Source organism: Pristiophorus japonicus, chromosome 6, assembly GCF_044704955.1.
Source record: "Pristiophorus japonicus isolate sPriJap1 chromosome 6, sPriJap1.hap1, whole genome shotgun sequence".
Classification (NCBI taxonomy): Eukaryota; Metazoa; Chordata; class Chondrichthyes; family Pristiophoridae; genus Pristiophorus; species Pristiophorus japonicus.
Window position 1 is genome coordinate 254,260,186 of NC_091982.1, and position 576,716 is coordinate 254,836,901.

At 45.3% G+C, this 576,716-nt stretch overlaps 2 protein-coding genes across 13 annotated transcripts in view; both read right to left on the bottom strand.

Annotated features, from left to right (window-relative positions):
* Window positions 1-80,996: 80,996 nt before the first annotated feature.
* dner (delta/notch-like EGF repeat containing) lies at window positions 80,997-449,697 on the bottom strand. Its single transcript, XM_070882480.1, has 13 exons — window positions 449,345-449,697; window positions 315,871-316,173; window positions 247,499-247,599; window positions 246,436-246,602; window positions 215,356-215,501; window positions 184,968-185,121; window positions 160,450-160,563; window positions 101,834-102,058; window positions 95,119-95,241; window positions 85,721-85,834; window positions 83,451-83,582; window positions 81,788-82,034; window positions 80,997-81,305 (listed from the first exon to the last, which is right to left on the bottom strand). The coding sequence occupies exons 1-13, from the start codon at window positions 449,522-449,524 to the stop codon at window positions 81,194-81,196; spliced, it is 2,118 nt and encodes a 705-aa protein (XP_070738581.1). The 5' UTR covers window positions 449,525-449,697; the 3' UTR covers window positions 80,997-81,193.
* A 58,118-nt stretch (window positions 449,698-507,815) lies between these two features.
* The window catches only part of trip12 (thyroid hormone receptor interactor 12), a 152,471-nt gene continuing 83,570 nt past the window's right edge, over window positions 507,816-576,716 (bottom strand). For 5 of the 12 annotated variants that reach the window (XM_070883850.1, XM_070883849.1, XM_070883855.1 and 2 more), the window contains exons 16-43: window positions 574,054-574,219; window positions 571,091-571,208; window positions 570,378-570,534; window positions 567,911-568,064; window positions 565,709-565,937; window positions 564,560-564,678; window positions 564,138-564,336; window positions 558,947-559,047; window positions 555,690-555,864; window positions 554,632-554,773; window positions 550,320-550,511; window positions 546,561-546,712; window positions 545,328-545,515; window positions 543,586-543,659; window positions 539,951-540,150; window positions 537,674-537,801; window positions 535,834-535,985; window positions 533,245-533,387; window positions 529,921-530,077; window positions 526,916-527,014; window positions 526,653-526,767; window positions 524,391-524,545; window positions 520,874-521,038; window positions 518,046-518,210; window positions 515,567-515,680; window positions 512,446-512,540; window positions 510,648-510,751; window positions 507,816-509,259 (exon numbers count right to left, since the gene is read on the bottom strand). In XM_070883850.1, the coding sequence (XP_070739951.1) occupies window positions 509,063-509,259; window positions 510,648-510,751; window positions 512,446-512,540; window positions 515,567-515,680; window positions 518,046-518,210; window positions 520,874-521,038; window positions 524,391-524,545; window positions 526,653-526,767; window positions 526,916-527,014; window positions 529,921-530,077; window positions 533,245-533,387; window positions 535,834-535,985; window positions 537,674-537,801; window positions 539,951-540,150; window positions 543,586-543,659; window positions 545,328-545,515; window positions 546,561-546,712; window positions 550,320-550,511; window positions 554,632-554,773; window positions 555,690-555,864; window positions 558,947-559,047; window positions 564,138-564,336; window positions 564,560-564,678; window positions 565,709-565,937; window positions 567,911-568,064; window positions 570,378-570,534; window positions 571,091-571,208; window positions 574,054-574,219 (4,155 nt within the window). In that variant the 3' untranslated portion in view covers window positions 507,816-509,062. The remainder of the gene's footprint in view (window positions 509,260-510,647; window positions 510,752-512,445; window positions 512,541-515,566; window positions 515,681-518,045; window positions 518,211-520,873; window positions 521,039-524,390; window positions 524,546-526,652; window positions 526,768-526,915; window positions 527,015-529,920; window positions 530,078-533,244; window positions 533,388-535,833; window positions 535,986-537,673; window positions 537,802-539,950; window positions 540,151-543,585; window positions 543,660-545,327; window positions 545,516-546,560; window positions 546,713-550,319; window positions 550,512-554,631; window positions 554,774-555,689; window positions 555,865-558,946; window positions 559,048-564,137; window positions 564,337-564,559; window positions 564,679-565,708; window positions 565,938-567,910; window positions 568,065-570,377; window positions 570,535-571,090; window positions 571,209-574,053; window positions 574,220-576,716) is intronic. The other 7 variants (XM_070883859.1, XM_070883857.1, XM_070883856.1 and 4 more) reach the window with 5 other exon arrangements.

Here is a 576,716-nt window from a genome sequence, read left to right on the forward strand (position 1 = left end):
TGTTGTTCTGTGCATCCCTTAGGGAGGACACGTCAAAGGAACTGTTCCGATCTTTTCAGTTACACAATAAACAGTTCTACCTTGATTAAAATGGAACAGAAAAAGTTTTATTTGTTCTTAAAAGTTATTTCTGAAATATGAAACAATTCCAAGACAGAATACCAAGGTTCATTGATACAGCAATGGAGTCCAAGCCCATGGATACGTTGGGGCAAAATTGCCGCTTTTTATAGCCCTGTTAGCGCCTCCAAAAGGTGCTAAAGGGGCTCAATGAAGTTTTCGCCCGGGGAGGGCCAGGGAAATTGCCCCGGAGGTTTGGGGGTGTTGTCCGGGGCAGCACACAACTGGCGATGATGTCATCGCCGTGCGCACCGATCCCTCTCCGCCCAGCACTGACCCCTTTGCGCCCCACGGGGGAAATTGCCCCCGCGGGATGCGAGATTCCCTGACGACTACGTGTGCGGGAAGTGTGTCCGCCTCCAGCTCCTGAAGGTCCGCGTTGCGGAATTGGAGCTGAGGGTAGATTCACTCTGGAGCATCCACGATGCTGAGAATGACGTGAGTAGCACATGTAGCGAGTTGGTCTTACCGCAGGTGAAGGGTCCACAGCCAGATAGGGAATGGAAGACCAGCAGGAAGAGCAGTGCAAGGAAGGTAGTGCAGGGGTCCCCTGCGGTCATCCCCCTGCAAAACAGATACACCGTTTTGAGTACTGTTGAGGGGGATGACTCATCAGGGGAGGGCAGCAGCAGCCAAGTTCATGGCACCGTGGCTGGCTCTGCTGCAAAGGAGGGCAGGAAAAAGAGTGGGAGAGCGATAGTGATAGGGGATTCAATTGTAAGGGGAATAGATAGGCATTTCTGCGGCCGCAACCGAGACTCCAGGATGGTATGTTGCCTCCCTGGTGCAAGGGTCAAGGATGTCTCGGAGCGGGTGCAGGACATTCTGAAAAGGGAGGGAGAACAGCCAGTTGTCGTGGTGCACATTGGTACTAACGATATAGGTAAAAAATGGGATGAGGTCCTACGAGAAGAATTTAAGGAGCAAGGAGCTAAATTAAAAAGTAGGACCTCAAAAGTAGTAATTTCGGGATTGCTACCAGTGCCACGTGCTAGTCAGAGTAGGAATCGCAGGATAGCTCAGATGAATACGTGGCTCGAGCAGTGGTGCAGCAGGGAGGGATTCAAATTCCTGGGGCATTGGAACCGGTTGTTGGGGAGGTAGGACCAGTACAAACCGGACGGTCTGCACCTGGGCAGGACCGGAACCAATGTCCTAGGGGGAGTGTTTGCTAGTGCTGTTGGGGAGGAGTTAAACTAATATGACAGGGGGATGGGAACCAATGCAGGGAGACAGAGGGAAACAAAAAGGAGACAAAAGCAAAAGACAGAAAGGAGATGAGTAAAAGTGGAGGGCAGAGAAACCCAAGGCAAAAAACAAAAAGGGCCATTGAATATAAAGGGGCTGCAGGAGGGGTCAAAACTAAAAATCATGGTTTAAAAACTAGTATTAAAACACTCTACCTAAACGCATGCAGCATTCGCAATAAATTAAATGAGTTGATGGCACAAATCATTACAAATGGGTATGATTTGGTGGTCATTACAGAAACGTGGTTGCAGGGTGGCCAAGACTGGGAATTAAACATACAGGGGTATCTGACGATTCGGAAAGATAGACAAGAAGGGAAAGGAGGTGGGGTAGCTCTGTTAATAAAGGATGATATCAGGGCAGTTGTGAGAGACGATATTGGCTCTAATGAACAAAATGTTGAATCATTGTGGGTGGAGATTAGAGATAGTAAGGGGAAAAAGTCACTGTGGGTGTAGTTTATAGGCCCCCAAATAATAACTTCACGGTGGGGCGGGCAATAATCAAGGAAATAATAGAGGCATGTGAAAAAGGAACGGCAGTAATCATGGGGGATTTTAACCGACATATCGATTGGTCAAATCAAATCGCACGGGGTAGCCTGGAGGAGGAATTCAAAGAATGCATACGGGATTGTTTCTTAGAACAGTATGTTACAGAACCTACAAGGGAGCAAGCTATCTTAGATCTGGTCCTGTGTAATGAGACAGGAAAAATAAACGATCTCCTAGTAAAAGATCCTCTCGGAATGAGTGATCACAGTATGGTTGAATTTGTAATACAGATTGAGGGTGAGGAAGTAGTGTCTCAAACGAGCGTACTATGCTTAAACAAAGGGGACTACCGTGGGATGAGGGCAGAGTTGGCTAAAGTAGATTGGAAACACAGACTAAACGGTGGCATAATTGAGGAACAGTGGAGGACTTTTAAGGAGCTCTTTCATAGTGCTCAACAAAAATATATTCCAGTGAAAAAGAAGGGCGGTAAGAGAAGGGATAACCAGCCGTGGATAACCAAGGAAATAAAGGAGAGTATCAAATTAAAGACCAATGCGTATAAGGTGGCCAAGGTTAGTGGGAAACTAGAAGATTGGGAAAATTTTAAACAACAGCAAAGAATGACTAAAAAAGCAATAAAGAAAGGAAAGATAGATTACAAAGGTAAACTTGCGCAAAACATAAAAACAGACAGTAAAAGCTTTTACAGATATATAAAATGGAAAAGAGTGACTAAAGTAAATGTTGGTCCCTTAGAAGATGAGAAGGGGGATTTAATAATGGGAAATGTGGAAATGGCTGAGACCTGAAACAATTATTTTGCTTCGGTCTTCACAGTGGAAAACACAAAAACCATGCCAAAAATTGCTGGTCACGGGAATATGGGAAGGAAGGACCTTGAGATAATCACTATCACTAGGGGGGCAGTGCTTGATAGGCTAATGGGACTCAAGGTAGACACGTCCCCTGGTCCTGATGAAATGCATCCCAGGGTATTAAAAGAGATGGCGGAAGTTATAGCAGATGCATTCGTTATAATCTACCAAAATTCTCTGGACTCTGGTGAGGTGCCAGCGGATTGGAAAGCAGCTAATGTAAAAAAGGGGGCAGACAAAAGGCAGGTAACTATAGGCCGGTTAGTTTAACATCTGTAGTGGGGAAAATGCTTGAAGCTATCATTAAGGAAGAAATAGCGGGACATCTAGATAGGAATAGTGCAATCAAGCAGACGCAGCATGGATTCATGAAGGGGAAATCATGTTTAACTAATTTACTGGAATTCTTTGAGGATATAACGAGCATGGTGAATAGAGGTGTACCGATGGATGTGGTGTATTTAGAATTCTAAAAGGCATTCGATAATGTGCCACACAAAAGGTTATTGCAGAAGATAAAGGCACGCGGAGTCAGAGAAAATGTATTAGCATGGATAGAGATTTGGCTGACGAACAGAAAGCAGAGAGTCGGGATAAATGGGTCCTTTTCGGGTTGGAAATCGGTGGTTAGTGGTGTGCCACAGGGATCGGTGCTGGGACCACAACTGTTCACAATATACATAGATGACCTGAAGAGGGGACAGAGTGTAGTGTAACAAAATTTGCAGATGACACAAAGATTAGTGGGAAAGCGGGTTGTGTAGAGGACACAGAGAGGCTGCAAAGACATTTAGATAGGTTAAGCGAATGGGCTAAGGTTTGGCAGATGGAATACAATGTCGGAAAGTGTGAGGTCATCCACCTTGGGAGAAAAAACAGTAAAAGGGAATATTATTTGAATGGGGAGAAATTACAACATGCTGCGGTGCAGAGGGACCTGGGGGTCCTTGTGCATGAATCCCAAAAAGTTAGTTTGCAGATGCAGCAGGTAATCAGGAAGGCAAATGGGAATGTTGGCCTTCATTGCGAGAGGGATGGAGTACAAAAGCAGGGAGTATAGGGTATTGGTGAGGCCGCACTTGGAGTACTGCGTGCAGTTTTGGTCACCTTACTTAAGGAAGGATATACTAGCTTTGGAGGGGGTACAGAGACGATTCACTAGGCTGATTGCAGAGATGAGGGGGTTACCTTATGATGATAGATTGAGTAGACTGGGTCTTTACTCGTTGGAGTTCAGAAGGATGAGGGGTGATCTTATAGAAACATTTAAAATAATGAAAGGGATAGACAAGATAGAGGCAGAGAGGTTGTTTCCACTGGTCGGGTGACTAGAACTAGGGGGCACAGCCTCAAAATACGGGGGAGCCAATTTAAAACTGAGTTGAGAAGGAATTTCTTCTCCCAGAGGGTTGTGAATCTGTGGAATTCTCTGCCCAAGGAAGCAGTTGAGGCTAGCTCATTGAATGTATTTTCCAACATTCCATTGACTCTGGATCAGTTCCTATGGAGTGGAGGGTAGCCAATGTAACCCCACTTTTTAAAAAAGGAGAGAGAGAGAAAACAGGGAATTATAGACCGTTCAGCCTGACCTAAGTAGTGGGTAAAATGATGGAGTCAATTATTAAGGATGTCATAGCAGCGCATTTGGAAAATGGTGACATGATAGGTCCAAGTCAGCATGGATTTGTGAAAGGGAAATCATGCTTGACAAATCTTCTGGAATTTTTTGACGATGTTTCCAGTAAAGTGGACAAAGGAGAACCAGTTGATGTGGTATATTTGGACTTTCAGAAGGCTTTCGACAAGGTCCCACACAAGAGATTAATGTGCAAAGTTAAAGCACATGGGATTGGGGGTAGTGTGCTGACGTGGATTGAGAACTGGTTGTCAGACAGGAAGCAAAGAGTAGGAGTAAATGGGTACTTTTCAGAATGGCAGGCAGTGACTAGTGGGGTATCGCAAGGTTCTGTGCTGGGGCCCCAGCTGTTTACATTGTACATTAATGATTTAGACGAGGGGATTAAATGTAGTATCTCCAAATTTGCGGATGACACTAAGTTGGGTGGCAATGTGAGCTGCGAGGAGGATGCTATGAGGCTGCAGAGTGACTTGGATAGGTTAGGTGAGTGGGGAAATGAATGGCAGATGAAGTATAATGTGGATAAATGTGAGGTTATCCACTTTGGTGGTAAAAACAGAGAGACAGACTATTATCTGAATGGTGACAGATTAGGAATAGGGAAGGTGCAACGAGACCTGGGTGTCATGGTACATCAGTCATTGAAGGTTGGCATGCAGGTACAGCAGGCGGTTAAGAAAGCAAATGGCATGTTGGCCTTCATAGCGAGGGGATTTGAGTACAGGGGCAGGGAGATGTTGCTACAGTTGTACAGGGCCTTGGTGAGGCCACACCTGGAGTATTGTGTACAGTTTTGGTCTCCTAACTTGAGGAAGGACATTCTTGCTATTGAGGGAGTGCAGCGAAGATTCACCAGACTGATTCCCGGGATGGTGGGACTGACCTATCAAGAAAGACTGGATCAACTGGGCTTATATTCACTGGAGTTCAGAAGAGTGAGAGGGGACCTCATAGAAATGTTTAAAATTCTGACGGGTTTGGACAGGTTGGATGCAGGAAGAATGTTCCCAATGTTGGCGAAGTCGAGAACCAGGGGTCACAGTCTAAGGATAAGGGGTAAGCCATTTAGGACCGAGATGAGGAGAAACTTCTTTACCCAGAGAGTGGTGAACCTGTGGAATTCTCTACCACAGAAAGTAGTTGAGGCCAATTCACTAAATATATTCAAAAGGGAGTTAGATGAAGTCCTTACTACTCGGGGGATCAAGGGGTATGGCGAGAAAGCAGGAAGGGGGTACTGAAGTTTCATGTTCAGCCATGAACTCATTGAATGGCGGTGCAGGCTAGAAGGGCTGAATGGCCTGCTCCCGCACCTATTTTCTATGTTTCTATGTTTCTATTCAAGTCACAGATAGATAAATTTTTAACCAATAAGGGAATTAAGGGTTATGGGGAGCGGGCGGGTAAGTGGAGCTGAGTCCACGGCCAAATCAGCCATGATCTTGTTGAATGGCGGAGCAGGATCGAGGGGCAAGATGGCCTACTCCTGTTCCAAATTCTTATGTGCTTATGTTCTTATGGCTCCAGAGTTAGCAGCGGCCCTCCCCTTTAAAAGAAGGCGAGTGACGTTGTGATGCGTCAGCGTGACACTGAGCATCACACCGCACTGCGTTTCCGCCCCTCTATTGGCCCGCTACCGCCCCGCGGAGGCGAATTATGCCTCTGATACCGCCCGCAGATTTTTTTGATTCAAGGGCCCCAATTCCGGAACATTTAGCTGCCCTTTTCGTCGGGTGCTAAATTTTAATGTAATTTGAATTGTGCGCTCCAAATGGGGCCGTGGCAATTTTGCCCCCATTATTAGGCTCCTGTAATATAGTGGTAAGATTACTTAGAATACTGCATCTAATCATCGTCAATTTATCCTCAAAAGATACACTTGAGAGTTTCAAAGCACAATAATGATCCCATCAGAACTGTCACTTTCAAGTATCAAAATATGCCAAAATTGCTATAATAAAGCCCAATAACTCCAGGAAATATATCCAGGAAGTCCAGCAAATTAGACAAAGGGAAATGTTTTGGATTATTGGGATGATTAATGGGAAGCAGATTAATCCATTGCTGTGGGAGTGAATTGAAGGCCTTTTGGTTCTTTGGGAATTTAATGCTTTCTCTCTCTTCAATAGTTTTAAATCAGAAACACTGAAAAAAAGAGGTGCTCGTGAGACACTAAAACTGAACAGATCTCTTTATAAAATAAAATGTTACGTGATAATTCAGGCAAACTGAGACTATAATTAATGTTCTAATGACCCAATGCTCACTATTTCAGAGAACAGGCATATCTTTCCAGAGATTCCCATTTTGTGACTTGCAGAGTTCATTTGCTAAAAGTGGTACAATGAAAAGAGAATATCAATGTTGTATCTCTATTACTGTGACTGTTCAGAAACTACAGGGACTATTTAAATCACAAGGCTGTTATGCTGGGATTGATACTCAATCACTGCCCTAATGCACAGGTTGGCATGATGAACTTTGGTAATTCCATCTAAAGTTATTTTACATCTTCTGACCTTAAAGATGTTTAGAATAATGGAATTTGATAAAAGGTATGCTCCAACATCTGGGTATACGTTACAAAAATAAATTCAAAAATCCTGCACACGTAACTTTGAAGTAACTTCAGCTTAACCCACATTCCCACTCCAAAAATACTTCATTGGCAGTAAAGCGCTATGAGACGTCTGGTGATCGTGAAAGGCTATATAAATGCAAGTCTTTCTTTTATCCGCTGCTGAAACTTTCATCCGTGCCTTTGTTACCTCTAAACTTGACTATTGCAACGCACTGCTAGTTCTACCCTCCATAAACTTGAGGTCATTCAAAACTTGCTGCCCGTGTCCTATCTCGCAACAAGTCCCGTTCACCCATCACCCTGTGCTCACCGACCTACACTGGCTCCCAGTTAAGCAGCACCTCGATTTTAAAATTCTCATTCTTGTTTTCAAATCCCTGCATGGCCTTACCTCTCACTATCTCCATCTCCTCCAGCCCCACAATCAATGTTCCCGACGAGGCTGAATGTGCCATGCAGCCCCTTAAAGGGGCCACGCACCCCACAAAAGTTAGGGGGAACATTGCCTACAATCCCCCGAGATTTCTGTGCTCCTCCACTTCTGGCCTTATGAACATCCCCAATTTTAATCGCTCCACCGCTAGCAGCTATGGGTCCTAAGCTCTAGAATTGCCTCCCTAAACCCCTCCGCCTCTCTACTGCTCTTTCCTCCTTTAAGATGCTCCTTAAAACCTACCTTTTCATCTGCCTTAACATCTCCTTAAAATTTGAGGTCAAAGTTTGCTTTGATAACGATCCTGTGAAGCGCCCAGGAACATTTTATTACATGAAATGTGCTATATAAATGTAAGTTGTTGTTAATAAGAACGTCTTGTTTTCAAGGCTATCAAAGTAGATACAAATTTGTGAGCATGGCGTGATAAATTGGAAAAGAATGAAGCTGAAACAGTATCCTTTAGGTCTCTTTATCTCAATAGAAGCCAATTACTGAAATTGCATGAATGATGAGCTAAGTGGTGCATTATTTGAAGAGTTTACTGAATCCCATTAGGACACATTCAATGATTAACCTATCTTTTTGCATTGAGATTATTGTGTTCCTAACACAGATGAGACTGCACACAGGGAGGTTAAAGTTACAGTGACCTCAGTCTTTATTAAGACACTCCAGAGTGAGGAACAGGCCTTAGGGGCCGGCTTATATACAGTGCTCCCAAAGGATGCTGGGATCCATTGGGACTTCAGGGGATGTGCTCCCTGGTGGTGGAACATGGGAGTGCATGCTTTACAGATACACAACATCACTCCCCCCGCCAAAGTCAAAGTGAAAACTATTTACAAGGTGAGGCGGTCGGGAGCCTTTCTTTCCCTGGTGGACCGCCTCGGTACAAATGTCTGTTCTGGTGTGTTGGCTGTGCCCTCGCTGGGCTGGCGTGTTGTTGGCCCTGCAGGGCTGCTGGGTGAGCCTGGCCTTGCTGGGCTGTTGGGCGTGATGGATTATATTTCCTGGTCCGGGGTGGTGTCGTTGATCCTTTGGGTGTGTGTTGTGAGCTCGAAAAAGGTGGTGTCTGCTGTGGGTTGTTCAGGGCAGTCTGTGAACCGCAGTCTCGTTTGGTCCAGGTGCTTTCTGCAAATTTGTCCATTGTCTAGTTTGACTACAAACACCCTATTCCCTTCTTTAGCTATCACCGTGCCCGCGATCCACTTGGGTCCATGTCCATAGTTTAGCACATACACAGGGTCATTCAGATCAATTTCCCGTGACACAGTGGCACGACCATCGTTTACATTTTGTTGCTGCCGCCTGCTCTCTACCTGATCATGCAGGTTGGGGTGAACCAGCGAGAGTCTGGTTTTGAGTGTCCTTTTCATGAGTAGTTCAGCCGGGGGCACCCCTGTGAGCGAGTGGGGTCTCGTGCAGTAGCTGAGCAGTACTCAGGACAGGCGGGTTTGGAGTGAGCCTTCTGTGACTCGTTTAAGGCTCTGTTTGATGGTTTGTACTGCCCGCTATGCCTGCCCATCGGAGGCTGGTTTAACTGGGGCCGAGGTGACATGTTTGGTCCCATTGCGGGTCATGAATTCTTTAAATTCGGCACTGGTGAAATGTGGCCCGTTGTCACTGACCAGTATGTCAGGCAGGCCGTGGGTGGCAAACATGGCCCTCAGGCTTTCAATGGTGGCGGTGGCGGTGCTTCCCGACATTATTTTACATTCAATCCATTTTGAAAAAGCATCCACCACCAGGAACATTTTACCGAGAAATGAGCCCGCACAGTCGAAATGGATCCTAGACCATGGTCTGCGGGGCCGGGACCACAAACTTAGTGGTGCCTCTCTGGGCGCGTTGCTCAACTGAGCACATACATGGCATTGCCGTACACAGGACTCTAAGTCAGAGTCGATACCGGGCCACCACACGTGGGATCTGGCTATCGCTTTCATCATTACTATACCCGGGTGTGTGCTGTGGAGATCCGAGATGAACGTCTCCCTGCCCTTTTTGGGTAGCACTACGCGGTTATCCCACAACAGGCAGTCTGCCTGAATGGACAGCTCGTCCTTTCGCCGCTGGAATGGCTTGATTGGCTCTTGCATTTCAACGGGGATGCTGGCCCAGCTCCCATGCAGTGCACAGTTTTTAACTCGGGACAGCAGAGGATCTTGGCTGGTACAAGTCCTAATCTGGCGGGCCGTGACAGGTGATTTATCATTTTCAAACGCTTCCATGACCATCAACAAGTCTGCGGGCTGCGCCACCATCAACAAGTTTGCAGGCTGCGCCATTTCCACCCCCGTGGTGGGCAATGGTAGCCGACTGAGAGCATCCACACAGTTCTCGGTGCCTGGCCTGTGGCGGATGATATAGTTATACGCTGATTGCGCGAGTGCCCACCTTTGTATGCGGGCTGAGGCATTAGTATTTATCCCCTTGTTTTCAGCGAACAGGGATATGAGGGGCTTGTGATCGGCTTCCAGCTCAAATTTGAGGCCAAACAGGTACTGATGCATTTTCTTTACCCCGAACACACACGCTAATGCCTCTTTCTCAATCATGCTGTAGGCCCTCTCAGCCTTAGACAAGCTCCTGGAGGCATAGGCGACAGGTTGCAACTTCCCCGCAACGTTAGCTTGTTGTAATACACACACGACTCTGTACGACGACACATCACATGCTAGCGCAAGTCTTTTACACGGGTTATACAATACAAGCAGCTTGTTGGAGCATAAAATGTTTCTGACTTTCTCAAAAGTAATTATTTGGTTTTTTCCACATACCCAGTTCTCACCTTTACGCAATAACACATGTAGGGGCTCGAACAGAGTGCTTAACCCTGGTAGGAAGTTACCAAAATAGTTGAGGAGTCCTAGGAACGACAGCAGCTCCGTGACGTTCTGTGGTCTGGGGGCGTTCCTGATAGCTTCTGTCTTGGCGTCTGTGGGCCGAATGCCATCCGCCGCGATCTTTCTCCCCAAAAACTCCACTTCTGTTGCCATGAAGACGCATTTTGACCTCTTCAGCCGCAGCCCTACGCGATCCAGTCGCTGGAGGACCTCCTCCAGGTTTTGTAGGTGCTCGACGGTGTCCCGACCTGTCACCAATATGTCGTCCTAACAGACCACCGTGTGTGGTACTGACTTGAGTCGGCTCTCCATGTTTCTCTGGAAGATCGCTGCAGCCGACCGAATTCCAAACGGGCATCTATTGTAGATGAACAGTCCTTTGTGCGTGTTGATGCAGGTGAGGCCCTTCGAAGACTCCTCCAGCTCTTGCGTCATGTAGGCCGAAGTCAGATCGAGCTTGGTGAACGTCTTTCCTCCTGCCAGTGTCGCAAATAGGCCGTCTGCCTTAGGTAGCGGGTATTGGTCCTGTAGCAAGAAACGATTAATAGTTACTTTATAATTGCTGCAAATCCTGACCGTGACATCACTTTTGAGTATTGGAACAATCGGCTGGCCCACTCACTGAATTCCACTGGGGAGATGATGCCCTCGCGTTGCAGCCCGTCCAGCTCAATTTCCACTCTCTCCCTCATCATGTGAGGTACTGCTCGCGCCTTGTGGTGAATGGGTCATGCCTGTAGGACCAAGTGGATCCACATCTTCGCCCCGGAAAAGTTTCCAATGCCTGGCTTAAAAAGGGAAGGAAATTTGTTGACAACCTGGGTACATGAGGCCTCATTGACATGTGATAGCGCTCGGATGTCATCCCAGTTCCAGCGGATTTTGCCCAGCCAGCTCCTTCCAAGCAGTGTGGGGCCATCGCCCGGGACAATCCAGAGTGGCAGTTCGTGCACTCTGCCCTCATAGGTGACCTTGACCATGGCGCTGCCCAGGACAGTGATAAGCTCTTTGGTGTACATTCTCAGTTTCAAGGTCTGGTCTAAGTGTCTTGTTGCACCACTGTCTCTCAAACATCTTTTTACTCATGATGGATTGGCTAGTGCCAGTGTCCAGCTCCATGGCTACGGGTAAGCCATTCAGTTTTACATTTAGCATTATAGGTGGACATTTCGTTGAAAATGTGTGCACCCCGTGTACTTCAGCATCTGCCTCCTCTCTCTGAGGCTCGAAATTGCTTTGATCCACCATGGACCGATCTTCCTCTGCCACGTGGTGGTTTGCAGGTTTTGCAGAGCTTGCAGCTCATCTGCAAGCTCATTGGAGGTGCCCCATTGTTCCACAGCTCTTGCAAACATACCCTATGAAGCAGCATGAATAGGCTGAATGGAAGCCTCTACAATGCCAATAAGGTGTGAATTGCCTTGCATTCATCATTTGTTGCGGACTCTGAGTCATCTGGGTCACCTGAGGCCTGCTGGCAGTTGCAGACTTGTGGGTTCTGCCCTGTACATTTCTGCTCGCAAACACACTTCCAGTTAATTTATGAACATTGCTAGTACTTGTGTGCTGAGAGATTTGTTTGGTGTTATCACTGGTGGACATAAACTCCTGTGCTATCGCAATGGCCTGACTGAGGGTCGGTGTCTCTACAGTCAAAGGTTTTCGTAGGATGGTCTCGTGGCCAGTGCCCAGTACAAAAAAGTCTCTGAGAATTTGCTCCAGGTAGCCATCAAACTCACATTGTCCTTCAAGTCCCCTTAGCTCGGCGACGTAGCTCGCCACTTCCTGACCTTCAGATTGCTGGCATGTGTAGAACCAATACCTCGCCATCAGCACGCTCTCCCTCGGGTTAAGATGCTCCCGAACCAATGTACACAGCTCCTCATATGGCTTATCTGTGAGTTTCACCGGAGCCAGAAGATTCTTCATGAGACTGTAGGTCGGTGCCTCGCAGACTGTGAGGAGGACCACTCTCCTTTTTGCAGCGCTTCCTTCTCTGTCCAGCTCGTTGGCTACAAAGTACTGGCCTAACCGTCCGACATAGGCTTCCCAGTCCTCACCCTCCGAGAACTTCTCCAGGATGCCCACAATTTGCTGCATCTTTGCGTTGGATTCGTATTCTCGTCGCCGGTTATTGTGTTCCTAACACAGATGAGACTGCACACAGGGAGATTAAAGTAACAGTGATCTCAGTCTTTGTTAAGACACTCCAGAGTGAGGAACAGGCCTTAGGGGCCGGCTTATATACAGTGCTCCCAAGGGATGCTGGGATCCCTTGGGACTTCAGGGGATGCGCTCCCTGGTGGCGGAACATGGGAGTGCATGCTTTACAAATGCACAACAGAGATAAGTTAGACTTTCAGAGTAAAACTAATGTCCTAACCTCTATATTTATACTCTGATAATGATAAAGCTATTGCTTATATCAGGACATGGCAGTGTCTCACTGCAACCAGACACATGTCGCTCATTTATAATTCCCTACCTGGTGAAACTAGGGGCTGGATTTTACCAACCTCGGCGGGTCTGGTGTGGCCGGTGTCGGTGATGGGTCCCGACCTCCCTCCTGGCTCCAGCCAACTGTGTAGAAATGATTTTACGCTGATTGGGCTTGTTAAGCTCGCCCAGCACATTTCCAAGCCAATTGGAAGAAGCGAGTTTGATGATGTAATTTGATGATGCATTATCAGCTGGGTTTCCTTAAATGGTCCGTGTCCAAATTCAGTTTGTGCTGTCACTGTCGGCCGCCTGAGGAAAAGAGTGTTTGAAGACCAGGCCCTCAAAACTGCCACCAAGCTCATGGCCTACCAGGGCTGTAGAAATACCCTCCCTCCTGTATAGCTCAGAAACACGGACCATGGAGAGTAGACACCTCAAGTCGCTGGAGAAATACCATCAACGATGTCTCCGCAAGATCCTACAAATCCCCTGGGAGGACAAACACACCAATGTTAACGTCCTCATCCAGGCCAACATCCCCAGCATTGAAGCACTGACCACACTTGATCAGCTCCGCTGGGCAGGCCACATTGTTCACATGCCAGACGCGAGCAAACGCTCTACTCGGAACTCGTCCACGGCAAATGAGCCAAAGGTGGGCAGTGGAAACTTTACAAGGACACCCTCAAAGCCTTCTTGATAAAGTGCAACATCCCCACTAACACCTGAGAGTCCCTGGCCAAAGTCCGCCCTAAGTGAAGGAAGCGCATCCGGGAGGGTGCTTAGCACCTCGAGTCTCGTCACCGAGAGCATGCAGAAATCAAGCGCAGGCAATGGAAAGAGCGTGTGGCAAACCAGGCTCCCTGCCCATCCCTTTCCTCAACGACTATCTGCCCCACCTGTGACAGAGACTGTGGTTCTCGTATTGGACTGTACAGCCACCTAAGAACTCATGCTAAGAGTGGAAGCAAGTCTTCCTCGATCCCGAGGGACTGCCTATGATGATGATGATGCTGATGTTCTACAGCATTGAGCAGCTGCAAACACTGCACAAAGGTGCATGGTTGTACCCAGGCTCTCCCATGACTCTCTGCATATGCTTATGGAGGGAGTCACAACATGCAGGGAGGTTCTCTTCCCTTCCAATGAGCAGAAGAGACCTCCCCAGGAGATTAACGCAGCCTGATTGCACATTGCACAGGAGGACACAAGCAGGGATGTCGTCAGGGGGACCTGGCTGCAGTGGTGCAAATCTTTCAATGATCTTAGTGGATCACGAAATGTTACTGCAAAGCCACACTCAACCTCATCCTACTGTGCCATTCATCACATCCCCATCACTCTGCCTTCCCTACCCTCCTCCCGCACTCCAGTTCTGTCGAAGAGTCATCGACCCAAAACGTTAACTCTGCTTCCTCTCCACAGATGCTGCCTGACCTGCTGAGAGTTCCAGCATTTTCTGTTTTTATTCTTGCACATTCTTACTGACACCAACTTACCTTGCACCTACACCCATCTCTCTCTCTACATTATCACTTCCTCATCTCACTAGCCACCCCTCACACTTACTCTTATCATCGTCCAATCATACCAATTAACAACACTCAAGGGTAGGCACTTAGGTGTTTTAGTCAATGTTCATGTAAAGTTTCTGTTAATCTGCTGTCAATCATTGAAATCTTTCTTTTCAACACTTTGCCTTCTTCAACAGATTTGTGTGCACCTTTGGAAGTGGCTTAGTGAGTTGCAATGAATGATGAGACATAACAGTACCACCATAATGCTGATGAGTGTGAAGTGAATGGTTTGGGCATTGTAGGGATGCTTTATGGTGTTGGTGTGGTGCATCATGTGGCAGCCAAGGTGTACAGAGCCAAGTGAAGTACAGCGCCATCCCTGGCCTCCTGGGCAGCAATGTGGTCGGGTGTTGAGGCCGTGTATTGTATGCAGCATCAGTTGATTGTGGAGAAGGTTGGTGCTGTTGTTGATGCTGTTGGTGTGCCTGGTGATGCTGGTGTTGGGGATGATTGTTGTGGGATTCTGAGGACCTAAGGTGAGATAGTTTCAAGGGCACCGATGTTGATGTAATAGATGGCAGGTGAACTTGAGATGACAGAAGCGATCTGTCAATGGTGAGAGAGGTTGTTCCAATGAGGTGACACTGGATATAGAGATTGCTCCAAACTCTTGCAACCTGCATAAAGCTCAATCTGCCTTCCAAATGCAGTAAGCAACAACTTTTGATCTTGGAAAGTGAACAACTGTGAGATGGGGGCTTTTATAGCACAATTGGAGTTGGCAAGTAAAGAAATGAATTCATGGTCACACAACCCCCCACGTCCTTACCTGACGTGATCCCCAAGCAGCATAAAACTCATGGACAACCTGACGAAGGGTCATCGACCCGAAACGTTAACTCTGTTTCTCTCCACAGATGCTGCCTGACCCGTTGAGATTGCCAGCATTTTCTCTTTTTACATAGGTAAAATGGTAAGTTCAGCTCAAAATTATTTCTAATAGGCTCTTAACAAGGGCATAATGACTTGAATTACCTCCCCCGCCACTGTGTGTCGGGTCTGTTCAGCGTTGACAGACCCGATATCGGGAATAGTTCCCGACCCGCTGTCAATTATTTAAAATTTAACAGCTGACCCGCTACTCATCCTGTCTTCTGAACGCCGGCAAAATTCCGGCCTAGATGTGGCGGCAGTTAAAATGGAGCAGGGGACTTACTCACTCCTTTCGTACCCTGATTTGGCCAACTTCAATTTTATATTGCAGGCGGCAAGGACACCTGCCCCAAGCTGGTTGGCTGCTCTTTAGATGTGCCGCTAGGGTTCTGATGATGTCCTCAGGGCCTGATCTGCCATTGTAACCTGAGACCTGATTGGAGGAAGCAATGGTTGCTTCCTCGCCATGCAAAACCTGCCAGGAACAGCAGCCAGGAGCAAAGTAAGATTTAACAGTTTTTGTCTTTGACTTCCTTGTGGGCCAAGAGCAGCAGGCGTTCTCCAGGACCCACAATGAAACCTTGGGCCGTTGCCGCACTGGGCGACCTCCCTCCTACCCCAACTGGGATTCCCCTCCTGGGCCACTTGCCTTGTTTCCGGAGACCATCCCCCCCCTGGGCTCCTGGCGCTGGCCTGCAGCCACCCAATTCTAATGCTGAGCAACTGCTTTCCACTGACTTTCTAGTCGGTTTTTTTTTACCATAATAGTGACCATAATATAATATGCTTTAAGATAATTGAGAGGGACATAAATATGATGAAAACCAGGGTAATAGATTGGAGAAAAGCTGATTTTGAGCTGCTGAGAATAGAACTTGGGAAAATAAAATGGGCAACAATATTGGCAAAAAAACGATGTGGAACAGCAATGGGAAATATTTAAAATAGTGTTCAACAGAGTGCAGGAACAATATATTCCTCTAAAAGGAAAAATCAAACTAAACACTAATGAGACTCCATGGATGAATAAAGCCATAAGCGAACAATTGAGGATAAGGAAAGGGGCATACGTTAAGCATGTAGACATCAAGGGAGTGCATGATAAGGGAGAATACGAAAAGATTAGGAGAGAAGTCAAAAAAACAATTCGGAAGGCAAAGAGGAACTATGAAAGTAAATTATCAAGGAACATAAAATGAAATGTTTAAATATTTTGCAGGCACATCAATAAAAAAGGAAGGTTGGAATGGGACTAGATTCATTAAGGGATAGACAGGAGAATTCCACAGGTAACGATAAAGAGATGGCAGAAATTTTAAATAATTATTTTGCTTCAGTATTTACCAGGGAGATAGAACAAGTGGACATGACATTGGATGATGAGTTTAGTAATGAGATAAGTGCATTTAAAATAAAAAGAGGGAATAAATTGAATAAACCCCTGGTCTGGATGGATTGTATCCATGCATTTTAAAAGAATCTAGGGAAGAGATAGCAGAGGCATTACTATACATATTTAATAATGCATTAGTAAAAGATGTAGTGCCAGAGGACTGATGGATAGCTAACGTAATATCTATATTTAAGAAGGGGGATTGAACATGTCCAGGGAACTATAAACCAGTCATCTGTATATTGGTGGTAAGAAAAATAATGGAATCCCTACTAAAGGAGAAAATAGAACATTTAGAAACCAAAAATTGAATAATGAATAGTCAGCATGGATTTCACATGGGGAAAGTCTTGTGTGATCAAACATTGCATTTTCTGAAGAGGTAACAGAGAGAGTAGACAAGGGTATTGCAGTAGTTGTAATTGATCTAGATCTTCAAAAGGCCTTTGATAAGGTACCCCATAATATACTGATGAACAAGGTCAGCGAATGCGGAATAAAAACAGAAAATGCTGGAAATACTGAGCAGGTCAGGCAGTATCTGTGGAAAGAGAAACAGAGTTAACATTTCAGGTCAATAACCCTTCATCAGAAGGTGGGTCGTGGTGTTCTACAAGGATCAGTGCTGGGATCACTGTTGTTCACAATTTATATTAACGATTTAGACTTTGGAATCAAAAGCACAATTTCTAAATTTGCGAATGACATCAAATTGGGGGGGGATAGTCAATACTGAGGGGGATTGCAACAAATTACACGAGGACATTAACTTGCAAAATGAGCATATACTTGGCAAATGAAGTTCAACACAGATAAGTGTGAGGTATGACATTTTGGTAGGAAGGATAGAGAGGTCACTTATTACTTGGAGGGTACAAGTCTAAGTGGGGTAGAGGAATAAAGGGATTTCGGAGTACAAAGACACAAATCACTAAAAGTTGTGACACAGGTTAGGAAGGCCGTAAAAAAGCAAACCAAGCACGAAGGTTTATTTCTAGAGAATTGAAAAGTAGAGAAGTTATGCTAATGCTGTATCAAACCTTGGTTAGACCACACTTAGGGGGTGAAATGTGACTGCTTAGCGCCTCCTGGGAACTTTAGTCGTGGTTCACCAGCGGCGTTAACCATTAGCGCTGAGCACTCTAGCGCCACCCCTTGGTGATACACGTGCAATGCCCCGTTAGCGCCATGGTCGCGAACTTCATTGGGTTCACCTGCCTTAGGGAAATCAGGCGTTTCCCAACCTCCCGCGGTGATACGGAGACAGCTGAGCAGTTGAGAGTGCATAAGTTGTGATTTTTGAATTTTGATTCAGTTATTGTGTACTTATTTCACCTTGACTGGTGTGCAAAAATCCTCAAAGGAGCTCTGGCCAATTTTTTTCCAGTCTTCAGGTAGTCCATCGGACCCCGCCTTTAGGCACTAGGATGACGGTTTCCTAACACCAAAACTTCAGTTGCAATTCCACACTACCACCCCGGGACTCAGGGTTAGCACCCTAAATGAAGTGTGGAACGCTTCACTTAGCGCTCCACTCCCCGCTTGAGATGCTAAAATGGAATATCCCAGTTGGAGGCGGTAAACGTATAAGATTATGAGGGGGCTTGACAAGGTGGATGCAGAGAGGATGTTTCCACTGATGGGGGAGACAAGAACTAGAGGGCACGATCTTAGAATAAGGGGCTGCCTATTTAAAACAGAAATGAGGAGAAATTTCTTCTCTCAGAGGGTTGTAAATCTGTGGAATTCGCTGCCTCAGAGAGCTGTGGAAGCTGGGACATTGAATAAATTTAAGATAGAAATAGACAGTTTCTTAAATTATAAGGGGTTGTGGGGAATGGGCAGGGAGGTGGAGCTGAGTCCATGATCGGATCAGCCATGATCGTATTAAATGGCGGAGCAGGCTCGAGGGGCCGTATGGCCTACTCCTGCTCCTATTTCTTATGTTCTTATGTTCTTATAAACATCGGCCAATGCTAAACTTAGCGACCAGGCAGTGTCACCGCCTCAAACCGGGCTAGATTAAATTTCCATCCGTTAGAGCACTGTGTCGCCATATTATAAAATGGATATAGAGGCACTGGAGAGGGTGCAGAGAAGATTTACAAGGATGATACCAGAAATGTGAGGGTATATATATTAGGAAAGGATGAACAGACTGCGTCTCTTTTCCCTTGCAAAAAGAAGGCTGAGGGGTGATCTAATAGAGGTCTTTAAATTATGAAAGGTTTTGATAGAGTGGCTACAGAGAGAATGCTTTCACTTGTGGAGAAGAGCATAACCAGATGCCATCAATATAAGATAGTCACTGATAGAGAATTCAAACAGGCTTCATTTAGACAGCTGTGAAAATTCACAGACAACAAGTCAAGGCTGCTACATGCAGTTCGGCATGTTGCATTAACTCATCAATCAACTTGACATTTTCGGACCTTGGGTAGCGAGCTAATAAAACGTTAAAAGACTTTCAATTGAGCCAATAAGGTCAAAGAAGGCGAGTTCTTTTCTGTAAATTGATCCAGGCATAAATACAGCCATTTTGACCATGTGTCTCAGTAAGACAAAGAAACTGGCAATCAGCCAGCAGTTTGTTGCTCTCTGCCGAGATTAAAAAGTTAAAACTACCATCGGAGTTCGTATTTCATTGGAAATTGAGAGATCTAACAGTCACCAAGAAATCCAATAGGGAATTCAGAAGAAACTTCTTTACCCAAAGAGTGGTGAGAATGTGGAACTCGCTGCCACAGGGAGTGGTTGAAGCAACTAGTGTAGATGCTTTTAAGGGAAGGCTAGACAAGAATATGAGGGAGAAGTGAATAGAGGGTTATGCTGATAGATTTAGATGAGGAAAGATGGGAGGAGACTCAAGTGGAGCATAAACGCAGGCATCGACTGGTTGGGCCGAATGGCCTATTTCTGTGCCATATATCCTGTGTAATCCTATATTTTGGTTGAGAAGACCGCATGCATGCTAACAAGCCCCAGCTGTTAAAATTGCTTTGCTGCATTCTCATCAGGAGTTAAAATGGAGTCCTGATCTTTCAATGGTTATTCTGCTTTGTATTTTGTCAGTTCTGTTGTGCCTGTAAGCACTCTAGTAATGACTCCACAAGGTAAGGTATTGAACTGTTGTGACCTTAGTCCAGCTCCTGAATGAGGTTACAGTAAGGTGAGCTCCCTTTTATACCTGGTTACCTGCGGTGTGCAGGTGACCTCTAGGTCTCCACCAGTTGCACCCTCTAGTGGTACAGGCATAGTGTATACCGTGTGAAGCTACATTCAATGGTCTTGTGTAACTGTACATTGAGTGTGCAGGGTATATACATACACAACAAGCTCTTTGCTATTTTTATATAGAAAACATAGAAAACATAGAAAATAGGTGCAGGAGTAGGCCATTCGGCCCTTCAAGCCTGCACCGCCATTCAATGAGTTCATGGCTGAACATGCAACTTCAGTACCCCATTCCTGCTTTCTCGCCATACCCCTTGATCCCCCTAGTAGTAAGGACTACATCTAACTCCTTTTTGAATATATTTAGTGAATTGGCCTCAACAACTTGCTGTGGTAGAGAATTCCACAGGTTCACCACTCTCTGGGTGAATAAGTTTCTCCTCATCTCGGTCCTAAATGGCTTACCCCTTATCCTTAGACTGTGACCCCTGGTTCTGGACTTCCCCAACATTGGGAACATTCTTCCTGCATCTAACCTGTCTGAACCCATCAGAATTTTAAACGTTTCTATGAGATCCCCTCTCATTCTTCTGAACTCCAGTGAATACAAGCCCAGTTGACCCAGTCTTTCTTGATATGTCAGTCCCGCCATCCCGGGAATCAGTCTGGTGAACCTTCGCTGCACTCGCTCAATAGCAATATATACGGGAAACAAATGTATCTCTCTCATAGGCCGGTATGGTTAAAACAATTGCTTTTATTCAGATAGCTAGGTGCTTTCAGCAAAGCCTGGCAACATTGCTACCTAGAAAATCAGATGTTACTTTGTCATATTCAGAAAGCAGAGTTGAAAAAATCTGTGAGGAAAATCTACCGGCAGTGACACTGGGATCAGATACATCACGGAACTCCGTTGCTCACCTCACTGCCAGTTGTCAGCATGCCTGTCAAGAATATATAATTACTAGTTAGAAAGAGCATATTTCCCAGGAAATAAACCACAGATGGATATCTGTGCCTAATCAGCTTGAATTGTGAGATAATTTATTCCAGTGTACTATACCATTCCCTAATATATTTTGCATATACAGAATTTATATTTATTTTCAATTAAAAAAAACTAGAACGCTTTGCCTATTAAACCTAATTGCTTTCCCAGTCTTTAGGCACTCCCAGATCAAGCATCGTTTCCTGGACATAATTTCCAGGCCTTTGCTGCCGCTAGTCTTCAGCCTGTCACTAAGAGATATGTGACTTGCCTGCTGATTTTTACTCCCTCCCTGGCTTCTTTTTGCTAGTTCCCCTCAGACCAGAAATTCGCACACATGGGTAATTGCAGATACAAGTCCATTATGCAATGGTACTGGATCATTAATGTTTTCTAAACAAAACAAACTTAATGTTGACACTGATGGATGCTGTATGTGAAAATTCCTTTTTGAGTTTCAGGTGACTGCAGTCACATGATAAATTTTGATGCAGCAGGCCATTTGGCTCATCCTAGGTCAGTCAACTATAAAGGCGCTACAATCTCTTATCACAGCATCCAATTGTTTGCTAAATGATTCAATGGTTTCCATTTACTGGTTTCACTTGAGTCCCTTTGCACGACTGCCATTGCTTAGCTTGAAGTCGAGTCCTGGATTTACTTAGCTATATTGTTTAATATCTTATATATCCCGACAAGATCATCTCTCAGCCACCTTCTTTCCAGGTTGAGAAGTCAAAGTTTCACCAGTATCTTCTCATCGCTTCATTATCCCAGGATGCAGCCTTGTGGTTCTTCATTTCAACCATCTCCAGGATTTGAATCTTTGCAATTGTTTCATTTTTCTTTAAAGGTGACACTGATGGCAAGGTGTCACCTTTTGTAAAAAAATTAGATTCTTTTTCTGAAAAGTGTTCCTAAACTGAAGAAACTTCCAGCTTAAAGGGCTGAATTTTGGTCACCATTCTACGCTGTTCTTTTGTTGTACGCAGCTTTTTTTGGGAACAGCCAACAATCTGCAAGTTTGGCCAAAGAGTCTGCGCCGTTCTAAAGTAGGTACGTCCGATTTTTTTAGTTCTCGATTTTTTTTACGCCACTGGGGGCGGAATCTGCCATGTGCACCACTTCTGGCCATTTCAGCAAGTTTGGCCAAGTACGTTTTTTTTCTAAAACGGCGCACTGCACCCTTGTGAAAAATCTTCCCGACACTTAAGGAATTTGGCGTAGAGAAGAGAAAATTGGCGGAGAGAAGGTGCCATTGTTCAGCAGAGCTGAAGACAGGGCAGGGAGGTGAGGGTGTCGGTCATTTCGGCCCGGGATTGCAGCAGGCCAGTGCGGGGTCCTTCCGGCCCAGGGTAGGTGCGGGCCGGCCCGCTGTCATCCCGGGCCAAAAGGACCGCTCACCGGCTTGCACCTATCCTGGGCCGAAAGGACCCCGCACTGCCCGCATTACCTCTTTGGCTGAGATTAACTATCTCACCTAGTCAAGGCACTGGAGAATGGATGGTGTCCGTGCATTCACACTGTCTTGTATGTACATTCTGTTTGTAGCCACCAGATGGTGTCATTGTTGGAGGCCACTGAGCAGCACGCACATGGTGCTGCTCTGGTATAAAAGGCCAGCCATTTTGAGAGTCAGACACTTTGGGCCTAAATAAAGCAGAACCAAGGTTGTACCTTGCTTAGTTAAACAGTACTCAGTTTGAACCTTTATTGCAGACATAACATTTGGCGACGAGAATACAAGAACCTTTGTTTGCAAAATGAGCACGATTGGATTTTTAGAGCGATTTGTGGAGGGAGAAGATTGGGCAGACTCTGTGAGCCGTTTGAACCAGTACTTCGTGGCCAACAAAATGAAGGGGTTGATGATGCAGATTGGCGCCAGGCCGTGTTCCTCACTGTGTGCGGTTCGAAGATCTACGATCTGATAAAGAATCGACTCACGCCTAGTGATCCAACAGAGAAAACGTACGAGGAGTTGTGTACATTGGTACGGGAGCACCTCAAGCCAGACGACGGCATCATCATCTCGAGATACAGGTTTTATACACACGTTCGATCGGAGGGCCAGAGTGCAGCGGAATTCGTTGCCGACCTGAGACGTCTAGCGGGACCGTGTAAGTTCGGGACAGTGTTGTCAGACATGCTGCGGGACTACTTTGTTATCGGTATCAACCACGAGGTGATCCAGCGCCAACTTCTGGCGGTGGAGGAGTTGGATTTAAAAAGGGCCATCCAGATCGCTCAATCATGTGTGACGACGGACAAGAGTTTAAAGCAAATAGCGGTGAAGAACCGAACCTCGGCAAATACTGTAAATGCGATTGATTCGCCGTCTGGCAGAGCGGCACATGGCAGGGCCTATCCGGCTGCGTTCGCGAAACCTGTCGCTGCCCAAAGTCCTCCAGCGGGAATGTATCCGATTTCTCCGTGTTGGCGTTGTGGGGGAAATCATCTGCACCAGCAGTGCCGATTTAAGCAATATAGTTGTAAAGGCTGTCTGAGAGTGGGGCATCTCCAGCGCAAGTGTCTGCAGATGAGCAAGCGAGCTGCGATACACCACGTGGAGGATGAGAGTCAGACTAGCGCAGATCCGGATACGCAATCCGAGATGCCAGAGGAGGAAGCGTATGGACTGTGGTCCTTCATAACCAAGAGTAAACCAATTTTGATTAATGTGAAGTTTAACGGGATACCGATATCGATGGAACTGGACACAGGAGCGAGTCAATCGATCATGAACAAGAGGGCATTTAATAAGCTGTGAGATACCAAGACTGTGAGGCCCAGGCTGAGCCCTGTTAATGCCAAGCTGCGCACATACACCAAAGAACTGATAAAGGTGATTGAGAGTGCACAAATTAATATGTCGTATAACGGTGCGGTTCACGAGTTACCGCTGTGGATTGTTCCAGGCAATGGCCCAACGCTACTCGGCAGGAGCTGGTTGGAGAAAATCAGATGCGACTGGAATGACATAAAGACGTTGTGATCAGAGGAAGATACATGTGCCCAAGTATTGAGCAAGTTCCCCTCGCTGTTCGAACCAGGCATCGGCAACTTCACGGGAGCCAAGGTGCAGATCCACATGGACTTGGATGCAAGACCCATCCATCATAAAGCTCGGGCATTCCGTATATGATGAGGGAGAAGGTCAAAATTGAACTGGACAGACTCTAGCATGAAGGGATCATATCATCGGTCGAATTTAATGAATGGGCCAGCCCCATTGTTCCTGTACTGAAAAGTGATGGCAGTCAGAATCTGTGGAGACTACAAGGCTATGATCAACAGGATTTCGAAACAAGATCAGTACACGTTACCGAAGGCTGATGACCTGTTTGTGACGCTAGCCGGAGGGAAGTTGTTGTAGGGCACTTTCAAAGGCAAAGGCACCTACTGAATATATGTATGCATGTATATATGTTTAAAATGGCAGCCAGATATAAAATGGCTGCCAGGGGCTCCGCAAAGCATGATGGCAATTCAGCTAGTCAAGTCAGCTGAATTGCTGGATAACTGCTGACACTGCAGTGCCTGGGACCAGGAATGTCTCTAATTAACAACTTCAGACAAGATACCCTAGCAGAACACTGCGGTGCCTGGTACCAGGAATGTCTCTAAGATAGGGGGGCCTGGAAAACATCACAAAGACCCCGAGCTGAGCACGAAGTGATCACGCAGACACATGCTCACTAGGGGGGGGGGGCAATTTGATTGTCCTAGGTAAACCTATATGTAATCTATAATCAATGTGATTGGATATGTCCAGCCGAAATGGGCTGAAGTAACTGTAATGAACTTTTGTAAAACATATAAATGTCGATGGATTTCTTTGTCCGGTGGAGTGAAGTGCCTGGAGTTGGACCAGAGACTTCCTCCCTGCCGGCATAATAAAGGCCGTTTTGATGTATGGAACCAACCCAGAGCGTCGAGTGATCCTTCCGGGAAAACAATCGCAGAAACAGTGGCGTCACGAACAGGATCCGAAGTCGCTGGACACCCTTGGAAAACCGGGTGCGTATAGATTAAAAAAGAAAAAGGGTATTATAAAGGGTGTTGAAGGTGGATGCCGGTTGATCGACATGAGGAGACGGTCTAATATCTCAAACGCCTAGCCTGAGCCTGAATTAAGAGGACTTTGTCCCACGTGACGGTCAGAAATTAAGTAGGCGTAGGGAAAACACTTAGACCGTGGGATCGTGATACCGAGCGACATCTCTCGGACCCAGTAGTGTGATTTGAAATATACCCCGGGGACCAGGCGGTGCACAGCGACCAACGGAAACCAAACCTGTGAGAAGGGTCAGACCAATAGGCAAAACAGTGGTAGGTAGTCGTTAAGGAGGCGTAGGGCATTGCGGGAATTACTTAAATGCACTTTAAGAATTGTATAAGTTTGTGTAATAGCAGACTTGTGACCTGACAGTAACTAGAAACGGTCTACTACAAGTCGTGTTGGGTAAAAGCGGATCCCTGAGAGTTAGATTCCTAACGAGCTAACCATACCCAATATGGCTAATGTAGCAACAAAACTCGAGTGGGGGCCAGAAAGGTCCCTTACCTGCCACCTGTCGGAGAAACAAAAGAAAGTAATAGAAAAGGCCTGGGTTCTGATTCTTCGAGCCTACGTAAAATTAACAGAGAAAGTAAATCAATCATGTATTAATCTATCATCATGTATTAATTTATTTAAAAAACCCTGATAATGACTATCTTAAGTGGTGTATGGATCCAAAAATAGAGCCGGCCAAACAATAAGCTTTTAGAATGAAGAGAGACTTTTGTGAATGTCTGTCTTTGAGTGAGAGCGCGTGTGTAAAATTTTTGACTGCGGAATGAATTTTTCATGTGTCTGAAAGCCTGTTTGAAAAAGTGGTGGAGCTGTCTGTTTGTTTTAATTCCACCCACTTTTTCAAACAGAGTGAACGTTTTTTTTATTAACCCTTTGCAGTATTGCCCTGTATGTACGAAGTTTTTAACCCTTTGCAGTGGTGTCCTGTATGTAGGAAGTTTTTAACCCTTTGCAGTGTTGTCCTGTATGTAGGAAGTTTTAAGAAAGAGTGAACCTAGAATTGAATTGCATTTTAAGTTAGAAACGCAGGTGCGTATTTATTTGGATGATAAGTTATGGAGCTAGGAAATGCACAAAGGATAGGTTTGTTGAGCAACAAAAATTAAATACCTGGTCCCGGTGGGTTTAAAAAAATTTTAAAAATGATTTAACACGCTCACTTACTTGTCGAAAGAAAACACGCAATCATTGATTACATTGGGTTGAAAGACATAAATTTAGTCTAGGAATGAGATAAAGAATGGAGAAGGAAAGTTGTAATGCCTTTAAAAAAAAGCCTGCGAGGGTCTCTCGAGGCTGCGGGCTGGGGAAGTACGCTCCCATTTTCCTTTGTGTAAAACCTTGATGCGAAAGCTTCTAGCTCAGTAAAAAAGAGTTTTAAATAAAAGATTGGCAGTACAAAATTTGAATTGGGATTTTGAGATACTAAGAGAAGGCACAGCAAAATACGGAGCTAGATTCAAATTAAAAAAAAATTAAATCTGATCACTTAAAAAAAAAGAGAAATAAAACTAAAAGGTTTGGAAACAATCTACAAATACCTTCAGGGATCAGGTCAAACTCCTGGGTGAGTGGGAGCTATCTGTGAAGGTGTAAAAGGGACTTTTGAAAAAAAAATTTTTAAACGTCAAGCTTTAGCAATTTAGAACAAAGGACATTGGAACGGCCTTGAAACTGGAACATTTGAGATAACGAAAAGCAGCTTTCAAAGCCTACGTGCTAGACTCTGTTCTAGTTATGGAAAAGACGAAAAAAGGACAAAGACGCAACCTTGAAAGAAAACAAATTGAACGAATTTGAAAGAAAAAGTGTTTTCGATTGTTTGATGATTTTAAATTAACAAATTTACGGAGACACGAGCCCTCTGTGTAAAATACAAAACCTAATTTGAAAAAAGGAGATCTGAATGAAAAAAAGACATAATGTACTAAATAGGTGCTGGAAAAAAAAGTGTTTGCGATGGAAAAAGACATAACTTATTAAATACTAGCTGATATTGGCTGTGAAAAAGATATTGGTTTAATTGGGAAAAGGAAAAAAAAGATTGGAAGAGGTGAAAGACACTCCATTGATAATGATTTTAACTTACGAGAAAGTTTCACTGCAGTTTGAAAAGATTTCCAAAATGGACATTGTTTATCAAGAAAAGTTCCGAACACTCTAAACAAGCTGGAGGGTTTTGAAAATAACGAGGAGAAAAGATCTAAGCTATGCGAACTCAGCACAGAAAGAAAAAAACCCCTGAGAATTAGAAAATCTTACTGAATTTTAAAATTCTTATAGAAAATGGAGCTGGCACGGAAGTTTAGATTTTGTGCCGCGAGAGAAATAAAACACAAGATTTGACCAGTGAACGGGACCGTAAAAAAAAAAGCACCAAAATGTTGGCATGTATACAGCTTGTGTGAAAATTGGATTTCAGTAAACAAAATAGCTACTAAAAATGTGTGGTCTCATTTTAAATCAAAACAAAAATCTTTGGCAAGTACTTGAATTAGAAGTTTAGAAAATTTGGAGTTTAATCTAAAATGCTGTCTTTCCCATGAGAAGATTTTTATTATGACCTCTTTACTAATGATTTCTGCTATTTTAACGGATTCCTAATTTCTAAGTAAGTTTTGAAGGCACAAAGATTTGGATGATTACGCAAAGTCACGTAATGACATCAGGCCTTCTTGCAAACCTGTAAAGGAGTTAACCCTTTCCATTGACAGCTGTTTGACACTGGACCTTACTAATTTGAATTTCTTAATAAAATAAAGAAGACTCACTTGACAGACAGAGGAAATAGTGGGATATTCAGAATAAAACTAAAAGAAAACTAGCTGGTTAAAAAGTTAAAAGCTAAGATAAATAAGCTGGAAGAGATTTTTTTTTAAAAACGGGACCAGACGGATAATGCAGTGCGCAGCCATAGCACCATCACCTATGGCAATAGAGCCGATGTACCCCACAGTGGGTAAGTGGAGTCCACAAACCCAACCTAACAGTAAACCAAACTGGGATGTTTGGAGGAATAGTGGTGGCATTGGTGTTGATTGGAGTTTGGATAATATTTAGATGGATCATCGTGCAGGCTCGAGCACAGCAGGCTCAAACGCAAAACCGACGGCAGCTCAGACAGGGACATGAAGTGATAGAGATGGTACGACTATAAAGAATATGGATAACCTAACCCTTTTCTCTGATCCCACAGAGTGACCGCGACACAAGTAGACCAGAACCTAACACCTGGTGACGACCACGCTGTCTGTTTAAAATTGCAGATAAAACTCACTGAGATGAAAACTCATAATGTTGGGAACCTCAAGACCCACGCAAACACTGGATGATACCAACGGATTGCAGCGCACTCAGGAAATGAACAACTACATGAACTACGGAGTCTTGTTTAATTTAACGGATGGAATGTGCATCCCAGCAGCCAAGGACTGGAGCAAGGACAGGACTTAGTTTAATGCATGGCTGCAAGTGAACCCGAATGAGGACAAAGTGTGCGTGCAATGCTCCACGGGTACAAGGAGCAGTTGCATTGGGCGAAGGGAGGCCAGGGGGTTCGATAAATGTACCTTTGGGATAATTTGTGTGCCCGCTGCCCAACCCGAACCGACGGTCACCTTCAGGAAGGGGGTGAGGCTGTGCGGATATTATGAGGAGGTAGAGACAGCCGCCGTATCTTTGTATGTATGCTTTTCACCTTCCCCAACACCGCGCCCCCCCAAAGAACCACCAGACAGCCTGAGGAATTGCCATGCCCCATAACTACTAAGGGACCAGAAAATGGGATTGTACTGTTCAACGAGGGTGAACTATTGTATGATGATGTTAAACATGAAATTGTGCCTGTCCTGATCAATGTCTCAGGCATACGAATGCCAGAATATTGTACAGAGCAGGCAAGAAATATGTATAACGTTTTGAGTAAAGTAGTAATGCAGCAGGCTGCCGATGCCATGGGTGCCAATAGATTCCGAGGACAGGAGCCAGTCAATAGGACGCAGAGGGGAATAGTCAATGATGCTACTACCGGTTTTAACACCGGAACCTCCATAGTGAACTCACTAGATATACAAGGGTTGAATGAAAAGGTGGAACAGCTTAAAGGGGTGATGAAGGGACTATTAATCGCCTTATCGACAGAGAGAAGGAAGATACCGGAAAACTTAGATAGCGGCAACTCTGCCACACTTATGGCTTATGGATGGTGGGACAGATACGACACAACCTCGATCAGATCCAAAGGGGGCAGGTACCCGACTGGATAGACAGCCCACATCTGGCTCAATTGGCCAGTCGAAAAGGGACACTGGACAACTGTAATCTGAAGGTACTGACCACAGTATACCCAGCGATCCCAGATTGCCAAATGGGTAAAAATACTGGGATAGGGATAGTCCTGATGATCCCTATAGTCACGCCAGACTCGGGACTGTTTCCCCTGTACCAGTTAGAAAATATCGGGGTAATACGTTACCATCTGACCACAACCTCTGCCGTCCACCGAAACGATACACTCACCGGGATCTCCTTATTGGGATGCAAGCAAAGGGGTGAGATTACAGTGTGTCCTCACCCGGTGGGACGAGAGGAACTGGACGAGTGCGTATTAGAAATAGAACCCGCACATACGCACTTTGCTAGGGCAGGCTACGGAGGAAAGGGGAAGTACTGTGTCTTTACCACGGAACACTCTTATCAGTATAATGGCCTACAGTGCCCGATCCCACAGCCAAACTTTTGTTTTACACCTCTACGACCTGTCACTATTGGGCAAGCCCGCATCACCCAGGTTAGACTCCGAGGTACTGAAATCATTAACGTTACGGACCAATTCCACGACCACTTGCAGGATTATGACAAGCCAGACCAGGCCCCCCCACCCCACATCTAGCTGAGGTGTTAAGGGAACTGAGACTCAGAGTGGGCCAGTCTGTCAAGCCATACCACCAATTACAGACCTAGATCAAAGTACTGGAAAAGGATACCGACATAGAGTTACAAGATCAGAATTGGTGGAGGAAAATTTGGGACTGGGGGATGAATGTGAACATCCACTCCTGGATTTGCATTATATCGCACATACTGTTCGGGGTACAACCGGTTCTAGCAATAACATGGGGTGTCATGGCCTGTCGATCATGCAAGCACTACACACGACGAAAGAGAACCTGAGCCAGGGTTCGGGAAAATAAAGAGGCCTGTCTGACTGAGGGGCAGGAAGATTTGAACTTTATTAATTTGATCTAAGCAACCGGAACTCCCGAAACCATGTGACTGGCCAGCACGTTGAGGCAGTGAGTACCGGACAGCGCATGAAACCTATAAAAGGGGTAGCTAATTTTAACGAATGCTGTCAGATAAAGGGGACTAGGACTAGTCCCTTACCGAAAGGGGGGGGATTGTTGTAAGGCAAAGGCACCTGCTGAATATATTTATGCATGTATGTATGTTTAAAATGGTAGCCAGATATAAAATGGCTGCCAGGTGCTCTGCGAAGCATGATGGGAATTCAGCTAGTCAAGTTAGCTGAATTGCTGGATAACTGCTGACACTGCAGTGCCTGGTTCCAGGAATGTCTCTAATTAACAACTTCAGACAAGATACCCTAGCAGAACACTGCGGTGCCTGGTACCAGGAATGTCTCTAAGATAGGAGGGCCTGGAAAACATCACAAAGACTCTGAGCAACCCAGAGCTGAGCACGAAGTGATCACGCAGACACATGCTCACTAGGGGGGCAATTTGATTGGCCTAGGTAAACCTATATGTAATCTATAATCAATGTGATTGGATATGTCCAGCCGAAATGGGCTGAAGTAACTGTAATGAACTTTTGTAAAACATATAAATGTCGATGGATTTCTTTGTTCGGTGGAGTGGAGTGCCTGGAGTTGGACCAGAGACTTCCTCCCCGCCGGCGTAATAAAGGCCGTTTTGATGTGTGGAACCGACCCAGAGTGTCGAGTGATTCTTCTGGGAAAACATTCGCACTAAACATTCACAAAACTGGACTTGACATCGGCCTATATGGCACAGGAGTTGGTCGAGACGTCAAAGAGAATTACGTGCATTAACACGCACAAAGGACTGTTTATTTACCACAGGTGCCCTTTCGGAATTCGCTCGGCTGCAGCAATATTCCAGAGGAATATGGAAAGTCTACTGAAGTCCGTTGCCAGAACTGTCATGTTCCAAGATGACATCCTGATCACTGGTCATGACTCCAAGGAACATCTGAACAATTGCGTTTGGATGGAGTGGGACTCAGACTGAAATGCTCGAAGTGCGTCTTCATGGCACCGGAGGTCGAATTCCTCGGGAGGAAAATCGTCGCTGATGGCATCAGACCTACTGACGTGAAAACCAAGGCCACCTAAGCTGCAGAATGTGATGGAGCTGTGTTCGTTTTTGGGTTTACTCAACTACTTTGGTAACTTCCTACCTAAATTGAACACCTTACTAGAACCATTGCACATGCTATTGAGAAAAGGCGACAACTGGGTGTGGGGCGCATCGCAAGACAGAGCTTTCGAGAAAGCCACCAATCTGCTTTGCTCGAACAAGCTGCTGGTACATTATGACCCATGTAAACATTTAGTTTTGGCCTGTGACGCATCGTCATATGGAATTGTTTGCGTACTCCAAAAAGCCAATGAGTCGGGGAAACTTCAATCTGTTGCGTATGCATCCAAAAGTTTGTCTAAAGCGGAAAGAGCCTACTGCACAGTAGAAAAAGAAGCTTTAGTGTGTGTGTACGGTGTTAAAAAGATGCATCAATACCTGTTCGGTCTGAGGTTCGAATTAGAGACCGATCACAAGCCGCTCATTTCATTGTTTTCCGAGACCAAAGGTATCAATACCAACGTTTCATCCCGCATCCAAAGTTGGGCGCTGACATTATCTGCCTATGATTATGTCATTCGCCATAGACCTGGCACAGAGAATTGTGCCAATGCATTGAGCCGGTTGCCGTTGCCCACACTGGAGGTGGAATCGCCATAACCGGCGGATCTAATGTTAATCATGGATGCTTTTGAGAGTGAAGGTATCCCTGTCACGGCTCAACAAGTTAAGACCTGGACCAGCCAGGATCCGATATTATCGGTGGTAAAGGGTTGCATCCTCAAAGGGGATTGGTCTGCCATACTAAGCAAATGTGCAAGGAGGCCAAACCGTACATTCGTTGCAAGGACGAACTGTCTATTCAAGCTGATTGCATATTGTGGGGCAATTGTGTTGTAATGCCCAAGAAAGGGAGAGAGAAGTTCGGTGCGTGAGTTACACAGCACACATCCGGGTATAGTGAAGACGAAGGCCATCGCCAGGTACCACGTATGGTGGCCAGGAATTGATTCTGAGCTGGAAGCATGCGTGCATCAGTGCAACACCTGCATGCAGCTCAGCAAAGCACCAGTGGAATCGCCGCTGAGTCTGTGGTCATGGCCATCCAAACCTTGGTCCAAGATCCATGTAGACTTTGCAAGTCCCTTCCTGGGCAAGATGTTTTTAGTGGTGTTGGATGCTTATTTGAAGTAGATAGAATGTATAATCATGTCATTCAGCACATCCACGGCAACCATTGAGAATCTCAATGTCATGTTCGCGACACATGGTCTGCCTGACATAGTGGTGAGCGACAATGGGTTGCGCTTCACCAGTCAGGAGTTTCAGGAGTTTGTAAAACTTAACGGCATAAAACATATAAGGTCAGCACCATTCAAGCCTGCGTCCAACGGGCAAGCAAAATGTGCAGTACAAATGATCAAAGCATGAGGAGATTAACCCAAGGGTCACTGCAGACCCACTTGTCTTGCATACTGCTAAGTTACAGGACAAGACCCCACACACTCACAGGGGTCTCCCCTGCTGAAATCATGATGAAAAGAGGTCTTAAGACCAAGCTATCTCTGGTACACCCAGATTTAAATAATCATGTTGAATACAGAAGACAAAGTCATCAAGGATACCACGATCGCGCAACTGTGTCGCGAGATTTCTGTTAATGATCCTGTATATGTGTTGAATTATGGTCAGGGTCCCAAATGGATCGCTGGTACGGTCATGACCAAGGAGGGCAACAGAGTATTCATTATTAAGCTCAAGAATGGGCGAACTTGCAGGAAACACATGGATCAGACAAAGCTGAGGCACACAGACGAGCCAGAACAGTTGGATGAAGAAATCATCGACGACCAACCAACCTACCAGCAGCCTTCAGTGGACTCAAGAGTCATCAGTGAACTTCCATCACGGGCCTGTTCAATAAAAATGGACTTGCAATTCCTGACATGGCCACTGCCACCCCCAACAAGTCAGTCATCCAGCCACCAGCCACAACAGACCCCGCACACTTACCCAAGGGTGGAATCGAACTGAGACGGTCAACCCGCGAGCGTAAAGCACCGGACCATCTCAACCTGTGAAAGACTGTGATAAGATCTCAGAGGAGGGTATTGTCCTGTATGTACATTCTGTTTGTAGCCACCAGATGGCGTCATTGTTGGAGGCCACTGAGCAGCACGCACATGGTGCTGCTCAGATATAAAAGGCCAGCCATTTTGAGAGTCAGGCACGTTGGGCCTAAATAAAGCAGAGCCAAGGTTGTACCTTGCTTCGTTAAACAGTACTCAATTTGAACCTTTATTTCATACGTAACACATACTAAGTGAGCTAGAGCCTCCAGAAGAGGAGGGGTGGGGGAGGGGAAAGAAAGAGAAATTTATGCGTTATGGGATGCTCATGATAAGTTAGATAATACACGGGTGGGCCGGTGAGGGTCCTTTCGGCCTGGGATAGGTGCGGGGTCCTTTCGGCCCGGGATGGCAGTGGCTTCAGTTTCCAGCCCAGCCTCAGCCCTTCATCCGTTTCAGTTTCCAGCCTCAGCCCTTCCTAGCAACATCAGTTTTTGGTGTAGGGCTTAAGCTCCGCCCACAAAGCTTAAGGCCAATCTGCGCCGCTCCAAATTCAAAGTTAATTCCGGCGAAACTTGGATTTTTTTGGGGGCGCATTTGAGCCATTAAAAATCGGACGTATCTCCAAGTGCGCCTAAAATCACCCACGTGTAAAATTGAGCCCAAAGACTTCAACGTAATGAATAATTAGCTCAGAAGATGGTGAAAAGAGCAAAAATAGGAATGGCTGTGTTTTTTTCAAGTGTTGCAGAGGTTAGAATTTTAGGCCCCAAGTTTCCCCAAACCCTTTTTCCAGTGCCCTTACTCGTGGTGCGCCGACATTCTACTCCAAAAACAGCGCTGAAAATGTAGCTGCTGATTCTCCCCACTCTGTGAACCGTCCTAGAGTCTGGCGCAGTGTGGCAAAAATAGTGGGGGGGGGCGGAGCTACAGCCCTGCGCCGAAAACAGTGCCGGCAGCTGTGTGCATGCGCAGTGGAGTCTGCACGCATGCGCAGTAGCTCCTTGTCCTCCCAGCGCATCCCGATGCTCACCGCCCCTATCCCTGGCCGAAGGGATGACCTGATGCTCGCTGCCCCTATCCCGGGCCGAGTGGCCTAGAACATAAGAATTAGGAGCAGGAGTAGGCCATCTAGCCCCTCGAGCCTGCTCCGCCATTCAATAAGATCATGGCTGATCTGGCCGTGGACTCAGCTCCACTTACCCGCCCGCTCCCCATAACCCTTAATTCCCTTATTGGTTAAAAATCTATCTATCTGTGACTTGAATACATTCAATGAGCTAGCCTCAACTGCTTCCTTGGGCAGAGAATTCCACAGATTCACAACCCTCTGGGAGAAGAAATTCCTTCTCAACTCGGTTTTAAATTGGCTCCCCCGTATTTTGAGGCTGTGCCCCCTAGTGCTAGTCTCCCCGACCAGTGGAAACAACCTCTCTGCCTCTATCTTGTCTATCCCTTTCATTATTTTAAATGTTTCTATAAGATCACCCCTCATCCTTCTGAACTCCAACGAGTAAAGACCCAGTCTACTCAATCTATCATCATAAGGTAACCCCCTCATCTCCGCAATCAGCCTAGTGAATCGTCTCTGTACCCCTTCCAAAGCTAGTACATCCTTCCTTAAGTAAGGTGACCAAAACTGCACGCAGTACTCCAGGTGCGGCCTCACCAATACCCTGTACAGTTGCAGCAGGACCTCCCTGCTTTTGTACTCCATCCCTCTCGCAATGAAGGCCAACATTCCATTCGCCTTCCTGATTACCTGCTGCACCTGCAAACTAACTTTTTGGGATTCATGCACCAGGACCCCCAGGTCCCTCTGCACCGAAGCATGTTGTAACTTCTCCCCATTCAAATAATATTCCCTTTTACTGTTTTTTTTCCCCAAGGCGGATGACCTCACACTTTCCGACATCGTATTCCATCTGCCAAACCTTAGCCCATTCGCTTAACCTATCTAAATCTCTTTGCAGCCTCTCTGTGTCCTCTACACAACCCGCTTTCCCACAGCCTGGCCGCTGCCCTCCTGCGCTCACTTAGACTCCAGTTCATTGTTGTAGCCTCTCGCACCGCCATTGCCTGCATCCTCTGCTGCCAGATTGCCTGCATCCTCTGCTGCCAGTGCTGCCCCTCCCGTTCAGTTGGCGGAGTGTGTGCGCGGTGTGTGCCGAGGGAAGCTTGCCGGGGAGCCCGGGGAAGCAGGAGCTGGAGCTGGAGAAGCCCCGGGGGGTGGGGCGTGGCTCGAGTCTGGACCACCAGATCAGCACCAGGAGTCATACAGCACGTTTGCGGCGGAATTCTTCGAGACACGATACTGGGGTGGTTGGGGGGGTGGGGGGGGGGAGTTGAAGCTACTGGTTTGTGTCACTGATCACATCTATGTCAAGAAATTTCAACGCATTAATGCCTAAAGACAATATCCCTTTTGGACTTTATAAATCGAGTTCAAGACTCAAACCAAACTGAGGGCAACAAGAAACAGGTTGGTGCGGGGAGACTTTTGATCAGGGTGGGGGGGGGTGGGGGGAGGGGAAGTTTTGATGGGGGAGGGGGCGGGAAGGAGGAGAGTTTCTTTAAATGATTTAGAAAAAGAACAAGCTGCTCGAATTAGAAAAGTTGACCCTGGACTGTCTACTGATAAGAGCAATAAGAAAGGCAGTCAGCACCATCAAAATTCAACTTCTGTTATAAGTGATATTAAAAAGTACATATTTTATGAAGTTTTATATAGTGGAATGTGTAAATTATGCAAAAGTTACAGTACAAGATCTGTATTAGTTGTTAAGGTGTTTAGTGCTTTGCAAGGTCGTCTGTGCTTCCCTTCCCCCCCGCCATCTGCTGATTTCTTTACTCTCCGTAAGGTTTTTCTGTGCAGACACAAGTGGCCACATACACTGGCCTAAGTTAGTTTGGAGCAACTATTAGCTGGACAAACTGGCTTAAATGGCCAAAACAGGCATAGATGGCTGGTAACGCCCCCTTTTGAACAAAACTAAACTAAACTAAAAAAATCCTGACTAACTCACTTACACTGGAGCAATTGAATGGGCAGAATTGCGACTTTTAAGATACTCAAAAAAAATCTAGTTGCTCCAAAAAAAACAGAGCAACTCCTGGGGAAACTTGGGCCCTTAGTCACTAACAGACACTTCTTTCTTTACATAGGATTACACAGCATATACGACACAGAAACAGGCCATTTGGCCCAACCAGTCCATGCCGGCGTTTATGCTCCACTTGAGCGCCCTCCCGTCTTTCCTCATCTAAATCTATCAGCATAACCCTCTATTCCCTTCTCCCTCATAAGCTGTCCCGCCTCCCCTTACATGCATCTATACTATTCACTTCAACCACTCCCTGTGGTAGCGAGTTCAAAATTCTCACCACTCTTTGGGTAAAGAAATTTCTACTGAATTCCCTATTGGATTTGTTGGTGACTATCTTATATTGATGGCCTCTAGTTATTCTCTTCCCCACAAGTGGAAACATTCTCTCTGTATCAAAAATGTTCATAATGGAAGACCTCTATTAGGTTACCCCTCAAACCTTCTTTTTTCAAGAGAAAAGAGACCCAGCCTGTTCATCCTTTCCTGATAAGTATATCCTTGCATTTCTGGTATCATCCTTGTAAAGCTTCTCTGCACCCTCTCCAGTGCCTCTATATCCTTTTTATAATATGGCTTAGAACAGAACTGTACGCAATACTCTAAGGTTCGATACAGGTTTAGCATAACTTCCCTATTTTTCAATTCTATACCTCTAGAAATAAACCCTAGTGCTTGGTTTGCTGTTTTTATGGTCTTGCTAACCTGTGTCGCAAATAGCTGATATATGTTTTGCAGAACTCCATCTTCTCCAACCATGCACTCTTAGCTCACACCCTCCCTGAGCCTTTCTTAACTCAATCTTTTAGAAGCATGAATGCCATATTGGAATCTGCCAACTAATACTCAGCTGCTCCGCTATGTGACAACTTAGACAAAGTCCCATCCTCAAACTGTATAGTGCTCTGATCAGAGCGTAAGTTGAGCAATGTACCCAGTTCTGATCACTGAGACAAAAGGGAAGACAGCCAAGCCCTATAGGAATTTCAGAGAAGACCCACAAGGCTCATCCCTAATGGTAGAGGACAGAAACTGAGTTTCATATTCAAGTTCTATTGAAGGCAAAGGAGTTGAATATTTGGGTGTGGGCTATAGCGGGCGGTCATTACAATATCACCCATATAGCGCTGCAGCTCAAGATGAATTTCAATCCCTAAGTGCCTAATGCATCTCATCTAAACTCAAAAGGGGGTGAAATGTGTCTTGGGCAATATAGAGAATCATTAGAAATGTATATCAGCCGGAGTGTAAAACAGATTGCTGATTCGCTATCACCTACGCTGCGCGAGACGAATTTCAAAATGAATATCAGATTTCACTGCGAAAGAACTACATCTATTGGTCCAACATACTTATAAAGAGAACTTCTAACAAAATATCTCTGAGCAACCAAATGACTGGGTGTCAACAATCCAAAAAAATAAGTGTTTGATGCTGAGAAATGTAAAATGACCTTAAAAGATTGGCATGTACTAATGATAACCCACAGATCCCTAAAAAAGGTATAACAGGAAAGCCTCGGGTGGAGATGTGTTGTTCAGAGAATGGCAATAAGTTAACAATGCGAGGGAGGTGGTTTGAACATCTGCTGGCACCTTGTGTCCTGCTGAAATATTTTATATGATATCTGTGTACATAAATATCAGCCACAAATAATTTAGAGAAAATTGAAATCTATGTAATTGTAGCTTTCTGCAACAAAGTACAGCACATTTCTATGAACCTACTGTCCTCTGCTAGCTATATTTCTGAGTTATATGGACATTTATTATCTTAATATAATTTTTTTAAATTGCTGCTTCTATGAAGGTTAGTTCCATTCCCTCCCCCACACCCAATTCTGTAAAGATCTTTCAGTTTCTGGATAAATGTTACACTCGTTCATCTGATGGGTTCTTTTCAAATTTATGTATACAGGAGGTAACTTAGCTGCTGTCAATTGATTTACGAACAATTGCAGCATTATTATTCGTGCCCTTTAATACATGTGCGCTCACTTGCTTCTTGTTCGCTCATTCGTACTTTGACATTGAAGAAGACAGCAGAGAGGATGTGTCCAGTGATGGGAGAGTCTAGAACTAGAGGGCATGATCTTAGAATAATGGTCCGCCCATTTAAAACAGAGATGAGGAGAAATTTCTTCACTCAGAGGGTTGTAAAACGGTGGAATTTGCTGACTCAGAGAGCTGTGGAAGCTGGAACATTGAATAAATTTAAGACAGAAATAGACATAGAACCATAGAAACATAGAAAATAGGTGCAGGAGTAGGCCATTCAGCCCTTCTAGCCTGCACCGCCATTCAATGAGTTCATGGCTGACATGCACTTCAGTACCCCCTTCCTGCTTTCTCGCCATACCCCTTGATCCCCCGAGTAGTAAGGACTTCATCTAACTCCCTTTTGAATATATTTAGTGAATTGGCCTCAACTACTTTCTGTGGTAGAGAATTCCACAGGTTCACCACTCTCTGGGTGAAGAAGTTTCTCCTCATCTCGGTCCTAAATGGCTTACCCCTTATCCTTAGACTGTGACCCCTGGTTCTGCACTTCCCCAACATTGGGAACATTCTTCCTGCATTTAACCTGTCTAAACCCGTCAGAATTTTAAACGTTTCTATGAGGTCGCCTCTCATTCTTCTGAACTCCAGTGAATACAAGCCCAGTTGATCCAGTCTTTCTTGATAGGTCAGTCCCACCATCCCGAGAATCAGTCTGGTGAATCTTCACTGCACTCCCTCAATAGCAAGAATGTCCTTCCTCAAGTTAGGAGACCAAAACTGTACACAATACTCCACGTGTGGCCTCACCAAGGCCCTGTACAACTGTAGCAACACCTCCCTGCCCCTGTACTCAAATCCCCTCGCTATGAAGGCCAACATGCCATTTGCTTTCTTAACCGCCTGCTGTACCTGCATGCCAACCTTCAATGACTGATGTACCATGACACCCAGGTCTCGTTGCACCTCCCCTTTTCCTAATCTGTCACCATTCAGATAATAGTCTGTCTCTCTGTTTTTACCACCAAAGTGGATAACCTCACATTTATCCACATTATACTTCATCTGCCATGCATTTGCCCACTCACCTAACCTATCCAAGTCGCTCTGCAGCCTCATAGCATCCTCCTCGCAGCTCACACTGCCACCCAACTTAGTGTCATCCGCAAATTTGGAGATACTACATTTAATCCCCTCGTCTAAATCATTAATGTACAATGTAAACAGCTGGGGCCCCAGCACAGAACCTTGCGGTACCCCACTAGTCACTGCCTGCCATTCTGAAAAGTACCCATTTACTCCTACTCTTTGCTTCCTGTCTGACAGCCAGTTCTCAATCCACGTCAGCACACTACCCCCAATCCCATGTGCTTTAACTTTGCACATTAATCTCTTGTGTGGGACCTTGTCGAAAGCCTTCTGAAAGTCCAAATATACCACATCAACTGGTTCTCCCTTGTCCACTTTACTGGAAACATCCTCAAAAAATTCCAGAAGGTTTATCAAGCATGATTTCCCTTTCACAAATCCATGCTGACTTGGACCTATCATGTCACCATTTTCCAAATGCACTGCTATGACATCCTTAATAATTAATTCCATCATTTTACCCACTACCGATGTCAGGCTGACCGGTCTATAATTCCCTGTTTTCTCTCTCCCTCCTTTTTTAAAAAGTGGGGTTACATTGGCTACCCTCCACTCGATAGGAACTGATCCAGAGTCAATGGAATGTTGGAAAATGACTGTCAATGCATCCACTATTTCCAAGGCCACCTCCTTAAGTACTCTGGGATGCAGTCAATCAGGCCCTGGGGATTTATCGGCCTTCAATCCCATCAATTTCCCCAAGACAGTTTCTTAAATGATAAGGGACTAAGGGGTTATGGGGAGTGTGCAGGGAAGTGGAGCTGAGCCCATGATCAGATCAGCCATAATCTTATTGAATGGCGGATAAGGCTCGAGGGGCTGTATGGCCTACTCTTGTTCCTATTTCTTATGTTCTTATTAAATATCATCGCCATTTCTGCAGTCAGTTTTCAGATGACTGATGAAAACAATTTTTGCTAGGAATGAGTGTGCACAGAGTGAACAATGGATCGTGGATACACCAGATTGGGGGCAGATTTTGCTGTCACCAGTGGACGAAAGTGCACTTGCCCACAGACCATCTATGGGGTTTTGAACTGGAACTTACTGTAAATTAAGGAGCCAAAAGGTTCAGCGCCCTCTACAGGCATCAGGGACCTGTGTGAACAGGGCAAGCAACTTAACCAATCACTTTTACCAATCGGATTGAAGAATCGTTAATGAGCAGCGCAGAGCCTGAACCAGGAAGTCTCATTTACAATTATAATGTCAAATCAGGTCGAGAAAGAAAGGGAAAGAAAAATTGGATTAAGAGAGAGATAAAAGAGACAGAAAGAAAAAGTTTTTAAAAATTTCTTTAAAAAAAAATCTACAATATTTAAAATCTGAAGGAATGAGACTCCATACTTGTAAATTGTTAATTTTCAGTGCCAGAGAGATTGATTGGCTGTAATTACGACTTACCATGCCGTTAAAAAGGGTACTTAATGTGAAATGGACAAGCCCTAACTTTTTCTGGAGAGTAGAGATCAGGGCTGCAATTTCACCTATCGAGACGAGGTCCATAGTAAGGTCCCAGCCCACTGCTGGCTCCTTCCTGCTCTGTTCCTCTGCACTTCTCAGTGTCCTGTCATTTATTGTGCATTCCCTTGCCTTATTAGACCTCCCCAAGTGCATTACTTCACACTTATCCGGATTGAATTCTATTTGCCACTGTTCTGCCCAAATGACCCTTACATTGATGTCTTCCTGCAATCCGCAACTTTCTTCTTCATTATCAACCACACAGCCTATTTCAGGTGAAAGTGATTCACTTTCTTAATGTGGCGTGAATATGCTGTCAGAACGACAGCCCTGTATACTTTGAGCTTGGTCAGCAGGTTGTTGTCTCTCTTGTCCCGGGGGTGCTTATTAAGTTTGCAAAAAATTTCTTAGGGATGCCTCTGTATCGACATGAACTTCTTTAGGCAGGGTGCTACCCAAGTAGGTGAAGCTGTCCATAGTCTGAAGTGTGCGATCGCCGCTAGTGATAGTCGGTGGAGTGGAACCCTTGCTTGGGGCAGCTTGGAATAGTACCACCATCTTTTTAAGGTTCCTAGTCATTGTAGGTAAGCTGTAGCAAAGTGGTTCATGATTGTTTGCATATCATCCTGGAAGTGGGCCACAAGAGCATAGTCATCAGCAAATAGGAGTTCACAAACACAAACTCTTTTGTTGAAGAGCTGCTCCTCTGTCCTGGAGCTGATCTTGACTAGAATTTCAAGATTATTGACAGCTACGAGGAGCATGGCAGCAAACAAAATGCTGAAAAGGAGGTTTAATGTGAACGTTGAGTTTTGCACAAATGAAGCAATGGTCTATCCAACATTTACCAACTCTCATTGCTTTGGTAATCTTGATATTATTGATGTCCTTTTTCCTGAGTAAGATGTAATCAATCAGATGCCATTTTTGGAGCGAGTGTGCGTCCACGGAGCTGGATTTTTGGTTGCCTAACACCTCAGTTAGCGGCCTGGCTGCTGACAATCCTGACGTCAGTGCCCACGCTTGCGTCCTGGTCGGTAAATTAAGTGCGGCCGCCTCATTTAGCGACGGCCAAGAACAACGTCTGGAAAAACAGTTGGTACAGGCTTGCAGAGTCGTTAACTGGTGGCTACTTAAAGGGATGAAGAAGCGCTTCCCTCGGAGGTCACAGTCAGTGCAACGTTTACACATCGCATGGAGAGTGAGTCTCCGAGTTTGCAGGGGCAGACAGACATAGCAGTTCAGCTTGAGAGAAACTTATTTCTACAACTTTAATGGGGGCAATACTAGTTCACCAGCATCACATTCAACATGTTCTAGCAAGGCGTTGTGAAGAAAGAAGTTCTTTTGGCCATGTCGGCAGCCGAAGGAGGAGAGCCCCTACACATCGAGGCAGGAGGCCTTACCCCGCACGGCTTTACTGGTGGGAATGCTCACACCAGGACCTGTCGGAGGAGTAGTGTGTCAGAAGGCTATGCTTCCGAAAGGAATTGCAGCCTCACATCGGCGCCAGGACTGCGCTGCCCGTGGCAGTGAAGGGCACGGTGGCACTCACCTTCTATGTCTCCGGCTCCTTCCAGGCTGCATCAGGGGATATATACAGCAACTCACAAATCACAGCGCATCGCAGCATCCATGACGTTACACAGTCTCTCGACACCCGTCCAATTGACTTCATTACCTTCCCGATGACCAAGGAGAAACAGGATTAGCGGACATGTGGGTTTGGCAGGATAGCGGGCTTCCCGAAGGTGCAAGGAGCAATTGATTTCATGCAGGTGGCCTTGCGAGCACCATTCCAGAATGCAGAAGTCTTCAGAAACAGAAAGGGATCCCATTCCCTAAACGTGCAGCTGGTGTGCGACCACACGCAGTGCATCCTCGCAGTCAATGCTCGCTATCCTGGAAGCGCACATGATGCGATAAGGGATTAGGGGTTATGGGGAGTGGGCAGGGAAGTGGACCTGAGTCCATGATCGGATCAGCCATGATCGTATTAAATGGCGGAGCAGGCTCGAGGGGCCGTATGGCCTACTCCTGCTCCTATTTCTTATGTTCTTATGTCTTTATCCAGCGTGACAGCACTGTGCCTCGACTGTTTCAGGCACCGTGGCCAGGCTGAGGCTGGCTGCTCAGGGACAATGAATACGGCCTGGCCACCTGGCTAATGACCCCGCTCCGCAACCCCACCACAGAACCGGAGTAACGCTATAATGAGATCCATGCCGCCACCCGCAACATCATAGAGCAGACAATAGGGGTGCTGAAGCAGCGATTCCGATGCCTGGACCGCTCTGGAGGCAACTTTCAATACTCCCCTCAACATGTCTCACTATTCATTGTAGTGTGCTACATGCTGCACAACTTGACCATCATGCAGGCCCAGGCCTTGCCAGTGGGAATCACAGGCCGGTGGTGTATGAAATGACACAATGAACTCCGTACTGTGAGCCAGTGACTAGGTGTAACCTGGTCAGTCTTTAATGGCTTCCAGGAGTGAAGATACAAAGGTGAAGTTCAGGTTATATACCGGGCCCAGCACGAGTGTACCTATGACCCTAGGACCTCCGACGTTAGTTCCCCCTGTTGGTGGGCAGACCTTATGCACATACATTACAGGGCCCACCTCAGGAGGACCAGGAGGAGGGGGAGGAGGAGGACCAGGAGCATGCCAATGCCCTGAATGAACAGCAACACGACGAGGACCAGCAGCATCCAGGGAGGAGGCAATGTGCCAATGTTGGTGGCGACAGGGCTATTCGACGGCGGCTCATAAGGGAACGCTTCGCTTAAATGGAGTGAGCTGAGGGATGCAGCTAATAATGAGCTCGTATTATGGCACCATAATGCCACCTCTCTGTTACGAGTCAACATTCATACATCAGAGGCTGAAGGAAACGTTCAACATTACGTTTTATTGGAAACACATCCCTCAAACATTCCCAAAAACCCACCCCCCTCAAAGAAACCACAATGGGGCACCCACCCCTTCAAATAATACAACAGATGAGTAATATTTAAACCTTTTCTACATAGGACCCATGGCCAGACCTTTTATTAGTGGGTCTTGCGTAGACGTCTCCCACCCCTCTGCCTCACCCTCTCCCTCACCTACTGCTCCTCCTCAATAGGTCCTCAGTGCCTGCAGCAAGGCCACTCGAGGGCTGCTGTGTGTCTGAGGGAGACAGGACACATGCCCCAGCATGACACCCTGGACCAGCTCTGGGCCTGGAAGGCCTGGCTGCTGACATCTCATTCACTATCTAGCGGGAGATCTGCCTCTCCAACCTCCATCGCCACGACTGCAGCGCCCATGAGGGCGGACACTCGCTCCTCCTCGGGAGTGAAGTCCTGGAGGTAGGGCTGGTCCGCTTCCCGACGATGCAGCTTGTGCCTATTGCGTGCGAGTTTGACCTGCAATGACAAAAGCAAAAAGTTGTGAGTGGCTGTGTAGTAGGGTACTCGCGAGTAAAATGCCAAAGTGTGCATATCTGCATTCCATCCTGCGTAGCATTGCACAGTGGAAGTGTGAATGGTGGGTCTGGGGCACAAGCAATTACCAGTAAGTATCAGGCTCAGGACTGGGACTGCAGATGAAGAGTTGAAAGGTGCTGGTAGGTAGACTATGAAAGTAAACTAGCACGAAATCTAAAAACAGATAGCAAGAGTTTCTATATAAAAAGGAAAAGAGTGGCTAAAGTAAATGTTGATCCCGTAGAGGACGAGAACAGGAAATTAGTAATGGAGAACATGAAGATGGCAGAAACTCTGAACAAATATTTTGTATCAGTCGTTACGGTAGCGGACACTAACAATATTCAACACTGGACAGTCAAGGGACTATAGGGGAGGAGGAACTTAACACAATCACAATCACTAAGGAGGTGGTACTCAGTAAGATAATGGGACTAAAGGCGAATAAATTCCCTGGGCCTCATTGCTTGCATCCTGGGGGCTTAAGAAAAGTAGCGGCAGAGATAGTGGATGCATTGGTTGTAATTTACCAAAATTCCCTGGATTCTGGGGAGATCCCAGCAGATTGGAAAACTGCAAATGTAACGCCTCTATTTAAAAAAGGAGGCAGACAAAAAGCAGGAAACTATAGACCACTTAGCCTAACATCTGTGGTTGGGAAGATGATGGAGTCCATTATTAAAGAAGTAGTAGCAGGACATTTGGAGAAGCAAAATTCGGTCAGGCAGAGTCAGCATGGATTTATGAAGGGGAAGTCATGTTTGACAAATTTGCTAGAATTCTTTGAGGATGTAACGAACTGGAAGGATAAGGGGGAACCAGTGGATGTGGTGTATTTGGACTTCCAGAAGGCATTTGACAAGGTGCCACATAAAAGGTTATTGCACAAGATAAAAGTTCACTGGGTTGGGGTCAATATATTAGCATGGATAGAGGATCGGCTAACGAACAGAAAACAGAGAGTAGGGATAAATGGTTCAATCTCGGGTTAGCAATCAGTAACCAGTGTAGTGCTGCAGAGATCAGTGCTGGGACCCCAGCTATTTATAATCTATAGTAACGACTTGGAGGAAGGGACTGAGTGTAATGTAGCCAAGTTTGCTGATGATACAAAGATGGGAGGAAAAGCAATGTGTGAGGAGGACACAAAAAATCTGCAAAAGGACATAGACAGGCTAAGTGAGTGGGTGAAAATTTGGCAGATGGAGTATAATGTTGGAAAGTGTGAGGTCATGCACTTTAGCAGAAAAAAAATCAAAGAGCAAGTTATTATTTAAATGGAGAAAGATTGCAAAGTGCTGCAGTACAGCGGGACCTGGGGGTACTTGTGCTTGAAACAAAAAAGGTTAGTATGCAGGTACAGCAAGTGATCAGGAAGGCCAATGGAATCTTGGCCTTTATTACAAAGGGTTTTGAGTATAAAAGCAGGGAAGTCTTGCTACAGTTGTACAGGGTATTGGTGAGGCCACACCTGGAATACTGCGTGCAGTTTTGGCTTCCATATTTATGAAAGGATATACTTGCTTTGGAGGCAGTTCAGAGAAGGTTCACAAGGTTGATTCCGGAGATGAGGGGCTTGACTTATGAGGAAAGGTTGAGGAGGTTGGGCCTCTACTCATTGAAATTCAGAAGAATGAGAGGTGATCTTATCGAAATGTATAAGATTATGAGGAGGGTTAACAAGGTGGATGCAGAGAGGATGTTTCCACTGATAGGGGAGACTAGAACTAGAGGGCATAATCTTAGAATAAGGGGCCGCCCATTTAAAACTGAGATCAGGAGAAATTTTTTCTCTCAGAGGGTTGTGGATCTGTGGAAGCTGGGATATTGAATAAATTTAAGACAGAAATAGACAGTGTAGTGTATAAAATGAAATGATACAATGAATTCCGTACTGTGAGCCAGTGACCAGGTGTAACCTGGTCAGTCTTTAATAGCTTCGGGAAGTGAAGATACAAAGGTGAAGTTCAGGTTATCTACCGGGCCCAGCACAAGTGTACCTATGACCCTAGGACCTCCGATGGTAGTGCCCCCTGGTGGTGGGCAGACCTTATGCACATTAACAGTGTCCGACCATTATACATGACACCTTGGCTTTGATCACACATAGTTGAGCCTGCATTATACATTCTAGCATTTGCATCACTTTTTGGTGTCCTGGCCTCACCAGACATGGTTACATTAGGCATTTCAAACTCTCATAATTGTCAAGCATAACAAACTTGTTCTTAACCTTACTGACACATGCATTCATCTAATTTGTCACATTAATTACACCAGCATCACAATTCATGGTTACATTATCATACTTGCAACCTTTTACTGCATCTTTAACTTTAAAGTCCTTGTCATCATTGAGTTGAAACTGTCCCTTTAAATTTTTTTGGTTACCGGTCTCCTTTAAGGGGACCTTCCAATCCGATTGGCCGCTCGGTGCCACGTGTCGCTCCTCCAACGCTGCCCCTCGTGGTCTGGCCGCGGCCATTTTGTTCGCAGGTTCTTCTCCTCGTGGTGCGGCCGCCGTCTTCTGGCTCTCCTCCAGGTAGGTTGTGGTGGTCTTTTCTTCCTCAGGTTCGGCCCTGGGCGTCGGGAATCCACTTCTTTCAATGATGTTCACCTCTTGGAGTCCTGCCCCGGCCCGGAAAGTGGAGTTTGGGCTTTCGGTCCTGGAGATTGCGCCGGGGTGTTGTGGAGTCATCGCCGCGCAGTTGAGCTGGACGGTGGGATCTCTGGATGCAGCAATGGATCCATGTTCGATGTCGATTGCTGGAACCTAGAGGCCATCGCCATTTCGACTGATTTGGACCGGGTTCATCCAATTCCTGCCCAGCAGCATGGGACCATCGCCGGCAATGATCCACAGGGGGAGTTTGTTCAATACGCCGCCCTGGGAGACCTGGACGTCCGCGCTGCCAACGATTTGGATTTTACGCTTGTTGTAGGTGAGCAGCGGCGCTTGGACAGGAGATAGTTTTGGTCGATTGGCGGGATTTATCCAAAGTTTTTCAAAGGTCATTTGGTTCATCACAGACTGGCTCACCCCTGTTTCGTTCTCCATGGAAACTGGGACCCTGTTGATGTCTACTTCCATCGTCCACGGAGAACTTTCGGTGGAGCAGGTATAAACTCCATACTCTTCTTCCAGGGGTTGAGCAGCTTCACCTTCATCTGTGTCGGAGCCCCGGTGATCAGCCACCTCAGCAGAGACGCAGTGAGTACAGCTTTTGAAGGTGCCCTTTCTCTTTGCAGCCTTTGCATGCATGGTCTTTGTAGCGGCACTGGTGGGCCCTGTGGTTTCCTCCACAGCGCCAGTACGGTGCCATCCGGTTTGCCCCATGCGGCGGACACAGGCTTGCTGGACTCGGGGCAGCCTTCCTGCCTTTCGAAGTATCCATGCAGTGCACTGCGCTCGCCGGTTTAGAGTCCTGGGTCAGTATTTGCCTGGAGTCGCTGGCCGAAACCATGTAGCCCTGGCTCACCTGAACTGCTTTCTGCAGGGTGACCGTGATGTCAGCAGAGAGCAACTTGTGCAGGAGGCCCCCGTGGCCGATTCCAATGACGAATATGTCCCTTTGTGCTTCACTAAGGTGGTCTCCAAAGTGACATGGTGCAGCTAGTCTTCTTAGGCATGCAGCCTACTTAGCAATTTCTTGGCCCTCAGGTCGCCGGTAAGTGTAGAACCGGTGCCTGGCTGTGAGGATGCTTTCTTTCGGTTTTAGTTGTTCCTGTATGAGTGTTACAAGTTCCTCATAGCTTTTGGTGATTGTCTTCGCTGGGGCTAGCAAGTCCCTGACGAGACAATGGATGGTGGGCCCACAACTGCTCAGCAGGATGGCCCTGTGCTTGTTCGGTCGTGTAGTCGGTGTGTCCACATCCAGGTCGTTGGCTATAAAGAAATGTTCCAATCTTTGTACAAAGGTGCCCCAATCTTCCCGCTCGGTAAATTGCTGAAAGTTGCTAAGATTAGACATGCTGAGCATGTAGTTCGTGACATCATATCCTCGTCGCCAGTTGTAGTGTATTTAGACACCTTTAGTAATGACTCCATAAGGTAGGGTATGATACTAAAACTGTGTAGACCTGTAGTCCTTTATTTGCAGCTCCTCGAGTGAGGACACCAAGCTGTGAGCTCATTTTTATACTCGGTTATCTGCAGTGTGCAGGTAACCCTTAGGTCTCCAGCAGCAGCATCCTCTGGTGTACAGGTAAGGTGTGTACAGTGTAAGGGTACATTCAGTGTTGCATAACAGTGTTACAGACGTCACACAATAAACAAGCATGCATATACAACAAGCTCGACCTTTTCTCTCATCATGTACGGCTTTGTGATGGATAGGCCTTGCGTCTGGGCCGAGGTGAATCTGCTCTAATACTGTGCTCACTTTGGGTAAGAAGTTACCGAAATAGTTGAGAAGACCCAGGAACGAACGCTGCTCCGTCACATTCTGGGGCCTGGGCGCATTTTTGATGGCCTCTGTTTTCGTGTCTGTAGACCTGATTCCATCTGCAGAAATCTTTCGTCCAAGGAATTCGATCTCTGGTGCCATGAAAATGCACTTCGAACGTTTCAGCCTGAGTCCCACTTTGTCCAGACAACGCAGAAGTTCCCTTGAAGCTGCCAATTCCTGGTTCAAACATTGAGGGAAATTTGCTCAGCATTTGAGCACACAAATCATCATCCGCTGATGACAAAGCTTTGATATCGTACCATTTCCATTTTATTTTCTCGAGCCAATTCCTGCCGAATAACGATGGGCCGTTGCCCGGGATAATCCATAACGATAGATCATGAACCGCTCCCTCGTACGACACTCTTACTGCTGCACTACCGATCACTGGTATGAGTTCTTTGGTGTAGGTACGCAACTTCGCATTTATCGGACTCAGTTTGGTCTCCCACAGCTTTTCAAAAGTCCTCTGGCTCATTATCGATTGATTTGCACCGTGTCTAATTCCATGGATACCGGCACGCCGTTTAATTTTACCTCCATCATTATCGGTTGGCTCTTTGTTAGGAACGCACGTACGCTGTACACTTCCTCCTCAAATGCCTCGGGCTGCATCGCCAGATCCACGCTGAATTGATCATCATCCACGTGGCGTGTCGCAGCTCGCTTGCTCCGCTGCGGACATGTCTGCTGAAGACGCCCCGTCTTCGCACACCCTCTGTGTACATACTGCCTGAAGCGGCACTGATGGGGTCAGTGATTGCCCCTGCAACGCCAACACGTTGAGCTCGGATTTGCGCCCGATGGCGGGCTTTGAGCGGCTCCCGTTCTCGCACACGCAGTCGAGTAGGCCCTCGATGGCGAACTTTGAGCAGCTCCCGGTCTTGCAGACGCAGTCCAGTAGGCCCTGCCATGTGCAGCTCTGCCGGCCGTTGATATAATTTTGTACACAGTACTTGCCGTGGAGTTCCTGTTTTGTCACGATATCTGCTTTGTGCTTTTCTGCGTGGACATGCAAGCCTGGGCGATGGTGATGACCTTACTGAGGTCCGGCGTCTCTGCAGCCACCAGCTTACTTAAGATCGCCTCATGGTTGACCCCGATCATGAAAATGTCACGCAGCATGTCTTCCAATGCAGGCCCAAATTTGCAAGGCCCTGCACGATGTCTCAGGTCGACAACAAATGACGCTACGTCCTGGCCTTCTGAGTGGACATGTGTATAGAAGCGATATCTGAATATGTGGATTTAATTAGTGTTAAAACCAAGGAAGAGGCATATAAATTGGCTAAAAAAAGCAACAAACCTGAGGACTGGGAGAAATTTAGAATTCAACAGAGGAGGACTAAGGGTTTAATTAAGAGGGAAAAATAGAGTACGAGCGGAAGCTTGCAGGGAACATAAAAACTGACTGCAAAAGCTTCTATAAATATGTGAAGAGAAAAAGATTAGTGAAGACAAATGTAGAGCCCCTTGCAGTCAGATTCAGGTGAATTTATAATGGGTTTCTCTACCTTGTGCAGTGTTGGGGTCTCACTGAGGTGGTGGCAGGTCGCATGCTGTGGAATGGAGTCAAGAACACTCGCGTCAAAGGCAGAGTCTTGATTGAGGAGATCTTCAAAATGCTCCTTCCAGCGGGCCCTGACTGCCTTGGTGTCCTTGATGAGTGTAATACCCGCCCTCCTGTATGGCTCAGAGACGTGACCATGTACAGTAGACACCTCAAGTCGCTAGAGAAATACCACCAACGATGTCTCCGCAAGAGCCTATAAATCCCCGAGGAGGACAGACGCACCAACATTAGTGTCCTCATCCAGGCCAACATCCTCAGCATCGAAGCACTGACCACACTTGATCAGCTCCGCTGGGCAGGCCACATAGTTTGCATGCTAGACACGAGACTCCCAAAGCAAGCGCTTTACTCGGAACTCGTCCATGGCAAACGAGCCAAAGGCGGGCAGAGGAAACGTTACAAGGACACCCTCAAAGCCTCCCTGATAAAGTGCGACATCCCCACTGACACCTAGGAGTCCTTGCCCATAGACTGCCCTAAGTGGAGGAACTGCATTTGGGAGGGTGCTGAGCTCCTCAAATATCGTCGCCGAGAGCATGCAGAAATCAAGCGCAGACAGCAGAAGGAGCGTGCGGCAAACCAGACTCCCTGCCCACCCTTTCCCTCAACGACTATCTGTCCCACCTGTGACAGAGACTGTGCTTCACGTATTGGACCTAAGAACTCATGCTAAGAGTGGAAGTAAGTCTTCCTCGATCCCAAAGGACTGCCTATGATGATGGTAACCTGGTCAATCTTTAATGGTTTCCAGAAGTGAAGATACAAAGGTGAAGTTCAGGTTATATACCGGGCCCAGCACGAGTGTACCTATGACCCTAGGACCTTCGATGGTAGTGCCCCCTGGTGGTGGGCAGACCTTATGTACATACATTACAGACAGTTTCTTAAACGATAAGGGAATAAAGGGTTATGGAGAGCGGGCAGGGAAGTGGACCTGAGTTCATGATCGGATCAGTCTTGATTGTATTAAATGGCGGAGCAGGCTCGAGGGGCCGTATGGCTTACTCCTGCTCCTATTTCTTATGTTCTTATGTGGGCTCAGGTTGAGGAAGGAGCTAGAAGGTGACAGAGGCTTGGATGGGCAGGGCAAGTCTGGTGAGGCGATGGAGAGGTCTCAGGCTGACTTCAGCAATGAGGAGCATGGCCTGGTAGACATAATGAAAGGGTACTCACTCTGACAATCCTAGTTAGGCCTTGAATGTATTGCGCCTTTGGGTCGTTGTTGTTGGCACTGCACTCTGGGCTGTAACATGCTCAGCCACCTCCCTCCAGAGCCTACTCAAATCCCAGGGCGCTGGCATTCGTCCCCCTCCAGGCTGGAGGGCACTCCAGCAAATCTCCACTGCCTCCAGCAAGGCATCAAGGGCACTGGGCGAAAAGCAGGTAGATAACTGGCATCCTCTTTGCTCCTCCATTTTTGCATTCTGAAGACACTGTTGAGCTGGAACTGAGCATGCGTGAACTTGAGTTGCCGCGCTTTTAAGACTCGGCTGTTCCCGGGGTCTGACTCGGAGTTCCGCGCACGCGCAGTAGGTCCGCCAAACTTTCATTATCGCCCCCCCAGCTATAGTGTGTAATGGCCGATTTAGTTCCCCTGTCAGCTCTTCGACTGAGTCTGATGAATTTCTCGGCAGAAGATGCAAACATTATCAAGGCACTAACATTCCCGCTTCGCCAGGGTTCTTGTTTTGCAGCTGTATGATAGTGTTGGTGATGATAAAACTGTATTCAGTGCATTTCCTTAGAAGGGGAAGGCTGTTGCTGTTATAATTTCCAATGCCATGTTTGCCAATGATGTCCCACTCGGTTTGACCCGACACAGCATTGAAGTCGCCCAGGTTGATGAGTTCATTATTCGTAGGTACTTGTGGGATAGCTTGATCTCGATTTTCGTAGACCTTGTTTTTGATCTTGTCTGGTTTGTTCATTGTTAATAATTTAAACTTGTATTTACTCTATACAGCCACCAGAGGGCTCATCCCCTGAAGTCCCAAGGGATCCCATAATCCCTTGGGAGCACAGGTATTTAAGGAGGCTTCACAGGTGGAGAGGCACTCTGGAGACCTGCAATAAAAGACTAAGGTCACACTTTACTTTGAGCTCACAATGTTCAGTCTGACTCTTTCTCCATACACTACAACTGGCGACGAGATACAGATAGCGAACCCAAAGAGGCAGAGAACACTGGAGAAATTCTCGGAGGGAGATGATTGGGAAACTTTTGTGGAGCGACTCGACCAATACTTCGTGGCCAACGAGCTAGATGGGGAAGAGAGTGCTGCCAAACGAAGGGCGATCCTCCTCACCGACTGTGGGGCACCAACGTATGGCCTCATGATGAATCTGCTCACTCCAGCCAAACCCACGGAGAAATCATATGATGATGTGTGTACACTGGTCTGAGAGCATTTGAACCTGAAGGAAAGCATTCTGATGGCGAGGTACCGGTTCTACACCTACAAAAAGTCTGAAGGCCAAGAAGTGGCGAGTTATGTCGCCGAGCTAAGAAGCCTTGCGGACATTGCGAATGTGAAGGACATTTGGAGCACATGCTCAGAGACTATTTTGTACTTGGCATTGGCCACGAAACCATACTTCGCAAACCTTTGACTGTAGAGACCCCAACCTTGAGTAAGGCCATAGCGATAGCCCAGGCATTTATTGCCACCAGTGACAATACGAAGCAAATCTCTCAGCACACAAGTGCTGCTACAAGTACTGTGAACAAAGTGATGTTGTTTTCAAATCGTAACGTACAGGGCAGGTCACACATACCTGCAGCTACACGTCTGCAGATGTCTCAGAGTCCACCATCAAGGGTGATGAATGCAAGGCCACTAACACCTTGTTGGCGCTGCGGGGGTGATCATCGTTTCCATTCATGCTGATTCAAAGAGTACATTTGCAAGGGCTGTAGAACAATGGGACACCTCCAATGAGTGTGCAGGTGAGCTGCAAAGCCTGTTAAACCTGAAAACCACCATGTTGCAGAGGAGGACACATCCACGGAGGATCACGACAAACCAGAGCCTCATTTCAAGGAGGCAGAGGAACATGGGGTGCACACATTCACTACAAATTGTCCCCCGATAATGCTGAATGTTGAACTAAATGGATTCCTGGTGTCAATGGAGCTGGACACGGGTGCGAGCCAGTCCATCATGGGCAAAAAGACTTTCGAAAAGTTGTGGTGCAACAAGGCCTCAAGGCCAGGCTTAACTCCAGTTCGAAACTAAGAACTTACACGAAAGAACTGATTCCTGTAATCGGCAGTGCTACGGTAAAGGTCTCCTACGATGGAGCGGTGCACAAGCTACCACTCTGGGTGGTACCGGGCGATGGTCCCACGCTGCTCAGCAGGAGCTGACTGGGAAAGATACGCTGGAACTGGGACGACGTCCGAGCGCTATCGCCTGCTGATGACACTTCGTGTGCCCGGGTCTTAAACAAGTTTCCTTCGCTGTTCAAACCAGGCATTGGGAAATTCCAAGGAGCAAAAGTGCAGATCCACCTATTTCCGGCGGCACGACCCATCCATCACAAGGCGAGAGCAGTACCGTACACGATGAGAGATAGGGTAAAGATCGAGCTAGACCAGCTGCAAAGAGAGGGCATCATTTCCCCGATCGAGTGGGCCAGTCCTACCGTCTCAGTCCTCAAGGGAGACGGCACCGTCAGTTACTTAGAATCTGTGGCGATTACAATCAATCGTTTCTCCCTGCAGGACCAATACCCACTACTAAAGTCCGACGACCTCTTTGCTACGCTGGCGGGAGGAAAGGCGATCACGAAGCTGGATCTGACTTCAGCCTACATGGCGCAGGAACTGAGGAATCATCGAAGGCCCTCACCTGCATCAACACGCACAACGGTCTTTTGTTTATAACAGATGCCCGTTTGGTATCTGATCGGCTGCGCCGATATTCCAGAGAAACATGGAAAGCTTACTGAAGTCATTCCTGCACACTGTGGTGTTCCAGGATGACATCTTGCTCACAGGTCGGAACACAGTTGAGCATCTGCAGAACCTGGAGGAGGTTCTTAGTCAACTCAACCACGTGGGGCTCAGGTTAAAACACTTGAAGTGAGTTTTCCTGGCACCTGAAGTGGAGTTCCTGGGAAGGAGGATTGCGGCAGATGGCATCAGGCCCACCAACGCGAAGACGGAGGCGATCGAGAACGCACCGAGGCCACAGAACGTGACGGAGCTGCGGTCGTTTCTGGGACTCCTGAACTACTTTGGTAACTTCTTACTGGGTCTCAGCACACTGTTAGAACCACTGCATGTCTGACTACGAAAAGGGGATGAATGGGTTTGGGGCAAATGCCAAGAAAATGCCTTTGTAAAAGCGAGAAAATTGTTATGCTCAAACAAATTGCTTGTGTTGTATGATCCATGTAAACGTTTGGTACTAGCATGTGATGTGTCGTCATATGGCTTCGGGTGTCTATTGCAACAAGCTAATGATTTCGGGAAACTGCAACTGATTACTTATGCATCCAGGAGTCTGTCTAAGGCTGAGAGAGCCTACAGCATGATTGAGAAAGAAGCGTTAGCGTGTGTCTATGGGATAAAGAAAATGTGTCAATATCTGTTTGGAGTAAAATTCGAATTGGAAACTGACCCCATAAGCCACTTATATTCCTGTTCTTTGAGAGTAAAGAGATAAATAACAACGCATCGGCCCACATCCAGAGATGGGCGCTCACGTTGTCCGCATACAACTACGCCATCCGCCACAGGCCAGGCACAGAAAACTGCGCCGATGCTCTCAGAAGGCTGCCATTGCCCACCACGAGGGTGGAAATGGCGCAGCCCGCAGATCTAGCCATGGTTATGGAAGCATTTGACAGTGAACAATCACCTGTCACTGCCCAGCAGATCAAAACCTGGACAAGCTAGGACCCCTTATTATCTCTAGTCCAAAGCTGTGTGCTTCACGGGAGCTGGTCCAGTGTCCCAGTGGAAATGCAGGAAGAGATAAAGCCGTTCCAGCGGCGCAAAGATGAAATGTCTATACAGGCAGACTGCGTTCTGTGGGGCAATTGAGTAGTGGTCCCCAAGAAGGGTAGAGACACCTTCATCAATAACTTCCACAGTACCCACCCAGGCATCGTAATGATGAAAGCGATAGCCAGATCCCACGTGTGATGGCCCGGTATCAATGCGGACTTAGAGTCCTGCGTTCACAGATGTAATACATGCTCGCAGTTAAGCAATGTACCCAAGGAGGCACCGCTAAGTTTATGGTCTTGGCCCTCCAAACCGTGGTCTAGGGTATACGTCGACTACGCAGGCCGTTCTTGGGTAAAATGATCCTTGTGGTTGTAGACGCATACTCCAAGTGGATTGAATGTGAGATAATGTCAGCTAGCATGTCCACTGCCACCACTGAAAGCCTGCGGACCATGTTTACCACACACAGCCTACCCGATGTCCTGGTGAATGACAATGGGCCATATTTTACCAGTGCTGAGTTCAAAGACTTCATGACCCGTAACGGGATCAAACATGTCACATCTGCCCGTTTAAACAAGAGTCCAATGGTTAGGCAGAGAGAGCAGTGCAAACCATCAAGCAAGGCTTGAAGAGGGTAACCGAAGGCTCACTGCAGACTTGCATATCCCAAGTCCTGCTTAGCTACCGCACAAGACCCCACTAACTTACTGGGATCCCACCTGCTGAACTGCTCATGAAAAGAGCACTTAAGACAAAGCTCTCGTTAGTTCACCCTGATCTACATGAACAGGTAGAGAACAGGCGGCTTCAACAAAGTGCATACCATGATAGCGCAAATGTGTCACGCGAGATTGAAATCGATGATCCTGTATTTGTATTAAATTATGGACAAGGTCCCAAGTGGCTTCCCAGTACCGTCGTGGCCAAAGAGGGGAGCAGGGTGTTTTGGGTCAAACTTTCAAATGGACTCATTCACCGGAAACACTTGGACCAAATCAAACTCAGATTCACGGACTATCCTGAGCAACCCACCTTGGATCCTGCCTTTTTTGATCCCCCAACATACACACCAGTGGCAACCGGCACCACGGTTGACCACGAAGCAGAACCCATCATCCACAGCAGCCCTGCAGGGCCCAACACACCAGGCAGCCCAGCAAGGCCAGCTGCACAGCAGCCCAGCGAAGGCCCAACAAATGATTTCACACTAAGATGATCAACCAGGGCAAGAAGGGCCCCAGATCGACTCACATTGTAAATAGTTACACTATTGACTTGGGGGGGGGTGGGGGGGAGTGTTGTTATATATGTAAACTTGTATTTACTCTGTATAGCCACCAGAGGGCTCATCCCCGGGATTATGAGATCCCTTGGGAGCACAGGTATTTAAGGAGGCTTCACAGGTTGGAGAGACACTCTGAAGACCTGCAATAAAAGACTAAGGTCACACTTTACTTTGAACTCACAGTGTTCAGTCTGACTCTTTCTCCAAACACTACAGTCATGGTTGGTGTACAGGCACTGATGATATTGATATAGCATTTCCCAATGAGTGTCAAGCTTAGTGTCATCAGGCCATTAATGATAACTTTGGAAAGTTCTCAGGTTTTGGTTGTGATACTGGACTAGATAGCAAAACCAACATTGGCCTTGCGACATCCTCTTTGGGCTAGTCACCCTGGAAAAGGTAAATCCAGTACTAGTTTCCTTAAGGTTGCCAACTTTGGCAAGACGAGTTTTGTTTAGTGCTGTAATGTCTATTTCATATTTGTTCAGTTCTCTGGCAGTCAGCGCACTTCTACCTTCCGTCCTTTCACCATCCGTGAGCGTTCGAACATTCCAGGCAGTAATGAGTTGTCCATAAGCTGCTGATCAGCAAACAGAGAAGTGGCCAATTTTTAGGGTACCTTTTATACCCCTTCCTCATGCCGTGGAGGTTCATAGTGCTGTCCTACAAAGAGCTGCTCAATGGCCAGTGGGGCTACCCAACTTCATTGTTGCTTCATTCAGTGACCCTATGCTCTGAGCCATGGGAGTGCAAGTCTGCAATTACAACTTCCAGTGTGACCTCACCTACTGCTTCATTGCTCACCCATCGCCACAGGGCTCGAGGAAAGAAGACATGGAAGGCTACGATGAGAAGGAAAGAGAAGCTCGTGCATGTGGTTGATTTAAGTGAGGGAAATTGGCGCAGAAATTGTCTCACTCTCTCTAACCACCAAGTCTGACTGCAGTGGCAAGATGAGGTTGGGATGTCTGGAGATGAGGAAGGTTGCAGGATAGCCCGCAGTATCTGCTGCCCTCATACTGAACACCTGAGCTTTCCACAAACCCTAGCTACTATGCCTTCTTAGCCGGAGAGGTTAGTATATCTGTTCAATCCATCTAATTCACCATTGTATTCCTCATGCTCTGCGGAGATGAGTGTCTCTCTATCACCCAGGATACAAATCGATGGGTACTCTCACCTCGTTTAGCTGACTAGCCGGTGCAATTTTCCGAGGTGAGGCTGCCACCATGCACATACTACTTGGAGCCATAGGTGAGAGTTGTGTAAGCAGAGAGCGGGGACCATCCGAGGGATTGCAACACGCCCCCAGTCAGAGGGGTTACCCCTTCTGCTTAACACTACAACACAACTGTATCATACAATGCAATCAAGAGTATTTGCCAAAGGAAAACAGTGCTTAAAATAGTTAAATTGCATTCAGTTTCGTATTAAGTTGAAATGAGCGCACGCTATTTAGTCATGTGTCAAGCAGCAAGTTAACAATTATGGGAAAAAAACCTGGAGCTAGATATTCAGGTTGTTTGCACCTCCCGTTAGCCCCCCGTGTTTGCGCCCGGGTGTGGCGCTGCGAGCCACTCCCGCTAAATTCGGTGGGAGTTTAGTGCCGGCGGTAACCCGTAGTACCCCGGCTCCACTGCGCCCTGAACCCTACATCGGGTATCGCCCCCTGATGCTGCATCAACAGTGACAGCTTCAGGGGGCCATAATCCGGGTGGCCCTTCAGGCGTAGCGCTTTAAAACAAAAAATATGCTGCGCCTTCTACCTGCGCCCGCTGGCGCGTTGAATGCGGGATCCGTGCCACGATCAGTCAGCCCGGCACGCTGCCTGAGTGCTGGGCTGGTGGCACGGTACTCCTGCTCCTCGGTGGTCCAGGCAGGACCATTTTTATAATGGCGAGTTTACAGCTTGGGCCCTTCCTTTTAATTAAGGGAAGATCCCCTCCTACACGGCCCAGTGCGGAGCGTTGCATCCCGCTCCCGATACGTCCGCCCACTAGCGTCCCAGAAAGGATGTGGAGCACTTTATTTTTCACTCCACTTCCTTTCGGCGGCAGAGACCCCAATTTCTCGCGTGAGGCGAGACTTCTGTGCCTGGTGCAAAATCTCGCGCCTCGCGAATGTTACCAAACCGGGCGCTACTCAACTTTCCCCCTGAACTGCTGATATCAGTTAAATCATTTCATAGTATTATAGCCGAACTTCAGATTTTACTTCAATAGACCATATTTACTGCCAAAAAACACATCTTGCTCATTAAAATGTGGTTTATCCTTAATACAAATATACATACACGCATACAAAAAGAATGGGAAAAGACCATTTAAAGAATCTGTGACCAATTCAGGAAAATCTCTGGGAAATTCTTCTCCTATCCCCTAAGGAAATTGTTATGTCTGTAATGCACTTATGAATGACTCCACGAGGCAATGTGTCAAACTGGAGTGACCTTGGTCCTTTATTTGTAACTCCAGAGTGAGGCACAAGCGTGGTGGGCAGCCTTTTCTACTGGGCCCTGCACACCTAGGCAGGTGACCCTCAGGTCTCCCACCGCAGTGCCCTCTGGTGGACAGCCTCTGCCACCGGGGCAGGAAACCCTGGTCTCCAACAGTTGCACCCTCTAGTGGTGCCAGCATAGTATATACACAGTGTAAACCTTATTGACAGTACATCAAGTAACGTCTCCATCTTATGCAACTATACAGTGACTACACAGAGAGTATATCTATAGTCTGCATATATAACAGAAATCATGCAAGTTTCAGGAGACAGAGCAAACTCATGAATCTTATTGTCAGCTACCCCATAACTTCCCTTTTTGTAACTTGAAATATCTGCCCCTCTCAGGGACCTGTCTCGCACCCTTTTGAAGGAATACAGGAAATCCATGCACGCTGCATGCTACAACAACAGGCTTTGATTGGTGCTTTAGTCAACTTGACTTATTCTGTTGAGCTTAGTGGCAAGAGAATGATGCACAGTAGCAGTGACTATGGGAAATGGTACTTTATCATGAGCGGTAAAACACGGTGTTCCTGACAGGCTTGCACTGACACTAATTCAGCTCTGTCACAGTGTTGATCTCAGTAACTCCTTTAAACTAGTCGCTGCGACTGTCAGCAACACTCACTGTTCAATAATCAGCAACAACATGCACCTTTATGGAACAATAAGGCAAAATATAACGAATGTTAACTTGCAATCTTTTACAGCTGTTGGATTTAAAGAAAAGGAGTACTGCTGGTAAAACCCTTTCAGGAGAAAGTTTATGGCTGCTTAAAAAGAATCAAAACAGTGAGGGGTTAAAATTGGGTCGTGCCCCGTTTGGGGGCAGTAACCAAGTTGGGCCGGGACTTCCGTGGTCCACGGGGCGCGGAAGTTCCGCCCCCGGCCGCAAAATTTGGTTTACCGCCCCTTATAGGAAGTGAAGCGCAATGTCCCACGCTCCACTTCCTGTTGGGGGTGTTGTCCAGGGCGCTACGCGGGCGGGATCAGCAGTGCCGCGTGGCTTCTCCATGTAGCGCGAATGCATTTCAACGCCCCTCCCCTTCCGTGAAAGGGGGAAGGGCCGCTGTGAACTCTGCAGGCCCTCTGATGACCTCCACTGGGCCACCAGGGCTGCGTGGTGCCGTGGCCATAGCCCGGACCCAGCCACATCATTGGAGCACGGGCCGACCGGTGAGCCGGCCAAAGGAACAAAAATGGTGGCGCACAGTGCAGTCCACCTCTCCTTTAACTTCCACCCCGGGAGCGGAGGTCCGCCTGGTTCATGACCCGCGGCATAAAGGGGCAGTCACGTACGGCGATGATGTCATTGCTGGATGCGCTGCGGCCAAGGCGTTATCAGTGGAGCGTGATGCTACCGTGCTCATGTCTTTGCTAACTCCCGCGCAATTACGTTGGAGCCGGTCGCGCCCTCCCCCCCCCCACCCCGCTTCCCCCCGGGCGAAAACAGCTTCACGCCCCCTGGAGGCGCCAACAGGAGGCGCAGAACAGGACAATTTCCGCCCTTGAAAAAGATTTGCAATTCGTCTTAGCATCTTTTGGTTTTCATCTTTCCATTGCAATCAATTTTTTGATTTTAATTAAAAAGTGAGTACCAACAACAGAAATACTGCGATAATGGTGACTGGGCCTGACAAGGTGCAGCAACTAAATGATCACACAGGACAGACCTTAGGTTAATTGGTCTAGCAATGACAATCAGAGATTTATCATATAACACAGTCCAATTAAATATCTCTCCATGCTATTTTAATGGAGGTGCTAGTCCATTTAAAATACATTGAAATAAGTGGGTTAAAGCCTCCACTAAAAGTGTCTTCATGATAATATTGCAGACAGCCATTTCCTGGCTTGTACCTCTAATGATAACGCAGTTTCCGAGCTGTAGCCCTTAGTAACTCCTTCAGTTCAACATTTGCCAATGATGTTATCGGGACTCATTGTTTAAACAATTGAGATAATGGCAGGGTAAAAACTGACAATGTTTAATGTAAATCATAATTCTCATAATTCTTTTTGTTTATATTTTGTAAAAAAAACCTGTTCTGATAGTGAGAGGTAGTGAGGGATCATCAAATGAGGCCATATGGGTCGAATTGAAAAATAAAAAAAGGGGCATGTATTATAGACCCCCAAACAGTGGGAGGGAGATAGAGGAGCAAATATGTCGGCAAATTGCTGTGAAGTCCAAAAACCATAGGGTAGTAATAGTAGGGGATTTTAACTATCCAAATATTGATTGGGACAAATTTAGTGCGAAGGGTAAAGAGGGTGAGGAATTCTTGAAATGCATTCAAGAGAACTTTTTAAGTCGGTATGTAGCAAGCTCAACATGAGAGGGGACAGTCTTGGATTTAGTTTTGGGGATTGAAGCTGGGCAGGTTGAAGGGGTATTAGGAGGAGAGCACTTGGGTTACAGCGACCATAATTCAGTCAGATTCAAGTTGGTTATGGATAATAAAAGTCCTGAATTGGGGAAAAGCTAATTTTGCTAAGTTAAGGAGTGGTTTGGCCATCGTGGACTGGAAACAGCTACTTGTGGGTAAATCAGTGTCGGAACAGTGGGAGGCATTTAAGGAGGAGATCAGGAAGGCTCAGGCCAAACATGTACCCTTAAAGAAAAAGGCTGGGAAACATAATTCTAGAGCCCCCTGGATATCTAGGGACTTACAGGGGAGGATTTAGAAAAAAATGGACGCTTATCTCATATATCAACGGCTAAATAGAGGAATATAGAAAGTTAAGAGGCAAAATTAAAAAGGAAGTTAGGAATGCTAAGAGAGAGCACGAGAAATCCTTGGCCAGTAAAATTAAGGAAAACACTAAGATGTTCTCTAAATATATTAAGAGTAAGAGGTTAACTAAAAAAAAGGTAGGACCTATTAGAGACCATGAGGGTAATCTTTATGTGGAGGTGGAACATGTTGGGAGGGTTCTTAAGGAATACTTTGCATCTGTCAAGGATGTCTCGGAGCGGGTGCAGGACATTCTAAAAAGGGAGGGAGATCAGCCAGTTGTCGTGGTGCACCTTGGTACCAACGACATAGGTAAAAAAAGGGATGAGGTCCTACGAGACGAATTTAAGGAGCTAGGAGCTAAATTAAAATGTAGGACCTCAAAAGTAGTAATCTCGGGATTGCTACCAGTGCCACGTGCTAGTCAGAGTAGGAATCGCAGGATAGCGCAGATGAATACGTGGCTTGAGCAGTGGTGCAGCAGGGAGGGATTCAAATTCCTGGGGCATTGGAACAGGTTCTAGGGGAGGTGGGACCAGAACAAACCGGACGGTCTGCACCTGGGCAGGACCGGAACCAATGTCCTAGGGGGAGTGTTTGCTAGTGCTGTTGGGGAGGAGTTAAACTAATATGGCAGGGGGATGGGAACCAATGCAGGGAGACAGAGGGAAACAAAAAGGAGACAAAAGCAAAAGACAGAAAGGAGATGAGTAAAAGTGGAGGGCAGAGAAACCCAACGCAAAAAACAAAAAGGGCCACTGAATATAAAGGGGCTGCAGGAGGGGTCAAAACTAAAAATCACGGTTTAAAAACTAGGATTAAAACACTCTACCTAAATGCATGCAGCATTCGAAATAAAGTAAATGAGTTGACGGCACAAATCATTACAAATGGATATGATTTGGTGGCCATTACAGAAACGTGGTTGCAGGGTGGCCAAGACTGGGAATTAAACATACAGGGGTATCTGACGATTCGGAAAGATAGACAAGAAGGGAAAGGAGGTGGGGTAGCTCTGTTAATAAAGGATGATATCAGGGCAATTGTGAGAGATGATATTGGCTCTAATGAACAAAATGTTGAATCATTGTGGGTGGAGATTAGAGATAGTAAGGGGAAAAAGTCACTGGTGGGCGTAGTTTATAGGCCCCCAAATAATAACTTCACGGTGGGGCGGGCAATAATCAAGGGAATGATGGAGGCATGTGAAAAAGGAACGGCAGTAGTCATGGGGGAATTTTAACCTACATATCGATTGGTCAACACAAATCGCACGGGGTAGCCTGGAGGAGGAATTCATAGAATGCATACGGGATTGTTTCTTAGAACAGTATGTAACAGAACTTACAAGGGAGCAAGTTATCTTAGATCTGGTCCTGTGTAATGAGACAGGAAAAATAAACGATTTCCAAGTAAAAGATCCTCTCGGAATGAGTGATCACATATTGGTTGAATTTGTAATGCAGATTGAGGGTGAGGAAGTTGTGTCAGAAATGAGCGTACTATGCTTAAACAAAGGAGACTACAGTGGGATGAGGGCAGAGTTAGCTAAAGTAGACTGGAAACACAGACTAAACGGTGGCACAATTGAGGAACAGTGGAGGACTTTTAATGAGCTCTTTCATAGTGCGCAACAAAAATATATTCCAGTGAAAAAGAAGGGCGGCAAGAGAAGGGATAACCAGTCGTGGATAACCAAGGAAATAAAGGAGAGTATCAAATCAAAGACCAATGCGTATAAGGTGGCCAAGGTTAGTGGGAAACTAGAAGATTGGGAAAATTTTAAACAACAGCAAAGAATGACTAAAAAAGCAATAAAGAAAGGAATGATAGATTACGAAGATAAACTTGCGCAAAACATAAAAACGGTAAGTAAAAGCTTTTACAGATATATAAAACGGAAAAGAGTGACTTAAGTAAATGTTGCTCCCTTAGAAGATGAGAAGGGGGATTTAATAATGGGAAATGTGGAAATGGCTGAGACCTTAAACAATTATTTTGCTTCAGTCTTCACAGTGGAAGACACAAAAACCATGCCAAAAATTGCTGGTCACAGGAATGTGGGAAGGGAGGACCTTGAGACAATCACTATCACTAGGGGGGTAGTGCTGGACAGGCTAATGGGACTCAAGGTAGACAAGTCCCCTGGTCCTGATGAAATGCATCCCAGGGTATTAAAAGAGATGGCGGAAGTTATAGCAGATGCATTCGTTATAATCTACCAAAATTCTCTGGACTCTGGGGAGGTACCAGCGGATTGGAAAGCAGCTAATGTAACGCCTCTGTTTAAAAAAGGGGGCAGACAAAAGGCAGGTAACTATAGGCCGCTTAGTTTAACATCTGTAGTGGGGAAAATGCTTGAAACTATCATTAAGGAAGAAATAGCGGGCCATCTAGATAGGAATAGTGCAATCAAGCAGACGCAGCATGGATTCATGAAGGGGAAATCATGTTTAACTAATTTACTGGAATTCTTTGAGGATATAACGAGCATGTTGGATAGAGGTGTACCGATGGATGTGGAGCATTTAGATTTTTAAAAGGCATTCAATAAGGTGCCACACAAAAGGTTACTGCAGAAGATAAAGGTACGTGGAGTCAGAGGAAATGTATTAGCATGGATCGAGAATTGGCTGGCGAACAGAAAGCAGAGAGTCGGGATAAATGGGTCCTTTTCGGGTTGGAAATCGGTGGTTAGTGGTGTGCCACAGGGATCGGTGCTGGGACCACAACTGTTTACAATATACATAGATGACCTGGAAGTGGGGACAGAGTGTAGTGTAACAAAATTTGCAGCTGACACAAAGATTAGTGGGAAAGCGGGTTGTGCAGAGGACACAAAGAGGCTGCAAAGAGATTTAGATAGGTTAAGCGAATGGGCTAAGGTTTGGCAGATGGAATACAATGTCGGAAAGTGTGAGGTCATTCACCTTGGGAAAAAAAACAGTAAAAGGGAATATTATTTGAATGGGGAGAAGTTACAACATGCTTCGGTGCAGAGGGACCTGGGGGTCCTTGTGCATGAATCCCAAAAAGTTAGTTTGCAGGTGCAGCAGGTAATCAGGAAGGCGAATGGAATGTTGGCCTTCATTGCGAGAGGGATGGAGTACAAAAGCAGGGTGGTCCTGCTGCAACTGTATAGGGTATTGGTGAGGCCGCACCTGGAGTACTGCGTGCAGTTTTGGTCACCTTACTTAAGGAAGGATATACTGGCTTTCGAGGGGGTACAGAGACGATTCACTGGGCTGATTCCGGAGATGAGGGGGCTACCTTATGATGATAGATTGAGTAGACTGGGTCTTTACTCGTTGGAGTTCAGAAGGATGAGGGGTGATCTTATAGAAACATTTAAAATCATGAAAGGGATAGACCAGATAGAGGCAGAGAGGTTGTTTCCACTGGTCGGGGAGACTAGAACTAGGGGGCACAGCCTCAAAATACGGGGGAGCCAATTTAAAATCGAGTTGAGAAGGAATTTCTTCTCCCAGAGGGTTGTGAATCTGTGGAATTCTCTGCCCAAGGAAGCAGTTGAGGCTAGCTCATTGAATGTATTCAAGTCACAGATAGATAGATTTTTAACCAATAAGGGAATTAAGGGTTACGGGGAGCGGGCGGGTAAGTGGAGCTGAGTCCACGGCCAGATCAGCCATGATCTTATTGAATGGCAGAGCAGGCTCGAGGGATTAGATGGCCTACTCCTGTTCCTAATTCTTATGTTCTTATATGTTATGTTTTCACAAAGGAAAGGGGCAATGCAGATACTGCTATCGAGGAGGAGTGTGATATTCTGGATGAAATAAATATAGTGAGAGAGGAAGAATTAAGGGGTTTAGCAGCTTTGAAAGTAGCTAAGTCCCCAGGCCCGGATGAAATGCATCCCAGGCTATTGAGCGAAGTAAAAGAGGAAATAGCAGAGGCCTTGATCATCATTTTCCAGTCCTCTTTGGATCTCGGCATGGTGCCGGAGGATTGGAGGACTGCTAATGTAGTACCCTTGTTTAAGAAGGGAGAAAGGGATAGGCCGAGTAATTACAGGCCAGTCAGCCTAGCCTCAGTGGTGGGAAAATTATTGGAAAAAATCCTGAATGACAGGATAAATCTGCATTTGGAAAGGCAAGGATTAATTAGGGACAGTCAGCACAGATTTGTTAAGGGAAGATCGTGTCTGACTAACCTGATTGAATTTTTTGAGGCAGTAACCAAGAGGGTCGATGAGGGTAGTGCGTACGATGTAGTCTATATGGACTTTAGCAAAGCTTTTGATAAGGTCCCACATGGTAGACTGGTCATGAAGGTTAATGCCCATGGAATACAGGGCAAAGTGTCAAGTTGGCTTGGAGGTAGGAAGCAAAGGGTAATGATTGATGGATGTTTTTGTGACTGGAAGGATGTTTCCAGTGGGGTTCCGCAGGGCTCACTTCTGGGACCCTTGCTTTTTGTGGTATATATCAATGATTTAGATTTGATTTTAGGGAGTATGATTAAAAAGTTTGCAGACGAAACTAAAATTGGCTGTGTGGTTGATAATGAAGAGGAAAGTTATGGGCTGCAGGAGGATATTAATCTACTGGTCAGGTGGGCAGAGCAGTGGCAAATGGAATTTAATTTAGAGAAGTGTGAGGTGATGCACTTTGGGAAGGCTAATAAGGAAAGGGTATACATATTAATTGGTAGGCCACTTAATAGTGTAGATGAACAAAGGGACCTTGGAGTGCTTGTCCACAGATCCCTGAAAGTAGCAGGCCAGGTGGATAAGGTGGTTAAGAAGGCATACGGAATGCTTGCCTTTATTGACCGAGGCATAGATTATAAGAGCAGGGAGGTTATGCTTAAATTGTATAATACTCTGGTTAGGCCACAGCTGGAGTATTGCGTGCAGTTCTGGTCACCATATTATAGGAAGGACGTGATTGCACTAGAGAGGGTGCAGAGGAGATTTACTAGGATGCTGCCTGGAATGGAGAATCTTAGGACAGATTGGATAGGCTGGGTTTGTTCTCATTGGAACAGAGGAGGTTGAGAGGAGACCTCATTGAGGTGTACAAAATATTGAGGGGCCTGGACATAGTGGATAGTGAGGGTCTATTTCCATTGGTGGAGGGATCTATTACGAGGCGGCATAGTTTTAAGGTGGTTGGTGGAAGGTTTAGAGGGGATTTGATGGGGGGCTTCTTTACTCAGAGGGTTGTGGGGATCTGGAACTCGCTGCCTGGAAGAGTGGTGGATGCAGAAACCCTCACCACTTTTAAGAGATGGTTGGAAGGACACTTAAAGTGCAGTAACCTGCAGGGTTACGGACCTCGAGCCGGTAATTGGGATTAGACTGGATAACCTCTTGTTGGACAAAGCAGATATAATGGTAAGTACTGCAGGGAATAGAATACGACCAGGGTGATCTCCTGGATTAGTTTCAATCGCCTGGATGGGTCGGAGAGGAATTTTCCCAGGTTTTTTCTCCCTACATTGGCCTGGGTTTTTATCTGGTTTTTGCCTCTCCCAGGAGATCACATGGCTCCGGTTGGGGTGGAGTGTAGAATGTTTCAGTATAAGGGGTGTCGCAGTTGTGGTGAGACGGACTGGTTGGGCTGGGTGCTCTTTGCCTTTCCGTCATTGTTCATAGGTTTATATGTAACCTTTAGGGCTGCTGACCAAGGGTTGTGTGGCTATTTGTCAGCCAGCGTGGACACGATGGGCCGAAATGGCCTCCTTCTGCGTTGTAAACTTCTATGTTTCTATGTTTCTAATAAAGGGAGAAGTGGATAAAAGCATAAAACTGAACTTTCTCTTATTCCCAAAGTAAGGATGCATACAAGCGTACTGGAGCAATCCAGTACTTTATCAAATAAATAACTGGAAGGTGATAAGCCTCTTAAAGACGTTGAAGAATTAATTGAAGAAGCGATTATAGATACCTGCCTGGGTTCCTGCTCCAGATAACTTGTTCAGTGACGGGAAAGTGCAAATGCTGAGATGAGATCAGTTGAAAAATACAATGAGGAAATCACTTTTCAACTTAAAAAAAAAACTGAAGGACCAATTCTTTAATAAAAAAAATTCAAACAAAGTAAGGTAGATTTTCAACTTGCCACTCAGATGTAAAACTGGTGTGGGCAAATCAGCCTCCTGCAATAAAAACAGTTACAGTTTCATTGAAATCATTAGTAACGAAGATCAGGCGGCATCTGTAACAGATGGCGAACCTGCAATGCCAGAATACACACGACCAACAAGATGAAATCTACCCCCAGTAACTCTCTCTCCACAGATGCTGCCTGACCTGCTAAGTATTTCCAGCATTTTCTGTTTTTACCGCAGGAAAAACAGATTAGCCCAAAGCCTCTGCAATCCTGCCACATCCAGTCGTGAATGGTGGTGAACAATTAAACAACTAACGGGAGGAGGAGGCTCCATGAATATCCCCATCCTCAATGATGTCGGAGCCCAGCACGCAAATGCAAAAGACACGGCTGAAGCGTGTCAGCCAGAAGTGCCGAGTGGATGATCCATATCGGCCTCCTCCAGAGATCTCCACCATCACAGAAGCCAGTCTTCAGCCAATTCGATTCACTCCACGTGATATCAAGAAACGCTGAGCGCACTGGATACAGCAAAGGCTATGGGCCCCGACAACATCCCGGCTGTCCCGCTGAAGCCTTGTGCTCCAGAACTAGCAGCATCTCTAGCCAAGCTGTTCCAGTACAGCTACAACACTGGCATCTACCCGACAATGGGGAAAACTGCCCAGGTATGTCCTGTCCACAAAAAGCAGGACAAGTCCAATCCGGCCAATTACCTCCTCCATCAGTCTACTCAATCATCAGCAAAGTGATGGACGATGTCGTCAACGGTGCTAGCAAATGGCACTTACTCACCAATAACCTGCTCATCGATGCTCAGTTTGGATTAGGCCAGGACCACTAGGCTCCAAACCTCATTACAGCCTTGGTCCAATCATGGACAAAAGAGCTGAATTCCAGAGGTGAGGTGAGAGTGACTGCTCCTGACATCAAGGCAGCATTTGACCGAGTGTGGCGTCAAGGAGCTCTAGGAAAACTGAAATCAATGGGAATCAGGGGGAAAACACTCCACTGGCTGGAGTCATACCTAGCACGAAGGAAGATGGCTGTGGTGGTTGGAGGTCAATCATCACAGCCCCAGGACATCGCTGCAGGAGTTCCTCAGGGCAGTGTCCTAGGCCCAACCATCTTCAACTGCTTCATTAATGACCTTCCCTTCATCATAAGGTCAAAAGTGGGGATGTTCGCCGATGATTGCATATTGTTCAGTGCCATTCGCAACTCCTGAGATAATGGAGCAGTCCATGCCCGTGTGTAGCAAGACCTGGATGACATTCAGGCTTGGGTTGATAAGTGGCAAGTAACATTCGCACCACACAAGTGCCAGGCAATGACTATCTCCAACAAGCAAGAGTCTAACCACCTCCCCTTGATATTCAACGACATTACCATCGCCGAATCCCCAACATCAACATCCTGGGGGTCACCATTGACCAGAAACTTAACTGGACCAGCCACATAAATACTGTGACAACAAGAGCAGGTCAGAGGCTGGGTATTCTGTGGCGAGTGTCTCACCTCTTGATTCTCCAAAGCCTTTCCACCATCTACAAGGCACAAGTCAAGAATGTGATGGAATACTCTCCACTTGCCTGGATGAGTGCAGCTCCAACAACACTCAAGAAGTTTGATACCATCCAGGACAAAGCAGCCCACTTGATCGGCACCCCATCCACCACCTTCAACATTCACTCCCTCCACCACCGGCGTACCGTGGCTGCAGTGTGTACCGTCTACAAGATACACTGCCGCAACTCACCGCCACTTCTTCGGCAGCACCTCCCAAACTCACGACCTCGACCACCTAGAAGGACAAGGACAGCAGGCACATGGGAGCACCATCACCTGCAAGGTTTCCTTTAAGTTACACACCATCCAGACTTGGAAACATATCGCCGTACCTTCATCGTCGCTGGGTTAAAGTGCTGGAACTCCCTTCCTAACTGCACTGTGGGAGTACTTTCACCACACGGACTGCAGCGATTGAAGAAGGTGGCTCACCACCACCTTCTCGAGGGCAATTAGGGATGGGCAATAAATGCTGCCCTTGCCAGCGATGCTCAATTCTCAAAACTAATTTTTTTTAAAGTAACAGTTGCTCCAAACTGATTTTGATTTATTCCATCTTAATTCAGTTTAGGCCGGTTTGGATTTCAGATGCCACCTGCTGTTTAATTCAGGTAGTAACGCTTCCTTGAATCACAAACTCATAGAAATTTACAGCACAGAAGGAGGCCCTTTGGCCCATCGTGTCCGCGCTGGCCAACAAAGAGCTATCCAGCCTCATCCCACTTTCCAGCTCTTGGTCCGTAGCTTTGTAGGTTACGGCACAACAAAGGCATATCCAAGTATCTTTTAAAATGCAATGAGGGTTTCTGCCTCTACCACCCTTTCAGACAGTGAGTTCCAGACCCCCACCACCCTCTGGGTGAAAGGAATTCTCCTCAAATCCCCTCTAAACCTCCCGCCAATTACTTTACATCTATGCCCCCTGGTTATTGACCCCTCTGCTAAGGGAAATAGGTTCTTCCTGTCCATTCGATCCAGGCCCCTCATAATTTTATACACCTCCGTCAGGTCTCCCCTCAGCCTCCTCTGTTCCAAAGAAAACAAATAGTTTTTTTAGTGGTATCGCCCAAATCTGAAAACGCCCGGCAGGACCAAATCGGCAACGTGCAACGCCGAGAAAACCGCCGGGGCGTAAGTTTGGCCTGAACGGAAGCCCGTCCAGATCGCCGAGGGAACCGCCCAGTAAAAGCTGCTTAAACAGGGCGGTCAGTGAGTACTCTGCAAAGAAAGGCAAGTTAAAGGTTCTTTATTTTTTTTTAATTTTAAAACGGCGATTAGGTGTAAAAGTGCCTTGGGAATGGTTTTTACGTTTTTATTTTTTTTCCTGAAAATTAAAAAAAAAAGATTTCCCCCCCTCCCTAGGCCCAACCACAGCCTCAGACTAAATTTTAAATACTTACTGTCCATTCCAGTAATAACCGCCGGTTTTACTTAGTTTCCCCTTAAGCAACGAGAAAATCAGCAAGACTAAAGATGCAACGCCCATTTTCTCGCCGGGCGATTAGTTTTAATTAGTTTTAACATAAAAGTGGAAATTCTCGCCAGTGTTACTTACCAAACGTTAGTGGTTTTTCTGAATGGGCAATCGGGCATTGAGGGGCTCATAGAAAGTCTAGTCCTTAGTCCCACCCTTTTTCTTTAAGGGAACATACTTGCACTGAACCCTCAGGATCTCCTCCTTGAATGCTCCTTCCCACTGCTCTGACACTGATTTACCTTCAGGTAACTGTTTCCAGTCCACTTTGGCTAAATCACATCTCAGCTTGGTAAAATGAGCTTTTCCCCAATTGAGAACTTTTATTCCTGGTCCGTCATTATCCCTTTCGATAACTACCCTAAATCTAACTGAATTATGATCACTAGCACCAAAATACTCTCCCACTGAAACCCCTTCCACCTGCCCAGCTTCATTCCCTCACACTAAGTCCAGAACTTTGTTGGACTTGCTACGTACTGGCTAAAAAAAGCTCTGAATGCATTTTAAGAATTCTGCTCTCTCTCTACCACTCACACTAATTCTATCCCAGTCAATATTAGTGTCGTTGAAATCCACTACTATTACTGCCCTACTGTTTTTGCACTTCTCAGAAATTTGCCTACATATTTGCTCTTCTATCTCCCTCTGACTGTTTGGGGGTTTATAGTACATCCCCAGCAGTGTGATCGCCTGTTTTTTGTTCTCCAGTTCAATCCATATGGCCTCATTTGATGATCCCTCTAACATATCATCCCTCCTCACAGCTGTAATTATTTATTTAATCAATATTGCGACCCCCCCCTCCTTTTTTATCCCCCTCTCTATCTCGTTTATAAACCCTGTAACCAGGAATGTTGAGCTGCCATTCCTGCCCTTCTTTCAGCCATGTCTCAGTAATAGCTATAGTATCATACTCCCAGCTGTGCCCTTAGCTCATCTGCGTTATTCCCGAGACTCCTTGCATTGAAGTATATACCCTTTAGCACTGCCAAACTCCCTTGTTGTCTATTTTCTAGCCTTTGTTTCCTCTGCTTTCTAAACTCGCTTGCTAATTAGTTCTGCTTTCCATTTCCTGTTTTTCTTCACTCCCTTCTGAATCTATTCTCAGGTGCCCACCCCCCCTGACAAGCTAGTTTAAACCCTCCATAATAGCACCAGCAAACCCCCCCTCCCCCCCCCCCCTGCGAGGATACTGGTCCCGGCCCTGTTGAGGTGCAACCCGTCCGGCTTGTACAGGTCCCACCTCCCCCAGAAACAGTCCCAATGCCTCATGAATCTAAAGCCCTCTCTCTTGCACCATCTCTCCAGCCACGCATTCATCTGCTCTATCCTCCTATTTCTGTACTCGCTAGCACGTGGCACCGGGAGTAATCCGGAGGTTACTATCATTGAGGTCCTGCTATTTAATCTCTTTCCTAGCTCCCTAAAATCTGCCTGCAGGACCTCATCCCTCTTTCTAACAATGGACCACAACCTCTGGCTGTTCACCCTCCCCCCTCAGAATGTCCTACAGCTGCTCAGTGACATCCAGTGGCACCAGGGAGACAACGTACCATCCTGGAGTCACGTCTGCTGCCGCAGAAGCGCCTGTCTGCTCCCCTAACTATCAAATCCCCTACCACAATTGCTCTTCCACTCTTCTTCCTCCTCCCCCCCCCCCCCCCCCCACTGTGCAGCTAAGCCACCCACCATGGTACCGTAGACTTGGCTCTGGCTGCACTCCCCAGAGGAACCATCGCCCTCACCTGAAAAACGGTTAGCAGGCGAGATGCGCTCGGGGGACTCCTGCCCTATCTGCTTGGTCCTCCTTGTCTGTCTGGTGGTCACCCATTCCTTCACTGCCCGCACACTCTTAAGCTGCGGGGCGACCACCTCCTGAAACTTGCCATCCACGAAGTTCTCAGCCTCGCAGAGGCACTGCAGTGACATCCAGCCGCCACTCAAGCTCCGAAACCCGGAGCTCGAGCTGTTCCAGCTGGCGACACGTCCCGCACACGTGGTCGTGCAGGCCACAAGAAGTGTCCAGGACTTCCCACACGGACCAGGATGTGCATTCCACGGGACTAAGCTGCCCTGCCATGCCTCTATTTATTAGATTATTAACTATAGTATACCCCTCTGCCCTAACTTAGAGAGAAGAAAAGACAACAGTAATACCCACTAACCAATCACCTACCTGCTGTCCTGTGACGTCCCTCCTTGTTTATTTTTGGAAATACGCCGTGGCAGTTAGACCGCTGCCGCTGCCTCCGATTAGGGCGGCTGGACCAGAACAGACTACAAATATAAATATTGGATTCATAAATTTGATAAATAAAGATCACCTGAATGTTTTAATCTGTAATCAAATATTAGGTTCAAATGAGTTATTTTTTTCCAACCATCTTTGCCACTTGTTTTCTTTCACAGAACCTGAATATGGTCACTACCCAAGGTCAGATGTTTCAAATTAAAAGCTTGATATTCCTATACAAGAGCAGTGCATGAAAAACGTCACAATCAATTTTTCTTAATGGAGTATTGATTTGCTCTTTTCATCATTGAAAGTAACAGACCACTTGTTTTCTAGCGGTTTAGTCTTGCCTGCAGTGATTTGATTGCTCTTTGTCTTTCCGATTAAGAATGAACCATTCTCTAACAGGTAGCGTCATCAGTTTTTAAAGAACAGGACTTTGTTGGCATCGAGTGTATCACTCGTTAACAGAGAGGGTCAAGCCATCGTCCCTGGGAGCTTCTTGCACAGATATGTAATTATAAAGAAAATGAGTACCCATTTATCATGGACTCGTGATTAGATCTTCTAAGGAAGTTACATATGAAAACCAATAGCTTACCAGGTATGTCACATGAAACCAGCTTTGCAATAAGGTTAGGACACCATCCTCTGTGGAATACTGCTATGACTTTGTTCTGGAGATTGAAAACAGCTTGTTAGATCTTCTGAACATGTTTTTGTTTTTGCAACATTTAAGACAGTTTAATTTTCTGAACCATTACTTTGAGAATATTTCAAGTTTGCTGCAAAACCAAATTAGTGATCAGATATATTGTGAAATGTTTGCTGTGGATTTCACTGTCTTCCGCAGGTCTTTCACATCCCTCTGGGACATGTAGTCTGTGGCTGATCTTCCCTCTGTTGAGCTGATGAAAGTCTTCTCATGTTGGGACAGTGCCAGGATACATGTCGCTGTCTTCTTGGTTCTCTGATCATTAGTATCTTTCAGAACATTTGCTCAGTACTTCAGCACACCTTTCTAAATTCAGGTCAGTGACCCAGTGCCAATTCTGAGCTATTCAAATAGGATTTAGTCAGCAGCACTGGATACAATTGGTACAGCCCAGATGAAATGAGGAGGGTCCATTTTTCTGACCCTTGTCCCCAGGAAGCACTGGCTCCTTGGGTGCAAAGGTCAAGAAAAAGAAACAGCAGTTCAGGTTTTCATTCCTTTTAGATTGTCGCAAGGCTTTTCTTGGGAGGAAAAATTTGACTGGGAGCCTGTAAATTAGATGAGCCTCCCTCCTCATTTCCTGGATTGCTGGCTGGCTGAACACACTAGGGCAAGGATACCTATTGCTTTCAGGCCTACCATAGTCGGATGCTAATCAGAGGATCCACGGGGGTTCCAGAGCAAGTTGATGGCTGCAAAGTAGGATAATCTTTCAAAATTAGATCACGTTCCAGAACCTTTAGGTAGAATCGGGACCTTCTGACGATCCCAATGACTGAGGCCTGACATGCAGCACAGGGTGGGAAGCTTGCAGCAAGCCTGATTTTCCTGCCCCTTTTGCCAGTGCTAAGCCTGCCATGGTGGGAAGGACCAGGGGTGCCACCAGGGATGGACAGAGCAGCACACCAGGTTTCTAGTTTCGGGGCAGGAGCAGGAAAACCTGTCTTTGGATCTTTTCATGGTATTCAAACTTAAAGCCTACTCAAGACTCTTTGTAACTTGCGTGTCATACATGTAAGCCTTACACCTGCTATTAATTTCATGAGATCAAACAAAGGGAACTTGGCACGGAAGTGCTGCCAGGAATTGAAGAGGATAGCCCCAGTCTTGCCGATACTCAACTGGAGAATGTTAATCCATGGAGTCTGCAGACAATCTGTGCTGCCAATCATCAGTACAATTCTAACTGTTTTGTAGAACTGCAAAGACAGCCCCACTAGATAGAGAATTCTTTTTGACATATATTGTGCAAAAGAAATTCAGAGAGGCATCAATTGTTTGGTTCGACAGTTCCAAAACTGATTTTGAAATCTTTGACTGTTAGTAGATGCTTGGCACGGCTTATTGTTGATTGTGAAGAAGACAATAAAATGTGCTCCAACTTCAAGGTCTTATCAGCAGAGTCTTTCAAATTTTTGCTACCATGCTTCCAGTTAGAATATGCAGCAAATACTTTTAGAGAGCACAAAAAAATTATTACTGACAATGTTCCTTGGTGGAAACAAGTGCCTCTAAAATATGTACTTGGTGCCCCGGATTCAGCAGAACCTTACCTGAGAAGGAATACTTGCCTATGCGTTTATTGATGTCTATCTTTGATTGGCCTGAATGTCTAGCATTGATAAATCAAAGACCTATTGTATGTCTTAAATTCATATAGGAATAAGAAAATAGAGTAACAAAGTAGGTGGCGAGTGATGAGTGGCAGGGTACAATTCCATGGAGCTGGCAGCCTCTGGTATATCACCCATGTAGACAGTCTACTGATCCTGGAGAGCAAGTCACATAAGAACATAATAATTAGGAACAGGAGTAGGCCATCTAGCCCCTCGAGCCTGCTCTGCCATTCAACAAGATCATGGCTGATCTGGCCGTGGATTCAGCTCCACTTACCCGCCCGCTCCCCGTAACCCTTAATTCCCTTATTGGTTAAAAATCTATCTGTGATTTGAATACATTCAATGCGCTAGCCTCAACTGCTTCCTTGGGCAGAGAATTCCACAGATTCACAACCATCTGGGAGAAGAAATTCCTTCTCAACTCAGTTTTAAATTGGCTCCCCCGTATTTTGAGGCTGTGCCCCCTAGTTCTAGTCTCCCCGACCAGTGGAAACAACTTCTCTGCCTCTATTTTGTCTATCCCTTTCATTATTTTAAATGTTTCTGTAAGATCACCCCTCATCCTTCTGAACTCCAACGAGTAAAGACCCAGTCTACTCAATCTATCATCATAAGGTAACCCCCTCATCTCCGGAATCAGCAGGTGACTCAACAGGGTTGGTAGCACGGTCAAGTCCAATCCTGCCTTCATCTGTCCCTGCATACTTCTCAGCAGATGTCAATGGATAACACTCAAGAGGTAGCCCATTTCCAGAGATGTAACCATGTATAAAGAACTGAAGGGACTTTGGGGATGTAGAGGCGAAGAGTACGCACATCATGCCAAAATAATTTGGGATGTTATCATGCCCCCTTATCCGCCCAGTAGTTGCAACTTCGCCCCTTCCTGATGTGTAAGGACCAGAGAGAGCCCTGATATTATAATTTTTTTTGCATTTTTTGGTCACATTGTTGAATAACATGAAGAATTTAGGATAAACACATGCAAAAAACCATGTTCCTCATCTGTGCTGCAGCATTGATTAATGTAAGAGCACATTATAAGAATTCAAGACCGCTTTAGGTTCAGGTTTAATGAAAAATAAACCTTTTTATAAGATATGAAGTCAGATTTTCTTCATTAAGACAGATAGCCTGCAATGTTTTCAGACAATTCAAAATGCTCCAGAACTGATGCCTCTATTCAAGCAACTAAATGAGCAGAATGTTATTTTTAGAAAGTGCACACTGTCTGAACATGACCAAAATATATCAAAAGGTGACCAACTAAAATAGTGAGAGGTATCATGACAAGGTTTCTAGGTGCTGCATTTGCATATATTGCTCAAATCAAACGGGATAATAACAGTGCGATTAAGAAAAACTGCACTGTTACAGATTGCATTTTGAATGAACACGTTCAGATCTGCACCTGGATTCTGCAATAATTTTTGTAAACGGAACAAAGTATTGGAATGAATTCTGAGCTGAGTATTAATCTTAAATGTCCACAGACACCAGTGCAGATGTAAAACACAATTGCTAGTTGTTGCACACATTTTAGTTCAGTGTAATCTTGAATGCTGCCAGTGGATAGTGAAAGGGTTGTTCCACTCAAGTCATAAATTTGACAACACAGCGGGATGTTTCTCTGACAAAGCCCGCTGTGAGCTGGGCACACTAGCCTGATTTCGCCATCTGCAATCATCCCGAACAAGCCTCAGTGTCACCAGCAGTTTCGCAATGTAGGTCTATGGAGCCGCATTCATTTAAAAAGTTTATTTTTAAAAGTAACATATATTAAATAGTTCACTTTTTAGATCCAACTGTTGGCTGCCACTGGGTCTGTTCATCATGTGCTGTCAAATCATCATTCATATCCTTGTTAAAATACAACGGCAGCACTCAAATACTAAAAGTAGCTCGGGGAGGACGAAATAGCCTCCGATAGCACAGGCAGGTGGGTCACTTTCTTGTTAACCTTGTAGTGGAGGAATGGAAAAATACGAAATACCATGGCCCACTTGGGTAAATCAGCTGACATTTAAAAATAAATCAATGACTTTTACATTTGAATTAGTATTTTGGTGTAACTTGGTTGTCCCGTTCCAAAATGGTGGATTGGGTCTTGTTTTGCTCAAAGGCACTGCACTCCTTGAGGTCAAGTTAATTACTTGTGGCTGTTTACCATCACCAACAGGGAGTGGGGAGGTGGGAATCTGTGTTGCTTGCATGACCTCACACCATACACACTGCAGACCCCGTGGAACAGGCAGATCTGCACAGTTGATTAAAATCACCCTGGAAGGCACGCTGCACATTGGAGCTCTGGATAGTATCATTACTGGAGCCATTCGCTTCAAATTGTGAACATGCTGAAGTTGCTGCAGAAGGCTTTTGTAGGAATTTCAAAAGATGCCAGGTTCTTAGTACAATTAGGAAAATGATAGTTAAGTATAACCACACATCCTGTTACTGCTTGTAACGGTAACACTACTCTATGTGAGTAACATGGTTCCATGTGAGGTGGGGTTGTTTCCATCTGTGTTTATGATGGGCTCTATGTGAGATATTCAGCAACTCATGATATTTTCATTGTCTACGTGACAGAAGGTTGCGTTGTATTATTATTGGGATTGCTGATTTGATACTTCTGCTAAACACCAATTGGCTCCTTCCACCCGGCAGAACAGGGTCTGTAGCAGGGTTAAATAGAAATGGTAGACATACCGTCCCATTCCCGCTCTGTCACCATATTTCCTAGGGTCTTCCATTGCGTGGCCAAGGCGTCCGCCCGAATCAGGCGGGAGCCCCATTAATCTATATCTCTTCACCATTTTAACTGCCTATTGGGCAGAGTGTACACTTCCCTCCCAGTAAAACCTGGAAGAACGTTGGAAGAAGCCCGAAAAGATAAGTGATAGTTATTTTTGTGGGGCTAGGGGGAGCAGGAGTGCTCCTCCAGGTTCCACAGGAAAAGCTTGGGCTGCTGCTGTCCCAAGCTCCATTCTCTGTGATTGTAACGTCCCTGCACCTATTTTCCTGGTCGGGTACGCCTCCGTACAATATTGTGCCAGTCCAGAGCTGGCGAATCGCGTCAGGATGCGCGTTTAACACCCACAACATTAACACATATATTAATGAGGCACAGCCCTGAAAATGGACCAGGTGTCCTGCCAGCATTATTTGCTGGCCACCCAATTATAAATCTACCCCCCTGTGATTGACAGGATGGAGTCTGATCCACTTCGATATTGGACAATCATGTCCACACGGCCCAGAGGTCCCCGCCTATTAAAATTGGTGGATGAAAGAAGAGGGGCTGCGTGTGTGTGTGTGTGTGTGTGTGAGATTTCTCAATATGTGCTCTCAGCAGATGAGATTTCCTGCCAGAAATGTGCAAGATTTATCATCTAATCTAAGTAATTAAGAACACAATGAACTGAGACCACAGAGATCTTTGCATTGCTAATAGGGTCTTTTTTTTTGTGTAAGAGCTTTATTGTTTCATTAAACATACAGCGTTGATGCATGACTGTAATGGAGCAAATCAAACAGTTTACTTCTGTCACAAACAAGCTCTGTTGACCAATGAGCACTTTTGAAATTCAAGACACACATTACAGTTCAATACACTAATGGACAACCCTCCCCTGCCCCCACAAAAAAATACTAGCTACAGAAGAGCGAAAAACGACAAAAAACACAGTTAGCACAATAACATATCCCTAGCAGGAAAAACTGAAGCATATGCCAAAATGTTCAACTTGCACAGGGCAAAATACTTTTGCTTGAGGAGTATAAAGTCACTATCGAAACTTCATTGCAGCTTCGATTGGGATCTGCAGCAGTATCACATTTCATAGACGTCTTCATGTTTCATTACAATATGCACTACTAAAATCTAGGTATCTAAAGAGTAAGTCTCTCGACAATCTTGCCTCTTTTTAAAACAGTTATAAGGGCTTCTATTAATATTAAAGGGCAAATTACTCTGCAGGCAATTAGTAATGAGAGAGCAGAATGTGGGAATTAGACATTAGGTTGTAGCTGCACCTGGTCCTTCTGCTTTTTGAATGCTAATTTATAGAATTAGTTCTAGTTGATTAAAATAGTAATGTGTAAACCATATCGCAAAGGTGTACTTTGGAAACAGGGAACATCTTCCTTCCCTGCCTGGCAGTATGAGAGTGAAGGTTTTGGAGCAGGCCAGTCATGTCCATCCTGACTAAAAGCTCCCCAAGAACCCAGTATTGTCCAGTTCTATTCCTTTGGTTATTTCTGGTCTGCATATGTTGATCTTGGGGGAATATTTTTGTTTAACCACCGTATGTTGTTTTTATTGATGGGGGAAGTGGCTGGGAAGAGACACTGAACTCGATAGTATGATAGGAACTGAATTAATAGCAGCAGTACTATAGCCATTAACCGAGGTTGCTTCGGTTTCACTTGCATGCAATGTTAATCAGCTCCTCCATATCATCAAGGTCACTAACTTGTCGAAGCCAATTCCGCCTTTAATGACCCATTGTTTAAGAGAGATTTTTAAAAAAAATCTCTACAGAAATAAATATTTAACAATACTGAATATTTGTAACTGATTTTTTGAAAAAGTTTCTGGTGACGAGACTCCCTCTTTAAGGTAAATTCACTAAAACGAGTACCATAGCATATAGAAATTAAGTTTCATCTAAGCATTGAGCAGGACACATCCTAGTTGATTTTGATAACTATAATTTAAAGGGGTATTTCAGCATCAGGACACGCTTTAACAATCAAACATTTTCCAAAGAATTAGCATTAATTTGAATTGTTCTTTGTTTTACTGTTGTTTTTTTTCAAAAATAACTTTAGAGTGGGTGCTGATTATATCTGTCGGGAATTGTTAAGGAAGAGGTACTGAGCCCAACACAACATTTCCCCACTTGGTTTACATTCAATGTGAATCAATTCTCGGGTCTGGTGTACTGTAAAGCAGGGGAGCACTGCAACACTGTGACACCCACGTTTCCCCATTAGCCATTCTTCTGGCCTTTCTGAATGACACTGCCAACCTTGTGACAAATTGCCGGCAGTCTTTGTATTTTGGACACTGGGGGGTTCACTTTGGACCATTTGAGTGTTTACGCAGAGGACAAATTAATCGCAGTATTTTGGGCAGATCTCATACTCAAGTACCAGAGGTGAAAGAATAGTGTTGCAACCCCCTTTGCCACCCACTCTCCCAATAAAATGAGTTAAAGAAATGAGCTATCAAAAACAAATCCAAATTCCTACAAACTATGGTGCATTATTGTTTCACAGACAGGAAAACACAAATATACCAACAACCGGGTTCTATAGCTTAGAGCTCTTATAGTTTCTGTAAATAGTTCACAATCTAATAAGGTAAATATTTTAAAGGTCAATAGCAACATTGAAAATATATTTCATTAACATAGCATGTAATTTAGAAACACAAATGTTTTTAATTGAAATATACTGCATAAAATTGGTTTGTATGATCAACTACCAGAAAATGACCATCTAGCTCATAAAGCAAATCTCTTACATGTTTTAGCAGTACATTGTCTTAAAAATATTTAGCGTGTGTGTGTGTGTGTGTGTACTTTTTCTTTCTTTTTTATACCCATAAAAGATGAGCTGTGCTTTACAAATCTTTTGTTTTAATTAAAGTGACCAGCGGTTTATCATCTGGGCTGTAATCTTCGTAGGCCACAGGGGTAGCATCGTACATTGCTGGCCTGGCCTTCTTGCCAAACCTAAAACAATTAAAGAAAGACAGAGAGTGAGGACACATGTTGTAACAAGCACAAGGAAGGAAGGGGAAACTTTGTGAGTTCAAGGGCGGGTGGGGGGGAAATGATAGGGCCTTCATAACGGCCCACACTAAGAGTAAAAAATATTCATGTTTACTATAAATTTACTTAGATTATATTGAGATTGGTAGGACTGGGACTGACTAGAACAGTATTGCGATTTCTCCCATCTGCTGTGCAATCATTGGTAACATTGCACTGGAACATACGACTGTGCTGTTTATGCTTCTCTGTTTAAAATTAAAAGAAAGGTGGACTTAAATACCAGTAAAGAAGGAGATGGTTTGTGTAGATAGTTATTTTTAAACCAGGCCCATGATTGTTTCAGTACTCAACCAAAACCTTTCTTCATGGGGTGGGGGGCGGGGAGGGGGGGGAATATTTTTTAAGTTACCATGGTAATGAATAATTTTGTGCACCCATACCTGGCATGTCGGATCGAAGCTATTGCACTGCTGAATTCACTATCAATGCTCCTGCAGTTGTAGAATTCTTCGTAAGATGGTCTGGAAGAGCCCTGGTACTCAATGCGGCTAATACGACAGATCCCCACGATCAAAATGATCAGCATCAGAACAAAGGCCACGCAGAGGGCTCCAATGATAATGTAGAGGGAGTGGCGGGGCATGTTATTCAGACTCTCCGCCATCCGATCAGACTTCCATTCCAGGTCTACACAAAAAGGATGTAGAGATTCATGGAAAAGCTGTGGTCCACCCAGTCTATCCCTGATAATTGCTTTCGACACTAATTATTCAATAATTTGAATTTCAGAATATAAATAGCACAGCAAAACAGTATTTTAGCGCCAAAAGAAATAGAACTATCCGTATTCAATAATTTTGAATTAAGGGATTATTCTGAGATTCCCCAACACATTTTGGGGGGAAAATCCGGTGTCGTTTGTGCCTCCCACTAGCACCCCCGGGCGGTGCTAACAGGCGCAAACATCTTTTTGCCCGGGTGCAGCGTCGCCACCGACACCCGCGAAATTCCACAGGAGTTTAGTGGCGGCGCTATCCAGCAGTGCTCTGCTCCCGCCAGTAACTCCCTGGGCCACTGCGTTAGCCATGATGACATCATCACCGTGCGCAGCGACCTGTTTTCGCCCTGGAACAAAGATTTGATTAGCGCCCTGCGGAGCTGCTGTGGGCAAAGGCCGCTCGCAGGGCGAAAATTAAAGGGGAGGTACGGCGGTGAAAGATTTTTTTTTAAAAATCTGACAGACCGGTTGCGGTCTTCTTCACTGCCGATCGTGCGGTCTGTGCCACAATCTTGCGGCCCTGCATTCCACTTGCGTGCCGGGCTGCTACCATGTCACCCTGTTCCTTGGTGGTCTCGCGATGGCCCCGTCTCCCTCCTGCAGAGTCGGCAGTGTGGCTCTCCCCTTTAATGGAAGGGGCGGGCCCTGTCTTCCCACCAGTGTGACTCACCCCACCGCGTAGCGCTGGAAAATTCGCATCTCTTTGCGCTCTGGTCCTGCCCCCCCCCCCCCCCCCCGAGAGGAAGTGGAGTGCGAGATTTTGCGGTAAGCCCAATATAAGCCCTGGCACAAACACTCCTGCCTCGCGGCTGCTACCACCGAGCTTTCAGCCGTTTGTCATCCGTGCCTTTTTTTTTGATGACTTATTATTCATTCTGGCCAAATCTCTCGTTTCATCGACCTTAAAGTCAATGCAGTCTGCAGTTTGGGATTCGTATGGTGGATCGCGAGATTGTCCCACTGAAATATCCCAAAACGGGGCAGAATTGTAGATTCAAACAAAAAAAAAATCATTATTACTATCCAACACTTTCTGGAGCTTGTGATCCTTTCCAGTGGAATGAATAATAACGACATCTCCAACTGCGCTGGCTACTCCCAGATTCGTATTGTAAGAAAAAAGCAGGTGCTCAAACATAGGCAGCATACAATCACCGCTGCTGTGTTAGTCGAGCTAAGACTTAAGATCAGTGTATTCCGACATAAAATAATTGGTATCAAACACTTTTAAAGCCCTTTGGAGTGAACGTGTCCTCAGGCAAAGGAGAGGACGACCGGCGCAACTCCCGATGAGCATCACAAGTGACGAAGCCCAAAGTACTTACGGACATTGCAGTTAACTCCAACCCAGCCATGTGGGCAGTGGCAGGTGTAGCCATTTGCTTGGTTCATGCAAGTCCCTCCATGGTGGCAAGGATTACTGTCACACTCATTGATATCAGCCTCACATATCTCACCTGCACAAACAGAAAAACGGCAGGAGGCCATGGTTAAATTTGGAAGAACAATTTGGCAAGTACAACTTTCCCCCTTCTCTGCCCAGTGACAGATATTGCGGGTAATCACACCGACTTATAGGCGCAATGATACTTTGGGCAGAGTTTTGATTGGTTCCAAGGGAAACAACCGGCCCAGCATTCTCTGCTGAATTATTCACCATGGTGACAGACACAGGAAGGGGTCATTTCCGAGCTCACCTCCGGGGCAGTTATCGGGTGGAGCGGAGTACCCGCCCATTGGAGAAGCTGCAATATTTTAATTCCATTGATTTCAAACTTTTCTATGTACCAATATTTTTCTACTGGCACAAAAGTAAGATATTCAATCAGAAATAAAACTACTGCAAATTACTGTCACAACAACTGGAACTGAAATGCTTGACCCGCGCAAATGGCTAGAAAATCCATGAAATAAAAAATAGGACATGCTGGAAATTGATCAGTATGTCAGTCGGCCTCTGAAAGAGAAAGATAAAATAAGATTTCAGGTGTAGCCCCATGTCCAAACTTTGACCTAAAATCCTTTACAATCTAATTTCTACCCTTGTCAGCTGTGGCTCAGTGGGTAGCACTCTCGCCTTGAAGTCAGAAGGTTGTGTGTTCACTCTCACCCCCCCCCCCCCCCCCCAGAGGCTTGAGCACAAAATAAATATCTAGGCTGACACTCCAGGGGAGTGCTGCACTGTCAGAGGTGCTGTCTTTCTGATGAGAAGTTAATCTGAGGCCCTGTCTGCTCTCTCAATTGGATGTAAAAGATCCCATGGCACTATTTCAAAGAGGAGCAGGGGAGTTATCCCCAGTGTCCTGGCTAATATTTATCCCTCAATCAACATAACAAAAACAGATCATCTGGTAATGATCACATTGCTGTTTGTGGGAGCTTGCTGTGTGCAAATTGGCTGCCATGTTTCCTACATTACAACAGTGACTACACTTCAAAAAGTGCTTCATTGGCTGTAAAGTGCTTTGGGACGTCCGGTGGTTGTGAAAGGCGCTATAGAAATGCAAGTCTTTCCTTTTAGTCTGGGTAGTACCCAGCATGCAATGGTCCAGATGGGGCTTCCTGCTGAGCATTTCTTAATGACAGATTATTCGCTTACTCTAAGGGCTGAACACATGAGGGCCAGGCACAGCTATTAATGCTGTATAACAACTCACTGAAGACTTTACAGGATGCTGCAAATGAGCCACATCTTGTTCCAGGAAGAAATTGTTTTCCAAATCCCCTTTCACCAAACATGTCATTTAAACACTTCTAAGACACATTGAATATCTGAAAAGGGCACAGGAAGAGTTTAACTACACAAAATGTGATAATGACAGTGTTGCCATGTCATGAGCACAATAAAACAAAACAAGAATTCCTGCCGCCAGTAATTAAACACTGCAACCACACACATAATCTTCTCAAGAAACTACCAATTAATTGGCTGGCTCTAATGTTTTATCCACCCCTCTGCGCGCACACCACCTGACACCTGAATCACATTCTCGGAGCAACTCCGGTCATCTGAGAGCTACTTTGTACGTGTATTAAAACCTTAACAAGGCATTTATTGTGTTTGCATGGTGGAAGTCAAAGGATGCAGGCTATGTTGATGCCTTGTTATGGAGCCTGCTGATAGATTTAAATGATATGAACATCGTGGACAAGAGTTTCCTCTCTTGGCACAATCGATGATTCGGGTGCAAATTGCGTTCAAAATTACGCTAGGTTTCAGAAGTGCTTTTTTACACTCACGTTGCCGCTCAAACTCATTTGCATATCACCAAACGTAAAAGGATATGTTGATGGGGATAGATGAAGAGGGCTAAAACCCACACAACCTAGATGGAAACTGATTTAATTATTGTTTTAGTAATAGCCAATTCATCACTTCCATTACATCTGTTTAGAAAATCATTTTGTAAAATAAATATGAATTTTGGCCAGTACCACAGCTATCTTTTATTCAGCGTGTGACGTACCATTGAGAATAGCTACTTCGCAAAGTTTAAAGCAGACTTTTGCTGAGAAGGCTGTTCTTCACAAAGCAATTAGAAGGCTTAGTTAAATGGCCTTAGCACTAGTTATTTTACTGTTCTGTGCTACTTGCCTGCAAATCCAGGTACACAAATACAGGTAGCATTTAGCCCCTTGCTGGTACAGGTGCCTCCATTCTGACAGCTGACGTTGGCACAGGGATCCTTGTACAGGTCACAGTGTTTACCTGGAAGTAAACAAATCAGCATTATACAACCACAACTTACATTTAAATACCATCTTTAATATATTAAAACATCCTAAGGTGCTTCACAGGTGCGTTATCAAACACAATTTGAAACTGAGCCACATAAGGAGATATTAGGACAGATGACAAAAGCTTGGTCAAGAGGTAGGTTTTAAGGAGTGTCTTAAAGGAGGAGAGAGAGGTAGAGAGACGGAGAGTTTCGGGAGGGAGTTTCAGAGCCTAGGGCCTAGGCAGCTGAAGGCACGGCCTCCAATGGTGGAGCAATTAAAATCGGGGATGCTCAAGAGGCCAGAATTTGAAGGAGCGCAGAGACCTTGGAGGGTTGTAGGGCTGGAGGATGTTACAGAGATAGGGGAGGATAAGGCTAGGGATGGATTTGAAAACAAGGATGAGAATTTTAAAATTGAGGCATTGCCAGACCGGGAGGCAATATTGGTCAGTGAGCACAGGTGTGATGGGTGAACGGGAGTTGGTGTGAGTTAGGATTCAGGTGGTAGAGTTTTCGATGATTTCCAAACAGCAGCTGCATTGCTTGAGATTTTAGAAAATATAAAAAGAAAAAAAAGACTTGCATTTATATAGCGCCTTTTATGGCCACTGGACGTTCCAAAGGGCTTTACAGCCAATGTAGTAGAAGCCAAAATCCACGGGCAGCGATCCTGGCATAATTGTAGGTGTCCTCCAGCACTGCGCAGTGCAAAGGGTCCTTGCTCTGCTCCATCTCCTTGGTTTCACAGGCCTTGTTAGGGGTGGACAGAGATTCCACCCCTTGTAAGACTGATGGGAACATTCTGGAATCAGTCGGGACCCAGTGTAACCAGGTTCCTGCCTTTATTTGGTGGGTTCTTACGGTCTAACGCCATAACTCTGGTGGAAATCCAGCAGAACCCACAAAGAAATTCAAGGCTAATGAATTTGATTGTGTCTTTTTCAGTTTTGAAATTGTTTTGAAACACAGCTTCGGAAGAATTTCTGTTCTTGGGGAAGAGATGAATTATTAGAAAAATCTGCCAGCAGAGGTAAGTAGAGGGGAAAACTTTAGAAATCTTGAAATTGAGTTTGGGTGCTATAATGAGAGAATTCAGGTACCAGAGATATGTACTTAGATGAGTTAATTCCCTTTCCTCTTTCTTAACTTTTCTCGAGAAACATAGAAACATAAAAACATAGAAACATAGAAAATAGGTGCAGGAGAAGGCCATTCAGCCCTGCACCACCATTCAATAAGATCATGGCTGATCATTCACCTCAGTACCCCTTTCCTGCTTTCTCTCCATACCCCTTGATCCCTTTAGCCGTAAGGGCCACATCTAACTCCCTCTTGAATATATCCAATGAACTGGCATCAACAACTCTCTGCGGCAGGGAATTCCACAGGTTAACAACTCTCTGAGTGAAGAAGTTTCTCCTCATCTCAGTCCTAAATGGCTTACCCCTTATCCTTAGACTGTGTCCCCTGGTTCTGGACTTCCCCAACATCGGGAACATTCTTTTTGCATCTAACCTGTCCAGTCCCGTCAGAATTTTATATGTTTCTATGAGATCCTCTCTTATCCTTCTAAACTCCAGTGAATACAGGCCCAGTCAATCCAATCTCTCCTCATATGTCAGTCCAGCCATCCCGGGAATCAGTCTGGTGAACCTTCACTCCCTCAATAGCAAGAACATCCTTCCTCAGATTAGGAGACCAAAACTGAACACAATATTCCAGGTGAGGCCTCACCAATGCCCTGTACAACTGCAGTAAGACCTCCCTGCTCCTATACTCAAATCCCCTCGCTATGAAGGCCAGCATATCATTTGCCTTCTTCACCACCTGCTGTACCTGCATGCCAACTTTCAATGACTGATGTACCATGACACCCAGGTCTCGTTGCACCTCCCCTTTTCCTAATCTGCCCCCATTCAGATAATATTCTGCCTTTGTGTTTTTGCCACCAAAGTGGATAACCTCACATTTATCCACATTATACTGCATCTGCCATGCATTTGCCCACTCAGCTAACCTGTCCAATCACCCTGTAGCCTCTTAGCATCCTCCTCACAGCTCACACCACCACCCAGCTTAGTGTCATCTGCAAACTTGGAGATATTACACTGAATTCCTTCATCCAAATCATTGATGTATATTGTAAATAGCTGGAGTACCCACACTGAGCCCTGCGGCACCCCACAAGTCACTGTTTGCGATTCTGAAAAGGACCCGTTTATCCTGACTCTCTGCTTCCTGACTGCCAACCAGTTCTCTATCAACTTCAGTACATTACCCCCAATACCATGTGCTTTAATTTTGCACACCAATCTCTTGTGTGGGACCTTGTCAAAAGCCTTTTAAAAGTCCAAATACACCACATCCACTGGTTCTCCCTTGTCCACTCTACTAGTTACATCCTCAAAAAATTCCAGAAGATTTGTCAAGCATGATTTCCCTTTCATAAATCCACGCTGACTTGGACCGATCCTGTCACTGCTTTCCAAATGCACTGCTATTTCATCTTTAATAATTGATTTCCCCACTACTGATGTCAGGCTAACCGATCTATAATTACCCGTTTTCTCTCTCCCTCCTTTTTTAAAAAGTGGTGTTACATTAGCTACCCTCCAGTCCATAGGAACTGATCTAGAGTCGATAGACTGTTGGAAAATGATCACCAGTGCATCCGCTATTTCTAGGGCCACTTCCTTAAGTACTCTGGATTGCAGACTATCGGGCCCCGGGAATTTATCAGCCTACAATCCCATCAATTTCCCTAACACAATTTCCCGCCTAATAAGGGTTTCCTTCAGTTCCTCCTTCTCAGTAGACCCTCGGTCCCCTAGTATATCCGGAAGGTTATTTGTGTCTTCCTTCGTGAAGACAGAACCAAAGTATTTGTTCAACTGGTCTGCCATTTCTTTGTTCCCCTTTATAAATTCACCTGAATCTGACTGCAAGGGACCTACGTTAGTCTTCACTAATCTTTTTCTCTTCACATATCTCTATAGAAGCTTTTGCAGTCAGTTTTTATGTTCCTAGCAAACTTCCTCTCATACTCCTAATTAAACTTTTTGTCCTCCTCTGCTGAATTCTAAATTTCTCCCAGTCCTCAGGTTTGCTGCTTTTTCTGGCCAATTTATATGCCTCTTCCTTGGATTTAACACTATCCTTAATTTCCCTTGTTAGCCATGGGTTGAGCCACCTTCCCCATTTTATTTTTACGCCAGACAGGGATGTACAATTGTTGAAGTTCATCCATGTGATCTTTAAATGTTTGCCATTGCCTATCCACCATCTACCCTTTAAGTATCATTCACAAGTCTATTCTAGCTAATTCACGTCTCATACCATCAAAGTTATCTTTCCTTAAGTTCAGGACCCTAGTCTTTGAATTAACTGTGTCACTCTCCATCTTAATAAAGAATTCTACCATATTATGGTCACTCTTCCCCAAGGGGTCTCGCACAACAAGATTGCTAATTAGTCCTTTCTCATTACACAACACCCTGACTAGGATGGCCAACCCTCAAGTTGGTTCCTCGACATATTGATCTAGAATACCACTCCTAATACAGTCCAGGAAATCCTCCTCCGCCGTATTGCTACCAGTTTGGTTAGCCCAATCTATATGTAGATTAAAGTCGCCCATGGTAACTGCTGTACCTTTATTGCACGCATCCCTAATTTCTTGTTTGATGCTGTCCCCAACCTCTCTACGACTGAATGGTGGTCTGTACACAACTCCCACTAGCGTTTTCTGCCCTTTGGTATTCTGCAGCTCCACCCATACAGATTCCACATCATCCAAGCTAATGTCCTTCCTTATTATTGCATTAATTTCCTCTTTAACCAGCAACGCTACCCCACCTCCTTTTCCTTTTTTCTATCCTTCCTGAATGTTGAATACCCCTGGATGTTGAGTTCCCAGCCTTGCTCACCCTGGAGCCATGTGGCCGTGATGCCAATTATATCACATTCGTTAATTGCTGCCTGCGCAGTTAATTTGTCCACCTTATTATGAAAACTCCACACATTGAGGCACAGAGCCTTCAGGTTTATCTTTTTAACACACTTTTCCCCTTTAGAATTTTGTTGTAATGTAGCCCTTTTTGATTTGTGCCTTGGGTTTCTCTGCCCTCCACTTTTACTTTTCTTCTTTCTATCTTTTGCTTCTGCCCCCATTCTATTTCCCTCTGTCTCCCTGCATAGGTTCCCATCCCCCTGCAATATTACTTTAACCCCTCCCCAACAGCACAATTAACAGCATACTAAAAAAAACCTGTGTCTTAATATGTTGGTTATTTCTCCATACCCACTCTCAGCTTGTCTACTATCAGGAGACTGGGTAGGAGATCGATCCCGAGCCCCTGCCCATGTTAAACTTCACCTCAGCAATTTGTGCACCATCAGATAGTAAACAGATAGTGAAAGCTTTTACCGATATATAAAACGGAAGAGAGTGACTAAAGTAAATGTTGGTCCCTTAGAAGATGAGAAGGGGGATTTAATAATGGGAAATGTGGAAATGGCTGAGACCTTAAACAATTATTTTGCTTCGGTTTTCACAGTGGAAGACACAAAAACCATGCCAAAAATTGTTGGTCACGGGAATGTGGGAAGGGAGGACCTTGAGATAATCACTATCACTAGGGGAGTAGTGCTGGACAGGCTAATGGGACTCAAGGTAGACAAGTCCCCTGGTCCTGATGAAATGCATCCCAGGGTATTAAAAGAGATGGCGGAAGTTATAGCAGATGCATTCGTTATAATCTACCAAAATTCTCTGGACTCTAGAGAGGTACCAGCGGATTGGAAAGCAGCTAATGTAACGCCTCTGTTTAAAAAAGGGGGCAGACAAAAGGCAGGTAACTATAGGCCGATTAGTTTAACATCTGTAGTGGGGAAAATGCTTGAAGCTATCATTAAGGAAGAAATAGTGGGACATCTAGATAGGAATAGTGCAATCAAGCAGACGCAACATAGATTCATGAAGGGGAAATCATGTTTAACTAATTTACTGGAATTCTTTGAGGATATAACGAGCATGGTGGATAGAGGTGTACCGATGGATGTGGTGTATTTAGATTTCCAAAAGGCATTCGATAAGGTGCCACACAAAAGGTTACTGCAGAAGATAAAGGTATGTGGAGTCAGAGGAAATGTATTAGCATGGATAGAGAATTGGCTGGCTAACAGAAAGCAGAGAGTCGGGATAAATGGATCCTTTTCAGGTGGGAAATTGGTGGTTAGTGGTGTGCCACAGGGATCGGTGCTGGGACCACAACTGTTTACAATATACATAGATGACCTGGAAGAGGGGACAGAGTGCAGTGTAACAAAATTTGCAGATGACACAAAGATTAGTGGGAAAGCGGGTTGTGTGGAGGACACAGAGAGGCTGCAAAGAGATTTAGATAGGTTAAGCGTATGGGCTAAGATTTGGCAGATGGAATACAATGTCGGAAAATGTGAGGTCATCCACCTTGGAAAAAAAAAGTCAAAGGGAATATTATTTGAATGGGGAGAAATTACAACATGCTGTGGTGCAGAGGGACCTGGGGGTCCTTGTGCATGAATCCCAAAAAGTTAGTTTGCAGGTGCAGCAGGTAATCAGGAAGGCAAATGGAATGTTGGCCTTCATTGCGAGAGGGATGGAGTACAAAAGCAGGGAGGTCCTGCTGCAACTGTACAGGGTATTGGTGAGGCCGCACCTGGAGTACTGCGTGCAGTTTTGGTCAGCTTACTTAAGGAAGGATATACTAGCTTTGGAGGGGGTACAGAGACGATTCACTAGGCTGATTCCGGAGATGAGGGGGTTACCTTATGATGATAGTTTGAGTAGACTGGGTCTTTACTCGTTGGAGTTCAGAAGGATGAGGGGTGATCTTATAGAAACATTTAAAATAATGAAAGGGATAGACAAGATAGAGGCAGAGAGGTTGTTTCCACTGGTCGGGGAGACTAGCACTAGGGGGCACAGCCTCAAAATACAGGGGAGCCAATTTAAAACCGAGTTGAGAAGGAATTTCTTCTCCCAGAGGGTTGTGAATCTGTGGAATTCTCTGCCCAAGGAAGCAGTTGAGGCTAGCTCATTGAATGTATTCAAATTACAGATTTTTAACCAATAAGGGAATTAAGGGTTACGGGGAGCGGGCGGGTAAGTGGAGCTGAGTCCACGGCCAGATCAGCCATGATCTTATTGAATGGCGGAGCAGGCTCGAGGGGCTAGATGGCCTACTCCTGCTCCTAATTCTTATGTTCTTATGTTCTTATCCCTCATTGCCTGACTGAGACTGGCTGCGTGCGGGTTCGCAGACAGAATTATTCCCACCTACTGCTCTGTGGTGCTGCAGAATGCCGTGCCAGTCCAATCTTGATTAGCCTTTAATTGGTGGCGTGCAGCCATTTTGATGCATACAAAAACAAGGAAGGTTTAGCTTTTGACAGGGGAGTGAATGTCTGGTGTATTTCATAGATTAAGCGATAATCAGCAGGGTGATAAAAAGCCATTATGATGAATTATTGTGTGCGGGGATGACTCAAGAAGAATTACTGATAGTTTTCTGACTGCTTCATATTGATGAGTGGCAGAGGATAGGGTTGACATGGGAAGGGTAGCAGATGTGACAAGGCAGTGGCCTGAGGGAACAGAGCAGCTGCAGTGGCTTTTTTTTTGAGAGAATGTGGGATCTAATCCTCACCTACTGAGCTTGTCTTGGGTCTATGCACAAGCTTCAGAAGATAGGAAGGTGTGACAAACATTGCGTTAATGCAAGTACAGCAAGAGTCCCCTGATATCAGAAAAAAAACTGTTTGTTACAATGAAAGGTTTATCGCAACAAAGTGTGGCATAATGGGTTCAAACTGCAAATTAATTTCAGTTGTTTATAAACTCTAAATATTCAAGCTCGCCCCCAATGAGCTTATCCACTGAAGAGCTGAGCCTTGCAGTCTGGCAAGATTCCCCTGGTCTGTGCTGAGTTAGCTGATCCCTGCTGGGATAGGAACACTGCAATTGGCCTCAGAAAGGGAAGAAAACATTGGCCAAGAGTCCAGGGTCTTGATCGTTATCCAGTGTGCATGTCAGGATAGAATATGATATCAGTTCAGAAATGTTATTTAGATCTATGCTTTTTTCTAGTGGGTCTAGTGAGAAGGAGGAACTGAAGAATATCCTTATTAGGCAGGAAATTGTGTTGGGGAAATTGATTGAAGGCTGATAAATCCCCGGGGCCTGATAGTCTGCATCCCAGAGTACTTAAGGAAATGGCCCTAGAAATAGTGGATGCATTGGTGATCATTTTCCAACAGTCTATCGACTCTGGATCAGTTCCTATGGACTGGAGGGTAGCTAATGTAACACCACTTTTTAAAAAGGGAGGGAGCGAGAAAACGGGTAATTATAGACTGGTTAGCCTGACATCAGTAGTGGGGAAAATGTTGGAATCAATCATTAAGGATGAAATAGCAGTGCATTTGGAAAGCAGTGACAGGATTGGTCCAAGTCAGCATGGATTTATGAAAGGGAAATCATGCTTGGCAAATCTTCTGTAATTTTTTGAGGATGTAACTAGCAGAGTGGACAAGGGAGAACCAGTGGATGTGGTGTATTTGGACTTTCAAAAGGCTTTTGACAAGGTCCCGCACAAGAGATTAGTGTGAAAAGTCAAAGCGCATGGTATTGGGGGTAGTGTACTGACGTGGATAGAGAACTGGTTGGCAGACAGGAAGCAGAGAGTCGGGATAAACAGGTCCTTTTCGGAATGGCAGGCAGTGACTAGTGAAGTGCCGCAGGGCTCAGTGCTGGGACCCCAGCTATTTACAATATACATTAACGATTTGGATGAAGGAATTGAGTGTAATATCTCCAAGTTTGCAGATGACACTAAGCTGGGTGGCGGTGTGAGCTGTGAGGGGGACGCTAAGAGGCTGCAGGGTGACTTGGACAGGTTAGGTGAGTGGACAAATGCGTGGCAGATGCAGTATAATGTGGATAAATGTGAGGTTATCCATTTTGGGGGCAAAAACACAAAGGCAGAATATTATCTGAATGGCGGCAGATTAGGAAAAGGGGAGGTGCAACGAGACCTGGGTGTCATGGTTTATCAGTCATTGAAGGTTGGCATGCAGGTACAGCAGGCGGTGAAGAAGGCAAATGGTATGTTGGCCTTCATAGCTAGGGGATTTGGGTATAGGAGCAGGGAGGTCTTACTGCAGTTGTACAGGGCTTTAGTGAGGCCTCACCTGGAATATTGTGTTCAGTTTTGGTCTCCTAATCTGAGGAAGGATGTTCTTGCTATTGAGGGAGTGCAGCGAAGGTTCACCAGACTGATTCCATCGATGGCTGGACTGTCATATGAGGAGAGACTGGATCAACTGAGCCTTTATTCACTGGAGTTTAGAAGGATAAAAGGGGATCTCATAGAAACGTATAAGATTCTGACGGGATGGGACAGATTAGATGTGGGAAGAACCAGGGGACATAGTCTTAGGATAAGGGGTAGGCCATTTAGGACCGAGATGAAGAGAAATTTCTTCACCCAGAGAGTTGTTAACCTGTGGAATTCCCTGCCGCAGAGAGTTGTTGATGCCAGTTCATTGGATCTTTTCAAGAGGGAGTTAGATATGACCCTTACGTCTAAGGGGATCAAGGGGTATGGAGAGAAAGCAGGAAAGGAGTACTGAGGGAATGATCAGCCATGATCCTATTGAATGGTGGTGCAGGCTCGAAGGGCCGAATGGCCTACTCCTGCACCTATTTTCTATGTTTCCATATTTCTATGTTTCTATATCTATTTTATTTATGCGTTTTATTTTATTTTCCTTTTTTTGATCTAGTTTGTAATGTATTTTCTGCCTTCTTTAGGTTCTCCACCTCCCACGATATTCTGGCTGGGCAAGGTGAGTTTCTCTGAGACTTCCATCAACGCTGATGTGCCAGAGTGGCCCACAGGTTAACAACTCTCCCACTAATTCTCCATCCCTGTGGGGAACTGCTTGGTCTCTTTCTGATAGAACAATGTGCCCAGGAAAGTTGCTACATGGGGACAAGTCGGAGTGAACTTTGACTATCTATATGGAACAGCAACATATCTGATCCTACTTTATAACATTCACCATCAGAAAACAAATTCAAATCTATGCTGCAGATCTGATCTGAATGAAAACATAAATGCTTACACTTTCACTAGGCAAAGAGTTAAAGGTATATTCTTCTGCAGGAATAAGGGAATTTATTCAATGACCCAACATGTGTGCCTCAAAGATACAGAGTCCCATGACCTACCTTCATACTCAGCCGGGCACAGGCATTCATACCCATTTACCAAGTCATTGCAGGTGCCCGAGTTCTGACAAGGTAAAGAAAGGCATTCGTTGTATTCCTCCTCACAATACAGACCATGGTAACCTGCGGAAAACAAAATCTTCATATTTAAACCGTAACAGAATAACATGCACTCATGGCAACGATCGCTTTAAACTGCAACTGAAGGTGAGCCTGAGGGCAAAAGACAGTAACTGATCTACATTAATAATGTATGAATCAATGATACATAAATATGACCTGAAGTATAGCTTTGGGCAACTTTGTGCTGCGGACTTGCACCATGTAGGAGCTGGATTGGGGTTGCGCAAACTAACTTCATTTATTGTGAGAAAACAAGACAATTCCATCCAAGATAATGATTGTCTGTATTTTATTCACTGAATTATTTTAGAGCAAATGCCAGTGTTAGTATGTTTTTTAAAGTGCCAAATAATTACGAAGAATTTATATTTTTGATAAATTTACTCAAAGGATGGCAAACAGAATGATCTACCAGGTAATGTACTGGAATAAAAGGCATTTGGGGATTTCAAAAGTGCAGTGGAATACTAGAGACAAGAGGAGCTGAATGGCTTCTTGTCCATGAATTCTTTATGCTCTTCTGTGCATTCTTCAGAAAGGAAGAGACTTGTTTCAGATCGGGAGATCAAAATATTGCTCCAGTCTGACCCTGTGATCACATGAGGCATTTTATCTATAACTTTACATACTGAGGAAAATATGCCTCTTGTGCTGTGAACTTTGGCGGTGAACTTTTGTCTGAGTGTTCACTCAAACTCGAGAAGAAAAAAAGATTAGTCGTGATAGATCCAAATGATATGAGCACTTGCATTATCCGATCACTAGTGCTTTAATCTAGTCATTTTTCTAGATGGAAATATAATGTTTTCCTGGAAACTTTAGCATGGAGGTGATGCGCCTCAATTGCTGTATTTACATCTTTGAATGTTCTCCATTCCAAGCCCCGCCACCAAATCACATCTGAAGTCCTAACAGATTAAAAATGGGAGAAACTACGGCAAACCCAATCGTTGGACGGAGCAGTTATCAGGTTCAGGAATAGTTGTTGCATAATCCACAATGCACCGATGCAATCTCCTGAGCTCTTTTTGGAATTGAAAAAGAGGACTTTTTTTTCTCTCTGCTATTTTAATACTTTCTAACCAGTTATTACTACAATATACTTTCAACCGCCTGTTACATAAATAATAAACAACATTTATTTTGGAAATATAACAAGATTTTTTGGGGGTAAAAATGCAACGGTGGCAGCTCTGTGCGCATCGCACAGCTTGGTCAATAGATGGCAGTATTAAACTACAATACATTTATTTTGGTGCGTAATGAGAAAAAATGCAGTAACACTCAGCCGGTCAGGCAACGTCTATGGAGAGAACAGAGAAGTTAATGTTTCAGGTGTCATCATGAAGGGTCTGCCCCCCCCCCCCCCCCAAAGGTTAACTCATCTGTTGAGCTAGTGTCCAACACAACCCACAGATAAAAGCAGAACCTATTGCCAACAAGTGTCCACACAACATGTCTGTGATGACCTTTGTCATGATTTTCATGATTTCTGACATTTTAAATTACATCTAATGCATTATTTTCCCCCAGGACAAATTACCACCCTAACCATGACAAGTTACTGTTGCTGATATGAATAGATGAGTTCTTAACACATTCGTATGACATTACTCTCAGTTAATGCCTCTGCTAAAATAATGGATAAAGGACTGTCATATAAATGTGATAAGCATCTGCTCGCCAATATTGCCAACAGATGATCGTCTCTACATCACTTAGTATAGCTGTACCTAAATGTATATTTGGTAAGCTGTTGACAGTGCTCCTGCTGAGTAGTTCTGTTCCCAAATAATCATGTGTATAAAATTTGTGAGAAATATTATGCAGCATAATGTAGTGTCTGGACGAATGACATATTATGCACATTTGAGGAGGATGTTACATAGCTTCTTTAAAAAAAATCATTTTCTATGCAGCATGTATGACAAACATATTTCAATTAGATTTTTTACATTCTAATTTTTCTCCTTATTTATGGCCATTAAAACAATTTCTCGCCCCCTTTTTTAGATTTCCCTAGTGCCATGTTTCAATCATTCTCTGCCTGCAAGAGCAGGCAACTAACCTACTCCTAAATCTCTTGCAATGGTGCTCTTGAGCCAGCCACATGTCTGGGTGGCTCGTCTACTGATTTTGCCTCATAGTGCCTCATTCAGCAGCATGTTCGAGATTGTTAGCTTGTCACTGGAGAAACAAGGGGGCCCATGTATAACCAATCCTTGCTGCAGTGCTTGGACCACTAATGGGCTTCACTGTCAAGTATAATTTGGTAGTAAATTGTTAGAATCAATGGGGGTAATTTTGACTGTGCACGGTAGTATAAAATGGGGAATAGTGAGCCAACATTGATGGAAATTAAAAGTGGGCAGAGGTATAAAACGGGCTGCTGATTCACTATCACCCGTTTTACACTAACACACAGTCAAAATTACCCCCAGACACCATAGAGTGTAGGAAATAAAAATGTCCCATTGATGAAGTAGGGTCCAGTCTTTTTGAATTAAAGTTAAGGCACATTATTGGAGTAGTACAAAGAGTTCTGTATATATCAATTGAGTCACTGCCTTGCATCTTGCTTTGGATTGGCTACGACCTGTTATGCTAATAAAAGAAATACAATGGCTCTTGATAAGCCAAAGTTAACTTTTCCTATTCCTGTCAATGGAAGTGGGTGGAATGAAATGGCAGTTGATTCACTAATAGGGACAACGTCTTATTTTATTCAGGTTAGAGTCCCAGTTCTATTCCTATGACCCATTTCAATCAGAATTCATGCTCAAGTTAGATTCAGAGTAAATCCATGGTGAAATTTTAAACCCTTCCTGCATTCTGCAGTGTCTTGAAGCAATGAGCCTGTGGAGGCCAAGGGTGGAATAGTGGCACATTGCAACTTGGGCATAAAAATGGCATTGTGGATCGGCTGCCCATTATAATCTGCTCAATTCTCACAGATAAATGTAGTAATATGTACGTTCATAGGGCTAAAACTAAGGACGCCATGCAGGATTATGAACTTAAGCCTATTGAGCAGGAGAAAGACCTAGGTCGTATTACTGTCATGAAGTGCGTGAGGCTACAGCAAAAGAAAATAGAGTTTTAGGATGCATTGCCAGAATGATCAAGATCAAAACAAAAATAGTAAAACTGTCCTTTTATAAGACCTTGGGTTTGGTCTCATTTAGAATACTGCATCCAGTTTTGCTGCTGTTACATGTGAGTGATTGGATAGACTTGAGAAAGGTTTCAGAGGAGAACAATGCGATTGACACCTAAAGGCCTTAAGTTACCATAAAAGACTTAGACAATTGAGGCTTTTAACTCTAGAAAAGTGTAGACTTTGAGCAGATTTTATTGACATCTTTAAACAACAACAACAAAGCGCCTTTAATGTAGTAAAATATCCCAAGGCGCTTCACAGGAGTATTATTAGATACCGAGCCACATAAGGAGAAATTAGGGCAGATGACCAAAAGCTTGGTCAAAGAAGTAGATTTTAAGGAGCGTCTTGAAGGAGGAAAGAAAGATAGCGAGGCAGAGAGGTTTAGGCAGGGAGTTCCAGAGCTTAGGGCATAGGCTACAGAAGGCACGGCCACCAATGGTTGAGCAATTATAATCAGAGATGCATGCTCAAGAGGGCAGAATTAGAGGAGCGCAGACATCGCGGGGGATTGTGGGGCTGGAGGAGATTACAGGGATAGGGAGCAGCGAGACCATGAAGGGATTTGAAAACAAGGATGAGAATTTTGAAATCGAGGCGTTGTTTAACCGGAAGCCAATGTAGGTCAGCGAGCACAGGGATGAGTGGGACTTGGTGTGAGTTAGGACACAGGCAGCCAAGTTTTGGATGACCTCAAGTTTACGTAGTGTAGAATGTGGGAGGCCGGCCAGGAGTCAAGTCTAGAGGTAACAAAGGCATGAATGAAGGCATCAGCAGCAGATGAACTGAGGCAAAGGCGGAGACAGGCGATGTTACGGCGGTGGAAATAGGCGGTCTTAGTTATGCCGTGGATATGTGGTCAAAAGATCATTTCAGGGTCAAATATGACACCAAGGTTGTGAACAGTGTGGTTCAGCCTCAGACAGAAGTTGGGGAGAGGGATGGAGTCAGTGGCTAGGGAACGGGTAAAGTGGTGGGCACCAAAAACAATGGCTTCGGTCTTCCCAATATTCAATTGGAGAAAATTTCTGTTCATCCAGAATTGGATGTCGGACAAGCAGCCTGAGAATTTAGAGACCGTGGAAGGGTCGAGAGAAGTGGTAGTGAGGTAGAGCTGGGTGGCATCAGCGCACGTGTGGAAACTGATGCTGTGTTTTCGGATGATGTCGCAAAGGGGCAACCTGTAGATGAGAAATAGGAGGGGGCCAAGGATAGATCCTTGGGGGACACCAGGGGTAACGATGATGGGGTGGGAAGAGAAGTCGTTGCAGGTGATTCTCTAATGAAACTAATGAAAGGATTAGCCTCAATCCACGTGGATAGACTATTTGGGTTAGAGAGACCAGGGGACATGAGTATAAGTTACATAAGCACAGAACTAGGCTAGACGTCAGGACTTGTTTCCTTTCACAGAGATTTCTCAACCTAAGGAACAAGCTGCCGGCTCAGGCAGTGAGTGTGGATGGGATTCAAATGTTCAAACAGGAGCTGGCTGACATCACGGCATTTAAAAGGGGGGTGGGGGGGTGGATTTGTCTCCCACTCACTGTGATCTCCTGGAACTTGTTTGATCATCTTTGTGGTTGGAGTGTTTTTCCCTGACATCAGTAGTGGGGAAAATGTTGGAATCAATTATTAAAGATGAAATAGCTGTGCATTTAGAAGGCAGTGACAGGATCGGTCCAAGTCAGCATGGATTTATGAAAGGCAAATCATGCTTGACAAATCTTCTAGAATTTTTTGAGGATGTAACTAGCAGAGTGGACAAGGAAGAACTAGTGGATGTGTATTTGGACTTTCAAAAGGCTTTTGACAAGTTCCCACACAAGAGATTAGTGGGCAAAATTAAAGCACACGGTATTGGAGGTAATGTATTGACATGGATAGAGAACTGGTTGGCAGACAGGAAGCAGAAAGTCAGGATAAATGGGTCCTTTTCAGAATGGCAGGCAGTGACTAGTGGGGTGCCGCAGGGCTCAGTGCTGGGACCCCAGCTATTTACAATATACATTAATGATTTAGATGAAGGAATTGAGTGTAATATCTCCAAGTTTGCAGATGACACTAAGTGGGTGGCGGTGTGAGCTGTGAGGAGGAATCTAAGAGGCTGCAGGGTGATTGGACAGGTTAGGTGAGTGGGCAAATGCATGGCAGATGCAGTATAATGTGGATAAATGTGAGGTTATCCACTTTGGGGGCAAAAACAGGAAGGCAGAATATTATCTGAATGGCGACAGATTAGGAAAAGGGGAGGTGCAACGAGACCTGGGTGTCATGGTACATCAGTCATTGAAAGTTGGCTTGCAGGTACAGCAGGCGGTGAAGAAGGCAAATGGCATGTTGGCCTTCATAGCTAGGGGATTTGAGTATAGGAGCAGGGAGGTCTTACTGCAGTTGTACAGGGTCTTGGTGAGGCCTCACCTGGAATATTGTGTTCAGTTTTGGTCTCCTAATCTGAGGAAGGACGTTCTTGCTATTGAGGGAGTGCAGCGAAGGTTAACCAGACTGATTCCCGGGATGGCAGATCTGACATATGAGGAGATACTGGATCGACTGGGCCTGTATACACTGGAGTTTAGAAGAATGAGAGGGGATCTCATAGAAACATATAAAATTCTGACGGGATTGGACAGGTTAGATGCAGGAAGAATGTTCCCAATGTTGGGGAAGTCCAGAACCAGGGGTCAGAGTCTCAGGATAAGGGGTAAGCCATTTAGGACCAAGATGAGGAGAAACTTCTTCACTCAGAGAGTTGTTAACCTGTGGAATTCTGTACCGCAGAAAGTTGTTGAGGTCAGTTCGTTAGATATATTCAAGAGGAAGTTAGATATGGCCCTTACGTCTAAAGGGATCAAGGGGTATGGAGAGAAAGCAGGAAAGGGACACTGAGGTGAATGATCAGCCATGATCTTATTGAATGGCGGTGCAGGCTCGAAGAGCCGAATGGCCTACTCCTGCACCTATTTTCTATGTTTCTATGTTTCCTCCCAAATTGATCTAGGGTTTTTTTCTCTGGCTTATGTCTCTAGCTGGAGATTGTGTGGCTGGTTAGATGATGCTCATGGTGTACATAAATTGCACTATGACCATATAGGTCAGGCTTAATGGACGAGCTGTCTTTTGCTGTCCGCCTTGCTCGTTATGTTTGCATGACTAGCTGTGATCTGATTTTTCCTTGATGGCACCCACTTCCATGCCAGTGCGTACAGTTTTTATTATTGTATTTGTCACGTTGTATTGCACCATAATTTTAAAAGTTGCCAGGTTATTTCAGCCAGCTTTGGATCAGTGTGCTAGAATTCCATACGACTTTCTGAGAGGAAATTTCCTTCAAACACATGAGTCACTTCTTTCCTGGAATGAAAATAGTCACTCTGCTACCGTGACTTCCTTAGGGAGAAAACAAGGAAGCTCATTGAGAATGTATCGTACCTGGGACACAAAGGCATTTGTAACTGGTTCCAACACTGCGGCAAATGCCATGGGAGCAGGGATTAAGGGCACAGAAGTCAATTAGCTGAGCACAGATTGGTCCAGTATAGGCTGGACTGCAGTTACAGCTATACGATGTGCCATCTGCAAAGCAGGTCCCATTGTTCTGGCAAGGTGACAAGGCACAAGGGTCAATCTTCTGTTCGCATGCCGGGCCTGTAAAACCTGCAATTTAAATCACAGACAATCATGTTTAATGGCACAATGAGAAAAAAATCAACATGGTGGCAGAATACATAAGATGCTGAGACTTGTGAACTTAGAGGCGCGACAGGGGTGGGGGGTGAATTTCCTCAGGCTTTCTCCTGCTCTGCCACCATAGCTTCAGCAGAAATCCCATTTACGCAAATAAACAGGGTTTCTACCGAACTTCCTCCGAAGATATGGCGACGGAGAGGATGAAGTCCCAAGAAACTTCAGCCCCAATGACAATCTGCAGCAGTCATTGACAACCAACGAGGTAACTTGCCTGAATCTATTGTACAAGAATGCTTGCTGTAATATCGTCAAATATAAAGCCTTTCAGGATCTGGAAGCTTAATTCAGCAGATAAATTCTAAACTGAAACTATTCACCTGATCAAGGAAATTGTGATCCGAAAAACTTGTGTAGTTTAAAGAATATATTGTTTCAGCAAATCAAATCATATTCTTGTGTTGTCTTTTTTATGTTTTATTTTTTTAGAGTGGGCTAATGTACAAATCAGCACCATGGCTACAAGAGTAGCGCAGAGACTGGATACTCCATATTAAGTAGCTCACCTCCTGACCCCTCAAAACCTCTTTGGCATCTACAAGGCGCAAGTCAGGAGTGTTATAGAATACTCACCACTCGCCTGGATGGACACAGCCTCAACAACACTCAAGAAACTCAACACCATTCAAAACAAAGCAGTCTGTTTGTTTGAGGCCTCTGCCACACGATTGAATATCTACCACGGACTTACTGTGGTTGCAGGATGCACTGCACCAACTCACGGTCAAGATTACTTTGGCAGCATCTCTCTCCCCCACGGCCTCAGCAACCAAGGATAAGAGCAGCAATATCACATCCAAGATCCACTCCAAGTTATACACCATCCTGATCTGGACACATATTGGCCCGTAATTTGCGGCCTCCACGCGCCCATAAGGACAGTGCAAGTTTCGGGGTTAGGCAAGCGAAACACATGTGCGAAAATCTGGAACTTGGGCGATTTGTAAAGGATCTTTTTGACAGATCCAATGCATCCCTGGGAAAAGGACATCCGCGGGAGGAGAGTTGGGCTATTTGCCCAACTTCTGCCCAGCGAATGCCTGTGAAATTCTTGCACCTGGTAAAAGCAGGTGTAAGACCTACTTGTACCAGCATGAGAGTTTAAAACACATAACACTTTTTTTCAATCATTTAAACATTAAAAAAAACAATAAGGTAAGGTTATTTTTAGCCCCTTTAGTACATTTAAATTTATTTTTCAAAAAATTACATTTTTGTTTTAAATATTTGATTAAATGGCATTTTAATTAATTTTAAATATGTAATGTTTTTTTTAAAATTTATTTGGTGTGTACATGCGTTTTTGGGGTATTCCCATTCATGCTTATGGGGATTACGTAAATACGTACATACGGAATCCCCATAAACATCAATGGGGATCCCTTTCTGTCATTTGTTGGGCCAGCCCACGTGATCCCAAGGGCACTTACGAACCGCCTGCTCCCCTGGGATAGGTGGTCCTCTACCCGCGGGTACCCAGAGAGGGCCAGGACCGCCAATCTCCGTACCACCAGGTACACGGGCATTTTATTTTCAGATCAGAGACATTTCCCTGCAGGAAGCCTCCGAACGCAAATTCAGGGCCATTGCCATTCCTTTGATGTTGCTGGGTCAGTATCTTGGAATTTCCGAACCCACATCATCAGGGGAGCACCATCACCACTAGGACTGCAATGATTCAAGAAGAAGGCATACATAGAAACATAGAAAATAGGTACAGGAGCAGTCCATTCAGCCCTTCAACCCTGCACCACCATTCAATGTGATCATGGCTGATCATGCAACTTCAGTACCCCATTCCTGCTTTCTCTCCATACCCCTTGATCCCTTTAGCCGTAAGGACCACATCTAACTCCCTTTTGAATATATCTAACGAACTGGTCTCAACAACTTTCTGTGGTAGATAATTCCACAGGTTCACAATTCCCTGAGTGAAGAAGTTTCTCCTCATCTCGGTCTTAAATGGCTTACCTCTTATCCTTAGACTGTGACCCCTGGTTCTGGACTTCCCCAACATCGGGAACATTCTTCCTGCATCTAACCTGTCCAATTCCGTCAGAATTTTATATGTTTCTATGCGATCCACTCTCATCCTTCTAAATTCCAGTGAATATAAGCCTAGTCAATCCAGTCTTTCTTCATATGTCAGTCCTGCCATCCCTGGAATCAGTCTGGTGAACCTTCGCTGCACTCCCTCAATAGCAAGAACGTCCTTCCTCAGATTAGGAGACCAAAATTGTATACAATATTCCAGGTGTGGCCTCACCAAGGCCCTGTACAACTGCAGTAAGACCTCCCTGCTCCTATACTCAATTCCTCTCGCTATGAAGGCCAACATGCCATTTGCCTTGTTCACCGCCTGCTGTACCTGCATGCCTACTTTCAATGACTGATGTACCTTGATACTCAGGTCTCGTTGCACCTCCTCTTTTCCGAATCTGTCACCATTCAGGTAATATTCTGCCCCCCTGTTTTTGCCACCAAAGTGGATAACCTCACATTTATCTACATTATACTGCATCTGCCATGCATTTGCCCACTCACCTAACCTGTCCAAGTCACCCTGTAGTCTCTTAGCATCCTCCTCACAGCTCAAACTGCCACCCAGCTTAGTGTCATCTGCAAACTTGGAGATATTACATTCAATTCCTTCGTCTAAATCATTAATGTACATTGTAAATAGCTGGGATCCCAGCACTGAACTTGCGGTACCCCACTAGGCACTGCCTGCCATTCTGAAAAGGACCCATTTATCCCAACTCTCTGCTTCCTGTCTGCCAACCAGTTCTCTATCCATGTCAATACATTACCCCCAATACCATGTGCTTTAATTTTTCACACACATCTCCACCTTCTCAGAGAAATTAGGATGGGCAATAAATGTAGCATAGTCCACATCTCAAAAACAAAACAAAATGTGATTTTTTTCTATTTATTGAGTTCCCCATCTACAGTTCATGGTATTGACCTGGTGCAGAGAGAAGGTATTCTTCATTAAGGGATTGAAGGAATAAAGGATTGAGGTCTAGGTTTGTGTGATGCCTAATTTGGTAGTCGAGTCAAGCTACATAAAGCAAATTAATGAAAATTACTCCAAATCATGGCTCACCCCTAAGATATCAAGGACTGTAATTCCATGGACTTTGATTCTGCAACGTGCTGGTACTGTGGCTACCAGTGCCCTCCAACACTAACCTCCGCTGGAATTTGCTTCCTCATTGGCCTAACTCTAATTTTAAGATTATTCCCTCTTGTTCTGGATTCCTCCACCAAAGGAAATAGTTTCTATGTATCTATCCTATCAAATCCCCTTATCATTTTAAATGCTTCAAGTAGATCACCCCTCAAACTTCTAAACTAAAGGGATACACGGTAAGTTTAAGCAACCTGTCCTTTAAGCCCTGGTATAATTCTGGTGAATCTTCCACATCCAATATATTGTCGTACCTGTGCACTAGCTCTTAGTGATTTGTGCACATGGACATTTAAATCCTTTTGCTTCCATTAAAAAAATATTCTGATTTGTCTTTCTCGGATCTAAAGTGGATAACCTCACTCTTCGGAAAGCAGGAGTTGGTAAGGGTTCCACTCCATTGTTGCCACTTACCTCGAGACTCATCTTTTGTTTCTTTACTTGTCACATTACCACCCACTTTTTGCCTCGCACCATCATCCCTTTTGTCATTTAATCATTCCTGCTTTCCACCCATCACAGACCTTCCCTTTTGTTCTTCCCTCACCCCCTCTTCCCCATTCTTTCCCTAATTGCTTAAAAACTGTTAAATTGTGAAGTGATTATTTGCACAGCATTTCTTGACTCCCTCTGCGCATACGCACTTGTTTTGCACTGCGCATGTGCGCTCGGTCCGGTTGCACATGCGCAGTACAATATATGAGGAAGCCGGAAGTGTGGCCTGTCGCGCCTGGAGCTACTGCCCGCCTTGTCTGCTGCTCGAGCCTGATCCTATTAATAGGGCTTTTGGGTTATCTTTTGAAAATCAATGACAATACTAAAAGAGCCTCCAGGAATTTTGCCTAGAATACTGCTGTGATTATGGAGTGGGGAAAGAGAGGACATTGGGGGGAGAGAGAGGAGGGGGAGAGAGAGAGAGAGAGAGAGAGAGAGAGAGAGAAGAGGGGGGACAGAGAGAAGAGGGGTGAGAGAGAAAGGGTCAGGAACATGGGTGGGGAGGGCGGGTAAAGAGCGCGGAGGGCACAGTGGGGATGGGGGAGAAACATGATCCAGGCATAAAGTGGGTGTGGGGGGTGGGTGATGAGAACAAGAACGTGATCCACTTGGTAAGATGGACCACGTTGTTCCAACCCCACCCCCTTTACACCCGTATCATGCTCTCCCTCTACTCCCCTTAGGCCTGCTTGATTTCTGCGAAAGCTGTCACCATTTACTTCATACCCAATAAACCTGTTAACAATCCGTGACCCACGTACAATGCTCCATCTATTGGGGGTTTGTTGGGGGGGTGGGGGGGGTGGTGGCGGTCAGGAACTCGGAGGGGAAGAACCTGGGCAAGGGGAGGTCAGGAATCTGGGGGGAGGAACCTGGGCAGGGGGCAAAGGTCAGGAACTCGTGGGTGGCGGGGGGGGGGAATGATGGTCAGGAACTTGGGCAGAGGGAGACGGTCAGGAACCCGGGGGTGGGGAAGGTCAGGAACCTGGGCGGGTGGAGAAGGTCAGGTGAGGAGGAGGCGAGGGAGGTCAGACATTTGGGGTGGGGAGAGGTCAGGAACTCAGTGGCGGGGAGATGGGGAGAGAGAAGGTCAGAAATTTGGGGGAGGTCAGGAACTTGGGCGGTGGGAGCAGGAACTTGTTTGGGTCTTAACCTGTGAGAGGGAGCCCTGTCTGTTCCAAGTGAGCTCTCTTCTGTCTGGAATAGGCAATTAGAATGGCTCAAATTATATTTTGCAAAGTGATTGATTACGAGGTCGGGAGGATCTAATTACACATTTCAGAGAAACTACTAGTTGTGCCTTGTTCTCCAACGCGACCAATCAGCTCTTGTCATCCAAGGGGACCAATCAGAACTTTGTTGTTGCGAATAGACATGTCCTTTATTTCAGTCACTAGACCCATCTTTTGTAACTTGTCACATTACTATCTCCTTTTGCCTTGCGCCATCATCCCTTCTTCCAGTTCTGATGAAAAGCCATTAACCTGAAACATTAACTGTTTCTCTCTCCACAGATGATGTCTGAACCGTGAATATTTTCAGTATTTTCTGTTTTTATTTGAGATTTCCAGCATCCGCAGTATTTTGCCTTTGGATAACCTTACACTTCCCCACATTGAGCTCTATATGCCAACGTTTTTCTACTCACTTGAGTCTGTCTATGTTGCTTTGCAACTTCTTGCTCCCATCTACACAACATACTGTGCCTCTAAACATAGTGTCATCTGAAAACTTGGACCGACAACTCACTATTCCTTCATCTGTCGTTACTATATATGTATGGTGAACAGCTGAGGCCTCAGTACAGATCCATGGGGAACATGACTTGTCACATCTTGCTAATCAGCGAACACCATTATCCTCGGTTTCAGACGTCCCAACCAATTACTGACCCATGTCACAAGGGTAGCTCCAATTTAACAAGATTAAAACTTTACATCAGGTAGTCTGACCCAGATAATCAGTCTTCTTCATGGTTGGTGATTTACTAAAGCTGTACGAATACACTTAACAAAATACTATAATTTAGCATTGACAATGAGCACTTAGTATGTTTATTGTCCACAATTTGCCTTTAATGAGAGGCGCTGTCTTATCTAAACGATCCCTTGTTCATCAGGCTTCATCAATAGTTCCCAACCAAGGCTCTTCAATCTCTTGTTGTGAGATCGTTGTATTTTTGTAGCTACATTAATCCTCTAGTGTCAGGTTGATAACTGCTTTCCTACAACAGGGAGCGAAAATTGATGGAGCCCTCCCCCGTCCCAGCAAACAGTTTCTGGGTAATGGCAGATGGATGAACCAGGCCATTCTCCCAACAACTGTGCAAACATCATCATCATAGGCAGTCCCTCGAAACGAGGATGACTTCCCTCCACACCAAAAAAGGATGAGTTCACAGGTGTTTCAATGAAGGTCCTAATATTCAGGTCCTGAACTGCATCCTGAGGGGTGGAAGATGCATGTGCGTGGATTTTTTTAATGTATGGTGGTCATTGCACACCAGCCACCACACGGGCTTGACAGAGCTAGGCCCAAGACAACTGGAGACCTGCTCTGCTGCACAGACCTAGTGCACACACATATCGCAGTGTGGGTTGACCCGTGCTGCCCCTGGGCCCCGGGCCCCTTGCCCTGAACTCACGCCTCTCCTGGGCCCCGAACACATCCCTCCACAGTCTGTCGCCGCTCCTGCTGTATCTGCCCACGCTCCAATCACCGACCAACAACAATGCAGGAAGGCCCATAAAGAGAGGGTGAAAATGAATTCAAAATTGATAAACTCTCCTCCCCCTCCAAAAAAAAAAGGGTATAAGGGCTGACAGTGTGATATCAGCGTTCAGTATTGGCACTACTGCTCCAGGTGAACACACCTGGCTACAAATGAGCTGGCCAGCTCTCAGTGTGTCAGCCAACATAGGTCACATTGTCTTGTCCCATAAACTATAAAAAAAATGTTAAAGTTTACATTAGAGTGTAGAAGGTTATGTCAGATAATTAGACCATTCGGCCCATCACGATGTGGCAGTACTTTTTTCCTCATTCTTTTTCCAGTCAATTTTCACTCTCTTCTCTCAACATTGCCTCCTCATTGGGATATGGAATCAGTGTCGAGGGTATGGAGTTTGTAGCGGGAGCCAAAGACGATTCATCATGTCTTCCCAATGTTTAGCTAGAGGAAATTGCAGCTCATCCCAGACTGGTTGTCGGACAAGCAGGGCTAGAAATTCAGTCCCGCCGGAAACCTGGCACACCTACCGTTTTCTAAATGTTTTTACCGTCGCGTCCGATGAGGCCGACTATCGATCCATTTTCAGCTCTTCGGTAATTATTTTGGAGCGGACCGGAAGTCGGTCCTAATGGCGGGGGGGGGCGGGGGGCATTTAAAGGGGAGAGAAGCAGGCTCAGGCTCGGCCACTGGGCCACCAGAGAGGGTTTCGGCCAGGCCAGCGGCCTGGCACCTAAGAGGGGCTGAACCCGGGGCTATAATTGTCCGGCCTTTTGGGAAGTTGGTGGACCCAAAAAAAAAGTACAGCGGCCACGGCAGTGTGCCCTCCCCTTGAAGCCTTGGCTCACACAGTGAAACGAAGGTGCACTGACAGCTTTGATGACGCGCTTCAGACGGTCGGTCGCATCGGGGTGGAAGTGGGGACCACCAGAAAAATCCCCAAGCTGAATTTTCAATCGCGGCGGCCATTAGACCGGAAGTGGGCAGCTGCTCGACTCCGTCCGCCTGGCCACTGCTTTCTGGTGGTAAGTGGCCGTTTTGGGAGGCTGAATTTCGGCCCTGCAGTCTGATAACACAGCGGCAGAGGAGGTGGTTGAGAAAAGTGACGGAGCTAGGAGTCATCAATATCTGCTGAAAGCTGACCTAACAGCTGAAGATGATGTTGGCAGGGGACCATATGTCGATGTGATTCAAGGATAAATTTGCTACCTGTATTGAACTCCACAATGAACCAAAGCATTTCCAAATCACTTCAGTGGAATTTCTAAATCAAGTATTTCACTAAATACAAAACTCTAAAGTAAATGTTGGTCCCCTAGGCAATTAATAATGGAGAACAGGGAAATGGCAGTGACATTGAACAAATATTTTGTATCTGTCTTCATGGTAGAATACACTAAAAACATCCCAATGATGAATAATCATGGGGCTATAGGGATGGAGGAACAATCACTATCACTAATGAAGTAGTACTCGGTAAAATAATGGCCCCAAGTTTCCACATGATTTGCTCCTGATTTTTAGGAGCAACTGGTGTAGAACGGAGTATCTTAGAAATCGGAATTCTCCACATTTAGTTTGCTCCAGTTCTAGTCAGTTAGAACAGTTTCACTTTGGAACAGAATTTTTTTTTCAAAAGGAGGCATGTCCGGCCACTTACGCCCGATTTCAAAGTTTCGTGAGTGAAAACTTACTCCAAACTAACTTAGAATGGAGTAAGTGAAGATTTTTGTACGCTCGAAAAAACCTTGTCTACACCTTAGAAAATCAGGCGTAGGTTACAAATTAGGCGTAGGGAATGGTGGGGGGGGGGGGGGAAGGGAAGTCATTAAATTCTACAATCAATCCTTAGTTATACTTATACAAATATTATACAAATAAATCCAACCTGAATAAAAATTTATAAGCAAAGAAAAGATTAAATAAACCATGTTCCTACCTGTGTGAAATAGCATCAGCCTTCGAGCTGCTGTGCTTCAGGCAGGCCTTTCATGTTGGAGACAGGCAGCGGTGTGGCGTCAGTGTCTCGACGGCAGCGGCAGCAAGCTTCGAGCTGAGCTTGAGGCAGGCCTTCATTCTCTTCGTGGCTGGCCGCGAAGAAGCAGCACCGGACGGACCCGAGGCCATTCGGCCATGAGATATCAGCGGCGTCAGTGGCTGGCCGGCAGCCGAAGAATCAACGCAAGACACACGCAGCTCATTAAGGTTCTTGAGGCCATTCGGCCACGCTTTAGGGGCGGCGTCAGTGGCTGGCCGGCAGCCAAAGAATCAGCAGCGGACGGACGTGAGGCCATTTGGCCATAGGATATCAGCGGCATCAGTGGCTGGCCGGCAGCCGAAGATACAGCAGCAGCCTTCGAGCTGTGAGGGGGACTAAGGCCATTTGGACAGGGAGAGGCAGCCACATCGACAGTTTTATATTGAAATTTGCAGAATGGGTGCTGCATTGTCAACACCACGTATTATTGCAAAGTTGAATTGGCACTCTTATTTCTCCAAACACACAGTCCTTAATTTGCATGCACCAATGCAGCACCGGTTCTGCAAGTTTAGCAGTGAAAAGCTGAACTCACTGATTTCAGCAGGTGATTTATTCAGCCGTGCTGCTAAAAGCACTCCCTCACACACAGAAATATCAAAAAAAATTAAATTACAAGCCTTTGCAGGGGTCCAAGAAACAAATCTTCACTTTTTCTGCAGTATTTTTAAAAATGGCCGAATGCCAATGTTTGTGTGAGACTGCGCATGTGCACACGCTCCAACGAGCACGCGCAGGGTTGCCGGCACCACGAAGGCTAATTTAAATTGTACCCGCCCCCTGCTGCTTATAAAATCGGCGCGAGTGTTAGGCTCCGCCCCCTGCTGCGAAGAGCGGCCGCGCCAAGCAGACATAAATATCGGACTTTTTTTTAGGCGCAGTTTTCGGCGCGAAAAACAGGCGCCCAGCTCGGAGGTGCGCCGTTTTCGCCGCGGGACGAAACTTGGGGCCCATGGGACTAAAGGTGGACAAGTCTCCTGGATCTGATGGCTTACATCCCAGGGTCTTAAAAGCAGTGGCTGCAGAGATAGTGGATGCATTGGTTGTAATCTAACAAAATTCCCTGGATTCTGGGGCGGTCCCAGCGGATTGGAAACCTGCAAATGTAACACCCCTATTTAAAAACGGAGGCAGACAAAAAGCAGGAAACTATAGACCCCAGTTAGCCTAACATCCATTGTTGGGAAAAAGCTGGAGTCCCATTATTAAGGAAGCAGTAGCGGGACATTTGGAAAAGTATAATTCAATCAAGCAGAGTCAGCATGGTTTATTGAAAGGGAAATCATGTTTGACAAATTTTCTGGAGTTCTTTGAGCATGTAACGAGCAGGGTGATAAGGGGGAACCAGTGGATGTGGTGTATTTGGATTTCCAGAAGGCATTCGATAAGGTGCCACATAAAAGGTTACTGCACAAGATAAAAGTTCACAGGGTTGGGGGTAATATGGATAGCATGGATAGAGGATTGGCTAACTAACAGAAAACAGAGAGCCGGGATTAATGGGTAATTTTCCGGTTGGCAATCAGTGACTAGTGGGGTGCCGCAGAGATCAGTGCTGGGGCCTCAACTATTTACAATCTATATTTATGATTTGGATGAAGGGACCGAGGGTAATGTAGTCATGTTTGCTGATACAAAGATGGATGGGCAAGCAAATTGTGAGGAGGACACAAAAAACCTGCAAAGGGATATAGACAGGCTAAGTGAGTCGGCAAAAATTTGGCAGCTGGAACATAATGTGGGAAAATGTGAGGTTATCCACTTTGGCAGAAAAAATAGAAAAGCAAATTATAATTTAAATGGAGAAAAATTGCAAAGTGCTGCAGTACAGAGAGACCTGGGGGTCCTTGTGCATGAAACACACAACGTTAGTATGCAGGTACAGCAAGTAATCAGGAAGGCAAATGGAATGTTGGCCTTTATTGCAAGGGGGATAGAGTATAAAAGCAGAGAAGTCCTGCTACAACTGTACAGAGTATTGGTGAGGCCACACCTGGAGTACTGCGTACTGTTTTGATCTCCGTATTTAAGGTAGGGTATACTTGCATTGGAGGCTGTTCAGAGAAGGTTCACTAGGTTGATTCCGCAGATGAGGGGGTTGACTTATGAAGATAGGTTGAGTAGTTTGGGTCTATACACATTGGAGTTCAGAAGAATGAGAGGTGATCTTATCGAAACATATAAGATAATGAGGGGGCTCGACAAGGTGGATGCAGAGAGGATATTTCCACTCAAAGGGGAAACTAAAACTAGGGGACATAGTCTCAGACTAAGGAGCCGCCCATTTAAAACTGAGATGAGGAGAAATTTCTTCTCTCAGGGGATTGTAAATCTGTGGAATTCTCTGCCCCAGAGAGCTGTGGAGGCTGGGTCATTGAATATATTTAAGGCAGAGATAGACAGATTTTTGAGTGATAAGGGAGTAAAGGGTTATGGGGGGCGGGCAGGGAAGTGGAGCTGAGTCCATGATCAGATCAGCCATGATCTTATTAAATGGCGGAGCAGGCTCGAGGGGCCAACTGGCTTACTCCTGCTCCTATTTCTTATGTTCTTATGTTCTTATCCAGGCATAAAACTTTGCCCAATTTTCTGTTTTTCAATAGTCAGAATCAGTAGATATAGGCAATCTACTTGTAAACTTTACATTTGAAATAACAGCATATTCTATAGTCAATCATGTGAAATATTTGTTGTTCATTATCTTGTGCTGTTTTGATTAGATTGCTGAATGAGTAACTAAATGGGCTGTAAAATATTCAAATTGCATATTTCTATTCGTGTAATTTATACAAATTTTGATGCAAAGACATCTTGAATCATGGGTTATCTTTCCTTACAAATATTTGTTTGTTCATAGGCAGTCCCTCGGAATCAAGGAAGACTTGCTTCCACTCTTAACATGAGTTCTTAGGTGGCTGTACAGTCCAATACGAGAACCACAGTCTCTGTCAGAGGTGGGACAGATAGTCGTCGAGGGAAGGGGAGGGTGGGACTGGATTGGCGCACTCTCTTTCCACTGCCTGTGCTTGATTGCTGCATGCTCTCGGTGACGAGACTCGAGGAGTTCAGCGCCCTCCCGGATGTACTTCCTCCACTTAGGGCGGTCTTTGGCCAGAGACTCCCAGGTGTCAGTGGGGATGTCGCACTTTATCAGGGAGGCTTTGAGGGTGTCCTTGTAACGTTTCCGCTGCCCACCTTTGTCTCGTTTGCCATGAAGGAGTTCCGAGTAGAGCACTTGCTTTGGGAGTCTCGTGTCTGGCATGCGAACTATGTGGCCTGCCCAGCGGAGCTGATCAAGTGTGGTCAGTGCTTCAATGCTGGGGATGTTTGTCTGGTCGAGGACGCTAACGTTGGTGCGTCTGTCCTCCCAGGGGATTTGTAGGATCTTGAGGAGACATCATTGGTGGTATTTCTCCAGCGACTTGAGGTGTCTACTGTACTTGGTCCATGTTTCTGAGCCATACAGGAGAGCGGGTATTACTACAGCCCTGTAGACCATGAGCTTGGTGGCAGTTTTGAGGGCCTGGTCTTCAAACACTCTTTTCCTCAGGCGGCCAAAGACTGCACTGGTGCACTGGAGGCAGTGTTGGATCTCGTCGTCAATGCATGCTCTTGTTGACAAGAGGCACCCGAGATAAGGGAAGTGGTCCACGTTGTCCAGGGCCACGCCGTGGATCTTGATTACTGGGGGGCAGTGCTGTGCGGCAAGGACAGGCTGGTGGAGGACCTTTGTCTTACTGATGTTTAGCGTAAGGCCTATGCTTTCGTACACCTCAGTAAATACGTCGACTGTGTCCTGGAATTCAGCCTCTGAATGTGCGCAGACAGAGGCGTCGTCCGCGTACTGTAGCTCGACGACAGAGGTTGGGGTGATCTTGGACCTAGCCTGGAGGCGGCGAAGGTTGAACAGGCTCCCACTGGTTCTGTAGTTTAGTTCCACTCCAGCGGGGAGCTTGTCGACTGTGAGGTGGAGCATGGCAGCGAGGAAGATTGAGGAGAGGGTTGGGCGATGACGCAGCCCTGTTTGACCCCGGTCCGGACGTGGATTGGGTCTGTGATGGATCCGTTGGTAAGGATTACGGCCTGCATGTCGTCGTGGAGCAGGCGGAGAATGGTGACGTACCTTTGGGTGCAGCCGAAACGGAGGAGGATGCTCCATAGACCCTCGCGGTTGACAGTGTCAAAGGCCTTTGTAAGGTCGAAGAAGGCCATGTAAAGGGCTGGCGCTGCTCCCGGCATTTTTCCTGCAGCTGTCGCGCTGCAAAAATCATGTCCGTTGTGCCCCATTGGGGACGAAATCCGCACTGCGACTCCGGGAGGAGCTCCTCGGCCACAGGGAGAAGACGGTTGAGGAGGATTCTCGCGACGACTTTCCCAGTGGCTGATAGCAGGGAGATTCCCCTGTAGTTGCCGCATTCGGACTTGTCCCCTTTATAAAGATGGTCACGATCACTGCATCTCTGAGATCTCCCAGCATGCTTTACTCCCTCCAGATGAGACAGATGAGGTCATGTATTCGGCCATCTCACCATAGGCAACTAGGCCCATACAGCAGAACCTGGTCTCCAGTCGTCTTGGACCCCCTTGCCACTGGACCAAGACCTCGCTCAGCTAAGCCCGTGTGGTAGCCCGGCGTGCAATGATCACCCCACGTTAAAAGAACTTACGCACAGGCATCTTCCACTCCTCTAACATGAAGTTCAGGACCTGGAACGTCAGGACCCTCATGGGTAACCCCGACAGCGACAGACCGGAACGCCGCACCGCCATAGTTGCTCGGGAACTTAAGACGCTTTGATATCGACAACGCCGCCCTAAGCGAGACCCGGCGGGCAGGGGAAGGGCAGCTCAAGGAACAAGGTGGAGGTTACACCTTCTTTTGGAAAGGGAAACCAGAGGAAGGCTGCCTCCACGGAGTCGGCTTCGCCATCAAAAACGAGCTGGTCGACCACCTCAAAGACTCCCGCTGCGGGGTTAACGAACGCCTCATGACTCTTCGACTCACCCTAACCCGGAACCAGTGCGCCACAGTCATCCGTGCGTACGGCCCAACCCTCGATGCAACAGATGAGGTCAAAGAGGGTTCTTACTTCAACCTCGAAAAATCCCTGTCCTGCGTCAAATTGATCCTCCTCGGTGACTTCAACGCCAGGGTTGGCAAGGACACAGACCTCTGGGGAGGCGTGATTGGCAGAGAGGGGGTTGGGAAAGCCAACTCCAGCGGTACCCTACTCCTGACAAAACGTCTAGAGCATGAACATGTCATCACCAACACTTTGTTCCGCCAGAGGGACAAATACAAGGCATCGTGGCAACACCCTCGCTCCAAGCACTGGCACCTGCTCGACTATGTCATCGTCCGAGCCAGGGATCGCAAGGATGTGCGCATCACCCGCGTCATGACAGGAGCTGACAATTGCTGGATGGACCACCGCCTAATCCGATCCATCATCGACATCAACATTGCCCCAAAGCGGAGGGGGCAGCAGAAGCAGTGCCGCAAAAAAGTCAATGCCGGGGCACTTAAGGACCCAGCTAAGAGAGCCCTATACAGTCAGCGCCTCACAGCTAACCTGGCGTGCCTTGATGACCCCAAGACGCAGAATGCCCACAGCACTTGGTCTGCCCTCCAGGCCTCCATAACCAGTGCCTGCAAAGAGACGCTCGGTCACTCAACCAGGAAACACCGGGACTGGTTTGATGAGAATGATCAGGAGATCCAAGAGCTAACAGATCACAAGCGCAGGGTATTTCTGAGCCTTAAACAGCAACTCAACTCGGGAACAGCAAAGCAGCATTACAGACGGCTCAAGGCTGAGGTCCAACAAAAAACCCGGGACCTAAAGAACAGGTGGTGGATGGAGAAAGCACAGGAGATACAACAACTGGCCAACAGCCATGATGTGCGAGGATTCTTCATCGCAGTCAAGGCCACCTTCGGTCCAAACATCCAAGGCCCCAACCCACTCCTGGCCAAGAACGGGGAAATGCTCATCGAGGACACTGAGGCAATCAGGGCCTGCTGGAAGGAGCACTTCAAAGATCTCCTCAATCGAGACTCTGCCTTTGACTCGAGTGTTCTCGACTCCATCCCGCAGCATGCGACCCGCCACCACCTCAGTGAGACCCCAACACTGCACGAGGTAGGAAAAGCCATAAGACAGCTAAAAAAACAACAAGGCTACGGGAGCGGATGGAATCCCTGCTGAGGCGCTGAGGTATGGCGGAGAGGGACTGTTGTCTGCGGCCAACATCTCGCCATTTGTTTATTAACCTGCATGCAATCACTTCCCAAAGGCTCCATCTTCTTCTCTATTCGACCCACCATTAATGACTGTACCTTCAGCCGCCTAGGAACCAAGCTCTGTAATATCCTCCCGAAACTCCTCCACTGCTCCACCTTTCTCTCCTCCTTTAAGACCCTCTTGTAAAACCCTCCTCTGACTAGTTTTTTTGGCTACTTCTCCACATCTCTCCCTTGGCTCAGTGTCCAATTTTTCTTTAAGCCTCTGAGTTGCCGCGGGATGTTTTTTTCTAAATTAAAGGCGCAATGTAATTGCAAAGTCTTATTGTTGTTTTTATCTCCCACCCTTCTTTGTGCTCAAGTCTATACAGCTGCCAGGTTCATCCATAATTCAGGCTCTGTGGTTCTGCATCTTCAAAAAGACAACGGAAAGCGTCCAATTACCAAGCCATCTTGATAAGTGAAAGAAACATTTTTGTGAAATAAAAAAAAAATGTTTAATTCATTTGAACATTGCGCATGCCTATTAAAGGATTGGTCCATTAGCCGAGGGACTGTAGAAACAGTGCAGGAAGTGGATTTGTATTCCTGCAGCTAATCCCGTTATGTTATCAGAAACAACACAGATGAAAGCCCAGGCATGGAGTCAGAACTGCATCTCGGAGCAATTTGTTTCCATAGTGATTGCAATACATATTTGACCATTTGTTTGACACTCACATTTCTAAATTATAGTAGCACCTCGGTGACAGCTGTAATTACCTTATTGAAGCATGAACTGCTAAGATGAGCAGTTGCATCACGTACAATTAATGGCTGCTTAGTCAGACAAGGGCATTTTTTCAGTCTCATTACACGACACCTCCGGGAGTGAGTTTATGCCACTACATCCTCTATGCCAACCTAAACTTCATTATCTTGATTTAAGTGAAGCCCACCTCCAACTCATTGTTTCATAGCAGTTTTGCTGAATCCTAACAGCTAGCCAGCTCCAGAATCTATTGACTGACCAATGCAAAGTCGTTTGAGCAGAAAATTGGGCTATTCCATGGGGGTCTTAATCCAGGCACAGGTTTGCCGCACGCTCTTTCCGGCAAACCAGTCCCACCCACCCCTTCGCTCAACGACTGTCTGTCCCACCTGTGACGGAGTCTGTGGCTCTCGTATTGGACTGTTCAGCCACCAAAGAACCCACTTCAGGAATGGAAGCAAGTCTTCCTCGATTCCGAGGGACTGCCTATGATGATGATGATGATGATGAGAGATATTAGCAATTGGCACGAGGAAAAGCCACAAGCCAAATCAAAGACAGCATCTTGGATTTTAGTCCTTTGCTTGGACATTGTCTCCTAAAGTATGGTGTCCAGAATTGGCCATAATACTGTGTGGGCAAGAATATGGCAAATGGAATGCAATGTGGGGAAGTGTGAAGTAGGAAAAACAGAAAAGCAGAATATTTTTTGAATGGCGGGAGACTGGGAAATGTTTGTCTCCTTGTGCATGAATCACAGAAAGTTAACACGCAGGTACAGCAAGCAATTAGGAAATCAAATAGTATGTTAGCTTTTGTAACCAAGGGATGAGAGTATGAGTAAAGGGGGCCAAAATTCACCATCCCTGAAGAGACGGCTACCGCGGAAAAGTCGATCGACCAGCGCGGTCGGGTGATTTTCTCTCCCCGAACCATATTCAGCTCGGCGGGTGTGGGGGTGCGTGGGCGGGATTTGAGCGGTGCGCACTTCCGCCAGAAATGGTGGGGTGAAGCTGCTGTGAAGGTAGGTTTCCAGCGTTGAGCTCAGCAGCGTGCGGGCCGCTTTAGGACAGAGATTTTCACAAACAAAAAGGTAGGACTTCTTCAGGCAGTGCCCCCACGAGGTATTCGAGTCGGTGCCCAAGCACAGCACTGCAGGAGTTTTGCCACAATTGGAGCCCTTTGGTAGAGAAATCGTTTTTGTTAATTTTGGTGTTTTTATTTCAGACTCCATCATCCGCAGTATTTAGCTGCCTTGTAGTTTTATTAATTTTTATTGTTTTTAATGTCAGATTCCCATCATCCACAATATTTAGCTTGCCATAAAGTTTTATTAATTGTTTTGGCTCCATTATAAACCTGCTGAGTGCTGCCCAGAGGATTGCACAGACCTTTGTACAACCTTCAGGTCTGGCTCTTTAGTGGAGGCCTGTGGGCTGCAGAGACCTGCTTGGCCGGGTTCACCCTGAGGATGGGAGGAGTGTTGGGAGGGCGACACCTGGTCAGAAGCAGGGTGCCAAGCAGGAGCAGGCATCGCCGTCAGCACCGTGCAGAGAGGCAGCGGGCAAGGGAGGCAGCAGCCATGATTCGTTCATTCTGCGCCAGACCACTGTGCCCGCCGTCTTAACCGGCCTGAATCAGGATTGCGGTCGGCTGCTCGGGGAACAAGGGATATCCCCTGTCCACTTTGCTGCTCACTCCACTGGGGAACCCCAGGGCAGCGCCAGAGCGTGCGTACAATGACGCTCATTGTGTCACCAGGCGCATCATCGAGCAGTGCATAGGCATCCTTCAGCAGAGGTTCCGGGGCCTGGACCACTCTGGTGGCATACATAAGAACATAAGAATTAGGAACAGGAGTAGGCCATCTAGCCCCTCGAACCTGCTCCGCCATTCAATAAGATCATGGCTGATCTGGCCGTGGACTCAGCTCCACTTACCCGCCCGCTCCCCGTAACCCTTAATTCCCTTATTGGTTAAAAATCTATCTATCTGTGACTTGAATACATTCAATGAGCTAGCCTCAACTGCTTCCCTGGGCAGAGAATTCCACAGATTCACAACCCTCTGGGAGAAGAAATTCCTTCTCAACTCGGTTTTAAATTGGCTCCCCCGTATTTTGAGGCTATGCCCCCTAGTTCTAGTCTCCCCGACCAGTGGAAACAACCTCTCTGCCTCTATCTTGTCTATCCCTTTCATTATTTTAAATGTTTCTATAAGATCACCCCTCATCCTTCTGAACTCCAACGAGTAAAGACCCAGTCTACTCAATCTATCACCATAAGGTAACCCCCTCATCTCCGGAATCAGCCTAGTGAATCGTCTCTGTACCCCCTCCAAAGCCAGTATATCCTTCCTTAAGTAAGGTGACCAAAACTCCAGGTGCGGCCTCACCAATACCCTGTACAGTTGCAGCAGGACCTCCCTGCTTTTGTACTCCATCCCTCTCGCAATGAAGGCCAACATTCCACTCGCCTTCCTGATCACCTTTCAGTACTCTCCTCAATGGGTTTCCATCATTGTCATGGTCTGCTGCATGCTGCACAACCTGGCCATCATGAGGGGACAGCTGCTGGAGGAGGAGGAGAAGGATCCCCGTTACCCCAGAGCTGGGAGGCCTCGACCCAATGCCACCCTGGAAGGGCCGGGTGCAGACTGGCCAGCACCCTCCCGGGAGGGTGCGTCCTCACATATATGGAGGTGCCTGACACCTCCCCTGCAATCTCCCTCCATGCATTATGTGCTGCCTGTCTGCCAGGTCTCCCCACGTCAGGAAACAATATTCTTCTTCTGTCCTCCACACCGTCCATCAGTGTCTCCAGCTCCATATCAGTGATCATGTTAAATGGCAGAGCAGGCTCGAAGAGTCAAATGGCCTACTCCAGCTCCTATTTCTTATACTCCTATGTTCTTATGTACTCCAGCTGGGGCCTACCCAGTGTTATATAAAGGTTTAGCATCGCTTCCTTGCTTTTGTAATCTATGCATCTATTTATAAAGCCAAGGATCCCAAATGCCTTTTTAAACAGCCTTCTCAACATGTCCTGCCGCCTTCAAAGATTTGTGCACGTACACCCCCAGGTCTCTCTGTTCCTGCACCCCTTTTAAAATTGTACCACTTTGTTTATATTGCCTCTCCTCATTCTTCCTACCAAAATGAATCACTTCACACTTCTCTGCATTCAATTTAATCTGCCATATGTTGGCCCATTTCACCAATCTATGTCCTCCTGAAGTCTGTTACTATCTTCCTCACTGTTTACAACATTTCTGAGTTTCATGTCATCTGCAAACTTTGAAATTATGCCCTGTATATCCAAGTCCAGGTCATTACTAGATATCAAAAAGAGCATTAGTCCAAACACTGACCCCTGGAGGACACCACTGCATACTTCTGTCCAGTCTGACAAGCAACTGTTCACCACTACTCCCTGCTTTCTGTCCCTTAGCCAGTTTTGTATCCACGCAGCAATTACCCCATTAATCCTTCAAATTTGTTAACAAGCCTATTAAGTGGTATTTTATTAAACGTCTCTTGAAAATCCATATACACAACATCAACAGCTCTACCCTCATCAACCCTCTCCGTTACTTCATCATCGGTAACTTTCATTATTTTATTATTGTCTGCAGTAATGGTTTCAGGATACAGTTTTATTTACAGTATCATTATACTGTATAACATCACAAGGTTTATGACTCATAGATTCACCGTCCTCCATTGCCACGTCTTCAATAACCGCCGTCAGGTGTACTCAAAATTCCCAGTGCCGTATTCAAAGGGCAAAATTTATCACTCAACCAACATCACATAAAAGATTATCTGGTCATTTTTCTAATTGCTATTTGTGGGATCTTGCTGTGCACAAATTGGATGCATTTCTTTACATTACAATGGTGACTAAACTTCAAAAGTAATTCATTGTTGAAACGTTATTTGGGACTGCCTGAGGTCATGGAAGGCACTATATAAATGTGCAATTTAACCCCAGTACTCAGCTGGAATTGTCAAACTTCTCAAGCTTTGCACTCACTGTTTCTTGCGTTATTCAAACCAGAATAATTAGTGCCCGGTAACTCACCTTATCCAATTTATTATTCTTTATATTGCACATTTTCTGGTTTTGAAATTGGACTAAATGTTCTTTTGTCAAGAATGGGTGAGGATTGGACTTTATCAAAGGCATTAAAAATTGGGCCCAGTTGTTATATTGTCTGGAGGGATCCATTACTGACAAATTGAAAATATCTGTACTTATTGATGCATGAAATTTAGTTGGATAATCTATCAGCTATATTACTGGCAGCTGCAGATAGGAGACTGTGCACTTGCGTTAGGAATGAGTAGTAAAAATATTAGCCTCTCAGTGAAAAACGCAAACGTAATGAAATTATTTAGCGACAGTCACTGTTGTTGCTGATGCTGGTAACAATTTTGGTGTCTTACATCATTCAAATCTTTATTCTGTTTCGAAGTATAAAATGGTAATAATGCTGTGTGGTATGACAATATTATATGAATAAATGAGAATTTAATGCTCCTCCACCCCTCACTAAATGAAAATGTATGTCTCCTCCACTTCTGACAAGAACTATCACTAAATTCTTCAACATAAGTGTCAGGCTCAATTAAACCATGACTGCATGGAGTCTTTAAATGATCAGACAGCAAGAAAGAAAAGTTTGCTTAGTAAATAATTATTTAAATAATACTTGCATTTATACAGGTATAGCTTTAAATAATATCTCATAGCACTTCACACACTGAATTATATTTGAAGTGCAATGTGCAAGAAAATGCGACAACCATTTCACCCCAGCAACACTCCACAAACAGCAGAGGATCTTTTCGAGTAGCATTGGTTGAGGACGAAATGTTTGTCAATGGCACCGGGAGGATTTCTTTCTATTCTTCAGATCATGTTATATGACAGAAAGGACCTTAATTTTAACATCTCATCGACTGCGAACAATTCAGCAATTCTCCAGTATTGCACTGTTACAGTGCTCAAACTCTCAATCTTCTGACTCAGACTTCAAAACTGGGCCTAATCTGACACATCACTACTGTACACATAGTCCACTTCTATACTTGAGTACAGGGGCAGGGAGGTGTTGCTACAGTTGTACAGGGCCTTGGTGAGGCCACACCTGGAGTATTGTGTACAGTTTTGGTCTCCTAACTTGAGGAAGGACATTCTTGCTATTGAGGGAGTGCAGCGAAGGTTCACCAGACTGATTCCCGGGATGGCAGGACTGACCTATCAAGAAAGACTGGATCAACTGGGCTTGTATTCACTGGAGTTCAGAAGAATGAGAGGGGACCTCATAGAAATGTTTAAAATTCTGACGGGCTTAGACAGGTTAGATGCAGGAAGAATGTTCCCAATGTTGGGGAAGTCCAGAACCAGGGGTCACAGTCTAGGGATAAGGGGTAAGCTATTTAGGACCGAGATGGGGAGAAACTTCTTCACCCAGAGAGTGGTGAACCTGTGGAATTCTCTACCACAGAAAGTTGTTGAGGCCAATTCACTAAATATATTCAAAAAGGAGTTAGATGTAGTCCTTACTACTAGGGGGATCAAGGGGTATGGCGAGAAAGCAGGAATGGGGTACTGAGGTTGCATGTTCAGCCATGAACTCATTGAATGGCGGTGCAGTCGCGAAGGGCCGAATGGCCTACTCCTGCACCTATTTTCTATGTTTCTATGTTTTCTTTGGACATACTAGTCAACAGCTAAATTCAATCGGACAGAATTCTCAATAGTGGAGCTAAAACTTTCCCCTCTCTTTGTTTAAATTCTCCTGTACCACACAACATCCCGTGGTCATGAGAGTAGGCAATCATGCCTGAAAGAGGTCCATCCGATATTGGTTTGGGCCATTTTTCAGGTGTCCCTGGCAGCCATCAAAACCAGGCATTAGACCCCTTACATATGTAAATGAATGGACCTAAAGCCTGTTTTAGGCCCCCTTGCAGAAATTGGATTGCGATGAGCTGCGGCATCGAAATAATATTAATGAGATCCGAGGCTCAGTTGTGGGCAGCCCTCCTGATTGGGGCACACGCAGCTCCCAATTTAGGCCCGAAACAGCACATCGGCGATCAGGAGCTTACTGTGCGGAGAACGGAAGGGAACAAAACATTTTTTGACACTGCACATTGACACAGCAACAGTGTTTTACTGTACTACCAACATATGCTCATTTTAGAGAATGGTCGCTACCAGATTGGCTTGCCCAGCTTTGCATTATAGGCCCTGAAATTGCAGTCGGAGGCTACCGACCACAAAAATATTTACGAATGTACCTGGTGGTCCCAGAGGAATGAACACTTGTGCTACGAGGCCTCCATGCAAACCCCAGCGCAGAGGTCCACGTATTCCAGGAGGGTGTGTGCAGCCAGGGATCACGTGGACCGGATCAACCAATGAAAATGGCGTATCCCCATTCATAGTCATAGTTAGTTCTGTTTGTACCGAGATCACCATTTCTATGAATGGGGATACCCCCCAAAATTTTAAATAAAGAAGAAAAACACTTCACATATTTAAAAAATAATTGAAATTGAATTTAATTAAATGTTTTGGCCAAAAACATTTTTTGAATTTTTTTTAATATGTTTTAGTAGTGGTAAAAATAAACTTACCTTAATGGACAAGGATTTTAATAAAAAAATTATTGATAACATTTTATTTTTCTATCTTTTAAAACTCTTACGCTGGTAAATGCAGGCCTTACACCTGCTTTTACCAGGCGTAAGAGTTTGAAGGACAGTTGCTGGGCAAGAGTTGGGCAAATAGCCCAAATCACCGCCCACGAAGGCCCCCTTCTCCCGGGAATGTGCAAGTGCCGGATTTCGGCGCATGCACATTGCACGCTGAGAACCAGCACTTGCCGGCCTCTAAGGGTCCGTGCGTACATTATATGTGCCTGTAGAGACCACGATTTTTGGCCCAATCTGTGTTGGTATAATGGTGATTTCTGCCTTTTGAAAGGAGGTGTTTTTTACCCACTCTCAAATTACTCAACCAAGTGCAAGCAATTATCATGTATTTAATTGCTTAGTCCCAATGACAGACCAATGCTGCTTCAGCTGGTTCTTGTCAATAGGTCCAGATGTTGAATTGTCGTAAATTGAAGGCGAAAAATTATAGCTCCGTATTGGATGCATAAGGTCAAGATGCAGATTTGACGCATCTACTTGATTATAAATTAAAATCCTTAGATTTGCTGAAGTGGTATGTGCGAGAAGCTCAAAAGACGAGAAGAAATTGTAATGAAGCAGATTTAATTGTTCCTTGTGCGGATTGCATAATGACCCCCAATAATAGAAGGCCTGATGCTAATAACTGGTCAGGTGGGAAATGCGGTTTCTGATGTACTCTTGGTGAATGGATTAAAGAACTCTGTGGAATATTAGTTTACTTCTCGGACTGCAATAAATGCAGGCCAATGTGTGCATATGTTGATCTCTCATACCATTGCACACATTGGTCTCTCTTGTCGCTGCTATCTTTGCGTTGCTGTTTCTCTCCATGGCTTTCCTCTTCTGTTTTGCTTTTGTTTCTATCTCAGTCTTCTTTCCTTTTGGGTGGGAGGTGTCATGGAGTGATGGAAAGGAGTCAGCAATGACTGCAAACTGCATTTGGGATGGGAGTTGCAGAGAAAAGGCAACTTCCTTCCCATTCCCTATCCAAATCACTCCTGCATCCCCACTCACATGTTCCCATCAAGTTCCCTAACTCTTCTCTCTCCCACAACCATCACCCCTTTCTACCCCCTTTACTCCCACCACTACCCCTATCTCTTCCCTGTTTGAACTACCCACTCAATCACTGTATCCTGCCCTTTCACTTACTTTATCACTCACCTCATCCTCAACCTGTTTCCTTGCCTACTCCCTCTCCTAACACATCCTTCGTATCTGTTGTCCCTCAAAGAGGCTTTGTTTGCTTTCAAAATTCAACTCGCTTGTGTTTTTAAAAATATGAAATCAAAACGAGCCCTGGCCGACATTTATTCTTCAACCGGCCCCACTAAAGCAAATTATCTGATAATTTATCCCACTGCTGTTTGTGGAACCCTGCTATGCATTTACCCATACAACAGTGACTACACTTTGAAAGTACTTGTCAAAACAAACTAAAAACAATTGAACAGCTCAAACTTAAAAACCAAGTGCCCATACTCTCTTACCACCTTTTGCCATTCTGACTTTGAATGCTCATGCTTCCCCATTCCTCCTACGGTCTCCTGCCTCAAGCACCTGTTGTCTTCTACCAACAACAATTTGCATTTATATAGCGCCTTTAACGTACCAAGGTGCTTAAATGCCTGTGCCTTTCCTCCATATGCCACTCGTTCCTGCATCAAATGCTGATACTATCACCTATTACTGCTTTCTCCAACCACTTATTCTTCTCCTGTCCAAAATACTTATCCACATCTCGCTCTTCCATCACATTATTGTAGGCTCCAGCACCACTCACCCATTCTACCATACCCAACACCATTCTATAGTACTACTAAACATAGCAGAACTAGCCCAATTCCACCAAGCAACCCAGCTCTCGCTCATGTAATATCAAAATCTGGGACCTCCAGTTGCTGCCTAATCCCATTACCTCCCCCCCCCCCACCACTATTACTGTACACCTTCTACCTACGCCCTCCCACCCACCCCCCACTCACTGTAATGTCTGTAAGCTTGTAATGTTTGTAGCTCCACACTATGGATGTGGAAGTATTGTGTACTGCAATTGCACAGTTAATAATTAAACAGAACCAGGCAGATTTCCGGAGGCTTCCGAGAGAGCTGCCTGCCATGTTAGGAAGCTGTGTGTGCTTCTGCTCTGTGAATATATCACATTTCGCGACGAAATGGGATATTTTTCGGATGATTTAAAGCTTAAATTTTGTTGGTGAAGGATTCAGCCAGCCGAAAGAGCGACTTTGGAAGTTTCTGTCTTTCGAACAAAGCTACAAAATCCAAGATAAAATCCAGCACACGGTGTGAACAGCTAGAGATTAAAATGTCAGGTGTAATCGGACATTTGGTGGAATATAGACACGACCGGGAACGTTTTAAAGCATATGTGGATCGACTAGAAATATATTTCACTGCAAATAACATAATCGAAGTTCCAGACAATGCAGTCCAGAACCGGGCTGTGTTGGAACATAAGAAAGCGATCTTCTTATCGGAGGTGGGTCTGGCATTGTACGAAACCCTTGTAAATCTGCTTGTGCCTGACGAGCCAAAGGACACAATGCTTAAAGAGATTTTAATGAAGCTGGAGCAGCACTATAACCCCAAACCGTTAGAAATTGCTAAAAGCTATCATTTCTGGATTCGGAATCAAAAGGCTGATGAAAGTATTAGTGATTACATCGTAGCATTAAAGAAGCTATCGATGCACTATAATTTTGGAAACTTTCAAAACCGCGCATTACGGGATCGTTTTGTTTGTGGGGTGAAAAATGATGTGATCAGAAGGAAGTTATTGACGACGGATGACTTGACTTTTGAGATTGCTTGTCAGACAGCGAGGTCGATGGGCATGGCCGAACAATATTTCCAAGAATTAAATAATAATTACGGTCGTCAGTCAACCGAGATAAATCACCTGCAGGTTCAAGGTAAAAGATGGTAGAGGCCCAAAGTCTCAGAAACTGGAAATTCTAACAGAGCGTTGAAGTTGTGCTATAGGTGCCTGGGACAACACATTGCTCAAAGTTGTCCATACGTGAAGGCAGAGTGTTTCTTCTTCAGAAGGACTGGGCGTCTTGCGAAGGCATGCCGACTGAAGGGTAAACCACTTTTTAAAGCTATGAGTCCAGCGTTCAAAGCTATGAGTAGAAATCCCAAGAGACAACATAGCATGGAAGAACAACAACAGGATGAGGAGATGTTAGAGTTACACGTCATCAGAAGCACGAGGTTAACGGACAGTGATTCAGAAAGCATCAAAATCCACATAGATGTTGCGGGATTCAAGATACCAATGGAAATTGACACGGGTGCATCCGTGAGTGTAATACTGGAATCACTATACCGCGACAAATTGTGTGATTTCCAAATGGAGAAATCCAAGATAGAGCTGCGAGGCTACTCGGGAGAGAAAATTCCTGTGGTAGGTCGTATCACCGTACCGGTGAAATATAAAGATCAATTTCAGAACTTGCCTCTAATAGTAGTGAAAGGAAACAAGTCTGCCTTACTAGGAAGAAATTGGTTGAGCTCACTGAAGCTGGATTGGAGTAAGATTTTCTGTGTGGAAGCGAGATTTTCATCAACGGATGAGGTTATCAAGAAGTATCCGAAGGTGTTCTGCGAAACGGGCAAACCGATCCAAGGCTTCAAGGCGAGTGTCAGGGTACAGAAGGACGCTAGATCAGTTTACTACAAGCCACGTTCCGTACCATATGCACTCAAGGAGAAAGTTGAGCAAGAACTCAAAAGACTAGAGACTGAGAACATTATTTGTAAGATAGATCGATGTAATTGGGCTACACCAATTGTTGTTGTACCTAAGTCCGATGGTAAGGTAAGATTGTGCAGTGATTATAAAGTAACCGTAAACCAGGTTCTAGAGGGTAATGTCCCCAATACACTGCCGAATATAGAAGATTTGCTCACAATACTGACAGGTGGTCAGATCTTCTCAAAACTGGATCTTACAAATGCCTACTTACAGCTTGAACTAGATGAGGAGTCCAAGTTATGTTTGACTATAAATACTCATCTAGGCCTATATCAATTTAATAGGCTACTGTTTGGAGTGTCTTCCGCCCCTGCCATATTCCAAGAGGTGATGAACCAGATTTTGCAAGGTATTGAAGGGGTAGCATGTTATTTGGATGACACACTAATTTCAGCACCAAATAGGCAAATTCATCATAACATATTGAATGAAGTCCTCAAACGGCTAGAGAAGCCCAGAGTACGAGTGTCTGCTCGTAAGTGTGAGTTATTTAAAAACTCAGTGGAGTACTTAGGGTACAGAGTAGACAAAGATGGTTTACATTCAACCATGGAAAAAGTGGATGCGATCAGAAATGCACCCACTCCCAGGGTGTGGCAAAGGCTACATATTGATTTTGCTGAGTTAGAAGGACAATAATTGTTCATTGTGATTGATAGCCATTCGAAGTGGGTTGAAGTGTTTCCAATGTGGAAAATAACAAGAAGTAAAACATTAGACATTTTACGAAAATTATTTTCTTCATTTGGCCTCCCTGAAGAAATTGTTTTGGATAATGGACCACAATTTCGTTCAGAAGAATTTGCACAATTCACGAGCAAAAATGGTGTGAAACATACCAAGGTTCCACCATACCATCCTGCTTCGAATGGTGCAGCAGAGCGCACTGTACAAATTGTAAAACGTGCCCTCATAAAACAAATGTTAGATCCAAATCCAAGGAAACGACAGTTGTCATTGGATCACAAATTGGCTAATTTTTTGATTACATATCGAAATACTCCTCATGCAACTATTGGTAGAACACCAGCAGAATTGTTTCTCAAACGACAGCCACGAACCAGATTCTCGTTGTTAAAACCAAATTTGGCACAGTCCGTAGAAGAGACACAATTAAGACAGAAAGAGAATCATGATAGAGGTAGAGTAAAAGAGAGAAGTGTGAAATTAAACCAGAAGGTGAGAGTGAAGAACCATCACCATAAATGGTTAAAGTGGTTACCAGGAAGAGTGGTGAAGATATGTGGTCCTCGCACATATTTGGTAAAGATGTTTGATAATGGACAGGTTAGGTTTGTTCATATTGATCATATTTTACCTACAGACATGGAAGGAGTTGAAGGTGGGAATGATTAAATTATTTCTGACTCATCAGATAGTTTTGAAATACCAGTAACAAATCCTAAATCCAATATACTGGAAACTAATCCAGGAGAGAATCAGAATGAAAGTCTGAGTCTGAGTCAGGAAAACAAAGAGACTGAAGTTAGAGTGAGTTCAAATGAAAATCAAGGAAATTCCACAGAGGAAAACGTTCCTCAGGATGAGCCTCGAATGAGTTTAGATTCGACACCATGTTTGGAAGGTTCTGTTCAAGAGCAAAGGTATCCTCTTCAAAACAGAAAGCAAGTGGTAAAGTTAAATTTGTAAATATGGAAAAAAAAATAAGTTTATATCCTGTGTTATGTATAAACATGAAGTTTATGTATGATGTTTGTTATAATAACTTCTTCATTAAGGAGGGAGAAGTGTAATGTCTGTAAGCTTGTAATGTTTGTAGCGCCACACTATGGATGTGGAAGTATTGTGTACTGCAATTGCACAGTTAATAATTAAACAGAACCAGGCAGATTTCCGGAGGCTTCTGAGAGAGCTGCCTGCCATGTTAGGAAGCTGTGTTTGCTGTGCTCTGTGAATATATCACACCCACTATTACTGTACACCTCCTAGACCCCAGCCCCCGCCTCACTATTGCTGTACACCTCCTACCTACCTGGAACTGCATCTTTGCACCATTTTCCATTTTAAGTCATTTGTCTAGAGTTTTGCTGATCTTCAACTGAAGTTAAGGCAGACATTCAGAAGACCCTCATGGAAATTCCAGACATATACATTCATTAACCTAACACTAATAAAGATCACCCATTTACATCTTTGACAGAAAAATGGTCAGAATTTCTGAATTTAACCTTGTAAATTATGCTACAAATCCCAGAATACCGAGCAATGAAGATGGGATTTCACATGTTTTGTCACCGTAAATGATAATACATTGTCCGTGACAGGGCATTGTTATTAAACAACATATCCTGAGACTCACTGAAAGCAAAATTATAGGAGGGAGATATGCTGTTAAAAGTATTGCATGTAGCATTAACAATCACATACTTTCTGTAATACTTCCTATTGTGTTCCTAACACAGATGAGACTGCACACAGGGAGGTTACAGTAACAGTGACCTCAGTCTTTATTAAGACACTCCAGAGTGAGGAACAGGCCTTAGGGGCCGGCTTCTTTACAGTGCTCCCAAGGGATGCTGGGATCCCTTGGGACTTCAGGGGATGAGCTCCCTGGTGGTGGAACATGGGAGTGCATGCTTTACAGATACACAACATCACCCCCCGACAAAGTCAAACTGAAAACTATTTACAAGGTGAGGCGGTTGGGAGCCTTTCTTTCCCTGGTGGACCACCTCGGTACAAATGTCTGTTCTGGTGTGTTGGCTGTGCCCTCGCTGGACTGGCGTGTTGTTGGGTCTGCAGGGCTGCTGGGTGAGCCTGACCTTGCTGGGATGTTGGGCGTGATGTGTTCGATTTCCTGGTCCGGCGTGGTGTCGTTGATCCTTTGGGTGTGTGCTGTGGGCTCGAAAGAGGTGGTGTCTGCTGTGGGTTGTTCAGGGCAGTCTGTGAACCGCAGCCTCGTTTGGTCCAGGTGCTTTCTGCAAATTTGTCCATTGTCTAGTTTGACTACAAACACACTACTCCCTTCTTTAGCTATCACCGTGCCCACGATCCACTTGGGATCACCTCCATAGTTTAGCACATACACAGGGTCATTCAGATCAATTTCCCATGACACAGTGGCGTGACCATCATTTACATTTTGTTGCTGCCACCTTCTCTCTACCTGATCATGCAGGTTGGGGTGAACCAGCGAGAGTCTGGTTTTAAGTGTCTTTTTCATGAGTAGCTCAGCCGGGGGCACCCCTGTGAGCGAGTGGGGTCTCGTGCAGTAGCTGAGCAGTACTCGGGACAGGCGGGTTTGGAGTGAGCCTTCTGTGACTCGTTTAAGGCCCTGTTTGATTGTTTGTACTGCCCGCTCTGCCTACCCATTGGAGGCTGGTTTAAACGGGGCCGAGGTGACATGTTTGATCCCATTGCGGGTCATGAATTCTTTAAATTCGGCACTGGTGAAACATGGCCCGTTGTCACTGACCAGGAGGTCAGGCAGGCCGTGGGTGGCAAACATGGCTCTTGGGCTTTCAATGGTGGCGATGGCGGTGCTTCCCGATATTATTTCACATTCAATCCATTTTGAAAAAGCATCCACCATCACCAGGAACATTTTACCGAGAAACGGGCCTGCATAGTCGACATGGATCCTTGACCATGGTCTGGAGGGCCAGGACCACAAACTTAGTGGTGCCTCTCTGGGTGCGTTGCTCAACTGAGCACACATGCTGCATTGCCGTACACAGGACTCTAAGTCAGAGTCGATACCGGGCCACCACACATGGGATCTGGCTATCGCTTTCATCATTACTATACCCGGATATGTGCTATGGAGATCCGAGATGAACGTCTCCCTGCCCTTTTTGGGTAGCACTATGCGGTTACCCCAGAACAGGCAGTCTGCCTGAATGGACAGCTCGTCCTTTCACTGCTGGAATGGCTTGATTAGCTCTTGCATTTCAACAGGGATGCTGGCCCAGCTCCCATGCAGTACACAGTTTTTTTACTAAGGACAGCAGAGGATCTTGGCTGGTCCAAGTCCTAATCTGGCGGGCTGTGACAAGTGATTTATCATTTTCAAACGCTTCTATGACCATCAACAAGTCTGCGGGCTGCGCCACCATCAACAAGTTTGCAGGCTGCGCCATTTCCACCCCCGTGGTGGGCAATGGTAGCCGACTGAGAGCATCCGCACAGTTCTCGGTGCCTGGCCTGTGACGGATGGTATAGTTATACGCTGATAGTGCGAGTGCCCACCTTTGTATGCGGGCTGAGGCATTAGTATTTATCCCCTTGTTTTCAGGGATATGAGGGGCTTGTGATTGGTTTCCAGCTCAAATTTGGCGCCAAACAGGTACTGATGCATTTTCTTTACCCCGAACACACACGCTAATGCCTCTTTCTCAATCATGCTGTCGGCCCTCTCGGCCTTAGACAAGCTCCTGGAGGCATAGGCGACAGGTTGCAACTTCCCCACAACGTTAGCTTGTTGTAATACATACCCGACTCTGTACGACGATGCATCACATGCTAACACAAGTCTTTTACACGGGTTATACACTACAAGCAGTTTGTTGGAGCATAAAATGTTTCTGGCTTTCTCAAAAGCAATTACTTGGTTTTATTCCCCATACCCAGTTCTCACCTTTACACAATAACACATATAGGGGCTCTAAGAGGGTGCTTAACCCCGGTAGGAAGTTACCAAAATAGTTGAGGAGTCCCAGGAACGACAGCAGCTCCGTGACGTTCTGTGACCTGGGCGCATTCCTGATAGCCTCTGTCTTGGCGTCTGTTGGCCGAATGCCATCCGCCGTGATCTTTCTCCCCAAAAACTCCACTTCTGTTGCCATGAAGCGCATTTCGACCTCTTCAGCCACAGCCCTACGCGATCCAGTCGCTGGAGAACCTCCTCCAGATTTTGTAGGTGCTCGACGGTGTCCCAATCCGTGATCAATATGTCGTCCTGAAAAACCATCGTGTGCGGTACCGACTTGAGTAGGCTCTCCATGTTTCTCTGGAAGATCGCTGCAGCCGACCGAATTCCAAACGGGCATCTGTTGTAGATGAACAGTCCCTTGTGCGTGTTGATGCAGGTGAGGCCCTTCGAAGACTCCTCCAGCTCCTGCGTCATGTAGGCCGAAGTCAGGTTGAGCTTGGTGAACGTCTTTCCTCCTGCCAGCGTCGCAAATAGGTCGTCTGCCTTAGGTAGCGGATATTGGTCCTGTAGCGAGAAACGATTAATAGTTACTTTATAATCGCCGCAAATCCTGACTGTGCCATCACTTTTGAGTACTGGAACAATCGGGCTGGCCCACTCGCTGAATTCCACTGGGGAGATGATGCCCTCGTGTTGCAGCCTGTCCAGCTCGATTTCCACTCTCTCCCTCATCATGTGAGGTACCGCTCGCGCCTTGTGGTGAATGGGTCGTGCCTCTGGGACCACGTGTATCCGCACCTTTGCCCCGGAAAAGTTTCCAATCTCTGGCTCAAAAAGGGAAGGAAATTTGTTAAGAACCTGGTTACATGAGGCCTCATCGACATGTGATAGCGCTCGGATGTCATCCCAGTTCCAGCGGATTTTGCCCAGCCAGCTCCTTCCAAGCAGTGTGGGGCCATCGCCCGGGACAATCCAGATGTGTATCACTTTCAGCAACGTTACCGGGTGTTTACAGTCACAGGTTGGCAATCGATCTTGCACTTGACGATTCCATTTAAAGGGCTCAATTTTCCCCAAGCCCTGCTTTCTGGCGTATTGCCAGAGTTGTGCCGCTTATTTAGGCTAATAAATGCGCGAGAAAAACTTGTCCGGAGTTTCCCCGAAGTTTGTGCTGTGATCTAGAGCTGCGCAGAATGACCAGTCGCCTTGGAGCGGGGTGGAGCCTGCAGTCTGCGCTGGAAAAAGGAGCTGAGCCTTCTGTGCATGCGCGGGGAAAAAAAAATGACGTTCTTGACGTCGCTGAAATACCCGCCCATGCGCAGTAGTGACCTCTCTCTCCCTCCCCCATCCCCCCCCCCCCCCCGGGCACCAAGCTGTCTGCGACCCTCTCGGGTCCCCGAGTGAGGCGCCTTCCTGGTCTGCTGTGGTGAGTACTTTCCTGGTCCGTTGTGGCCCCCCCAAGTGCGTGCCGGTTAGTTTGCTCGCTCCCTCCCTCCCTCCCCCGCCGAGCCTCTCCGGTCCCGAGTGAGTGCCCATCCAGATCCGCTCCGCTTCCCGACTCTAGCCCAGGCCGAATGGCCTCCGATTTGCTTACCTGCGCCGATTTATTTAACTCTCCGCGAGGGTTTTCTCGAGAGGCCACATACACTGGCCTAAACGTAGAAATGGAGTAACTATTAGCTGGCCAAAGTTCCCTAAATGGCCAGAATTGGCATAGGTGGCTGGTTACGCCCCCTTTTGAGGAAAAAAAAACTTACCTAAAAAAAGTAACTAAATGAGTTACGCTGGTGCAAATTGATTGGGGAAACTGGGACAGAAGTTAGGCCAGAAAAAGCGGCCTGCTCCAAAAAAAAAACTGTGCAAATACTGGGGAAAATTGAGCCCAAAGTCTTGAAGCTCCCTAGCCATTGACTTCTGTTTGAAAATTCTGTACATGCAGTTTCCCTCCCAGATCTTTGGCCTGTGACCGCAATACATCACGGACGATAAAATGATGGGCATTTACATTACTAAACCACGCCGAGTGAACTTTCTCTAACTCTTCCTCTCGTGGTCAACAATCTCATGTTCCTTTGGCATTGGTGGTGATCAGGCACTTTGGAATCCCTTGGATAATACCGTATATGAAACCAGTGGCCTGCCGATCTTTGATCCAGATGTCTCTACTACGAAAGCAGACAGGTTATTGAAAGGGTTTTCTGTTTCTCCTGACAGACTTCCATCTCCAATTGCAGTGTAATCTACACTCAATGTTGTTCCACTGCGGGGCCAAATATCTTGAATTACAAGAAGCTTTGTTGATTTATCATTTTGGAGTGTTGGAATGGATTTTGATGTGTCTGGGCAATTGCATTCTAACTTCCCGAATCAGTAGTCTGATAAACAATGATTGGAGATACAAAAAAAAGTTCTGGATTAGACAAACATCTTCTGTTTTTGACTGGTCATTAAAATTATATCACTAACGATCTTTCTAAAAGAAATCATGGCACTCTTTACTCCCTTGTGGCATGACCGTAGTAATTCCAATAACAACTTGCATTTCTCTAGTGCTGCTCACATGCGGGAAGATGTCTAAAAGTAATTTGTATTAAGGAGTCACTGAGCAGGAGGGGTAAAAAGAAAGCGGAGAGAGTTAGGATAGCAGCCTAAAGGCGCAGTGGAAGAGATGGGTTTTGAGAAGGTTTTTTTTAAGCAGGAAGGGAGATGGCACGGTGAAGGGAGTGATGCGGGATAGTAATGTAGGGGCTGAATATCCGAGGCTGTTTTCCCAATCGTCTGCCATTACTTTGTAGGAGGAGTAGCGAAAACCACAGGAAATCATAAACAGGATTTTGTGGCACTGAAGGCAGGAACTCCATAAGACAGTGGTGCAGGCTAATGGAGGGAGACGGTACAGGCCATCAGTCATACCTGCACCACCCAAAGAACTGCTTCCCAGTACCAGAAGAGGTTCAGTTAATTTATCAGAAGTCTATGCAATCTTTCCGATACACATCCTCTAGCACTCAGGCAACCTTCACTCACCAACTTAACTTTCATATGCATTCTGTCTCAGCATCTGGGTGTCAGGGGAACTTTTTTCTGCAAAGGGCATCTTCTGCAAATACTCAAACACCTTTAGTCAAAACTGCTTTGGGTAAATCACATTGCCTTCCACAAACTAGTCTTCAAGGACACTTGACTTAAAGGGACAACGCACCTCCATATCTCGTCATCATGGCATGCATGCACTCAAATGGTTGAAAATGTCTAGACCACTCATTTGCCCTTAACGTTTGCCCTTTTCACCTTTTCAAAGACTGAAATAAATACATCCAGGAAAGAAAAGCAGTATTGAAAACCCTGAGTGCATGCAAAGAGTAGATGCTGCACATCATTGGCAGACAGACGGGATAACTTGTGGGAGAGGACGTGGCAAGGTGGCAAGAGAGGTTGGTAAAAGCTAGGAAATCCTCATCATGGGTAGTCTCAGCCTTATGTGCCTTCTTAAAGTATTACAATGCTCTTACACTCAGCAGCTATTCCTCAAGCGGCAACGTGGGAATGTCACTGTGTGTGCAGCTAAACAGGGCACTTCCACTGGAGAATTAGCTGCCAGAACTACAGGCTCAACTGTTGCCACTTTCTCACCAACACATCTTACTTGCACAAGCACCGACACAGAGACACAGACACCCATTTGGGGGGAAAGTAACTCATGAGTCACAATGGCTGACATAGGGTGCAGCTGCTACCACCAATTATATAGCGGTGATAATTACTTGGGGCAGGTTTGGGGTGGAAGTTGGAGGAAATGGCTCAAAGAGGTTAGACACAGACACGCGCACCCACCATCCACCCCCTGGACTCCATTTTCACAAGGCGGATCGACTTCTGCTAGGCCTTCAAAGGGAATGGGGTTTTATTGGGGAAATAATTTTGTTGCAGGTTTTTTGCAGCAGTCTTGAGGAGGTAGGCTATAAAAAAAAAACGCATTTGACTTCATTGACTGCTCCAATCCCCCCCCCCAAATGGGTGGTAAATTGGAGTAAAATCCCTAACCCTAGTTCTGTCATCAGATAGCTACTAAATGGAGGCCAGATGCTTCCCCAGAGCAGAGAGAAGTGTCAGCAGCTTTCCGTATTTGATTGAAGAATAGAATTCACAGACCTATGACAGCAGGATGCCTCTCTCAGGCTAACAGCCAATGGAATCCTAAAGAGAGCACACATAAACTCAAAGTAGTAATAAAAAACAAAGAGGGAAGGATGCTACGGAAGGAGTTCATCATATCAACCAGGGCTGGAATAGTAGTTTGTTCCCAGAAGGAAAAGGAGAGACCCAGGGGCCGATTTTCAGCCAAGCCTCCCCTGGTTGAAGTGCTACCCAAAGTGCTGCAGAGGTACCGGGCGGTACTTTGGGCGGGACATTCATGAAAAAGGTCCCTCGAAGGTTGGCAGGCGGCAAAATGGAAGGCGTACACCACCAATCTGGGCGGCAGCGGGGCGGGTGGTCGCATTCTCGGCGGCAGAGGGGCTTGCCACCCAAGTGCAGCCGAGGATGGAGTCGAGCCCACACAGGGTCGAAGACCTGAAAATAAAAATCACAAATAAAAAAAATACAAAAACTAGCCGAGGACCTTCAGGGTACCCCGTCGCTGCTGAAAATGTATTATTTTTTTTTTAAAATGGTCACTTACCTTTTTTTTCCGGGATCTTCAGATGTACCATCGGGGACAAACCCGCCTCCAGCCAGCGGCCCACCCCCCCCCCCCCCCTCCCCTGTTCGGCCGCCGACTCCCGCCCGCAGGAATCTGGGAGCTCGGCGGGCGGGAGCTCAGTTGCGCCACTCGGCCGTCCGCTGATGTCAGCGGGCGGTTCCCGGCGCCCGCTCCCGCCTGCCTCCAAAGTGGCACTGGGCGGGTCTGTCGGTGGGAGTGGGTGGCCGTCGGCGGCAGCGGGTGGTGGGCTGCTGAAAATCGGCCCCCCAATCTACCATCAATCATAGAATCACAGACATTTACAGCACGGAAGGAGGCCATTTCGGCCCATCGTGTCCGCGACGGCCAACCAAGAGCTATCCAGCCTAATCCTACTTTCCAGCTCTTTGTCCATAGTCCTGTCGGTTATGGCACTTTAAGTGCACATCCAAGTATCTTTTAAATTTAGTAAGAGTTTCTACCTCTACCACCCTTTCAGGCAGTGAGTTCCAGACCTTCACCACCGTCTGGGTGAAGAAATTTCCCCATATGTCTCCTCTAAACCTCCCCCCAATTATGCCCCCTGGAAGGACCCAATTAAATCTATGCCCCCTGGTTGTTGACCTCTCTGCCAAGGGAAACAGGTCCTTCCTATCCACTCTATCCAGGCCCCTCATAATTTCATACCCCTCAATCAGGTCTCCCCTCAAGCCTCCTCTGTTCCAAAGAAAACAGACCCAGCATCTCCAATCTTTCCTCATAGCCAAAATTCTCCAATCCAGGCAACATTCTTGTAAATCTCCTCTGCACCTTTTCCAGTGCAATCACATCTTTGGTGACCAAAACTACACACAGTACTCCAGCTGCGGTCTAACCAGTGTTTTACATAGTTCAAGCATAACCTCCTTAGTCTTGTATTCCATGCCTTGACTTATAAAGGCAAGTATTCCATGTGCCTTCTTAACCACCTTATCTACCTGGCCTGCTATCTTCAGAGATCTGCAGAACTGCACTCCAAGATCCCTTTGTTCCTCTACACTTTTCAGTGTTGTACCATTTAATGTGTATTCCCTTGCCTTGTTAGCCCTCCCAAATGCATTACCTCACACTTATCCGGATTGAATTCCATTTGCCACTGTTCGGCCCACCTGACCAGTACCAGTTAATATCTTCCTGCAGTACACAGCTTTCTTCTTCATTATCAACCACACAGCCTATTTTAGTGTCATCTGCAAACTTCTTAATCATGCCCCCAACATTAAGTCCAAGTTATTGACCACAAAAAGCAAGGGACCTAGTACCGAGCCCTGCGGAACCCTACTGGAAATAGCCTTCCAGTCACAAAAACACCCAGCAACCATTACCCTTTGCTTCCTGCCTCCGAGCCAATTTTGGATCCAACTTGCCACTTTGCCCTGGATCCCATGGGCTATTACTTTCGTGACCAGTCTGCCATGTGGGACCTTTGCTTTGCTAAAATCCATATACACCACATCATACGCACTGCCCTCATTGACCCTCCTGGTTAGCTTCTCGAAAAATTCAATCAAGTTAGTCAGACTCGACCTTCCCTTGACAAATCCATGCTGACTGTCCTTGATTAAACCATGTCTTTCCAAATGAAGGTGTATCCTATCCCTCAGTATTTCTTTCCAATAATTCTCCTTTTTTAAACAAAGGTACAACATTAGCAGTATCCAGTCCTCTGGCACAGCACCTGTAGCCAGAGAGGATTGGAAAATGATGGTAAGAGCCTCTGCTATTTCCTCTTTTGCTTCTTTTAACAGCCTGGGATACATTTCATCCAGGCCGGGGGATTGATCCACTTTCAAAGCTGCTAAGCCCCTTAATATTTCCTCTCTCACTAGGTTTATCTCATCGAATATTTCACACTCCTCCTCCCTCATTGCAAAGTCTGCATCGCCCCTCTCTTTTGTGGATCCTACCCACGTCTTCCACCGCCACACACAGATTTCCTTTATGGTTTCCAATCGGCCCCACTCTTTCTCTAGTTATCCTCTTGCTCTTAATTTATTTATAAAACATCTTTAGGTATTCCCTGATCTTACTTGCCAACATTCTTTCATATTCTCTCTTTGTTTTCCTGATATCTGTTTTAATTGCACTCCTGCACTTCTTATACTCCCCTAGACTTTCTGCAGTGTTGAGTTCCCGGTATCCGTCATAAGCTTCCCTTTTTTTCTTTATCTTACCCTTACATTCGTTATAATCTACCAAAATTCTCTGGACTCTAGAGAGGTACCAGCCGATTGGAAAGCAGCTAATGTAACGCCTCTGTTTAAAAAAAGAGGGCAGACAAAAGGCAGGTAACTATAGGCCGGTTAGTTTAACATCTGTAGTGGGGAAAATGCTTGAAGAATCATTAAGGAAGAAATAGCGGGACAGCTAGATAGGAATAGTGCAATCAAGCAGACACAACATGGATTCATGAAGGGAAAATCATGTTTAACTAATTTACTGGAATTGTTTGAGGATATAAAGAGCATGGTGGATAGAGGTGTACCGATGGATGTGGTGTATTTAGATTTCCAAAAGGCATTCGATAAGGTGCCACACAAAAGGTTACTGCAGAAGATAAAGGTACGCGGAGTCAGAGGAAATGTATTAGCATGGATAGAGAATTGGCTGGCTAACGGAAAGCACAGAGTCAGGATAAATGGGTCCTTTTCGGGTTGGAAATCGGTGGTTAGTGGTGTGCCACAGGGATCAGTGCTGGGACCACAACTGTTTACAATATACATAGATGACCTGGAAGAGGGGACAGAGTGTAGTGTAACAAAATTTGCAGATGACACAAAGATTAGTGGGAAAGCGGGTTGTGTAGAGGACACAGAGAGGCTGCAAAGAGATTTAGATAGGTTAAGCGGATGGACTAAGGTTTGGCAGATGGAATACAATGTCGGAAAATGTGAGGTCATCCACCTTGGAAAAAAACAATAAAAGGGAATATTATTTGAATGGGGAGAAATTACAACATGCTGTGGTGCAGAGGGACCTGGGGGTCCTTGTACAAGAATCCCAAAAAGTTAGTTTGCAGGTGCAGCAGGTAATCAAGAAGGCGAATGGAATGTTGGCCTTCATTGCGAGAGGAATGGAGCACAAAAGCAGGGAGGTCCTGCTGCAACTGTACAGAGTATTGGTGAGGCCGCACCTGGAGTACTGCGTGCAGTTTTGGTCACCTTACTTAAGGAAGGATATACTAGCCTTGGAGGTGGTACAGAGACAATTCACTAGGCTGATTCCGGAGAGGAGGGGGTTACCTTATGATGATAGATTGAGTAGACTGGGTCTTTACTCGTTGGAGTTCAGAAGGATGAGGGGTGATCTTATAGAAACATTTAAAATAATGCAAGGGATAGACAAGATAAAGGCAGAGAGGTTGTTTCCACTGGTCGGGGAGACTAGAACTAGGGGGCACAGCCTCAAAATATGGGGGAGACAATTTAAAACCGAGTTGAGAAGAAATTTCCTCTCCCAGAGGGTTGTGAATCTGTGGAATTCTCTACCCAAGGAAGCAGTTGAGGCTAGCTCATTGAATGTATTCAAATCACAGATAGATAGATTTTTAACCAATAAGGGAATTAAGGGTTACGGGGAGCGGGCGGGTAAGTTGAGCTGAGTCCACGGCCAGATCAGCCATGATCTTATTGAATGGTGGAGCAGGCTCGAGGGGCTAGATGGCCTACTCCTGTTCCTAATTCTTAAGTTCTTATGTTCTTATTAACACCTATTCAAGAAAAACACTTACAGCTGACTGACAGTTAACTGCCACTGGCAGACAACTTCTGTTAACTACAGTTTAAAGTTCTCGGTTTAAATCAAAATGTTAAACTAGATTTCACTATGTACAGCTTCTTCTTGCCCAATACTTAACAGAAATTCCCACTCTTTCCAAATTCCCAAATAAATCACTCGATATAAGACCGCTCTGTGCAGACCACTCTGTACAACCCAGTCCCCAATCAGAACACCTTTCAATGTGTAGGTTGGACATTCTTTTAAAACCTTGTACTTGTTGTCATTCTTAGGCAGCATTGAACGTTTACCCAGAAATATTTTTATGAGAACATGACAATATTATAACAAATAAAAAGAGAGATTCTGCTGATTGTTCTGACAAAATTGACATTTAAGATCACCTTTCAGCAGTATTTAATATAGAATGTAGTGTGAAGTATAAGAGTAGAAGAGAAAATGATGGTCTAGCAAAGGGAAAACTCTGCTAATTAGAACATATTGGCAGATGAGTTTTTAAAAGTTAAATCTCTCAATGTATTTTAATCACAACTTGAAATGACAACAAAAATGTAAGGAGTCACATTAATTATGCCTGCCCCGATTAAGTGGGGAAATATGACAGGATAGTAACAACTCTTGTATTACTCCTGTTTTTGAGGAGCAACTGAGGCAGATATTAGAAGTACCCAGTAAGGCTTTTGGCACAGGAGGTAGACAGACTTTTAACATTGGCATAATGGCTTAACACTATTACATATTACCACTGAATATCTTTTCAGATCAAATAAGGCCCATCTCTCAAAGTACACAAATACCATTAATTGTCTTCCTCTATGGATACCATCTGTTTGCATGAGTGATCACAGTATGGTTGAATTTATAATACAGATTGAGGGTGAGGAAGTAGTGTCTCAAACGAGCGTACTATGCTTAAACAAAGGGGACTACAGTGGGATGAGGGCAGAGTTGGCTAAAGTAGACTGGGAACACAGACTAAACGGTGGCACAATTGAGGAACAGTGGAGGACTTTTAAGGAGCTCTTTCATAGTGCTCAACAAAAATATATTCCAGTGAAAAAGAAGAGCGGTAAGAGAAGGGATAACCAGCCGTGGATAACCAAGGAAATAAAGGAGAGTATCAAATTAAAAACCAATGCGTATAAGGTGGCCAAGGTTAGTGGAAAACTAGAAGATTGGGAAAATTTTAAACGACAGCAAAGAATGACTAAGAAAGCAATAAAGAAAGGAAAGATAGATTACGAAAGTAAACTTGCGCAAAACATAAAAACAGATAGTAAAAGCTTTTACCGATATATAAAACGGAAAAGAGTGACTAAAGTAAATGTTGGTCCCTTAGAAGATGAGAAGGGGGATTTAATAATGGGAAATGTGGAAATGGCTGAAACCTTAAACAATTATTTTGCTTCGGTCTTCACAGTGGAAGACACAAAAACCATGCCAAAAATTGCTGGTCACGGGAATGTGGGAAGGGAGGACCTTGAGATAATCACTATCACTAGGGGGTTGTGCTGAACAGGCTAATGGGACTCAAGGTAGACAAGTCCCCTAGTCCTGATGAAATGCATCCCAGGGTATTAAAAGAGATGGCGGAAGTTATAGCAGATGCATTCGTTATAATCTACCAAAATTCTCTGGACTCTGGGGAGGTACCAGCGGATTGGAAAGCAGCTAATGTAACGCCTCTGTTTAAATAAAGGGTGCAGACAAAAGGCAGGTAACTACAGGCCGGTTAGTTTAACATCTGTAGTGGGGAAAATGCTTGAAGCTATCATTAAGGAAGAAATAGCGGGACATCTCGATAGCAATAGTGCAATCAAGCAGACACAACATGGATTCGTGAAGGGGAAATCATGTTTAACTAACTTACTGGATTTCTTTGAGGATATAAAGAGCATGGTGGATAGAGGTGTACCGATGGATGTGGTGTATTTAGATTTCCAAAAGGCATTCGATAAGGCGCCACACAAAAGGTTACTGCAGAAGATAAAGGTACGCGGAGTCAGAGGAAATGTATTAGCATGGATAGAGAATTGGCTGGCTAACGGAAAGCAGAGAGTCGGGATAAATGGGTCCTTTTCGGGTTGGAAATCGGTGGTTAGTGGTGTGCCACAGGGATCGGTGCTGGGACCACAACTGTTTACAATATACATAGATGACCTGGAAGAGGGGACAGAGTGTAGTGTAACAAAATTTGCAGATGACACAAAGATTAGTGGGAAAGCGGGTTGTGTAGAGGATACAGAGAGGCTGCAAAGAGATTTAGATAGGTTAAGCGGATGGACTAAGGTTTGGCAGATGGAATACAATGTCGGAAAATGTGAGGTCATCCACCTTGGAAAAAAAACAGTAAAAGGGAATATTATTTGAATGGGGAGAAATTACAACATGCTGCGGTGCAGAGGGACCTGGGGGTCCTTGTGCATGAAACTCTTTTAGAGTCTACCTGCGAAAACATAAACATTAAACTGTGCCACCCGACCTGGGTGACACTCCAGACATTTACAAGGCCCATTTTTTTTTCCCCCCTTTTTTGTGTTTTTTTTTGTTTTTTCTTTTTTTTTTTTGTTTTTTTTTTTGGGCACTAAAATCACAATTTTTCCCCAGTGCCCCCTATAAAAGGGAAGGGGACACTAAAAGCACCGGCAATTAAAACAAATTAACTTTAAAACGTAAAATCAAATTAAAATTTGGTTGCCGGGCGTGATGATGCACTCCAGTCCCTCCGGTGCCCACCTCTCGCGGAAGGCCGCGAGCGTACCGGTGGACACCGCGTGCTCCATCTCCAAGGACACCCTGGACCGGATGTAAGAGCGGAAGAGAGGCAGGCAGTCAGGTTGAACGACCCCCTCGACCGCCCGCTGCCTGGACCGGCTGATGGCACCCTTGGCCGTGCCCAGGAGCAGTCCTACGAGGAGGCCCTCGGACCTACCCGCTCCCCTCCGCACAGGGTGCCCAAAGATCAGGAGAGTGGGACTGAAGTGCAGCCAGAATTTCAGGAGCAGCCCCTTCAAATAATGGAACAGGGGCTGCAACCTCGTGCACTCTATAAAAACATGGAACACGGACTCCTCCAGACCGCAGAAATTGCAGGCGGCCTGGGAGTCCGTGAACCGGCTTAAAAATTTGTTGCACGGCACTGCTCCGTGCACCACCCTCCAGGCCAAGTCCCCGATGAATAGTGGGAGGACCCCTGCGTAGAGTGCCCTCCATCGGGGACCCCCGCCTCCTCCGGACGGCAAGATGGTGCGCCATGGCGTGTCCGGACGGCCGGCGAGGATGGCAAAGTTGAGGGTGTGCAGGAGCAGCCCGTACAGGAAACCCCTCCGCGCGGAACTGAAAGGCACGGAGGGGATTTCCCCGAGGCGGCTCAAGTTGTGAGGCGCCGGCCCCCGAGGGAGGTTCCGGGGCTTGGCGCCGATGAGGAATTCCGTCCGGACGGGGGTCAGTTCGGACGGGATCTCCCCACGTGCTTGAGCCTCCTCGATACACCTAACGGAGTCAGGGCCCAGAGCTGTTTTTAGCGACTCGATGGCATCGGCCGCGCGGCGGACGTTGGCAGAATTTAGGCGCCGCGCCAGCGTGACTGGCGCCATCCAGCCCGCTCCTCCGCCATCGAGCAGGTCCCTGACCCTGGTCACCTCACCAGCCACAGCCCTCTCTTCCGACCGCCACATGAAGCCTCGGCCGTGGAGGTACGGATTCCCGAGCAGCGGCTCCTGCAGGACGGCCGCCACTCCAGCCGGCGGAGAGCTGCGCTTGGTGGAGACTTTGTTCCAGACCCTGATGAGTTCCCTGTAAAAGACAGGCAGCTCCCGGAGGGCGGTCCTGGCACCCCCCAAGTTCACAAACAGGAGCTGCGTGTCATAATTGAGGTCGAGCTGCTGGCGGAAGAAATACCTCGCCAGAGCACACCACCTGGGAGGGGGCTCGACGTAAAGGTATCTCTGCAGGGTCTGAAGACGGAAAGTCGCGAGCTGGGCGCTGACGCACACCAACGACTGACCGCCCTCCTCAAGCGGGAGACTCAAGACCGCGACAGAGACCCAGTGCTTCCTGTTGTTCCAGAAGAAGTCCACCAGCTTCTTCTGTATCTTGGCGACAAACGCAGGGGGAGGGGTCAAAGTGACCAGCCGGTACCACAGCATTGCGGCCACCAGCTGGTTTATGACTAGCGCTCGACCCCTGTAGGACAGCACTCGGAGCAGTCCTGTCCAGCGCCCTAGGCGAGCGGCGACCTTGGCCTCCAGCTCCTGCCAGTTCGCCGGCCAGGCTTCCTCGTCGGGGCTAAGGTAGACTCCCAGATAGAGGAGATGGGTCGTGCTCCAGGCAAAAGGCCTGAGCTCCTCCGGCAGGGAGTCCACCCGCCACTGACCCACCAGGAGTCCGGAACATTTCTCCCAGTTGATCCTGGCGGAGGACGCGGCCGAGTAAATCTCCTGGCACTCACGCATCCTCCGCAGGTCAGCGGGATCCTCTACCGCGAGGAGCACGTCATCGGCGTAAGCCGAGAGGACGACCTCCACGCCCGGCCCTTGCAGAGCCAGTCCCGTCAACCTCGTCCGCAAGAGGCGCAGGAAAGGCTCCACGCAAACGGCGTATAACTGGCCGGACATGGGGCATCCCTGGCGCACCCCTCTCCTAAAGCGAAGGGGCGCCGTCAAGGACCCGTTAACCTTAATCAGACACTCCGCGGCGGCGTACAAAAGTCGGATCCGGGCGACGAAATGCGTCCCGAACCCGAAAGCGCGCAGAGTTCCGAGCAGATAGTCGTGATCCACCCTGTCGAACGCCTTCTCTTGGTCGAGGGATAGGAAGGCGACCGACAGACCAGCCTCCTGGGAACAATGGATGAGGTCCCGGACCAGATGGATGTTATCGTGGATTGTCCGGCCCGGGACCGTGTATGACTGGTCGGGGTGGATCATGTGGTCCAGCACGGCACCAAGGCGAGCAGACATCGCCCTGGCGAAGATTTTGTAGTCCGTGCTGAGGAGGGAGACCGGGCGCCAGTTCTTAAGGAGGCGGAGATCGCCCTTCTTAGGCAGCAGGACGATGACTGCCCTGCGCCAAGAGAGGGGCATCTCCCCGGTCGCCAGACTTTCCCCCAGGACCCGCGCGTAGTCGCTCCCCAGGACGTCCCAGAACGCCCTGTGGAACTCCACGGTCAGCCCGTCCAGCCCCGGGGATTTTCCCCTCGAGAGCCGGGCGAGGGCACCGGTCAGCTCCGCCAGGCTTAGCGGAGCTTCCAGATTTTCGGCGCCCTCCGGGCTGACCTTCGGCAGGTCCTCCCACAAAACTCTACGCGCTTCCTCGCTGGACGGATCCGGAGAGAACAGAGCCCCGTAATATTCACGGACCCTGTTGTTGACGCCCTCCGGATCCGAGACGAGAGAGCCGTCGTCGGCCAGCAGCGTCAAGAGCTGCTTACGGACACTCTGCCTTTTTTCCAGCGAGTAGAAGAAGGGGGAGCCGCGGTCCAGATCCCGCAGGAACCGGATCCGCGACCTCACGAACGCGCCTCGGGACCCGACGAGCTGCAGGTCCTTCAGCGCGGCCTTCTTCGCTTCGTACACCGTCCGCAGGGCCGGGTCCTGGACGACTTGACCGAGACGGGCTTCCAGGTCGAGCACCTCTTTTTCTAGGCGCCCGACTCTGGCCGCCCGCCTCTTGGTCGACCCCCTCGCGTACTCTTGACAGAAGACGCGGACGTGAGCCTTGCCCACGTCCAACCATAGCCTCAAGGAGGGGAAGCCCCCCTGCTTCCTTCTCCAGTCGGACCAGAATCGACGGAACGAGTCCTGGAACCGCACGTCCTCCAGCAGCCGGTTGTTAAAGTGCCAGTACGCGGACCCCGTCCTCGCGCGGAGCGAAGCGAGCTCCGCCCACACCAGGTGGTGGTCCGAACACGGCACCGGCCGCATGGAGGCCGCCGGGACGCAGGAAACGTACGCCCGAGACACGTAAAGGCGGTCGACTCTAGACCATCCAACTCCAGGCCTCACCCAAGTAAAGGCGCTGGAGTCGGGGTGGAGATTTCGCCAGACGTCCACCAAGTCGAAGGACCCGACCAGGTCCCTCAACTTCTCCATCGCCGTCATGCACTGCGGGGCACCGGAGCGGTCCCTCGCCTCGAGGGTGCAGTTAAAATCCCCCCCGAGGACAATGCAGTCGCCGACGTCGACGGAGCCAAGAAGAGCGGACACCTCTTCAAAGAAGCGCGTTTGCTGCGGGCCGGGATGAGGGGCGTACACGTTCACGAGATGGAGCGGCACGTCCCCCAGGCGAACCGTTACGTGCAGCAAGCGGCCTGGCACGGGCTCCTCGACCCCCAAGATCTCCGGCTGAAAATGCGGGCCCAGCAAGATGGCCACCCCACTAGAAATGGCGGTGAGGTGGCTCATGCGGACCTCTCCTTGCCATTCCAGGAGCCACGTGGCTTCGTCTCCCGGAACGGTGTGGGTTTCTTGCAGGAAGCACACCGCATATTTCCCCTCCCGCAGGAGCGAAAAATTGTCAAATCTACGGCGTGCCCCTCTGCCGCCGTTGATGTTGAGGCTGGCTATGGTTATCTTCATGGCAAAAGCATAGTGCAACCTCTACCTTAACCTATTGTGGGGGAGGGAGCGGAGTCTTTTGTTGAACTCCGCTCCCTCCGCAGCCCAGCGAGGAGTCCCTCGAGCTCGCGCAGCTCAAGGTGCTGCTCCTTTGTCAAGGGCCCGCCCGCGGCCAAGGTTTTAACGGCGGCGCGGACAGACCCCTTGATCAGCTCCGGCTCGGACCATTTTTCCAGGGCCAGTCGGGCTTGGTCGCGGCGACCCCGGCTCTGGGCCAAAAAGTCCCGGAGTTCCTTTGCAGGAACGAGGAGGGCCTCAGCGGCGGCCGCGAGCAGATCCACCGCCTCACTGGCGGTGGTCTCTAGGTCTTCACCCGCGTCCCCCACCGAGTCCCCGTCCTCCTCCGGGAGGTGGCCGCCAGCAGCCGGCCCATCGACCGCACAAGGTACGGCAAATGAACCGGCCGCTCCAACCGGCCCTGGCACTGCCCCGATCCCACCCCCAGGATCGTCGGCAGAGGAGTCCCCACTGGGCTCTTTTAAAAATGGTGCTGGGTCGGGAAATGACAGCGGAAGGGGTTCCCCCTCCGCCCCAGGAACCGGAGAACAAGGAGAGACCCGGCCATAGGAAATCCCCAGGCCCCCCAAGTGCTCCAGCTCCAAAGTAAGGGGCGAGGGTGGGTGTTCCTCCCCCTCCCCGCTGCCACCCCCCGGCCCAGCATCTACAGTTTCATTAAAAACAGTAAATTGTGTTTCTGCCGGGTCGAGCGTCTCCCGGGGGAAGTTGGGTATTGGCTGGGCGGGCTCAGGTTCGGCCTTTTCGGCCTCGCCCGCCTCAGTCCCCGGGACGCCCGGCCCGGCGGCTACGCATTCCTCCGCGGTCCCCACGCCCCCCACGACAGGCAGATCTTCCACTCCATCCCCAGGAGGCAGCGGCTGGGCAGCCTCGACTACCTCACCCTCCCCGGGGACAGACTCTTCGCGCCTGCAGCGCAATTTGGGAGCGCTGGTGGGGGACGCGGGACACGCGGCGGGCACCGACTCCTCCGCGGAGGGATGTTGTTCCCCCTCCGCGTCATTGGGACGGTGCCTCTTTTTGTTCCTGGGGGCGCGCGGAGTCAGGGAGACCTCCATGTCTGCCGAGGCCTCCCGCTCCGCCCCCCCCTTTTCCTTTTCTTGCCCGCGCCCGGGCCCCTCTGTGGTGTTGTTCAAGGGCTCGGGCACGGGCTCGGGGCACCCCGCGCTCGCCGGTGACGGGGTTGGGCTGAGCGCGGTGGTCAAATTATCCGGCGCACTGAGGGGACCCGCCTCTTGATGTTTTGTCTTCTTCCGCGCCTTCTTTCCGGTCGGACGCTCTCCCTCCCCCCCGCCGGAGGCCCTGAAAACAAAGGCCTCCGACGATGCCCGCGCACCCATGGCTCCCGGCACGCGGACGCAACTAGGGGGAGGGGTGGCGGCGGCGCCAGCCTTGGCCGCCTTCGGTGGTTTGGTGGCCTTGGAGGCGGGGCAGTTCTTGCGAACGTGCCCCACCTCCCTGCAGGCATGGCACCGCACGCCGTCCGACGTCCAGAAGACGCGGTAGGCAGTCCCCTCGTGCACCACATTAAAATTACCCTCCGTCGTGTCCTCCCGCGCCAGCCGGACAAAGAGCTGGCGGCGGAAGGAGAACACGTGGCGCAGGCTGTTCTCCCTGAGGCCGAGCGGTATGGGGTTGATCCCTGACCTTACCTCCCCCAGTTGGTGTAGGTGAGGGAGGAGGAGCTCAGCGGGAACAAAGGGCGGGACGTTTGAAATGATGACCCTCTGCGCGGTGGCCTCGAGAGGGTCCACCGGCAGGAACGTCCCGCCCACCGTGAGCCCCTTTTCAAGGGCCAGGGACACCGCCCGCTCCGACCCCAGGAAGAACACGGCCTTCCCAGACATCTTGGAGGCTGCGACAATGGCCGAGGGGCCGACTACCCCAGCCATCGCCCGCACGCACTCCTCAATGCTCATTGTGGGGTGAGTGTAGCTCTTGACCCCATGTTTCCTGGTTATAAATCTGAACGGTGGCAGGGCAGCGGGTGGCGCAGGAGGTGCCGTGGATGTGGACACCGCCTGCGCATACGTCCTTGCTGGCCCTGCCACCGGCGTGGATGGGGTCGCCATCACGGGGTCCCTTTAAGGGCTACACCCACCCCAAAGTCACAGGCCTTAATGGTCTTTTAATGGCCTCGTATATTAACTGAGCAGAGGAGCCCTTAACGAGGCACCTCTCCCCTCGTTGACAATTGGGGAGAGGCCTTGCTCCCTCTGCTCAGTTGTCTTAATTGGTTTTTTTTTTTTGCAAATTTGGAAGGAAGAGGCCTCAGAGAGAGAGGGGAGAAACAGAGTAGCAGAGAAAGAGAGAGGGGGGTGGGAAGGGGGGGGGGGGACTGCGAGGGCAGGTCTCCCCTCGCAGCTGTGGGTGGGTGCACTCCCCAGATGGCAAAAACACAAAAGTCCTTGGGGTGGTCTTCAGGTGGGGGGAGAAGATGTCTTCACCTGGGGTAGCTGGAGCCACCAGGCACTCCTAACGATCTTTAATTGGGTGAATAAGAAAAACAACAATCTTCAGCCTGGTAGCTCCAGCTATCCCAGGCTAGGCAAATGTGGGGGGGTGGGGGGGGTTCCAATTGTGGGGGGGGCCTAGTTGTAAGCAAGGCCCCCACACACACTGCCACACACACACACACCCCCCGCGATGTTCCGGCCCTCAGTGGTCTTCTTTCCTCCCCCCACCGATACAACAAAGTCTTTTTGGGGAAATGCACCCACACCCACCTGTAGAAATGGTAGAGTCTCCCTCCTTCCACACTGGATGGTTGTTGTGGTTTTTCCCCCTCTCTCCAACTCCTTGCAGAATGGTAAGGATGTTTAAATGTTTTCTGCTTTCTCCTCCTCTCCCTCTGGGTTAAAGTTGTGGTGAAGCCCCTTCCTTCCTTCTCCTCCTGGGCTGGTCTCAGGGCTCTCCAGGCAGGAGCTCAAGTTGCTAGCTGCTTCTCTCACTGCTCACAGCTCCAACTGAGCAGGACACGCCTCCACAGCTCCACAATTGGTCCTTGTGCATGAAACTCTTTTAGAGTCTACCTGCGAAAACATAAACATTAAACTGTGCCACCCGACCTGGGTGACACTCCAGACATTTACAAGGCCCATTTTTTTTTTTTTCCCCCTTTTTTGTGTTTTTTTTTTGTTTTTTCTTTCTTTTTTTTTTTTTTTGTTTTTTTTTGGGCACTAAAATCACAATTTTTCCCCAGTGCCCCCTATAAAAGGGAAGGGGACACTAAAAGCACCGGCAATTAAAACAAATTAACTTTAAAACGTAAAATCAAATTAAAATTTGGTTGCCGGGCGTGATGATGCACTCCAGTCCCTCCGGTGCCCACCTCTCGCGGAAGGCCGCGAGCGTACCGGTGGACACCGCGTGCTCCATCTCCAAGGACACCCTGGATCGGATGTAAGAGCGGAAGAGAGGCAGGCAGTCAGGTTGAACGACCCCCTCGACCGCCCGCTGCCTGGACCGGCTGATGGCACCCTTGGCCGTGCCCAGGAGCAGTCCTACGAGGAGGCCTTCGGACCTACCCGCTCCCCTCCGCACAGGGTGCCCAAAGATCAGGAGAGTGGGACTGAAGTGCAGCCAGAATTTCAGGAGCAGCCCCTTCAAATAATGGAACAGGGGCTGCAACCTTGTGCACTCAATAAAAACATGGAACACGGACTCCTCCAGACCGCAGAAATTGCAGGCGGCCTGGGAGTCCGTGAACCGGCTTAAAAATTTGTTGCACGGCACTGCTCCGTGCACCACCCTCCAGGCCAAGTCCCCGATGAATAGTGGGAGGACCCCTGCGTAGAGTGCCCTCCATCGGGGACCCCCGCCTCCTCCGGACGGCAAGATGGTGCGCCATGGCGTGTCCGGACGGCCGGCGAGGATGGCAAAGTTGAGGGTGTGCAGGAGCAGCCCGTACAGGAAGCCCCTCCGCGCGGAACTGAAAGGCACGGAGGGGATTTCCCCGAGGCGGCTCAAGTTGTGAGGCGCCGGCCCCCGAGGGAGGTTCCGGGGTTTGGCGCCGATGAGGAATTCCGTCCGGACGGGGGTCAGTTCGGACGGGATCTCCCCACGTGCTTGAGCCTCCTCGATACACCTAACGGAGTCAGGGCCCAGAGCTGTTTTTAGCGACTCGATGGCATCGGCCGCGCGGCGGACGTTGGCAGAATTTAGGCGCCGCGCCAGCGTGACTGGCGCCATCCAGCCCGCTCCTCCGCCATCGAGCAGGTCCCTGACCCTGGTCACCTCACCAGCCACAGCCCTCTCTTCCGACCGCCACATGAAGCCTCGGCCGTGGAGGTACGGATTCCCGAGCAGCGGCTCCTGCAGGACGGCCGCCACTCCAGCCGGCGGAGAGCTGCGCTTGGTGGAGACTTTGTTCCAGACCCTGATGAGTTCCCTGTAAAAGACAGGCAGCTCCCGGAGGGCGGTCCTGGCACCCCCCAAGTTCACAAACAGGAGCTGCGTGTCATAATTGAGGTCGAGCTGCTGGCGGAAGAAATACCTCGCCAGAGCACACCACCTAGGAGGGGGCTCGACGTAAAGGTATCTCTGCAGGGTCTGAAGACGGAAAGTCGCGAGCTGGGCGCTGACGCACACCAACGACTGACCGCCCTCCTCAAGCGGGAGACTCAAGACCGCGACAGAGACCCAGTGCTTCCTGTTGTTCCAGAAGAAGTCCACCAGCTTCTTCTGTATCTTGGCGACAAACGCAGGGGGAGGGGTCAAAGTGACCAGCCGGTACCACAGCATTGCGGCCACCAGCTGGTTTATGACTAGCGCTCGACCCCTGTAGGACAGCACTCGGAGCAGTCCTGTCCAGCGCCCTAGGCGAGCGGCGACCTTGGCCTCCAGCTCCTGCCAGTTCGCCGGCCAGGCTTCCTCGTCGGGGCTAAGGTAGACTCCCAGATAGAGGAGATGGGTCGTGCTCCAGGCAAAAGGCCTGAGCTCCTCCGGCAGGGAGTCCACCCGCCACTGACCCACCAGGAGTCCGGAACATTTCTCCCAGTTGATCCTGGCGGAGGACGCGGCCGAGTAAATCTCCTGGCACTCACGCATCCTCCGCAGGTCAGCGGGATCCTCTACCGCGAGGAGCACGTCATCGGCGTAAGCCGAGAGGACGACCTCCACGCCCGGCCCTTGCAGAGCCAGTCCCGTCAACCTCGTCCGCAAGAGGCGCAGGAAAGGCTCCACGCAAACGGCGTATAACTGGCCGGACATGGGGCATCCCTGGCGCACCCCTCTCCTAAAGCGAAGGGGCGCCGTCAAGGACCCGTTAACCTTAATCAGACACTCCGCGGCGGCGTACAAAAGTCGGATCCGGGCGACGAAATGCGTCCCGAACCCGAAAGCGCGCAGAGTTCCGAGCAGATAGTCGTGATCCACCCTGTCGAACGCCTTCTCTTGGTCGAGGGATAGGAAGGCGACCGACAGACCAGCCTCCTGGGAACAATGGATGAGGTCCCGGACCAGATGGATGTTATCGTGGATTGTCCGGCCCGGGACCGTGTATGACTGGTCGGGGTGGATCATGTGGTCCAGCACGGCACCAAGGCGAGCAGACATCGCCCTGGCGAAGATTTTGTAGTCCGTGCTGAGGAGGGAGACCGGGCGCCAGTTCTTAAGGAGGCGGAGATCGCCCTTCTTAGGCAGCAGGACGATGACTGCCCTGCGCCAAGAGAGGGGCATCTCCCCGGTCGCCAGACTTTCCCCCAGGACCCGCGCGTAGTCGCCCCCCAGGACGTCCCAGAACGCCCTGTGGAACTCCACGGTCAGCCCGTCCAGCCCCGGGGATTTTCCCCTTGAGAGCCGGGCGAGGGCACCGGTCAGCTCCGCCAGGCTTAGCGGAGCTTCCAGATTTTCGGCGCCCTCCGGGCCGACCCTCGGCAGGTCCTCCCACAAAACTCTACGCGCTTCCTCGCTGGACGGATCCGGAGAGAACAGAGCCCCGTAATATTCACGGACCCTGTTGTTGACGCCCTCCGGATCCGAGACGAGAGAGCCGTCGTCGGCCAGCAGCGTCAAGAGCTGCTTACGGACACTCTGCCTTTTTTCCAGCGAGTAGAAGAAGGGGGAGCCGCGGTCCAGATCCCGCAGGAACCGGATCCGCGACCTCACGAACGCGCCTCGGGACCCGACGAGCTGCAGGTCCTTCAGCGCGGCCTTCTTCGCTTCGTACACCGTCCGCAGGGCCGGGTCCTGGACGACTTGACCGAGACGGGCTTCCAGGTCGAGCACCTCTTTTTCTAGGCGCCCGACTCTGGCCGCCCGCCTCTTGGTCGACCCCCTCGCGTACTCTTGACAGAAGACGCGGACGTGAGCCTTGCCCACGTCCCACCATAGCCTCAAGGAGGGGAAGCCCCCCTGCTTCCTTCTCCAGTCGGACCAGAATCGACGGAACGAGTCCTGGAACCGCACGTCCTCCAGCAGCCGGTTGTTAAAGTGCCAGTACGCGGACCCCGCCCTCGCGCGGAGCGAAGCGAGCTCCGCCCACACCAGGTGGTGGTCCGAACACGGCACCGGCCGCATGGAGGCCGCCGGGACGCAGGAAACGTACGCCCGAGACACGTAAAGGCGGTCGACTCTAGACCATCCAACTCCAGGCCTCACCCAAGTAAAGGCGCTGGAGTCGGGGTGGAGATTTCGCCAGACGTCCACCAAGTCGAAGGACCCGACCAGGTCCCTCAACTTCTCCATCGCCGTCATGCACTGCGGGGCACCGGAGCGGTCCCTCGCCTCGAGGGTGCAGTTAAAATCCCCCCCGAGGACAATGCAGTCGCCGACGTCGACGGAGCCAAGAAGAGCGGACACCTCTTCAAAGAAGCGCGTCTGCTGCGGGCCGGGATGAGGGGCGTACACGTTCACGAGATGGAGCGGCACGTCCCCCAGGCGAACCGTTACGTGCAGCAAGCGGCCTGGCACGGGCTCCTCGACCCCCAAGATCTCCGGCTGAAAATGCGGGCCCAGCAAGATGGCCACCCCACTAGAAATGGCGGTGAGGTGGCTCATGCGGACCTCTCCTTGCCATTCCAGGAGCCACGTGGCTTCGTCTCCCGGAACGGTGTGGGTTTCTTGCAGGAAGCACACCGCATATTTCCCCTCCCGCAGGAGCGAAAAATTGTCAAATCTACGGCGTGCCCCTCTGCCGCCGTTGATGTTGAGGCTGGCTATGGTTATCTTCATGGCAAAAGCATAGTGCAACCTCTACCTTAACCTATTGTGGGGGAGGGAGCGGAGTCTTTTGTTGAACTCCGCTCCCTCCGCAGCCCAGCGAGGAGTCCCTCGAGCTCGCGCAGCTCAAGGTGCTGCTCCTTTGTCAAGGGCCCGCCCGCGGCCAAGGTTTTAACGGCAGCGCGGACGGACCCCTTGATCAGCTCCGGCTCGGACCATTTTTCCAGGGCCAGTCGGGCTTGGTCGCGGCGACCCCGGCTCTGGGCCAAAAAGTCCCGGAGTTCCTTTGCAGGAACGAGGAGGGCCTCAGCGGCGGCCGCGAGCAGATCCACCGCCTCCCTGGCGGTGGTCTCTAGGTCTTCACCCGCGTCCCCCACCGAGTCCCCGTCCTCCTCCGGGAGGTGGCCGCCAGCAGCCGGCCCATCGACCGCACAAGGTACGGCAAATGAACCGGCCGCTCCAACCGGCCCTGGCACTGCCCCGATCCCACCCCCAGGATCGTCGGCAGAGGAGTCCCCACTGGGCTCTTTTAAAAATGGTGCTGGGTCGGGAAATGACAGCGGAAGGGGTTCCCCCTCCGCCCCAGGAACCGGAGAACAAGGAGAGACCCGGCCATAGGAAATCCCCAGGCCCTCCAAGTGCTCCAGCTCCAAAGTAAGGGGCGAGGGTGGGTGTTCCTCCCCCTCCCCGCTGCCACCCCCCGGCCCAGCATCTACAGTTTCATTAAAAACAGTAAATTGTGTTTCTGCCGGGTCGAGCGTCTCCCGGGGGAAGTTGGGTATTGGCTGGGCGGGCTCAGGTTCGGCCTTTTCGGCCTCGCCCGCCTCAGTCCCCGGGACGCCCGGCCCGGCGGCTACGCATTCCTCCGCGGTCCCCACGCCCCCCACGACAGGCAGATCTTCCACTCCATCCCCAGGAGGCAGCGGCTGGGCAGCCTCGACTACCTCACCCTCCCCGGGGACAGACTCTTCGCGCCTGCAGCGCAATTTGGGAGCGCTGGTGGGGGACGCGGGACACGCGGCGGGCACCGACTCCTCCGCGGAGGGATGTTGTTCCCCCTCCGCGTCATTGGGACGGTGCCTCTTTTTGTTCCTGGGGGCGCGCGGAGTCAGGGAGACCTCCATGTCTGCCGAGGCCTCCCGCTCCGCCCCCCCCTTTTCCTTTTCTTGCCCGCGCCCGGGCCCCTCTGTGGTGTTGTTCAAGGGCTCGGGCACGGGCTCGGGGCACCCCGCGCTCGCCGGTGACGGGGTTGGGCTGAGCGCGGTGGTCAAATTATCCGGCGCACTGAGGGGACCCGCCTCTTGATGTTTTGTCTTCTTCCGCGCCTTCTTTCCGGTCGGACGCTCTCCCTCCCCCCCGCCGGAGGCCCTGAAAACAAAGGCCTCCGACGATGCCCGCGCACCCATGGCTCCCGGCACGCGGACGCAACTAGGGGGAGGGGTGACGGCGGCGCCAGCCTTGGCCGCCTTCGGTGGTTTGGTGGCCTTGGAGGCGGGGCAGTTCTTGCGAACGTGCCCCACCTCCCTGCAGGCATGGCACCGCACGCCGTCCGACGTCCAGAAGACGCGGTAGGCAGTCCCCTCGTGCACCACATTAAAATTACCCTCCGTCGTGTCCTCCCGCGCCAGCCGGACAAAGAGCTGGCGGCGGAAGGAGAACACGTGGCGCAGGCTGTTCTCCCTGAGGCCGAGCGGTATGGGGTTGATCCCTGACCTTACCTCCCCCAGTTGGTGTAGGTGAGGGAGGAGGAGCTCAGCGGGAACAAAGGGCGGGACGTTTGAAATGATGACCCTCTGCGCGGTGGCCTCGAGAGGGTCCACCGGCAGGAACGTCCCGCCCACCGTGAGCCCCTTTTCAAGGGCCAGGGACACCGCCCGCTCCGACCCCAGGAAGAACACGGCCTTCCCAGACATCTTGGAGGCTGCGACAATGGCCGAGGGGCCGACTACCCCAGCCATCGCCCGCACGCACTCCTCAATGCTCATTGTGGGGTGAGTGTAGCTCTTGACCCCGTGTTTCCTGGTTATAAATCTGAACGGTGGCAGGGCAGCGGGTGGCGCAGGAGGTGCCGTGGATGTGGACACCGCCTGCGCATACGTCCTTGCTGGCCCTGCCACCGGCGTGGATGGGGTCGCCATCACGGGGTCCCTTTAAGGGCTACACCCACCCCAAAGTCACAGGCCTTAATGGTCTTTTAATGGCCTCGTATATTAACTGAGCAGAGGAGCCCTTAACGAGGCACCTCTCCCCTCGTTGACAATTGGGGAGAGGCCTTGCTCCCTCTGCTCAGTTGTCTTAATTGGTTTTTTTTTTTTTTTGCAAATTTGGAAGGAAGAGGCCTCAGAGAGAGAGGGGAGAGACAGAGTAGCAGAGAAAGAGAGAGGGGGGTGGGAAGGGGGGGGGGGACAGCGAGGGCAGGTCTCCCCTCGCAGCTGTGGGTGGGTGCACTCCCCAGATGGCAAAAACACAAAAGTCCTTGGGGTGGTCTTCAGGTGGGGGGAGAAGATGTCTTCACCTGGGGTAGCTGGAGCCACCAGGCACTCCTAACGATCTTTAATTGGGTGAATAAGAAAAACAACAATCTTCAGCCTGGTAGCTCCAGCTATCCCAGGCTAGGCAAATGTGGGGGGGTGGGGGGGGTTCCAATTGTGGGGGGGGCCTAGTTGTAAGCAAGGCCCCCACACACACTTCCACACACACACACACCCCCCGCGATGTTCCGGCCCTCAGTGGTCTTCTTTCCTCCTCCCACCGATATAACAAAGTCTTTTTTGGGAAATGCACCCACACCCACCTGTAGAATGTTGAGTCTCCCTCCTTCCACACTGGATGGTTGTTGTGGTTTTTCCCCCTCTCTCCAACTCCTTGCAGAAATGATAAAGTTGTTAAAGTTTTCTGCTTTTTTCCTCCTCTCCCTCTGGTTAAAGTTGTGGTGAAGCCCCTTCCTTCCTTCTCCTCCTGGCCTGGTCTCAGGGCTCTCCAGGCAGGAGCTCAAGTTGCAAGCTGCTTCTCTCACTGCTCACAGCTCCAACTGAGCAGGACACGCCTCCACAGCTCCACAATTGGTCCTTGTGCATGAATGACAGAAGGATAGTTTGCAGGTGAAGCAGGCATTCAGGAAGGCGAATGGAATGTTGGCCTTCATTGCGAGAGGGATAGAGTACAAAAGCAGGGAGGTCTTGCTGCAACTGTATAAGTTATTGGTGAGGCCGCACCTGGAGTACTGCATGCATTTTTGGTCACCTTACTTAAGGAAGGATATACTAGCTTTGGAGGGGGTACAGAGACGATTCACTGGGCTGATTCTGGAGATGAGGGGGTTACCTTATGATGATAGATTGAGTAGACTGGATCTTTACTCGTTGGAGTTCAGAAGGATGAAGGGTGATCTTATAGAAACATTTAAAATCATGAAAGGGATAGACAAGATAGAGGCAGAGAGGTTGTTTCCACTGGTCGGGGAGACTAGAACTGGGGGGCACAGCCTCAAAATACGTGGGAGCCAACTTAAAACCGAGTTGAGAAGGAATTTCTTCTCCCAGAGGGTTGTGAATCTGTGGAATTCTCTGCCCAAGGAAGCAGTTGAGGCTAGCTCATTGAATGTATTCAAATCACAGATAGATAGATTTTTAACCAATAAGGGAATTAAGGGTTATGGGGAGCGGGCGGGTAAGTGGAGCTGAGTCCACGGCCAGATCAGCCATGATCTTGTTGAATGGTGGAGCAGGCTCGAGGGGCTAGATGGCCTACTCCTGTTTCTAATTATTATGTTCTTATGTTCATATCATCATGGTGTCTTGCATTGTATTCTATGAGGTTAGATGACAAGAAGCTATCAAGTTTTATCTTGCACTTGATGTGAATTCTATCGTACTGTGCAACAAAAAATCTACTCGGATTCCCGTATTAAGCATTTTTGGCTTTGTCAGATTATGTAGTGGATGTTTTTTTGCTGGGCATGCACACACAGATTTAAGGTTGTTAAAACGCTAGCTGTTTCAGCATGTTACATCGAATATCGATCACAGTCTGGATAAATACCACACAGGCAGAGATAGGTATGCTTCAGGAAGGCCGTGGTCTGCCGTTTGTTTGATGCCGGTGTATTTGGATGGACACCTGTCTAACAGATCATTTAAAGTATTTGACACACATCAATGAATCAAGTCATTCCACTTGTCCCAAACAACTAACACTCTGTCCAGTGCGTGTAGTAATGAGAGATACGGGGGGGGTGAAATTCAACTTCGGTGGGGGCACAAACTGGGCTCCGACAGTTTACTACCCAAATGGTGACGTTGCAAATTACCCCAATGCATTTCCAGCTACCAAAAATGAGAAAATCACTTGGTCATATTCCAGTGAGCATATTATATTACAGTGACAAGGGTTCTCTGTCTGATCTCCAGGTCTTGCTACAGTTATCTATATATTGGGACAAAGAAAGACACACTCTGGTCTATAAGGGACAAGCGGTCCATTTACAGGAGTGGCTGGTGACGCTTAAACTCGAGAACATCTAGTGTAAAAACGTAAAATGAGAAGTTCCTCTGTACACGACAGTATGTTCTGAACGATATGTTCAATACATAAAAAGACTGGGGCAGCGTGAGGGCCATGCAACATGTGTAAATGCATGGGGGCCGAGCCAGTCAGGGACCCCGTGAGGATCCAGCGAAAGGGCACCTACACAATGGTAATAGCTGATTCCTGATCATTTTGTCAACACTTTTCATATTATCTATTGCAAACCTGTTATAGATTTACATGGAATATACAGCACAGAAACAGACCATTCGGCCCAACAAGTTTGACACCAGATACGTAGTATTTAGTATCATTGCAAAATGAAAGGGCCCCAAACTGAACATTTGCCCGGGGCCCCTTGTAAGGCAAATGCTGTCCTTGCTCTATTTACCTCAACACATAAGAGTAACTTTAGCAAATTTCTGCACTGCCACACTGTATATTGTAGATTCTTCAATGGAGATCTTCATTTCATCATGATGTCTTGCATTGTATTCTATGAGGCTAGATGACAAGAAGCTATCAAGTTTCATCTTGCACTTGATGTGAATTCTATCGTACTGTGCAACAAAAAATCTACTCGGATTCCCGTATTAAGCATTTTTGGCTTTGTTAGATTATGTAGTGGATGTTTTCTTGCTGGGCATGCACACACAGATTTAATGGGCTTCATTCTGTTATATTGGCAAACTTTAGACAGCTGATAAAGTGCGCATGAGAATAGGAGTGTTAATCATTCTCTTTAAGATACTTATCATTACATAATGTTTAGGATCCAGCTTTTGAAAATGTTTCGGAATAGAATTCAGTTAAATTCCTCATTTCTTCCATGATTGGAGGACCACAGCTATTTGCCTTATAGTAAAGTATCTTGGGGTGGAGAGTTATAACTATAGAATCAATTCCCTTTGGACACTTCCAAGATATATCACGGAGGAAGATTTTAAGCAATAAATACTCATGTTCAAAGCCTACCTTCTGGACACAGGCAGCTGTAGCCAGTGGCTCTGCTCATGCAGGTGGCTCCATTTTCACATGGCTGTGAAACACAATGATCAATTTGTGTCTGGCACAGTTCTCCCGTGTAACCTGGTAACACATAAAAGATCCATGTAATATAACTATTTCTCATATTAGGGAACAAAAAATCTACCAAGAAAGTGATCATAAAAATTATTGCCATTGATTAGCATTGACTATGCAAAAGACAGTTCTGCACCAATTGTCTCCACTGCATTCATACTTACAAAGCAAAAACATGCATGCAGTTTTGGTTTCCATATTTACGAAAGGATATACTTGCTTTGGAGGCAGTTCAGAGAAGGTTCACTAGGTTGATTCCGGAGATGAGGGGGTTGATTTATGAGGAAAGGTTGAGGAGGTTGGGCCTCTACTCATTGGAATTCAGCAGAATGAGAGGTGATCTTATCGAAACCTATAAGGTTATGAGGGGACTTGACAAGGTGGATGCAGAGAGGATGTTTCCACTGATGTGGGAGACTAGAACTAGAGGGCATGATCTTAGAATAAGAGGCTGCCCATTTAAAACTGAGATGAGGAGAAATTTCTTCTCTTAGAGGGTTATGGATCTGTGGAATTCACTGCCTCAGAGAGCTATGGAAGCTGGGACATTGAATACATTTAAGACAGAAATAGACAGTTTCTTAAACGATAAGGGGATAAGGGTGTTGGTGAGCTGCCTTCTTGAATACAGCTGAGTGGCTTGCTAGGCTATTTCAGAGGGCAGTTAAGAGTCAACCTCATTGCTGTGGGCCTGGAGTGACATATCGACCAGACTGGGTAAGGACGGCACATTTATTTCCCTAAAGGACATTAGTGAACCAGATGAGTTTTGATGACAATCTGGTAGTTTCACGGTCACCATTGACAATACTAGCTTTTTATTCCAGATTTATTTAATTAACGGAATTTATATTCCCCAGCTGCCATGGTGGAGAGAACTCATGTCTCCAGATTATTCGTCCAGGCCTCTGGATTACTAGTCCAGTAACATAACCACTATGCTACCGTACCCATAAACCAATACCACTAAAACAGATTATCGGATCATTTATCTCTTACCTAGTTGATCCCGCCAATAGCATATGCTTATCTGAAAAATGAATAGCTTACACTTTTAGTATTTACATTTCAAATAATTTAAGCATATTAGTGTGGCTAATACTAGGTCTATGCTGATACTGGTGCCAAAACCCTCATTCAGTACTTGAATGAACATAGGGGTGGTTGAGCAGCCTATTTATATTGTTTGCTTTCAACTCAAGCCAGTTCCACAGCTGGTCTCTGGTTTGTGCATAAATGTATGAACAGCGATGCCTGGAATTTCAGCGGGGATTCTCTAATCTCCTGTTGTAACATTGGCGGATACCCAGAAGAAACGGCATTTAGGCTGCTTCTCAAGGGTATGTGCCAATCTTCCACCGAAGTTACAGCGAGAAATCGGAGAACCCCTGTGGAAATTCTAATCCGACATATGTCAGATATTGCACACATGCAGACACGCTGTGCGTGTCTGGCTCAGTAAATCCAGTGAATAAATAACATGGGTCTGAGGCATACACACTAGGGTCCCAGTTTCAATCCCTGGAGATAACGGTTCTTTTCTTGGGTGGGGCGAGGAGAAGGGGGTGGTGGAGTATTACAGTTAACTTCATATTATATAGGTATTTGATCCTGACCTGAACTTTCGTTCCCATATTCTCACCATCACCAAGACTGCCTACTTCCACCTCCGTAAAATCGCTCCACCATTGGTGGCTCTGCCTTCAGTTGCGTAGGCCCTAAGCTCTGGAATTCCCTTCCTAAACCTCCCTGGTTCATTACCTTTCTGTCCTCTTCTCAGATGCTCCTAAAAACCTACCTTTTTGAGCGAGCTTTTGGTCACCTGCCTTAATATCTCCTGATGTGGCTCAGTGTCAAGAGTATGGGATGTGTTACTACGTTAAGGTGTTGTTGTTGTTGTTGTAGGGAGGAGCATAATGTACAGTGATCCCACTCCTGATTACCATTCACCATTCCTGTTGGTAGTGCACATGTGTAGTTGCTGGCGCGGTCAGCTGTGATAGCCTCCACAGTTGAATAGCCTGTTAGTGCCCACTGTCTAGGGTCACGTGAAAAATGATCACCGAGCTGAGATAATGGGGGGCTGCCAGCACCCGTGTTGCCATCCTTTACCATGAATCATTGCTTTTCGGAGAAGAGGGAGAAGGACAGAAAACAGGAAGGGAAACTTGAAGCTGAAACAGGTTAGTACAGGAAATGACTGGTGGGTGAAACAGAAGGAGGAAGAGCCTGTGATAACAGAATGTGGGGAAATTAGTCACAAGTTGGTGTCTTGTTTATAATGCTGCAAAATCAGCAAAGATACAAGAGCTGTCATTGAAATAGATCACACACAAAATAACTTACGCAATTCATATCGGCAAAATAGGAGTTAGAATTTGTAGATGTTTGGATCTGATGTGCCCGATGCTTGAAGCTATAAATTATATAAATTGCATATACAACGGGCAACAGTTCAAAACAAAAGTAATGTTACTCAAGAAGAAGACCCTGATCTCTTGCCATGGTGTGAGTCAGTGTGAAGACCAACGTGATTCAATACCCTGCTCGTCGAGCTGCAATGTTTCAATGTTTTAAATCACAACCACACTGCTTGCACTCAGAAGAAATAAACTATTAAGCCCACCGAGCTTGAAGTTGAGGAACCAGCCTCCTCAACTTGTGGATTTGTGAGATGAGGGTTGAACCCAACCAACATATTCAGCAATAATCTCCTGCCCCAACCTTTACTTGCTGGGAACTGGGCTGTTTAGTTCACGTGAGGTGATTGCAATGTCTTCTATGTGGATAGCAAAGGCAGTTTAGTGGAGCTAAAGGACTAAGGAATGGATGGCCGCATAATTGTCTATCTAGTAAGTGGAGGAAACATCTAGGTTTAAAGAATATGGTTGAAACACGCTCTAAGCAATGGTGATTGCATGACCCATGCGTTCACCATTGTTATCTACGTCCTTAGGGGCTAATGGAACAGTTTCTACGCCTGTTTCCGAAAGCAGAATGAGCTCGGTCCGCAGTTGTTGCCGTCGGAATAATAGTTTGACATGAGTGAAAGCAGCTACATTGATAGCCATCGTTTGTCACCTCTCTCTATAATCAGTTACTATTGCACCATTTTTGCGATAACTCTCTTCAGGTGGGGTTTGGCCTACAGGTGCACTCACTCTTTTCCTTTTTTGTGACCCCACAAGAAATGTTCCTCTCAGTTTTACAGAATATTGTTTCTGATAACATTGCTGTGAAGCATTTCACCACACTAATACGCCATTAACTCTGGTACCCAGGACTTATCCAGTATATATTTATCCCTGGGTACTCGTGAGGTTTGCCTGTACGAAAGAAACAAAAGAAAGACTTGCATTTCTATAGCGCCTTTCACGACCACCGGACGTCCCAAAGCGCTTTACAGCCAATGAAGTACTGTTTTGGAGTGTAGTCACTGTTGTAATGTAGGAAACGCGGCAGCCAATTTGCAAACAGCAAGCTCCTACTAATGGCAATGTGATAATGACCAGATAATCTGTTTTAGTGCTGTTAATTGAGGAATAAATATTGGCCAGCACACCGGGGCTATCTCCTCTGCTCTTCTTCTAAATAGTGCCATGGAATATTTTACGTCCACCTGAGAGAGCAGACGCGGCCTCCTCTGAAGTCCCAGTATGAGTGACTCCTACTTTAGTGGCTCCAGTTCTTACTGGAGGCAGCTCTACTTGTCTCAGTGATGCCATCACTATTTGCCTGTGGTGCGATCCCTCATAGGAATTGTCTGCATCAGTATTTTCTCTCTGCAGCATGATTGGAGGGAGTCGGGGATGTGAAATACAGATATCGACTTGTAGTCTGCTGACTGTTCAGAGGGTGAATTGGTCTTGGCATTTAACCTTTACCCCTGGAGATTGGGCACACACGTACACACAGGCCTACAGACCTCCTGTGGCAATGCTCATGGGAGTCAACATTTAGTGAAGCCTGCAGGATGCACTTCTCCAGCCAAAATATTGGAAAGACATTGAAGCAAATGTTTCTGATTGGCTCATGGAAAATACACAGGATTGTGTTTTCCTTATCCACTGCACTTAGAGAAGTAAATATCACAGTCACACATAATAAAACTTTTTATATGAACAATCGCGGTTCTCAAATTAACACTGTGAATGAAATAGAGCGCAGGTGCACTAAACAGACCCCTTGTTTATCTTTTTCACTGATAGCTTCGCTCTCGGAAATAAAAAAAAACTTCACGATAGCTTTGTTGTAAAACTTGACCTAAAAACGCTTCTAAAATTCATTTCCAACTTGCTTTTGGAGTCATTTAGAAAAAACAACGAAACTCCAATACTGTCGACAATGCAAAGACACACTTTGACTCCCGCACTGAGAATAATAATCTTTAAAAAATCATCTGTAAGTAATCATATGGATAAGTTATTCATTGGAAATAAAAATCGGGGGAGATGTAAAACGGGCTACCAACGCGCTATCACCCATTGTACATGATCGCACAAAGTCAAGAGCGACCTCATTGTTTTTGAATTCTCAGTATAAATAACATGAAGGTGCTCTAATCACCTCCTTTATCAAGCCGCTTGCCTCTTCCTCTGTCCTAGTCTTTCTTTCTGAAGTAAAAAGTAAACAGTTGGCAGAAGTTTTTCCTGTGAAATTCTACTCAAACAGCTGTTAAAATTAACCTCTAGCTTGTTTTCAAATCATGTGGATAAAGAAAGCAAATCATAAATTCTGTTACAGCGTAGGGGGGAAAACACATTTCCAGCTGAACTGGGAAAATCTCTACACGGCATAGAGTCGGACTTTAGCATCCGGGGAACTGCAGGCACAGGTTAACATACTCCAGTTGAGAGAGTAAAAGTTATGGGAAAAATTGCAATCATAGGGCCCAAAATTCAGTACCGCTGGAAAGCTGGTGCTCTCTCCGCCTTTTTGGGGCCATTAGCTCTGATATTTTTTTGTGGCTGGGCCACCCCATATTAAGCTTCGAAAGTGAACAAATGGGTTCCAGCGCTAATTACTCATCCAAAGTGGATTTTTCAGTGGTGTGGATGTCTTAATTTGAGCGTTAAATCATCACTGAGAAATTCAGCATGCAGGTAAGGGTTTCTAATGTGCCAGCTGCTCTCTGGCCTTTTTAAAGACCAGGGTTTGCAGCAAGGTCCTGAGTGCAGTGGGGGGGGGGGGGCAGGGAGGAGTTTGGAAGGATGGCCTGGGTGTCATGGTACATCAGTCATTGAAGGTTGGCATGCAGGTACAGCAGGCGGTTAAGAAAGCAAATGGCATGTTGGCCTTCATAGCGAGGGGATTTGAGTACAGGGGCAGGGAGGTGTTGCTACAGTTGTACAGGGCCTTGGTGAGGCCACACCTGGAGTATTGTGTACAGTTTTGGTCTCCTAACTTGAGGAAGGACATTCTTGCTATTGAGGGAGTGCAGCGAAGGTTCACCAGACTGATTCCCGGGATGGCGGGACTAACCTATCAAGAAAGACTGGATCAACTGGGCTTGTATTCACTGGAGTTCAGAAGAATGAGAGGGGACCTCATAGAAACGTTTAAAATTCTGACGGGGTTAGACAGGTTAGATGCAGGAAGAATGTTCCCAATGTTGGGGAAGTCCAGAACCAGGGGACACAGTCTAAGGATAAGGGGGAAGCCATTTAGGATCGAGATGAGGAGGAATTTCTTCAGCCAGAGAGTGGTGAACCTGTGGAATTCTCTACCACAGAAAGTTGTTGAGGCCAATTCACTAACTATATTCAAAAAGGAGTTAAATGAAATCCTTACTACTAGGGGGATCAAGGGGTATGGTGAGAAAGCATGAATGGGGTACTGAAGTTGCATGTTCAGCCATGAACTCATTGAATGGCGGTGCAGGCTCCAAGGGCCGAATGGCCTACTCCTGCACCTATTTTCTATGTTTCTATGTTTCTATGTTTCTATGGCTGGTGTAAGAGGTGCAAGGAGAGCAAACAGTTCACTGATACGGAGCTGGAGACACTGAGGACAGAAGAAGAATACTGTTTCCTGACGTGGGGAGACCTGGCAGACAGGCAGCACATAATGCATGGAGGGAGATTGCAGGGGAGGTTCTCAGGCACCTCCATATATGTGAGGACACACCCTCCCAGGAGGGTGCTGGCCAGTCTACACCCAGCCTTCCAGGCCCAGAGGTGTTCCAGGGTGTCAGCTGTAAGTCGCAGACAACAACCACAACATTGTTCCCGGACCCATGATGCAGCCACAGGTATGATAGTTAGGTGTGGTTTTAGGGTATTTATGTGCAACAGATGTTATAGTGAAATGCACAGGGGGTAAAAAAATGATTACAGTATTATTATATTGTGCTTTATGTTCCGTTTTTGCAGTGATTTTGGATAATTTGATAAATCTTTATTTTTGGCAATTCTGCGTTCAGGCACTCATTGTGATGGCCACTGAAAGTGGGACCTGAAGGGTCATGTGTGGATGGGATTATCTGAAGTGAGCAGCTATGAGACGCAGCTGCACCTCCCTTCCTGGGTGGCGATGGGTCGAGGCCTCCTAGCGCTGGGGCGCCAGGGACCCTCCTCCTTCTCCTCTTCCTCCTCCTGCTGCTGTGCCTCCTCCTCCCCCTCCTCGGGAGGGTACTGCTGTCTCGACCTCCAGCGGCTGTCCCCTCATGATGGCCAGGTTGTGCAGCATGCAGCAGACCACGACGATGATGGAGAGCCGTTGAGGAGAGTACAGCAAGGTGCCACCAGAGCGGTCCAGGCCCCGGAACCTCTGCTGAAGGATGCCTATGCACTGCTCGATGATGCGCCTGGTGACACAATGAGCGTCATTGTACGCACGCTCAGGCGCTGCCCTGGGGTTCCCCAGTGGAGTGAGCAGCCAAGTGGACAGGGGATATCCCTTGTTCCCCGAGCAGCCAATCCTGACTCGGGCCGGTGAAGACGGCGGGCGCAGTGGTCTGGGGCAGAATGAACGAATCATGGCTGCTGCCTCCCTTGCCCGCTGCCTCTCTGCCCGGTGCTGATGACCACGTCTCCTCCTGCGTGCCGCCCTGCTTCTGACCAGTTGTCGCCCTCACAACACTCCTCCCATCCTCAGGGCGAACCCTGCCAAGCAGGTCTCTGCAGCCCACAGGCCTCCACTAAAGAGCCAGACCTGAAAAATTGTACAAAACTCTGCGAAAACCTCTGAGCAGCACTCAGCAGGTTTAATGGAGCCGAAACAATTAATAAAACTATTTCTAAAGCAAAATATTGTGGATGCTGGAATCTGAAACAAAAACACTAACAGACAATGAAACTATTTACCTACTAAATGGACCCGCTCGCGGCAAAAACTCCAGCGGTGTCGCTTTCGTGCACCTCGCGGGAGCATGGCCTGACGAAGTCCTCCTTTTTGTTTGCTGCTGAATATCGTGGGCCTGGCCATTTCCCAGTGGCCCACCCGCTGATGACCTCACCTCACCAATATTTCCTATCGCGCAGCTTCACCGCTCAAATCCGGACCCCCCCCACCGCCCCCCACCACCACTACCCCCGAGCTGAATGTGGCTCGGGGAAGGAAAAACACCCGACTGCCCGAACCCTGCAGCAGCCGTCCCTTCAGGGATGGCCCCCTCGACTAGTGAGAATGGCTGAAGGGAGATGAATGACTGAATCAATCAGTGATCCTCCAGTGCAAAAGGAAAGCGTGGCAGCGCGACAAGCAAAACAAGTGGTACTTGGACATGTCAGGACACACACCATGGCAACAGAACAAATATGGAAAGGTCAAACTAATAAAATGCAGTAATCTCCTAATCTCAGTAAACACTCTTTTCGGATCTAATGTGTAACAGGCTCACGCTGTGGGCCCAAGTTTCCAGTATCCGCTCGAACGGCGCACCTCCGAGAGGCCCGCCTATTCTGTGGAATGGAAAGCGCGTCAAAAAATTACCTCGCTATTCTCCAAGTGCAGCAGGCCTGTTCAGCAGTTAGCGCGATGCAACACGACAGCAAGGAGCGGGAGGGGGGGGGGGGGGGTGGGGAGGAACAGAGCTGCAGCCCTAGGCCAAAGAGAGTGCCGCCAGCTGCTTGCGTGCGCAGTAGCTCCTGGCCCCCAGGTTCTGGGTGCGTGTGCTGCTGGCTGTGTGGGAGGGGCCCGAAGCACGCGGCCCCCAGCCCTGGCCGAATGGGCTCCTGGAGCGGGCAGAGTGCTGATTTCCAGCCTGCAGCACGCGGCCCCCAGCCCTGGCCAAGTTCCCGGCGCTCCCGAACGGGTAGGTGAGGTAGGGACTTTTTATTTTTTATTTATTGATTTATTGAATGATTTTTTTTATTTTTTATTTCTTGATTTATTGATTTATGTATCATTTATTATTGATGGTGGTTCTTTATTTTTAAAAGTGAAGTGTTTAATGCTTTGGAAAATCCCCTAACTTCCCTTCCCTCCCCCCCCCCCATCTCTGGCTACCTGTGCCTAATTCTAAAGTGTAGGCAAGGTTTTCCTGAGCGTACAAAAGTCGACACTTACTCCATTCTAAGTTAGTTTGGAGTAACTTTTTGCTGCCTAAACTTGCAAAACAGGCGACAGTGGCTGGTAACGCCCCCTTTTGAAAAAAAACTGAACTAAAACGAAACTAAACTAATTCACTAGAATTGGAGCAAACTAAATGCCGAGAATTGCGATTTCTAAGATACTCCAAACTAAACTAAATGCTCCAAAAAAATAGAAGCAACTCCACCCGAAACTTGGGCCTACATGTAATACTATTTAACTCAGGAATAATTAAAAACAACCTGAAATCAATCTTCATGGCACACAATAGCATTCTGCATCCCTTACACCAAAAGACTCTTGGACATAATAAGGAGGAGTGTGATACCAGTATAGTATTTCAAAGACAAAACCCTTATCATATCATTTTGAAATACCATAGCCCTTAACTATTATCCACTTATATTGACAGCCTTTCATTGTAATACTCTGTGATCTACTAGTGTCCTCATTGTAACATCATCTGATATCACTCTCCTCACTATAATAGTTTTGGTAAACTGCATCCTCTGACACATTAACACCTCTAGTTATAACACATCTTTATGTCTCATTTAGCAATAGATAAAACAAAGAAGCTTCTTCTCCACATTTTAACTGTCACACTCCCTGAAATACCAGTCTCTGATATACTTGTCATGTATGTACTTTTAAGATTGCTAGCCACTAGATGGCGTCACCTTTGGAGGCCATTGGGCTACACGCACGTGTATGCAGCCAAAGTATAAAAGGCCAGCCATTTTGTATTTGAGTCACTTTGGGCCTTAATAAAGCAGAGCCAAGGTCATACCTCTTGGAGATAAATAGTCTAACAGTTATTGCATATACAACAACATTGTAAATAATAAAAGGGTAGTCAAAGGAAGGGTGGGGCCGATTAAGGCAATGGTACTTGCTAATTATCAGCCCAAGCCTGTATGTTGTCCAGATATTGCTACAAGCAGACATGGACTGCTTCATTATCTGAGGAGTTGAGAATGGCACTGAACACTGTGCCGAGAGAGTGAGTGAGAGGGGACAGAGAGAGAGGGAGAGAGAAAGAGAGAGACTAGGGGAGAGAGAGAGAGAGAGAGAGAGTGGGGAGAGAGAGAGAGAGAGAGAGAGAGAGAGACGGGGAAGAGAAAGGGTCTAGGGGTGAAAGGGAGAGACGGGCAGAGAGATTTGGAGGGAAGAGAGAATGGGAGAGAGAGAGAGACTGGGGGAGAGAGGGGCAGAGAGAGGCAGAGATAGAGGAGGCAGAGAGAGCGAGGAGACAGGGGAGGAGGGGGGGGGTGGGGGATTGGAGGGGAGAAAGAGAGAGGAAACTCAGGGAGAGGAGGTCAGGAACTCGATGGGGGGGGGGCGATTGGTAAAGAGCATGGAGAGCACAGTGAGGATGGGGGAAAGAGTGTTTCCAGTTCTAAAGGGGGAGGGTTGAGAGTGAGAATGTGATCCAGATGGGAAGACGGATCACGTTCTTCCAACCCCACCCACTTTACACCCGCACCACATCTCCCTCTCCTCTCCCTACACCTAGTTGATTCCTCAGAACTCGGTGCGTGTGTGACAAGTGACATCATTGGGCTGGACGAAATCTGGATGTCACAAAACTATCACTATTCACTTCATAGCCAATAAACCTATTAACAATCCATGACCCACACATAATGCCCCTCGTGCGGGGTGTGGGGGGGTGGGGGGGGGAGGCGGGGGTAATTTAGGAACTTGTTGGAGGGAGAAGGTCATGAATCTGTGGGGGTGGGGGGGAAACTGGGCAGGAGGAGGAGGTCAGGAACCTGAGGCGAGCGCTGGGGGAAGAAGATCAGGAACTTGGGCAGGGGGAGAATGTCAAGAATTCGGGCCAGGGAGAAGAACAGGAACTCGGGTGGGGGGAATAGGTCAGGCACTGGGATGATGGGGGATGGGGGGGCAGGAGCTTGTTTTGGGGGTGGGAGAAGGTCTGAACCATGAGAGTGAGCCCTGTCTGTTCCAAGTGAGCTCTGGTCTGTCTGGAGTCGGCAGTCAGAATGGCTCAAATTACACTTTGCAAAGTAACTGATTACATCGGGAGGTAGGATCTAATTACACATTCCAGGGAAACTGCTGGATGTGCCTTGTCCTCCAAGGGGACCAATCAGCAATCGGGTCTTCTGATCAAGGGGACCCAATCAGAGCTTTAGGTGTTACAAATAAATGCGTCCTTATAAATAGAGGCAAGGGGTGTCATTTTAACTGACAAAAACCATGTGGGTTGGTTCAGGTGTGAGGATAAAGAGCTAAAAATCTGAAACAGTAACCCGACCCACCCACTTCTAGTTTTAATGGAGGCGGGATGAGATGCGGGCGACCAATCCGCTCTCAGCACGTTTAAATATTTTAATGAGGCTGCCTGCCTTCATTTTAAGTCATTTTATTTTTTATCATAGTCAGCTGGGTTTCCCAGGCCTCAGGAAATCCGGCAAGGGGGCAAGAAGGGTTGGATCCATGAGGTAAGTGCCTTTACTGCATTGCTTGTGGGCCAGGAGAAGCAGGACTGTTTCCTCCAGGCCCAGCAAGTTACCCAGTAAACAGTCCCGCGCACCCCCCCCCCTTGCGATCCGTCTGCTCCTCCCCCCCCCTTGGGATCGGACCACCCCCCACAGTCGGATCATCCATCCACCAGGGGGAGCTGTGCACCCTCCCCCACCAACCCTCCGTGCCAGTCACTTGTGATTGGAACCCCCGACCACCACCTTCCCAACCACACCTCTCGATCGGATCCCCCTGACCACTACACCCCTCCCCGCCCCACCCCACCGCCCCCCAACCCCCATGATCTGTACCAATCCCCCCCCCCCCCCCACTAGACCAACCTACACTTAGCTCAGCTGCAGCCTTGTGCTGTCGGCTTTCCCACCCGATCGGCAGCTAGCCTATCAATCGGACTGGCTGTGGGCGGGAAACCTACAGAAAAAACATAGCAAGGTGCCCCGCAGTTAATAACTGCAGGACGTTCAGGAAATCCTTACTTCTGGGTTTCCCGATCCTAACTTCACCAACCTCCCCCATCGAACACGCCTCGGTGGTAAGATCGGGACCAAACACTGCAAAAGCATGGACGTTATGCTAAACTTTTATAAAACACTGGTTGGGCCCCAACTGGAGTATTGTGGCCAATTCTGGGCAACACATGTTAGGAAGGATGTTAAGGACTTTGAGAGGGTGCAGAGGAGATTGACTAGAATGGTACCAGAGATGAAAGACTTCAGGTATGTGGAGAACTGGGATTGTTCTTCCCTGTGCAGAAAAGGTTAAGGGGGGATTTGATAGAGGCATTCAAAATCTTGAAGAGTTTTGATGGAGTAAATAAGGTGGAACTGTTTCCTGTGGCAGAAGGTTCAGTAATCAGAAGGCACAAATTTAAGGAAATTGTCACAAGAACCAGAAGTGACATAAGGGGAAAAAAATTGCGTAGCGAGTTGCTATGGTCTGGAATGTACTGCCTGATAGAGTGGTAAAAGCAAATTTAATAACAACTTTCAAAAGGGAACTGGATAAATACTTGAAAAGGAAAAATTTGCAGGGTTATGGGCAAAAAGCAGGGGAGCGGACTTATTAAGTAGCCAGCACAGGAATAATGGGCCGAATGGCCTCCTTCTGAGCTGTATCATTCTACGATTCTAATTACATTGTGGGAGCAGGACAAGGTAGCCACAGGGCCAAATTAGTTAAAGGGAAAGTTTGGACTAATATCAGGAAATTCTTCTTCACACAAAGAGTGATCAACACATGGAAATGATTCACTGATACTGGAGGCTAAAACCTTGGAATTATTTCAGAACCTGTTGGGCAATCTGCCTGCCAATAGACACTGCATTTCAAAGCTGAAATGCCATCAAATATCATAAGATGGTTTTGCAAAACATACAGAAAGAGAACCACAGTAGGTATATTATATAATACCTTAAAAGTATAATTTGCCATCCATAGGACTTCCAATGGATAACCTCATTTATAATTTGAAAGATTGCTTACACTGACACTTTTACAGCTGCAGATGCATTTTCTGTAAGATATTGTGTATTGGATTGTCTGTCATTGACGGCCAATACCTCTCTTTTATGATATATATTCGCCCATCCCTATAGTGGGCTGTCTTATTGATGCCTCATCCAACAATACTTCACCATCTATTTTAAGGAATCAGTCACTGCAGCCTTATTCCAGTGGCTTTGACTGATTCAAACATCAGATATCCTATGGAGCTCACACATCTTGTAACACTGTAGTGACACTAATGGTTATTTTCAGAAGAACGGTGCAATTATTAATGATTTCATATCATTCTAACTTACCCACGAAGATAGCTCTGCTCAAGTTCTAAACTGAAAGGCTGAGCAATCAAAATATAAATCAACTGAAAAGAATTCCTGTTCTTGTTCAGTCGTAGCTGCCATTTTAATTTCATGAATAGTACTTGGCTTATTTCATATTGAACCACAAACTACAAAAATAAACTGTCAGCAATACATCAGACTTAAACAAATATGCTTGCAGAGATTAAAAGAACACAACTCTCACAAGAACAAACACATAAGTCATGTGCAATTAAAGGGAAAGCTGCTGTTGGAGCAGCTTAAAGGTCAATGAAGAACAGTGGACAATTGCGGTCGCAGTAGTAAAAGCTTTTTTAAAATCTATGTTAAGAGTTAAAGGACCATTAATGACTGTATAAGTCATTGAAAGATTCCCTAGGGCAGGTTTGAATGGACTCCCAGGGTATGGTAGAGGTATTTGTCATATATCCTACGTGGTTACTGCTTGTACTATTACAAGGTGTGCCACCAGAGCACACCACAGTGGGAGACTTGCAGGTTACCTGTACAGGTGTGCCTGGCCTAGTATAAAAGGCAGGCCACCAGGTGTGATCCTCACTCTGGAGTTATCAATAAAGGACTAAGGTCACTACAGTTCAAGTACAACACATTGCCTCGTGGAGTCATTATCAGAGAATCTAAAGACATAACAATTGGCGACGAGATTACGGACCTTCATGCGAAAATGGCTACCCTTGGTACGTTGCAGCAGTTCGCCGATGGTGATGATTGGGACGCCTTTGTGGAGAGGCTCAACCATTTCTTCACAGCAAACGACCTGCAGGCGACAATCCGTCCACACTGGCCGATAAGCGCAGAGCTATCCTGCTAATCAGTTGTGGGCCTACTGTGTATGGCCTCATCAGGGACTTGCTGGCACCAGCGAAGACCATGACCAAGACGTACGAGGAGCTTGTAACGCTGATCCAAAAACAACTCAAGCTCAAAGAGAGCATCCTCACTGCCAGACACCGGTTTTACACCCACCAACGGTCCGAAGGCCAGGAGATGACAAAATATACTGCAGACCTCAGGAGGCTGGTGGCACCGTGTGATTTTGGCGACCACCTCACCGAAGCGCTGCGGGACACCTTTGTCATCGGAATCGGCCACGAGGGCCTTCTTCATAAGCTACTATCTGCAGATGATACCACAGTCACACTGCAGGCAGCCATCTCCGTGAGCCAGTCATTCATGACCTCGACCTGCGGCTCTAGGCAGATGACTCATCCTCAGGACTCAAACCCGGCAAGTACTGTTCACAGAATGGTGCTTTTTAGAGGCTGGACTGTAGAACGTGAACCTTTTCAGGGGAGAGAGAACAGGCCTCCGAGTCCCTTAACTCAGAGTTCGACGAGGGGGGCTAACCGAGTAGCACCATGATGGCGTTGCGGAGGGAATCACAAGGCTCACCAGTGCAGCTTTAAAGACTATGTGTGTAAAGGCTGCAGCACAAAGGGCCACCTCCAGCGAATGTGTAAAAGAAATATGACTCACTGTGTTGATGAAGAGTCTGCAGATGGCCATGAATCCAGCGTGGATTATGAAGCGATAGTCAGAGAGGCAGCTCAGCCCCACGATGAGTTATACGGCATGTTTACCTGCACCACCGAATGTTCCCCGTTGAGGATGTTAGTCGAGATAAATGGCATTCCAGTCTTCATGGAAGTGGACACGGGGGTGAGTCAGTCAGTAATGAATCAAGGAGCCTTTGAGAGGCTGTGGGAGAATCAAGCTGAACGACCCAAGTTGGTCCCGGTTCAGGCAAAGCTGCGCACCTACACCGATGAACTTATCCCAGTCGTTGGTATTGTGGATGTAAAGGTACTCCTTGATGGCGCGGTGCACAAGTTACCTCTGTGGGTTGTTGCAGGTGATGGACCAACGCTACTCGGAAGAAGTTGGATGGAGAAGATCCATTGGAGTTGGGAAGATTTCATCTCCCCAGCGATCGACGTCCCCCGTGCTCAGAGGCAAAGCAAGCCCTCACCTGAGGGTGGACCCGGCACCAGAGAGCAGACCAGCACAGCACCCGAGGCACAGACCGTCCAGCACGACTGCGTGGAGATGATCCAGCTGAGACAAACCGAACGCACCTTCCAGGCCCCAGTGGCAGGACTCCGGAGGAAGAAAATCAGATCCAAAGGCGACTTTCCAGCTTCGGTGGCAGAACCCGGGGAGAAGAGGATCACCGCAGTCGACATCGTGAATCGAGGAAAGATGGCGCCCAAACCACGAGGTGATGCGCTGAAGAAAAAGATGGCGGCGGCCAGACCACGAGGTGCAGCGCTGATGGAGCAACACGTGGCACCAAGCGAAGAAGAAGATTGGAGTAAAGAAAGCAAGACTCTCTTAAAAGTCGCGCGATCGCGATCGGAGCTACAGGTTCTTTACAATGAGTAATGAAATGTTGTGCGATGTGGGATTTCAACTGCATTCAGTCAATACAGCGGGCAGACACCCATCGGGAGCACACAGGTCCAGCAAGCTACCCAATGTAATAGCCTGCATCCCTGGGACCAGAGTTATGCACCATGGAGTGTGGCCACAAGCAGCCAATACATACAAGCTGCAGAGCAAGCGATCTCAGGAGGGCAACGGCATCAGTATCGATACCCTGCCTCTGATCGACTCCACCTCTCAGGCACCCGATGGCACCAACCACCACGAGCCTGAAAGAGCAAACTGTGCTAAGGCGCAGCCCCCAGACCCTATCGTCACCAAGGCCATACCCGGGAACGAAGGGTCACCCGCAACAGTTCCCCCAAATGGGACCGGGACCAGCCAGGATCCCAAACCAGATAACGCCCAGGCAAGCGAGTCAGCAGTTCCCTGTGCACTGCCAGACGACTGCCCCTCAGGGAGCAGCAGCGACCTGGGCCACAAGGAGAGGACAGGGAGGTCACAGGCATCTGTGAACCTGCCCGATGCTAGGAGCAACGGCAAAAGCCCCGAGAGCAGGCAACTTGAGCCAACCGGGTTCCCACTGCCAGCACTGGGCACCGCACTGCCCATCAGACTACCTGGACACCATCCAGCAGTTCTGGAACTAGTTTGTCCTCACGCACCGGTGCTGACCCCAGTACTGATTCCAAGTACGTATCAAGCATGTACCTCACCAGTCAAATGTACTTGCCTCACAACTGTATCACAAATGTAATGATGTAAATGCAATTTTTTTTCTGGACTTGAATGTATATGAATGTAATGAGCCACCTGCATAATCTCTATGTGGGGGGGGCGGGCGGGGAGAGAGAATGGAGTGGTCATGGACACACAAATATTCTTATTGCAAAATCCGCCCAATAAAATAGTCAAGGATATAGAAAGGGGAACCGCAAAATTCCTCCGGCTGCCAGTCCAGTTACCATCTGCCCAAGGCAACGGAGTGATTAGTAGTACCACAATTTTGACTCTCTCTGTTCGTGCATGCCTGTTTAGTACTGTGCCCGCGCACTCGATCCAGCCTGCACCAGCACGCTTCCCGCAACTCCGTGCAGAGCTCAGGAGATCGGATATGGCGGGGAAAAGGGGATCGAACACGGGTGGGTGGGAGAGAGGAGAGTGGATCGAAGGGGGGGCGCGGGGGGAAGAGATCAGGGGTTCGAAGGGAGCGAGGAAAAGGGGTGGGAATCGAAGGAGGGAGAGAGGATCGACGGGCAGGAGGAGAGGAAAGGGGTTCGAAACGGGGTTTGAAGGGGGAGCAGAGGGGATAGAAAGGGGAAGTGGAGATTGAAGGGGAAGGAGAGGGGATCAATCGGGGGGTGGGGGGAGAGGAGAGGGGATTGGAGGTGGGAGAGGAGAGGAGCTCGGGTGGAGAGATGAGGAACTCAGGGGGACAGAAGGTCAGGAGCTTGGGGGAAGAGAAGTTCAGTAACTCGGAGAGGGAAGGTCAGGAACTCGGTGGGGGGAGGGGGAGAAGGTCAGGGGAGAGAACGTCGGGAACTCAGGGGGAGAGAATGTCAGAAACTCGGGATGGTGGGGGAGGGCATGGAGAGAACAGTGGGGATGGGGAAGAATGTGATCCAGATGGAAAGATGGATCACATTCTCCTCCCTCTGTTACACCAGCATCATGTTCTCCCTCTCTTCCCCCCTGGACCTGGATCACACTCTTGACCATGAACGGCAGTGCACTGCTTTCTCGGAAAGACCGATGCATGTGTGAAAAGTCACTGGACTGGACGAAATCCAGAAGTAATGACACTGTGAGGGCTGACATTCAGTGCAGTCAGAAAGCTGGTGGTGTTAAGTTTGCCGTGGCCATTGGATCCAAGTGCAGCTTTTTGACCACAAAAAAGTGTTCCAGTCTTATTAACCCTGCAAAGCTGAAGTTTGCAGTGTTAATTGGGGCATTATTCCAACTCAGGAAATTCATCCTTAGGGTGATACGGTAGCTGCCATTGCAGCACAGGCGCGAGGGAACGAGCGTATCGGTGCTGCTTTGGAGAGGATGCCCGCGACTCTGAAAGAGTCGATGGAGCGTCTAAGTGCTGTCATATCTGGTGGCTTTGAGACTGTGGCTGCTCACATGCAGTCTCTGCTCGATGTCGCCCCTCCCCCCCCCCCCTCAACACCCCAGTGTTGCTTTCGCGGCTGGGTCCACCACGGGCCAGGGGGGACCTTCCGGTGTGGTGCCACAGCACCGGCCTGAGCCCCCTCAGACCGGTGGTGGTGGTACTGTGCCGCCGCCCCCCCCCGGTGAGTTACTCAGGTTCCTCGGGCCGGGATACGGACGATGCGCTCCCTCCGGCTCGCGGCATTCCTGACCCCCGGACCTGTCACTCCGCCAGTGCCTCCACGCATGAGCAAGTCAGACTGAACTCTCCCAGGTGGGTGTGGACAAATCTCCAGCCGGCCCGACCAGGCCCACAGCTGCTCGAGGGCGTCCGAGAAGGACATCGGCAGCTTCCACACAGGGAACACAGCAGCCTTCCCAGACCCATGAGGCCGCCACAGAGGGGACACTGAGGCGAAGTCGCAGGTTAGACATGCGTAAGAGGGGTTATAAGGAGGCTGGGACGACCTTGGATCTAGCCTGGAGGCAGCGGAGGTGGAACAGATTCCCGTTTGTTACCGTGCGGATTGCTGAGCTGGGACGACATTTCCAGTCTGAGTCCCGGATTGAGATTTCCGTTTTCTCTCTGTGAATCTCGGGACCTCGATTGCTCTCTCTCTCTCTCTCTCTCTAGTTTTTTTTTCCCTGTTTTCATTTTCTATTCCTATTTCTCTATTTCTCTCTCTCCCAATCAAATTTTCTCTTTCTGTTTTTCATTCCCTTTCCTCACTTCTATCTCTTTCTCCTTTCTCTTTTGCTCCCTTCCCTCACTCTCTCTCTCCCGCTTTCCCTCTCGCTTTCCCCCTCTCTCTCTCTCTCTCCCTCCCTCTCCCCCTCTCTCTCACTCTCTCTCTCTCTCCCTCCCGCTTTCCCTCCCGCTTTCCCCCTCTCTCTCCCTCTCCCTCTCTCTCTCTCTCTCTCTCACTCTCTCTCTCCCTCCCGCTTTCCCTCCCGCTTTTCCTCTCTCCCTCTCCCTCCCTCTCTCTCCCTCTCTCCCTCCCGCTTTCCCTCTCGCTTTCCCTCTCGCTTACCCCCTCTCCCTCTCCCCCTCTCCCTCTCCCTCTTTCCCTCCCGCTTTACCTCTCGCTTTCCCCCTCTCTCTCCCTCTCCCTCCCTCTCTCTCTCTCTCTCTCTCTCTCACTCTCTCTCTCTCTCTCTCTCCCTCCCGCTTTCCCCCCCTCTCTCTCTCTCTCTCTCCCTCTCCCTCCCTCTCTCTCTCTCTCTCTCACATTCGATTTTGATGAATGGCTGCCGCAAACAGGCAGTAACGGTCCTTCCCGGGACTATGAATTTCGAGGCCTGTCACTATTCACTTCACACCCAATAAACCTATAAACAATCTGTGCCATGCACACAAAGCCCCATCTATGTGGCGGTGAGGGTGGGGGCCTGGTCAGGTACTTGTTACGGGGGTGGGAGAGAATGTCTTAACCTGTGACGGTGAGCCCTGCCTGTTCTCTGAAAGCAGTACTGTGAGCTTTGGCTGGAGCCTGGCAGTAAGAATGAATGGATTAAATTAAATATTGCAAAGTACTTGATCACTCAGGAAGGCAGGATCTAATTACACATTCCAGACAAACTGGTAGTTGTGTTTTGTCCTTCAAGGGGACCAATCAGAAATCAGAACTTTGGTGTTGCAAATACACACTGCCTTAAAGAAGTGGCCCATATGTTTTGTGAGCCTCTTGCCCATATCTTTAAGAGCTCGCTAGAGACAGAGGGGTCAAAATGAGGTATCGCCCTGTTTGGGGTGGTAACTGAGGCGAGGCGGGACTTCCTACGCCTTGGTGCAGAAGTCACACCCCCGGCCCCGAATTTGGGGTTACCGCCCCCCGAGAGGAAGTGGAGTGCAATGTCGGGCGCTCCACTTCCTCTTGGGGGCGGGACTGGGGCGGTAAGCGCGCCAATGTTGCTGCACTACACGGCCTTCCTGCGTAGCACTGGCGCTCTGCAGTGGGGGCGAGGGGCCCCCACTAGGCCCGCATCCCCGGCGGCCTAGTGCCCCAAGCCCGGCACAGAACCGGAGCCCGGCACAGAACCGGAGTGCCAGACTGCGCCATCACGGCACGGGCCCTGCGAAATAAAGAATGGAAGGCCGGGAGGAAAAAAAAAAAAAACGGCCTTGCGCACCTCCCCTTTAATTTTCGGCCCGTGAGCGGAGTGCAGCCCGGTTCGCGACCCGCGAGGCAGGCGCTGACAGTGGCCGCGGCGGTCTCACAGGGCGCTGCCCAATCTCTGCTGCGCGGCGAAAACGAGTCTCTGCACCTGGGGCGCTACCGGAAGAAGCGAGGCGCCGCTGGATTTGCGCCTCCGCTAACTCCGACGCAATTTCGCGGGAGCTGGTAGCGGCCCACTCCCCCCAGTGAAAACCCATTTGCGCACCCCAGAGGTACTGACATCGGGCACGCAGGAGCCCAATTTTGTCCCCAGAGACTGTTCCCTTGGACTGGAAGGATATGCATATAGTTCCAATTTTTACAAAGGACGACAAGTCAGTACCAGGGAACTATAGGCCCACGAGTTTGACATCAGCCTTCTTTTTTTAATAAAACAGATTCTGACTGACTTGCTGTGTATTTCCAGAATGTTTTGCTTTTATTTCAGATAACCACCATTTGCATATATTTTTATTTTACTGAACTTGGACCAGGGTCCATAACATACAGGATGTTGATTTAATCCTAAGGAGCCTGCATGTGCTCATGTGTACACAGGATGAAGTACAGTACATAGGAGGAACTGCTGTGCTGGCCCTGGACATCATAGGCAGTCCCTTGAAATCGAGGAAGACTTGCTTCACTCCTAAAGTGAGTTCTTTGGTGGCTGAACAGTTCAATACGAGAGCCACAGACCCTCACAGGTGGGACAGATATTCGCCAGGGGAAGAGGGGGTGGGGGGGCACTGATTTACAACACGCTCCTTCCGCTGCCTGCACCTGACCTCTTCACACTCGCAGCGTTGAGATTCGAAGAGCTCAACGCCCCCCCCCCTCAGATGTACTTTCTCCATCTCGTGCGGTCTTCGGTCAGGGTCTCCCAGGTGTCAGTGGTGATGTTGCACTTTATCACTCCTGGGCATGGAGGAATCAATCAAACCCTTCCCTCAGAGAACATAAGAATTAGGAACAGGAGTAGGACATCTAGCCCCTCGAGCCTGCTCCGCCATTCAACAAGATCATGGTTGATCTGGCCGTGGACTCAGCTCCACTTACCCGCCCGCTCCCTGTAACCCTTAATTCCCTTATTGGTTAAAAATCTATCTATCTGTGACTTGAATACATTCAATGAGCTAGCCTCAACTGCTTCCTTGGGCAGAGAATTCCACAGATTCACAACCCTCTGGGAGAAGAAATTCCTTCTCAACTCAGCTTTAAATTGGCTCCCCCGTATTTTGAGGCTGTGCCCCCTAGTTCTAGTCTCCCCGACCAGTGGAAACAATCTCTCTGCCTCTATCTTATCTATCCCTTTCATGATTTTAAATGTTTCTATAAGATCACCCCTCATCCTTCTGAACTCCAACAAGTAAAGACCCAGTCTGCTCAATCTATCATCATAAGGTAACCCTCTCATCCCTCAACTGCAAGGTTCTTCCTCATCTCTTCCAAAGCATGAGGGGAGAATCCCAACTTCCGATCTGCCTATTTTAAAATTATGTGCCTTAATATTTTGATAAATGTGTAACTAGTTTTCCAGAGATTGTCATCCTTAGATTAGGATTTGTATATAACTCAGAGTATGAACTTCATACTACAGCCCTACTCACTCTAATACTGAATTATAACAAACCTTTTTATATAAAAGGATTACATTTCTAAATGTATTGCTGACTCTAAATAAAATTTGGCACTGTGTTAACTATATTTAATTTCTGAGGATGATAAATAGAAATACTAGGCAATATTTATGGTGGGATCAATACTTTTTATCTAAATGTAATTATGCTTTCATCAGAATGTCATGTACAATGGAATGAATTGGACATGCTATGCAGTGGAAGTAAATAGGAGTCATTTGATAATTAGGAATTCTATACAATTAATTAAATGGGAAATAATTTAATCCAATGAAATCCTATACAAAAAAACGTGAAAATAGCTTGATCCATTAGAATGCAGTACAAGCTACCTCCTATTCAGTACAATGGCAAATGTTTTGACCTATTGAAATTCTATATAATGGGAGTGACAGAAGGTGGTTTGGTGAATTCAATGGAAATAAAAATCGTGAGAAATGTAAAATGGGCTGCTGAATCACCAACCTTATCGCACAGTCAACAGCTACCCCATTGACACCAGCTATATCTTTGATAAAGTTCAAAATGCACTCACTGAAATGTCACCTATTATTTCAATGGCAGATTGGTTCATTCATATCCTGATTTAATTCCACATTTTTAGCTGACAAAAACAATGTTGCCTGTAATTTCCATGGGGTTGTCCTGATCTCCTGCCGGAACTTCAGTGTAAGATCAGCAAAAGTACTGGAGAAATGGCGTAGACAGCTGTTTATGCCGCTTCTCCAGAATTTCCATCCATCTTCTGCTGAAGCTTCAGTGGAGATTGGGCCGACGTTTCTGTGGGAGATTGGGGAAAACCTCTGCAAAAATTCTATCCCTGTGTGTTGAAGTGGGGCTTCACTGTGGCACCAGACGGGAGCAGTCCGGGTATTGCAACAGCGGTCAGAGGAAACGCTATAAAGACATACTAAAGGCCATCTTGAAATCTTGCAATATTAACCCCAACATCTCGGAAGACACGGTCACCAACAGACCTTGAAGGTAGCATGTCTGCTGAGTTGGTTTGAATTAATTTGAGACTGCAAGTTTAGGAGATCTGCAGGCAAGGCAAATCATCTATCTGCTTCATTTGGCTTTGAACGTGACAGGCACGGCTTTATATATGTGTCCAGGATTGAGCTCTTCACCCATTAAAGCAGCTAGAACAACTCAAATCCATCCATCATTTTGACAGGAAGCTCTATCAGATGGAAGCAAATGGCTCTCTTTTATTCTGTGTGTACTGCACATGTGCAAACGTTGACACTATGATAGGACTGACCCACACATTACCAGACTGGAGTGATTTTATCCTGTCCAACTACACAGGAGTTGACACCAAAATGTACACAATCTGTACAATAACTAGGTGTGAATGAAGTGTCAGTTTGCACCTGGTATGTACTGTAGAAACAAGGCAAGCAATATTTCTTAACAGAATTTAAATATTAGTAAACTGCAAAGACGCAAGTTTTCCATGTACTGAGGTCTGAAAGCAAATTGTTCATGCCAAGCGTGTGAAAAATAGATATAGCAGATTGCTTCTTTTTAAATAACTTTCTGCACCTGCATTTTATTCCATTTGCTCCTTGAATGTGTTTTCACTGGATTATTAATTGTGACCTCCAAGTGCAAATGACTTATACCTTTAATAAAACAGACAGTGTTGGAAATACTCAGCAGGTCAGGCAACATCTGCAGGTCAGCAGAACTCACACCAGTTCTGATGAAAGGTCATTGACCTGAAATGTTAACGCTGTTTCTCTTTCCACTGATGCTGCCTGACCTGTTGAGTGTTCTCAGCAACTTCAGTTATTTCCGATTTACAGCATCCGCAGTATTCTGCTTTTGACTTATATTACAACATTTTATTATTGCAATATCATGTTCCCCTTGATGTTGCTCAAATGTTCCTGATTAGCCAGTGAGATAGCTCTTCAGTCACCCAGCTTTCTGTGACTTACTTCAAGCCCAAGCAAAGAGGTGTTTTTTTCCTCTTCACCAACACACTCAAAGTGACAACTTGGGCCCTAAGCAGGCCCACTGAAAAGGTGTTTGATTGAGAGCTTCAATCAACAACGGATCGTGATGTGCAGCTTATTATCAAACATAATTATTCTCATTTGAGAGGTGCTGAAACATGAAAATCAAACATCATTAAAGCAATCCGAATAAAAGCGCAGATGTGGTGAGTGGGTTAACAAGGCTCCCAAGTGGGTTGCATAGAGCGAGCTCAAACACAGCAAGCCGACACAGGGTGGGCAGAGGAACTGTCTTAAAGATGCAGTGAAGCACAAACAACTGGGAAATATGTGAGGCCGATTGACCAGAGCAGTGCTTGATATTATAATGCAGAGCAGACAGTTTTGAAATGCCGTGCTGTCAACCGCAGTGAGAAAAGTGGTTGCTCCAGGCAATGCCTGCAGATATAGCAGGAAATTTGAGCTAAGCTTCAAACCCTCCATCCAGTGCTGAATTCCATTTCCGAAACACTGGCTGTCTCTGTCCCACCACCGCTGAAATACTAATGTATCCCTTTGTTATCTCCAGACTCTAATTTTTCAATGCCCCTCTAACCAGCCTCCTGAGCCCTACCCTACACAATGTCCAACTCATCCGGACTCCACCACCCGCAGCGGGTCCTGCTCACTCGCCGCTCCTGTCTTTCCTGGCCTACCTACTGCCCTGTGTGTCAATTTCAAAATGCTCCTTCTCTTTAAAAAAAAAACCATATTTCTCCATGGCTTCGCTCCCACCCTATTGCAACCTCCTTCAGTCTTATATCCCAGTTCTCATCCTCTGTTCTCCTGAGTGTGGACTACTGTCCATCCCATCTCCCTCTGCTCCACAAACGGTAGCTGAGTCTTCAATCATCGCCAATCTGCACTGAAATTCTCTTGCTAAACTCCTGCACCTTGCTGCATCGTTCCCTACCTTCATAACCCTACTCACGATCTACAGTGTTGACCATGCCTTCAGTTATCTCCCCATATCCTCTCCCAACTCTTACTCAGTGGCCATTATTCCCTCCCCATTTCTGAAGCACCGAGGGAAGTTTGCTACATTAAAAAGTCTTATATAACTTTAAGTTGGTGGTGAAACACTGTGCTTCACAAATTGGATTAAAAAGCCATGAGCAGATCCAAAGAAAATGACTAACTCTGAATTAGTCATCCTGATGATCAAATGGCTGCTAAAGATATGAAACGTACCTGGTGGGCAGACGCAGGTGAAGTTCTTCTCGTTGTTCCCCTGTTTAATGTCCAAACATGTTCCATTGTTTTGGCACTGGATGCTATGGCAGCCATCAAATTCTTCACAGAAAAGCCCAATGTGTCCCTCCTCACAGTCGCAGTAGAAGGTTACCTATAAATACAAGTGTGAAGTGGTAAACTGAAATGTAGTAATCAGATACAAAAAAATAATCAAAAAGGTTAAAGGAATAGAATATAAAGGGGAGAAAATTTTGCTACAGCTATTCAAAGCCCTTGTTAGACCATATCTGCAGTACTGTATACAGTTCTAGGCTCCACACCTTTGAAAGAATATATTGGCCTTGGAAGGAGTGCAGTGCAGATTCACCAGAATGTCACTTGTGCTCCAAGGGTTAGATTATGAGGAGAGAGTATGTAAGTTAGGCTTGTAGTCTCTGGAATTTGGCAGCTTAAGGGGTGATTTGATTGAGGTTTTTAGGATTTTGAATTGCCAGGGTAGTAAGAGAGAAACTTCTTCCATTGGTGGGGGCATAAGGGGACATAACCTTAAAATCAGAGCCAGGCCTTTCAGGAGAGCATTTAGGAAACACTTCTTCACGCAAAAGGCGGTAGAACTGTAGAACCACAAGGGTATAAAAGGATATGGAGGTGGACGGAGTTAAGATACAGATCAGCCATGAACATGGCGGAACAGGCTCGAGGGGCTGAATGGCCTACTCCTGTTTCTATAGTCCTAGATAAACAAACATGGCGTTCTCTTGGTTATAATTCAATATTGAACTTAAGAATCTATGAGGGGAGCACTGAAAGATTTCAAAGGATATTGACTCTCATCTCTTATTCAGGCACAATTAAGATTGCATATGCAGTTTTAGCACACACAGATGCTGTGTGAATTAAATGGCAGATGTCCATGAAGATGACCTGAGAATGTTCAAAATAATGTCACTCTTATCAGTTTGAGCAATGACACTTGGTAACTTTTCTTCCTTCCGTCCTACTCGCAGGTTTGACTAAACCTTAGTTAAAACTTTAAAAACCAAAGCGGCCGAAATCGATGGCCCTATCGCTGGCCACCGCTGAGTTTTCTCAGCGGTTTCCCCGTTTTTTTCGGCGCTCTCCCTTCCGTGGGAGATTGGCGAGGCCCTCACGCCGGCGGTTTGGAAGGACCGCTGGGGGAGCGCCCACCGGCGTGCAATGCCGAAAAAAGTCCTCCTGCCCGCTCCCGCCCAAGATTCATCCAAGCGGTCCTCTGCCACTGCAGGAGAAAAGACCGCCACGTGGGAGCAGGTCTTACCTGGACAGTAGGCACAAAGACCTGCAAGAAAAGGTGAGAGAGATTTATTTTTTTACTTCTTTTGCAGCGATTTTGTGTCAAAGGGGCCTCTGAAGGTTTTGTGATTTTTTTTTTGTTTTATATTTTTTGAACATTTTTTTTTTGTGCGTTTGTCCCTGGGCCCGACTCTAGCCTCGGTCTAACTTTCTCCAGGATTCCATTTACCGTCCACCTACCGCCCAGAATCGGCGTGTAGTGCCCATTTTTGCCGCCGGGTGCTTTGTTTCCTCCTTTTTTGACCAAAGTTCCACCCAAAGTACCATCAGGGTCTTAGTGGCCTTTTCGACGGTAAATGGGCAGAACTTGCCTTTGATCAATTTCGACCCCAAAGAAACAGATGAAATCAACAGTGCGGTGCCATTGTACTATTCTCCTCATATTGAAACATGACAAATGAACAGGCAACATTATTTTACAAGCCCAACTGTCTTGATGGATCAGGGAGTGTTGTACAGGCTCCAACATCCTTACCAAACTATTTATTAGATTTGTACAGTCCATATTTATCTTGGACAGTTAATGGTTGAGAGCTTGCACAGGAGGAAATATCTTTCCCTTTCCTGCAGCTCTGTAATGAAGCATCATTCAGTGTTTTAGGCAAAATGTCCTTAGCTTGGGCTTCATTCAAGGCCTGCAGTAAGAACAGCTGACACCAGCAAAAGTCCATCCACAGACATTGAGTTTCAATGGTTATATCTCACATTTTTTTTCAATTCATGCATAATATAATTTTCTAAACGCTTAATTGTTGTTTACTCAGAGAAAAGTGAGGTTTTGGGAGATTTAGATCTGATTCTTTCCACTAATTGCCTCAGAACAATAGGGCCTTATTTCACAACACAAATTTTCCTGATCAAAATACCAGGTGGCCCTTCTCAAACCTCCAGCGATGCTGCTCTTGAACTCGCCTCTACCAGGTTTGCATTGTTGTCTCGATTTTAAAATTCTCACCTTTGTTTGCAAATCCCTCCATGGCCTCGCCCCTCCCTATCTCTGTAACCGCCTTCAGCCCGAAAACCCTCCGTGCTCTCTGCGCTCCTCCAATTCTAGTTTCTTGCGCATCCACGATTTTCATCGCCCCATCATTGGTGGCCATGCTTTCAGCTGCGTAGGCCCAGAGCTCTGGAATTCCCAACCCTAAACTCTCCAACTCTCTTTCCTCTTTTAAGATGCTCTTTAAAACCTACCTGTTTAAACAAGCTTTTGGTCATCTGCCCTAATGTCTCCTTCTGTGGCTTGGTGTCAAATTTTGTTTGATAACCCTCCTTGAGATGTTTTATTTTGTTAAAGGTGCTATATAAATGCAAGTTGTTATTTTTATGGCTGCTTTACTCTCAGAATTTTCTTTCTTTCTCTGGGGAAACACCTCCCTTAAATAGTCTGACAAGTACTTTCTGAAATACACTTGTGTGGTCATACTCGGCATTTTTGTCAGGGTATTCAATGGGAAAAGAAATAAAAGTGCAGGCCATGCACAAGTCACCCTCCAAGATATCTGAGCTCTTTCAATTCTGGCCTCTTGCACATCGTTCCACCATTGGCAGCCATGCCTGCATCTGCCCGGCCTGAAGCTCTGGAATTCCTTCCCTAAACCTCTCCTCCTCTCTACATCTATCCCCTCCTTTAAGACACTCCTTAAAACAAGTTGTCTGTAGATATCGTTACTAAAGATGGCAAAGCAACTGGTTGCCTGCTGAATTGGAACAAGCTGAGGCAGTTATCCTTGGCCATTGGCAGGTACATGCGCCAGGGTCTGCAGATATAGTTTTGTGCTGGTTAATCTTCCTGACATACCTTCTTTCATCTTATAACTACTGAACTGTGAAATACTGTATTGCAAACAAACTCAGCTAAGGAGTAAAAAACAAATTGGCTCCAAAAAAATTCAGAAATATGGAAAGGAAATGTAAAATTAAGACACTGTATTGAAAAGTATAGTAGTAATGACAACAACAAAAAACAATGCAAAGCCTGTGGCACTTTAAAAGCTTCTCAACTCATAGACTTTCCCTTGCTTCTATTTCAAATAGGGGCACAAGGAAAAAAATAACAAACCCGATAGAATTGTGCAAAAATATTCATTTGCATCAAATCTGATGTCTAAATCAGGCTGGGGCGCAAAATGGGCGTCGACGTTCAAGCACACAATTCATCAGAAAACAAAACTGTAGTCTGATAGGAAATGGGTGCTCGTACTGATCTCCCAATTCTGGCATCCTCATAGATGCATTACGTACCCTATTTTCCAGGTGCACAATATCGAGAATCTACCCCATGAGCACAAAGTTCAAATAACAAGTGCCAAGAGAAAAAAAGAAAAGAATGGAGTAGCAGACTATCCTAGTGTAGAAGAAATGAGCATATCCTTGTTGGTCATGTAACAAATTGTTGCCCATGTTCTGATGAGCAATAAAGGTAAAAATGACTGTTGGGCAATAACAGGTTAATGCCTCCATTAAGATAGCCGAGCTATGGTCTTTTCCACTCTATAGTAGATATGCATCTGCTTCCAGTCAGTGGAGGGAATGTGTTCAGCAGATACTGTGCTCCCAGCAAGGGCAAACTCATGCCCTTGGCCTGTTCAATTCCACAGGCATATTTCAGTCAATGACAAAACACACAAAGACCACCAGGGCGTGAGTTCAAGGCCATAATTCCGATATGGAGTTTTGTAGGTGTTTACAAACCACTCAGGTTTGGAATTCTCATTTTCTGGTATCACCTGAGCCCATTGATTGAACCACTACATTGTACCTCACTCTTTCTGCTTTTCCTAAAGCAAATGGGGGGGGTGGGGGAACACATGCAGAATTCTTATTCATAGACCAGGAGATAAATTTCATGAAAAACAGTATAATTAATCATGCTCAAATCTGTCCTGTCACTGTGGATCGACACGATTGTCCAATTAGCTGTTATTTGTAGTTAATGACATACATTAGCGCGGATAGAAACAGGCAGATTTGTATGAATGTTGTGTGACTGCATATCTTTAAATGGAAGTCATTAATCTTCTCAGTGGCACTGCTAAAGTTGACTGGAGGACTTGGCAATGAATCTCCCGACATGTGTCAGGCAGTCCTTCTGTGCCAATGAACAGATAAAGTTCCTGCTCCAGAAATGACACACCTGACACAAATCAACCGCCCCAAAAGGCCAATGTCAGTCTTTTCCAACTTCCAGGGAAAGTGATGAGCCTTATTAACATTTCTCACTACATCATTATCAATGTAGAGCCTGCAGAAATATTCATTATCATTGTTCAAGAGACCTCCAACCTGGGTTATACACTGCCGGTTACAGAATTATTTGAGAAAGGAGAACAAAAATGAAAACGAAATCATCATGAAAGGCAGTCGCTTGGAATCGAGGAAGTCTTGCTTCCACTCTTAGCATGAGTTCTTAGGTGGCTGAACAGTCCAATACGAGAACCGCAGTCTCTGTCACAGGTGGGGCAGACAGTGGTTGAAGGAAAGGGTGGGCGGGGAGTCTGGTTTGCCGCACGCTCCTTCCGCTGCCTGCGCTTGATTTCTGCACGCTCTCGGCGATGAGACTCGAGGTGCTCAGCGCCCTCCTGGATGCACTTCCTCCACTTAGGGCAGTCTTTGGCCAGGGACTCCCAGGTGTCAGTGGGGATGTCGCACTTTATCAGGGAGGCTTTGAGGGTGTCCTTGTGACGTTTCTGCTGCCCTCCTTTGGCTCGTTGGGGGGGAGAATCCCGGGGTCCTGTGTTATATTGGTGCCCAAAGTCAAAATGACTCCCCTTATTATTAACTGCAGTAAACACAAGCTAAAACTGTGAGCTGGTGACCTTCAGGGACCCTTAGCGATAACCTTGCACCTTCTCTACACCTGCTTTTGTTACAGAAAATATGTCGGGTATACCTTTTTATCCTGCTGTATTCTTGCTCCTCTTTCTACAGCAAGGTCAAGCATCATGCAGCAGACCATGATCCTATTTCACATCATTTGCCGGCTATACAGGAACACCCTGGATGAGCAATGCATACAGCAGGACCTCTACAGTAATTCTAGCCGAGGAACGTGCCTTGTTGTTCCATAGGAAAGCCCCGGCTCTCCTGGCAGTCACTTGTCCTGTTTATTTGAATCTGCAAATAATACAGCCAGCAGGTTGTATACATAATGAAAGCAATAAGGAGCCGAAATTCCTTTGTTGTGTGTCTGCCGTTAGAGCCTCCGGTGGGTGCTAATGGGGCGTGAAATTTTTGCGGGATTTAGCAGAGGCGTGAATCTATTAGCGGCGCACCCCGCTGGGGAGCACCCCAGGCCACTGCGCCAGTGATGATGGCGTCATGAACGGCGTGCGTGTTGCCCCCAGTTCGCCCCGCAGCGGCCTCGATCCACCACGCAGTGCCCCATGAGGCCGTCGCAGGTCATACCCGTGCTAGCCTCATGGGTCGCGAACCGCGACACCCACTCATCGCGGAGCGAAAGTTGAAGGGGTGGGGTTCTGCGCTCCGCCATTTGTTTTTCTTCCCGAATTACCAGATCGCGCATCCCGGCACGCCGCTTTGGTGCCGGGCTGTGGCCACGGCACTCCTTAACCCCGGTGGCCCGGTGTAGGCCATCAAAGGGCCGACTGAGCTCGCAGCCTCCCTTCCCCTTTAACGGAAGGGGAGGGGCATTGCAACACGTCAACGCCCAGCGGAGAGGTCGGGGAGCGCTCCACGGTGCGCCTGGATAACGCCCCCGGTCCCGCCCTGAAAGGAAGTGGAGCGTGTGACATCGCGCTCCATTTCCTGTGAGGGGTGGTAACCAGAAGTTCACTTCTGGGGCGGCAGCCAATTTCGACCCCGAAGGGTCTTGCCAATACATCAAGAGTGGATTTGTGCAATTATGCCTCTGTGGTCAGACACCACCTGTCATGTATCTCACATTACTGTATATAACGGTATCTTACCATGCTATACATGACTGTAACTGGATATGACCTGTAACAATAAGCATACCTTACCACCAGGAGTGCACTTGCAGGAGACACTCCATACCTGTCCCAGTGAGGTATATAAAGAGAGGTCTCAGGCATGTGCAGCACTGGAGAGCTGGAATTAAAGGTGCAGGTCCTGAGTGACCTTGACTTCAGCATGTGTCTCGTGTAAGTCAGTACATTAGAGTCAGGACTTAACAGTGGCGACGAGTTATGGGATCACAGAATCCACAGAATGGCTACCAACAGCTCAGATGAGAAATACAATGCCGAAGACAATGGGGATGACTTTATAGAAAAACTCCAGCAAAGCTTTGTGACCAAAGACTGGCTGGGCGACGATAAGGCAGACAAGAGAAGAGCCCATCTCTTGACCAGATGTGGCTCGAAAACATAGGCTTTAATGAAAGACCTGCTGGCACCCGAGAAACCAGCAAGCAAGTCATTTGAGGAGTTGAGCACACTGGTGAGAGACCACCTGAAGCCAGAGAGCAGCCTACACATGGCCAGACACAGGTTCTACAACTACAGACGCTGTGTGGGCCAAAGCATACCCGACTTCGTGGCGGAACTTCGGAGGCTGGCTAGTTTATGTGAGTTCCCCGATGAACTAAGGAGAGAAGAACTGAGAGACTTTTTTATTGAAGGAATAGGCCACGCAGGCATATTCCAAAAGCTTATAGAGACTAAGAACTTGACTCTAGAGGCAGCAGCACTGGTCGCACAGACATTCTTGGCAGGCGAAGAAGAAATGAGGCTGATCTATACTTCGGGTACGACAACCAACGAGGCATTGGAACAAGGGGTTCACATTGTGAAACAAACCGCTACCCCCACACACACAGACAAAGGCAGGAGAGCAGCAGACAGTGGCACCAAAAGCCATCAAAATCAAGGGCCACATGAACGGCCGATCACACCTCATCAACCCACAATGTGAGCAATCAACAACAGATTGAGAGAAGCTCAAGAGAGATCAGCCAGACGCAGCTCATCCTTCGGAAACAATGGAAACGGTCTCTGTTGGAGATGTGGGGGAAGGCACTCAACCAGGGTGTGTCGATTTCAGCATGCCGTTTGCAGAAACTGCAACTATACAGGGCATCTGGCTCGCATGTGCAGAAAAACAGCAGCTCGGCTGGTATACGAATCGGAAGGGTCGGAAAGTGGACCAGAAGACGATTCGAACAGTGCACGGGACGCCCAGGTACAGTGGGTTAACAGGATCAATGTCCACTGTTCTTACACCAAGATGCCTCAAATTATGATGAGGGTTCTACTCAACGGGATACCCGTCAACATGGAGCTGGACACGGGGGCCAGTCAATCTCTCATGAGCGTTCAACAATTTGAACAGCTGTGGCTGCACAAAAGCAACAGACCAAAACTCACAAAGATCGACACCAAACTAAGGACCTACACTAAAGAAATCGTCCCAGTCCTTGGCAACGCCATGCTCTCAGTCACACACAAAGGAATGGTGAACCGACTTTCCCTGTGGATTGTCCCCGGGGATCTCCCAGCCCTGCTGGGGAGAAGCTGGCTAGCAGAACTTAATTGGAAATGAGATGATGTTCACGCCATGTGGTCAGAGGAACGGATCTCCTGCTCAACAGTTCTAAGCCATTTTGAACATCTCTTTCAGCCAGGTGTGGGCACGTTCAAAGGGGCTAAAGTTAGAATCTACATCACACAGAATGCCAGACCGGTCCATCACAAGGTTAGAGCTGTGCCTTATGTGATGAGGGAAAAGATTGAAAATGAACTGGACCGGCTTCTGCAGGAAGGCATAATTTCTCCCATGGAATTCAGCGACTGGGCAAGCCCCATCGTCCCCGTCATGAAGCCTGATGGATCTGTGCGAATCTGTGGGGATTACAAGTCTACCATAAACAGAGTCTCCCTACAGGACCAATACCCGCTGCCCAGAGCGGAGGACCTATTTGCCACATTGGCTGGAAGAAAACTTTTCTCGAAACTTGACCTCACATCTGCGTATATGACGCAAGAACTGACAGAGTCTAAGCTACTCACCACCATCAACACACATCGAGGCCTTTTTGTGTACAATCGATGCCCATTCGGCATCAGGTCGGCAGCTGCTATATTCCAGTGCAACATGGAAAGTCTGCTCAAGTCCATCCCGGGGATGGTTGTGTTTCAAGATGACATACTCATCACGGGCAGGGACACCGACTCTCATCTCCGCAATCTTGAGGAAGTACTAAGTCAATTGGCTCAGGTAGACCTAAGAGTTAAGAAATCCAAATGTCTATTTCTCGCGCCTGAGGTTGAATTTTTTGGCAGAAGGATTGCCACTGATGGAATCCGCCAAACCGAATCCAAATCCGAAGTGATTCGCCTGGCACCCAGGCCCTGGAATGTCTCGGAACTGCGCACTTTTCTCGGGCTACTCAATTACTTTGGGAACTTTATGCAGAACTTGAGCACGCTGCTGGAGCCTCTCCACGTGCTACTCAGAAAGGGGTGCGATTGGTTTTGGGGGGACACCCAAGAACGCGCCTTCAATAAGGCACGCAACCTTCTATGTTCCAAGAGTGTTTTAGCCTTTTTTTGACCGAGGTAAAAAGTTAGTCCTTACATGTGATGCGTCAGCGTACGGGGTCGGGTGCGTTTTACAGCACGTCAATGATGCGGGTAAATTGCAGCCCGTTGCTTATGCCTCCAGGTCACTTTTGCGGGCGGAGCGCGGGTACGGTATGGTTGAGAAGGAGGCACTTGCGTGCGTGTATGGTGTCAAAAAGATGCACCAATACCTTTTCGGGACCAAGTTTGCATTAGAGACTGACCACAAACCCCTCACGTCCCTACTATCCGAATGCAAGGCAATCAACGCCTCAGCGCGCATTCAGCGGTGGGCACTCATGCTGGTGGCTTACGACTACACGATAAGGCACAGACCAGGCACAGACAACTGTGCCGACGCGCTTAGCAGGCTACCCCTGGCGACCACAGAAGGGTCCGACGAACAGGACTGTGAGATGGTCATGGCAATCAATGCCTTTGAATCCACAGGTTCGCCCATGACGGCTCGCCAAATCAGAGCTTGGATGACCAGCGACCCCACGTTATCTCTAGTTAAAAGATGCATTTTAACCGGTGACTGGGCAGAGGCTGGCGATGCCTGCCCCGAGGAGGTCAAACCCTTCCATAGGCGCATGCATGAACTATCACTACAGGTAGACTGCCTGATGTGGGACAGCCGAGTAGTTATGCCCTTACGAGGCAGGGAGGCGTTTGTCCGGGAGCATCGCGAGCACCCGGGGATCGTCCTTATGAAGGCCATAGCCAGATCCCACGTCTGGTGGCCTGGCATTGACGCGGACTTGGAGCTCTGCGTCCGTCGGTGCACCATTTGTGCCCAACTCAGTAATGCCCCCAGGGAGGCCCCCCTAAGCCTCTGGCCCTGGCCCACCAAACCGTGGTCACGGGTGCATGTAGACTATGGGGGCTCATTCATGGGCAAAATGTTCCTCGTAGTCGTTGATGCATTTTCAAAATGGATCGAGTGCACCATTTTAAACTCGAGCACCACCTCCACCACTGTGGAGAGCCTTAGAACCATGTTTGCAACGCACGGCATTCCTGACATATTGGTCAGTGATAATGGTCCGTGCTTCACCAGCGCAGAATTTCACGATTTTATAGTTGACCAAGGTATAAATCATGTTAAGACGGCACCTTTCAAGCTGGCCTCCAATGGCCAGGCGGAACGAGCAGTGCAGATCATTTAACAAGGCATGCTCAGAATCCAAGGTCCCACGCTGCAGAGCCGCCTGTCGCGGCTGCTGCTGGCATACAGATCTCATCCGCATTCGTTGACTGGGGTTCCCCCGCGCAACCATTGATGAAATGAACCTTAAAGACCAGACTCTCGTTAATCCTCCTAGACATGCATGAAATTGTTGAGGCTAAGCGTCAAAAGCTAACTGAGTACCATGACCGAAATTCGAGGGGGAGGTGGAATGAGATAGGGGACAAAGTGTTTGTGCTAAACTATGGCCGGGGTCCCAAATGGCTTGCAGGGACAGTAACAGACAAAGAGGGAAACAGGCTACTGATTGTACAAATGGACAATGGCCAAACCTGCCGGAGGCATGTAGACCAAGTAAAAAGTAGATTCATTGATAACACTGAAGAACCTGAGGCAGATATAATGTGGAACTCACACCACACCTGGTGGACAGACAGGTGGAACAACCTGAGGAAAGGGCATTCTCAACAGACAGCCCAGGCGAGATACCAGCAATCACACCGAACGAAACAGACAGCCCAGGCGAGATACCAGCAATCACACCGAACGAAACAGACAGCCCAGGCGAGATACCAGCAATCACACCGAACGAAACAGACAGCCCAGGCGAGATACCAGAATCACACCGAACGAAAAACAGGCACCAACGCAAACAACTGAACCACAACTAAGACGCTCCACGCGAGAGCGTAGACCACCTGAGAGACTGAATCTATAAAGGCAATAAGACCTTGGGGGAAGGTGATATCATGTATCTCACATTACTGTATATAACTGTATCTGACCATGCTATACATGACTGTAACTGGATATGACCTGTAACAATAAACATACCTTACCACCAGGGGTGCACTTGCAGGAGACACTCTATACCTGTCCCACTGAGGTATATAAAGGGAGGTCTCAGGCAAGTGCAGGACTGGAGAGCTGGAATTAAAGGTGCAGGTCCTGAGTGACCTTGACTTCAGCATGTGTCTCGTGTAAGACAGTACATTAGAGTCAGGACTTAACACCACCTAAACAGGGAGGGTGAGCGCCTTGAGTCTCATCGCCGAGTGCAAGCAGAAAACAAGCGCAGGCAGCGGAAAGAGCGTGCGGCAAATCTGTCCCACCCTCCCTTACCCTCAACGACTGTCTGTCCCACCTGTGGCAGGGACTGTGGCTCTCGTATTGGACTGTACAGCCACCTAAGGACTCATTCTAAGAGTGGAAGCAAGTCTTCCTCGATTCCGAGGGACTGCCTCTGATGAAGATGATGAAACAGGTGATTGAATGGGAATACTTTTTATTGATGTAGACTATGAATTTGATGTGAGAGGCCCTTCTACCCAGATGGGTGCCATCTACTACACCCTGGACTGCTGGGAACTACGTCACGGAATCTTTTAATTTTTAATTTATTCATTCATGGGATATGGGCGTTGCTGGCAGTTATTGCCCATCTATAATTGCCCTTGACAAGATGGTGATGAACCGCCTCTTGAATTGTTGCATTACTTGTGGTGAAGGTACTCTCACATTACTGTTAAGGAGGGAGTTTCAGGATTTTGACCCAACGATGATGGTGGAATGGCGATATATTTCCAAGTGAGGATGGTGTGTAACTTGGAGGGGAACTTGCGGGCGGATGGTGTAACCTTGTCCCTCCAGGTGGCAGAGGTCGCGGGTTTGGGAAGTGCTGTCGAAGAAGCCTTGTCGGTGGGACAAGATGGCTGCATCTTGTAGATGGTACACACTGCAGCCACGGTGCGCCGGTGGTGGAGGGAGTGAATGTTTAAGGTGGTGGATGGGGTGCCGATCAATCATACAAACTGTGTGCCCTGCCTAGCTGACGCCCCATTCCCATAGGGAAAGCGATGAAGGAGTTGTCTCTCGGAGCCTTTGTATCAGTCGCTTTCCGCACTGCAGACTGGCTGATTTAGCAGGTGGCCCTGTGCGGTGGCTTGGAAGGATTCAGTGGCATAAAATAATGAGTGTAGTCGTGCTGTGGGAGAAGCCGCCCTTGTGATAGAGGTTGACTGCTGCACAGCCTGGAGAAGATGACAAGGGTGTGATCCGGCCTCCCTTGTGAAGCAAAGACAAACGCAGGTTAGGACTGTCGGCATCTGTAATGGTGAGTCCTGGGTCAAGGACTGGAGTGTACATCTCAGGTGTAGTTGCCATATTTGGTGACCCTTCATGAACTAATTCTGCTCATCAAAATCATGAAGTGATATAGGAAGTCCTTAATACTTTGTTGTTAAACTTTGAAGTTAAATTGTAGCGGCCAGGAAATTACAGCTGAATAAAAAACCTACCATGAAACAAATTCAGCCATCCACGGCAATAGGAAATAATGCAGTGAGGAAAATGCAGCAACAAGTAAATACTTATTCAAAAAAAAAGGAACGGATTTGCAAACAAGCGATCAAAGTGAGAGTGGGACCGGAATTCAAGGCCACCAGAAAGCAGGCGCCCTACCCTTTTTGGGGAGTTTTTTTCGCCGGGAGCGTTGAGGCGCCCTCTCGATCGGTTTTCGGCACTTGGTCATTCTTTTAACGTTGGACCGGAAGTTGTTCATAGTGGCGGCACAAGTGCGGATGATAAGTCAGGCTGAGGGGCAGAAGTTGGGGCGGGATCGAGACTCCGCCGCTGTCACTCAGCGGCGGAGCGGTGATGATGTCACAGCGCGTGTGTGTCACCGCGCTCTCTCCCCTCCGTTAAAGGGGAGAGACTCGGGCATTTTGTTAATCTTTGGCCACTGGGCCACCAGGGGAGGGTTTCGGCCGGGCCAAGGGGGGTGCCAGACTGCCTGTTGGCGGCCCGGCCAAACCCCGGGGGCAATATTTTTTCTGACTGATCGGGAAGTCGGCCGGCAAAAATAACAACTTGGGCCCTCCCCTTGAAGGGCCGCCGCGCTGCCGGACCGCACATGCTCAGGATAAGGTGCAGCAACAGAGAAAGCTGTCAGGGGCACCGCGCGGCGGGGCAATGATTTTTTTTCCCCCCCTAAATATGGTTCGGAGTCTTCTGCAGGTGGCGGTGTGCGTTTTGATGACATGCTTGCGCTGGTCATCAGCAGCGGGGTGGAAGTGGGAACAGGCCGAAAAATCCCCGACCTGAATTTGGGTCGGGGCGGCCGTTGGACTGCAACGCAGCGGCCACTCGATTCCACCGCATTGCCGCCACAAAACGGCGGAAACGGGCCTTATCTGGACCTTGAATCTCGGCTCCAGCCACCTTAGGAAGCCTACTACCACAGACCAGGCCAGTCAACAATCGTGCACCCATTTTATTGGGTGTGCACCAGAGGTGAAGCCAGTGAGAAAAAGGTGGTGTGGGTCAATTGACATCAACTTTCGAATTCAACTAAGGCTAGTGTTAGGCTCCAGCATTGCCCTCTTTTGCTGTTTGCTTCACCACAATATTTGTCCCACGTGAATTAGGTGCCGAAGCATTTTTATGGCATACGCTGTCATTTATTGATCGATACATTTTACCACAAACTCTTGTTACATGCCAAACGTTTCGTGGCAAATATGCCAGCGTCAACAGGGAACGACTGGCACAAATGATTTCAAAAATATAACACGCACACCCCCTCCCCTCCCCCTTTATTGGGACACTTAGTGAAAACCAACAGAAGCTAAAAGACAAAAGGCTAAAGAGAAAACAAAAGAAAGTGTAAGGTCGTTAAATGAAAATAACGCACAAAATGAAAAGCGAAGAGAGAAGTCCTGATACCGAAAGCAAAATGAAAAGAGCACAAGGAGTGAACATTTACACTCACAGTTACCTCAGCTTAGGTTACACATCACACAGTGCTGATGTTGCATGCTGCATTAGCTGCAAGAAAATCACAAGCATGTATTCTGCTCAAGGCATCCTGTAACACTTCTTGAAAGGGCAAAATTGCCCCCACCTCCAAAATGATAGCCGCAAAACTGTGTGACTTAGAAAAGTAGCAAATGTGTCATTTTAGCTGCTGAATACACACCTCAGATTAAGTTATAATTTATTCCCACCTTTTTACAACTCCTGCGGCCACGGTCAATATTTACAGTCAGCTTTTGTCCTCCGAGTCAGCCTGTCAGGCCCAAGTTTCCCCAACCCCTTTTTTCGGCGCACTCTCCCAAGACGCGTCGACATTGTGCGCTGAAAACGGCGGCGAAAAACGTACTCACGATTCCGGTCGCTCTGCTGTGTGTCCCGGGTTCTGGTGCGGCGCTCCTCGTGGAGTTGGGGGGGGGGGGGGCGGAGCTACAGCCCTGCGCCGAAAACAGTGCCGGCAGCTGCGCGCGTGCGAGGAGGAGCGGTCACGCACGCGCACCAGCTCCGTCCCACGATTGTGATGGTGATGCCTGCAGAACGCGTCCAGCCCCTATCCCAGGCCGAATGGCCTGCCACCAAGGGCTGCAAGAAACAGGCTGGTGCGACTGAGTTTTGATCGGGGCGCGAGAGGTGGGGGGGGAGAGGTTGGTCGTCTTTGGCTGCAGTCTAGTGGTTTGGACCGAGGATAGCTTGTCGTGTAGCGACGTCGCTTGTCATGCTGGGCTGGCTTTGCGTTCGTTCGGCTGGGTGGTGGTGGTCTTGTCATGTTGAAGAAGCAGATATACAGTGACAGCCATGTGCTTAACCTGCCTCCCATCCTGTGTCGCACATAATTTATGTGTGAAGCTCTTTGAAGATGTCAGTGGGCAAAAAGGGAAAAAGAGAAAATGGGCAAAAAGGGAAAAAATTCCCGCCCGAAAAGAGTTGAAAGTCAGTGGGCCGGCAGCCGCATTCTCCCTCCCTCATCCCAGGCCGAAGGTAGGATCGGCTAGAGTGGGCGAGAGTCGACTGGCAAAGGATACTTAAAGGGTTGACGGTGGATAGGCAATGGCAAACATTTAAAGATCACATGGATGAACTTCAACAATTGTACATCCCTGTCTGGATTAAAAATAAAACGGGGAAGGTGGCTCAACCGTGGCTAACAAGGGGAATTAAGGATAGTGTTAAATCCAAGGAAGAGACATATAAATTGGACAGAAAAAGCAGCAAACCTGAGAACTGGGAGAAATTTAGAATTCAGCACAGGAGGACAAAGGGTTTAATTAAGGGGGGGGGAAATAGAGTACGAGAGGAAGCTTGCCGGGAACATAAAAACTGACTGCAAAAGATTCTATAGATATGTGAAGAGAAAAAGATTAGTGAAGACAAACATAGGTCCCTTGCAGTCAGATTCAGGTGAATTTGTGATGGGGAACAAAGAAATGGCAGACCAATTGAACAAATACTTTGCTTCTGTCTTCACGAAGGAAGACACAAATAACCTTCCGGATGTACTAGGAGACCGAGGGTCTAGTGAGAATGAGGAACTGAAGGATATCCTTATTAGGCGGGAATTTGTGTTAGGGAAATTGATGGGATTGAAGGCCAATAAATTCCCGGGGCCTGATAGTCTGCATCCCAGAGTACTTAAGGAAGTGGCCATAGAAATAGTGAATGCATTGATGATCATTTTCCAACAGTCTTTCAACTCTGGATCAGTTCCTATTGACTGGAGGGTAGCTAATGTAACACCACTTCTTAAAAAGGGAGGGAGAGAGAAAGCGGGTAATTATAGACTGGTTAGCTTGACATCAGTAGTGGGGAAAATGTTGGAATCAATTATTAAGGATGAAATAGCAGCGCATTTGGAAAGCAGTGACAGGATCGGTCCAAGTCAGCATGGATTTATGAAGGGGAAATCATGCTTGACAAATCTTCTGGAATTTTTTGAGGATGTAACTAATAGACTGGACAAGGGAGAACCAGTGGATGTGGTGTATTTGGACTTTCAAAAGGCTTTTGATAAGGTCCCACACAAGAGATTGGTGTGCAAAATCAAAGCACATGGTATTGGGGGTAATATACTGACATGGATAGAGAACTGGTTGGCAGACAGGAAGCAGAAAGTCGGGATAAATGGGCCCTTTTCAGAATGGCAGGCAGAGTAGTGGAGTGCCGCAGGGCTCAGTGCTGGGTCCCCAGCTTTTTACAATATACATCAATGATTTGGATGAAGGAATTGAGTGTAGTATCTTCAAGTTTGCAGATGACACTAAACTGGGTGGCGGTGTGAGCTGTGAGGGGGACACTAAAAGGCTGCAGGGTGACTTGGACAGGTTCGGTGAGTGGGCAAATGCATGGCAGATGCAGTATAATGTGGATAAATATGAGGTTATCCACTTTGGGGGAAAAAACGCGAAGACAGAATATTATCTGAATGGGGGCAGATTAGGAAAAGGGGAGGTGCAACGAGACCTGGGTGTCGTGGTTCATCAGTCATTGAAAGTTGGCATGCAGGTACAGCAGGCGGTAAAGAAGGCAAATGGCATGTTGGCCTTCATAGCGAGAGGATTTGAGTATAGGAGCAGGGAGGTCTTACTGCAGTTGTATAGGGCCTTGGTGAGGCCTCACCTGGAATATTGTGTTCAGTTTTGGCCTCCTAATCTGAGGAAGGACGTTCTTGCTATTGAGGGAGTGCAGCAAAGGTTCACCAGACTGATTCCTGGGATGGCCAGACTGACATATGAGGAGAGACTGGATCAACTGGGCCTTTATACATTGGAATTTAGAAGGATGACAGGGGATCTCATAGAAACATACAAGATTCTGATGGGACGGGACAGGTTAGATGCGGGTAGATTGTTCCCAATGTTGGGGAAGTCCAGAACCAGGGAACACAGTCTTAGGATAAGGGGTAGGCCATTTAGGACTGAGATGAGGAGAAACTTCTTCACTCAGAGAGTTATTAACCTGTGGAATTCCCTGCCGCAGAGAGTTGTCGATGCCAGTTCATTGGATATATTCAAGAGGGAGTTAGATGAAGTCCTTACTACTCGGGGGATCAAGGGGTATGGCGAGAAAGCAGGAAGGGGGTACTGAAGTTTCATGTTCAGCCATGAACTCATTGAATGGCGGTGCAGGCTAGAAGGGCTGAATGGCCTGCTCCTGCACCTATTTTCTATGTTTCTATGTTTCTATGACCCTTACAGCTAAATGGATCAAGGGGTATGGAGAGAAAGCAGGAAAGGGGTACTGAGGGAATGATCAGCCATGATCTTATTGAATGGTGGTGCAGGCTCGAAGGGCCGAATGGCCTACTCCTGCATCTGTTTTCTATGTTTCTATGTATTTACTTCAGCTCTTTATTTGTTAATTTTGTTAATTTAATTATTTACTTCAGTTCTTTAGTTCTTATTGAATGGTTATTACTGCTAATGCTTTGTTTGGTGCTTGGTGGTGCTTTAAATGTAGTTATTTGCACCAATTCCTTAACTGTAATTAAGGTCTTTCTGTGTGGACAAAAGTGGACACATTCGCTGCCCTAAGTTAGTTTAGTACAACTTTTTTCTGACCAAATTGGCATAAATGGTGTAAGTGGCTGGGAACGCCCCCTTTTGAAAAAAAAACTGACCTAACAAAAAAGCTAACACTGGCGCAAATTAAATGGCCATATTTACAACTAAAAAGATACACCAGAAAAATCAAATTACACCCAAAAAAAAACGGTGCAACTCATGGGGAGAATTTGGGCCCTCGAACCTGGGCTGCCATTGTATTTGGCTTCTGGGCCCAGTGCAACCGCCAGGGTCCACAGGAATTTAGTATAGTTGTCTTTGTCACTCCTGGGATAGTTTCAGAAGCTTCTGAGTTTAAACCCCGATCATGGGCTTGGGCCTGAGATCCACATGGAGAGTAGGTGACAGCAATAGTGGCAGGCAGGCAGCTGTGGTAAGGATTTCACACAGCTCTATTTTTAAAATCAGTCCAGTTTCCAGTTTAAGTGCAAAATGTCAGGTTTTTAAGATGTCACTTTTGTGCACAAATTTGCAAAGGTAGATGTGAATTTGTGACAGGATACCCATCACTGTCAATAACACAAGCTGTCCTGCTCTCATGTATTGGCTCTCTACAACCTGCCCAGTGTGGAGTGTATGAACTTTTGATGGATCAGGAGCCGGTGGGGATGGAAATGTAGAGCAGGGACATACTCTGCCGTTACTCCACCTCAGTGCGCCTTCCCCCCCCCCATTTCCCGGGGGTGGGGGGGGGGGGGCGGAGGGCTGGTCTGTTTGACGTGGGATACAGCCACCAACTCTGCAGCAGATCCCTGAAGCTTGCTGCATCGGTACTCCGACCTCGATTTGGGAGGACACTTCGGTCTCCAACAGGGAGCCCATTTCTTTCCAAGGCTGAAAGCGAGCGAAGGTCAGGAGAGGACAAAAGTGCCCCCCCCCCTCTCCAGAAATACACCCTAAACAACAGAGGAGACAGAAAGCCTCATCTCAGATTCAGAAAATAGCAAGCAGTTCCAGAAGTGAGTGCATAATTTGCCAAGTGTGCACGTGTACTGAGAAGCATGTGAGACTTGCAGTATTAAGAACGAGTGAATTGTCAGGAGTATGCACTGGTAGCAGAGATATTCTCCTTACCGTTTGCAGAATAATTACAGTTTTCAATGGCTCATGACATTCAGTAAAATTGCCTCACTGCTGAATACAATTTGTATTGTAACTGATTCTTTGAAAATATCTTTTGACGAGAACCAGCTGCCTTTATGTTCTCCTGACAGAATCCATTAACCTCCGTAAATTTTAAGGATTGCATGGAATAATTGAAAGCCTGGAGTTTGACTCACGTAAGTTCCAAGGAAAATAGCTCCCTAACTCTGCTGCAGACAGGGAAATGGAGCCAGGCATGTGGATGGTTATACCAACTGAAATCCGATGAAGAAAATAAAAACTAACCACCTAAGAGCCTCAAATTCCTGGGCTCCATGAGGGCTGAAAGAAAGATTACCATGCGGAGGGGTGGGTGTGGGGGTGGGAGGGGGTGAGGGTGTGTAAAAACACCCTTGCAGATGTGCTTGCCTTTGCCATGCAGATGACTTTGTCTCCAAAGTTGGGGAGGGCTCTGAGGAGATTGGCCCTTTTTCAGAGGCCCGTTAGTGCCTCCAGGGGGCGCTAATGGGGCACAAGTCACTTTTCTCCCGGGGTGTGGGTGGGGGAGTGGTGAGGGGGGGGGGGGTGCGCTATCGGTTCCTGGGAAAACAGCTTGCGGAGGGGGAGGGTGCGTCCCACGTATCGTGTCCCGGACAGTCGCGCAACCGTCGATGTCACCATCGCCTGTGCTGTGACTCCCTCAGCGTCACGTGCCGACCCATTACTGCCCCATGAGGAAAGGTGGCCCACGGGACTGATGGGCGCGGATGTCAATGCCAGCTTCACGGGTCGCGAAGCTAGCCGACATCTGCTCACAAGGCAGAAGTTAAAGGGGGGGGGTGGGGGGGCGGTTGCCAGCGCCCCGCGCCGCTATGTTACTATTTTTGCCGACTCTCGGGGCTGCCATCGTGCGGCCCGGCACTCTGCATTGGGTGCCGACCCATTACTGCCCAGTAGCATGCTGCCCTGGTGGTCTAGGGGAGGCCATCAGAGGCCGTGCAGAGTGTGTAGTTAAGCGAAGGGGAGGGGCGTTGAAGCACGTCAGCGCTACGTGGAGCATCCGCGTAGCGCTGCACTACTCGCCTTTAGCATTGCTGCTCTCGCCCCTAAAGGAATTGCAGCATGCAAGATTACGCTCTACAGCCTTTTGAGGGGCAGTAAGCCCAATTCAGCGGCCGGGGCAGGACTTCTGTGCTGGAGGTCCCGGCCCCAACAGGTTACCACCTCAATCGGGGTGCAGGGCAATTTCACCCCCTCTGTGTCTTCAGGCAAGGGTGGATGGGAATTCTGATCCACCACACTTGAATCAATGGATCAGAACTTCAGGAATTAAAAGGCCAATAGGTATAGGGGAGATTTTAAAAAACAGGGAATGTGGCAGAAGGGGATGGATGGAATCTGTAATTGGATTAAAACAGTACTGGGGTTTGAGTTGGATCACAGTCAATCTTGTTGCTGGCTCTAAAGATCCTAAATAACATTAGGTTGGTTAGCCTCAATCCAATTCCGAATAGCAATGAGCCCACAGCACAAAACTTGGATAATTTTGTACTAATCAACTCTCTTGTTCTAAGTAGGGAGAAGAATGGCAGATAGTGTGGGAAATGGGAGAATTTACACAGTGCAGTAGTGGATGCCACTCTGAGGCTTAGTGCTGGAAGAACTGCTCTTGGTTTGTAGCCCAGAAATTGCTCATGATATTGCCCACTGTTTTAATGCAAAGAAAGAAAGTCCTGACATTTTTGTAGCGCCTTTCATGTGTCAACGATGCCCCATAGTGCTTTACAGCCAATGAATTACTTTCGAAATCATCCCTGTGATAATGCAGGCAAACGTGGCAGCTGAGTTACGCAGGCCCGAATCTGTTTATTTTAAATGGGCTGAATTAAACAAGTGGATAGAGGGTTGACAGACTAATGCATCAAACATTTGTCTGACAATAGTAATTTCTCGGCTAAAGTCTAGTTTTTGCAAGGGGGTGAGTTTGTTAGGGTTGATAGGGTCATCAGGTGGAGGACAGTACTAGGAACGTGGTCACAATGTGGAGCAGCGTAGGGGGACCTTTACTTGGTGATATTCCTGATCTGCAAGTGCTTGGAGCTAAAGGTTAGGCCTTGAAATGGAGGTTATTCAAATTCCTATTACTAAAACCCCTCACCTTAATAAGGATAAAAGTCATGAAAAGAGAAAGGAAAGATATACCAAATTACGAAAGAAGAAGGTACAGACAATATTTTGAACTAGCACCAAGATTGCAATTGGTTTGATTTAAGGATGGATGAGTGAGGGGCACAAGTAATCAAGGTTCAAGTTATGTTAAGACTTTGGGCCAGAACTTGGTCAAAGCCAAGGCCCGCCCAAAGGACTACCGACGGCCGCTGAGAGACCGGGCGGTACTTTGCCAGGAAGAACCCTCAAAAAGAGATGGCAGTACCGCCCAGCGGCAAAATGACAGCTTACGCCGTCAACCTGGGCGGCAGCGGGCGAGAGCTCTCAATCTCTTCGGCAAATGTGATCCTCGCCAAAGTGCCACTGAGGATTGAGTCGGGCCCAGGGAGGGGGGGGAACACTGAAAAATAAAAATCTTCGCAAAAAAAAAAAACCCCTGGAACACCTTCTGGGGACCCCATACAGATAAAATGCTGGAAGGAAAAAAAAAATAAAAGATGTTCACTAACCTTTTTTGCAGGTCTTCGTACTTACCGTCGGGATTAGACCAGCCTCTATGCAGCGGCCCTTCCCACTGCTGCCACCGACTCCCAATATGGCAGCTCGGCGGGCGGGTGGTCACTTACGCGACTCAGCCGTCAGCAGCCATTAGCAGGCAGTTTCCCAGCGGCACTTCCCTCCCGCTGCCATCAGACCAAGAGGAACCTGTCACCGAGGGGGGGGCGGCGACAAAACTCAGCGGCAGTGGGCGGCAGTGGGCGGTAAGGCCACCAATTTCAGGGCCACTGTTTTCAAACAGTTGCGATACAATAATGTTATATTTTTCCAGAGTGTATTGCTACAGATCGGGTATGAGAGGACAATAAACCCGGAGGAAACACGATCACAAAAACAAAGATGATAAAAAGCTATTCTGCCAACCCAACTTGGAACCTCCCCCAATACCGGGCCTGTTTTCTTCCACTGGGTCTTTTTAAATTGGCCATTCAACAAAATGCAAGACGGCCATAGACACATGGATTAAATGTCAGGAAAAAGAATGATCATTATTAAAATTATTGATCAAAAAGTCATCTGATGCTGATACTCTAGTTTCCTCCATGTTTACAACAGTAGTAAGCAGTTTATTGCCAAAATACGAGTGATTGCTCCCAGGTAGATCATGCCTGCTGTGAGGTAAACTGTACACTTGCTTCCATTGAGGCAACAAAAATATATTTTGTAAACTGGGTAATGGAAAAGTAACTTGGATTTTGGAGTTTTCCTTCTTGTTTATTTGGTGATTAAAATTTTAATTTGGTGACACTAGAATCTGTTGATTAGCCTGTGAGCAGCAGAGCGGTGAGGATAAATGTCTTTCGCTTAAGAATACAAAAGCTTTTCAAAAAGCCCCAAGTGGAAAGTCTGTGGATACCAAACTGATTAATAGCAACTTGAGAGCTCAGGAGGTGCAATCGAATCCACCTATAAAACTTAAATGGCTCTTTTCTTAACGGTTGGCCTTCAAGATTTATATTGCTGTTGTTCCTCCGATAAACCTGTTGGAAGCCAAGGTGTAGAGGTTTCATTACATGATCTCCTGCTTCCCATTGCCCAGCCCCCACATTCCTGCCATTTGTCTACCCATCGTCATGGCATACCATCTTTCTATACCAATTGCAAAGCAAACACTCTCTTCATGATTGCCAAACTCCCACTCCTACATTTTTATAACTAATAAACAAAAGTAAACGGGGGGAAAAAAAAGCACAATGTGTTTTTAAGGCCCTATGATTTTTCTTCTGGATTGCTTGTACCAGTGTCCTGGAGATTAATCTTCAATTCTATAAATCAATCTTTTATAAACTAAACGGTACAATTCTAAAGGGGCGCAGGAATAGCAAGACCTGGGGGGATGTAACGAGCAGTGTGAATAGGGGGGAACCAGTGGATGTGGTGTATTTGGATTTCCGGAAAGCATTCGATTAAGGTGCCACATAAAAGGTTACTGCACAAGATAAAAGATCACGGGTTTGGGGGTAATATATTAGCATGGATAGAGGATTGGCTAACTAACAGAGTCGGGATAAACAGGTCATTTTCCGGTTGGCAAACGGTAACTAGTGGGATGCTGCAGGGATCGGTGCTGGGGCCCCAACTATTTACAATCTATATTAATGACTTGGATGAAGGGACCGAGTGTAATGTAGCCAAGTTTGCTGATGATACAAAGATGGGTGGGAAAGCAAATTGTGAGGAGGACACAAAAAATCTGCAAAGGGATATAGACAGGCTAAGTGAGTGGGCAAAAATTTGGCAAATGGAGTACAATGTGGGAAAATATGAGGTTATCCACTTTGGCAGCAAAAATAGAAAAGCAAATTATAATTTAAATGGAGAAAAATTACAAAGGGCTGCAGTACAGAGTGACCTGGGGGTCCTTGTGCTTGAAACACAAAAAGTTAGTATGCAGGTACAACAAGTGATCAGGAAGGCAAATGGAATGTTTTATTGCAAGGGGGATAGAGTATAAAAGCAGAGAAGTCCTGCTACAACTGTACATGCAGTTTTGGTCTTGGTATTTAAGAAAGGATATACTTGCATTGGAGGCTGTTCAGAGAAGGTTCACTAGGTTGATTCTGGTGATGAGGGGATTGAAGAATGAGAGGTGATCTTATTGAAACAGAAGATTCTGAGGGGGCTTGACAGGGTAGATGCAGAGAGGATGTTTCCCTTCATGGGGGAATCTAGAACTAGGGGGCACAGTTTCAGAATAAGGGGTCGGCCCATTAAAAACAGAACTGAGGAGGAATTTCTTCTCTCAGAGGGTCGTGAATCTATGGAATTCTCTACTCCAGGGAGCTGGAGAGGCTGGGTTATTGAACATATTTAAAGTGGAAATAGACAGATTTTTGAACGAAAAGGGAATCAAGGGTTATGGGGAGCGGGCAGGGAAGTGGAGTTGCGGCCAGGATCAGATCAAGCATGATCTTCTTGGATGGTGGAGCAGGCTCGAGGGGCCAAATAGCCGACTCCTGCTCCTATTTCTTATACAAATCTTACATAAGAACATAAGTACTCAAAAGAAAAAGATTTGCAGGGCTACAGAGAAAGGGCATGCGAGAAGGATTAGTGAAGTGCTCGTGCAGAGATCCAGCACGGGTCCGAATGGCCTCCTTCTGTGCTGTAACCATTCTATTATTGTTTGGAGACTCCTGGGCAATCCTGGAGGGTTGCCAACTGTTGCCATACCGCACACCAATATAAACCAAGTTCTCCAACACCAACTACTTCCCAGTCTGTATAGTAAGTGCTAAATATTGAGCCATTGTTACTGCCAATGTAATCAATACTGGTGGTGATGAGGCTAAGCACAAATAAACAGCCCAGTGGGGACCTATGGGCTGGTTGGATTGTTAAAAAAAAAAATTAGATCTTGTCTACAATATAGGAAATCCACTCAGCTGAAACCCTACAATGTTGAATAGACTACAAGGACATTTTAGTTTAAAATAAAAACAGAAAATGCTGGAAATACTCAGCAGGTCAGGCAGCATCTGTGGAGAGAGAAACAGGGTTAACGTTTCAGGTCGACGGCTCTTCGTCAGAACTGGGAAAAGTTAGAGACGTAACAGGTTTTTAAGCAAGTGTAAGGACAGGGAAAGGGGGGGTGGGCGGGAGAGGAGGAAAGAATAAAAGGGAAGCTCTGCGATAGGGTGGAAGGCAAAAGGGATTAGAGACAGAAGGGATGATGGTGCAAGGCAAAAGGTGATGGTAACGGGACAAGTTAAGAAACAAAGGATGAGTCCAGATAGGATGTAAATGGAGGTGGCAGAATCAGAAACAGCTGCCGCGGGAACGAGAAAAAACACAGAAAAAAGGAAAAAAAAAAATAGGGGCAGAGGTTATGATCTAAAATTGTTGAACTCGATGCTGTAAAGTGCCTAAGCGAAAGATGAGGTGCTGTTCTTCGAGCTTGCGTTGAGCTTCGTTGGACCAGTGCAGGAGGCCGAGGATGGAGAGGTCAGAGTGGGAGTGGAGCGGGGAATTAAAGTGACAGGCGACCGGAAGCTCAGGGTCACGAGCTCAGATGAACTCATAAGCAGTGAGTATTTTGCTTTTGTATTTGTTTAAATGAACAGGCGAGAATGGTATTAAGGGAGCGTTCAGTTGCCCTTAACCGTGTTCCATTGCAAGAACAGATAAACTGGAGTGGGCGGACGCCATTTAATACAGCCTCTACCCAATTGACAAGAATCATCTGCATGCACTGGTGAGGCGTTGTTGCACCGATGGGCACACATTAGAAAATGGTGTGCCAGGCGGAGGCTTGATGCAAACATGCAGAAGTGGACAGGAAGCAAACTTCAGATCTCAAAATAGGTCCAATAACTCAAACGTCAAACCTAACCTCAAAGGAGTGCCCCACTGCATCAATGTTTCATTTTCCTGTTCAACACCGGCTCTCGTGGCCTCTCTGAATGAGGCTTCCAACTTAGTGCAGGTTAGGTTGCGATTTTGGCACTTCGATGCTGAGAACCCAGAAGAAGTGAGTTTGTGCAAATTTAATTCAGTTAGGATCCTTATAGAGAAAGAGAGAGAGAGAGAGAGAGAGAGAGAGGACTTTAATCTGAGCAGGCGGCACTGCATTAAAGCCGCTCCGAGGTTTTACTCAGAAGAGTAGGGCTGATTAGCAATGAAGAAGAAACTCTTCTCGTGGAGAATAAAAGAATGGCAGAGATACTGGGACCAAACATCAATGGCTTTCTGGTCGGTTCTCATTGTAAGACTGACAGGAGTGTGGCAGAAGGGCCACGAATTAAACCTAGTCGAGGCCTTCCCAGGTAGTTTCTGTGGGATTTGATTAGGATGGAGCCTTTGCCTCCCTCAAAACAAAGATAGTGGTGTCGGAGAAGGAATAGCCCAGGAAGGAGATTTCAATGGAGCGTAAAATTGGGCGGGGTGTAAAACCACTGTCGCAGCCAATCCCCTCAGTTTCCCAACGGGCGGGGTCGGTTAAAATTGGTCCCCAAATGTTTCTGGAGAGCTTAATGTCCCTCAAGAAACCTTTGAACTTGAGATGTTGCTATGGTAACAGGCCTTGCAACCCTAAGCATAGCATAAGCTTGGCACAGTAGAGGAGCTAATGATCAGTGGTACCTACAAGTATAAATTAACGATTGTTATGTATTTTATTAAAAACTTGATTTTTTTTAAAAATAGAAAAATACATTGCAAACATTAACACTGCATGAAATTCATAATCTCAGCATGTAGGTGACATTGCAGCAACATAATTTCAAGCAGATTGTTCCCAGTTGTCGCCTTGTGCTGTTTTTATTTAGGAGAGGAGAATGCACCGGCCTTATCATCATAATGGCATAATTGCATCCCTCATTGCATCTACCACTTTGTTGCTTTCCCCGAGATCTCGTTGTAAACGTCTTTGCTGTACAAAGCATATCAGTTGCTGCAGCACAAACTTTCTGTGGTAACCAGCATAGTGCAGCAGCAGGATTCTTCAAGCCAGCTGTTGTGTGGCCTGAAAACTCCCAGAGGAGCCTATAACACCACCTTAAAAAAATAAGTATTTTTTTCCCCTGCCCTACTTTCAGCAGCCAACTCCGAGAACGGAACAGCAATCGAATGTTCCGGGCATCCTGCTTGTCTCAGCAATATACTGTAAAAACTGGCTGCACAGTTTTCCAAGTAACATGTTATAAATAGCAGCACCAGCACAACAAAACTGCTTACAGTATGTTTCTTTTAGCTTCTAGAATGTTCTGTGATACAATTTTCAAAAGAAGAATTAGCAGAACTTTACCATTTCTTGCTGCACTTGCTGCAGTAATAGATTGATACCACACCAAACTTTCATTGTCAAAAGGACCGAGAATAAGGCAGCAGTCCGTACATAATTTTTTTTCCCGTCGACTTGATTAGCTGAATAAAGTGGCACTTTAGGTTAGGTTTGTAAACAGATGAGCGTACTGCGACACTATCACAGACGTGATGGATCACAGCCATCAATAGTGTCTACTGCCAGGAATCAGAGAATGCTGGGAATACACAGGAAGTCAATCAGCATCTGCAAAGAGAACCGGCAGGCTAGTGTTTTGGGTGTAGAACCTTTTTCGGCACTGAAAACTGAAAGAAATACAAATACCTTTGTCGGTTGGAAGAGAAAAAAAGGAGAAGCGGAAGGAAGGAGAAATTTCTGGGTTTATATACAGTATTGGGAAAACCAAAAAGAGATGAGGTAACTGCTTCACGAAACAATTCCATTCTGTTCCTGAGTGTCCCTGACCTTCTTGGTTGCCCCTTTAACTCCCACACCCATTGCCACTCTGATTTCTCCATCTTTAACCTCCGACACTGCTTGAAGCAAGCTCAATGCAAGCCTGAAGGATATCTCCTTTTTCATCTGGGCACCCTTCAGCCTTCTGGTCTGAACGTTGACTTTAATAGCTTCACAACTGAACTATATAGAGTGGGTCTGATGGCACTGGAGACATCCTGTGGTGTTGGAGCTTTTTTTTCGCTTCTATCAGCTTGTATTTCCAGCATTTCTGACTTAGTTTTATATCTTTTCTCCTTTCACAATCTTAGCTATTTGCACGTTATTTTGTTCTTCTAATGTCTTCTCAATTCCTTAATGAGATCATCTTATTTCTTTAATGGGTGCCTGCTTCTATATTACCCAACAAGGCCAGGAAAGTGAGGGCCCTGGCGATCTTAATGGTGGAGCCTCATTAACATATTGTAGGGCAGCCTCCTGCCCAGCAGCCAACTGAATGGGCAGCCTGGCCGCAGGGATGAGGGGGTGCTCCAATCAGCAATCGGGCGGGCTGGGGGTAGGATGGCAATTGGGGGTGTGTGGGTGGGGTTAGGTCGTCAATCAGGAGGGCTGGAGATCAGGGTGAGGGGAGGCCGAAGACTTCCTTGAGGGTCCTGGGGGACCACTCCTGCTCCTCCTAGCCCACAAAAAGTGCTAAAAGAGCCACTTACATCGAAACATAGAAAATAGGTGCAGGAGTAGGCCATTCGGCCCTTCGAGCCTGCACCGCCATTCAATACGATCATGGCTGATCATGTAACTTCAGTACCCCATTCCTGCTTTCTCTCCATACCCCTTGAGCCGTAAGGGCCATATCTAACTCCCTTTTGAATATATCTAATGAACTGGCCTCAACAACTTTCTGTGGTCGAGAATTCCTCATGCTCACAATTCTCTGAGTGAAGACGTTTCTCCTCATCTCGGTCCTAAATGGCTTACTCCTTAGACTGTGACCCCTGGTTCTGGACTTCCCCAACATCGGGAACATTCTTCCTGCATCTAACCTGTCCAATCCCGTCAGAATTTTATATGTTTCTATGAGATCCCCTCTCATTCTTCGAAATTCCAGTGAATATAAACCTAGTCGATCCAGTCTTTCTTCATATGTCAGTCCTGCCATCCCGTGAATCAGTCTGGTGAACCTTCGCTGCACTCCCTCAATAGCAAGAATGTCCTTCTTCAGATTAGGAGACCAAAACTGTACACAATATTCCAGGTGAGGCCTCACTAAGGCCCTATACAACTGCAGTAAGACCTCCCTGCTCCTATACTCAAATCCCCTAGCTATGAAGGCCAACATACCATTTGCCTTCTTCACCGCCTGCGGTACCTGCATGCCAACTTTCAATGACTGATGTACCATGACACCCAGGTCTGGTTGCACCTCCCCTTTTCCTAATCTGTGGAGCTGGCAGATCCCGCTTCGGATCAGCTGCTGGGAATCCCGTAGGTTGGGTCTCACCCTCAGTTACCATTAAATTTATGATGATGTCATCAGGCTGCGACTTTGGTATATTAATTAGGCCCCCAGCCGCCTTTTGCAGGGGCCTCGCCCAAGGCTTGATTTCTGCACTTTGGGGTGTGTTGCCCGATCCTGATATTCTAACCCTCCCCCCCCTCACCCACCAACCCAGCCCCCCCACATGTTAAAATCGATGCCTTTAACTTCCCCTGGATGATTGGAACATTTTTTTAAAATTATTTTCCTCTTCCTTTCCATCATTCTTTTCTCTTCCACTCTACAAAGCAGCATGTTCATCTTACTGTTTTCAATCTGAAGACGGTTTATACTCTAAATGTTAATCTCTCTTTTCTCGTAACAAATGCTGACTGACCTGCCGGCACCTGGGAATCCCTGGCCCAAGACGACTCAGGGTGGAGGAGAAGTATCCGGGAAGGTGCCAAACATCGGGAGTCGCTTCACTGGGAGCACGCGGTAGCCAAGCGCAAACAGTGGAAGGAGCGCGCAGCAACCCAAGTACCCCACCCACCCGTCACTGCAACCACCGTCTGCCCCACCTGTAACAGGGACTGTAGGTCCCACACTGGACTCACCAGTCATCTGAGAACTCGTATTAGTGTGGAAGCAAGTCATCCTCGACTCCGAGGGAATGCCTAAGAAGTTTTCCAGCACTTGCTGTTTACATTTCAGATTTCCATATCTGCAGCTCTTTTCTTTTTATTTGTTGTGTCTAATGCCAGAAATGTTTTTAATTTATTTTCTCTGGAGTGACATCAGAGGGGGTGTTGGGGCGAGGGAGGGGGGGGTGCGGTAATGGTATACTATTCTACTTTTTTTTACATCCAGTATTAGCAGCAAGCACTTGTGAGTATGGGTCTGGTCTCCCGGTGTGTGAACATTCCCAACTAACCAATGTGGCAAATCTACAGTAGAGTTGTGAACTGAATCTCACCAAAAGATTCCACATAGAGGTAATAACATTCCCTTATACGCACATATATGAAATATTGTTGAGTATGAATCTAAGCTGTGTTATAACCTTTAGCTCACATTGTCCATCACTTTATAATGTTATGTTTCTCAATGATATATCTGGATCAAATCTACCAGGCAAAGCTGGTGGGTGCACGCAGCAGTAAAACTGGCTTCTTTCAATGTGCACATTTTTCAATATACCATCTCTTCACTTTCTCAATGAGACACAAGTAACTCACTAAGCTGTCACTATTTTGCATTACTGTGCCTATAACTGTACTGAATAGCATGCATTAAGTCAAGAATCATTTCAGAGTTAGAATAAACAATCCACTGTTTATTCTAATGGTTCTGAAAATACTTCAAATAGGCTTTGTAAAATTGGAATTTAATAGCACTGTGAGCAGAATTTGCTGTTGATGCGATGTCTCTATAGTAGCAGTGATTGAATTCATGTAAATACTGCTTTGTTGGTGTGATGATATATGTCAAAATAGATGTTCTTATTTGTGACACGGTAGGAGAATAGAAAGAAATGTGATTCAAGTTATGTGAAAAGAAAATAAGATGGGATTGTAGTCACATCGAATTATAGAGAAAGAATAAGAGCAGGCAGTGGGAATGAAGTGAAGGAATGTGAAGGTGTGAGTGAATTAATGTGAGGGAGTGAGGAGGACAGTGGGAAGATAAACGAGTCAAATGAGAAAGAGAAAATAATTAATTATTCAGGCTGACTAGTATAATACTGGGAGATAATGTGGAATTAGAACGAGGGAGAAAGATTGAATGTGGAAGAGAGAGAAAGAGAGAGCAAGCTGAAGCAAAGAGTTCAAGAATAGAACAAACATACAGTCCTTATTACGGCCTGGCCATGATCCAATGTACCTCCATACTGAAGGTACTGAAACCTTCTAATTGTCGAGATTCAGCATCGAACAGAAACGTCCAACTCACCTCTGAAGGTTTGGTGATGCACTGTCCCCTTCCAGAGCATTGCAGGCCGCCCTGATCATTCCTTTGTTCCATGCAGATGCTGGCTTTAACTGTCAGGTTCAACCTCAGAGCTGTCACTGCTTTCGTAGCAGAATCGTTCACAAGGGCTTGAGGAAAGAATTCAGGGAAAAAAAACACAATTTCAGCAAAATGGTTTCCTTGATAACAAAAACAATTTTAACAAATCGTATTTAAATCTTAATGAATTACAATCATCTTGACCATCTGTGATCTGAGACCTTAGCTTATTCCTGATTTTAGATCCAAATTAGTCATCAGCAAGGTAATTACCAACCTCTTTATATAATTTTGTCTTCAATTATTTCTAATCAGAATTTCTACAAAACTAAAATGGTTCCTAATATCCGAGTCAACAGTGTTTAAGTTAGCCAATTCTGATATGATGCACTCCTCATATGGAATAATTCCCACTATGTTGTTCCTCACAATATAGCGCTAGTCAATTTTGGTGTAGATTTGTTTGTGTAGCTCCTGATACAGTATAACTCCGGAAAATAGTGGTAGGCAATCAGAGAGGCCATTCCACACAAAACAACTGTCGTCCAACAAGATTTTGACCAGCATGGACAATGTATATATGTCTCAAAGATAATATTTAGCATTTTGTGTCAATTCAGAGGAATGCACTTTCTGTTTCATTGATCAGACAAGAACATGCACAGGAAATAGATTACACGATGTACTTACTCTCATCAAATTCCAGCCATGTTAACAAAACAATGGTGATTTCATTGCAAGGCAACTCACCCATTTATAAACACGGCATTTATACAATGATGCTTTCACTTCACCAGTTGCTATCTTTTGTATAAAACTAAATCCATATTTTTAAGTTACGTTAGTTACTGCTAGCATAACCTGTCATCCATCCAAATTCTAATATCTGGCTTTTCCTCCAAATCAGCTTTCACTGCTGGAATGTAGTTTCACTTAGGATTCTTGAATGTGACTGGGTCATAAGGAGGAGGCTAGGCAGAGGATAGGATTTCAAATCCAAAGATACTCTACCCTGTCCCCACCCCTGGCCTGTTCATAAACTTCACTTTTGCCTGGTTACTGAGCGTTAATGTGAGAGGTTTGGAAACAGGTGGGATGGAGAAGGGACCTAATAAGCAGAGAAAATAATGTTATTGGGCCAGGTCTCTTACCTCCCCTATACTGCTTAACTACGTTTCCCTTGGAGAGTGCTATTTAGGGAGAGATGTTCAAAATGAGCATAGGGGCCACCACGGTCTGAGGACTCAGCTATCTCAACACATTATTTTTAATTTCAACAAATATCCATCTACTGTAATGTGGGGAGGGAAAAAAGAGTTGGAGAAGTATAGCTTTTTTGCTATTAAATACTATTGAGACACAAATGTTTTAAAACACATGAAACGCCCAGGAGATTCAGAACTAGCTGTAGAGATAGTGGATGCATTGGTTGTTATCATATCTTCAGAGCATAACACACAACCTGTAAGATGGCTGCAAGTTCCAGAATCACCTGACCTGCTGGTCAGGTGACCTGCTCGTTATTAAACAGCACTAGCTGCAGTAACACAGGCATCCACAGTGTGGCGCTACAGACATTACACTTCTCCCTCCTTAATGAAGAAGTAATTATAACAAACAATCATCATACATAACTTGCATGGTTATACATAACAAAAGATATGGACTTATTTTGCCATATGTACAAATCAAACTTAACCACTTGTTTTCTGTTTCCAAGAGGATACCTTCGCTCTTGAACAGAACCTTCCAAACATGGTGTCGAATTTAAACTCATTCGAGGCTCATCCTGAGGGAAGTTTTCCTCCAAGGGATGCCCTTGATTTCCATTTGCACTCTTTCTAACTTCAGACTGTTTGTTTTCATGACTCAGACTCAGACTTAAATTCTGACTTTCTCTTGGATTTGTTTCCAGTACATTGGATTTAGGATATGCTACTGGTGTATCAAAACTATCTGATGAGTCAGAAATAATTGAATCACTCCCACCTTCAACTACTTCATGTCTGTGGGTAAAATATGATCAATGTGAACAAACCTAACCTGTCCATTATCAAACATCTTGAACAAATATGTGCGAGGACCACATATCTTCGCCACTCTTCCTGGAAACCACTTTACCCATTTATGGTAATGGTTCTTTACTCTCACCTTCTTATTTAATTTCACACTTCTCTTTCTTACTCTACCTCTATCATGATTCTCGTTCTGTCTTAATTGTGTCTCTTCTACGGACTGTGACAAGTTTGATTTTAACAACGAGAATCTAGTTTGAGAAACAACTCTGCTGGTGTTCTACCAGTAGTTGTGTGAGGAGTATTACGATATGTTTTTAGAAAATTAGCCAATTTGTGGTCCAATGACAACTGTCGTTTCTTTGGATTTGGATCTAACATTTGTTTGATGAGGACACGTTTTACAATTTGTACAGTGCGCGCTGCACCATTCAAAGCAGGATGGTATGGTGGAACCTTGGTATGTTTCACACTATTTTTGCTCGTGAACTGTGCAAATTCTTCTGAACAAAATTGTGGTCCATTATCCTAAACAATTTCTTCGGGGAGGCCAAATGAAGAAAATAACCTTCGCAGAATGTCTAATGTTTGACTTGTTGTTATTTTCCACATTGGAAACACCTCGACCCACTTCGAATGGCTATCAATCACAATGAACAAGTGTTGTCCTTCTAGCTCAGCAAAATCAATATGTAGCTTTTGCCACAACCTGGGAGACCATTTCCATGGCTGTAATGGTACTGATGGTGGTTGCTTGCTTACCAATTGACATGTCGTACACTGACTTATGATGTACTCTATATACGAAGTCCAGAACCAGGGGTCACAGTCTAAGGATAAGGGGTAAGCCATTTAGGACCGAGATGAGGAGAAACATCTTCACCCAGAGAGTGGTGAACCTGTGGAATTCTCTACCACAGGAAGTTGTTGAGGCCAATTCACTAAATATATTCAAAAAGGAGTTAGATGTAGTCCTTACTACTAGGGGGATCAAGGGGTATGGTGAGAAAGCAGGAATGGAGTACTGAAGTTGCATGTTCAGCTATGAACTCATTGAATGGTGGTGTAGGCTCGAAGGGCCGAATGGCCTACTCTTGCACCTATTTTCTATGTTTCTATGCTTCTATGTTATGTTTCAAGACCTGGCTACCATAAGTAACTGCGTGCAAAACTCTTGGTCAAACACATTCCCAGGTGCTGGTCATGGAGGTCTCCTAATAATTTGGACCTGAATTTATCTGGTATAACCACTCTTGCACCCCACATGATGCAATCGTTATCGACTGATAATTCATTTCTACAAATGAAGAATGGATGTGTATCTTTGTCTGTTACCTGGTTGGCCATCCGTTTGCAATATACTCATACACCTTTGATATAACTGGGTCACGTTTGGTTGCTCTACCAATCTCTTCAGCTGTGACTGGCAGTTCATCAATGTATGAAAAATATAACACTTCTTCCCTTGTAACTTGTGTTGGGGAAAGCAATCTAGACATAGCATCAGCTGATCGTCTGTATTCAATATCATATGTATATGCTGACAAAATCAAAGCCCATCCCTGCATTCGGGCTGCAGCTAATTTTGGAACTGGGGACTTTGGATGGAGGATTGCTGTCAAGGGCTTATGGTCTGTAACGATGGTAAACTTATGACCATACAAGTATTTGTGGAACCGCTTGAACCCAAAAATTAGTGCCAAAGCTTCCCTTTCGATTTGCGCATAATTATGTTCACTGGCACTGAGAGTGCGTGAAGCAAAAGCAATTGGTCTCTCCTCCCCCCCACCTAATACATGAGAGATTACTGCCCCCACTCCATACGGAGAGGCATCACATGCTTGCTTGATCTCCTGAGAAACGTCACAGTGAACTAACATGATGCTCTCAACCAAGTTGTTTTTACACTCCTTGAATGCTGTATCGCATTCTTTTGACCACTTCCAATGGACCTGTTTTTTCAATAGTTCATTAAGTGGATATAATACTGTAGCCAAATTTGGTAGGAACTTCCCATATAGTTCAAAAGACCTAAAAATAATCGAAGTTCAGTGACATTCTTGGGAGTGGGTGCATTTCTGATTGCATCCAGTTTTTCCCTTGGTTGGATGCAAACCATCTTTGTCTACTCTGTACCCTGAGTACTCCACTGAGTTTTGAAATAACTCACACTTGCGAGCAGGCACTCGTACTCTGTGCTTATCTAGCCGTTTGAGGACTTCATTCAATATGTTATTATGAATTTGCCTATTTGGTGCTGAAATTAGTATGTCATCTAAATAACATACTATCTATTGTGTTCCTAACACAGATGAGGCTGCACACAGGGAAGTTAAAGTAACAGTGACCTCAGTCTTTATTAAGACACTCCAGAGTGAGGAATAGGCCTTAGGGGCCGGCTTATATACAGTGCTCCCAAGGAATGCTGGGATCCCTTGGGACTTCAGGGGATGAGCTCCCTGGTGGCGGAACATGGGAGTGCATGCTTTACAGATACACAACATCAGCCCCCCGCAAAGTCAAAGTGAAAACTATTTACAAGGTGAGCCTTTCTTTCCCTGGTAGACCGCCTCGGTACAAATGTCTGTTCTGGTGTGTTGTCTGTGCCCTCACTGGGCTGGCGTGTTGTTGGCTCTGCAGGGCTGCTAGGTGAGCCTGGCCTTGCTGGGCTGTTGGGCATGATGGGTTCGATTTCCTGGTCCGGGGTGGTGTCGTTGATCCTTTGGGTGTGTGTTGTGGGCTCGAAAAAGGTGGTGTCTGCTGTGGGTTGTTCAGGGCAGTCTGTGAACTGCTGCCTCGTTTGGTCCAGGTGCTTTCTGCAAATTTGTCCATTGTCTAGTTTGACTACAAACACCCTATTCCCTTCTTTAGCTATCACCGTGCCCACGATCCACTTGGGACCATGTCCATAGTTTAGCACATACACAGGGTCATTCAGATGAATTTCCCGTGACACAGTGGCGCGACCATCATTTACATTTTGTTGCTGCTGCCTGTTCTCTACCTGATCATGCAGGTTGGGGTGAACCAGCGAGAGTCTGGTTTTAAGTGTCCTTTTCATGAATACCTCAGCTGGGGGCACCCCTGTGAGTGAGTGGGGTCTCATGCAGTAGCTGAGCAGTACTTGGGACAGGCGGGTTTGGAGTGAGCCTTCTGTGACTCGTTTAAGGTTCTGTTTGATGGTTTGTACTGCCTGCTCTGCCTGCCCATTGGAGGCTGGTTTAAATGGGGCCGAGGTGACATGTTTGATCACATTGCGGGTCATGAATTCTTTAAATTCGGCACTGGTGAAACATGGCCCGTTGTCACTGACCAGTATGTCAGGCAGGCCGTGGGTAGCAAACGTGGGCCTCAGGCTTTCAATGGTGGCGGTGGCGGTGCTGCCCGACATTATTTCACATTCAATCCATTTTGAAAAAGCATCCACCACCACCAGGAACATTTTACCGAGAAATGGGCCCGCATAGTCGACATGGATCCTCGACCATGGTCTGGGGGGCCAGGACCACAAACTTAGTGGTGCCTCTCTGGGCGTGTTGCTCAACTGAGCACATACGCTGCATTGCTGTACATAGGACTCCAAGTCAGAGTCGATACCGGGCCACCACACGTGGGATCTGGCTATCTCTTTCATCATTACTATACCCGGGTGTGTGCTGTGGAGATCCGAGATGTACGTCTCCCTGCCCTTTTTAGGTAGCACTACGCGGTTACCCCACAACAGGCAGTCTGCCTGAATGGACAGCTTGTCCTTTCGCCGCTGGAATGGCTTGACTGGCTCTTGCATTTCAACGGGGATGCTGGCCCAGCTCCCATGCAGTACACAGTTTTTTTACTAGGGACATCAGAGGATCTTGGCTGGTCCAAGTCCTAATCTAGCGGGCCGTGACAAGTGATTTATCATTTTCAAACGCTTCCATGACCATCAAACGTCTGCGGGCTGTGCCACCATCAAGTTTGCAGGTTGCGCCATTTCCATCCCCGTGTTGGGCAATGGTAGGCGACTGAGAGCATCCGTACAGTTCTCAGTACCTGGCCTGTGACGCATGGTATAGTTATACGCTGATAGCGCGAGTGTCCACCTTTGTATGCGGGCTGAGGCATTAGTATTTATCCCCTTTTATCCCCTTGTTTTCAGTGAACAGGGATGTGAGAGGCTTGTGATCGGTTTCCAGCTCAAATTTGAGGCCAAACAGGTACTGATGCATTTTCTTTGCCCTGAACACACACGCTAATGCCTCTTTCTCAATCATGCTGTAGGCCCTCTCGGCCTTAGGCAAGCTCCTGGAAGCATAGGCGACAGGTTGCAACTTCCCCACAATGTTAGCTTGTTGTAATACACAGCCGACTCCGTACAACGACGCGTCACATGCTAACACAAGTCTTTTACACGGGTTATACAATATAAGCAGCTTGTTGGAGCATAAAATGTTTCTGGCTTTCTCAAAAGCAATTACTTGTTTTTTTCCCCATACCCAGTTCTCACCTTTACGCGATAACACATGTAGGGGCTCTAAAAGGGTAGGAAGTTATCAAAATAGTTGAGGAGTCCCAGGAACGACCGCAGCTCCATGACGTCTTGTGGCCTGGGCGCGTTCCTGATAGCCTCTGTCTTGGCGTTTGTGGGCCGAATGCCGTACGCTGCAATCTTTCTCCCCAAAAACTCCACTTCTGTTGCCATGAAGCCGCATTTCGACCTCTTCAGCCGCAGCCCTACGCGATCTAGTCGCTGGAGGACCTCCTCCAGGTTTTGTAGGTGCTCGGCGGTGTCCCGACCCGTGACCAATATGTCGTCCTGAAAGACCACCGTGTTTGGTACAGACTTGACTAGGCTCTTCATGTTTCTCTGGAAGATCGCTGCAGCCGACCGAATTCCAAACGGGCATCTGTTGTAGATGAACAGTCCCTTGTGCGTGTTGATGCAGGTGAGGTCCTTCGAAGACTCCTCCAGCTCCTGTGTCATGTAGGCCGAAGTCAGGTCGAGCTTGGTGAACGTCTTGCCTCCTGCCTGCGTCGCAAATAGGTCGCTGCCTTAGGTAGCGGGTATTGGTCCTGTAGCGTGAAACAATTAATAGTTACTTTATAATCGCCGCAAATCCTGACCGTGCCATCACCTTTGAGTACTGGAACAATCGGGTTGGCCCACTCGCTGAATTCCACTGGGGAGCTGATGCCCTCGGGTTGCAGCCTGTCCAGCTCGATTTCCACCCGCTCCCTCATCATGTGAGGTATCGCTCGCGCCTTGTGGTGAATGGGTCGTGCCTCTGGGACCAAGTGGATCCACACCTTCACCCCAGAAAAGTTTCCAATGCCTGGCTCAAAAAGGGAAGGAAATTTGTTAAGAACCTGGGTACATGAGGCCTCATCGACATGAGATAGCGCTCGGATGTCATCCCAGTTCCAGCGGATTTTGCCCAGCCAGCTCCTTCCAAGCAGTGTGGGGCCATCGCCTGGGACAATCCAGAGTGGCAGTTCGTGCACTGTGCCCTCGTTGGTGACCTTGACCATGGCGCTGCCCAGGACAATGATAAGCTCTTTGGTGTATGTTCTCAGTTTCGTGTGGATGGGGCTCAGGGCTGGTCTGAATGCCTTGCTGCACCACAGTCTCTCAAACATCTTTTTACTCATGATGGATTGGCTAGCGCCAGTGTCCAGTTCCATGGCTACGGGTAAGCTATTCAATTTTACGTTTAGCATTATAGGTAGACATTTCATCGAAAATGTGTGCACCCTGAGTACTTCAGCATCTGCCTCCTCTCTCTGAGGCTCGAAATTGCTTTGATCCACTATGGATCGATCTTCCTCTGCCCCCTGGTGGTTAGCAGATTTTGCAGAGCTTGCAGCTCGTTTGCAAGCTCGTTGGAGGTGCCCCATTGTTCCACAGCTCTTGCAAACATACCCTTTGAAGCGTCATGAATAGGCTGAATGGAAGCCACTACAACGCCAACAAGGTGTGAATTGTCTTGCATTCATCCTTTGTTGGGGACTCTGAGTCATCTGTGTCACCTGAGGCCTGCTGGCAGTTGCAGGCTCGTGTTTTCTGCCCTGTACATTTCTGCTCGCAAACACAGTTCCAATTAATTTATGAACATTGCTAGTACTGTGTGCTGAGAGATTTGTTTGCTGTTATCACTGGTGGCCATAAATGCCTGTGCTATCACAATGGCCTTACTGAGGGTCAGTTTCTTTATAGTCAAAAGTTTTCGTAGGATGGTCTCGTGGCCAATGCCCAGTACAAAAAAGTCTCTGAGCATTTGCTCCAGGTAGCCATCAAACTCACATTGTCCTGCAAATCGCCTTAGCTCGGCGACGTAGCTCACCACTTCCTGACCTTCAGATCGTTGGCATGTGTAGAACCGATACCTCGCCATCAGCACGCTCTCCCTCGGGTTAAGATGCTCCCGAACCAATGTACACAGCTCCTCATATGACTTATCTGTGGGTTTCACCAGAGCCAGAAGATTCTTCATGAGGCTGTAGGTCGGTGCCCCGCAGACCGTGAGGAGGACCACTCTCCTTTTTGCAGCGCTTCCTTCTCTGTCCAGCTCGTTGGCTACAAAGTACTGGTCTAGCCGTTCGACATAGGCTTCCCAGTCCTCATCCTCCGAGAACTTCTCCAGGATGCCCACAGTTTGCTGCATCTTTGCGTTGGATTCGTATACTCGTCGCCAGTTATTGTGTTCCTAACACAGATGAGACTGCACACAGTGAGGTTAAAGTAACAGTGACCTCAGTCTTTATTAAGACACTCCAAAGTGAGGAACAGGCTTATATACAGTACTGCCAAGGGATGCTGAGATCCCTTGGGACTTCAGAGGATGAGCTCCCTGGTGGCGGAACATGGGAGTTCATGCTTTACAGATACACAACACTATCCCTTCAATACCTTGCAAAATCTGGTTCATTACCCCTTGGAATATGGCAGGGGCGGAAGACACTTCAAATGGTAGCCTATTAAATTGATATAGGCCGAGATGGGTATTTATAGTCAAGCATGATTTGGACTCCTCATCTAGTTCAAGCTGTAAGCAGGCATTCGTAAGATCCAACTTTGAGAAAATCTGACCCCCTGTCAGTGTTTTGAAGAAATCTTCTACATTTGACAATGTATTGGGGACATTACCCTCTGGAACCTGGTTTACGGTTACTTTATAATCACCACATAATCTTACCTTTCCATCGGATTTAGGTACAACAACAATGGGTGTAGCCCAATTACAGGTTTGACCTCCAAAATCCAGAATGTTCCGGAATCCGGACACCGGGCCGATCCGTGGCGGCGTCGTCCAGAAACCGGAAAATGTTTCGATATTCGGACTCTCCCCGCCTCAGCGAACCGACTTCACCCCGGCCCAACTTCACGGGGCCCGACCACGCCAGCCCCGACCTCGCCCCGACCCCGACCTCGGCCTGACCTCGCCCCCCATCGCCCCGCCCCGCCCTCGCCCCGCCCCGACCTCGCCCCGGCCCAACCTCACCCCCCATCGCCCCGCCCCGACCTCGCCCCGACCCAACCTCGCCCCGGCCCAACCTCGCCCCGGCCCAACCTCGCCCCGACCTCGCCTCGGCCCGACCTCGCCCCCCATCGCCCCGCCCCGCACTCGCCCCGCCCCCGCCCCCGCCCCGACCTCGCCCCGGCCCAACCTCGCCCCGACCTCGCCTCGGCCCGACCTCGCCCCCCATCGCCCCGCCCCGCACTCGCCCCGCCCCCGCCCCCGCCCCGACCTCGCCCCGGGCCAACCTCGCCCCGGCCCAACCTCGCCCCGCCCTCGCCCCGCCCCGACCTCGCCCCGCCCCCTGCCCCGCCCTCGTCCCGCCCCGACCTCGCCCCGGGCCAACTTTGCCCTGGACCCTCTCCCTCCCCTTTACCTCGGCTGCCCGACCCCACCTACCTCGGGCCAGACAAGGAACTCCTCATGGCGACAGACCCTGCGTGAACATCTTCTCTTCGGCAGGGCCCGCGTGATCAACTCTACGGCAGCGAGGCCCCGCCCGAACACTCCAACAGCTGTTTGACGAGCATTTCCACCCCACCCCCCCTTTCTTACGTTCCAAAATCCTGAAATACCCGAACCTGGGCTCGGGCGGTTCCGGATTCGTGACGTCAGAAAGACGTTCCAAAATCCGGCAAAACGTAAAATCTGGAACGGCCTCAGTCCCAAAGTTTCCGGATTCGGGACGCTGCACCTGTACATCGATCTATAGAAAATAGGTAGAAGAAACATAGAAATCTATCTTAGAAATAATGTTCTCAGTCTCTAGTCTTTTGAGTTCTTGCTCAACCTTCTCCTTGAGTCTATATGGTACAGAACGTTGCTTGCAGCAAACCAATCTCGCGTCCTTCTGTACCCTGACACTCACCTTGAAGCCTTGGATCGGACTGCCCGTTTTGCAGAACACCTTCGGATAATTTTTGATGACTTCATCCTTTGACGCAAATCTCGTTTCAACATGAAAATCTCGCTCCAATCCAGCTTCAGTGATCCCAACCAATTTCTTCCTAGTAAGGCAGGCTTGTCTCTTGCCACTACTATTAGAGGTAACTTGATCCTTGTATTTCACCGGTACGGTGATACGACCTATCACCAGAATGTTCTCTTCCAAGTAGCCTCGCAACTCTATCTTAGCTTTCTCCAATGGGAAACTCCGCAATTTGTCGAGGTATAGCGACTCCGGAACCAGTGTCGATTTCCATGGGTATCTTGAATCCGACAACATCTATGTGGATTATGATACTTTTCGAAACGCCGTCCATTAACCTCGTGCTAATGATGACGTGTAACTCTAACATCTCCTCGTCCTGTTGTTGTTCTTCCATGCTATGTCGTCTCTGGGGATTTCTACTCATAGCTTTGAAAGCTGGTTTACCCTTCCGTCGGCATGCCTTCGCAAGATGTCAAGTGTTCTTGCAGATGAAACACTCTGCCTTCACATATGGACAACTTTGAGCAATGTGTTGTCCCGGGCACTGACAGCAGAATGTCAATGCTCTGTTCCCATTTCCAGTTTCTGAGGCTTTGGGGCCCAATCGCCTTTTACTTTGAACCTGCAGGTGATTAAGCTCGGTTGTCTGATGACTGAAATTAGTATGAAATTCTTGGGAACATTGGTCGGCCTTGCTCATCGACCTTGCTGTCTGGCAAACTAAATCAAAAGTCAAGTTAGGCGTCGTCAATAACTTCCTTCTGATTGCATCATTTTTCATCCCACAAACAAAGCAATCTCACAACGCTCGGTTCTGAAAGTCTCCAAAATTACAGTGACTAGATAGCTTTTTTAATGCTACAATGTACTCACTGATATTTTCTTCAGCCTTCTGATTTCGTATTCCAAAACGATAACTTTCAGCAATTTCTAACGGAACGGGGCTGTAATGTTGTTCTAACCTTAGAATCTATTTCAGCGTTGTATCCTTTGTCTTGTCAGGCACAAGGAAATTTATCAGCGTTTCAGACAACTTGGGCCTGGTCTCAGTTGAGAATATAGCTCTTTTTCATTCCAACACCGCCCGGTTATTATCTTCATTACCGGGAATTTCAATGATATTATTTGCAGTGAAAAACATTTCTAGCCGATCCACATGCACACTGAAACTTTCACGGTCGTGTTGAAATTCCCCCAAGTGCCCTATAACTCCATCGGGGCAACCATTTTGATTCTGGCAATTTAACCAAGCGGGCTCGTAATTTATCTCGGATTTGTAGCTGTTTCCAAAAACAGAGAAGCTCTCAAAGTCTCTCTGTCGGCTGGCTGAATCCTTCACCAACAAAAATGTCAGCTTTGTATTATCCAATTACATCCCATCCTCGTCGCCAAATGTCATATCTTCAGAGCACACGAACACACAACCTGTAAGATGGCTGAAAGTTCCGGAATCACCTGACCTGCTGGTCAGGTGACCTGCTCTTTATTAAACAGCACTAGCTGCAGTAACACAGGCGTCCACAGTGTGGAGCTACAGATATTGTAGTTGTAATCTACGAAACTTCCCTGAATTCTGCGGCGGTCCCAGCGGATTGGAAAACCACAAATGTAACACCCCTATTTAAAAAAGGAGGCAGACAAAAAGCAGGAAACTATAGACCAATTAGCCTAACATCTGTTGTTGGGAAAATGCTGGAGTCCATTATTAAGGAAACAGTAGCGGGACATTTGGAAAAGCATAATTCAACCAAGCAGAGTTAACATGGTTTTATGAAGGGGAAATCATGTTTGACAAATTTGCTGGAGTTCTTTGAGGATATAACGAGTAGGGTGGATAAAGGGGAACCAGTGGATGTGGTGTATCTGGATTTCCAGAAGGCATTCGCTAAGATGCCTCATAAAAGGTTACAGCACAAGATAAAAGTTTACAGGGTTGGGGATAATATGGATAGAGGATTGGCTAACTAACAGAAAACAGAGAGTCGGAATAAATGGGTCATTTTCCAGCTGGTAAACAGTGACTAGTGAGGTGACACAGGGATTGGTGCTGGGTCCTCAACTATTTACAATCAATATTAATGACTTGGATGAAGGGACTGAGTGTAATGTAGCCAAGTTTGCTGATGATACAAAGCAAATTGTGAGGAGGACACAAAAAATCTGCAAAGGGATATAGACGGGCTAAGTGAGTGGGCAAAAATTTGGCAGATGGAGAATAATGTGGTAAAATATGAGGCTATCCACTTTGGCGGAAAAAATAGAAAAACAAATTATAATTTAAATGGAGAAAAACTGCAGAGTGCTGCAGTACAGAGGGACCTGGGGGTCCTTGTGCATGAAACACAAAAAGTGAGTATGCAGGTACAGCAAGTAATCAGGAAGGCAAATGGAATGTTGGTCTTTATTGCAAGGGGGGATAGAGTATAAAAGCAGAGAAGTCCTGCTACAATGGTAAGGGTACTGATGAGGCCACATCGAGAATACTGCGAGAGAACAGCTCCGCAGGTCGGGCTATAAAAGAGCTGGAATGGCATACCACTTCAACTTCCAGCACGGGCTGCTCCAAGGATTTTGAGATGGGTGACTGCGTGACGTCATCAAAACCCTGGTCACCGTTTTGGAGCGTGGGCAGGAACATTGGCAGAGCCCAGGTACAGAGGAATGGGAAGGTCGGGGCGGATGAGCGGCGAGTGTTTGTGGCAGACGTGCGACAGATGAGGGGAGGGGGCCCAGAAGAGCCAAGGGCCCAGGGGCAGCACGGGCCCAGCCCACACTGCGATATGTGTGTGCGCTAGGTCCGTGCAGCAGAGCAGGTCTCCAGTCGTCCTGGTTAACCCTTGCCACTGGACCAAGACCTAGCTCTGTCAAGCCGTGTGGTGACTGGTGTGCAACGGCCACCACACGTTAAAAAAATTCACGCACATAGAAACATAGAAAATAGGTGCAGGAGTAGGCCATTCAGCCCTTCTAGCCTGCACCGCCATTCAATGAGTTCATGGCTGAACATGCACTTCAGTACCCCCTTCCTGCTTTCTCGCCATACCCCTTGATCCCCCGAGTAGTAAGGACTTCATCTAACTCCCTTTTGAATATATTTAGTGACTTGGCCTCAACTACTTTCTGTGGTAGAGAATTCCACAGGTTCACCACTCTCTGGGTGAAGAAGTTTCTCCTCATCTCGGTCCTAAATGGCTTACCCCTTATCCTTAGACTGTGACCCCTGGTTCTGGACTTCCCCAACATTGGGAACATTCTTCCTGCATCTAACCTGTCTGAACCCGTCTGAATTTTAAACGTTTCTATGAGGTCCCCTCTCATTCTTCTGAACTCCAGTGAATACAAGCCCAGTTGATCCAGTCTTTCTTGATAGGTCAGTCCCACCATCCCGGGAATCAGTCTGGTGAATCTTCGCTGCACTCCCTCAATAGCAAGAATGTCCTTCCTCAAGTTAGGAGACCAAAACTGTACACAATACTCCACGTGTGGCCTCACCAAGGCCCTGTACAACTGTAGCAATACCTCCCTGCCCCTGTACTCAAATCCCCTCGCTATGAAGGCCAACATGCCATTTGCTTTCTTAGCCGCCTGCTGTACCTGCATGCCAACCTTCAATGACTGATGTACCATGACACCCAGGTCTCGTTGCACCTCCCCTTTTCCTAATCTGTCACCATTCAGATAATAGTCTGTCTCTCTGTTTTTACCACCAAAGTGGATAACCTCACATTTATCCACATTATACTTCATCTGCCATGCATTTGCCCACTCACCTAACTTATCCAAGTCACTTTGCAGCCTAATAGCATCCTCCTCGCAGCTCACACTGCCACCCAACTTAGTGTCATCCGCAAATTTGGAGATACTACATTTAATCCCCTTGTCTAAACCATTAATGTACAATGTAAACAGCTGGGGCCCCAGCACAGAACCTTGCGGTACCCCACTAGTCACTGCCTGCCATTCTGAAAAGTACCCATTTACTCCTACTCTTTGCTTCCTGTCTGACAACCAGTTCTCAATCCACGTCAGCACACTACCCCCAATCCCATGTGCTTTAACTTTGCACATTAATCTCTTGTGTGGGACCTTGTCGAAAGCATTCTGAAAGTCCAAATATACCACATCAACTGGTGCTCCCTTGTCCACTTTACTGGAAACATCCTCAAAAAATTCCAGAAGGTTTGTCAAGCATGATCTCCCTTTCACAAATCCATGCTGACTTGGACCTATCATGTCACCATTTTCCAAATGCACTGCTATGACATCCTTAATAATTGATTCCATCATTTTACCCACTGCTGAGGTCAGGCTGACCGGTCTATAATTCCCTGTTTTCTCTCTCCCTCCTTTTTTAAAAAGTGGGGTTACATTGGCTACCCTCCACTCGATAGGAACTGATCCAGAGTCAATGGAATGTTGGAAAATGACTGTCAATGCATCCACTATTTCCAAGGCCACCTCCTTAAGTACTCTGGGATGCAGTCCATCAGGCCCTGGGGATTTATCGGCCTTCAATCCCATCAATTTCCCCAACACAATTTCCCAACTAATAAAGATTTCCCTCAGTTCCTCCTCCTTACTCGACCCTCTGACCCCTTTTATATCCGGAAGGTTGTTGGTGTCCTCCTTAGTGAATACCGAACCAAAGTACTTGTTCAATTGGTCTGCCATTTCTTTGTTCCCAGTTATGACTTCTCCTGATTCTGACTGCAGGGGACCTACGTTTGTCTTTACTAACCTTTTTCTCTTTACATACCTTTAGAAACTTTTGCAATCCGCCTTAATGTTCCCTGCAAACTTCTTCTCGTACTCCATTTTCCCTGCCCTAATCAAACCCTTTGTCCTCCTCTGCTGAGTTCTAAATTTCTCCCAGTCCCCGGGTTTGCTGCTATTTCTGGCCAATTTGTATGCCACTTCCTTGGCTTTAATACTATCCCTGATTTCCCTTGATAGCCACGGTTGAGCCATCTTCCCTTTTTTATTTTTACGCCAGATAGGAATGTACAATTGTTGTAGTTCATCCATGCGGTCTCTAAATGTCTGCCATTGCCCATCCACAGTCAACCCCTTAAGTATCATTCGCCAATCTATCCTAGCCAATTCACGCCTCATACCTTCAAAGTTACCCTTCTTTAAGTTCTGGACCATGGTCTCTGAATTAACTGTATCATTCTCCATCCTAATGCAGAATTCCACCATATTATGGTCACTCTTCCACCCCCTCAATTGGAGTTCAGGACTGGAACTTAGGTTCCTTCTCTGAAATACCTGTGAACTCGTGGAAGCAAACCATCCTTGTTTGAGGGACCACCTATGATGAATGCTTACAGTTTTGGCCTCCGTATTTAAGGAAGGATATACTTGCATTGAAGGCTGTTCAGAGAAGGTTCACTGGGTTGTTTCCGGAGGGGGTTGACTTATGAAGATAGGTTGAGTAGTTTGGGTCTATACACATTGGAATTCAGAAGAATGAGAGGAGATCTTATCAAAACATATAAGGGGACTCGACAAGGTGGATGCAGAGAGGATATTTCCACATAGCGGAAACTAAAAGTAGGGGACATGGTCTCAGAATAAGGGGCCACCCATTTAAAACTGAGATGAGGAGGTATTTCTTCTCTGAGGATTGTAAATCTATGGAATTTTCTGCCCTAGAGAGCTGTGGAGGCTGGGTCATTGAATATATTTAAGGCAGAGATAGACAGATTTTTGAGCGAAAAGGTAATAAAGGGTTATGGGGAGCAGGCAGGGAACTGGAGCTGAGTCCATGATCAGATCAGCCATGATCTTATTAAATGGCGGAGTAGGCTCGAGAGGCCAGGTGGCCTACTCCTGCTGCTATTTCTTATGTTTTTAAATGCGACTGGGGAAATTGAACCGTATTGTTTTGTATTGAGTTATTTATTTTCCTCTAATGATTAAAACGCACTTCAGTCTTCAGCAGTTTCCATTCAAATGCCTCTTTTTCACTTGCTCCACACATTAAAACTCACAAGTTTCTGTCCAAAAGCCCCAGTTCATTGTCTGAAAAGCACTTACACAAGCAGAGATCAACAGAGGAGGAAAACAATCAAGGTGTTACTAAACCATGCATGGCAAAAGTAAGTCACGACCTAGTTTCTAGAATCCATTCATCCATTATGCTCTCAGTAGCCATCTTGGCTCAGAATATATAAATAGGAACTGTAGTTATAAGCAAATTTATCTAGGACAAACACTTCTTTGTTAACATTAAATTCTTTACTGCAGCTCATTTCAAAGGTTGCTGTGACTGAACTGATATTGGGTAGATTATTGGGTGTAAAATGGGCACAAAACATACCAATTTAGCAGTTAGACGGCCTGAGCCCAATCTGCGCAGGTGTTAGTCCCACAGTCAAATTCGTGGGACCCATTTTTATGGCATCCCAGGAAGACACCTAAAACAATTATTTGGCCCCTTGAATATGTAAATTAGTGATCTAACATCCGTTAGAGAACCCCATTGACAAATTGGTCATCTCTTGAGCTGGCCAGACTTTGGGTCTGCCCCACTAAGGATTCCTCAGTGACTCCCATGGCTGCCAACCCAAAGTTTTGAATTAAAAAAAACACTTTCCTGTGGAACCAGAAGGAGAAGGTTGGAGTCAATGGAAACAAGAATCGGAAAAGATGTAAACCGGACTGCCAACTCATGACCCACTCCATTTATACTATTGCACAAAGTCACGATCTACCTCATTAAGTAAAAAGAATTCTGGTGATAGAGTGGGTAATTATCTGAGTATATGGTAGCAGTGAGGAACCATGCTTGCCTCCAGTGCAGATTGGAAAATTGCAGGCTTGATGCCCACGATTTTCCAATAGGTATCACTGGCACACACTCAGAAAATTATCCCCCAAAAATGTTCAGCATTAGTGTCAATTGATGCAATACATGCAATGGTAATACTGAGTAGGGAACTGATGGAACTTGGGAGCAGAACCAGCACAACTCACTCAGACCCGTGACACTCATGAGTTACATGGGTAACAAAATGCTTGGTTTTATCCTTAAGAACATAAGAAATAGGAGCAGGAGTTGGCCACAGGGTCCCTCGAGCCTGCTCTGCCATTCAATAAGATCATGGCTGATCTGATCTTGACTTCAACTCCACTTTCCTGCCTGTTCCCCATAACCCTGGACTCCCCTTACTTAGTGAGTCGCTAACAAATTGCATTCTCAGGTATCAAAGCTGTGTATTCCCTACAATGTCATTAGCAGGACATTAGATATGGAGATAGTCCAGGACATAGTCGACGTATTTACTGAGACGTACGAAAGCATGGGCCTTACGCTAAACATCCATAAGACAAAGGTCCTCCACCAGCCTGTCCTCACCGCACAGCACTGCTGCCCTCCAGTCATCAAGATCCATGGCGTGGCCCTGGACACCATGGACCACTTCCCATATCTCAGGAGCCTCCTATCAACAAGAGCATCGACGACAAGATTCAACACCACCTCCAGTGCACCAGTGCAGCCTTCGGCCGCCTGAGGAAAAGAGTGTTTTAAGACCAGGCCCCCAAAACTGCCACCAAGCTCATGGTCTACAGGGCTGTAGTAATACCTGCCCTCCTGTATGGCTCAGAGACATGGACCATGTACAGCAGACACCTCAAGTTGCTGGAGAAATATCACCAACAAATTCTCCGCAAGATCCTACAAATCCCCTGGGAGGACAGGCGCACCAACATCAGCGTCCTCATCCAGGCTAACATCCCCAGCATTGAAGCACTGACCACACTCGATCAGCTCCGTTGGGCAGGCCACATTGTTCACATGCCAGACACGAGACTCCCAAAGCAAGTGCTCTACTCGGAGCTCCTTCAGGGCAAAGGAGCCAAAGGTGGGCAGCGGAAACGCTACAAGGACACCCTCAAAGCCTCCCTGATAAAGTGCAACATCCCCACCGACACTTGGGAGTCCCTGGCCCAAGACTGCCCTAAGTGGAGGAAGTGCATCCGAGAGGGCGCTGAGCACTTCGAGTCACAATGCCAAGAGCATGCAGAAATCAAGCGCAGGCAGCGGAAAGAGCGTGCGGCAAACCTGTCCCACCCTCCCTTTCCCTCAACGACTATCTGTCCCACCTGTGACAGAGACTGTAATTCCCATATTGCACTGTACAGTCACCTAAGAACTCACTTTTAGAGTGAAAGCAAGTGTTCCTCGATTTCAAGGGACTGCCTATGACTGACCCAATTCAGTGTTTTCAGCGCAGGGACCTAGCTCCGCCCCCTACAGCTCGTGCTGCGCTGCGCCGAGGGCCAGAGGACCAGCAGGGAGCCAGAGAATCTGGAAGTTTTTTTTAGGCGCACTTTGTGGCGTGAAAAACGGGCCCATTAAGTCCAAAATTATATTTAATTATCTTATGTACGTGCTTCCTGTCCTCAGACTCTCCTCTCTACCAACTCGTGACCTCTGCTCCCCTAGCAGCTATGATTGAGCCAACCGGTTCCCACTTCCTCAACCCCACCAACCACTAAATATTTCTATTTGGCTTCTAAAAAAATGATTTTGGTGTCTTTTGTACATGTTTCCCCTCATCAGGCTTTCCTTTCTCTTAATGCCAAACTACCCTCCCCAAATGACCGAAGCCTGCAAATGAGCCCAGGGGCGATCAGCTCCCAGTCTTCAACACTGCTAGATTCAAGTTTCTGCTGTAGATTTTGTTATTTAAAGCAATGTTATTATAACTCGTATTAAGCACAGCACAGGCAATTAAACAGAATCTCGTGATTGAAAAAGAGATACTTAACTCTAACAACAATTGGCTTAATGCTTCAGATTTCAAATAAATTCGATCAAAGCCTCTCACAAAATCAATGCAGGCACATCCCATTGACAAACTGTCAGAGCAGAGGAGTACATTTTTCTACAGGTGGGTAACATTCACATAAAAACATTGCTTTACAAGGATAAAGAAAATGCAAATGCGCCCCGCACCACCTCCCCCCCCCACACGAATCCTTTCGCTGTTTTATCCTCTGGATCAGCTTATCGTATCTCTCAAAATTGCACTTCTTTCATCAAAGGTAGGAGAAAATATCTGCAACAGCAATTTTCACTGGGAGAGGATGGCTGCTGGGTTGGTGCCACTTAGCGGACAGAGACTCGACAGAGTCAAATTCCTCAATGACACTTTCTTTAAAAATTGGAAAACAGATATCAGGGGTGAAATTGGACGTGGGGGGAATGCAGGAGAAACATATTTCCCAGAGTGGTGAGAATGTGCAACTCGCTACCACAGGGAGTAGTTCAGACGAATAGCATAGATGCATTCAAGAGGAAGCTAGATAAACACATGAGGGAGAAAGGAATAGAAGGAGATGTGGAGAGGGTTTGATTAAGAAGGGTAGGAAACATAGAAACATAGAAAATAGGTGCAGGAGTAGGCCATTCGGCCCTTCGAGCCTGCACCACCATTCAATAAGATCATGGCTGATCATTCACCTCAGTATCCCATTCCCGCTTTCTCTCCATACCCCTTGATCTCTTTAGGAGAAAGCTGCTGTTGAGCATAAACACCAGCATGGACTTGTTGGGCCCAATGGTCTGTTCCTGTGCTGTAAATATTTTGTAATACTTTGTAAAACAGGTGGAATCGCATTTTCAGCTATACGACACGCCCAATATTCAGTTGTAGTGAAATCAGTGGAAGTGAATTTCGGGCGGTGCCTAAATGGGCAACCGATGCCATACCTACCACCTGTCGTGCGTCCCCGCCATGTCCAACTTCACCCCCATTCCCTTTAAATTGCAACACAGATATTGAAGTCTTTGGTGCTGCAGGATGCACAGGACTCCACTTGCAGATTGAGAAGATTTCTGCAGATTTAGGCTTAGCCACAAGCAGAGAGACACTGACAGATGCCATGCAATGGAAGTCAAGAGCTGCACAGGATTGTGGTGAAACTGACTGGCACAAGGGAGGGTGAAAGTGAAGCTGGAACTGCTCAGATGATCATGTTGGCCTTCATAGCGAGGGGATTTGAGTACAGGGGCAGGGGAGGTGTTGCTACAGTTGTACAGGGCCTTGGTGAGGCCACACCTGGAGTATTGTGTACAGTTTTGGTCTCCTAACATGAGGAAAGACATTCTTGCTATTGAGGGAGTGCAGCGAAGGTTCACCAGACTGATTCCCGGGATGGCGGGACTGACATATCAAAAAAGACTGGATCAACTGGGCTTGTATTCACTGGAGTTCAAAAGAATGAGAGGGGATCTCATAGAAACGTTTAAAATTCTGATGGGTTTAGACAGGTTAGATGCAGGAAGAATGTTCCCAATGTTGGGGAAGTCCAGGACCAGGGGTCACAGTCTAAGGATAAGGGGTAAGCCATTTAGGACCGAGATGAGGAGAAACTTCTTCACCCAGAGAGTGGTGAAGCTGTGGAATTCTCTACCACAGAAAGTTGTTGAGGCCAATTCACTAAATATATTCAAAAAGGAGTTAGATGTAGTCCTTACTACTAGGGGGGATCAAGGGGTATGGTGAGAAAGCAGGAATGGGGTACTGAAGTTGCATGTTCAGCCATGAACTCATTGAATGGTGGTGCAGGCTTGAAGGGCCGAATGGCCTACTCCTGCACCTATTTTCTATGTTTCTATTCTACAGATTGAAATCATGAGAGATTTGAAACATTGCAGGATTTACAACCTAAAAGAAAAAGAAAACGAATGACTTGTATTTATATAGCGCCTTTCGCCAGACTTCCCAAAGCGCTTTACAGCTAATGAAGTACTTTTTGGAATGTAGTCACTGTTGTAATGTAGGAAACGCAGCAGCCAATTTTCACACAGCAAGCTCCCACAAAGAGCAATGTGATAATGAGCAGATAATCTGCTTCAGTGATGTTGATTGATGCAATCCCTCAGTACTGCACTGGAATGTCAGCCTAGATTTTTGCTGAAAACAGACCAGGCACAGTTTATAAGCTTTGCCAGGATCCCCCTCTGACTTTAGGGTTTGTGGGTATCTAAAGATGGCCTCGATCTTTTTGAAATAAACTCTGATGCAGTGAAGCATTACTACACAAAGTGATATTGAGAAGATACACTTGTAAGTGTAAAAGCCCCCAGGAGAGTGAATCTGCCACTAGTAATTAGTAAGAAAAAAACTTAGCCGTTAAAACATTAAAATCATGTGTTTTAAAAAGAAAACATTTAGTCCTGCTTCTTTCAATGTTATGTCACTCATCTTGGAAATAATGAGGCAGTGTGAAAACACAAACTAAGCATTCTGCCTGACATTGTCTCCTTGGTGATGCGCTGCACTGAGGTAGACACAATGGGCCCACTAACAAGTGTGACCCCGTGTCTGACCCTGAACAAGATGAGTTTTTAGTGACAATAATAAGACCAGCCATTTTAGTGTATGCTAACTTGGCACGTTGTATTGCTGTGAATGAGGACCATCCTGGGCAGTTATCCGGATGAAGACAGCCCATATTATTTGTTTGAATGTTTCCTGGAGCTTTTGTGGATGAAGTCCATCCCTGGTATTTGAAGACTGCCCCTCTGCAAACAATGGGCAATGAGCCCAACTATCCATTTCACTTTTGATTTGTCTTCAATTATCTAAAGCACTTCTGTTAATTTAAGTCAATATTTACTGCTGGAATTACAGGTCTACTACTGCCATAAACCCTTAAATTGATGCGATAATCTCACTTGTGAATACAAAGTAGCATAGAGAGGTAACTCAACAGCTGGCCAAAGAGCAACAGATCTGTTTATAATTCAATTGGAATAATCAACACTCGCTATAAACATCAAGATAAATTTTCAGCTCAATGAGATAATATAGAAATTGTGCAATTCCGTAATAACAGAAAATATGCCATGATGAATTGGGTCAGTCATAGGCAGTCCCTTGAAATCGAGGAACACTTGCTTTCACTCTAAAAGTGAGTTCTTAGGTGACTGTACAGTGCAATATGGGAATTACAGTCTCTGTCACAGGTGGGACAGACAGTGGATGAAGGAAAGGGTGGGAGGGGAGTCTGGTTTGCCGCATGCTTGGATCAAGCTTGCAATTGTCATAACTGAGTCATTGTAGAAAAGGCTCAAGTTTATTGTCACTCCTATATAATTCAGTTTATGGCGTGAAAATATTGCAAATTCTCAAACATTTTTGCCATTAATTAATATAACTTTAATAGCTATTCCCCGATACTCTGTTTAAGGAGATAGAGTGGTGTATTTCAGTACTGTGATGCACATTATTGCATGTGCTATTGCTATGGTGTGTTGCTACGTCTTATGTTAACTTGCGTGTTATCATATTCAATGGGATTTTCAGATCATACACAGGGACATAGGAATAGGAGTAGCCCATTTTGCCCCTCGAACCTGTTCCGCCATTCAATGAGAGCATGGCTAATCTGTAATCTAACTCCATATACCTGCCATATATCGAGGCTTTGCTCTGTCTAGCCCGTGTGGTGGTTACTGTTCAACGGCCAACCCACATTAAAAGAACTCACGCACAGGCATCTTCCACCCTTCAAAATGAAGTTCTGGACCTGGAAGGTCAGGTCCCTCATGGAAACAGTTGAGAACTCATTTTTTTTGGTATGGAAGCAGGTCATCCTCGACCGCGAGGGACTGCCTAATATTACTACTATAGCAGTAATGACGGCAGCTCTCTGCAGTCACCTGCCGAATATTCTGTCTATTCTTCCTGCTGTGTTCTCACTCCTTTCCTATAGTGTTTCTTTAATCTTTGAATTTTACAAAGTCTTTTTCATCTAATCCCTCTAATTGTTGCAGAATTGCTCTGAGCTAATGGCATTAAGAATGGTTTGCACAAAGCAACAGATATAAGCTTTTCCGCAGGGTTCAACAAAGCTGTTTTGATATTGTGTAAGATCTGTGCCGACACCGCTGGCTCCTGGCATGGGGCCTCAGCAGCCAAAAGCAACCCCTAAGTACATCTACTAGATTTGCTACAGTTGGCTGCTGGGAAGAAACCATACAAAAAAATCCATTATTAAAGCAGCATTTATTGACTCAGTTGTCTTCTTTATTATCTCTACGCGATATGGCCAAGCTTTATGCTTTCAATATTAATGCGCTCTCTCAAAAATTCCTCTGCATATCCCAGCTCTGCATAGGATTACATAGGATAGACAATACAAAAACAGGCCATTCGGCCCAACCAGTCCATGCTGGCATTTATGCTGCACTCGAAGCTCCTCCCTTCCTTTCCTCATCTAACTCTATCAGCATAACCCTCTATTCCCTTCTCCCTCATATGCTTATATGAGTACTGAGGGAGCACTGCACTGTCGGAGGGTCAGTACTGAGGGAGCGCCACGCTATTGGAGGTGCCATCTTTTGAATGTCTGCTCTCAGGTGAATGTAAAAGATCCCATGGCACTATTTTGAAGAAGAGCAGGGAAGTTCTCCTAGGTATCCTGGTCAATATTTATCCCTCAATCAACATCACTAAAAACAGATTATCTGGTCATTATCACATTGCTGTTTGTGGGAGCTTGCTGTGCGCAAATTGGCTGCCATCTTTCCTACATTACAACAGTGACTACACTCCAAAAAGTACTTCATTGGCTGCAAAGTTCTTTCTTTCTTTCTTTTTTTCTATACTATTCGCTTCAACCACTCCCTATGGTAGCGAGTTCCACATTCTCACCACGCTCTGGATTCTTCTGAATTCCCTACTTATGACCCAATTTTGACCCAGCTTGTCTGGTGGGGGATGTTGGTATGGAAGGCGGGGCGTGAGGGGGATTTAAAATCACGACTGGATATTTCCTGCCCCCTCCAACCCCATTTTAACTCATTGGTTTTTGGCTGCATATTGGGTGTCAGTCCCAGTTAAGTGAAGGTTCAGAAAAGGTTCACTCGGTTGATTATGGAGATGAGGGGATTGACTTATGAGGAAAGGTTGGGTCTCTACTCACTGGAATTCAGAAGAATGAGAGGTGATCTTATCGAAACGTATAAGATTATGAGGGGGTTTGACAAGGTGGATGCAGAGAGGATGTTTCCACTGATAGGGGAGACTAGAACTAGAGGGCATGATCTTAGAATCAGGGGCCGCCCATTTAAAACTGAGATGAGGAGGAATTTCTTCTCTCAGAGGGTTGTGGATCTGTGGAATTCGCTGCCTCAGAGCTGTGGAAGCTGAGACATTGAATACATTTAAGACAGAAATAGACAGTTTCTTAAACGATAAGGGAATAAGGGGTTATGGGCAGCGGGCAGGGAAGTGGACCTGAGTCCATGATCATATTGAATGGCGGAGCAGGCTCGAGGGGCCGTATGGCCTACTCCTGCTCCTATTTCTTATGTTCTTATATTCTTAAGTGGGGTCTTAAACAACTCAAAGTCACACTCTGATGACATCATACCCCGATGCATTATAACCCCAAAATCATGGATGCCCCACCCAGTATGATTATTTGTATCATAATTATCCAGTCAGAAATGCATTTATTGCATTCCTAATTATAGGCTGCAAACGTTATTCACTTCAAAGTTTACAAAATCTTTATGACGAGCACTTTGAAGATTATTCCAGACCAATTACCTTTCATGAGTTTGCCACTGCAGGACCTTTTGCTGAGGATTATTGATGTGAATTAATTATCCTGATGCAGCGCAGCAGAATATGAATGTTCTCTTATTATAAGCCATGAACAGGCATTTGAAACAGAATTATTTCCTTTCCTCCAAGCAATTTTATTTATAAAGTCAACGATGATAAAATATCTGCAACAGATCAGAATATTCCTCCTTCAGTTAAAATACCTCTTTAAAAAAAAACCTGAAGAATATTAACTCCCCGTGCAATCCTCTGCAACAATTTATTGGGAACAATAATAGCTGTTCCTTCTTAATTGCCAATCAGGTTTTACACTAAATGAAAGATAATCTCTGGGTAATGGCCTAATTACAGCATCTAGCTAAAGATTGGAAAACGGCTTTCCAATAACTAATTAATGCAGTTATATAAAAGAGTATTAAAAACATCTTGCAGCAGACTGCAGTTATACTACACCCTGTACAAAGTGGTGTTTGTGAATCCTTGCTGTGAACAAATTGATTGTTGTGTTTTCTATATTACAACAGTGATGAAATTTCAAAAGTACTTAATTGGCTGTAATGAGTTTTGGGTTCATCCTCAGCTGAAGCTGGGTATATGCCCCACTGTCCATAGATGTGAGCCAGGGATCGCAAGGATGTGCGCATCACCCGCGCCATGACAGGAGCTGACGACTGCTGGACGGACCACCGCCTAATCCGATCCATCATCAACATCAACATTGCCCCAAAGCAGAGGGGAGAGCAGAAGCAGTGCGGCAAAAAAGTTAATGCCGGGGCACTGGGAGACCCAGCTAAGATAGCCCTATACAGCCAGCTCCTCACAGCCAATCTGGCATGCCTTTGTGACCCTGAGATGCTGAATGCCCACAGTGCCTGGTCTGCCCTCCAGGCCTCTATAACCAGTGCCTGTGAAGAGTCACTTGGTCACTCAGCCAGAAAACATCAGGACTGGTTTGCTGAAAATGATCAGGAGATCGAAGAACTAATAGATCGCAAGCGAACAGCATTTCTGAGCCTCAAGCAACAACTCAACTCAGGAGCTGCAAAACAACATTACAGATGGCTCAAGGCTCAGGTCCAACAAAAAACCCGGGACCTAAAGAACAGGTGGTGGATGGAGAAAGCACAGGAGATACCAACAATTGGCCGACAGCCACTATATGCGAGGATTCTTCACTGCAGTCATGGCCTCCTACGGTCCAAACTCCCAGGGCCTCACCCCACTCCTGGCCAAGAACGGGGAAACACTCATCAAGGACACCGAGGCTGTCAGGGCCCAATGGAAGGAGCACTTAGAAGATCTCCTCAATCGAGGCTCTGCCTTTGACTTGAGTGTTCTCGACTCCATCCCGTAGCATGCGACCTGCCACAACTCAGTGAGACCCCAACATTGCACGAGATTGGCAAAGCCATAAAACAGCTCAAGAATAACAAGGATACGGGTGCAGATGGAATCCCTGCTGAGGTGCTAAAGTATGGCGGAGAGGCGCTGTGGCGCGGATACATGACCTCATCTCTCTCATCTGGAGGGAGGAGAGCATGCCGGGAGATCTCAGAGATGCAGTGATTGTGACCATTTTTTAAAAAGGTACAAGTCCGACTGCAGCAACGACAGAAGAATCTCCCTGCTATCAGCCACTGGGAAAGTTGTCGCTAGAGTCCTCCTCAACCGTCTTCTCCCTGTGGCCGAGGAGCTCCTCCCGGAGTCACAGTGCGGATTTCATCCCCTACGGGGCACAACGGACATGATCTGTGCAGCGCGACAGCTGCAGGAAAAATGCAGGGAGCAGCGCCAGCCCTTATACGTGGCCTTCTTTGACCTTACAAAGGCCTTTGACACTGTCAACCGCGAGGGTCTATGGAGCGTCCTCCTCCGTTTCGGATGCCCCCAAAAGTTGCTCAACATCCTTCGCCTGCTCCACGGCGACATGCAGGCGGTGATCCTTACCAACGGATCCATCACAGACCCAATCCACATCCGGACCGGGGTCAAACAGGGCTGCGTCATCACCCTAACCCTCTTCTCAATTTTCCTCGCTGACATGCTCCACCTCACAGTCAACAAGCTCCCCGCTGGAGTGGAACTAAACTACAGAACCAGTGGGAGGCTGTTTAACCTTCGCCACCTCCAGGCCAGGTCCAAGATCACCCCAACCTCTGTCGCTGAGCTGCAGTACACGGATGACGCCTGCGTCTGCGCACATTCTGAGGCTGAACTCCAGGATATAGTCGATGTATTCACTGAGGCCTATGAAAGCATGGGCCTTAAGCGTAACATCCGTAAGACAAAGGTCCTCCACCAGCCTGTCCCCGGCGCACAGCACTGCTCTCCAACCATCAAGATTCACAGCACGGCCCTCGACAATGTGGAGCATTTCCCATATCTCGGGAGCCTCTTATCAATAAAGGCAGACATTGATGCAGAGATTCAACATCGCCTCCAGTGCACCAGCACAGCCTTCGGCCGTCTCAGGAAAAGAGTGTTTGAAGACCTGGCCCTCAAATCTCCCATCATAGTCTACAGGACTGTAGTAATACCCACCCTCCTGTATGGATCTGAGGCATGGACAATGTACAAAAGGCACCTCAAGTCGCTGGAGATATATCACCAATGATGTCTCTGCAAGATCCTGCAAATCCCCTGGGAGAACAGGCGCACCAACATCAGTGTCCTCGTCCAGGCTAATATCCCCAGTATTGAAGCACTGACCACACTCGATCAGCTTCACTGGGCAGGCCGTCATAGTTTGCATGCCAGATACGAGAATCCCTAAGCAAATGTTTTATGCGGAGCCCCTTCATGGTAAACGAGCCAAAGGTGGGCAGCGGAAACGTTACAAGGACACCCTCAAAGCCTCCCTGGTAAAGTGCGACATCACCACTGACACCTGGGAGACCCTGGCCGAAGACCGCCCGAGGTGGAGAAAATGCATCCGGGAGGACGTTGAGTTCTTCGAGTCTCAACGCAAAGAGCGTGAAGAGGCCAAGCGCAGACAGCGGAAGGAGCGCGCGGCAAACCAGCCCCACCCACCCCTTCCCTCGACGAATGTCTGTTCCACCTGCAACAGGGTCTGTGGCTCTCGTATTGGACTGTTCAGCCACCAGAGAATTCACTTTGGGAGTGGAAGCAAGTCTTCCTCGATTCCGAGGGACTGCCTATGATGACGATGGATGATGAGATGTGGGTGTGAGTGTACCAGCAGCTGGACTCCGAACATGTCCGGTGCACCCTGATCTGCCTCACCATCTCTGCTAATCTCCCTCCTCCAAAATACTCACATATCTGTCTACTCCTATTGAGAAGCCTATGAGTAGCTCTAATGGAGTTGGAAGAATAAAAGAAATAAGCAGCAGAGTAAGTACCACAAAGGGTCGTGAAAGCTCAAGTGACAGCAGAAAAAGAGAATTAGTATAGAAATAGTTCACATAATCTTTTTAATTTGCCTTTTAAATGAACTTTGCTTGAAGCAAACCACTTACCAATCCTGGGCACCTATTATTTATGGTTGGGATTCGTAAGTGGCACAGTACTGCCGTACAGAATGCAAAAAGATGCAGAAGACATTATGATTTCCATCCTGCATCATTTGAATATTATGAAACTTCGGCCTGAAACTGGCAGGAGGGCTTCTTGCATCTACCCCTAGGCCCTGGAGAAATGTGCCCCTTTCCCATTCTGTGACTTGTTGCACACAGTACCCAAGTGAGATTTAAACAATGGCCCCTCTGGGTCTTTGCAGGTATTCTGATTCTCTCCTCTTAAGGAAGGTAGTCAGTTGCTGATAGGCCTCCACATCCAGCTAGTGACTTTCCGCCCTTCAGAAATACCTGCATGCAGCCAGCCCTCTGACTGACACATGAAGGCTATTAGCCAGCTGTGCAGCTTGGGCTACAATAGAAATTTCTTCTAATCACAAAGGTTATCATAATCATGGATGTGCTGGATGTCTTACAATCAGTCTGAATGTCTCTACTCATGAATGTCTGTTCACTTGTGAACAAGGCCCTTGGCACCCACCATCTTAGTGTGGACAAACGCGTTGACATCCTGGCTTTGACTGAAACTCGGCTCACGGGTAGCATCACCTTACTGATGTCCCTTACTGATGCCTCCCCACCAGGCCACACTTTCCACCACCTGTGCAGCCCATACCACAATGGTGACAGTGTGGTCCATATCACCAAATCACATCTTGATCTCTCCCTATATTGCCTTTGCACCTTCTCCTTCAACCACTTCAATTAGTTCCTCCCTTCTCACCTCCCCTTTCAAATCTGATTTCTCTACTGTACCCCAAACACCATCCTGAGTTTCTCAGCGAAATATCTCCCTCCTTTCTTCCATCAGCCTCTTCATTTAGTGATTCCCCTTTCTCGAAGAGTTAAATCTCCATCAAAGCTCACTTTGCCCTCTCTCCTCTAATTTTACTGCCCTCCTGTCCTTCCTAAACCTCTCCCTCCATATAACCTTCCCTACCCATATTCACAACCAACCCCTCCACCTTGCCTTCTCACGTGGACTCTCAATTACAAACATGGCCATCTCCAGACACACAACCTTACTTTCTTCTACGTTCGCCTCAGGAAAACCCACAATTCCACTCACAAGCTGCCAACAGCCTAGCATTTGGCCTTCCATTCACCACAGTACTTCCGCAAATATTAGATCTGCTCAATCATTCTCTCACCACCAACCCCCTCAACCCCCGCCCCGACCCCCCCCCCCTCTCCCACCCCCACTCATTTGATGACCCTGTCCCCAGTAAAAACCTTTACTTGCTCGCATCCTGATCAATTCCCCTGGTAAGCCTCCATCTGCGGTCCCTCAAGTCCAAAGAATGCAGATTTGAGCGTATCTGGTGTACAATTGGCTTAGCCATCCATCATCAGATCTGGCTAGACTACATTAAGAGCCAACAGACCACATGCTCCTCTGAACCCACCTTGTGACTGGTACATCAAAAGTCTCGATACATTGACATCCAAATAACAATCAAATCTCAGTCACACGAAGATGACAGATCATTGCAGATTAAAATGGTCATGTGTCAGAGAGCTGCAGGACACATTGGCCCTGAATTCACGGTCCTTACGGGCGTGTACAAGGTACGCACGTGCCCGTAGGGGCCCACAAGTTTCGTGTTTAGGTATGCGAAGCGCTTGCGCCTAAACCTGGAACTATTGCACGCGGAAGTAAAGGGCCTCTGCGGGCGGAGAGTCAGGCTATTTGTCCAACATCTGCCCAGCGAATGCCCTTGAAATCCTTACGACTGATAAAAACAGGCGTTAAGCCTGCTTTTATCAATGTAACACATTTAAAGGACAGAAAAATACATTTCTGTTTTAACTAATTAATTAAATTGCATTTTGGTTAATTTTAAATATGTGTTTTAAAAAAATATATTATTTTAAGTATTTGTTTGTTTTGGGGGGGTGTTCCCATTCATACCTATGCTGATTCCGTACATACGGAACTCACCACAAGTATGAATGGGGGAATACCCCTACTTTGATTGGTCCGGCCGGCTCACGTGATCCCAGGGACACGTGCGAAGCGTCTACAGCCCTGGCATACGTGGGCCTCTACGCAGGCCTTCGCGCAGAGGCCCAGGACCGCAAGCCGCCGAACCTCCCGGAACGCCAGGTAAATTCATAGACACTTTTCGGGTTGGAGGCATTCAGGTCGCGGGAAGCCTCCGACCGCAATTTCTGGGCCAAATCCCAGCTGGTGTAATTGCAACAGCGCATCGAGATCTGTGGTTCAGAATGTCTTATTATATCATCATTATCTCATCCACCTGCTGCTATATTTCTTGTCAGTTGATAATCCACACAATCAGGTGGTTATTTTAGTTTGTGCATTTTGATTTGGTTGCCACGTCACGTAGGCTCACTGAAGCTTGAATGATCGTCTCCGAGTAAGAGGCCTGCATCAAACCACTCTGTTGTAATACAGGAGAGAGACATGAAGGAGGTCATATCAAAGCACCTTACCAATAAAGTAGTTGCTCCCCAAAGACACCATCTCCTCTAAAAGAACAAATCCATCGATGGTGTGCAAGGGCATGATGCTCTTTCCATTCAAAAAAGAGCATTGCTGGAATTCAGCTTCTGTGACTTCCCAGAAGGCAACAGGTGTGTCAACCCCATTCAGTTTAATTCTGGAAGACAAACATGGTTTTTAAATAAATTCAGATGTTCACTGATGCCTTGGGCATGGAATTTATTTCAATGGTCATTACTTTGATTTTTTGAGTTTTTCAAAGCGACACAGCTCTCGTTTCACTGAGCATTCTGATTCAACTTTAAATGACTGTGATAATATAAGCCACTTAGGTGCCAGCATGAGGTGCCATGCTCTAGAAACCCCCGCCAGTCGTTGGGCCATCAACAGAATCGCTCTCATTTTTGATTTGCCAATAGTGTTAAAAAATGACCTATTATATTCTATCAACTCGAAAGATGCCACTGGGTCTCAGGCCCAAAGGTGGGCCATGATTTGCTTCTTGTGTGGTCGTTTCTAATATTGTTGCTGTGGATGTGGTCAATTAAAAGCTATGGACGTAGTCAGTTAGAGCCTCACGGCACTCCTATCACAGCGGTAGGGACAAATCATCTGGTCACCGTGAACCTTTAAAATAGACATGGCGCTCTTCAATGAAAAAGGAATTCAGCTGTGTTTCTGAGCTTTGGCTAATATTTTATCTTCCAACACAGTGTAGCTGAGATGGTTTGTGGCTGGAAGACCACACTGGTCCAGAATGGCACAGCATGGACCTGAACTCGAAATTCCCCCACACAAGAGCTGCCTGATTTTGTTCAGATGTTGGCAGCCAAGCGCTACCACAGAGGGAGAGTCAACCTGGGGGTCAATCTCTCGCTTATCTACCCCGTGGCTGATTACAGAGCCACACTGCTAAGGTCAGACAGCAGCTGGCTTTGGTGCTTTCTCTGTCGGGAGATATGGTACACTTGCAAAATAACAATAAGTGCAGCGTGCAGTTAGATCTGCCAAATCCATTCAACAAGACTCGAGCAGAAAATCTCTTTTCCTTACCTTAGTGCAGTCTCCTCAGGTACTTCAAGATTAGGTGGCTGACTGTCAACTGATTCATTGAAGCTATTGTTTCCACAGAGAAAATTTGAAGTGTTGATCATCTGGTTAACAAAGAAAGGTTAAAATTGTTAGCCGTCTCATTAAATATATTTCTGGATGTATGAGCTTAGAAACTAGCTGGCTGAACCAGTTCTTTCATCAGCCTTGCACTGCATTTCAGAAAGACTCAGATAACTTTGATGGATTGGATATACATGGTGCATAGGGTAAGTACCTTTCAATAGTCCAACATCCAGTATTAGCTGAGCAAAAAATTCCTCCAATTAAGTATTGGGAAGACTGAAGCCATTGTCTTCGGTCCCCACCACAAACTCCGATTCCTCGTCACTGAATCCATTTCCCTCCCTGGCCACTGTCTGAGGCTGAACCAGACTGTCTGCAACCATGGCGTCCTATTTGACCCTGAGCTGAGCTTTCCACTCCATAATCCTCCCCATCACCAAGACTGCTTACTTCCACCTCTAACCTTTCCCATCTCCAACCTTGCCTCAGCTCATCTGCTGCTGAAACCCTCATCCATGCCTTTGTTATCTCTAGATGCAACTATTCCAGCATCAGAGGCAGTCCCTCGGAATCGAGGAAGATTTGCTTCCACTCTTACAATGAGTCCTTAGGTGGCTGAACAGTCCAATAAGAGAGCCACAGTCCCTGCCACAGGTCGAACAGACAGTCGTTGAGGGTAAGGGAGGGTGGGACAGGTTTACCGCACATTCCTTCCGCTGCCTGCGCTTGTTTTCTGCATGCACTCGGCGATGACAACTCGAGGCGCTCAGCGCCCTCCCAGATGCACTTCCTCCACTTAGTGCGGTCTTTGGCCAGGGACTCCCAGGTGTCAGTGCCTCTGTTCACCTTTGGCTCGTTTGCCATGAGGGAGTTCCGAGTAGAGCACTTGCTTTGGGAGTCTCGTGTCTGGCATGCGAACTATGTGGCCTGCCCAGTGGAGCTGATCGAGTGTGGTCAGTGCTTCAATGCTGGGGATGTTGGCCTGGTCAACGGCGCTAATGTTGGTGTGTCTGTCCTCCCAGGGGATTTGTAGGATCTTGCGGAGGCATTGTTGGTGGTAGTTCTCCAGCGACTTGAGGTGTCTACTGTACATGGTCCATGCCACCCTCCATAAACCTGAGTTCATCTAAAACTCAGCTGCTCGTATTTTAACTCGCACCGAGTCCTGTTCACGAACAACCCTTGTACGCGCTGACCTATATTGGCCCTGTGTCCGGTAATGCCATGATTTTAAAATTCTCATCCTTGTTTTCAAATGCCTCAAAGGCCTCACTCCTATCTTTGTAACCTCCTTCAGCCCAACAACTTTCTGAGATCTCTGCAATCCTCCAATGCTAGCCTCTTGTGCATCCCACATTTTTATCTCTTCACCACTGGCGGCCATGCCTTCAGCTGCCTAGACACCAAGATCTGGAATTTTTCCCGCTAAACATATCCATCTCTCTCTCTCTCTCTCTAAATGCTGCTTAAAAATAACAGGGCAAGAATTTCTAGAGAAAGGGAAACATACCTCTTAACTGTCAAATTTACCAGAACATAAGAAAGAAAGCTCAAAATCATACACTGAGCAATAATTTCATTTTTCCCAAAGGCACAAATGGAAATCACTAAGGTGGATTGCTGCACACCATGGAGTGATGTCCTTGCACTGAGCATTCCAACGATGACTATCATAATCCCACAAGACCCATCCCCATGCCTTGTGGGTCTCCCCATGAAAGAACCAAGGCCTTTTGTAGCACATGGACCAGCACAGGATCAGTGCAAGAAGTTCCAGTCCCCCCATGTGCAACTCCTTCCAGATAATGGGGTTGATTTTCAAGTGACGGCACTCATCGGGCAGGAGAGCGTCAGAACAAGCCCTCTGCCCGCCCGATGGAAGTAGCTGAAGCCAACTGTTTTCGTGGTCGCACCTCATTAAAATTCTGTTGGTGAACTGCTTGCATTGTTGGAGCAACTTGCCAATTGGAGGGGGACAGTAAATCTGGTGGCTCCACCATGTAGCCCAGCCACCCCAACACTTGGCTGGCAGTGTTGCCCCATGATGGGAACAGTAGCATAGTGGTTATGTTACTGGACTAGTAATCCAGATGTCTGGACTCATGATCCAGAGACATGAGTTCAAATCCCACCATGGCAGCTGGGGGAATTTAAATTCAGTCAATTAAATAAACCTGGAAATAAAAAGCTAGTATCAGTAATGGTGACCATAAAACTATCGGATTGTCGTAAAAACCCATCTAGTTCACTAATGTCCTTTAGGGAAGGAAATCTGCCGTCCTTACCCGGTCTGGGCCGATATGTGACTCCAGACCCACAGCAATGTGGTTGACTCTTAACTGCTTAACTCTTAACCTCTGAAATGGCCTAGCAAGCCACTCAGTTGTCCCAAACCGCTATGACAAAGTCATTGTGGGAGCATCTTCACCACACGGACTGCAGCGGTTCAAGAAGGCTCACCACCACCCTCTCAAAGGCAATTAGGGATGGGCAATAAATGCCAGGCTTACCAGCGACACCCCATTCTGTGAATGGATAAAAGCAATCTCAGGTACATTGATAACTATGTTTAAAGATGAAACTATCAATGTGATAGGGCGCAAAACCTTAGAGATTGCACGGGATACTGAAGCAGGTGTTTCGCTCAAATCTCAGGATTCATTTCCCTGGTCAGCACATGTACTAATTACTGTAGCACAACAAATGATACCTTTAGGACGGTAGAGACAGTAACTGCGATTCACTGCTGCAGGGTAAACAACAGGAATCATTGCATTTCAAAGTAATTAATTGTCTGCGAGATGCTTTGGGGCATTTTTGAGAAATGTGATAAAGGGCTATATAAATGCAAATCTATTATTTTCTTTTTGCACAGATTTCAGAAGGAGTGGAGCTACAGGCAGGCAGACCCTATGGTCAGAAGGCCGTTACACACCGAACTCAAGCAAGCACCATCCCAGAGACATACATCGAGGAGGACCTAGACGGTGAATTCCAGGAAGGATCACGGGGTGAGACATCGAGCACGGGAGAGGAATAGAGGCCCAGGAAGTGCCAGTGGAGGTCCACATAACTGACGGTCGGACAGAAACACTAAGCTAGCTTTAAAAAGAAGGATGCTGAATCTGCGAAGCGTAAGGAGTGACTTGGCTCCTTGCACAGCAAGCTGAATATCACAGGAGTATAGGTGAGCCATGCCATGAATGGTACAAAGCCATGAATGGTGTCATTTACAGGGCATGACCTGCAGGCTGCCATTGTCAGCTTCACGATGCCAGTGACATCTGCAGTGGAGACGACAGATACTCACATGAATAGTGCAGGGAGAGTTGTCTCATGCTGCTGTCGAGATGGCCATGACTGGCCATCCAATATTGACTGGTTTTGGTGCACTTAGGGCAACCATTGAAGACAACCATTAAGGAATGATTCAGTGAGCTTGGGGCATCAGTCTCTGCTCACACAGTGCACTGGCTGCTTTGAGGACCCATCCTCTAATAGTAAGATGCTGCACCGCAAGCACAATCGACTGCCTCTAATGTCAGCATTATTAACAGGGCAGCATATGCCTCTGCACAAGTGATCCCCTGAAGCACATTCGCCCAAAGATTATGCCCTTTGAGGGTAGCACATGCTATTGCTGCAGCAGCAACTGGGCCCTCAAGAGCACAAGCACATTGGGCACTGTGTCAGCAGAATCTCCAGCAGCTGCAGAACAGATCTTTCAGCAAGTCCCAGCATTTCCTCCTTTCATGAGGCTTTTGTTTACGAATAGTTCACAACTTAGAAGACATCCCAGTAGAACGTGAAGCACAAAGGGACGGCACTTGTCACATCACATCGCGAACATTCTTTGCATTCACTATTCCACGAATGAAAATATTTAACATCTCTAATAGTTTGCAGCCAGTGATTTTTTTTTTAAATAGTTGTGTAATACCCCAGACAAATGGTGGTGAATGATAAGGTACATTGATGACCTGAGGAGAAGTGCAGAAGTAGGCCATCTCAATAGGGGTCACAATGGCCCTGACAGGGCAAGGAGAGTAACGGCAATAAGTAGACGTAAATTTGGGCTGGATTTTCGAGGGATTTGTGACCGGGTTTTCGCTGCGTTTTGACCCTCCGCGATTTGTTAGCTAATAACGTCTTGATAACGTTGTTTGAATGTTTCTTTGAATGTTTTTCTCCCCCCTCCCAAGTCCTCTCTCGCAGCGCAAACGACCGCGCACTAAAGTTGGCGAGGACCGCGTTTTTGCGCCGCGGAAGCTCAGCCTGAAATCAGTAACGCAGCGAAAACGGTCATTTTCACGTATCGCTACCGTTTTCGCCCCAAAACTCCAAAACCCGAAAATCGAGCCCAAAAGGCTGACATGCAAACAGCAATAAAGGTACAAAGAAACAAATTGATTACGTCGATTTATGCTTTAAAAGAGCCACCTCTGTGCATCAATTGGGAAAAGTCAAATCAGAGCCCGACAAATCAGTTTCACCTCCCTCAACATGTGCCCTCCTCTTCCATGTTTCACTGCTGCTCCCCTAGAAACCTATTTAATGATGATGCTTCTGTTGATACCAATACTGTTCTTACAAAGCACTGAGGCCTTCTCCCATCCCCTGAGCAGTCCAAGCATCAGAATGACTGCTTCAGACCCTCAAAAATGTTCTAATAAGAATGTTAATGGCAGCATGCACCTTGTGATACCTGGTCTGTGCTCGGGTTTGAAGATGACGTACAGCTTTCAGGAGCCAGGTTGCAGCACATAGCACGGTACGTTAGAAGCCAACATTGCAACCTGCCTTCTCCTTGGGTGTATTGCGACATGCTGGGGTTGTTTTCCTTGGAACAGAGGAGGCTGAGGGGGGGTGGGATTTAATTGAGGTGTATAAAATTATGAGGGGCCGAGATAGCGTGGATAGGAAGGACCTACTTCCCTTAGCAGAAGGGTCAGTAACCAGGGGGCATAGACTTAAAGTAATTGGTAGAAGGATTCGAGGGGAGATGAGGAAGAACCTCGTCACCCAGAGGGTGCTGGGAGTTTGGAACTCACTGCCTGAAAGGGTGGTAGAGGCAGAAACCTTCATCACATTTAAAAGATACCTGGTTGTGCACTTAAAGAGCCATGACCTACAGGGCTATGGACCTAGTGCTGGAAGTTGGGATTAGGCTGGGTAACCATTTTCAACTGGCATGGACATGATGGGCCGAATGGCCTCTTTCTGTGTTGTAGTTTTCTATGATTCTATGACTCTATGTTGATCTGCTTCAAGATGTAGGTTTCGTGAGCACCGCCAAGGAGCATATATCACCATGTACAACGTTAAGGCAATGGTAGGAGGCCATGGGGCCAAAATTGCCCCATTTTTTAAGAGCCGTTACCGTCTCAAAGAGGTGGCAATGATGTAGCAAGCACTCACTGCTCGGTCGACACGGGGGGGCCGACATTTTGTAAATTGCCTTCCTTTATTTTTGGCGTGGTGTTTGGGACCGCCCCGGCAGTCTTCCAGCCCCGTCAGGCACGCGACAACCCCTTTCCGTTCCAATCGGTAAATTGCCCCATGGGAGCGGGTCAGCCGGCGCTCAGTGCCCCCCCCCCCCCCCGCCAACAGCTTTCCCTGGCAGGAAGCTTCTTGTGACTGGGCGACGGGTCCGCCCTTAAAGGGGAAAGCACACTGCTGCGGCCGCCATTTTACTTTCATTGTCGGCCGACTCCGAGGTCGGCCCGACATTAGTGGCCACGTGTTCGGCCGGGCCGCCAACAGGCAGCCCGGCACCCCCTCTTGGGTGCCAGGCTGCTGGCCCGGCCGAAACCCTCCCTCGTGGCCCAGTGGACCTAACTGAAATAAATGCAGAGCTCGCAGTGGCCCGTCCCCTTTAACTGAGTGGTGGCCGACCAGACACAATGGCACTTCTGCCCGACACTCCGCACCGACACCAAAAAAAAAAGCAAAACCCTCAGTATCGCTCAAATCTCGGCCCCATGGATTGGGATGGATAAAAAAAAAAAGTCAGTACGTGCGCCCCGTTTGAGGTAGAAACTCTACCTATTGAGGTTTTGACACTGCATAGTTTGTCGATGCTCAGATGGTTACATTTGGTCCAAACAACACCTATGCTGTGCAGTTCCTGCAGGTGCCATTCCAAAGAATAAGCCCTTTTATTCTTATGCCTTAACTGTATTGATGTAGGGTGCCCGCTCACTCTCACTGTGGTAATTAAAACTTCTACTATTGTGATTCACGTGCTCACCATGCTGCTGATACCAGTGTTGGGAATAAAATAACTTCCTATTTTTGCCGTCCAGTGTTAGCATCAAGTGTCTTAGGTCAGGTACGAGTTAGATGCAGGGTAAAAGGTTGTTAATCTGCCCCATCAATATGTCTTATCAATATATCAACATCAACACCAGGGGCAGCCTTCATGTATAATAAGTTTGATATTTCTATTCCCTAGCCTTATGCCCTGAGTGAGACAGCCAATTTAGCACCAATCAGTGCTAATTTTGAAGAATGTGTACATAAACCTATTAAGAGCTGCACAGAGAGTATCTAAAGTTAGTATTCCTACAATCTTCGAAGAGAGGAGACTTTCATCCCACAGTCTGAACAAAATAAAAATGTTGAACTAGTCAATCCAGACTATGGGCTCAATTTTGCCCAAGCCCATTTTGTGGCATGTTGCCAGAGTTATGCCATTTTTCTAGGCCAGAAACGCGCCAGAAATATTTTGCCAAAGTTTCCCCGATGTACAATTCAAATTTGGCGCCACGCAGCTTGTCCAGTCGCCTCGGGGGGAGGGGGGGGTGGGGGCCTGCTGTCTGCGGCAAAAAACTATGCCACACCTTCTGCGCATGCGCGACAAAAGAAGTGACGTTTTTGATGTTATTTCAACGGATGCGCATGCGCAGTACAGCTCCGGGCTGGCAATCGGCCATTGTTAAAGAGCCAGTTGTGTGTGTGAGAAGGAGTGATGTGTGAGAGCATTGGAAAGATCGCAGTTGCAGCAGTACAAGATGCAACGCGGTGTAAGGACCAGGAATTTATTACAGGATGAAGTGGATCCACTAGTTACTGTGATTGAGAACCGATGGCAGGAGCTGGACACCAGCAGAGGTCACACAAAAGTTCCACCCAAAGAAATGAAGAAACGCTAGAACCAAGTTGCAGAAGATTACTGCGCAATGCTGACCACCACGAGATCTGGAGGCCCGTGTAAAAAGAAATGGCAGGACCTTGGTCAAGTAGTTAGTGTAAGTAATATTTTCGTTTATTCAATGCAATTGCAACTGTAAATGTGATCAGCTGTATATGTTCCATCCAGCAGAAAGACCCTCTCTAAAAAGTTGCATTTTCATCTTTGCAGAGGAAGGTGGCACATAATGGCCCCAAGTTTCGTGCCGCGGCGAAAACGGCGCACCTCCGAGCTGGGCGCCTGTTTTTCGCGCCGAAAACTGCGCCGATATTCTATGTCTGCTTGGCGCAACGCGCTCTTCGCAGCAGGGGGCGGAACTTAACACTCGTGCCGATTTTCTAAGTAGCAGGGGGCGGGTACAATTTAAATTAGCCTTTGTGGTGCCGGCAACCCTGCGCATGCGCGTTGGAGCGTGTGCGCATGCGCAGTCTCACACAAACATTGGCACTCGGCCAATTTTTTTAAATACTGCAGAAAAAGTGAAGATTTGTTTCTTGGACCCCTGCAAAGGCTTGTAATTTAATTTTTTTGGATATTTCTGTGTGTGAGGGAGTGCTTTTAGCAGCACTGCTGAATAAATCACCTGCTGAAATCAGTGAGTTCAGCTTTTCACTGCTAAACTTGCAGAACCGGTGCTGCATTGGTGCATGCAAATTAAGGACTGTGTGTTTGGAGAAATAAGAGTGCCAATTCAACTTTGCAATGGATCAACGTCCACCAAGAACAAAAAATTTCTTGCATGAGGAAGTGGAGATATTAGTCAACGTAATTGAGCAGAGATGGCAGGAGCTAGATACCAGCAACAGAGGTCGCATAAAAGTGCCACCAAAAGAAATGAAGAAATGCTGGAACCAAGTTGCAGAAGATTACTGCGCAGTGGTGCATACCAGGAGATCTGGAAGTCAGTGTAAAACCATTGCATAATACGTGGTGTTGACAATGCAGCACCCATTCTGCAAATTTAAGTATAAAACTGTCGATGTGGCTGCCTCTCCCTGTCCAAATGGCCTCAGTCCCCCTCACAGCTCGAAGGCTGCTGCTGTATCTTCGGCTGCCGTCAGCCACTGACGCCGCCCCTAAAGCGTGGCCGAATGGCCTCAAGCACCATAAAGAGCTGCGTGTGTCAGGTGTTGATTCTTCGGCTGCCGACCAGCCACTGACACCGCTGATATCTCATGGCCGAATGGCCTCGGGTCCGTCCGGTGCTGCTTCTTCGCGGCCAGCCACGAAGAGAATGAAGGCCTGCCTCAAGCACCGCAGCTCAGCTCGAAGCTTGCTGCCGCTGCGGTCGAGACACTGACGCCACACCCCTGCCTGTCTCCAACATGAAAGGCCTGCCTGAAGCACAGCAGCTCGAAGGCTGATGCTATTTCACACAGGTAGGAACATGGTTTATTTAATCTTTTCTTTGCTTATAAATTTTTATTCAGGTTGGATTTATTTGTATAATATTTGTATAAGTATAACTAAGGATTGATTGTAGAATTTAATGACTTCCCCCCCCCCCTGACCTCATTCCCTATGCCTAATTTGTAACCTACGCCTGATTTTCTAAAGTGTAGACAAGGTTTTTTCGAGCGTACAAAAATCTTCACTTACTCCATTCTAAGTTAGTTTGGAATAAGTTTTCACTCACGAAACTTTGAAATCAGGCATAAGTGGCCGGACACGCCCCCTTTTGAAAAGAAAATTCTGTTCCAAAGTGAAACTGTTCTACCTGACTAGAACTGGAGCAAACTAAATGTCGAGAATTGCCATTTCTAAGATACTCCGTTCTCCACCAGTTGCTCCTAAAAATCAGGAGCAAATCATGTGGAAACTTGGGGCCAATAAGAGGGAAAGAACTCGAACAGGACGAGGCCTGGCAATTCTGCAGCCACCGACACCCTGGGAAGGGTGGGTCGCTGCTTTGATGGGTCCTGCCTGGAGAAAAGCAACCACCACTGCACAAGCTGGGCTCACACTCGAGGGAGAGGGTAAGTCCTGAAAATTCCACAGTCTGGCTTTGCTAAATGTTAAGTACTGCGCGGGCTAGCCATGTTTCGGTTCCTGGGGATGTCTCCGTCAGCTACGCTTCGGTTGATGCAATGTGCTGGCATTCATCGTGGTCCTTCAAATCAGCCCGCTGCCTGGCCTGCATGCCACCCACCCTGCCCCCTCCTCTGCTGCTAACCATTTGTCTGTGTTCTGTTATATTTTGCAGAACTTGAGGCCGACCCTGATGATGCAGGAGAAGATTCAGACGAGGACGAGCCTGAACAGGATAACATCTTCCAATCCCGCCCTCTAGACCAAGAGCATGGAGATGAGGGGGGGGGGGGGGGGGGAGGGGGAGGGGATGGAGATGGATGAAGCCCCCACTGTTTTACTGACTTTGGTGGAGGTGCAGGTGCCGCCCATTGAGGTGCCAGCCCCTTCGGTGACTAGTGGTTTGAGTGTTGGTGAGACATTCCATGGTTTCCTAACGTCCGAGGCTGCGGGTCCCAGTGGTGGGGTGCAGGCAGGCACACCCAGGGCCCCACCTTCTGAGGTTGCGGGTCCCAGTGGTGGGGTGCAGGCAGGCACACCCAGGGCCCCACCTTCTGAGGTTGCGGGTCCCAGTGGTGGGGTGCAGGCAGGCACACCCAGGGCCCCACCTTCTGAGGCTGCGGGTCCCAGTGGTGGGGTGCGAGCCACACCTGTGGAGAGGAGGATAAGGGGCGCTGGACCACGTTCTCCTGAGGGGCAGGATCTATCGGCTGTGGTTCAGATGATAGCAATGAGTGAGGAGAGTATTGACCTTACGCAATCCCTCCTGGACACCATCAATGGGGTGGGTGATGAGATAGCGGGACTGTCGGGAGAAGTAACACCAATCTCACGAGAAATGGGAACGATGTCAGTGACCATGAGGGAGGGAATGTCACAGGTAGCTAATGTGCTGTCAGTGAACATCAAGGAGGGAATATCAGAGATGGTGCAAACACTATCACTGAACATGAGGGAGGGAATGTTGCAGGTAGTTGAGACAGTTTTGCTCAACATGAGGAAGGGAATGTTGCAGGTCGTTGAGACACTGCCAGGGTGCATGAGGGATGGCATTCTGGAGTTAACTGCTGCAATAAGGGAACACGCCCAGACCTCGCGTCCATTGACAGAATCAACTGCCACTCACACTCCAATCCCCAACACCAGCCTCTGAAGAGCTCCAAGCCGGGCTCTCCACATTACCGTCTCCCCCACACCCCACCTCCCCCCCCCCCACAACAGGTGCACACTACCCAAGATCTTAGAAAGAATAAGCTTGGTACCAACCCCAGAAACACTGTGCCACCGCCTGCGGGCAGGGATGGTGGAGTCACCAAGAACAAGCGCGTTGGGCGGTTTTAGAATAAGGTGGAGGGGAGATGGGTGCAGCCTTTCTTTGCTGCTGCTGCTGTTGTTGCTGTTATTGTTATTATTGTAACTGTTGTTCTCAAATTAAAAGATTTTTGTAAGTTGTGTAAATTTACAAGTTTAAGTGATCTTAAAGTTTTTAAGTGATCTTAAGAGTTTGTAAGCGTTCGTAACTGAGAACGTTAAAGTTTGGTACAAGAATAATTTTATTAAAGTTAAGTACAAAGAACTGTTAAAGTTTTGAATAAAATATATTTTACATTAAATCGGAATCATTTTCATTATTTGTTCCATTATTAACACAGCAGGCAGGACAGGTTCTTTGTTCTCTCGCTCCCCAAGGTGTGTATGGGTGGACCACACCCAGGTCATGTGATTTCTCCTACCCTCTCCACCCCAACTCATTGCAGTCTTGTGCCTAGTGCAGCAGCCTTCCGATCGCCACCTCTCACCACCCCCACCCCCTCCCCTCCTCGGGCTTGTTTTCCAGCCGAGCCCTGAGCCTGTGTCCGGACGCGGGACCGATTCTGACGGCCGGCGCTACGACTCCTCCTGACCTACTTGAAGATGTTCTTGGCGTGTGCGTAAAAAAAAAAAATGAAAACTTCAGAGATCCATGAAACTTCCGTGTACTCCGTTGAAAGATAAAAAAAAGTTGAACTTTATTGTGGATATTTCAAGTGTTAAGAGACTCCCTCCAAAAACTTCGATGACAAACAATGGCGTCTTTCAGTGTCGATTTTTCAACGTGCGCTGCTTTCTGTTAACTCACCAGGTGGTTTTTCGGGAGTGGCCAGATACGCCGACCTTGGACATTTTTGGCCAAACTGCGAAAAATGCTAAAAACTGGCACAGGCATGAGGGCCCCCTATGGCGTCAAAAAAACCTAACCTAGAAAAATCGTAACTAAAGCAGTTACGCTGGCGCAGATTCCAGGGGGAAACTTTGAATTAAATAAATATGCCAGAAAAAACAGCGTGAGCCAAAAAAACAGTGCAAACGACCCTGGAAAATTGAGTCCTATGACAGCTCTGTCATCTTGATTCCTGATCTTCACTCTGTGGCCTGGATTTTCCACTAATGAGGATCTCAGGTGTATCTTGGTGACCCATGAACGCAGTCTCTCTAAAACATACGACCCTGAAGTAGGCAGCGGCCACTTTAAGGGGGCAGAGCCAGACTGCAACAGGCCCGTGATCAACAGCACAGACTCGCCAGCTTTAGAAAATTTACATAGAAACATAGAAAATAGGTGCAGGAGTAGGCCATTCGGCCCTTCTAGCCTGCACCACCATTCAATGAGTTCATGGCTGGACATGCAACTTCAGTATCCCATTCCTGCTTTCTCACCATACCCCTTGATCCCCCCAGTAGTAAGGACTTTATCTAACACCTTTTTGAATATATTTAATGAATTGGCCTCAACAACTTTCTGTGGTAGAGAATTCCACAGGTTCACCACTCTCTGGGTGAAGAAATTCCTCCTCATCTCGGTCCTAAATGGCTTACCCCTTATCCTTAGACTGTGTCCCCTGGTTCTGGACTTCCCCAACATTGGGAACATTCTTCCTGCATCTAACCTGTCTAACCCCGTCAGAATTTTAAACGTTTCTATGAGGTCCCCTCTCATTTTTCTGAACTTCAGTGAATACAAGCCCAGTTGATCCAGTCTTTCTTGATAGGTTAGTCCCACCATCCCGGGAATCAGTCTGGTGAACCTTCGCTGCACTCCCTCAATAGCAAGAATGTCCTTCCTCAGGTTAGGAGACCAAAACTGCACACAATACTCCAGGTGTGGCCTCACCAAGGCCCTGTACAACTGTAGCAACACCTCCCTGCCCCTGTACTCAAATCCCCTCGTAATGAAGGCCAACATGCCATTTGCTTTCTTAACCGCCTGCTGTACCTGCATGCCAACCTTCAATGACTGATGTACCATGACACCCAGGTCTCTTTGCACCTCCCCTTTTCCTAATCTGTCACCATTCAGATAATAGTCTGTCTCTCTGTTTTTACCACCTCACATTTATCCACATTATACTTCATCTGCCATGCATTTTCCCACTCACCTAACCTATCCAAGTCGCTCTGCAGCCTCATAGCATCCTCCTCGCAGCTCACACTGCCACCCAACTTAGTGTCATCCGCAAATTTGGAGATACTACATTTAATCCCCTCGTCTAAATCATTAATGTACAGTGTAAACAGCTGGGGCTCCAGCACAGAACCTTGCGGTACCCCACTAGTCACTGCCTGCCATTCTGAAAAGTCCCCATTTACTCCTACTCTTTGCTTCCTGTCTGACAACCAGTTCTCAATCCATGTCAGCACACTACCCCCAATCCCATGTGCTTTAACTTTGCACATTAATCTCTTGTGTGGGACCTTGTCGAAAGCCTTCTGAAAGTCCAAATATACCACATCAACTGGTTCTCCCTTGTCCACTCTACTGGAAACATCCTCAAAAAATTCCAGAAGATTTGTCAAGCATGATTTCCCTTTCACAAATCCATGCTGACTTGGACCTATCATGTCACCTCCTTCCAAATGCGCTGCTATGACATCCTTAATAATTGATTCCATCATTTTACCCACTACCTATGCCAGGCTGACCGGTCTATAATTCCCTGTTATCTCTCTCCCTCCTTTTTTAAAAAGTGGGGTTACATTGGCTACCCTCCACTCCATAGGAACTGATCCAGAGTCAATGGAATGTTGGAAAATGACTGTCAATGTATCCACTATTTCCAAGGCCACCTGCTTAAGTACTCTGGGATGCAGTCCATCAGGCCCTGGGGATTTATCAGCCTTCAATCCCATCAATTTCCCCAACACAATTTCCCGACTAATAAGGATTTCCCTCAGTTCCTCCTCCTTACTTGACCCTTTTATATCCGGAAGGTTGTTTGTGTCCTCCTCAGTGAATACCGAACCAAAGTACTTGTTCAATTGGTCCGCCATTTCTTTGTTCCCCGTTATGACTTCCCCTGATTCTGACTGCAGGGGATCTACGTTTGTCTTTACTAACCTTTTTCTCTTTACATATCGATAGAAACTTTTGCAATCCGTCTTAATGTTCCCTGCAAGCTTCTTCTCGTACTCCATTTTCCCTGCCCTAATCAAACCCTTTGTCCTCCTCTGCTGAGTTCTAAATTTCTCCCAGTCCCCGGGTTCGCTGCTATTTCTGGCCAATTTGTATGCCACTTCCTTGGCTTTAATACTATCCCTGATTTCCCTTGATAGCCACGGTTGAGCCACCTTCCCTTTTTTATTTTTACGCCAGACAGGAATGTACAATTGTTGTAGTTCATCCATGCGGTCTCTAAATGTCTGCCATTGCCCATCCACAGTCAACCCCTTCAGTATCATTCGCCAAACTATCCTAGCCAATTCACGCCTCATACCTTCAAAGTTACTCTTCTTTAAGTTCTGGACCACGGTCTCCGAATTAACTGTTTCATTCTCCATCCTAATGCAGAATTCCACCATATTATGGTCACTCTTCCCCAAGGGGCCTCGCACAACGAGATTGCTAATTAATCCTCTCTCATTACACAACACCCAGTCTAAGATGGCCTCCCCCCTAATTGGTTCCTCGACATATTGGTCTAAAAAACCATCCCTTATGCACTCCAGGAAATCCTCCTCCACCGTATTGCTTCCAGTTTGGTTAACACAATCTATGTGCATATTAAAGTCACCCATTATAACTGCTGCACCTTTATTGCACGCACCCCTAATTTCATGTTTGATGCCCTCCCCAACACCACTACTATTGTTTGGAGGTCTGTACACAACTCCCACTAAGGTTTTTTGCCCTTTGGTATTCTGCAGCTCTACCCATATAGATTCCACATCATCCAAGCTAATGTCCTTCTGAACTATTGCCTTAATTTCCTCCTTAACCAGCAATGCTACCTCACCTCCTTTTCCTTTTATTCTATCCTTCCTCAATGTTGAATACCCCTGGATGTTGAGTTCCCAGCCCTGATCATCCTGGAGCCACGTCTCCGTAATCCCAATCACATCATATTTGTTAACATCTATTTGCACAGTTAATTCATCCACCTTATTGCGGATACTCCTTGCATTAAGACACAAAGCCTTCAGGCTTGTTTTTTTTAACACCCTTTGTCCTTTTAGAATTTTGCTGTACAATGCCCTTTTTGTTCTTTGCCTTGGGTTTCCCTGCCCTCCACTTTTCCTCATCTCCTTTCTGTCTTTTGCTTTTGCCTCCTTTTTGTTTCCCTCTGTCTCCCTGCATTGGTTCCCATCCCCCTGCCATATTAGTTTAAATCCTCCCCAACAGCACTAGCAAACACTCCCCCTAGGACATTGGTTCCCGTCCTGCCCAGGTGCAGACTGTCCGGTTTGTACTGGTCCCACCTCCCCCAGAACCGGTTCCAATGCCCCAAGAATTTGAATCCCTCCCTGCTGCACCACTGCTCAAGCCACGTATTCATCTGTGCTATCCTGCGATTCCTACTCTGACTAACACGTGGCACTGGTAGCAATCCCGAGATTACTACTTTTGAGGTCCTACTTTTTAATTTAGCTCCTAGCTCCTTAAATTCGTTTCGTAGGACCTCATCCCTTTTTTTACCTATGTCGTTGGTACCAATGTGCACCACGACAACTGGCTGTTCTCCCTCCCTTTTTAGAATGTCCGGCACCCGCTCCGAGACATCCTTGACCGTTGCACCAGGGAGGCAACATACCATCCTGGAGTCTCGGTTACGGCCAGGGCTGCAAGTAATAGCAATACACTGCTGATGTATTTCTGTCATGTGCATATCAGGGGTCATAAATTGCGCTCCCTTACAGGTGCGTATGAAGTGCGTACATGCCCGTGGGGCCGCGCACGTTCCGGGTATAAGCATGCACTGCGCATATGCCTAAACCTAGCACTTGCGATCGGTCAAAAAATCTTTTGACAGATCCACCGCATCCGAAACTAAAAAGCCTCCCCAGGCAGAGAGTTGGGCTATTTGTCCAACTCCTGCCCAGCGAATGTGCTTCAAATTCTTACACTGGTATAAACAGGCATAAGGCCTGCTTATTCCAGAGTAAGACTTTTTAAAAAATAGAAAAATAAAATGTTATCACTCATTTATATTAAAAACCCTTGTCCATTAAAGGTAAGTTTATTTTAGCCCTGTTAAAACATTTTAAAAAACATTCAAAAAATAATTTTTGAATGAAATATTTAATTAAAATGCATGTTAATGAATTTTAAATAAGTAATGTGTTTTTTAAAATTTATTTTCAGTGTTTGTGTGCCTTTGGGGGTATTTCCATTAATACTGATGTGAGCTCCATACATAAAGGAACTCACACTCGTATAAATGGAGATCCCCTACTCTGATAGGCTGGGCCGGCCCACGTGATCCCAGAGATCCGTACGAAACCCGTACGATCCTGGGATACGCGGGCCCCTACACTGGCCTTCACGCAGAGCCCCAGGAACGCAAGTCGCCAAACCTCCAGGACCACCAGGTACTTTCGTAGAAATGGATTGCAGTCAGAGGCCTCCGTGTGATGTATCGTATGTCCCACCCCGCCCCTTGCCCCTAAACCCCGTCACTTCTGATAGAAAATTCCTGGAAGGGGCGGAGGAGAGGGGGAGTCAGCAGAATGACTGCCAGAGAATTTTCCAGCAAGTCCGCTTGGGTAGCACCTGGAAGCCAGCGATACTCAAGTGGAAAATCTAGGCCCATGTGTGCTGCTACGTTAAGCTATAAATGGGATTCGCAATACACAATGAAACCACAGGGTCAGCCTTTACCTACATGATGAAACCTGGTATAAGAATAAAAAAATTCCACACCTGCATTCTCAAGAAATGTTAAGCTTCACAGTATTTTATTATTACAAGCAAAACTCCTCGATACCGATAATCCACTTTAATAAATAAACTTCTCCATAAACTTTCATTTGACATTCTCAACTTATGCCAGAGGAAGACTAGGCAACAGAAAAGATTAAGAATTTTAATTAGGTAAATATTGCAGCCATTATTAATCTGATGCAAGCGATGTCAGGATCTCTTAGGGGTGGAAATGTCCATTCATATCTGACCTACTTGTAAATTCTGCTACTAAGCATTCAGTCAGATCGAGTGGTCGTGATACTCAGATATGAGACTGGGTGCCGCAGTCTCTTTACCTCCAAACCAGTGTTTGAATCCAGCAAAGTCACAGGCAAGTCTCCTCTGTCTAACGGTTATCAAGGTCCTGAGTCTTTAACCTAGTTCCTAATGGGCCAAAGTGGCAACACAAACCTGCTTCGAATTTGGCGCTAATTAACACTAATTAACACTAAAAGTACAGTTCTCCTGAGGGAGCTCACAGGATAGCTGGTGTCGGAAATGGAAAAATATCACACCGGTGCAACAGCACTCATTCTTCTGAGCTTGTGGCAGACATTTTTTTTATTCATTCATGGGATGTGGGCATTGCTGTTCATTTCTAATTGCCCTCGAGAGGGTGGTGGTGAGCCGCCTTCTTGAGCCACTGCAGTCCTTGTGGTGAAGATACTCCCACGTTTCTGTTAGGGAGTTCCAGGATTTTGAACCAGCGATGATGAAGCAATGCCCGATATATGTCCAAGTGTGTGACTTGGAGGGGAACTTGCAGGGTGGTGGTGTTCCCATGCGCCTGCTCCCTTGTCCTTCTAGGTGGTAGAGGTCGCGGGTTTGGGAGGTGCTGTCAAAGAAGCCTTGGCGAGTTGCTGCAGTGCATCTTGTAGATGGTACACACTGCAGCCACGGTGGGAGGGAGAGTGAATGTTGAAGGTGGGGGATGGGGTGCCAATCAAGTGGGCTGCTTTGTCCTGGATGGTGTTGAGCTTCTTGAGTGTTGTTGGAGCTGCAACTCATCCAGGCAAGTGGATAGCTTCTCGTCTTTACTCTCTGGCTGTAAAGCACCATGTGGGTGGAGAACAGAGAGGACAATTTACCGTGGAGGATTACACACGCACAACACAGCCTGCATAATTTTCCGTCCCTTTAAATCCAATTAGTGGAAGAAAAATTAGTCAGGTACTGTTATGTGATAGTTATCCTACCCATGTAATTTTCCTCTCTCTGCTCCATCCAAGGGATGCTTTCTGTCCAGACGATAAAGACAAAAATCTATCCCCTTTGTTGAGCGACAGCAGAGTAGCTTTACTTGTATCTGTACCTAACCTGGGACTGTTTGGTGCTGACACTGGGCACCCCGTATAAGAAAGCATTTCATTTCCTTGTGTTATCACCTCTGAACTTGACGAGCACAAAATTCATCAAAAAAAAGTTATTGACAGGGGAAGGTTTTTTGTTTTTTGACCAGTTCTATACCTCTATAGAGTTTGAGGGGAGTTGTAGGGCTGGAGGAGGTTACAGAGATAGGAGAGGGGTGAGACCATGGAGCAATTTAAACACAAGTTTGATCAATTTAAATTTGAGATGTTTGCTGGACCGGGAGCCAATGTAGGTCAGCGAGAACAGGGGTGATGGGTGAGCGGAACTTGGAACAGGATAGGATCAATGTACCCTCTAATTTTTATTTATGCTGAGAAGGCCACAAACTCCTTTGAGCATGACCATTTGGTCCGCGAGCAAATTATACAACAATTATTGTTACAACAACAACTTTTACAGCAACAACTTTAAAGCATGTATGCAGTAGTGCTATATTACCACCCCACCATCTCAACTCATAAGAACATAAGAACATAAGAATTAGGAACAGGAGTAGGCCATCTAGCTCCTCGAGCCTGCTCTGCCATTCAACAAGATCATGGCTGATCTGGCCGTGGACTCAGCTCCACTTACCTGCCCACTCCCCATAACCCTTAATTCCCTTATTGGTTAAAAATCTATCTATCTGTGACTTGAAAACATTCAATGAGCTAGCCTCAACTGCTTCCTTGGGCAGAGAATTCCACAGATTCACAACCCTCTGGGAGAAGAAATTCCTTCTCAACTCGGTTTTAAATTGGCTCCCCCTTATTTTGAGGCTGTGCCCCCTAGTTCTAGTCTCCCCGACCAGTGGAAACAACCTCTCTGCCTCTATCTTGTCTATCCCTTTCATTATTTTAAATGTTTCTATAAGATCACCCCTCATCCTTCTGAACTCCAACGAGTAAAGACCCAGTCTACTCAATCTATCATCATAAGGTAACCCCCTCATCTCCAGAATCAGTCTAGTGAATCGTGAGACAATCAGACAAGAGAAGTTTAACATAACTTTGTTGCTTTTGAAATGAACTCCAGTGCTTTATTTGCACTTTTATGGCTTTTTTAACCTGCATTGCTACTTTAAATGATTTGTGAATCTATACCCCAGATCCCTTTGCTCCTCTACCCCATTTAGATTCTTATTTCCCAAGGATTAGGCAGCCTCTGCCTTCCTCCTACCAAAATGCACCAGCTCGCACTTATCTATTATTGAAATTCATTTGTCATTTACATGCCCATTCTGCAAGTTTGTTTCTGGTAGAATTAATTGAAAGCTTTTAGTTGGTCATCTACAAACTCTATTTAAAAAAAAATACTTAATATAAATGACAGGGATATAAAAGAACTGCATAATAATGCATTAACACTTCAGAAGCACCACTCAGTTATACGATTATGTATCGACAAACAATCCAACAACTCAGGGTTAGCTGAAAGAGGCATATCTATTCGTGTAATTAGTATTAATTTTAAAGTTTTCAACATAATAGCCCATCCCTCATGCCACTGTAGCAAAGGCTGCACAAGCAACAGGAGCAATGGCTTTCCTATAGCACTGATGTGCTGTATGTCCATATAAGTAATTAGAATATTAATCACAATGCAACCAGATAACAAATATAAAGTGCTGCAGTTCATTAGTTTTCAGTATTAAAAAGAATTGAACAAAAACAGGTATCCGTACTGTCAACCTCAATCACTTCCATTAATAAACGTGGTAATAAACACCCCCCAAGTAATGTCAGAAATGCAACTCTTATTCACAAGTGTAGATAAACACATATCATTTGTGAAGTGCGGCTGTTGCTCAGTCCCCAGGAACGGACTACACACAGCTGGTGTGGACCCTCACCCATCTCTCTTTATCCCTATTTCGCTCTCTCTCTCTCTCTCTCTGCCCCTCTCTCTCTCTCTCTGTCCGTCTCCCTCTGTCCCTGTTTCTCTCTCATAACATAAGAAATAGGAACAGGAATAGGCCATTCGGCCCCTCGAGCCTGCTCTGCTATTCAATATCATGGCTGATCTTCTACCCCAACTTCACTTTCCTGCACTATCCCCATATCCTTTGATTCCCTCAATATCCACATACCTATCAATCTCTGTCTTGGATATACTCAATGACTGAGCCACCACATCCCTCTGGGGTACAGAATTCCAAGGATTCACCACCCTCTGAGTGAAAAATATTTCTCCTCATCTCAGTCTAAAATGGCCAACCCCTTATTCTGAGACTGTTACTCCTGGTTCTAAACTCCCCAGCAAGGGCAGACATCCTCCCTGCATGTACCCTGTCAAGCCCTGTAAGAATTTTGTATGTTTCAATGGGATCACCTCTCATTCTTCTGAACTATAGGCCTAGTTACTCAATATCGCCTCATAGGACATTCCCCCCATTCCAGGAATCAGTCTAGTGAACCTTCGATGCACTCCCTCTATGGCAAGTATATCCTTCTTTAGGTAAGGAGACCAAAACTGTACACAATACTCCAGGTGTGGTCTCACCAGGGCCTATATAATTGCAGTAAGACGTCTTTGCTCTTATACTCAAATCCTCTTGTAATAACGGCCAACATACTATTTGCTTCTTTAATTGCTTGCTGTACCTGCATATTAACTTTCAGTGATTCGTGTACAAGGACACCCAGGTCCCTCTGAACACCAATATTTCCCAATCTCACTATTTAAAACATTCTCTGCTTTTTTATTTTTCCAACAAAGTGTATAACTTCACATTTCTCCATATTATATTCCATTTGCCATGTCCTTGCCCACTCACTTAGCCTGTCTATATCCACTTCAAGTCTCTTTAGAAACATAGAAAATAGGTGCAGGAGCAGGCCATTCAGCCCTTCTAGCCTGCACCGCCATTCAATGAGTTCATGGCTGAACATGAAACTTCAGTATCCCCTTCCTGCTTTCTCGCCATACCCCTTGATCCCCCTAGTAGTAAGGACTTCATCTAACTCCCTTTTGAATATATTTAGTGAATTGGCCTCAACTACTTTCTGTGGTAGAGAATTCCACAGGTTCACCACTCTCTGAGTGAAGAAGTTTCTCCTCATCTCGGTCCTAAATGGCTTACCCCTTATCCTTAGACTGTGACCCCTGGTTCTGGACTTCCCCAACATTGGGAACATTCTTCCTGCATCCAACCTGTCCAAACCCGTCAGAATTTTAAACGTTTCTATGAGTTCCCCTCTCACTCTTCTGAACTCCAGTGAATACAAGCCCAGTTGATCCAGTCTTTCTTGATAGGTCAGTCCCACCATCCCGAGAATCAGTCTGGTGAATCTTCGCTGCACTCCCTCAATAGCAAGAACGTCCTTCCTCAAGTTAGGAGACCAAAACTGTACACAATACTCCAGGTGTGGCCTCACCAAGGCCCTGTACAACTGTAGCAACACCTCCCTGCCCCTGTACTCAAATCCCCTCGCTATGAAGGCCAACATGCCATTTGCTTTCTTAACCGCCTGCTGTACCTGCATGCCAACCTTCAATGACTGATGTACCATGACACCCAGGTCTCGCTGCACCTTCCCCCTTCCTAATCTGTCACCATTCAGATAATAGTCTGCCTCTCTGTTTTTACCACCAAAGTGGATAACCTCACATTTATCCACATTATACTTCATCTGCCACGCATTTGCCCACTCACCTAACCTATCCAAGTCACTCTGCAGCCTCATAGCATCCTCCTCGCAGCTCACATTCCCACCTAGCTTTGTATCATCAGCAAACTGGGATATATTACATTTGGTCTCCTCATCCAAATCATTAATATAGGACACCAGCAGAACTCGATGATATTCTCTGAGTAATGTCGTGAGACCTTTAATGTCCATCTGAATAGGCAACCAAGCCTCGGTTTAATGGCGGGAGGCGGAGCGGCTGTTCGTGAGGTCTACAAGAGGCCAGCAGGACATCGAGGAGCCCAGCAGGGAGTCGGGAGGCTCGGGAATTCGAGTATCGTCGAGGAGGCAGAGCGGGGAGATCGAGGCGGCCTACACAAGGCCCAGGAGTCGGGAGGCTCGGGAGTTCGAGTATCGTCGAGGAGGCAGAGCGGGGAGATCGAGGCGGCCTGCAGAAGGCCCAGGAGTCAGGAGGCTCGGGAGTTCGAGTGTCGAGGAGACAGAGCGGGGAGATCGAGGCGGCCTACACAAGGCCCAGGAGTCGGGAGGCTCGGGAGTTCGAGTGTCGAGGAGGCCCAGCCGGTGCAGCTGCAGCAGGGAGGCAAAAAGAAGTAGAAAGAAATCGAAAGGTGACATCACAGCCAAGGGGGTAAGTGATTGGCTGGTGATTGGTGAGTAGTTTTCTTTTTCTTTATCAGTAATAACCTGTAGCATTGCTGCTGCCAATTTAAGTTTATCTAAGGGTTAAGTCATGGCAGGACAGCTCGGACACATGTTATGCTCCTCCTGTACTATGTGGGAAGTCAGGGACGCTTCCGGTGTCCCTGACGACTACGTGTGCGGGAAGTGTATCCGCCTCCAGCTCCTGGCGAACCGTGTTGTGGAGCTGGAGCTGCGGCTGGATTCACTCTGGAGCATCCACGATGCTGAGAATGACGTGAATAGCACATTGAGTGAGTTGGTCTTACCGCAGGTAAAGGGTCCACAGCCAGATAGTAAATGGGTGATCAACAGGAAGAGCAGTGCAAGGAAGGTAGTGCAGGGGTCCCCTGTAGTCATCCCCTGCAAAACAGATACACCGCTTTGGGTACTGTTGAGGGGGATGACTCATCAGGGGAGGGCAGCAGCAGCCAGGTTCATGGCACCGTGGCTGGCTCTGTTGCACAGGAGGACAGAAAAAAGAGTGGGAGAGCTATAGTGATAGGGGATTCAATTGTAAGGGGAATAGATAGACGTTTCTGCGGCCGCAACCGAGACTCCAGGATGGTACGTTCCCTCCCTGGTGCAAGGGTCAAGGATGTCTCGGAGCGGGTGCAGGGCATTCTGAAAAGGGAGGGTGAACAGCCAGTTGTTGTGGTGCATATAGGTACCAACAATCTAGGTAAAAACAACAGGATGACATCCTACAAGATGAATTTAGCAAGCTAGGAGCTAAATTAAAAAGTAGAACCTAAAAGTAGTAATCTCAGGACTGCTACCAGTGCCACGTGCTAGTCAGAGTAGGAATCGCAGGGTAGCTCAGATGAATATGTGGCTTGAGAAGTGGTGCAGAAGGGAGGGATTCAAACTCCTGGGACATTGGAACCGGTTCTGGGGGAGGTGGGACCAGTACAAACCGGACAGTCTGCACCTGGGCAGGACCGGAACCAATGTCCTTGGGGGAGTGTTTGCTAGTGCTGTGGGGGAGGAGTTAAACTAACATGGCAGGGGGATGGGTACCTATGCAGGGAGACAGAGGGAAATAAAATGGAGGCAGAAGCAAAAGATAGAAAGGAGAATAGTAAAAGTGGAGGGCAGAGAAACCCAAGGCAAAAAACAAAAAGGGCCACATTACACCAAAATTCTAAAGGGGCAAAGTGTATTAAAAAGACAAGCCTGAAGGCTCTGTGCCTCAATGCGAGGAGTATTCGGAATAAGGTGGACGAATTAACTGTGCAGATAGCAGTTAACAGGTATGATGTAATTGGCATGACGGAGACATGGCTCCAGGGTGACCAAGGCTGGGAACTCAACATCTAGGGGTATTCAACATTTAGGAAGGATAGACAGAAAGGAAAAGGAGGCGGGGTGGCATTGCTGGTTAAAGAGGAAATTGCCACAGAAAGTTGTTGAGGCCAATTCACTAAATATATTCAAAAAGGAGTTAGATATGGTCCTTACTACTAGGGGGATCAAGGGGTATGGTGAGAAAGCAGGAAGGGGGTACTGAAGTTGCATGTTCAGCATGAACTCATTGAATGGCGGTGCAGGCTCGAAGGGCTGAAGGGCCTACTCCTGCACATATTTTCTATGTTTCTATGTTTCTATTGCAATAGTAAGAAAGGACATTAGCCTGGATGATGTGGAATCTGTACAGGTGGAGCTGCTGAATACCAAAGGGCAGAAAACGCTAGTGGGAGTTGTGTACAGACCACCAAACAGTAGTAGTGAGGTTGGGGACAGCATCAAACAAGAAATTAGAGATGCATGCAATAAAGGTACAGCAGTTATCATGGGCGACTTTAATCTACATTTTGATTGGGCTAACCTAACTGGTAGCAGTGCGGTGGAGGAGGATTTCCTGGCGTGTATTAGGGATGGTTTTCTAGACCAATATGTCGAGGAACCAACCAGGGAGCTGGCCATCCTAGACTGGGTGATGTGTAACGAGAAAGGACTAATTAGCAATCTTGTTGTGCGAGGCCCCTTGGGGAAGAGTGACCATAACATGGTAGAATTCTTTATTAAGATGGAGAGTGACACAGTTAATTCAGAAACTAGGGTCCTGAACTTAAGGAAAGGTAACTTCGATGGTTTGAGGCGTGAACTGGCTAGAATAGACTGGCAAATGATACTTAAAGGGTTGACGGTGGATAGACAATGGGAAACATTTAAAGATCACATGGTTAAACTTCATGGTTGGAGTGTTTTTCCCTGACATCAGTGGTGGGGAAAATGTTGGAATCAATTATTAAAGATGAAATAGCAGCACATTTGGAAAGCAGTGACAGGATTGGTCCAATTCAGCATGGATTTATGAAGAGGAAATCATGCATGACAAATCTTCTGGAATTTTTTGAGGATATAACTAGTCGACTGCACAAGGGAGAACCAGTGGATGTGGTGTTTTTGGACTTTCAAAAGGTTTTTGATAAGGTCCCACACAAGAGATTGGTGTGCAAAATCAAAACACATGGTATTGGGGGTAATGTACTGACATGGATAAAGAACTGGTTGGCAGATGGGAAACAGAGAGTCGGGATAAACGGGCCCTTTTCAGAATGGCAGGCAGTGACTAGTGGAGTGCCGCAGAGCTCAGTGCTGGGACCCCAGCTCTTTACAATATATATCAATGATTTGGTTGAAGGAATTGAGTGTAATATCTCCAAGTTTGCAGATGAACCTAAACTGGGTGGCGGTGTGAGCTGTGAGGGGGACACTAGGAGGCTGCAGGGTGACGTGGACAGGTTAGGTGAGTGGGTAAATGCATGGCAGATGCAGTATAATGTGGATAAATGTGAGGTTATTCATTTTGGGGGCAAAAACACGAAGGCAGCTTATCTGAATGGCAGCAGATTAGGAAAAGGGGAGGTGCAACGAGACCTGTGTGTCATGGTTCATCAGTCATTGAAAGTTGGCATGCAGGTACAGCAGGCGGTGAAGAAGGCAAATGGTATGTTGGCCTTCATAGCTAGGGGATTTGAGTATAGGAGCAGGGAGGTCTTACTGCAATTGTACAGGGCCTTGGTGAGGCCTCACCTGGAATATTGTGTTCAGTTTGGCCTCCAAATCTGAGGAAGGACGTTCTTGCTATTGAGGGAGTGCAACGAAGGTTCATCAGACTGATTCCTGGGATAGCAGGACTGACATATGAGGAGAGACTGGATCAACTGGGCCTTTATACATTGGAGTTTAGAAGGATGAGAGGGGATCTCATAGAAACATGTAAGATTCTGACGGGATGGGACAGGTTAGACGTGGGTAGAATGTTCCCGATGTTGGGGAAGTCCAGAACCAGGGGACAGAGTCTTAGGATAAGGGGTAGGCCATTTAGGACTGAGATGAGGAGAAACCTCTTCACTCAGAGAGTTGTTAACCTGTGGAATTCCCTGCCGCAGAGAGTTGTTGATGCCAGTTCATTGGATATATTGAAGAGGGAGTTAGATATGGCTGTTACGGCTAAAGGGATCAAGGGGTATGGAGAGAAAGCAGGAAAGGGGTACTGAGGTGAATGATCAGCCGTGATCTTATTGAATGGCGGTGCAGGCTCGAAGGGCCGAATGGCCTTACTCCTGCATCTGTTTTCTATGTTTCTATGTTTAACTTCCTCCAATGCAGCAGCCTCAGAACTGCAATGAAACTTATGTGCTCAAGTATCATGAAGCTTTTCAACTCATGGCTGAATTTTAGTGCAACTAACCTGCTGTTGAAAATAAAACATGATTTTAAAAATAAACTATGATTCATACTATATCATACTCTATATATCTGCTGCCTTAAGAATAATGGGCCCAAATTTCCCAGCTGCCTAGAGCGACATAGTTAGGGGTGGCACGCCAACTTTTTGGGGCAAAAAAAGTGGCAAAAATATACCTGTTAATTTGGCCGCTCCCTCATTGTCCGGATCCATCGGCGTGGCGCTGCAGAGCCTGCGGGGGGCGGGGGGGGGGGGCGGGACTTCGGCCCAGCGTCTTGTGGAGTGCCGGCAGGGGGAACGTATGTCTGTCTGAGCGTGCGCGCATGCGCAATGGCCGTTTCAGCGTGCGCACATGCGCAGTGCAACAGGAAGCTTGGCAATCGGCCAATTAAAGGGAGAGCGTCCTCCGTATCGTTGGTAATGGAGCATATATAAAGGTAAGGTTTAAATATTGATTTTTGTGTGGCTGAGGGAGTGGAGAGGAGTGCTGGATAGGTGGAAGAAAGGTGAGAAGTGTGATTTTTGAACATTACCTGAGTGTGAGTCCAATAGACGAATGGCGCAAGAGCGTGCAAGACGAACAAAGAATTTCCTCCATGAGGAAGTGGAGAAACTAGTGACTGTCACTGAGGAGAAATGGCTGAAGCTGGATATCAGCAAGAATGGTCCGTCAAAAGTTACACCCAAGGAAATGAGAAGAAGATGAAACCTAGTTGCAGAAGAATTCTCCGCTGGGGTCAACACCATAAGATCTGGATACCAGTGCAAGAAGAAATGGCAGGACATTGGTCAAGTAATGAGTGTAAGTAATATCTTCATCTTTAAATTGAATTGCAATTGAAACTGTGACCATCTGTATGTGTCCCACCCATCAGATGCGCACCATGTCTGAAAATTAATATTTTCATCTTTGCAGAAGAAATTGGCCCACAACAAAAGGGAGAGAACTAGAACAGGAGGAGGTCCGCCAAATCTGCACCAACTATCACCCCTGGAACAGAGGGTTGCTGCCTTGCTGAGTCCCACCGGCAGAAAAAGAATCAGCTCTGCACAAGCTGGACCCACACGCGAGGGTGAGGGTGAGTCATTAAAATGCATCGTCGGCCTTCAAATCAACCTGCTGACTAGCCTGCTACGCGTGAGACCACTCATGCCACCCATCCTGCCCCCTCCTGTGCTGGGAACCATTTGACTGTTCTGTTATATTTTGCAGAAGACGACACTCCTCAACATCCTGAAGATCCACCAGAGGATCCAGATGCGTGCGCTCCAGACCAAGGCGGGTGGGGCGAGGAGGGGTCCATGGAAATGTGTTCACGGGAGAATGCTGCCCGCGATATGGATCAGGCCATAGTACAGGGCAGCACACTGCCAGGAACCTCCATGAGCTCCTCGGCAACATTCCATGGGTTCACACCTTCCAAGGTCGCGGGTCCCAGTGGCAGTCGTGAAATGCATGTTGGGACACCCAGTCCCCCAACGTCCCAGCCTGCGCCTCACACTGGAGGGGTGTCACTAGGCAGACCCACAGCGAGGGTAAGGAGAAGCCGACCAGTCTCTCCTGAGATGCAGCCCTCAGCAGAGGTTAATCAGGTTGTTTCATTGGGTGAGGAGACCAATGCCCTCACAAGATCACTCGTGGCGGCCGTCAGTGGGGTGCGTGATGAGGTAGTGACACTGTCGGGTGAAATCTCAGCACTGAGACGGGAACTGAGGGCGGGCATTTCAGAGGGTGTGCAAACGATGGCAGATGCCATGAGGGAGCTAGCTTCTGCAATAAGGGCACAAAGGCCGGATACTCAAATGCCACTCCCACTTCAATCTACGCACCAGCCACCGGTCAGACCCAAGCCACCCCCCCCCCCCCCCCCCCCACCACCATCACCGACCCTATGAGGAAGTGCACTTTCCCCGAGATGTGGGTGAGGGATGGGTGTCGCCTTTCTTTGCTGCTGTTGCTGTTGAAGTGCACTGTAAAATATCCAATAAAAGATATTTTGCATTAAAACGGAATCATGCTCCATTAGGACCACGCAACATTTAGGGACAACTGTAAAAAGTAAAAATCCCTCACCCCTACAGTCATGTGTGCCTGCCGCCCCTAGCCCTGGCGGAGGGCGAGCCAGTGTGTTCTGCAGTCGGCAAGGTAGGACTGCTCTATTTTCAGTAGCTGATTTATCTTTAATTTATTTTTGATGTTGTGCAGCTGTTGTGCTGAAGATGTTGTGATGTTATGCTGATGTTGTGAAGGTCTTTAGTGCTTTAGAATCCTCTAACTCACCTTCCCCCCTCCCCGCCACCTATCTCTGGCTACCTGCGCTGATTTCTTAAATGTAGGTAAGGTTTTTCTGTGCCTACAAAAGTGGTCACATACACTGGCCTAAGTTAGTTTGGAGTAACTTTCAGCTGGCTAAATTTGCTTCCATGGCCAGAAGAGACGTAAGTGGCTTGTCACGCCCCCCTTTGGAGAGAACAAACTAAACTAGAAAAATACCTAACTAACTGACTTACACTGGAGCAAGTTAAATGGGGAAATTTGCGATTTTTAAGTTACTCCAAAAAAAGCTACTTACTCCAAAAAAAAAATGGGGAAACTCTTGGGGAAATTTGAGCCCAATGTTTTAATGCAGTTATACTGTATATAATATCCTTCTGTTCTTAAAACATTAAAAAAATATTATTGTACCCTACTCCTAATATCACTGAGTCCACCTCTGTCCAAATCATGAGGGGAGACCTAATTGAGGTGTATAAAATTATGAGGGGGCTAGATGGAGTGGCTAAGATGGATCTCTTCCCCTTAACAGAGGGGTCAGTAACCAAGTGGCATAGATTTAAAGTAAGTGGTAGGAGGATTAGAGGGGATTTGAGGAGAATTTATTTCACCCAGAGGGCAGTGTGGTCTGGAACTCACCTGAAAGGGTGGCAGAGACAGAAACCCTCATAGCATTTAAAAAGTACTTGGATATGCACTTGAAGTGCCGTAACCGACAATGCTACGGCCAAGAGCTAGCTGGTAAGTGGAATCAGGCAAGATAGCGCTTTGTCGGCCGGCACGGACACAATGAATTGAACGGCCTCCTTCTGTGCTGTAAATTTCTATGATTTCTATAATCATCTGAAGTTGGAAATCACATCACATCATCCAACGCTTAGAGAATGGTGTTGGGCTGTAGGTGGGACTGAACAGCTTCAGTCTGTATTAACGGCAAGTTAAAAATCAATGGATTGAAATATCTGGCATTAATATTTTGGAGATAAATGTTTATGGCCAGCATTGGAAAACTGCTTTTCTGTCTGACAAATACCTGGGACTTTGTAGTTGATTGCTGGAGGTACCATCAGAAATTCTGTCAATGCTCCTATCAAAAAGACTTACAGCTTCTTTAACTGAGCAATCCAGCTAAGAATATTTTAAAAAATGTAGGGAAAGACCAAAGTGTACCAGAGAGGTCTATCTCCCGTTCTAAATGCAGTGTGTTCAGTGGCTCTAATTAATGTGCTGTCTTTCTGTTACGATCACCTTGCATTTGATAGCTTGTATTTCTTTTTGACTTTTTGTTAACTGTTTTAACCTAAACTGTTTCTGTGCCAGGTAGCACGATGTTTTATTGCCAGTGCTTCCTTCAACAGACACAGCTCTTTGTATTTTATTTCTTTATCATTATATTTATGATGTTAATTTTCAACAGCATAAATCTTAACGTGCAAATTTGAAAGCTGTAGTGAAAGTCCAGGTTGCGAGCTGCCAGCTGGATTGTAGGTTAATTTTATGTAATAAAAGCTTTTCGACAGACTGGGGACGAGCTCCTCACACTTCTGTTGTACCTATGGGGATTTTCTGGTGGCTTTCTCTCTAACCTCGACTGCAAAGATTCTGTTAGTAATACAAATATAAACAGAAAATGTTGGAAATACTAAGTAGGCCAGACAGCATCTGTGGAAAGAGAAACAGAGTTAACGTTTCTGGTCTGTGGCGCTTCAGCAGAACTGGAAAATGTTTAGAGATGTAACAGGTTTTAAGCAAATACTGGTGCAGGGAAAGGGTGAGGGAAAGCTGCAAGAACAAAAGGGAAGGTATGTGATAGGGTGAAAGGCAGGAGTCATTTAAATGACAACAGGGATGATGGGGCAAGGCAAAAGGGGTGGTAATGGGACAAGTAAAGGAACTAAAGATGGGTCTGGAGGAGGTTTAAATAACAACAACAACAGAATCATTACTGCCTGTTACACAGGAACCGGAGGAGGCCCATTCAGCCCCTCGAGCATGTTACACAGGAACCGGAGGAGGCCCATTCAGCCCCTCGAGCCCGTTACACAGGAACAGGAGGGGGCCCATTCAGCCCCTCGAGCCTGTTACACAGGAACAGGAGGAGACCCACAGTCCCTCATGCCTGTTACACAGGAACAGGAGGAGGCCCATTCAGCCCCTCGAGCCTGTTACACAGGAACAGGAGGAGGCCCATTCAGCCCCTCGAGCCTGTTACACAGGAACAGGAGGAGGCCCATTCAGCCTCTCCCGCCTGTTACACAGGAACAGGAGGAGGCCCATTCAGCCCCTCGAGCCTGTTACACAGGAACAGGAGGAGGCCCATTCAGCCTCTCCCGCCTGTTACACAGGAACAGGAGGAGGCCCATTCAGCCTCTCGCGCCTGTTACACAGGAACAGGAGGAGGCCCATTCAGCCCCTCGAGCCTGAATCACCTGCTGTCTGAAAAAATGGGTGCAGTGGTTATGATTATGAACGATGTTATGTTGGAAGGATGTAAAGTGCCTAATCGATAGATGAGGTGCTGTTCCTCAAGCTTCATTGGAATAGTGTAGGAGGCCGAAGTCAGAGAGGTCAGAGTGGGAGTGGGGCATGGAATTAAAATGACAAGTGACCGGAAACTCAGGAACACACTTGCAGACTGACCTGCTGAGTATTTCCAGCATTTTCTGTTTATATTTCAGATTTCCAGCATCCGCAGTATTTTGACTTTTGTATTTTCTGTTAGTAATAGGGTTTGCTTTGAATATAGAATTTACATGTTCAGTTACAGATCTGTTCCTTGGTCCACCACAGGGTTTCATCTGAAGTACACGATCCAAGGTAAGTGTTGTACACTTACACAAGGTAAAGATGTTGATGTGTCTTCAACACAGGTTATGCAAAAAACAGATTGAGTCTTGAGTTTGGTCAGTCAGCAACAAGAGCAGACATTGACGACGAGATCCAACACCGCCTCCAGTGCGCCAGCGCAGTCTTCGGCCGCCTGAGGAAAAGAGTGTTTGAAGACCAGGTCCTCAAATCCACCACCAAGCTCACGGTCTACAGGGTTGTAGTAATACCTGCCCTCCTGTATGGCTCAGAGACATGGACCATGTACAGTAGACACCTCAAGTCGCTGGAGAAATACCACCAACGCTGCCTCCGCAAGATCCAGCAAGTCCCCTGGGAGGACAGATGCACCAACGTTAGCGTCCTTGACATCCCCAGCATTGAAGCACTGACCACACGCGATCAGCTCCGCTGGGCAGGCCACATTGTCCGCATGCCAGACACGAGGCTCCCAAAGCAAGCGCTCTACTCGGAACTCCTTCGCGGCAAGCGAGCCAAAGGTGGGCAGAGGAAACGTTACAAGGACACCCTCAAAGCCTCCCTGATAACCTGCAACATCCTCAGCGATACCTGGGAGTCCCTGGCCAAAGACCAGTCCGCCGTAAGTGGAGGAAGTGCATCCGGGAGGGTGCTGAGCACCTCGAGTCTCATCGCCGAGAGCATGCAGAAATCAAGCGCAGGCAGCGGAAAGAGCGAGCGGCAAACCAGTCCCATCCACCCCTTCCCTCAATGACTATCTGTCCCACCTGCGACAGAGACTGTGCTTCTCGTATTGGACTGTTCAGTCACCTAAGGACTTATTTTTAGAGTGGAAGCAAGTCTTCCTCGATTCCGAGGGACTGTCTATGATCACCTCCAACTCTATTTCAACCCCACTGATGCTCCACACGAGATTCCATTCATCTTTGCTCATCTAATTCTATCAGTATAACTCTCTATTCCCTCCTCCCTCATCTGCTTGTCTAGCCTCCCCTTAAATGCGTCTATAGTATTTGCACATTCTCACCACTCCCCGTGTAAAGAATTTTCTTCTGGATTCCCTAGTTGATTTCTTGGTGACTATCTTATATTGCTGGCCTCTCGTTTTGCTCTTCCCCACATGTGGCGACACTCGCTCTGTGTCTACTCTATCAAAATCTTTCATAATTTTAAAGACATCTATTAGACCACCCCTTCTCTTTTCAAGAGATAAGAGACCCAGCCTGTTCATCCTTTCCTGACATGTATACCCTCGCATTTCTGGTATCATCCTTGTAAATCTTCTCTGCACCCTCTCCAGTGCCTCTACATCCGTTTTATAATTATGGCGACCAGAACTGTACACAGTACTCCAAGTGTGGTCTACCCAAGGTGCGATATAAGTTTAGCATAATTTCTCTACTTTTCAATTCTATCCCTCTATAAATAAACCCTTGGTTTGCTTTGTTATGTCCTTATTAACTTGCATTGCTGCTTTTACTGATTTGTGGATTTATACTGCCAGATCCCTTTGCTCCTCTACCCTATTTAGATTCTTATTTTCTGACCTCCTTTTTGTTTTACCAAAGTATAATACCTCACGCTTATCTGTGTGGAAATTCATTTGCCAATTATATACCCATTCTGCAAGTTTATTAATGTCTTCTTTGTTGCAGTCCTTCTCAGTATTGACCATCGCACCTCTCCCCCGCCAATTTGGTGCCATCCACAAATTTAGAAATTGTGTTTTTGAATCCAAAGTATAAATCATAAATATAAATTGTGAATAACAGTGGTCCCAGCACCGATCCTTGTGGGACACCACTTTCCACCTTCTGCCACTCTGAATAGCTACCTTTTACCCCTACTCTCTGCTTTCTGTCTTGCAACCAGCTAGCAATCCATTCTGCTACTTGTCCTCTGACACCGCATGCTCTTTCCTTAAAATCATGGAATCATAGAATGGTTACAGCATGGAAGAAGGCCATTCGGCCCGTCGAGCCCGTGCCGACATTCAGTTAGTCCCACTCCCCTGCCCTTTGCTCATAGCCCAGCAATTTTTTTCCCCATCAGATCCAACTCCCTTTTGAAAGCTAAAATTTAATCTGCCTCCACCACCCTTTCAGGCAGTACATTCCAGATCATAACCACTCGCTGCGTAAAAAAGTTTGGTCTTACGTCGCCTTTGGTTCTTTTGCCAGTCACCTTAAATCTGTGTCCTCTGGTTCCCAATCCTTCTGCCAATGGGAACAGCTTCTCTTTAACTACCCTGTCCAGACCACTCATGATTTTGAACACCTCTATCAAATCTCCTCTCAACCTTCTCTGCTCCAAGGAGAACAACCCCAGCTTCTCCAGTCTATCCATGTAACTGAAGTCCCTCATCCCTGGAACCATTCTTGTAAATTTTTTCTGCACCTTCTCCAAGGCCTTCACGTCGTTCCTAAAATGTGGTACCCAGAATTGTACACAATACTCCAGTTGGGGCTGAACCAGTGTTGGATACAGTTTCATCATAATTTCCACACTTTTGTACTCTATATCTTTATTTATGAAGCCCAGGATCCCGTAAGCCTTTTTAACTTCTTTCTCAACCTGCCCTGCCACCTTCAACGATTTATGCACACATACCCCCAGGCCTCTCTTTAGGATTGTACCATTTAGTGTATATGTCCTCTCCTCATTCTTTCGACCAAAATGAATCACTTCACACTTTTCTGCATTAAATTTCATCTGCCACGTGTCCGCCCATTTCACCAGTCCGTCTATGTCTTCCTGAAGTTTGTCACTCTCCTCCCGTTCACTATACTTCCAAGTTTTGTGTCATCTACAAGTTTTGAAATTGAAATTGTACGCCCACGTCCAAGTAATTAATCTATATCAAGAAAAGCAGTGGTCCTAGAACCGACCCCTGGGGAACACCACTGTATACGTTCCTCCATTCCGAAAAACAACCGCTCACCACTACTCTCTGTTTCCTGTCACTTAGCCAATTGCGTATCCATGCTGTCACTGTCCCTTTTTATTCCATGGGCTTCAATTTTTCTAGCAGGCCTATTATGTGGCACTTTGTTGAATGCCTTTTGGAAATCCATGTAAACTACGTCATCCACATTACCCTCATCAACCCTCTCTGTTAGCTCATCAAAAAAGTTGGTTAAACATGATTTGCCTTTAACAAATCTGTGCTGGCTTTCCTTAATTAATCCACCCCTATCCAAGTGATTGTTAATTTTGTCCCTGATTACTGTTTCTAAAAGCTTCCACACTACTGAGGTTAAACTGACTGGCCTGTAGTTGCTGGGTTTATCTTTACTCCCTTTTTTTGAATAATGGTGTAACAATTGCAATTCTCCAGTCCTCTGGCACGAGCCCCGTATCGAAGGAGGATTGGAACATTATGGCCAGTACCTCTGCGATTTCTGTCCTCAATTGCATCAGCATCATAGGATGCAGCCCATCCGGTCCAGGTGATTTATCTACTTTAAATACAGCCAGCCTTTGTAATACCAATTCTTTATTAATTTTTACCCTATCTAGTGTCTCCACTACCTCCTCCTTCAATATGTCTGTGGCAGCATCCTCTACCTTATTCATCAGTCTATTATGTAGCACCTTACCGAAGGCCTTTGAGAAATCTAGATAAATTACATCTACTACATTACCCTTGTCTACTCTCTCTGTTACCTCTTCAAAGAGTTCAATGAAGTTGGTCAAGCAAGACTTTCCCTTCTGAACTCCATGCTGACTATTCATTATTATAGTTTTGGTTTCCAAATGTTGTTCTATTTTCTCCTTCAGTAGGGATTCCATTATTTTCCCTACCACCAATGTTAAGTTGACTGGTCAATAGTTCCCTCTACATGTTCTATCTCCCTTCTTAAATATAGGTATAATGTTGGCATGACACCTCCTTCTAATGAATTATTAAAAATCAATCCCAATCCATCAAACACATTCAGAAATGGGTAATGTGATACATACTGGTACAGTGGCATGGTACCCTGAGACACTAATGAGCTCTGGTGTGACATGCTAATGCACGGATGTGTGGTCACAATTCCAGACATGGTGAGTTCCTGATTGCTCTACACCTTCCCTGGATTGCTGGTCTGCAGAGTTGGAGGTAAACGCATTCACACAGGAAATGAGCAGAATTCAATAAGTGGATCAACCCAAGTGCCCACATCAACGTCCTTCGACAGAAAGTTCAAAAGCAGCATTGGCCAGTGCCCGAGAAAGAGTTGTCTGCCCGCTCTCGATTGCCGAATAGTGCCTCATGGAATGAGAGGGTGGGGGGGGGGGGGGAAGAACTTTAATAGATGAGAGGGGAATAAACAGCTTCTATAATGATTAATTCAGATAACCCAAACTTATCAAACTTAGAGAGGTTTTTTGCAATAATGTACAATCTGCATAAATTGTCCAAAAGTAAACAAGATTATTTATCAATAAAAACAGCAATTATTATTTGCTCTGAAGATTTAGATGGTATTCATTCTATTTATCAGAATTGAATTCCAAACTTAAATCAGTGATGTTGCTCATTGGAGGATGCAATCTCTGATGGTCACATTTGGTAACGAGATGAGGGAATCTAATTGCTGGTGGCCACCAACCATTTATATAGCCTATAACATAGCAAAAAATTCCAAGGTGCTTCAGTTTTGGTGATGGCGGTGTGAGGTTGGAGAATCTTATCCTTGGTGGTGAAGTTTGGTGGTGGTGGTGTGGGGTTGGGGAATTTGGTGGCGTGGTTCAGCCAGTTATTGTTTAATGTCAGTATATAGGTGAGTACACACCTGCATTGCTTGTGATATGGTAGGAGCTAGGCCAAGGAGATGTGCACTGCGGGGGATCAGATTCCAAGGGGCCAAAATTCGGGTGCGCCCAGAAAGCTGGCGCACCTATGAGTTTTGGAGTGGTACCTATCGCTGGAGCTTCTGGTGTGGTGAGTAGATTCATTTTCAAAGACTTTGAAATTTTTTCAAAGTTCTACAGGAAATGGATCATGATGGGAGCGGGCCTTAGATTTAAAGCCAGGCTGACTGGCTAAAAATGCATCGGTTGTGGCTTCCGCCGCTGTCAATCAGCAGGGGAGTCGTGGTGACATCACAGCGCATGTGCATCACCACGCTCTCTTCCCTCCGTTAAAGGGGAGAGAATCTATCATTTTTTAACTTTGGTCACTGGGCCACCAGGGAGGGTTTCGGCCGGGCCAGCGGCCTGGCACCCGAGAGGGGGGTGCCAGGCTGCCCAATGGCGGCCTGGCCAAATCCGGGGACAGTACTTTGCCGGTCGGTAGGCAAGTGGGCCGTCAACATTTTTTCCATTGCAGCCGTAGCAGTGGGCCCTCCTCTTTAAGGGCCGCCGCACTGCCAGGCCGCACTCAGTGCGGAGATGGTGCACCGGCAGAAAAACCTGCCTGGGGCACCACGCAATCGGGAACCAAGGATTCTCGACGGTAAGTACTTTTTTTTATTGTTTTCATTGGCGGTGCAACCAGTCGGCTGAGATGGGGTCCAGACTGAAAAATCCCCAAACTGAATTTAGGTCGGGTCGACCTGTTGACCCCAAAGTGGCGGCCGTTCGATTTTTAGGAATGGCCATCGCAAATGGGCATTAACGGGTCTCTTTGAGACCCTGAATTTTGGCCCCCAAATATCTACATTTTGGATCCTTAGTACCTGGATCCAGAAGAAAATCAAATTCCTACTCTTGTGAAGGACACAATCCCCTCTGAAATAAAATTGAAGTTGATCTCCATTATGAATTCTCAAAAGCAGATAGATCGAGAATGTAATTGTTTTAACATAGCATTTCTCATGTACAGGTAAAGCTAGATCACTGTCATCTTCAAGTTTTCCCTGAGCATGTGTTTGAATTGACTGTATGGTGAAACAAGCTCACCTCGAGCTTAAAGGTTCACAAAACCTTTTTTTGTTGGTTTTTAGTATTCTAGGTATAAACTCAAAGAATGGATTCGAGTCACATTTTGGTTTCAGAAGAGTCAAGCCTCCGATGTCCTTAAAGTTTCAGCAGCATTGACACAAAAGAATTTGAAAACCCATCTGAAATACAACAACAACTGGCCTTTGTATAGCACTTTTAACGTCATAAAAATCCTCCTACGGTGCTTCATAGAAGTGTTATCAGACAAACTGTGACAATATGCCATATTGTCTATTCCCTCACCTTGCATCAAAAGAAGATTGGGTCTTGGGTCAAAAAGAAATATAAAGAATTTCAGTTTTTTTTAAAAAAAAGGTTTTTGTAGAATTGCTGGAAATAGTTCAAAATGTAGAATAAACCCCTTCGAGTAACTGTTGCGATATAATTTGGGCACAGGTTTATGTCCATGGCTAAATTAAGGGGTAGAAATTGGAATGTGTTTCGTCCATTTTCTGGGCGTGAAACGGGCGCAACATATACCAATTTCTGGCCGTGAGCTTCTTCGCCTGATCTGCGCTGGCGAATATAGCTGCCACCATATTGGTCCTTGCTGTTTTTAGGCATCCCTGCAGCTGCCTGAAAGCAGCACTACACTAACACCTGTCTAAGGACTCTTCTGCAAAATGTGAAAAACTAGGCCGATCATGCACCTAGAACTGTTTTATTTCTTACTTCTCTTCCTGTGATGCCAACTCCACAGCACTGGCACAGACTCGATGGGCCAAATGTCCCCTTTTGTACTGTACTATTCTATTTTTACATTTATATTTTTCTTACAAATACCTGACCAGAGGAAATCATTATCAATGCATTTGGAATGGCCCCAAACTAATTTCTCCCCCTTGATCTGTCCAAAATAAACTCCTGACAAAATGGGTCGGGGAGCACTGTGGTTACACAGGTCATACTGCTTCTTCACATGGTGGTAAGGGAAAGATGAGGAAATCAGCTGCTGCCTTCAACACTAAATGGATAGCACTGGGGAAATTCATGCAAGGTGTGAAGGACATCATTATAAAGACTGAGATCAAAACCGTTCCCAGGGGAAGACATAGAAATATAGAAACAATGGCCCCAAGTTTCCACATGATTTGCTCCTGATTTTTAGGAGCAACTGGTGTAGAACGGAGTATCTGAGAAATCGGAATTGTCGTCATTTAGTTTGCTCCAGTTCTAGTCAGTTAGAACAGTTTCACTTTGGAACAGAATTTTTTTTTCAAAAGGGAGCGTGTCCGGCCACTTACGCCTGATTTCAAAGTTTCGTCAGTGAAAACTTACTCCAAACTAACTTAGAATGGAGTAAGTGAAGATTTTTGTACGCTCGAAAAAACCTCGTCTACACTTTAGAAAATCAGGCGTAGGTTACAAATCAGGCGTAGGGAATGGTGGGGGGAGGGGGAGGAAGGGAAGTCATTAAATTCTACAATCAATCCTTAGTTATACTTATACAAATATTATACAAATAAATCCAACCTGAATAAAAATTTATAAGCAAAGAAAAGATTAAATAAACCATGTTCCTACCTGTGTGAAATAGCATCAGCCTTCGAGCTGCTGTGCTTCAGGCAGGCCTTTCATGTTGGAGACAGGCAGGGGTGTGGCGTCATTGTCTCGACGGCAGCGGCAGCAAGCTTCGAGCTGAGCTGCGGTGCTTGAGGCAGGCCTTCATTCTCTTCGTGGCTGGCCATTCAGCCATGAGATATCAGCGGCGTCAGTGGCTGGCTGGCAGCGGCAGCAAGCTTCGAGCTGAGCTGCGGTGCTTGAGGCAGGCCTTCATTCTCTTCGTGGCTGGCCATTCAGCCATGAAATATCAGCGGCGTCAGTGGCTGGCTGGCAGCGGCAGCAAGCTTCGAGCTGAGCTGCGGTGCTTGAGGCAGGCCTTCATTCTCTTCGTGGCTGGCTGCGAAGAAGCAGCACCGGGCGGACCCGAGGCCATTCGGCCATGAGATATCAGCGGCGTCAGTGGCTGGCCGGCAGCCGAAGAGTCAGCAGCGGACCGGCGTGAGGCCATTCGGCCATGAGATATCAGCGGCGTCAGTGGCTGGCCGGCAGCCGAAGAATCAACACCTGACACACGCAGCTCTTTATTGTGCTTGAGGCCATTCGGCCACGCTTTAGGGGCGGCGTCAGTGGCTGACGGCAGCCGAAGATACAGCAGCAGCCTTCGAGCTGTGAGGGGGACTGAGGCCATTTGGACAGGGAGAGGCAGCCACATCGACAGTTTTATATTGAAATTTGCAGAATGGGTGCTGCATTGTCAACACCACGTATTATGCAATGGTTTGCCATCTTTGTTCTTGGTGGACGTTGATCCATTGCAAAGTTGAATTGGCACTCTTATTTCTCCAAACACACAGTCCTTAATTTGCATGCACCAATGCAGCACCGGTTCTGCAAGTTTAGCAGTGAAAAGCTGAACTCACTGATTTCAGCAGGTGATTTATTCAGCCGTGCTGCTAAAAGCACTCCCTCACACACAGAAATATTAAAAAAAATTAAATTACAAGCCTTTGCAGGGGTCCAAGAAACAAATCTTCACTTTTTCTGCAGTATTTTTTAAATTGGCCGAGTGCCAATGTTTGTGTGAGACTGCGCATGTGCACACGCTCCAACGCGCACGCGCAGGGTTGCCGGCACCACGAAGGCTAATTTAAATTGTACCCGCCCCCTGCTACTTAGAAAATCGGCGCGAGTGTTAGGCTCCGCCCCCTGCTGCGAAGAGCGGCCGCACCAAGCAGACAGAATATCGGACTTTCTTTTAGGCGCAGTTTTCGGCGCGAAAAACAGGCGCCCAGCTCAGAGGTGCGCCGTTTTCGCCGCGGGACGAAACTTGGGGCCATAGAAAATAGGTGCAGGAGTAGGCCATTCGGCCCTTCGAGCCTGCACCACCATTCAATATGATCATGGCTGATCATGCAACTTCAGTACCCCATTCCTGCTTTCTCTCCATACCCCTTGATCCCTTTAGCCGTAAGGGCCACATCTAACTCCCTTTTGAATATATCTAACGAACTGGCCCCAGCAACTTTCTGTGGTAGAGAATTCCACAGGTTCACAATTCTCTGAGTGAAGAAGTTTCTCCTCATCTTGGTCCTAAATGGCTTGCCCCTTATCCTTCGACTGTGACCCCTGGTTCTGGAATTCCCCAACATCGGGAACATTCTTCCTGCATCTAACCTGTCCAGTCCCGTCAGAATTTTTTATGTTTCTATGAGATCCCCCTCTCAGTCTTCTAAACTCCAGCGAATACAGGCCCAGTCGATCCAGTCTCTCCTCATATGACAGTCCTGCCATCCCGGGAATCAGTCTGGTGAACCTTCGCTGCACTCCCTCAATAGCAAGAATGTCCTTCCTCAGATTAGGAGACCAAAACTGTACACAATACTCCAGGTGTGGCCTCACCAAGACTTTAGAAGGACAACTGGAACTAGTAACCATCGTGAGGAGGGGTACTGATTTCCCAGTAACTTTGAGATCTGGGAGAAAGATGCCACACATCATTTTTAGCATATGCATTTCACAGTCTACAACTGAATGTGAAACATGGTACTGGTAAATCTTGCTAGGTCGCTGGTTGACAAGTAGGTTGAGTCATTTACTGGAAATAAACTTTGGTGCTTTTGCTTCGTACACTGAGGACATATTCCAGTTTTATTACTGCGGACAGTGGTCACGGACCATCAAAGGACAACAACATGTTGCATGTTAGCTGAAATGTTGCGCAGATCTGGTCGTAGCAAACCATGCCTGTCGAAGCTATTCGCTTTTATTTTTGGCATTCACTTATTCAAATCACGTGGGATTCATTTTTATTGTATCTATTTCTATTTTTAAAATTAGCAAGGAGAGGAGTGACAGGAGAGAACAATAGAACACTTTGTACTCAGCAACAGCGTGAAGGATAGCTAGGTCAAGTGAGACCCAGAGCTGGGGGCTGAATGCAAACAGCTTGCACGCATTTAATTGAGCAACCATCGGAAGACGAGAATTTTTGGCAACTTGTCCGGGGTTGGATTCAAAAGCAGGTTCGAGAGATGAAAGAGCAATGACGAAAGCAAGTCCCCAGGTGTCAAGACTGTTCACAGCAGCCTAATGACACTCGGACACAGCAATGCGGCTCGACACATTTACCCGATGGGAATAGAGGTCAGCAGTTCTGACAGATGTTGGCAACGAAATGCTTCCTACTGGTTCAATGGACAACATAACACAGACAGGTCACTGGTGCATGCAGCCATAACAGATGCTGTCAACCTCTCAAGATTTTCTGGTAGATTTTTACATTTACATTTTGCTAAAAAAAAATACCTGACCAGAGGAAATCTGTATAAATGTATTTGCGATTTTGCTACACACGGCAACCAATTCTTTCCCTTGGTTAATAAGCATGAAATGTGTGTAGAAATGATATTGTGTATCTTCTAAGTTATACAGTATAACATAGCAAGCAGCAAATCATAGTGCAGAAGGAGGCCATTCAGCCCATCATGCCTGTACCGGCTCTTTGAAAGAGTTGTCCAATTAGTCCCAATCTTTCCCCATAGCCCCGCAAATTTTTCCTTTGCAGGTATATAGCAATTCATTTTTGAAAGTTGCTATTTAATCTGCTTCTGCCACCTGTTCAGGGAGTGCATTCCAGATCATAACAACCCGCTGCATAAAAATTGTCTCTTCATCTCCTCATCTGTGTCTCTGGTCATCAAACCTCCTGACACTGAAATCGGTTTCTCCCCGTCTACTCGATCACACCCTACATCATTTTGAAAGTGTACTCTGTGCACATCACAGAACATTTAAAAAATATGGACGAGAAATTCAACTCCATTTGCACCGACTGGGTGCGGCACTGTTAATGACTCCCGCCATACTGGCCGGGGTTTAAGCAGCGGCGCTATGGCTTTGCACGATCTCCTGCGCCTGGAAATCATGACCTCATCTCCGCGCGCATCGCCCCGGCCTCGAAATTCACTTTCGCCTCCTGCAGCAGCACCGGCTGGCTGGCCGCTACCGGAGCACACATTAAAGGCAAAGAGGCCGAGAGAAAAATAAAATAAAAAAAAAAATGATCTTCCTGTTGGCGTTGCTGATCCGGTTTCTTCGCGGCGTCCTGGCCGCGCTAGCTCAGACTGGCACTCTGCGTGAGTGCCGGGGCTGATCATCCGGCAACCCCCGCTCCGTGGTATTCCAGGAAGGTCCCTCTTTACTTTGCAGGGTATGCAGCGTGGGTCCCTCCCTGTAAGTGAGGGAAGGACCCCTCGAACGCACCAGCGCTGTGTGACCCAGTGTGCAGTGCTGCTGGGCCGTCCACTCCGTTAACGCCCCAGGAAGCAAGTGGAGCTTGATTTAGCGCTCGGCTCCCTTCCGGGGGCGTTAACCAGAATTTTTGGAGAAGGGAGCGAAACTTCAACACCTGCCACTAAGCCTCGTGCCTCCAAACCGTTACCTCCCCCAAACATCTATCCGTATATTTATATACTAATATATTAAACTGAAACCAAAAACATTGAAATAAATAAAACTGCTCTCTGCCTTCACTACAAGTAACAGATATATTTGGCTGCTGGACTGTGAGCAAAATGCCCGACGAAACTACATCAATTCCATAAGCCCAGTCTCCTGTCCGAAGCTCTGCCTCTGTTTGAATTTGGGCTCAAAAGGTGACAATCCCATCGAGGGGCTATCCCTGTTGTCGATGGTACTTACCGAAGGGGGAGATGGCCTAAAGGAGTCTTGCAAACTGAAGTAATTGGAAACTATTTTCACCACAGGTATAAATGGTTGAGAACTGGTGCAAATCCCACCTGTAAGGTCAAAGTACAAAGAGCACTCAACTCTTTTAGAGTAAACAAAACAAACATTAGATCAAGTGCCCCCCCAATCTGGGGGACACTACAAATATTTCCCAAGGACCGTTTTTTTTTGTATTTTTGTAGTTTTTTTTAGTGATTTTTTTTGGACTCTAAAACCATAATTTACAAGTGCCCCCTATAAAAGGGGAGGGGGTCACTAAAACCGGCATTTAAAACAAATTAAACTTTAAAACATATAAAATCAAATTAAAATTTGGTTGCCGGGGGTGATGATGCACTCCAGTCCCTCCGGCGCCCACCTCTCGCGGAAGGCCGCGAGCGTACCGGCGGACACTGCAAAGAGCACTCAACTCTTTTGGGGGGTACAAAATAAACATTAGATCGAGTGCTCCCCGATCTGGGGGACACTCCAGACACTTATAATTGCCCTCTTTTTTTTTCTTTTTTTTTTGTGTTTTTTTTTTCTTTTGTGATTTTTTTTGGGCATTAAAATCATATAAGTTACAAGTGCCCCCTATAAAAGGGGAGGGGGACACTAAAAACCCGGTAATTAAAACAAATTAAACTTTAAAACATATAAAATCAAATTAAAATTTGGTTGCCGGGGGTAATAATACACTCCAGTCCCTCCGGTGTCCACCTCTCGCGGAAGGCCGCGAGCGTACCGGTGGACACCGCAAAGAGCACTCAAAAATCCTTTCAGAGCATCAGGTGCCGACTCTGACTGGACTGGGGAAGACACTAGAGCAGTGATCAACTTCAGCAGACACAAAACAGGTGGCAGTGAGTTGGTCACTCGTTATACAACCCACCCGATTATCCTTTCCATTGACTTCAATGGATTCCACCCTCGAGTTGTTGGTCAAGAAAATTGCATGCAAGTCAAATTTAAAGGAATGTGAACAATTAAAGGGGCGTGTCAGAATAGGGGGACAAAAATTTAGAACTTTAGAAAGCTTCAGAAAACATCTCAACCAGTTGGCAGCCTTTTAAAAGACTGAAGTTGCCGGGAATTATGGAGCAGCAGCACAAATCAAGAGAAAGGGAGCTCCAGGTGCAGGCATGACTCTGCAAACAAACACCAGAGTAGCCTAGTACCTCATCTTCTGTTTGATGGCTACTGAAGTGGAGGTGGTGTTGGATGCAGTGGTTGTGAGCAAGGTGGCACTCTGTGCTGCTCTATAGCACCATCCCCATAGGCCCGCATTGCACATTCCTGCAAGGAGATGTAACCAAGTTTCAGGCCAAGTTGACTATTACCTGCATGTGGTAGTCACTAATATCACTGGGGCAGGTGGCACAGCTTTTTGCATCTGCCGCTCTGCTGATCCAGACTCTAAGATGATCGATCCCCATACAAAAGCGAAATACTGCGGATGCTGGAAATCTGAAATAAAACAGAAAATGCTGGAAATACTCAGCAGGTCAGGCAGCATCCGTAGAGAGAGAAACAGAGCTAACATTTCAGGTCGATGACCTTTCATGGTGCAGTTCTGATAAAAAGGTCATTGACCTGAAATGTCAACTCTGTTTCTCTCGCCACAGAAGCTGCCTGACCCGCTGAGTATTTGTGGCATTTTCTGCTTTTGATGACAGATCCCCGTGGTCCTTGCCAGGTAGGTGTGCCTGGGCCTGCAGAAATAGTTGGCATCTGGGTGGATGCAGATACTGCTAGTTCCTTATCACCCTGGCATGCCTTCTCTCGTGCTGTACCACGTAGAGCAGGGTGCACTGTAATTAGGGTAACGCTGAAGAACTATCCAACACAAGGATTAGCAAGTCACTCACATAGCATTGGGATTCCATCAGGGTCAGCTGACACAGCCTTCTGTGGGAAGGAAGCCTCCAGCAGTACTACATCTGCCAAAGTGAGGTAATTGCAGCCCTTGCTTCATAAACTGGTGCAGTATTTGGGTGTGGATGAGAGTATGTGGACTATCTCTTGGACAGCCAGACCTGTATGATTCCTGCTCTTCTTCCGACTTGGAGCATTTCCATTGGTGGCGGTAATAGAGCTGGAGACCAGAAATATTATTCAAGTATAACTGGCACGGAGGCTAATGAAAACTAAGGTGACCACAGGGAAAACAAGTTAACTAATGGTTCTCTGACCTTCCACCTGAAAGGTCCTACCCAAGAAAGCCCGAATGTTAGGTTTCGTACAGTCGGGGAATTGGACTTGTTGCCCAGCAAAGCCAGGCGCCAGGACATAGCCTGCGGGACCTCCGGGTCCCTTTTACATATTTGGATAAGAGTTTTCACTGACTGCCCCAGACCCGGCCGGAAGCTTGAGGGAGACCAAAAATGGATGGATATCAAGCTGAACGTAGCGCTCTGCTATGCCCGTCTGCAACTATTTCTGGGAGTAAGAAAATCTATTGCGTTTGTCTACAGAATAATGCAAGTGAGGCTCAACCTTCAAACAAAGGCACTATTTGCATAATGGTATATTGCGACCTGGTTAATAAAAGTTGTTTTTTTTGCATTAATGTGGTCCTAATGTAATCAGCACATTGTCAGCTGGCAACCAACAGCTGGTGCTGACTGACGACGCCACCGCCAAGTGGGGTCTGGGGACAAAAGCTGCTTCACTTCTGCAGTGAGGACCATTAATAAGAACGACTGACAATACATAGGAGATGTAAACAGCATGGAGACAAACGAGATTGTTAGACTTGTGTTTGTACAAGCTCTAAAGCAGCATAGTTTCTCGATAAGCGGCTATATGTTAATAAATTATTTCTAAATGCCACCTCTGAAGATATTCAGGTTTTTGCAGGCGGGTCAATTCTATAATTAGAGTTTACATATTCATTCCATTGACCTTTATTCTCCAGCTCTTCCTCCCCTCCCTCCATGGGTCCCTGCTCGAATTCATGGTCAGAGGGCAGAGCTCAACGATTTCAATGCAACCAACCCCCTCCCACCGCAATCCTCCTCCGCAAAGCATAGCGTGTATTTTAGATCTCCATTATCGCTTTGAAAATTTAAGTACCTTCATAATGAACAAGTATTTCGAAAGAAAAAACATTTAGCAGGGATATACATTAGAAAATCTGGATCATTCGGTAAGTATGAAATACTGGCCTGCAGTTTGGGTTCGACTGAGCTGGCCTTTTGCCGCAATTAGGCCAGACTCGGCATAACCGGCGGAAAGATCGCGGAATTTTAAGCGCAATTTGCAACTTGTGTTTCCACAATTTTTTTTGCACTAGTTTTAAAAACATCGTGCTGGAAGCAGGGCCCGCCCACAAAACTGGCCATGTTCCCAGGGTGAATTAATCACCGTTGGGAGGATCCATTAATTGCGCTCGTTTGCAGGCCTTCCAAAAATTAAGCTGGTCTTTGTAGTCACGAGGACACTAAAAATTACGTTTAAATATTTGTTTTAATTTAGCAAGAATCTTATTAGTGTACACTATGTAAAGAGCTTTACATATTTTTTTTAAAGTCATTTACAATTGGGATAGTCAGAGGTGGTGGATTGACATTGTGATTAAAAATGCTTATTTTCTGTGATAAATCGATGTTCAGCTGTTTTAATCAATCTTCACCAAGTATACGAAGGAAATCTTTTACAGCAATTTTTTTTGAACAATTTTATTTTAAAACGCTGCCCGATTGCGCTGGTTCAGGGCAGATTTTGCATTCAGCGATATGCAAATGATTAGAGCAGAAACCTGATTGGGGGCGGGGCAGGGAGAAAAAAGCTTTCCAAAACAGGCACAATTTTGGATGCAAGTTGCACCAGAAATGGATGCGCCAAGAGGCCTGAGACCAGAAGGAGCAGGAGAGAGAGCAGAGCGGCATAAATTCCGTGGATACTGGAGGCCTGAGATCAGAAGGAACAGGAGCAAGAGCACCAAGACTCTGATTTTAAAAATAAATTAAAGCGTGACATCACAGGAGGGCAGGTAGGTGATTGGTTGGTGAGTATTACAGCTTTTCTTTGCTGTCTACCGGGGTTAAATTAAGAGCTGAGAAGCTGTAACTTGCTAGTACTTAGTGAATGAATAACTTAAACACATAAAATAATTAAACAATAAAACTAGAATATCAATTGAATCAAAGATTTAACTAATTAATGAATAAATAAAACAAGGTTAGAGATGGCAGGGCAGGTGGTGTGTCGTAACTGCAGCATGTGGGAGTTTGTGGAGAGCGTCGCGATCCCAAGCAACCACATCTGCAGTAAGTGTCAGCAGCTTGAGGAACTTCAGCCCAGAATTGTTGAGTTGGAGTACGAGCTGCAGACATTGCGATGCATCAGGGAGGGGGAAGAGTTACCTGGACACTTTGCTCCAGGAGATAGTCACATCATTACGGTTCAATAGTACTTTATAGTTAATCATTGGTCAGGGACAGGAGGGTGTGACTGTGAGTCAGGAAGGTATGGAGACCCAGGATGCAGTGATGGAGGAGCCTCAGCCCTTGACCCTGTCCAACAGGTACGAGGTACTTGCTCCATGTATGGATGAGGAAAAGGACTGCAGGGAGGATGGGCAAACTGACCACGGCACCGTGGTACAGGGGGCCATCCAAATGAGGGGAGAAGGAAGGAATGTGTTAGTGGTAGGGGACAATATAGTCAGGTGGATAGATCCTGTTCTCTGCAGCCGCGACAGGGAGTTCCCGAGGTTGTGTTGCCTACCCGGTGCCAGGTTTAAGGATATCTCCTCGTGGCTGGAGAAAAACTTGGATTGGGAAGGGGAGGATCCAGTTGTGGTCCTTGCAGAAAACAATGACATAGGTAGAACTAAGAATGAGGTTCTGCTGAGGGAGTTTGAGGAGCTAGGGTTTAAATTCATAAGCAGAACCTTAAGGGTAATAATCTCTGGATTACTACCTGAGCCACGTGCAAATTGGCATAGGGTCAAGCAGATCAGAGAGTTAAATGCGTGGCTCAAAGAGTGGTGTGGGAGGAAAGGGTTTAAATTCATGGGGCACTGGCACCAGTACTGGGGAAAAAGGGAACTGTTCTGTCGAGATGGGCTCCACTTAAACCGGGCTGGGACCAGCATCCTAGTGAATCGAATAACTAGGGCTGTAGATAGGGCTTTAAACTAATAAATGGGGGGGGGGGGGGGGGGGGGGGGAGGGGTCAGGTGAAGGGAAATTTAGATATCTAAACTCAAAGGTCAATGCAATAGAGCAGTGCAGTGATTTGGGTAAAAAATAACCAGAGTATGACAGGAAGGGACAGAGTGCTTAATGGTCGCAGTGCAGCAGAGAATAAGGCCAAAACAAGTAATAATGGTAAAACAATTAAATTAAAGGTGCTTTATCTGAATGCACAAAGCATTTGTATCAAGATAAGAACAGAAGAACATAAGAATTAGGAACAGGAGTAGGCCATCTAGCCCTTCGAGCCTGCTCCGCCATTCAACAAGATCATGGCTGATCTGGCCGTGGACTCAGCTCCACTTACCCGCCCGCTCCCCGTAACCCTTAATTCCCTTATTGGTTAAAAAAAAAATTCAGCTTTTACCAAGATTTGTACTCCGATCGCTAGATTCAAAGTCCACAGTGCTCACCATTACACCATTGAACCAACGATAGATGAACTAGTGGCACAAATAGAGATAAATGGGTTTGATCTAATAGCCATTACTGAGACGTGGTTGCAAGGTGACCAAGGTTGGAAGTTAAATGTTCCAGGGTACTTGATGGTTCGAAAAGACAGACAGACTGGTAAAGGAGGGGGGTAGCCCTGATAATAAAGGATGACATAATGACAGTAGAAAGAAAGGATTGCGGCTCGGAAGATCAGGCAGTAGAATCAGTATGGGTGGAGATAAGGAATTACAAGGGGCAGAAAACACTGATGGGAGTAGTATATAGGCCCCCTAACAGTAGCTATACTGTTGGATAGAATATTAATCAAGAAATAGTGGGAGCTTGTAACAAAGGTGATGCAATGATCATGGGGGACTTTAATCTTCATATAGACTGGACAAATCAAATTGGCAAAGTTGGTCTGGAAGACAAGTTCATGAATGCTTTCGGGACAGTTTCCTGGAACAATACGTCATGGAACCAACCAGGGAACAGGTTATTTTAGATCTTGTATTGTGTAATGAGACAGGGTTAATTAGCAATCCCATAGTAAAGGATCCTCTGGGGTAGAGTGATCATAATCCGATAGAATTTCACATTACGTTTGAGAGTGGCTTGCCTAAGTCTGAAACTAGAAGCACAGTTGGCCAAGGTAGATTAGAAAAATAGATTAAAAGGTATGGTAGTCATCATCAACAGCATCATCATAGGCAGTCCCTCAGAATCGAGGAAGACTTGCTTCCACTCTTAGCACGAGTTCTTAGGTGGCTGAACAGTCCAATACGAGAACCACAGTCCCTGTCACAGGTGGGACAGATAGTCGTTGAGGGAAGGGGAGGGTGGGACTGGATTGCCGCACGCTCTTTCCGCTGCCTGCGCTTGATTTCTGCATGCTCTCGGCGACGTGACTTGAGGTGCTCAGTGCCCTCCCGGATGCACTTCCTCCACTTAGGGCGGTCTTTGGCCAGGGACTCCCAGGTGTTAGTGGGGATGTTGCACTTTATCAGGGAGGCTTTGAGGGTGTCCTTGTAACATTTCCACTGCTCTCCTTTGGCTCGTTTGCCATGAAGGAGTTCCGAGTAGAGCGCTTGCTTTGGGAGTCTCGTGTCTGGCATGCGAACAATGTGGCCTGCCCAACGGAGCTGATCAAGTGTGATCAGTGCTTCGATGCTGGGGATGTTGGCCTGGTTGAGGACGCTAACGTTGGTGCATCTGTCCTCCCAGGAGATTTGTAGGATCTTGCGAAGACATCGTTGGTGGTATTTCTCCAGCGACTTGAGGTGTCTACTATACATGGTCCATGTTTCTAAGCCTTACAGGAGGGCGGGTATTACTACAGCCCTGTAGACCATGAGTTTGGTGGCAGTTTTGAGGGCCTGGTCTTCAAACACTCTTTTCCTCAGGCGGCCGAAGGCTGCACTGGTGCACTGGCGTCAGTGTTGGAGCTCGTCGTCAATGCCTGCTCATGTTGATAGGAGATAAGGGAAGTGGTCCATGTTGTCTTTGGCCGTGCCGTGGATCTTGATGACTGGGGTCGACGAGGACAGGCAGTCGATAAGCAGTGGCTAGCATTTAAAGAAATATTTCAAAATTCTCAAGCAAAATACATTCCATTGAGAAACAAAAGAAACAAAAACGCCACAGGAAAAGTGATCCATCCGTGGCTAACTAAAGAAGTTAAGGATAGTATTAGGTTGAAAGAAGAAGCTTATAATGTTGTGAAGAATAATAGTAAGTCTGGGGATTGGGAAAGTTTCAGAAACCAGAAAAGGATGACCAAAAATTTGATAAAAAGGGAAAAAATAGACTATTGAGAGAAAACTAGCAAGAAATGTAACAACATATTGTAAGAGCTTCTACAAGTATGTAAAAAGGAAGAGAGTAGTAAAAGTAAACATTGGTGCCTTAGAGGCGGAGGCATGAGAAATTTTTATGGGGAATAAGGAAATGGCAGAAATGTTAGTTCGTCGTCACAGTGCAAGATGCAAAAAGCCTACCTAAAATGGTGGGGAACCAGGGGTCTAATGAAGGTGAGGAGCTTAGTGGAAGGTACCAAATGTAACACCGATATTCAAGAAAGGAAGGAGAGAGAAAACAGGGAACTACAGGCCAGTTAGCCTGACATCAGTCGTTGGGAAAATGCTGGAATCCATTGTTAAGGAAGTGGTATCAGGGCACTCAGAAAATCATAACATGATTAGGCAGAGTCAACATGGTTTTATGAAAGGGAAATAATGTTTGACAAATTTATTAGAGTTTTTTAAAAATGTAACGAGCAGGGTAGATAAAGGGGAACTAGTGGATGTTGTATATTTGGATTTCCAAAAGGCAATCGATAAGGTGCCACATAAAAGGTTGTTACACAGGATAAGGGATCATGGGATTAGAGGTAATGTATTAGCATGGATAGAGGATTGGTTAACGGACAGAAAACAGAGAGTAAGGATAAATAGGTCTTTTTCAGGTTGGCAGGCTGTAACTACTGGGATGCCACAAGGATCAGTGCTGGGACCTCCATTATTTACAATCTATATTAATGACCTGGATGAAGGGACCGATTGCAATGTATCCAAGTTTGCTGATGATTCAAAGCTAGGTGGGACAGTACGCTGTGAGGAGAACACAAAGCTCCTGCAAAGGGATATAGGTACAGTAAGTGAGTGGGCAGTAAGGTGGCAGATGGAGTATAATGTAGAGAAATGTGAGGTTATTCACTTTGGTAGGAAGAATAGAAAAACAGAATATTTTTTAAATGGTGAGAAACTTTTAAATGTTGGTGCTCAGGGAGATGTGGGTGTCCTTGTGCAAGAAACACAGAAAGCTAGCATGTAGGTACAGCAAGCAATAAGGAAGGCAAATGGCATGTTGTCCTTTATTGCAAGGGGGTTGGAGTATAAGAGTAAGGAAGTCTTGCTACAATTGTACAGGGCCCTGGAGAGACCACACCTGGAGTATTGTGCACAGTTTTGGTCTCCTTATCTAAGGGATATACTTGCCTTGGAGGTGGTACAACGGAGGTTCACTGGATTGATGCCTGGGATGAGAGGGCTGTCTTATGATGAGCGATTGTGTAGAATGGGCCGATACTCTCTGGAGTTTAGAAGAATGAGAGGTGATGTAATTGAAACATACAAGATTCTGAAGGGGATTGACAGGGTAGATGCTGAGAGGCTGTTTCTCCTGGCAGGTGTGTCTAGAACTAAGGGTCACAGCCTCAGGATAAGGGGTTGGTCAGTTAAGACAGAGTTGAGGAGGAATATCTTCACTTAGAGGGTTGTGAATCTTTGGAAATCCCTGTCCCAGAGGGTTGTGGGTGCTGAGTCTCTGAATATATTCAAGGCTGAAATCGATAGATTTTTGGTCTAGGGCAATCAAGGGATATAGGGATCGGGCAGGAAAGTGGCGTTTAGATTGATGATCAGCCGTGACCTTATTGATTGGCGGAGCAGGCTCGAGGGCCTGTAGGGCCTACTCCTGCTCCTAATTCCTATGTTCTTATGCATCCATGCTATTCGTCTCAGCCATTCCATGTGGTAGCGAGTTCCACATTCGCACCACTCTGAGTAAAGAAGTATCTCCTGAAATCCTTATTGGATTTATTAGTGACTGTCTTATATTTATGGCTCCTAGCCTTGGACTCCCCCACAAGTGGAAATCTCTTCTCTATGACGACCCTATCGAACCCCTTCATCATTTTAAAGACCACTATCAGGTCACCTCTTAGTCTTCTCTCTTCTAGAGAAAAGATCTCCAGCTATTCAGTCTTTTCTGATAGTTGTACCCGCTCAGTTCTGGTATCATACTTGTAACTCCTTTCTCCAGTGCTTCTATATCCTTTTTTGTAATATGGAGACCAGAGCTGTTCACCATGCGCTAAGACCGGAATTTTACCGGTGCTCAGAGGACGGGATGGGTGGTGGGTCAACGGCCAAATTTAAAATGGCTGTTAGCGGGTTGGGACCCTGCTCTCGACCCGCTGACGCACTGCTTTCCCAGATGTCGGATCTGTCAACACTGAACAGTGGCGTGGAAGGCAACTTAGGTCATTATGACTTTGCTAACAGCCTATTAAAAAGAATTTTGAGCTGAACTTACCATTTTACCAGGCTGTCCACGGGGTTTACGCTGATCAGGGATCACGTCAGGTAAGGACGTCGGGAGTTGTGTGACCATGAATTCATTTCTTTACTTGGCAGCTGCAATTGTGCTAGAAAAGCTCCCATCTCACAGCTGTTCATATTCCAAGATCAAAAACTGTTGTAAACTGCATAAAACTGCCTTTCAAATGCAGTAAGCAAGTGTTTGGAGCAATCTCTCTATTCAGTGTCACTTCATTGGAACAACCTCTCTCACCATTGACAGATCGTTTCTGTCATCTCGACTTCACCTGCCATCTATTTTATTAACATCGGTGCCCTTGAAACTATCTCACCTTGGCCCTCAGAATCCCACCACAATCATCACCAACAGGCACACCAGCAGCACCAACAACAACACCAACATTCTCCGCAACGACCTGATGCTACACAGGACACAGGGCATCAGCTCCCAAACGTATTGCTGCCCGGGAGGCCAGGGATGGCTCACCATGGCCAGATTTACTTCACTTGATGCTGTACAGCCTGGCTGTCACATGATGCGCCCGGTTGGCACCACCACAGACCAACACCATAAATTATCCCTACCCAAGCCATTCTTTTCACGCTCATCACCATTGCAAGGGGTACCGTTATGTCTCACCATTCACTGCAACTTACTAAGCCACTTCCAAAGGTGCACACAAATCTGTCCAAGAACTCAAAGTGTTGAAAATAAAGGATTCAAATATTGACAGCAGACTCATAGAAACTTTACATGAACATTGGCTAAAACACCAAAGTGCCTATCCTAGTGTGTTGTTGGTAAGCTTGCACTAGGATGAGTCTAGATAGAGAGGGTTGGGTGGAGGTGCAAGGTAAGTTGGTGTGAGTAAGGATGTGTAGCAGTAGGGTAATGAAGGCAGAGTGATGGGGAGGTGATGCATGACACAGCAAGATGCGGCTGAGTGTGGCTTTGCAGTAACATTACATGACCCACTGAGATCATTGAAAGGTTTGCGCCACTGCAGCCTGGTCCTCCTGATCCCGTCCCTGTTTGTGCCCTCCTGTGCAATGTGCAACCAGGCTGTGTTGATTTCCTGGGGAGGTCCCTTCTGCCCATTGGAATGGAAGAGAATCTCCCTGCATGTTGTGACTCCCTCCATAAGCATATGGCGGGAAGTCATGGGAGGGCCTGGGTGCAGTCCTGTGCCTCTGTGCAGTCAATATCAGTGTTTGCAGCACCTCAATGTTGTAGAACACTGACAGCACAACTGTCAAAATAAATTTGGCCCTTTAAGGAAGCTGGCTTCACGATTACTGGAACATCGGCCATTTTTTGGATCGCGACTTTCGGCTCAGCGATAGCCCAGCGATGTGAAATGGGCGAAGCAATGGCCCAGCGATGTGAAATGAGCGAAGCTTCCCTAGCAACGGCCTTCTGCGCATGCGTTTTTTTTTGGGTGGACAGCTTTGCCCGTGTTTCGGGAGGTCAGGGACCATCCACACATGCACAGAAGGCTATTGCGGAGGGGGTGAGAGAGAGAGAGAAGAGAGAGAGAGGAGAGGAGGAAAGCATAGTTTGAGAGAGTGAGAAGAAAATAGAGAAAAAAAAGATAAAAGAGATACAAAAAGAGAAGAGAACGATGTCATCATCAGACAGTGTGGAGGGGAGTAGGAAGAGGGCAAAGTCCTTTTCCAATGAGGCCAACGAGACCTTCGTCCAGGAGGTGCACTCCCTGTGGGTTGAATTAACCCGGGGTGGCAGTGGGAAACCTCCACCCCGGGTGTACGGAAAATTTGGGGTCAGATCGCGGACGTCGCCTCCTCGGCATCCCATGAGGTGAGGGGGCCCGACAATGCCGGAGGCACTGGAACAGTCTTGTGGCATCAGCAAGAGTAAGTACAGATTGTATATTGTATTGATGAAAATTGTAATTATAATTATAATAGTAAATCTCCTGGATTGAATTAAATTTTGTAAGTTCTTATATGCATACATACACATATACATATATATTCCCTGCTAAGGTCTGGACAGGGCTATGAATCTGTGCACTTTTTAAGTCTCTCTGGCTGCTGTCACTTACACAGGTACCCAGCATGGACTGTGGGAGAGCGGCCCTTGCTCACTGTCTGCCCTGGGACACTTTGGGACATTAACTCCTGCCACTGCCGAGTTCAATGGCGATTGCAGTAGAGAGAGTTGTACGTGTCAAACTGTAGCTCCTAAACACGCTGAGCTTTGTTATAACCGTGCATCAATTGTTGATCCTATTTGCATGTAACGTTTGAAACTGTTGTGTTTTCATGATACTACCGAGTCAATTAGCTTATGCCACGCTCTTTTCACGTTTGCAGAAGAAGCTATCGAACAATCGCTCTGAGCAGAGGCGCACCGAGGGGGCCCTGCTCAGGTGCAGCCACTGACCGACCTCGAGGAGCGTGGAGCGGCACTTGTGGGGATGCACAGTCACTCAGCCACCACCCGTGGTGTTGCGGAACCCTTCTATTCATCATGTGAGTAATGTGTCAAACAGTGTTAAAGTAATGTAACGTCATGTAATTATAATGCAATATAAGAATGGATGTCATGTCATGTCATGCAGCCTTTGTACTACTCTCAGGTTGACAACATAAGAACATAAGCAACAAGAGTAGGGGAACGTCATCTGGCCATCTGCCCCTTCTCTGTGCGCTCCCCATAATCCCTCACTCCCTTATTCTGTCCATCTGTGACTGATGCAGCAGTGACAGCTTTCTGGGGCAGTGAAATCCACATGATGTACTAATATGTAACGTATCTCGGTAATGTGTACCCTTCTGTTCTAATGAGCTCAATTAAGCTCAATAAGCTCAATTATGCTTTGAAGGTCAACCAGAGATGCAAGTGGAGGCCACACCTGCACCTGTACCTATTGCAGGTGTCATTCACCACGGGTGGTGAAGAACAGGAAGAGGATACAACCATCGAACCAGAGGAGGAGGAGGAAGTAGTTATGGAAGCCACAGAGGAGGATGAACCTGCGGCCACTTTGAAAATCGCTACTGCGACTGAAGAGATACCGGGACCAAGCGGCGTGCAGCTTTATAGCGCGCACGCCGACCCCACAGAGGTCGAGTCAGCGAGTTCAGCACTCGCCTGCAGTGGACGATCGGTTAGAGGGCTTGATCTCCCAGTGCGAGGAGACGGTCGCGGTTAGTTGCGAGCATCTCCAGGCGTTTGTGCAGTTCACGTGGGACCTTTCCCAGGTGTCTGCTGCCCAAGCGGAGGCAGCGCAGCAGGCGCTCGCGGAGATGCGCGCACAGACTGCCGCCACCAATGCCTTGCAGCATGCATTGTTGGCTGGGCATGGCGCTGCACCACAAGGTGCCGTGATCGGTCCGAGCACAGCTCCAGCTCACAAGCGAGGCAGGAGGAAGCACTTCCTTCTGACTCGGAAGACAATGTCCCAACTTTGTCTTCCCCTCCAACAACCCCCAACAGCCGATCGCGCCACCATCACCCCCGCCATGGCAGGAAGTCTTACCATTGCCCGCTACACGCCAGACTCGGCTCGGTATCCAGTGAGCAAAATGGGCGAGTGGGGCTAGGACACGGGGGGGGGGGAACCAGGGAACCAGGATCTGGAGGGCCGCAGGTAAGGAGGGGGATGTTATTGTTGTTATTGTTGTTATTGCTGTTATTGTTATTGTTGTGTTTTTTTTCTTGTTGCTGTTACTGTTGTTGTTACTGTTTTTGCTGGTTTATAGTGGGGGGGGGGGCAAGGGTTTAAAAATGAAGTTGTTACATTAATAAAAATTTTAATTGAATTTTACAATTGATGTGCATTGTCTTATAATAACGTAAGTTAATTTAAAACATTAATGCAACTGTTGTACAACAATGGTGGTCCTGATGGTGCTGGAAGGCTGCAGATCCCCCTTGAAGAGCTGGCATATCTCATCGATGACCTCCTTTCAGAAGCGCAGCCTCCTAAGACACGCATTATCAGACAAGTTGAGGTAAGATTGCTTTTCCCTGTACATTCGTCAGCTGTACGTTCTCCTCCCCCACCTCCGCATTAATCTGCCACCTCTTCGAGCGGCCCCTTCACTAAACCCTTCACTTAACTCAACCTCAGACGTCAGCATGTGAGCAGTTACAAGTAACGGTAAGAGAAGCTACAGGCCCCATCACTATCACTATTATCACTATCACTATCACTGTTGTTATAAATGCCCTTGGTACTAAAAAAAATAATATATAAATAAATATACATGTAAATATAAATATAAGTATAAATGTGAGTGATTCTATCAGTAAAGAGCACTTAAATAACTCACAAATAATACGCCCTTTGTTTAAGCAGCCTCCTCTCTTTCTCCGACGATCAAAATGGCGCCAGTAGGGCTGAGTTCTGTGAGGAAGGCCAGGGAAGAGCAACTATTCTCCAGCGATGTTCTCGGAGAGCGATCAGCCCAGCAATGTACCTGCGATGTGCCGAAAGTTGCGCTGGGCGATCACCTCGGCAATCACCTCGGCGACGTGAGCCGAAAGTTGCGGGGGACAATTTTTCGGCGATGTTCCAGCCCAACTTTCCACTTTTCAGTCAAAATGGGCGCTAGCAAGCCATTTTGGGCGACATATGGGCACTAGCCCGGCGATGTGGTGGAAAGTCTAGTCCATGGTGTATTCTATGGGCCACCAACTAGTGGGAAAGATATAGAGGAGTAAATTTGCAGGGAAATTACAGCGAGGTGCAAGAACTATAGAGCAGTGATAATGGGGATCTTCAATTGTCCTAGCATAGACTGGGATAGTAATAGTGTAAAGGTCAGAGTGTGTTCAGGAGAACTTTCTTGATCTGTACGTTTCCGGCCCAATGAGGAAGAAGGAATCGTTGGATGTGGTCCTGGGGAATGAGGTGGGTCAATTGGAGCAAGTGTCAGTAGGGGAACATTTAGGGAACATAGTATCATAAAGTTTAGAGTAGCTATGGAAAAGGACAGGGCGCAATCTAGAGTAAAAATACTTAATTGGAGGAAGGCAAATTTCAGTGGGTCGAGAATGGATCTGGCCCGGGTAAACTGGAATCAGAGATTGGCAGGCAAAACTGTAATCGAACAATGGGCTGCCTTTAAAGAGAAGCTGGTTCGGGTACAGTCGAGGTGATTCCCATGAGGGGGAAAGATACAGTAACCAAAGCCAGAGCTCCCTGGATGACGAAAGAGACAGAGAGTAAGATGAAGCAGAAAAAGAACGCTTATGACAGATGTCAGGTTGAGAATACAAGTGAGAATCAGGCTGAATATAGAAAGTTCAGAGGGGAAGTAAAAAAGGAAATAAGAGGGGTGAAGAGAGAGTATGAGAATAGATTGGCAGCTACCATAAAGTGAATTCAAAAGTCTTCTATAGACATATAAATAATAAGAGTATGCTGGTCACAATGTGCTCAGGAAAAAAAGGGAGAGTGTCTGATGTGTCACCTTGCCTGCTCTGGCCAGGTCATTTGAACCTCTTCTGGCACTGGTCTGCAGTTCTGGGGATGAGAGAGTTGACACTCAGTGCCACCCCCTCTACATGGCACGAGTGAACATTTTTGGTAAGTTACCTGCCATGATCACCTAGCACTCTGTCACTCCTACGTTCTGTTTCACCAAGGATGGTTAGCAGGTTGCACTCTGTGAAATTGCAATATCTTCTTCTCTGCGTCATGCTCTTTTCCCTTCTTTGACTGCCTCTCTCTGCCAGCTTGTCCTGTGTTAGACATTCTTATAAAAGTAGCTCAAAAACAAGTATGAGACAGCATTCAACCGACTGAGTGATACAATCTTCCTAGCCTGCTTCTGCAATATTTAATCACTGCTGGCTTTTTAAAGGCTACGCTAATATCCATGCACTCACAGTAGGCTACTCCCATCAATCACCAACGTACGCCAATCAATACTCCCAGGGATGTGCAAATCAGCTGACCCAGGAAATTCTGGTGTAAATAACTCCCGAGACCATCAGAGGGTACAATTCATTTCCATTCGTGTAAAAGCAGTGCAACTCCCCATGTGGAATTTCTAGGCCTACATCTATTCAAAATTCGAATAAATTTGTCAGCCATTGCTTGCATTTATCAAATGAAAGCTGGCTGCCCCTTGATTAACACACATATTTCTAAATACTTGCTAATTTTATCTCAAATTATAGATTCCAAGAGTTTGCCCACAACTGCAGTTAGTTATCTAGTTTAAATTTCTTTCCCTTTTTGAACATCAGCTTATCTCAACGGCACAATTTACATATTTAAGAATAATTGAAAAACTTTGGCCAGAGCTAGTTTGTCTTTTATAAGCAGTAAAGGCTTAGGGGCCGAAATTGCCCTGCGCTGGATCTGTAGCACATAATTCAAATTAGTGGGCTGAGTTGCACTGGAAATGCCAGAGCCAGCGCAGATTTGCCCTTTCTTGCGGAAGACAATGATGGGGGGGGCGGTAACCGTGCATTCTATTGGCGCTCCCGGGGTGCTCGCTCGGTGCTCGTGGCGCGTGATGCTCACCGCGGTGTTGATGACGTCAGCACCTCGCTGACGCGCTGCGTCATGGTGCTGCGTTGCAACGCTCCTCCCCTTCTCTTAAAGGGGAGGGCCGCTGCATCTGAGCAGCACCTTCAGTGCCGCCCACTGGGCCACCAGGGAGGGTGTCGGCTGGGCCAGCGGCCGCCATTGTTGGGCCGACCGGGAAAAAAGGTGTCGGCGGCTGCCACGGCACCTCCCCTTTAAGGGCGGACGGAGCGCCACAGTCACCACCGCCTCTCACACTGAGAAGCTGTCGGTGGCATTGTCCCTGCGTAGACCTCGCTCCTGCGGGGGCGCAAAGGGGTCAGCACGGAGGGATAAGGGATCGGCGCGCACGGCGATGACGTCATTGCCGTGGTGCAGCACAAACCCCTTTTTGCCGGCCCAATTCCGGGAGGAGTGCTCTGTACGCAGCGCCCGGGTAAAAGCCCTTTAGTGCTCCCTTAGCACTGGCCGCCGGAGCTAACTGTCCTTGCGCAAACGGCCAATTTCGGCCCTTTAATTTCCTGCCTGTTATGGGTATTAAAGTGTGTTAAATGAAGCTCTGCTGTGAAAGATTTGCTAAACTCCACAGACAACTAATTCAAGGGGCTGGCTCAAAAAACATTCCTCCATAGCCATTAATTTTTCATCTTACACAAATAATTCCTCTATTAAAGGCTCCATGAGTTGACGCCTCAGAAACGAGGCACTGTAGTGAGCAGTGAGCAGCTTCGCACAACGTGTTACATAGAAACATAGAAACATAGAAAATAGGTGCAGGAGTAGGCCATTCGGCCCTTCTAGCCTGCACCGCCATTCAATGAGTTCATGGCTGAACATTCAACTTCAGTACCCCATTCCTGCTTTCTCGCCATACCCCTTGATCCCCCTAGCAGTAAGGACCTCATCTAACTCCTTTTTGAATATATTTAGTGAATTGGCCTCAACAACTTTCTGTGGCAGAGAATTCCACAGGTTCACAACTCTCTGGGTGAAGAAGTTCCTCCGCATCTCGGTCCTAAATGGCTTACCCCTTATCCTTAGACTGTGACCCCTGGTTCTGGACTTCCCCAACATTGGGAACATTCTTCCTGCATCTAACCTGTCTAACCCCGTCAGAATTTTATATGTTTCTATGAGGTCCCCTCTCATTCTTCTGAACTCCAGTGAATACAAGCCCAGTTGATCCAGTCTTTCTTGATAGGTCAGTCCCGCCATCCCGGGAATCAGTCTGGTGAACCTTCGCTGCACTCCCTCAATAGCAAGAATGTCCTTCCTCAGGTTAGGAGACCAAAACTGTACACAGTACTCCAGGTGTGGCCTCACCAATGCCCTGTACAACTGTAGCAACTGTTACAGTGATAAGCATGGTATATCGGATGATTTTGTAGTACAAATGTAATATTGTGGTATATAAAAGTGTGAGGGATGCATAATATATCAAGATGTCATAAGTAAGGGGTTCGTAAATTTATACTAGCTAAGGCCCATAGTTGTTTTCTCCATTTTATTCTGAACCTATTTCGAAGACAGTTCTCTCAAGCTGCCGGCTGCAATCATGACTGTCTCCAGATATTTTGATGTACAATTTTCATTTTCCCTTTATACTTGTACAATTGTGTTCTGAAGTCTTAACATAGTCTAATATAATAACACAACAATTTAGCTTTAACTTTGCTAATAATTCTGCCAAGTTAAGATTGAGATGTGGTAACTGGAAAGATTTAAGATTTGTATTTGCATAGCTACAGGCATTTTAAGAGCGTACACGGCAGTCCAATTCACTCCGAGTTGGTGTACATTCTTTTTCCTTTCAGCATACTGCTGTATGGAAACGCCACTGACCTCTTCATTTTAGCTGCTGCACGTTTCAGCACTTCAGTCAGCTGGGAATTCAATGCTCAGGGAGTAGCTCTTTGTGTACTTTATATTCATACCACAATACAGGCTCTTCTTTGCAACTGCAGGATGAACATCCGAAATCTGGAGTTCTAAAAACCGGAATTGTCCCAAAACCGGATATTGTGCAGATTCCAAGAGTTGTTGTCAGAAATCCGGGACTATTTCCCCCAAAGCTGTACGTACCTTTCTCCAAGCACGAATCCAAACAAATATGCCGCCCAGCCCGGCCCGGCCTCGAGGTATGCCGGATTCGGGCCGTCAGATGCAATGCTCCGAAATCCGGAAATTCACGAAAGTCAGCCCAAGGGTTTCTGGATTCGGGATGTCGTATTGTCTCCGAAATCTGGAAATACCCAAATAATGTCCACGAGTTTTCCGGATTCGGGACGTTGGATTTCTTCTCCGAAATCTGGAAAAACCCGAAAACCGGAATGGCCTCGGTCCCGAGGTTTACGGTTTCGGGACGTTATACCTGAATAACATATTTTGGCTTTTATATTTTTAATAAAACTGCTTGATATTCTCAGCTAGAATTAGAGAAATATATCTGTCATTCTACACCTGAACATTTTTCTGAACATATAACAAAGCAATAGTTTTTTTTTTGCTTGGTAGAAGAATGTCATTGTCTTCTCAAGGTTTAAGGTCATACTAATTATACTGAACACAATATTTCCAGGATCAGTTAAGTGCTGGTATGTCATATTGGTCCATTAACACATTGCACTACAGCAGAATGACGCTGGTATTGGACCAATATGTCAATTCCATTTCCTTTTCATCCTTGTATTCCTAAGGGGAAATTTTACAGAATGGGCTCCTGGTGTAGGTGGACCCTCATCTGCCAGGAGCTGTAATAGGGATAGAAAATTGTCAGTGAGGGACTACGTGCCTGAATTTCTGTTACATGCTCCCAGTCATCATAGGCAGTCCCTCGAAATTGCTTCCACCATAAAAATAAGTTCTTAGGTGACTGAACAGTCCAATATGGGAATTACAGTCTCTGTCACAGGTGGGACAGACAGTGGTTCAAGGAAAGGGTGGGTGGGGAGTCTGGTTTGCCGCACGCTCCTTCCGCTGCCTGCGCCTGGTTTCTGCATGCTCTCGGCGACGAGACTCGAGGTGTTCAGCGCCCTCCCGGATGCTCTTCCTCCACTTAGGGCGGTCTTTGGCCAGTGGGGATATTGCATTTTATCAAGGAGGCTTTGAGGGTGTCCTTGAAACGTTTCCTCTGCCCACCTGGGGCTCGTGTGCCGTGCAGGAGTTCCTAGTAGAGCGCTTGCTTTGGGTGTCTTGTGTCGGTCCTGCGAACAACGTGGCCCGCCCAACGGAGCAGTGGGGCGCAGTTTCACAACAGGAGCGTGATTTCATAGAATCACCATCTAATCTTTGCTCAAGTATTGAGTGGGAGTGAGAAGGACGAAGGGCCCAAATTGGTGGCCTTACTGCCCACTGTCGCCAGCTGCCGCTTACTGCCGCTGAGTCTCTTTGACAGTCTCCCCTCATTGGCAGATTCCTCTTAGTCTGCTGACGGCGGGAGGGGAGTACCGCTAGGAACCGCCCGCTGACGGCTAAGTCGCGTAAGTGATCTCCTGCCCGTCGGGCTGCCATATTGGTGCGGGCAGGAGTCGGTGGCAGCAGGGGGAAGGACCACTGCATGGAGGCGGGTCTAACCCCGACGGTAAGTAAGAAGATCTGCAAGAAAAGGTTAGTGGGCATCTTTTAGTTTTTTCTTTTTGCCTGTATGGGGTCCCCCTGAAGGTGTTTCGGGGGGGTTTTTTTTCCGTGAAGATTTTTACTTTTCAGGGATTTCCCCCCCTCCCTGGGCCCGACCCAATCCTTGGCAGCATTTTGACGAGGTTCGCATTTGCCGGCGAGATTGAAAGCTCTCGCCCGCTGCTGCCCAGATTGACGGCATAAGCCAACATTTTGCCACCGGGAGGTACTGCCATTTCTTTTAGAGGGATCTTCCTGGCAAAGTACCGCCCGGTCTCTCGGCGGCCGTCGGCACTCCTCTGGGCGGTGCTTGGGGCGGGCCTTGGCTTCCACCAAGTTCAGGCTGATAGAGATTGGAGAAGGTGCAAGAAAGATTTAGAAGGATGACACCAGAATTGAGAGGTTGTGACTATCAGGAAAGACTGAACTGGCTACGGTTCTTTTCTCCAGAAAAAAGTGGTGACCAAATTTTAAAGTTATGAAGGGGTTTGATAGTGTAGGCATAGAAAAGATGTTTCCACTTGAGGGGGGAGTCCAAGACTAGTGGCTATCAGAATCATAGAAATTTATAGCACGCAAGGAGGCCATTTCGGCCCATCGTGTCCACGCCGACCGACAAAGAGCTATCCAGCCTAATCCCACTTTCCAACTCTTGGTCCGTATCCTTGTAGCACTTCAAGTACGTATCCAAGTACTTTTGAAATATGGTGCGGGTTTCTGCCTTTTACCACCCTTTCAGGCAGTGAGCTCCAGACACCACCCTCTGGGTGAAAAGATTCCCCCTCAAATCCCCTCTAAACCTCCTGCCAATTACTTTAGGGCTCTTGACCCCTCTGTTAAGGGAACTAGGTCCTATCTATCCCCTCTATCTAGGCCCCTCATAATTTTATACACCTCAGTAAGGTCTTCCCTCAGCCTCCTCTGTTCCAAAGAAAACAAATCCCAAGCCTAACCAATCTTTCCTCATAGCTAAAATTCTCCAGTCCAGGCAACATCCTCGTAAATCTCCTCTGTACCCTCTCTAGTGCAATCACATCTTTCCTGTAATGTGGTGACCAGAACTGTACTCGAGCTGTGGCCTAACCAGTGTTTTATACAGTTCAAGCATAACCACCTTGCTCTTGTATTTTATGCCTCGGCTAATAAAGGAAAATATTCCATATGCCTTCTTAACCACCTTATCTACCTGGCCTGCTACCTTCAGGGATCTGTGGACCTGCACTCCAAGGTCCCCTTGTTCCTCTACACTTCTCAGTGTCCTACCATTTAATGTATATTCCCTTGCCTTGTTAGCCCTCCCTAAATGCATTAGCTCGCACTTCTCCAGATTGAATTCCATTTGCCAATGTTTTGCCCACCTGACCAGTACATTGATATCTTCCTGCAGTCTACAGCTTTCTTCTTCATTATCAACCACACAGCCAATTTTTATATCATCTGAAAACTTCTTAATTATACCACCTTCATTCAAGTCTAAATCATTGATATATACCACAAAAAGCAAGGGACCGAGTCATCATCATCGTAGGCAGTCCCTCGAAATCGAGGAAGACTTGCTTTCACTCCAAAAGTGAGTTCTCAGGTGACTGAACTGTCCAATTCGGGAATTACAGCCTCTGTCGCAGGTAGGGCAGACAATCGTTGAAGGAAAGGGTGGGTGGGGAGTCTGGTTTGCCGCACGCTCCTTCCGCTACCTGCGCTTGTTTTCTGCATGCTCTCGGCGACGAGACTCGAGGTGCTCAGCGCCCTCCCGGCTAGTTCTGAGCCCTGGGGAACCCCACTGGAAACAGCCTTCCAGTCACAAAACCACCCATCAACCATTAAATGTAAGATAGTCATTAATAAATCCAATAAGGAATGCAGGAGAAACTACTTGACCCAAAGAGTGGTTGGAATTTAGAACTTGCTACAACACGGAGCGGTTGAGGGTAATAGCATAGATGCCTTTCAGGGGAAGTTAAATAAACACATGAGGGAGAAAGGAATAGAAGGATATGCTAATAGGGTGAGATGAAGGAGGGTAGGAGGAGGTTCATGTGGAGCATAAATATCAGCATAGAGCAGTTGGGTTGAATGATCTGTTTTTGTGCTGTAAATTCTATGTAATATCTAGTCCTTTTAAATTATGTAAAGTAGTCCAAAGCAAGTGGCGATGAAACCTCTGTGCACTAATCTCCCTTAATTACCTTTCCTCCTGGCACTGCCACTATCGAGGCCTGGAAAACTGAAAGTCCCATTGTTTAATGGGAAGGAATTTGCCTCCACAAATTTCATTTTACCTGGAGATCCGTTGGGGTAGATATCCAATTTGCTGCCTCTGCTTTAACCTGACTTTGTTGATTGACCGCCCATTATAGAAATGGAAATGAAAATCGGTTTCAATAATTTGCAAGGCCAGTTTTACGCCCAGCTGGCAAGTTGAACATGTGTCCCACTGAATCCCCAGTGCTGTCAGGTCACGTGAAATCAGCTCCTTTATATTAAAGAATGCTACTGAGCACAGGGTAACTGCATCTGCAGTCAACACTACTCCATTAATGTAAAACCATTTTTTAAGCAGCTAACTTAACATAAACATTAGCAGAAGTCTAGAAACTGATTATTTGCCTGCCATGGATTGGCAAACATGTGCTGGGGAGAGAGAAATAGCAGATTTTATTTTTTACAATATGAGATTTAGTGATTTTGAATTTATTTTTTTACACCTGTTAATTTATTGGTTTTAAGCCAGTAACACATCAACTGCTTCATTAAAAATATCACGTGAACACCTGCCTCCATGCATTTTAATAAACAAAAATGATGCCTTGGAGAAAACAGTTTATTGAAATTGTGTCTAAGGTTTAAAAACATGGCCTTGTCACTGCAGTGGTTGCCATGGTGTAGACGACCCCTGGAATTTTGATTGGGAAAAGTTCTGCTAAAACCAAGGGCAATCGTTCCTGCGGTTTCAAGTGCAAATTCCACAATTTCAGGACCTGGTGCATCAGTGACAGGATAAGCATTGTACAAAAGTCGAAACTCAAATGTGCACAGTAAGTGTATAATAAAAAACAGAAAAGAAGCTAAATATCATTCGTTGAGAAAATATAAGGGTAGGTTTTGTGCACTGCTGAATAATGTAGATCTTCCAGGGTCTGACCTAATTACATATTCAGAATGGGTTGCCAGGGTGTCATTTGCCAGTTACAAGGAGCTCACAGGTTGAGGGCAGGCTATCTGATGCAATTGAAGCCACTTTTTAAAATATATTCGTTTGCAGGATGTGGGCATCGCTGGCAAGGCCAGCACTTGTTGCCCATCCCTAATTGCCCCTGAGAAGGTGGTGGTGAGATAGCTTCTGGAACCGTTGCAATCTGTTTGGTGAAGGTGCTCCCACTGTGTTGTGGAGTCTTTGTTGACAGCAGGTTTTCTTCCTTAAAGGACATTAATGAACCAAATGGGTTTTTACGCCAATCATGGTCACCATTACTGACACTAGCTTTTTATTCCAGATTTTAATTTTAATTCACTGAATTTAAATTCCCCAGCTGGTGGGATTTAAACTCACATCTCCTTTGGATTACTAGTCCAGTAACATAACCACTATACTACCATTCCCATTAATGGCTAAGACAAACCTTGGGATGTAGATTTTGTTATTTTTGTTTGCTGTCGACAGAGTTATAATGGAGTGAAGACCCAAACTTGTATCTTGTTAAAATAGAACAGCTGTTGCAAGAAGTGTCATAAAGAAAAGTTGCCCTGCCTGGCACTTCAGGGCATCCCTCCCAGAGGAGGCCACACTGAGTGCCTGGCAGGAGGTGGGACTTGTTTGGACTGTGTTGGAACAATAACCATTCGCCTGGATGAGTGCAGCTGGAACAACACTGAGGCAGCTCGATACCATCCAGGACATCGTTGCTTCATCATCACTGGGTCAACATATGGGAATTCCCTATCTAATGCAAACTTGTATATACTTTGTACAGCCACCAGAGGGCTCATCCCCTGGAGACCCAAGGGATCCCATAATCTCTTGGGAGCACAGGTATTTAAGGAGGCCTCACAGGTTGGAGAGGCACTCTGGAGACCTGCAATAAAAGACTAAGGTCACGCTTTACTTTGAGCTCACAGTATCCAGTCAGACTCTTTATTCATACATAACAAATACCATAATGTACGTATTGCACACAGGTATTGCAGCAGTTCGTTGGACTTGCCCTTGCACGTTTAATTTCCATGAGCTATTGCGCGGCAAGTTGCTGGAAGTCCGAGATGGAAACAGCGCAGCGCCCTCTGCAGCGTATCTGGGATCTGAGTGAATAGGGCCAGCAACTGCGAATCTCCTCAACCAATCAGATTGGAGGATTGTTAATGAACCAGGAAATGTAACTTAGAATAGTGAATTCGATGTCAGATAAGATACAGAAAGCAACATAAAGAGAGGGAATGAATGATTGGATTAAAAGAGAGAGAGATAAGAGACAGAAAGAAAAAGTTAATAAAATATTTAATTAAAAAAAATCTCCAATAACATATAAAACCTGAAGGAATGAGATTCCACACTTGTAAAAATTCATTTTCAGTGCCAGAGAGGTTGTTTGGCAGTAATGAAGACTTATCACGCCATTAAAAATGTACTTAGATTGAAATGCACAAGTCCTAACTTTCTGTGCCATGTTTAGCTTGTATACACCATACAAGTATAGGAATTTTAAGGCCGTTCAAAGCATTTGAGCGTGAGCTGGACAGTGAGATGCCATTTTTGGGAAGCCAACACAGAGCACCGCATCTTGGACAGCAACTTCTGGATTTTCACATTTAACCGTGCTTGAAGTTGCTATGCGATTACGTATAAATAACAATGAGCACCATTATTTTGACAGTAAATTCTGGCCCAATATTGCTAATCAATGGGGCAGGTGAGAACACCATCACCACTCTGACCTTCTGAACAAGTTACAACCTCCAACCTTTAACCTTTGCCCCTAAGGTGTAGTCACCGCCCCCATTAAGACCGACTTCTGGATCAAAACAAAAAAAAAACCCATAGAGTTGAATGTCACTTAAGAGGCGACTTGAACCGCAGCTGCGGTAAAAAAAAATCGAAACAGGGTGGGCAATTTCTACCCCAGGAATTGCGAAAGAAAAAACGATCAAGGTTCATCTAGTTCACCTTCTACAGTCTTGGAAGTCGTATGATTCAACGCTAATGGAGTTGTTGAGTAATCATAGCCATCAATTAGTCTAGAAGGAGACCCAGACATGACGTGAGGAAAACTCCAGTGTCGTAGAGCTTTGGGAACCATTTACATTTGAATGAATCAATACAAACTGCTTCCATCATCTATCTCAGGAGCCTATTCCATAGATTGATCACTCGCTTACTGAAATATTGTTTCCGCAGATTAGTTTTGAGTTTACCCCCCTCCAAGTGGAGACCGTGTCTGCGGTTCTTTCAAATTACATTTGAAATAATTTTTTTTAAATTAAAAAAAAAAAGTTGCACTTGCTGCTTAGGCTCAGATTATTGCTCTCTGCTTCCAGTGAAAAAAATACAGCTACCCCCGATAAGCAGATTCTGCTCGATGTATGTTTGCAAGCTTAGATATTTTTCTTATAAAAGTGAGGGAAACAGCTTTAGCGGCAGTGAAAGCCAACAGCAAATTCACTGCAATCTGTCCCGGGAGAACCTGTAGCATCGTCACCCGACAGAGACACGAGGTATTGTACTCTGCCGTGCACAAGGAACAGTCTTAGGTCACTTCCTTGAGCAGGAATCCTGCAAACACACTGGTCCTAGTCTAGATAGAGAAGCATTATTCCACTTAGCAATCAGACCAAGATTTGCTTCTCGGCAATAACACTGACAAAAAGTTGAAGATATAATGAATATAACAAAATAGATTTCTTACCTCTTTGAGATCCCAAGTCAGGTTTGCAACTTTATGTCCCGGCTCTGGCTGCCAAGGGGACAACCCGATAGTTGTTTGCCATGAGGATGAGGACGAGGTTGTGTTAGGCAGCATAGATGTTGCGGCTGGCTCAGTTTGCCATGGCAGTGTGGACTCTGTCCAGCTAGGGGCAGGGGTGCTTTGCGGAGGTTGGTCACAGTTGTCACCCTGATAGCCTTCTTCACAAACACAAGCGTAGCCGTCAGCGTGGCTGCTACAGTTGCCATGGTGACAGGGATCGCTTGCACATTCATCTATTTGATCCTGGAAGCAAAAAGAACACAATATTATTCATATTTTTTTAGCCTGCTGGAGTTAGATTGTTTTTCCATTGCAAGAATATGTTTTAACCTCTGAAAACCACTTCTGAGTTGCACTTCCCCTCACCTCTCGTGATACACACAATGTTCCCTGTTAAAAATGTGACATGTTCCCACGCATCTCTGACACCTTTCTGTAACTATTCACTCAGAACCAGTCGAGAGTAGTTTTAGGGATGATTCTGCTTTTAATTTTCCATCTCTTCTTGAGAAATGCCTCATCGTTGCTTGCCAGCTCCCACTGACAACGCAGCTTGAAACGCAGTGTCTCTCAAAGGGAATCTTAGCACTCCATGACCCAATGCCAAAACACTGTTCCATCACACCATTCAATGTTGGAAAGAGAATAATTACGTTGAGGTGTTAATGATAATATTGAGCCTATATCCGATGATGAGCCAACCTTCCGTTAAGCAGTTGGAGGTGCACTATGCTAAAAACATAGTGACATGGATAAGACTGCATGAATTGTAATGTTAATCAATGCAATTTACTGGCTACATGCTAAGCTAGCCATACAACAACTGTCCTATTTAAATAAGTCCGATTACCTGACACACATGGGAATGACCTGAGGTGATTCAGCTGCAAATCGTTTTTCCCCACTCTCCTTTAGGGAGAATGTCAAGCTTCCTCATGATACTCACTCAGGCAAAGGTAATGCCATGTGATGAAATCAGTGATGTGAGCTTGTGGCCCAATACTGCCTTGTACATTGTGTGTGCCCACGTTCAGTGAATATGTGTTCAAGTGCACTATGGATTGTAATTGAAGAACATGGAGGACAAGACCAAAAAAATTAACACATGCTCATGAAGATTAGATAGAAGCAAAATTTCACAAGAGAAAGTCCAACCATCTCCCCTTGACCTTCAACTGCACCACCATCACTAGCAACATCTTGGGGCGGGGGGGGGGGGTCACCATTGACACAAAGCTTAACTAGACCAGCCATATCAACACCATAGCTACAAGAGCAGGGTAGAGGCTGGTTAGTCTCTGACAAGTGGCTCTACTTGTATCCATTCAAGCCTCTCCACCATCTACAAGGTTCATGCCAGGGTTGTGATGGAATACTCACCACCAATCTGGATGGATGCAGCCACAGCAACATTCAAGAAGCTTGACACCATCCAGGTCAGAGTATTTTGCTTATTTGGAGCCTCAATATCCACCCCCTATATCACTGGCACATTGTGGCTGCAGTACATACAATCTATGGGATGTGCTGCAGCAACTCACCAAGGTTACTTTGAACACACTATCTTCCCCTGCGATCTCCACCACCAAGGACAAGAGCAGTAAAGTTGTGAGAACACCATCACCTCCAGGTCACACATCATTCTGACTTGGACATATATTGCCATTCCCTCATTGCTATTGGGTCAATATCCTAGAATTTCCTACCAAACACCATTGCGGGAGAATAAGTACCAGAAGGACTGCAGTGGTTCAAGAGGAAAGTCCACCACTACTTCTCAGGGCAACAGGGATTGACCACCGCGTCCCACATCCCTAGAATAAATAAAAAAATATGCAACAGGCTCCTAACGAAGGCTATACTAACGAACAGATACAAAAGTTGAACAAATATCCAGTTCGGAATGGAATTGAAGGTTGTAGGGATATGTACAAACTGAGATAAGCAAATAGCTCATGGAACTTGCTGCTGGCATCAAAGAAATATCATTTGCGGAATGCAGCAAGTTCAAGATACTAGTGGAGATGGACAGATATTCTGGAGTTTTGCTTCACTGCCTTGGAGATCAGGGAGACATTATGAAGCGCTTTCCTTCAGCAGGTGAAATAGGAGGTAAAGTCCATAGCAGAATTTGGCTACATGAGCATAAATTGCACATGGTCTGCGGAAGCAGTGGGCTGGATGGGTTCTGATGGTTTTCCATTTCATATTGTCTTACATTTTTAAATTTGTTAAGTGGGTACATAATGAACAGTGTTATACACTAAACAAGACTATAGATTAAGCTATTGCATCTAGTTAAACAATGAACAGAGGTACACTCTGAAGAGGAGTATGCATAGGTGATCTGCAGTTTCAACACATTGCTGTACTATCACACTGCACCAGAGCGTACCAGGACATAGCAAGGTGGTCAGGAATAGGTGCCGACTGGAGGTTAGGACCTTCCCTACCAGTATAAATTAAATCATCTTGGGTTTCTCTCACGTACCTTCTCCTACACTAGATAACGGGTGATGTTGCCAGAATAGCTTGTCCTGTTCTGTTGGAATGGTATACACTGTAGCTGCTCGGGTATTTAAAGCAAAGAGGGGTAAAACTGGAACAATACAAGCACGGGAACCTTTTTTTTAAACTTGTCATGGTGCAGGCTAAGGTCTATACTTTGCAAATTAGTGATTAACAGGCTCAGTTCTGCTACCTGTTGTCACCCACTAACGGCAAATATTTCCTCACACATGATGTTCTCCAGCCAATCACATTTAACATTACTGTCCAAGGTTATAAAAAGCCAGTCTCCATTTGGAGCATGCACAGCATTGTGACTAAAGTATAACATTTTCTGCTGCTATTATTTATGGGTAGTATGATAATGCTGTTGCTGCCTTGAGGGAAACACGTCTGCACCATATTTATCAATTACTGTAGAGCGAGTTCTGCTATTGAATACCACACACTTTTAGATAAGACTGATGAACTTGTAAGCTATTATTTTAACCTTAAATATCAAACATTATGACCATCCCAAACAAAACCCAATTTATTTTAGCTATCAGGTCCAGGTGAAATAGCATTTATTGTTTTGTTCTCATGCATTCTTCTTGTTCTTTGCCATTCTCTTGTTTTCCCTGTCTTCCATTAACTATTTTGTTCTCATTCTCCATCTTAGTTCCTCTCATTATATCTCTTTTCGCGTCTTACACGTTCCCTCTTTTCATGCTCTGCTTCCTCCCATTATTTCTCGTCCATTCTTTCTCACTGTCTCACGCACTCTTTGCAGGTTTTATTACAGATCTAATTAGAGCACTTGAATATCGGTGCTGAAGCAAGATCACACTAACATAGTTACCATGGCACGAGATAGCATTTATAATAGCTAAATAAAATACTCAAGATGCTGTTAATTTGTACAATTTATTATCGAACAGTGAGATAAAGCCCTGAGCCCATTTTATTTGCAGTAACTTGCCATGGATTGCAGAATGATGTCGAGCTGAGCTTCATTAGAAGGAGTCACTCTAACAAAGCAAGGTCATCTGTTTGATTCTGCTTCCCTCTCTGCCGTACAATTGATATTGCTGTGGCAACCATCACATGGGGCACGGTCCTATACTACCTCCAAGTCAATCTCAGAGCTAACGATGCACTTTCAAAAGGGAAACCTGCCAAAAAATAATGGTCTTTTCGCTAAAAACCAGTGTTGAAATTTGTATATAATAAATCGTAAGTTTATGTTTCATGGCACAAATATTACTGAAGCCACTTTTCAAACCAATTACTTCATTGGATAATGCCTGTCACAATGCACTGAAATTGATTTTAAAATTCTGAACATTATAGTTCTGACAAGGACTCCAGTCTTTTACAAGATTTAAATACATGCCATATTCTTTTAGAATGAATAGTAAATTTTAATCTAACCAAACCATGGAAATTCTTTGAATCGTATCTGTACCAATTTTAGAATTTGGGGACTATTCAAAAGGTTCCATTCATAAAACTACGAAGTAGCAATTTTATATTCATCGCTACATGAACATTCCCAGCCTCGGGCACATCCTCTCCCAATACTTTATGACTCACTCAGCGGAGGCCAGATTTGAGCAATGTATTCAAGAAAGCGTTTGCACACAGGGACCTCATTATTCCTTCTCTTGGCCGACTGTAATATGTCCTTACTATACAGTACAAATGCATACGAGGGCCATACTTGAGAGAAGGTCACTCTGTGACCAGTAACCTTTATTAGCCAGCACTGAAGTGAAGAAGGTGGGTGGAGCTTCCCCTTTTATACCTGAAAGTCCAGGTTAGGAGTGTCTCCCACAAGTTCACCACCTAGTGGTCAGTGTTCTCACGGTGTACAACTTAGGTCAGTTTATACATGGGTTACAATGACAGTTGAATACATGACATCACCTCCCCCCCCAAAGTCTTATTGGGATCACAGGTTAATCTCTCTGGTGGTTTACGCTCCCTTGTAGAGCGCCTGAGTTGGGGCTCCCGTTGTTGGGCGCTGGCCTGAGTGTCTGCTGTTTGCGGTGCCTCAGGCCTGTCCGGACTGCCCACAGTGACTGGGCTCTCCTCCACTTGGTTCCAGTGTTCAGCCACCTGTGGTGGAGTAAACTCTACATCGTGTTCTTCCTCTGCTTCTTCTATGGGGTTGCTGAACCTCCTTTTTGTTTGATCCACGTGCTTGCGGCAGATTTGTCCATTTGTAAGTTTAACTGCCAGAATCCTATTCCCCTCTTTAGCAATCACAGTGCCTGTGAGCCATTTAGGCCCTGCAGTGTAGTTAAGGACAAAGACAGGGTCTTTGATATCAATACATCGCGCCCTCGCATTCCTGTCATGGTAGTCACATTGTGACCAGCGCCTGCTCTCAACAAATTCTTTCATGGTGGGGTGTATAAGGGATAACCTGGTTTTGAGCGTCCTTTTCATTAGCAGCTCTGCGGGTGGAACCCCTGTGAGCGAGTGTGGTCGGGATCTATTGGCCAACAGGAGGCGTGATAAGCGGCTTTGTAGGGAACCCCCTTGGATTCTTAGGATCCCCTGTTTGATTATCTGCACTGCTCGTTCTGCCTGGCCGTTTGAGGCCGGCTTGAACGGTGCCGTTCTGACATGGTTGATACCATTTCCTGCCATGAAGTCCTGGAATTCAATGCTTGTAAAGCACGGGCCATTGGCGCTGACCAAGACGTCCGGTAGACCATGGGTGGCAAACATTGCCCGTAGACTTTCTACCGTGGCAGAGGATGTGCTTGAATCGAGAATGTCACACTCAATCCATTTGGAGTAGGCGTCTACTACAACCAAAAACATTTTTCTCATGAAAGGACCTGCGTAGTCCGCATGGATGCGTGACCATGGCTTGGCGGGCCAGGATCAGGGGCTAAGGGGGGCTTTCCTGGGTGCATTGCCCAGCTGGGCATACGTGTTCCACCTGCGAACACAAGGATCCAGGTCTGCATCTATCCCTGGCTACCAAACGTGTGACCTGGCAATTGCCTTCATCATGACAATGCCCGGGTGCTCATTGTGGAGGTCTCAGATGAACACCTCTCTGCCCATCTGGGGCATGACTACTCGGTTTCCCCACAGTAGGCAATCGGCCTGAATCGAGAGTTCATCCTTGCACCTGTGAAATGGTTTAAATTCCTCAGGGCATGCCCTGTACGTGGCTGCCCAGTCCCTATTCAGGACACATTTCTTGACTAGAGACAATAGCGGGTCTCTATTTGTCCAGACTTTGATCTGACGGGCTGTCACGGGTGAGCCCTCAATTGTGAAAGCTTCAACAGCCATGACCATCTCAGCAGCATGCTCGGTAGCCCCCTCAGTGGTGGCTAGTGGGAGCCTGCTGAGTGCATCGGCGCAGTTTTCAGTGTCTGGTCTGTGCCGAATTTTATAGTCATAGGTGGCTAACGTGAATGCCCACCTCTGTATGCGGGCCGACGCATTTGCATTTATGGCCTTGTTGTCAGTCAAAAGGGACGTTAGGGGTTTGTGATCTGTCTCCAGCTCAAATTTCCTGCCAAACAGGTACTGGTGCATTTTTTTTTACTGCATATACACATGCAAGTGCTTCCTTTGCTACCATCCCGTAGCCCCTTTCTCCCTGGGACAGACTTCTGGAGGCATAAGCTACCGGCTGTAACTGACCCTTGGTATTAACATGCTGCAACACATACCTGACCACATAGGACAACGCATCGCACGTTAAAACAAGTTTCTTACATGGGTCATATAGCATTAACAAATTGTTGGAGCAATAACAAATTGCGTGCTCTATCAAAAGACCTTTCCTGGCTGTCCCCCAAACCCATTCATGACCTTTGCGTAGGAGCACATGTAGCGGCTCTAACAGCATGCTCAATTTGGGAAGAAAGTTACCAAAATAGTTCAGGAGCCCCAGGAACGAATGCAGCTCCGTCGTGTTACGGGGTCTGGGTGCTCTCTGGATCACTTCCATTTTGGACGCAGTAGGTCTGATCCCGTCTGCTGCTACCTTCATCCCCAGGAATTCTACCTCTGGAGCTAGGAAGACGCACTTCGCCTTTTTCAGTCACAGATCTACCCGGTCCAGTTCTGCGTAACACCTCCTCCAGGTTGTGGAGGTGTTCTTCAGTACCGTGATGAGGATGTCGTCTTGAAAAATCACTCTCCTTGGAATCGACTTGAGGAGGCTTTCCATGTTTCGTTGAAAGATCGTGACGGCCGAGCGAATCCCGAATGGACATCTGTTGTACTCAAACAACCCCTTGTGTGTCGTGATGGTGGTCAGCTTCTTCGACTCACTCGCCAGCTCCTGGGTCATGTAAGCTGAGGTCAAGTCCAATTTTGAAAAAAATTTGCCACCGGATAGCGTCGCAAAGAGGTAGTGGGTACTGGTTTTGGATTGACACCCGATTGATGGTGGCCTTGTAATCACCACATATCCTGATCGACTCATCCGCCTTGAGCACCGGCACAATCGGGCTTGCCCAGTCACTGAATTCGACTGGCGAGATGATGCCTTCCCTCAGCAGGCGGTCCAATTTGCCTTCTATCTTTTCCCGCATCACGTACGGCACCGCTCTGGCCTTGTGGTGTACTGGCCTGGCGTCCGGGTTTATGTGAATCACTACCTTGGTCCCCATGAATGTGCCGATGCCGGGCTGAAATAGTGAGTCAAATTTGTCCAGGACCTGTGAGCATGATATTCGCTCCACAGAAGAAATTGCATTGACATCGCCCCCTTTCCAGTTCATGACAGCAAGCCAACTCCTCCCCAGCAGTGTGGGACCATCCCCGGGACAATCCAGAGTGGCAACCTTTTCTCTGAATCTTTGTGGGTCACGACTACCGTGGCGCTGCCTAGCACCAGAATGATCTCCTTTGTATATGTCCGTAGCTGGGCGTCAATCGGCGATAATTTTAGCCTCCTGGCCTTGGACAGCCACAACTTGTCGAACTGTTTGATACTCATCAGGGACTGGCTGGCCCCCGTGTCTAGCTCCATTGATACTGGGATGCCACTGAGGAGCACTTTCATCATTATCGGTGGCGTCCTGGTGTATGAATTGTATACGTGCTCCACATGAACTCGCTGAACTTCAGCTTCCAGCGATTTCCCCCAGTGTCCATTTGGCCTCGTAGGGCTTACATCGGGCCCATCATCCTCGTACATCAAGCTGGCTGCAGGCTTCCTGCACATACGCCCCAAGTGACCGCTGACGTTGCAATTTCTGCAGGTATATTGCTGATACCTGCAAGCTCTGGCTGGGTGTTTGCCTCCACACCTCCAACATGAGCCGTTGTTGGGAACAAAAGGTCCATTACCAGTCGATCGTCTCTGACTGTCTCTGTAACTGTCCTTAAGCGCACCATTGACAGGTGTTGATGGCCCCATTACTGGCCGCATTGTCCATTGTGATGACATGAATCGCCGTTCAGCTAGCCATTGTCTCTGTTGAATGTTGAATTCCCCCTTTGGGTTCGACTACATGCTCGGGCATGTCCGATTGCCCCTGTCTGCCTGGAGAACTGTGTGCCACGTTAACAATGTTGACTCCCTGTCCATTTGTTGCATTTAAACCAAGATTTTTGTCAAACATCATTCTGGTTTCTTCCTCCCCTGAGATAAATGTCTGGGCCATCAAAGCCGCCGTTTCCAGGGTCAAGTCTTTGGTCTCAATCAGTTTCCTGAAAACCCCAGCATGCCCGATGCCCTCAATAAAAAAGTCTCGCAGCATCTCCGCTCTGCATGCATCTGGGAACTTACATAGGCTCGCCAGTCGCCGGAGGTCTGCCACGAAGTCTGGAACGCTTTGCCCTTCTCGCCGCCGGTGCGTGTAAAACCGGTGTCTCGCCATGTGCATGCTGCTCGCCGGTTTAAAGTGTTCCCCGATCAACTTACTGAGCTCTTCAAAAGTCTTGTCCGCCGGCTTCTCTGGCGCTAGAAGGTCCTTCATCAGGGAGTACGTCCTGGATCCACAAACCGTCAGGAGATGAGCCCTGCGTTTGTCGGCCGAATCCTGTCCCAGTCATTCCTTAGTGACAAAACTTTGCTGCAGTCTCTCAATAAAATCATCCCAATCATCACCAACACAGTACCTCTCGTCTGTGCTGCTAGTGGCCATGCTCGCGTGGTTTAAATCCCATCCTCGTCGCCAATAATATGTCCTCACTATACAGTACAAATGCACACAAGGCCCATACTTGAGAGAAGGTCACTCTCCCATACTTGAGAGAAGGTCACTCTGTGACCAGTAACCTTTATTAGCAGCACTGAAGTGAAGAAGGTGGGTGGAGCTTCCCCTTTTATACCGGAAAGTCCAGGTTAGGAGTGTCTCCCACAAGTTCACCACCTAGTGGTCAGTGTTCTCACGGTGTACAACTTAGGTCAGTTTATACATGGATTACAATGACAGTTGAATACACGGTACCAGCAGAGTGTTCACAGACTTTGTGTCTGTCCTGAGCACTCGCAACCTCAGCCCAGCCTCTCCTCTGCTCTCCCTGCATTCTCTCCTTGTGTTTGTAACCATTTGCCTTTTGGATATATATTCAGTAATTCATAATATTGCAATCACAATTTATCAGGTATGCATATAAAAATGTAATATTGATTAATCTATTGGGAGTTTATATATGTTATATTTATTTATCTATTGGGTGTTTATATAACAATTTATTATATTCAATAATTAATCTGTTCAATATAGAAATAAAAATATTTTGTCCATAGTTGATCATCATACCACCACACTCCTGGCCCAAGTATTACTCCACAGCCAGACCCTGCCTCGCTGCTCCTTCCACCTTGTCCCCAGTTCCCTCCAAGCCTGAGCCTATATCCTAGGCCCGAGCCTGCCCACTATCTGCAAGCTGGACCCCAAGGCCCACTCCCTTCAAACCCCAGGCCCACAACCCTCTTTTTCCTTGCAACTCAATCCCTAATTTCATTCCCTTCTGCAAAGGCAAATAAGATGACACATGTCAGTGCTCTGGTCTGACCTCACAGTTTAATATGGTTCACCGTCACACAAGGGCAATATTCAAGCACTGGAAACGATGCAGACAAGGGACACAAGGCTGACTGTTTGTGTTAAGGGTTTAAGTTTATAAGTCTGGAGGAAACTTGAGCTTTGAGGTATCTAAGACAATGGAATGGTATTGGTAAATCCTGAATATTACTTCAAATTAAATTGTGAGAGTAGGACGAAGGAGCACTGATTCAAATTTTAAAAGGTAAATTTAGGACCGATGTCAGGAAATTCTTTGTCACACAGAGCGTGATCAACCTATGGAATAGATTTCCAGATACAATAAATAAAGAAAAACCCGGGAAGCGTTCAACAAACAATCAGATGTTGTAATGGCGGGGTGCGGGGTGGGGGCGGAGGGGGGTGGATATTAGGATCTATCTGCGTGGTAGGATTTAGATGGCTAAATGGCCTTCTTCATCCGTGAATATCTTATGATTAGAAAATGAGGACAGGTGAAGATGCCACTGATAACCAAGAATAGCAAGTGTGTGATATCAGAAGGACAGCCATTAGTGTTGAAGTTTACAGAAAGAGCACAGTGCACCCTGAAAGAAGCTGGGTTTTGTGTTTAGACGTATAGTCAGAACCAGCTTTGCCTCTGGAATTCTCCCACATGTGTGCTTTACTAATGTTTGCTAGTTTAGTCGGGGGACCAGTGTGCAGAAGCAAAGGCTGGGAAAGTCAAAACCACACCGCTTCTCTTATTCCTCCGACTGAAGAGGCCTGGGGCACACATTTCCACCCGGAATGGTAGCTGAATGGTGAATGAAAAGAGTAACATCAATAAAGATTAATAAAGATTTCATTTAACTAAAAAATAGTAACAGACTTATGATTGGCCTCCTTTGCGCCTCCCGTTAACACCCTCCGGGGGGGGGGGGGGGGGGAGGGGGGGATAACGGGGGGGGGGGGGGCTACCGGCTCTGCGACGGGGCATGGCGAGAATACCGACCCGCAAACTTGGCGTGGAGGTTTGCGGTGGCAGGAGAACCGAGCGCCACGATGCCCTTGCGTCCCTGAGATCGTGACGACATCCGGCTGCGCCGTGCCCCAGTAACGCCCCTGATCCAAACTTCGGTTCGGCCCCATTGAAGCATTGCCGGGCGTCAGCACCGGCGGCTGCAGGAGGCGTTGTTTGGGGAGCGGTATTTAAAGGTAAGGCCGCTTGCGTAAGGTGAAAATGTGTTTGGAGCCCTCAGGTAAATTTTTTCGCCGCTTTGTCCTGCCGCGATCGATCAGCCCTGCACTCTGATGGGGTGCTTGGGGCAGGTTGTCGCGGATTGCGGGTGCCGTTGGCGACGAGGGACCTCAATTTCATGCCGAGCCTGCAGCAATAAGGGAGGGGAGGAGCCTCCGATCCCAGCAGCGCTACACTCGACACTGTGCAGCCGCTGCACCGCTATCGCCCCTCCTGCCCACATTGGCGCTCCAGGGGAAATGGTACCACTTGATTTAGCACTCCACTTCCTTCCTGAAGCGTTAAACCAGAAGCTTCTGCCGGCTTCACTTGCGTAGTGCCCAGCGATACTTTTATGCTCCGGCAAAACTTATCACCCCATATGGGGCGCTACGCAATTTTCGCTCCTCCATGGAATAAGTTATCAGAGAAGATCGTTGAAGCTAATAGTATAAATGGGCTTAAGAGGCAATTGGATAGGTTTCTATTGAGAAATCATACGGTATAAATTCATCGGCACCTGGATTCAGGCGCAATGTGCACTTGAACCAGGAGGCCCGAGGCTGGCCCAAAATTGGTCATCATTAATATTAATTGGACAAACTGCTGGCGCCCATCACTCCTCCACGGGCAGCTAGCCCATTTCAGTTCGCTTTCCTCGCCGGCAGCGACCTGAAGGAGGGAAAAATGTAAAGCGGAATATGGGGGTGTATAGGTTCACATGGATACTGTGGAGTTAAGGGGAGTACTTCTGCTCCTCCTGGTTCCGCAGGAACATTTTTCAAATTGAAACGGAAACGTATCTTTTGACCGTGATCGCCAGGCTCCAGGACGTAGAGTCAGGCTCCTGCTCCGCTCTGTGATATCAGATTTCGGCCAGGGGGGCCTAAAACAGGTGTTCGGCTGATCATTTACATCTGCAAGGGGCTTAATGCTTGTTTCGGGCAGCCATCAGGGATGCCTGAAAAATCGGCAGACCCAATATCGGGACAGATGTCTTTCAGGTGTTCTTTGGGCACAGGATGTTGGTCCCTGAAATTGGCCCTCGTTACATCTGTTTCATGCCCACAAAACAGGCACAATGAGGTCCACTTTCTACCCCAGTATTGGGAGCTATGGTGGGAAGGCACTGAATTATTCAAAAAGGGGCGAGCCTTTTCTGTTCCTAAATATTCCTACATTTTTCTCAGCAGGCAGTCCTGAGCTCCCAGCAAGGAGATGTGCTCATAAGGCATGTGAGTTGGAAAATCAGGGCTACAATGTTGTCGCTGTGTCTCTAACCTGTTCTATCGGTGAGTGCTGCTCCCTACTGGGAACCCCGGATTACCCTTAAAACCTTCACAAGTACTGGAAGATAAGGGGCTGCCTATAATTCTTATCAGTATCACAAGTATACAGACCTTTAACTGATCCATACCAACAAATCGAGCTCCAAAAATATTATTGTGCCCATATATTTTCTATTTCGCTCTACCTTCATCAGATTTTCTTCCAGCTTCAACTATTTTTCCCTCTTAAGCTGGGATTGCTTATGTCTACCAACTAAATTCTTTCACTATTGAACTCGGTCTTCCTCTTCATAACCTCTGGCCTGCAATAACTATTTGTCTTTTTCCTTATTTTGCAAAACCTTCCATTATTTTTCAATCTCCCACATTGCAGTTTTCTCTCCTGTTTTGGTAACAATTTACAGCACACAGCTGCAAAGCACAGGCAGGCGTGACCAACAGTTCCACATACATCTCTTTATATTGTCCACAACGGGATACTTGCCTTTATTAGCCGAGGCACAGAATATAAGAGCAGGGAGGTTATGCTTGAAATGTGTATAACACTACTTAGCCCACAGCTAGAGTACTGCGTGCAGTTCTGGTCACCACATTACAGGAAAGATGTGATTGCACTAGAGAGGGTGCAGAGGAGATTTATGAGGATGTTGCCTGGACTGGAGAATTTTAGCAATAAGGAAAGATTGGATAGGCTGGGGTTGCTTTCTTTGGAACAGAGGAGTTTGAGGGGAGACCTAATTGAGGTGTATAAAATTACGAGGGGCCTAGATAGAGTGGATAGGAAGGACCTATTCCCCTTAGCAGAGGGGTCAATAACTAGGGGGCATAGATTTAAAGTAAATGGTAGGGGGTTTAGAGGAGATTTGAGGAGATTTTTTTTCACCCAGAGGGTGGTGGGGGTCTGATATTCTCTGTTTGAAGGGGAGATAGAGACAGAAACCCTCATAGCATTCAAAAAGTACTTGGATGTGCACTTTAAGTGCCATAACCTACAAGGCTATGGACCAAGAGCTGGAAAATGGGATTAGGCCGGATAACTCCTTGGCGGCCAGCGTGGACACGATGGGCCGAATGGCCTCCTTCCGTGCTGTAAATTTCTATGATTCTATGAACCTCACAGACACTGATCAGGAGAAAAATGGGACATCAGTTAAGGTGATAGCATCTTTATATCGAGAGTCAAACCATTTAAAAAAAAATCTATAAACATTCAATGAACGTTCCCCTGCCCACCACCAACAACAAATCCACACAAGAATGCACAGAATGATGAGAGACCTCACAATTCCAAATTTGAATGAAAATCTCTTGTATTGCAATGGTGACACTAGAAAACCTCTTCAATTAGCCAAGAATACATTGCTGCATTATTTCCAACTCTTAGCTCGGGCGATTTCTAGAATTCATATTGAAGGCCAGTCTTTTGCCTATTCGCTATTCACTTCCACAGGTTAAAGGGGTGGGGTCAGGGGGGGGGGGGTGGAAATCAATATTTATAGCAGAAGACATGCTGCTAAATAAGACAAGGGCATTAATTACTAATCTTTTTGAAACTAGTTGCCAGTGCACCATTTGTAATACCTCCATCACTATAACCTCTCACGGATGGTAACATTTTTAAAATGAAATAAAGTGTGTTCAGACTCCAAATGAAACTCTGGCAATGTAATGAGATGGAACAGCAAGTATTGCCAGTAGTCCTCGATGTAATGACCTTCTCTGAAGGACTTTCCAAAAAACAGCTGACAAAGATCCTGAAAATGTCAGAAATGTAGGACAATTGAATGCATAAGAAATTATAATTTATTACTGAAAGGAAAATGTCAGATATAAGTTTATATTAACAGTGATCATTGGTATTTATCAATAGTTATAGTACTATTGGTGAAATTCTGAATTGGTTCACTTCGGGTTTATGCGTTTTTTTAGGGCTAATTAATGTAAGGAATGCCTGTGCTGAGAAATGGTCCCAAAGGAACAGGAGGAGGCCATTCAGGCCCTTGAGCCTGTTCCGCCATTCAATTAGATAATGGCGGATCTGTACCTTAACTCAATTTTCCCACCTTTGATGCTTAGCCCGTGATACCCTTACCCAATAAAAATCTGTTGATTTCAGTCTTGAAAATTTCAATTTTCCAGAATCCACAGTCTTTTGAGCGTAAGAATTCCAGATTTCCACTACCCTTCCCAATTTTGTGCATCTTCTATTAGCGTAAAGTCCTTTCAGTTCAAGAATAGCACAGGTAAGTTGTAACCTAAAGTTAAAGAATTGTCAGCTGTGGCTCAGTGGGTAGCACACTTGCCTCTGAGTCAGAAGGTTGTGGGTTCAAGTCTCCAGGGACTTGAGCACATAAATCTAGGCTGACACTCCAGTGCAGTGCTGAGGGAGTGCTGCACTGTCGGAAGTGCCGACTTTCAGATGAGACGTTAAACCGAGGTCCCATCTGCTCTCTCAGGTGGATGTAAAAGATCTCATGGCACTATTTCAAAGAAGAGCAGGGGAGTTATCCCTAGTGTCCTGGCTAATATTTATCCCTCAATCAACATAGCAAAACAGATTATCTGGTCATTATCACATTGCTGTTTGTGGGAGCTTGCTGTGCACAAATTGGTGCTGTGTTTCCCACATTACAACAGTGACTATACTCCAAAAGTACTTCATTGGCTGTAAAACATTTTGAGATGTCCGGTGATTGTGAAAGGAGCGATATAAATGCAAGTCTTTCTTTCTTTCATCAATACTTTCCCAATAAAGGGAGAAGATTTCTTCTGTCTTGCTATGTTATACACATACACATATTTATAAACAACAGCTTTGCAACTTCATTACACCCAACACACAGAGGAAATCTCCAAATGTGCCTTCAAGCCAAACTTAGATGACTGCTCCCTACCACACCAGTGTGACGTTCAATTTCCTACATGGCCACCCACGGGCAGATTAACCATGGGGTGGATGGGGCTGCAGCCCCTGGCCCACCAAAGAACATAGGCCCACCAAATAAATGTAGGAAATAGGCTGAATAGAATGGCATGTTGGCCTTCATAGCGAGGGGATTTGAGTACAGGGGCAGGGAGGTGTTGCTACAGTTGTACAGGGCCTTGGTGAGGCCACACCTGGAGTATTGTGTACAGTTCTGGTCTCCTAACTTGAGGAAGGACATTCTTGCTATTGATGGAGTGCAGCGAAGGTTCACCAGACTGATTCCTGGGATGGTGGGACTGATCTATCAAGAAAGACTGGATCAACTGGGCTTGTATTCACTGGAGGTCAGAAGAATGAGAGGGGACCTCATAGAAACGTTTAAAATTCTGACGGGTTTAGACAGGTTAGATGCAGGAAGAATGTTCCCAATGTTGGGGAAGTCCAGAACCAGGGGTCACAGTCTAAGGATAAGGGGTAAGCCATTTAGGACCAAGATGAGGAGAAACTTCTTCACCCAGAGAGTGGGGAACCTGTGGAATTCTCTACCACAGAAAGTTGTTGAGGCCAATTCACTAAATATATTCAAAAAGGAGTTAGATGAAGTCCTTACTACTAGGGGGATCAAGGTGTATGGCGAGAAAGCAGGAATGGGGTACTGAAGTTGCATGTTCAGCCATGAACTCATTGAATGGCGGTGCAGGCTAGAAGGGCCGAATGGCCTACTCCTGCACCTATTTTCTATGAATTCATATGTTACTGAGAGAAATTTGCATATATGTAAATGAATCTGGTATTGCAATGTTACCAGAACCAGAATATATACCTACTTGATACAGAATATATATTTTCATTGTTGAATATACTGGCCTATGTTTTCATACTCAGAATCAGAATTATATACGTTATATTAAGAACATGAACAAATGTAACTATAGGCCCATTTGGATCAGTATGCCCCAGGCCCATCAGGCCCTTAATCCAGCTCTGTGGCCACATCTCTGGTGTTGTTGACTGTGATATTCAATTTGTGCGATATTATGATCAATGTTGTGTTGTGGCCACAGGGCTTACTGGAAACTGAGCTAAGGACACCTTCAATTCATTAGTCTAGTCTCGATTCAAACACACAACTGAAATGTTAAAGGAATGTTCAAGTGTCACCTAATCCCTTACAATTATAACTAGATACATTATGCAAATGTTTATGAAACCTCTTTAGTACACAGATGGCCCACAGTCAAATAATATAAATCTCTTTTTGCCAACCATCATAAATGATCCTTCTGTATCCATTCCCTCTGAATCAGCATTCGAAAATCCTCTGCTCATCTTTGAGGGAAGGAATTGAGAAAAGACCACAACAATCTTGTGACATCCGGTGAAGGAGAGTGCCTCAGAGCCTTTCCATGAGAATGATGCGTTGAATGTGCTGTCAGCCCATGGGAGGACTTCACATGTTCGGCAAGTGCCTCCACAATGCTATCACTGGAATAAGCCAACCAAAGGGAAAGCAGCTGGGGAAACAGGCATATTAGCCACAGCGAGCGTCTGCTATCCCTTCACCATCTTTCACTCAGAATACGCAGAAGGAAAGCATTGGTCTATTGCCTCAGACCATTTCAAAATGTCTCAGAAAACAACAGTCTGGTTTTACCCACATGCACGGTGAGGTGACGGTGTGCCGTGCAATTTGGGCTGGGCACAGCTGGCAGGACAGATTTTCACGGTCGGCAAACTGCTCAGCACTCTGACCAGACCTCACGGCTCCAAGATTTAGCCCTCAAATCCTCTGAAGGCCAGTCTGTAGGAATTGTCAGGAATGGAATTCAAAAACCAGGTGGTGTTAAAATTGATATATTGGTTACACTATACGTGAAGTGCTGTGTGCCAGTCTGGGCTCCATGCTACAAAATGATACTGAAGCACGAGAGAAAGTACAGAAAAGATTTACAAGGACGTATCCGAATTGAGAGGCTGCAACAATCAGGAAAGAGTGAACAGGCTGGGGCTCTTTTCTCTGGAAGATAGAAGACTAAGAGGAGACCTAATAGAGGTCTTTAAAATTATAACTGGTTTCGATAGGGTGAACATAGATAAGTTGTTTCCACTTTTAGTTAAGTCCAGAATAAGACTGCAAAAATATTAGGTAGCCAGTAACAGATGAAATAAAAAATGTAGGACGAATTTATTTGCACAACCAGTGGTAAGAATATACCAGATGGAACTCGTTGTCACATGGAGCATTGATGCATTTAAGGGGAGGCTCAATGCATACACAAGGGAGATGGGACTAAAAGGATATGGGAGCAGGATGGGAAAAGATGTCGGAGGAGGCTCATGTGGATACAAACACTGGCTTGGATGAGTTGGGTTTATTGGCCTCTTTCTGTGCTGTAGTTCCATGTAATCTGCCTGATAGTCCACGAGTCATGCAGTGTCACAGTGAAACTCAAACACTGCTTTATACATATTTATATAGCAGGTAGCACTGTTTCACTTTGTGAAATTTAACCAAATCCATGTTATTTATTTGTGCTCTTTTAAAATAATGCACTGACTGAGGTTAAATACCTTTACGTTTACGCAATTTAATTTGGGAAGCGTTCGCTGGACAAGGGAAGTTGTTTAGGAGGGACGGCCTCCAGCTTAACTACGTGGGAACAAAAAGGCTGGCAGAGGGTGTTAAACATGCTTTCAGAAAGCATTTAAACTAATTCAGCACGGGGATAGTGCAGATCAGTTCAAAGTTAGGCTTATTGATATCTGAAGATGAACCAGGCAGGAAGCAAACAAGAATCGATCACTTTAAGAAATTAGATGGGAAACCTTTAAATTGCTTTTATGTAAATACAAAGGTTAACAAATTTCCCCCGCCTGAAGCGTGCCGCTCGCAGCCCGTTTCGATGTTTTTTACCGCAGCTGCGGTTCATTTCGACTCTTTCGGGAAATTGCGCTCTTTGCTCTGTTGGTTTTGATCCGGAAGTCGGTCAAAATAGGAGCGGTGACCACACCTGTGGGGCAAAAACGCAGCGGTGACAGCAACTGAGGGGCGGAAGTTGGGGGCGGTGCGTATTCACTGCCGCGATGATGTAATTGCAGCGCTGCGTCACCATGGCGCTCCCCTTCACTTGAAGGGGAGACCCTCCGCGCTTTTTAAACTTCGGTCCACTGGGCCACCAGGGAGGGTTTCGGCCGGGCCAGTGGCCTGGACTGCCTACTGGTGGCCCAGCCAAACCCAGGGGCACAATTGTCGGGCCGACCTGGCAGTCTGCCGGCAGAAAAACAAAACATGGCGGCAGTGGCAATCGGCCCTCCCCTTTAAGGGAAGCCGCACGCCCACTGCAAAAGGCCTCAGGCTCACTGGATCACTGGGGAAACGGTTCCTTTGGCACCACCAGATGGGCCGAAGATTTTCCGAGGGGAATGTCGCTGTCGGGGGGTTCAGATCAGTGGTGCGCACGGTGATAGAAACATAGAAAACAGGTGCAGGAGTAGGCCATTCGGCCCTTCTAGCCTGCACCGCCATTCAATGAGTTCATGGCTGAACATTCAACTTCAGTACCCCATTCCTGCTTTCTCACCATACCCCTTGATTCCCCTAGTAGTAAGGACTTCATCTAACTCCTTTTTGAATATATTTAGTGAATTGGCCTCAACAACTTTCTGTGGTAGAGAATTCCACAGGTTCACCACTCTCTGGGTGAAGATGTTTCTCCTCATCTCGGTCCTAAATGGCTTACCCCTTATCCTTAAGACTGTGACCCCTGGTTCTGGACTTCCCCAACATTGGGAACATTCTTCCTGCATCTAACCTGTCTGAACCCGTCAGAATTTGAAACATTTCTATGAGGTCCCCTCTCATTCTTCTGAACTCCAGTGAATACAAGCCCAGTTGATCCAGTCTTTCGTGATAGGTCAGTCCCGCCATCCCGGGAATCAGTCTGGTGAACCTTCGCTGCACTCCCTCAATAGCAAGAATGTCCTTCCTCAGGTTAGGAGACCAAAACTGTACACAATACTCCAGATGTGGCCTCACCAAGGCCCTGTATAACTGTAGCAACACCTCCCTGCTCCTGTACTCAAATCCCCTCGCTATGAAGGCCAACATGCCATTTGCTTTCTTAACCGCCTGCTGTACCTGCATGCCAACCTTCAATGACTGATGTACCATGACACCCAGGTCTCGCTGCACCTCCCCTTTTCCTAATCTGTCACCATTCAGATAATAGTCCGTCTCTCTGTTTTTACCACCAAAGTGGATAACCTCACATTTATCCACATTATACTTCATCTGCCATGCATTTGCCCACTCACCTAACCTATCCAAGTCACTCTGCAGCCTCATAGCATCCTCCTCGCAGCTCACACTGCCACCCAACTTAGTGTCATCCGCAAATTTGGAGATACTACATTTAATCCCCTCGTCTAAATCATTAATGTACAATGTAAACAGCTGGGGCCCCAGCACAAAACCTTGCGGTACCCCACTAGTCACTGCCTGCCATTCTGAAAAGTACCCATTTACTCCTACTCTTTGCTTCCTGTCTGACAACCAGTTCTCAATCCATGTCAGCACACTACCCCCAATCCCATGTGCTTTAACTTTGCACATTAATCTCTTGTGTGGGACCTTGTCGAAAGCCTTCTGAAAGTCCAAATATACCACATCAACTGGTTCTCCTTGTCCACTCTACTGGAAACATCCTCAAAAAATTCCAGAAGATTTGTCAAGCATGATTTCCCTTTCACAAATCCATGCTGACTTGGACCTATCATGTCACCTCTTTCCAAATGCGCTGCTATGACATCCTTAATAATTGATTCCATCATTTTACCCACTACCGATGTCAGGCTGACCGGTCTATAATTCCCTGTTTTCTCTCTCCCTCCTTTTTTAAAAAGTGGGGTTACATTGGCTACCCTCCACTCGATAGGAACTGATCCAAAGTCAATGGAATGTTGGAAAATGACTGTCAATACATCCGCTATTTCCAAGGCCACCTCCTTTATATATTCTGGGATGCAGTCCATCAGGCCCTGGGGATTTATCGGCCTTCAATCCCATCAATTTCCCCAACACAATTTCCCGACTAATAAGGATTTCCCTCAGTTCCTCCTCCTTACTAGACCCTCTGACCCCTTTTATATCCGGAAGGTTGTTTGTGTCCTCCTTAGTGAATACCGAACCAAAGTACTTATTCAATTGGTCTGCCATTTCTTTGTTCCCAGTTATGACTTCCCCTGATTCTGACTGCAGGGGACCTACATTTGTCTTTACTAACCTTTTTCTCTTTACATATCTATAGAAACTTTTGCAATCCGTCTTAATGTTCCCTGCAAGCTTCTTCTCGTACTCCATTTTCCCTGCCCTAATCAAACCCTTTGTCCTCCTCTGCTGAGTTCTAAATTTCTCCCAGTCCCCGGGTTCGCTGCTAATTCTGGCCAATTTGTATGCCACTTCCTTGGCTTTAATACTATCCCTGATTTCCCTTGATAGCCACGGTTGAGCCACCTTCTCTTTTTTATTTTTACGCCAGACAGGAATGTACAATTGTTTAGTTCATCCATGCGGTCTCTAAATGTCTGCCATTGCCCATCCACAGTCAACCCCTTAAGTATTATTCGCCAATCTATCCTAGCGAATTCACGCCTCATACCTTCAAAGTTACCCTTCTTTTAAGTTCTGGACCATGGTCTCTGAATTAACTGTTTCATTCTCCATCCTAATGCAGAATTCCACCATATTATGGTCACTCTTCCCCAAGGGGCCTCGCACAACGAGATTGCTAATTAATCCTCTCTCATTACACAACACCCAGTCTAAGATGGCCTCCCCCCTAGTTGGTTCCTCGACATATTGGTCTAGAAAACCATCGCTTATGCACTCCAGGAAATCCTCCTCCACCGTATTGCTTCCAGTTTGGTTAGCCCAATCTATGTGCATATTAAAGTCACCCATTATAACTGCTGCACCTTTATTGCATGCACCCCTAATTTCCTGTTTGATGCCCTCCCCAACATCACTACTACTGTTTGGAGGTCTGTACACAACTCCCACTAACGTATTTTGCCCTTTGGTGTTCTGCAGCTCTACCCATATAGATTCCACATCATCCAAGCTAATGTCCTTCCTAACTATTGCATTAATCTCCTCTTTAACCAGCAATACTACCCCACCTCCTTTTCCTTTTGTTCTATCCTTCCTGAATGTTGAATACCCCTGGATGTTGAGTTCCCAGCCCTGATAATCCTGGAGCCACGTCTCTGTAATCCCAATCACATCATATTTGTTAACATCTATTTGCACAGTTAATTCAATCATCTTATACGGATACACCTTGCAGTAAGACACAAAGCCTTCAGGCTTGTTTTTTTAACACCCTTTGTCCTTTTAGAATTTTGCTGTACAGTGGCCCTTTTTGTTCTTTGCCTTGGGTTTCTCTGCCCTCCACTTTTCCTCCTCTCCTTTCTGTCTTTTGCTTTTGTCTCCTTTTTGTTTCCCTCTGTCTCCCTGCATTGGTTCCCATCCCCCTGCCATATTAGTTTAACTCCTCCCCAACAGCACTAGCAAACACTCCCCCTAGGGCATTGGTTCCGGTCCTGCCCAGGTGCAGACTGTCCGGTTTGTACTGGTCCCACCTCCCCCAGAACCGGTTCCAATGCCCCAGGAATTTGAATCCCTCCCTGCTGCACCACTGCTCAAGCCACGTATTCATCTGCGCTTAACACCGATCGGCAGCAGAGGAGCGGTAAGGGGCGGGGGGATCAGGGCACCACCAGGAAAACTCAGGAGGGCAATTCTGCTCGCAGCAGCTATTCCACCAAAAGTCGGCAGCCACTCCACTCCGCAGCGTGGCCGCCGATTTGAGGTGGTAACAGGCCTTAAGAAAAGGAGCAATTTCGGCCCCAGGAGTGTCAGAAGCAAATTGTTAGAATTGCAATCTTAGCTGTGCTGGAGAATTTAGACGTATTGTGTATTTCTGAGGCATGGCTAGATGACAATGATGGCACAGAAATTCACCTGAAGGGCTACAAGGGTCTCAGAAAGGATAAGTTGGTCAAAGGGAAGACTAGTTTTATCAGTGAGGATCTAACAGCTAGAGAGAGACTTTATATTGTCTCATCAGGTTCAGCTGAAGTTATCTGGGCTCATGGCGGTGCAGGCTAGAAGGGCCGAATGGCCTACTCCTGCACCTATTTTCTATGTTTCTATGTTTCTAAGCTGACCGGCAGGGATTAATCAGCGGTAATCATTATCGATCCCCAGGTCAGACACTTGAACGTGATGAGTTATTATGGGAACAGATCACTGATGTTTTTAATATAAAATGCCACCTTTGTTTGGTGGGTGATTTTAATTTTCCTGGCATTCAGTGGCCGATGGTTTACCTGCTGTTGTGGTGGGGAGTGGAGCTGAAAAATGTATTGAAAATATACAAGACTGTTTCCTGACTCAACATGTTAATGAAGTCATCAGGGAACATCATATATTGGATCTGGTGTTTAGTAGTGAGTCTGACCGCGTATCAGGCCTCCATGTGGGGGAACATCTGGGCAACAGTGATCACATTATACGGTTCCAATTGACGACGAACTAAAGGTACTGAGAACATGCAACTCGTGCCAGATTTCAGAAGGGCAAACTTCTCCAAAATAGCAGATGATTTGCAATGGGTAAATTGGCTAACCCTCCTTGGTGGTGATGCGACTGATGTTGAATATAAATGGAAAATTTTTAAGAATAAGATTTAAAATGTGGAAAACAAACATACCCAAAACAAAAGTGGGAAATGTGGTAAGCAAAAGCCGAGGTGGCTGACTGGGCATGTACAAAGACAAATAAGATGTAAACAGAAATGTTTCTATAAATTAAAAGAAATGTAACACTCAAATAAATAGGGTTGAATACAAAGAACAACTAAAGAAAACTAAGGCTACTATTAGATCAGCAAAAATGCTAATGGAGAAAAGGATTGTAGACAACTGTGGCACTGATGAGAAGCGCTTTTTTAGTTATGTGAAGAGTCAGAGAACTATTAAAGACTGTATTGGGCCATTGAAGGGTGTTCGAGGACAGGTTACAAATGATTCACTGAGTATAGCGGAAATATTAAATGAGTACTTTGCATCAGTATTCACCCTTGAAGATCATGCTCAAATATTAGAATTTAAATAATACTAGTTTTATCAGTAATATTAACATAGATAAGCATATTGTTTTCGAAATAATTAAGAACTTAAAAATAGATCGAGCAGAAGGACCAGATGATATCCACCCGAGGGTCCTCTGGGAGATGGGACATGTGCTGTGCGAGCCCCTGGCCTGTATGTTTAATAGCTCACTGCACTCTAGAATGGTTCCTACAGATTGGAAGGAGGCTAATGTAGTCCCCATTTTTAAAAAAAGGTGACAAGGCAGACCCTGGTAACAATAGGCCCATCAGTTTAACATCAGTAATAGGGAAGTTGCTTGAAAGAATCATAAGGGATGCAATATATGAATACTGGATAGGGAGAGATATATTAGGGACACCCAACATGGCTTCATAAAAAAAAAGGTCATTTCTCACAAATCTAATTGTATTTTTTGAAGAAGTTACAAAGTTGGTGGATGAGGGAAGCCCAGTAGACATTATCTACTGAGATTTCCAAAAAGCTTTTGACAAGGTACTGCACAAGAGGCTTCTCTATAAGATCGGAGCCTCTGGAATATTAGTGATAATATGTTGAGCTGGATACAGAACTAGCTGGCAGGACGCAGGCAAAGAGTAGTTATAGATGGATTTGGATCTGTTTGGAGACTGGTCACCAGTGGTGTCCCCCAGAGATCAGTGTTGGGACCGTTGCTTTTCACTATTTTTATTAATGATCTGGATTCAGGAGTTGGCGGCACAATTTGCCGATGTTACCAAGATCTGTGCGAATGCTAGAAGTGTAGGAGAGGCTCGTCTGATTCAGGCAGATCATAACGTGTTGGGAGACTGGGCTCATGACTGGAAAATGATGTATAACTTAGATAAGTGCAGTGTATGCATGTGGGCAGGACAAATGCTCAACATTCATACACCCTCCAGGGAAAGACATTGAAGCTGGTGAAGAGAGAAAGAGATTTGGACATTCCAGTGCATACATCCTTAAAGGTTCCCGAGCAATGCCGTGCAGCGATAGCAAGAGCAAATAGGATGTTGGGATGCATGCATAGGACAATTGAGTATAAGACGATGCGGACTGTTTTGTCCTTGTACAAGACCTTAGTCAGGCCGCACTTGGAATACTGTGTCCAGTTTTGGTCTCCTCACAAGGTGGGTGATATTGAGGCTCTGGAAAGGGTGCAGAAGACTGCGACTGGATTAATTCCAAGTCGAAAGCATCTTAGTTATCAAGATAGGTTAAAAGAGTTGGGACTCTATACCTTAGAGCAGCATAGACTTCGGGGGATATGATTGAGGTTTATAAGATAATGAAGGGAATAGGCGGTGTTCCAGCTGACTGTTCAGTTCAATTAAATAGATTAGGCAGGACCAGGGGGCACAAATTTAAGTTGCATAAGGCTAGATCGAGGTTAGATGTTAAGAGGTGGTTCTTTTCCCAGAGAACAGTAGACCTCTGGAACAAGCTGCCCTCTCATGTGGTGGATGCAGAATTCCTTCATAGAAACATAGAAAATAGGTGCAGGAGTAGCCCATTCGGTCCTTCGAGCCTGCACCGCCATTCAATAAGATCATGGCTGATCATTCACCTCAGTACCCCTTTCCTGCTTTCTCTCCATGCTCCTTGATCACTTTAGCCGTAAGGGCCATATCTAACTCCCTCTTGAATATACCCAATGAACTGGCATCAACAACTCTCTGCGGTAAGGAATTCCACAGGTTCACCACTCTCTGGGTGAAGAAGTTTCTCCTCATCTCAGTCCTAAATGCTTTACCCCTTATCCTAAGACTATGTCCCCTGGTTCTGGACTTCCCCAACATCAGGAACATTCTTCCTGCATCTAAACTGACCAGTCCCGTCAGAATTTTATATGTTTCTATGAGATCCACTCTCACCCTTCTAAACTCCAGTGAATACAGGCCCAGTCGATCCAGTCTATCCTCATATGTCAGTCCTGCCATCCCGGGAATCAGTCTGGTGCACCTTCGCTGCACAACCTCAGTAGCAAGAACGTCCTTCCTCAGATTGGGAGACCAAAACTGAACACAGTATTCCAGGTGAGGCCTCACTAAGGCCCTGTACAACTGCAGTAAGACCTCCCTGCTCCTATACTCAAATCCCCTAGCTATGAAGGCCAACATACCACTTGCCTTCTTCACCGCCTACTGTACCTGCATGCCAACTTTCAATGACTGATGTACCATTACATCTCCCGTTTTCCTAATTTGCCGCCATTCAGATAATATTCTGCCTTTGTGTTTTTGCCACCAAAGTGGATAACCTCACATTTATCCACATTATATTGCATCTGGCATGCATTTGCCCACTCACCTAACCTATCCAAGTAACCCTGCAGCCTCTTAGCATCCTCCTCACAGCTCACACCGCCACCCAGCTTAGTGTCACCTGCAAACTTGGAGATATTACACTCAATTCTTTCATCTACATCATTAATGTATATTGTAAATAGCAGGGGTCCCAGCACTGAGCCCTGCGTCACCCCACTAGTCACTGCCTGACATTCTGAAAAGGACCCATCTATCCCGACTCTCTGCTTCCTGTCTGCCAACCAGTTCTCTATCCACGTCAGTACATTACCCCCAATACCATGTGCTTTAATGTTGCACACCAATCTCTTGTGTGGGACCTTGTCAAAAGCCTTTTGAAAGTCCAAATACACAACATCCACTGGTTCTCCCTTATCCACTCTACGAGTTACATCCTAAAGAAATTCTGGAAGATTTGTCAAGCATGATTTCCCTTTCATAAATCCATGCTGACTTGGACCAATCCTGTCACTGTTTTCCAAAAGGGCTGCTATTTCATCTTTAATAATTGATTCCAACATTTTCCCCACTACTGATGTCAAGCTAACCGGTCTATAATTACCTGTTTTCTCTCTGCCTCCTTTTTGACAAAGTCGTGTTACATTAGATACCCTCCAGTACTTAGGAACTGATCCAGAGTCGATAGACTGTTGGAAAATGATCACCAATGCATCCACTATTTCTAGGGCCACTTCGTTAAGTACTCTGCAATGCAGACTATCAGGCCCCGAGGATTTATCGGCCTTCAATCCCATCAATTTCCCTAACACAGTTTCCCGCTTAATAAGGATTTCCTTCAGTTCCTCCTTCTCACTAGACCCTTAGTCCCCTAGTATTTCCGGCAGGTTCCTTCGTGAAGACAGAACCAAAGTATTTGTTCAACTGGTCTTCCATTTCTTTGTTCCCCATTATAAATTCACCTGAATCTGACTGCAAGGGATCTACGTTTGTCTTCACTAATCTTTTTCTCTTCACGTATCAATTCGAAGCATTTGTAGTCAGTTTTTATGTTCACAGCAAGCTTCCTCTCATACTCTATTTTCCCCCTCCTAATTAAACCCTTTGTCCTCCTCTGCTGAATTAAAAAATTCTCCCAATCCTCAGGTTTGCTGCTTTTTCTGGCCAATTTATATGCCTCTTCCTTGGATTTAACACTATCCTTAATTTCCCTTGTTAGCCACAGTTGAGCCACCTTCCCTGATTTATTTTTACTCCAGACAGGGATGTACAATTGTTGAAGTTCACCCATGTGATCTTTAAATGTTTGCCATTGCCTATCCACCGTCAACCCTTTAAGTATCATTCGCCCATCTATTCTAGCCAATTCACGTCTCATACCATCGAAGTTACCTTTCCTTAAGTTCAGGACCCTAGTCTTTGAATTATCTGTGTCACTTTCCATCTTAATAAAGAATTCTACCCAAGGGGCCTCGCAGAACAAGATTGCTAATTAGTCCTTTTTCATTACACATCACCCAGTCTAGGATGGCCAACCCTCTAGTTGGTTCCTCGACATATTGGTCTAGAAAACCATCCCTAATACACTCTAGGAAATCCTCCTCCACCGCATTGCTACCAATATGGTTAGCCCAATCAATATGTAGATTAAAGTCGCCCATGATAACTGCTGTACCTTTATTGCACGCATCCCTAATTTCTTGTTTGATGCTGTCCCCAACCTCACTACTACTGTTTGGTGGTCTGTACACAACTCCCACTTGTGTTTTCTGCCCTTTGGTATTCCGTAGCTCCACCCATACCGATTCCACATCATCCAAGCTAATGTCCTTCCTTACTTTTGCATAAATTTCCTCTTTAACCAGCAAACACTGGATTTGTTTCTGGCTGCGGTGAAGATTACCTCTTACAGAAGGTATGTACTGCAGTGAATTTAATGGCCAGAGTGATCTCCTGGATTAGTTTCGATTGCCTAAATGGGTCGGAGAGGAATTTTCCACATTTTTATTTCCAAAATTGGCCTGGGTTTTTTTAATCTGTGTTTTTGCCTCTCCAAGGAGATCACATGGTTTGGGATGGTGTGGAATGTATATGTTGTGATACACAAGGTATCGCAATTGTGTGGGACAGGCTCGATGGACCAGATGATCTTTACCTGTACGTCATTTTTCGTATGTTTGTATGTTCGTAGAACAAGTTCCATAATTACGAAGGTTCATACAGTCACTTGGCTCAGAAGTATCTTTTTATCACGTCTTTGTCCTGTATCTCTTTTCTCCTCCATGCTGGTTACCTTTTACTAATTCTGGTAAAGGAGCAAAGGCCAAGGTCACATTACGAACATACAAAATTAACGGGCAGGAAAAGGCCAGCTGGTTCATTAAGCCTGCCCCACACCATGCTCGACGCACCACCTTGTCTAACCTCCAATAGCTCACAGTTTCATAAATTTACTATTAAATGTGGTGCACTTTTACACTTTGGCTCCTTCTTCAGTTAGAATATTCACGTAGCAGGCACCTTGGCTTACACCAAAAGATAAATACTGCTGAGACTTGACTAGTCCAATGTACTCTTGGCTGGCCTCCCACATTCTACCCTACGTAAACTGGAGGTAATCCAAAACTCGTTTGCCCGTGTCTTAAAAACATAGAAAATAGATGCAAGAGTAGGCCATTCGGCCCTTCGAGCCTGCACCATCATTCAACAAGAACATGGCTGCTCGTTCACCTCAGTAGCCCTGTCCTGCTTTCTCTCCATACGCCTTGATCCCTTTAGCCGTCAGGGCCATATCAAACTCTCTCTTCAATACATCCAATGAACTGGCATCAACAACTCTCTGCGGTAGAGAATTCCACAGGTTAACAACTCTCTGAGTGAAAAAGTTTCTCCTCATCTCAGTCCTAAATGGCTTACCCCTTATCCTTAGACTATGTCCCCTGGTTCTGGACTTCCCCAACATCGGGAACATTCTTCCTGCATCTAACTCGTCCAGTCCCGTCAGAATTTTATATGTTTCTATGAGATCCCCTCTCATCCTTCTAAACTCCAGTGAATACAGGCCCAGTCAACCCAATCTCTCCTCATATGTCAGTCCTGCCATCCTGGGAATCAATCTGGTGAACCTTCGCTGCACTCCCTCAATAGCAAGAACGTCCTTCCTCAGACTAGGAGACCAAAACTGAACACAATATTCCAGGTGAGACCTCACCAAGGCCGTGTATAACTGCAGTAAGACCTCCCTGCTCCTATCCTCAAATCTCCTAGCTATGAAGGCCAACATACCATTTGTCTTTTTCACCACTGCTGTACCTGCATGCCAACCTTCAATGACTGATGTATCATGACACCCAGGTCTCGTTGCACCTCCCCTTTTCCTAATCTGCCGCCATTCAGATAATATTCTGCCTTCCTGTTTTTGCCCCCAAAGTGGATAACCTCACATTTATCCACATTATACTGCATCTGCCATGCATTTGCCCACTCACCTAAACTGTCCAAGTCACCCTGCAGCCTCTTAGTATCCTCCTCACAGGTCACACCGCCATCCAGCTTAGTGTCATCTGCAAACTTGGAGATATTACATTCAATTCCTTCATCGAAATCATTTATGTATATTTTAAAGAGCTGGGGTCCCAGCACTTAGCCCTGCGGCACTCCACTGGTCACTGCCTGCCATTCTGAAAAGAACCTGTTTATTCCGACTCTCTGCTTCCTGTCTGCCAACCGGTTCTCTATCCACGTCAGTACATTACCCCCAATACCATGTGCTTTAATTTTGCACACCAATCTCTTGTGTGGGACCTTGTCAAAAGCCTTTTGAAAGTCCAAATACACCACATCCACTGGTTCTCCCTTGTCCACTCTATTAGTTATATCCTCAAAAAATTCCAGAAGATTTGTCAAGCATGATTTCCCTTTCATAAATCCATGCTGACTTGGACTGATGCTATCACTGCTTTCCAAATGCGCTGCTATTTCATTTTTAATAATTGATTCCAACATTTTCCCCACTACTGATGTCAGGCTAACCGGTCTAAAATTACCCATTTTCTCTCTCCCTCCTTTTTTAAAAAGTGCTGTTTCATTAGCTACCCTCCAGTCCATAGGAACTGATCCAGAGTCGATAGACTGTTGCAAAATGATCATCAATGTATCCACTATTTCTCGGGGCACTTCCTTAAGTACTCTGGGATGCAGACTATCAGGCCCCGGGGACTTATCGGTCTTCAATCCCATCAATTTCCCTAACACAATTTCCCGCTTAATAAGGATTTCCTTCAGTTCCTCCTTCTCACTAGACCCTCGGTCCCCTAGTATTTCTGGCAGGTTATTTGTGTCTTCCTTCGTGAAGACAGAACCAAAGTATTTGTTCAACTGGTCTTCCATTTCTTTGTTCCCCGTTATAAATTCACCTGAATCTGACTGCAAGGGACCTACGTTTGTCTTCACTAATCCTTTTCTCTTCACATATCTATAGAAGCTTTTGCAGTCAGTTTTTATGTTCCCAGCAAGCTTCCTCTCATACTCTATTTTCCCCCTCCTAATTAAACCATTTGTCCTCCTCTGCTGAATTATAAAATTCTCCCAGTCCTCAGGTTTTTGACAAGGCTTTTGACAAGGTCCTACACAAGAGATTGGTGTGCAAAGTCAAAGCACATGGTATTGGGGGTAATATACTGACGTGGATATAGAACTGGTTTGCAGACAGGAAGCAGAGAGTCGGGATAAACGGGTCCTTTTCAGAATGGCAGGCAGTGACTAGTGGAGTGCCGCAGGGCTCAGTGCTGGGACCCCAGCTCTTTACAATATACATTAATGATTTGAGTGAAGGAATTGAGTGTAATATCTCCAAGTTTGCAGATGACACTAAGCTGGGTGGCGGTGTGAGCTGTGAGGAGGATGCTAAGAGGCTGCATGGTGACTTGGACAGGTTAGGTGAGTGGGCAAATGCATGTCAGTTGCAGTATAATGTGGATAAATGTGAGGTTATCCACTTTGGGGGAAAAATCGCAAAGACAGAATATTATCTGAATGGTGACAGATTAGGAAAAGGGGAGGTGCAACGAAGTCTGTGTGTCATGGTACAGCAGTCATTGAAAGTTGGCATGCAGGTACAGCAGGCGGTAAAGAAGGCAAATGGTATGTTGGCCTTCATAGCTACGGGATTTGAGTATAGAAGCAGGGAGGTCTTATTGCAGTTGTACAGGGCCTTGGTGAGGCCCCACCTGGAATATTGTGTTCAGTTTTGGTCTCCTAATCTGAGGAATGACGTTCTTGCTATTGAGGGAGTGCAGCGAAGGTTCACCAGACTGACTCCCGGGATGGTTGGACTGACATATGAGGAGAGACTGGATCAACTGGGCCTTTATACTTTGGCATTTAGAAGGATGAGAGGGGATCTCATGGAAATATATAAGATTCTGATGGGACTGGACAGGTTAGATGCGGGTAGATTGTTCCCGATGTTGGGGAAGTCCAGAACCAGGGAACACAGTATAGGATAAGGAGTAGGCCATTTAGGACTGAGATGAGGAGAAATTTCTTCACTCAGAGAGTTGTTAACCTGTGGAATTCTCTACTACAGAGAGTTTTTGAAGCCAGTTCATTGGATATATTCAAGAGGGAGTTAGATATGGCCCTTACGGTTAAGGGGATCAAGGGGTATGGAAAGAAAGCAGGAAAGGGGTGCTGAGGGAATGATCAGCCATGATCTTATTGAATGGTGGTGCAGGCTCGATGGGCCGAATGGCCTACTCCTGCACCTATTTTCTATGTTTCTACGTTTGCTGCTTTTTCTGGCCAATTTATATGCCTCTTCCTTGGATTTAACACTATCCTTAATTTCCCTTGTTAGCCACAGTTGAGCCACCTTGCCGATTTTATTTTTACTCCAGACAGGGATGTACAATTGTTGAAGTTCATCCATGTGATCTTTAAATGTCTGCCATTGCCTATCCACCGTCAACCCTTTAAGTATCACTCGCCAGTCTATTCTCGCCAATTCACGTCTCATACCATCGAAGTTACCTTTCCTTAAGTTCAGGACTCTAGTCTCTGAATTAACTGTGTCACTCTCCATCTTAATAAAGAATTCTACCATATTATGGTCACATTTCCCCAAGGGCCTCGCACAACAAGATTGCTAATTAGTCCTTTCTCATTACACATCATCCAGTCTACGATGGCCAGCTCTCTAGTTGGTTCCTCGACATATTAGTCTAGAAAACCATCCCTAATACACTCTAGGAAATCCTCGTCCACCGCTTTGCTACCAGTTTGGTTAGCCCAATTAATATGTAGATTAAAGTCGTCCATTATAACTGCTGTACCTTTATTGCACGCATCCCTAATTTCTTGTTTGATGCTGTCCCCAACCTCACTACTACTGTTTGGTGGTCTGTACACAACTTCCACTCGCGTTTTCTGCCCTTTGGTATTCTGTAGCTCCACCCATACCGATTCCACATCATCCAGGCTAATTTCCTACCTTACTATTGCGTTAATTTCCTCTTTAACCAGCAACACCACCCCACCTCCTTTTCCTTTCTGTCTATCCTTCCTGAATGTTTAATACCCCTGGATGTTGAGTTCCCAGCCTTGGTCACCCTGGAGCCATGTCTCCGTCATGCCAATTACATCATATCTGTTAACAGCTATCTGCGCAGTTAATTCATCCACCTTATTACGAATAGTCCTCGCATTGAGGCAGAGAGCCTTCAGGCTTGTCTTTTTAACACACTTTGCCCCTTTCGAACTTGGCTGTAATGTGGCCCTTTTTGCTTTTTGCCTTGGGTTTCTCTACCCTCCACTTTTACTTTTATTTGTTCTATCTTTTGCTTCTGCCCCCATTCTACTTCCCTCTGTCTCCCTGCATAGTTTCCCATCCCCCTGCCATATTAATTTAACCCCTCCCCAACTGCACTAGCAAACATTCCCCCAGGACATTGGTTCCGGTCCTGTCCAGGTGCAGACCGTCTTAACTCGCTCACCCATCACCCCTGTGCTCGCTGTCCTACATCAGCTCCCGGTTAAGCAACACCTCAACTTCAAAATTCTCATCCTTGTTTTCAAGTCCCTCCGTGACCTTGCCCCTCCCTATCTCTGTAATCTCCTCCAGCCCCACAACGCTCCGAGGTGTCTGCGCTCCTCCAATTCTGCCCTCTTGAGCATCCTTGATTATAATCGCTCAACCATTGGAGGCCTTCTGTTGCCTAGGCCCTAAGCTCTGGAATTCCCTGCCTAAACCTCCCCACCTCTCTACCTCTCCTTCTTCCTTCAAGACGCTCCTTAAAACTTCCGCTTTGACCAAACTTTTGGAAACCTGCCCTAATTTCTCCTTATGTGGCTTGGTGTCAAATTTCTTGTCTCAGCATGCTCTTGTGAAGCCTCTTGGGATGTTTCACTATGTTAAAGACGCTATATAAATACAAGTTGCTGTTGTTGTTGTTGTTGAGAAGGGCCATTTGGACCATCTTAGATCATCCGGATTGCATGCTGGGAAATTCTGTGAAGTGCACATGCTTAGAATGAACAAACGTGATTGAAAGCTGAGAACAATTGTTGTAGCCGAAAAATCTCCAGTTGAAATTTTGGTTTTTGAGAGAGGCTGAGGCCTTGAAATAGAAACCTTCATGAAGGTAATAAAATACACAATAGATAATTCAATGATTATTAAATTGAATCATATTATTGTAAAATTTGTATTTTTTTTAGTGTTTTTAAATTTGTTTAAATCCTATTTTCCACATTACAAATTTCAGTAAGTGAGGAAAAAAGGTAGATGATTTTTTTTTGAAAGAGTATTTTGAATGGTTCATTTGGAACGAACTGCCTGATGGGATGGCGGAAACAGATTCAATCGTAGCCTTTAAAAGGGGATTGGATAAATACTTGGAAGGAGAAATAATTATAGGGAGTGGGACTAACTGGATTGTTCTTCAAAAGAGCCGGTGCAGACTCGTTAGGCCGAACGGCCTCCTTCTGTGCTGTACAATGATGTGATGGTTTATCAACAAAGAGCTACAGCAACTGTTAATAAAGGAAAATCTGATTAGAAATATTCAGAAAGCGAATTTCAATGTCAAACATTGGCATAAAAGTGTGACAAAAACTGATGGCAATAGGAGGTGAAGCTTCCGGACAGTAGTAGTTTGGAAAGTACATGCACTCGGGAGATAACAGATATAAAGCATTACATGATAGTGCAACAATTTTCAAATGTACTTTCCCATGAAGTCAAACAATGCAGGTTTTACTGGCCATTTGCCAATCTCACGGTTACTGGATAGGGGTCAGGTCCTCCTGCACAGCAGCAGAGAGGGACAGTCCCAGTTGGATAGTAACCTCCAGTCACTCTCACGCATACCCTGTAGCAGCCAAATGAAAAGTGACACTGGCAGAGGCCCAGGCAAGGGCCACAGGGTAAAACACTTAAATACCAAATGAAATAAATGCGTAAATGAGGAGAAACATGAATTTTATCATTTCGGACTTATTTTTTGCAAATGCGCCACAAGATTTGCTCAATCATTTTGGAAGCAGTGTAGGTTTTTCAGCTTGTTTCATTTTCCCTGTTTTTTTTTAATTTCAATAAAATCTGAACAACATCTACAGATTTCAGCTCCTTAGGCTGATTACAGGTAATTCACTAACCGATTTGTGCATTTATATCTATAAAACAAACAAGACTGCATCAGTAAATGACTATGATTCAATCTTTCTGGTGGTTTATGATATCTTCTGAATCCCTTGATTCAATTACAGGCTGATTCACTCTCTAGCCTGCCACAGTTCCACATCATGCTGTGCATCTATTTGTGAATTATTTAATTTACTTAAGCAATCTTCTCTCTAATTAGGTATTATCCTTTAAAAAGTAGCCAGTTTCATGGCTGCTGAATCAGTTACAGCTAAAATTTTAATAAAGTACTTGCTGATGTTGGCAATAAAGGGTTGCCAGATTTCTGAAGCAGAGTTGTAATCGGGAGCTGTGTTTATGATTGATGTACATCGCAGAGGAACAAATGGGCTGAACTGATCTACATAAGAACATAAGAAATAGGAGCAGGAGTTGGCCATTTGACCCCTCGAGCCTGCTCCGCCATTTAATGAGATCATGGCTGATCTGATCATGGACTCAGCTCCACTTCCCTGCCTGCTCCCCATAACCCTTTATTCTCTTATCGCTCAAAAATCTGTCTATCGCCGCCTTAAATATATTCAATGACCCAGCCTCCACAGCCCCTGCATCTCCATGTTTTTCTTCACCAATAGAAAATCATATCTGAAATAAAAACAGAAAATGTTGGAAATACTCAGCAGGTCAGGCAGCATCTGTGGTGAGAGAAACAGAGTTAACGTTAACTCAGTTTCTCTCGCCGCAGATGCTGCCTGTCCTGCTGAGTATTTCCAGCATTTTCTGGTTTTTTATTTCTGATTCCAGCATCCGCAGTATTTTACTGCTGAAAATCATATCTGGTTAGTCTTAAGACCCACTGACTAGCCCGAGAGCAGTAGGGTGCTACAGCTCCCTCACAATCAGTGCCTCATCACCATATGATTGTTGGAGAACAGGAATGATGGAAATTTGACATACAGCTCTTCCTCTAGATGTAGTCAACACAGGCTCTTCTTATCCACCTCCTGTAACTGGGTACAGAGGATCATTGGCAAAGATCACAGGGGCAAACACTGACACCTACTACAGATGGAATGACAAGTGGGTTCTAGATAGGGGTTGAAGAGTCAGTGAAAGAAAAGGGGAAAGGACGATTAAAGAAAAAATCTTCAATTCATATCCGACTTAAATATTAGTCTGCTGGACATACAAGAATGTCTGTATACAGCTCCTTCAAATTAAATCTATACAAGGGGCAGTAGACAAAGCATATAGGTGAACTTCTGATCCTATTCTCAGACAGATAGATGGGTATTCAGTGATCAATGTTCATAATAAGCCATGTGTCCATTCTACATAAAGGGATAGATCCTTTGTGCGATAATGTAAAATGGGCGACAGTGATTCGACAGGCCCATTTTACATCTCTCCCAATTTTTAATTTGCTTGAAATCAATGGAAATAAAAATCGGAAGAGATGTAAAACGAGCAGCCTCACTCATTTTGCACTATCGCACAAAATCAAAATTACCCTCAGTGTGTCTTGTTCTCACTCATTTCCTACTGATTTAAAACTTACAAAAACAACTGCACACAGGGTTTACAAACTTCATCGAAAGACTGACTGTTCCATATCTGGATGTAACTGGTTGCTTAATGGTAAGATGAATACAGTATTAATGTGAGCAAATTGACAGCCGTGTTTCCTACATTACAACAGTGACTACACTTCAAAAGTACTTCATTGGCTGTAAAGCACTTTGGGATGTTCTGAGGTCATGAAAGGCGCTATATAAATGCAAGTCGTTCTTTCTTTTATCGATTGGCATTAAGGGAAACATCTCTCAATTCTCATTATGTGGATACAATGCTGAACTCTAATATTCAGAAACCCTACTGATGGTGAAAGAAATTCTGACACCCTGATTCACTTTCCTTGTAATAATGGGAAACAACAGTGAAAATATAACAGTGAAAGTCCACCACGCTTAGTGAAAATTTAAATCATAATCATTTATTGGTTAGTCCGTGACAAGTAATAGGATGTGCCTCATGTGAAAATGAAAACAAACAGTTCCAGTTATGAGCAGTTTGATCTCTGTTTACAGTCACTTAGTCCTACTTTATAACTGACATACCCTCAGGGACCTTAGTTAATAGGATAAAAGTCTCCTCTGTCGACTGCCCTAAGTTTCCAGTTTCTAATCAGTATGGGCCCATAGCACAAATGCAGAAGGGCTTCGATGAGGTGGATGCAGAGAGGATATTTCCACTCATAGGGGAAACTAAGACAAGGGGGCATAGTCTTAGAATAAGGGGTCGCCCAATTAAAACTGAGATGAGGAGAAATTTCTTCTCTCGGGGGGGTTGTAAATCTATGGAATTCTCTGCCCCAGAGAGCTTTGGAGGCTGGGTCATTGAATATATTTAAGGAGGAGATAAACATATTTTTGAGCGATAAGGGAGAAAAGAGTTATGGGGAGCAGGCAGGAAAGTGGAGCTGAGTCCATGATCAGATCAGCCAAGATCTTATTAAATGGTGGAGCAGGCTCGAGGGGCCGAATGGCCTACTCCTATTTCTTATGTTCTTAACTGCCCCAATATAGGATTGATTAGCATTAAATTGACAATCTTACTCGGAGAGATGATGCAGGACAGATGATGTGGGAAATAGAAAAATGCCACACATACAGATACAGAAGTGAATGGTCTTCGGAGATTGGAGATGAAGCACATTATGGGGTAAAGTATTGCTCAATATGAGCACCTTTATCTTGCTGAGCATTCATTTAATGTAAAAAGCAGTCATTCCATTTCAGCTTCAGGAAAAAGAAAGCAATAGAATCACAAACTAAATACAGTCAACATCAAGGTCAGACTCACAGCCTAAAGAAGAAAAGAATGCAGCAGTATCTACAGATCAGTTTTTGAATCAAGGCACCCAATTTCAGGTCAACATGCTACAACATGCTCACTGGATTTGACATGGCAAAGAAAATATCAGGCAGATTCATACAATATCAAGATCTTCTTGTTCAGTGCTGCTTTGGTTTCACTAGTATCAGCAACCAATTCCTCAAAAAACCTCACCAGAATCTCACCATGTTTTTAAGACCTGTTTTTGTCTAAACACTTTGTCAAATGTATGGTGATATGTTTCATTTCAAATGTAAAAAATACAGATGCATGCAAACTACATTAGGAAACGAGACAATCATAAAACACCCCAAACAAATATTTAGTGCTGTCTTGAATATAGCCTGATATGGTAATTTTTTAGGCTGCGCAGTCCTTTAAACAGGCTGTGCGGCCCATTCAAAGTTCCGCACATACGCTCCCAGGCGGTACGAGACCGCGTGGCGCGCAGCTTAAAGGGAACATTGGTAATGATCTGAAGCTGCTATAAGGAAGTCTAGCAAAACTCCTTACACGGTCAGTGCTGGGATAGCAAACATAAAAGAGGAATTTTAACTCCTCTGGTGGAAATCAGGTGGAATGGGGTTCAAAGTCCAAGTAAAATTGCTAGGCAGCCTTTTTAGTGTTGCTGTTTCCCCTTGGGTAGTGGCAGCCCGCCTGAGTTAGGAAGGAGCCCCATGAATACACGTAAATCAGGGTGAAATCCTACAATGTACAGAGGACTCCGAAGCTACTTTAATGGCCTACTGGACAAAGCAACTACCGAGGATGCGCCTCTCGGTAAAAACTGGAGAGTAAGAAGCGCACGCCTTTACAGGCAAGTGTAAAAACTATTTCCGTGGGGCTGGGAGCAGCAGCAGTACTTTGCCTGGCCCCGCAGAGAAAGGTTGGTACTCTGCCACACTGGGCTACCCCGCCTTCTGTGCTGGCGAATCCCACCCAATCACTTACCCGAGTGCCGGCCTCTGGGCTGCCTGATATCTGCTGGTTGGAACCCAGCGTTTCAGGTGGGCGAGCTCACTGCACCCATCTTAATGGGGGCCTGGGCGCTAAAATGGACCTGGCCTCTCTTGGCAACTCCCTGACAGCAGGCCACACCTCCTGCCAGCCCACTGCTCAGGGGATTAAAATTCCCCCGAATGTTGGGACACAGCATCAAACATGTGACAGTGTTATATACAAATATGCTAATCTGTCATTTTTGTAACCGTTCCAAATAGCTGCATATGGCATGGTTCTATTGCCTTGTTATAATGACATAAATAGTAACACCATGGAAGCCTGCCCTCAAGTTGCAATGTATCATATTTCATTTCATTATCCTTCATTGCGCATACATTGCAAAACATGACTGTTGGCTTTACAAATCTCTGGAACATCTGTTTTCCGCTGAAAATACTTCCTATAAAGTTGAAACGATTCGATTACACAAGGAGTGATTGCTCATGGAGAATTATTGAGCTACTGTCAGACAGCGACATGTCGGCAGCATTCAGACTCCTCCAAAGCCGGTGAGCGCAAGCACAGCATGAAAGGAATGCTGCCGACATTGCAATTTAGTGTGTTGTGGTGATGGGACCAGAGTAGATCGGTCCCAGCACCGTTGGCAGGGATGAGGTTCTGCACCAAAGCACCTGGGGGTAGAGTTTCCACTTTAGGCGCAATCAGCAATCCGGGCGGAAATGGCGCTCAAAATTCCACCCGTTTTCCAAGGGCTTCAAGTTTCCAGTCAAAACATTTGCAAAATCACAAATGTAGCATCTTCCATGAACCAGCGAGATTGGGCAGCCCTTGCGCCTAAATAACAAGCTTAATTTTAAGAGCCTCCTTGAAGGGCCACAAACGGATGCAATTAGCAGAAACCTGCCATGCTGATTCATTCAATCTTGCGGCAGGGGCAGTTCTGTGGGCGGGGCCGGCTTCCAGCGCCATGTTTATTACATCGCGCAGAAAATTGCGGTAACTTGATTTGAGCTGAACCTAAGTTGAAATTCCTCGATCTTTTACGCTGGTTTGGATGATTTAGGGCGAATTGCGCTGGAAAAACCAACTCTACCTCAAAATAGCATTTCCTCTGCTGCTCTTGGCCTCGCTAACAAATGTATAAAAGGTGCAGAACAGAGGTATTGCAACTTGAGAGATCATAGATGTTATGTATGTAAACCTGTAATTATCATATCTAACCACCAAAATCCCTTGGGAGCACCTGTATATAAGGAGGCCTCACAGGCTGGAGAGACACTCTGAGACCTGTAATAAAGGACTACGGTCACACTTTGAGCTTGCAGTATCTAGTCTGACTCTTTATTCAAGACATAACAACTGGCGATGAGATACAGATGACGAACCCCACCGCAACAATGCAGAGAACTATGGGCATCCTGGAGAAATTTTTGGAGGGAGATGACTGAGAAACCTTTGTGGAGCGACTTGACCAATACTTCGTGGCCAATGAGCTGGAAGGAGAAGGGAACGCTGCCAAACGAAGGGCGCTCCTCCTCAACGTTTGCGGGGCATCAACGTATGGCCTCATGAAAAACCTACTCGTTCCAGCAAAACCCACAGACAAGTCGTACGATGAGTTGTGCACACTGGTCCGGGAGCATCTAAACCTGAAGGAAAGTGTTCTGATGGCGAGGTATCGGTTCTATACGCACAAGAGGTCTGAAGGCCAGGAAGTGGCGAGCTACGTCGCCGAGTTTGCAGGACATTGCGAATTTGAAGGACACCTGGAGCACATGCTCAGGGATTTCTTTGTACTTGGCATTGGCCATAAAGTAATACTTCGCAAACCTTTGACTATAGAGACCCCAACCTTGAGTAAAGCCATAGCGATAGCCCAGGAGTTTATCTCCACCAGTGACAATACCAAACAAATTTCCCAGCACTGCTGCATGTATTGTGAACAAAGTAACATTGTTTTCGAATTGAAATGTACAGGGCAGGACTTATACGCCTGCAGCTGCACGTCCACAGATGACTCAGAGTCCGCCATCAAGGGTGGTGAATGCAAGGTAATTAACACCTTGTTGGCGCTGCGGGGGTGATCATCAATTCCATTCATGCTGCTTCAAAGGATACGTTTGCAAGGGCTGTGGAACAATGGGACACCTCCAACGTATGTGCAGGCGAGCTGCAAACCCTGCTAATCCTGCAAACCACCATGTTGCAGAGGAGGACAGATCCACGGTGGATGATGATGAACCAGAGCCTCAGACCGAGGAGGCAGAGGTATACACTTAGCACAAAGTGACCACCAATAATGCTGAAGGTTGAATTAAATGGACTCCCGGTGTCCATGGAGCTGGACATGGGCGCAAGCCAGTCCATAATGAGTAAAAAGACTTTCGATAAGCTGTGGTGCAACAAGGCTTCAAGGCCAATCCTGACTCCCATTCGTACCAAACTCAGAACATACACAAAGGAACTGATTCCTGTAATTGGCAGTGCTGCCGTAAAGGTCTCCTACGATGGAGCGGTGCACGAGTTACTACTCTGGATGGTACTGGGCTATGGTCCCACACTGTTCAGCAGGAGCAGCTGGGAAAGATATGGTGGAACTGGGACGACGTCCGAGTGCTTTCGTCCGTCGACGAAATCTCATGTGCCCAGGTCCTAAGCAAGTTCCCCTCGTTGTTCGAACCAGGCACCGGGAAGTTCCAAGGAGCAAATGTGCAGATCCATCTGATTCCGGGGGCGCGACCCATCCATCACAAGGCGAGAGCGGTACCTTACATGACGAGAGAGAGGGTGGAGATCGAGCTGGACAGGCTGCAACGAGAGGGCATCATTTCGCCTATCGAATTCAATGAGCAGGCCGATCGTTCCAGTCCCCAAGGGAGATGGCACCGTCAGTATCTGTGGTGATTACAAAGTAACTATCAATCATTTCTCGCTGCAGGATCAATACCCGCTACCAAAGGCAGATGACCTATTTGCGACGCTGGCGGGAGGGAAAACGTTCACGAAGCTGGACTTGACCTCGGCCTACATGACGCAGGAGCTGGAGGAATCTTCGAGAGGCCTCACCTGCATCAACACACACAAAGGTCTTTTCGCTTACAACAGATGCCCATTTAGGATTCGATCGGCCGCGGTGATATTCCAGAGGAACATGGAAAGCTTGCTGAAGTCGGTCCCGCACACTGTGGTCTTCCAAGACAACATCTTGGTTACAGGTCGGGACACCGTCGAGCACCTGCAGAACCTGGAGGAGGTTCTTAGTCGGCTTAATCGTGTGGGGCTCAGGCTAAAATGCTTGAAGTGCGTTTTCCTGGCGCCTGAAGTGCAGTTCCTGGGGAGAAGAATCGCGGCGGACAGCATCAGGCCACCGATTCGAAGACGGAGGCAGTCAAGAACACACCGAGACCACCGAACGTGACGGAGCTCCGGTCGTTTCTAGGACTCCTGAATTTTTTGGTAACTTCTTAACAGGTCTTAGCATAGTGTTAGAGCCCCTGCACTCTTTACTGCGTAAGGGAGATGAATGGGTATGGGGTAAAAGGCAAGAAAATGCCTTTGAGAAAGCTAGGAAGCTGTTATGTTCAAACAAATTGCTTGTGTTGTACGATCCATGTAAAGGTTTGGTACTAGCATGTGAGGCGTTGTCGTATGGGGTCGGGTGTGTATTGCAACAAGCTAATAAATCTGAGAAATTGCAACCGGTTGCTAATGCATCTAGAAGTCTGTCCAAGGCTGAGAGAGCCTATAGCATGATCGAAAAAGAAGCGTTAGCGTGTGTTTACGGGGTAAAGAAAATGCATCAATATCTGTTCGGGCTCAAATTTGAATTGGAAAGCGACCATAATCCGTTTATATCCCTCTTTTCTGAAAGTAAGGGGATTAATACGAATGCATCGGCCCACATCCAGAGATGGGCGCTCACGTTGTCCGCACACAACTACGCCATCCGCCACAGGCCAGGCACAGAAAACTGTGCCGATGCTCTCAGTAGGCTACCACTGCCCACCACAGGGGTGGAGATGGCACAGCCCGCAGATTTAATTATGGTAATGGAAGCATTCGAGAGTGAGCAATCACCTGTTACCGCCCGACAGATTCGAACCTGGACGGGCCAGGACCCCTTACTGTCCTTAGTAAAAAAAACTGTGTGCTCCACGGGAGTTGGTCCAGTGTCCCGTTGGAGATGCAGGAAACATAGAAACATAGACATAGAAACATAGAAAATAGGTGCAGGAGTAGGCCATTCGGCCCTTCTAGCCTGCACCGCCATTCAATGAGTCCATGGCTGAACATTCAACTTCAGTACCCCATTCCTGCTTTCTCGCCATAGCCGTTGATCCCCCTAGTAGTAAGGACCTCATCTAACTCCTTTTTGAATATATTTAGTGAATTGGCCTCAACAACTTTCTGTGGTAGAGAATTCCACAGGTTCACCACTCTCTGGGTGAAGAAGTTCCTCCGCATCTCGGTCCTAATTGGCTTACCCCTTATCCTTAGACTGTGACCTCTGGTTCTGGACTTCCCCAACATTGGGAACATGGGGAAGAAATAAAGCCGTACCAGCAGCGCAAAGATGAAATGTCTATCCAGGCAGACTGCCTCCTATGGGGTAATCGGGTAGTGGTGCCAAAAAAGGGCAGGGACACCTTCATTAGTGATCTCCACAGTACCCACCCAGGCATTGGAATGATGAAAGCGATAGCCAGATCCCACGTGTGGTGGACCAATATCGATGTAGACTTAAGAGTCCCGTGTGCACAAATGTAATACATGTTCCCAGTTAAGCAATGCACCCAGGGAGGCACCACTAACTTTATGGTCCTGGCCTTCCAAACCGTGGTCAAGGGTTCATGTCGACTATGCAGGCCCATTCTTGGGAAAAATGTTTTTAGTGGTTGTAGATGCATACTCCAAATGGATTGAATGCGTGATAATGTCGGCAAGCACATCCGCTGCCTCCATTGAAAGCCTATAGGCCATGTTTGCCACACACGGTCTGCCTGATGTCCTGGCAATGGGCTGTGCTTTACCATTGCTGAATTCAAGGAATTCATGACCCGCAATGGGGTCAAACATGTCACGTCTGCCCCATTTAAGCCAGCGTCCAACGGTCAGGCAGAACGAGCAGTTCAAACAATTAAGCAGAGCTTGAAAAGGGTAACTGAAGGCTCACTGCAGACTCGCTTAACCCGAATCCTGCTTAGTTACTGCACAAGACCCCACTCGCTCACTGGGGTCCCTCCCGCTGAACTGCTCATGAAAAGGGCACTTAAGAAAAGGCTCTCGTCAGTCCACCCTGATCTACACGAACAGGTAGAGAGTAGGCAGCTTCAACAGAATACATATCATGATCACGCAAATGTGTCACGTGAAATTGAAGTAAATGATCCTGTATTTGTGTTGAACTATGGACAAGGTCCCAAGTGAATTGCTGGCACTGTTTTTGCCAAAGAGGGGAGTAGGGTGTTTGTGGTCAAACTCGCAAATGGACTCACCTGCAGAAAACACTTGGACCAAACCAAACTCAGATTTACAGACTATCCAGAACAACCCACAATAGGCTCTACCTTTTTCGACCCTCCAACCCACACACAAGTGGCAACCGACCCAGCGGTTGACCACTAAGCAGAACCCATCACCCGCAGCAGCCTAGCATGACTCACTACCCCCAGCAGCCCAGCGAAGGCCCAACAAATGACTCACCAACACCAACATTTGCACCAAGACGATCAACCAGGGAAAGGAAGGCCCCAGATCGACTCACATTGTAAATAGTTACACTATTGACTTTTGGGAGTGCCGGGGGCGGGGGGGGAGAGTGTTGTTATGTATGCAGGTACAGCAGGCAGTAAAGAAAGCAAATGGCATACTAGCCTTCATAATGAGGGGATTTGAGTATAGGAGCAGAGAGGTCTTGCTGCAGTTGTACAGGGCTTTGGTGAGACCACACCTTGAGTATTGTGTGCAGTTTTGGTCTCCTAATCTGAGGAAGGATATGCTTGCTATTGAGGGAGAGCAGCGAAGGTTCACCAGACTGATTCCCGGGATGGCAGGACTGACATATGAGGAAAGACTGGATAGGCTATGCTTATACTCACTGGAATTTAGAAGAATGAGGGGGGATCTCATAGAAACGTATAAAATTCTGACGGGACTGGACAAGTTAGACGCAGGAAGAATGTTCCCGATGTTGGGGGAAGTCCAGAACCAGGGGTCATAGTCTAAGGATAAGGGGTTAGCCATATAGGACCGAGATGAGGAGAAACTTTTTCATCCAGAGAGTTGTGGAATTCTCTACCACAGAAAGTTGTTGAGTCCAGTTCGTTGGAAATATTCGAAAGAGAGTTAGATGTGGCCCTTACGGCTAAAGGGATCAGGAGGTATGGAGAGAAGGCTGGGGTGGGGTTGAATGATCAGCCATGATCATATTGAATGGCAGTGCAGGCTCGAAGGGCCGAATGGCCTGCTCCTGCACCTATTTTCTATGTTTCTATGTAAACCTGTAATTATCATGTCTAACCACCAGAGGGCTCATCCCCTGGAGTCCCAAGGGATCCCACAATCCCTTGGGAGCACCTGTATATAAGGAGGCCTCACAGGCTGGAGAGGCACTCTGAGATCTGTAATAAAGGACTACGGTCACACCTTACTTTGAGTTGCAGTATCTAGTCTGACTCTTTATTCAAGACATAACAATAGATACAGCACAAAAGGAGGCAATTTGGGCCATCGTGCCTCTGAAAGAGCTATCCAATTAGTCACATCCCCCTCCTCTTTCTCCATAGGCCTGCAAATTTTTCCTTTTTAATTAGAGACCCGATTCCCTTTCGAAAAGTCACTATTAAATCTGCTTCCACTAGGCTTTCAGGCAATGCATTCCAGATCACAACAACTCAATGAGTAAAAAAAAAATTCTCATCTCCTCCTGGCTTTCTTGCCAATTATTTTAAATCTGTGTCCTCTGGTTACCGACCCTCCTGTCAGTGGAAACAGTGTCTCCCTATTTATTCTATCAAAACCCCTCAGAATTTTGAACACCTTTATTAAATCTCCCGTTAACCTTCTCTGCTCGAACAGCCCCAGCTTCTGTCGTCTCTCCAGATAACTGAAATCCCTCATCCCTGGTACCATTCGCTTGTTTTTAATTACTTCATTATAGCTTCTCCTAGGTATACAATGCAATAAACAAGCTGGAGCAATGCCAGTTCATAATCACATCCTCAGTGAGTCCCATTTACTTTCTGTCTATCACCAATGAAAATTCAGTATTGTATTTTATTTTTCCCCTTAATTTCAGTTAATTCTCTCTGGTTCTACAGCCTGTTTCATTCCTTAGTCAGCAAACTCACCCCATCCCCCCCACTTTATCCCATTTAAAAAAAAACATTATTTCATCTCCCACTCATCCCCCAATGTCGTCACTCTGTCCTTCCCCGCCTTCCGTCTTTATGCGCACAGATTCCTAGCTCTTGAATTCTCGGACTTCTCCACTCTTGCGCTGCACATTCTTCAGTTTATCCCACCCACGATATTCTTCCCATCTCTGTTCTTTTCCATTTAACCCTGCCGTGTCCTGCTCTGCCCTGTGTCTCCTTGCTGCAACCTCGCAATGCCTGGTTATGTCTTTCCCCTACCTCATCCCTGCGGCCTCACAGTCTCCTGGCCATAATGTTCACCTCTGGCTTATGCTCGCCTTCCGACGCTGTCTTTTTCCATCTTCCTCCCTCTAGCCCACCTGGCTCTACGCATTTCCATGTTCATGCTCCAACCCCAGTACTATTTTCTGAACATTGACAGAAATTAATTCCAATAATCTTAACACTTTCCTAAGTTCTTAAGCTAATGTGTTACTTAATAGTACAGGTCTCTGAAACCATTACAAATGCAATGATGCCCAGAAAGATGACAAGCTTAGTATAGTAATGAGTTATATCAGGCTCGAATTAAAATATGACTATTTTAATAGTGAATCACATCTTTAAAGGACAAGAATGCAATTTATAAATTAACGTGTAGAAGTTTTTAATTAATTGTTGTATTTTGGGGCATCATTTTGTCTTGTTCTTTGAAATCTGTTTATTGTAGGGACAGGCCTCCAGCAATTCAGGGACTCATTGATAACATTAAATGTAGAAAGTGAGTTTGAAGGAGAGAGGAAACAAGGAGGAAAAAAGGGTAAAAAAAACAAATTTAAATGCTCTTTGTCTAAATGTACGTAGCATTCGTAACAAAGTAGATGAGTTGACTGCACAAATAGATACAAATGGGTATGATCTGATAGCCATCACATAGATGTGGTTGCAAGGTGACCAGGACTGGGAACTAAATATTCAGGGGTATTTGACAATTCGGAAGGACAGACAGAAAGGAAAAGGAGGTGGGGTAGCACTGTTAATAAAGGATGGGATCAGTGTGCCAGTGAGAAACGATGTTGGCTTAGAGGATTCAGAGGTTGAACCAGTTTGGGTGGAGATAAGGAATAATAAAGGGAAAAAGTCACTAGTGGGCGTAGTCTATAGGGCCCCTAACAGTAGCTACACAGTTGGACAGAGTATAAATCAAGAAATAATGGAGGCTTGTAAAAAAGGAATGTCAATAATCATGGGTGATTTTAACTTTCATATTGATTGGACAAAGCAAATTGGACAGGGTAGCCTTGAGGAAGAGTTCATAGAATGTATCCGGGATAGTTTCCTTGAACAGTACGTTGCGGAACCAACCAGGGAGCAGGCTATCTTGGATCCAGTACTGTGTAATGAGACAGGATTAATAAATGATCTTGCAGTAAAAGATCCTCTAGGAATGAGTGACCATAACATGGTTGAATTTCAAATTCAGTTGGAGGGAGAGAAAGTTGGATCTCAAACCAGGGTCCTAACTAAGCTTAAATAAAGGAGACTACAAAGGTATGTGGGCAGAGTTGGCTAAAGTGGACTGGGAAAATAGACTAAAGTATGGGACAGTTGATGAGCAGTGGCAGACACTTAAGGAGATATTTCATAACTCGCAACAAAAATATATCCCAATGAGAAGGAAAGACTATAAAAGAGAAGGGATAACCATCCGTGGCTAACTAAGGAAATAAGGAAGGGTATCAAATTGAAAACAAAGGCATACAATGTGGCCAAGACTAGTGGGAGGCCAGAGGATTGGGACATTTTTAAAAGCCAGCAGAAAACGACTAAAAAAATGATTAAGCGAGGGATGATAGATTATGAAAGTAAACTAGCACAAAGTATAACAGATAGTAAGAGTTTCTACAGGTACATAAAAAAGAAAAGAGTGGCTAAAGTAAATGTTGGTCCCCTGGACGATGAGACTGGGGAATTAATAATGGAGAATAGGGAAATGGCAGAGAAGTTGAACAAATATTTTATATCAGTCTTCATGGTAGAATACACTAAAAACATCCCAATAGTGGATAATCAAGGGACTATAGGGAGGGAGGAACTTAATACTTATCACTATCACTAATGAAGTAGTACTCGGTAAAATAATGGGACTAAAGACGGACAAGTCCCCTGGACCTGATGGCTTACATTTTAGGGTCTTAAGAGAAGTGGCAGCAGAGATAGTGGATGCATTGGTTGTAATCTAACAAAATTCTCTGGATTCTGGGGCAGTCCCAGCAGATTGAAAAACTGCAAATGTAACACCCCTATTTAAAAAAGAAGGCAGACAAAAAGCAGGAAACTATAGACCAGTTAGCCTAACATCTGCGTTGGGAAAATGCTGGAGTCCATTATTAAGGAAGCAGTAGTGGGACATTTGGAAAAGCATAATTCAATCAAGCAGAGTCAACATGGATTTATGAAAGGGAAATCATGTTTGACAAATTTGCTGGAGTTCTTTGAGGATGTAACGAGTAGGGTGGATAAGGGGGAACCAGTGGATGTGGTGCATTTGGATTTCCAGAAGGCATTCGATAAGATGCCCCATAAAAGGTTACTGCATAAGATAAAAGTTCATGGGGTTGGGGGTAATATATTAACATGGATAGAGGATTGGCTAACTAACAGAAAACAGAGAGTCTGGATAAATGAGTCATTTTCTGGTTGACAAACAGTGACTAGTGGGGTGCTGCAGGGATCAGTGCTGGGTCCTCAACTATTTACAATCTATATTAGTGGCTTGGATGAAGAGACAGAATGTAATGTAGCCAAGTTTGCTGATGATACAAAGACGGGTGGGAAAGCAAATTGAGAGGAAGACACAACAAATCTGCAAAGGGATATAGATAGGCTAAGTGAGTGGACAAAAATTTGGCAGATGGAATATAAAGTGGCAAAATGTGAGGTTATCCACTTTGGCAGAAATAATAAAAAAGCAAATTATAATTTAAATGGAAAAAAATTGCAAAGTGCTGCAGTACAGAGAGACCTGGGGGTCCTTGTGCATGAAACACAAAAAGTTAGTATGCAGGTACAGCAAGTAATCAGGAAGGCAAATGCAATGTTGGCCATTATTGTAAGGGGGATAGAGTATAAAAGCAGAGAAGTCCTGCTACAACTGGACAGGGTGTTGGTGAGGCCACACCTGGAGTACTGCGTGCAGTTTTGGTCTCCGTAGTTAAGAAAGGATATACTTGCATTGGAGGCAGTTCAGAGAAGGTTCACTAGGTTGATTCCAGAGATGAGGGGGTTGACTTATGAAGATAGGTTGAGTAGGTTGGGCCTATACACATTGAAGTTCAGAAGAATGAGAGGTGATCTTATTAAAACTTATAAGATAATGAGGGGGCTCGACAAGGTGGATGCAGAGAGGATATTTCCACTCAGAGGAAACCAAAACTAGAGGACAGTCTTAGAATAAGGGGCTGCCCATTTAAAACTGAGATGCGGAGAAATTTCCTCTCAGAGGGTTGTAAATCTATGGAATTCTCTGCTCCAGAGAGCTGTGAAGGCTGGGTCATTGAATAGATTTAAGGCGGAGATAGTCAGATTGTTGAGCGATAAGGGAGTAAAGGGTTACGGGGAGCGGGCAGGGGTGGAGCTGAGTCCATGATCAGATCAGCCATGATCTTATTGAATGGCGGAGCAGGCTCGAGGGGCTAAATGGCCTACTCCTGCTCCATTTTCTTATGTTCTTATAAATATGGAGTTATTAAGTGGAACGGTATGCCCAAAATGGGACAAAATGCTTTTTCTATCCCCATTAGAATTGCAAGATATACATTTTAAGAGTTATTTATTGAGTGTCATTTTTTGCTGTGTTAATGGCCCCAAGTTTCCACACGCGGAAAAACAGGTGCCCCTCCGAGCTGGGCGCCCGTTTTTCGCGCCGAAAACGGCGCCTGAAAAAGAACGCGCTATTCTCGAGCGCTTTGCAACTCGATGTCAGCTTGACGCGGCGCCCAGAGGGCGGAGCCTACCACTCGCACCGATTTTGTAAGTAGGAGGGGGCGGGTACTATTTAAATGAGTTTTTTTCGTGCCGGCAACCCTGCGCGTGCGCGTTGGAGCGTTCGCGCACGCGCAGTGTGAAGGAAACATTGGCACTCGGCCATTTTTGTAGTTCTTTGTAGCTGTTCAATTTTTAAAATTTTTTAATAAAACCACATTGCCCTTCCATGATCAGCACTGAGGCTTCCTGCAGCCTTCTCCCTGCCTCCCCCCCCCCACTGCCGTCGGGAACGGCTGCCTCAACTTGTGAGGCTTCCTGCAGCCTTCTCCCTGCCTGAAGCACTTTCACACAGGTAGGAACATGGTTTATTTAATCTTTTCTTTGCTTATACATTTTTATTCAGGTTGGAATTATTTGTATAATATTTGTATAAGTATAACTAAGGATTTATTGTAGAATGTAATGACTTCCCTTTCTCCCCCCACCCCCCCACCTCGTTCCCGACGCCTAATTTGTAACCTGCGCCTGATTTTTTTAATGTGTAGACAAGGTTTTTTCAGGCCTACAAAAATCTTCACTTGCTCCATTCTAAGTTAGTTTGGAGTACGTTTTCACCGTGGAAACTTTCAAATCAGGCGTCAGTGGCCAGACACGCCCCCTTTTGAAAAAAAAAATTCTGTTCAAAAGTGAAACTGTTCTACCTGACTAGAACTGCAGAAAAACTTAAATGTGGAGAATTGCGATTTCTAAGATACTCCGTTCTCCACCAGTTGCTCCTAAAAATCAGGAGCAAATCATGTGGAAACTTGGGGCCTATGTGTTGCAACTGCAAATGGTAGGATAGGGTATATTTTTGCGACTCCTTGTGTGGCACCTTCACCATTTCTGCCCAGGTTGTTTGGTGAGCGACATCAAATAGGAATGACATTTCAGAGGCAGATAAACGCTGGCCTGCACTCACGCTCTGTCAAGTGGCCACTGGCAGAGCAGCGTTCGTAAAAGGCTTCGGAACCGGTGTCTCTCGAGCAGGGATTGGTACAAGCTTGTGGGGCACCAACAAAGAGAGAACACAAAAGATATTGTGGTAGCGGGGAGGAAATATAAAACAAACAATGCTTTTATGTTCATGGATACATTAAAAATCAATCTTTATATTATGTTGTGCAATTCAAATTCTTTTGAATTTGCCAAATTGTTCACAAATTATGCAATCAAATCAGTCTGTTATGAGACACAGTAAATACAGACAACTGCAGAACATGGCTTCCGGGTAAGAACCGCCCTGCACATGGCTTTATTATTATATACATCAGTAGTCCACTGGGTGGCTCTATAACAGTAAATATCATTTGGCATAAGGCAACAATTTTACTGAATTTATTTAACGAATTTCAGAGGCCGTGAGCGGCCATTTCACTTTAGGTGGACGGGGCAGGATGGGAGGAAATCAGGTTTTACACAGCAAAGAACAGTGGCAAAATTTCAAAGCATTTAGCATCTATTTACATGCAGCAATACAGCATCATTTCAAGGGAGGAAGCCTCATCTCTAAATCAACTGAAATGCAGAGAGATTACAACATCTATAGGGGGATTCAGGTAGCAATAAACTTCCCTCATTTTCAGGTATAATCAACCAGGCCTCTTTAATTCAGTATATTATCATAGTATACTCTATATATACAGGCTAAAATTCAGGAGGGCGATACACACATATTTAGCCGCCCTAAGTGGAGGGCGTTGAGCACTTTTGAGTCTCAGCGCTCAGAGCATGCAGAGATCAAGCGCAGACAGCGGAAGGAGCGTGCAGCAAACCAGTCCCATCCACCCCTTCCCTCAACGACTGTCTGTCCCACCTGTGACAGAGTCTGTGGCTCTCGTATTGGACCGTTCAGCCACCAAAGAACTCACTTCAGGAGTGGAAGCAAGTCTGCCTCGATTCCGAGGGACTGCCTATGATGATGATGAGCCTGTATAAAAAACATTTTTGCATTTCTTCACTTCATAGAGATTCCGACAGTGTTCAAAGCTGAACACGCAGCTCATTAGATTTGCATAACAGACAAATGTATTTTTTAACACCTTTAAAATGCTTCATTTTATTTGCAACGCTCCATTGAAAGCATATCTATTTAACATAACTACTGAATTGCAGGTGTTCTTCTGGAAAGGTTTCTGATCAAGCCATTTTTGCAATTTCAACACGGCAGTGTTTTTTAATAATATGTATAATATTTGCTCAGCCATTTCTCCCGCGACCTCTCTTACGACCTGAACCTGTGTTAAAATCAGATGCCCACTACTCTGATACAGAAAATCCAGTTTTCTCAGTGTAGAATAATAAAATGGCCACTTTCAGCCTCTGAGAAAACACCAACACAGAAGCCAAAGCTTGCAAATTACTGCTGGGGATATTAGTGGGCAAGTGCTCAATGCATCATGTGACATTCCACCATCCACCATTTCAACAGTGGCGCTAACCCATTTAAAATAAAAACAGATTAACGCCTGCATAAAAGTACTGAACACGGGAATGCCAAACATGAATGACCAGTTTTCAACCTGAGACTGCTGGAGGGGTTACACTTTGGACTATACCCTCAAAAAACCTGACACCTCCCGCTGAGGTGAGAATAAAACTGACGAACCTGACCGCAAATCAGCAGCTAAACATTGATACTCCATCCCCTTTGCAATAAAGGCCAAGATACCATTGGCCTTCCTGATCACTTGCTGTACCTGCATACTATCCTTTTGTGTTTCATGCACAAGTACCCCCAGGTCCCGCTGTACTGCGGCACTTTGCGATCTTTCTTAATTAAATAATAACTTGCTCTTTGATTTTTTTTCTGCCAAAGTGCATGGCCTCACACTTTCCAACATTATACTCCATCTGCCAAATTTTTGCCCACTCACTCAGCCTGTCTATGTCCTTTTGCAGATTTTTTGTGTCCTCCTCAGACATTGCTTTTCCTCCCATCTTTGTATCATCAGCAAATTTGGCTACATTACACTCAGTCCCTTCTTCCAAGTTGTTAATATAGATTGTAAATAGTTGGGGTCCCAGCACTGATCCCTGCGGCACCCCACTAGTTACTGATTGTCAACCAGAGAATGAACCATTTATCCCGAATCTCTGTTCTCTGTTAGTTAGCCAATCCTCTATCCATGCTATATATGCTATATCTATATATTCATCTCTATATCTCAGTATCAGCTATGGCTCAGTGGGTAGCACTCTTGCCTCTGAGTCAGAAGGTTGTGAGTTCAAGTTGAGCACAAAAAAATCTAGACTGACACTCCAGTGGAGTGCTGAGGGAGCATTGCACTGTCGGAGGTGCCGTCTTTCGGATGAGACGTTAAACCAAGGCCTCGTGTGCTATCTCAAGTGTACGTAAAAGATCCCATGGCACTATTTCGAAGAAGAGCAAAGGAGTTATCCATGGTGTCCTGGCCAATATTTATCCCTCAATCAACATAATAAAAAACAGATTATCTGGTCATTATCACGTTGCTGTTTGTGGGAACTTGCTTGTGCGCAAATTGGCTGCTGCGTTTCCTACATTACAACAGTGACTACACTCCAAAAGCACTTCATTGGCTGTAGAGCGCTTTGAGACGTCTTGTGGTCATGAAAGGCGCTATATGAATGCAAGTCTTTCTATATCTAAAGGAAAAAGTGGACCCAGCCATGATCCCTTCTCCAGTCCAAACAACACCCACTAATCATAACCCTTTATTTACTGTCCATCAACCAATTTTCTATCCATGCTACCTCTCAGTACTTTTCCATTTTACTGCTGTTACATCCCCTATCCAGTTCCATTCTACAACCACTTCCAACTTCATCAGAAAACATGTATTCATTCACGGAGATATGAGCATCGCTGGCAAGGCTGGCATTTATTGCCCATCCCCAATTGCCCTTGAAAAGGTGGTGATGGGCCGCTTTCTTGAACCACTGCAGTCTGGGTGGTGAAGGTCTTTTTCCGTAGTGTTTTGCTACAACTGAGTGGCTTGCTGGGCCATTTCAGAGAGCAGTTAAAAGTCAAGCACATTGCTGTGGGTCTGGAGTCACATATAGGCCAGACCGGGTAAGGACAGCAGATTTCCTTCCCTAAAGGACATTCTGACAATCCAGTAGCTGCATGGTCACCATTACTGACACTAGCTTTTTATTCCAGATTTATTTAGTTAACTGAATTTAATTTCCCCAGCTGCCGTGGTAGGATTTGAACTCACGTCTCTGGGCCATTAGTCCATGCCTCTGGATTACTGGTCCAGTAACATAACATAAACACTATGCTACCGTAGCCCAAAGACAATCTAGTGAACAAGTCTACAGCTGCTTTCACACAATCACTTTGGTCAATGATTGGGATTAGATTGTTTCTGTCAGAGATTCATAATGGAATTCAACATCTCCTCCCAGAGGTTACTTCAATGCAGAGTGAAGCTTGGCCGTAACATGGGCAGCCAACCTGAACTCCCCCCATTTCCTGCCTGACGCATTAAGTTAAAGTTATCACCTGTATTTCAGGGCTCTACTGACCGTGGATACGTGTTGAAGGACTGGGGAGTAGCCAATGCAGAACCCATTTTTAAACAGATAGACAGAACCAATCTGGATAATTACAGGCCAATTAGTTTAACATCTGTGCCAGGAAAATTTTTTAGCGTCTCTAATTAAGGATAAAATTACCATGTATATTGATAAAGAGAAAATAGTTAGAAGTAGCCAAGACAAATTATAACAGGGTTGACTGTCCCTGTTGTAGGTAGACTTTTATCAATAGATTTTTCAATATTAAGGGAATCAATGGATATGAGGACAGTGCAGGCAAGTGGAGTTGAGGTAGAAGATTAGCCATGATCTCACTGAATGGTGGAGCAGGCTCAAGGGGCCAAATGGATTACTCCTGCTCCTCTTTCTTATGTTCTTAAGTTGTTCCTCACAAGCCTCATAGAATTATTTGAGGGGGGTAACAGATATCGTAGATGTAGGAAATGCAGTGGATGTGGTGTACATGGATTTTAGGAAAGTCTTTTGACAAGGCATCACATCGGAGATTACTGCAGAAGATGAGATGCCAATCTGCTGGAGTTACAAGGCAAGTCTACATGTATAGCAAACAGCAAAAGCAGCAAGCTAAGAATAGAGCTAGATGATTCCACTACCAATGGATCAAGTCAAAGCTCTATGACCAAAGAACACCCAGTTGCGAACTGGCAGGAGGAGGAGGCTCCATGCACATCTCCATTTTCAATGATGGGGGAGCCCAGTATGAGTGCAAAAGACAAGGCTGAAGCATTTGCCACCACCTTCAGCCAGAATTGTTGAGTGGATGATCGTGCTCGGCCTCCATCTGAGGCCCCCACCATCACACACGCTAGTCTTCAGCCAATTCGATTTGCTACACATGAATTCAAGAAACGGCCGAGTGCATTGGACACAGCAAAGGCTTTGGACCCCAACCACATCCCGGCTGTAGTGCTGAAGACAGGTGCTCCAGAACTAGCTGCACCCCTAGCTAAGCTGTTTCACTATAGCTATAACACTGACATCTACCCGACAATTTGGAAAATTGCTCAGGTATGTCTTGTCCACAAAACGCAGGACAAATCAAAACTGGCCATTTACTGCCCATTAGCCTCCTCCCAATCATCAGCAAGTAAAGAAAGGAATCAACCAGTGCTGTTAAGCAATACTTTACCAATAACCTGCTCACCGATGCTCAGTTTGGGTTACGCCAGGACCGCTCGGCTCCAGACCCCATTGCAGCCGCAGTCCAAACATGGACATGAGCAGAATTCCAGAGGTGAGACGAGAGTGCTTTTGAAATCAAGACATCCTTCGACTGAGTGTGGCACCAAGGAGCCAGATAACTCTCCAGTGGGTGGTGTTATACCTTGCAAAAAGGAAGATGGTTGGGAGGCCGTTCATCTGTGCCCCAGGACATCACTGTCGGAGTTCCTCTGGGAAGCATTCGAGGCCCAACTATCGTCAACTGCTTCATCAATGACCTACCTGCCATCGAAAGATCAGAAGTAAGGCTGTTTGCTCATGAGTGCACAGTGTTAGGATATAGGCCTAGAGTGAGTGATATCAAAATAAGTGTTGAAAATCCTGGGACAGGATCGATAGAAGCAGACTGCCTTGGGTAGTTGAGGAGCCGAGAACAAGGGGCCAGAGTTACAAGATTAAATGTAACAGATTTACAACAGCGAGCAAGAAAAGCATCTTCACATTGAGAGTCGTGATGCTGTGAAATTCAATTCCAAGGTTGATGCAGAAATTATGGCTGAGAATTTCCTCGGAGCTGCCCCTACTCTGCCGACATAATTACACCGAAAGAATGGCAGAAACACCATTTAGACTTATGTTGGACAGCTGGATGAAGGAAAAAAGGAGATGGCGGAATAAGGTGAGTAAATGTGATTTGGACTATTTACTCATGTGGAGGGTAGACACCGACATAGATTGTTTGGGCCGAATTGCCTGTTTGCATGTTGTAACTTTTATGTACTTCTATGTAATGTCCTTCAGTGAAGGGAACCTGCCACCTCTATCCAATCTGGTCTACCTGTGACTCTAGTCCCACACTATGTGGTTGAATCTTAATCCCTTCAGGGGAATTATTTGGGCAATAAATTTTGTGTTGCCATTATTCTAAGATTAAGTTTTTAAAAAATGACACAATAAGTGTTAATTAGCAAAGATTAGCTTTTTTTTTAATGTGTCTTAAAATTCTGATTAAATATTTTCCCTCGTATTTTTAGTGCAGAGCTAATCAACATGGCCTGATGTTGGACTGTTGACTGTAGAATCATAACATCTGATACATTAGCATATCTCTGCTTGGTCCCTCTTCCTCGCTACGCAGTCTCTAAGCACAATAATGGCTGGTTTTATCCATCCCTTGAGCATTATTTGTCAAGGAATTGCTGATCTTCCATTGTTGAATGAAATGGCAACAGAATTAGCTTGGCAAGAACATATCTATACTCAGCGATTCAGACAAGTCGGCGTTTCATTGATCTATTATTACAGCAAGCTTGCCAAGTTTCTAAGAATATCCAGCAGGCTTGTGAAAATTGTTCCTACATTCTGGATTATAACCAACAAATTATCCTTCAGCTTTACTTTCAATTCTAGCCGAGTCCTCGTGGATTGTCCCATCCCTGGCATTAACCTTGATAATTTAGTCAAATTTGAAGCTCAAATAATAAAATATTGATCTGAAAGGAGGCAGCTCCTGAGAACCATTGTGCAAAAGATAAATGAAAGAAAATAATACTCTTTTTCCTTCCCCAGAGGAAACTTCCCTGAAATCAGAATGCTGTAACCCCATTAAAAAACAGCAAACAAATAAAACATTATCCACGGAGAGAAAATGGTGTCGCTACAGGCACAGAACAACAGCAACAACGACAGGCAGCAAACGGCAGTATCTATACAACTCTAAATGTATCAATGTTTCAATTAAAAGGAACTCACACCAGGAGTGATGCACTGTATACAGTCTGAACTCAGTATGAATTATGAGGCAGTTAATGCTAATAGATGGGTAATTATAGAACGATACAGCATGGAAGGAGGCCATTCGGCCCATTGTATCTGTGCCGGCTCTGTGAAAGTGATGTCAATTAGTCTCACTCCCCTGCTTTTTCTCCATAGCCAGCCCCGCAAATGTCTCCTTTTTAAGTATATATCCAATTCCTTTTTGCAAGTTGCTATTGAATCTGCTTCAGGCAGTGCATTCCAGATCGTTATAACAGTTGAGTAAATGAATTCTCCTCATCTCTCCCCTGGCTTTCTTGCCATTATTTGTAAAATTTGAATCATAAACTAGTACCTGTTTATAAGTCTCACATGGTTGTCACTTTGGTAATAACTCTAACTAAACACCATAGAATCAAGTAATCGTACAACACAGAGGGAGGCCATTCGGCCCCATTGAGTCTGCGCCGGCTCTTTTGAAGAGCAGTCCGGTTTGTCCCACTCCCCCGCTCTTTCTCCATAGCTCTGCAGTATTTATTCAATTCCCTTTTAAAGGCTACTATTGAGTCTGTTTCCACCACCCTATCAGGCAGTGCATTCCAAATACTAACCACTCATTGCCTTACAAATGTTTTTTGTCTCAGAGAGTTGTTAACCTGTGGAATTCCTTGCCGCAGAGAGTTGTTGATGCCAGTTCGTTGGATATATTCAAGAGGGAGTTAGATATGGCCCTTATGGCTAAAGGGATCAAGGGGTATGGAGAGAAAGCAGGAAAGGGATACTGAGGTCATGATCTTATTGAATGGTGGTGCAGGCTCGAAGGGCCGAATGGCCTACTCCTGCACCTATTTTCTATGTTTCTATGTCATGTTGCCTCTGGTTCTGTTGTCAATCATCTTAAATCTGTGCCCTCTGGTTATCTGCCATTCAGCTGGTGTATAAGTAACATGTAACATTAAAACACATATGATGGTGCAACTTGTATGCAAGATCATTTAAAGGGTCCCCAGTCTGTGCCAATCCTATAGCTGGCATCATTATCATCCCTGAGTTAAGCAGGAGGGGAAAGGAGGGGGGGCAAAAGATCGGGGGGGTTGAAGAAAAGAAAAAATCAGCCAACTTCCCCATGATCACGATCCAATACTGACTGTTGGTAACGGAGTGAGTGAATTGTCAAGTGAGGATGGGATTGGGCTCAGCTGTAATACCCGTGATCGAATAGCCTGCTGATGCTTACTGTCCAGGCTCTCTCACATGCAGAATGATCATATTGGTGAGATACTAGAGGGTCACCCACTCCCTGTGGGTGACCAATCCCAGTGAAACTCCGTGCAAGCAAGAAGACAACATCCGCGGGAGAGCGGGAGGAGAGGTGTTGACAGAAAAAGAATGATGAAGGCAGGTCATCTGATATGGGATCGAGAAATGGGGTGACTTGAGTTCAGATGAAAAGCACTGAATTAAATGTGGGAAAGCCAACATTACAATAAATAGTCTCATAATGCAATATTTAATAAACTAATGTCATCGATATGATTTTGTGCCCATTGACATGGAAATAAGGCGTAAAACAGTTCTAAATTTACCATCAGGTGCACTTACACATGAATCCTCTGCCAAGGTTACAGTGACCTACATAGAATGACAGATTCACATTATTAAAATTCTGCTGGGCAAAAATGGGAAGTAATTGATGATGTAGGGCACAGTCATAACACTTAACAGATACAGCTCTTGCAGATTTGTTTATTTGAGACATTGGCATACAGAGTCTTATAAAGGTCATTCACGACATTACAGCAACATCTAGGAAAATGATAGGATTGAGACGAGGCTTCATACACATTATTTTTAACTACCTAGTTATCTGTCCTTATGATATCCTTGGACTACGCTGCTCCAATTTATTGGGGTAGATTTTTAACTTACCACTTTGGCATAAAACTAATGTTGTGAATGGACCTCCCATTATAGAAATTGCCCGATTTACACCTAGGTGGCAAGTTAAAGATCCACCTCACTGGCCCTTAATTTGCACCCTTAAGGTGCTTGGCGCTGGATCCGAAGAAAGCCGCCCACAGAGATTGCGCGATCTCTGTGTCGAGAAGTTTGCCTTTTTCGATGTTCAATTGATTTCGGCGCTCTGTAATGGGAATCCCTTGCGCACGCTGCAGTGATGTCAACAAGCTGTCTAAGCAGCCAATCACATTGCAGAATTCGCACGGACAGGAAACCAGGAAATAAGAAGCTGCTTTTATCCGAACTTTAAAAAAAAATGACAGAGAGCGAAATAAAGATTGGGACTCTCACGTGGCGATAAGGTAGAAGCTGAAATATCATGAACAAACTTTACAAAAGTTTTTTTTTTTAATTGTAATTTTTATCATAATGGAAAAATTTGACACTCCACAAATATAAATATTACTTTTTCAGGGCCGAACATTTGTTTCGCAGTCAATAAGCTGCAAAAACCTCAGTTACACATATTCCGACAAGGCGTAACAGTTAATGGGGTATTTAACAGCGACTTTAACACGGAAAAGCTCACGTTTTTGTCAGTTTCACGATTTCACTGATTGCCAGCTATGGGGGCGGGGGGCGGGGGGAGGCGGTCTGTGTCGGAGCAGTGAATGACTGACAGCAACTTCAGGATTTCCGTGTTTATCTGCGCATTCACTACATCCTGAAGGTGCGGTCAGTTTCAGAAGTGGTAATGACGTTGAACGCTGGTAGTTTGCCATCATTACCCACTATAAATTCTGGGCCATTGTCTTTATTAGTCTAGCTATGGGATCTCGAAATACAGTTGCATGACCAACCGGCAGAACCAGTTGAGTTGTATGTTATAACCACAGAGAGAGAAACCATCCCCTCTCCTATTCTCACCGTTAGTTCATTTTCCCTTTCTGCCTCCAGCAGCTAGAGATCGCAGCGTAGATTTCCGTCATGACTGCAGGTGCAATAATCTGGCGAAGCGAATCGCCTACCATTTATAGAATATTGTATCATAAGCACATAAGAACATAAGACTTAGGAGCAGGAATATGTCACATGGCCCCTTGAGCCTGCTCCGCCATTCAATAAGATCATGGCTGATCTTCGATTTCAACTCCACTTTCCTGCCCGATCCCCATAGCCCTTGATGGATAAGGTGCCCCCATTCCCCAATTTTTAAACTGTTGGTTGCCCGTTTTCAGAAACTGTCGGTCGCCTGTTTTTCAGTTGCAAAACAGGCGGCTATGAGTTGAATTTCTCCCTCTCCCCCCAGATGTCAACAAATCCGAGGATTCAAAAATTATACTTGTAAAGTTTTAAAGAAAGCATCTTGCACATCTCAAACATTTCAAAACATGTCATATGAAAGAATTAATTACATGTGCAGCAATTACTTTTTCTGTAGGAAAATGTGACAGCCATTTTGCATACAGCATGATCTAACGAACAAAAGCCAGATGAATAAGTAGGTCATTTATTTTTGGTGACGTTATGAGAGAGGAGCATCTGTGACGACACCAGAAGAACTCCCTTCCCTTAGAATAAGGGGCCGCCCATTTAAAACAGAGATGAGGAGGAATTTCTTTTCTCAGAGGGTTGTAAATCTGTGGAATTTGCTGCCTCAGAGAGCTGTGGAAGCTGGGCCAGTGAATAAATTTAAGACAGAAATAGACAGTTTCTTGAGCGATAAGGGGAAAAGGAGTTATGGGGAGCAGGCGGGGAAGTGGAGCTGTGTCCATGATCGGATGAGCCATGATCTTATTGAATGGCGGAGCAGGCTCGAGGGGCCGTATAGCCGACTCCTGTTCCTATTTCTTATGTTCTTATATAATACACAGGGGTAGGCGCTTGGGTCTTTTAGCCAATGTTTATGTCAAGTTCCCGATAATGTGCTGTCAAACATTGAAATCTTTATTTTCAAAACTTTACCTTCTTGGACAAATTTGTGTACTCCTTTGAAAGTGGCTTAGTGCGTTGTAGTGAATAGTGAGACATAACGGTACCCCTGCAATGGTGATGAGTGTGAAAGAAATGGCTGGGGCATTGTAGGGATGTTTTATGGTGCTGGTGTCGGGTGGTGCCAAACTGGCACATCGTGTGGCAGCCAGGGTGTACAGTATCAAGTGAAGTAAATCTGGCCATGGTGAGACCATCCCGGGCAGCAATGTGTCATGTCTAGATGCCCTTGTGTCCTGTCTAGCATAAGGTGACTGTGGAGAAGGTTGGTGTTGGTGTTGCTGGTGTGCCTGGTGATGTTGATATTGGGGCTGATCGTGGTGAGATTCTGAGGACCAAGGTGAGATTTTCTCAAGGGCACCCTGCTGATGGAATAGATGGTGAAGTTGGGATGACAGAAGCGATCTGTCAATGGTGAGATAGGTTGATCCAGGGAGGTGAGAGTTTACTCCAAAATAATTCCAAACTGCAAAATACTGAAGGCGCCAGCTTCTAACACTGGAAAGTGAACAGCTGTGAAATGGTAGCTTTTATACCAGTTTTGCAACTGTCACCTAGTCAAAGCAATGGAGAGTTGTTGAAAACCCAACATACTTACCTGACGTGATCCCCGAGGACAGGAACCTCGTGAAAAAGTTGGAAAAATGGTTGGTAGCTGGTAAAACCCTGCTTAAATAGCTTTAAGCAGGTTCTTAAATATTCAATTGCCTGACTTGCCACTTAGTGCCAGGTCTGCAATGCGCAGACAGACCCGGCACTTGGGAAACTTACACAGAGGCGGGTTCAGCGCGGGATACCGCCCCGCTGTCAAGCTTTTAGATTTTGACAGCGGACCCGCCTCCAAATCTGCCCGTCGAGCGCCGGCAAAATTCCGGCCAAGAGTTCTAGCAACTGAGCAAAGCTTACAATATTAAACCAATATTGAAGCTTAAAGGGGAGCAAGGCCACACCAATGAAGTCAAAAGAGTTAGCGCCACATTACACTCCGTGCATTTATTAATCTGTGCTGTGACAAAAATTCCATATCTGAAGAAACGGTTCATTGCATAAGTTTTAAGGGTTTCTGTTTTCCTTCTGTGCATTTTGCCCAGGACCATTAGAAATGCCAAAGACAGCAAATATAGTCAGTGCATCTCCAGGAGCCACTGTAGCCCAGTGATCATGTGCATTCCGCTCAAGGGTCCCCGATACTCTAAATCCAGTGCTGAAAAAACTGCTTCTTTCTCCTGCACAGGCTCCACTGGTTTCTCAATACAATGCTTTTCCCCTTTTTCTCAAGCAAGTAAATGCTATGGAGGTGGAAATAATCCAGTGAAAGCATTCTACTAAAACTATACAGAAGTTATACTTTCACCGTTTATGAAAGTGGATGAAGTTTAGCTCCATGCCTCTCCTCCCTAACATGAATGCTTAACACTATCTGAGGATATAGTACACCCAGTGAAGGAAGCAAATGCAAGGATGTCTTTTGGTATCTGAAGAAAATGATGCCCTGCCTTCAGAGGTGAACTGGAGTGGTATCGGCCCAAGATGTTTTAGGAGCCTGGAGGACCGTTCCTGGTCCTACCAGTCCTACAACAATTAAGTACTTACCTTTGGGCTCCTCCAGTCAGGTGCCAGCTGATACTCAGTCCTAAAATAGCTTTGGAGTCCTATTGACACCACAGGACCCTGATTTAATGATCTAAATTAGCTGTTCGCCCTCTTCAGGAGGCTGCCAGGAGTGACTATTTAGAGGACTTCAGCAAAATGGAGATGGCCACAGCGATGGTGGCAATGTCGGTTTTTCCTACATCACAAAAGTGACAACACTTCAAAAGTACTTCCTTGGTTGTAAACCGCTTTGAGATGTCCTGAGATTGTGAAAGGCATTCTATAAATACAAGTCCTTTTTTCTCTCTTTCAATGGGGTGGTAAATATTTCCACACCATTATCAGGGTGCTACTGCCCCAGTTACGTTGGGCAGGGGCCTCAAAATTCACCCCAGTACATCATATTCTCCAGTACGATGTGATATCTCCCGTCAGGAGGCTAACCTGATATTTGCAATATTGTCGTTCATGAACCTTCTGGTCAGACTCCACTTGGGTAGATATTTGTTACATTTCCTTGATGGTCACAACATAATCTCTATTGGCAAAACAAATGCTCTTAAAACTACACAGCTTTGCATAATAAACCCCTCAGATATTTTCTGAATAAATGATCATTTGTAACATGCGCAAGCTTTGATAACAATCGAATGATCGCTCGTGGCGTTGCTCAATCAATAGGTTGGTTGATAGCAGCTGCCATTTCATTAGTAATTACTCAGCTTATTAAGTGAAATTGATCCATAAGTATGATTTTAAATTTACTCAATTGTCTCAAAGAGATGCAGTGCTTTTAAGTTGCAGCAAGAAAATTAGTTCATCCCCACCCCCCACCCCCCATACAGGGTGTACCGCTTAATTACGTCTGTAAAGTCCTGTCCCCTCAGTACAGACTCACACGAGGCATGTAGTGAAGTCAAGATCACTCTGAACCTGCACCTTTATTTCACAGCTCTGGAATGCTGCACTTGCCTGAGACCTGTCCTTATATACCTGTCTCTTGCAAGTGCACCCCTGGTGGTAAGGTGTGCTAGAGGTTACAGGTCATATCTTATTACAGTCATGTATAGCATGTTGGGATACAGTTATATATAATAATGTAAGATACATAACAACGTCATTGCTGGTTGCACAGCGGCCCAGGGCCCTAACTGCGGGGCGTGGTGCTGCCGGGTCATCGCCTCCGAAATCTCCGCACGCCCCCCACCCCCTCCCCGGAAGAAAACTGCCTTGCCCCACAACGGGGCTATAAAAAGAGATAATTTTACCCCCTCTGTATATAATAGAACTAACCATCCAAACATTGACTGTGTATAGAACGACTGAGAGGGCGAACTTGGTTTTCGCCAGTAGCAATTGGGCAGCCCATGCTCAATTTCCATTTGGAAAAGAAAAATTGGGCAAGGTGTAAAACTGGCTGCCAATTCACCATGAACCTGATCGCTCTACAATCGCAGAGGCCAATTTCAGCCCCGGTAAATACAAATATCAATTCTGTTCACATCCTGAACATGACCTGTGTAATTCTTAACCTCGATGCCTTGACACTTGTGGCAAAAAGGAGTAAATTCCATAACACTGGCATCCCTCACCCGAGGGCCACATTTGAAAAATAAAGAAAGGCTTGCATTTATATAGCACCTTTCACGACCACTGGATGTCTCAAAGCACTTTACAGCCAATGAAGTACTTTGCAGTGCAGTTACTGTTGTAATGTGAGAAACAATGAGAGAATTTGCATCCAACCATTACATCAGCACAAATACAAAATGGTGCCAAGGCAGAACAGAGGCTTTACATCCGCCCCATCTCAACCAGAATTAGGATCAGGCTTGTTGCAACAAGTATTCTGGTTTAAAATACTAATCTTTGCTTCTCCTGGGGCTGGTTGAGTTCAGTGCCAGGACTTTCAGTGCCTCTGTCTACTCAAAGGCTCAGCAGGGATGATCAACAGTCGAGGTACATTCCCACTAGGGGAAAAGGTAGGACTACTAAAGTCAGAGTTCCAGGATGATAAATCAGATCGAGAATATGATGAAGCAGAAAAAGAGCGCATATGACAGATGTCAGGTTGAGAATACATCTGAGAATCAGCCTATATATAGAAAGGTCAGAGGGGAAGTGAAAAAGAAAATAAGAGGGACAAAGAGAGGGTATGAGAATAGAATGGCAGCCGACATAAAAGCTAATCCAAAAGTCTTCTATAGGCATATAAATAGTAAATGGGTAGTAAGAGAAGGGGTGGGGCCGATTAGGGACCAAAAAGGAGACCTACGCATGGAGGCAGAGAGACTAAATGAATACTTTGCATCTGTCTTCACCAAGCAAGAGGATGCTGCCACAGACATAGTAAAGGAGAAGGTAGTGGAGACACTTGATAGGATAAAAATTGATAAAGATGAGGTATTGGAAAGGCTGGCTGTGCTTAAAGTAGACAAATCACCAGGAGTGGATGGGATGCATTCTATGATGCTGAGGGAATCGAGGGCGGAAATCGCGGTGGTACTGGCCATAATATTCCATACCTCCATAGATACGGGGCTCGTGCCCCGTGGACTGGAGAATTGTAAATGTTACATCACTGTTCAAAAAAGGGTGTAAAGATAAACCCAGCAAATACAGTCCAGTCAGTTTAATCTCAGTAGTGGGGAAGCTTTTAGAAACAGTCATCAGGGACAAAATTAACAGTCACTTGGATAGGGGTAGATTGGATTGGAATTCAGAAGAATGAGAGGTGGTCTTATCAAAAAATTATGAAGAGGCTTGACAAGGTGGATGCAGAGAGGATGTTTCCACTGATAGGGGAGACTAGAACTAGAGGGCATGATCTTAGAATAAGGGGCCGGCCATTTAAAACTGAGATGAGTGATAGAGAATTCAAACAGGCTGAATTTAGACAGGCTGTGAAAATTCACAGACACCAAGTCAGAGATGCTACGTGAGTGGGAGCATGTTGCATTAAGTCATCAATCAACTTGACATTTTAGGAACTTGGGTAGCGAGCCAATTAAAATGTTAAAAGACTATTAATTGAGCCACTAAGGTCAAAGAAGGCGAGTTCTTTTCTGTAAATTGAACCCGGTATAAATACAGCCATTTTGGCCATGTGGTCCCAGAAGGATAAAGACCTGGCTTAAAGCCAAGAGCTTGTTGCTGTCTGCCAGAATAAAGTTACATTAAAACTACAATCGGAGTTCGTATTTCATTGGAAATTAAGAGATCTAACAATCGAAAGATTATGAGGAGGCTTGACAAGGTGGATGCAGAGAGGATGTTTCCACTGATAGGGGAGACTAGAACTAGAGGGCATGATCTTAGAATAAGGGGCCGCCATTTAAAACTGAGATGAGGATAGATTTCTTCTCTCAGATGGTTGTAAATCTGTGGAATTCGCTGCCTCAGAGAGCTGTGGAAGCTGGGACATTGAATAAATTTAAGACAAAAATAGACAGTTTCTTAAATGATAAGTGGTTATGGGGAATGGGCAGGGAAGTGGACCTGAGTCCATGATTGGATCAGCCATGTTCGTATTGAATGGCGGAGCAGGCTCGAGGTGCCGTATGGCCTACTCCTGCTCCTATTTCTTATGTTCTTATGAGTGGATTAATTAGGGAAAGCCAGCATGGATGTGTTAAAGGCAAATCGTGTTTAATCAACTTGAGTGAGTTTTTTGATGAGGTAACAGAGAGGGTTGATGAGGGTAATGCGGTTGACATGGATTTCCAAAAGGTGCCCGACAAAGTGCCATATAACAGGCTTGCCAGCAAATTTGAAGCCCATGGAATAAAAGGGACAGTGGAGCCTGGATATGAAATTGGCTAAGTGACAGGAAACAGAGAGTAGTGGTGAACGGTTGCTTTTTTGGACTGGAAGAAGGTTTACCGTGGTGTTCCCCAGGGGTCGGTACTGAGACCACTGCTTGTCTTGATATATATTATTGACTTGGACATGGGTATACAGGCACAAAACTTGGAAGTATAGTGAATAGTGAGGAGGAGAGTGATCGACTTAAAAAAGGCAGGTTGGTGGAATGGGCAGACATGTGGCAGATGAAATTTAACGCTGAAAAATGTGACGGGCAGGAGAGTGGGACTAGCTGAAGTTGGCATGGGCTCGATGGGCCGAATGGCCATCTTCCATAGAAATATAGAAACATAGGCCATTCGGCCCTTCTAGCCTGCACCGCCATTCAATGAGTTCATGGCTGAACATGCAACTTCAGTACCCCATTCCTTTCTCACCATACCCCTTGATCCCCCTAGTAGTAAGGACTTCATCTAACTCCTTTTTGAATATATTTAGTGAATTGGCCTCAACAACTTTCTGTGGTAGAGAATTCCACAGGTTCACCACTCTCTGGGTGAAGAAATTCCTCCTCATCTCGGTCCTAAATGGCTTACACCTTATCCTTAGACTGTGTCTCCTGATTCTGGACTTCCCCAACATTGGGAACATTCTTCCTGCATCTAACCTGTCTAACCCCGTCAGAATTTTAAATGTTTCTATGAGGTCCCCTCTCATTCTTCTGAACTCCAGTGAATACAAGCCCAGTTGATCCAGTCTTTCTTGATAGGTCAGTCCCGCCATCCCAGGAATCAGTCTGGTGAACCTTCGCTGCACTCCCTCAATAGCAAGAATGTCCTTCCTCAGGTTAGGAGACCAAAACTGTACACAATACTCCAGGTGTGGCCTCACCAAGGCCCTGTACAACTGTAGCAACACCTCCCTGCCCCTGTACTCAAATCCCCTCGCTATGAAGGCCAACATGCCATTTGCTTTCTTAACCGCCTGCTGTCCCTGCATGCCAACCATGCGGTAACCATTCTATGATTCCATGATTCTAATTTAGGAATAAATGTTCGGGCTACTTTTTAAATAAAATGACTCAACTCGAGAGGTGATACAATAGGTCAGAGATCAGAAAAGGCCAGAGCTTCTTTGGAAGGCTGAAGAGTGATCCTCTCAGTGACATCACTGTAAATGGCTTACACTTCTAACCAATTTCAGATGATTAACAGATGCAGTTTAATGTAGGTAAGCGTAAAGTCATGCACTTAGGAATATGAAATTCGGGGATTAATGAAAGAATGCTGACATAGTCTCATGTGGAAAGGGATCTGGGTGTCATAGTAAATAGATACCTGAACACATCAATCCAATGTCTGGCTACTGTCAAGAAAGTAAATGAGATATTAGGTTGTATAAAATGAGGAATAGAGCATTCGCCTGGTGCAGCTGCAGAATAGTCACCTGTTTATCACTCGCACCAAGCCACGATCACCCATCACCCCTGTGCTCGCTGACCAACATTGGCTCCCGGTTAAACAACGCCTCGATTTCAAAATTCTAATCCTTGTTTACAAATCCCTCCATGGCCTCATGCCTCTCCCTATCTCTATAGCCTGTGATGATGATGAATCTATTTCAGTCTTACAACCACACAAGATGTCTGTGCTCCTCAAATTCTGCCCTCTTGAGCATCACTGATTATAACTTCTTAACCATAAGAACATAAGAACTTAAAACATAGGAGCAGGAGTAGGCCACCTGGCCCCTCGAGCCTGCTCCGCTATTTAATACGATCATGGCTGATCTGATCATGGACTCAGCTCCACTTCCCTGCCCGCTCCCCATAACCCTTTATTCCCTTATCTCTCAAAAATCTTAAATATATTCAATGACCCAGCCTCCACAGCTCTCTGGGGCAGAGAATTCCATAGATTTACAACCCTCTGAGAGAAGAAATCCCTCCTCATCTCAGTTTTAAATAGGCGGCCCCTTATTCTGAGACTCTGTCCCCTAGTTTTAGTTTCCCCTATGAGTGGAAATATCCTCTGTGCATCCACCTTGTCGAGCCCCCTCTTTATCTTATATGTTTCAATAAGATCACCTCTCATTCTTCTGAACTCCAATGTGTATAGGCCCAACCTACTCAACCTATCTTCATAAGTCAACCCCCTCATCTATGGAATCAACCCAGTGAACCTTCTCTGAACAGCCTCCAATGCAAATATATCCTTCCTTAAATACGGAGACCAAAACTGTACGTAGTACTCCAGGTGTGGCCTCACCAATACCCTGTACAGTTGTAGCAGGTCTTCTCTGCTTTTATACTCCATCCCCCTTGCAATAAAGGCCAACATTGCATTTGCCTTCCTGATTACTTGCTGTACCTGCATACTAACTTTGTGTGTTTCATGCACAAGGACCCCCAGGTCTCTCTGTACTGTAGCACTTTGCAGTTTTTCTCCATTTAAATTATAATTTGCTTTTCTATTTTTTCTGTCAAATTATACTCCATCTGCCAATTTTTTTCCCACTCACTTAGCCTGTCTATATCCCTTTGCAGATTCTTTGTGTCCTCCTCACAATTTGCTTTCCCACCCATCTTTGTATCATCAGCAAACTTGGCTACATTACACTCGGTCCCTTCATCCAAGTCATTAATATGGATTGTAAATAGTTGAGGACCCAGCACTGATCCCTGCGGCACCTCACTAGTCACTGTTTGCCAACCGGAAAATGACCCATTTATCCCGACTCTGTTTTCTGTTAGTTAGCCAATCCTCTATCCATGCTAATATATTACCTCCAACCCCGTAAACTTTTATCTTGTGCAGTAACCTTTATGTGGCACCTTGTCGAATGTCTTCTGGAAATTCAAATACATCGGTCGCTGTGCCTTCAGTTGCCTTGGCCCTAAGCTCTGGAACTCCCTCCTTAAACCTCTCCGCCTCTCTACCTCTCTTTCCTCCTTTAAGACGCTCCTTAAAACCTATCTCTTTAACCAAGCTTTTGGTCATCTGCCGTAATTTCTTCTTATGTGGTTCAGTGTCAAAGTTATCTGTTTTGTCTTATAACACTGCTGTGAAATACCTTGAGACGTTTTACTACATTAAAGGCGCTATATAAATAAAAATTGTTGTTGTTATTTGGAAACCCTCACTGCAGAAAGGACGTAGCTGAGCTGGAAATGGTGTAGAGAAGAATTGCCACCTTGAGTCAGTTTGATCAAGGATCCCACCCTGTCACCTATGGCCCATACACAAATGCCCACTGACTCCCTGGTGTGGCATTTCTTGGGCCCTTAATGCCACGTTAAAATTGAGGTGTGGCAGAAGTTCAGCCATTCTACTTTACATTATGATAAGCCCACAAACCACAAACAATATCAATTATTTCAGTGGAATGGAGCAGGGAAAAACTGTCAGAGTTCTAAAATTCAACAAACTCTCGTGTTTTATGGAAGTTTGCATATTAGTATATTAGCAAAAGCTTACGTTGGAACACAGGAACAGGAGGAGGACAAACCTGTTCTGTAATTCAATTCGAGCTTTGCTGATCTGTATCTCAATCCAATTTACCCATCTTTGCTCCATATTCCTTGATATGGAATAATATGATGTGAAGCTTACCGAATAAAATTCGAGCAATCTCAGTCTTGAAAATTTCAATTCACCCAGCAGCCACAGCCTTTTGGGGAGAGAGTTCCAGATTTCCACTACCCTTTGTGTGACAAAGTGTTTCCTGATTTCACTCCACATGGCCTAGCTCCAATTATAAGATTATGCCCCCTTGTTCTGGATTCACCCACCAGCGGAAACAGTTTCTCTGTATCTACCCTATTGAATCTTTTAAATCATTTTTAAACACTTTGATTAGTTCAGCATTCGACCGTCTAAACTCAAGAGAATATGAACCACGTTTATGCAACCTGTCCTCATAATTTAACCCTCTAAGCCTGGTATAATTTTGGTGAATCTGCCATGTATCCCTTCTAAGGCAAATTATCTTTCCTGTGGTTCGGTGCCCAAAACTGAACACTGTACTGCAGATGGGACCTGACAAAGGCTCTGTACAACTCCAGCACTAACACACTGGGTCGAATGGCCTCCTTCTGTGCTGTATCATTCTATGATTCTAACTGAAGCATTACTTCTGTAATGGACTAATGCAAGTCCATAAACTCAGCCTGCAGCCTCTGTGTTGATTAAGTGAACAGGAGATAGTTAATATCTTGTGCATTGTTTATGTGAATAAATTCATTGCCTAAACTATCTTACAATTGCTAAAGCACCACCGCTGATTCCCACGTCTATAGGCCTATTAATTGTTGCAAGGAGAAGCCCATTGAGCTGTGACATGTGGGGAGATATTTTCAGCAGATCCTCATATGGAAGCAACGTCTGCCACACAAACTCGGAGAGCGGGCCCTGCCCCTCGCTCTGACTCCCCTCATCTGCCTTATCTTCCAGGCAGTCCAGCATAATGCAGATAATTGCAGCTGTCACATATGGACCATAAATGTCTTACATCCTCTACCCCACCAGCTGCCATGAAGTTATCGGTGAAATGAGAAGTCAATCATCCTCCTCCTGGAATTCTACTTTGCAAAAAAGGAAGATGGTTGTGGTGGTCGGAGGTCAATCATCGCAGCCCCAGGACATCGCTGCAGGAGTTCCTCGAGGCAGTGTCCGAGGCCCAACCATCTTCCGCTGCTTCATCAATGACCTTCCCTCCATCATATGGTCAGAAGTGGGGATGTTCGCTGATGTTTGCACAGTGTTCAGTGCCATTCGCAACTCCTCAGATAACAGAGCTGTCCATGCCCGCATGCAGCAAGACCTGGACAACATTCAGGCTTGGGCTGATAATGTGGCAAGTAACATTCACGCCACACAAGTTCCAGGCAATGACCATCTCCAACAAGTGAGAGTCTAACCACCTCCCTTTGATATTCAACGGTATTACCATCACCAAATCTCCAACATCATCATCCTGGGGGTCACCATTCACCAGAAACTTAACTGGACCAGCCACATAAATACTGTGGTTACAAGAGCAAGTCAGAGGCTGGGTATTCTGTGGTGTGTCTCACATCCTGACTCCCCAAAGTCTTTCTACCATCTACAAGGTACAAGTCAGGAATGTGATAGCAAATTGCCCTCTCTGTTCTTCAGCCACATGCTGCTTTACAGCCAGAGAGTAAAGATGAGAATCTATCCACTTGCCTGGATGAGTGCAACTCCAACATTCAAGAAACTCGACACCATTCAGGACAAAGCAGCCCGCTTGATTGGTACCTCATCCACCACCTAAAACATTCACTCCCTCCACCACTCACTTACCGTGGCTGCAGTGTGTACCATCTACAAGATGCACTGCAGCAACTCGCCAAGGCTTCTTCGGCAGCACCTCCCAAACCCGCGACCTCTACCACCTAGAAGGACAAGGGCAGCAGACGCATCGGGGCACCATCACCTGCAAGTTCCCCTCCAAGTTACACACTATCCAGACTTGGAAGTATATTGGCCGTTCCTTCATCATCGCTGGGTCAAAATCTTGGAATTCCCTCCCTAACAGCACTGTGGGAGCACCTTCACCACACGGACTGCAGAGGTCCAAGAAAGCGACTCACCAGCACCTTCTCAAGGGGCAATTAGTGCTGGGCAATAAATGCTGGCCTTGCCAGCGACATCCACATCCCGGAACAAATTAAAACAAAGTGGTGTTTCACGTGCCAGCGGTCTGGACTGTAAGCCATGCTGGGCAGCTAACAAAGATCATAAGGCAATCATCAGGTCCTGGATCTGCAACACCCTCAATAATAACACTGCGGGGAGGTGCAGTTAATCCATGGCTTCCATGAGCTAATGCTCACGGAGAGAAAAATAACTGAAGGATAAGAGGAAACATTGCTTTAAAAATCTCAACGATGTTTGTTAAGATCCCAAAAGAAAAGAGTTTTGTCACTTTTCCTGACTAGATCCTCTCGCACATGATAAAATGTGTTCGCTAATTCAGCTCCATAAGCATTATTTGTCTTATCACCCACTTTGCGCCATCTAGAATTATATCATATATATATGAATTATATTATAATATATATATATTCTTAATAAAATGAAAGCAACAATAATGAAAGCTGACTAAATACTTCAGGCTGCATGGATCCAAACTAATATGTGCAGCTCCATATCTGTAGCAGGGAGGTGATCATAGGATTCTGTCATAACATCGGCGTGTCATCTTCAGGGAGAAAATATGCTGATGCTTATTATAGATGCGATACATGTGCCGCACAACCGAGAGAGTATTGCTTTGTGGACAATGAGGAGCTAAATGTATGGGCGGAATAAGAATGCACTTACTTATTTTAGCCCTAGAAAGTCTGGTTAAATCCTATATGAAGTGCAGGCTGGAGCATCGCTTTCAAAGAATGCACATCACTGACTGAAAACCTCAAAAGGCTATTGTGATATCACCACTACACAGTAAGGTGGTCACATGATCATCAGTTGGGTATAACAAAGGAATTATTTTGCATTTCTAATGCAGGATTATTGGGGAATTAAGAGCCCTGTATACATGAATATTAAACATGAATATCAATGAATATTACCTAGCTTTGAAATCATGTTGTCGTACACTATTTAACATTTCCTCTACAAAGTCTAAACTGAGGAAATACTAGGCCCTGCAAAATTACACCAGTGACCTTTCCCCTGTGTTTATTTTCATCCATCGGAAGCTTTGGTTCTTTTCATTGTCTGATATAAAAATCAATCGTTTATTTTTCTTTTATAAATCGGTAACATTAAAGCAATGCATCCTTTGCAGAGCCAGCTAATGCTCAAAGTCTGCCTCACAAGATCTACACCCTCATATTCTGTTTGATCACACTTGGTTTGATGTGCTCCTTTTTAATTCATAGAGAGGTTTTGAACTGCCATGTGACCAGTTGCTTACTCTGTGCAACCTTTTGATGGAGAAACATAATTTCACCTCAATGATAGCTTTCTTCAATAGACACGGAGCAAGAGGACCAAACCCTATCAAGAGGACAACCTGAGGCTTATATGATTTTGAAGAGGTGCCAGAAAATGCTGAATGCTTCATTCAGTGGAACCACAGAGTACCTCAGTTGTCCATCATGGGCTATACTGCTACCTGAGGCAATATTATTAATGTTTACGCAGCTCTTCAGCGGTGCCATGCTGGATACCATTTTCCAAATTTCTGCTCTCCGCAAGGAGCCCAGACACCTGCTACTTGCCAGCCTCCTTATAAGTGATCTGGTCTATTTAAGCCTGCGGATGGCCATGACGGTGCTGTGGGCAGCTGCCATCAACATGCCCATTCCACTGTGCCTCAACAATTACATGCTAGTCTTCTCCAGCTTCATTAGTGGTTTCTTTACCATTACTGCTATGGCTGTGGACAAGTACATTGCAATCTGCTGGCCTCTGCACTACCGCTCCTGTTGCATGTCCGGAAAGACTCAGAAGGTCATCATCCTCATATGGGCTTTAGCTACGCTGTACCCGTTGGTATGTCTGCTGATTCTTCTTGCAGCTGGGTCTCCCATACTGGTCATGGAATCCTTTCGCTGTGTCTTTCCTCCAGTCGAAGAAGGTATTCCAGAAACATCCTTTGCTTGATTTCAAATCCAGCAAGCTGTACTTGCTCTCACCTTCCTGGCCAGCGGAGTGACGATAGTATTCTCTTACTGCATGATATGCAAAGAAGCTCGTCAAACTTCTCCTAAAGTGCGTGCACGCAAGACTGTGCTCCTTCACAGCCTGCAGCTTTTCCTTTATTTCATACCTGTCGCAAACTACATTATATACTCCAACCCGGTCAAAAACAGGGCCGTCAATGTGCAAGTCATCGGCCCAGCTCCATTTAATCAACATCTTCCTTTTCTCTATCATGCCTTGGTGCCTCTGCCCTGTGGTGTTTTGGCTGAGAGCTAAAGAACTATACCATCATGTGAAGAGGTGCCTCTACAACCCAAATCAGGTAGCACCTCAACCAGACTCAACAGGATTCGAAACGAAGCCAAACTAAATCCAAAAGCTGAGCAGAAATTTGCAGACAGCTCAAGGACGCCTCTGTCCCCGACTCTTACTGGTTATCTTAATCCAGTATACTGCTGCAGAAATCGTCGAGAGAATAACATACTGAGAAGTATTTTACTCATTTGTACTTCACTTGTAGAAATGTGAATGTTTTGTAGACAGTGCTTTTGAGTCGATGAATCTTTTAAGAACATTCTCGGGTATGTGCGATATATGGAAGAAGATCTGGAAGAAATTGTAACAAGAAGACAATTGTGTGGTAATACTTTATTAAAATATTTTCAGTGAGTGGTCTTTGAAATGTTGAATGCTCTTCACCCAGCTTAGCTGTGGAAATCTGAGACCAGATGCACGTAAATCTGAAGGAGCCTTTAAATAGCAGAAGCAGTGTACGGCTTTACCCTGACAATGTTTCCCTTGTTGGTGTTTGTTTAAGTGGACTACTCTACGATTAGGTTAAATCTTTAAATTTAATGCAAGATAGTCTTTCTGAAATCACATTTATCTCATTGGTGGCTTTGGAATGGCATTTTATGTTCAAACACAGGGGTTTACAGTTTTAGTACAGTTACTTTTCCCTCGGACATACAAATAACAACTAATGAAACTGATCCCTTCAAAACATTTCGAACAAGCTCAGATCATTGGGCCAATAGATTGAACTTTGGAGGTTGAATTATGGGATGTGAGGTTTGAGCAACCACTGCCCTCCCTGATCCTGCTAGTGATATGAAATTCTCACACAAATAATTAACTAACATGTTGTCGTAATTCATAGAAATAATGTATCATAACAGTCTCTATGAGCTATACTATTCATACAGTCAGAGAATATCGTTATGATTAAATAGGTAATTTACTAATATTTTTAAACAAACTAAAAAAAACTCTTAAAAGGATACATATGTACAGGAAAAGGATTTCCCATGAACCTATATAAATAAATAATCATACTGTTAAGTATTATGTATAATGAATAGATCAAGAGCAACCAACCACTGTCTCTCAAGCCATCAGGGAGAGGATTGGTTGCTCAAAACTCATCACATAATTGAATATATATTTGGTTTATGCTTCCCCGGATCCAAATTGAAATGATTCCACGCACAATGCTTGCTAACGTTTCATGAGGTTTCAAAGGCTCAAACATGGACGTACCTAATCTTTCAGTCTTCTAAATATGAGCAGCGATATGTCAACAGGGCTCAAAAAATCTCATCTATGTGCCACTGAGATAGATGGGGCCATGAGCAGCTATAGTTAAAAGCATTCTGTTGGATTTGCGTTAAATATAAATGTGACTGCTGGGCTCCTTTGGACTTCAAAAGATGACACTTCTGCCACAGAAGAGCAAAAGATGATAGCTTGGGAGACAGCGGTTGGCCACTTCTGATCTATTCATTATGCAGAATACTAGTCAGTAAACACAATCTATGCACTGTAGTGTCATCTGTACTAGTTTTTAACAGAAGGAAAGTGTTATGTCCCTGCAGGCGGACTGTCTGTTGTGGGGCAATCGTGTGGTCCTGCCCAAGAAAGGCAGAGATATGTTCATTTGTGAACTGCACAGCACGCACCCAGGTATTGTAAAGATGAAAGCCATAGCCAGATCCCATGTGTGGTGGCCCGGCATTGACTCAGATTTAGAGTCACGCGTGCACCAGTGCAACACTTGCTCTCAGCTGAGCAATGCACCCAGAGAGGTACCACTAAGTTTGTGGTCTTGGCCCTCCAAACCGTGGTCGAGGATCCACATGGTCTATGTGGGCCCATTTTTAGGCCGATTGAATGTGCGATAATGTCTGTAAGCACGTCCACGGCCACTATTGAAAGCCTACGTGCCATGTTTGCCACGCACGGCCTGCTTGATGTCCTAGTCAGCGACAATGGGCATGTTTCACCAGTGCTGAATTCAAGGAATTCATGACCCGCAATGAGGTCAAGCACGTCACTTCTGCCCCGTTCAAGCCTGCATCCAACGGCCAGCCACTCTGATCTCCATGATCACATATTGAGATCAACGATCCTGTGTTTGTACTCAATTATGGACAGGGTCCCAAATGGCTCGCTGGCACGGTCATAGCCAAAGAGGGGAGTAGGGTGTTTCAGGTCAAATTGGCCAATGGACTAACGTACAGAAAACACTTGGACCAAATCAAATTGCAGTTCACCAACAGCTACGAACAACCCGAAGAAGACACCACCAACTTTGACCCTCCAACACACACACACAAGTGGCAACTGACATCATGGTTGACCACAAAGCCAAACTCACCATCCCCAGCAGCCCAGCAAGGCCGGTTGCCCAGCAGCCCAGTGAAGAACTGACCAACTCACCCACACCCGCATTTGTACCGAGACGATCGACAAGGGAGTGAAAAGTCCCAGATCGTCTCACCTTGTAAATAAGTGTACTATTGACTTCACGGGAGAGTGATGTTATGTACTTAACCCCTTGTAACCTGCATAACACCTGACCGCCAGAGGGCCCGTCTGTTGGAGTCCCAAGGGATCCCAGCATCCCTTGGGAGCACGGTATATAAGCAGACCACCCACGAGGTACCTGCACTCTGGAGTCTTATTAAAGGAGCGAAGGTCACACTTGCTCATTGTACACAGTACTCAGTTTCATCCTTTATTACAAACGTATCAGAAAGTGAGGGTCGGGGCAGTCAGGTTGGGATGAAGCGAGGGAGGCTGAGACCAGGAGGAAGCTCACGGGGGCAAGATTGGCACACAGGGTTGGCAAAGGGGACCGAGGGTTGCGAGGTAGGTTTGAGATCTAGGAGGACTCATGGGGGATGGGCCAAGGAGACCAAGGTGATGAAATCCAGAAGTATTTGTTGTGACTGTGGCCTGGGGCACTGGGAAACAGGAGCAGGCAACAACGGTGGTGGTGGCAGAGGCAATGGCACAGTGACTGGCTGCTGGAGCTGGGAGGAAAGTCAACAGGATGGTCCAAAAGATATCAGGGCCTTGCTGAAGGATTCAAGGTGCATGAACGGAACAGAGGGTAAGGCAGAGATTTCAGAGCGAGGGGCATTTTAGGGCTTGGAAGATAGAATTGGTAGGTTGATAGATACATTTTGTGATTATTTAATGTTTCGTATGTTTTAAATGTTATTTTAGGTGTTCATGGTGGGGTGCATGTGTGGGGAGCCAATGTGGTAATTGAAAAAAAAGTTTTCTCCCTGGTATTTATTCTGGGCAAGTGGAATTTTTTTTTTGAAGGACATATGTACATAAGAGCATAAGAACATAAGAAGTAGGAGCAGGAGCAGGCCATATGGCCCCTCGAGCCTGCTCTGCTATTTAATACGATCATGGCTGATCAGATCATGGACCCAGGTCCACGTCCCTGCCCGCTCCCCATAACCCCTTATTCCCTTATCAGTTAAGAAGCTGTCTATCTCTGTCTTAAATTTATTCAATGTCCTGGCTTCCACAGCTCTCTGATGCTGTGAATTCCACAGATTTACAACTCACTGAGAGAAGAAACTCCTTCTCATCTCAGTTTTAAATGGGCGGCCCCTTAGTCTAAGATTATGCCCCCTAGTTCTAGTCTCCCCTATGAGAGGAAACATCCTCTCTGCATCCACCTTGTCAAGCCCCCTCATAATCTTATACATTTCGATAAGATCACCTCTCATTCTTCTGAATTCCAATGAGTAGAGGCCCAACCTACTCAACCGTTCCTCATAAGTTTCCTCATCTCTGGAATCAACCTTGTGAACCTTCTCTGAACTGCCTCCAAAGCAAGTATCTCCTTTCGTAAATATGAAACCCAAAATTGGATGCAGTATTCCAGGTGTGGCCTCACCAATACCCTGTATAACTGTAGCAAGACTTCCCTGCTTTTATACTCCATCCCCTTTACAATAAAGGCCAAGATTCCATTGGCCTTCCTGATTACTTGCTGTACCTGCATACTAACCTTTCGTGTTTCATGCACAAGTATCCCCAGTGCAACATCCCCACTGACACCTGGGAGTCCCAGGCGAAAGACCGCCCTAAGTGGAGGAAGTGCATCCGGGAGGGCGCTGAGCACCTCGAATCTCATCGCCGAGAGCATGCAGAAATCAAGCGCAGGCAGCGGAAAGAGCATGCGGCAAATCTGTCCCACCCTCCCTTACCCTCAATGACAATCTGTCCCACTTGTGACAGGGACTGTGGCTCTCATATTGGACTGTTCAGCCACCTAAGGACTCATTTTAAGAATGGAAGCAAGTCTTCCTCGATTCCGAGGGACTGCCTATGATGATGATGACCCCCAGGTCCCGCTGTACTGCAGCACTTTGCAATTTTTCTCCATTTAAATAAACTTGCTCTTTGATTTTTTTCTGCCAAAGTTACCAACATTATACTCCAGCTGCCAAATTTTTGCCCACTCACTTAGCCTGTCTATGTCCTTTTGCAGATTTTTTGTGTCCTCCTCACACATTGCTTTTCCTCCCACATTTGTATCGTCAGCAAACTTGGCTATATTATACTCGGTCCTTTCTTCCAAGTCGTTAATATAGATTGTAAATAGTTGGGGTCCCAGCACTGATCCCTGCGGCACCCCACTAGTTATTGTTTGCCAACGTGAGAATGAACCATTTATCCTGACTCTCTGTTTTCTGTTAGTTAGCCAATCCTCTATCCATGCTAATAGATTACCCCCAATCCTGTGAACTGCTATCTTGTGCAGTAACCTTTTATGTGACACCTTGTCAAATGCCTTCTGGAAGTCCAAATACACCACATCCACTGGTTCCCCTTTATCCATCCTGTTCGTTACATCCTCAAAAAATTCCAGCAAATTTGTCAAACATGATTTCCCCTTCATAAATCCATGCTGACTCTGCCTGACTGAATTAAGCTTTTCCAAATGTCCTGCTACTGCTTCTTGAATAATGAACTCCAACATTTTCCCAACCACAGATGCTAGGCTAACTGGGCTATAGTTTCCTGCTTTTTGTCTGCCTCCTTTTTTTAAAAAGGGGCGTTATATTTGCAGTTTTCCAATCTGCTGGGACCTCCCCAGAATCCAGGGAATTTTGGTAAATTGCAACCAATGCATCCACTATCCCTGCCACTACTTAAGACCCTAGGATGCAAGCCATCAGGTCCAGGGGATTTATCTGCCTTTAGTCCCATTATCTTACTGAGTACCACCTCCTTAGTGATTGTGATTGTGTTAAGTTCCTCCCCCCCTATAGCCCCTTGACTGTCCACTGTTGGGGTATTGCTAGTGTCCTCTACCGTAAAGACTGATACAAAATATTTGTTCAGAGTTTCTGCCATCTCCATGTTCCCCATTACTAATTCCCCGGTCTTGTCCTCTAAGAGATTAACATTTACTTTAGCCACTCTTTTCCTTTTTATATACCTATAGAAACTCTTGCTATCTGTTTTTATATTTCGTGCTAGTTTACTTTCATAGTCTATCTTCACTTTCTTAATCATTTTTTTAGTCCTTCTTTGCTGGCTTTTAAAAGCTTCCCAATCTTCTGTCCTCCCACTAGTTTTGGCCACTTGTATGCCCTTGTTTTTAATTGGATACCATCCTTTATTTCTTTAGTTAGCCACGGATGGTTATCTTTTCTTTTACACTCTTTTCTCCTTACTGGAATATATTTTTCTTGAGAGTTGTGAAATAGCTCCTTAAATGTACACCACTATTCATCAACTGTCCTACACTTTAATCTATTTTCCCAGTCCACTTTAGCCAACTCTGCCCTCATACCTTCATAGTCTCCTTTATTTAAGCTTAGTACGCTGGTTTGAGATCCAACCTTCTTACCCTCCATCTGAATTTGAAATTCAACCATGCTATGATCACTCATTCCAAAGAGATCCTTTACTAGGAGATTGTTTATTACACAGGAACAGGACAGTAGAGAAATAAACGTTTTTATTTAATTGTTTTTTTTAAATGCCAAAGTTAAACCAGTTATTGTATAGATTGTACAGAGCATAAACTAGCAAATCCATGCTGACACTGAAGTGGCAAAATTCCTCCATTCTGGGGAGCTAATGCAGCCACAATCTGGGTGAATTTGGGGCTTGAATTCCCACTAGTGCCACCATCGAGACACTAATGTACACCTACATGTTGGTGATATTACTACTTCCCAGAATCCAGTCCCAGTCTGTCAGTACACGCTCATGTGCAATTTCCCATGGCAATCGCTCGCAGTGGGAAATTGGTGCATTTGAAATTGAAGACCATTATTACATTTTGTTTTCTGATCTTTGACTGGTATGGTCATCCCACACATGGGCCAGAATCTTACCAGCCCGGCGAGTGCGGGTTTGGAGGCGGGCCCACTGTCTCAATGGCTGAGATTGACAGCAGGGCGGGATTCCGCTCTGAACCCTTTTCCTTGTCAGTTTCCAAAGTGCTGGGTCTGGCTGCGGTTCACAGACCCGACACCAAGCGGCAGGCCAGCCAATTAAGATAATTAAGAGGTAGTTTAGAGGTATTTAAAAATAATTTTACAGGTACTTACCATTTTCTAATTTTTTCAGAAGCTCCCCATCACTCGGGCTTCACGTCAGGTAAGTGTCGGGTTCTCAATGACTCTCTATTGCTTTGATTAGTTGACACCTGCAGAAGTGGTCTAAAAGTTACCATTTCACAGCTGTTCACTTTCCAATCTCAGAGGCTGAAGCTTTCAGGATTTGGATGACACTTTTGAGCAGTATGCAGTTTGGAAGTGTCTGCAGTGAACTCTCTATCCACTATCACCTCCTTGGAGCATCCTCTCTCACCATTGACAGAAGCGATCTGTCATCTCAACTTCAGCTGTCATCTACTTCAGCAGCATCAGTGTCCTTGAGAAAATCTCACCTTGGTCCTCAGAATCCCACCACGATTAGCCCCAACACCAACACCAATAAACACACCAGCATCACCACCAACAACACCAAACTTCTCCGCAGTCACCTGATGCTGCACAGGACAGAGGGCATCAGCACTTGACCATATTGCTGCCCGGGATGCCAGGGATGGCCTCACCATGGCCAGATTTATTTCACTTGATGCTGTACACCCTGACCCACACCAGCACCACAAGGGATCCCTGCAATGACCAAGCCTTTCCTTTCACCATTGTGGGGGTACCCTTATGTCGCACCATTCACTACAACTCACTAAGCCACTTCCAACGGTTCATACAAATCTGTGCAAGAATGCAAAGTGTTCAAAATAAAGATTTCAATGTTTGGGAACACATTAGCAGAAACTCTACATGAACATTGGCTAAAAGACCCAAGTGCCTACCCTTGTGTGTTGTTAGTTGGTCTGATTGGACAAGGATGAGGGTGAGTGTGAGGGGTGGCTAGTGAGATGGGGATGTGATAATGTAGATAGAGAGAGGGGGATGGATGGAGGTGCAAGGCAAGTTGATGTAAGTAAGGATGTGCAGGAGTAGGTTAGGGGAGGCAGAGTGATGGCGATGTGATGAGTGGGACAGCAGGATGAGGTTGAGTGTAGATGTGCAGTAACCCTGCTTGTGCCCTGCTGTGCAATGTGCAACCAAGCTGTATTGGTGTCCTGGGGAGGTCTCTCCCGCCCATTGCAAGGGAAGAGAATCTCCCTGTGTGCTGCGTCTCCCTCCATAAGAATCTGGAGGAAGTTATGGGAGAGCCTGGGTGCAGCCATGCACCTCTGTGCAGAGCTTGTCAGTGTTTGCAGCACCTCAGTGCTGTAGAACACTGACAGCACAACTGTCAAAATCAATGTGGCCATGGTCCCTTTAAGGAAACTGGCTGATGACGCATCAAATGACGTCTTCAGACCCGCTTCCTTATAATTGGCCGGGAACGTCGCAGGGCAGGCTTAACAAGCCCTGTTATGTCTTTGCTAAAGAGTCAGACTAGATACTGCAAGCTCAAAGTAAGTGTGTCCTTTATTACAGATCTCAGAGTGCCTCTCCAGCCTTTGAGGCCTCCTTCTATGCAGGTGCTCCCAAGGGATTGTGGGATCCCTTGGGACTCCAGGGGATAAGCCCTCTGTTGGTTAGACATGGTAATTACAGGTTTACATACATAGCAAGCCCCATGAATGGAAGGTTGTTCACACACTGTGGGCTGAAGCGAGGAGCGGCTTCGCCACCCACCACCTATCCCAGCTGTCCCGGCCTCGCCACGTTGGCAAGATCGCAGCCAAGATGTGGCAAGATGCTATGACAATATCCTTCCCTCCCCGTTGAGGTGGATACCCCAATAAAGTCAAAAGTAGATTTTCGCCCAGTTCGGTCTTGCCAAAATCTACCTCCAGCAGGTTGTCATAGGAAATGCCAGAGCGTCAGATGTCAAAAGTATTCCATTCTATAATATTGGCATCCTTCCTTTAATGAGCACAAAATGTAAATCGCAATGTCTTTGTAGCTATTTGACTTGTTTGAAAGCAGTGTCATATCTTAAAAGGTAACCTTTCTTCACCAGATATTCTCGCCACACAAGTGCCAGGCAATAACTATCTCCAACAAACGAGAGTCTAATCACCACCCCTTCGTATTCAACGGCGATGTACTTCCAAGTCAGGATGGTGTGTAACTTGTAAGTGATGGTGATTCCACTTCAGCTAGTTTAGAACACTGCTTATACATTTAAAATGGACCAGCCACACAAATACCATGGCAATAAGAGCAGGTCAGAGGCTGGGTATTCTGGCGAGTGTCTCACCTCCTGACTCCCCAAAGCCTTTCCACCATGTACGACGCACAAGTTAGGAGTGATGGAATATTCTCCACTTGCCTGCATGAGTGCAGCTCCAACAACACTCAAAAAACTCAACACCTTCCAGGACAAAGCAGCCCACTTGATTGGCACCCCATCCACCATCTTAAACATTCACTCCCTCCACCACCGGCGCACCGTGGCTGCAGAGTGTACCATCTACAAGATGCACTGCAGCATCTTGCCAAGGCTTCTTTGACAGCACCTCCCAAACCCGCGACCTCTATCACCTAGAAGGACAAGGGTAACAGGCGCCTGGGAACACCATCACCTGCAAGTTCCCCTCCAAGCCACACACCATTCTGACTTGGAAGTATATTGGCTGTTCCTTCATTGGCGCTGGATCAAAATCCTGGAACTCCCTGTGGGACTGTGGGAGTACCTGCACCACACGAACTGCAGCCGTTCAAGGTGGCTCACCACCACCTTCTCAAGGGCAATTAGTGATGGGCAATAAATGCTGGCCTTACCAGCGACGCCCACATTCCATGGACAAATTAAAAATGGGTCATTTTATGAGTGTGCACTTCAGGCTGGGAGCCTTACCTGCTGAGAATACATATCAGAATTCAGGTGGGCTCATTGTGAACAATGAAACGAGTGGTCAGAAAATGTTGATGGTGCATGTCTGAATTTCTGATATACGTTCCCAGCAGGCCAGGTTTCCTGCTCGGAGTTCAGGCTCTTAAAATGACTTCCTTAGTCTCCAATCACCAAGCTGTTGGCTATGAGCTATAAGCAGCACTGACATAGTCACCCGGCATCTCATTAACTTATAGCAGCTATTCTGTTACATAGTGTTATGAAGGTGACTCCATTTCAGCAAGTTTAAAACATTTAAAATGCAATCTAAAATCAGGAGCCTTCCAAAGCTTTTCTGCCAAATCACTGAAATACTGCACTGTCATTTGATGCTGGTTAAATAAACACTCAATTTCACTTGACGCAGAGTAAAGTTACAGGTTTCTCGGTTCCACAATTTCTCTAGCCTATGATCTTTCACCCCTATTTTGCTACATTTGTCATCTGTATCAACAGGGAAGACAAAGTCACACGGGCATAGTGTTGAGATTGATTTGGCCACCAAATAACCAGACAGCAATTGAAACAAGAGATCAGGATCTGCCATCATAAAAGAAGGAACAATTTATAGAATGGAATGAATATACTGATGTTCATTCTGTGCACCTCCCTTTAATAGAGGAGGCGAGGAGGATAGGTGCTCCGCCACAGGAGAAATTGAACAGAATTTCCCCTCAGGCATCATTCATATTACTTCTAGCACTGAAAATTGACCAGGGAGAAGATCACCTTATCACCCTCCAGGCTGTGATTGTTCACAGCACAAGTCAATAAGAAAAGGGAGAAAAAAAAATCTTGAGGACAAACTGAAAGAGGATTTTTTATGCCAAACAATAGAAATTGTGCACGTGGGGAGAGAGCTTCGCGTCAGTTTCCTGCGCGGGATGGGCAGTGCAATCCAAACGCATGACCAAAGAAGTCAACGAGTGACCCGAGCCAAATTTGGGATCAGGTTTCATCTGAATTGAACCGGTGAGCTGCGGACATCAATCGGGCGGATCACCAGCCAGGGCCTTCGGAATATTGGCCAGCAGCGATGTTGAGCTGGCCTGCAGGTAGATCATGGGATGGCGGGGGGGGGGTGAGCAGGTGAGCAGAAGGGAGGGGACCGGGGGGGGAGGCGGGGTGGCGATTTCCTCCTGAATCCACAGACATTAATCTATAAAGACGTTTTCTAACCTATTTGTGGGCGGCCTCCAACAGTCCCTTTAATGATCACTGAAGACCCAGAACAACTGGGCGGAGCAAGTTCTGCCCATTTGATGACCAATTTTGCATCGGGTTCCTACAAGTGCTGTTATGACCCCGATTTGCATATGCAAAGGTCCCAATGCCTGTTCCAACTGTGAGCCTTGCACACCTAGAAGTTATCTGCTTCCAATTTGGCAGCCAGTGGAAATGAGATTGCAACCCAAAATTCATCAAGTCCAACGTTGATTTTCACTCCAAAAAATGGGGGCATCAATGTTCAATTTCTCCCCCATAAATCCTATCATTCTTATGGATTTATATTGTAGGCACATAAATCCCCACTCCTCAATAACACAAAGGTTAGAAATATCTCACAAGAACACCATAGCTCTGAAATTACTTGAAGGCTCGGGGTAGGTCTACGGAATGCACTCACTAATAAAGGTTTCATTATTGGAGGAAGGAACAGACTGGAGCTCAGGAAACAATTGACAGCTGGACAGTGTCATTAATCACCAGACTGCCTGTCAAGGAGTTACTCTAATTAGAAGCAATTCGCAGTCTTCTGCAACTTCGATAGCCTGCAGTCTACTGGGAGCAAGAGAGAGGCACAGACTGGAAGGCAGACAGAATGTACCTACAGACGTACAATTGTGCATTGTGCTCTTAGATTAATGGCTCCAATATATCTATGAACTACATTGGCTAAATCTAAGATACCAGAGAGCAAATGGCCTAGGAGAAGTGCATTTGTTGCAAGATGTATCTTTAACATAACTTCATTCATTGAATACTGTGGCTCTGCTAATTCCCTAAGCAGCCAAAACTGCCCTCACACAACTCCTCGCTTATTTATGCTCCTAATAGCCTTCTCAATGTTATTCTGCAAATAACAGACTGAAATTGCAATACAAAATATATTCATCCAACCCACAAAAGATTAATTCTAGTGGGAATTAATTTTGTTTAGATTGGTTTTGGACAGCTGAGATATTGCTCATAAACAGTTGAAGAAGCATGCAAAACTTGCACCAAAGTTATGCAAATCAGTATACAATTTACATATTGACTATTTTCTATTTTCTTTCAATAACAATTCTGCCTGCCACTAAACAAATAATAATAAGAAATACTTGCATTTATACAGCACCTTTCAGCACTTCAGGACGTCCCAAAGCACTTTGCAGCCAATTAAGTACTTTTGAAGTCACTGTTGTAATGTAGGAAACACGGCAGCCAATTTAAGCACAGCAAGCTTCCACAAACAGCAATGTGATAATGATCATATAATCTGTTAGTGATGTTGGTAACACCTCATGCCACAAATATTTGTAGTATCTGTACCTCAAGTAAATGCCTTTATTATGAAGACAAGATTTTTTTTTGCAATGGTTAACATTTCAGAAATGTCCAGTCTGTGTCCTCAGGTCTCTGACTTTTGCTATCACTTCCTGGATTCCTTTCCTATGCCAGAGTCCAAAAAGGGAAGGACTAATGCATCAGTACAAAGGTTGAGTATTTCGGAAATCGGTCTCTGCTGCATAAACATCAAAATCTTAGTAATGAATGATCCTTGGAAGTAAACAATTTTAACAAGTTAGTTTCTGGACGTCCAATCAAAGTCCAACCTTATTATTACAGACATTCTACTCGCCAGGGATACATCTAGAACAAAAACTGCTCATGGGGATCAGAGCAAGGACAGTAGGTAACAGGAGATATGTTACCTCAAAGATTTTAATCACAAGGTTGGAAAAAATATGCTGTGCCAACCAGGCCATTCAAGCTTTAAAGGATTCCCTAATTAACCCAATGGCTTTAGCCCCATTAACAAATCTTAATCACTCAATACGAGACATCACTAAGCTGAAAAGTAGCAACCAAAAGGATAAATGGATTATTATTTTGCCTTGTAATGCTTATTGTTGATCACACTCTATTCAGCTCTGGTATATTTGCTTATCTCTTCGATGGGGATATGTGCACAGTAGAAAATGGTGCACATCTGGTGGGAATTGAGAACTTCGAGTAACCAGATGGCACATTTGGAACTATTCTCTTGGGGTTGGCGAACGGGCTGCAATTTTATTGCACCCACTGGCCGGTGTATCATTTCACACTGGGCAGTGCTGAATTTCTACATTTTTATAAATATAGATTTTGAAACTAATGTACATGTCCTTCAAGGGAAATCAGATTTTTTTTACCATTTGCTCAGTTCAGGTATTGCATCAGTTTCATGCCAAGTAAAATTTCCCTTATCATGTTCTACAACAGCCATACATTGTAGCCTCTTGATTAAGGCAGTGCCAATTGGCATGGAGTTTGGAGAGCTTTATGCTGTGGATTGGCTCAGGAATCTCAGGACCGATAAAAAACACAAACTTCCAACCAGTCAGTCAGAGCAGGAGACAAACCCAGGTGCCAGTGGTGAAATGACACACTGGCCGAGACCTTTCTGGGAACTGGGAACTGGGAAAGCACCGTTCATGACCACTGGATGTCCCAAAGCGCTTTACAGACAATGAAGTACCTTCTGAAATGTAGTCATCGTTGTAATGTAGAAAACACGGAAGCCAATTTGTGCACAGCAAGTTCCCACAAACAGCAATGTGATAATGATCAGATAATCTGTATCTGTTATGTTGATTGAAGGATAAATATTGGCCAGGACACCAGGGATAACTCCCCTGCTCTTCTTCAAAATACTTTTACGTCCACCTGAGAGAGCAGATGGGATCTCGGTTCAACGTCACATCTGAAAGTGCAGCACTCCCTCAGTACTGCACTGGAGTGTCAGCCTGGATTTTTGTGCTCAAGTCCCTGGAGTTGGACTTGAACCCACACCCTTCTGGCTCATAGGTGAGAGTGAGACCCACTGAGCAGTGGCTGATAGCACTTACAAAGAGTGGCCTTTAATCACCTTGGGAAGTATTACTATGTTAAAGGTGCTGTATAAATGAAGGTTGTTGTTGCACAGAGGGAAGGAGGAAGAATTACTTGATAAAAAAACCTTTCTTACAGGCAGCACAAAGGATGTGCAGCCCCACGCCACAAAAGGGCAGAGGAGCCTGCCACAACTAAACTCTGCCTTCGCTCCCATTCGGATGGGCTCCCCAGGAGTTCATCTCCTGTATATAAATGGCCTCAAGGCCAGAAGGTCGGATGCAGTCAGGAGTCCATCTGTGCGGTGGACAAAAGTCTCCCCCCCACTCCCCTCTCAATAGATGCGCCCCAATCAACAAGGAGTGGGTAGAAATACCAGGGTATCTCCCTTTAAAATAGAAATACATTTCGGGAGCGATTCTGTTTTGTAACGCTCCTGGGATATTTTACTATGTTAAAGGCGCTATATAAATACAAGTTGCTATTGTTGCATAGATTAGATGTGGATTGATGAACGATGGTGAGCTGTCTTTGTTGCAGGAATAAGGACTAAATGTAGAAACATAAAAAACAAGGAACAATAGAGATCAAAGCAATCTTGGCCCATCAAGCCCACTTCTAACAAATCATGCAGGATTTGCGCCATCCTGGACTCTGTCCACTTTATTTAAATTTACAAGGAAGCTAATAAACATAAGAAGAACATAAGAAATAGGAGCAGGAGTAGGCCACCTGGCCCCTCGAGCCTGCTCCGCTATTTAATAAGATCATGGTTGATCTTGGGCTCAGCTCCACTTCCCTGCCTACTCCACATAACCCTTTTTTCCCTTATTGCTTAAAAATCCATCTCCGCCTTAAATATATTCAATGACCCAGCCTCCACAGCTCTCTGGGGCAGAGAATTCCATAGATTTACAACCCACTGAGAGAAGAAATTCCTCCTCATCTGTTTTAAATGGGCGGCCCCTTATTCTGAGACTATTTTTAGTTTCCCCTGTGAGTGGAAATATCCTCTCTGCATCCACCTTGTCTAGCCTCCTCATTATCTTATATGTTTCGATAAGATCATCTCTCATTCTTTTGAACTCCAATGAGTATAGGCCCAACCGACTCAATCTATCTTCATAAATCAGCCCCCTCATCTCTGGAATCAAGCTAGTGAACCTTCTCTGAACAGCCTCCAATGCAAGTATATCTTTCGTTAAATACGGAGACAAAACTGTATGCAGTACTCTAGGTGTGGCCTCACCAATACCCTGTATAGTTGTAGCAGGACTTCTCTGCTTTTATACTCTATCCCCCTTGCAATAAAGGCCAACATTCCATTTGCCTTCCTGATTACTTGCTGTACCTGCATACTAACTTTGTGTTTCATGCACAAGGACCCCCAGGTCCCTCTGTACTGCAGCACTTTGCAATTTTTCTCCATTTAACTTATAATTTGCTTTTCTATTATGTCTTCCAAAGTGGATAATCTCACATTTTGCCACATTATACTCCATCTGCCAAATTTTTGCCCACTCACTTAGCCTATCTATATTCCTTTGCAGATTTTTTGTGTCCTCCTCACAATTTGCTTTCCCACCCATTTTTATATCATTAGCGAACTTGGCTACATTACACTCGGTCCCTTCATCTAAGCCACTAATATAGATTATAAATAGTTGAGGCCCCAGCACCGATCCCTGCGGCACCTCACTAGTTATTGTTTGCCAACCGGAAAATGACCCATTTATTCCGACACTCTGTTTTCTGTTAGTTAGCCAATCCTCTATCCATGCTAATATATTACCCCCAACCCGTGAACTTTTATCTTGTGCAGTAACCTTTTATGTGGCACTTTATCAAATGCTTTCTCGAAATCCAAATACACCACCCACCTCCCCCTTATCCATCCTGCTCGTTACATCCTCAAAGAACTCCAGCAAATTTGTCAAACACGATTTCCCTTTCATAAAACCATGCTTAATTGAATTATGCTTTTCCAAATGTCCCGCTACTGCTTCCTTAATAATGGATTCCAGCATTTTCCCAACACAGATGTTAGGCTAACTGGTCTATAGTTTCCTGCTTTTTGTCTGCCTCCTTTTTTAAATAGGGGCGTTACATTTGCGGTTTTCCAATCCGCTGGGACCGCCCCAGAATCCAGAGAATTTTGGTAGATCACAACCAATGCATCCAATATCTCCACAGCCACTTCTTTTAAGACCCTGGGATGTAAACAATCAGGTCCAGCAGACTTGTCTGCCTTTAGTCCTATTATTTTACCGACTACTATTTCTTTAGTGATAGCGATTGTATTAAGTTCCTCCCTCCCTATATAGCCCCTTGATTATCCATTATTGGGATGTTTTTAGTGTCTTCTACCGTGAAGATTGATACAAAATATTTGTTCAACATCTCTGCCATTTCCCTGTTCTCCATTATTAATTCCCCAGTCTCATCCTCCAGGGGACCAACATTTACATTAGCCACTCTTTTCCATTTTATGTACTTGTAGAAACTCTTACTATCTGTTTTTATATTTCATGCAAGTTTACTCTCATAATCTATCTTCCTTCTCTTTATAATTTTTTTAGTCGTTCTTTGCTGGCATTTAAAAGTTTCCCAATCCCCTGGCCTCCCAGTCTTGGTCACCTTAGCAATTGCTAATACCCATTAGCAAAACACTCAAAATTACAATGTTTTTCTGAGCTTTTTTTCCCCCCAAGTCAATGGAAAGTAAAATTGGTCAGCATATAAATTGGATGGCTGACCTGATTGCATCAGTTTCTCACTGGGGCGGGTTAGATTAAATTCCATGATTTCCACACTCTGTATCAGTATCCAGCAATCCCAGGTCAGGTACAGCATAGTGAAACTCCCTCTACTCTGCCCCAGTAACATGCCCCAGCCCCTACCTCAGAAGAGCACCCCCTACTGCAGCTGTGAGACACTTTTTTCAGACAAACCAGCTTTGGGTCTCTCTGAGAGGGATTGCCAACTAATGCTGAATTCTGCCCAGCTAGTATTGTCTGCCCACTCGGAACTGGATTGAGACTGCTCACACTCATTATAAATAGGACTCTTACAGCTACCAGAGAGAAGAGACTTTTTTCCCCATCATAGAAACATAGAAACATGGAAAATAGGTGCAGGAATAGGCCATTCGGCCCTTCGAGCCTGCACCGCCATTCAATGAGTTCATGGCGGAACATGCAACTTCAGTACCCCTAAATCAGTCTGGGCTGGATTTAAACCCAAGACTTAAATGTATCCAACCTACAATGTCACCCAGCTCTTGTTAACTTATTTTCCAAGGTCTTCATAATTTGGCTTTAGCAATGAGCTAAACAGTTAAAAGGGCTTCCCCATCCCACCCCCCATTTAAAACCTTTGAGAGGCATTATAGTTCTGCAATACCTTTGTTGACAATACCTTGCATTGACAATATTTTCCATAAATAATTGATAATTATTCCTTTCCTTCATCCACCTTTGCCAATTGACACTTATCCATTATATTGCCTTCTGTGACCTATGGGCACCCCGGTTTAATCTATCCTGATCTTCGAACCTTAGTCTACAGTACAGGAGTAGGCCATTCATCTATGACATCTAGTTTCTAGAGCAATCTCAAGCTAATCTCACTCACGTGCTCTCTCCCCATAACCTTGTATCTTTCTCTGTTTCAAATACTTATTCAATTTTCTTTTGGTCCCCAACAGTCTTTCAGAACAGTGGGGATCTGTCAACATCCATAAAGGAATAGCAGGATAGGTTGATTGGGATTAGATGAAGTAGGGCTGGGGAAGGCTCAGGTAAAGCATAAACACTGGCACGGACCTGTTGGGCTGAATGGCCTGTCTCTGTGCTGTAAATACTGTGTAATATTACAAAGTGCAAAGGTTGGCCTTTCATTAGAACTGGAAACTGAAAATAATGAGTCGCTCAATGGAACTGAAGAATACAAAGAGCATAGGGGAATAAAAATGATAGGTAGAAGTTAAAAATCAGGAATTAGCTTTCACTATAAACTAAAATAAAGATACTTTAATACATTAATGCTGCAAGCATCACCTTTCCTAATTTGGATTTAAAAGCACCAAAATTGCTTCATCATTTGTGATCTGGCTTTAATAGTGTCCTACATACTCGTCAAAAAACAGCAGAGTGAATGTTGTGGCAGAAAGGAAATGTTCTACGGACAGAGTGTTGAAGTAATATATCACTGGTTGGTAAAAATCTGTTTTGTCATGGGAGCAGGCTAAATTTGGAACCATTTCTACTGAGAACGGATTGAAATTGTGACGCTGCTGATAAATATGCTGCAGTTGGAAAAAGACAAGCCAGTCAATGAAGGAAAATGCTGAGAAAACATTTCCCGACACAGATTGAGAGACATTCAGAAAACACAAGCACAAGTTATAAATCAGATTGGGAGATAGATATGAACAGGAATAGTATGAAAGGAATGAACCTGATTGCTAGTTACTTGTTGTAGGATTAGATTTCTCGTTCATGCTTCTCCCCACAGTAAGTTCTCCATTTCACACAGAATATTTTATGCAAGTTCTAAGTGGAGAACACGGCAAGTGGGAAATCTCAGATGGCACATCACTCCAGGCCACTCTCACGCCCCTCCTAGATTACACATAAATGTAATTTTGAGATTCCTTGGAAGAGTTTGTTTGCATTTTTCCTTAACACTGATTGCAAATATTTAAGTCTCATACTGTGAAGCAGATCAACATATGTTCACCAATTCTTACTTGTGAACCACATTTGTAGGTTTTGTCTTTGTATCTTCAACAAACTAATTGTTTTCTCACCTCAAAGGTTCGGAACATAATACATCTAAAATGCATATTTTTACAATCAGCCAGGACTTGGACATTCCAACCCTTCCCCCACATTGGATAAAAGAAAGGAACATAGGAACGGGAGCAGGCCATTCAGCCACTCGAGCATGTACCACCATTCAGTGAGATCAAGGTTGATCTGAATCTTAACTCCACTTACCTGCCTTTGTTCCATATTCCTCGATACCCTTGCCGAACAAAAATCTATCAATCTTAGTTTTGGTATTTTCAAATGACTCGCCCTCAGCTTTTTGGGGGAGAGATTACCAGATTCCCTCTACTCTGTGTGAAGAAGTGCTTTCTGACTTTACCCATGAATGGCTTAGCTCTAATTTTAAGGTTATGACCCCTTGTTCTGGATTCACCTACCAGCTGAAATGGTTTATCTCCATCTACCTTATAAAATCCTTTAATCATTTTCATCATAATCCTTTAATCATAATCACCTTTTAATCTTCTATACTCAAGGGTACACAAGACAAGTCTATGCAGCCTGTCAGCTGTGGCTCAGTGGGTAGCACTCTCGCCTCTGGGTCAGAAGGTTGTGGGTTCAAGTCCCACACTGGGGACCTGAGCACATAAAATCCAGGCTGACACTCCAGTGCAGTGCTGAGGGAGTGCTGCACTGTTGGAGGTGCTGTCTTTCAAATGAAATGTTAAACTGAGGCCTCTGTCTGCTTTCTCAGGTGGATGTGAAAGATCCTATGACACTATTTCAAAGAAGAGCAGGGGAGTTATCCCTGGTTTCCTGGCTGATATTTATCCCTCAATCAACATAACAAAACAGATTACCTGGTCATTATCACATTGCTGTTTGTGGGAACTTACTGTGTGCAAATTGGCAGCCACATTTCCCACATTACAACAGTGACTCCAAAAGTACTTAATTGGCTGTAAACTGCTTTGAGATGTTTGGTGGCCATGAAAGGCGCTATATAAATGTAAGTCTTTCATAATTTAACGTTCTTAGCTCTGGTATCATTCTGTTGAATCTGTGCTGCATCTCCTCCTGAGGTGTGTTGCCCAGTACTCAAGATGGAGTCTAATCAGAGCTTTATATTACTGTGGCATAAATTACACTCCTTTGTATTTTAGCCCCCTGAGATTAAGGCCAACATGCCATTAGCTTTTTTAATTATGTTTTGTATCCGTCCATTCATTTTTAGTGATTTCTGTACATGGACCTCTAAATTTCTCTGCTAGGGGTTTGATCAAAATGACATACACACACACACACACACACGCACACACACACGCACATACACACGCACACACACATGCACATACACACGCACATACACACCTCTGTTCTATCACCTCAGTCAACTATCATGCTTCGGTGAACTTCACATAGAATACCTTTAAGATACAATTCTTTACTATGGAGGGCCAGCACCTCTTGAATTATTATATTGCTGGTAGAACACTTTACAGCAGTGTGTCCCACAACATTGCCCAAAGGGCTCCATTTTCCATTCTAACAGGTTTTTTGGCTTCTCTGGTAAGAATTATGGATGCTTCCTTTAATTGTATACGCCCAATATTCAGCAACTCTGAAAATATCTGAGAAATTAATGTTATCTGAAATTGAAATAGTTTGAGTGTAGCTCTCAAGACTATCGTAAGAACATAAGAATTAGGAGCAGGAGTAGGCCATTCAATATCATGGCTGATCTTTGACTTCACTTTCCTCCCCGATCCCCATATCACTTGATTCCCCAGGGTCCAAAGATCTATCGCTCTCAGCCTTGAATACACTCAACGATTCAGCGTCCACAGCCCTTTGGGGTAGAGAATTCTAAAGATTCACAACCTTCTGAGTGAAGAAATTCCTCCTCAGTTCAGTCTTAAATGGCCAACCCCTTATCCTGAGACTATGTCCCCAAGTTCTCGACTCTCCAGTCAAGGGAGACCACCTCCCTGCATCTATCCTGTCAATCCCCCTCAGAATCCTATATATTTCAATGAGACCACCTCTCATTCTTTTAAATTCCAGAGAGCATTGGACCAATCTACTCAATCTCTCCTCATAAGTCAACCCTCTCATCCCAGGAATCAATCTAGTGAACCTTTGTTGTAAAGCCTCTAAGGCAAGTATATTCTTCCTCAGATAAGGAGACCAAAACTGTGCACAGTACTCCAGGTGTGGTCTCACCAAAGCCTTGTAAAATTGTAGTAAGACTTCCTTACTCTTGTACTCTAATCCTCTTACAATAAAGGTAACATGCCATTTGCCTTCCTAATTGCTTGCTGTATCTGCATGCTAACTTTCTGTGCTTCCTGCACGAGGAGACCTAAATCTCTCCGAACACCAATAGTTAAGAGTTTCTCAACATTTTAATCGTGACGTCATCCGGCTGTGCAGCACCCCAGTAGCGCCCCGGATGCGAACTTCAGTTCCGCCCCCTGCAGCATCGTCGGGTGTCAACACTGGCAGCTGCAGGAGGCATTGCAAGGGAGGCCGGGCGCTTGGGGAGCAGTATTTAAAGGTAATGCCGCTCGGGTAAGTAAAACATTTGTTTGCAGCCCTTAGGTGATTTTTTTTCCCATTTTGCTGTGCCACGATTGATCAGCCCTGCACTCTGCTTGAGGCTGATTGTCACTGATCGAGGCTGCCGTTGGCGACGAGGGACATTGTTGTAATGCAGAGTCTGCAGCAATGGCCGCTCCCTTTAAGGGAGGGGAAGGAGCCTCAGATCCTGGCAGCGCTGCACTCGACATTGTGCAGCGTTGCATCACTACTGCCCCTCTTACGGCTTTAGCGCTCCAAGGGAAGTGGTAGTACTTGATTTAGCGCTCCACTTTCTTCCTAGAGCGCTAAACCAGAAGTTCATGTCGGCTTCACTTGTGTAGCGCCCGCCGATACTTTTGGGCTATCTCAAAAGTTAGTGCTCCATATGGGCGCTATGCAATTTCTAGCCCTCTGTGTCCTCCTCACAGCTTACTTTCCCAACTAGCTTTGTATTATCAGCAAACTTGGATACATTACACTCGGTCCTTTCATCTAAGTCATTAATATAAATTGTAAATAGCTGAGGCCCCAGCACTGATCTTTGTGGCACCCACAACTTACGGCCAGCCAACCTGAAAATGAACAGTTTATCCAACTCTCTGTTTTCTGTCCTTTAACCAATCCTCTATCTATGCTAATAGATAACCCCCAAACCCATGAGCCCTTATCTTGTGTAACAACCTTTTATGTTGCACCTTATCAAATGCCTTTTGGAAATCCAAATATACTATATCCATTGGTTCCTCTTTATTTACTCTGCTAGTTACATCCTCAAAAAACTCTCAATACATTTTTTAAAGACAAATTCCCTGTCATAAAACCATATTGACTCTGCCTAATCATATTAATAGATAGGAACAGACACATCGGGAAAGAAATCATGCAGGTGTCAGTTTGGCTCAGTTGATTGCAATCTCACCTCTAACCACACTTGAGCACATGAAACTAGGCTTACATTCCAGTGTCATGCTGAATGAGTGCCGTGTTGTTCGAGGTGCTGTCCTTCTAACGAGATGTAAATCCGAGGCCCCGTTAATTTGTTCCAGTAGACAGGTGGATATTATAGATCTTACACTATTCAAAGCAGAGCAGAAAATTATTAGTGTTCTGGCCAATATTCCTCCCTGACTCAAACAGATTACCTGGTAATTCATTCATTCGCTGTATGTGGGATATTGCTGTGCACAAATAGGCTGCTATGTTTGCCTATATAACAACAGATACTGAATTCATTGTATGTGAAGTGCTTTGCAATATTTCTGAGAGATGTGAGAAGGCATTATATAAATGGTGTCTATCTTCCTTTTGCCATCTCATCGACTATGTTTCAATGTGTTTCAATAAATGGATATGGGCCATCAGGGCATCAGTACAATTGCTTCATTGACTAATTATTTAATAATGGCCTTGAGTTTAAGAGGGGTTTTAATTCATGGGTAATCAAAGTAATTTTCCCCACACCATAGCACACGATGCAAGCTCACAATCTGATATTGTCTCAGGACATTTTGTGGTTCTACATCAGAGCTGCAGCTGTGACAGTCACACAGAAAATAAACAGTGTTACTCTCTCCTGTTAATGAATGTTGCTAGCTCGCGTTCCAGTGCCATGTGTGTACAGTCAGTCATGTCCTGCACGCAAGGGAGGCCAGCAACTGCTGCAAAGCACAACTTGCGCACGTGAAAAATAATAATATACCACATTACCCCTGTGACTGGGCTTGCTAATCGTTTCCTAGTCAAGCTGTGGCTTGAGACTGAGCAAGCATGCTCTCACCAGGTCATGCTTGCTTCCGAGACCCAGCTGGCTGACTGACTGCACCTGTATGCCCCTTTGTTATTTTTTCTCTGGGTTCCTAGCAAGTGGGCAGGCTGTCATTCTGACTGCTTCCCCCAAGCAGTGATCTGCTAGTAAGGCTGTCAATAAAACTAGCTACAACTCCTCTCATCCCACCCCCTTGGGGGGGTGGGTTTAAACAAACCAACTCCTGTTCTTCTCAAAATGAACACGGGACTTCCCGTCTTCATGAGCCTGGGATGAGACAATTGACTCAGTCTGAAATAGACTGCAACATTCCATAAACTGGATCATCTGTTTTTTTCATGCACATCTTTTATGCCTGACCCATTAACAAATAAATCCTTGGTCTAAGTAGCTATAGGTTATGGCTTTCTAAACCTGTGAGAAATCACTGATTTAAAAAAAAAATAATATAACTTATTCCCAAATCCTTTCTGTGATGACAGGGGAAAAAATCAAAAATCCTGAACTGTCATAAAGTTTTTAATATAACTTAACGGCAATACTGTTACTGGATTGATGGTTAAGTTTTAAAGTCAAACTTTCACGATAACATGGGAAAGTATTACACCTCAGGACCACGGGATCTGCCATAACATGTGCCATTGCTCATTTTACCATTTTGAGGTCATTAAAGTGTCACCCCTTCGGGGCAGACTGGCGGTGAGGTGCACTAATGTCTGCTGAGGAGATAGGACACAAGTTCCATCCATCCTCCCTAATTCCCCACAAGGAACTTCCCATTCTCAGCTGAAGTATACGACAGCATGGTGCCTGTCCGGTTTCTCAGTCAGGAAAAGATGCAAATCAGTGAAGGAGCCCACCACCACTTATTCATTAGTGAACTACTTCAATCTACATATCAATAAATATTCTTAATCTTCAGTTTGGGTTCTAATCAAGTATTCACCAATTTTCTTCCACATAATTAGTATGGAAATGCATGCTGCATATCTAAAAAAAAATCTATGGGCAAAAAATACGTTTCTCTCCGTCAGTGACTTTGCTTGAGGCTTGTTAATTTTCTTAGTGTCCTCTAGTTCTACAATCCGTTTAAATGAAATATCCTTCTTTCATCTACATTATTAATGCCTTTCAGTATTTTAAATCCCTGAATTACGTCCTCTCAATATTGCTTCCTCCAATGAGAACAAGTTAGCTTTTTTGAGTCGTACAAATAGTTTTTGTTTTCAAATTGTATAGTTTAAATAGAGATTGTTTTTATTTGCAATTGAGATTTTGGTGACACTGGCAAGGCTACATTAGTTGCCCATTCCTAGTTGCCCTGAGGATGGTGGTGGGCCTTCTTGAGCCGCTGCAGTCCTTGTGGTGATGGTCTCCCATAATGGTGTTGGGTAGGACATTCTGGGATTTTGGCCGATGATTATGAAGGAAAGGATGTCTATGTCAGTTTAGTATGTGAATTGGAGGTGATGGTATTCCCCCAGCATTGCTGTTGCTGTTCCTCTTGGTGGTAGAGGTCGCAGGGGAGGTAACCTTGGTGAGGTGCTGCAGTGCCTCATGTAGATTGTACACACTACAGCCACAGTGCGCAGGTGGTGGAGAAGGTGGTTATTGAGTCCAGTAGTTGGGCCACAATCAAGTGAACTGCCCTAACCTAGATTGTATAGAGCTTTTTAAGCGTTACAGCTGCAGTTATCCAGGTGAGTGGTGTGAGTTCTATCACACTCCTGTCTTGAGCCTTGTAGATAGTGGAGAAGCTCTGAGGCGTTGGGTGAGTCACTTATCACAGACTGCCAAGCCTTTGTCCTGCTTTTGTAGCCTTGGTGTTCTTGTGGCAGATTCCATTCAGCTTCTGGTCAGTGTTGAACCCTGGGATGTTGATGATGGGATACTCAGCGATGGTGGTGCTATTAAAGATCAAGAGGAGGTGGCTGGGCTTTTTCGTGATTTGATGGTCATTACCTGCCACTTATGTGGTCCAAATGTTATCTGCTACTGATCAGCCCAAGCCTGAATGCTATCCAGGTACTGCTGTGAGCCAGCAAGGGCTGCTTGGAGTGGCAAATGGAGCTGGACACCATGGAATCATCAGTGAACAGATCCCCTCCAGATCTTATGATAGAGGGAGAATCATTGATGAAACAGTCAAGATTGGACCAAGGGTGAATCCCTGAGGAACTCCTGCAGTAATGTTCTAGGGTTTTCATGATTGTCCTTCTCGGTGATAGAGGTCACACAGAAGGGAGATGTTGTTGAAGTAAGCTTATATTGAGTTGCTACATCCTGTCGTACAGACTGCAGCCACCAATGATGGGGGGCTTGATAGTGAGTTCAGCAACAGTGAGCTGCCTAGTCCTAGAGGGTGTTGAGCTTCATGAGCAATGTTACGGCTGCATCCATCCACATGAGTATTCCATCATAGTTCTGACTTGAGCCTTGTAGGTTGCAGAGAGTATAGAAATTTCAGAGGAGAAATGAAATAGGAAATAAGAGAGGCAAAGAGAGAGTATGAGAATAGATTGGCAGCTACCGTAAAAGGGAATTCAAAAGTCTTCCATGTGCATATAAATAGTAAACGGGTAGTAAGAGGAGGTAAAGGGCATGGCTGAGGTACTCAATGAGTACTTTGCCTCTGTCTTTGCCAAGGAAGAAGATGCTGCCAAAGTCATAGTGAAAGATGAGATAGTGGAGATACTGGATTAAAAATTAATACAGAGGAGCTACTAGAAAGGTGGTCTGTACGTAAAGTTGATAAGTCACCAAGGACCAGATAGGATGCATCCTAGAATGTTGAGGGAAGTTAAGGAGGAAATCGTGGAGGTACTGCCCATAATCTTCCAATCCTCCTTATATGATTGGAGGTGGTGCCAGAGAACTGGAGAATTGCAAATGATACACCTGTGTTCAAAAAATGGTGTAAGGATAAAACCAGCAACTACAGGCCAGTCAGTTTAACCTTGATAGTGGGGAAGCTTTTAGAAATGATAATCAGGGACAAAGTTAATAGTCACTTGGACAAGTGTTGATTAATTAAGGAAAGCCAGCATGGATTTCTTAAAGGCAAATCGTGTTTAACCAACTTGATTGAGTTTTTTGATGAGGTAACAGAGACGGTTGATGAGGGCAATGCGGTTGACGTGGTGTACATGGGCGTGGCGTTTGATAAAGCCCACATAATCAGTTTGCCATCAGCGTTGGAGCTTATGGACTAAAAGGGACAGTGGCAGCCTGGATACAAAATTGGCTAAGTGACAGGAAACAGAGGGTAGTGGTGAATGGTTTTTTTCTGGGTTGGAGGAAGGTATACAGTGGTCCCCAGGAGGCGGTACTTTTCTTGATGTATATTAATGACTAGGACGTACATAAGAATTAGGAACAGGAGTAGGCCATCTAGCCCCTCGAGCCTGCTCCGCCATTCAATAAGATCATGGCTGATCTGACACTGGAAGGGCCCGTTCGGGGATCGAACCCGCGACCTTGGCGTTATTAGCACCACGCTCGAACCGGCCACGTGGGAGTACAGGGCATAATTTAAAAATTTGCAGATGGCACAAAACTTGGAAGTGTAGTGAACAGTGAGGAAGATAGAGTTCAATAAGACATAGACAGGCTGGTGAAATGGACAGACACATGGCAGATGAAATTTAATGCAGAAAATTGCAAAGTGATACATTTTGTCAGGAAGAACGAGGAGAAGCAAACATAAAATCTATTCTCTGATTCTATGAAAGTAAAATTCCTTTAATACCTGATTTATTGTAAGGGGAGTTCTGCAAGCATAATTGTGAATTTCAGCTAGGCAGTCTGCTTGGAAAGGTTACAATAAAAGTTGGTTTCTTTCTCTTGTTACCGTTATGTGCATTCACATTCTGTGATAAGCCTGGCACCAAAACTCAAGTGGTGCTATCAAATCCTTCCCATGGCTGTTCTTCTTAGGTCCTTGTCTTACAGTGAGTTAGCATTATGGTTAGCCAATATGGAAGGCTTGTCATACCCCATCATTTGCATCAACATCAATACTTCATTATTAGCAGTGATTACAATTCTTTGGGTTGAGTCTGACCTGCATCTCTACTTGACATGGTAGGTTATATTAAATTACGTCCTCTAAAATTTGGAGCACGATCATAGTGTGCATATAACTGCTGCGTAACATTTCCATATGGTTAATTAGCTGGTTAATTTGAAGTTTCAGGAGCAATATGAAGAGGGTTTATATTGAATGATTTCATAAAGTGGAGGATGATTAATGGTCCCTTGATTTCTTTGCTTTGTTTCTTGTCACTGTTAACTACCTTTATGGTAGCATTTTCTGCAGAACTGCAGGGCAGTATCTATCCCCTTACTGCTATGGTCCTGTTCCTGCTTTGCTGGAACCTCCACCACTTTCTGGGGCAAGGGCAGCTGGTGCATGGGAGCACTATCACCTTCGAGTTTACCTCCAAGTTGCACACCAGCCTGACTTGGACATTGTAGCTGAGTACAATTGCTGGAACGCCCTGCCTAGCGGCATTGTGGGAGCACCTTCAACACGTGGACTGCAGTGGTTCAAGAAGATGACTCAACATCACTTTGGCGAGCCAACTCGGGATGGGCCATGAATGCCGGCCTTGCCAGTGACTCCTATATCCCTTAAATGATTTTTTTTTTTTAATTGTATATAATTAATTGCCCAGGAAACACTTGGCATGCCCTGAGGATGTGAAAGGGACTACATAAATGCAAGGTCTTTCCTTTTCTATCTTTCCAATTGTCCACACATATCCAACACTGTCACCATGGTTTTTTTTCTCGCCTGTGATTAAGCTAAAATCAGTATGTCACTGAGCCAATAAGTTTGTGGTACAGGAGCGGCAAGAGATCGTGGCGGAGGTGCGGCAAATGAAGGTACAGGGCCCAGGAGCAGCACGGGTCAGCCCACACTGCGATATGTGTGCGCACTAGGTCCCAGTCATCCTGGTTAAGCCTTGCCACTGGATAAAGGCCGAGCTCTGTCAAGCCCGTGTGGTGGCTGGTGTGCAACGGTCACCCCACGTTAAAAAAAATCCACGCACAGGCATCTTCCACCCCTTTGATTGGCGTTCAGGACTGCAATATCGTGCCCTTCATTGAAACATCTGTGAACTCATCCCTTTTGGTGTGGAAGCAAGTCATCCTCATTCGAGGGACCGCCTGTGATGATGACTTTGCATATCCTGATCCAAACATCCTCTAAATCTGACTGGAATCCATGCTGTGGATCAACAGATTAACAGTCTTTAAAGCTAAAACACCAGTTAAACAGATTGAGTATCTGGGCCAATAGGTGTATCTGGGTAAAATCTGCAAAAGCATAGCTTCGTGTGTATCAGAGAAATAAGCAGGAACATGATCCAAATGCTCCAGTCATTCATGCTCTGGGCCTGTTAGGAAAGCAACGTTTTTTTTCTATCTGCAGCTACAGGAGACATATGTCAATCATCATGCCTATTGAATCCTTTTATCAAGTCCTCTCCTGAGATGATGAGTTATTCCAATCAGCTCACACAGATCCTATCTCACATGATTAATTCAGACTCAATAATATTTTACAGGGATCGATTGAATCTTGTTCTACAGTTTGTCATATTTCCCAAAGACTCAGAACTCCCACACTGTAGGTGGACTGTAAAATCATGAATATCCTTGAAACAATTTTGGCCAATGTCCCAGGGACATATAATTTTCACCAGCTAACTGATATCCCCCCCCCAGATTAATCCAGATTATTGTATTCGGTTCGCAAATTTTGATTTTAATGTGTATCAGGCAACACAATTGATTACTTATCAGTCATTGGACTACAGGAGAAGCCTATTTGGAGGAACAACCCCCTATCATGACCAACATAAAATGATCCCTTTGTCCAACCATTTTTACCCTTGTAGTCAGTATCAAAGTCAGAGTTAGGTTTTCTTTAACTCTCAAATTCATACGGAATGATTTTGCCGAATTGGGCAATGAATTGGACAGGCTAATGGAACTCAAGGTAGACAAGTCCCCTGGTCCTGATGAAATGTATCCCAGGGTATTAAAAGAGATGGCGGAAGTTATAGCAGATGCATTCGTTATAATCTACCAAAATTCTCTGGACTCTGGGGAGGTACCATCGGATTGGAAAGCAGCTAATGTAACGCCTCTGTTTAAAAAAGGGTGCAGACAAAAGGCAGGTAACTACAGGCCGGTTAGTTTAACATCTGTAGTGGGGAACATGCTTGAAGCTATCATTAAGGAAGAAATAGCGGGACATCTGGATAGGAATAGTGCAATCAAGCAGACGCAACATGGATTCATGAAGAGGAAATCATGCTTAACTAATTTATTGGAATTCTTTGTCGATATAACGAGCATGGTGGATAGAGGTGTACCGATGGATGTGATGTATTTGGATTTCCAAAAGGCATTCGATAAGGTGCCACACAAAAGGTTACTGCAGAAGATAAAGGTACGCGGAGTCAGAGAAAATGTATTAGCATGGATAGAGAATTGGCTAACTAACAGAAAGCAGAGAGTCGGGATAAATGGGTCCTTTTCAGGTTGGCAATCGATGGTTAGTGGTGTGCCACAGGGATCGATGCTGGGACCACAACTGTTTACAATATACATAGATGACCTGGAAGAGGGGACAGAGTATAGTGTAACAAAATTTGCAGATGACACAAAGATTAGTGGGAAAGCGGGTTGTGTAGAGGACACAGAGAGGCTGCAAAGAGATTTAGATAGGTTAAGCGAATGGGCTAAGGTTTGGCAGATGGAATACAATGTCGGAAAATGTGAGGTCATCCACCTTGGAAAAAAAAACAGTAAAAGGGAATATTATTTGAATGGGGAGAAATTACAACATGCTGCAGTGCAGAGGGACCTGGGGGTCCTTGTGCATGAATCCCAAAAAGTTAGTTTGCAGGTGCAGCAGGTAATCAGGAGGGCGAATGGAATGTTGGCCTTCATTGCGAGAGGGATGGAGTACAAAAGCAGGGAGGTCCTGCTGCAACTGTACAGGGTATTGGTGAGGCCGCACCTGGAGTACTGCATGCAGTTTTGGTCACCTTACTTAAGTAAGGATATACTAGTCTTGGAGGGGGTACAGAGACGATTTACTAGGCTGATTCCGGAGGTGAGGGGGTTACCATATGATGATAGATTGAGCAGACTGGGTCTTTACTCGTTGGAGTTCAGAAGGATGAGGGGTGATCTTATAGAAACATTTAAAATAATGAAAAGGATAGACAAGATAGAGGCAGAGAGGTTGTTTCCACTGGTCGGGGAGACTAGAACTAGGGGGCACAGCCTCAAAATACGGGGGAGCCAATTCAAAACCGAGTTGAGAAGGAATTTATTTTCCCAGAGGGTTGTGAATCTGTGGAATTCTCTGCCCAAGGAAGCAGTTGAGGCTAGCTCATTGAATGTATTCAAATCACAGATAGATAGTTAACCAATAAGGGAATTAAGGGTTACGGGGAGCGGGCGGGTAAGTGAGTCCACGGCCAGATCAGCCATGATCTTGTTGAATGGCGGAGCAGGCTCGAGGGGCTAGATGGCCTACTCCTGTTCCTAATTCTTATGTTCTTATGTTCTTATTAGGGACTGCAGATATAAGCCATTTGCTCCTGAACTTGCACAAACCAGTGTCCTATATTCATAGAAGAAAAAAAATAGGAGAACAGGGATCTTAGTATGAGCCAACATAGTGCTGGGCCAATCTCGCGGGATTTCCTTATTATGTATTCACAGCGAGCACATTGCCCAGACTGGCCCTACTGGAGCGAGCTCACTGTCAGAATGGGGCAGGAAGCAACACACAACTGCAGCTCTTAAAGGCTGCAGTTGCTATTTAAAGAGCTGCTTGATAGCTGTTAGGTAGAACAATGGTTGGCTAATGATGCAAAGAATCTCTCAGGAGAGAGCTTTGCCTTCCCTTGTGGGAAAATCACAAGGTTCAAACTCATTCTACCACTCTGTGGTGGGTGCTGAACCAGTCTCACTTTTTAATGTCGCAGAATTCTGTGTGGTATTATGCCATGTGACTAGTGGTGACTGTCAGATCTGACCTGTATCAGACACGTGTCCTCACCAGAGAAGTGAATGGTCGCACTAAATTGTTCAAGCTGGAATCACACATACCTTTCAAAATGTTTTGTGATTTAAAGGATTAGAAAACCTCTTACAAAGCTTCATTTATGATATTTCTCATTGAGTTTTACAGTTCCTTCTTCTCCAAACATCTATGTTATGACAAATTGGACAAGCAGTGGGTGGGTACAGATGACTAGTCTGGTTAAAGAGAAAATCTCACTGTCAGCAATACAACATCAACTTCCTTTCACAAATACAATTTCTGATTAGCCTTAAGCTTGGTTTGGTTTTATTTCCATTTCTATTGAGTTCTTTTGATTATACTTAGGACTGCCTTGCTTATTTGTTCTCCTAAAAAGGTACGAGTAGCAAAATAATCATTCAAAAGCACTAGAGAAGGATACCAGTGCTTTTTGTGCGTGTTTATTAAGGTGAAGAATGTCAGCAATGGGGAAAGGACAAACACTAAACAAGTGAGCTGCGTGGTAAACATCCAATTTAAAAAGAGCACAAAGATTATGTTTTAAAGTCATCTTAAAACAATATATGAATCAGGAAGCATGCTTAGAGGCTCACTAAATACTTATGTAGGACTAAATGCAGATGGAAATTAAATCTTCTGTAGATTCCTATTCCAGCTGCATATGTAGAATAGAAATGACTGACTCTGGAAGTATTCCACACATTTCACAAGAAAAGGAAGGGCTCACTAGCTTCGTGTGCGGGTCACATTAAGCCAGGATTGTGGGTTTCTGACAGTTGCGTCTCTCCAGATAGTTACAAACATTCAGAGATGCTAATGTTTTGCTTGCTGTCTGAAGCCTGGTCATTACAAATCACAGTTATCTGAGGACCAGATTTGTCTTCTAATTTGGAAGCTTATTTGACATTTAATTCCTGCTGCACATAGGTGGGTTATTGGCACATTAATAATAAAAAGATCAATTCTAGGAATAATAATGTAGCCTTTGACATCATCACATTGCAGAGCATACACCCGCACAGCCATCCGGGAATCACTGTGCCAGCAGTTACATTCAGCTTTTACAAGTGACAGAAAATAAATGTTGGCTCCGACTGTTAGATTTCAGAGCAGGTGTTCCTGGTTAATCCAGCAATTAAGCCTGCCTGAGAACTCTTCAAAGTCAAACAACGACCCTTCAGCATATTTAAATAAAGATTCCCAGTAATCAAAATAGTAATGAATATCAATCCATTAGAAACGTTTAATGATAATAATAATTCATAGCTTTATCAGCTCCAGACTCAAGGATTCCAATGCTCCACAGCCACCCGCTCTTCTGCAAACTTCAGTTCACCCAAAACTCTTCTGTCAATATCTTAGCCTGAACCAAGTCCCGCTTGTCCATCATTCTTGTCCTTTCTGACCTGAATTGCCTCCCAGTACCCCAATGCCTTGCATTAAAATTATGTTTGCATGGACTCACCCCTCCCTAATACTGTAGCCTCCTCCAGCCTTACAGGCCCCCTCCAAACTTTATGCTCTTTCAGTTTTAACCTCTTGTACGTCCACTCCTCCCTCTCCTTTCGCCCTACCACTGCGAGCTGTATCTTTCTTTTTATTCATTCATGGGATGTGGGTGTCGCTGGCAAGGCCAGCATCCATTGCCCATCCCTAATTGCCCTCGAGAAGGTGGTGGTGTGCTGCCATCTTGAATACAACTGAGTGGCTTGCTAGGCCATTTCAGAGTCAACCACATTGCTGTAAAGGACATTAGTGAACCAGATGGGTTTTATGACAATCCAGTAGTTTCATGGTCACCATTACGGATACTCATTTTTTAATTCCAGATTTATTTAACTGAATTTAAATTCCCCAGCTGCCATGGTTGGGATTTGAACTCATGTCTCTGGATCGTTAGTCCAAGCCTCTGGATTACTAGTCCAGTAACATAACCAGTATGCTACCGTTCCCTGCACCTTCAGTATCACGCGCTGAAATCCCCTCCCTAAACCCCTTCAGACTTCCCCTCGCCTCTTTCAAGACGCTCCTTAAAATTCTCATCTCTTTGGCCAAGATTTTGGTCATTTTTCCTAATGCCTGCTTCTTTGGCCTGGCATCCATTTTGTGATTACATCTCTGAAGTGCTCCGTGACATTTTTCTACATTAAAGGCGCTAGAGAAATGCAAGTTGTTGTTGATTGTACCTGACATTGGGCCGTCCAGTGTACAAAACCCAACACTGGGGTAGAGTTTCCACGGCGATTCTCCTAATCATCCGCCATTTCTCCAGTGTTTCCACCGATCTTACGCTGAAGTTACGGTGGGAGATCAGGAGATCTCCTGTGGAAATCGTACCTCAATATTGTTAGGTATCTATCATTGCACTGGTTATTCTCTTCATAAGTATCAGTCATTTGCTGTACTGATCAGTTATCTTCTCTCTGGTTATTCGTTATTCTCTGCATACGTAGCAGTTATTCTCTATGCAGGTGTTCATTAAGCTCTATGTAGGTCATCCCTTGTATCCATGGCACCTGGTGCTTTTTTTTCTTTTTGTCTGACTCAGCTACTTCTTCCTCCTGGTTTGTAGTAAATGATTTATTGACAAGCATATCTCAGTGAAGCATCAGTTGAAGTCTCCACCAGAACTTGCCCTTCCATACACCTTATTGACTTTTCTTCCAATTAGAATTTCCTTTCCTTAGCCTCAACAAGCCAAAGCTATGGGATAGGTGGAAAAAATAAGTCCTCTACCCTCTAGCTCTACGCAGTGTCTGCAACAGCTGGCTATGACCTTGAGGGAGCATCTATTCATGATTAAAATGTACTTTCTTAAACCGCTATTTGTAGATTGGGGCGGTTGAAATCTTTTAAAAAGAGCCATCACTTAAATATAGGCAAATTCCATTTCGCATCGTTCTTTCAGTTTCCTTCCCGATTTGAGGAAAGACAATGTCAGAAGCAGAGAGGTGTTGCTGTTGCTTAGCAACTAGCACCAATAACATGAATCGGGAACAATACTTTTCTTGTCGTGAAGCTGGATTTTCTTGCAATATTAAGTATTCTTACAATTTTTACAATATGCAACTCTTTATTTTTCTTGCTATTAATTTAGATTTTAGGTTTCATCCAGACCCTCGCCCGATACCCCCCCACCCCGTGCCAAATATCATTCTCCAACAATACAACAACTTACATTTATATATAGTGCCTTTAACGCAGTAAAACAAAAGAGCTCAAACTGTTCCTTGATCTTTGCCAATAACCAGCCACGAGGAGTAACTGCAGCCTATGCTGAATGGCACTCAAATTTTCCATTATTTCCTTCAACCTTCCTGTGAAATCTTTTGTTGAAAGGAAGTAAGTGAAAAACATCTTTGCGTGCACCAATGTGAAAAATTAACAATTAGTTTTTTTTTTAAATCACTATTTTTTTTAAAGAGTATTGCCCACGAAGAAAGAACATTATTGGACAACCTTCTCCGAGTGGAGAAAGAATCAGCCTGGGTCAGTCAGTACTGTGTTATAACAAAGGAAAGGATCCAGCTCAGTCAAATAGGCTGCTAACACTCATTGCCAGGTCACATACATGAAGAATGCCTACTTGTACCGGAGGGCAGTACTATCCATGGGACCACGCTCCAACATGAGTCAGCACCTTCAGGAAGGGTAAGGAGAGACGTGATATTAAGGAGACTACACAGGGGCCTTATTCATCTAACAAGGTCATTTGTTTACAAGCAAAAGCAAAATACTCCGGATGCTGGAAATCCGAAATAAAAACAGAAAATGCTGGAAAAACACTCAGCTCATGAACTTGAAACAAATGTAGAAACACTGTTTGTGAATTAACCTATTCAAGCCGATGGTAGTAGCTGCACCAAATTTCCAAAACCATTGTCTGGATACTTGTTCATGTGTGCAGTGAATTCCTGGTCGCACACAGGTCATCAGAGGAGGCACTGAGCAGAGTGAGAGTGATGGAACACATAAGGATGGCTGTAACATCAACGAACAAATACCTCAAGCTGATTTCATGCTTCCTCTACAGTGGCTCAGATAAAGCTCTGCAAGTAGGTTGCAAGTTTGTTCTCTTAACCAGACAATAGAACATGGCATCTTTTTGCCAGATTTTTGAACGATAAGGGAGTAAAGGGTTATGGGGAGCGGGCAGAGAAGTGGAGCCAAGCCCATGATCAGATCAGCCATGATCTTATTGAATGGCGGAGCAGGCCCGAGGGGCCAAAAGGCCTACTCCTGCTCCTATTTCTTATGTTCTTACGTTCTTATCTTTGTAGGTGCATTAAAATAGAAGAAAGTAAAATGAGTTAAATTACAAAAATGCCAGTTGAGCACAGATCTGGAAGGCAAAAAGGGACCAATTGTTTTGATTGGTGACATGACAACACCACTCAAATTGGTATCCGAATCAGTTCCCAGATTTCAGAACTAGCTGTTCCTGCCCAGTCCACAAATTGAGCTTGACTCAAAGGAGGCGAAATAGCGTACTGCCCCGGTTGGGGGTGGTAACAACTGTGAGACGGGACTTCCTGTGCCAGATTCAGAAGTCCCTCCCCGGCAGCTAAATTGGGCTTACCGCCCCCAAGAGGAAGTGAAGCGCAAAGTCTCGCACTCCGCTTCTTCTCGGCGGTGGGACTGGGGCGCTAACCTTCAGGAATTTTCTAGTGCTACGCGGAGAGGCGCATAGGGCTGGCAGGAGCACAGGGCGCTCCTCTTTCATTAAAGGGGCGGGCCACTGAGAACACTGCATCGGGGAGAAGGGGCCATCTCTACATCACTGGGGAGAACATAAGAACATAAGAATATAGGAAATAGGAGCAGGAGTCGGCCATTTGGCCCATGAGCCTGCTCTACTATTCAATGAGATCATGGCTGATCTGATCATGGACTCAGTTCCACTTCCCTGCCCGCTCCCCATAACCCTTTATTCCCTTATCGCTCAAAAATCTGTCTATCTCCGCTTTAAATATATTCAATGTCCCAGCCTCCACAGCTCTCTGGGGCAGAGAATTCCATAGATTTACAACCCTCTGAGAGAAGAAATTCCTCCTCATCTCAGTTTTAAATGGGCGGCCCCTTATTCTAAGACTATGTCCCCTAGTTTTAGTTTCCCCTAGGAGTGGAAATATCCTCTCTGCATCCAAATTATCGAGCCCCCTCATTATCTTATATGTTTCGATAAGATCACCTCTCATTCTTCGGAACTCCAATGAGTATAGGCCCAACCTACTCAACCTATCTTCATAAGTCAACCCCCTCATCTCCAGAATCAACCTAGTGAACCTTCTCTGAACAGCCTCCAATGCAAGTATATCCTTCCTTAAATACGGAGACCAAAACTGCACGCAGTACTCCAGGTGTGACCTCACCAATACCCTGTACAGTTGTAGCAGGACTTCTCTGCTTTTATACTCTATCCCCCTTGCAATAATGGCCAACATTCCATTTGCCTTCCTGATTACTTGCTGTACCTGCATACTAACTTTTTTGTGTTTCATGCACAAGGACCCCCAAATCCTGCTGTACTGCAGCATTTTGTAATCGCTCCCTATTTAAATAATAATTTGCTTTTTTATTTTTCCTAGCAAAGTGGATAACCTCACATTTTCCCACATTATGCTCCATCTGCCAAATGTTTGCCCACTCACTTAGCCTGTCTATATCCCTTAGCAAATTTCTTGTGAGCAAGATGCTATGGCAACAATCCAGCCCAGAAATGGAGTGCTGGGCTGTAACATCGCGGCGTGAAGCCTGCGATTTGAAAAATGCCAGGGCCACAACCATTAAGTCAGCCATTTTTTTAAAATGTCAGCGTCGCACCTCCCCTTTAATGTTCACCCCACGAGTGGCCTCAAGGGACGCTCCAGAATTTTCACTCCGGGGTGAAAACCGGTTGCTGTCATCGGCGCGCAACGGCCCGGGATTAACCGACAGGAGTTAGGGGTGTTACCGGTTAGCGCCGCCGCTAAACCGCCGTGGAATTTTGCAGGAGGCGGTAGCAGCGCCACGCCCGGGTGAAAGGTCATGTGCGCCCCTTTAGTGCTCCCGAATTTCGCCCCCAAAGTTCCCTGATGTGGTGATTTGCCCTTTACCAGTCAATTACTTTCATCAGGCTCTCTTTTGAAAGCTATTAATGAAATGTTGTTCTATAGTATATTTTGTAAAATTTATTATCACAATTCTTACATTTTCCTTACATTCACTTAATTAATCATCTAAAATTAATTATTGAAAAATCATTCTTAGTCACAAGACTCAATCAAAAGGCACTCAGAATGTTTCAGAAGCATTGGCAAAATTGCATATTTCATCAATAAGATGGTGCATGGTGTCAGCACCATATATTTTTAATACCAGAATATGGTAGTAAACATTACATAGAATTTTATAGCATAGAGCCCAACAGGTCTATGCTGGTGTTTATGCTCGAGATGAGACTCTTCCCACCTTACTTCATCTTACGCTATCAACATATCCTTCTAATCCTTTTCCACTCATGTACTTATCGACCTTTCCCTTAAATGCATCTCCGATATTCGTTTCAACCACTCCATGTGATAGCGAGTTCCACATTCTCACCACTCTCTGAGTAAAGAAGTTTCTCCTGAATTCCTTATGGGATTTATTAGTGACTATCTTTTATTTATGGCCCACAAGTAGAAACATCTTCACTACATCTACCCTAGCAAACCCTTTCATAATCTTTAAGACTTCTGCCAGGTCAGCCTCAGTCTTCCCGAGGCCGAAATTGCCCACAAGGTGCACCAACTGGTTTCGATGTGTTCAGGCCGCCCCATGCATTGGCCCCCTAAAGCGCCACAAGTTGTTCAGTCTTTGAACGTTGTGAGTGATATAGTTAAGCAGAGGTATTCAACCTGTGACCACTGAGCTCTGTCAATCTGGCTTTGAAGCTCGGCCAAAATCAGTCCTACTTGCGCTTTTATTTAATTGGTGGTTTGTCTGTTTTTGGATTAATTGAGTCTTGATGTTTGGAGAGGGCTGCTCTTACCACTCTTGCCTCATTGGTGGATGAATCCTAAATCAGAACTCCAAGATCTGCTTGTATCAGCAACCTGAAATATATGCAAATAATAACATGGTTTTCAACTTTATATGTGGGCCATAAGTCCACATGGTATATACCCAAGCAAACCATGAAGACAAAATATTGGACATCCTTGTGTTAAAGGTTTCATTTTCTTTCCCCCCCTCTTTTTGGGACATGGGGGTTCTTGTTGGCGAAAGGTTCCACTGGTGGCAATCTCCAGTGCCTCACTTAAGTGGTCATTCTTCATGTATGAGCCTAGACAGTAAGTGTTGCCAGGGTATTCAAACATGAGGTGAATTATAACCAAGCCCGCCCTCATCCAATATCCAGATGTGTGCAGCTGGAATTTCACTGGGGGTTCTCTTCGTCTCCTGCCATAACACCAGCGGAAGATTGGTAGGAAAGGCCCAAATGACCACTTGTGCCATTTCTATAGCGTTTTCGCCGATCTTCCGCCAAAGTTATGGTGGAAGATCAGAGGAAACCATCTTGGGAATTCTACCCCGTCCAGTTTCCATTAAGTCACTGGAGAGTAACCAGGTGCGGGCACCTTGGCTGGATTTTTCACTCCCTTGTCTGGGAACAGTGAGGTCAATTTTAACATCCCCATCACAGCCCTAGCTGAGGTCAGCTTAATCAGCAAGGACCCAACCTGGAAACCTGCTGCCCTGTGTAGACCAGTACTACAACTGGATGCACATTTACCCAATGAGCCCTCAGGAGCAAAAAGGAAACATTTTGGTCAACTGTATCTATATTATGGAAATCATGGGTAGAGGTTTGGTTCACTCTATTTCTATATTTGGATTAATACATGTTTATCTGGAGTTAAATGTATAGCATTCTCATTTCATGTTATGCTGCAATGTTCCACCTGTGGCTGGATCTGATTTTTGAAACACTTTGGGGAAGTTTTTCTAATCACTGCGCCCATTATCAGAGTTCAATATTACACACTTCAGACAGAATGACAATACATTATTCCCACAATACATGTGAGATGTGCTCAAATATTAACTTTGTCCCTCTACTCCTTCCAACTATGCCATTTCAAATGCAGAGAGGAGCTGATATTTTCAGATGTGAATGTGATTGCTCCAATTCCTAAAGGGTTGAAATCTGATTAAAATTCATGAATTTAAGAGCTGCTCGTTTCTACCACATCACATCTCCCTTCATTCTCCATCTGATTTTCCATTTGTTTTTATATTATATGTACTGGCTCACAGTAAAAGATCGTTGGGACATGCTCAGACTGGAAACTGAAATGCCAGCCATTTGTATTTTCACTGTTGTATGGCATAAATATTTCTAACCATCAAAATGAAGCCTGCTTCATGTAATGATCATTTTAATAATTTAATCTGAATGTTAATTTTGTGTTTGCCAATTCTGCTCCCGTACAACCTTAAAGGTGCTGCCTCTAGTTGGGATATGGTTCTACAGCAGTGGCCATCCTCTGTTACCTTATCTAAATGGTCATTCTGCATATGCACTGCAGCAACTTGGCAAGGCTTCTTTGACAGCGTCTCCCAAACCCACGACCTCTACCATCTACAAGGACAAGGGTAGCAGGCGCAGGGGAGCATCATCACCTGCAAGTTCCCCTCCAAGTTACACATCATCCTAACTTGGAAATACATCGCCGTTCTGTCTTCGTTGCTGGGTCAAAATCCTGGAACTCCCTCCCTAACAGCACTGTGGGAGTACCTTCACCACAAGGACTGCAGCGGTTCAAGAAGGCGGCTCACCACCACCTTGTCAAGGGCAATTAGGGATGGGCAATAAATGCTGGCCTTGCCAGAGATGCCCACATCCCAGAATGTATAAAAAAAATACCAAGGGGAGGTGGTTGGACTGTCGCTTGTTGGAGATGTTCATTGCCTGGCACTTGAGTTTTGCAAAGGTTACTTAGCCACTTAGCCAGGTCTTGCTGCATGTGGGCACGGACTGCTTCATTATCTGCGGAGTTGCAAATGGAACTGAACACTGTGCAATCATCATCAAACATCCCCACTTCTGACCTTATGGTGGAGGGAAGTTCATTGATGAGGTGGGGTAGCTCTGTTAATAAAGGATGAGATCAGTGCAGTAGTGAGGAATGATATTGGCTCAGAAGATAAAGATGTAGAATCAGTTTGGGTGGAGATAAGAAATATTGGGCCCAAGTTTTGAGCCGCGCCTAGAACGGTGCAGTCCCGACCTGGACGCCCGTTTTTCGTGCCACAAAGTGCGCCTAAAAAAACCCTCCGTATTCTCCACCTCCCTGCAGGTCCTCTGGCCCTCGGCGCAGCGCAGCAGGAGCTGTAGGGGGCGGAGCCAGGTCCCTGCGCCGAAAACAGTGCCGGGACCTCTGCACATGCACGTTACAGTGGGCACGCAAGTGCAGTAGCTCCAGGTGCCCGAAACTGTGTGGGAGGGGCCCGAAGCACGCAGCCCCTAGCCCTGGCCCAATGGCCTCACTGGGGCTGCGTGAATAAGGCTCCTCCCACGGCCAGCTCCTGCTTCCTCCCGACCCGACTCCCGCTTCCCGTCCCCCGCCCCCGCCCCCGTACCCCCCGGACCGGACCCGACACCTGCTCCCACCCCACCCCCCCCCGCCTCTCCCCCGGACTGGATCCGACCTGACCTCCCTCCCTCCCCCCAACCAGAACCGAACCGACCTCCCTCCCACCACCCCCCCGACCCAACCCAACGCCACCTACCTGTAAATCTGGTGCTGGGGACGGGCTCCCTCCCCCTTCTCCTTCCCCCCCACCCTCCCCCAATCTCCTTCCCCCCCCCCAATTTCCTTCCCCCCCCAATCTCCTTCCCCCCCCATCTCCTTCCCCCCACAATCTCCTTCTCCCTCCCAATCTCCTTCTCCCCCTCATCTCTTTTCTCCCCTTTCTCCCCTTTATCCCCTTCTCCCCCCCTCCCCTTGTCCCCATCCCTCCCCCTCCCCCTTCTCCCCATCCCTCCCCCTTCTCCCCCATCCCTCCCCCTTCCCTCCCTCTGCTCCCCCCCCTCTCTCCCTCTACCCCCCTCCTCCCCCTCCTCTCGCTGTCAGAAACACAGACACTGACACAGAAAATGAGAGTCAGACAGACAGACAGAGAGATAGAGACACTGACAGAGACACACTGGGGGGGGGGCATCCCAGCATGCTGTTGGAGGGCTCCCGGTGCTGCAGTCAGTAAGTAGAAAATGTTTTATTTATTGATTTAAAAAAAAAATTATTTCTTATTAATTTTTTTTGATTGATTTATTGGTTGATTTATTGATGTATTTATAATTTATTATTGAAGATGGCTCTTTATTTGTAAAACTGAAGTGTTTAATGTTTGTAAACTTCCCTTTAAACCACCCCCCACCATTCCCTATGCCTGATTTGTAACCTACGCCTGATTTTCTAAAGTGTAGACAAGGTTTTTTCGAGCATACAAAAATCTTCACTTACTCCATTCTAAGTTAGTTTGGAGTAAGTTTTCACTCACGAAACTTTGAAAACAGGCGTAAGTGGCCGGACACGCCCCCTTTTGAAAAAAAAATTCTGTTCCAAAGTGAAACTGTTCTAACTGACTAGAACTGGAGCAAACTAAATGACGAGAATTCCGATTTCTAAGATACTCCATTCTACACCAGTTGCTCCTAAAAATCAGGAGCAAATCATGTGGAAACTTGGGGCCAATAAGGGGAAGAAGTCATTGTTGGGTGTAGTCTATAGGCCCCCTAATAGTTGCTACACTGTTGGATGGAGTACAAATCCAGAAATAATGGAGGCTTGTAAGAAAGATATGGCAATAATCATGGCAATTTTAATCTTCATATTGATTGGACAAATCAAATTGGCCAAGGAAGCCTTGAGGAAGAGTTCATAGAGTGTATCCGGTATGGTTTCCTGGAACAATACAATGCGGAACCAACCAGGGTGCAGGCTATCTTAGGTCTGTGTAATAAGACATGATTAATAAATGATCACCTAGGAAAGAGTGATCATAGCATTGTTGAATTTCAAATTCATTTGGAGAGTGAGAAAGTTGGATCTCAAACCAATGTCCTGATTTTAAATAAAGAAGATTACAAAGGTATGAAGGCAGAATTGGCTAAAGTGGACTGGGAAAATAGATTAAAGTGTAAGATGGTTGATAAGCAGAGGCAGACATTTAAGGAATATTTCATAACTCTCGACAAAAATATATTCCAGTGAGAAGGAAATACTTTAAGAGAAGGGAGAACCATCTGTGGCTAACTAAGGAAATAAGGGATGGTATCAAATTGAAAAGAAGGGCAGACACTGTGGCCAAGACTAGTAGGACAGAGGATTGGGAAATTTAAAAAAACCAGCAAAGGATGACTAACAAAATAATAGAGGGAAGATAGATTATGAGAGTAAACTAGCAAGAAATATAAAAATAGATAGTAAGAGTTTCTACAAGTATACAAAAAGGAAGAGAGTAGATAAAGTAAAGGTTGGTCCCTTAGAGGATGAGAGCAGGGAATTAATAATGGGGAACAGGGAATGGCAGAGACTTTGAACAAATATTTTGTATTGGTCTTCACTGTAGAAGATGCTGTAATGAGGTCTGGAACTGATTGGTCCCAGCGGAACCCAAACTGAGCATCAGTGAGCAGGTTACTGGTGAGTAAGTGCCGCTTGATAGCACTGTCGATTGGCACAGACTTAATTCAACCCTAAATATAAGGGCCGATTTGAACCCTGCCAGTCCAGCAGAAACCAAGAGACAGCCAAGGAGGTAGGTAGTGCTTCCCAGCCTCTGGAAGTGTCATTACGTGATAGTCTGCTAAAAGTTGCATGAGAGCAGCAGGATTAATTGCAGGATGATATTCCCTTTCACTCTGGGAGTAACTATCTTTCAGTCATGACCATGTTCTCCCCTCCCCCTTTTCATAGCCTTGTAAAGATCAGGAACTCACCTTGTAAAGGGTTTACAAGCAAGCGACTGTAGTGCACCACTTTTTAGCATCAAGGTGTTGCATCACTATATTTGTATTATATAACATACAAATCTTGCCAAAGTTACAATAACCTCTGATAAGATCACGTGAGGACAGGTTGAGGCTTGTATCTAAATCAATATGTGTCTCCTTTGATAAAACAGAATTTTTACGTTATTGATGTAAACCTTTATGAACTGATTATTTGATAATGTATAACATAATGGTCAGTAACTTGCACTTTAATAAATGAAGATGTGCATATTCACAGTTGGTTACAGAAATAAAGATTCCCTTTCGTTAGGTTGACAGGGATTGTGTCATAAATAGCAATTTGTTCAATCACCATCTTGTTACTGCAATAAAAGACAGAGAAAGTCACTTGAACATTAAAAGAATCTCCAGCTCACACTCGACTGTGCTCTGTAAATTTAACAACATTTAGCTGTTGCAGATCTGTGAAATGTAATCAGACACTATTGTTTTTTTTCTTTACTTGAATCAAACTGAAATCAATCCCCCCACTGTCACCCGATTAAACAGACAGAGTCTGCTCCATGGAGAGTGTGCTGTGAGATTGTGTCGCATAGACTCAGATTTAGGTCAATCAGCCCACAGGTATCTCTGCAGCATGAGGAATGCATTTCCAGCTTTAGCTTGCATTTATTGAGTTGTTTGGAACCAGATGGAAGACTGCCTGGTCATCAGGTTACGGTCATCATCATCATAGGCAGTCCCTCGGAATCGAGGAAGACTTGCTTCCACTCTAGAAATGAGTCCTTAGGTGGTTGAACAGTCCAATATGAGAGCCACAGTCCCTGTCACAGGTGGGACAGATAGTCGTTGAGGGAAAGGGAGGGTGGGACTGGTTTGCCGCACGCTCCTTCCGCTGCCTGCGCTTGATTTCTGCATGCTCTCGGCGACGAGACTGGTGTATACTGGTTATGCCTGTGTTTTGGTATATTACCCCGCTTAGGAGTGTTGAATAAATCAGGCGCAGGCAGCCAGTTCATGCACAGCAGGGTTCATAGGAACAGAAGTAGGCCATTCAGCCTCTCAAGCCTATGCCGCCATTCAACAAGATCATGGCTGATCTGCACCTCAACTTCACCTACCCACCTTTGCCCCATATCCCTTGATAGCCTGACCTAACAAAACAAATCCAATTTGACTTATAAATACCCACATTTGGAAACAAAAAACTCAAAAACCATCCTTCATACAAACAAGCCACCTGTCGGCACTCAGACTTGTGCCAGGATTGAGTGTATTTGTCGAAGAAACCTTCGTGAGTTGCTGCAGTTTGGTGTCATTAGTGAACAGCATTACTCCTGAAATTCCAAAGTGTTCAGCTCCATTCACAACTGCTCCAATAATGATGAAGTTGCCAATACCAGCTTGATTATACATTAACACCTTTCCCTTTTCCTCCACGTAGACATTTTTCCACTCGCCATTGAAAGTTCTGTGCTCATTATTATATTTGCATTTTAGTAACTTTATTTTCATATTTGCTTTAACTTACAGTTGCAACCATTTTATGAAAACATACCTACTTGGTTTCAGCATGTGCAAGTAGTAAGTAGTCAGAGTGTAGATGGGATTTCAACACTTTTTATTGACTGACGAAAAATTAATTTTGGGGGATGTTTGTGACCAATAATAGAGGCTTGAATAACTGCATCTGACTTTTGAGCTGCCAGTCACCCCTGATCATTCCTTTTAAAATAAAAACTAAATTAATTGAAGAACATTGTTAGCATAAAACACCTCTAATATATGAAGCCACCATTTTAGGAGTCGTTCTGTAGTGCCTCGTGGAGTCATTACTGAAGGTGCCTACATACACTACAGTTTCAGATGTACAACGCGGAAGTGTGGCGAGTTCTGTCCATGTGAGTGTTATGTATTGATGTGTGTATTGTCCTGGTACCTTAAGTGTATAATAAGCACACTGGTACACCACAGAGGGCGCTGTGGTGGGAGACCTGAAAGTACCTGCAAGAGGCAGTATAAAAGGCTGACCACCACACCTGAGAGGCACTCTGGAGCTGTTCAATAAAGGACGAAGGTCACAGCAGTTAGACTTACACCAGACCCGTGTGGAGTCAGTGATTTGTGTGCTACATACACCACATTGGCGACAAGGAAGTGGATGAATTCCACGCAACCATGGCTACTCTGGGCTCACTAAAGGATTTTACCGTGGGCAATGATTGGGAGGCCTTTACGGAAAGGCTCGAGTACTACTTCACAGCAAACGATCTGATGGAGGACACGGACGCAATGAGAGATAAGCGTAAGGTGATATTACTTTCCAGTTGTGGAGATGAGGTTTACTGTCTTGTCAGGGATTTGCTGGCACCTGGGAGCGCCAGGGACAAGTCATACGAGGAGCTGACTGAACTCATTCGTGACCAGTTGAAACCGAAGGAGAGCATCCTCACGTCCAGATACAAGTTTTACCGTCACTGCAGACCTGAGGGACAGGATATCACCAAATATGCTGTAGATCTCAGGAGACTCGCGGCGCCGTGTGATTTTGGCGCACACCTTGACGAGGCTTTGCGGGACGTTTTCATCATGGGGATTGGCCACGAGGGCCTCCTTCACAAGCCGCTGGCCACGGAACCCACAGTCACTCTGACAAAGGCCATCGCCATCAGCCGGGCATATATGACCTCGACTTGCAGCACCAAGCAAATAATCCATACAGTCTCGAACCCGGCAGGTACTGTCCACAGGATAGCGCCCACCACGGACAAAACTGCAGAACGTGGCTCTGCCCGGGGCAGAGAGCACGGACCTCGGGGTCCTGGAACTCAGAGTCCGCTGAGGGGGGCCAATCAAGCAGCACCATGCTGGCGCTGTGGAGGAAGCCATGGGGCTCACCGGTGCAGGTTTGCGGAGTACACGTGCAATACCTGCCACCTGAAAGGCCACCTTCAGCGTATGTGTAAAAGAATTCGGACTCACCGTGTGGCTGAGGAGATGGGGGATGATCTACTGTTCAGCGAGGAGCAGGCAGAGGAAGATGAGGTATTGGGACTGTATACGTGCACCGACGATTCGCCCCCAGTGATAAGGGAAGTAAAAATCAACGGAGTCCCAGTGAGTATGGAAGTGGACACGGGCTCGGGTCCGTCGTTGATGAGTCGGAGAACTTTTGATAAACTGTGGATTAACCCGGCTGCACGACCCAAGCTGGTCCCGGTCACGGCGAAGCTGCATACCTACACCAGGGAACTAATACCTGTTCTCGGCAGAGCGATGGTGCAGGTATCCCACGGGGACGAGACGCACGGTTTACCTTTGTGGGTCGTTGCAGGCGATGGGCCGACGCTCCTCGGCTGGAGGTGGATGGGGACGGTCCGTGGGAGCTGGGAAGACTTCACCAACTCCACAGGCTGCTGCTCCCCGGGGAGCTGCCGTGCCCCGGGTCCCCAGAGAGCAGCGCCGACCGAGCTGGAGCTGCAGCTTCAATCCACCCACAGGCAAGTCCCAGGCCTGGACCTCACACAGAGACACTGCAGCCCCAGCCCCTCACAGGCAAGCAGCCCTGCACAGAGGGGCTCAAGGAGGGGGTGGGGGTTGAGCCGGTGGGGCGCTGCGGGCGGGGTGCGAGGGATCCAGGATGGCCGGTGGATCGGAGGGGCCCACGCAGAGGGAGAGTCGGGCGGCGGCAGCAGCTGGAGGTCAGCGGCTACGGAGGCCGCAGGGGAGGCGGCAAGTGTGGCCGCTGGAGAGGCGGCAAGTCAGGAGGGGAGCGGAGGCTGCGGCGGCGGAGGGCATCCGGAGCGGCGGAGAGCAAGATGGCGGCGGCCTCGTGTCCCGAGCAGCAGCGCATCAAAGATGGCGGCGCCCAAGGAGAAGCCTCGTGGAATCCTGCTGCATCAAAGATGGCGCCTTAAAAAGGAAATGCACCCGGGAGTCTTAAAAGGGCCTTACCACGTGGTGGTCCCCACAAAATGACTTCTGTAAGGCAAGAGCGAGTCTAAAATGAGCCATGTTAATGTGAGATGACGGATTTATAGTAAGAATTAATATTTTAATGCTGAATAGAAACATAGAAACATAGAAAATAGGTGCAGGAGTAGGCCATTCGGCCCTTCTAGCCTGCACCGCCATTCAATGAGTTCATGGCTGAACATTCAACTTCAGTACCCCATTCCTGCTTTCTCGCCATACCCCTTGATCCCCCTAGCAGTAAGGACCTCATCTAACTCCTTTTTGAATATATTTAGTGAATTGGCCTCAACAACTTTCTGTGGTAGAGAATTCCACAGGTTCACCACTCTCTGGGTGAAGAAGTTCCTCCGCATCTCGGTCCTAAATGGCTTACCCCTTATCCTTAGACTGTGACCCCTGGTTCTGGACTTCCCCAACATTGGGAACATTCTTCCTGCATCTAACCTGTCTAACCCCGTCAGAATTTTATATGTTTCTATGAGGTCCCCTCTCATTCTTCTGAACTCCAGTGAATACAAGCCCAGTTGATCCAGTCTTTCTTGATAGGTCAGTCCCGCCATCCCGTGAATCAGTCTGGTGAATCTTCGCTGCACTCCCTCAATAGCAAGAATGTCCTTCCTCAGGTTAGGAGACCAAAACTGTACACAATACTCCAGGTGTGGCCTCACCAAGGCCCTGTACAACTGTAGCAACACCTCCCTGCCCCTGTACTCAAATGGTCACTGTGTTTGTGTAAAATAAAGGATATGAAGTACAATTAATGATAAGAGCTAATAAGGAAATCAGGGATCCGTTATCAGTTAATAACTATTTAATGTAACTGCTCAGTGTACCCGCAACCCATTGACGCACATCTGTACCAGATAACATGTACCATACTAACGCACTCTCTATGCATACCTGCCTTCCGTTGGACAAACAAGGTCGCGATCCCCGCCAACAGCTTCGGGCTGTGGGGGGGGTGGGGGGGGAAGTGAGACGTTATGTATCGATGTGTGTATCGTCCTGCGTCCTGGGGGGGAAGTGAGACGTTATGTATCGATGTGTGTATCGTCCTGCGTCCTGGGGGGGAAGTGAGATGTTATGTATCGATGTGTGTATCGTCCTGGTACCTTAAATGTATAATAAGCACAATGGTACACCACAGAGGGCGCTGTGGTGGGAGACCTGAAAGCACCTGCAATAGGCAGTATAAAAGTCTGACCACCACACCAGAGAGTCACTCTGGAGCTGTTCAATAAAGGACGAAGGTCACAGCAGTTAGATTAACATCAGTGATTTGTGTGCTACATACACCACAGTGAGACTGTAGTTAAAATGGTCGACATGGGCTGAGTAATTTCACAATAAACAATTCTGTCAGAAATGTAGAAGCTGCTACTATATAAATTAGATGATTCAAGAGATTGGTGTGCAAAATTAAAGCACATGGTATTGGGGGTAATGTACTGACGTGGTTAGAGAACTGGTTGGCAGACAGGAAGCAGAGAGTCGGGATAAACGGGTCCTTTTCAGAATGGCAGGCAGTGACCAGTGGGGTGCCGCAGGGCTCAGTGCTGGGACCCCAGCTAATTACAATAAACATCAATGTTTTAGACGAAGGAATTGAATGTAATATCTCAAGTTTGCAGATGACACTAAGCTGGGTGGCGGTGTGAGCTGTGAGGAGGATGCTAAGAGGCTGCAGGGAGACTTGGACAGGTTAGGTGAGTGGGCAAATGCATGGCAGATGCAGTATAATGTGGATAAATGTGAGGTTATCCACTTTGGGGGCAAAAACACGAAGGCAGAATATTATCTGAATGGTGGGAGATTAGGAAAAGGGGAGGTGCAACGAGACCTGGGTGTCATGGTACATCAGTCATTGAAAGTTGGCATGCAGGTACAGCAGGCGGTGAAGAAGGCAAATGGCATGTTGGCCTTCATAGCTAGGGGATTTGAGTATAGCAGCAGGGAGGTTTTATTGCAGTTGTACAGGGACTTGGTGAGGCCTCACCTGGAATATTGTGTACAGTTTTGGTCTTCTAATCTGAGGAAGGACGTTCTTGCAATTGAGGGAGTGCAGCGAAGGTTCACCAGACTGATTCCCGGGATGGCAGATCTGACATATGAGGAGATACTGGATCGACTGGGCCTGTATACACTGGAGTTTAGAAGAATGAGAGGAGATCTCATAGAAACATATAAAATTCTGACAGGTCTGGACAGGTTAGATGCAGGAAGAATGTTCCTGATGTTGTGGAAGTCCAGAACCAGGGGTCATAGTCTAAGAATAAGGGGTAAGCCATTTAGGACCGAGATGAGGAGAAACTTCTTCAATCAGAGAGTTGTTAACCTGTAGAATTCTCTACCGCAAGAGTTGTTGAGGCCAGTTCGTTGGATATATTCAAGAGGGAGTTAGACATGGCCCTTACGACTAAAGGGATCAAGGGGTATGGAGAGAAAGCAGGAAAGGGATACTGAGGTGAATGATCAGCCATGATCTTATTGAATGGTGGTGCAGGCTCGAAGGGCCGAATGGCCTACTCCTGCACCTATTTTCTATGTCTATGTTTTCTATGTTTAATTGTGCTAAAAAAATGTCTCCAAATTGTTTTATCTGTAATATTAATATTGGAAAGCCCAAATATACAGGAATCCTTCTTCAATAGTGATTTTGTTTCTGTAAGTCTATTATTAAGGACTACTTCTTTCAAAGTGATTTGAGTGTTGGGGGTATCAGGCGGAGCCAGTCAGTCCAGGCACAGCAGGTTTCATAGGAACAAGAATAGGCAATTCAGCCCCTCGAGCCTGTGCCACCATTCAACAAGATCATGGCTGATCAGTACCTCAACTCCATTTAACCGCCTTTTCCCCATATCCCTTGATAGCCTTACTGAGCAAAAATCTATAGAAAATTTTGCTTGATCCAGCATCCACAGTCTTTTGGGGAGCGGCAGACATTGTGCCACTTTTTAAATATTCTTTTAAATTTCTCTGTTGATCTCACTCCTGTTCCCTGACTCCAGAGAAAAGTAACGGATAGATACACGTACACTGAACAGCTTTGCAATGATGGATACACAAAATGATCCAGCGATAGCTGATCACGTGACCTCAACCGAGCGAGGTACTTGCCCTGGAGTGATGAGTGGATTATTTTGTGTTAGAGTTGCTACTTTTATCTCTAATATTTGAGTAGTTTTAGATCTTCTTCCAGATATGTGTCACAACATTCAGACATGAAGCATTTGCCTTCCTTTGTGTTAAAAAGTCCTTCCTGATTTCACTCCTAAATGCTCTAGCTCGACTTTTAAGATTATGCCCTTGTTCTGATTATCCCGCCAAAGGAAATAGTTTCTCGGTATCTACCCCATCAAATCCCTTAATCATGTTAAATACCTCGATTAAATCACTCCTTAGCCTTCTAAACTAAAGGGAATTTTTAAAAACTCATTAGACAACCTGTCCTTATAATTAAACCTTTTACGCCCTCGTAGCATTCTGGTGAATCTGCTATGTACCCCCTCCAAGGACAATATATCTTTCCTGAAGTTTGGTGGCCAAACCTGAACACAATACTCCAGATGGGGTCCGACCAAGACTCTGTGTAACTGAAGCATAACTTCCCCCCTTTTGAATTCCAACCCATTGGAGATAAAGGTCAACATTCCATTAGCTTTTTTGATTGTTCTTTGTAGCTGTGCACGAGCTTTTACTGATTTGTGTACATGACACCTAACTCCCTTTGCTTTTCCACAACACCTATTGTCTCATCATTAAGAAAATATTCTAATTTGTCTTTCTCAGATCCAAAGTGTCCAAACACTTAGATAGTAAGGGTACCTTCTGATGTTAAATTGGCTGAGTGGTGAGTATGTTTGCCCATGCTTCCTGCTCATTGTTTGATGTTCTGCAGTGGCACATTTCTGCTGAGTGCAAGGCTTCACAATCACAGATTAGGAGCCTGACATAAGAACATAGGAATTAGGAGCAGGAGTAGGCCATTCGGCCCCTCGAGCCTGCTCCGCCATGCAATGAGATCATGGCCGATCTTCTAGAAGTCCAGAACCAGGGGTCACAGTCTAAGGATAAGGGGTAAGTCATTTAGGACCGAGATGAGGAGAAACTTCTTCACCCAGAGAGTGGTGAACCTGTGGAATTCTCGACCACAGAAAGTTGTTGAGGCCAATTCACTAAATATATTCAAAAAGGAGTTAGATGTAGTCCTTACTACTAGGGGGATCAAGGGGTATGGCGAGAAAGCAGGAATGGGGTACTGAAGTTGCATGTTCAGCCATGAACTAATTGAATGGCGGTGCAGGCTCGAAGGGCCGAATGGCCTACTCCTGCCCCTATTTTCTATGTTTCTATGTTTCTATATTTCTACCTCAACTCCACTTTCCTGCACGATCCCCATATCCCTTGATTCCCTTAATATCCAAAAATCTATTGATCTCTGTCTTGAACATACTCAAATACTGAGCCTCCACAGTCCTCTGGGATAGAGATTTCCAAAGATTCACCACCCTCTGAGTGAAGACATTTCTCCTCATTTCAGTCCTAAATGGCTGACCCTTTATTCTGAGCCTTTTCTACTCAATCTCTTCTCATAGGACAATCCCGCCAGTCTAGTGAACCTTTGTTGCACTCCCTCTATGGCAAGTGTATCCTTCTTTAAGTAAGGAGACCAAAACTGTGCACAATACTCCAGGTGTGGTCTCACCAGGGCCCTATATAATTGCAGTGAGACATCTGGAGGCTGAAATGCAGGGTCCCGATAAGACCCGTTACCACCAGAATGTGGCGGCCAGGCGGCAGAATCCAATGGCCGCCGATTTCTGGTCGAATGGCCGCCGCCAGCCAAATTCAGCAGGGGGATTTTATGGCAGTCGCCACTTCCATCCCTCCACTGCCGAGCGGCCGTAAGTGCATCATCAGTACGCGCACCTCTGGGACCTCCCCCCCCCACCCAACTCCATCAAAATTCAGGCCGAAAAATCTAATGGTCGCCGAGCGGAGCTCCTGACAGCTTTCCCTGTGGGTGCACCTTGTATTCTCTCTGTAAACCCTGGCTGAGCCATGGCCATTAAGGTGAGGGCCCACCGCCGTGGGCGCCATTTTAATTTTTTTGCTGGCCAACTTCCATGTTGGCCAGATTATTGAGCCCCCACCCCGGGTTCGGCCAAGCCACCAACAGGCAGCCTGGCACCTCCTTTTGGATGCCAGGTCGCTGGCCCGGCGAAACCCTCGCTGGTGGCCCAGTGGCCGAGCCTCAAGAATTGCTGATTCTCTCCCCTTTCAAGGAGGGGAGATACGTGGTGACGCAGACACGAAATGATGTCACCTCCGCTCCGCTGCTGAGTGACAGCGGCGGAGAATCCGTCCCGCCTTCACTTCCTCCCCACACCAGCACTTCCTGCCGCACTTCCGCCCCCATTACAACCGACTTCCTGGCCGATGCAAAAAAAAAGACAAAAAGCTGAATATCGACAAGAGTTGACCTCATCTCAACCGGCGGTGAAAACACTTAAAAACGATAAGTGCGGCAGGTTTCTGGCAGGCCTGAATTTTGGCCCTTTTTACTCTTACACTCAAATGCACTTGTAATAACTTCACATTTCTCCACATTATATTCCATGTGCCATATTTTTGCTCACTCACTTAGCCTGTCTCTATCTCCTTGAAGCCTCTTTGCATCCTCCTCACAACTTACATTCCCATCTAGTTTTGTATCATCAGCAAAGTTGGATATATTACATTTGGTCTCCTCATCCAAATCATTGATATAGATTGTGAATAGCTGGGGCCCAAGCACCGATCCTTGCGGTACCCCACTAGTTACAGCCTGCCAACCCGAAAATGATCCATTTATTCCTGCTCACTATTTTCTGTCCGTTAACCAATCCTCAATCCATGCTAGTATATTACCCCCAATCCCACGAGCCCTAATTTTGTTTAATAACCTCTTGTGTAGCACCTTATTGAATGCCTTCTGAAAATCCAAATACACCACATCCACTGGTTCTCCCTTATCTATTCTGTTCGTTACAATCTCAGAAAACTCTAACAGATTTGTCAAACATGATTTCCTTTTCATAAATCCGTGATGACTTTGACCAATCCTATTATTAATTTCTAAGTGCCCTGTTACCACGTCCTTAATAATAGATTCCAGCATTTTCCCTACCACTGATGTCAGGCTAACTGATCTGCAATTCCCTGTTTTCTTTCTCCCTCCTTTCTTAAATAACAGGGTTACATTTGCTGCCTTCCAATCCGCGGGAACTGTTCTAGAATCTATGGAATTTTGGAAGATGACAACCAATGCATCCACTTTCTCTATAGCCACTTATTTCAAAACCCTAGGATGTAGGCCATCAGGTCCAGGGGATTTATCGGCTTTCAGTCCCATTAATTTCTCCAGTATTATTTTTTTACTAATACTAATTTCTTTCAGTTCCTCATACTCGCTAGACCCTTGGTTCTCCATTATTTTCAGGAGGTTTTTTGCGTCTTCTTCCATGAAGACAGACACAAAGTATTTGTTTAATTTCTCTGCCATTTCCTTATTCCCCATTATAATTTCTCCTGTCTCAGCCTGTAGGGGACCCGCATTAACTTTCACTAATCTTTTCCTTTTTGCATACCTACAGAAGCTTTTGCAGTCTGTTGTTATGTCTCTCGCTAGTTTACTCTCATATTCTATTTTCCCGTTCGTTATCAATTTCTTGGTCCTCCTTTGCTGAATTCTAAAATCCTCCCAATCCTCAGGCTCACTGATCTTTTTGGCAACATTATAAGCCTTTTCCTTTGATCTAATACGATCATTAACTTCTTTTGTTAAACCACATTTCCTGTAGGGTTTTTGTACCTTTAAAGGAATGTATATTTGTTGTAAATTATATATTAATTCTTTAAATGCTAGCCATTATTCGTCTACCATCACACCTTTTAATGTCATTTCCCAATCTACCTTAGCCAACTCATCCCTCAAACCTACATAGTATGCTTTAATTAAATCACTTTCAAACTTATATAAAATTCTGTCATATTATGGTCACACTTCCCTAAGGACATGGCTTGATATGCCAACGATCACAGATGTCTAAAGCGCTAAATAATGTAGAAGATACAAAGGGAAAAAATAAAACAAACACTTATTTTTTCTATTTTACAGTACACATTATGGTATTGTGGCACAAGGCAACAATTCACTCATTACTGTATTGGTTATGACTCAGTGCCAATTTCCATACATATACAGTGCACATCTATTAAAAGGTTAGAATTCATTCATGTTTGGCTCATGTATGCCTTAATTTGGGCTTCTGTATGAATATACTTCAAACTTGATAAAATATATACCCATACATACCAGCACTTAAGATGACGTGTTGCGATTGGTGATGGAAGAACTAAAATTATTTGTTTGGCAGAATATCCTTATGAATGGTATATATCTCTGAAACAAGGGCTGTTTATTTCATAGGCAAATAACATACAGTTCAATATGATCTATGTGTTGTATATGTTTTACTAAGTCTGTTCTTAGGTTTATTAACGTCTGTGCAAGGAAACTTTATATGCCATTTCCCAATATTTATGTAGACAGATGTAATGTTTGTGTTCAGTAGAAATTATAACAAACATTTGAAGCTTTGATATCTGAAATAAGCAACAGTGTCTATCTTCTGTCTGTTGGTTGTGTTGCAATAGTTTTAATTATGATAGCTTCTTGTTCTGAGCCACACACAGCAGGGAGGACAATTACGGACAAGACAAGACTCATTATTGTTTTTGCCGCCACGATCAGTGACAATATATTCATTTAAAAAGAAATAGGGCCTGCCACATCTTTAAGAATTTTTGATTTTAAAAATTACCAACAAGTCTCTTTTTTAAAAATGCTTTATATTTATCAGAACTTTATTGAAAAATATCACCATAAAATTAACATATGAAACTGTAATATAAAAAGTTTAAGTGGAACAATAATGTTATTTTCTCAGATAATTTGGATTGTAATTTTCAATATCCAAATACTAAATACGCAAAGCACCAACAATCTAACTATAACATACATCCAGTAAGAATCACTTGTGGAAAGCAGAAGGCAGCATAATTAGTCTCAAATGTCACTGAGCATTAGATTTTAAGCATGATTTGATTTTTATATGTGATAACGTATATTGGAGTAATTAGCAATTATATAATTAGTTCATATAAGACCAGACTAACCCGGTGGTGTGGATCCTACCACACTAATATATTTATGGTATTTGCTTAATACGAAGCATTCAGTACTATGGAAACAAAGAGATGATAAAATATTCATAATGCTTGATTTATAATAAGGATAGTTCACCAGAACCCAGGAATTACTAAATTCAATTAAATGCTAGGGTATGATAGACATCAACCATGGTATTGAATGCAGCAATACTAGTTTTTGGCCCAAGGAGTTAATACAGGGTTCAATTATTCATACTGTTGCAGCTGGGATATCTGTACCATTGTTGTTAGAGATTAGAAAAACATTCTTAAATCTATGAAGTGATATCAAAACCCTTCCTTCATTCTGATTGCCTGTCCGGGGAGGAGGAAGGCAATTTACTCTCAATACTCTTGTATAATCTTCCTATAGTCTTCCTGCATCAGGTACCTATTCCATCTGAGGAAAAGGATTAAGAGCTGCTCACAGATCTCTTCCAATAACACACGATATGTGTTTCTTTAAAGTGAAAAGAGGTGGCCCTGGAGTGTCTCTCCCTCTGAGCTTCCTTCCCTGCCTACTTTCTAAACTGTGCTTCCTCACAATAGTACAATTAAACTGAGGGGATCAGGCGGGAAAGTGGAGTTGAGATCGAAGATCAGCCATGATCTTATTGAATGGCAGAGCAGACTCGAGGAGCCTACTCCTGCTCCTAATTATTGTGTTCTTATGTCCTTAAGGGCCTTACCATATGGGGATCATATACAAGAATCCATGTCTCCCCATTCCAATGCACATTGCATGGAATTCCACATTGCATCACCTTTTAACTGATTCCCTCCTCCCATCCCTCCTTTCAAATTGGGACCTTGTTTCTTCTTTTGTAGCTTTTTTTCTCTAGTCATCTTCAAATGTGCCCATTTTTATTGCACTTTAAGAACCTTTTATGTTTTAGGTTGGGTCTTGGGAGAACTGTTAAATTGTCTCTCTCAGTAACTACTGCACAGGTGAACTGCACCTACAGAGTGGCGTGACATATCGGCCTCTGCACATGCTGACATAGCGGCGTCATGATGTCATTAGATAATGGTACAAAGCTATGATGACATCATAGCATGACATCATGGGGATTCAGGTCACAGGCGGCCGATGAACAATATTAAAAGTGGCACAAGGGTTTAATTGCTTTGTTTCCGAGTCCTTTGTAGTTTGCACTGCTGTCAATCGGTAAAGCTACAATCAAATCAGATTTTAAACACTGTAAAAATAAATAAGCTGCGATACCTACCTCGGTGGAAGAAATAAACCTATCCTGATGCAGAATGCTACCCTACATGTAGAGGTTCTAAAAACAGACATGAAGGTGTTTTATACTATATTAAAATGCGCCTTCATTTTCACAAATAATATCAATTCTCGTTTTCCCCAAGCAAAGGCGAAATCCAGTATATTGCAAAAACATTTTACTACAATAAAGATTAGTGATACCGTTTGGAATTGTACCCAAGTTCTGTCACTTTATACAAGTGCTGATCCATGCAGTAACCGAATAGAAAGTCACTCAATGATTTGGTGATTTTTCACAAATCCTGAGATGACAGTAACGGGGGATTCGGGAATTATCAGGCAAATTCAGTTTGTGGAAGAGCCCACTGCAAAGACTGCATTGTAACACCCCAAGGGGGAAAATTCCGCTTTGCGCAATGTGTGTCAAAATCATCACTGCGTTATTTATAAAGAGGCTTACAATGTCAATACATTCACAGAGGAAATCTTCACTCATTGTTGGATGCTGGAAGGTTATGCATCAACGGAGACTACAACAGCATGAATATTCACAATATTATATTATAGTATACATGAATATTCACAATATTATATAGTATATATGAATATTCACAATGTTTGCTTTTGTGTTGTTTTCCCTATGAATAATATACTGGACTACACCAATGGGTCACTGAGTGTATCCACACAGAGCACAAAGATCCCAGGGTTCAACAATGAGCAGGGCTGAATTAGCAGACCTCCCTCGAGTGACGCCAGAGACTCTACAACTGGCATCAGCAACCTTGCGTCAGGAAAGAGGGAAGGCAATGGGGCAGGATTCATGCTCCTGATCACTGTTCTGCTGCAAACATGTGTGTGTGGGCATTGGGTAAGGACCAGACTGTGCTTGGTTGTAATGCTCTCTCAATCCCGCATTCAAAAACAACTTGCATTTACATAGCGCCTTTAACATAGTAAAACGTCTCAAGGCTCTTAAATAGCCTGATGACACTCACTGTCAAAGCTCCACAGCAGCAAGGAATCATGGAGAGGAGAGGAAATAAACAGTGACAAAGAACAGATGCAATCAGCCAAGAAATTAAAACCTGCATGACAAAAAAAAAACAGCATCTTGCAAAATATCTCTCCCATCTTCATTAACTGACAAGTGAAATTCGCCAAAAAGTGACTGGTTATGCTCAACTGTTACTGACAAATCCCGAGAACTGGTCACCATGCTCGCTGCCAGTGGTTGTTTGTCGTAGGCAGTCGTTAGGTTTTCTCGATTCACGCATGCACCAGATTTTGGGAAATTAAAGCAACAGTCAACAACATGAAGACAAGTGGCATTGCCAATCCACTGCCTGCGTCACCACACTCTCCTCCAGCCACAAAAACTATCAGATGTTCGGCAAGTCACAGGAACTTCACTGCAAAGACAACAGCACCGGCGCACCAAATGTTTGGAAGAAATCAATTGTTGTACCCAGTGTCCTCAAAACACCTGGATATGAGATTCATTGCTGGGGTTACCATGCTTTGTGGAACAATTGCTCTCTTGCTCCAACCTGCGTGTTGGCCACAACCTGGTTCCTCACAGAAAACGATCAGGTTATTGAGTATACCCAATGCACCCTATGAGGAACAGAGCTATTGAAAGGGCAATCAGATTTGCTATACTGATTCCTTCATCTTTCAAGATCCCTATCCTTTCTCCCATCAATTTCCCCAAGAATTAATCTTATACATTTCTGCATTGTCCTGCAGTGGGATTCTATTTCGTTCTTGGGGGGGGGGGGGGAGGGGGGGAGGGGGAGTCCATCGACCACATCAGGAGCCGACTTGTTCTTCAAGTTAATGCAGGAACAGTTGCCTGAGAATGTTGTGTGGCGGAATAGGTGACAGACTGATGGAAGCACACTGGTGCTGCTGGGGGTCTCATACTCCGTGTGCACCATAAACAACTGGCAACTTCCCGACTGGATTCGATCAATTGCGGTGTGAGCTTGCTTCAGCAAATCTGGGTTTTTTTAACCCGCTATAATTCGATTGAATCCCCCCTCAACAACAATGGTGTTCCTTGCGACTTTTTATTAGTCCCGATTTTAGTATATTTAATACTGAAAGTCTATAGAATTGGGCGGAAATGTATCGACAGGTTTTTCGCGTGGTGATTAGAGTGAATTTGGGAGGTAGCGATTAAGTCAGTGCACACGATGCTTAGACCCTTCCGGCAGAGGTACCAGTGAATATTCCGTCCAGCTGTTCCTGCGGTGCTGTACTATCAGACAGCGGGGGGGGGGGAATTATTTGGATTTGGTTAGTTGCTGGTCTCCGTTAACAGATCGGCACCGCCAATAAAACACTGACGGGGAGAAGGGGGTAACGCCGCTGTAATAAATGAATTGGATGTTAAGGGGCTTTGAGAAGTCCCGAGCAACGCCATAAGGCTCCATCTAAAGACTAGTTTGTCTTGCTTAAAAATACAGGGCAGGGAATCGGTGTTCCCCAAAAGGTGCACGCAAATCAAACTGAGCCCTGTTCGGAATGATGCACCCCCCGGCTGAGATAGCTCGGCACCAGAGCCCGTGTCATTGAATCACCTTGTTCTCAGTCCAGCACCGCTAAAGTTTCACACAGAAACTCACCGTGTTCCCGAGCAGTGTCTGCAATGATCAGCCCCCGCACTATTAACACCACACTGTTACAGCACACAGTCTCCATAAATAACGTTCACAGTTTGATGAATATTTGAAGGCTGGGAGCGGGGTTTCCCAGCTGCTCGGATGGGAGGATTTATGCAAGGGTGGGAGCACGCGGAGCAAATGGAGCCCCAAACACTCGGGATGTCCGCGGGCACCTCTGCCTTTTTTTTCTTTGCCCGAATAACCGACCGCGGTGCTTTGGTGGCAGTCTGCATGAAAGCCGGTTTAAATGGCACCGTCCCTGGGGCAGCAGGGGCCAGCGAGAGGGCAGGCACAGTTGCCCGGATCGCATGTTTCCAATGCCCGGGGGACGGGAGCAGGCTGCGCCGCTCTGCGCGGTTCCGTGCGATCGCGGTCACAGGGCGGGGGGGGGCAGAGACCCGCTCCGAGAGCCGCTCACTCGCCTCGGAGACGCTTTTCATTCTCACTGATCCCGTTCCCACATGGGTAGCGGGCAGCTTTCAGCCCCAGCCCCAGCCCCAGCCCCAGCCCCAGCCTGTCACCCTTCTGCCCACCTCCTGCTGCCCTACCCACCCTTCCCCCTGGATCACGGCACGCCTCGCAGCTCCCCACCGCCCACCCCTTATCCCACCCCTGGCACTCTTACCTGGCACTGCTGCCCCGCGAATCCAGGGCCACAGGTGCAGTTGTAGGATGCCCGCTGTCCTGGCAAAGTTAAACAAGTGCCGTTGTTCAGGCAGGGCTGGCTGGCACACGGGCTGAGCGGGCTGGCGCTGGCGGCACACAGGGCGGCCAGGGTGCCCACCAGCAGCAAGAGAGCCGGCATCTCAGGAGGCTGGGCAGCGGGGGCCTGGGCTCTGGGACGTGTGGCGGTGCTGCTTTGTCCCCCGGCCGGGCTGAGGGCTGGGGGTCTCCGGCTGTGCCCACCCTCCCCTCCCGCTGTGTCTGTCTCGGTCTGGTGTCTCTGCACCAGGTTCGCGGTCTGCCCGAGTAACCCGACTCCTGGCAGACTGAAGAGATCGCGGCTGCGGGCGAGGAGAACTGGGTTTCTAATGACGACAGGTTGACGAGGGGCTGAATCCTGGTGGGATCAACCTACTTTCGGCACTCTCTCGCATCCAGCCGGACCTGCTTTCTTATTGTCCGGGGCTATTTTTACCCGCACACTTCAAGGAGACGCCTTGTGCTGGAAAGGAGAGCGGCGCCGAGTGCAGAGCTCATGCTGTGATGGATCCCATCCCCTTTGGTGAGGATTGCGGTAAGTTCCTGTCTACAGCACCTGCCTCGCCTTAAAGGAGCAGGGCAGGCGAAGAAATAAAAGTGGACAGAATTTCACAGCACCGTGAGCCGGAGACCAATGAATTGCAAAAAGCCTCCCCACGCTTTATCCTCAATGGTCTAAAAACACAATTCTTGGCTCACCCAGCACACTGAGCCGGTTTATTATCATTCGGCGGGTGGCTGAGTTCAGTCGCCAGTCACATTGATGTGTCGCCACAGAAAGCCGCCTCTCCCGACCCCATGCACTGGTCTCTGATGGATGTCAATCGACTCCACTCCCTACATCTACACTCTTGGTTTCTGAGTTATGTCAGGGCAGCATTGCCTTGACATGGCGCAGCTTTCTCGGTTGTAAATGGAAATATTTGCCGAATGTCAACGGATTGAGGATTTTTTTTTTGTTGGCCTCTGGGTTCAGAGTTGCAGTGATCCCCAGGCGCCTTGGGGGAAGGAGCAGGACTCGGTTGGCGAGGGAGCTGAAGCTCTTCTGGAAACCACTTTCCAACCAGTGGTGTGGCTAAGGACGGGACTTTGGATGGTCCATCAACCTGTGGTGGACGGGCAATGACCAAAGGTCCGACGCCACAGCAAATCATCTGTATTGTGTTGTGGAAATAATTCAATTCGCCCTTGGTATAAAATGCTGTTCCACCCCAATCCCAATGGACCCAATGCTGAAACAGAGGGTGCCACATTTAGAGGTTCACCCCACGTCTGCTCGTCTTACATAAGAACATAAGAATTAGGAACAGGAGGAGGCCATCTAGCCCCTCGAGCCTGCTCCGCCATTCAACAAGATCATGGCTGATCTGGCCGTGGACTCAGCTCCACTTACCCGTCCGCTCCCCGTAACCCTTAATTCCCTTATTGGTTAAAAATCTATCTATCTGTGATTTGAATATATTCAATGAGCTAGCCTCAACTGCATCCCTGGGCAGAGAATTCCAGAGTCACAACCCTCTGGGAGAAGAAATTCCTTCTCAACTCGGTTTTAAATTGGCTCCCCTGTATTTTCAGGCTGTGCCCCCTAGTTCTAGTCTCCCCGACCAGAGGAAACAACCTCTCTGCCTCTATCTTGTCTATCCCTTTCATTATTTTAAATGTTTCTATAAGATCACCCCTCATCCTTCTGAACTCCAACGAGTAAAGACCCAGTCTACTCAATCTATCATCATAAGGTAACCCCCTCATCTCCGGAATCAGCCAAGTGAATCGTCTCTGTACCCCCTCAAAAGCTAGTATATCCTTCCTTAAGTAAGGTGACCAAAACTGCACGCAGTACTCCAGGTGCGGCCTCACCAATACCCTGTACAGTTGCAGCAGGACCTCCCTGCTTTTGTACTCCATCCCTCTCACAATGAAGGCCAACATTCCATTTGCCTTCCTGATTACCTGCTGCACCTGCAAACTAATTTTTTGGGATTCATGCACAAGAACCCCCAAGTCCCTCTGCACCGCAGCATGGTGTAATTTCTCCCCATTCAAATAGTATTCTCTTTTTTTGTTTTTTTTCCCCAAGGTGGATGACCTCACACTTTCCGACATTGTATTCCATTTGCCAAACCTTAGCCCATTCGCTTAACCTATCTAAATCTCTTTGCAACCTCTCTGTGTCCTCTACACAACCCGCTTGTCTTGCTTGTCTTTTAGTGTCAATCCGATCTCTTTTCTGGCATTTGTTCGCTGGACATGGCTGCATTCATGGCATTCGCTCAGACTCAGATTTAGGTGGGCCCAGGTGCTCATTGGGTGCGCCATCATTATCATCATCATCACCCGTGGCTACCGCCCTGTTTCTAAACACTGGAGGGGCAAGAGGATAATGGGGGGTAGGATTAGGGAGCATGTCGAGAGATAATCCACTTCTGTGTGACTCATTTCCTGAGCAGCTCTGCCAAGGAAGACAACCAATTGAGGATGTAGAATGTAGGATGTGAAGTTTAGATGGGTATTCTGGAGTTTGGATGTATTCATCTGTTAGCATAGGAAGGATTTTGTCAGAACTTTCCTAAATATGATTAAAAGGATTGGGTAGAGCTCATGACCAATTATACATAATCTCTGGAAAGAATGTACTTTGATGGGCCAAATGACCAATCAGCTTTCTATGCTGCCAAATGTCCTTAGAGTTCTGAGAAAGTGCTGAGGGATTAAAAGTGGTTTATGGAATCGGAACATCGAAATCTGAATTCGACAAAGGTCCAACAGAGAAGCAAATAAAAAAGGAAGGAGATGAAATAAATTGGTTAAAGAACCAAGATGTCTAATTATATGACCAAGCTTCTTGGCCAGAATGTTGCCTACCTGGGTGGGTCCAGTGCGGGCGGTGGCCATGGCGGGTTGCGACCATGCTGCTGGCTCCATCCCGCTCCTTAATAGGGCCTATTAAGCTCACCATGCGCGTTACCCGGTCCAATTAAATGCTATGGGTCTGGTGATGTCATTGATGACGCATTTTCAGCTGGAATCTTTAAAGGGGCCATGGCCACATTGGGTTTGAATGTCAATGTAACATTGTGCTGTCAGTGCAGTACAGCATTGGGAGTGTTCCAACACTGACATTGACTGCACAGAGGCAGAGGGCTACACCCAGGTTCTCCGATACTCCCTCCATAAGCATATGCTTGCGGAGGGAGTCAGAGCACGCAGGGAGGTCCTCTTCCCTTCCAGTGGGCGGAAGAGACCTCCCCAGGACATCAAAACAGCCTGGTTGCAGATTACAGAGGATAGAACAGCAGGGATATGGTCAGGAGGAGCTGGGTGCAGTGCCGCAAACATTTCAATGCTCTCATTAGATCAGGAAACGTGAGTACAAAGTCACACCCCCCTTCATCCTGCTGTGCCTCTCATCACATCCCCGTCACTCTGCCTTCCCAACCCTACCACTACACATCCTTACTCACACCAATATAACTTGCATGTCCACCCATCCCTCGACCTACATTATCACATTCCCATCTCACTAGCCACCCCTCACACTCACCCTCATCCTAATGCAAGCATACCAACCAACAACACACAAGGAGGCCACATGGCTTTGGCACCCCACTCCATCATAGTCTCCCTCTAAAGATCTAACCCATCCATTCCTTACACTCATTTCATCACTCTCATTCAACTTTCTCTTTTTTCCCTCCTTGCAGGAAAAGAGAGCCCAAAGGAGGAGGGAGAGAGAAAGGACTGGCAGTGGCCCCCCCCATCATTTGCAAACCTTACAAAAGCAGAGGAGGCTGCTTTAGAAATATCTGGAGCTGCCGAGCAGCTGGAGGTGGGAGACAGAGAGAGGGGGACATCTCAGTAACTTGGTGACAGAATTGCATTTCATACAGCTTTATGGCATACAGCAGTCACTCATGTGGGCACTGATGTCAGCAGCCACTGAATGGTCATCATGTGCATATGGTTATCTATACCCAATCTACATATCACATATCTAACATCTCTTTACTCTCCCACAGGTCTATCAAGAGCCCCCCCCCCCCTCCCCACCCCTCCCCACTGTCCAGGAGAAAGAGAAAGACGACTCCTCAGAGGAGCCTCCAGTCTCTGAGGGCACACTGTTACCAGACATAAGAACACCCAGCACCAGTGTAAATACACACAACTCAGTAGGTGCCACACGAGATAGAATAGTGTTGTGACCTGGTCTGTCACAAATCACAAGTGAGCAAGAGTAGATGGTCGAGATAGGGACAGCAGTGGAGACTCCTCGCCGGAGGGCAATCCTGGAGATGCAGGAAGAAGGGCAGGGATTTCTGACAGGTTTTGCGAGCATGATGTCTGCAAATGTTCAGAGAATGGAGTACTTTATTTCCAAACATGAGTATCAGCATGTCGCAGGCGATGGTGACTGTAGGATTCTCTATGGATAGGATGGCCACCTTCATGGAGCAGCTAATGTGCCACTCACAGGAGCACATGCTCCCTATGGAGGATAGATGGCTGAGGCTCTTGGACCTCCTCTCGAGGAGGAATGTCAGTGTAGATCTGGGTCCTCATGGCTCCACTGATGTGCAGTGAGGTGCTCTCCAGCTCCTTGGCAGAAGGCTGCCTCTATCTCTGCTGAAGTTACAGGGCTAGCACCTCATAGAAGCATGTGGAAGAGAAAGATGACACACAAGTAGATTCACAAGGATAGCCACTTGGATGTTTTATCCAATGTTTATGTAAAGTTTCCATTAATGTGCTGTCAGACATAACAATCTTTATTTTCAACACTTTCCAGTCTTGGACAGATGTGTGTGCACCTTTGGAAGTGACTTAGTGAGTTGCAGTGAATGGTGAGACATTGTGATGGTGAGTGTGAAAGGAACGACTTGGTCATTGCAGAGATGTTTTACAGTGTTGCTGTGGGGTGATGCCAACCTGGCACATCATGTGACAGCAACATGGGTGTACAGTCTCAAGTGAAGTAAATCTGGCCATGATGAGGACATCCTTGGCCTCCCGGGTAGCAACGTGCTTGGGTACTGATGCCCTCTATCCTGTGCAGTATCAGGTGATTGCTGAGAAGGTTGGTGGTGTTGTTGGTGCTGCTGGTGTGCCTGATGCTGCTGGTGTTGAGGCTCATCATGGTAGGATTCTGAGAACCAAGGTGCAACAGTATAAATGGCATCCATGTTGATGGAATAGGTGGCAGGTGAAGTCGAGATGATAGAGGCAATCTGTTACTGGTGAGAGAATTCTTCCAATAAGGACAGACTGGATGGAGACTTTTCTGGAAAGACTGCAGCCTGCAAAATCTGTGCTGGGAATGGAGTGAGAAACAGCTTTTGCTGAGGAAAGTGATCATTTGTCAGGTGGGAGCTTTTATAGTGCATTTGATGTTGTCAACTAATCAGCTGGAGCAATGGCCACTGAACTCCCGCCCCAGGTTGACAGATGTGATTCCTAAGCAGCGTTTCCCGTATTCATCCAGTTAAATTTAAAAAGTAAGATTAAAACCACTCTTAAGGGTCTGACAACTAGCTACTAATAATTTTAATTGGGTCGCCCGCCTCTACCGTTCGGGTTGGGTCTGCACTGAAAGACACGGCTGGGGAAAAGGCACGGGAGCGGGATGACAGTGGGTTGCCAACCCGCTCCCAAAAAGAACAACTTTCTCACCCAATCCACCTCCGATCATGCCCGTTGCCACCCCACAAAATTCTGGCCAAGGCTGCTGAGATGCATACCACGTAGACTCATGGCCCACAAAGAAGTTTAAATCAATGTTCCCATTAATTTACAGATCTCTCACGCTCCTGATACTAACAGATATTGGTGTTCTGATTTAGGATTTCACCATAAATGAAGCAACAACATCAACAAATTGCATTTATATAGCATCTTTAATGTAGTAAAATGTCTCAAGATGCTTCACAGAAGTGTTATTAATCAAAATTTGACACCAAGCCGCACAAGGGGACATTGGGGCAGATGACCAAAAGCTTGGTTAAAGAGATAGGTTTTAAGGAGCATCTTAAAGGAGAAGAGAGAGAGGTAGAGAAACAGAGATGTTTAGTGGGGGATTTCCTGAGATTAATGCCTGGACAGCTGAAGGCACGGCCGCCAATGGTGGAGTGATTAAAATCGGAATGCGCAAGAGGCTAGAATTGGAGGAGAGCAGAGTTCTCGGAGGATTATAGGGCTGAAGGAGGTTACAGTGATAGGGAGGGGCGAGGCGATAGAGGACATTGTAATGTATGCTCACAGGTTTGTAGAGCCGTTGAAGCAGTCCCGTGCAATACATTTTTAAGTTGGTTCACGAGCTCCCAGGCTGCCTGCAATTTCTGCGGTCTGGAAGAGTCTGTGTTCCATGTTTTTATGGAATGTGCGAGGTTGCAGCCCCTGTTCTATTATTTAAAGGGGCTGCTCCTCAAATTCTGGTTGCACTTCAGTCCCCACACTCCTGATCTTTGGGCACCCTGTGCGGAGGGGAGCGGGTAGGTCCAAGGGTCTCCTCGTAGGACTGCTCCTGGGCACGGCCAAGGGGGCCATCAGCCGTCCAGGCAGCGGGCGGTCGAGGGGGTCGTTCAGCCCGACTGCCTGCCTTTCTTCCGCGTTTACCTCCAAGCCAGGGTGTCCCTGGAGATGGAGCACGCGGTGTTCAATGGAACGCTTGCGGCCTTCCGCGAGAGGTGGGCGCCGGAGGGACTGGAGTGCATCGTTACCTCCGGCAACTAAATTTTAATTTGATTTTATATGTTTTAAAGTTTAATTTGTTTTATTGCTGGGTTTTAGTATCCCCCTCCCATTTTAGCCAGGGGGCACTTGTATAATTTGTGGTTTTAGTGACCCCCAAAAAAACACAAGAAAACAAAAAAAACACAAAAAAAACCAAAAAAAGGGCACTTGAAAACTGTTTGGAGTTTAATAAGGGGGCACTTGATTTAATGTTTATTTTTGTTTGGCAACAAAATAGCTGTAGAGCTGTTGAGTTAGGAGTGGCTTAGCCAGTCACGTGATGTTCACAAGACTCAATAAAATCCCCACCAGTTGGGTTTAGGGGATCCACGATGAGGCAGGTGGTTGTGAGCCTGGTAATGTGTAGTGTGATTGTTAAACCTTTGCTAATAAACCAACTAGTTCTTAATATCAATGTGTTGCTATGAATTCTTAAGCATAGAACCCATGAAGCAAATACATTACTGACACCATCAAGAATTGTCCATTCCAAACCTCCAAGCCCACAGAATTCAAAAAGGACAAACAAGCAACTGAGAATTAAAAGCCAAGCCATTATGGGCTGGATTGGCAGGCTGTGCAGGCTAATAGATTGTAGGGTGGACAAACCAGCTCTACAGAACTGCTCAGCATCTGCTTTTGATAAATATAATCTGGTGGAAGGAGTCGTATGTAATGTAACCAGCTTAACGGAATACAAGTCAACTTAATTAGTAACACAACTCCATCCACTGAGTATTGGATACAATATAGAGAATATAATGAATAGTTTTCAGTAAATGAGAAGGCAAAACTAATTGAACTATTCCAACCCATAAGACCAAAGTTATCTGAATCCCAAATGAGATTATTACCTTAAATTATTTTTAAAAAACATCTTTTCACTTTATTTAGTAATGACTTAGATGATGGGATAGAGAGTTTGCCAAGTTTGCCAAAGACACAAAGATAGGCAGCATTGTAAGAAATGTAGATGAAAGCATAAAATTACAAAGAGATATTAATTAATGAATGGGAAAACTGTGGCAAATGGATTTCAATATAGGTAAGTTTGAGGTCGTCCACTTTGGACCTTAAAAGGATAGATCAGAGTACTTCTAAATGGTGAAAAGCTAGAAGCAGTGTAGGTCCATAGTGACTTAGGGGTCTATCACCATCCATGTACATAGATTATTAAAATGTCATGGACAGATACAAAAAATAATCAAAAGGCTAATGGAATGCTGGCCTTTATATCTGGAGGACTAGAATACAAGGGGTTAGAAGTCATGCTGCAGCTGTATAAAGCCCTGGTCAGGCCACACCTGCAGTTCTATGTTTAGTTCTGGGAACCACACCTCAGGAAGGATATATTGGCCTTCGAGGGATTGTAGTATAGATTTAATAGAATGGTACCTAATCGAAGAGTTAAATTACGAGGAGCGATTACACAAACTAGAGTTGTATTCCCTGGAATTTAGAAGATTAGGAGTGATTTGATTGAAGTTTTCAAGATATTAAGGGGAACTGATAGGGTAGATAGAGAGAAACTATTTCTGCTGGTTGGTGAGTCTCAGACTAGGTTACATAGTCTAAAATATAGAGCCAGGCCTTTCAGGAGTGATGTCAGGAAACACTTCTACAAGCAAAGTGTGGTAGAAATTTGGAATTCCTTTCTGCAAATGGCAGCTTATGCTGAGTCAATAGTTAATGTTAAATCTGACAATAATAGATTTCTGTTAACCAAAGGTATTAAGGAATATGGGGCAAAGGCGAGTATAGGAAGTATATGGAGTTAGATCACAGATCAGCCACAATCTCATTGAATGGCAGAACAGGCTCGTGGAGCTAAATGGCCTGCTCTGTTCCTATATGCTCCTAATTCACTGAGATTCAGAAATATTTTAAATGTTATTTCTTAATGTAGTAGTGCAACATTTTGTTTACATTGTGGTTGCTGTTTGCAGGTGTCACATGAAATAGTACTTGAAAATTTGTCAAATTTATGATACAGGATTTGACAAAGAACCTAGAGATATATTGAACTTGAGCTCATGGCCCAGGTGGTATGCAGTAGTTGTAACTTAACCCCTGCAATATTACTTTTTTTATTGTGAATGACAAGAAGAGTCATTACCTTATATAGAGGATAACTCAGTGATGAAACTTATGCCATGTGAGATAGACAAACAAGAGGAATGCATTACCAGTATTTTATTAGTGTGATAATTCAGTATTCACACATCTTATGGCTTTATTTCTTCCACAAAACACAAATTCATGTTTGTTGCCAGTTTATGTTGAATAGGTTGTTCGACCCATTTTATAAAAAATCTTTTTAATTGTAAGTTCCAAGAAGAGATTGTTCCAAACTGTAGGACGGGAATGTAGCAAGTGAAATAAGACAGTGAAGAAATGCAGTGCAAAATAACAGTAAAGTGATAGAGTAATAAAAAAGTAGATCTATTGTAATATACTTGGTTGTCAATAACCAGAACACAAGTGCAATGTCAGTCACACCATTATCAGCACCAAATGCAATGCAGAGTGTCTGATCTGTACAGTAAATGGAACACAGACTAAACTGTCAGGGTGAAGATGGGTGTGAACATAGAACTCATCATCATCATAGGCAGTCATTTGGAATCGAGGAAGACTTGCTTCCACTCCTGAAGTGAGTCCTTAGGTGGCTGAACAGTCCAATATGAGAGCCGCAGACTCTGTCACAGGTGGAACAGATAGTCGTTGAGGGAAGGAGTGGGTGGGCTGGTTTGCCGCACGCTCCTTCCGCTGTCTGCGCTTGATTTCTGCATGCTCTCGGCGCTGAGACTCGAGGTGCTCAGCGCCCTCCCGGGTGCACTTTCTCCACTTAGGGCAGTCTTTGGCCAGGGATTCCCAGGTGTCAGTGGGGATGTTGCACTTTATCAGAGAGGCTTTGAGGGTGTCCTTGTAACGCTTCCGCTGCCCACCTTTGGCTCATTTGCCATGAAGGAGCTCCGCAAAGAGCACTTGCTTTGGGAGTCTCGTGTCTGACATGCGAACTATGTGGCCTGCCCAACGGAGTGTGGTCAGTGCTTCAATGCTGGGGATGTTGGCCTGGACGAGTACACTGTTGTTGGTGCGCCTGTCCTCCCAAGGGATTTGTAAGATCTTGCGGAGACATCTACTCTACATGGTCCATGTAGAGGTGTCTACTCTACATGGTCCATGTCTCTGAGCCATACAGGAGGGTGGGTATTACTACAGCCCTGTAGACCATGAGCTTGGTGGCAGATTTGAGGGACTGGTCTTCGAGCACTCTTTTCCTCGGCGGCCGAAGGCTGTACTGGCGCACTGGAGGCGGTGTTGAATCTCCTCATCAATGTCTGCTTTTGTTGATAATGGTCTCCCGAGGTAAGGGAAATGGTTCACTTTTGTCGAGGGCCATGCCGTGGATCTTGATGACTGGGGGGCAGTGCTGTGCGGTGAGGACAGGCTGGTGGAGGACCTTTGTCCTACAGATGTCTAGCGTAAGGCCCATGCTTTCGTACACCTCAGTAAATACATCGACTATGACTTGGAGTTCAGCCTCAGAATGTGCGCAGATGCAGGCGTCATCCGCGTACTGTAGCTCAACGACAGAGGGGGTGATCTTGGACCTGGCCTGGAGGCGGCGAAGGTTAAACAGCTTCCCACTGGTTCGGTAGTTTAGTTCTACTCCAGCGGGGAGCTTGTTGACTGTGAGGTGGAGCATGGCAGCCAGGAAGATTGAGAAGAGGGTTGGAGCGATGACGCAGCCCTGTTTGACCCTGGTCCGGATGTGGATTGGATCTGTAATAGATCCGTTGGTAAGGATCACAGCCTGCATGTCGTCGTAGAGCAGGCAGAGGATATTAGAAACAGAGAAACATAGAAAATAGGTGCAGGAGTAGGCCATTCGGCCCTTCTAGCCTGCACCGCCATTCAATGAGTTCATGGCTGAACATGCAACTTCAGTACCCCATTCATAGAAACATAGAAACATAGAAAATAGGTGCAGGAGTAGGCCATTTGGCCCTTCGAGCCTGCACCGCCATTCAATGAGTTCATGGCTGAACATGCAACTTCAGTACCCCCTTCCTGCTTTCTCACCATACCCCTTGATCTCCCTAGTAGTAAGGACTTCATCTAACTCCTTTTTGAATATATTTAGTGAATTGGCCTCAACAACTTTCTGTCGTAGAGAATTCCACAGGTTCACCACACTCTGGGTGAAGAAATTCCTCCTCATCTCGGTCCTAAATGGCTTACCCCTTATCCTTAGACTGTGTCCCCTGGTTCTGGACTTCCCCAACATTGGGAACATTCTTCCTGCATCTAACCTGTCTAACCCCGTCAGAATTTTAAACGTTTCTATGAGGTCCCCTCTCATTCTTCTGAACTCCAGTGAATACAAGCCCAGTTGATCCAGTCTTTCTTGATAGGTCAGTACCGCCATCCCGGGAATCAGTCTGGTGAACCTTCGCTGCACTCCCTCAATAGCAAGAATGTCCTTCCTCAGGTTAGGAGACCAAAACTGTACACAATACTCCAGGTGTGGCCTCACCAATGCCCTGTACAACTGTAGCAACACCTCCCTGCCACTGTCCTCAAATCCCCTCGCTATGAAGGCCAACATGCCATTTGCTTTCTTAACCGCCTGCTGTACCTGCATGCCAACCTTCAATGACTGATGTACCATGACACCCAGGTCTCTTTGCACCTCCCCTTTTCCTAATCTGTCACCATTCAGATAATAGTCTGTCTCTCTGTTTTTACCACCAAAGTGGATAACCTCACATTTATCCACATTATACTTCATCTGCCATGCATTTGCCCACTCACCAAACCTATCTAAGTCGCTCTGCAGCCTCATAGCATCCTCCTCGCAGCTCACACTGCCACCCAACTTAGTGTCATCCACAAATTTGGAGATACTACATTTAATCCCCTCGTCTAAATTATTAATGTACAGTGTAAACAGCTGGGGCCCCAGCACAGAACCTTGCGGTACCCCACTAGTCATTGCCTGCCATTCTGAAAAGTCCCCATTTACTCCTACTCTTTGCTTCCTGTCTGACAACCAGTTCTTAATCCATGTCAGCACACTTCCCCCAATCCCATGTGCTTTAACTTTGCACATTAATCTCTTGTGTGGGACCTTGTCGAAAGCCTTCTGAAAGTCCAAATATACCACATCAACTGGTTCTCCCTTGTCCACTCTACTGGAAACATCCTCAAAAAATTCCAGAAGATTTGTCAAGCATGATTTCCCTTTCACAAATCCATGCTGACTTGGACCTATCATGTCACCTTTTTTCAAATGCATTGCTATGACATCCTTAATAATTGATTCCATCATTTTACCAACTACCGATGTCAGGCTGACCGGTCTATAATTCCCTGTTTTATCTCTCCCTCCTTTTTTAAAAAGTGGGGTTACATTGGCTACCCTCCACTCCATAGGAACTGATCCAGAGACAATGGAATGTTGGAAAATGACTGTCAATGCATCCACTATTTCCAAGGCCACCTCCTTAAGTACTCTGGGATGCAGTCCATCAGGCCCTGGGGATTTATCGGCCTTCAATCCCATCAATTTCCCCAACACAATTTCCCGACTAATAAGGATTTCCCTCAGTTCCTCCTCCTTACTAGACCCTCCGAGCCCTTTTATATCCGGAAGGTTGTTTGTGTCCTCCTTAGTGAATACCGAACCAAAGTACTCGTTCAATTGGTCCGCCATTTCTTTGTTCCCCGTTATGACTTCCCCTGATTCTGGCTGCAGGGGACCTACGTTTGTCTTTACTAACCTTTTTCTCTTTACATATCTATAGAAACTTTTGCAATTCGTCTTAATGTTCCCTGCAAGCTTCTTCTCGTACTCCATTTTCCCTGCCCTAATCAAACCCTTTGTCCTCCTCTGCTGAGTTCTAAATTTCTCCCAGTCCCCGGGTTCGCTGCTATTTCTGGCCAATATTGGCAAACTTTTGGGGGCATCTGAAATGGAGGAGGACGCTCAATAGACCCTCACGGTTGACAGTGTCAAAGGCCTTTGTAAGGTCGAAAAAGGGCATGTATAAGGGCTGGCCCTGCTCCCTGCATTTTTCCTGCAATTGTCGTGCTGCAAATATCATGTGCCCCGTAGGGGACAAAATCCACACTGTGACTCCGGGAGGAGCTCCTCGGCCATAGGGAGAAGACGATTGAGGAGGACTCTAGCGACAGCTTTTCCAGTGGCTGATAGGAGGGAGATTCCCCTGTAGTTGCTGCAGTCGGACTTGTCCCCTTTTTTAAAGATGGTCACGATCACTGCATCTCTGAGATCTCCCGGCATGCTCTCCTCCCTCCAGATGAGAGAGATGAGGTCATGTAGCCGTGCCAACAGTGCCTCTCCGCCATACTTTAGCGCCTCAGCAGGGATTCCATCTGCTCCCGTAGCCTTGTTGTTCTTGAGCTGGTTTATGGCTTTTCCTACCTCGTGAAACGTTCGGGTTTCACTGAGGTGGTGGTGGGTCGCATGCTGCGGGATGGAGTCAAGAACACTCAAGTCAAAGGCAGAGTCTCGATTGAGCAGATCTTCGAAGTGCTCCTTCCAGTGGGCCCTGACTGCTCCTTGATGAGTGTTTCCCCGTTTTTGGCCAGCAGTGGGGTTGGACCTTGGGAGTTTGGACCGTAGGTGGCCTTGACTGCGATGAAGAATCCTCGCACATCAAGGCTGTCGGCCAATTGTTGTATCTCCTGTGCTTTCTCCATCCACCACCTGTTCTTTAGGTACCGGGTTTTTTGTTGGACCTCAGCCTTGAGCCGCCTGTAATGTTGCTTTGCTGCTCCCGAGTTGGGTTGTTGCTTGAGGCTCAGAAATGCTCTGCACTTGCGATCTATAAGTTCTTGGATCGCCTGATCATTCTCATCAAACCAGTCCTGGTGTTTTCTGGTTGAGTGACCAAGTGTCTCTTCACAGGAGGGCAGACCAAGCGCTGTGGGCATTCAGCATCTCAGGGTCATCAAGGAACGTGGGCTGTGAGATGCTGGCTGTATAGGGCTGTATAGGGTTTGTGAACATAGAACTATGACCTGCTCAGCCCACATGCCAATTGGCAAGGTAGCAGGAACACACCTCTCCTAGAGCTACTAATATGGAACACAGACATGATTAGAAAGCAGTCATCCAATTGAAGGGTTCAGATGGTTTATATTGAGGGATAATTCTATTGGGCTCTGCTCCTGACACAGAGACCAGCTAGTGGCAAGTACAGGTTGGAAAATCGAGGCTAAAATGTTGTAATCTGCCTTTACGACTAACTTGCCACTTGCGAGGTTCTGCGCTTGGAGAGAAGCGTCACAAAATTACCCCAATGAAATTATGAATAGTTTAGACTAATTCAAGGCTGTACTGTAATAGAAGGGTTGGGATGATTCATACAGGGTATAATAGATAGCTCGGGATATTTACAAAGTTGCAATTTAATTAAGGAGTTCAAATTAAAGATAAGGAGAATAATGAATATCTGGGAGTGATCAAATTTTGTACCGTAATTTCTCATGCAGCTGGGGAACAGTGTAAACCATCAACACAATTCAACACCAGTCTAGTGGTTATTAAACTGAACAGGAAATCCAGATTCCATGACTCCAAAAACTACTTCAGCAAGTTGTGAAAGAGAATGTAAAGAAAATCTGGTCATTTGTGGGTTATGAAATTGCTGGATTGTTGACCTACAGGTGACTCCAGTCCTACACAATGGCTGCGATTTCCCCCACCTCAATGAGTCCGGTGTGGCCGGGGTCAGTGGCGGGTCATAGAATCATAGAAATTTACAGCACAGGAGTCGCCATTCAGCCCATCGTGTCCATGCCGGCCGACAAAAAGCTATCCAGCATAATCCCACTTTCCAGCTCTTGGTCCGTAACCTTGTCTAGGTCCCTCATAATTTTATACACCTCAATTAGGTCTCCCCTCAGCCTCCTCTGTTCCAAAGAAAACAACCCCAGCCTATCCAATCTTTCCTCATAGCTAAAATTCTCCAGTCCAGGCAACATCCTGATAAATCTCCCCTGCACCCGCTCGAGTGCAATCACATCTTACCTGTAATGTGGTGATCAGAACTGCAAGCAGTACTCTAGCTGTGACCTAACTAGTGTTTTTTACAGTTCAAGCATAACTTCCCCGCTCTTATATTCTATGCCTCGGTTAATAAAGGCAAGTATCCCGAATGCCTTCTTAACCACCTTATCTACCTGGCCTGCTACCTTCAGGGATCCATGGACATGCATTTCGTGTTCCTCCACACTTCTCGGTGTCCTGCCATTTATTGCGTTAGCCCTCCCCAATTGCATTACCTCACATTTCTCCGGATTGAATTCCATTTGCCACTGTTCTGCCCACCTGACCAGTCCATTGAAACCTTCCTGCAGTCTACAGGTTTCTTCTTCATTATCAACCACATGGCCAATTTTAGTATCATCTGCAAACTTCTTAATCATACCCCCTACATTCAAGTCCAAATCATTGATACATACCACAAAAAGCAATGGACCTAGTACTGAGCCCTGCGGAACCCCACTGGAAACAGCCTTCCAGTCACAAAAACACTTGTTGACCATTACCCTTTGCTTCCTGCCTCTGAGCTAATTTGGGATCCAACTTGCCACTTTGCCTTGGATCCCATGGGCTTTTACTTTTGTGATCAGTCTGCCATGTGGGACATTATCAAAAGCCTTGCTAAAATCCATATAGACTACATCAAGTGCACTACCCCTCATCAACCCTCCTTGTTACCTCCTCAAAAAATGTAATCAAGTAGATCAGACACGACCTTCCCTTAACAAATCCATGCTGACTGTCCTTGCTTAATCTGTGGCTTTCTAAATGAAGATTTATCCGCTCCCTCAGAATTTTTTCCAATAATTTTCCCACCACCAAGGTTAGGCTGACTGGCCTGTAATTACTTGGTCTATCCATTCTTCCCTTTTAAAACAGTACAATGTTAGCAGTCCTTTAGTCCTCCAGCAGCACACTTGTAGCCAGAGAGGATTGGGAAATGATAGAGCCTCTGCTATTTCCTCTCTTGCTTCTCTGAACAGCCTTGGATGCATTTCATCCGGGCCTGGGGAATTATCCACTTTCAAAGATGCTGTTATGTATTGTCCATGTACATTAAATGTATAGTTACAATGGTGCGCCACAAGGGGCACTGTGGTGGGAGACGCGAAAGTATCTGCGAGACAGAGTATAAAAGGCTGCCCACCATACCTGAGGGGCACTCTGGAGTTACACAATAAAGGACCAAGGTCACAGCAGTTACTACAACACCGGACTGTGTGGAGTCAGTGATTTGAGTGCTACATACATCACAAATGGCGACGAGGACACGGACGAGCTCTTCACGCAACCATGGCTACTTTGGGCACGCTAAAGGATTTCACAGAGGGTAATGACTGGGATGCCTTTACGGAAAGGCTCGAGTACTATTTTATAGCAAACGACCTGACAGGGAACACGAACGCACTGATAGAGAAGCGTAAGGCGATATTGCTGTCCAGTTGTGGCGATGAGGTTTACCGTCTCGTCAGGGATTTGCTGGCACCCGCGAGCGCCAAGGACAAGTCATATGAGCAGCTGATTGAACTCATTCGTAACAAACTGAAACCGAACGAGAGCATCCTCACAGCCAGGCACAAATTCTACCACCACTGCAGACCTGAGGGCCAGGATGTCACAAAATATGCTGCGGACATCAGCAGACTTGCGGTGCTGTGCGATTTTGGCACGCACCTTGACGAGGCATTGCGAGACATTTCTGTTATGGGGATTGGCCATGAGGGCCTCCTTCACAAGCTGCTATCTACTGAACCTACAGTCGGCCTGCAGCAAGCCATCAACATCAACCGGGCATTTATGACCTCGACTTGCAGCACCAAGCAGATGATCCACACGGTCTCGAACCCGGCAGGTACTATTCACAGGATAGTGCCCGTCATGGACAAAACTACAGAACATGGCTCTGCCCAGGGCAGAGCGCACGGACCTCAGGGTCCTGGAACTCGGAGTCCGCCGAGGGGGGCTAATCGAGTAGCACCATGCTGGCGCTGCGGAGGAAGCCATGGGGCTCACCGGTGCAGGTTTGCGGAGTATACGTGCAATACCTGCCACACGAAAGGCCAGCTTCAGCGTATGTGTAAAAGAAACACGACTCACCGTGTGGCTGAGGAGATGGTAGATGATCTGCTGTCCAGCGAGGAGCATTGTGGTTTGGCTCGACGGGCCTCCCAGCCCCAGGTAGAAGAAGATGATGTGTTTGGACTGTATACGTGTACCGACGGTTCGGCCCCAGTGATTATGGAAGTCAAGATTAACGGAGTCCCTGTGAGTATGGAAGCGGACACGGGGTCGGGTCAGTCGCTGATGAGTCAGGAAACTTTTGATAAACTGTGGATCAACCCAGCTGCACGACCCGAGCTGGTCCCGGTCACGGCGAAGCTGCGTACCTACACCAAGGAACTGATACCTGTTCTTGGTAGAGCGGATGTGCAGGTATCTCACGGGGGCGAGACGCACGGTTTACCTTTGTGGATCATTGCAGACGATGGGCTGACGCTACTCGTCAGGAGATGGATGGGGAAGGTCCGTGGGAGCTGGGAAGACTTCATTCCTCCACAGACCGCTGTCCCCCGTGTTCACAATGAGAGCAGGCCTCCACCTTCGGATCGGATGAACATAAGAACATAAGAATTAGGAACAGGAGTAGGCCATCTAGCCCCTCGAGACTGCTCCGCCATTCAACAAGATCATGGTTGATCTGGCCGTGGACTCAGCTCCACTTACCCGCCCGCTCCCCCATAACCCTTAATTCCCTTAGTGGTTAAAAATCTATCTATCTGTGATTTGAATACATTCAATGAGCTAGCCTCAACTGCTTCCTTGGGCAGAGAATTCCACAGATTCACAACCCTCGGGAGAAGAAATTCCTTCTCAAGTCAGTTTTAAATTAGCTCCCCCGTATTTTGAGGCTGTGCCCCCTAGTTCTAGTCTCCCCAACCAGTGGAAACAACCTCTCTGCCTCTATCTTGTCTATCGCTCTTGCAATGAAGGCCAATATTCCATTCGCCTTCCTGATTACCTGCTGCACCTGCAAACTAACTTTTTGGGATTCATGCACAAGGACCCCCAGGTCCCTCTGCACCGCAGCGTGTTGTAATTTCTCCCCATTCAAATAATATTCCCTTTTACTGTTTTTTTTTCCAAGGTGGATGACCTCACATTTTCCGACATTGTATTCCATCTGCCAAACCTTAGCCCATTCGCTTAACCTATCTAAATCTCTTTGCAGCTTCTCTGTGTCCTCCACACAACCCGCTTTCCCACTAATCTTTGTGTCTTCTGCAAATTTTGTTACACTACACTCTGTCCCCTCTTCCAGGTCATCTATGTATATTGTAAACAGTTGTTGGCCCAGCACTGATCCCTGTGGCACACCACTAACCACCGATTTCCAACCTGAAAAGGACCCATTTATCCCGACTTTCTGCTTTCTGTCAGCCAGCCAATTCTCGATCCATGCTAATACATTTCCGCTGACTCCGCGTACCTTTATCTTCTGCAGTAACCTTTTGTGTGGCACCTTATCGAATGCCTTTTGGAAATCTAAATACACCACATCCATCGGTACATCTCTATCCACTATGCTCATTATATCCTCAAAGAATTCCAGTAAATTAGTTAAACATGATTTCCCCTTCATGAATCCATGTTGCGTCTGCTTGATTGCACTATTCCTATCTAGATGTCCCGCTATTTCTTCCTTAATGATAGCTTCAAGCATTTTCCCCACTACAGATGTTAAACTAACCGGCCTATTGTTACCTGCCTTTTGTCTGCCCCCTTTTTTAAACAGAGGCGTTACATTAGCTGCTTTCCAATCTGCTGGTACCTCCCCAGAGTCCAGAGAATTTTGGTAGATTATAACGAATGCATCTGCTATAACTTTCACCATCTCTTTTAATACCCTGGGATGCATTTCATCAGGACCAGGGGACTTGTCTACCTTGAGTCTACAAGGGGCACTGTGGTGGGAGACGCGAAAGTATCTGCGAGACAGAGTATAAAAGGCTGCCCACCATACCTGAGGGGCACTCTGGAGTTACACAATAAAGGACCAAGGTCACAGCAGTTACTACAACACCGGACTGTGTGGAGTCAGTGATTGGAGTGCTACATACATCACAGATGCTAACCCTCTTAATAGTTCCTCTCTCATTATGTTTATTTCATCTAATATTTCACACTCCTCCTCCCTGATTGCAATGTCTGCATCGCCCCTCTCGTGAAAACAGATGTAAAGTATTCATTAATAACCAAACACACAACTTCCGCCTCCACTCACAGGTTATCTTTATGGTCTCTAATAGGCCCCACTCTTTATTTAGTTATCCTCTTGCTCTTAATTTATTTATAAAACATATTTGGATTTTCCTTAATTTTACTTGACAATATTTTTTCATGCTCTCTCTTCGCTTTCCTAATTTCCTTTTTAAATTCACCCCTGCACTTTCTATACTCCTCTAGGGTTTCTGCAGTATTGAGCCCTCGGTATCTGTCATAAGGTTCCCATTTTTCCTTATCCTATCCTGTATGCCCCTTGACATCAAAGGGGCTCTAGATTTGTTAGTCCCATCCTTTTTCTTTAAGGGAACTTACTTGCTCTGAACCCTCACTATTTCCTCCTCGAGAACTTTTATTCCGGGTCTATCTTTGTCTTTTTCCATAACTACCATAAATCTAACAGAATTATGATCACTACCTCCAAAATGCTCTCCCACTGATACCCCTTCCACCTGCCCAGCTTCATCCCTAAAACTAAGTCTAGAACCGCCCCCTCTTTTGTTGAGCTTGCTGCGTACTGGCTAAAAAAGTTCTCCGGAATGCATTTTAAGAATTCTGCACCGTCTATACCTCTCATACTAATTCGATCCCCCAGTCAATGTTAGGGTAGTTGAAATCCCCTACTATTACTGCCCAATTGTTTTTGCTGGCTCCAGCCCGCTCTGTGAAATAATTTTGCCCTGATTGGGCTTGTTAAGCCTGCCCAGCACGTTGGCTGACCAATTGAAGGAAGCAGATCTGGTGACGTCATTGGATGATGTGGCATCAGCCGGTTTCCTTAAAGGGACCATGGCCAAATTGATTTTGACAATTGTGCTGTAAGTGTTCTACAGCATTGAGGTGCTGCAAACACTAAGGGCTGGGCTTTCCCGAGAGCCCCTCAAGGTCCGACTGCCCCCCCCCCCCAGAAAAAAACGCTAACATTTTGCAAGTAACGCTAGTTAAACTTCCCATAATTGTGTTAAAAATAACCGCCCGGCGAGAAAATGGATCTTGCACCAATATTCTCGGCAGTTTCTCGACGGTTAAAGGGGCAACTAAGTGAAACGGGCGGTTCTTAAAATTAAAAAAAAAAAATTTAGTCCAAGGCTGCGGTTGGGCCTAGGGAGGTGGGAAAAACTTTTTAAAAAAATGTTCACACAAAAAAAGTTAAAAATCATTCCCAAGACAGTTTTAAAGCTAATCGCTGTTTTACAATTTTTTAAAAAAAGAACCTTTAACTTACCTTTCTTTGCAGAGTGCTCACCGACCGCCCTGTTTAAGCAGCTGTCACAGGGTGGTTCCCTCGGCGATCTGGACGGGCTTCCGTTGAGGCCAAACTTACGCCCCGGCGGTTTTTCTCCGGAGTGCACGTCTGCGGTTTGTTCCCGGCGGTCGTTTTGAGCTTTGGGCGACACCATTAAAAAACTTAGGGGGGAACTTTTGCCGGGCGGTTTCTCTACCAAAGGCAGCTGTACCCGCCGAGAAAATTGGCGAAAGCCTGCCGAAAATGAAGGTGAAAGTTTAGCCCTAACAAGCACGGCACAAAGGTGCATGGCTGCACGCAGGCTCTCCCGTGACTCCTTCCATATGCTTATGGAGGGAGTCACGGCGCACAGGGAGGTTCTCTTTCCTTCCAATGAGCGGAAGAGGCCTTCCCAGGTAATCAGGGCAGCATGGCTGCACATTGCATGGGAGGGCACAGGCAGGGATGTCATCAGGAGGACCAGGCTGCAGTGGCTTTCAATGATCTCAGTGGATCACAAAATGTTACAGCAAAGCCACACTCAACCTTATCCTGCTGTGTCACTTATCACCTCCCCATCACTCTACCTTCCCTACCCTACTCCTGCACATCCTTACTCGCACCAACTGACCTGACACCTCCACCCATCCCTCTCTCGCTATCTACACTACCACTTCCCCATCTCGCTAACCACCCCTCACACTCACCCCACACCCGAGTCCAATCATACCAACTAACAACACACAAGGGTAGGCACTTGGGTATTTTAGCCAATGTTGATGAAAATGTTCTGTTAATGTGCTGTCAAACATTGAAATCTTTATTTTCAACACTTTGCGTTCTTGGACAGATTTGTGTACCACCTTTGAAAGTGGCTTAGTGAGTTGCAGTGAGTGGTGAGACATAAGGGTATGCCCCGCAATGGTGATGAGTGTGAAAGGAATGACTTGGGCATTTTAGGGATGCTTTATGGTGTTGGTGTGGAGTGGTGCCAACCTGGTGTACCATGTGACAGCCAGGATGTACAGCATCAAGTGAAGTAAATCTGGCCATGGTGAGACCAGCCCTGGCCTCCCGGGCAGCAGTGTGCTTGGGTGCTGATGTCCTCTGTCCTGTGCAGCATCAGTTGAGTGTGGAGAAGGTTGGTGTTGTTGTTGGTGCTCCTGGTGTGCCTGGTGCTGCTGGTGTTGGGCTGATCTTGGTGGGATTCTGAGGACCAAGGTGAGATATGTAAGTGGTCAGTCTACGGTTATCTCCCGAGGTTTTCGAGGCCTCGCCGTAGGGTCCAAATACGTGAGGGTTTTTACTTGGCAGTGATCGGTGTCAAATCGGCCCTGCCTTGCTTGCTGTGCTACGGGTTGGTTTTCCACAGAGACCGGTGCCAATAGGTCTCTCTCAGTTATCCAATCTGCTGTTTATGATTTAACACCCGTTTATAGCAAGCACACTAACCCTGTCCTTATGATCGGGTGAAAAGAGTTACAACGGATTGTCTTATAGTGAGACACGGACCAACGTTTCAATTTCAAAATCACACAAGGTTTATTACAACAGATCAACACCTCCACTCCACTCGCCAGATTCTTGTGAAGTAGAACCACACAGTGCAGTAATACCCAGTAAAACAGTGCACTTCCCTTGTTAACCTTACAACAGACCAACCCTCCCCGCGGGCTATACCCTCCCGGGACCCACCTAACTCTAAACACCCCTCTGGTTTGGTTAGAGCACACTGACACCCCCTCGCGCACTTTCACGGATTGGTTGGTGAGCATGCAACTATTGAGTTCTCACCCAATCCGCCCTTCCTTGCTCGCTGGTCCTTCCTCAGCGGTTCGACTCCATGGCCCCGTGCTTGACTGAAGCATGGAGATCCAGGTCAAAGTTGAATTCCGTCGGGTTTGGAGAAGCGAGGCTTCACTCTCGGTCCTTATCCTCAAGGGGTGGACAAACGTGCCTTCACGTTGGATGCGAGAGAACGAAGATCGAGCTTCCAAAATGCTCGACAGTTATACTCCTGTAACCCACAATTCTGGCTGGGTTTGGATGGTTCTGTTGCCTCCGGAGAATCTTTTTGGCTTCTTCAGGGCTTATCTGAAATATAATGGACTCTGAACAAAGCCAGTCGATCGATCCCTGCAGGCTTCCCGAGTGAGTGTTAAATGGCCTAGCAGTCTTGATTGCTGGACCGTTGTGGAGATAATACAGGTGTCGGTCTTGTCCTAACACCTTGCTCTCTTCCCTAGACAGCCTGGCTCCACACACGAAAGAGTCCCTTGGCCTTCCTAAGAGCACCCAACTCTGACGTCATTGGCCGCTGGCAGGCCAGTGTTCAAATTAACATTTGAACAGACCTAGCTTCTCTCACCAGTTTCTGTGGGAGCGGTTCGCCCCCACTTGTTTCTCCCAGCAACAGGTTTCTTCCTAATCCAGACCAGCCATCTCGCGTCACAGTATTTCAAAAGTCCTTTTCAGGGTGTACAGCCAACAAGGATATAAACACAACAGTGCAGAGGTGACTTTGTTGATTTACAGATAGTTTCAAGGCCACCAATGCTAATGTAATAGATGGCAGGTGAACTTGAGATGACAGAAGCGATCTGTCAATGGTGAGAGAGATTGTTCCAAAGAGGTGACACTGGATGGAGAGCTTGCTCCAAACATTTGCAACCTGCTTTCCAAATGCAATAAGCAACAGCTTTTGATCTGGGAAAGTGATCAGCTGTGAGATGGGAGCTTTTATAGCACAATTGCAGCTGTCAAGTGAAGAAATGAGTTCATAGTCACACAACTCCCGACGCCCTTACCTGATGTGATGCCATAGCAGCGTACACCCCATGGACAACCTGGTAAAATTATAAGTCAACTCAAAATTATTTTTAAAAGGCTCTTAACAAGGTCATAATGAACTAAATTGCCTCCCCCGCCGCTGTGTGTTGTGTCTGTTCAGCCCTGGGAAAGTAGCGTGGCGGTGGCTTGACAGCATAGGTTCCTGACCCGCTGTCAGAAAAAAAATGTTCCCGCCTAACCCGCCACCGAACATGCCCACTGAGCCCCCGAAAAATAATGGCCAATCTTGGCCTGAGACTGGCATCTCAGGCCAATGTCTGTGGGCATTTATTTTTAATGGCCACAGTTAAACGAGGATTGAGATTCTTCGACAGCACCTCCCAAACCTGCGACCTTTACCACCTGGAAGGACAAGGGCAGCAGGCACATGGGAACACCACCACCTCCACGTTCCCCTCCAAGTCACTCACCATCCTGACTTGGAAATATATCACCATTTCTTCATCATCGCTGGGTCAAAATCCTGGAACACCCTCCCTAACAGCACTGTGGGAGTACCTTCACCACAGGGACTGCAGAGTTTGAAGAAGGTAGTTCACCACCACCTTCTCAAGGGCAATTACAGATGCACAATAAATGCTGGCCTTGCCAGCAACACCCACATCCCATGAATGAATAGGATTTTTTTTTAAGTTGCTGCCTTGTCAGTATCACTCACATCCCAAGAACAAAAAAGCATCGGAACTATGAGATGAGCCTTGCGATTACCTTTTCCCATAAATAAATCTATCTATGCATATACCATGGAGCTCATGGGAGTGGTTTTGCCCTCATTTCTTTCGTTGCTGGAAACAAGTTATGCTGGATGTCAACAGCCAGTATGCTTCTTGTAGTTGATGTGCGATGACCTCCACACTGAAGGTGCAATGATCAGGAATGGATGAACACATGGGCCTATAGAGCTCATGCCCAGGGCCTTCAATCAAATATGGAGACCCCAGTAAATCTCACCATAATATAGTAAAACTGCATACAATTAATGGATCAGTTTGGTTTAAACATGCTCAAGTTTCACTCCAGGGACCTAAGCACATAAATTCTAAGCTGACACTATAACAGTGACTACACTCCAAAAGTACTTCATTGGTTGTAAAGCACTTTGAGACGTCGGGTGGTAAACAAGTCTTTATTGTAATACATTTTGATATGATTTGTTTTATTGTTAGTGCAGTGTTCAAACATTCTCCATGCCTAATTCTCCATGCGTTTTATTATAAGATTGTGTTTTCTTGGAGTGGGGCTGGGGGTTAGGCAGGGTGGGGGAGAGTGCAGGTATTGTGCAAAGGGTGTGAAGGGGCCCTGAAAGTCTTAATCTGGCTCTAGAAATAATTTTGATGTAAATATTCAAATTTATTGAGTGAGTATAATCAGCATCTGATCAACAAGAAATAACACTCTGAATAATGTACTGGAGGTAGATTATAAAGTAATAATCTCTGCGTTATCTTTAACTGCACAAATTGTGTGATGATTGCGAGCCAAACCCAAAATTAGATTACTTCAACTCATCTGCTATTTTTGGAGGTTGTGAGGGCAATTTTTATTTTTAGTTTTGGTTTGGAAGCTCCAGTCATTTGATGTGTGATGTCACCTTCAGCAAAAAATTAGTGTGCGATAGAAATAGTTTAAGATTATGGAAATGTAATCTGTAGTTAGTTATCAGGAAATAAGGGTACATGTTATACATTGGAGAAGTAAGCAGTTTTACCACCAACAATATCAAATTCAAATCTCATAACTCATTTTACATAGAAAGAAAATATTTTCACGACTTAAGGCTGTCTGAAAGTACTTTACAGCCAATGAAGTATTTTTTGGAGTGTAGTTACTGCTGTAATGTAGGAAATGCTGCAGTCAATTTGCGCACAGCAAGTTCCCACAAACAGCAATGTGATAATGACCAGATAATGTTTTCTTTTAGAAACATAGACATAGAAACATAGAAAATAGGTGCAGGAGTAGGCCATTCGGCCCTTCGAGCCTGCACCGCCATTCAATGAGTTCATGGCTGAACATGGAACTTCAGTAGCCCATTCCTGCTTTCTCACCATACCCCTTGATTCCCCTAGTAGTAAGGACTACATCTAACTCCTTTTTGAATATATTTAGTGAATTGGCCTCAACAACTTTCTGTGGTAGAGAATTCCACAGGTTCACCACTCTCTGGGTGAAGAAGTTTCTCCTCATCTCGGTCCTAAATGGCTTACCCCATATCCTTAGACTGTGACCCCTGGTTCTGGACTTCCCCAACATTGGGAACATTCTTCCTGCATCTAACCTGTCTAAACCCATCAGAATTTTAAACGTTTCTATGAGATCCCCTTACGGCTAAAGGGATCAAGGGGTATGGAGAGAAAGCAGCAATGGGGTAGTGAAGTTGCATGATCAGCCACGATCATATTGAATGGCGGTGCAGGCTCGAAGGGCCGAATGGCCTACTCCTGCACCTATTTTCTATGTTTCTATGTTTCTATTCAAGGACTTCAGAGAGGAAAGGGAGGTTGGAGATTGGCTGGTAGTTTGCAAGTACAGAGGGGTCAAGTGTTGTTTTTTTGAGAAGGAGATGATGACGGCAGATTTGACGAGGAAGGGGACAGTACCTGAGGAGAGAAAACCGTTAACAATATCCACTAACGTGGGAGCCAGAAAGGGCAGTTCGGTGGTCAGCAGTTTAGTGGGAATAGGAAGTGCGTCTCATGGACAAGATGAGCTCGGAGAGGGCATGAGAGGAGATAGGAGAGAAACTAGAGAAAGGTGAGAGTTCAGGGCAAGGACAGTGGGAAACCTCAGCAGAAGTTTGGCCCAGTATGCTAGAGGAAGGTAGGGAATCGACAGAGGCTGCTGAATGGATTGTCTTGATCTTAGTGACAAAGAAGTCCTTGAGCTTCTCACACCTGTCGGAGGTGAGGGTGGAGGAGATAGGGGAGAGCGGGTTTAAGAAGATGCTTTGTAGTATAGAAGAAAAACTGGGAGATTATCTTTGCAATTCTTGATGATCCTGGAATAGTGAACAGTTTTGGTAGAAGAGAGCAGGACCCAATAGTGCTTTAAATGGTCCACCCAGATCTGGCGACGAATGGCTAAACCCGTTGTCCGCCATATACATTCAAGTCTGTGTCCCTTGGATTTAACAGACTCTGTACTGCACAGGAGCAGCACCCTAGGTTATGTACTCAAGTCTCTTGAGTGGATGTGAACCTACAACTTTCTGGCTCACAGGCAGGAGTGCTACCACATTGCCGCAACTGCTGCCTGGGAGCTGTACTTCAATTTTTGGTCAGTTTTTGTGCCAAATAACTGATATTCATACCAGAGGTTTTGATATCACATATTTAACAACCCTAATTGAATGTTTTGAGAAAGCAACTAAAGTAGTAGACAGGGAAATGTCTATCAATGTAATCTATATGGACTTCCAGAAGGCATTCAATAAGGTTTCACATAAGAGACTCATAGCTAAAATTAAAGCTCATGGATTTGAGGCCAATTATTGACCTGGTTAGGAGATTGCTTAGGCGGTAAAAGACAGAAAGTAGGGATAATGGGTATGTGCTCGAATTGGAAGGAAGTGATTAGTGGTGTCCTAAAGGATTTGTGCTGGGGCCTCATCTATTCACTATATTTATTAATGACTCAGATAACAAAATAGAGAGACATATATCCAAGTTTGCTGATGACACAAAGTTTGGTGGTATAGTAAGTAGTGTAGACAGGAGCATAACAATACAAAGAGATATTGATAGACTAAGGTAAATGGGAAAACTGTGGCAGATGAATTTCAATGCAGGTAAGTGTGATGGCCTCCATTCTGGAGCACAATAGGATAGATTCAAGCATTTTTTAAACAGTAAAAAGGTAGGAACAGTAGAGGTTAAAAGAGATTCAGGGGTCTATGTACACAGATCACTAAAATGCGATAGTCTGGGACAAAAAAATATTAATAACATGAATGGAATGTTAGCCTTTATAAGTACAATATGAAGGGGAGGAAGTGTGGCTGCAGCTATACAAACCTTGGTTCGACAACACCTGGAGTACTATGTACAGTTCTGGGCACCACATCTTAAAAAGCACATACTGGCCTTGGAAGGAGTGCATCATAGTCATGAGAATGTTACCAGGGCTCCAAGGGTTAGATTATGAGGAAAGATGACATTAACTCGGCTTGTATTCCCTGGTTAAGGGGTGATTCTATTGAGGCTTTTTTAGGATATTGAAAGAATTTGATAGGGTAGATAGGGAGAAACTGTTGGGGGAGTATAAGGCAAGATCTTAAAATCAGGACCAGGCCATTATGGAGATGAGTAAAAGTGGAGGGCAGAGAAACCCAAAGCAAAAAACAAAAAGGGCCACTGTACAGCAAAATTCTAAAGGGTCAAGGAGTAATAAAAAGGCAAGCCTGAAGGCTCGGTGCCTCAATGCGAGGAGTATTCGGAACCCAGGAGAGCGCTCTGAGCTAGTTAGAGTGGGTGAGAGTTCAGATGAACAGGACCCCAAGGAAGAATGCAAAAGGCAGGAGATAACCGAGCAGAGTAGACTGGGGTAAGTGTAAACCACAAGGTGATAGGAAGGGACAATATGTATGAATATAAAGGGGCTGCAGGAGGGGTCAAAACTAAAAATCATGGTTTAAAAACTAGTATTAAAACACTTTACCTAAGCGCACGCACCATTCGAAATAAAGTAAATGAGTTGACGGCACAAATCATTACAAATGGGTATGATTTGGTGGCCATTACAGAAACGTGGTTGCAGGGTGGCCAAGACTGGGAATTAAACATACAGGGGTATCTGACAATTCGGAAGGATAGACAAGAAGGGAAAGGAGGTGGGGTAGCTCTGTTAATAAAGGATGATATCAGGGCAGTTGTGAGAGATGATATTGGCTCTAATGAACAAAATGTTGAATCATTGTGGGTGGAGATTAGAGATAGTAAGGGGAAAAAGTCACTGGTGGGTGTAGTTTATAGGCCCCCAAATAATAACTTCACAGTGGGGCGGACAATAATCAAGGGAATAATGGAGGCATGTGAAAAAGTAACGGCAGTAATCATGGGGGATTTTAACCTACATATCGATTGGTCAAATCAACTCGCACGGGGTAGCCTGGAGGAGGAATTCATAGAATGCATACGGGATTGTTTCTTAGAACAGTATGTTACAGAACCTACAAGGGAGCAAGCTATCTTAGATCTGGTCCTGTGTAATGAGTCAGGAATAATAAACGATCTCCTAGTAAAAGATCTTCTCAGAATGAGTGATCACAGTATGGTTGAATTTGTAATACAGATTGAGGGTGAGGAAGTAGTGTCTCAAACGAGCATACTATGCTTAAACAAAGGGGACTACAGTGGGATGAGGGCAGAGTTGGCTAAAGTAGACTGGGAACACAGACTAAACGGTGGCACAATTGAGGAACAGTGGAGGACTTTTAAGGAGCTCTTTCATAATGCTCAACAAAAATATATTCCAGTGAAAAAGAAGGGCGGTAAGAGAAGGGATAACCAGCCGTGGATAACCAAGGAAATAAAGGAGAGTATCAAATTAAAAACCAATGCGTATAAGGTGGCCAACGTTAGTGGGAAACTAGAAGATTGGGAAAATTTTAAACGACAGCAAAGAATGACTAAGAAAGCAATAAAGAAAGGAAAGATAGATTACAAAAGTAAACTTGCGCAAAACATAAAAACAGATAGTAAAAGCTTTTACCGATATATAAAACGGAAGAGCGTGACTAAAGTAAATGTTGGTCCCTTAGAAGATGAGAAGGGGGATTTAATAATGGGAAATGTGGAAATGGCTGAAACCTTAAACAATTATTTTGCTTCGGTCTTCACAGTGGAAGACACAAAAACCATGCCAAAAATTGTTGGTCACGGGAATGTGGGAAGGGAGGACCTTGAGATAATCACTATCACTTGGGGGGTAGTGCTGGACAGGCTAATGGGACTCAAGGTAGACAAGTCCCCTGGTCCTGATGAAATGCATCCCAGGGTATTAAAAGAGATGGTGGAAGTTATAGCAGATGCATTCGTTATAAGCTACCAAAATTCTCTGGACTCTGGGGAGGTACCAGCAGATTGGAAAGCAGCTAATGTAACGCCTCTGTTGAACAAAGGGGGCAGACAAAAGGCAGGTAACTATAGGCCGGTTAGTTTAACATCTGTAGTGGGGAAAATGCTTGAAGCTATCATTAAGGAAGAAATAGCGGGACATCTAGATAGGAATAGTGCAATCAAGCAGACGCAACATGGATTCATGAAGGGAAAATCATGTTTAACTAATTTACTGGAATTCTTTGAGGATATAACGAGCATAGTGGATAGAGGTGTACCGATGGATGTGGTGTATTTAGATTTCCAAAAGGCATTCGATAAGGTGCCACACAAAAGGTTACTGCAGAAGATAAAGGTACGCGGAGTCAGAGAATTGGCTGGCTAACAGAGAGCAGAGAGTCGGGATAAATGGGTCCTTCTCGGGTTGGAAATCGCTGGTTAGTGGTGTGCCACAGGGATCGGTGCTGGTACCACAACTGTTTACAATATACATAGATGACCTGGAAGAGGGGACAGAGTGTAGTGCAACAAAATTTGCAGATGACACAAAGATTAGTGGGAAAGCGGGTTGTGTAGAGGACACAGAGAGGCTGCAAAGAGATTTAGATAGGTTAAGCGAATGGGCGAAGGTTTGGCAGATGGAATACAAATTCGGAAAATGTGGGGTCATCCACCTTGGAAAAAAAACAGTAAAAGAGAATATTATTTGAATGGGGAGAAATTACAACATGCTGCAGTGCAGAGGGACCTGGGGGTCCTTGTGCATGAATCCCAAAAAGTTAGTTTGCAGGTGCAGCAGGTAATCAGGAAGGCGAATGGAATGTTGGCCTTCATTGCGAGAGGGATGGAGTACAAAAGCAGGGAGGTCCTGCTGCAACTGTACAGGGTATTGGTGAGGCCGCACCTGGAGTACTGCGTGCAGTTTTGGTCACCTTACTTAAGGAAGGATATACTAGCCTTGGAGGGGGTACAGAGACGATTCACTAGACTGATTCTGGAGATGAGAGGGTTACCTTATGATGATAGATTGAGTAGACTGGGTCTTTACTCGTTGGAGTTCAGAAGGATGAGGGGTGATCTTATAGAAATATTTAAAATAATGCAAGGGATAGACAAGATAGAGGCAGAGAGGTTGTTTCCACTGGTCGGGGAGACTAGAACTAGGGGGCACAGCCTCAAAATATGGGGGAGACAATTTAAAACCAGTTGAGAAGGGATTTCTTCTCCCAGAGGGTTGTGAATCTGTGGAATTCTCTGCCTAAGGAAGCAGTTGAGGCTAGCTCATTGAATGTTTTCAAATCACAGATAGATAGATTTTTAACCAATAAGGGAATTAAGGGTTATGGGGAGCGGGCGGGTAAGTGGAGCTGAGTCCACGGCCAGATCAGCCATGATCTTGTTGAATGGCGGAGCAGGCTCGAGGGGCTAGATGGCCTACTCCTGTTCCCAATTCTTATGTTCTTATGTTCTTATGTTAGGAAACATTTCCACTCGCAATGGGTGGTAGAAGTGAGGAACTCTCATCCACAAAAAGCAGTAGATGCTAGCTCAATTAATAATTTTAAATCTGAGATCAATAGATTTTTGCGAGCTAAGGTTATTAAGGGATATGGATCCACGGCAGGTAAATGGAGTTAGGTCGCAGATCAGCCATAATCTCATTGAATGGTGGAACAGGCTCGAGGGCTGAATGGCCTATTCCTGTTCCTTTGTCTTCAAACTTAACCTTGCTCTGATCTAGATATTTTGATGCAACTCAACATACATTAATTATTAATTTATGCAAAAAAATTGGTGCTGGTGGGGTCGGGACAGCAAGAGGTATGAAAATTTGATCACCTCAAATTCGAAGTAATGTTAGTTTAGAAAGTTGTCTGCACTTGGCTCAAAGGAGTACACTTTATTGTAGACCTTGTGTCCTGAACTTAAATAAAGGCAATTACAAAGATATGAAGATAGAGCCAGCTAAATTGGACTGGGAAAATAGATTAAAGGTGCGACGGTAGATATACAGTGGCAGACATTTAAGGAGATATTCCATTAATCTCAGCAAAGATATATACCAGTGAGAAAGAAAGACTCTAAGTGAAGGATGAACCATCCATGGCTAACTAAAGATGCAAAGGATGATATCAAATTGAAAACAAAAGCATGCAATGTTGCGAAGATTAATGGAAGGCCAGAGGATTGGGAAATTATTAGAAACGAGCAAAGGAAAACAAATATTATAATAATAAAGAAAGAGAAGATAAATTATGAAAGTAAACTAGCAAAGAAACATAAAAACAGACAGTAAGAGCTTCCACAGGTATATAAAAAGGATGTGTAGCTAAAGTAAATGTCGGTCCTTTAGAGGATGAGACTGGGGAATTAATAATGGGAAACAAGGAAATGGCAGAGACTTTGAACAAATATTTTGTATCGGTCTTCACGGTAGAAGACACTAAAAGCATCCCAATAATTGGTTATTGGGAGGGAGGAACTTAAAACAATCACTATCACGAGAGAAAAAGTACTAGGCAAAATAATGGGACTAAACATAAGAACATAACATAAGAACATAAGAATTGGGAACAGGAGTAGGCCATCTAGCCTCTCGAGACTGCTCCGCCATTCAAAAAGATCATGGCTGATCTGGCCGTGGACTCAGTTCCACTTACCCGCCCGCTCCCCATAACCCTTAATTCCCTTATTGGTTAAAAATCTATCTATCTGTGACTTGAATATATTCAATGAGCTAGCCTCAACTGCTTCCTTGGGCAGAGAATTCCACAGATTCACAACCCTCTGGGAGAAGAAATTCCTTCTCAACTGGTTTTAAATTGTCTCCCCCGTATTTTGAAGCTGTGCCCCCTAGTTCTAGTCTCCCCGACCAGTGGAAACAACCTCTCTGCCTCTATCTTGTCTATCCCTTGCATTATTTTAAATGTTTCTATAAGATCAACCCTCATCCTTCTGAACTCCAACGAGTAAAGACCCAGTCGACTCAATCTATCATCATAAGGTCACCCCCTCATCTCTGGAATCAGCCTAGTGAATCGTCTCTGTACCCCCTCCAAGGCTAGTATATCCTTCCTTAAGTAAGGTGACCAAAACTGCACGCAGTACTCCAGGTGCGGCCTCACCAATACCCTGTACAGTTGCAGCAGGACCTCCCTGCTTTTGTACTCCATCCCTCTCGCAATGAAAGCCAACATTCCATTCACTTTCCTGATTACCTGCTGCACCTGCAAACTAACTTTTTGGGATTCATGCACAAGGATCCAAAAAGAGTTTCATGCACAAGGACCCCCAGGTCCCTCTGCACCACAGCATGTTGTAATTTCTCCCCATTCAAATAATATTCTCTTTTACTTTTTTTTTCCAAGGTGGATGACCTCATATTTTCCGGCATTGTATTCCATCTGCCAAAACTTAGCCCATTCGCTTAACCTATCTAAATCTCTTTGCAGCCTCTCTGTGTCCTCTACACAACCCGCTTTCCCATTAATCTTTGTGTCATCTGCAAATTTTGTTACACTACACTCTGTCCCCTCTTCCATGTCATCTATGTATATTGTAAACAGTACCGATCCCTGTGGCACACCACTAACCACCGATTTCCAACCCGAAAAGGACCCATTTATCCCGACTCTCTGCTTTCTGTTAGCCAGCCAATTCTCGATCCATGCTAATACATTTCCTCTGACTCCGCGTACCTTTATCTTCTGCAGTAACCTTTTGTGTGGCACCTTATCGAATGCCTTTTGGAAATCTAAATACACCACATCCATCGGTACACCTCTATCCACCATGCTCGTTATATCCTCAAAGAATTCCAGTAAATTAGTTAAACATGATTTCCCCTTCATGAATCCATGTTGCGTCTGCTTGTTTGCACTATTCCTATCTAGATGTCCCGCTATTTCTTCCTTAATGATAGCTTCAAGCATTTTCCCCACTACAGATGTTAAACTAACCGGCCTATAGTTACCTGCCTTTTGTTTGCCCCCTTTGTTAAACAGAGGCGTTACATTAGCTGCTTTCCAATCTGCTGGTACCTCCCCAGAGTCCAGAGAATTTTGGTAGATTATAACGAATGCATCTGCTATAACTTCCGCCATCTCTTTTAATACCCCGGGATGCATTTCATCAGGATCAGGGGACTTGTCTACTTTGAGTTCCATTAGCCTGTCCAGCACTACCCCCCTAGTGATAGTGATTGTCTCAAGGTCCTCCCTTCCCATATTCCCATCACCAGCAATTTTTGGCATGGTTTTTGTGTCTTCCACTGTGAAGAATGAAACAAAATAATTGTTTAAGGTCTCAGCCATTTCCACATTTCCCATTATTAAATCCCCCTTCTCATCTTCTAAGGGACCAACATTTACTTTAGTCACTCTCTTCCGTTTTATATATCGGTAAAAGCTTTTACTATCTGTTTTTATGTTTTGCGCAAGTTTACTTTCGTAATCTATCTTTCCTTTCTTTATTGCTTTCTTAGTCATTCTTTGGTGTTGTTTAAAATTTTCCCAATCTTCTAGTTTCCCACTAACATTGGCCACCTTATAGGCATTGGTTTTTAATTTGATACTCTTCTTTATTTCCTTGGTTATCCACGGCTGGTTATCCCTTCTCTTACCGCCCTTCTTTTTCACTGGAATATATTTTTGTTGAGCATTATGAAAGAGCTCTTTAAAAGTACTCCACTGTTCCTCAATTGTGCCACCGTTTAGTCTGTGTTCCCAGTCTACTTTAGCCAACTCTGCCCTCATCGCACTGTAGTCCCCTTTGTTTAAGCATAGTACGCTCGTTTGAGACACTACTTCCTCACCCTCAATCTGTATTATAAATTCAACCATACTGTGATCACTCATTCCGAGAGGATCTTTTACTAGGAGATCGTTTATTATTCCTGTCTCATCACACAGGAACAGATCTAAGATAGCTTGCTCCCTTGTAGGTTCTGTAACATACTGTTCTAAGAAACAATCCCGTATGCATTCTATGAATTCCTCCTCAAGGCTACCCCGTGCGAGTTGATTTGACCAATCGATATGTAGGTTAAAATCCCCCATGATTACTGCCGTTCCTTTTTCACATGCCTCTATTATTCCCTTGATTACTGTCCGCCCCACCGTGAAGTTATTATTTGGGGGCCTATAAACTACGCCCACCAGTGACTTTTTCCCCTTACTATCTCAAATCTCCACCCACAATGATTCAACATTTTGTTCATTCGAGCCAATATCATCTCTCACAACTGCCCTGATATCATCCTTTATTAACAGAGCTACCCCACCTCCTTTCCCTTCTTGTCTATCCTTCCGAATTGTCAGATACCCCTGTATGTTTAATTCCCAGTCTTGGCCACCCTGCAACCACGTTCATGTAATGGCCACCAAATCATATCCATTTGTAATGATTTGTGCCGTCAACTCATTTACTTTATTTCGAATGCTGCGTGTGTTTAGGTAGAGTGTTTCAATACTCGTTTGTAAACCATGATTTTTAGTTTTAACCCCTCCTGCAGCTCCTTTATATTCATACATATTGTCCCTTCCTATCACCTTGTGGTTTACACTTACCCCAGTGCTACTCTGCTCTGTTGCCTCCTGCCTTTTGCATTCTTTCTTGGGGTCCTGTTCATCTGCGCTCTCACTCACTCTAACTAGCTCAGAGCCCTCTCCTGGGTTCCGAATACTCCTCGCATTGAGGCACCGAGCTTTCAGGCTTGCCTTTTTGTTACACTTTGACCCTTTAGAATTTTGCTGTACATTGGCCCTTTTTGTTTTTTGCGTTGGGTTTCTCTGCCCTCCACTTTTACTCATCTCCTTTCTGTCTTTTGCTTTTGTCTCCAATTTGTTCCCCTCTGTCTCCCTGCATTGGTTCCCATCCCCCTGCCATATTAGTTTAACTCCTCCCCAACAGCACTAGCAAACATTCCCCCTAGGACATTGGTTCCGGTCCTGCCCAGGTGCAGACCGTCCGGTTTGTACTGGTCCCACCTCCCCCAGAACCGGTTCCAATGCCCCAGGAATTTGAATCCCTCCCTGCTGCACCATTGCTCAAGCCACGTATTCATCTGCGCTATCCTGCGATTCCTACTCTGAGTAGCACATGGCACTGGTAGCAATCCCGAGATTACTACTTTAGAGGTCCTACGTTTTAATTTAGCTCCTAGCTCCTTAAATTCTTCTCGTAGCACCTCATCCCTTTTTTTACCTAGGTCATTGGTACCAATGTGCACCACAACAACTGGTTGTTCTCCCTCCCTTTTCAGAATGTCCTGCACCCGCTCCGAGACATCCTTGACCCTTGCACCAGGGAGGCAACATACCATCCTGGAGTCTCGGTTGCGGCCACAGAAACGCCTATCTATTCCCTTTACAATTGAATCCCCCATCACTATCGCTCTCCCACTCTTTTTCCTGCCCTTCTGCGCAACAGAGCCAGCCACGGTGCCATGAACTTGGCTGCTGCTGCCCTCCCCTGATGAGTCATCCCCCTCAACAGTACTCAAAGCGGTGTTTCTGTTTTTCAAGGGGATGACTGCAGGGGACCCCTGCACTACCTTCCTTGCACTGCTCTTCCTGCTGACCTTCCATTCCCTATCTGGCTGTGGACCCTTCACCTGCGGTAAGACCAACTCGCTACACGTGCTACTCACATCATTCTCAGCATCGTGGATGCTCCAGAGTGAATCCACCCTCAGCTCCAGGGCCGCAACGCGGTCTGTCAGAAGCTGGAGGCGGATACACTTCCCGCACACGTAGTCGTCAGGGACACCGGAAGTGTCCCTGAGTTCCCACACAGAAAGAGCATATCACGTGACCGAGCTCTCCTGCCATGACTTAACCCTTAGATACACTTAATTTGGCAACAACAATGTTAACAGGTTACTTACTGATATAAAAAAGAAAAAGAAAAGCTACTCACCAATCACCAGCCAATCACTTACCCCTTTGGCTGTGACGACACCTTTTGGTTTCTTTCTACTTCTTTTTTGCTTTTTCTCCCGGCTGGAGCTGCACAAGCTGGGCCTTTATAGGCCTCTCCACGCATCTCGAGCTCCCGCCTCCGATCTGCCGCCGCCCCTGATTGCCTGCATCCTAGGGCCTTAAAAGAAGTGGCTGCAGAGATATTGGATGCATTGGTTGTAATCTACCAAAATTTCCTGGATTCTGGAGAGGTCCCAGCGGATTGGAAAACCGTAAATGTAACACCCTATTTAAGAAAGGAGACAGAAAGCAAGAAATTATAGACCAGTTTACCTAACATCTGTCATTGGTAAAATGCTGGAGTCCATTATTAAGGAAGTAGTAGCAGGACATTTAGAATCGTAACACAGTAAAGCAGAGTCAGCATGGTTTTATGAAAGGGAAATCATGTTTGACAAATTTGCTGGAGTTCTTTAAGGATGTAACGAGCAGGGTGGATAAGGGGGAACCAGTGGGTGTGGTGTATTTGGATTTCCAGATGGCATTTAATAAGGTGCCACATGAAAGGTTATTGCACAAGATAAAAGCTCACGGGGTTGGGGGTAATATATCAGCATGGATAGAGGATTGGTTAACTAATAGAAAACAGAGAGTCGGGATAAATGGGCCATTTTCAGGTTGGCAAACTGTAATTTATGGGGTGCCACAGGGATCAGTGCTGGGGCCTCAACTATTTACAATCTATATTCGTGACTTGGATGAAGAGACCGAGTGTAATGTAGCCAAATTTATTGATGATACAAAGCTAGGTGGGAAAGCAAGTTGTGAGGAGGACACAAAGAATCTTTAAAGGCATATAGACAGGCTAAGTGAGTGGGCAAAAAATTGGCAGATGGAGTATAATGTGGGAAAATGTGAGATTATCTACTTTGATTGAAAAAATAAAAATGCAAATTATTATTTAAATAGGGAGAGATTACAAAATGCTGCAGTACAGAGGGATCTGGGGGTCCTTGTACATGAAACAAAAACTTAGCATGCAGGTGCAGCAAGTAATTAGGAAGACAAATGGAATGTTGGCCTTTATTGCAAGGGGGATGGTATATAAAAGTAGGGAATTCCTGTTACAACTATACAGGGTGTTGGTGAGACCACACCTGGAGTACTGCATACAGTTTTGGTCTCCTTACTTAAGGAGGGATATACATGCATTGGAGGCAGTTCAGAGAAGTTTCACAAAGTTGATTCTTGAGTTGAAGGGGTTGTCTTATGAAGAAAGGTTAGAACTTAAGAACATAAGAAATAGGAACAGGAGTAGGCCATACGGCCCCTCAAGCCTGCTCTGCCATTCAGTAAGATCATGGCTGATCTGATCATGGACTCAGCTCCACTTCCCCAACTGCTCCCCATAACCCCTTAGCCCCTTGTTTGAGAAACAGTCTATTTCTGTCTTAAATTTATTCAATGTTCCAGCTTCCATAGCTCTCTGAGGCAGCGAATTCCACAGATTTACAACCCTCTGAGAGAAGAAATTTCTCCTCATCTGTTTTAAATGGACGGCCCCTTATTCTATCATGTCCTCTAGTTCTAGTCTCCCCCATCAGTGGAAACATCCTCTCTGCATGCACCTTGTCAAGCCCCCTCATAATCTTATATGTTTTTATAAGATCACCTCTCATGCTTCAGAGTTCCAATGAGTAGAGGCCCAATCTACTCAACCTTTCCTCATAAGTCAAACCCCCTCATCCCCGGAATCAACCTAGTGAACCTTCTCTGAACCGCCTCCAAAGCAAGTATATCCTTTCGTAAATATGGAAACCAAAACTGCACGCAGTATTCCAGGTGTGGCCTCACCAATACCCTGTACAGTTGTAGCAGGACTTCTCTGCTTTTATACTCCATCTCCTTTGCAATAAAGGCCAAGATACCATTGGCTTTCCTGATCAGTTGCTGTACCTGCATACGATCCTTTTGTGTTTTATGCACAAGTACCCCCAGGTCCCACTGTACTGCAGCACTTTGCAATCGTTCTCCATTTAAATAATAACTTGCTCTTTTTTTCTGCCAAAGTGCATGACCTCACACTTTCCAACATTGTATTCCATCTGCCAAATTTTTGCCCACTCACTTAGCCTGTCTATGTCCTTTTGCAGATTTTTTGTGTCCTCCTCACACATTGCTTTTCCTCCCATCTTTGTACCGTCAGCAAACGTGGCCATGTTACACTCAGTCCCTTCTTCCAAGTCGTTAATATAGATTGTAAATAGTTGGGGTCCCAGCACTGATCCCTGTGGCACCCCACTAGTTACTGGTTGCCAACCAGAAAATGAACCATTTATCCTGACTCTCTGTTTTCTGTTAGTTAGCCAATCCTCTATCCATGCTAATATATTACCCCCAACCCCATGAACTTTTACCTTGTGGTGTAACCTTTTATGTGGCACCTTGTCAAATGCCTTCTGGAAGTCCAAATACACCACATCCATTGGTTCCCCTTTATTCACCCTGTTCGTTACATCCTTAAAGCACTCCAGCAAATTTGTCAAGCATGACTTCCCTTCATAAATCCATGCTGACTCTGCCTGACCGAATTTTGCTTTTCCAAATGTCCTGCTACTGCTTTGTACTGCTACTGATGGGCAGGTTGGGCCTATACTCATTGGAGTTTAGAAGAATGAAAGGTGATCTTATTGAAACGTATAAGATTCTGAGGGGACTTGACAGGGTAGATGCAGAGAGGCTGTTTCCCTTCCTGGGGGAATCTAGAACTAGGGGGCATGGTTTCAGAATAAGAGGTTGTCCATTTAAAACGGAGACGAGGAGGAATTTCTTCTCTCAGAATCGTGAATCTTTGGAATTCTCTGCCCCGAAGAGCTGTGGATCATTGAATATATTTAAGGTGGAGATAGACAGATTTTTGAACGATAAGGGAGTGAAGAGTTATGGAGAGCGACCAGGGAAGTGGAGTTGAGGCCAAAATCAGATCAGCCATGATCTTATTGAATTGCGGAGCAAACACGAGGGGCCGTATGGCCTACTCCTGTTCCTGTTTCTTATGCTCTTATGTAGACTGCAATGATCAGTGCAGTTTATAATAGTAAGAAACCAGTGACCTCTGGTGGCAAAGAGAAGAAATGAAGGTTTCACAGTGTAAACTGCCCTGGTCTTTATTCAGGAACTGCGCAGGAGATTTTGAGCTGCTGTCATAAGACTCCCAAAGCAAGCGTTCTATTCGGAACTCTTTCACGGCAAACAAGCCAAAGGTGGCAGAGGAAACGTTACAAGGACGTCCTCAAAGCCTCCCTGATAAAGTGCAACATCTCCGGGAGGGCGCTGAGCACCTCGAGTCTCATCGCCGAGAGCATACAGAAATCAAGAGCAGGCAGCGGAAAGAGCGTGCGGCAAACCAGTCCCACCCACCCCTTCCCTCAACGACTATCTGTCCCACCTGTGACAGGGACTGTGGCTCTCGTATTGGACTGTTCAGCCACCTAAGGACTCATTTTTAGAGTGGAAGCAAGTCTTCCTCGATTCCAAGGGACTGCCTATGGTGATGATGATTGGTCTTCAGTTATTGGCTCATGTAGCATGGCTTTCATGTAGCTGGCGTGACAGATTTATTTAAAAAAAGCCTATTTGGGCCGGAAGACCCATAAAAAAAAACGGCCGTTTCTGACTGTGGCCAATCTTTCTGGAGCCAGAAGGCATCCTGTTCCAGCAGCTGTCTTTGGGTAGTGACATCAAGATGTTATCATTCACAACACTCTGTAGTGATATTATTATGCCACGTCATGACGTCACCACTTAACACATGCACCCTGGCCAAATTGTCTAGTCATCAGCTCCACATGCAAGCACTTTACAGAAAGACCGGCTCCAAAATACACAAGTGCAGGAGAGCAGCTCATTTAAGGCTAGAAATTCGGTACATTTGCGCCTCCCGTTAGCGCCCCCTGGAGCCGATGCCTTACCGTCCAGGCGCGGCACTGGCCACGACTCCCGCCATATTGGGCGGGGGTTTAGCTATGGCGCTGCGGCTTTGCGCCCGGAGATCATGCTGTCATCGCCGCATGCATTGTCCCTTTAGCCCCGCTGCCCCGAAATTCACTTCCGCCCCCTGCAGCAGCGAACAGTAAACGCCAGGTGGCCGATGGATATTTTTTTTTAAAAAACTTACCTTGGTTTTCCCGCTGCTTCTCCGTTTCCTTCGCGGGGCCCTGGCCGCGATCGCTCAGCCCGGCTCTCCGCTCGAGAGCCAGGCTGATTGCGAAGCACCCCTATTCCATGATTGTCCAGGTAGCTCCCTTTTCTTTTGCAGAGTTGGCAGCGTGGGCCCTTCCCTTTAAATGAGGGATGGACCCCTTGGATGTGACAGCGCTGCATGGCCCCCTGTGCGGGGCGCTAATGAATTTCATCCCCTAAGCTTGCTCTCCCAAGATCCAAGCATCTTTCATCGCTACCGCCATGGCTCAGTGCATATGTTCGATTCCAAGACCGTTATAAGCGAAAACTGGATGAAGGAACTTCGGTTGGAGCTTAACACTTATAATTAATTTTTTTCTCACCCTTTTTAGGTTAACCAGCATATTTTCTTTGAAATAGAGAAACCCATTTCACACATCACGATGATGCTCACAGCTACAGCAAAACCTTTGGTTAGCAGAGAGCCAAACTTGCTTGGCATCACAGTTCTCTGCAATGGAAATTAATTAAGGATTTTGTTTCCAGGAAGGATGGCTCACTTCATTAAGGAAATCAATCTGTTGGAACAAATAAAAGGGAGGTGAATCCAGACACAGCAAAGTTGGATACTTGGGTCAAGCGCTTCTGTCTTCACAAAAGAGAGGGACGATGCAGACAGTGTAGTTAAAAAAAGAAAGACTTGCATTTTTATAGCACCTTTCACAACCACAGGACATCCCAATGCGCTTTACAGCCAATTAAGTATTCTTGAAATGTAGTCACTGTTGTAATGTAGGAAACGTGGCAGCCAATTTGCGCAGCAAGCTCCAACAAACAGGAATGTGATAATGATCAGATAATTTGTTTTTTAGTGATATTGATTGAGGGATAAATATGAGGGATATATTCCCTGCTCTTCTTCGAAATAGTGCCAGTGATATTTTACGTCCACCTGGGAGAAGTGTGAGGTGATGCACTTTGGGAGGGCTAATAAGGAAAGGGTAAACACATTAAGCGGTAGGTCACTTAATAGTGTAGATGAACAAAGGGACCTTGGAGTGCTTGTCCACAGATCCCTGAAAGTAGCAGGCCAGGTGGATAAGGTGGTTAAGAAGGCATACGGATGCTTGCCTTTACTGGCCGAGGCATAGATTATAAGAGCAGGGAGGTTATGCTTAAATTATATAATACATCGGTTAGGCCACAGCTGGAGTATTGCGTGCAGTTCTGGTCGTCGTATTATAGGAACGACGTGATTGCACTAGAGAGGGTGCAGAGGAGATTTACTAGGATGCTGCCTGGAACAGAGACTCTTAGTTATGAGGTCAGATTGGATAAGCTGGGTTTGTTCTGATTGGAACAGAGGAGGTTGAGAGGAGACCTCATTGAGGTGCACAAAATATTGAGGGGCCTGGACATAGTGGATAGTGAGGGTCTATTTCCATTAGTGGAGGGATCTATTACGAGGCGGCATAGTTTTAAGTTGGTTGGTGGAAGGTTTAGAGGGGATTTGATGGGGGGCTTCTTTACTCAGAGGGTTGTGGGGATCTGGAACTCGCTGCCTGGAAGAGTGGTGGATGCAGAAACCCTCACCACTTTTAAGAGATGGTTGGATGGGCACTTAAAGTGCAGTAACCTGCAGGGTTACGGACCTAGAGCTGGTAATTGGGATTAGACTGGATAACCTCTTGTTGGACAGAGCAGATATAATGGTAAGTACTGCAGGGAATAGAATACGGCCAGGGTGATCTGGATTAGTTTCAATCGCCTGGATGGGTCGGAGAGGAATTTTCCCAGATTTTTTCTCCCTAAATTGGCCTGCGTTTTTATCTGGTTTTGCCTCTCCCAGGAGATCACATGGCTCCGGTTGGGGTGGAGTGTAGAATGTTTCAGTATAAGGGGTGTCGCAGTTGTGGTGAGGTGGACTGGTTGGGCTGGGTGCTCTTTGCCTTTCCGTCATTGTTCATAAGTTTATATGTAACCTTTAGGGCTGCTGACCAAGGGCCGTGTGGCTCTCTGTCGGCCAGCGCTGACACGACGGGCCGAAATGGCCTCCTTCTGTGCTGTAAATTTCTATGTTTCTATGAGAGCAGATGGGGCCTCGGTTTAATGTCTCATCCGAGAGACAGCACCTCCGACCGTGCAGCATCCTGTCAGTACTGCATTGGAGTGTCAGCCTAGCTTTTTGGTGTTCAAGTCTCTGGAGTGGGACTTGAACCCACAACCTTATGACTCAGGGGCAAGGGTGGTACAAACTGAGCCACAACAGAGGAGGAGTGTAAAATATTAGATGAGATAAGCACAGTGAGAGAGAAAATATTAAGGGGTTTAATATATTTGCAAGTAGATAAATCACCAGGCCCAGATGAAATGTATTCCAGGCTGTTGGGAGAAAACAGCAGAGGCTCTGACCAACATTTTCTAATTCTCTGTGGCTACAGGTGTGTTGCTAGAGGATTGGAGGACTGCTAACGTTGTACTGTTATTTATCTTGTCCACTGTGCCCGGGAGGGGACGAAATCCGCACTGCGACTCCGGGAGGAGCTCCTCGGCCACAGGGAGAAGACGATTGAGGAGGACTCTAGCGACGACTTTCCCAGTGGTTGATAGCAGGGAGATTCCCCTGTAGTTGTCGCAGTCGGACTTGTACCTTTTTAAAAAATGGTCACAATCACTGCATCTCTGAGATCTCCCGGCATGCTCTCCTCCCTCCAGATGAGAGAGATGAGGTCGTGTATTCGTGCCAGTAGTCCCTCTCCGCTATACTTCAGTGCTTTAGCAGGGATTCCATCCGCTCTCATAGCCGTATTGTTTTTTAGCTGTGTCATGGTTTTTCTACCTTGTGCAGTGTTGGGGTCTCACTGAGGTGGTGGCGGGTCGCATGTTGTGGAATGGAGTCGAGAACACTCGAGTCAAAGGCAGAGTCTCGATTGAGGAGATCTTCAAAATGCTCCTTCCAGCGGGCCCTGACTGCCTCGATGTCCTTGATGAGTGAAATACCCGCCCTCCTGTATGGCTCAGACCATGTACAGTAGACACCTCAAGTCGCTGGAGAAATACCACCAACGATGTCTCCGCAAGAGCCTATAAATCCCCTAGGAGAACAGATGCACCAACATTAGTGTCCTCAGCCAGGCCAACATTCCCAGCATTGAAACACTGACCACATTTGATCAGCTCCGCTGGGCAGGCTACATAGTTCGCATGCCAGACACAAGACTCCGAAAGCAAGCGCTCTACTCGGAACTCGTCCACGGCAAATGGGTCAAAGCTGGGCAGCGGAAGCGTTACAAGGACACCCTCAAAGCCTCCCTGATAAAGTGCGACATCCCCACTGACACCTGGGAGTCCCTGGCCAAAGAACGCCCTAAGTGGAGGAAGTGCATCCGAGAGGGTGCTGAGCACCTTGAGTCTTGTCGCCGAGAGCGTGCAGAAATCAAACGCAGGCTGCGGAAGGAGCGTGCGGCAAACCAGACTCCCTGTCCACCTTTTCCTTCAACTACTGTCTGCCCCACCTGTGACAGAGACTGTGGTTCTCGTATTGGACTGTACTGCCACCTAAGGACTCATGCTAAGAGTGGAAGCAAGTCTTCCTCGATCCCGAGGGACTGCCTATGATGATGACTGTTTGTTGAAAAGGGAGAAAGGGATAGACTGAGTAATTAAGGCCAGTCAGCCTAATCACGCTGGTGGGCAAATTATTGGAAAAAATTCTGAAGATAGTATTAATCGTCATTTAGAGAGACATGGATTAATCAAGGGCAGTCAGCATGGATGAGTTAAGGGAAGGTTGTGTTTGACTAACTTGATTGAATTTGTTGAGGAGGTAACAAGGAGGTCCGATGAGGGTAGCACGTTTGATGTAGTCTATATGGATTTTAACAAGGCTTTTAATAATGTCCCACATGGCAGACTAGTCAGAAAAGTAAAATCCCATGGGATCCAAGAGAAAGTGGCAAGTTGGATCCAAAATTAGTTCAGTAGTGACTGGAAGGCTGTTTACAGTGGGGTTCCGCAGGGCTCAGTATTATGTCCCTTGCTTTTCATGGTATATCATCAATGATTTATACTTCAATATAGGTGGCATGTGTTGTGTATGGAGAAAGAGTCAGACTGAACACTGTGAGCTCAAAGTAAAGTGTGACCTTAGTTTTTTTATTGCAGGTCTCCAGAGTGCCTCTTCAAGCTGTGAAGCCTCTTTAAATACCTGTGCTCCCAAGGGATTATGGGATCCCTTGGGACTCCGGGGGATGAACCCTCTGGTGGCTGTACAGAGTAAATACAAGTATACATATATATCAGAGCCATGAATTCTTTGAACTCAGCACTGGTAAAACATGGCCCGTTGTTGCTCACCAGGACAGCGGGTAAGCCGTGTGTGGCAAACATGGCCCGCAGGCTTTCAGTAGTGGCAGCGGACATGCTAATCAACATTATCTCACATTCAATCCACTTGGAGTACACGTCTACAATCACAAGGAACATTTTACCCAAGAACGGGCCTGCATAGTCGACGTGTACCCTAAACCACAGTTTGGAGGGTCGAGACTCTAAACTTAGCGGTGCCTCCCTAGGTACATTGCTTAACTGCGAGCATGCATTACATCTGTGAACGCAGGACTCTAAGTCCGCATCGATACCGGGCCACCACACGTGGGATCTCGCTACCGCTTTCATCATTACGATGCCTAGGTGGGTACTGTGGAGGTCATTGATGAAGGTGTCTCTGCCCTTCTTGGGGACCACTACTCGATTGCCCCACAGAAGGCAGTCTGCCTGTATAGACATTTCATCTTTGCGCCACCGGAACAGCTTTATCTCTTCCTGCATTTTCACTGGGACACTGGACCAGTTCCCGTGAAGCACACAACTTTGGACTAGAGATAATAAGGGGTTCTGGCTTGTCCAGGTTTTGATCTGCCGGGCAGTGACAGGTGATTGCTCACTCTCAAATGCTTCCATAACCATGGCTAGATCTGCGGGCTGCGCCATTTCCACTCCCGTGGTGGGCAATGGCAGCCTACTGAGAGCATCGGTGCAGTTGTCTGTGCCTGGCCTGTGGCAGATGGCATAGTTGTATGTGGACAACTTGAGCGCCCATCTCTGGATGTGGGTCGATGCGTTGGTATTTACTCTCGGAAAACAGGGATATAAGTGGCTTATGGTCAGTTTCCAATTCGAATTTTAGCCCAAACAGATATTGATGCATTTTCTTTACCCCCTAGACACACGCTAACGCTTCTTTCTCAATCATGCTGTAGGCTCTCTCAGCCTTAGACAGACTCCTGGATGCATAAGCAACCGGTTGCAGTTTACTGAAATCATTAGCTTGTTGCAATACACACCCGATGACGACGCATCACATGCTAGTACCAAACGCTTACATGGATCATACAACACAAGCAATTTGTTTGAGCATAACAATTTTCTCACTTTTAAAAAGGCATTTTCTTGGCTTTTGCCCCAAACCCATTCGCCCCCTTTTCGTAGTAAGACATGTAGTAGTTCTAACAGTGTGCTGAGACCCGGTAAGAAGTTACCAAAGTAGTTCAGGAATCCCAGAAACGATCGCAGCTCCGTCACGTTCTCTAGCCTTGGTGCATTCTCAATTGCCTCTGTCTTCGTGTTGGTGGGCCTGATGCCGTCAGCCACAATCCTCCTTCCCAAGAACTCCACTTCAGGCGCCAGGAAAACGCACTTTGAGCGTTTTAACCTGAGCCCCACGCGGTTGAGTCGACTAAGAACCTCCTCCAGGTTCTGCAGGTGTTCGACTCTGTTCCGACCTGTGACCAAGATGTCATCCTGGAAGACCAGGGTGTGCGGGACCGACTTCAGTAAACTTTCCATGTTTCTCTGGAATATCGCTGCGCTAATCGGATTCCAAATGGGCATCTGTTATAAACAAAAAGACCCTTGTGCCTGTTGATGCAGGTGAGGGCCTTCGATTATTCCTCCAGTTCCTGTGTCATGTAGGCTGAAGTCAGATCCAGCTTCGTGAACGTCTTTCCTCCCGCCAGCGTTGCAAAGAGGTCGTCGGTCTTTCATAGTGGGTATTGGTCCTACAGGGAGAAACAATTGATAGTTACTTTGTAATCGCCACAGATTCTGATGGTGCCGTCTCCCTTGAGGACTGGGACAATAGGACTGGCCCACTCGCTGAACTCGATCGGTGAAATGATGCCCTCTCTTTGCAGCCAGTCTAGCTCGATCTCTACCCTTTCTCTCATCATGTACGGTACTGCTCTCGCCTTGTGATGGATGGGTCATGCCCCCAGAATTAGGTGGATCTGCACTTTTGCTCCTTGGAATTTCCCGATGCCTGGTTCGAACAGCGAAGGAAATTTGTTTAAGACCTGGGCACACGAAGTGTTGTCAGCGGGCGATAGCACTCGGACGTTGTCCCAGTTCCAGAGTATCTTTTCCAGCCAGCTCCTGCCGAGCAGTGTGGGACTATCGCCTGGTACCACCCAGAGTGGTAGCTTGTGCACCACTCCATCGTAGGAGACCTTTATGGTAGCATTACCGATTACAGGAATCAGTTCTTTAGTGTAAGTTTTTAGTTTCGTGCGAACTGGAGTTAAGACTGGCCTTGAGGCCTTGTTCCACCACAACCTTTCAAAAGTCTTTTTGCCCATGATGGACTGGCTCGCGCCTGTGTCCAGCTCCATTGACACCGGGAGTCCAGTTAGTTCAACATTCAGCATTATCGGGGGAAAATTCGTGGTGAATATGTGCACCCCATGTACCTCTGTTTCCTCTACCTGAGGCTTTGGTTCGTCGTGATCCTCCATGGATCTGTCCTCCTCTGTAACATGGTGGTTTGCAGGTTTAACAGGCTTTGCAGCTCACCTGCACACTCGTTGGAGGTGTCCCATCGCATTTAAAAATGACTTGGATATGCACTTGAAGTACCGTACTGTATAGGGCTACAGACTAAGAGCTGGAAGGTGGGATTCAGCTGGATAGCTCATTTTTGGCCAGCACGATGGGTCGAATGGCCGCCTTCTGTGCCGTAAGTGTCTTTGCTTCTATGATAGCACACAAGGATAAATATAAACCAGTCAGCTCAACAAGCCTGCTCCATTATTTTGATAGCAGTGGCATTTTTAATTCCAATATCCTGCTATTTTTTTTCTCCATATCTCATTCCCCTTACTTTCCAAGTAATCGGCGCTATAAACACCTCGATTGATTCTGCATTTATGGATATCTGGGGCAGCGTATTTCACACCCTCACTGTGACTAGTAAGAAGACATTTTTCCTGCTGTAAGTAGCTTTAGTTTGAATTTTAAGATACTGCTGCTTAGTAGCTTCTTGTTCACTTGGAAATTATAAACAGATTAGCTGATCATTATCACATTGCTGTTATGGAAGCTTGCTGTTTGCAAATTGGCTGCTGCATTTCCTACATTACAATACTGACTGCACTTCAAAAATACTTAATTAGCTGTAAAGCTCTTTGGGATGTCCTGTGGTTGTGAAAGGCATTATATAAATGCAAGTCTTTCTTTCTTTTTGGATCTCCTGTAATACATTAAAATGCCTGATTTGCTTAATAGAAGATAATATTTTCCAGAAAACTTGGGATACAGCTACACAGGCTTCATCTGTAACCAGAAGGTTGCCTGTGGAATCCATCTTATATTTCAGGGATGTGAAGATGGGGAACCACTCTGGCCTTTAGTTAATGAGGTTTGGCCATTTTTTCTTCAATGTTCTGCTACAAGGGACTGTCCCTGGTCTCATGGTTAGGACTGAGAGAGTAGGAGTAAATGGGTACTTTTCAGAATGGCAGGCAGTGACTAGTGGGTACCGCAAGGTTCTGTGCTGGGGCCCCAGCTGTTTACACTGTACATTAATGATTTAGATGAGGGGATTAAATGTAGTATCTCCAAATTTGCGGATGACACTAAGTTGGGTGGCAGTGTGAGCTGCGAGGAGGATGCTGTGAGGCTGCAGAGCGACTTGGATAGGTTAGGTGAGTGGGCAAATGCATGGCAGATGAAGTATAATGTGGATAAATGTGAGGTTATCCACTTTGGTGGTAAAAACAGAGAGACAGACTATTATCTGAATGGTGACAGATTAGGAAAAGGGGAGGTGCAAAGAGACCTGGGTGTCATGGTACATCAGTCATTGAAGGTTGGCATGCAGGTGCAGCAGGCGGTTAAGAAAGCAAATGGCATGTTGGCCTTCATAGCGAGGGGATTTGAGTACAGGGGCAGGGAGGTGTTGCTACAGTTGTACAGGGCATTGGTGAGGCCACACCTGGAGTATTGTGTACAGTTTTGGTCTCCTAACCTGAGGAAGGACATTCTTGCTATTGAGGGAGTGCAGCGAAGGTTCACCAGACTGATTCCCGGGATGGCGGGACTGACCTATCAAGAAAGACTGGATCAACTGGGCTTGTATTCACTGGAGTTCAGAAGAATGAGAGGGGATCTCATAGAAACATTTAAAATTCTGACGGGGTTAGACAGGTTAGATGCAGGAAGAATGTTCCCAATGTTGGGGAAGTCCAGAACCAGAGGTCACAGTCTAAGGATAAGGGGAAGCCATTTAGGACCGAGATGCGGAGGAACTTCTTCACCCAGAGAGTGGTGAACCTGTGGAATTCTCTACCACAGAAAGTTGTTGAGGCCAATTCACTAAATATATTCAAAAAGGAGTTAGATGAGGTCCTTACTACTAGGGGGATCAAGGGGTATGGCGAGAAAGCAGGAATGGGGTACTGAAGTTGAATGTTCAGCCATGAACTCATTGAATGGCGGTGCAGGCTAGAAGGGCCGAATGGCCTACTCCTGCACCTATTTTCTATGTTTCTATGTTTCTAAATGGGGATTGCAATATCATGCTCTTGTTCTTAAACTGTGCTGTGAGGGTTGATAAGCTTGGCAGCAGACAATCGCACATGAATTCAGGGTCAATGGCGTTTCTTTTTAGTTTTGTTTTAAAAATAAAAATTCTATTAGTATTTAGGCAAAAAGTACAGTGCCTTTGTGATACATTGAAACAGTAGAGCTTGGGCTGACATACAATTCTTACATCAATAGGCGAGGCAGTACAATTCACAAATGTTAAAAAGCATATAACGGAAGTGTGACATGCACACAACAAATGAGCAAAGTATAGACTTAGAATATATTTAGATAGCTTTGTTTCTGTTTCCAGCACTAAATCATTCATATACACTGTAAACAGCAATTATAATTGCTCAACCATTTGTGGCTATGCCTTCTGTTGCCTGGGCTTCAGGCTCTGGAATTCACCTCTCTTCCCTCCAAAATGCTCCTTAAAACCTACCTCTTTGACAAACCTTTTGGTCACCTGCTCTAATTTCTACTTATGTGGTTCGGTGTCAAATTTTTAAATCTCGTAATACTCCTGTGAAGTGCTTTGGGATATTTCACTATGTTAGAGGCGCTATATAAATACAAGTATGCATGTGTGTATGCACTAGGTTCATGCAGCAGAGCTGGTCTCCAGTCATCCTGGTTAACTCATCATTGGATAAAGGCCCAGCTCTGTCAAGCCCGTGTGGTGGCTGATGTGCAATGGTCACCGCACGTTAAAAAAAAATCCATGCACAGGCATCTTCCACGCCTGGAGTTCAGGATTGGAACATTGAAACATCTGTAAACTCCTGTGGAAGCAAGTCATCTTCGTTCGAGGGATCGCCTATGATGATGATACAGCAATGCCCCCAGCATTGTTCCATTTGGCACTGTACTAGCACCTCCTCGTCATGTTGACAGCACCATTCACAACCCCGCACCCCCGCCCACTTTGCTTTTCCCGATCTAATCAATTTTCAGTTGGCTTCAGAAGCTTGCCTCCTAACCTTATGGACTAATCAGTTGTGTGGCAATTTATCAAAAGCCTTCCTGAAATCTCAAAATCTCACATCAATAGAATTTCCATTGTCAACAAGGTCTATCACCGTATTAAAGAATCCAGTAAATGTATTAAGCAAAACCTCTCCACCTAAATCAATACCGACTACCTTACTATACTTACCTTGCCATTTAATTTTTGCCTTTCAGGATGCCCATTAGAATCATAGATACTTTACAGCAGAGGAGGTCATTCAGCCCATTGGACCCATGTTTGCTTACAAAGAGTTATCCATTTAATCCTGTTCTCTTGGGCTTTCCTCATATCCTTTAGTATAAGATAAAAGCTTGGAGATGGTGATGTCATAACCCTGTTGCTCTGGTCCTCAAATCTTGATACTGGGCAGTGCTGTCCAATTAAACTTGGAGAGTTACCATAGTGATTGCAACTGGTACAAACTGGATACTATGCAACAGTGGGGATGGGAGGAGAAAGAGTTGCACCAATTAAGCAGACAGTTCATGATGTTGAATTTCAAGTATTGTTACAACTACATCCATCCAGAATAGTGGTATTACAGTACACTTTTCCAAATGCAAGTGAAGAGGTTTTAGAGGTCACGAGGATCAGAGTCCCTTGAAAATTATGCAGTCTTTGATCTGCTCTCGTAGCCATGTTGTGGATATGGCCGAGCCCCAGGATGTTGATGGGAGACTTGGCGAGGGTACTGTGGGGGGAGGGGAGAAGGATGATGTTTCAGCCTTTGCTTGTTGAAAAATGCCAATTATATGGCACAAATGTTACCAGTCACTAGCCAGTCCAACTCTACTGCATTCCAAGTCCTGTTATAATTTGCAAGGGCTGCTCTATTAACAGAGCATTTGTGAATGGAGCTTATTACTATAGAAGCAACATTGAACAACCCTACTCAACATTATGAAGAGGAGCTGGTCATTAATAAAAAGATGTTAACAGACACGGAAGGGTTTCCCCCCTTCAGCTTAGTTGTGCTAGGACTGACGGTTGGTGAATGCCACCTTGATGGTAAGGGTAGCTACTATCATCTCTCCTTTGGCATTCAACTCATTACAGCCTTGATTCAGACATGGGTAGTGTCTCAGACAGAACATTAATGAGGTTATTGGTGAGTACATGTCACTTGACAGCATGGTTGATGACTATTACACTCCCACTCTAACCCATGTAAATTATGAGGTACCTATAGCAACTGTCAGTTCTTACATACACATTACTCATTTGACTACAAGTCTTACTTCCTGACCTGGTCTGTAGCAGATGCCCGTGGTTAGTTTCCTTCGACTCATTTCTCATTATTCATTGGGTTTTGATCTTATCTGTTCTTTCATATAAAAAGGCTACACTCCCCAAAGTTGTCTTGCATAAGAACATAAATAGGAGCAGGAGGCGGCCATTCGAGCCTGCTCCGCCATTCAATATCAAGGCCGATTTACCGCAAAACTCCACCTTCCTGCAATATCCCCATACTCCCTAGAGTCCCTTAATATCCAAAAATCTATTGATCGCTCTTGAATATACTCAATGCCTGAGTATCCACAGCTCTGGAGGTAGAGAATTCCAAAATTCACAATCCTTTGAGCAAAGAAATTTCTCATCAGTCCTAAATAGCTGACCCCTTATTGAGACTGCAGTCCTTAGTTCTAGACTCCCCAGTCCAGAGAAAGATCCTCCTAGGCATCCACCTGGTCAAGTCTCAAAAATTGTGTGTTTCAACGAGATCACACCTCATTCTAAATTCCAGGGAATATAGGCCTAGTCTACTCAATCTCTCTTCTCCTCCTCCTCTTATAAGGCAAGGGCAAAAAATGGTCTGTAGAGTGAGGAAAACAGAGCATTACCCTTAAAGCTATTCTTTATGTTCTTTTGACATTTCTCTCACCCTGCAGATGTTTTTTTGCCCTGAGATATTTGAACAAAATACACCATCTTGTTTAAATTTTATTAAATCTCTTCAGAAAATTTTTCACTAAAGTTACTAACAGCCAGCAACCATCACAAAACCAATCAAATGTCTGCAAGAAAATGTTCAAAGTCCTGTGTGCAAACCATCCCACCATATAACCCTAAAAGTAAAATACACAAACTTAGCTAGAAAAGGAGATGAACAACTTTTACACATACTTACCTATGCTAACTTACAAATATCCCCGACACAGGCTACTCCTCTGGCAGGGGCTTGGAGTTGGCTTTATTTAATTGTTCAGCTAGGCCTTGGGTCCAAAATCAGATTTAACAGTAAGCACGTGCATCAGTGTCAGCCTGCCCATGGGGTATAAAAGCTCATGTATTTATCGTTTCAGCTCCCCATTTTTTCTCCTCCACAAATTCACCATCCAGTCCTCAACCCAATACATAGCAGCAGCAGTCCTGGAATGGAGAAGAATCTTCAGTGAATTCTAATCTGCCGCTTTAGGTTCCTTTAAACTAGCATAATTCCAGTTGCAAAACAGCAAATCAGAGGATTATAGGCACTTTAATTGTTAATTTTCCACTCTCTATTCCCAATCCTTTGTAAATGCAGGTCGCCCCGCTCGAGTGTTGCCAGGCCCAGTTTCCCTCACATACACACATTACATCAGGTCCCACACTGCGTGTCCCAGCCTGGCATAGATTAGCCCAAGTTGAAAGACAAGATACTGGTGTTGAGTACATTAGTAAAGGAACACGAGTTGATAGATAGGAAAAGACCAAAAGAGAATGAATCAGAACTGCAAACAATGGGTCAAGTACATGAACCATAGGGTAAAAGAATGGAACATTAACAGAGAAAGCAGCAGATAGTGACAGGTAGCAATTTTTGTCTTGTGCAACACAAATCAACTAGCATGTCACCGACCAGTCCATATACCAACAAATGAAACATTTAATAAAACATTTATGGAAAGTGAAAGGTTTAACATATGAAATGCTGGATTTAGAAAAAAAGAACCTGCTATAAAAAGGATTTCATTTTTGAACATAAATGACAAATCTATACTTTTCTCAAGACTGAATCAGATGAACCCCACAGACAAGAGTTAAAGTACTAACAATTATAAATTATTTATTTCTATTCAAAAATTCATCATAGCTAATGAATGGTTCATTAGATTACCAGTCTCATGGTCAATACTTAATGGATAGTGGTTGTTTGGTTTTGGCATTTTCACAGCTAGCAATCTTGAACCAGAAGCTTCTTCCCAGTACACATGCATCTTGACAAATTAGTTAGATTGTGGTTACTGCCCCTATTTTCTTTCCTCTTACTTTTCTGGAGGCTCCAGTTCAGTGCACAATTTCACTTGTGTGAGCTCTTTAGTATCACAGCCACTGGCCAGATTGACTATCCTGAAAATATTGGGAGTAACTTTATCTTTTGGCTGTAGCGTAAAACTGGCAATATCATCCATTGTACACCCCTCCCAATTTTCTTTTCCATTGAAGTCAATCCGATGAGCTGCCACCCATTTTACACCATCATAAGTTAAAATTACCCCATCTCGGAGACTAGGTGGCATCTTCATTTGAGATAGTTCCAATTTCTGAAATTTAGTTCCGCGTAGATAGAAGACTACTTCGGATTGCTGCATCTGCGTAAACTAAAATTTCCTGTAGGGCATGAGCTGAACACTTCCAGTTAGTGGGCAGACATGACAGATACAGTGAAGAGGCAATACAGGGAGAGATTTACACCATATATCTAAACCTGCTCCCAACAGCATTCCTCAACCTGCACAAACTTCATCCCTAAAATTGAAAAGTTGTGCATTTCCAGAATGGGTATTTGGTCTATCCAAAACCCTGCCAATTCACTTAACATTAAGAGGTCTATTTCATATCTGCATAGTGTGGGTTAGCACAACCAATACTGCGTTTTAACCAGGCAGCATATCCAATCAATTCAGATACAGGTGTTCTAAAACCAACAGCAACCCAATTCATACTTTATCCAGATTTACCTCTCCATTGATTACTGTAAGCAGTTCAATTTACCAATAAAGATTTGCAATGTTCTCCGTTTAGTGTATTTGAACACATTCCGATGCACGATTGCTGTAATTTTCCAGGGTGGTAGCAGGCATGATTGGTGGCAAATCAGGTGGGAAAGTTGTTATTTTTGACAGTGGGTCAGGAATCTGTTCCCAAGCACCTTTGCCCCAGGCGCGTCGGTCATCGCAGAGCCGACCCGACCAGCAGGCAACCCAATCGAGATGATTTATCAGCTAGTTGTCAGTCCCTTAACAGGCGTTTACATTTTTTTTTTTATAAAGTTACTTTTAAAATTTAACTACATGGCCACGCCAACCACACTGCTCAGGAAGCATGTCTGTCCACCTGAGGCAGGAGTTCAGCAGCCATTGCCCCAGTTGATTCAAGTGACAGCATCAAATGTACAGTGAAAGCTCCCACCTGACAGATGATCACTTTCCTCAGGCAGAAGCTGTTGCTCAGCCCATTTCCAGCACAGATTCCGCAGGCTGCAAGTCTTTCCACCAAAGTTTCCATCAAGTCTCACATCAGAAGAACCTCTTGTATTGACAATACTTTAGTCATCTGTACTTCACATCTACCATCTATCCCATTAACATGGGTGCCATTTATACTATCTCACCTTGGTCCCCAGCACCAGCACCTTCTCCACAAATCAACAGATGCTGCACAGGACACCAGGCATCAGCATCAAACCACATTGATGCCTTGAAGGCCAGGGATGACCTCATCATGACCAGATTTAGTTAACTTCTGCTGTACATCCAAATGGCTGCCACATGATGCGCCAGGTTGGCACCACAAAGCATCTCTACAATGACCTTTCACTTATCATTGCAAGGTGTGGGGGGTACCATTATGTCTCACCATTCACAGCAACTCACTAAGCCACTCCCAAAGGTGCATACAAATCTGTCCAAGTGTTGAAAATAAAGATTTTTTTTTATGAACAGAAACTTTACATAGATAAAACATCCAACTGGCTGCCTTTGTGTGTAGTTGGTATTACACTCGGAGGGCGAGAGTGTGAGTGGATAAGATGGGGATGTGAATGCAGATAGAGGGCTGGGTGAAGGTGCACGGTATAGAAACATAGAAAATAGGTGCAGGAGTAGGCCATTCGGCCCTTCTAGCCTGCACCGCCATTCAATGAGTTCATGGCTGAACATTCAACTTCAGTACCCCATTCCTGCTTTCTCGCCATACCCCTTAATCCCCCTAGTAGTAAGGACCTCATCTAACTCCTTTTTGAATATATTTAGTGAATTGGCCTCAACAACTTTGTGGTAGAGAATTCCACAGGTTCACCACTCTCTGGGTGAAGAAGTTCCTCCGCATCTCTGTCCTAAATGGCTTACCCCTTATCCTTAGATGGTATGTTGGTGTAAGGATGTGCAAGAGTAGGGTAGGGAAGGCAGAGTGATGGTAATATGATGAGAGGTACAGCAGGATGAAGTTGAGTGCGACTTTGTACCAACATTTCCTGCTCTACTGAGATCATTGAAACATTTGCAGCACTGAAACCAGGCCCTGTTGGACACATCCCTGCTTGTGACCTGCTCTGTTGTTGTCAGGCTGTTTTGGTATCCTGGGGAGGCCTCTTCCACCCATCGGAAGGGAAAACCTCCTCCCTGCATGCTCTGACTGAGAATGTGGGTGCAGCCCTCTGCCTCTGCAGTCATGGTCAGTGTTTGCAGCATTCCCAATGCTGTAATGCAATGAGAGCACTAGGCTAGATTAAATGTCAAATCCAATGTGGCCATGGTCCCCCTTAAAGATCCCGGCTGAAAACACATCATGAATAATGTCACCAGACCCACTCTATTTAATTGGATCAGGTAACGCGCTGGGTGGGCTTAACAGGCCCCATTAACCGCAAGTTCGTTTTCAACAGCGGGATGGAGCTCGCAGTGGGGTCACAACTCGCCATGATCACTGCCCACACTCGACCCACCAAGGTAGACAAAATTCTGGCCAATCTGAGCAGGAAACAGAAATAAACGATAACTGTTCGGTTTCTCAGTAGAAACATAACTTCCATTGTTCTTTTGAATTCAACTCGTTACAACTTGTTAAAGAAAAGCTTAGGATCTTGAGTTTATTTTTCACAATACCACTGCTAATTCATTATGGCATGACAAGTATTATTGCAAACAAGACCCCTAGAAAAGGAAGTACTTTCTTCAAAACAACAGATGCTAACTTAATCTCATCCTGCCTTTATTGGTCCACTTCTCCAAACTGCCTGGGCTAACTCATTTCACAATGTGGCCATGAAAACAAATCGAGACATGAATCTTACACATCCTGTCGTTTCAACAAACAATTAAATCACTTAGCTAAATTGTACCAGGGCATTAAACTCAAGCATTTCGTTAAGTAAGTCATGAGATTAAACCAAATCCTAAGCATGTATGCATACATAATTAGGGTATCTTACATTACCATGATGGATTCTCCCCCTCTTGTATTTCTGTTCATCACTAAACAAATTATTTTTCAGATTTTCCCTCCACTCATCCATTTTATGTGGATTAAGATACCAGTTTTGCAGATTCCCTCCTAAATTCCAAACAATCTTGCATAGCATTCAAAGGGAGATGGTTTCAATTCCCAATTCAGGAAAGGAGAGAAACAAGTCTGAGGTGGAAAAAACAAAGGATTGGGCAGATGGAGGTGTGAAAAACACCAGGATGAAAGCACTCCAGTGACTGAATGGCCTTTCCTCATTCCTAGATATTCATCTTGGCCATATCCATGATCTAACACAATTGAATTTTTAACTAATTTGGAAGAGGTGCAATGCTCAGACCAGTTTGTCAAATCGCAAGCGAGAGATAGCTAGTAAATGGATTGCATTGTTAAATGCTATGAACTTTTTTTTTAAAAACAAACAAAAATAATTGGACATCTTAGAAGCCCAATTGACATTTGGTAGGCCATTCAGTACACTTAACATTAAAAGAATGGAGGGAATATTTTCAAAGTCTACATAGTGGAATTGGCATTCGCTCAGGCTTGCTTGCAACTGCAAAATGTCACAGCTTTCCATACATGAATCAATAAGCTGCTCAGGTTTACAAGGTACTAGTTCAATTTTTTAATGTTTATAAAGTAACACGCAATGAACCAAGTAGGCAGGCAAAACAGGCAAATTATAGGGGCGAAGCAACAAATTATGTAAGTGGCTGAAGTCAGCAGCATGTTTCAATACTTCTGCAAGCACAAAACAGTGATATTTTACAAAATGGATGAAAACTGCAACAAGTGTACTAAAAGGGTTGCTTGGTTATATAGTACAAGTTTAAGCCCATTAGAATTTAGAGTTTAATACAGCTATATCTAATTAAGTATAAATGCTGAAGATTAATGAGATAAAGTGTGTCTGATGGGGAATTATAATTTCAATCTCGAAGTACAAGTTTACAAAAAAAAAGCAAAGCTCCCACCCCTGAGAGCACACGTCAATTTATGAAAATCTACAAGTCGTATCCAGGAAACCCATCCCCTCAGGTGCCTTGGAGCTGCACAAGGATCAGGAACCTTTTTAATCTTGGGCCTTAATTTTGCATTCCTGTATTAGTTAAGAGCTGACTGCAGACTGACTCAGCCATGAGTTCAGGTCTGTTATGTTGGGAGACCAGATGTAGTGGGTCTCACTGAGTCTATTGATGCATATGCACAAGTCAAATATTTGCTCAGAACAGACACACTTAAACCCACTTTTCTTGTTTTGTTTGGGGGGGGGGGGGGGGTTAAATACATTAAGTTATTTTAATTTTGTTCTCCCTCCCAGGTTTGATTCCCTTATAATATCTGTAAACTTTTGGAACTATTCAGACAGTAATTTCTGAGCATCAAGCTAAACTGGCTAGGGGTTAGAGCCAGAGAGAGTGAAAGCCAGCAAGTAGTTATTAAACCAGATTGCTTTAATGTTTAGTTATTTATCTATGGATATAATTTAACTCCTTTTCCAAGTTAGACTAACTCCTCCCAGCCTGATCACTCATCAATTGTCCACACCATTGAAGGATAGAATTCTTTAAACATTTCTTTTTTTTTTAAATATAAAGAGGGCCACTAAACGCAACAGTCCTCCAAGCATTACAACCACATCAAATATTTTCACCTTTATTTACTCAAACTCCAACACAACTTAAAAAAAAAGACACTTTGGCACTATCCCTGAATCAGAAAAGTTTGGTTGCTGAATACAAAATAATTATACAAAAAGTGAGTCAAACATTTTATTTATTTATGGTCAGGTAAAAACATTAACCTGATGAAGTAGTTATTGCAGATTTCAGAAACCAGCACATGAACAGTTGGATAGAGCAGTGTTTACAGGTGCACTATCCTTATCAAACCAAGAGAGCTCAACTATTACTTTTTGTTCAAAGCTAGCAGTGCAAAAACAATTAAGTGAACTACAACAAGGTAAATTAAACAAGATAAAGCAACTGTCCCACTATAACAGCAAGTGGAACTCTTCGTTTAAAGTTTTACACCAACTGGAAATGCTACCTGTCCCTTAAATAACAGACTAACCAGCCCGATATTGGTTTAAACTACAGAATTTAAAAAGAAAAAAAAGAAAAAATATGGGATTTCTCAGTATTGTTGAGAATTGTTGCCTGAAATCATTCTGTAAACAAATCTAGTTTGTGATTAAAGGCTTCTGCCAACAGTCCTATTATTTTGCAACAAAACTACTGGCAAATACTAGAATTTGAATATTGGAAACAGGAATAAATTTTAGACTATGATACAATTGTTGGGCCAATGTAGGTTAAGGAAAGCTTAAATCTTCAAGCCCTTAGCTTAACCTTTTGTTGAATCATGGGGTTAGGAAACATCTCACAAAAAAGCAGAACCCTATGTTACATCACACAAGTGCAGATGAGTTAAACATAAAAGGACAAACTAGATGGAGGAGGAGGTGAAGATAGACAAGAGAAAAATGCAAATGACACTAACCAGAGCTTAAATTATTTTATGCAAGATATAAGTAAGTCATTTCTGTATGTTTGTACATATTAATCTTTGGAAACAAAAAAAACACCAGAAATGTAGGCTCCAGATGGATATACACACCAATATCAAACTGCACAGTGACATTTTATTGTTCCGTCATCCTGGAAGAAAAACATCCCTTTCTTTTGATTTTGAATACCACACAGCAAAAAAGCAATTTAAAAACTGCACCCAAATAATTGTTAAATGAACAAGAACTTCTTTTAAGAATTTATTTTTGTTTAAATCTTGCATTAACTTTGGGGTCTTTTTTCAATTTCTCAGTCCGTAGGGGCTATTTTAATAAATATACCATCCAAGTCTTTTTGTTGAAGATTTGCAGCATACCAAGCCATTTCTACAACAAGTACGCTGTACACATTGCCTTGATGCAGTGATACACTTAGAAAATAAATCATGATTTTGTCATTTGTTGTAACAGGCAGCTTGAAGATTCAGACGCTGTGATCAGGAGAGATGGAACGACTGCTGCCCTTCGCGAGCAGCTATTAAAAGTTTTTCACGCATTATGTCGATACTGGAGTAATCTGGCAACTTGAGATAATTAACACAGGTCATTACGGAGGGTAAGAAATCATCAGGATTTTCTGTGGACTCAAAGGTCTTGCGGACAATGGTCAGTGGAGGGTTCAAACTCCGAAACCCTGTGAAAATACAAGAACTTGCGTAAGCTTCATCATAGTATGTGTGTAAACCCAAATTTGCCATCAATCTTTTCAACGGCACAAAGCTAAACTTCAGCTTTAAGATATAAGCTATGCTCCAAAGTGAAATGTGGGTATGGGCTTCCTGATTTTTTACACATTAATGTATCCAACAGGGACTACATCCCCAGGCCACTACTTTAAGGTTTTGCATCATGTACAGCCATCTTGATTAGGTGCTCCTTCCCATCTCCGAGTGCAAGCAGAATGATCAAGCCAGAAAACAATACACAAAGTTTGAAGATGTACCAGATTATAAAGAGAGCAGGGGTAGGGGGGAGATTTATACTTGGAGACAATATAGAGAATGTGCAAGACCATGCCTACATTGGGAAATTAGTGATATGGAGGAGACAGCCTTGGCTCACTCTTGCCTCTAAATGAGATGGTTGCAGGTTCAAGCCCCACTCCAGAGATTTGAACACAATCTAGGCTGACACTTCTGTACACCACTGGGGGAGTGCCACGCTGCTGGAGGGGCCGTTTTTCAGATGAGACATTAAACAGACACCCTGACTGTTCGCAGGGAGATGTTTAAGATTTCAGGGCACTATTCGAAGAGCAGGGGAGTTCTCCAGTGCCGTGGCCAATATTTATCCCTCAACCAACAGTTTAATTGGCAAGTTATTTTATTCTTGTTAGTGGGACTTGCTGTGAGAAAGTTGGCTTTTGAATTTCCCTATATGACAACGACTAAATCTCAAAAGTACTTCATTGGCTGTAAAGTGCATTTGAGTGTCCCAAGGTTGTGAAAGACATTATATAAATGCAAATGCTTTCTTTCCTTTCATTTGTAGACAACACATATATGACTAGATTATAAAAAAAACTGGAAGGAGACATCTGTGATCCGAAGGTAAATAACTTCTTTAAGCAGTCCCAAAATGCCTTTTCCCTCAAGTGTCAGATCAAGTCAATACTTTGTTAATATTTGTTTAATCCAAGTAGCTGTTTTGCAGATATGTTTGGCCACAGCAACAGTAAAATGGGTTCCAAGTCTACCTCTATTCTAGGCCAAAATATTAATAGAAAGTCTTTAATTTAAAGCTCAAAGCCAGAATGGTATAAGCACCACCAAAACAGCAGTAAAGTATTAAATCTAGGGTTTCTCTGATGTACTGACAATTGGCAAATCTGCTGCAAGAGATAGGAAATGCAAGACTGTGATCAGAAGATGACTCTATACATCTAACGGAAGGATCTGGCATGCAGAGATTTTAATTTCAAAGCTTATAACTATCACAGCTCAACGTGCTACTTTAGTTCAGAATGTTTCTTCAAAACAAAAACCCACCAATGCGAGAGAGAGGTGGCAACAGCAGGCTTACCTCCAACAGGTAGTCGGGGACTTCCAGTAACAAACTGAAGAAATAGTCTTTGTTGCTCACCATCAAAACTGCTGAGTATTTCAAACAGAAATTTCACCGCACGACTGTGGGACAAAAAAGACCAACTTATGATGTATTCTATACACTTTTTTTCTCCGCATAAATATCCACAGATCAGAATGTGCATCTTTCAGTGCAATCATAAACCACTGCTATTTATACTGTTCCAACATCCAGCCATAGCCAATCACCAGACATCTTTCATCCAACTCTTGGGAAGAAAAAGCTTAAGGAGTTGACGTGTGCTTTGGCTGTTGTACACGACGTGCCATGTATTACTATCCACATCTGCGAAGAATAAACTAGTTACATCCATTTGAATATTAAATTCTATTGCTACTGTTCTCACCAAGGTAGATGTCAACATTTTAAAAGCTATTCATTCATCCTGTTCATTGCAGATACAAAAGCAAAATACTGTGGACGCTGGAAATTGGCAATAAAAACAAAGTGCTGGAAATACTCAGGTCAGGCAGCATCTGGAGAAAGAGTTAACGTTTCAGGTTGATGACCGTGTTGTCAGTTCTGGCAAAAAGTTACCATTCTGAAACACCAACTGTGTTTCTCTTGCCATAGATGTTGCGTGACCGGCTGAGTATTTCCAGCATTTTTTTCTGTTCATTGCGGAGGTATCTGTGAAACCTCAATATCCTAACATTTCGCTGCCCTGCAGCGGCACGAGTTTCATGGACTGCTTTGTAGGATTTTACCTTAAAGCAGCATACACATATAGAAACTATAGACCAATTAGCTTAATGTCAGCAGTAGGTAAGATAATGGAATCCTTAAATCAAAGATGTAATAGAAAACATCTAGAAAATGAAAGTATTCATAGTTAGTACAGATTCTTAAAAGGGCTGGTCATGCTGGACCAGCCTTATTGAATTCATTAAAGTAGTAACAGAAAGGGGAGATAAGGCCAACATTGTAGATGTAATATATTTGGATTTCCAAAAAGCCTTTGTTAAGGTACAACATTATAGACATATGACGAAGGTCAGAACAGGTGGAGTCAGGGGACAGGTAGCAGAATGAACAAGCTGGCTACAAAACAGAAAACAAACAGGGGTTAAAGGTAACTACTCGGATTGGTGAATGGTAGGAAGTGGTGTTTCACAAGGATTGGTGCTGGGATTACTGTCGTTTGCCATTTCTATAAACGATATGGATTTGGGGATCAGAAGTAAAATTTCAAAATTTGAGACTGACAGCAAATTAAGTGGTTTAGTTAATACAGATGAGAACTGCAACAAAATACAGGAAGACATTAATAAACTTGCAGAAAGGGCAGATAATTGACAATGAACTCCAATACAGATAAAGATAACGCATTTTTGGTAGGAAGAATAAGGAGGCCACATATTCCTTGGAAAGTAAGCATCTAAATGGGGCAGAGGAACAGAGGGATCTGCAGGCACAGATACACATTACTAAAAGTAGCGACAGGTCAATACGGCCATTAATATAGCAAAAAGCACTGCTGTCTGTAAATACACATCACTTGCTCACACACCAGAACATAAATGGGAACTGCAACATGGGGATAACCCCAGTCCAAATACTGCTTCACATGTGCATGTATTACATTAAACATAAAAGGGCAGAATTTTAGGAGGGGTCCTCTGATCATCTATTGTAACTTCAGCAGAAATGACAAAAGCCCATTTGTTTTTTCGATCTTCTGAAGCTGTGATGGCAGGGACCACCTCTGCAGAAACTCCAGGTGACACACTCATACCTGTCATGATTATATCCGTGATCCGGTCTGCAACATTCCATCAAAGTCTTCACGTCCCAGGCCTCCGACTTGCTACCACAGAGTAGCTGGTCCAACTACAGGTCAAATAAGGAGGTCACACACAGTGTAAGTGTACATAAACTTCAAGCTAAAGTTATAGATCAATTTTTCTTAAGTGCTATATAAAACTAGAGATTTCAATTTCTGCTTAAAAAGATCACATGCATTTACAATCACCAAGCACCTAACATCAGTTAGTTGAGTACTATGTGCACCTTTGGGTACCCAATTATAGCAAGAACATTGAAAAGTCATTGTACACCATAGATTTGCCAGGTGATGCCAGGACAGGAAATCATAGTTGAAAGGAGACAAAAGCTATGGGACTGTTTCCACTGGAGCAGAGACTAAAAGATTTACTACAGGTTTTTAAAAATTGTTGAGTGAATACAGAAAGGCCATTCCTTCTGGTTGCTGAATCAGGAACAAGAGGTCAATTTAAAATACACACGACTGCTGCCAATGCGCAGTTCCAGTGCTTTGTTTTTGTTTGTTGTCGGCGAACTTCCCACAGATGAGAGAACGATGGAAATTTCAGGTATTGTAGCAGGCAGTTTCTGTAATGTCCCTTAAACTCATGACACCGATTCAACGATACTAACCGATTGAACAAATGCCTCCACATCAGGTGGTACCTGCTCCAAAAATGCCACGTGAATAAACCACTAACTCAGGGTGGGAGGGACTGAGACATGCGGCAAACTGACCAGCAGCATGAGGCCCAGGCATAAATCAGTGGGAAACGGCAGTTGTTTGGCAGGTAAGAACGCAATGCTGGGCGGTACAAAGAACTGCCTTTGGCACTGGAGCAAGTCGTGGGGAGGGGATTTCGGGAGGGCTTCACAATTGGGATGGGAAAAGCCCAGGTCATTGAAGCCTACATCCGGCTATAATTCTGATTATTGATCAAGTCAGTTATATCTTCGTGCTATCCACGACTGCTGCCAACACAGAGTTATGTGCAGAATGCTTCTGTGCAGCTTCCAGTTCGTTGTCAGATTTAGGACAGCCAGTGAAAAGGTGCGCTGGGAGAAACTTATTTTGCCACAGGGAAGGGTCGATGCACAAGTCACAAACTTTTACGTGCAAAATTGTATAAATATTTGAAAGAGATACAGGGACAGGGGGAGTGAGCATGGTTGTGGGATTGGTTTTAGGTTGCTCTAGCATACAGCCAACACGCGAGTTCGATGGCAACAATCCCAAACACAATTTGACCCAATTTAAGTTTAGTGATCCTTCAACAGCCAGTTCTGATCATGCAAGTCAGAACAGCATGTAAAAAGCAGCAAGTAAATGTTACTGAACTTTTATTGGTGCCTTCATTACTCATGGCGATCATGACCTGTTGGTTAGCAACACTGTCAGGTTTCAAAATTTGTGATTTTCTTTTCTTTGCAGAAATGCTTTTGTGATTTGAGTTTATACTCAAGTGTTGTATTGTAAAAGCATAAACTCGCACAAGTTTTAAATTAAAAAAAAAAAATTGGCTCACAGCTCAGTTAATTTCAAGTTGATGCAATAGGGGTCTATTGTTTCATCCCAGGTCCATTAACCAGAATGACCCAGATATGAAGCATTTAGTTATCACGAGTCTCAGGTGGCCAACAAATATTCACACCCATTATGTTGAGGATGAATCAATTATCTGCTTCCTTCGGTCAGAATTAACAAAAAAGGGAAAAAAAAACTTAATGTTCAGAAACAGTCAAGTTTTAAATGAAACATTGAGCGAAGGCCTGGAACGCAAAACCAGATGATAAAATGGTAAGTTTCTGCAGTTAGAAGTGGTCTAGAAGGAAGGGTAATGCCAAAAACAAGCCTGCCCATGGAAGGAACTGTATTGGATTTTCAGCATTGTTTGGAATCACAAAATATTTGACTCAAGCATTGAACCCATAGTTCTTAATAGCTAGGAGCACTACCAACTGATGCACTGTATAGAGCTTCATAATCTCTGGATCCAGCCCCTTTCAGGTGAGCTTACCACCCTATGAGAAAGCCTTGCATCACAAATAAAAGCTTCAGCACAAGTTAGCATCAATGCTATTTTTGGCAGTAGGCTTGGTTGATGCAGGAATTAAGTGCACCAGTCAAGCTTTATGGACAGATAAGATGCAGCCTTTCATTTGGGAATGTATCTACTGAACTTATCCTGAAGTTTTCAGAATTGGCTAGAGCATCTAGATCAATGCTTGTGTGTGGGGGGGGGGGGGGGGGGTGGGTTAGGAATCAGAAATAATTTGCATCCACTTATTCCTGTGTCAGTAGGTACCTTGCATACTCTGGCACTAATTTGTGAAGTTGACAACCAATGATAAGGGACATTAGCAGAAAGCTGCAATGAAACATCTCAAGTCACTATTCGTGTAATGGCTTGCACTCTACCAGAGTCAGTAGAGTATGCTAGAATGGAAGACCAAGATACGAGTTAATACAGAAGGAGATTTAGCTAGTGCTCACAGTTTTGATAATGTGCTTAATTCTGCAATCTGATTTCCCAAGATCTATTTTCTTTTAGTAAAGTACCACCTAAACTTCCAAATTACTTATGCACTGAACAAAGGGGCTGAAGACCACGTGATTGCATGGCATCAAAATCAACAGTGTCAGTGGCCGACACCCACATGGATGACTATCTATTCAGCTCTATGTGCAGTTTTAACAAGAAATGTAATTTCTCAATTACACATACATACATATATATACACAGACTAATGTGCGTGCATTCAGGACCCAACTGATGTGCTTTTCGGGTCAGGCAATTACATCACAGTAACTTTAAATAGTACTAACCTCCATTTCCCAAGAAACAGATCAAAACTTTCCACATCTCAACAAAGTTTTGTTTGTAACCTGAACAGCACAAGCCCTTTAATCACATTACTGGTTCTTCAGAATTTGCCATCGTACCAAAATAAATGTTACCATTTAAGGAAACCAACCTCAATGGGAACTACTATCCATCTCTTCATATACAGAAAATTGCATCCATTTAAAAAAAGTAATTCCCAGTGAGGTGGCCTTTGACCAGGTCAGTATATCTCGACGAAAAACTAACCTCCTCAGGGTAAAAATACTGCAAGTGATGGAGTGGAAAAACTGATTCAAAGCCATCTCGAAAAGATTCAAACTGCTTGGAAACGCCTTCGTTCAGGGTCCAGTACACTACCAGCTGCAGAAAAGAAACACATCTTCAAATGATATCAAACCACAATTACTTGCAATTATAAAGTGCCTTTATCATAGAGAAACACCCCAAGATACTTCAAAAAGGGGGAAATCAGACAAAAAGACACCAAACCAAAGGAGATATCAATAAGGGTAAACAAAAGCTAGGTTAAAGAAAGTCTGAAGGGAGGAGAAGGAAGTGGAAAAGCATAGAAGTTCAGGGTGGCAATTCCAGACTGTTGGGCTGAGATGTCTGAATGCACAGCAGTCAATGCAGGGAGTGAAGAGTGGAATGCACAAAGAGTCAGAATTAGAGATTGCCAGGAACCACTGCTGGCAAGCAAGGACAGGGCGATGGGAGAGCAGAATTTGGTATGGGATAGGATATGGGCTGTAGAGCTTGGGAGGAGTTGAAGTTTACAGAGGGTAGAGGATGAGGGACCACCCAGCAGTACAGTGAAATAGTAGAGTATGGAGAAAGGCATAGTTTAAAGTTTCAGGAACAGACAGGCTGAAGGTGATCTTTGCAATGGAGAGTGTGGGGTTGAAAACTCAGCTTGGGGTCAAATAGGACGCAGAGGTGGCGAACAGTCTGCTTCAGCACAAGACAATGGGTGGGGAGGTAGCATAGTGGTTATGTTACTGGTCTAGTAATCCAGAGGCCTGGACCAATGATCCAGAGACGCGAGTTCAAATCCCACCATGGCAGCTGGGGAATTTAAATTCAGTTAATTAAATAAATCTGGGATAAAAAGCCATCAGTAATGGCGAATATGAAACAACTGGATTGTCATAAAAACCCATCTGGTTCACTAATGTCCTTTAGGGAAGGAAATCTGCCATCCTTACCCAGTCTGACTTACGTGTGACTCCAGACCCACAGCAATGTGGTTGACTCAAACTGTAGAAGGCAGTGGCTTACTACCACCTTCTCAAGGGCAATTAGGGATGGGCAATAAATGTTGGCTATGAAAATGATGCCCATATCCCAGGAATGAATAAAAATGGGCAGGGAGGTGGATGGGACCAGGGGTGAGGGTACAGAGTTTGAGATGAGGGGCGAAAGACAATAATTTCAGTATCTCCAATGTTTAACCGGAAAAAAAATTGTGGATCAACAACTGGACACTGGACAAGCAGTCCAACACATGGGCAATGGAGGGATTGAGACCGGTGAAGGAGGTAGAGCTGGGTGTTATCAGCATACATGTAGAAGCTGAACCCTTTGTTTGCAGATGATGTGGCTAAGGAGCAACACATAGGTGAGAATCAGGAGGGGCAAAGATGGATCCTTTTTCGACTTCAGGGCAGGAAGAGAAGTTATTGCTGGAAATACTCTGACCGAAACTGAAAAGAAAATATTGGCCATTTAAAAATGGATGGAAAGTGAAATTGGCAGAATACAGTTTAGTTATTTTGCATTTGTCTTGAAGGGCAGAAAGCTTAAGTTGAGATTAGATTTTCTAGAATGACAGAATTAGGTAATGTGATGATGGAAATTATATTAAATCATTAGACACTCAAGGGTAGCAACTTAATTGTTAAAAGTTAATGATCTTTTCCAAATAAAATTAAGTATCAAAGTGGTAAATATAACTCCACTTTTAAAAAGAGGTTCAAGTGCTGCACTTGGACACTACTTCATAACTAGTCAATAGTCTGTAAAGTATCTTGAACTATTAATGCATCTGTATACTGCTTGTTTGCAACTAATAGCAAGCAGGCTGGAGATAACCCTTTAATGCTAATGGCTTGACAAGAAAAGTAACTGCCAGCCAAGCAAAGCAGTTTCTATTGGAAACACTTAGGTCGGATCACCAACTCTGGCTTCAGACATGCTGACCATTGCTGTCCTGTGCAAACCTCCGTCATGATAGGAAGTGTCAAATAAGTTTTTAAACCAATGGATATGCACAGAATTGTCACATGTGCAGTTAACTGAGACCATCTTGTGCATGGGCAGCTGTCATCTTGAGGAAGCTGCTGGGCAGATTGAAATTGTAGCTGAATCTGCCTGGCAGTATAAATGGAGTTGATTTGGCACCAACAGGAACTAAGCCATTAGAAGTGGCATTATAGTCAGGCATTAAAATGAGATCTACAAGACTTCCTGAATAAAATACATGGCACTTAAATATACTTAATGATCTGAAAAATAGTTGGATAATTTCAAGTATGTTTTATACTTTAATGAAATTTAAAAAAAAATTTAAAAACAATGTTTGGATGATTTGAAAGTCAACAGGAAGTGATTCACTACTGGATTGCTATACTTGGATTCTGCAGGCATACATCTAGAACCAATCAAGGTCCTTTTGCTGTTTACCGTATACCACAATATTAAAAAAAGTTAAAATTGCTGTACATACCCGCAGATACTCTTCCAAATTGTGTATGGTGACAACAGTGTCCTTGCCTCCTTTTTTCAGTTCAACATTGGCATAGCCAGGTAGTGTGAAGTCCAGCCCAAGATCTTCCACAGAGCAGCCATTCATATTGAGGCTTTCCAGAGCCTGTTGAAGACATTCTTTGCTCTATCAAGAAATTTATAGACAATATTAAATCTAACATTTTGTAAGGTGTCCTAAATAACTGCCCTTGGTAACTTCTCAATCTTAACCTTCCAATATAAATAGGTCACTTTCCAGAAAATATATATGGAAAGTTCAAAGGGAAAAAGCACTGGGACATTGTTCCTCCAAGAGATTGCTGATTGCAAATGAGATGGGTTTCTCTCTCCCCCCTCCTCAGGAAGACACCAAGGGTAGATCACCTGAGTGTGCTATATCACAAATGGAACAACCCAGGGGATTTGTTCCCATGAAAACACCCACCCAGTCAAGATACAGCATTACATTTCTACATGGAAAATTAACATTCCCATAGCCAACAGTGATTCCCTCACTTGGAGGAGTGCAAAAAGCCTCAAAGTAAAATGGCAAATACCCGAGGAAATGTGCATAAGAACATAAGGAGCAAGAGTAGGCCATTTGGTCCCTGGAGCCTGCTCCGCCATTCAATATCATGGCTGATCTGATCCTGGCCTCCACTCCACTTCCCTACCCGCTCCCCGTAACCCTGGACTCCCTCATTCAAAAATCTGTATCTCCACCTTAAATATATTCAATGACCCAGCCTCCACAACTCTCTGGGGTAGAGAATAACAAAGATTAACAGAAAAAAAACTCATCTCAATCTTAAATGGGCGACCCCTTATTCTGAAACTATGCCCCCCCTAGTTCTAGATTTCCCCATGAGGGGAAACATGCTCCCTGCATCTACCCTGTCAAGCCCCCTCAGAATCTTATACATTTCAATAAGAGCACCTCTCATTCTTCTATTCTCCAATGAGTACAGGCCCAACACCTATCTTCATATGAGAACCCCTTCACCTCAGGAATCAACTTCCTGAGCCTTCTCTGAATTGCCTCCAATGCAAATATATTCTTCATTAAATACGGAGACCAAAACTGTATGCAGCACTCAGGTCTTACCAATACCCTGCACAGTTGTAGCAGGACTTCCCTACTTTTATACTCTATCCCCCTTGCAATAAAGGCCAACATTCCATTTGCCTTCCTGATTACTTGCTGTACCTGCATACTAACTTTTTGCGTTTCAAGTACAAGAACCACCAGATTCCTCTGTACTGCAGCATTTTGTAATTGCTCCCAATTTAATAATTTGCTTTTTTATTTTTCCTATCAAAGTGGATAACATATTTTCCCACATAATCCATTTGCCAAATTTTTGCCCACTCACAGCCTATCTATATCCCGTTGTAGATTCTTTGCGTCTCCCTCAGAACTTGCTTTCCCACCTATCTTTGTATCAACAAATTTGGCTATGTTACACTCAGTCCCTTCATCAGTCATTAATATAAGTTGTAAATAGTTGAGGCCCCAACACTGATCCCTGTGGTACCCCACTAGTTACTGTTTACCAACCTGAAAATGACCCATTTATCCAGACTGTTTTCTATTAGTTAACCAATCCTCCATCCATGCTAATATATTACCCTCAAATTCGTGAGCTCATATCTTGTGCAGTAATCTTTTATGTGGCACCTTATCGAATGCTTTCTGGAAATCCAAATACGACATCTACTGGTGCCCCTTTATCCACTCTGCTTGTTACATCCTGAAAGAACTCCAGCAAATTTGTCAAACATGATTTTCCTTTCATAAAACCATGCTGACTCTGCTTGACTGCATTATGATTTTCTAAATGTGCTGCTACTGCCTCCTTAATGACAGATGTTAGGCTAACTGGTCTATAGTTTCCTGCTTTCTGTCTCCCTCCTTTCTTAAATAGGGGTGTTACATTTGCGGTTTTCCAGTCCACTGGGATCTCTCTAGAATTCAGAGAATTGTGGTAAACATAGAAAATAGGTGCAGGAGCAGGCCATTCAGCCCTTCTAGCCTGCACCGCCATTCAATGAGTTCATGGCTGAACATGAAACTTCAGTACCCCCTTCCTGCTTTCACGCCATACCCCTTGATCCCCCGAGTAGTAAGGACTTCATCTAACTCCCTTTTGAATATATTTAGTGAATTGGCCTCAACTACTTTGTGGTAGATTACAACCAATGCATCCACTAACTCTGCAGCCACTTCTTGTAAGACTGTAGGATGCGGGCCGTCAGGTCCATGGGACTTGTCCATCTTTTTCCCATTAGTTTGCCTCGTACTTTATCTCTAGTGATCGTTTTAAGTTCCTCCCCCCCCCCACTGAGAGTTATGAAATATCTCCTTAAATGTTTGCCACTGCTTTTCTAGTCTTACCCTTGAATTTATTTTCCCAATCCACTTTAACCAACGGTCAATGGGAAAGTGATGATGCAACTAAATTACAACATGATGGTGGAGAAAACTAAAGCTTGCCTTTGCAATAGCAGACCATGTGCCATTTATGGTTGCAAGTTACAGGGATACAAGACACTCACAAACCACTCAATGCTTGCTCAAAGTCTTTCCTCCTCTGCCACCCCTCCTAAACTCATCTTCAATTCCCTTCCAGGTATTTCTTGATGCTAACCATTAATATTTAATTTAAGTGTTTATTTATGTCAAAAGGAATCAAGCAGTTAAATTGTTCTTTATTTTCAGGTGTCAATATCTTTTGATCAGATAGCCACATGTGCACTTGTCCAAAGTTGTGGCAGAAATTTCATGTGCAATGCTACTTTCATTCTTACCTGGGATCTGTCCTGCTCCAATTTCTTCTTTTGTTTGATGATGTCCTCAAGATGACAAATTGATTTTGCTACTACTGGGTCAATGTTGAAAAGGTCATGGGAGCAGAGGGAATTTTCTTGCCGCAGCATCCATTTGTAAAATGATAGACTAAGAGGCAAATCCAACTGTTCAAAACAAGTGGAAGAAGTCAGAGGAAAAAAAACTTCTACACAATATAGGCCATTCAAAAATTCAACTTTAAATCGGTCTTTTTTTCCCAGTTCTGGAATAGTTTGCATTACAATTTCAGTAAACTAATGACATTAGCTAGTGATGTACATTGCAGTAATACAAATCATTGTTTCTAAATCTGAAGAGGGGAAGAATAGAAAATGGAAACACATTAACTGAAGTGGTCCAATAAGAATTCATGCATGTACAGTCAGCTGAATTTTCAGTTTATAACATATGCAAATTAGACAGTTGTAATCACTTTTATTCAGTTTGGGGATCAGATTTTCTGCTCGTTGTAAGCAGTCCGTTCAGTACTGGTGAAGATTTTTAAACCAATGGATTAGTGACTGCAAAATAATTTTCACAAATCTATCAACTCTCAAAATCCAGTCTGCATGCACTTCCTGTCAACTTTTTCTATTACAAGTTCCCATTTAGAATAGAAACTGGTCATGCTGTAATCACACTCCCTCTAGTGGGAGGTTGCTGCAACACACCTGGCAGAAGGCTGCAATCACGGCAAGCTAAGTTTACATAATAAAAATACAGAAAGTAGTCGGGACAGAATATACAACTAAGGGGCAAACCTATTTACATCTGTACACCCTGGTCCAATTATCCCCACCCTCTCACCATTCTGGACAGTCAATCGATGTGAGATCCACTACTTTAGAGAAGTATATTACAGCTTACTAACTCTTTGAGTTAGAGTTTTACATAATTAAAGCTTCAGTAGAAATCGTAGCTGGTTAAAATTATACTTGTTTAGGCCACTTAGCAAATTTTAAACAATCCTCATTTGGACAAATCATTCACTGGACCATAATAAACTCTTCAGAATTATGCAACTGAAATCTACAACAGGTTAATTTGAAAGTCAGTTTGGAAATTAGCAAAAGGCTACAAGTTACTCCTCAGTTACTGATTTGTTGAAACAGATTTTATTTTTGCAAGAACAGTTTTACATAACCTAGGATTAGAAAAAGCCTCCGATAGCCTAACAACCAGCAAACGAATATTTAATTGAAATCTGTTCAAGCATCAGTCGCCAATACGGAGCGAGGAGATCATTCAACATTTGTATAAAGTAGTTCTTCCCATATCCATTTGAAATTTATGTCCTTTGCTCCTACTAGCTTGCCTTTACTTGGCAGTAATTTTCCAGGTTTACATTGATGTATACAAAACATTAAAAATAATGAGGTCCTCCCTTAACACCTGCTCAAACTGACTAACAGAAATGTTACATTATCTATTGTGATAATAGTTCAACCTACATATAACAACGATTACACAAAACAGGTGCTTTGCAGAAAGTTTGAGGAAACCCCATTTCACAAGCGAAGTTCATGCATTGTTGCACATGGGATAAGAGCAAGCTGGTCAGTCAGCTTTAGTAAACAAGGATTTACAAAATCTCTCCCCAGTAATCTGGCTCCAATGAGAACTAACCAGCATTTGAGAGAGCAGTGTGTCAGGACCTGGAGAGAGAGTTACATCTACTGGTGGAGAAGTGGTGCTATTTACCTAGTGCTTCATCCCAATGATGGCGAAGACATTTACAACATTTCAAGTGTCTGAAATAATTTCTTCTTTCTGGTCTCCAATAACAATTTGCACCATGCCATTCCCAATAACAATTTGCAATTTGGGCAGTAGACCAAAGATGCACACCCACAAGTGTTAACTGAAAGCGCCATTTAAGGCAAAGGTCCTGTTGTCTATGCCAAAAGCACCAACACTATGCTGGAGACAATTCAGATTAAGCTGGCCAACCCAATAGCAGAAGACTGTTCTGGACTTAGGCAATCAAAAGGTGTGAAACCATCAGTATTTGATAAGAATTAAATTGCATTTATATAGCACCTTCTCATCCAATTGCTTTTTTGATGCACGCTCACTTTTGCAAGTACGACTGCAGTCAATCTGCACCAAGAAAGGTGCCACAAGCAGAAATCAGATGAATGCAAAGTTAATCTATTTTTGGTGGTATTGGGTGAGGAATGTTGGCTAGGATACCGAGAGACATTTTGTATGCTTTTTTTGAAATGTGTTACAGGATTTTTTACATCTACTTGAACAAAGAACAGGACCTTTGCTTAATGCCTCATCTAAAAGACAGCACCTAACAATACAGCTCTCCCTTAGAATGGCACTGTCAGCTTAGCTTAGATGCTCAAGCCCTGGAGCTGGGCTTGAACCCACAACCTTCTGAGCTAGATGTTGAATACACGACTGAACCAAGCTGACATGCAGATGCACAAGGGAATTTCCTCCACATACAAACTTCTGACCAAGCAGCTAGAAGCATCCTCTAAAGTGTCTGATGCAGCGAGAGTGATTAATCCTGCAAATTACAGTAAAGGGCTAGCTGTGTTTTTCAAACGATCAGATAGCCAATGCATTGTTAGGAGTGCTGCCAATTTGCACCGGTTGCAAAACATGCTGTCAACTGGATGCATCACGAGATCTGCAGTTGTGCAGGCCTCAAAACTAAAAATGTAGCTACCAGCAAAAATCCATTTGGCTCCAAAAGGCTTTCCTTGGTACAATATCTTAGATCGGACGAGAAAACCTGGCAGTCTAAACCACCAACTTACTGAGCAGCAACATGATTTATTTTCCATTGGATAAGCCAGTCCTTTTAAGTCAAGACAGACACTGCATATCTCAAAGTTTGACAGTTATGACAAGACTGGAGGGGTTGAGAAAGGCCAAAGTGGTTTACACACTTCATATATAGTGTGTAAACACCTTGGGAGACATCCCTTCTCTTCTCTGATGAAAAAGATTGAGAGCAGGAAATAAGTTTGATAACCGAGTGATTACCTTCAACAGACAATCTATAGCACAGTTTCTGGAGCTAGCAACAAGAGGAAAGAATTGATGCCCAGAAGCATGGCTTTTTATAGCACGAGTGTTACAGAACTGATGCCCCAAAATTCAACAATTGTGCATAATCTCAAATAGGGCTTGCTCGAATGCATCCAATGTGATTTTCTTTCCCACACTATCCATTTCTATGGAGTGGCAATTCTAGATCGAGTCCAAACTGAAGTCTTGGGTGAAAGGACAGCATATGAACCAACGACGACAGTCACCTGACAGTTTGAGATACAGGGTACCTACAAAAATCACAACTTTAAACTGAAATCTCTCCAACCCCAATTTCAACATTTGACCATTGCTTAGATTGAACAGTAAACTAATATGCAGACAGATCATAAAATGTTTAAAATGGTGGTGTGGCCAGCAAACATACATATCCTCATTTGATGCAGCAAAGTTATGAATAAAACATACCAATCGAAAGTCCATGATTGCTTTGGCCAAGAACTTGCCCAGAAATCGCAACTTCATTTTCACTTTAGCCACATATGCTGGTTTTGTATTTCTTCCAAAAGGAACAGGAAAGAGGCCCCGTGGATTATGGATGTATTTGGTCCCTTCTTGGCTGCCTAATAGCATAATTAAGCCAGTTAGTTGACAAGTCATTTCATCCTTCCTTCAAAACTCCTCTGGATGATTGCTTCCAGTTTATAATACATTTCGGATATCGCCTGCGAAACACCAATGCTAAAAAAGCTCCAGCAAAACCACGAGAGTTCAGAAAATAAAAATTGAGGTTTTTTTTTGATGAGGTAACAGAGGGCTGATGAGGGTAATGCAGTTGATGTAGTGTACATAGATTTCATAAACGCATTAGACAGTGCCACATAATAGGCTTGCCAGCAAAACTGAAGCCCATGGAATAAAAGGGACAGTGCAGAGTAGTGGTGAACATTTGCTTTTTCAACTGGAGGAAGGTACACAGTGGTGTTCCCTAGGGGTCAGTTCTCGGACCACTGCTTTGCTTGGTATATATTAATGACCTGGAGGTGGGTGTACAGGGCACAATTTCAAAATTTGCAGATGATACAAAACTTGGAAGTATAGTGAACAGTGAGGAGCAGAGGGAGCCACTTCAGGAAGACAGGCATGTGAAATGGGCAGACACATGGCAAATTAAATTTAATGCAGAAAAGTGATGCATTTTGGTAGAAAGGACAAACTAAAATGGTACAATCCTAAAGGGGGGTGCATGAACAGAGAGACCCTGGGGGTATGTGTGCATAAATCGTTGAAGGTGGCAGGGCTGGTTGAGAAAGCAGGTTAAAAAGGGTACAGGATCCTGGGCTCCATAAAGAGAGGCATGGAGTACAAAAAAAGTGTGGAAATTATGAACCACCTGTATAAAACACAGGTTTGGTCCCAATTGGAGTAGTGTCCAATTCTGGGCACCACACTTTAGGAAGGATGTGAAGGCCTGAGAGAGGGTGCAGACAAGATTTAAGATAATGATTCCAGGAGTGAGAGACTTCAGTTACATGGAGAGACTGGAAAAATGTTCTCTTTGGAGCCGAGAAGATTGAGGCGCGATTTGACAAGTGTTCGAAATCATGAGGGGTCTGGACAGAGTCGATCGAGAGAAACTGTTCCCATTGGCGGAAGGGTCGAGAACCAGAGGACACAGAGTTAAGGTGATTGGCAAAAGAACCAAAGCAATGCAAGCTTTTTTTTTTTTAAAAATGCAGGGAGTGGTTAAGATCTGGAATGCATGGCTTGAAAGGGTGGTGGGAGCAAACTCAATTTTATCTTTCAAAAGAGAGTTGGATAAGTATCTGAAGGACTAGGCGCAGGCTCAACAGACCTTCTTCGGTGCTATAATCATTATATGATTCGAAGAGGCAAGGGAAGTATTATGCTCCAAGAATTTTCTGGATAAAAGTTACCAGTCAGCTAATTTCTGCATAGAGCTGGTACTTCATATCAGTTGGACCTCTCCTCCAAAATGACAAAGATTTAAGCTTCTGTAGCACTGCTGACCAGCCTGTTCTGGTTTGGGATTTAAAATAAAGTTATATAACAAAAAAAGAGAATCTGACCACATGGTTACCATACAGTCACACAAGTCATTATGAATTTCTCCAAATCCATTGCAAAGCTGCCAGCTATATGTTTAATTTACACCGTGATGCATGTGTAAAGTTATTTATTTTAATAAACACACCAACTTCACAAATCATAACAGCAGTACAACACAACATGTACATGCACCCCAAGGGGAGGGAAGGAAAGAGCAAAGACAATGGGAACTCAAGTAAAGCAGGCGAGCTAAGTTTGGAATACATTGTGTACAGTAGTTCACCAAGCTGTGTACTCGGCTGCTCTGCTTCAGATGGATAGTTTACTGCTGTAATGATCACACCAAGGAGGGTGACTAGATTCGGCTACTGACCAATTACCAAAGGAAACCATCAACCCTTCATGAATTCCTTATTCACAAAAAACCTCAAATGGCTACTGTCATCAGTTAGGTTTTCAGAACATGGGTACATGTGCTAAGAAAAAAAATTAACATTTGCTTTAATAAACTAGAAATTTTGTTTAATGAAAAATTAATTCCAAGCTTTAAAATATGGGCAATGCCACTTTTTTTAATAATCTAGCTTATTACACAGAGAAAGTTTTAAAAAAAAAAGTTGCTTTTTTTCCACAATTTTTTTTTGGTTTGACAAACTGTACCTTTAGGGTGGGACAGTGTTACTTCGTCTCCCCGCCATAGACCCAGATCAGCTCTCTGCAGTTCCTGAGATACAAGTGCATAGAATTCCAATGTTGGACCCAGACCCGTTCCAACCTAAAAAGAATTAGCTGGTCAATTTTAGAAAGGTTGAAGTGAATACTGGCTTAGCTGTTGACAGAATTAAAATACATGGGCACACAATACTTTAAAAGAAAAATTACAAATTTAAACTAAAAAAAAAATGTATCGACATTAGGCTTACTTCATTTTCATACTGAATCTCCAGCATTGCCCTGGAACTTCCTAAATCCTGCATCACCGATTCTGCTTGCTTCAACAACTCTTCCCTGTTCACAGTACGCTGTGTAGGAGGTGAAATAATTAGCAGCTGGAATAGAATTATCTGCATAAAACTTGAGAAAGTGGTACTAGGTTAAATCTCCCGCCAATTTCCATAAGTCATGGATTGTTTGCTGGGATACACCGTCAGCCTCTGCAAAATCCTGCAAATTCATTGGCAGGATAGGCCCACCAATGTCAGCGTCCTCTCAGGCCAACATCCCCAGCATCGAGGCGTTGACCACGCTCAATCAGCTTCGATGGGCGGGCCACATTGTCCGCATGTCAGATACTAGACTCCCGAAATAAGCACTCTACTCCGACCTACGTCACAGCAGGCGAGCCCCAGGAAGACAGAGAAAACGCTTCAAGGACACCCTCAAACCCTCCTTGAAAAAATGTAACATCCCCACCAACTCTTGGGAATCCCGAGCTCAAGACCGCTCAAAGAGGAAGAGAAGCATCCGAGAAACAGAAAGCGCCAAACAGTCTTTCTGCCGGTAGTACACGGAAGCCAAGTACAAACAGCGGAAGGAGCGTGTGACAAATCAAGCACCGCACCCCACCCGTCCCGTCCCTCCATAAGAACATCAGAATTAGGAACAGGAGTAGGCCATCTAGCCCCTTGAGCCTGCTCCGCCATTCAACAAGATCCTGGCTGATCTGGCCGTGGACTCAGCTCCACTTACCCGCCCGCTCCCCGTAACCCTCAATTCCCTTATTGGTTAAAAATCTGTGATTTGAATACATTCAATGAGCTAGCCTCAACTGCTTCCTTGGGCAGAGAATTCCACAGATTCACAACCCTCTGGGAAAAGAAATTCCATCTCAACTCGGTTTTAAATTGGCTCCCCCGTATTTTGAGGCTGTGCCCCCTAGTTCTAGTCTCCCCGACCAGTGGAAACAACCTCTATAAGATCACCCCTCATCCTTCTGAACTCCAACGAGTAAAGACCCAGTCTACTCAATCTATCATCATAAGGTAACCCCCTCATCTCTGGAATCAGCCTAGTGAATCGTCTCTGTACCCCCTCCAAAGCTAGTATATCCTTCCTTAAGTAAGCTGACCAAAACTGCACGCAGTACTCCAGGTGCGACCTCACCAATACCCTGTACAGTTGCAGCAGGACCTCCCTGCTTTTGGACTCCATCCCTCTCGCAATGAAGGCCAACATTCCATTCGAATTCCTGATTACCTGCAAACTAACTTTTTGGGATTCTTGCTCAAGGACCCCCAGGTCCCTCTGCACCTCAGCATGTTGCAATCTCTCCCTATTCAAATAATATTCCCTTTTACTGTTTTCCTTCCCCTCCCCCCCAAGGTGGATGACCTCACAACCACCGCCTGCTCCACCTGTGACAGACCGCAGATCCCGCATTGGTCTCCGTCACCTTAGAACTCATTAGTGTGGAAGCAAGTCGTCCTTGATTCCAGGGAACTGCCTAAGAGAAACCGTCAGAAGGCCTTCGCCTTCATAGCGTCTTACCCAAGTATCTGAATGTTTCAGAAGACTATTGGGAGGCACTGCAGCTGAAGCCGACCCCATTCTATGCCAATGTCCAACAAACCCACATTTCCAGAGGTCAATGGATAGCAATCAGGACCAAGGACGTCCACCAATTTCCCCTGCCTAAATACAAGGGCAATCCAGTAGCTATTATTTTTTGGCACTAGCACACAAATTACCAGATTATTTGAATTCAAATTGAATGCATGGCTTACTAGTCATAACCACAAGGCTACCATACCTCTGGAAGTTCATAGTTGACGTACAAGGCACGAGTCAAACCCCTTCTGAAGTAATTGCACATAATTCCAGTTACCCAATGATGGAAAGATTGATCTTGAGCATTATAAGGTGACCCAGTTACTTGGAAATCAAGGCAACAATGACTGCAACACAAGGGGCCCCCACAAGACAAAATCAATTTAGAGGGTTTTTTCTAATGTGCGGCAATAATAGTCAACTGCTGCCGACCACAGAATGAAGATGTACAGAAAAGGGCCTGAAGAGTCTTGCGCTCTATGCTGACAAATACAGAATTCCCCCCAAAAATTCTCTGCAGTAGTCACCTACAGGACACTTCATTTTTCATTTAATGATCAAGTAAAAATGTAATTTCCACATAGAATTAAGTTGTGTAGCACATCATCCTGAAATATCGATTACAACTCTCATTATCTTCTGCAGCATACACATTACCTGATCAGCTCACAAGTACAGCAGCAGCTATGTGGATCATCCTTGAATTTTCCACCTTGTTGCAGGAAGGTGACTGGTATATTCTCTCCCCATGTGACAATGAGCAGAAATATACCACACACCTATCATTAGTTCCCATTTTGATTTTACTAAATTGTTTTTCTCCCAAAACACATTTGCTTCTGACCCCTTCACAATGCAATAAAAGGGAGAGTGGAACACTTCCAGTCTCCAATGTCAGTCCCTTTACTAATCATCATCGTAAGCAGTCCCTCAAAGAGAGGATGACTTGCTTCCACGCCAAAAAAGGAATGAGCTGACAGGTGTTTCAATGAAGGACCCAATATTCCAGGTTCCGAACTACATCTTGGAGGATGGAAGATGCCTGTGCTTCGATTTAAAAAAAAAAAAAACGTGTGGTGTGCACACCAGCCACCACACAGGCTTGACAGAGCTAGGTCTTGGCCCAGTGGCAAGGATTAACTAAGATGACTGGAGACCTGCTCTCCTGCATGGGCCGAGCACACACACATAGCAGTGATTGGGATAGAGTATTTAGTCCTTCACAGCACTATTTTTGAAATGTGTGTTCTCGACCATTACTGAAAACCACAGTGCAATTGTGATTAGAGTCTTATTACAGAAAATTACACATAGATACCATTCACGGTTCAAGGAGTGATGAAAAAAACTGCCATGTTAAGCTGCAAGCACATGCATTTACCTTTTTCCTATCCAAACGGGGAGCCACTCTGCTATCCTGGGAATCAGACTGGTTGATTTCCGGGTTAGTATCCAGTAATCTCTGCATGGCTCGATCTCGATCAAACGCAGTCACGTAGAAGAGCATTTGTCGAGTGTCAAACGGGAAAAAAAATGGGCTTAAAAACAAAGAACACGATTGGTAACCTGCTTTTAAACTTCGACAGAAAACCACAAGTCACTTAATTCTTCACTATGCTCGGAACAAAAATGCTTCATTTTAAACATTAAGCTAGACTTAAGACAGATTACTTTTAACAAGTCTTATTTTGGTAGTTTATTTTTCCCTCCTTGCCACTGAAAACTGATTTGGAGTCAGATATATATTGAACTGACCATGCAGTTGAACTGGCAACACTGGTAGTTTTAACACATCATGAGGGCTGTAATTTTTTCATGGACTGTATTTGTTATCTGAAGTCCCTGGTGTATGAAATGAAGGGGATCCGTTGGAATTTTTGAATATAGCTTCTGCTGTTTAATATTGTTGTGAAATCAAGTGCTTTTCTCTGCTTTGTTTAGGCGGTGTTAGAGATCTCACCATGGCTAGCTAGTGGTAAAGTTGTCCCCTCGTCATTATCAGAGTTGGGTTTTTGTGCAGCCTGCAGGAAAGTCACTTTGGCAAATGCCTTCTAAAATCAGTGTCACAAAATTGATGAACTTCACAGGGCTCCCCCAACCTCATGGAACTTCAGGGATTCCACACAGCAATTTCAGTGATCTGTAGGGCTGCATGTTGCACTTAGTACCATCAACAAGGTCATCCGAATTTAGGCTGCTTACAAAAAAGGTAAGTAACTGGGGGAAATGAATAGATCATGCTTTTCTCGGCTTTGTTTTTAGGCAACGTTCAAGATCTCTCCACAGCTAGTTAGTGCTAAAGTTTTCCCCCTTGGGGAAGATAGACTATGAAAGTAAACTAGCACAAAATATACAAGCAGATAGCAAGAATTTCTATAAGTATATAAAAAGGAAGAGAATGGCTAAAGTAAACGTTGGTCCCTTAAGAGGACGAGACCGGGGAATTAGTAATGGGGAACATGGAGATGGCAGAAACTCTGAACAAATATTTTCTCTCAGTCTTTACGGTAGAGGACACCAACAATAATCCAACAGTGGTCAGTCAAGGGGCTATAGTGGGGGAGGAACTTAACACAATCACCAAGGAGGTGCAACTCAGTTAGATAATGGGACTAATGGCAGATAAATCCCCTGGACCTGATGGCTTGCATCCTAGGGTCTTGAGAAGTAGCAGACAGGGATTGTGGATGCATGGTTGTAATTTACCAAAATTCCCTGGATTCTGGGGAGGTCCCAGCAGATTGGAAAACTGCAAATGTAACGCCCCCTATTTAAGAAAAAAGAGGCAGACAAAAGGCAGGAAACTATAGACCAGTTAGCCTAACATCTGTGGTTGGGAAAATGTTGGGAGTCCATTATTAAAGAAGCAGTTACAGGACATTTGGAGAAGCAAAATTCAGTCAGGCAGAGTCAGCATGGATTTATGAAGGGGAACTCATGTTTGACAAATTTGCTGGAGTCCTTTGAGGATGTAACAAACAGGGTGGATAAAGGGGAACCAGTGGATGTGATGTATTTGGACTTCCAGAAGGCATTTGACAAGGTGCCACATAAAAGGTTACTGTACAAGGTAAAAGTTCACGGGGTTGGGGGTAATATATTATTAGCATGGATAGAGGATTGGCTAACAACAGAGTAGGGATAAATGGTTCATTCTCGGGTTGGCAACCAGTAACCAGTGGGGTGCCACAGGGATCAGTGCTGGGACCTCAACTATTTACAATCTATATTAACTTGGAAGGAGAGACCGAGTGTAACGTAGCCAAGTTTGCTGATACAAAGATGGGAGGAAAAGCAATGTGTGACGAGGACACAAAAAATCTGCAAGAGGACAGACAAGCTGAGTGGGCAAAAATTTGGCAGATGGAGTATAATGTTGGAAAGTGTGAGGTCATGTACTTTGGCAGAAAAAAAAAATCAAACAGCAAGTTATTATTTAAATGGAGAAAGATTGCAAAGTGCCGCAGTACAGCGGGACCTGGGGATACTTGTGCATGAAACACAAAAGGATAGTATGCAGGTACAGCAACTGATCAGGAAGGCCAATGGAATCTTGGCCTTTATTGCAAAGGGGATGGAGTATAAAAGCAGGGAAGCCCTGCTACAACTGTACAGGGTATTGGTGAGGCCACACCTGGAATACTGCATGCAGTTTTGGTTTCCATATTTACGAAAGGATATACTTGCTTTGGACGCTGTTCAGAGAAGGTTCACTAGATTGATTCCGGGGATGAGGGGGTTGACTTGAGGAAAGATCGAGTAGGTTGGGCCTTTAATCATTGGAGTTCAGAAGAATGAGAGATGATCTTATCGAAACATGAGATGATGAGGGGGCTTGACAAGGTGAATGCAGAGAGGATGTTTCCACTGATGGGGGAGACTAGAACTAGAGGGCATAATCTTAGAATAAGGGGTCGCCCATTTAAAACAGATGAGGAGGAATTTCTTCTCAGAGGGTTGTAAATCTGTGGAATTTGATGCCTCGGAGAGCTGTGGAAGCTGGGACATTGAATACACTTAAGACAGAAAGAGATTGATGAGGATAAGGGGTTATGGGGAGCAGGCAGGGAAGTGGAGCTGAGTCCATGATCAGATCAGACATGATCTTATTGAATGGCAGAGCAGGCTCATGGGGCCGTATGGCCTACTCCTGCTCCTATTTCTTATGTTATGTCATTACCCGAGTTACTTACATGCAAGGTTATAGTCAGCTGGAAAAAGTGCACCTGATTTCATTACAGTATTAAACAGCAAATGCTATATTTAAACTGGAATTGGAACACATTGTCTCAGTATATTATGGTGCATGGGAAATTAAGTGCTTTTACTCCATTTGTGAAATTGACCAGATATAATTAGCTCCATTTCTGAGCCACAGCCTCCTGAAAAAGGTAGTAAAGAGAAACGAGGAGGGATGAAAGAACATGGCTATACTGTATGGTCAGCCAGAGACTATTCCCTCACCCCAAGAATATTTCCCACAAGTTATGCATGGTACAATTGTTTCCACTTGTCCCAATGCTTTCCTCCTCAAGTTGCATAGCACATTTAATTAGTGTGTTCCACTTAAAAGAAAAGTCATGGACAAAGGTTACTTGTGCTTCAACTGAACTAGAATTCGAAAATGGAGCTATCAATTTATTAAATTGTAATGTTAATCTAATGACTTGAGAAGAAAATAGTAATGAGTAGGTTTGTTACATACCAGGTCCTTCCCAACTCAGTCAACCATATTGGTATATTTCCTGTCATAATAACCAGTGGATCTTGAAGTTGCCGATTAGCCTTTGCAGTCAGTTTGCTGTTGATCAATTCATTGGTTGGAATAATCTCTTTACACACTGCATTCTGTAAGCAAGAAATAGGACTTAGAAACAAAAAGACATTTTGATATATGTACAAATGAATAGCAAACTACATACAAATCTTGAATGATGATTGCCATAAGGTATCAGCTTGCATGTTACATTTGAGATGCTAAGAGCAGGGTGGTTCACAAACTGTTGCATGCTAGCTCACATTTTATAAAATACAAACCTATATTAAAAGTTTTTAACCAATAAACCAAAAATGTTAGAAATGAGTAGTTTAGTCAATATTTGAAATAGAAAGATTGGATCTTTTTTGGGTGGAAGTTAGTCAGAAGGTTTCACCTTTTCTCAACCTCGTCATGCAAAGTTATGCATTACAGACTAACATCCAACAATATGGCATCAAAAGTGAGCAGACTATTTCATAACTAAGCCAGGAGGATTGAGGGCAAGTCTAAACAAGGAAACTGTTACCCTACAGTTTTCATTTACTCAGGCTAAAAAAAAATCCATCAGCATGATGTGGAAAACTCAGTTAACTATACTCACCAACAGCTCACTTATAAACTTAACCAGGTGAAGGCCATTGTGCAAGGAGTCACCAGGGCTGAATTATAATCATTTGTGACTGGAAGGCCGTTTCTATTGGGGTTCCACAGGGCACAGAACTTGGTCCCTTGTTTTTTGTGGTTATATGTCAATGATTTAGACTTCAATGTAGGGGGAAATGATTAAGTTTAGAGATGATACAAAAATATGAAATGGCCTCGGCTTCAACCACTCCATGGTCAGCAACCCTCTGTATAAAAAGACAGCCGCCCTCGCTGACAATTTAAATAGATAACGCCACAATCAAAGCAAATAGTCTTGCAATCATCATCATAGGCAATCCCTTGAACTCGAGGAAGACTTGCTTCCACTCAGTTCTCAGGTGTCTGTACAGTCCAATCTGGGAATTAGTGTCAGCCACAGGTGGGACAGTCGTTGAAGGAAAGGGTGGGTGGAGAGTCTGGTTTGCCACACGCTCGTTCCACTGTCTGCATTTGGTTTCTGCAGGCTCTCGGCAATGAGTCGCAAGGTGCTCAGCGCCCTCCCGGATGCTCTTCCTTCACTTAGGGCGGCCTTGGGCCAGGGATTCCCAGGTGCCGATGGGGATGTCGCATTTTATCAAGGAGTCTTTGAGGGTGTCTTTGAAACGTTTTCTCTGCCCACCTGGGGCTCGCTTGCCATGTAGGAGTTCAGAGTAGAGCACTTGCTTTGGGAGTCTTGTGTCAGGCATGTGGACGATGTGGCAAGGCCCATGCTTTCGTACGCCTCATGAAGATGTTGACGATGACTTAGAGTTCGGCCTCAATGTGCGCAGACGCAAGCGTCGTCCACGTACTGTAGTTCGATGACAGGATGTGACGACCTTGGATCTGGCCTGGAGACGACGAAGGTTGAACAGGTTCCCATTGGTTCTATAATTTAGTACCACTCCAGCAGGGAGCTTGTTGAGTGAGAGATGGAGCATTGCAGTGAGGAAGATCCAAGAAGAGGGTTGGCACGATGACAGTCCTGCTTGACCCCGGTCCGGACGTGGATTGGATCCGTTGGTCAGGATCACGGCTTGTAAGTGATCGGGAAGCAGGCAAGAGGATGGCGACAAACTTTTAGGGGCAGCCAAACTTGCACTATTCACACTATCAAAGCCCTTTGTAATTTTAAAAACTTCAATTAAATCCCCTCAGTTTCCCAGTTCACAATTCTTGCTGCATATTACTGAACTGCAATAGCTACTAAGTATTAGTCTTTTGGAGGCAGAAAAAGAAAATCCAATTTATAATATTTGGGAATTCATAACAAATCAATAAAAGCTGGTTTTTGGGTATGACCGATTTGAAGTGGTCTGTCCAGGGTTACCTTTCAACTCAAGCAAAATGAACACATCTGCGCTCCTTAGATTTGAGGGGGAAGTAGGAAACACGTTAGTTCCCCCTTATAAAAGTGTCTAATCAAATTTATTTAGGGCTGAAATATGAAAGTATTCAGGCAAACCCCAATTTGAGTGTGTGTGTTTCTGTGAAGAGCACAACTTCTTCCCGCTCAATCCTGGGTTTTGTGCGACAGCCAAAGCTACATTCCATCTCTAGCTTCTGAATTATTGGCTACGGCTATCTGCACTTGAACCAGAGACCACCAGAGTCAAGCATCGCCTGACTAAGCTCAGTAGAAGTCTGGAAGCACCCTCCCATTTGCTTGGCTTAAGGCATTATATGGCCACAGGTGAAACAAAAATGGAATAGGGGGAAGGGAGAAGTTAAAAATAAAGCACCATTTAAAAAAAATCTAAATTGCAACCCACATTTATTATAAAGGAAAACAAATTAAAGGCTATGATTTAATTTCAGAGTTAGTTAACGGCCAAGTTCTCAGATGTAATAAGATTTCTGTTGCAACCACTTCCTGGTATGTGTTTTTGTAGGTTATCTTGCAGTACTCACATTATATAGGTAATACCAATATCTACTGATAGCATGGAGGACTCTCAAAAGCAGAATCACATCTAATGATGGGTCCTCAAATGTTATACCATCTGGAGGGATTGAAAGAAGATATGTTTCCAAAGGATTTCCCACTGGAGGGCACACACCATCTAGGAAGTAAGGAAAAGAAAAAGTTAACAGCTCAACAGTCTGGAAAGGACAGCATTTAAGTTAAAGTTCTGACAAAAGTTCATAAGATTGTCACCTCACTTAGTGGCTCATTAAATACAATAAAAGCTAAAATATGCTAACATTACATTTTATGTGCATGAGTAAAATTACTTTCCAATTTTTAATCACTTGACAAAGCATTTAACAAGAACGTTTATGTATGAAAATCAGCTGGCAAACAGAAAAGAGAGGGCACTTCTAAGCATACTAAAGGAGCAATCGGAGTAGGTAAAATCATACAGGGATTAAGGGGAATCTACTTCTAATGATGTGCCATGGATAACGGGCTGGAGATTGCGGCTAGAGGTTTACCGCCCATGTATGCCTCCAAAACCGCAAGAAAACTACGCACTTACCTTGTGTCTCCGGAGGTTCGGACTGTTGCAGTCCTGGGCCTTCGTAACGGGCCAAGGATCCTGGAGCACATGCGGTTTGCAAGCGTCCCTGGGATCACGTGGGCCAGCCAGCCAATGACAAAGGGGGAATTCCTATTATGCTTATGGGAATTCCATTTATGTACAGAACCCCCATAAACATAATAGAAATCAGCAAATAAAAAAATCACAGCTTCAAAATTAATTAAAATACCTTTTAAACATTTAAAATAATTTATTTTTGAAAAATAAATGTAAACTTTTTTTTTAAAAAACGGGGCAAAATAACCTAAACTAATTTTAAATATCAGTGATTTAATTTAACACTTATTTTAACCATTACACTGGTAAAAGGCAGCCTTATGCCTGCTTTACCAGGAGTAAGGGTTTTGTGGGTATTTGCAGGGTAAATTTGGACAAATTACCCAACTCTGCACTAGTGAAAATGAATTTACAGTGGATGCGTATGATGAGTCATGGATAAACTTGACCGATAGCAAGTTCCAGATTTTCGTGCATGTGGAAACCTGGAATTTGTGGGGGCATTCACAGCATTTACGACAGTGTACGTCATCGTAGGCCCCGTAAAATCAGGGCCATTAAATATTTTGGAAATGATGAGGGAAGTGAGAATTGAGGTGTACAAGAGCAGGATGTAAAAACATTGCTATAAGTACTTGGTTCTTAAAAAATAAATTAGAACTCAATCACTCGGTCCAGACAGTAAGCATCATAAACTGTCGAAGTCAGAGAAGAGCTCGCAGAGGATGCGATCTTAAATTAAGCAGCGAGGAGGGGATATGATCCTTCACAGATCAACATTAATTTTGGCATTGTTCAAGGCCACAAAAGTAGTGTCTCAACTGTAAATCACTACCTTGTCAGACCGTTACTTATTTTCTTGAAGTTCTGGTTCAAAATAACAGCAATTTTCGCTCATTTTTTCAAAATTTACCGTATTATTTTAATAAAGTTCCCCTACTTCACGTTTTAGTTGCCAAAAATAAAGCAAAACACAAGGGGTTTTTAAAATAATAAAAATGGAGTTAAGGTTCTTATTCATTTACTTATCTACAGAACTATTAAAATATTGCTGAAATTCCACTAAACTGCTTTTTGCAATATTGCAGAATATGGTTGAGCATAAATGGATTCTTTACAAAAGCAAAATAAAGGTTAGTTCAAAAGTTTGTTCCTGTTCAGTTTCTTCAGATTGAATCAGTTTTGAAATCTTCAGATCCCAAAGTACTCACCATGCCACAGCTCATCATGTTTCCTTGCATTTCTCGGGGAGGCTTTTGTGGGTGCGGTCTGAGCTCGCCCTCTCTTCCCACCAACTGTATCCTTATTCCCTTCCTCCTCTTCTCTAACAGGCTTGTACCTATTGCACACAAACGCAAGAATGCTCTCAATTAGCTTTTACATTGTGAATTCTGACCTGCATTTGTGGCAGCTAAAGCAGCACAGGCAACTGTCATGTGGACAGGCCCCAGGCTGCAGGGAATACACAGGCCAGCACAAGGTACAAATACTGCAGCCTCAAATACCAGACTGCAGGACCCAGGGAGAGAGCAAACATCACATCAGAATGGACAAGTCTAAAACACGTTTGTACTTGTACACACCTTAACCTACTTCAATGAAGAATTGACATCAAATCAATTAAAGAGAACTTGTTGCAGTACACTGGACGATCTTACGATCTCAAATCGTAAAAGGCACCAAACTTTGATGAATCAGCTATTTTTAATTTGATAAAACCATTTTACCGTTGGCTTTGAGGTAGACAGCCTTAAGTGAAGAGAGGCAGGGTTGGGAAATTTACTGACCAATTAACGTTAGCGATTCATTGCATAATTTGGGCCCTACACCGGGGTGCAGCGCAAAAGGGAGGCATTCAACTATTTGTGGCGCAAAAACGGGAACCTCGCCAATTTTAGTGCGGGGTTGGGAATGCCGAGAGGCACCTTGGGAGGGGAGAAAAAAGCCCCCAAAAATTCAAAAAAAAAACACTGCCAACACCCTTGCCTCACAAATTGCTGCAAAAATATAAAAAAAATCCAAACTTTAACTTGCCTTTGTCATTTTATCAACTCACCACCGCCGACAGGGCTGTGCCACTGTTTTTTTTCCCGGTGGACATCGCACGGTGCGTTTTGCAGCATACGGGTCTGGGCGAGACTCAAAACTCGCAGCATTGTCGCAATGCGAGCCATTGCACACCCTGCGTGACTCTCCCCCGGCGGTGCTTTTAAGCTCCGCTGCAAAAACCGACCCGAGGATTGCGACCGGGCAAAACCCGGGTTGCAAACGACCCAAAAATCCAGCTCAAAGTCTATAATCAACAGTGGTCAAGTGATTGGGAGCGAGACAGAAGAGACGGCTCACAAGTATGACTGAACAGATCATACTCGATCTGCAATTTCACCGCTATTATCCCTATAACCCTCTAACACGGTCACATAATTAATGCAACAAATGGGCTCGATATTCGAGACCATTTTCTGGCGTATTGCTGAGTTGTGCCGCTTAATTAGGTAAATAAATACATTTGAAAAAATCTCCGATGTTTGACCTCTAATCTGCAGCCGCGGAGCGTGGCCAATCGCCTGGGGGGGGGGGGGTGGAGCCTGCGTCTGCGCTGGAAAAAGCCGGGCCTTCTGCGCATGCGCGGGGGAAAAAAAAAAAACTGATGTTCTTGACGTCGCTGAAATGCCCACACACGTGCAGTAGAACTCAAAAGGTGCCTTCCTGGTTAGCTGCGGTGAGTACCCTCCCCCCCGCTGAACCTCTCCGGTGCCTTCCCGCTGGCCAGCTTGCTCCCTTCACCCAGAGCCCAGGCCGAATGGCCTCCGATGTACTTACCTGCAATGATTTCTTTAAATCTCCGCAAGGGTTTTCTCGAAAAGGAGTAACTATTAGCTGGCCAAAGTTGCCTAATTGGCCTGACTTGGCGTAGTAACTCCCCCTTTTGAGGAAAAAAAAAATTACCTAAAAAAACGTAATTGAGTTACGCTGGTGCAAATTGATTGGGGAAACTGGGGATTTAAGTTAGGCCACAAAAAGCAGCCTACTCCCCCCCCCCCCAAAAAACAGTGCAAATACTGGGGAAAATTGAACCCATTACGATACAATGCACTGGAACTTCGAAGACAACTAAAAAGAAACAGCAATCAAAGACTCTCAAATGCGAATATGAAAAAAAAAAATCCAGGAAAAAACTCCTTAAAGCTGTTTCATCAAACTGAATTCTAGGTTGAATCTCAATCCTAAACCACTTATTGACTTGAAATCAGTGAAATCGTTGGTCAAGTCTGTCAAGCATTTGTGCTCCAACAGTACGTGTTTAAAGATGGATACAACACACTTATTCTACAGTTATGTTCTACACCAGTTGCACACAAACTTCAGAAATCCTTCGGCTCTTTACCTTTATAGTTTCCTTTTTTATAGGGCAACAGGAATTGGGAGGCAAAGCTATCGGAACAAATTTTCAGTGAAGTAAGCTACTGGATGTATCTAACACATACCATATTGTATGGGTCTTCGTCCATATTCCTGCCCTTCCTAATGGGTTACTTTCATCATCTGTGGACTCTCTTTCCTCATCAGCTTGCACACTGAACTGCCTGACAGCTTGGTAAACAGTCATGTTGTAAGGCAGCAGGTGATCTCCTATGTAAAACTGTAGTCGGTGCCTTACGCTCCCTGAATTCAAGAATTGGGCAGCCTAGGAGAGAGGTGCAAAATGTTAGTAAATCAATTCATATAAGCAGTTATTTCAAGAATAAAAATCCATTGCTTGCAGTACCTGACTGACAGAATGAGCGAGCTCAGAATTGAAACAATACGCATTTAAAGTTCAGAAACAGTGGACTCACTGAAGATTGAGCTGGGATGAAACTAAGGCGCGGTCCGTAGCTGGGCCAAGGATCTCGAGTAGGACTCTTAACCATGAAGCACTCAAATAGTAAGAATCTACACCTTGTATTTGGGTTAAAAAAAAAAAAGTGCTAGCTGTTGTATTCAGCCCACTAAATGCTTGGGACAGATAATGGAGGCCAGATTAACAGACTGCAACAATGCATGGGTAGCAACTATGGCCGATTGTAGAATGACATGTCTGGGGTCAAGGTAGAGGTATTCATACATCAAGCTGCATTTGCCACATTGCCTGGGGGAGAGTTATTGTGCACTTTAAAGTTGGGCTCACTTCCAAAAGCAGTTAAAGTGCTAACTTTTTAAAACCCACTTCCAGTCCAGCTACAGCACGATACAAGTGTGCCTTCTTTGGCTACACTACTGTTGCTCACAAAGCTGAATCAAGCTACACATACGAAGGAAAGCATGATTCTGATTAGCCTCTTTACTAGCCATATATCCAAATTTGCCAATGGCAAAGATTGGTGGGCACAGTAAGTAGTGTAGACAAAAGCAAAACATTTCATGATATTCCCTGCCCGCTCCCCATAACCCTTTATTCCCTTATCACTCAAAAATCTGTATCTCGGCCTTAAATATATTCAATGACCCAGCCTCCACAGCTCTCTGGGACAGAGAATTTCACAGATTTACAACCAAGAAATTTCTCCTCATCTCAGTTTTAAATGGGCGGCTCCTTGTTCTAAGACTATGCCCCCTAGTTTTAGTTTCCCCTATGAGTGGAAATATCCTCTCTGCATTTTATGTTTCAATAAGATCACCCCTCATTCTTCTGAACACCAATGAGTATAGGCCCAACCTATCTTCATAAATCGATCCCCTCATCTCTGAATCAACCGAGTGAACCTTCTCTGAACAGCCTCCAATGCAAGTATATCCTTTCTTAAATACGGAGACCAAAACTGCACGCAGTACTCCAGGTGTGGCCTCACCAATACCTTGTATAGTTGCAGCAGGACTTCTCTGCTTTTATACTCTATCCCCCTTGCAATAACAGCCAACATTCCATTTGCCTTCCTGATTACTTGCTGTACCTGTATACTAACTTGGTGTTTCATGCACAAGGAGCCCCCCCAGGTCCCTCTGTACTGCAGCATTTTGCAATTTTTCTCCATTTAAATTATAATTTGCTTTTCTATTTTTTCTGCCAATGTGGGTAAGCTCACATTTTCCCACATTATACTCCCATCTGCCCACACACTGTCTATATCCCATTGCAGATTGAGAGAGTCTTCCTCACAATTTGCTTTCCCACCCATCTTTGTATCAAACGTGGCGACATTACACTCGATCCCTTCAACCAAGTCATTAATAGATTGTAAATAGTTGAGGACCCAGCACCGATCCCTGCAGCACTCCACTAGTCACTGTTTGCCAACCAGAAAATTACCCATTTATCCCGACTGTTAGCCAATCCTCTCTCCATGCTAATATATTACCCCATGCTAATATATTACCCCCAACCCTGAGCTTTTATCTTGTGCAGAAACCTTTCACGTGGCACCTTATCAAATGCCTTCTGGAAATCCAAATACACCGCATCCACAGGTTCCCCCTTATCGATCCTGCTCGTTACATCCTCAAAGAACTCCAGCAAATTTGTCAAACATTATTTCCCTTTCGTAAAACCATGCTGACTGAATTATGCTTTTCACAAATGTCCCGCTGCTGCATCCTTAATAATAGACTCCAGCATTTTCCCCAACGACAGATCTATAGTTACCAGCTTTTTGTCTGCCTCCTGTTTTTAAATAGAGGCATTACATTTACGGTTTTCCAATCCGCTGGGACCGTCCCAGAATCCAGGGAATTTTGGTAGATTACAACCAATGCATCCACTATCTCTGCAGCCACTTCTTTTAAGACCCTAGGATGCAAGCAGTCACATCCAGTTGACCTGTCCACCTTTAGTCCCATTATTTTACCGAGTGTTACTTCATTAGTGATAGTGATTGTATTAAGTTCCTCCCTCCCTAGAGCCCCTTCACGCAAAAGGTAGAAGTGGCGTGAAACTCCCAAAAAAGTAGATCCTAAGCTCAATTAATAATTTTAAGTCCGAGATCGATAAACTTTTACTAGCCAGGGGAATAAAGGATACAGATCAGCCATGATCATGATTCATGGAACAGGCTAGGGGCTGAATAGCCTACTTCTGTTATGTTTAAAAAGGTAGGCTCAAAGGAGTGACTATGCTTAAAATACATTGTGTTTGTAAAATACAGATACTGGAATTGCAATATATTTACCAGCAACACTCCTGCAATATATAAGCACTTGATATTTGAATACAACAGATGCAAGGATACGAGGAACATTTTAAAAAGGCCAATTTGTAGAACAGGTGAAATGTTGAGGGGTAAACAATTTAAAGGGAAATGTAGGTAATTTCACTTGCAAATTGTTGCAGAATCGATTTAGAGCTTATTAAAGCACATTGCATACAATTCCTGCATGGTTTTAACATCTAGCCCTGCTCTATTTAAATTGCACCACCTTGTGGCAAAGCAGCACATTGCAGCATGCTTTAACAATTGTTTAAAATCAACGTTTCACAACATTCCGGCACTAGACAAAACAGTTGAAATCAAACCAACCAGGAACACAATGATAAAAAGAGAACTGGTGCAAGTGATGCTCCAATCTATTCACCCAAGTGAGAGCTGGAGTGGTCATTACTTCTAAAGATGACATCTGAATTTTACTGAGATAACAACCAGCCACGAAACAATGGATCCACATTTGAAACTATTCAATTGCAGGAAAGAATCAACCCAACAGGAAGATAATGGCAGGAAATTCTTCAAAGCACAGCCAGTACCCAAGCATTGCTTTAATAGACCATTCATGCACAACTTTCAGAACTCATGCAATCGACACTGAACAGAGATTGCATCAATATTTTGAGTAGTTTTTTTTTTCTAGAGCTTTGCTCATACTCTTCCTCCCAATTAGAAGGAAAGCCTCAGTGATAAATTTCTATTTAGAAATGTGACCAAGTACATACACATCATATTGTAAACATGAACAGTTGTAGAATTAACTCAATTCACAATTTTCTGAAGCACTAATCTCATTACTTAAAGCAAATTAAAATTTGGACAAAACAAGCAGCAGTTAACAGCATTATCCGAGTTATGCCTTTATGAATGCATTGGCCCAATAACCAGCTCTGATGAGAGTACTGCCAACAAATATTACTTTCAATGAACAGAAATAATCTTACCAATGACTCATCAATTTCATCATCTGAGCCATCATCATCACTGTCTTCATCTTCCTCACGTATTCTTCCATATCCTTGAATTACAGAAACAAATCATGTCAACATGAGCCCTAGTTTCAGACCTTACACAACCACAGATTGCTGGAGATCATAAGACTTAACTTTACCAAAGCAACAAATATGAAGCCCGACCATGAATTGCAGTGTAACAAAGCCCCAAATGTAAACTGGTAGGATTATGGCTTATATCCCAAGATTCGAATGTTGGGAGTTCCTGAGCTTGGCTGTTCAGCTGTGGGGTATTGTCAAACATCACAGAGACAAGCAAACAAGAGCAGCTCTGCTTATTAACCAAGCAGCTGAAGTGAAAAGTATGAGCAGTTGTCCACAGATCCTTTTGGACATGGATAATGCATAGAAACAAAACATCTGACAGGACAAAAATCTCAAAAAGGAGTGTCTCGCTCAAAAAAAGTGAACTCTGACCACTTTTGAACTTTTGAGGAAGAGCTCGAGAAGAAATGAGTCTCTACTTCAGTCATGCAAGTGCAAGTAAAATGGCACAGCAGAATGGTTTATCGTGCCTTACAAAAACTTGCTGCTAATCACTACTGTAGAGGGATCAGAGATTACAAAATGGATAGAACAGAATATATTCCCCTTCAGAACCACTTAGCTCATGAAGTCGTCCTTAATGTATATACACAATTTACAGTTTCAATATGGAAACATGTCATTCAGCCCAACCAGGCAGGGTAGACCGACTACCTCGGAAAGTACCTGGGAGTTTTGAGATTCTGAGCAAAGGGGGTACGCTGATAATGCAGCATATGGAACCATTCCAGGAAATCTCATGGTTCCCCATATCTTCAATCTGCCCTGCAACCCGGCCATGTTGCTACTGACCTTCCACATGAGCAAATAGCACCAATAAATTTACCTACCACATTCCCATATCCTTTCATCCTAGGATGTACCCGGTCAGGGCCTGCCTTTTTCCCCCCCCATCATAATATTGCTTGGCTCACTTCAGGATTCACCTCAATATTCTACTCTTCAGTCAAGACCAAAGTGATTCGTTACTGAATCCGGAATAGCTAATACACCCAAATTTGGAGCGCAACTATACAACACTGATCTGCCAGGGCTTTGGTCGACAGTTTGGTACGAGTGTCCACGTGCCATTGCCTAGTTGCAAAGCACTGATCGAGACAAGAGCATGCAGTTGGCTTGTCACCAATTGAAGGGTGAAGGACAAGATTTCTGCTCTGTATTCAAATTTTTAGAAAGCCAAAGCATCAACCAGAACAAACCACTCGGAAACTACAAAATACTTCTGAACTGTGGATTCATGACCTTCATACTTGTATGACTGAGGTACCCAGCTTAAAACAAATAAAGTAACCAGCAGTTCAACGGGTTCTTTTAATTCTAGTCTAACTCTTTATTATCTGATATTCAACATTTGAAATCAACAGATCACTAAGTACTAAGACATCAAAAACTCATACATTTTAAGAGTTGCGAAACCAGGAAATGCTGTATATAACAGGAAATATGAGCAGTTAATTTTCAGAGACAAAATGTTATTCGATTGCTAAGATTAATGTAATTTTGACATTGGTCATTTTGCCCAAACTCCTACCCTCAAATGGATTTTTACCCCACCACATTAATGAACACCAAACATGAACACTATTGCCTGCAGCACAACATAATAGGGTAAGAAAATAAAGTTTTACTGCTTAACACAGAAATAAAGCAGCCACCACCTCTGACGACAAGATAGCGCTCAATAGCCTGTACTAAAGCCAATGGATCGATCTTCACAGGACCACCCTTCCACTGCTTGACATTGGTACTGTCTGGATGTCTCTGCAGCTGACATTTTAACTGATGCGTGTTGAAGAATTTCAGGGCCTGTGATCCCCTGTTAAACAAAAAGGATGTGTTTAAAATAATTACAAAGTGAAAAACATTGAAAAATTGCTTTTTCATTTGACATTAATTTACAAAACTGCAATCACCATTGCACAAAATGCAGAGGCAGCTAAAGCAACTACAATTTTTCAATTAGGATATCGAACAATTGGTCACAAGTATTTGCAAAGCACCTGTAACGTAGTAAAATATCCCAAAGCACTTCACAGGAGGATTATAAGATTAAAAAATTGACACCAAGTCACACAAGGAGAAATTAGAGCAGATTACCAAAATCTTGGTCAAAAAAAAAGTGCTGGTATCTCCGGGGGGGCGGGAGGGCGCTGTGGGAGATTAGAGGTTGGGAGGGACGAGGCCATGGAGGGATTTGTAAACAAGGATGAGAATTTTGAAATCTTAGTACATAGACCTAACATGGTAAAAAATCTTCAACCACAAGATACAGTGGGGTAGGTGCAGAGAAAGAACACAAAAGGGAAGTATTTTCAATATTTCTTACCAAAAGTCAAGTCATATCCTATCTGGTAGTTAGATACTTTGGTCAATCCCCATTTTCTAAATTCATTCCATGGAGTTAGCAATCAGAACCCATGAGAATATCCCACAGAATAGCATCAGAAAAATTAATATGATTTGACTTTCCAGGTTAGAATCTTTACAACAGTGAAGGGCCGATTTTAATTCAGAGGAAACCGGCTGGGCAGACAGTTTAAATGACCACAGCGATTTGCCACCTGTCCAGGTTCCCGGTTGCAGAACTCCTAATCAGGAGTCACAAGTCAATATTCCAGTTCTCTGGCTCAGATGTTGCAAGATTAAATTACTGTAATCCACAATATGTTTTACTAGGTAGGAAATGTTACTCGTTAATAATTGCTTTCTTTTTCTATTTAGCGGATTTGGGGGGGGGGGGGGGGGGGGAGGAGGAGGAAATAGGCGGAAGAGGCAGAGAGATTTAACTATCCACACATACCTACCTTCTTTAAATCGCAACATTTCCATTGAGTAAAGTTAAATTAATACACAATTAATACCTGCTTCCGGTTCCATTCCCACTCGGAAAATCATGCACCTTCACCGGAAATTGCTCCATCTGGCTCAGACAGTTGTTCATTTTGTGCACCAGTGCGAGCAAAGGCCCATTTCCTAGAGGTTCTAGTCGACCAAGATGTTCTTCTCCTGGAGGCTGCAAGGTTAGATTTTAAAGTACATAAAAATCCATGATAGTTCAGTTTTTATATTTTTCTCCACCTTTCATAGCTGCTGGTATGGACAATATCCCTCCTTCAGTTACCCATTTGAGTTCTTGATTGTGAGGAGCCACCACCAGCACATGGTACCACTAGTAACCAGGCCAACATTCACTAAATTCTTCTGAAGCAACAGTTTGAATGACGGAGCTACAAGTCACTTGTCCATTTGGGAACAGAGAACTTTCAACCAAATAGTACACACAGTACAAGATTTATAGCTTTTAGAACTGCATTCTGTAAAAATGCTGGATTATAAACAGGCTTGTGACAGAAGGAACAATTAACTCCTGTTTATATCTCCGCTGAATACCAGTTGATGTCCCGTGAGGTTGCCAGTGGCACTAAACAATGGCAATGCTCCTATATAATTAAAAGTGTGTGCATTTACAGCATCAGATTTTTCAAACGTGTCACATGTCTGTTGGCCAAAGATTTTTGCCTCAAATGAGCCGCCTGCATTGACAAAAGACAAGCCAAATGGGTAAGAAAAGCCATCAGCTGCCAAAGCTAGACAAATCATTTTTTCCCTCAAGCAGCGATTTTGTTTGCACAAGAAAGCAACACGTAAAGTTAAAAGTAAGTGTAAACAGTTAAATCAGCACAATGAAGTAACATTACCAAGAGAACCATCAATGGATTGCAATACTAATTAATAAACTTACTTCCCCTCCAAGTAGCATGATTCTGTCTTGGAGCTGGGTCTGTACATCAGGGCTTTGTTTTTGAGGTCTTACTCTCCTCACCTCTGGCTGTACGCTGCATATGTGCACCCTCAGTACGAAGGAGATTTAAGAGGCAGAGCTCTCGGCTTTCAATATTTGAAAACCAAGTCTTGAAACTTGGCACTCAGCAGACTTCCCTCAACAGCAAATTACCAATCTTAATTTTCATTCAAATAACTTAAATCCAATCATTGATTAGGGGGAGAAAGTTCTGAGGAAACTCGCACTAGAGCCAAGTCTTAGATATCTGCACCTCGGAAACCAGTGCTGGCAAGCCTGTCAGAGCTCCATTAATACCAGAACAGCTGAACGGTTCGGAAAATCTCACCAACATTTTAAATGATAAATGTCACTATACCTTCCATTTAAATATTTTACCCAATTGGATTTGTAGTTGTGGTTGCCTCCTCAGATCGGAACACCTCCCCTTTTCCCCAAGTATGGTATTGAGAAAATCGTACCAGTCTGCACTTAACATCTGAATCAGTTAATCGAATTTAGAAACAGGAGGGGACCTAATTGGGGCACTCCAGGTCCTCACTCAACAAAGTTCCTCTGCATCAGCAATTTCTTACAAGCTCCAGGTTGTTACATTTAAAGTTACTGGTGCAGATTCAACCAAAAAACAACTAGCCAAACTCCAATATATTGCTATTCAGCCTGTAGTGCAATATGATACCTTTAAAACTATGTCTCAGTTCTGGAATGACAGGCTTTGGTGGGTGATTTAGGGAAAGGAAGGTCCTGCAGAGGATATAAAAGGAATACAAATACAAGGCTGGTTTTCCCTTTATTCCCCAGCTTCCAAACATGGACAAATATATACCAGGCTTGATGTGGGGAGGAACTTCAGGGAGACAAAAACTGTAACACAGCAATTACAACAGTGCCTGTAGGGCAAACTGCTACTCAGTCTTCAAAGTGTCAAATGTACAAGGTAACCCTTGCACTTGGTCTTAAATAACTTAACCTGATGTACTCAAATAGACAGGAAAAGCTACCAGTCATAAACCAGCAGCCCATTCAAAAAATCATTTTTTCCCCCCTCAAAGATGTTAATCCCTAACCACCTTTCTTCGGTGTGGCTAAATGATCAGTTTTTTTTCCCTCCCCAGGGACACTGCCAATGCACATTTATTGCCCATCTCCTAGGATGTGTTTTTTTTGAACTGCTGTAATCTTTGTGCTTATGGCACTCCCGTAATTGTGTTAAATAGGGAACCCAGAATTTTGATCCAGCAACAATGAAGGAGAGACAGACATGACCAAGGCAGGATGATGTTTTGGCTTGGAGGTAAACTTGGAAGTGGCTTTCCAACAGCATGTGCTCATTCTTCAGTGGTAGAGGTTACTAAAGAGGGAAGTGCTGCAGTGTGTTCTGTAGAATGTACATAATACACTCTCGCTGGCGTAGCTTGGCTGCTTGACAGAGTCCAGTGGCAGGGGCACTGATCAAGCAAACTGGTTGGCTGGTGACGACCTAGTGTTATTGCAGTGCCACTTATCCAAGTGGCAAATATTCCAGCATATTCCAGACTTGAGCCTTAAGAAGTTAGGATGCAAGCCAGAGTACCCATTTAACTGCCCTACTCTTGTAGAAATTGATGATTTGGCTGACCCAGTTAAGCTTCTGGCTAGTGGCAACCCCAAGGTAGTGGATGATTGTGGACTCAGCAATATACAGGGAAAGGTACAGAAGGAAACTTTTATTTGGACTTGAGCAATACTACGAGAGACTACCTGTAATAAATAGAGAATTGTGGGAACAGTCTAACAGAACCCATGGGAAATGCACTAGGTGGTTAAGCATGTTGTGTCACGTTTTAATATACAAGCACGGGTATGACTTGATCGTGGCAGCACTTTAAGATTTTAAACTCTACAGTTACTTATATGGACCCATGGGCCAATAACTGACACTCGTTAATTTTAGCTTATCTGAAAAATAATGAACAGAATCAGCCTGGTTATGTGCAAGATACAACAAACTGCATCAATTCATTGTACAGCTCAACTAGATTCCGCTAACTTGTCTCCAACACTAATCCTGCAAGCAACGATGGTGAGGCTATATTTACTGTGCATCCCTAGTTGCCTTGAGATGGAGCACCTTCCTGAAGTGCTGCAATCCTTATGGTAATGCGTTTTCCCAGTCACTTCATAAAACATAATTGCTGCACCATGTCCAAAACAGGGTCACAATTCTGATAAACACAAACAGTTGGGACTATTTTCACCAATAGATTTTTCTAAAGAATTTGGTGATCTATTTGAAACATCATTAGGCGGTCCTCGAGCGAAGATGACTTGCTTCCACAAGAGTTCACAGGTGTTTCAATGAAGGACCCGATGTTCCAGTCCTGAACTCCAATTGAAGGGGTGGAAGATGCCTGTGTGTGGATTTTTTTTTAAAACTTGTGACAGTTGCACATCAGCCACCACACAGGCTTGACAGAGCTCAGCCTTTTTCCAGTGGCAAGGGTTAACCAGGACAACTGGAGACCTGCTCTGCTGCACAGACCTAGGCCCTTGGCTCTGTGGACAGTCTGTCTCATTGTCACTTTGAAGTTGGCTTTATCTTAATCTAGAATCTTAGTAGCTGTTTTGCATTTGAAACAACTGACTGCTTAAATACATCACACTTAATTCACAAACACAACAAATAATACAACAGAACGATGAGAAATGTTGTACAGTTTACCAGTTTAAGGCAGGATCTAACCGAACCAGATTTAGTGAAATTAGCTAACAAATTGGCAAGAATAGACTAGCAGAGAAATTATAAACACTTAGTTTGAAATCAGAAGCTACTACTCACTGGACAACCATAGAAAACATGAAGGAACCTTCTCAATCTGACATGCCGGCTCACAAGGTCTTTATCACTTCTCGAAGTCAAATACAACAGCAACTGTTTGACAAAACCACTGTGCTGGATTTCGAAGGAGGACACATCAGACTTGGAGACTATTGAGCGGATTTCTAAAAGGCACTCAATCCCACCATCCATCTTTGGGGAGAAAAAAAAGCGTTTCCATACAAGATTGTAACAGTTAAAATAATGCCGCTTAAATAATTCTGTGCAAAATTGCCATTAGTATTTGCAATTTAAAGGAGAATTAATGACAATGGTTATGCAACTTGAAATGGCAGGGAGTACCTTCCATACAAGTTCTTAATGTATATACCTCCGACTTAAGATTTCCATTTTAGGTCCTCGGAGGTCTGCTATTCTGGGGCTCTGCTTGCACGCTAAGATTCTTCTATGATGCCTAATACAAGAGTGAGTTGAACCTGGTGCCGCTCTCATTTTAAATTTGGCCTGAAAGCTGACCAAAGGCACCAACTGTAGAATATGCACCAGGTGCATCATTGGACCATTAAAAATCAAAGGCCGGTTGCTGGGCAGTTGTATTGGCAATATGAGAGTTAGGATCCAGTTCAAGAGCAAGGCCTCAAAGTTAGTAATCTCTGGATTACTCGCAGTGCATAATGCTGCACTACTTGGAGAAAAGCAAGACTTGCATTTATATAGCGCTCTTTACCACCACTGGATGTCTCAAAGCACTTTACAACCAATGAAGTATTTTTTGGAGTGTAGTCACTTGTAATGTGGGAAATGCAGCAGGCAATTTGCATACAGTAAGCTCCCACAAATAGCAATGTGACAATGACCAGATAATCTGTTTTAGTGATGTTGATTGAGGGATAAATACTGGCTAGGACACCAGGGATAATTCCCCTGAATGGCACTATTTTGACGTCCACCTCAGAGTAGACGGGCCCTCAGTTTAACATCTCATCCGAAAGACGGCACCTCCGACACTGAAGTACTCCCTCAGCACTGCAGTGTCAGCCTAGAGTTATGCGCTCAAGTCCTTGGAGAGGGACTTGAACCCACAACCTTCTGACTCAGTGCAAGTGTGCTACCTCCTGAGCCACAGCTGACACCAGAGGCAAAGTTTAAAGAAGTCATTGCATCGCTTAACAGCGCCAAAGGAAGACTTCAAAATGTTGGGAACAAGGGTGGATCCTGAGAAAGGTGGAATTTATACAGGAGCAACATCCTTCACTTGAACCAAAATGGCACTAAAGTCCTTGCAGAGGATCACAATTCTTACAGCACACATGTGAAACATCTTGGCACTTAGTCCCATTCCCCAGACCCCTTTCCAGATATTTCTGTACTACCCTTTTAAATTTAAATGGGGGCAATGGATTGACATGGATAGAGAACTGGTTGACAGACAGGAAGCAGAAGGGTCGGGATAAACGGGCCCTTTTCAGAATGGCAGGCAGTGACTAGTGGAGTGCCGCAGGGCTCAGTGCTGGGACCCCAGCTCTTTACAATATACATCAATGATTTAGATGAAGGAATCGAATGTAATATCTCCAAGTTTGCAAACGACACTAAACTGGGTGGCGGTGTGAGCTGTGAGGAGGATGCTAAGAGGCTGCAGGGTGACTTGGACAGGTTAGGTGAGTGGGCAAATGCTTGGCAGATGCAGTATAATGTGGATAAATGTGAGGTTATCCATTTTGGGGGCAGAAACACCAAGGCAGATTATCTGAATGGCAGATTAGGAAAAGGGGAGGTGCAACGAGACCTGGGTGTCATGGTACATCAGTCATTGAAAGTTGGCATGCAGGTACAGCAGGTGGTGAAGGCAGCAAATGGTATGTTGGCCTTCATTGCTAGGGGATTTGAGTATAGGAGCAGGGAGGTCTTACTGCAGTTGTACAGGGCCTTGGTGAGGCCTCACCTGGAATATTGTGTTCAGTTTTGGTCTCCTAATCTGAGGAAGGATGTTCTTGCTATTGAGGGAGTGCAGCAAAGGTTCACCAGACTGATTCCAGAGATGAATGGACTGTCATGAGGAGAGACTGGATCAACTGGGCCTTTATTCACTGAAGTTTAGAAGGATGAAAGGGGATCTCAGAAAAGTATAAGATTCTGACGGGACTAGACAGGTTAGACGTGGGAAGAATGTTCCCGATGTTGGGGAAGTCCAGAACCAGGGGACACAGTCTTGGGATAAGGGATAGGCCATTTAGGACTGAGATGAGAAGAAACTTCTTCACTCAGGAGTTGTTAACCTGTGGAATTCCCTGCCGCAGAGTTGTTGATGCCAGTTCATTGGATATATTCAAGAGGGAGTTAGATATGGCCCTTACGGCTAAAGGGATCAAGGGGTATGGAGAGAAAGTAGGAAAGGGGTACTGAGGGAATGATCAGCCATGATCTTATTGAATGGCAGTGCAGGCTCGAAGGGCCAAATGGGCTACTCCTGCACCTATTTTCTATGTTTCATTATGGACTCTGCTTCCCCCACTGTTTTAGAGGGACAGGCCCTATTTTGGAAGGTGTGCTTTACTCTAATTCATTTAGCAATGGTCTGAAATTTGCCTCAAAAAGAAAGATGGGGTAGGAAAGAGCGATTGGAAAAAGACTGCCTAACGAGAGAAATTAAACATTGGAATTCATGATTGAAGCCGAGACCATGATAACATTTAAGAAGGAAAGGTGCATCAAGTGTTACAGGAACAGAGGGGGCACATGCAGTTAAATCTACTGTTCGTATGGGCTGGTTGGTCTCAGTGGCCTGTGTGGTAATTTCAATGTAATTCTATGCAAGCAAACTGCAATTATTAATTTGTTAATACATTATTGGTTTTCTAGTGCAGTACTGAGGGAGCATTGTACTGTCGGAAGTGCCGTCTTTTGGCTGACTCGTTAAACTGAGGCCCCATCTGCTTCCTTTGTAGAAGAGAGTTTAGTGCTCACCAAATTTTAACCCTCAACCAACATTAAAACAAATCATGATTTCTCATTGCTGTTCGCAAATTGGCTGCTGCAGGTCCTCATGTTAAAACAGTGACTAAATTCCAAAAGGCAATTCATTGGCTGTGAAGTGCTTGGGGACATCCCGAAAGTGAAAGGCACCATTTAAAATGCAATTTCTTTTACCATGAAGTTAAAGGTAGCTGGTTTTCCCCAGCAATTCACCGACACATGAATTACTCAGCTCAGTTTTAGTAAATGCTTTACCAAAGGATGAACACTGAAAAATTATAAGCATACACAACTTGTAATTTATTATTTAAATGGAGAAAGATTGCAAAGTGCTGCAGTACAGCAGTACCTGGGGGTACTTGTGCATGAAACACAAAAGGTTAGTATGCAGGTACAGCAAGTGATCAGGAAGGCCAATGGAATCTTGGCCTTTATTGCAAAGGGGATGGAGTATAGAAACAAGAAAGTCTTGTTACAGCTGTACAGGGTATTGGTGAGGCCACACCTGGAATACTGCGTGCAGTTTTGGTTTCCATATTTACAAAAGGATATACTTGCTTTGGAGGCAGTTCAGAGAAGGTTCACTAGGTTGATCCCGGGGATGAGGGGGTTGACTTATGAGGAAAGGTTGAGTAGGTTGAGCCCCTACTCATTGGAATTCAGAAGAATGAGAAATGATCTTATCAAAACGTGTAAGATTGAGGGGGCTTGACAAGGTGGACGCAGGGAGGATGTTTCTACTGATGGGGAGACTGGAACTAGAGGGCATGATCTTAGAATAAGGGACCGTCCATTTAGAACTGAGATGAGAAATTTCTTCTCAGAACGTTGTGAATCTGTGAAATTTGCTGCCTCAGAGCTGTGGAGGCTGAGACATTAAATACATTTATAAGACAGAAAGAGAGTGTTTCTTAAACAATAAGGGGATAAAGGGTTATGGGGAGCAGGCAGGGAAGTGGAACGGAGTCCATGATCAGATCGGAATGGCGGAGTAGGCTCCAGGGGCCGTATGGCCTACTCCTGCTCCTATTTCTTATGTTATGTAATTCAACAGAACATGGTGCTGAACGAGTAGTGTCTGATCACCTTCTGTTAAAGAATGAGTATGTTGTGGGGTACCCGGACACAGGAGAGGAATAATAAAACCACCAACTGGACGCAATAGTTTCTGTTGCAAAAAGGATCATAACATGTGGTATTCATAATACTGGAATCCAAGAATTATGAGTACCACATGTTATGTGACATGTCAGTCACTCAAAACCTTTTCAAGTTGCATCCCATGATCCAAATTAACCATTTATTCATATTTTTCTTTAAAACTTTTGATTCAGACCTGCAAACTGAGTTGTTCAGTGGCAGAGCAAAGTCTCTGAAGTACATTCAGTGCTGGATTGCTTGCATCCACATTCTCTGAGGTGAAGTAACGGTCAACAAATTTATGGGCTTGCTCCTTTATCCACACTTTTATCTTCTCTCTGAAAGAAAAAAGCTCTTTCAAAATTCAACAGTAATACTAAAACATACCAAAATGCCACTTGGTTCCAGTTTTTCCTCAATGCACCATGCTCGTAATGTTACAAATACTAGTCGATGAAGTATAACACTTATACCTTTCAGCATTCTTCAAAAAAAAGTTCCACCTTCACATACAAACAAACACTACCAACTTCCCAGTGGGAAAAAAAAAATGTTCACACTGCTAAAAGAGTGATCTTCACTATTGTGAATATATTTCATTCGGATCTGTGCCCTTTCTTTTGTTTCCCAGGAGACAGTAGAGATGTAACTCCGAGCACTGAAAGAACATTAAATGGTAGTGGGCTCACATCCAGTGAGATCAGAAAGAGAAATGAGGAATTAGGGGCTGCAGATATTGAATAAAGGTATTGATTAGGAAAACTATGTGGTGCCAATAACCAGCAAGTTTCAGCACATAAGCGAATGCTTAAGCAATGACCACTGGTATAGGTGAACATGCAAACTATCTGGGCAAAAGAGAGCAAAATTCTTCAGTTAACGAAAAAGATTATTAACTGGAATAGGATTAACACTTCATATGCCACTCAAGCACAAAGTACAAATAATGTGTTAACAGATTGGAAGAAATTGAACTACTAAAAGTTAAGCAACATTTAGACTATTTCATGCCATTACTCATCCTGATAAACCTTATGCTAGTGGCAATTAAATTGGTGTACAGTAAGTATCGTCGAGTCAGCGACCGTCCAACTAAAACATTAACTGAAATTAATGCAACAGCAATTACCACTTCAAGCTATTTTAAGCAGATGACTGAATTTAATAACAAGAATATAATTTAACCCCAGACATCAATCCAAGTTAATGTTTTCTACATATTTGTGGAAAACGTAATGGAGAATAATCAAATACCTGTTGTTGGACATGGTGTCCTTTGGGGTGACCCGTGCAATGCCACTAACTCCGGCAGTGCGTGCTGGTTCGGCATTGTTGCTGTTCGACTGTGTGCTTAGCCTTCCCCACGTTTTAGGATTCAAGCTTGCAAGGAAGGATGATTTGGGAGACTGGGTGGCAGTAGGACTCTTTGCTATGTAAAAAAAAAAACTCAAATGTCGGTAATGAGGCAGTATTACGATCACAATTTTCTACACAAGATCATCCAGTTTGAATTTCTCTCAAACACCAAATACAATCGGAAATAAAACAATGCTGGAAACCAGTTATGCAGCATAATCCCTCACTTTGGTCACTTCGTGTTACCAAACTTATTGCTAATACACAACATCCAACATCCAGTGTTGCATCAGGCAATTGTGATGAAAAAAATGCAACTAATTTTTCCTTCAATTTCAGTAAACCAGCTATCTTAGATCGGCATTGTAATGAGATAGGATTAATAAATGATCTCCTAGTAAAGGATGCTCTAGGAATGAGTGACCATAACATGGTTGAATTTCAAATTCAGTTGGAAGGTGAGAAAGTTGGATCTTAAACCAGTGTCCTAAGCTTAAATAAAGGAGACTACAAAGGTATGAAGGCAAAGTTGGCTAAAGTAGACTGGGAAAATAGAATGTGTGGGACAGTTGATGAGCAGTGGTAGACATTTAAGGAGATATTTCATAACTCAACAAAAATATATCCCAATGAGAAGGAAAGACTAAGAAGGGATAACCATCCATGGCTAACTAAGGAAATAAGGGATGGTATCAAGTTGAAAGCAACAACATACAATGTGGCTAAGACTAGTGGAAGGCCAGAGGATTGGGAAACTTTTAAAAGCCAGCAATGACTAAAACAAATGGTAAAGAGAGGGAACAGAGATTATGAAAGTAAACCAGCACGAAATATAAACAGATAGTAGGAGTTTCTACAGGTACATAAAAAGGAAAAGAGCAGCTAAAGTAAATGTCGGTCCCCTAGAGAATGAGACTGGGGAATTAATAACGGAGAATGGGGAAATGGCAGAGATGTTGAACAAATTTTGTATTGGTCTACACGGTAGAAGACACTAAAAACATCCCAATAGTGGATAATCAAGGGGCTATAGGGAAGGAGGAACTTATACATCACTAATGAAGTTGTACTTGGGAAAATGGGAATAAAGGCGGACAAGTCCACTAGAGCCGATGGCTTACATCCTAAAACGAAGTGGCTGCAGAGACAGTGGATGCATTGGTTGTAATCTTCCAAAATTCTCTGGATTCTGGGGCGGTTCCAGTGAATTGGAAAAATCACAAATGTAACACCCCTATTTAAAAAAAGGAGGCAGACAAATAAAACCGGAAAGTATAGACCAGTGAGCCCAACATCTGTCGTTGGGAAAATGCTGGAGTCCATTATTAAGGAAGCAGTATCAGGGCATTTGGAAAAGCATAACTCAAGCAAGCAGTCAGCATAGTTTTATGAAAGGGAATCATGTTTGACAAATTTGCTGGAGTTCTTTGAGGATGTAATGAGTTGGGTAGATAAGGGGAACCCAGTGGATGTGGTGTATTTGGATTTCCAGAAGGCATTCGATAAGTTGCCAAATAAAAGGTTACTGTTGGGGGGGTAATATATTATAGCATGGATACAGGATTGGCCAACAGAAAACAGAGTTGGGATAAATGGGTAATTTTCTGGTCAACAGTAACTAGTGGGGTGCCGCAGGGATCGGTGCTGGGTCCTCAACTCTTTCTAATCTATATTAATGACTTGGATGAAGGGGCCATGTATAATGTAGCTAAGTTTGCTGATACAAAGATGGGTGGGAAAGCAAATTGAGGACACAAAATATGCAAAGGGATATAGTCAGGCTAAGTGAGTGAGCAAAAATGTGGGAAAATGTGAGGTTATCCACTTCGGCAGAAAAAAAATAGAAAAGCAAATCATAATTTAAATGGAGAAAAATTGCAAAGTGCTGCAGTATAGAGGGACCTGGGGGTCCTTGTGCATGAAATACAAAAAGTTAGTATGCAGGTACAGCAAGTAATCAGGAAGGCAAATGGAATGTTGGCCTTTATTGCAAGGGGGAGAGAGTATAAAAGCAGAGAAGTCCTGCTACAACTGTACAGGGTATTGGTGAGGCCACACCTGGAGTACTGCGTACAGTTTTGGTCTCCGTATTTAAAGGAAGGATATATTGCATTGGAGGCTGTTCAGAGAAGGTTCACTAGGTTGATTCTGGAGATGAGGGGGTTGACTCAAGATAGGTTGAGTAAGTTGGACCTATACACATTGGATTTCAGAAGAATAAGGAGGTGATCTTATTGAAACATAAGATAATGAGGGGGCTCGACACAGTGGATGCAGAGAAGATATTTCCACTCATAGGGGAAACTAAAACTAGGGGACATAGTTTTAATAAGGGGCCGCCCATTTAAAACTGAGGGGGAATTTCTTCTCGGGGGCTGTAAATCTATGGAATTCTCTGCCCCAGAGAGCTATGGAGGTTGAGTCATTGAATAAATTTAAGACAGATACACAGATCTTTGAGCAGTAAGAGAATAAAGGGTTATGGGGAGCGGGCAGGGAAGTCCAGGCTCAAGGGGCTAGGTGGCCTACTCCTGCTCCTATTATGTTCTTAAAATAAAAGGTGGTAACTCTAGAGAGCATCCTGAAGCGCTCAAACAAGTTCTCAAACACATCACCAACTGCCTTGGATAAGGGGAAGAAATGAGAGACTGTTCATGCCTAAACCAGTGGACCCAGGACCCTTTTAAAGCTAATGACAGCAGCATGGTAGAATCTTGGGAACATGCTACCTGTACCAAGGGGATGGTGGACAAGGAAGTTAGCACTTAACTGACCCATATGTTCCAAAGCCTATTCAATATTACTGACCCAATATTAGAGTTACAGATCCAGCTACCACCCCCTGGTCACAACAGAGCACCTCACACCCATCAAAGGTATTCCACATTAAAATCTCTAAGTCAGTCATGATATTCAAACATGATATACACACATGCAGAATGATTTTAGCCTTCACTTTCATTGTGATGGCAATTGTTAATACCAGAGACCCCAAAGTACTATATTTAGAAGTGGTGCTTAACACTTGTAAAATGGAGCCATATACCCAAATACAATTTTTCCTCACTATTGCAAGAGCTACAGAGTAAAGCCAAATCCAAATTGACAATTTTGTTTTCACTAGCTGTAATGCACCATGACAACAAGAGTCATACCTTGATTGTCTACTTTGTCATCATCTCTCGGCGGTGAATACTTTGTCCTCCTGGTTACACGTTTTGGCAATCTTTTCCTCTTTAAGACATCACTTAATCGTCTGAAAAAGCAATAATGTTTCATACAAGTCATTAAGAACTTCTATTTATATAGTGCCTTTTCTGAAAAGTCCTAATGCACTTCAATGAATTAAATGCATAGTCCCAACGCATTTCACAATGAATTAAATGTGGCATTTAGTCATGTGGGTAAATTGGGCAACCATTTTACACAGCAAGGCCCAACATGCAGCAACGAGATAAATTAATCTATTTTTCCGGCGTTGGTTAAGATAGCAATGTTGGCCGAGAGATTAGGGGAAAGACAGCTTCATGAAAGGTAGTTATATCTTTGTGCTTACACATCACTTTGCTTTTGGCAGCAGTGACATGCTAAGGTTTACAAGATGCCTTCATCAGTCCAATTGAGTGTTGATGTAAGCTGGACTACTTCCAAGAGGTGCTCTAGGATTAGCTTTACACAGCAACATCACAGCCAACATAAAAGTTCTCAAACTTGGTGACACTTTGTGTCAACGTTCTATTCTCAGAGCAGAGAGAGCACACTGAAAATAACCATGGGTCAAAAATTTGTAGTTTGAATTGTTAACAGAAACTAGGTCAGGTAACCTGGTCAGAAGTAATCAGTTGTATATTATATTGTCAATCTTAAGGCTTTATAACCAATTCTTTAACAAAAAAAAGTCAAAATGTCTTTATATTTCCATACAACAGCTTAAATTTAAGTATAGGATTGTCTGCACACATTACAAGGAATACAATGTTTTACTGACAAGAATGTGACATCTATGCCCACATCAATTTTTATACCGAGCATTTTAGAGACACAGATTTTCCACTAACTGTTCAGATCCAAGAATAGACATGCAAGGATCTGGGATGTTCTTGTTGCATTTTATTTTTTGGTTCATGAAATGGTCTGATCCTGCATTTCTCAATTTTGTAGATAACTTCATTGCCTTCTGCGTTGGTCTACTTCCAACCAGCAAGTTAAAAATAAACGTTGCGGTTCCGCAGATATGTATCCTTTCACATCACTGATTAAAGTATGGATTGTTAAACTTAGAATTTGCCACTTTTTACTAGTTATGTAGCCTTGGAATAAATATTACCTTGAGGCTTCACAGTTGGCTCAGAGTTAGCACTTTCCCTCAAACATCAATAAAACTGGTTATTTGGTGGTTTTGAGGAACCTTGCTGTGTGCAAATTGGATGCCACATTTTCCTACATTACAATAGTGACTTCACTTCAGAAGTCCTTCACTGCCTGTGAAGCACTTTGGGATATCCTGAGGTTGTCCAACATAAGTTCTTACTTTCTTTACTTTGAGGATCAGCTTGTGTTGGGAGTTAATTAATAATGCATTGTCTTGAGACTGACAAATGTGGAGGTCTAGATTCATATTACCTCAAGCATATCTATTCAAATGTAGCAACATTAAACAGCAATTTTATTTCCAGAAAACAAAAAGAAAAATATCACAGGGTACAGGGGCATTTAGAGCACAAATGTAATGTGTACCTTGTTCCCATCCCACTCGCCCATTTCCCCTACCCATGAAGTTCAGAAGGAAAAAAATAGCACAAGAGATGTACAAAGACATTGGATCAATGGAAAGAAAAGTGACCTTGTCTGACTGGTAAAAGTTGCTTTCACATTTAACCAGAGCAGATTATTTCACCAATTTGTGTCTCGTCATTGCTGGGAACAGGAGATTGGGTGAAAATGTGTTGGGCAACAGAAGTCAAATATGTCAGTTTAATGCATGCCCCATTAACTCTGCTGCTCAGAGGAACATATGCAGCATGCTCTGTATCTGAAACAGAATAAGTATGAATACAATTATCCAGGCTTTGGAGCATCGATGCTCCCTAGGTCTTAATCCGTGAATCAAGCTAAATCCACCCTAGATTAAAGGAACATGATAACAGCTGTGTGTGTGAAGTGATCTTTGCAGTCTTCATGTGGAAGAGAATTCTGAAGGATTACTTTACTAACATTAGTTCCTACAATTACTTCTAATTTGGCAACACCACTAAAGGACAGAATGATGGGATTTGGAAAAATGTCACAATGATGCAATAATTGATGTACTGGGGTTGGGGCAATGACTGATTGGGATGGCAAAAAAAGGCATTGCAATTTGCAGCTAGCTATGCTGATATTCAACACCAGTGAAATTAGAATGTGTACTTTCCTCACCATTAACATCCCTAACCTTCAGTGCAAAAACAGGAAAAAAGCAGCTCTGGGGACTTGAGCACATAAATCTAGGCTGACACTCCAGTGCACTGCTGAGAGAAGAGAGAGAGAGAGAGAGAGAGAGAGAGAGAGAGAGAGAGAGAGAGAGAGAGAGAGAGAGAGAGAGAGAGCTGCACTGTTGGAGGTGCCGTCTTTCAGATGAGATGTTAAACCGATGCCCCGTCTGCTCTCAGGTGGACGCAAAAGATCCCATGACACTATTTCGAAGAGGAGCAGGGGAGCTATTCCCGTTGTTCTGGCCAATATTTCTCCCACAATCAACATAACCAAAACATTCCAGTCATAATCACATTGCTGTCTGTGGGAGCTTGCTGTGTGCAAATTGGTTGCTCCATTTCCTACATTACAACAGTGACACTCCAAAAGTACTTCATTGGCTGTAAAGTGTTTTCAGATGTTCGGTGGTGGGTGAAGAGCTATATAAATCAAGTCTTTCTTTAATATCAAGCCTGAAGACAAAGTGCTTTATAGAAAAGATTTTGAGAGGTGTGTTCAAGGTTATAGGCAAAAGCAATTAGTTCAAAGTACTCCCCATTGTCTAGTTAGAAGATACAATGAAGATATGGCTCAACTTTGTTTTAAAAAGCTGCAGATGTGACAGAAGAGTTTGCGTGGCTTTAAGGTGCTTTGATCATGTCAGAGGGAGGATTCCCATATTCAACAGAGTGGCTCAATTGATTGCAAGATTATTCTGGGTGAGTCAACCCTTAAAAAAGAAACCGAGTTGGGATGAAAGGTTATTGACCTGAAACGTTAACTATTTCTCTCTTTCTCCACAGATGCTGCCTGACAGAGTAGACTAGGCCTATATTCTCGAGTTTAGATGAATAAGTTGATCTCATTGAAGCATTCACAATTGTTACAGGGCTTGACAGGGTAGATGCAGAGAGGATGTTTCCTCTGGGTTGGGGAGTCGAGAACCAGGGGTCAGTCTCAGAATAAGGGGTCGGCCATTTCAGACATAGATGAGGAGACATTTCTTCAGAGGGTGGTGAAACTTTGGAATTCTCTACCCCAGAGGGCTGTGGCTGCTCAGTCGTTGAGTATATTCAAGATAAGAGATAGATAGGATTTTTGAGTATTGAGAATCAAAGGATATGGGATGATGCAGGAAAGTGAAGCTGAGGTAAAAGGTCAGTCATGATCTGATTGAATGGTAGAGAAGGCTCGAGGAGCCGAATGTTCTTGTGCAACAGCCCTATTAAAAGTCTTCATGCAGAACCATAAAATTGCATACTTCAGAACCCAAAATAGGATCGTCCTTGAAGCATCCTTAAAAAGGTACCGCATTGAAACTACATGACAGTGAGCTGACCCTGTCATGAGCAGACTTAGACATATCTGGAATTAAGCACTCATGATAATGAATTCTGTGCTAGCTTCAAGTTGCATCATGTGCTTGATCTGAAGAATCCAAGTTTGCTTGGGCATTTCGAATGTGGTTGAATTAAGTAATGCTCAACATGAGGCAAAGGAATGCCGTCACCAAGACAAGTACTTAATGCACTGGGAGCTGGTGTCAAGCCTATTCGGAATACTATGTTTATGATCTTGAAAATATAAAGTTCCTAGCTAGCATTGCCTATGATATAAAATACCTTAATGAAAAAGACATCAACTGCAGATCGCTGCAATGGTTGACCATGGGGTATAATGTCCCGGACACAAGCTAAATTACAAAATTAACATGCGGTCACTTGGGTGAGGTTAGTAATTGATCAGATTAACCAAATACCATGTTCACCTTTTCTTTACTTTCCCCTCCAATCGATATTCAATTTTTGAACTCTTTCAAGCCTCCTTTAAATCACTAGAATAATGGTAACCAGGTAGGCGCTTAAGATCGCAACAGTAATGCAAGCGATGGGACTCTAGATGAAGTATTGGCCAAGTCTTCCAAATGAAGGATGGACTTTATATAACTGCTTGCAACTCCAAGGACGAGAGTTGATGATAAAGATAGAGGTAAATTTGATCTTGAAGATCTAGAACCCAGACCATAAATCCAAGTATAGAGTGTAGATACTGTAGAACAAATTTTCCACTTGGCATGGAATATTTGTCTTATTTTGAATTAAAACTGTACTCCAAAATCTTACCAGTGAGGCATCTTGATCAAGTCACTACCCTTTCTTTCAGGGTGGTTTTCCACAGCATTAGCTACAGCAAAGAATATTTTTGTCATGTGGAACCCAAGTATAATACTACTGCTGACAGAAAAGACAGTACAGAATGTGTCCTTATATACAGCAATATTGGAGGTGGTGTGAGAAGAAAGTTGGATGGCTAGGTGTTAAAGCAACATCTCAATTTTCACTTGGGTCATAGCCTTATTTAGCTGCAGAGGATGTATGACTGAAGAAAGGCAAAATTAAAAATCTAGCATTCAGTTATCGTAACTGTTGTGTTGGTGTAAAGTTGTTGGCTTTGTACCAATGCTAGTTGGTGTGAATCAGGTTGAATCAAGAGAGCGTCCAACCTGATACTGGATGTAGCAAGACTCCTTGGAGGGAATCTCTCCTTGCTCTGCAACCAGGTTGGGTCATAGCTCCAGTTCTACACAAGTGTAGTATCTGTCAAAAGCATACCCTGAACCTTGTAGTGCCATAGTGCAGGAAGTTTGATATAGCTTGAATCTCAGTAAAATGAGATTTCAACAATTAAATGCTAACTAGAACATTAATTAAATGAAGGTGTTGGTGTCAATGTGCCTGGACCAAACTGCAGCTCATTTACTAAGACATCAAAAATGGTCCCTGCCAACAAGTTCACATATCTGACATCAGAGAATAGAAAAACTCAAGTACAGTACTAACTTGATAGGAAAGCAAGGTAGTTTGTTGCATTCATGTGGAGATTTCAACTTACCCTTGTGGACTTAAGTCCAAAGAGTCATCCATACTTTGGAAGCTGGGTGATCCTAGATCAGCAACTGTATTGCTTGCAGCAGTGGCTGTGCTAATTGTGGCTGTAGTACCTAGACTTCCTATCCCACTACTACATGCCTTGGGAGGGCTGGTAAGTAGAGTCTCAGACTCTGCTAAATTTTTCACCTGATGCATCACACCTTCCACAAAAACAAAAGTTATAATTAGTATTTTGTACCTCAACGTCCCAAAATGGACAATTTTAATTAGAAAAAAAGTTATGAGAACTCAATACTTCACAGCCCTAAAATTAAATTAAACTTTTGATGTTAGTAATAATTGTTAAAATTGAGAAACATGTCCACAACATATAAAAAATATTCAAGTTTTGCAAACTTCTTGGAATATGTGAAGATGCTTTACCTTCTCTTCTGAAGTAAACGCTGAATATATCTGGTAACTTCTGCATTAAAATCTCTGCCATCTGTAGTGCTCCTACGACGATCTTGAAATCTTGACTTGATAGCATGGAAGCAATGTGGCTGTTGGGTTTGGGCAATGAGAATGTCAGTTCATATAGATGCAAATCAGATTAAGCGCTTAAAGTACCAAGTAAAAAAATTACGTATAAAAAACTTATGGCACACATTCGTGAAATTGGTTTTGAATTGTGAAGTATATTTGTAGAAACTATAAAAAAGGACATACAAGACGACCAGGAGGTAACAAATCAAAACTAAAGCTGAAAAAGTGTAGACATTGCCTCAATTTAAGATTTAAGGTTTGGTCAAGTAGTTCTGCATAACATTAAAAATAAGATCAGTATTTTCACGTCACTAATTGCAGTTTAAGATACAGCTCTGCCAAAGCCCTGTTTTGCAGGCACAAATGCAAACATTACTCAAAATTATCTAGTTAATGTTTATACTTTTATAATTAAATACATAATTCGCAACAGTTGCAATATCTCCAAATAAACAGAATTGAAACTTTCATACTAAACATGCCATGGGCAGGGGCAGAGTGGGAATTTTAATAAATTGATCAATGCAAAGTTAGAAAAGTATAAAAGTATACCTACTACAAGACATCGCTTCCAACTTACGAAAGGCACCACTTGTCTGAATGCCAACAGGAAGATGCGACTCCATTAAGAATTCAGATGATCAACATTTTTGACTGGCCTTAGTGCCAACAGGGAAGCATCTTAGAATCATAGATGGATACAGCACAGGAGGCTGCCATTTAGCCCATTGTGCTTATACCAGCTCTTTGAAAGCTATCCAATTAGTCCCAGTGTCCTGCAAATTTTTCCCGTTAGAGTATTTATCCAATTATTGAATCTGTTTCAGTCACCCTTTTGGGATAATTCCAGGTCATAACTTGCTAGAGTTTTTTTCCCCCCTCTGGTTGCGTTTCTTTTGCTAATTACCTCAAATCTGTGTCCAGCACTGGGACAACTCATCCGATAATATTCTCCTTACAAATTTTCAATATTCAAGCTCGAAATTTTAATAGTTTTAGACATTACATAAAGATCTTCAAGTACAGTATTTTACATTCAATACCCACCTGGAAACAGCATGATTTTTTAGCACATCCTTTAGAAGTTCAGCATCAGCAAAATAAATTATTCTAAGAATTGCTCTAAGGCACTTGTGTCTGACAGCAGGTCCAGCCGAGGAACTATACACTTCATACAACACACCAAACAATGTCTTTATAAAGCATTTAGCCAGGTCTGGGTCCTCCCTCATTAGCTGAGCACGCGCATCATCCTTCCTCGCTTCAGAGTGACCACCTATATAAAAAAAGCATAGGCTTCAGATTGCATTTTTCTGAAAATCCTCATATTTTCAGTGACAAAATTGATCTAATACAATGCAATTGACTCAGCTACTTTTAGGTTTGAACTCTGGGGAAGTTCTGTCTCAATTGTGAGGGAATGAAGGCAAAATGTTAGTCTATTCCTAAACCACCAGTCACTTTTAGCCATTATAAGTACATCAAAGCAGCCAGGCTCAACTTAATGATCAACTTGTATTAATGATCCTCTTGGCGGCAGCATTAGTCTTTTACTCTGCACATTTTTCCTCAGCAGAAGCGGATTACACAAAACATCATGAGGTGCTGCAGAACACTGCTCAATAAATATCTGAATCTACATTATAGGAACCTCAATGATGCACAAGTAATGTGTACGGTTTTAGGAGGCACAGACAATATAGAACTGAGTTAATCTGTTGATGCTGCATTTAGTGACACCACAAGTCCCAGGCAGAATAGAGATGATTAGGTGTGATTGACAGTGGAATTACCCAGAGGCCACTGTGCTGTAAGTGACCGATTGTGCAACTATCCTCCACTCCATTTTGCTGGAGAAAAAAATTCTGCTTTTATTGGGAGACTGTAGATCAAGAGATCGATTTTCTGCAGTTTGTAGACTGTTTAGACTACTTGCTGCGTCTCACCGTAAATCCCACGATGCTTCCAATCGATTGAGTGGTGTAAATATTCATTTAAAAAATATGTCAATTTCAACATTAAACACAAGGTTAGGTTGGCAGCATTCCTTTCAAAAAAGGTTTTGAAATGGAGCTAAATTTGAGGTGGATACGGTGAAGTCAAGACAGTCACATGGCATACAAACCAAGGACATCAGGAATTTCAGTGCCAATGCAGATCACTAAATTGGGCAACTAAAGCCAGTTATAATTGAGTTTCTGTCTGTGCTCACTGCAGCAACGTTAAGCCATGTATGAAAGGGCAAAAGGCAACCATAAAGTCTCGGCTACATCCAAGCTTTGTTCTAGAAAACACTGGATCATATGGGAGGACACAAATACACCTGATGCTCTCATCTATTTACAATGCACAGATAGAAAGGAAATGACACTTAATCCATGACAATGATGCCTCAGAGTTTCTTCACAAAACTTTATGCCACATGGGGAAAAATCAACTGCAAACTACTTTAAACATATTTAAGTAGTGCAACCATTGAGCAATGTATTAAATCTTGTAACTCACACCTACTGCCCATTGCTATACTAATCTGGAAATATTCTTATCAAAAGTCTTTAGTATGCATAACTTGCTCAAGTTCATTTTACCATTCCCATTTGAAAACCATTTTGATCATAGTAAACAAGTTTCTTCAATTAGCCTGAAACCTAAAGCCCATGTCAAAGCCGTAAAGATTTTACCAGAACTAACCCAAGACAAGACAATACTGGAGAACAAATACACTCTGGCCATGCTGCCAGTTACAGTTGTCAACTCTGGCTCAGTGGTTGCACTCACTTGAGTCAGAAGGTTGTGGGTTCAAGTTTCACTCGAGACTTCAGCACAAAATCTAGGCTGACACTCCAATGAAGTACAGTACAGTACTTTCGGACAAGATATTAAACTAATCTGCTCTCAGGTGGACGTAAAAGATCCCATGGCATTATTTTGAAGAGCAGTGTAGTTTTCCCCGCTGGCCTGGCCAATATTTATCCCTTGAACACCACAAATCAATTACCTGGTCATGACCACATCACTGTTTGGGGGACCTTGCAGTGTACAAAATTAGCTGCCATGTTCTCTCTGCATTACAACAGTAACTACACTTTGAAAGTACTTCACTGTCTGTAAAGTGACCCAAGTTTGTGAAAGGCACTCTCCAAATGTAAGTTCGATCTTTCTTCTAAAACATTCAACTTTATAGTTGACTAAATTTGACTACTGGCAAGTCTATGGAGGTTTAAGATGAATTTGCTAGACAGTACTCACCAGTGTTCGTGTTGGCCAATGGATTGGGTTTTCTCTGAATAGCACGGGCTGTCCCAGTGTCCTCATTGATCTGCTGCATAGAGTTAAAGTCAATAGTATAAACTCGACCCAATGTTGACAAGCTTATTTCATCCTCACCCACTTGATGGGCTGCCTGTGAACAATGTGAACAGACTGTCAAAGCATACAAAAAAGGATTACTGCAGACTTAAGATCAGACTGCTTGCCAGTGTGTCCGAGGCATTTTGGTCAATATTTACCAGTGTATGCGGGGCACTTCAGTTCCAAGCTTGGAGCGCCAGTTCATATGCACATGTCTCCACACATCACATACATGCCTGCACTTAAAGATGTGCTGAGTTTTGGAAGTCTGATTTGATTACATATACTAACAGACAGCAAAAGTGGATGTGCATCATGACTCACTGAATTATGAAAGCTAGAACAGCATTAAGTGATTTGCCAAAGCATACACATGACTGAACTGGGATAGGTCTCAGTTAAAGGCACTTAGGGTTCAGTGACTCCACTAGGATCTTCACACTGCTTTTATAACTGAATACAAATACAGCATGAAAGTTCAAGTTCATAAGAGGGGCTGAGGCATATTCAGAAACAAACAGAAGTCACTCCTGTGCATTACTTTGACAAGATTTTGACTTTAGGTGTGCAGTTTTCACTTGTCAGGGAATCATTTGACAAATTTATCAGAGGTAGATAAAGGTTTAAGGGCCGAGATTAAATACAAAAGTAAAATACTTTTAATTCAAGGCAACTTAATACAAATAATCAGAATTTTAATTGTTAAGCACTTAATTACCATTTATTTATTTACCTTGTTTAATTATTGAATAGACTGAACAGTAAATATATATATTTTTTTTTTTAAAACTGTTTGCTGGCAACCAACTTTAATATAATTTGAAACATTGTCATTTTAGTCCTGTTTGGTTTTCTAGGGTAAACAGACTGTAAAACAGGAAATTAAAAGGGAATTGTAAAGGCTTAAGTAATTTTATTTTAAAATTCTCAAATTTAAAACAAAAACTAGGATATTTTTTGATTTAAAAAATCTGTTGCTTGGGCTGTGGATAAAACTGGAAAGGCAATAAACCTAGGTAGCTTGAAGGCCGTAAGAGTCAAATACAGTATGGGACCGCAGTCACCTGTATGTTAGACCAGGTGGTGGCAACAGGACTTTTTTTCCCTGGTAGCAGCCGATAAATTCCATGGGCTAGAAGTTGCACTGGTTCACCGCCCAGTTTCTCGGCAGTCGGGGCCGTTTTGGGCGCGAACCGGGTCGGCAAAAAACTCCCCAACTGAGGCACGCCGGCAGTTTCGAAGTCCCGCTGGGGAGCGGATTGCTAGCATGCATCATCCACAAGTGCGGGTAGTTGATGCGGACGGGAGCCTGAAGGTAGTTTACCCAGCCAAAACCAACTTAAATGTAGACGCCAGTTATGTCACCGTAATCCGATAGCCCCACGCACAATCTTTCTCATCGCCTTATTGGAACATTTTCATTTTGAGCTATTTATTTTGGGTTTCGCCCTGGCGTGATGTGGGTGAGCAGGAACCCATAGGCAAGTTGAAAAAAAGTTTAAAAAACACCCACGAGAATCAGTGGAGCTGGGCGGTAGGCCTACAAGAAAAAAGGTAATTGATTGTTTTTTTACTATTTATTTTCAAAATCCGTTGGTGATTTAATTTTAGTGTGTTGGGAATGTTTGATTTTTGCATTAGAATTAAAAAAATGTTTTTAAAAAACCTTTCTCGTGTTAAGCCCAACTTGCAGCCTCAGGTAAATTAAAAAAAAAATGTTTTAATAGATTTTTTAATTTCTTGCCCATTTTCGAGGCACTGCCCAATCTAGCCAAAATTGCACTTTTTCAACCAGAGTGGGGGTGCAAGCTCCATATTTTTCACTGGATTTTTTTTTCCTGGAAAGTTTTTGCCAGAGATAATCATCCCAGCTTTAGCAATTTTTGGGGTGGCAAACAAGCACTGGCAAGCTTTGGGGAAATTCTAGCCCATTATCTTTTTTCATTGAATTCAATTTCATGGTGTCAGATTTTGCAGTCAGCAGCAATCCAACAGCATGATCCACAGACTTGTGGGCTTTTGCATTGGAACTTACTGTCATTAGAAAGCCCTCTCTACAGGGGATTTGCATCGGTGTGAACAGGGCAAAAAACTACCAAATTTACACAAAAAAACAATTATAACCTAATGAGACTCCACACACTAAGTTAATCATCAGTACCAGAGGTCAGCGGAAGTTGCTCGATTTATACTTTAGTAACGCCGAGTGCCGCACTTATTTTTAAACTTTAAAATCTGGGCCAAGATCTACAGCTTGCACGCCCCGTAACCACCAGGCAATGGTACTAATATCACTGCAAAATGAAAATATGGAACACATTTCCCACTACTCCGCACCATGATTTAATATTCAAAACTATTATACCTCAATTATGCGACTGTCGATTCGGTTGTATGGATGCCACAGACCTCGGTCATCACGCCATTGCCATATTGCACCATCTGTATTTTGAGCACTTCCCTTCTTTAGCATGGTATCAACAGCAAAAATTCCTTCTTTGGGTAGACATGGCATCAATTCACTACAAAAGAAATGCAGATCAGATCTTACCACAATGTATAAACATTTACTATAAAAGGTTCAGTAAATAGTATTAATATTAAGTATAGTATTTATTATCTTACAGAAAAACAAACTCAACACTTACCTAGATAAACCTACATAACCATATGTACAAAAGTAAATGCCCCACTAAGCAGCAAAATTAAGATTTGATAAAAGATCTGCCCTTCAAGGATGTACATCATAATTCAAGGAATTATGTTCATGGAATCATACAGCCTATTGTTCCTGTGCCAGCTCTTTGAAAGAGCTATCCAATTAGTCCTACTCCCCTGCTCTTTCCCCAAGAGTTAATTGTTTTGGTTAAGGCCAACAAGAGTGGCATGTGGGCTAGGCTAGAATTCAGTATTTCAATTGTAACTATCATTTCCACTTTGTCGTCATACCATCTCCAATATATCAGTTTCAAAATTGATCGATTATGTCCAGGTTATTCTAAGGAACACAGACATTCAACTCATTTTAGACAACAGTGAAGACATAAAAATGTAATCACATTAAACAAAGAATCTCACCAGATAAGGGAAGTAAGTTCATAAAGTTCTTGTGGACTTCTTGGTACAAGGTCAATTTGTTCTTGGCAGCTGCCACTTGAAGCTCCGCAAAGCAAAAAACGAAGAGTTTCTGCAATGTCTGGAGAGGAAAAGATCAGCTATTACCTTTCCATTCAAAAAAACAATGACCTGGATATAGAGCTTCTGGAACACCATCCCCCACCCGTGGTCAATGCTTTTTCTCAGATGAAACATTAGATGAGTACAGGAGGTCTGAGCTTCAAAAATCAAGCTTCATCATTGAATTAAACTAGATTATTTAGTCCTTCTTACAGATACTATGACTTATATAGATTACTTGTTGCAAAACTATAATAGATAACCCAAAAGTGGTCTACTTGAATGATTTACAAAGCATTTTAAAGAGCTGCCATTAACAGTTGAAGAAACATAGAAACATAGAAAATAGGTGCAGGAGTAGGCCATTTGGCCCTTCAAGCCTGCACCACCATTCAATATGATCATGGCTGATCATTCACCTCAGTACCCCATTCCTGCTTTCTCTCCATACCCCTTGATCCCTTTAGCCATAAGGGCCACATCTAACTCCCTTTTGAATATATCTAACGAACTGGCATCAACAACTCTGTGGCAGAGAATTCCACAGGTTCACGATTCCCAGTGAAGAAGTTTCTCCTCATCTCGGTCCTATACAGTTGATGGGACTGAAGGCCGATAAATCCCCAGGGCCTGATAATCTGCATCCCAAAGTACTTAAAGTGGCCCTAGAAACAGTGGATTGGTGGTCACTTTCCAACATTCTATAGACTCTGGATCAGTTCCTATGGATTGGAGGGTAGCTAATGTAACCCCACTTTTTAAAAAAGGAGGAAGAGAAAAAACAGAGAATTATAGACCAGTTAGCCTGACATCGGTGGTGGGGAAAATGCTGGAATCAATTATTAAGGATGTAATAGCAGTGCATTTGGAAAGCAGTGACAGGATCAGTCCAAGTCAGCATGGATTTATGAAAGGGAAATCATGCTTGACAAATCTTCTAGAATTTTTTGAGGATGGAACTAGTAGAGTGGATGAGAGAGAACCAGTTGATGTGGTGTATTTGGACTTTCAAAAGGCTTTTGACAAGGTCCCACACAAGAGATTAGTGTGCAAAATTAAAGCACATGGTATTGGGGGTAATGTATTGACGTGGATAGAGAATTGGTTGGCAGACAGGAAGTAGAGAGTGGGAATAAACGGGTCCTTTTCAGAACGGCAGGCAGTGACTCGTGGGGTGCCGCAGGGTTCAGTGCTGGACCCAAGCTATTTACAATATACATCAATGATTTAGACAAAGGAATTGAGTGTAAGATCTCCAAGTTTGCAGATGACACTAAGCTGGGTGGCAATGCGAGCTGTGAGGAGGATGTTGGGAGGCTGCAGGGGGACTTGGACAGGTTAGGTGAATGGGCAAATGCATGGCAGATGCAGTATAATGTGGCTAAGTGTGAGGTTATCGACTTTGGTGGCAAAAACACGAAGGCAGATTATCTGAATGGTGACAGATTAATAAGAGGGGAGGTGCAACGAGACCTGGGTGTCATGGTACATCATTGAAGGTAGGCATGCAGGTACAGCAGGCAAAGAAAATGGCATGTAGGCCTTCATAGCGAGGAGATTTGAGTATAGGAGCAGGGAGGTCTTACTGCAGTTGTACAGGGCCTTAGTGAGACCACACCTTGAATATGGTGTACAATTTTGGTCTCCTAATCTGAGGAAGGACATTCTTGCTATTGAGGGAGTGCAGCAAAGGTTCACCAGACTGCTTCCCGGGATGGCAGGACTGACATATGAAGACAGACTGGATCGACTAGGCTTGTATTCACTGGAATTTAGGAGGGGATCTCAAACATAACACTGATGGGATTGGACAGGTTAGATGCACGAAGAATGTTGACGATGTTGGGGGAAGTCCAGAACCAGGTGTCACAGTCTAAGGATAAGGGGTAAGCCATTTAGGACCGAGATGAGGAGAAACTTTTTCACTCAGTTGTTAATCTGTGGAATTCTCTACCACAGAAAGTTGTTGAGGCCAGTTCATTAGATATATTCAAAAGGGAGTTAGATGTGGCCCCTATAGCTAAAGGGATCAAGGGGTATGGAGAGAAAGCAGGAATGGGGTACTGAAGTTGCATGATCAGCCATGATCATATTGAATGGTGGTGCAGGCTCGATGGGCCAAATGGCCTACTCCTGCACCTACTTTCTATGTTTCTATGTACACAACTCCCAGTAGCATTTTCTGCCCTTTGGTGTTCCACAGCTCTACCCATACAGATTCCACATCATCCAAGCCAATGTCTTTCCTTACTATTGCGTTAATCTCCTCTTTAACCAGCAAAGCTACCCCCACCTCCTTTTCCTTTGTCTATCCTTCCTGAATAGTGAATTCCCAGCCTTGGTCACCCTGGAGCCATGTCTCCGTAATCTCAATCATATCATATCCATTAACAGCTGTCTGCGCAGTTAATTCATCCACCTTATTACGAATGCTCCTCGCATTGAGAGCGCCTTCAGGCCTGTTTTTCTTTTTTAAAAACACCCTTTGCCCTTTTAGGATTATGTTAGAAAAAACAGTTTCAAAGATAACTTGATATTTTGAATTGTTCAAACAAAACAATTTTGACAAAAGCAAACTATAAAACTGAGGGAGCTTCACCAATATTTTCAGCTTATTTGATAATTTAACAAATGGCTCATGAAACAGCTAAACTTAAGACATTGTCCATAATTTATGCTGTGTTTTGGAAATGGAAGCAAATTTTAAACAATCAGCACACATGCTTCACTGCACCAGTTTTCAATATGCTAAAAGAAGTACTGCATTGCCACGATGTGGCCCGTCAGTAACGCCTATACTGTGTGCATGTGCATAATATATAAAAAGCTGGTAATTGCTGCAACTAGATAGGAAAAATACTCACTTTGCTTCATAAGCTGCACAGCCAGAGTAGGACAATTCGAACACATCAGTGAGAACATGCGGACCACCATTATGAACATGCCGGAGCTGAGAATTGGTGGAGTCACCACCAGAAGCTGCTGTATGTTGGTCAACAAATCCCGGGATGCTACCTGCTGCAATAAGTTCTATTAATAGAAATAAAAAAGTCATACTCCCCATAAACCATAACCAAAGCACATTTAATAAGATCAAAGCCTTTTATTGGCCTATCATACCAAAGCTTGCCCCCCCCCCCTCACCATACAAGTGGAATTTTAATATACTGACTAGCATAACCTTCACTCACGTATAAATGTCAATACTTAATAAAATAATTGCATTTTCAACACTTTCACCGTTTAACATTTATCACAACAAATGCAGACTGAAACATTCCACAAAACACTAGCTCAAACAAACTTTACAAATGGGTTTGAGTGTATAATATCTTTCCTCTGGGGATTTGGTAACTGCATTTCCTCTCAACCTAATGGCAGATGAAATTATGGAAATCTGAATAGTTTTACAAAAGAACTAACTGGAAACATCCCAACATTGGCTTCAAGCATGCTTCACATAATTATAAGATTCAAGTTCAGATGAAAGATCAAAGCAATTTGTTCTAATTTCGGGAAAACTAGTTCAGTTTAAAAGAAAAGAACATACATTTCTCTGCACTTTTCCCCAGCTCATTTAGTTGCTTTGGTCATAACTGGTCAGCTGTTACCCTAGTTTCCATCTTCGTCATTTTGTTGTGTATTCCTTTCATTCCTCCAAGTATGTATGTATGTATGTGTATATGGCAATCATCCAAATGGTGAATTACTGCAACCATGTCCCTTTTAAGAATTTGGCAGCATGACCGTCATCTGTTCGTTCTCCACTCTGCTGTGTGTGTGTGTTGACTTCTAGCCTCAAAGTATTTATTTAAAAAAAAACAAAGCAATTTAATTGCGGGTCTACTGCAGTCAACTTATCAACAGTGGTCTATATCAGCGGAACTTTGTTGTGAACAATTCTTCCCACTTGCATCCACAATAGCTTTGTATCTAAACCTATAGTTTCAGGAACTGCACAGGTTGAGTTAACCTTATTAGTAAAGATTAGGAACTTTGGGCGTATTAAAGAAATCTTCAAAATATGAATGCCTTTACAAGTTCCAGCTCGCCATGTAATCACAATTTCAGACACAGAACGGTTTTAACCAAGTTCAACAGCTGGTTCACATTCTGTACCAACTCAGGTAGCCACTGAGAAAGTGACTGTTCACAGAGGTGCTCATAACCTCCAGGTTAACATAAATGACGAGATAAATCCATAGTTCGACAAGTGTTGCTCCTATACAATGAGACTGAAATATCAAAGCCACTAAAATCAAGCAGTGGCTTCCTATTGGGGGGGGGGGGTGCGGCATTTAATGCCGCTGATTAGCACTGAATCAGTTGAAACACATGGGTTAAATCCAGCAGTGGCAATGACTCCATTAGAGCGACTTAAAATGAAATTAGCCAAGATGAATTCACCAATATGTGCAGGACAGAATGAATCAATTTACTTTAAATTAGGCCTGGCAAATTGCAGGCCAAGCAAAGGCCCAGTTGCAAACTTCACTGTAGTTTTACCACATAAAGTAACACATGGCTGAACTCTAATATGGGGTGGGGCAGATAGAGAAATCCCCACCTATCTCCCAAAAATCAGAAAGTCCAAAGCACTTTTAATTAAAAAAAACATACCATGTTTATTGGATCAGTTTTGCCAAGAAGCAACTTTTCAAATTATTGTATACAACTCTGCTGTACAATGGCAACAGGAATTACTTTAATACAGGTTGGACCTTTCTTATCCAGCAACCTCAGGATCTGGCCTGTGCCAGATAAGGGATTTTGCTGGACGAGGGGAGCTCACGTGTTCTACCGCCTTTTACAACTGCCAGCACGTCAGCCCCGATACAGATATCCCCGACCTCGCAATCCACCGCCCTCCCAACCCCCACAATCTCCAAGATTCATTGATTGTAATGAAGAGGTATTTTCTGTGTTTGGCAGAGCTCAGAGGGAAGGAGCAGCCAGTCCCCAGAGGGAGCGCTGACGGCAGCAGGGAAGCGGCTAGTCCAGGTCATGGTCAGTCAGCCTGACCCCAGAGGGAGCGGAGGAGCAGCCAGCCCGAGGACACGGCCCGCTGGCCCAACCCTGGCAAGGGTGCAGGAGGCAGGTCAGTGTGCTGAGCTGAGATTGCGTGACGAGCAAGCCCGCCCACCGTAAGCGGAGCTATGGCAGCTCTGTGGTTGCAGGAGTTCCCGGCATCGAGGAGAAAGTTAGTGGTCAAGCGAAAAACTAGCTGGGGTGGGGGGGGGGGGCTTTAAACATTTTCTTCTTTTAAATAACAAGCTTTTATTTATAATTTAATTCAAAATATAATTAGTAGTACAGGTTGAACCTCTCTTTCCCCCACCCCACTGACTTGAATACCCACCCTCAAGGCCACTTAGGCAACCAGTGCCTTAAAAATCAGACCGAGGAAGGAGTCTCTGACTTCAGGAGAGCAGAGCATATTGGCGAGTACGAAAAAATGTATCAGTGCATGTGCCACCCGGCGGCCAGGAATGGTGCCGGATAAGAGTGTCCTGGATAAAAAAAAGTT

Coding starts and splice junctions, on each gene's coding strand:
- dner (XM_070882480.1), bottom strand. CDS start 449,524: ATGCCGGCTCTCTTGCTGCTGGTGGGCACCCTGGCCGCCCTGTGTGCC. Junction 185,122..215,355: donor GCATCACCAAACCTTCAGAG/GTGAGTTGGACG, acceptor TTGTATTTATAG/GTAACCTTCTACTGCGACTG. Junction 83,583..85,720: donor TTGTGTACCTGGATTTGCAG/GCAAGTAGCACA, acceptor CTGTTTGTGCAG/GTGAGATATGTGAGGCTGAT.